The sequence below is a fragment of the Crotalus tigris genome, unplaced genomic scaffold (assembly GCF_016545835.1).
Source record: "Crotalus tigris isolate CLP2741 ecotype Arizona unplaced genomic scaffold, ASM1654583v1 scf7180000017764.6130737, whole genome shotgun sequence".
NCBI lineage: Eukaryota > Metazoa > Chordata > Lepidosauria > Squamata > Viperidae > Crotalus > Crotalus tigris.
The window spans coordinates 3,485,657-4,062,372 of NW_024096618.1; the positions used below are offsets into that span (position 1 = coordinate 3,485,657).

General features: G+C 38.9%; 11 protein-coding genes, 2 long non-coding RNA genes, 1 other non-coding gene and 1 pseudogene across 28 annotated transcripts; 6 read left to right on the top strand and 9 right to left on the bottom strand.

Annotated features, from left to right (window-relative positions):
* The first annotated feature begins 16,381 nt into the window (after positions 1–16,381).
* On the top strand, positions 16,382–23,493 carry LOC120307047 (lectin-like). The gene is made up of 6 exons (XM_039341266.1): positions 16,382–16,540; positions 17,610–17,725; positions 19,734–19,880; positions 20,251–20,365; positions 21,953–22,025; positions 23,265–23,493. Exons 1-6 carry the CDS (start codon positions 16,393–16,395, stop codon positions 23,293–23,295), a joined length of 630 nt encoding a protein of 209 aa, XP_039197200.1. The 5' UTR covers positions 16,382–16,392; the 3' UTR covers positions 23,296–23,493.
* Positions 23,494–25,607: 2,114 nt separating this feature from the next.
* Positions 25,608–25,690, bottom strand: TRNAL-UAA. Its single transcript has one exon. It is a non-coding gene; the product is annotated as a tRNA-Leu (tRNA).
* Positions 25,691–31,595: 5,905 nt separating this feature from the next.
* LOC120307048 (oxysterol binding protein) lies at positions 31,596–63,184 on the bottom strand. Its single transcript, XM_039341267.1, has 14 exons — positions 62,712–63,184; positions 50,367–50,575; positions 48,124–48,374; positions 43,695–43,893; positions 43,468–43,570; positions 38,492–38,546; positions 37,561–37,692; positions 37,088–37,333; positions 36,294–36,414; positions 35,711–35,814; positions 35,411–35,506; positions 34,934–35,112; positions 33,750–33,970; positions 31,596–33,455 (listed from the first exon to the last, which is right to left on the bottom strand). The coding sequence occupies exons 1-14, from the start codon at positions 63,062–63,064 to the stop codon at positions 33,313–33,315; spliced, it is 2,412 nt and encodes an 803-aa protein (XP_039197201.1). The 5' UTR covers positions 63,065–63,184; the 3' UTR covers positions 31,596–33,312.
* A 7,338-nt stretch (positions 63,185–70,522) lies between these two features.
* On the bottom strand, positions 70,523–90,633 carry PATL1 (PAT1 homolog 1, processing body mRNA decay factor). Of its 4 annotated transcripts, none has more exons than XM_039341270.1 (19): positions 90,478–90,633; positions 85,357–85,468; positions 84,861–85,075; positions 84,676–84,750; positions 82,381–82,575; positions 81,980–82,081; positions 80,972–81,061; positions 80,373–80,578; positions 80,183–80,272; positions 79,115–79,298; positions 78,681–78,804; positions 77,147–77,244; positions 76,916–76,975; positions 76,293–76,441; positions 75,359–75,518; positions 74,224–74,379; positions 73,000–73,091; positions 72,533–72,682; positions 70,523–71,649 (listed from the first exon to the last, which is right to left on the bottom strand). In XM_039341270.1, exons 1-19 carry the CDS (start codon positions 90,490–90,492, stop codon positions 71,628–71,630), a joined length of 2,295 nt encoding a protein of 764 aa, XP_039197204.1. In that variant the 5' UTR covers positions 90,493–90,633; the 3' UTR covers positions 70,523–71,627. The 4 variants fall into 4 exon arrangements, with proteins under 4 accessions (XP_039197204.1, XP_039197205.1, XP_039197203.1 ...); XM_039341271.1 differs by having other exon boundaries at positions 81,986–82,081; positions 84,676–84,753; XM_039341269.1 differs by having other exon boundaries at positions 84,676–84,753.
* Positions 90,634–107,068: 16,435 nt separating this feature from the next.
* LOC120306920 (olfactory receptor 10V1-like) lies at positions 107,069–109,856 on the top strand. Of its 2 annotated transcripts, XM_039340962.1 has the most exons (3): positions 107,069–107,135; positions 107,910–108,034; positions 108,499–109,856. In XM_039340962.1, the coding sequence occupies exon 3, from the start codon at positions 108,513–108,515 to the stop codon at positions 109,455–109,457; it is 945 nt and encodes a 314-aa protein (XP_039196896.1). In that variant the 5' UTR covers positions 107,069–107,135; positions 107,910–108,034; positions 108,499–108,512; the 3' UTR covers positions 109,458–109,856. The 2 variants fall into 2 exon arrangements, with proteins under 2 accessions (XP_039196896.1, XP_039196897.1); XM_039340963.1 differs by lacking the exon at positions 107,069–107,135 and having other exon boundaries at positions 107,429–108,034.
* A 3,179-nt stretch (positions 109,857–113,035) lies between these two features.
* Positions 113,036–117,561, top strand: LOC120307101 (annotated as a pseudogene).
* An 8,780-nt stretch (positions 117,562–126,341) lies between these two features.
* LOC120307050 lies at positions 126,342–130,040 on the bottom strand. 2 transcript variants are annotated; one of them, XR_005556437.1, is made up of 4 exons: positions 129,501–130,040; positions 129,141–129,305; positions 127,438–127,529; positions 126,342–126,753 (listed from the first exon to the last, which is right to left on the bottom strand). It is a non-coding gene; the product is annotated as an uncharacterized LOC120307050 (long non-coding RNA). The 2 variants fall into 2 exon arrangements; XR_005556436.1 differs by lacking the exon at positions 129,501–130,040 and having other exon boundaries at positions 129,141–129,492.
* A 50,518-nt stretch (positions 130,041–180,558) lies between these two features.
* On the bottom strand, positions 180,559–266,843 carry GRAMD4 (GRAM domain containing 4). Of its 4 annotated transcripts, none has more exons than XM_039341279.1 (20): positions 266,532–266,843; positions 229,875–230,079; positions 218,507–218,627; positions 210,055–210,175; positions 205,884–205,942; positions 201,501–201,633; positions 200,737–200,762; positions 199,848–199,939; positions 198,026–198,117; positions 195,611–195,659; positions 193,596–193,667; positions 193,081–193,124; positions 192,809–192,918; positions 190,632–190,786; positions 188,567–188,584; positions 186,505–186,652; positions 185,887–185,980; positions 184,821–184,905; positions 181,502–181,570; positions 180,559–180,740 (listed from the first exon to the last, which is right to left on the bottom strand). In XM_039341279.1, the coding sequence occupies exons 1-20, from the start codon at positions 266,558–266,560 to the stop codon at positions 180,639–180,641; spliced, it is 1,824 nt and encodes a 607-aa protein (XP_039197213.1). In that variant the 5' UTR covers positions 266,561–266,843; the 3' UTR covers positions 180,559–180,638. The 4 variants fall into 4 exon arrangements, with proteins under 4 accessions (XP_039197213.1, XP_039197214.1, XP_039197211.1 ...); XM_039341280.1 differs by lacking the exon at positions 266,532–266,843 and adding an exon at positions 259,809–259,841; XM_039341277.1 differs by lacking the exon at positions 266,532–266,843 and adding an exon at positions 242,081–242,263.
* On the top strand, positions 266,560–305,478 carry LOC120307053. The gene is made up of 2 exons (XM_039341281.1): positions 266,560–266,986; positions 305,135–305,478. Exons 1-2 carry the CDS (start codon positions 266,580–266,582, stop codon positions 305,448–305,450), a joined length of 723 nt encoding a protein of 240 aa, XP_039197215.1. The 5' UTR covers positions 266,560–266,579; the 3' UTR covers positions 305,451–305,478.
* Positions 305,479–306,221: 743 nt separating this feature from the next.
* CELSR1 (cadherin EGF LAG seven-pass G-type receptor 1) lies at positions 306,222–465,247 on the top strand. 3 transcript variants are annotated; one of them, XM_039341273.1, is made up of 35 exons: positions 306,222–309,895; positions 365,081–365,719; positions 381,719–381,941; positions 383,392–383,507; positions 389,426–389,514; positions 410,012–410,169; positions 412,619–412,782; positions 413,538–413,663; positions 417,052–417,218; positions 418,401–418,586; positions 420,948–421,061; positions 423,152–423,326; positions 424,327–424,468; positions 425,749–425,869; positions 426,484–426,667; positions 427,918–428,019; positions 429,085–429,179; positions 430,981–431,190; positions 433,767–433,950; positions 437,341–437,484; positions 438,459–438,660; positions 439,232–439,399; positions 441,342–441,468; positions 443,069–443,269; positions 446,732–446,906; positions 451,503–451,615; positions 453,206–453,285; positions 455,439–455,565; positions 456,287–456,412; positions 459,175–459,269; positions 459,949–460,052; positions 461,062–461,235; positions 461,943–462,185; positions 464,076–464,343; positions 464,933–465,247. In XM_039341273.1, exons 1-35 carry the CDS (start codon positions 306,247–306,249, stop codon positions 464,955–464,957), a joined length of 9,216 nt encoding a protein of 3,071 aa, XP_039197207.1. In that variant the 5' UTR covers positions 306,222–306,246; the 3' UTR covers positions 464,958–465,247. The 3 variants fall into 3 exon arrangements, with proteins under 3 accessions (XP_039197207.1, XP_039197209.1, XP_039197208.1); XM_039341275.1 differs by having other exon boundaries at positions 464,966–465,247; XM_039341274.1 differs by having other exon boundaries at positions 459,952–460,052.
* On the bottom strand, positions 361,652–387,941 carry LOC120307054. 3 transcript variants are annotated; one of them, XR_005556439.1, is made up of 3 exons: positions 387,492–387,941; positions 366,589–366,708; positions 361,652–363,876 (listed from the first exon to the last, which is right to left on the bottom strand). It is a non-coding gene; the product is annotated as an uncharacterized LOC120307054 (long non-coding RNA). The 3 variants fall into 3 exon arrangements; XR_005556438.1 differs by having other exon boundaries at positions 366,589–366,730; XR_005556440.1 differs by lacking the exon at positions 387,492–387,941 and having other exon boundaries at positions 361,652–362,094; positions 363,399–363,876; positions 366,589–367,240.
* A 10,811-nt stretch (positions 465,248–476,058) lies between the features above and the next one.
* TRMU (tRNA mitochondrial 2-thiouridylase) lies at positions 476,059–494,126 on the bottom strand. Its single transcript, XM_039341282.1, has 11 exons — positions 493,832–494,126; positions 491,298–491,463; positions 488,322–488,428; positions 487,888–488,010; positions 486,532–486,704; positions 485,467–485,520; positions 485,283–485,349; positions 482,195–482,295; positions 479,413–479,557; positions 478,981–479,063; positions 476,059–477,395 (listed from the first exon to the last, which is right to left on the bottom strand). Exons 1-11 carry the CDS (start codon positions 493,917–493,919, stop codon positions 477,243–477,245), a joined length of 1,260 nt encoding a protein of 419 aa, XP_039197216.1. The 5' UTR covers positions 493,920–494,126; the 3' UTR covers positions 476,059–477,242.
* A 2,481-nt stretch (positions 494,127–496,607) lies between these two features.
* On the bottom strand, positions 496,608–509,235 carry GTSE1 (G2 and S-phase expressed 1). 2 transcript variants are annotated; one of them, XM_039341285.1, is made up of 12 exons: positions 508,688–509,235; positions 506,934–507,004; positions 504,930–504,987; positions 504,231–504,846; positions 502,883–503,053; positions 502,100–502,241; positions 500,549–500,881; positions 500,311–500,371; positions 499,126–499,371; positions 498,003–498,186; positions 497,329–497,457; positions 496,608–496,972 (listed from the first exon to the last, which is right to left on the bottom strand). In XM_039341285.1, exons 2-12 carry the CDS (start codon positions 506,995–506,997, stop codon positions 496,895–496,897), a joined length of 2,082 nt encoding a protein of 693 aa, XP_039197219.1. In that variant the 5' UTR covers positions 506,998–507,004; positions 508,688–509,235; the 3' UTR covers positions 496,608–496,894. The 2 variants fall into 2 exon arrangements, with proteins under 2 accessions (XP_039197219.1, XP_039197217.1); XM_039341283.1 differs by having other exon boundaries at positions 508,807–508,840.
* A 9,240-nt stretch (positions 509,236–518,475) lies between these two features.
* TPRKB (TP53RK binding protein) lies at positions 518,476–526,536 on the bottom strand. Of its 2 annotated transcripts, XM_039341288.1 has the most exons (6): positions 526,350–526,536; positions 526,141–526,233; positions 522,867–523,040; positions 522,262–522,384; positions 520,660–520,836; positions 518,476–519,997 (listed from the first exon to the last, which is right to left on the bottom strand). In XM_039341288.1, exons 3-6 carry the CDS (start codon positions 523,008–523,010, stop codon positions 519,914–519,916), a joined length of 528 nt encoding a protein of 175 aa, XP_039197222.1. In that variant the 5' UTR covers positions 523,011–523,040; positions 526,141–526,233; positions 526,350–526,536; the 3' UTR covers positions 518,476–519,913. The 2 variants fall into 2 exon arrangements, with proteins under 2 accessions (XP_039197222.1, XP_039197221.1); XM_039341287.1 differs by lacking the exon at positions 526,141–526,233 and having other exon boundaries at positions 526,350–526,533.
* Positions 526,524–535,215, top strand: LOC120307057 (dol-P-Glc:Glc(2)Man(9)GlcNAc(2)-PP-Dol alpha-1,2-glucosyltransferase-like). The gene is made up of 3 exons (XM_039341286.1): positions 526,524–526,726; positions 530,741–530,935; positions 532,574–535,215. The coding sequence occupies exons 1-3, from the start codon at positions 526,562–526,564 to the stop codon at positions 533,627–533,629; spliced, it is 1,416 nt and encodes a 471-aa protein (XP_039197220.1). The 5' UTR covers positions 526,524–526,561; the 3' UTR covers positions 533,630–535,215.
* Positions 535,216–576,716: the final 41,501 nt, after the last annotated feature.

A 576,716-nucleotide genomic window follows, 5' to 3' on the forward strand; every position in this document is an offset into this window, starting at 1 on the left:
TTGTTCCAGTTTAAGTAGGATTGCCCAAGTCTAGCAAGTTTTTCAAACCTAGATTTAGATCATCATATATTTAAACAGCCATTAGTGGTCCTTGACAATAATCTGAGAAGCAGGTATGGCCACCAGCAGAACCACTTTGATAGCAGCATTTCTTGAAATGGCTCTTATGGAGCTAGAACTGAAGGGTTTTCTTTCTCTCTTTTGAATTCCAGGCTGGTATCTGAAACAAAATACTGTAAAGCTTTTTTTTTTTTTCCTTTTTTCTTTTGCAACGCTGCAGCTCTGAAGAGCTCCTGGCTAGTTCACTCTCACAGTACCGTAGCAGAATGAATAGTTCACTGTCATAATAGTAGAAACGTTTATTTTCACTTGCCTCCTGGCTCTTGAGTTTTGATCTCTTAAAGGAAAAAGGGAGGTTGCGGATTTGCAGTTCCCTATAAGCAAACATATTTGATTTAGTTATGGTAAATGGTAGGCAGACCCATGTAACAAGAAGTAAGAACGTGGAGGAAAGATTTGAAACAATTATTTTTTTCTCCCTTTTGTGTGGTGGGTAGGTGGAATGACTGATTTTCCCTCTCTTTTTTTAGAACCAGTGGCAGTTTGTGGTTCTAAAAAGATTATTTTATGTTTTTTTTTTAAATTCATTGTTCCTAGTGTTTTGAAACTAGCAGGAGTGAAAAAAGAAATTGTACATCATCTCCAAACTGCTTTTGAAGGATGGAAGGGATAGAGTTTATGTTGCGATGTTCTCACAGTCATAGAGTTGATCACTTGAGTATCTTAGTTAGGATAAATTACATATATGCATGTTATGCATATATATGTACATAAGTTCATTTGGCAGGAATTGAATGGGGTTCTGGCCATGTGATGAGCCAACAAGGTTCTAAACAAGACATCAGAGGGTACAAATTTGGGTATTGATTCCTATTCCGTAGACTTAAAGAGCTATTTCGCTTAATCGCATTTCATTTATTAATATTCCATTTTGGAGCCTCACCTTTTCCTCTTTGGTGGCGCAGTGGTTAGAGTGCAGTACTGTAGGCTAAGTCTGCCCACAGCCAGGGGTTTGATCCTGACTGGCTCAGGATTGACTCAGCCTTCCATCCTTCTGAGGTCAGTAAAATGAGGACCCAGATAGTTGGGGGCAATACGCTGACATTTGTAAACTGCTTAGAGAGTGCTGCAAAGCACTATGGGGGGATATATAAGTCTAAGTGCCATTGCTATTTACATCTGCATCTCTGTTATTGGTGCTTTCAAAGCCAGATCCTGGTTCTGACTCTTTTCTAGCATGGCTGTTTTCCATATAGGAAAGAATACTCCCGAGAGCAAACCGTCCTATGTGCCTTTTTGTCTCAACATGCTTCAAATGTTATGGGTGTGTGTGTGTGTGTGTGTGTGTATGATTGTTGTGCATTTTTTTTTTACGTTTTGTTTGCATCACTTTTAATCATTTTTTTTATTGCCAGACTGCAGTAAACTTGCTCATTTTTCCCTGTAAAGGGTTGGACAGCAGGGTTAGTTAATGAGTGGGAATTAAGCCCTGAGGATTTTCTCATAATTAATATGCACCATGATTTATGAGTCATAATGCACTCTAAATTTGGACTGAGTCTGATAATTCTAATATGTAGGTAGCACATTTTAATCCTAGCCTGAAGTTGCAACAATTTTCCATGTACATTTATCTTGCAACACAGACATGCAGATTAAGTATCTTATTGCCAAACATAAGACTATACCCCACAGCTCTTTGGAAAGGAGATGGGAGGCTCTGAGCAACCACTGCTCAAGGATGTACAACTTGCTCACTACATTCCTGAAGCCAGTTTGCCAGAAATGTTTTTCAGTTTCATTTCTTACTTGGCTTAAGAATCCAAATGTTTAATGTTCCAAGGTTTTGCCTTTGAATTGACTTCATCTACTACCTTCTGGGATGCTTAATAATAATAATAATAATCCCCCAGTGAGGCACTACCTTGATGTGGTTGTGGGGCTTGTGTACTCTGAGGAAGATGAGAGCTATGCCAAAGGTTCAACCATACTGGACAGGTCTCATCAAAGGAGTCAGACAAAGAGTGTCTCTCCCATAAAAATATGGTGAGACGTAAATTACAGGATGCCATACCGGCTCGGATGTCGCCCGGGTTAACAAGATCCGCGCTAGATATTGGAATTCCTGGATATCTGGTGAAAAATGGGTTACAGAATTCAGGACTGTTGGCTGAGCAACCAGGGCCAGCAGCTGCAGAACTACTGGAAGAAAAGGTGTTTACCCGTCGCAGATACACAGTGATGGAAAACAAAGAAATAATGATCTGTTACTACAGATCAAGTCCAACAAGAAGAGGATATCTAAAACGAATGCACCAGTTCTGGAAAGAACAACATCAGAATCAGAAATAACAGAACAGAGACTAGCAGATCAACGCCGATTTATAATACAAAATAAAGTATTCACAGAAACAGAAGTGGACGAACTGCAAAGGTTTACCCAGGGCAAAGAAATCAAAGCCTTACCAGAAGTAATTCAGAATGTAGAGGCAAACCAGGGGGAGTTGGCAGTGAAGGAATCCAGCAGAGATATACAACTGTTCTCATTTGGAAACCAGGCACCTCTTCCTCAGGAAGAACAAAACCCTCTAACTAAAGAAATAAAAGAATTGAAACAAAGAATAACTGAGCATCTAGAACAGCACAAAAACAACAGAATAAGGCTGCCTGCATTGAAGCTTGTTCCAAAGAAACAGCTAGCACAAGCATTAAAAGATGCAAATACTGCAATATCAAGTATAAGCACCAATTCACTGCAAGAAACAAACCAACTAATGTACAGCACAGCTGCAGTTATAACTGAATACCTGGGATGCAAAATCAACAAAGAAGAAAAACAAACAAACAGTGCACCAGAAAAATGGAAGGTTAGACTAGAAAATAAGATCAGCAAGTTAAGATCACATGCAAGCAAGCTAGAACAGATGAAAGAAAAGAAGCTGAAGAACAAGAAGACCAAAGAATACCTAATCAAGAAATACCACTTAGAAACAAGGAAGATCAAGGAAGCACTGGAAATAATAAAGCAACAAATAACAGCTATAGCCAGGAAAATCAGTAGATATGAAGCTCGAATTGCAAACTATAGGCAGAACCTCCAATTTCAATCCAATCAGAAACGTTTCTACCAATCCATCAATGGAGAAACTGCAAGGAATCAGTCAGTACTTGACAAGGAAGAAACAGTGCAGTTCTGGAAGCAGATATGGGATAACCCAAAGAAATACAACAAGGATGCGGCTTGGTTAAAAGAGGTGGATGCAAATAAAACAGAAGTTGAAATGAAAGAACTAGTAATAACAACAAAAATGGTAGAAAAAAGAGCAAGGAAAATCAAAAATTGGTCAGCACCAGGTGAAGATGAACTGCATGGGTTTTGGTTGAAACATCTAACTGTTATACACCCACTCATTGCCAAGCAGTTCAACAATATACTACAAGGAGGAGAAATTGAAAAGTGGCTAACAACTGGGAAAACCTACCTAATAATGAAAAATCCAGCAAAAGGGGCAACACCAGGTAACTACAGGCCAATTACCTGCTTACCAACAACTTTCAAATTACTAACTGGTGTGGTAGCTGATGCAGTACAACAGCATCTAGTTGAAAACAATCTCTTTCCACCTGAGCAGAAAGGAAACCGCCCCAATAGCAGAGGAACAAAAGATCAATTCCTAATAGACAAAATGATCTTGGAAAACTGCAAGAAAAGGAAGACCAACCTGAATGTGGCATGGATTGACTACAAAAAGGCATTTGACTCTCTGCCACATGACTGGATAATAAGTGCCTAGAAATAACAGGAGTCAGTAGAAACATCAGAAAATTTGTGCAAAGATCGATGGCACAATGGAAGACACAGTTGCAGATCAATGGTGAGAGACTGGGAGAGGTTAATATCAAGAGAGGAATATTTCAAGGAGATTCATTATCACCATTACTATTTGTTATTGCACTGTTTCCTCTGTCAACAATACTGAATAACTCAGGACATGGCTATCAAACATCAAAAACATCTGCCAGACTATCCCACCTCCTTTACATGGATGATCTGAAGCTGTATGGAAAAACATCATCTGAAATAGAATCGCTGCTCAACACTGTCCGTATATATAGCCAAGATATTGTAATGGAGTTTGGCTTGGACAAATGTGCCACACTTACTATCAAACAAGGAAAAATAGTGAAAACTGAAGGAATCAAGATGCCCCACGAAAATAACATTAAGAGTCTGGATGAGGAAGATTACTACAAATACTTGGGTATCCTTCAAGCTGACAACATCAAGCACACTGAAGTCAAGAAAAAGATTAGAGGTGAATACATCAAGAGAGTGAAGAAGATCTTAAAGTCCAAACTCAATGGAGGAAATACCATGAAGGCAATCAACACCTGGGCAATTCCAGTCATTAGGTACACAGCTGGAATAGCGGACTGGACTCAAGCAGAACTAAAAGCAATGGATAGGAAGACCAGAAAAATAATGACAATGAATCACGCCCTTCATCCACGCAGTGACATTGACAGACTTTATCTACCAAGGCAAATAGGTGGGCGTGGAATGCTACAAGTACATCAGATGGTTGAAGAAGAAAAAATGGCTTTGGAAGAATATCTGAAGAACAATGATGAAGATGCACTGAAATTAGTATATCAGGAAGGCTTACTAACTACTGGAGAGACCAAACTGGCCTACAAGAAAGACCAAATGAAGAACAGAATAGAGGCATGGGAAGACAAAGCACTACATGGCCAATACATGAAAAAAATAGCTGGGAAAGCAGATAATAATAAAACCTGGCAATGGCTAAGAGCAGGAAAATTGAAGAAAGAGACCGAGGGACTAATTCTGGCTGCACAAGACCAAGCCTTAAGGACAAATGCATACAAAGTCAAAATTGAGAAGACAGCAACAGACAGTAAGTGCCGCCTATGCAAAGAAGCTGAAGAAACAGTGGACCACTTGGTAAGCTGTTGCAAGAAGATTGCACAAACTGATTACAAGCAGCGGCATGACAAAGTAGCAACAATGGTGCATTGGAAGATCTGCAAAAAATATCATTTGCCTGTAAGCAAAAACTGGTGGGATCATAAAATAGAGAAAGTCATAGAAAATGATAAAATTAAACTGCTCTGGGACTTCAGAATTCAAACAGACAAGCACCTGCAACATAACACCCCAGACTTAACAATTGTCGATAAGAAAGACAAAAAAGTCTGGATAGTGGACGTGGCAGTGCCTGGAGACAGCAGAATAGACGAGACAGAACTGGAGAAGATAACAAAATAGAAAGACCTACAAATAGAAATAGAAAGACTGTGGCAAAAGCAAGCAAGGGTAGTACCAATAGTCATAGGCTCCTTGGATGCAATCCCAAAACAACTGGAGCACCACTTGAACACCATTGGCATTGACAAATTCGCTATTAGTCAATTGCAAAAGGCGGCCTTATTAGGAACTGCTTCCATCCTGCGACGATACCTGTAATACCATCAAACATCCACATCTGCCTATCCCAGGTCCTGGGTAAGGACTCGATAGGTAGACAAAATGCCAAATCCAGTCTGAACATCTGGCTAACTGTGCGATGATCCATAATAATAATAATAAAGTTGGAAGGGACCTTGGAGGTCATCTAGTCCAACCCCATGCTCAGGCAGGAAACCCTATACCATTTCAGAAAAATGGCTGTCCAGTCTCTTCTTAAAAACTTCCAGTGTTGGAGCACTCACCGCTTCTGGAGGCAAGTTGTTCCACTGATTAATTGTTCTATCAGGAAGTTTCTCCTTAGTTCTAGGTTGCTTCTCTCCTTGATTAGTTTCCATCCGTTGCTTCTTGTCCTGCCTTCAGGCGCTTTGGAGAATAGCTTGACTCCCTCTTTTTTGTGGCAGCCCCTGAGATATTGGAACACTGCTATCATGTCCCCCCTCGTCCTTCTCTTCATTAAACTAGACATACCCAATTCCAGCAACCTTTCCTTATATGTTTTAACCTCCAGTCCCCTAATCATCTTTGTTGCTCTTCTCTGTACTCTTTCTAGAGTCTCAACATCTTTTTTACATCGTGGTGACCAAATCTGAAAAGAGATGCAAGTCTTCCTTTACTCTTGAGAAGGTGTCCATGAGAACCTATAAACTGGCCAGATTACCAGCAAGATCAGCCTTTTTATTATTTTAAAGCCAAATACTTGATGATGCAGTCCATGGATGTCCAATCTTTTTGCTAGCATGGACCACATTAAGTAGAATTATCTTGGGTCGCTATAAAATATATAATATAGTTAATGTAGATAAATAACAAGCTTCCTTTTTATATTTTTATTATAATCTTGTAGGGCCACTGTCTAGACAGGGCTCTTCAAACTTGGTCCTTTTATGACTTGTGGACTTCAACTCCCAGAATTCCTCAGCTAGCATGCCTGGCTGAGGAATTCTGGGCGTTGAAGTCCACAAGTCATAAAAGGACCAAGTTTGAAGAGCTCTGGTCTAGAACCATACGTGAGCTGCAGGCTGCGGGTTGGGCGTGCCTGATGTAGAACATTGACTCAGCCCTGATTCCTGATGACTGTAGGGACAAGTCCCTTCGTGGCAACACATTTTCAGAACTGGCTTGCTAGTACCTTCTTCCTAGGACTGAGAGACAGTGACTGACTCCAAATTGCCAGCTCATTTCCTGCCTAAGACAGAACTAGAATTCAGTACCACCACCACCACTACCACCCTATTTCTAAACCAGTGCCACCCTATTTCTAAACCAGTGCCTTTACCACCACACCAAATAGTGTTTTACTTTAGAGGTAAAATTCAGTGGTCATGAGAACAAAACAAATAGCAAAGTATTTGAAACTGGCGGTGTATTTTGAAAGGGATATTTCAGCTCATTCACTGTTCTGTAGAATAGTTACTCATGTAATTTTACGGTGCTTCAAAATTAAGTGAAAGCGAATTGTTTAGTTTTAAGTTCTGGCTTCTTGACTAACATAATTAAGCAAAAATGATGCGTTTCATTCAAACAGGCAATAATGGCACTCTTTAACTGTTGACAAATTCAAAATGAACATGGACAGTATCCAGGGATTTTATGACAGAGGGCAAGCAGTTCAGCATGCCTCAGCTATATTCAGAGGAATCAGATTATGATTTTATGAAAATGAGTATAGCATTGACGCAAAGCAAACTTTCCTAAAAAAAGAACCCTGAATCCAATTTGACACTAATTCGGAAATCATATGGCCTCACACATAATACTAGTGGGTCAATCAGAAAATCCTCACAGAGGAGTTATCATTGGACCTTTGAGGCAGAAAGAGCTCAAATGAAAATTCATTGAACATGACAGATTTATTTTGAAAACCAGTTTATGATTTGCCCTGCAGTTGTCATTGTAGGGGATTCCAAAAGATTTGCACAATAAAGAAAATCTCCAGATGGTTAATCCAGAGAAAGTGATTAGATACATGGCAAGAGCTGGCAAAGTGTCTATTTTGCTGTAAGAGAGCAGGGGAAATTCCCACCAATAGAAAGATGTTGCTTGTTCAAGACAAGATGGCATAGCTTCACACCTATTACCTTTCCCCGCTTTCACTTTTTTCCCCAGACATTTATGACTTTAGCGCTAAGTTCTTCTTTTTCACTTATTGGAACTCCTTATATTTGGCTTGTCAAACCAATTTCACTCACAAAACATTCTGAAGTTAATTTGTAGTAATTTTCACTTCTTTTGGCTTCAAACATTAAGGACATGCAGAGTTTGTCATAAGCCTATTACTGTTCCCTGCCATTGACCAATAGGACTGTAAAAAACCCTACCCATGCTGCTTTGATTGGAAATATTGCCAAAAAAAGGGAGGGGGACTATTGAAGTTGATGTTGTGTGATCTCTCTGTCCAAAGCTGGTACTCCCACAGAATCCTCCTTAATTATTTTTAATATTATTTTCAGGTAAGAATTTCACAGACATATCTCTTTAGAAATTCTGTGTCAAGTCCCTTCCCTAAAAGCCTCTGGACTTAACAATTCTGCTCTATTCTCCTCACTTTGTTTTGATCCTAATGTTGCTCTTAAGAGTCAGGCAAGGTATATTGCACTTATCTTACAATCTGACCCTCTTGCTTTCTTTTGTGTAGCTTTCCCAACCTGGAGCTTTCTGGCTTTCTCGAGCTTACAGTTCCAGCACCTTTAGCTTAGCTTTAAGTTAGTTGTCATTTAATACATTTGTGGACTGCCAGATAGGAAAATGTTTCTGTGGTAACCAAATGATTTCCTACAGCTGTGCCTGATAGCAATAATAACTACCGTACTTTTGTCCCGAAAGTGATTAAAAATAAAGGATTTGTTTTCCTATACATCATCAAATCCTCTAGTGACTAGTCTACTCTTTCTTCAAATATATGCTAGACAGAGAACTGTCTTGTTTCTGATCATGGAAAGTGGAAGTAGGTCATCTATTTTTGTTTAAGAATGGGAGGATTGAAGCAAACAAGGAGAAAGAAACAAGAGATAAGAGAAAAATGAAGAAGAGTCTGGTAGCATCTTTTCCAACTAACCATTTTATTAAAAGGCATAACCTTTTGTGAGCAATGGCTCATTTCATCCATTGCATAAAGTGGACAGACTGATGTGGAATTTAAATTGGGATGAGGCAGTGTGGTTATCTTGATGCATGTGACAAATTGCAAGTACATTATCAATTAACAATTATAACCCACTGTGTTTGTTGCAACCCACATAGATAGCCTGAAACTTTGTGATGTTTGTGAATCCAGAGGACATTTCTGCAGATGTTCTGCACTAGAGGAAGAGAATGTGAAGACCCCTCTAATCTTGTGAGTGACGTTTAGGGGCCATGTGATGATGCAGTGGGTGTAAAAGTGGGGCACTGTAGATATCTTAGTTTGTTACAGGATCAGATTTCCACGTTTGGATCATTGTTCTATTGTTTCTTGTGAAAATATGCTTCAGGTTGGGTGGTTGGTGATCTATATTCAAGCAGGGATAGGCCTGCCACCAGTGCTTGAGTAAGCACAGTCTCATTACCAAGTATGCGCTGTAGTTTATTCTTGAATTTGAGTGGCTCGAGCTGTGAGGTGTGGGTAACAATCAATGGAATTCTGTTTTATGGTCTCTCTTTAATAGATCCTCTCTGGGAATTGATCTGGTTCTACAATATTGATTTGCCTATTGATCTCAGTAGGTGAGTAGATCTCCTGAATACCCCCTTTAATTCCATCAGTTGCACATCTCTGTCAAGCAAGCCAGAACTATTGCAGTTGTACAGACACCCTGGCTATAAATGATAGATTCGGTGGTATGTTCCAGATGAAACCTGGAAACATGTATGGTAGGTATGGTGATCTGCAGCTTTCCTGCATAACATGAGGCTCCTGTATCCATTGTGTAGTTTTATTGTGACATCTAGAAAGTCGAAATATTCTGTAGTAGGACAAGGGTGAGGTTGTTAAGTTTGCATTTGTAGGATGAAAACACAGTCCCCCCCCCTGAAAAAACCCTATTTATAAGAAAAGTCTTCTAAGATATAGAAAAGCCAAAGAAAATTGCACAAGCAGCAAAATGTAAAAAATAACACCATCTCGATTATTTGTTTTTTTCTCCACTCGAAGCTGTCAGACAAATAGCCTCCGCCAGACTGGCGCGGACTTTAGCTTTTTAAAAAAGCAACAATATTGCAATCAGAGATCTGAGTGGCTTTAGCTGTTGCGAAAGCAAAAACAATGAATGCAGCCTGTTAATTAACAGCAGACATGTCAAACACCAGTCCCGGGGACCGGATGTGGCCCGCAAAGTAGTTTCATGTGGCCCGCGAAGCCATCCTGGAAACAGTGAGGGAATGGCCCCCGCTGCCTTGGCCCTGGCCCTGGCCCAGGCCCGCAGGGCGCCAATGTACAATTTTGTGGTGGCCATCTATGCTGAAACCCATTCAGTCTTAGCTCCACAAGGCCATCTGGAAACAGCGAGAAACCAGCCCCTGCCACATTGGCCCCATCTCCGGGTGCATGTTGGGGAGGTGTCACCCTTTGTGAGGAATGAAGAAATGGACCATGCCTTGGTGCTTGCCCTGGTCCCACCCCCTTCTGCCAGAGACCCTCAGATCTGTCCCACTCCTGCCCAGGCCCCCACAGGCATCCTTGATGCAAACGATGTAGAGCTGGCTATGCCCACCCAGTAGGTCACACCCACTCCATCCACACCCACCCAGTAGGCCGCACCCACCCTGGCCACACCCACCTGGCCCCCCAAGGGCAACCGCAATGCCGATGCAGCCCTCAGTGAAATAGAGTTTGACACCCTTGATTTACAGAAATAGCTTTCCAGAGGCTATTGGTAAAGGGATAAAATTAATGACATCTGTTTAACCAGCTTAAGTCAGGGAAGCCGGCACATTACACCCGTTACTAGCCTTTACGAAACAAGCTAGCCAAAAGCAAATAATAAATACACAAAAGTAAGCCTCCAGATTACAGAATGCTGCAAAACTGTGTAAAAACTCATACCAATTGACCCGGAACCCATTACTGCTGTTACTAGTATCATTGGCTTCCGAAATAAACTAACTTCCTTTCAGATAACGTTTGTCTCCCAGCTCATTTCATCGGCGCTGATAGCACTTTCCTGGCTGGGAAAACAAACTGAAGGACTTTTTTCTTCCCTCACGTTGAAATTTAGGGAAATATTATTTTCCATGAATCCAGTTGATGAAAATGCTGTAAGTGAATGTCAAGGAAAGGAACATTTTCAGGGGGTCAGAGTTGAGAAAGTGTTCTTTTAGATCCCATGAAGATGTTGGCGTATGGTGGAGTTAGTTATATGTGTGCCCAGAAGTGCACCAATAACATGCAAGTATAAATTATTGCCATAGATGATTCAGTGATGGAAGAGCAAGCATTCAGTTGTAAAATATAATGCCCTCTAAGATATGTGAGATGGACATATTACGAAAACAGATAAACCAGCACTTGGGAGGCACAACCCATTGAGAAAGTTACTTGTGGATTGGAGTGACACCAGTGTCCCTATGCTATATTTCCTACCACGGTAACCACCAAGAGTAAGCCGAGACAGGTATTGAATGATACTGCACCAGTATTTGAGGGTGTATTTATTTATTTATAAAATTTATTTGCCTCCCATATAGTATCCAGCGATTCTGGACATTGGATGACATTTAGTGTAAAACAGTACTAGAGGAAAATGCCACAGTCCAGTTTCACAAAGCATGTCCAATTCCATACTTCTTAGTAAAAAAAAAAAAAAAGAAAGAAAGAAAGAAAGGAAAAAAAGATTCTGGATCTGGATTAGGTGGAAGCTGAAATATTTCAAAATAATGAATTGACTGGAAACCAGGGACTACAACTCTGGGCTGGTGGCCAAAAACACCTTAAGCTGTCAAGGTTTTACAGTCAAGGTTAATCCACTGTTAGAAGTGGAGCACTGTCCTTTCCTAGAATTGAAGACATTTCAACAGGAAGAGACCTACTGGAACCTTAATGACCTATGGAAATAAAGACAGATTCCAAGGTGTTCCTCATCATAAATCCATTTAAGGGGCTATATATCATTGTAACAGACTGTTCTCAGAGTATCGTCTGCATCAGTGTTTTGGCAGGGAACCCTAGACCAGGGGTAGGCAACCTTGGCTCTTTTATGACTCATGGACTTCAACTCCCAGAATTCCTGAGTCAGCTGACTCAGGAATTCTGGGAGTTGAAGTCCATGAATCATAAAAGAGCCAAGGTTGCCTACCCCTGCCCTAGACCAAGTGTTCCAAAGCTATTTATATGACATCACTGTCCCTGACGAAAAGGATGAGGTGCTTTTGCAAATCCTCAAGAGGGCAGAGATAGGCAGACTTCAGCTTTTGACTCTGATGCTACAAATAGTGAATTCTTTAAATCCGATATTACATATTCAAGTTACACCATTACCACACAAGGCCTATACAAGAGTGTGCGCCTGGTAGCTTTTTGCATTACACACTCTCACAACTGCACAGAAAAAAATACAGGAGGTGATGAGTTTCGTTTGGAGAATAAAATATTTGAAAGAGTATGTGGAAAGCTATCCACGTGACTGATCATCGGCTACTGCAACTGTCTTTGGCCCTCAAAAAGGGATTCTGCTTACGACAGATGCTTGTTACAACACATTGAACAACATCCTTGAAGGGCAAGATAAAAATCATAAGGCTACCTAATCACCCAAATATGGGCAGAGTGCCTTGTTTACTTTCCGGATTAAACACTTATAAAAATAATCCACATCACATGGGAACTCTTTTGCTATATCATCTCTCAGGAGATCAAGAATCTTTTCACCACTGCTGAGATTCGGAGAGAAAAAAAGGAGAAATCCAACACTATTTCGTGTCTGCTCACCAAACCAACAACACTGAAAAACAAGGAAGGAAGTAGTTGATCGATTTTTTTTTTACAAATTTTATTAAATGTACATTTCCCCGGCTTCAACAGTGCTATTAGTATTACCTTATGTTACAGAAAGAAAAAACAGAAACTTAAAATACATTCTATAACAGGACAGAGTATAACAGACTGTGCGTATAACATCTGTAAATTTTTTGATAAACCATCTTTCAATTGTCAACATTATATTTACATATCATTCAGTTGTGTCCTAATATAGGTACTAGTAAGAAGTCCTTATAATATCAACTAGTCAATCGATAATCATCTCAGCAATCCTCCTTATCTCTAACCAATCGTACCAATTTTTCCAAATTTCATAATATTCTGTTTCAGTTTTATTTTTAATCTCTAGAGTTAACCTGTCCATTTCAGCGCAGGATAAAATTTTATTTATTATTTCTTCCTCAGTGGGGGTTTCCTTTCCTTTCCATTTTTGGGCGTATGCCAATCTTGCTGCGGTTAAAATATACAGTAGTAAGTTTATCATTAATAATCTGAGTTTATCATTAATAATCCCTAATAAGAATTTGCTGAGTTTATCATTAATAATCCCTAATAAGAAGATTTCTGGTTTTAAATCGATTTTTTGTATTAATATTTCTTTCAGCCAATTTTTTATTCGATTCCCAAAATTTTGCGCCTTTGAACATTCCCACCATATGTGATAGTAAGTCCCTGGAAGCCTTCTACACTTCCAGCATGTCGGTCAGGTTTTTTTATCTATTTTTGCTAGCCTAGTAGGGGGAAGGTGCCATCTATAAAACATCTTGTATAAATTTTCTTTGTAGGAGGAGGCTAGTGTTAACCTCCTGTTTCTGTCCCATAATGATTGCCAATTATCTAGGTAAATACTATAACCAAAATTTCTACTCCAGATTAACATTGTTTCTTTTACCTGTTTGTCTAACACAGTGGTTCTCAACCTTTCTAATGCCGTGACCCCATAATACAGTTCCCCATGTTGTGGTGACCCCCAATCACTTATACATCACCGGGTGCCAGAGGCGTGGCCAAAGAAAAGGGGAAAAAAATGGCGGTCAGCCTTGTTTGGCGACCCCCGTGAAATGGTCGTTCGACCCCAAATGGGGTCCCGACCCACAGGTTGAGAACCACTGGTCTGACAAATCTTGTTCTAATAGATATTAGAATCTTAGTAAAAATCTTCTGTTCCTAGAATGATTTTGTCTAATTGTGTACACTCTAATTTTATCCCTGGTTCTTTTTTGTCTTTTCTGTATCGCGACTGTATTTGTAAGTATGCCCACCATTCCAACTCTATACCATCTTCTGATAGTTTTTTCCTTGTTTCCAGGTCCCCATTCTTGTCTAAGATATCTTTGTATGTAATTACTCTTCCTAAGTTTATGAATTTGGGGTGCATGAATATCTCTAATATGGATAGCCAATTGGGAATTTTTATATAATTAATTTTAAAAATTTTTATCCACACGTCTAACAGTGCCCATCTAATATGGTGATTCTGAAAGTACTGATGAGCCTTATACTTCCCGTCCCACATTATAGCATGCCACCCTATTTGCATGTCATGGCCTTCTAATGCCAGTAGTCTTCTGTTCCTTAAGTGTATCCAATCCTTTATCCATACCAATATTGCTGCTTGATAATATTTTTCTCAATTCGGGAGGCCGAGCCTTTGCATCCTGTATTAATTTTAATTTGATTCTCGGTTTTCTACCTTGCCAGATAAATTTAAATGTAATTCTGCTTAAATTTTCAAAGAAATCCTTGCCTAATTTAATTGGTACACATTGAAATAAAAACAGTAATTTGGGAAGTATATTCATCTTGAGTGTCGCTATTCTCCCCATAAAGGAGAGCTGCAGGTTTTTCCATCTATCTAAGTCTGCTATAATTTGGTTGATCGACTTTTATCAACAACTGTTATGAATGCATACTTGATAATGGTTGCATTTTGTAGGAACTGAGAAACATCACAGCACCCAAACTGAGACCTCAGGTGTTGCAGGTGCTTTTGTGCTGAACAACTCACAAGATAAAGTCACTAGGTTTTGAATGGTGATTAGAAATAGACCACCATATTGGACATCTTGTAATGAATTGCTATAAAAGTGGCAACATGAAGTTAAAGTGGTGTTGCCTCCCATACATCAATAATGTTTGATGGCAGCTATAAACCTCGTACAATCAGCAACCCTTATCCTCCCATTATACTGGAAGTGAATGCAGATGATCAGCAGTGGATGTGATCAGAGTAGCACTTATTCCTTATTCCAGGAATGCTCCTCCCCTCCAGTCTCTGGACAGCCTTATCTGCTGCATTTCAGCTGTTTTTACTCTAAAAACCTAAAGACAGCAACACTGTGCTTGCGATCCATCAGAATTACCCAATAGCTGATTGATGGGTTACATAACTGTTCTCTAAGTACTTGAACATAATATCCTTCCTGCTTTAGCTGAAATAATGGAACAAAATAGTGTGGTGAAGCAAGAGAATGTTGTGAAAGTGACCTAGACCTGTACCGAATCTATAATGATATTATCACTATTGAATTTGTGTTGATTTTTTAAAATTCAGACTTAGAATTAGATGGTCATGACCTGAAGTTTGAATGACATGAATATTTATGGTATGATAAAGCTAAAATTATAAAATGGATTTTAAAAGCCATTTTATTAGATGTGCCATAGTGAGAGTATGGAATACCTATAAACAAAGGTTGTACCCCAAAACACCTGTATGGATCTTAGCTCAAGAAGCTTATTATAGAAGAGAAACAGCAGGCAAGGACAAATGGTGGATGTAACAGGAATTATTGGAAAACCATCAAACAGAATTTTAAATCAGATCAAGAGAACAATATCAAAAGGATATAATTGTCCATGGTTTTCCCATTTACAATGATCAGAAATATTCGAAATGGTTATACTAAATACTTTGGTATAGAACAAAGTAAGACAGAATTTGAAGTATAATTCTGCACTGATGATGAACAAATAATTGCTAAAATGTATACATATTTGCTGATGTTTAAAATGGAGGAAAAACAGATTAAACAATGCATGATAGAGTGGGCCAAGAATTTTGGTTACAATATACAGATGAACCAATGGGAAAACATGTGGTTAAAAGAGTTGAGATGTATATTATATTTAGATCTTAGAGAATTTTGATAAAATGGTATGGTGTTGGTGTAGGATGCCAAAGAAACTCTCTAGAATGTATCAAGGCATTTCAAATGTAAGTTGGAAATATGAACAATATGAAGAGACATTTTATTGTGCTTGATAGACATGTCAAAAAAGTAAAAACAATGAAATACAAATCAATATTTAATTGAAGCCAATTTTTTTCCTTTTCAGACTAATGGATAAACAGAAAAAAGCCATAAAAGATTATTTCAGAATATGATTACTACTGCATTATATGCACAGAGGTGAAAAGATTCAACACTAGCCACTATAGAGAAATGGTGAAATGACAGATCTTCCTGAGATGAATAAATTAACTTCTTTGATTAAGAGAAGACCTTTACTGGCGAACGGAAACCTCTTATGGATTTTGTGGGTAAAAATAAAGGAACTTTTGATTTATGGCTCTGGTGATTAAATTGGATGGATTATCAAAAGAAGAGTATTATGATGTAACTTTAGAGAGAGAAATTAAACTGCAATTGTACTTATAACGGCTGCAAAGTATATCAGAAGTAAATTCTTAATATCTTTTTTTCTTTCTATTTATCTTCAACTTTAGAGAGGAATGTTTTGAACTGTTGACTTTGCTGGGGAATATTGTGTGCTCAGATATATTTTTCAAATAAGGAAACAGATCTTCAGCCAAGATATTGTGTACACTTGCCCAGCTTATGCAATTTAGGCAAATTACTTGCATATTGTTATACTTCCTTATTTAATGTTCTTCCATAAATACAAGGGGAAACTTCAGCTCTTCAGCAGGTCTACTGTTCATCTGCTGACTGACAGCTTGGGTTGCTTCTGCTCAAAGAGAATGTGTTCCTGGTTATTTATCTACGCCTTTCTGGGCATCACTTTCATGCAGGGTGAGTTTACACTGGTTCAAAGGTGAAAAGAGAAAAGTAAGAACCTGGGAACTTCTACTAAAGTAACTGACAGGTAGTAGTATTAGTAGTAGGGGTAGTAGCAGTAGTAGCATATGGCAGACTGCAAGGAAAAAATAGAAGAAGCAGCGGATAAAAATAGGAAAAAGAAAGGGAACCAATATCTATGTTACAGTTTATTTCTATGCATGCCTATCCAGAAGAATGGGCCACAAGATTCAGGCACTGGTCTGACTTTGGGGGAAGCATGGATGGGATTGCAGTCTTTAAGAGTTTATGGCATCTCCTGAACAGTATGAATGCCACCTTTTAATTATAACAAAACCCTTAAGTCCATAATGGTATGTGTGTACAGGTAGTCCTTGACTTACGACCACAATTGAGCCCAAAATCTCTGTTAAGTGAGACATTTGTTGATTTTTGCCCCATTTTATGACCTTTCTTGCCATAATTGTTAAGTGAATCACCGCAGTTGATAAATTGGTAAAACGGTTGTTAAGTGAATCTGGCTTCCCCATTCATTTGGCTTGTCAAAAGGTTGCAAAAGGTGACCACATGATCTTGGGACAGAGCAACGGTCATAAGTATGAACCAGTTGCCAAGCATTTGAATTCTGATCACATGATCAAGGGGAGGCTACAAAGGTTGTGTGAAAAATGGTCATAAGTCACTTTTTTAAAGTGCTGTTGTAACTTTGAACGGTCACTAAGTGAACTGTTGTAATTCAAGGACTACTTATATTGGATTGCTCTGACTATTTTGTGGATGGAGGCTGCAGGATTAAATAGCAATACTTAATTGGTAGGATATAATTTATTCCATGGGGGATTTCTAAGAAAGAGTAAACTGGATTCTTTTAATTATATCATAATGCCCCGGGACTGGTGCTGAGTAGGAAATAACAGAGCAAAAGACATAGAAATACGCAATTTCCATAAGGGATCCTTCGCATACCTTCTCTTCCACATGTTACTATATAAGTGGGGATAAATAAAATGAGCTGAAATATGTATAGTGACCAAATCCTTGTTTTTACTTCTCTTTGGAACAGATGTCTCTGCCCAGACCTGTCTTTGTGCCCAGGGCTTTTGTGCAAATGGCTGGGTGCAGTATAAGTCTGCCTGCTACAAAGCTGTGAGGCAGCAATACACCTGGACTGAAGCTGAGGCAAGTGATCGGGATGGGGTGGCAGAGCAGTCACTGGGGGCAAGAATATTTACTACCAAACCTATGGGAGGTTCCTCCCCCCCCCCACACACACACAGTACATATGGATTGTTTAATGTAATTAATTGTAAGAAAACATTCACAGCAAGCTGAAGACAGTCTGAGTGAAAACAGGGAGAAGACTCAGTCAGAAAACCAAATTTAATATTTTAATGTGTTTAGTTTTATAGTTTTAATATGATTTTATGCACTGTTTTAGCTTTTGACTGGGAGCTGCTCAGAGTTGGTTAGAAGATAAGTGGCTACATAAACATGTTGAATAAATAAATAGTTTCTAGTCATTGACCTTGTCTCAGAACTACGGTAGTATATTGACCTAGTCGTTAGAGATAAATACAGTGGTAAGAAAGTCACCCAAATGATTTTTTTTTAAAAAAAATCCAATGTCACATTGGAATTTCCACTATACTTGGCTTTTTCTTTGTCTTGCCTTTGATTTATGTATTTTTAAAAAAATATCTGGCTTCACTTCTTAAGCAACTCTGGGCTGTTCACAACAGCATTGCAATTTGGAGCACAACATGCCTTGCAATGTAGTCATGGATCAAAGATTTGTAAGCTCTGATTCTGTCTTTGGTCTCAGCTGCTTAGCCAAGTATCAAAGCTTTGCTGGGGCTCCAGTATATACTATATTATTTTTGGCATGTTAATAAAGTTCTGTTGTATCCTCAAAGTGATTTAGTTGCTTTAAGTGAGCTAGATTTTGACCATGACAATTGCCAAAAACCACAGGCATGCATCTAACTCTAACTGCCAACAATAGTAAATGCTTTTCCTGCAGCAATCCAATTTAGATAATCTACCATCTATGTGTCCCCGTCTACTCAAAGAGGCAAAGTGTCACAATGCCACAGGTTAGTTAGTTTTTCCTAGATATGCACAAGCCAATATATCCACATGTCACATTTTGTTTGAGGTCATTGTCCCCTTCCAAGTTTCTAGTCTTGTGCTAGCTATGTTGCTTCTGGGAATAAATAGTGGCACCCTAGAGAACACTTTAGATTTAGTGAGCTCAAAGCAACCTGCTCTTTTCTCCTTGACATGTTAGCAGATGATATGTGCTTCAAGATACAACAAGCCAACAAGTCTGCTTATTGCATTTCTAGTCAATGGACCTTCGCCTGAAAGCATGGCACTGACCCTTAGACCTGCCTGCAATCACTAGGGGGTAACAAAGAGCTAAAGATTTTTTTGTAGCTCTTTGTTGTCCTCCAGATTTTTCAGTCTGGATAGAGTAACTTTACTGAAAGATGATATTTTTTCAACCAGTTTCACTTTTTGAGTGCACAATGGGTTTTCATCAATGCAACAAAACGCAGGCTTCTGTTAGTATTTTCAAATGTTTGACTGAATCTCTGCATCTCGTTTCAAGCAGTTATCTTGATCTTGTAACACAGTTTTTGAATCTTCTAGTGCAGTGGTTCTCAACCTGTGGGTCGGGACCCCATTTGGGGTCGAACGACCATTTCACGGGGGTCTCCAAACAACGCAGTCCGCCATTTTTTCCTTAGCTGTGCTACTCCCTTTTATTCTATTGGCTTTTGAAAGCCAATAGAATAGACTCTCTTGAATAGAGTCTAATTCTATTGGCTTTCAAAAGCCAATAGGAATTGTCCAGGCTGTCTCTGCCCTGCTGAGCCCGCCAAAAGTCCCATTCTGCAAACGGTGCTGCACCAGTTGAGTAGTCCTCGACTTACGACCGGTTGAGTAGTCCTCGACTTACGACCAGTTGGGGGTCGCAGCATTAAAAAGGTTGAGAACCACTGTTCTAGTGGCACACAAACACCTGAAAAGCTGGGGTCAAATCTTTCAAAACATGTAATTACAATGATTTGAAAAGCTCAAGTGAAGTACTTGATGAGGATGTTTGCAGAAGCTTCTTGTAAAACTGATATTCTGGAATGGATGGATTAAAAAGTGGATATGCTTCACTGTGAATTCCTCTTAGATATCTTGTCAGCGTTATTCTCCAATATCCCACCTGGCCTCTATCCATAGCATGGAAGAAAACGATTTCATTTTTCATTTGATGGGCAAGCCAGTGGATTACAAGCAAGGACAGGCGTACTGGATTGGTGCACATGACACCTTCAAGGTAATATTTATATATATATACATGTATTTTAAAAAGGAAACACCGGTGCTTAAATGACTGATCTGGAAAGGCACCAAACTTTACTGCACATCTTTTTTATTCCTGCCTCAGGACAGACAACTCTTAACATGGCAAAGTGTGGTTGATTATGCTTTGCACATCCTTCTCCCAACTGACTTTTCCCATGCATTGTCTTCAACCCAGGGCCATTCTAGTTATGGGAATTGACATCCAGCAGTTTTGGAGGGTACAAAATTAAAGAAAGTTGGCTCTGTACAAAACATAAATCGTGTGTGTGTGCTGTTTGAGAAACATGACAATCCTTTATTCCAGTATACTTATTTTAACAAACTCTGTGAAACTTCCTCAGGAAGGAACTTTTGTGTGGACAGATGGTTCAAAATTTGATTTCCAGTCATTTCCTTCTGAGCAACCTGATGGATTGACAGGAGAACACTATCTTGGCTCCTGGTTTTTACGCAACGGTAACTTTCACATATTTATTACCCAATATATAATGAGAGTCATACTCAGGAAGGGGTTGGCTTATGTGTGGCTTTTAGGAGGATAGAATTTTGCAACATGACTAAGAATGAGAATCCATGTGTGATGTATTATTGGTAACTGCATAGATTGCAACTTCTGCTTATGTGAATTTTTAATACAGCAGAGAAGGGCATTGCATTCATCTGAAAGCAAGACAATTCTGAATTTCAGACACTCCCCCCCCCCATTATTTTACCTCTGATCATACTCTCAGCGAATGTAAGGCATCCATTCCATTTTAAAGGTGAATTATTTGGTGGAAAATCCCCACCTTTTCAAGTTAATGCAGTAGGAATGTCTCATCTGACATTATGGTTCATTCGTGGATCACCACAAGTTTCTATGGATCATACTGTGGGTTTCTGCTAGAGACCACGATGCAGTTACATGCAGGTAGTCCTTGTCTTATAAGCACAATTGGGACCAGAATTTCAATTGCTAAGCAAGGCAGTTAAGTGATCGCACATGACTTTATGACCTTTTTTGCCGTTTGTTAAGTGAATCACATGGCTGTTAAGCAAATCCAGCTTCCACCATTGATTCTGCTGGCTGAGGTCGCAAATGTTGATCACGTGACCTTGGGACACTGCAACCACGGTAAATACATGCCAGTGGCCAAGCATCCAAATTCTGATCAAAAGATTGCTGGGGATGCTGCAGTGGTTGTAAGTGTAAGGACCTGTCATAAATCACTTTTTCAATTTCTTATAGCTTTGCATGGTCACTAAACAAATGGTTGTCAGTTGAGGATCACTTATAATAAGGCTATGCATTTGGAAGATCAAGATGCACTGGTACAAAACACTTGAAGCTGTTGTGACTCAGTGTGGCTGCTGGCTTGCACAGCTGCTTCACTGCACTGGCAGTTCCACCAGAAGTGTTGCATATCTATTCCTAAATGAATTGGAAGTCTTCAGAGCAAGCATGCATTACAGAAGGCATGGGTGCTTCAAGAAGGCTTCACTCGTGCCAATATGCTGTACAAAACAACCCTTTAAACATTACACAGCCTCCCTAACTAGGTGTCCTTCTTTGGCCTCTGGTGGGAAGTAAAAAATGTTGGCTTAAACCAAGGGCAGAGAACATGGTGTCTCACCAGGCACTTGCTCCACTTACATGTTTAAAAATGTTTGTTGAGTAGAAAATTAACAGGCTGCCACATATTAAGCAAAATCTTCAGCAGGAACGTCTTTAGGCCTTGTTAAAATTGCATTCGGATAACCAAGTATCTTGTGGGGGTAGCTTTTATTCTAGATATTTAGAGAGTGGTGTTATTATGGCACCCCTTTTGTGAATAGACATCAACAATAGCCTTTTTGTGTATTGTGTTTCTCATATATGCTCTCAAAATTCCAAAGGTACCTATCTCTGGCTTAAATTATGCCCATATTACTACTCCCATCATTATGTAATATAGTACCAGAATCTCAAAGACAAAAATTGTAATGCTATTTGTTGAACATTAGAAAACAGTTCCTGTGTACTTGAACCAGTCTAAAACCATGACTTCATTCTTTCTCCTTTAGAAAAAATTACCTGGAATGATTATAACAATTCATGGAAATTTCGATCTGTTTGTAAATATTCTCTAGCAAATAGGTAAGAGCTGAAATTATTTTTCTAAAAGCTGCCTCTAACTCTTCCATTATGTTAGATGCCATATATTAACACGACAGCTTCCAGATGCAAATGCCATACAGAATTTATTTGTTAAAAGAAAAAAGAACCTCTGCATGTTGCGGAATACTATGAGTATTTCCCTCTCACTTCATTTCCAGAAATTATTATGCCAGTGAAAAATGGATGGTGATTTTTTTCCCTCCTATATTGCTTCAATTGCTTTAAACACGATACAAAATTCCACACCAAGTAAAAGATCCATCCCAAAGTTTTACACCCATTTCATCTCCTCAGATTCCCATTCCTAAATCCACTGGGTTAAATTTGCCAAAAGCCTTTCCTTTCAGCGGCTGATCCTCATTTTCCCATGAGAAGCTCTGTCAGTGAAATCAAATATATGCAAGCAAGTCTTTGCATGGAAAAAAAATCAGGTGTGCAAATGGGATGCAGATAGTTTCTCAAACTCTTAAGACTGGGTATATACATTGCCCTGAACCAGAGTTTAGAAACACAGTGTATGTGTTCACACAGCATGCTGTGTCATCATTATGATGCAGGAACTGGCTTGCAAGATACATATTAGAGTTTTGAAATCCAACCTATATTACTTCATAAGTAACTCAAAGTGGCAAACATACATAACACAACTTTCCTTTCCTATTTTCCCCCCAACAAGAGGTGGGTTGGGCTGAGAGTGACTGGGCTGAAGCCACCTAGCTGGCTCTCATGCCTAAGGTGGGACTAGAACTCAATCTCCTGATTTCTAGCCTGAAGCCTTCACTACTAGACCAGAGAGGCTCATTTTATGATCACATATCATGGTCACATCCCTTCTTTTCCTGCCCTTCTCTCAAATCTGTCAGCTAGTCTCAATGGGCTTTAAACTTAGAGTCATGTGATAAGCCAGCTCCATATTCGTTCTCAGAACCCCCTGCTCAGGAAAGAAACCCTATACCATTTCGGACAAATGGCTGTCCAGTCTCTTCTTAAAAACTTTCAGTGTTGGAGCATTCACCTGTTTGTGTGAAATGCTTTAAGTTTTGCACTTGGGAACAAGATTATTCATTCTGCACACTGGGGCATCTAGGAATCATTTGCTCAGATACAGGAAGGATTATTTCTAAGTACACAATTTTCATAGCAATATATTGCACAAGGCTGGTGTAACATATGCGTTTGTGGTTTGTTTGACTGTCAGCTTTTTTCTTTCCTAAACAGAGGATGCTCTTCTTCTTATGAGGCGAAATGAGAGACACAAATTCACAGGATGCAGAAGGCTTATTTCTAACCTTGATGTTTATGATGTTTTGCTTTTCTATAGCAACTTTCTAAAGAAACTTGTTTCCGTGCAAATCAAATTATTTGTAGGAACAACTGGATTTTACTACTATAGAGTCTTTTTAAAATCATTTTTATTGAGATGCAAATAAAAATTGTTTGTTGCTGATTCTATGGCTGCTTATTGCTATAACATGTCATTATTTGGTTCAGGTACTTACAACTTTATACTGTGGACTACTGCTAATCCTTCTAAAGATTAAGGTGTAAAATTACCCAAGGATTTAGAAATAGCAGTGAACCTGAAATAATAGCCATACATATTAATTTCATCCTTTTTAATAAATAGTATCAAGTCCCAGAATACTTGGATTTCAGTAACACACTGAAAGTACTTCTAAGGCAACTTATATAAACTAATTAAGTATCTAAATGAGCAAATTAACAATTGTTCTGTTTATTCTGTAATCCATTCCATTATTCCTGAACTCTTTGATGGGTGACAAATACCTTTCTTATGTACAAAAAGTTCAGATAGCTTTTTGTGTGTGAAGGCAACAATGGAATCAAGACAATTCTAGAGAGAATGATTAGTACAATATTACATTGCCAAGAGGATTAATACCTTTTACATGAAGCTTGACTCAAAACACTCCAAAATACTGTACCCAGAATTCAGCATTACTTTTGAAAATTTCTATGTGTTATTTTGTTCCTGATAAGTTGCCATTCACAGGGATGACAACCTGACATACCACTCACAGAATCCTTTTTAATTTAAGTCCTCTGAGTTGTTACTTCCTAAGCTAAGCCAAGCCATTGGAAATTGGCAGATAGCACGTGAAATAAGGTAGGAAGTTTAAAAAAAAAATCTAAGCATCTGCATGCTGACTTGGCTAACATTAAGGCCTGGTGAACAGTAGTACTTTTCTGGAGAAAGATGTACGGAATCTTCCTGCTGTCTTAAAAGTATCCATAGATGGCGATATGTAAACTATAGTTGAACTTAACATGCTATAAGAATCCAGCTAATGTTTATTCATGATCATGGATAAACTACCTATTTTATTGGGTGTCATCAAGTTGTAACTCAATGACAACATAGATTTTTTTCAGATGATCCCTCCCTAATTTGATCCTTTAGATTAGGGGTCCCCCCCCACCCTGGCCACGGACCAATACCAGACTAGGCATGCCAGCAATCGGTCTGTACAAACAAGCAAAACGCCATCCATGGGATGCAGGCAGTACACAAAACCATACACTCTCCGGTCTGTGGAAAAACCTTCTCCACAGAACTGGTCCCTGGTGCCCAAAAGGTGGGGACCTCTGCTTTAGATCTTCACATGGTGTGCCCATCACTGTTGTAATTGAGTCCACCCACCAAATGTATTAATCCTTGGAGTTTAGTATGTAGAAAGTCATACAGGCTCTCTGAATTGTCAAAAGCACCTTTCCCTAAGGCAGGGGTTCTCAACCTTGGCAACTTTAAGACTTGTGGACTTCAATTCCCAGAATTCCTCAGCCAGCAAAGCTGGCTGAGGAATTCTGGGAGTTGAAGTCCACAAGTCTTAAAGTTGCCAAGGTTAAGAACCCCTGCGCCTAAGGAATAATAGCTGCATTTCCCCCGTTTCATATTTCATCTCAAAAATCAAGAACTGTTCAATAACTGTTCTTGATGAGAAGTTGGGCGGTTGAACTATGGAGTTGACGGATGCAGAACTTAGAAGAATTAACTTCTAGTCTGCCACAGACGTTAAATCAGATCTTCCTACCTGTAGGAAGAGGCTCAAAAAAATGTCCATAAAAGGCATCCTACCGGAGCCTCTGCTCGGAAATAAGTTGGAGTTGCCAGCGATTTCTCCGCGGCGCCGTCAGAAGCGCCTGAGCATCAGACCCGGGAATCCCCTCGTGCAAAGAGACGCCGCTTGCTCAAATGACAAGGACTCCGAATCAACCGTTGAGGGCGACTTCTATCAAAGTAGAAAACCCACCATTTCAGGCAGTTTGGTTTTTGTTGGGATTCACCGTTTCTTTGTTTCCTGTGAATTTGGAAAAGGCAACACTTTCCTTCGAAAGAGAGACAGAGAGGGAGAGGGATATTTCCAAATGGAATATTGTGAGAAACCAGGCTACCTCAGACAACGCCCAAAACACTGTTCCAAGCCTCGCCATTAATCAAATCGATTGGAAGATATCTAACGCCTTCAAAAGACCAAGCGGCTCCTCGCCGTGCAGACGTTCGGGATTGAGAGGAAAAGAAAAGAAAAAAAGGTTCCTAACTACCAGAAGTGGGGTTCGAACCCACGCAGACTCACGTCTATTGGAACTTAAGTCCAACGCCTTAACCACTCGGCCATTCTGGTAATTCTCATAAAAGGGTTTGGAAGTCTTGGGAACAAACTGACATTCCAGTAACATTTCCCGCCAAGCCGATCGAGCAGCTACTGCAACTCCCTCCGCCCAAGCTCGGCTTTAAGTACTCCGACGCGCGAAGCTAACGCTCCTCTCCTAGGGTCAGCTTAGGTGCTAGACTTCGCCTGCCTGCCAACTTCGCCCCGCCTAAATGGTGAACGAGAGAAGGCAATCCCCTCCTACTTGGAAGCGTCAGCCAATACGCTCCGCGCTTTCCGAGCGGAGGCCTCCCCATCTTCGGGAAATAGGACACGCCCTCTTGGGGCGACGGTCTCAGTGGCCGCGAGTTTAGGATCGGTGAGGATCTCTCCCCCGAAAGGAAAGCGGCAACCGGGGTCCTCCAGATCCTTTCCCTCTTTCCCCTCCCTCCCTCCCTCCCTGATTAGGGGCATCCTTTCTTGCCCAGTAAGTCCAGACAACCATTTCATTCCGGCCCCTTCGCATTAACCAATAAGTTTCTTGGGCCCCTGGATCCGATCCTTCTTCCCTCGTATCCATTCAGACAGCAGAGCGTGTGCGTGGGTTAAGGAAAAGTTGCGAGAGGGATCTCGAGACGGTTGAGGTCAAACACACTTTCCCTGATGGTCGTCGCGGTAATTCTGGCAGGGGCGGAACGGGCTCGATCCCCCCTGCCCCCGATCGGCCCTGTCGAAAGCATTGGCCGCAGGGAACGCCGCCTCCCATGACCTTCACCTCCTTCTAATGCAGGGATCTGCAACCTTGACAACTTTGGGACTTGTGGACTTCAGTTCCCAGAATTCCTCAGCCAGCTATGCTGAAGTCCACAAGTCTTAAAAGTTGTCAAGGTTGCAGACCCCTGTTCTAATGACTTCAGATTTGAAGCGACCGGACTGGTTGCAGGATTTTAGTTTCCGATAAACGACAAACATTTATTTAGGGTAAAAAAGTTTTTTTTATATTCTCATTTTTAACTATTTGGGAAATTTCTGTTTATTGTTATTTATTTATTTTTTTGCTGACGACCGCTTTGCTCCAAATGAAACTGCAGTTCTAAACCCAAAGTAACTGCTTTGTTTCCTTTTTATACCCCAATAAACATGTAGGAACTTACACATTTAAGAGACAAAAGACAAAAAGACTTTTCAGAGCTTTGTGGCAGACTTCTGAAGACCTCTCAGATTTGCAAGTAATAGGTTTGAGCTTCACCAGAGGCTTTTTGTGTGTGTGTGTGTGCAAATGAAAAGCATGTAATGAATTTGTTATAGTAATCTAATGATTGATAATTCTAAGATAGCTTTTGAAGTAATCTTTCCAGTTTTGGTTTTTAGATTTAGGTATAAAAGTGTTTGCCTTTTTTTGTGCCAATGAAGTTTGAGATTGGCTTGAGGTTCCAGTCCACAGATAAGCCAATGTATGTGCTGCCTGTAAATTCCAGGAGGATCCCCATGGTCACTCCATATTTTAAGTCACTCCTGACTTAACAGGCTGTGTAGCTATCTTTAATCAGAAGATTCAAGAATGTACAGCCTTCTCATATAAGGGAGTCAAAAGTAGCTTTAAGTTCTGATAAGCAGACCTAGTGCTGCAGCATTAACTACCTTATTACTGAGTTCATTTTTGTTAAGTAAGGTCATGAAAATCAGTAAGATGGTCCAAAATTATGTCTGGATTACCAAACAGTTTGCCATCTTATGTAGGGTCTTTTATTATCACATTGTTTTAAATAGACAATTTTGGCTTTTCCAAAATTGCTCTCAGAAATCCCCAACCTTTGGGCACCAGGGACCGGTTCTGTGGAGACAGGTTTTTCCATGGACAGGAGGGTGCGTGGTTTTGTGTGCTGCCTGCATTCCACAGATGGGGCTTTGCTTGTTTGTGCAGACCGGTTGCTGGCATGCTGCAGCCTGGTACTGGTCCATGGACCGGGAGTTGGGGAGCCCGGTCTAGTATACTTCTATTCTTCAGCAGTATGTAATTTGCAATTATTAAAATTTGTGGAATTTGATTAAAATCACAATTTTCTTGATGAATCTTTGCAATGAAGTGAGTATAGGAAGGATCCGTTTTCTGGTTCTGATGTTATCATTTGCTCACACATCCTGTCAATATGCACAATTCTAATGGTATTGTGCTATTTCTAGCATTTCCCGCTCTGTCAGAATAGAATTCAAATTCAGTAATCTCAAATACCTTAACAAAAGCATTAGAGCTAGATGCTTTTGAAACTGAATGAGGCAACCTCCCAACCTGTACCCATTGTTGGATAAATGACTCCAACAGAGAAAAAGGCCTACCAACTTAAAAAGTATTTTCAAAGAAAGGTTAAAAGTTGTAATTATTGCCTCTGAAGCTGTTGACTTGGGGTTCTTGATTTTCTAATGTTCAGTGTAAGTGGTCAGAAATGTGCTTTATGTTCAGAACTGAAGAACAGGTTGCAGAAAAAACTTAGTAGTAGTATTTCCTAATACAGTATTGCTTAACATTACAAGTTTAACCAGTTTGTATGCAGAATTTAAAATTTTTCCACCCTCATAAATACAATTGTCCGCGAAGGAGTCCAGCTTTTATTTAGAATCCTGAGATTTTACGAAGTCATGCTTGTATTTCTCCTGAAATGTGAGGAAACTGTTTTTTCTTTTACATTGTAAATGCAGTGTAATGTTTTATATGTAAAAATTATGCTGTCTTTCTAAAATCTATTTTAAAAATGCCTTCAAATTCTGTATTTAAAATTTGTGCTTACCAGTTTCATGGATAAAGCAGGATATATTCCCAGATTACAATGGAGCATATTTAGAGAAGTATGCGCTACAGAGGCTTGAAAAGGTTTATTATTTTTCTCAAAACAAGTGTGAAACTTGTTCACATGGAATCTTTCATATCTCTTTGGGAAAATGTTACTAGGTTGCCCTGCAAATATGCAGCTGCTGGTGTAATCGGGTCACTGATTCAGCTTTTGTACTTCAGCCAAGAGGCAACTAGTGCTCAAAAAATAGAAGCACATGCCTGACACTTAAACCACATCCAAACAGAATTGATGTCTCATTCTCTTTCTGGGTATCAAATCCCCAGCTGCCTATATCACTTACTAATCACCCTTGATCTACGATGTTGGTTTGAAATGGACTTCTAGCAGATGCCACTACTCAAGGAAGGCCCTAGAAGCAGGTTCAACTTGTTTTATCACCTGAAGCAAAGAACATGGTGCCCAGTGCTTGCTGTTTGAGGCAAAGCCCAGAGGAATCAAGTTGCTGCAGAAGATTCAGAAATGGGTGTGAGGTATTATTGAGGGCAAGAAGAAAAATGTAGCAATCAGGCAACACTTCAACCACACCCATGCAATTTAAAGCATCCCACAACTAAATACAGCAGCAATGAAGAAAGGCACCTGGGGTACTGTTTTTTTTTTTTTTTTAAACAAGGAAGGCTTAACATCTTTCATGTTACAATTAGAATCAGTGAGAGCTTTAGAAAGGCTTCTTTCAGTAGCAGAATTTCAGTTTAGAAAACTCGCCAGAGTTAACTTGTTGTTTTAAGGAGAGAGAAACTACAAATCATTTGAAAAGAAAGTACACCCTCTTTGATTTCTATGGTTTTACGTATCAGGACTTAGAAAAAAACCCCATCTGTTCCTAAGCAGTTCTTAAAAGTAGGTAAATGCAACCTCAGATGAACAACAACACATGACATATTACACCATGTCATCATTCATTTTACAAAACGAAAGTCAAAATGGAGAAGCCATGTGTGAAAAACTAAGTATACCTTATGATTCAATAGCTTGTAGAACTACCATCAGCAGCAATAACTCGAAATAATCATTTTCTGTGTGACTTTTATCAGTCTCTCTCACATTGTTGTGGAAGAATTTTGGTCCACTCTCTTTACATTGTTTCAGTTCATTGAGGTGTGGGGGCATTTGTTTATACACAGCTCTCTGTGTATAATCAGGTTGAGGTCTGGAGTTTGACTGGGCCAGTGCAACACCTTGATCCCCCCCCCCCAGCCATTCTGTTGTAGATTTGCTGGTGTGCTTTCTTGTTTCATGACCCAATGTCAGCCAAGCTTTAGCTGTCAGACAGATGGCCTCACATTTGACTCTAGAATACTGTGTTATATACAGAGGAGTTCATGGTCAGCTCAATGACTGCAAGGTGCCCAGGTCCTGTGGTTGTAAAACAAGCCCAAATCACCCCTCCACTTGATGGTTGGTATGTTTGTGCTGATAGGCTGCTTGGTTTTTGCCAGATGTGGCACTGTGCATTATGGCCAAACATGTCCACTTCGGTCTCGTCTGTCCATAGGACAGTGTTCCAGAAGTCTTGGGATTTGTTCAGATGCAATTTGATGTTCCTTTTAGAAAGAGGCTTTCTCCTGATAGCCCTTCCAAACAAATACTTGTTGAGTCTTTTTCTAATTGTACTATCATGAACTTTACACTTAACATGCTGAGGCCTGTCAGGTCCAAGATTTAACTCTTGGATTTTTTTTTTTTTTGCAATTTCTGCATGGTCTGACCTTGGGGTGAATTTGCTGTGACATCTACTCCCTGGGAAGAGTCATCTTGAATGTTTTCCACTTGTGAATAATCTTCCTCACTGTAGAATGGCGGACTTTAAATTGTTTGGAAATGGCCTTATAACCCTTCCCAGATTGATGGGCAGCAACAGTTGCTTCTCTTAAGATCACTGCTGATGTCTTTTTTCTTTGGTGCTCTCAATATGCACCTCAGTGCTGGAGACTAGCAAACTTCTAAAACTTAGGCTTTTGTAAAGGTAGTCACACTTGCTGATGATCGGTTGATGAAGGGCACTTGGTTAGTAGCATCTGGCTGCTACTTAGTTTCTTCACACCTATGGAAGCAGTAAGGGTGTACTTGGTTTGTCCACACACGGCTTCTCCATTTCGGCTTTCTTTTTGTAAAATAAATGATGACATAATGTTATACATCATGTGTTCATCTGAGGTTGTGTTTATCTACTTTTAAGACCTGCTAAGGACCAGATGATTTTTTTTTACTATGTCCTGATATCTAAAACTATAAACCTCAAAGAGAGTCTATTTTCTTTTTCATATGAAGGTAGGTACAGGTAACATTTCGTCTTACTCAGACAAAACAAGTGAATGAAAGCACTCCTCCTGCCTGTGTATAACTGATTGTAAACAGGCCTGATCACCTAGTTGTTTTCATGGTAAACTTGGATAATATGTTTGTCCACTGAACGCTGATGAAAAGCAAGACCTAGAAGTATCATTAGAGAGAGTTAGAGAAACTAGGTTCTTTCTTTTAGGCCCCTCCAAATATTTTTCTCCACCAGTTGTCGATTAATACAAGTTCACAGGATCTGCCTGTGTGTATATATCTGCCATGGGTAAAGATATTTTAAGAGGCGAGATATTATCCCTAGAGGCGGGCAAAAAAAGGAGCAAGAGTCAATACACTTGCACGATACTGCCAGTCATTTCTCATTAAAAATTAATACTTTGAAACAGGTAAAAACTATAGTGCTACAGTGATAAAAATGGTTTATTAGTAACTTTGGCAGAACATTAACCTATCTTTTCTTCTGCTCTTCCTGTCCATTGTTCATTGGTTGGGCCCAATCAATAGTAGAAAGTGTTCACTGTCCAAATTTCAAGGGGGGTTCCCTGCCAGCCATTTTAAGATGCACAAGGCCCAAATGCTGAAGGAAGCCCTAAGTACAGCGAATTCCATGTTGTTGTTTTTCCAGTCTCAAGGACTAATGTAAACTGGAAAAACTAGGAAGGGCAAGGGATAGTTCAGATGGCATATGTTATTTTCAACACAGAATCCACCTGAAGAAATTTACAAAGGCTAAGGCATGAGGCCAAACCACCTCAAGTTTTGATACTTAACAGAAAGGCACAGATGAATCTTCGTGAATATTTCAGGTTTTATTATTTAATTTAGGGGTTTTTTTTGAAAAAAAAAAAAGACAATAACCCCCCCTCCCCTCAAAACAAACCCAACCACAATAGAATTGCAAAGATAGTCTCTCTCCCGCTTTTTTTTTAAAAATTTTAAAAAAAGCCCACCATTCTCCCACTCAGGGAGGTCCTGGCCTCCGTCCGCTGCAGAAAAAAAAAAAAAGGTTTCCAATAGGGACCAAGCCACAGTGTACCCACTGCACCCCCAGGTACAACTTAGTTCTGCTGAGCAGCACAGTGTTTTGCTGCCTGGAAGGCAGGTCTCATAGCCTCATTTCTCCCAGCCAGCAAGCACCACTGTTGCCTCTTCTTCTTTACAGGCCAAAGTTGAAAGGTAGAGGGATAAAACAAAACAAACAAGGAGAGAAAACACAAAGGCACCTCAAAGTGTGATCCTTAGTCAAGGGCAGGGGCTGTCTTTGCCCCCGCCTCATCCCAACCCACATGTACACCTCGTCTGGGCAGGCTGTATGCGCTTTGCCACTTCTACACAGTGGCAGCAGTTTTTCACTCAGGATCTGGTTATGGCAGCTGTGACCAAACGGCCCAGACCAGTTTGGGCTGTTCCCAGTCTCCTCATTTTACAAAGGAATTAATGAACTCCTGGCTTGAGCTGGCATAAAGTGAGGAGCTTTATGAGCGACGCCACTCAGCTCCAACTCTGCCTATGTAGAATTATTCATTATTTTAAAGGCAAGACAATCTCTTTTTAGGTAATAGTTCCTGCACGGCATTTTCGTGGATTTGCGGCCCAGTGGAAGTAAGCAGCAGGGGACTAGTGTTATCAAATAGGGGTCTAAAGGAATGGAAATCAGAACAAAAATTAGATCTCTCTCTACATATATATAATATACATATAAACAGATGTGCATTAAGTCAGAAGTTGCTTTAGAACAGGGAGGCTCTATCTTGCATCGTTGCCCATCCAAGTGCACAATTTGGGAGAAGGTGCTAGGGCCCGGTGTGAAGAGTAGGCCTAAAAGGGAAAACTGCATCTTTGATTTTGCAACACCAAGTGATCAGCTGGTGATCCTCAAAGAAAAATTGAACTCTTTGAAGATATAGCTAATTGCTTTCCTATCTATGTGAACTGAGAGCCACAACAGACATGGTTTCCATCTTTTCCCTCTATTCAATATGGTTAGGAAATCTTCCTTGTCCTAAGATTGCTATACAGAGTTAGGGCAGAAGAAATAAGAAAACAACCTCTCTAATCAAAATGATAGGTCTTCTTATTCCTTCTCAACCACCTCTGGGCAAACATAGAGTCTCGGTTTTGCTGCTTGCCATTGCCTATGAACGTTGAAAAAGGGGTGTAATTGTTACAGCACCAAAAAGCTGGAAAAGAGGGCAGGTGTCAATCCATGCATTCTCTTCTTCCTCCCCAAACTACCCGTGTGAGCAGGGAAATGGAAGATGCAGTCCTCTATACCTATTTTTCCCTAGCCATCCAGGAATCCAGACACCAACTTCAGCTTCATTCAGCTAAGGCAATCCAGCCAATCACCACTGCTGGATTCTGGGTTGGGTGATTGAGTCAAAACAATTGATTAAGACAGACAAGTCAGTGAGAAAAGCACGAGCCAAGAAGTCACATGATCAGCTGCTTCCCTCCACTCTTCGTCCACCACCTCTTCCTGGGAAGAGTCCTGCTGCTTCCAGCTCAGAAGATATCAGGGCAGACGTGCCAGTCCTGTTTCTCTTTGCTTTCCCAGTAGCCTCCCCTGTATACGTGGGACACCTCCTTGGTGTCAGGATCCTTTTTGCGCTCAAACCACAATGCCTTGTAGGGATCGTACGGGGTTCCTGCGCAAGGGAGGCAGCAGAAGAGAAGGGTGAGAATTTTCAGATTGATGAAAAAAGGTGTTAGACAGGCTATTTCTCCTGGGAATGCAACACTAAAACTTCCATCTTAGGGAATGGCCACAGTTTAAAAGCTAATAGGACTAGAAAAGACTTTGGCCCAACATGTGGAGGATGCACCGCTAATGGGAAGCACAGAACAATGGATCAGGTGGACCATTGCCCAACTGTAAGTATAAGGTAGCTTCCTAAATTCTTAAACACTTCCTAAATGGAAGAGGCCAATGAGACACTTACCATCCTCTGTCGCCCTCATGGCTTCAGCTTCACGTTTTTTGCGGGAAAGGCGCTGCTTCTCCTCCAAGCGCTGCTTCTCTGCATTGGCCTCATCCCAGCGCCCATTCTCCATGAGTCTCTGGTCAGGCCGGAGTCTGCTGTCCGTGGGAGCAGTACCATGTTCTGGGGCATTGAGAGTCAAAGCCAACTCTGAGAAATAATACATATTCTCTGCATTCTTCCTGTACCAAAAGAGGAGAAAAATAACGGAAGTGCTACCAAAGCTCATGGGTAAGGCAATGACACATATTCATCTTCTCTCTCCCACCCTTTTGTCCCTCGCACAAGTGCTGTTTTTATTGTCACTCTCTGCAGAAGTAACAACTCTTGACCCTGGGAAGTTAGATGCATCACCCATTGCTGTTAACAAAAGGAAAACAGTGATCACCAGTCAAGTGAGTAATGAGAAAAGTTACAAAAAAAAAAAAGATAACCTTTAGATTAGATTAGATAACCATTTTTTCCCCGATGGGCACAATGGCACACATTAAAAATGAAATTTGATGGCTTGCTCTCAAAGTGTACAGATACATAACACGCATTTAAAACATACTACATACAACATATGTATAGACCTATACCCTTACATATAAGTAACATATAAATATTAATCACTGTCCATCTTGAATACATAAAAGCATATCAGATGTGTCTTAGTTGCTTAATGTTTAATGAATCAGACCATTTTAACCTGGATTTCAAGATCTGTGAGTAAACCTGTCCATAACTGACGTTTGCATTTGAAACGTTATTTCCATTTGAAATAACTGTTATGGTACATTCAATAGATGGTGAATAGGCCTTAAAATGTAACCGGGGTAGGGAGGGAGAGGAGAAAGAGGATGGATTGTTCTGGGCTCTCCATTCTCTGACCTATACCACTGCTAGCAGACACCCCTCTCCACAAACTTCATAATACTCTGTCATTTATTTTAATGATCTCTTTTGGATGTATTTGTTGAATATAGAAAACAATACTGACTATGTAGTGGTGTGATTTAAATGGTATCACTATCTATTTCTCCCCCCCCACCCTTCAACCAAAATCAACTGAATCCACAGAATTTCCTCTTTAGTCAGGAGAGAAAGTGTCTTTGCTGTGTCCCACAGCTCCCTGCAGGAAGCAAGCTCCTTCCATTACTTACGGGAGTGGGTTCCTCTTCCACAACACCACCCTGCTGTCCTCTGTTTCGTGTGTTCTTAGACGGCTGTCACCACCATTCTCCATGCTAGGATTCACCTTGAAGCAGTCAATCTTCTCATCCCAGGTGCCCAACAACATAAAATGCACTTTTCCTGAAGGATCCAAGACCTCGCCCGTGACCTGTTATTAGGAGTTCAGGAGAATCATTGGGCAGAGTTCTACTTTTGCTACTACCTTTTCAATAAAGGTATACAGGAATCGACATACAAGATAAAATGTGTCTGAACAGTTTCCAGACTCACACATGAACTGAAAAAACTCATCCTGACTACTCTCCAGAATATTGAGCAACTTTTACATACATGAAGGACGTGTCAGCCTGGCTGCAGGAGAAGCGCTGTCCGCGGAGCCCATTAATTTTGCAATCATACAGACCCATCCTTGTCACCCACTTGATAATAAATAAAGTATTTCCTACCTTTCTGGCCACATCTCTGGAGAAGTAACTATAAGGAACAAATTTGAGAATACATCTCTCATTCGTTTTATGGTTCAGAATCTCAATTTCACCAGACTGGGAAGCAAAAAAAGAAAGGGGCAAAGTCAAGCAGGCTCAATACTACTTTATGAAAAATTCTAAAAGAGTTATATAATTGTTGTTGTGGTCATCAAAAGATGAAGGAACCAGTCTCCAAGGCTTTGGCTTCTAGCACTATGCTCCAACCATTCATTTGACTGCAACCTCATCTCACCGAAATGTTGCCTTACTGTAACTCACCTGGTCTATCCATAATTTGCCCACAATTATGTTGTGCACTGTGGTGGTGACTTTTTTCCATGTATAATGATTGCCAGTTGCATGGAAGATACAATGGATGGTACCTAGAGATAGGAAGATGATACACTTAAGGTAGTTCCACAGTGCTGAAGACTTCTTGTTAACGTCTGATGGAAAATATATCATGTTCAGTGGATGTAACTATTAGGTATGGACATGGAAGACTTTAATTCTTATCCAAGGGCTCATAAAATGCATGCATGGAAAGAACTGCAATCTGCTATTCTTTCCATGCATGCATTTTATGAGCTCTTGAAGTCTGCATGTATTCTAAATATCTCCAGCACTGAGATACGTACCCCAGATTAATGCACCTTAAATACTGCATTTAATGACAAATATTCAGTGTAAAGACTTGCTATCTTTCTCACACAGCCTATGTCTAATTAGCAAAAAAGCTGGAAACACCAGACTTTGTACAAGTTGGGGAGCAAACATGCTTATTAGCTGTTAGTTTTATTAATTGGCTATGCCCTCCTAACATAGCAGGCCACAAAAGGGACAGTCAGTGACCAAGACTTACCAAGCGGCATGATTGAGAGGTATTTGCCACGGAACTTGCTGGTGATTTTAATCTCCTGCCGAAGGGTCCAACCATGTCTGGAATCAGCATGATGAGCAGCAGCTGGAGGATGGTGGCTCACCTAGCAAATATGACAAATAGACAAAAAGGGCATATTCAATCCTGGAATGAAGGGTTCAGGGCTATGCATCAGGAGAAGAGACGAAAACAGACTCCAGCAATGTATTTACTAAGTCTCGAGGCACTTTCGTATGAAAGTAAACTCCACTGGTGATAGATACAGGCAGGCAGGCAGGCAGGCAAGCAGACATAATTTACCATATTTATAAGCCAATTCAATCAACTATAACTCTGGGTAATGAATAACACAGCTGGCATACACAGTTAAATTAACACAAAGTGCAACCAAATAAAAACAAACTATATAAGAGGCATCAGGACAGAGTAGAGTCCGTGTGTCTGCTCGAATAACATGGCTTTAACTTGTCTCCCAAATACAAAGAGGGAGAAGGCCATCCTCATATCCATGGGTAAGGTCAACCAAAGAGTAGGAACCACCACTGAGAAGGTCTATCATTCCCTTATTGCAGTGTTTCCCAAACTTGACAATTTTAAGGCATGAGGACTTCAACTCCCAGAATTCCACAGCCAGCAACGCTGGCTGTGGAATTCTGGGAGTTGAAGTCCTCATGCCTTAAAATTGTCAAGTTTGGGAAACACTGCCTTATTGTACAACACTGAAAGTGCCAGAACTGTCCTGGAATCAAAGAAAAGGAACACACTCTGCTTTTTACCTGCTCGCAGATGGAACGGTAGCCATTTTCTTCTAGTCGGTCTAGCTCAAACGTTTCCCCTAAGAGAGGGTTGAATGGCTTGCTAGTGCGGAAGACAGTCGTGGAGTAGGATGATACAGTAAAAGCGGCCACGTAACAGAGCTGCTCCAAGGAGTTTTCACACCTGGCAGCCCGGTCCAACAAATCATGGTATTCCAAGTCCTCTGTGAGGCGCTGCAGCATGGATAGCGGCTCATTGAAATTAACCTGGAAGCAGAAGAAACAGGTGCTAAGCAAAAAATCCTTTCTAGGGATAAAGTATCTGATTCAAAGCTAGACATATCAATCGTGCCCCAGTTTGTGCCAAGATTGAAATTAAACTGTACGTTGCAGAATGAAGTTTGGCACAATTATGCTTCTTGCGACTCTCTGGCTTTCTACCTTTCTCCACACGCCATGGGGTTTTTACTCAAAACCAGATGAAAGCCACTCACCGGCATGGGGATCTTGGAGAGCTCCTTGCCAATGCAATTTTTCATGATGCTCCATAAATTCAGGCTGTAATTTGGTTTGTGTGGAATCCGAGTTCTCTTTTCCTTCTTAGTATCCTCTCCCTGATGTTTGTACTTCAGGAGAAAAAGAAGACTATTGTAGTTATAGTCTTATGGAGAAGGGATAACACGCATTATCAATTTCTGAGCAAACTCCCAACCATTTCCACTTTACTTTGCTGAAAGTTTAGAAGTAAAGTTACTCTAGTGTCAAATATTCACATCTAATATATCAAAACGAAGACAGCTATCCCAACAAATACTGCCTCTGGAGCACTAACATCTGCATGCCAAATAGCAAAAATATGGGATCAGTGAAGCTGTGGTCAAGATTACTCTTCCCCCCCCCCCAGTCTTCAATAAGCTGTATCTCAAGTTATGCCTTAAATTCTTTCACGCTTACACTAGAATGAGAAACCTAGATTGGAGACAGGCAATATGAAGCTTCAAGATACTTTGGATTACAATTCCTGTAATTTTTGCCACTAATCATGGTAATTTAAACCAGTGGTTCTCAACCTTTCTAATGCCGCAACCCCATAATACAGTTCCCCATGTTGTGGTGACCCCCAACCAGTTATACATCACCGGGTGCCAGGGGCGTGGCCAAAGAAAAGGGGGAAAAAATGGCGGACAGCCTTGTTTGGCGACCCCCGTGAAATGGTCGTTCGACCCCAAATGGGGTGCCGACCCACAGGTTGAGAACCACTGACTTAAACTGATGGGGTTTGAGAGTCAAAACACTTGGAAGCTGTTAATGTTCCTTAGCCCTGATCTAGACCTTCAACCACAGTTAAACCTTGATCACCCAATAGAATCTAATAAAAAGAGCCATGTCCCTTTCCCTCCTCTCAAATCCAAAAAGCAAAACTACCTGCTCATCAAGACTGATGTCACTGCTGGCACCACTGATGTTGCTGCCTGTTCGTCTAAAGGAGTTAGAAAGACACACCGTAAGAAAAAAGGAATTAGGATGCTCCAGCTGAGAAGTTCTGGCCAAAAAGCTGTTCAAAAAGCAATGCAACAAAACGCTGGCAGAGCTACACTATGATACATTATTTTGGCAGAATTGGAAATCATTAAAAACACTGTCAAATATGAAACATTTATGATTCTTGTGGGCAATTAAGGCTAAAAACGTTTTAAAAGTCAGAAGGGGATATATAAGCATTGTACAAGTCCAGATAACTATTTTGATATAGCATTTGTTATTTAGGAATTTGTTAAATCTTCCAGTTTTACTTCCCATCTAAAACACTTTATCAGCATATTATAACAAAAATGGAGAAACAGTAGAAAAAAAAAAATTGAACGTAATTCAGAAAAGTGCATCAGCTGATACAAAACGAATCAGCAAAAGTCACAAACATCTAAAACATTAACTTTAGCATCCAAATATTTAATTCTTGCTGCAAACAGAATTGAAACGTTACAAAAACAATAAGAGCCTGGGAAAATTGAAATGTCTTTAGCTAGAGCAAAAAACATAGCCAGCTTCTTGGGAAAAAGAACATTCTGCAACTGGGTGACCCCATCCGAGATGACTCTCTCTTGAAGAGCTATATTCTGAGCTTCTGACTGAAGGAAGACTCAAAGAGAGGCCTCTGCTGACATAATACACTGAACACTAGATGAGGGGTCTTTAAACTTGGCAACTTTAAGACTTGTGGACTTCAACTCCCAGAATTCCTGGCTGAGGAATTCTGGGCTGGCTGAGGAATTCTGGGAGCTGAAGTCCACAAGTCTTAAAGTTGCCAAGTTTGAAGACCCCTGCACTAAATATCTAATCCAAGGAAGTTTGTAGATCAGTAACAGGCCTGAACAAATGAGTGGTGATGGTGCAACTCTGTAAAGACTACTGATCACAACTAGTCTGGATGGAGAAACCATCTACTAATGCTTTAGTGATTGGTTCCTCATACCCAATATGCATCTTCCTATCTCTGGATTATCTGTTCTGTTATTTCACATAGATAGTGATCTACGTGACAAGTAAAGCAGAATTATATAGGGCATCACAGAGCTGAGACAAGTGCTCCAGCACCATCTTTTAATCATAGTCACCAGGGAAGTGTGAGGTCATCGCAATGGTATACAGATAGTCCTCACTTGATGACTATTTGTTAAGAGGCTTTTCTAAGTTATGAAAGCACTAAGTGAGGAAACAACCTTGTTGCAGCCATCACAGCACTCCTGTAGTCATTTGATTACAATGTGGGCTGGTCAACTAGCTCACACAACAACTGCAGCATCCTGCAGTCATGTGATTGCCATTTGTGGCCTTCACTGCTGGCTTCCATTAAGCAAAATCAGTGGGGAAGCCTGCAGGAGATAGTAAATGGTGATCACATGACGGTCCAGTTTAATAGCTGTATGGGACTCACTGAATAGAGATAACTGGAACTGCCTCAAATGCTATCATAAGTTGATGTAGTCACATCTCATCATGCTTTACAACGATATCCGCTTAGCGCCCCCCTCCCGCTGCCAATCAATCAGACTCCACAGTCAATGGTATCAAAGTCTCTGAGATTATACAATGAATCAGCTGAACCACACATCTTCTCTTTCTTCCCCAACCATGGTCTTCTTACAAGGAAACCATGGTGGGTTTTGTTACAAATCAGATAAAAAACTTGAATGAAAACCGGATTCATTCTAGAATGTCTGGAATTGAGTGTCTCAAGTATTTTATCACAATAACATATGTAAGGTCAGTGCTTATCAGTTGTTTTATACTGCTCTCCCACTTAAAATTTGCAATCACAAGAATTGGTGGGAGATAAATCACAGTTTCTCTGACCTTTAGGTATCTCCCCCTCCAGGTTTCTAGTCAAGAGAAACTAATGTGCTTTGGGCATAAAAGAGAGAGAGAGAGAGAGAGAGAGAGAGAGAAAAGATGATAAGGGAAAGGACTGCAGCTAAGTGTATTCAGTAAGTTTCAAGAATGACTATCAGAACAACTTTACATGCTTTCAGTTGAAATTCTGACTTTGCATTTAGTAGCAGAAACTGTTTGGTCACTGCAGATAATCACCAATATTGGGAGAAAGACTGGGAAAATATAATTCTGTTCATTTTCTTGAGAATTTTAAAGGTATTCTCTAAAAGTATTGGGGGCATTCCCTAAAAGATATTATAATTGATAAGGTTTACCTTTCTTAATTTTGGTTGTTTTTTTTTTTACACAATTCAATCATGTCCCCATATTATTTAACATTTATCTGAACTGATTGCATGGAATGATCTAGAGTTATTGAAATGATTAATATCTGTTTTCTAAGCGCATTAAGCTCAATTATTCCTTTTCATTTCACCCAGGATGGACAGAAACTTTCCTGTATCTGAAATTTTTATTTTATTTATTATGAAATTTATTTGCCACTCGTCTTGTATTCAACAATTCAGAATTGAAATCAGAGCTGAATATATCAACAAAACTGAGCTTAACCCTCAAGTCTATAGTGGAGATTCAATAAGCTAGCAAGGAAAATGCCTGCCCTAGAGAGAGAGAGAGAGAGAGAGAGATACAGCACACAGATATTCTTAGCATCTCAGGAACTCGCATAGTCATACCTAGATTCCAGTTAAATTACTGCAACACTTTCTACATTACAACATGTCTCAGAAATTTTAGATAGTATAGAACTGAAACGATGAAGTGCTAATGATATAGAGTGATACTATAATGCTACAACTATTTTAAAAAAACTGTAATGGCTCAGTTTGTTTCTAGACTCAAAAGTATTAACATGGACGCTTCAAACCACAAATAATCTGAACCCTTCACGTGTCAAAAAGCTGCTAAGAGCAATAGACCTGGGCCAATAATAGATATGATATAAGAGCAGGAAAACTGGCTCATATAAAGGTAGTCCTTGACTTATAACAATTCCGTTAGTGACAGTTTGAAGTTACAATGGCACCGGAAAAAATGAATTACCAGCCTTTTTTACACTTACAACCTTTGTAGCATACCCGTGGTCACGTGATCAAAATCCGGACGCTTGGCAACTGGCTCACATTTATGACTCTTGCAGTGTCCTGTGATCATGTAATCACCTTCTGAGATCTTCTGACAGGCAAAGTCAATGGGGAAGCCAGATTCACTTAACAACTGTGGCAACAAAGTGCAAAATGGGGCAAAATTCACTTAACAAATGTCTCACTTAGCAACAGAAGTTTTGGGCTCCATTGTGATCGTAAGTCAGTGAATATCTGTATTTAAAAGCAATTTCATTATGACTCTACTATATTCTTCTGCCATCAGCTGTCCTCAGTACATTTCTTGGATCAAATCTTATTATTCCCTTACAGAAAGATCACATTGAGAATTATGGGAGTGGATATCCAGTGTTTCTAAAGAGCATCAGATTGGTCTAAGCCAGGGGTAGGCAACCTTGGCTCTTTTATGACTTGTGGACTTCAACTCCCAGAATTCCTGAGCCATCTAAATTTGATAAAATGTGGGGGTGCTGTCACCTATAAAGATATTTTGAATGAGAAAGGAGAATTAAAAGTGAGAAATACCTTAAAGGAAGAAGGAATTGATTTGGAATGGTGGGCATATCTTCAAATCCAATCCAAATTTAATAAAGACAAAAAGGAACGTGGCATAAAGCAAGACTCTTCAGAATTAGATAAAATCTTATTTAGTAGGGAAAGCAAGACTATAAGTAAACTATATTGATATTTATTAGAGCAAGATATGATTAAGGAACAGGTGAAAGAAATGATGATATAATTTGGTATAAATATTTTGAGCACAATATTGATTTGGATAATTGGCAAAGTTTATGGGAAAAAAACCTAAAAATTACTCTAGCAACCTCCTATAAGGAAAACCTCTATAAGATGTTTTATAGGTGGCACCTCCCTCCCACAAGATTAGCACAAATGAACAAGGGGAAATCCTCAATATGCTGGAAGTGTGGAGAGAACGTTGGGAATTACTACCACATGTGGTGGCAAAGACCAAAGGCACAAAAATTTTGGAACTTATTAAAGAAATGGCTGGAAGAAATTTTGCTAATAGATATAGAGGCCAAACTGGATTTTTTTTTATTGGGAATTATAGAAAGAAAATATAAGAAAGATATAAATTATTTACTACTGCACATAGTAAGAGCGGCACGAATAGCCTTCACTCAAAAATGGAAAGAGAAAGATACTCCAACGGAAGAGGAAATATTACTGAAAATGTTCAATTGTGCTGAAATGGATAGACTTACATGGGAACTCAAGGATAAAAGTGAAACTAAGTACTACAAAATTTGGGAACAATTTTATGATTGGATAGACAATAAGAGGGTAGCCAGAACAAATATATAGTGTTAGAATAAAATATAGATTATAGACAAATGTATATTTAAAAGATAAATAGATATACAGAAATAAGGGAAAAAGTGTTAATATTATATTATAAATAGTGAGCAAAGCTCAAGAACTATATGTCTATATGAGTACTAATACTACTGTAAAATGTCAGAAGATGTATGGAACCAATGACGTCATATCTATGTCCAATGTGTTTTTAATTTTGTATTATTATTAATAATAACAAAGAGCCAAAGTTGCCTACCCCTGGTCTAAGCTGACACACATATTCTGTTCACCCTCTTTCCTCCCACATTTTAAGACCTCAATAGCGAAGCAGCAATATTGTCTTTCTCTCTCTCCTACAAACGTATTTAAGGAAGATGGGGACTGTTTTATGCACTGCATTTTATTCACCGTGTTCTGGTTGCTCACAAGGCTCAAGGGATAAGGGAAATATTTCCATGGATCTGGCATTTAAAGGGCCAAAGGCTGAAAGGCGAGAAGCTCTCAACTGAGCAGGAGATCACTCACTTGTGTCCCATGCTTTCCGGCATGGTCATGATTTCGGGAGCATCGAAGAACTCGTTATCATCATCTTCATCACTCATATCACCCTTGGATGAGCAACACTGATCTGTAGAAAATTACACATCAAGGTTACTTTTTATGAATTTAGATATGTGGGATTCTAGAACTCCAGCGGAAGATATATGACAAGAGACAGGCTGGAATGACAGCTTGCCAAGTCTGGCTTTTACCTTTCGAGGAATCCATGTTGCCAGGTGCATTGGCTGGTAGGACTGTAGCTCCACGGAAAGCTCTTTCCAGGTGATTGTGTTGCTTAGCCAGCTGTTCTAGTGTCTCCTCCAAGCGGATACGCTGGTCGCGCTCATACTGTAGAGATTTCTGCCATTTCTTGCTATGTGTCTGGGCCAGCATTAGGAAGTCTCGACAAGCCTAAATGGAAGAAGATGGGGTAAAATCATTATGCCGCTTTCAATGTCTTTCTTCTAAGGTGAAAGCTTTATGAAATCTTGCCATACTATTCGGGCATCAATTCCTTTTTGTATTAATCTGCTTCCTCTAAAGCAGTGGTTCTCAACCTTTTTAATGCCGCGACTCCCAATCGGTCGTAAGTCAAGGACTACCCAACTGGTCGTAGGTCGAGGACTTTCCCTGCCCAGGAGCACCACGCATGCGTGGTGCTGCCCCCTGCGCCAGCCGGGGCGTAGCTGGCAAGCGGCAGAGACGGCGCAGGCCAACCACTGGCTGGGCCACCGGCCTCCCACCTCCCACCTCTGGCCCTCTTTTACTTACACTTTTAGTAGTTACTCAGCAGGGAGGGGTGGAAACTTCCAGTCAGCTTGCCTTCACTGCAGACAACTTGCAGCACTGTTTGCAGACTGGGACTTTTGGTGGGCTCAGCAGGGCAGAGACAGCCTGGACAATTCCTATTGGCTTTTGAAAGCCAATAGAATTAGACTCTATTCAAGAGAGTCTATTCTATTGGCTTTCAAAAGCCAATAGAATAAAAGGGAGTAGCACAGCTAAGGAAAAGGGGAAAAAAATGGCGGACTGCGTTGTTTGGCGACCCCCGTGAAATGGTCGTTCGACCCCAAATGGGATCCCGACCCACAGGTTGAGAACCGCTGCTCTAAAGGATGTTACTGGGAAGAGGTCATTTTCTCTGCTTCATAACTGAGCCACACCAAGTTAAAATACACTAGAATGCAAGTTATTACTACATTCAAGTGGCCAACAACGACCTCGTGTTGGACAATAGAAACTATAGAAAAGTTTACTTCTGTCCACTAGAATTTATTGGACCTAATAGATATTTAATAATTTCCCAACAATTTCAAATATACTTGAACAGTTACACTCAAATATGCACAGCTAGAATCATTTGGTTACCAAAATTCCAATCAAAATATTTCATATGGCTCCAAGCTCATTATTCACAAGAACATGGAGACTGACATTGACAGAAAGGGACAAAGACGTATGAAGAATAAGAAGAACCCACCAAATAATATTCAACATTCAGAAATTTTAACAGACAATTTTTATCATGCACCTTAGAAAAGTATTTTAATGTTAGTATCCCTAAATGTGAAATACCTAGATTTTTAAAAGTGTCTTTAAAAAAAACAACAACCCACTGGAATATTTGTCGATTTGAAAAAATCATTCTGGATATCTGAAAATGGTGTTACCAAAGTACACAACTTTAAATATTCAGAATCTATAATAAAGTTGTTTACAATTATGCTTGGCATGGAGAAAGAAGATAGAAAGAGTATTTCTCGCACACCCATCATACTAAAATCATCTGATGAAGTTGAGTCATGAGTAATTCAAGACAGATAAAAAGTACTTCTTCATATAGTATAAATTTAAACAATGAAATTCATTATCATAAAAACTAGTGATGAAATCAAAGCGGATAGATTTGAAACAAAATTAGACAAACCCAAAGAACTTGGTTCTCAAAGGTTGATGTATGCTACTACTACATTCATGTAGTAGTGCTTGAGTTGAAAGGATTGAACAGTGACACCACTGTTGCCTGGGGACACCCAGCTGGGGACTCCTTTCATGTCCCCATTAAGTTGCCCACCAAGGTGATACCCATCTATCTATTTGTGGTTGTCCACTTTCAAACTGCTGGGTTGGGAAGAGCTGGAGCGTCTGACTGGAGCTCAACCAGTCCTGCAGCAGCAGCAGCTGGGTCTTGAATGAGACCCTGCTGAACATTAGCCCAGCATCCTGACCTCGTGAGCCGCCATGCTCTTTTTAGGTTGATGTCTGGTAGCTACACAATACCCAGACCAACTTAATCTAGTGGTTAAGGCACCAGACTAGAAACTGGGAGACTGTGGGTTCTTATCCCACCACAGGAATTAAATTCAGCTGGGTGATTTTGGGACAATCATTCTCTCTCAGCTCAACCCATTTCACAGGGTTGTTGTTGAAGAGAAAATGGAAAGGAGAAGTATTAGACATGTTTGCCCCCTTATTTATAAAAACAATAAAGGCGGGATATAGACAAACAAACAAACAATGAGGCAATAAACTTCGTAATTCCAGGTGGAATGAAGGGATAGGAGTGGGGAAAGGACTACTGAGCTCATGTCTTGCTTGCAGGCTTCTCACAGACATCTGACTACTAGAGCAATAGGACTCTGGATGAGTGACCCAGCAGCACTCTTAAGAAATCCCAAGAATACAAACATACATGGATGCCTTATTAAGCTTCCAAGACGTATTGCACATACCAAGACAGTTCTCACCTTTTTCTCTTCACATTTTGAATCCACTTTGAGATTTTTTTGCATATCTGAGGCCAACTACAACATTCCTAAAGGGCTAATTTTCATTCAAGCTATTTCTGATGCATAAAACCATTTTGAAGTGAACACGTCCATTGCTTGAATATTGTGATGTCACTCTTTCTGCAAAGATCAGAATTCCAGTCTTGTGCTTAAGCACACACCTGGTAGCCCCAGGCAACAAGGAATTCCATACAGGCCAATGAATGGCCTTGCAGAAGAGATATACATATCACTCAGTCCATCTGCCTAAAGGATGAGGGTAGGGGAAGCTTTTGATCTCCTCAATGAAATCACAGGCCGATTACAACTGATTATGTGCCATCAAGTTGTTATCGGGTCTTAGCAATTTTCTCCATGATGATTTGTCCCTAACCTAGTCATTCAGCTCTTCCAATGGTGCACTCATCACTATTGTAATTATTATCTTCTTAATGAGGGTAGTAAATAATTTTGCAAGCTGGTAAGGCTTTTTTGATTTCTGTACTATGCTTTCAATAACAGAAGGTTAGCCTAGAAGATTTAATTATGGCAACTTCTACTGACTAAAAATAATACCAAAGACTGTACCTATTTGATCAGGAAGAAGGGAACTTAGCTGTTTAAGTTTTTTTTTTTTTAAAAAAAATTATAAGTTCCTTTATTCAGACATATAAATCAGAATGTTGGTTGTACAGGCATATAGTCAACCTCCCACTTTTAAATACATCTCCTTTGTACAAATGCTTTTCTCAAGATAGTTTCTTTAAGAGTTACAACAGTGCTAAGGAGTGCTGAGGTTACCAACTCAGCTGGACCATAAAACTGCTTTTCAGACATTAATGGGGGTTTGTTTAGCTCAACTTGTTATTTATATTTCCTTTAAGATAAGGGAGATTGCTGCATGATGAACCCTGCACAGAAATGTATCCCACTGTGTTCAGTGAAGCCAAGCCTCTCCAAGATTCTGATGATTCTGCCATTCCTTAACCTCCCCATCCTCCTTCATTTTTTATGCCCTCCTCTGATGGCAACAACCAGCAAACAGGAAACAAAAAATGCAATTGTGCTGTGAACCCTAAGGATAAAGATCACCAAATCTCAACACTGCGATGTTAGTCTTATCTTAATTTTTCAGAAGATCCTTTCCCCCATATTAGTTTACTCATCTCTTCTGTTTCTTCCCAGTATCAAAAAACCTGAACTTTTTCTTCTGATTGGAATATAACAGTGATGGCGAACCTTTTAGAGACCGAGTGCCCAAACTGCAACCCAAAATGCACTTTTGCATCGTCAAGTGCCGGGTGGGTGTGGCCCATTGACTGAGTGTGGCCCATTGGGTGGGCGTGGCTGCGGTGGTAACGGCAGACTGGGTGGGACTAAAAAGTTCAATCAATCAATTCCAACTTTGCAAGATCTTTTTTTTTTCCGTGAGAAGTTGAAATTGACTGATTGATTGAACCCCCCTTTTTTTTTTGGCACACGGCGGCGGAGGCCTAAAGCGAAACGGTTTTATAAAATCCAGCTGAAGGTCTAGGACTGGGGCGATGGCATGTGTGCCCACAGAGAGGGCTCTGAGTGCCGCCTCTGGCACCCGTGCCATAGTTTCGCTACCACTGGAATATAGCATGGGGCTATTGCAGGGAATTCAAAACAGGCAGGAATTGTGTATGTACACCAACACTATGTTCCTCCCCCTTCCAGCTAAAGGCATTTACCAATCTACCCAAAGCCAAGGCAATTAAAAGCGCAAAAGAAAATTCATTGTGGTGCTCTAACCTGAATATAACTAAGTAGCCAGAGCATTTGAGAGCTAGAACATTCTTGATGGTTTTCTATTAGCTGCACAGGAAAAACCCAGAAAAAAACCACTTACATTAATCATGGCATTGGAAGTGATACGGAAGAGCGTGGCACGCTCGTTGATTTGTTTGATCTTCTCGTTGCTCTCAGCGGGTAGCTTCAGAGTCTCCAGTTCACTAAGTGAGCGCTGCAGAGCGGTTCCATGTTTGGCAATCAGATCATTACATGTGCTGAGATCCTCCACCTTGCTGGAGAGGGTGCGCAAAGTGTTCTGCAGTTCTGTCTTGTCCGTTTGGGATACAGATTCTTCATCACCTGACTCATCTGTGAGGAATAAACTGAGAATGTAGTACTGCAGGAGCCTATTTCTAAACCAGATACACCATTAAATTCTCTTGCTTTTCCAACATGGCCCCTGCCTTTATAGGAACATATGGAGGTGGTCACATAACAAAGGGGGACAAACTTTCCAGTCAACTCTGTACAGATACTTAATATGATTGGGAAAATACACCTTACCCATGTAAGCAAAATAATTTCTATAGCCTCAAAAAGCAAGCAAAGCAATTCAAGGCGAGAATGATAAAAATAAGAAAAAGCAATGACAGGCCAGCAAAACAATAACAACACAAAGTTAGCAACCATAAAAATAAAGGTGTTCAAAAAGGATCGGGAAGCTCTGTGCTGCAAAAGAGCCAGGATCCTTGATTAGAGAAACACCTTTGAATATCAGATGCTGGACACAGGTTTCAGATAAAGAATATTACTTCTGTGCTCTAGTTATGACTTCAAGAGTACATGGCCAGAGTCTGTTCAAAGACAGAAGGGTGGATTAGTTGGACCTTTGATTTTTTTTTCTTAAGCTCTTCTTTAAAAAACAAACACACCCCAGATCTCTAAAAAAAAAAGTTGCATCACTCTTCTTCATCCTCCTCTACAAACAGTGAGTCACAAACTGGAACGACAGTAAACTGTGAACAAACTGTGAGCACAAATATTTAAGAGTAAAGCAGAGAAGACATAGCATGAAAATAAATAAGACAGTACTGTGTTTGGAAAGATTTCAAATACAGTATATTACTCTCTAAACCAAGGTAATGGCCGTAAGAATTTGGAAGATCAAGGAGTTCCAGGATCAGCTTGCAATGTTCTACATTTTTAAATAAATACATTAACCTGTAGAATTAATGGCCCTATTATTGGCTTTACCTTAGACTACACGGAAAAATAAATAGTGGACTGAATGTTCAACAGAACTAAAGCAAAGCTAATATTGGCAACCTTCAAGGCAAACTCAAAAGATATTACTGGGCAGATGGCATTTTGCTTTGAAAGCTCTGAAAATGTTGTTCCAGGAAAATCTGCCAAATACCTTGTTTGTTTCCACAGCCAAGTTCTTAATACTACATGAAAATCCAAACACTGTACAGGAACTAGTGGCACATTTTTCATGTGTTTTCCCTTTCACAAATAGTAAATAAGTACAGAATTATAAAACTAGAGGCAAGTCAGCAAAGAATGCACTCAGGGCATACCAGGTAAGGAACAAATGTATTTTTAGAAATAACACTAAGAAACTGAGGGTCTAAACTGCAACTTCTTAATCACAAAATTTTCTTCTATACTGGAGTATCCATTTGACACTGATACTGACATTTGGGTATTTTACCTAATCAGATATAAAGGACCCAGGGCATTAGATGAACTATAGAGTCAATTCAATGGTACCGACATAAAATAAGTCTAACTTTCCCTGGGAAATCTGATGCGTAAAAACAGAACATCAATTTTGAGAAGTATGTTATATTCACAATAATTCAATGTGGCCAATGGCCTCAGTATACCCTACACACAATTCAGAGGACATTGAGGAATTTAACTGAATAATAAACGTTTGGTGTTTGGCAGAAATTCTTTCTTCGGGGAGCTGGATGCCTGAACAGGACAAACTGGAAGAACATTCATAATTCCCAGCTGAAAATAAAATGGGAGATACTATCTACAAATATTTTAACTCTTAGTCACATATACAAGATAACCATATACATGATATATCTATCTATGCATCCATTTACCCATCCTTGGAACCACAGGAGATATCGGGTATTAAAAATAATGGAGTAGGATGAAAAGGAGTTGATGAGCTTCAGTTACTTTCCGTTGGCAAGAGTCATAAATCATGCAAATTCAGAGCTACTCATTGCCCAGTTTTTCACATTACTTCTCTTAGATGTTTCCTCCACAATAAGACTTTTAATATTTCTGCTACTCCTCCACACCCTGCTCTATTTCTGTTGCTCTTAACTTGTGTTTTACCTGATTCTGCCAGCATTTTAACTGCTTTTGCTTTGGCCAGCTCCAAGGCTGTGACCCAGCGCTGCCGCTCAACCTCTGAGCTGGCCTTCAGGTGGTAGGTTTGTGCCCCTCCATTGGAAATAATGAAATTACAGGAGTCCTCCACAGTGATATTTGCTGTGGCCAAGTTGATGGTTCCACGGCAGGTGTGTCGCATCTCTGCTTTGGATCTGTGGGCAAGGTACATAGAGAGCACAGGAGAATAAAGTAATAAAAGTATCAGCAGTTTAGTCTGAGACAAAGAAGAAGAGGAAAAACTATCTTCTCTTTCCTTCTGGGAAAATGTGACCCACACTTCACTAGAGAAATATAGCCTATTAACAGCAAGCTAGGAACATCATTAGGTTGTATCTAACTGGTCACTCAATTAATAAAAGGCTCTGTGATTTGGCAGATGTTTTTGTTGGCGAGAAAAGTGAGGGAGACAATTTTATGCCCATCCACCCTGTAGTCAAACAATACATTATTTCCCATCCTTTTCTGAAAGTCACCAAATCAACAAGACTAGCTGGGTAGGATGATGGTGAAAGGCTGCAAGACAAGAGGGAATCACGAAAATTCATCTCCCTCCATCCTCAATGGATGCTCTCACTGAAAAAGTCACTCTATGACACCAACAGAACCCCAGCCATTTCCCTTATGTATAAAAATCTTTTGTGGAACCCAGGTCATATTTATTTCTGGGATATTTCAGACCATAGTAAGTGGGCATGGTTTCAAAGCAGATGGAACTAGGGTCCCTGGCCATTGTGAGTTATTTGTTTTTAAAACTGCGTTAAGCTTATTTTAGGCTTACATGATAGTTTTTGTATCCATTTCTATTTCAATTTGGTGGTAAATGGGAGGAGGTTCCATGGAATACAGGGGAGGGGGGAGAGGGGAGGGCAGGAGATGAGAGGGGAGAAGCTTATAGGCTGCCTGAAGATGAGAGGGCAGGGGAGGGCAGGGGAGAGGCTTATAGGCTGCCTGATGTCCTGGGTCAGTAAGTAATCTGCTACTGTTCTCACAAGCAGAAAGAAGTCTAGGGATTTCAGTGATTATAAATTGCTTAATATTAGTTTCCAGATGTTGTAAACTTTCACAGAACTGAAAGAATGAGCTGCCAATAAAAAAATGGGCTTCTGGTACATAAAGCAATGAGACCCGGGGTAGGAGCAGAATGTTAAAGCAGTTTTGTATATGACTATACACAGTTTAAATTACATGATTAGAAGGAAAGTGGAATTAATCTGAGCTTCCAATTACTGAGCATGATAATATTAATACTAGCCATATTTCTTCCCCTCAGTATGTACATCTGCCTTTCTGATTTTCTAAGCACTCCTCCAATTAATTAATTGTACAGCAACAGTTTTGTGAGGTCGATTAGTACTATTTACATTTTTCAAATGTGCAGCTGGCAATAAAATCTGGTTTAAGACTTCATGAATATATGGCAGCAACAATTCAAATTTAAAGCAGTGTAGACTCTTCAACTATCAAGTAAAATGAAGAACAACTCTTTTTTATTTCATAGTTCTAACAAATGTTTTGACTAGTTATACATTTTAGAATTTTCCCTCTCACGGACAAACATGATTATATTTGTTTAATACGTTCCTGGACAGTAACCTTACAGGCAGTAATTATATGATACTAATATGACTGTACACACCTACTTCAAGTATTACTTACTCAAAAGGGGGGGGGGAAACCATATTCTTCCACAGATATATTTGTCCACAGAAAAACAATGAGTCATATCACACCCTTCCAGACAGTGTGAAATGGTACTGCCTAGAAATAATGTGTTAGTAGACATTTCACATATTTGATCATCCTAGCTATAGCCCCAAATTTCAGCAGTGTGTTACTCAGTACCTCCAAAATTATTCAACCAGAATGAAGCATCTCAATCTATCTAATGCAGCCTTTCTCAAAATGGTGTCTTCCAGAAATGTTGGTATTCTTAATTTCCAAAATTTCTGGCCATTGTTTCTGTGCTATAATCCCTGGCCATTCTGGGAGTTGCAATCCCAACCCACTGGAACAAAACATATTGGGAAAGGTTGAGCTAATTGCACAATAATTACACCTGGTGTAAGAACTCTAGCCAAATCAGGTCCCCAATTGGATCTCAACATTAGAAATGTACATACACCCAAGTTTTATTCAGTTGGGAAAAGTAATAACCTATAAAAACATACTAGACAAGAGAGGAGAATTAAAATCGAGGAAGAATCTCCAAGATGCAGGGATAGTATTAGAATGGTGGGCATACCTCCAACTACAAGCAAGATATAGGCAAGATAAAAAAGAGTGGGGTATAAAGATAGAACCGAAAGAACTACATAAAATTTTATTAGGTCCCGAGGATAAAATGATTAAAAAAATATATCATTTTCTTTTAGATCAGACAATGTATGAAGAACAGGTTAAGGAGACCATGTTAATTTGGAGTAGGGGTTTTGGTTTTAGTTATCGACCTACATATTTGGCAAGAACTGTGGGAAAGGAATAAGAAACTCACTTTAGCTACCTCATATAAGGAAAATCTTTACAAGATGTTCTATAGATGGCATTTCCCACCCGTAAGGTTAGCCAAATTGGGTTCAAACATTTCACCCCTATGCTGGAAATGTAAAACAGCATTAGGCTCATACTACCATATGTGGTGGGAATGCCCAAAGATCCGTGAGTATTGGAACAGGACACGAAACTGGTTGAGGGATATATTAACACTGGACTTAGAGTTAAAACCTGAACTCTTCTTGTTAGGAATAACGACAGAAAAGTACGACAAGGGAACAATCTACCTGCTGCTACACATCCTGACTGCAGCTAGGCTTGCTTTAGCGCAAAAATGGAAGAACAAAGAAATTCCCACAGAGGAAGAGTTAATACATAAAATATTAGCATGTGTGGAAATGGACAGGCTCACAATGATATTAAAAGATAAATGTGGATCAGTTTATTTTGAAACCTGGGATAAATTTTACCGCTGGAGGAATTAGTCGGGATAGTCGGGATTAAAGATGAATGTTAAGATAGAAATATATGTTATTTTAGAACAAGTATTGTATATAAAACTTAGATGTATATGTAGAGATGAAGAATTGATTGTAAAAAGTGGAATAATCTGATAAGAATGTATATACTGGAATGTCACATCAAATCCAATGTTTGTTTGTTTTTAATTTTATTATAAATAAAATTTGTAAAAAAAAAACTCTAGCCAAATAACAGTGAGAATTATGATTTATGTAGGTTCAAATCCAGAACTATTTACAAGCTAGCGTTAATAGTTTTCCTAGACAAAAGTGTTAAACTTCCAAGAGGACCTAAGAGGAAGTACACACATGCAGGGGCATCCTTTTTTTTCCCTACTGAACTGCAGCAAGTTTGATCTATATATTCAGTATTGAATGTTGTGTGCATACCCACTTTTATGTATAGATTTATTTGTTATTCCATTTGAGCAGTTACCTAATAAACATCATTTGTCAAAATATACAAAATGACAATATTTATTTAAAACATCTAGGTATGAATTGACTTCAGGGGAAACAAAGGTGGATTTAAGATGCCTTTGCTTTTTGCAGAGCCAATGACCATGGCAGAACAAAGAGCTTGCAAATAGATTAAGGCCTCAAATCCCTCCCTGGATAAAAAGGAGAATTTGAAATTGCTGGTAAGTGCTTCGTACAGATGTTCCTTGTGAAGAGACCATAAAACAGCCGTCTCCCGAGGGTTTAGAGCTCTGATTGCTGGGAGAGTCTGCTCTGCACAAGCCTTGGTGCAAAGGGATATTGGATTTGCTCACAGTCAATCACGTCTGAAAATGGCTTGTAAACCCCCCTTTGGAAAGAAGTTATCTCACATATTAATTTTGTTCTAGAACAGTGCTGGCTGTAGAATTCTGGGAGTTGAAGTCCACATGCCTTAAAATTGTCAAGGTTGAGAAACACTGTTCTAGAAGATGTAATGCTTACAGCAGTGGCCAAAATTGTGGAAACTTTTTGGGAAAAGTGTATTTTTGAGGTTTGATGGCTAATAACACCACTTTTGGGGGGAGTAGTACCATAAAATTATATGTCAATGGAAAGATAATTTAATCAAGAATGTAATGCAACATAGTTTGTTCAATTATCTCTACTGTATTCTATGAAAGGTTATAGCCAAATAACCAGAAAAAGGAAGCACAACTTGCTTAGGTTGATATCAGGTAGCTTTCCTTCATCTGATTGTAGCCAATGAGCAATCAGGTGTCCTCTTGTTTTGGCAATGAGCCAATCAGATCACACTAGGATTTGGTTATTGATGTCATGTATTGAAGCTGAGAGGAGGACATTTGTCAGTGCGTTATGTGATCGCTATCAAGTTGGTTGGTTTTTTTGTGTTCTTTCATTTAGTGAGCTTGTAAAATGTAATAAAATTAAAGTAATGGTGCAAAGAGTTGACTGGTCACTCAGAAAGCAATGTAAAAGAATATTATTAAGTGAACAAGGCTACAGTTATAAAGAAATTAGAAGAAAAATTGCTGGAAACTTAGCCAGAGGTGGCATTTCTACTGTACACTTTTCCCAAAAGGTTTCCACAATTTTGGCCACTACTGTATATACCAGTGGTGGCGAAACTATGGCACGCGTGCCGGAGGCGGCACTCAGAGCCCTCTCTGTGGGCACACGCACTGTTGCCCCAGCCCCGCCTCCCCACACAGCCCCCTTCTCACCAGCAGCCCCCATGGAGAAGAATCGCCCCCAGGCACAGACCACGTGAAGCAGCACAGCGAAGCGCATGGCAGCCAGGCAGCAAGGACAAGATTCCGCCCTCATGCCCCATCGCACACAGATGATGCCGCAGGGCACGGGTGGAGGGCATGGCTGCCACGGCGCTGCTGGGCTGCCTGGGTGATCTACTGTGGTGGGCCGTGGAGGCAGTGGGTGGCCTTGGGGGGGCAGAGCGGGCGGGGCGCAGAGTGGGGCAGGCGAGGAGGCAGGAGCGATTTTTGGGCACTTAGTCTCTAAAAGGTTCGCCATCACTGGTATATACTAATAGAAAGTAACAGAGAGAAAACAAAAATGAAGTACTGCATACTTTATCACAGCAAAACAAATCAAGTTTAGGGGAAAAAATTTCATCAAAGTTACAATGGTCTAAATAACATAGTTCTCACTGTGCATTTGAAAAAGCATTTTATAGCTGGGAACTTCAATGAGAGAACTATTTAGATGCAAAGGCTCACTTATATGCTTAATTTCTGATTTTTATTCTCGTTTTATTTTTTGTTAAATACATGGACTTCAGTGATAATAACAAGAGATGAATACATATTATAACAATATTTTTACTAGTGGATAAGAATATTTTTCTTTTCTTTTATTTTTTTTTCTTTTTTGCATACAATATAAAAAACACTCATTATCAGGAGTCACAAAAATGCTCAGCTTCTTTCCTAACACAGAAAATTGTCCCAAGATTCCCTTAAAAAAGAAAACAACAACCGCCATTACATCTCTTCGTATGTTTACTGTGATGCATATCAGTCACAAAACCCAGGAATGAGGACATTTTAAATATGGGGGTGGGGGTGGGTTTTGAATGGAGGAAAATTCGCAGCTCCAGACTGAAGGAAAGAGAATACCGTTGTGGCATTCAAGGATACTGAGAGTGGGACTGAGCGTAAGTTATCTACTGGTAAGTAGAATAATCTCTTTAATGGAAATCAGTAACATGGATGTTACAAATACATTTATTTGTGCTTGTGTGCATGTTTGTGTGTGTGCATAGGTATGTGTATAGCAGTGGTTCTCAACCTTTCTAATGCCGCGACCCCATAATACAGTTCCCCATGTTGTGGTGACCCCCAACCACTTATACGTCACCGAGTGCCAGGGGCGTGGCCAAAGACAAGGGGAAAAAATGGCGGTCAGCGACCCCCGTGAAATGGTTGTTCGACCCCAAATGGGGTCCCGACCCACAGGTTGAGAACCACTGGTGTATAGGAAGGGACTACCTGATAAATATGAGCGATCCAGCCGTAAGGAAGGACTAGTTTGGGGAAGTCTAGTCCAACATATATTATGCACCCACCTCTATGTTTTCCCCCTCCCATGCATGTCCTTTGACAAGAGTTCCAGGGCTAATCACTGTTTCATCAATGAGATCACAATATTTGTGACAGAGGCTTCATTTGTCAACCAAGCCACAATTCATTCCTTTCCTTCCGTTCTCGCAAAACTGGCTGTAGATATTGCTGTGCCTCCTTCCCTTCCAAGTTTGCAGAAATAACCAACCACACATACCTTTGACATTCACCCAACTCCTCCCCGCTCCAGCCTAAACAGAGAACAAAGTCCTCTTATATTGACCTGGTACCAGGCAGAGCCATCTCTTCCCCACTGAGAAGCTGAGGAACAGAGCCTGGAGTATGCATAACCTGCTTTCAGGAGGGGCACAGAAACTGCCAACAAGTGTCACTACAAATGCCACTGGCTTTCTACCTCCTCGTCTAGGGCAGGACTTTTCAACCTTTTCACTCATTGTACCACTTTTAGGATATGGCAACATCCGAGTACCACCAGTCGCCTAGCAAGGTGTCAAAAACTTGATGACACCCCCCAAAAGGAAAAAAGTGATGAAGTACAGGTAGTCCTCGACTTACGACAGTTCGCTTAGTGACTGTTCGAAGTTACAATGGCACTGAAAAAAGTGCCCAAGCCACAGCCAAGCAAGACACCTGCCTACCCAGCAGCGCTCTTCCTCCTGTCCAAGGTTGTCATTGTTGTGAGCATTTCTGTTGAGGATTGGCAGCGGGGATGGGGTGGGGGATGTTTGGTTTTTCTTCCCCCCGTCTGCTGGGTGGTTGCAGCAGGTTTTGGTCACTTCACATGACCCTGGGACAGTGACCGTCATAAATATGAATCAGTTGCCAAGCATCTGAATGTAAATCACAAGACCTTGGAGAGGCTGCAACATTCCAGCTGATCCTGGCGCTTCTTCTGGGCTTAGCAGAAGCGCCAGGATCAGCGCCAAGCTCCAGCTGGAGCCTGGTGCTGATCCTGGCGCTTCCCCTGAGCACTGAGAGCCCCGCAGCTCCAGTCATCTCTCGCTCAGGCTTGTGTGGTGCTGCCACTGGTTCAGCTCATTCTCCTCCCCCGCTACCACTTTTCTAGGATGGTCGCGTACCACCTGCAAGGTGCCAATGTACAACAGGTGGTACCCATACCACTGGTTGAAAAGCCCTGATCTAGGGAGCCTGGTCTGGAGAAAGCAACAAGGCATGCCTTCACCTTCCTCTCAGCCACTTCAGACCACTAGGGAAATATGACCTCCGCTTGCCAGCTATTCTCTTATCCACCTGAGTCTGGTTACTTCATGAATAATAAAGAGCTTGTGGTTAACAAGCAAGAGATGTGTGCTGATTAAGGGGTGACATTTCATGTTTTCATGTGTTCCTTTCTACAGGGAGTCCTTGACTTACGACTGGTGGCCTGGAGACCATTCAAAGTTACAGCAGACACCCCTAAAAATTAGCTACAAGTTGATTTTGAAGTTAAAATAGCTGCACACATACCACAATCACGTGGTTACATTTTGGGCTTTTGGCAACAGGCTTATTTTTACAGTTGTTTGTAGTGTCCTGCAGTCATGTGAGTGCAATTTTTTAAATGTTTTTTTTTTTTGCCAATTCATAGGTTTTACTTCTAATTTCTGGCAAAAAGAAAAAAGCCCATCAGGCATAATGGATTTACTTAAGAGCCACAGCACTCGCTTCATAACCACAAAAATACCAAAAAATTGGGTCTGATGTCTCAACTTATGACCATAATTCTGGGCTCAGTTATGGTTATAAGTTAAGAACTTCCTGTACTGAAGCTACACATAACAGAAATTTACATGAGGATACTAGGAGCTTACTGAAAAATAAATTCTGGAAGAAGGTATTAATCAATTTCACGCTGCTGCCAAGCAAATTACACGGCCATTTTCATGAAATCCTCAGATGACACAATCAGACACACTGGGAGTTTAATGAGGAAAAGCAGAACCACTGGCTAGCCTAAATTTGGTTTGGGAACAGAAATAATCTGCTGAATATCAAAAATAGAAACATAAAGATGTTTGAATAACCGAGATCCGTTAATTCCAAATACAGGTAGCCCTCAACTTACAACCGTTCATTTAGTGACCGTCCCAAGTTACAGCAGCACTGAAAAAAGTGACTTATAACCATTTTCTCACACAATCGTCGCAGCATCCCCGTGGTCAAGTGATCAAAATTCAGGCACTTGACAACTAGCGTGCATACATCATGGCTGCACTGTCCTGGTCTAATGGTTACAGCACCAGGCTAGGAAGCAAAAGAGACTGTGAATTCAAGTCCCACTTTAGCCATGAAAGCCAGCTGGGTGACCTTGGGCTAGTCACTCTCTCACCTCACAGGATTGTTGTTGTGGGGAAAAAAGGAGAAGAAAGATGTGTTGGGTGTATTTGCCGCCTTGAGTTATTTGTAAAAATAATAAAGATAGGTTACAAATTAAATAAAAAAAATAATTTGCAACCTTCCCAACTGGCTTCTGACAAGCAAAGTCACCGGGGGAAGCCAGATTTGCTTAACAACTGTGTGATCCATTTAATAACTGCAGTGATTCATTTAGCAATTGTGACAAAAAAGGCTGTAAAATGGGGCACAGCTCAGTTACCAACTGTCTTGCTTAGCAATGGAAGTTTTGGGCTCCATGGTGGTCGTAAATCGAAGACTACCTGCATCTGCCCTGAAGACATTTTTAAACTTAGAGATTAGGCTTTCCTTTGATGCCCCTCTTCCCATGCAAGATCGCTCCTGTGAAACCTAACTGCAGCTCTATAAATATCTACTCAGAGTTAAATCTCATTGATGTAAGTTTGCAGATTTATGTTGTTTCTCTGCAGGTTAACTTTGAAGCAATTCTCACTGAATCATTTGAATTTATTTACAAATAAGGCTGAATATAGCCCGGTTTTAGACATTTTCAGGAATGTCCATAACCGAGTTCTTACACTCATGGCAGCATTTCTACTTGAGGTGTATAAGGAATAATATCCCTGCTATGTTATTAGTAGTGTCATAAGCATTTATAACTGAAAACTGAACCTGTTGCACTGCTCAGATAGCTGGAAGCCCTTTAAACTGTACATTATGTATTAAGCTCAGGAGATACTTGTGTTTTAACCTATCTCCTGGAAAATGGTGCCTTAAATATATTTAGAAGGACATTTACAATATGCAACATGGGTAATATATCCTGTATATAACCCCAAAGAGTCATAATTCTGTTTTTTAAGGAAAAAAACAGGCTTCAGTTCAATATGCTTACCGTATAATTATGGTTAAGAATTAACTTATCTGCTTCTATCAAATACAGCTTTCCTTTAACCATGCCATTTTTAAAGAGAAAAAACGTTCCAAGACCAATAATGTCCAACAACCAGTTTCATCACCAAAAAACCCATTATTTTTTTGATCACATTTCTATTCTGAATTTTTCTCAGATATTTTTAGTTGCCTGACTTAAGACTATCACACATCAGTAGTCTAACAACAGAGTGACAACAAATGTGTAAGATGGAATAGATGAGGGGCAGATGATTCCATTCCTTCATTTCAGAGTACCTCTGAAGGTTTTCATCTACACTACAATGCCCGCTTTATAAAATGTTTTTAAAACAGCGTTTGGTGCTTGGCAATGGAAAAAGGACTGCTAGCTACTTGGCTAATAAAAATACACTATATTATTATTTACAGATCAGTAATTTTATGAGTCTAGATAGCACACTGGTTTATTATTTCTAATGTCTTCGTGCATTAAACCCCAAATGAAACTGATCATGCGTAAGACTGGGTTGAAAATGGAACATAATTCAGTGGAAGAAATACTTCAAAGTGTTAGTTGCTCTGCATTTTGAGAAAGATGCTGCTAGCAACTCTTCTCTTGTACAACAATAAAATTGCTAGGTAAACTCAGGACAAAAAAAGAAAGTAGTCTTCCTTTTCAAAAGAAAACACTAAGATTTTAGAATTCTTTAAACAAACTAGAATAGCATTTATCAACACACAAATAAAGAAATCCTCTATCTTCAGAAATGCTCTTTTGATTTATTACAATAATCTTTTTTATCATTTAATAAAGGAGCAAAGCCAAGGTCAAAATGCTCCACCATATCCAATGCTTTTTTCTTGTAGTTCTGTAAGGCACAGAATAAGATAAGCATGTGAGTTTCTCCATATATTTTCTGAATTGCTTCCCCTCTAATGGCTGGTCTAAATTTTCCTCTGGAATGAGAGGATCATGTTTCTTTAGATCCTTATCCTGTCTTGCCTCCAGATAGACACATTTCCTTTTGGCCTTTCTGAGATCAAAATGACCTTGGAGAGCAGATTCCTTGAAGCAGACAGGAGGGATTCGAAGTCAAATTTAGTATTCTGAAATTAGAGTCCGCCACCTCTGACCTGAGGGACTTGGGAGAATAAAACAAACTTTCAAATAGCAGATTACATACTTCATTAAACTAAACGGTTTAATTTACCGAGAAATATACACAATCTGATTATATAATGGCCCACAAGATTTGAAAGTGAAAACTTTGTTGCTTAATTCATCTGCAGTGATATACACTTATATTTATATGAAATATATGGATGGGTCAGGCAGAGACGCAACCCAACAATATAAGTTATAATGAGCTGTTTAGAAAGGCAATAAATACTGGTAGGCATTTGCTTAGAAAAAAATCACATTGAATGTCCAGAAGATAAATTAAACACAGGTATACCCCAATTTAAAGGAGAAGCATTTGAAATGGGATTGTTTCAAAAACCAAAATCTAAAAGCTTGGGATATCACATTTTTTATCCAGTCCTCTTCAAAGAAGTTGAAGGCAGTATTCAGAAGCTTATCCTATCCCTTCATCTCAATGGTATTTATTTATTTATTTATTTATTTAATGTTGTACTGCTCTTCTTGGAGGACCTTAGTTTATTTCCTCCAAAACCAAAAATGTAAGGGGAGAATATTAAATAAAATTAACAAAAATAACTCCAACAGGAAGTACAAAAATTAAAACAAAGCTAATTTATCAAAAAGACCACAACAACAGAAAAACAAAAGTAGCAGCAGACCAACTTATAAGACAATTTGGTCCTAAAGTTGTTAGCCCATAATGCATGCACGAACAAACATGCCTTAATGGGTTTCTAAAGAAGATATAGTACTGTGGAAGCCAGCCAAACTTTCTTTCAGGAAAGAATTTCATCATCTAGGCTGTAGGTAGATGGAAGTCTCAAATAAACTGAGTTGAAAATAATGTTTTGTCTGCACAGCCAGTCATCAGTTTAATAGTTAAGCAAAAAATGTGAACCTATGCTGTTGTCCAAAGTACATTATGCCTTATCTACAGCCTCAAAAGAGCTACGGTGTGTGATATGAAAAGTTTGTGAATAACATTTCTAGAATTTCTCTCCTAACTTTGACAACACCTAGCTCAGAAGAGTTTTTTTTTTCTTAGCAGCGTGCCTGTACACAGTTGCTTAGATTTCTGGCATGAGGAGACAACAACTGCCATATCTAGTCCATAGCTCTTTAAGGAGCTTGCAATTTGCAACTGGGTTACAGAGGCCACCAAATGCGAGTTAACTTTTCCTATTCTTCATTCAGTGCAGCTGAAGTTAGAGCCATCAATTTCCAATGTGCTTAACTAAAGAAAAACACACGCACGAAGACTGATCTCTCAAAACACAACTATCTCTCATGACTTGGTGTAAATCGGTGGAAGAAACGAAGAGGAAAGGGGATGATGGAAAGAGGAAGAAGGAATACAAAATCCCCACAACCTTCTCTAACGTAAGTGTGGTCCTCCAAACACTGGCTAGATGGAATGGGATTTGGGCACCCGGCGAGGGTGTCTGGCTAAGCAAAAGAGTGGAACCCGGGTGTTCCAAGAAATTTTTGGGCTGCAACTACCAGCAGCAGCCCCAACTAGCGCGTCCCCGACGAAGAGAGGTGCCAGATGTTGGCCTTCAACTACGGCTGGAAGAGCACAGCTGCCTCCCTTCTCCTGCTCCGCCCCCGACACTTCTCAGGCCGCGGCTGGCTCCGGATACCCTCGTGCTACGTGGCAGGAAAACGCAGGGCGCTCGCGAGCCTCCCTGTGGGGCGGAAGCGGAGGGAAAGGGCAGCAATATCAGCCCGGCGGAGGCAGAAGGGCAAGAGGGGAGCAAAGCTTGGGCAGCCCTTATGAGGAAGGGGCAGAACCAGCCTGTACTGGCGGAAGAGGACTCGGCCTCACCTGTAGTAGCTGAGAAGCCCATTGCTCAGCACGAACCATCGCCGCTGATACCCTTTGATGTAATTGGTCCATTTGAAAAGCCAGCCTTCCCGAGCCGCCCCGGAAGTTGAGCTCGTTGACCCGGAAGCGGAAGAAGAGCTCCCCCCTGGAGCGCTTGTCACCCCCCCTGGGGCCGGTCCCCCAGGGCCCAATGTCCCTCCTCCGGCGTCACCTTTTCCAGCACTTGGCCCCGGCGATGGCAGCGGGGTCACAGGGCCAGGTCCGCAGGTTCCTCCTGGGCCGGTAGCTACGGGGGCCCCTGGTCCGCCAGGCGCCATCCCTGGGCCGGGTCCCGCTGCTCGCAATTCCGACATCGCAGAGCGCAGAACCGCCGCCTTCGCAAGCCCGAGCCTAAGCGCCGTCTGCTAACGGGAGCCGAGGAAGCGCCGGAGGCTGAGCGCCTCCCTCCCTCCCTCCTTCCTTCGCCCTCCACCCCTACCGCTCCACCAATGGAACGGCTAGCGCCCTCACGAGCCCTCCCTATTCTCAGCGACCTCCACTCCAGGAGCTGAAAACCCGATTGGTACTGCCTCTGGCTACTGCTATTGGTTGCCCAAATCGGAGGGGCGGGACTCATCGGTAAAGTGGTTAGTTCATGCGCTCGCTCAGCTGTCTTGTTCGCTTTCTTTATTGCCGCTGTTATTGGCCGCCTCCTCTGTCTTCTTCTCTTGGGAACCAGTAGGAGGTTTGGAGGAGGGGCCTACCATGATGTAATTGTAGAACGGGATCTCCTCGTTGGAGAGGTATGAATGGTATTTTGGCTTTCCGCAATCATGGGAGTTTATGGAGAAAAGACGAATTGAAAGCTCCACATTCAGAGGCCAGCAATCTGCCTATATTGAAGAGAGGCAAGGCTTACTGCATTCCGGGAAAGTGCAATAACATCGCAGGCTTCCTTAAAATTCTGGCCACAGGCTTTAGCAAATCATCCCGATTTTAACCTTTACTTAACATTAAATTCCATTCTTTTCACTTTTATCTAATATGAGTCACGACTGTTTTGGCAAATCTTCGTACCTTTACTGAACTGGTGTCAAACGCGGTCGACTACAAGTAGAGACGAGAGTCCTCGGATTTCAAAAGGGAAATTAAAAATAGCATCCCCAATACTTCGCCCTATTTTAATCCGCGGGTCCCCAAATCTCTAAGTTTATGCTGCTTGTAGCCGATCAAAATTGATCTCGCTCGTTTCAGTTACAGCTGAGTTCTGCATTTGAAAAACATTGAAAGCCTAAGTATTAACACACAGGCTTGGATCTAAATATAGAGACTTGTGTTCGCTGATGAATAGAGAACGTGGACGTCATCTGTTATAATCTTCCAGTGTATTTTTCTGTTGTGTGAATCTCTTTTCTTTCCAGAGAGAAAGGGAACCACTACTGGGCATTTGGAAACTTTGGTTCTAAAATCCTGAGGCTGAAATGGCTGGGAGTAAGAGCCGGATTGGGCTCCAGAAATAATTCTAGCTAACAGGTCACAGGCAAGCTGGATGGAAATTGGGGATAGCAGGAGGTGACTCCCATATCCTATCAGGACTGCTTGGTCCTCCTTCACCCCACAGTCCTCACCTTTGCCTGGGATTTATCAGCTAGTTGGCAATTCTTCGTTTTCCAAACATTTTTACTGAAAGGCCAACAGCAGTGTTAGGCAGTCGGTGGGTATTTCTTGGCAAGGTTGCATAAACATCGTTACACTATTCTAAATATATCCAGCTGCCCAGGCTAAATGAGATCTTCAAGTAGCCAGACTCACTGGCTTTCTTCACTTACATGATGTACAGTGGAGGAAGACCATTCTGGGAATGGCCACATTTGTGACATGAAAATGGTAGTGTGGTAATGCCAATGAAATGACATGTATTCATTTCACAACCTAAAGACAATGTGAACTATTTTATTGGGCAGCCGTACCCCATTTATCATAGGGAGAAGCCTCTTCTGCTTTTCCAGGTAAGCACCTTCTGTATGTATCAGAGGTGGGCCCAGTGGTGGGATTCAGCCAGTTCGCACCAGTTCAGCAGAATCGGTAGCTAATATTTTGTTGCCCAGGCCCAGTACGGACTTCTGGAAGCGGCATCCACACAGAGAACCGGTTGCTCGTATATTTGAATCCCGCCACTGGGTGGGCCCCATCACCAGCATTTGCCATCCAGTTTGAAAAATAGCCCTGTTGGGGAAAGGAGAGCCCAGCTTGAGAGAAGAAATGTCTTTGCTCCAGAAGCAGAATAGCCCTAGAAAGCAAAACCTAATAACCATACAAGAGGAACTGTATCCACAAGAGCCTAACACGACAATTCACAATTGGGCAGATCCCAACTTTTCTTCGTATTATTATACCTAAAACCAAAAACTGTCTTAGGGGAAGAGGAAAACATTTCTTTAGATCAAGAAAACCTGAAGATGACTATTATTTATTTACAATATTAATCCAATTTATGTGACTGCCCATTTCATAAAAAGTGACTCTAGGCAGCTTACAACGCTCAGATAAAAATAAACACCATCATCGCCATTGTCTTCATCATCATCTTCCTAGTATTATTCCCTTGGATGCAGGGCCCGCTTTACAGATCGACAAACTCCATCTTGCACAATCAAATGCAGCATCCGGGTTATGTCTGCATTTTGGCAGAGATGGCTGTAGATCCATTGGTTGTGACAAGTGACTGAGCAGCTTGTCACCTGGGCCTTAAGCCAGTTTGGTCTGTGTTCAGCTCAGGACTGCCCTGGCAAGTGGGCAGTATCCAGCAGCACCACTAGGAACAGATAAAAATAAATAATATTTCAATACTGATTTTACAGAGCAGAACATTTAAATAAGTGAAGTGGACTTTATGGTGCAGTTTGAAGGGTGTGAGTATGAGGCCTAAGTTTACGCAAGAATATTTAATAAAGAAGTGTATCAAAGGGAGTTTTAAAAATTCATATAAAGTTGGCAGCAGCATCTTGATATTATCAGAATGTTTTGAATGGCTGTGAGGCAGGAATGAACTTTGCTCCTTGTTCCTCTGTGTGCCCAGATATTTTTTTTTCTTTTTCATTTCTATTAATTTGCTTGGGAAATATAGTAAGTGGACTGGCCTGGATCTCCCCAAAGTGTCTGCTAAACAATGGTGTCCAGTCCTCTGACACTGAGCCTGATTAAATGACAAATTGTAAATTTTTTGTGAGGAGGTCAGCACTTTCCTGTTGTAAGTTATTAAAGAACTCTTGGGTTGATGCCATCAGAACCCAGTGATTTTTTTAGTACAGACTCTCAAGATGCACTAAGATAACTTCTCTTGTTGCCTGTACAGTATTTGCTTTTGTTGCTCCAATTTGCTTCCTGAGAAAGTCAATCCAGTTCAGGTATTTACCCTACTTCAGTAGTAAAGATACACGAAAAAGATTCAGTTTCCTGCAATGCATTTATGTTCCCTGAGGATACCTTTCCTTTCACTACTTTTTTTGTTTATGAGCCCAGACAATTCACTTACTGGCTTTCTGCTTTATTATTTAAATAAGTTATTTTTTTATTCTCCACATATAAAACTATGGGAATAATATGCTTTATAATACATGCTACTCTACATATAATATTCTAATTATGTTTTATTAAAATGATAGAATGTAAAAGAAGGCAAGAATTAGATGGAACAAATAACTACTGTAATTTTTTAAAAAGTGTATGAAAATTTTCTAGTAACATATCCTCCCAGTCCCTTCCATCTGTGTCCCTAACCTCTAATCAAAATTTAAATATTATTTTCCTTCCTTCCTTCCTTCCTTCCTTCCTTCCTTCCTTCCTTCCTTCCTTCCTTCCTTCCTTCCTTCCTTCCTTCCTGAGAGGGGAAATAATCTTAGTTCAAGAGAGGATAAAGATTGTCCTCAGGATCTTTCACTGGAGATAGATCAACTCAAGAGCCCTCAACTCCCCATTCTTCAAAATCACTTTTCTGTTATTTGATCCACACTGCGGTGATTTACACAAGAAATAAATAAACTATAATGATTTCCACAATGTAAAAAACAGCCAACACTGCAATAAAACTTAAGGAGACTTCCTTCAGAAAATGGAAAGGCTGATTGAAAAAGGAAATAGGTAACAGACATAAAAAGAGGAAGGAAGGAAGATTAATCCATAATTAACTGAAACATAGTTTACTAAATTAAGCAAACTATGCTTCAGTTAATTTTGGATTAGTATATTTATTTTTATTCAAATTATATAGCTGCTGAGCTCACATTCATATGGTAATACCTTGGTCCTGGAGAGAGTACACTAATGAGGAGGAGATTGAGTACATAATCAGGATGGCTTTCCAGGTCTGTAGGATTGTTAGCAGCTTTCTTCTGTTTTTGAGATATATTGCAGTATATATGGTAGTTGCACTGAGGGGAAAGAATGAAAAGCAAACATTAGTAGGCTGTTGTCACCTTGCCATCTTTTCCTAGTTTCCTTTCATAGGATTTCTTAAACAATTATGTAATTCAGAATCTAAACATGGATTCTTAAATATTAACCATGATCTGATTATCTTAATCTAAAACTCCTTAAAAACTAAGGCTGCAACTATTCAAAGAATTAAAATTACACAAGGGATAAATTACTTACATAGCACAGCATTTATAAGAATGGTGGCCACTAACTTCAAGATAAACTTTGTAACTCAAAAAAGGATATAAAGTCCCATTGTAATTTTAGATAAAAATGGGGGAAAACTGGTATAAGCAATTCAGGAGAAAAATTCCTTTGCTTTCTGGTAATTAATTGAGTGACGTGGTTGCTAAGTGAAATATCACATGACTGAGATGGACTTACAATGTCACTTCCCATTTGGTCTGTAAGTTGTTAAGCAAGGTTTCATGATTGTGACTTGCAGTTTTACTGCTGGTTTCTCCATTGACTCTACTTGTTGGAAGCCAGTTGTGAAGCATCCAAATGGTGGACACATGACTGTGGAATGCTGCAAACCATAGACTGCGGAGACACTGCGATGGTCATGAAGTTACTTTTTCAGCACTGTCATAATTTCAGTTATTAAACAGGGCACTCATTAAATGAGATCTACTTACATTATTACTTATATGCTGTCCAACTCCCAGTGATTCCTGGTAAGCAATAGAACATCCTCTCAGAGCTTCATAGAAAAGTTTTTATTCTTACCCGATTCAATCATCTGCTATCAAGGTTTCTGGAAGGGAGGTGCAGCAACCTTCACTTTTAGCACCAAATCTGTCTCTGAATGGAGGGTATTGTTGAATCTTTTGTTTTGCCAAGTTGTCCCTTGTGCTATATATGATACTCTAAATCAGGGGTAGGCAACCTTGGCTCTTTTGTGACTCGTGGACTTCAACTCCCAGAATTCCTGAGCCAGCCTGCTCTAAATGAATATTATCCACCATTAACAGTTCCAGTGGAAAAGAACACATCTGTTGTTATTAGCCAATAATTTTTGAGAAATCTTCGAAATGTGACAAAATATTGCTCAGTATAGTTAAGCATCTTATGCCATACTTTCTCATTTCCCCGATACTATAGTAGCATGGCCCAGAAAGAAGCAATCTGTAGCATTATGAGTTCTTAGGTATTGCCTTTAAATCCCCTCAAAGTTGCCAGAAATTGTTATTTTAATGTGTTACATACATCCCCTCCCCCATTTTAATAGACCATTATTAAGGAGCATTAGTAGGCAAAATAGGCTACACTGGGACATTGATAGCAGGGAAGGAACAGTGCTGGGAAGCTCAAGGAACTTGTGAAAGTCTATTAAGAACTGCAGAAAGAAGGATCAATGTTTTGTTGGGACTAGGGCAAATTCTTGATTTAAAAGACATTCATCTTTAATGACTACTCCTTCCTTCTCATTTAATTTAGTTTCAATTACATTAAAAACCTTAAATTGAATTTAACTTCTGAGCTAGCTTTTCTTAGTTTTGGGGAAGGAGCCTCAAGTTCAAAATCAAAGGTCAGGCATCCTGCTTTAAGTCATTCTGACTTGGCTCTTCTTGCAGGCCTCTATATTTAGAACCATTAAAGAAGCATGCTTGGGATGGTATGCTGGTCGTACATGGGTCTACTACCCTTGCAGGAATTGAAAGATACCCATTTTTGGAGCCATATTCACCCCAACCTTTCTCCTCTATATGTACCCCCCATTCATCCAAAAAAGTTCGCTGTTGCAAACAGGCTTTCCAAAAGGGTTGTTTTTTTTCTTTAATGAGCATTAAGGCATTAAAAAAGCAGGACGGATGAAGTTTTTTACATGGGAGATTGCAGTTTGTGGTGAAGAATACAGTAGTTAGCATTGTCCTCCTTAGCAGCATTTCCTTCCCTAAATACAATGGCTTCTTTTAAAAATGTTTCCAATAGATTCTTACATACAGTAGATCCGGCCCTAAGGTATTACATACAGTAGATCCGGCCCTAAGGTAATAAAGTAACAAGTCGTCAGCTACCAGAAGGTACATTCTCATGGCATATTGGGAAGAAATTTAAAGACAGTGATTTCTGTCGAGAGACGTACTGAACTTTCCTTCTCTGGATAAATCCAAACAGGCACTTGACAACCTTCCTACTATTGAGGTTACGTGTACTGGGATTCCTGCACTGAGCAGAGGGTTGGAATGGATGACCTAATGGCATCTTTTCAATTCTATAATTCTGTGGCTTTCTTTTATATAAATCTGCATAGAAAGCTATGGGGTTATCAATGTGCCTGCCCCTCCTTTTGGCACAATAATCCAAGTGTTCATTTCTGCTGCTCTCCATACCAGCAGCATCCTATTCCAGACATAAAAGCACAATTGGCAGCTTGTCTGTTAAGACAATTTAGCATAGTGCATGGTCTCGATCCAGGCTGCCATGAATATTCTTTGTCTGTTAGGCCAGTGATGGCGAACCTTTTAAAGACTGGGTGCCCAAACTGCAACCCAAAACCCACATGCATCGAGTGCTGGGTGGGTGTGGCCCATTGGCTGGGCGTGGCTGCGGTGGTAACAGCAGACGGGGTGGGACTAAAAAGTTCAATCAATCAATTCCAACTTCGCAAGATTTTTTTTTCCGCAAGACGTTGAAATTGACTGACTGAACTTTTTTTTGTGCACACGGCGGCGGTGGCCTAAAGCGAAAAGGTTTTATAAAAGCCAGCTGAAGGCCTAGGACTGGGGCGACGGCACGCGTGCCCATAGAGAGGGCTCTGAGTGCCACCTCTGGCACCCGTGCCATAGGTTCGCCACCACTGTGTTAGGCTTTCCATGTGTCCCTTTCAAATAAGAAAATCTAGAAAAGGATAGGAGGAGCACCTGTGCTTAGCAGATTTTCAAAATTATTACTAACGGAGATATGGAAAGTTAGCAAGACAAGCAATGAGATATGGACCATCTGTATGTGTGAGAACTAATCCAAACATGTTGTTCGATAATGCAAACAGCAAGAACACCAAGACAAATAATTTTGTATTTGTTGTTCAGTCGCTAAGTTGTGCTCAACCCCTCGCAACCCCATGGACCGCGGCATGCCAGGCCCCCTTGTCCTCTACTGTCTGCCAGAGTCTGCCCAAACCCATGCCCACTGCGTTGATGACACTTCGTATTACCTAGTCTATTTTTCTCATTATATCAATGTAATATTTTCTGGTATATGTTAGGAATCTTTAATGCGCTTGTTAACTTTGTGCTATATTTTCCTAGCATCAGGGACATGTAGTTAATCGCCTCTTCCCAAACATACTGGAGTTTGGGGTAACAAGGGATGAACCAGATATACGGATAAAACACACCTATACGCTCCCCACAAGTATAGATTTTTTTTTATTTACAATACCCTATAAAAATGTAAATTTAGAAATTTTCATTAATCATAACCAAACCAAAAAGTAAAAGCACAATAATAATGGACCACTTGATCGTGTATACTGAAGGAGCAACAGTGGGGGAGAAGGCTCAAGGAAGGGGTGAAATGTCCAGTAGAATGTGGTTTCAAGAGGCAAATAGGGGAAGAGAATACTGTGGAGAAGCAGCCAGTTAGTAACAGGAGTTCACTGCTTAGAGGATACCTACATGTGCAAATTGTTTTTAAAAACAGAGTAAAAACAAAATTAAAAAAAAAAAACCTCACCACATTCAAAAAATAAAATAAAATAAAAGTAAAAGACAACCCAGCAGGACTTAGCAATGTATGATACCAAAATTCAGTAAAATTAATCTGCTCTAGAGGAATTCATTCCTGGTATCTTGTTGGTTAGTCTACGGGGAGATCTTGGCCAGCTTGAAGCAAGGTGCAGGTCAGAGACAAGCTTAGGTAGAAAGTGAGTCTTGGGAAGACTAGACACGTGTGCAAAGATGATGTTGCTTCATCACAAGGTTCAGAAAGATGACTACTTTGTCGGGAGTGGGCAGCACTACAATGCGGCATCTACCACAGGAAGAGCAGAACATAGACTCAGTGGGTCAATCAAGAGGAATTCCCATCATCTAAAAACATACTCCAACGTATCAGAGGCACAGAAACATCAGGCCTCCCCACTTCCACAATAAAAAGACACCACTACCCCTTGGCTCTGTGTTCTTAGCAGTGATACAGGAAGGGTCTCTTTTCTTTACTAGTCCATCAGTAGTGTAGTGGGCAGAGGGGTCTGTGTAGGGAGGAGAAGCCATTGCCAAAGTGCTAAGGAAAAGGATGGCGGAGCTTGGGTAGAATTCAATGCAACAAGGGCATGCAGAAGGGAAAGCACCACCCCAACTAAGCTCCGGGCAAGAGAGCAATCTTCTGTGCTGGGCCAGAGACACAATCCCATAAGGATTTATATGAAGAAGGCACTGCCTCCTCTTTGCCCACTAAAAGATGCTGGAGGGACAGCAATGATGGACACCAGCATGACAACACTCTTGAGGCCTTCTACCGTATTCCTTGGATCAACCTGGGAAGAAGGGAATAAGACTTGTGAGACGGGCTATAGCAATGCTAGCCAGAAAAGTTAACAATTCAGTCTTTCAGTATGCACCTTCCCAGCAAAAACTGACAATCTGATTAAACAAATTAAAACACTTGTTTATTTGACGTACAGTAGAACCCATCTTTGAAATAAAGAGAATTGTTTATAAATAATGTGAATAAGATTACGGTTTTTCCACTGCATGAGCTTCCAGTCTAAAAAAGACCACAATGAGGAGAAAGGCATGAATAATCATGATGAATGCCAGAAATTTCCACTGTATACCCGTCTACATCTTATTTCAAACAGGCTAAAAATAGTTTGCAAAAATACTTCACCTTGATTCAATGTTCTGCTCATATAATGACATTACAATCATTTGATTTTGGTATACCCACATTTTTCTTTCCCGCCGGTTTTCTTTTTTAAGCTTGTGCTACTGAAATGCTGTGGGAGTTTTAAGAAAAGTGGACTGTATAAACATCCATAACATCTGAAATGCCTCTTCTTCTCGCACACACTCCTTTATTTGCTACTTTAATAACCCACCTTTCCCTCAGGAACTCAAAAGTAGCAGATCTCCTCCCATTTTTCCCTACAACAACAATCCTGTGAAGTAGGTTGCACACTAAGACGGAGTGATCAATATCACTTTCTCCAGTCTCTTCTTCACTGCTTTTCCTTATTTCTTCCCTTAATACAGTGTTTCCCAAACTTGACAATTTTAAGGCATGTGGACTTCAACTCCCAGAATTCCACAGCCAGCAACGCTGGCTGTGGAATTCTGGGAGTTGAAGTCCTCATGCCTTAAAAAATTGTCAAGTTTGGGAAACACTGCCTTAATAAATGGATAATAGGACATACTTACTGCAATTTTGTCTCTAGCACATTCAGCTTTTGTGGATCAACATAGCGAGAGAAGAGCGATAAAAGATTAGAGGGAGTAGACACTGGCTTAGCCAAGACTGCCTGAGGGATCTGAAGAAACTCCCTAATTGCCATGATCATCACTTCCGTCCTGCCAAGGAGAAAGTAACAATGGTTATGAAAACAGTGAGTTTTATTCAGCGTTCGATACAGAAATTAAACTGCAGATTGTGGACTTGCCATGGGAAATATTGCATTAAGTAAGCTGGCTTTATATTCTGAACAACTTTTAAAGTCTAAATCACTGTTCCTCAACCTCAATAACTTTGAAATTTGTGCTCTAATGCCCAGAATTGGCTGGGAATGCTGGCTGGGGAATTCCTGGACTTGACATTTACACATCTTAAAGTTGCTAAGATTGAGAAACACAGATCTGAACGTATCCAATGTATACCATTTAAAACTCACCACTGATTATCTTGTTTGAGTTCTGTAGCAGAATCTGAACTCTGCAACTCCTCTCCTCGACTTAAGACCAAGTATAGCAGAGAGAGGCCAAACTAAAGAATGGGGAAAAACAAGACAACAATGAAAAATTACATCTGCACACTGCAAAGCAAGTCACATATCAACACCCTCCAAATCGAAAGAAAGAAAGCATCCTAGCTTGCTGTCTGGGAAAATGGGCGTTTGTGGCTGACCACGATCATTTTGTGGCCCTGAAAGATTGCTTACTCTTCCACCAAAGCAATTCTCAATTGCAGTTAAAAGAAAGCTAGAGTGATAAAAAGGATGCAAAACTGTCAGTTATCTCAAGGATTATTACCCCATAATATAGAGAAGAAGAAAAAAGCTACACCAGCTCAAGAGCTTCATTGAACAGATGGTACAAAAGCATTCCTATCTTAACAGCTATACCCAGGCTACATTGCAGACTCAGTATCATAGATTATCTTTCCTTCATTCTTCAGTCATTTCTGGGAGAGGGAAAACTCTGAAATTAGCATTACTCCACATTTCATGAGCAGTAAAAGGACCACATTGGCTTCTAATACAGGTAGCCTTGACTTATGGCCATCTGAAATTATGACTGCCCCCCCCATAAAAAGGGGACTTACAACCCAGATTCGATGTTCCAATGGTTGGGCCCCTTCCACAGTCACAAGACTGAACTGCAGGTGCTCAGCAACATGGCCACATTTATGGCTGTTTGCAGCATCCCACGGTCACATGACTTGATGGTATTGCCTTAACATTGTCATTTCTTTCCGGTTTTCGGCAAAACCATGTCTATAGTGAACAATTAGTTCACTTAATGACCCTGGTGTTTGCTTAATGACTGTGGATTCCCTTAACGACCACCACAAAAACAGTCATAAAGTTGGATTGGTCACGTGACTGTTTACAACGTATGACTGTAACAGGCAGGCTCCATCATAGTCATATGATGAGGATTATCTATACATCCTGAAAAGAAGTAGCACCCTAAATTGGAACCAACAGGCAGGTACGATAAGAAATAGAGCAGGGGTAGGCAACCTTGGCTGTTTTATGACTCGTGGACTTCAACTCCCAGAATTCCTGAGCCAGCCAAGCTGGCTCAGGAATTCTGGGAGTTGAAGTCCACGAGTCATAAAATAGCCAAGGTTGCCTACCCCTGGAATAGAGCAAAGCATAGTAAGAATTAGAAACCTTGTTCTGGAGAACTGCTGTGAGGTGGAGGTTGGCAGCTGCGGTCACTGTTGCACTGTGAGGTAGGTTCATTAATTGTTGTAAGATGCTGGTAACAGTTCCCAATGGAAGATGATAAAGAACAAGGGAAAAGGGCCTCAAGAGGCAGGGAAGCACCTAAAGAAGGTTATGTTAAAACACATGTTACTCAGACAATACACACACCACACAAAGAGATGGCCTGGAACAAATCTAGAGTTCCACAGCAATTTCTAATTTTTTTTTAATCTAGTAGAAATCATGGCACATTTTTATTTGCTAAACAATGGTAAATAAACAGTAAATTTCAGTGGAAGTGGTTACTGGAAAATTAAACTATATTACAAATGGAATGAAATTATAGCAAGGTTATTAAATTTTCATTCAAATCAATGTCATTAATGAATCCTGCCACTTTCATGGGTAGCTATCTTTTGGACTACAGTCCTTCTGGATTATATGAGTTCAAATACTCGAAAGTTTTAATAGTATATTTAATACAAATATTCTAGGTAGTTTCATTCAAATATAAGTCCAACCATTATTTCCATGTATGTATTATAATAGTGAAACATCTCAGTAAATTCTCAGTAATAACAAATCTAAAATACAGAAAGTTTCTTTTCATTTCTCAAAGTGAAATGAAAGTGCACAAAGAAATTTCTGAATGATAAAATTCAGGATTATGAATAACCACAATGGTGTCCTTTAGATGTCTGGGATAGAATTTTCTTGGATAGCAATGATTATGGAAGTTGTAATCTAAAATATCCAGAGGACACAAAGCTTATCCCAAATATCTGAACAATTTGTTATGGAAAAATACTTCAGTGACACCATTCCTCCAAAAATTAGATCAGTCTCAAGCCTGTGGGCCTTCCGCAAGATCTGGCTTTTCTCTCAGACATGGGGGTCAGGAAGTGGTTGAACCATGAGTTGTCTGAATTTGTTGTTACACTGGTTTATCTTCTGTGGACTTTCTTCTCATTAGTTTTTATTTCTGTATTTTGTTTTGAAGTTTTTATTGTTCTAGCCACTCACAGCTACTTTATGTGAGGCAGGTGACATCATCACCATCATCATTATCATCATATTTTTTTCTTCAGGTTGCATTTACCTCATCTTGAGCATCTTTCTTGATTAGAAAGGGCAAATTTCTGGCTGTTGCCATTAGTATCTCAGCTGCTTGTTCTCTGGACAAGAAAGGTAGGATCCGTGCAACGAGATGTTTTCCTTTACGTATACACATAATCTGCACAAAAGGGTCATCACTAAGTCTGATGGAAGAGGATATATAACTCTCAGTTAGACAGAAACCAAACATATTTTCCAAGTAAAGCAAGCAGATCTCAGGATCTTGGAATAATTTTTGAATTTACACCATGAAATGTATGCCTTTCTGGGTTTTTTTAATGGTAAATGTATGGATCTATGCAAACCCATCCTGAAACACAATAGAGAGGTATGGAAAAGATTTTAGTCTGGACTGTGTGTCTGATTTGACATTTTTATCTGTTTTTATGTTCTTTCTAGATTTGTACACTTTCCAGAGTCCATTGGAGTTGGGTAGCTAATAAAGTCAAATAAATTATCACTGGGAGTTGTGTTGGCCACATTAATGTCAAATATCACTTTTTGTGCTTTTATTTAACTGATCGTTGTAAGCTGAGCTAGCAATTCAGTGATTTGAAAGATACATTCAGCTCTTTTGAGAAGTGACAAACTGGGAGGAGTTGTTACAATTGTTAGGACAGCAGCACTAAGCATAAGTCCCAAAATAACAGTAGTAAAGCATGGTGGAAGATAGGAGGGAAAAGGGGGAAACAAACCCTCAAATTATTAGTAATAGTAGTAAAGTTGGAAGGGACCTTGGAGGTCATCTAGTCCAACCCCCTGCTCAGACAGGAAACCCTACACCATTTCGGACAAATGGCTGTCCAGTCTCTTCTTAAAAACTTCCAATGTTGGAGCATTTACTGCTTCATTAGAAAGGAATTCAAAACAGTGTTTTCTTTATTGAATTGTTGGTATTCTACCAGGTAGGATCTCACCTTTCTTGATTGGGCACCTTTCCCCTCAGATTGTCATACATGTCACAGATTTTCTGCTTTCTCTCCTCCATCAAGGCCAACCTGTCCCCTTCCAAACTCAAAAGGTAGCGTCTCTCATAGTCTTCTACATCCAGGAGGAGGCTATAGGTCTAAGTAGCAACACACAGATTTTAGGCCTGCCATCTAACATTCCAACACTTCCAAAATGTGAAAATGGTTTTCAACTGATAAATCAAGTCCATGCTTTATTGACAGTAAATAAGGAACAGATTTCTGATTTAAACGACAAGCACCTGGCTTGTTAAGCTAGTCTATTTGTTTAAGCTCGTTTCACTTATTTAGAAATAATACAGTAAGAACAAAGTTGATTCAATAAATGAAAAATTATGGTTAAGCTATTGGAAGGATGCTCTTCAAGGAGACTATTGTTGAAATCGTATCTTAATTCAAGTCAGTACTCATGTTGTTTTGCACTATGGAACTGATTTCATTTTTTTTTTGAAAATTTTATTGATTTTCTAATATTAACATTTATATCTTCGAAAAGCAACGTGGTGGCAGATTTCAGTTAATCTGCTACTGTTACCATCTGCTGCTGGATGAAGAATGAATGCCAAACTCACTTTTTCAATAGTGAAGAGAGTCTGGCGCCTTTTATCTCGAACCTGCTTCTCCTTAGTTTCCTAAGGAAGAGATAGAAATTATAGCTGAATGGACATACATTATTCAAAAATTTTCTTTCCCACAACCTGAGAAGAAAATTCAAAAATCCCCTTCTCATATTTGAAAGGAAAAACATGAAATAGTAAGACAAAACACCCAAAGACAAAGTAATTGTCACAAGAGAAACTTACATCTTCCTCTCCTCTTAAAGTCACAATAGCATCTATCATTTTGCGGGGGTTGTTCACACTGGATACGGTCAGCTTCCCTAGCGAGCCCTCAAACTGCACTGCAAGTATGGAAGAAAAACAATGCAGATGGGTCTGATGAGTCAAAACTGTCAGTCTGACAACTCTGTGATCTTCACATGCACTTTTGATGTTCTAGTCTTTCTGCAAGTCAGCTAAATAAAGCAAAGCATGGACAAGGCGGCTCCATTTTGACTTCACTAACAGCTTCTATCCCTACAAAATCCTTCTATTCTTGGTATGCATACGCTTGCTTTCCTTTACTGCAGTGTTTCCCAAACTTGACAATTTTAAGGCATGAGGACTTCAACTCCCAGAATTCCACAGCCAGCAATGCTGGCTGTGGAATTCTGGGAGTTGAAGTCCTCATGCCTTAAAATTGTCAAGTTTGGGAAACACTGCTTTACTGCCTCTACAATATTATGCTAAATCTACTGCAGTAGAATTGTAGAACTACTGTACACTGGAGTAAAATTAAACACCATGTGTGTCCATGAGGAGAGGAATATTTTTCCTGAACGCAGGAAGCAAGAAAAATAGTAAGCAGCACATCTTTCCTGTGTCCAATGCATAAATTTTCTACTTGCAGATCTGTCTGAAAATAAATTACCTTAGCTGTGATATCTCAATCCCCCTCCATTCCATTCATGAACTTCTGTATTTTATCTCCCACGCACTGCATATATTGTGTTTCCCAAAAATAAGACCTGGTCTTATATATATATTTTTTTTTGCTTCCAAAAGAGGCACCAGGTCTTATTTTGGGGGAATGTTTTACTTGCTTACCTTAGGACCGCTGCAGCCAGGCCTCCCATGCCGACACCTGCTTTGCTCGCCCACTTCTTCTGCAGCCGCTCGCCGTCACTTGCGCGCGTCACCCCCGGCCTCTGTTTTCCCATCAAAGACCTTCCGGAAAGGCCTCTGCAGCTGAGAAACGAGCTTCCGGACAGCAAAACTGAAGCCAGGGGGCATTGCACGAATCAATCTGGACCTAGTTTTTCAGCTGCAGAGGCCTTTCCAGAAGGCCTCTGATGGCGAAACAGAGGCCAGGAAGCGCCATGTGCATCAATCTGGAGATCATTTTTTAGCTGCTGAGGCCTTTCTGGAAGGCTTCTTACAGTGAAATGGAGGCTGAGGATGACACATGTGAGCGATAGCAAGCGGCCGCAGAAGTGGGCCAGTGAGGTGAGGCAGGTGGTGGGACATGGGAGGCCTGGCTGCAACTGTCCTAAGGTAAGTGGGTGCAGGGCACATGGGGCTGGTCCACCCCCATCCCTGCCATAGCTTGATTTTTATCTGTGCCCCTCACCCCACCTCGTGCAACCAGGTGCACTGGAGTAGGCGGGGTCTTAACTAGGGCTTATTTTTGGGATAGGGTGCATGTGTAAAAATCAAGCTAGGGCTTATTTTCAGGGTAGGTCTTATCTTTGGGGAAACATAGTATAGACTAGCCTTTCCCTACACAACAGAAACTTACCTGGCTTATAGGCATGCTCTAGTTTTGCCACTTGTGGGGTGATTAGTTTAGTGCGTTCCTTTTTAGGACCATCACCATGCATCTCCTCAGCTGCAGACAGTTTTTCTAGTTTCTGAAAATAGTTCTAAGGCATCGAAAAGTTAATTAGAAGCCAGCTTGAACATCATGAGTTTGCCCTATTTTTGAACAAAATGAGAATCCACTGTCCCACCCAAACAACAAAGGAGAAACTTTGTATAAATGGCCTGCAAGGCGAAGAGGAATAAAAGAAGAACAAAACAATTCCCCTCCACCACTCCCACACATTGCATCTGTTTTTGTCACTTTCTTATCTATCCAAGCGCCCTTCAGATGCTACTGGCTGCATCTTCCATTAGGCACAGCCAGAGGCTATAGAATGAACAGTCATTTGTTCAAATTCATAGAACACCAACCTGATAGTAGAAGTCGTCTAAATAGGGATCAGTGCTTTGCAGTTGCATCATTTGAATCTTGGATACCCAATCCTTCTCCCGTTGCAGCATAAGATTAGCATAAGGGTCCTTCCTGATCTGCTCTTGATGGTTATTTCGGTGGCTCCCTCGGTCCCCAGATGACCCATTTAGATTCCTGTGTTGACTAAAAGAAATGCAACATAATCTGGCAAATTATACAGAATACAATTAACAGCTATATTCTGTTTCCTTTGAAGAAAGTACTCTGGAACAGTAGTCTGCAACTTATAAAATACAAGTCAGTCCTAAGCAGAGCAGCCCCTTTTAAGCAAATTTCTTCACGTGTCATGAAAGACAGCTCCAGATTAGTATAATGTTATGATATAATTTCAATCAATAACTTATGTTTTGATAGGGCAAAACAATTCTCTCAGGCTGAGTACTTCTTTCAATGAATAGGGCAACGAAGAAACAAAAGCATAAATGGCAGATATTTTCTCAAGAATGCAGGAAAAGCCTTGTTGAAAAGAGCAACTCATTTTATCAAGTCCAAAAATTCACTGCTTGCTCTGTAAAAATGCACAGGAACACACTTTCTTGTCTGTTTTTCATGGCTAGTAAACATGAAATTCTGTCTGTTTTTCATGTCTAGTAAACATGAAATTCCATATTGCTTATGGAAATTCAATTTTAGCCATTACAGCTAATAACTAACAAAAGTCTACAGATTGTCTAATACAGTACGCTAAGCCTCTGGATTTTCTCTCTCCCTGCAATGTATTTTTGAAATTTTTCATATAGCTTTTAAAGAGATTATTCACTTTCCCATAGTTGCTTCTGCCATCCCTAGCTTTAATGATAGCATTTTGTCTAGCCCCTTCCCCTTCCCGGAATTCTTGATTTACATATTTATGAACACAATCACTGCACTGCAACTGTGCAAGTTGCTTGGGACCCAAAATGTGTTACCTTGATGCACATGGAGCTCTGACCTCACCCTTTGCACTGTGGAAGCAACAAGGCTCTCCTTTGTCTTCATGAAAGCATACAAGCGTACTGAATACTCACTTCCTGCTCTGCTGCTGTCTCTGGTGTAAGAGTCGTCGATGTTGTGGATGAAGATGGGTTGTATCTGGCCTGAACATCTGTGGCCGAGGTCTGGAGAATAAAAGATCCTTCTCAGAAAGGGCCATGGAGGGTTCATAAACACAGCTCAATCTAGCAGTATGTTAAAAGGATGGTGGAAGAAGTAGGTTACCGTAGATTCTGCAAGTGAGCTCCAGGACATGGGGAGTGGTGTTGTGATGGTGGTGTAGCCGGTGCCCCAAAAAAGGCACGAAAGCCACCGGCTGGAGGCATCATCTGTCCTACTCGGCCCTGGAGCAGTTTTGGATTCATGGGTGCAAGAGGGCTGCCAACAAGACCAGACACCCGAGCAAACTGGCTGGGAGACATCCTCCCTGCCTACAGAGTGGAGAGGGAAAGCAGAAGCATCAGATCTTCAACCACCCATACAGACTTGTTAATAGTTCCACTGTTCCTGAATGCACGAATCAGGAAGTGACAGAGACACAAGCAGCAAATACAAAGAGGAAGAACTTGTATAGCAGAAGTGAAGATTCCAGTGGAACGAAGGGCACATGGCTCTCTTCAGGAAAAAAGCTGCATGTAAGAAAGGAAGAGAAACAAAGGACAAAAGAGAGGGCAAGGCCAGGATACACAATGAATCTGATTTAATTTAAACATACAATTAGCAAAACATTCAGTGTTTCATGCATGTTTGGGATTTCAGGTTCCACTCCTCATAAAGAAAATGCTGCACCCAATAATGGAAATGAGTAGTAAGCTGTTGCTTACCTGTGCTCCTCCGAGTAGCTGTGCTCTCTGGAGGTGGGTGAGAACAGGAGTAACATTAGGAGGGAACGGATGGCCTAAGAGGGAGTTGTTCTGGTAAAAGAAATGGAATACTTGAATTCTTGAGGTAAAATTTAGTTTGCTTCTAGATACATTCAGAAGGGGGAGAAAGAACAATACAAAAACTAGAAATGCCTGAACAATCATAGAGAAGCAGAAATGCCACTTATTCGTTTTACATAAGCAGCGATTTAACAAAAGCACCCAGAATAATTATGTTAAAATACCAAAATAATTTGGACAGCACTACAATGAAAATGTAATTAAAACTTTGTAAATATCTAGTACAGCAACTATTTCTATCATACAGACAGGATAAAGAAAGAGGAAAGAGACAGAAAGGCTAAGCAATTCAATAAAAAGGCAATATTTTCTAACAACAGAGTGACATACTTTATTGAATGGTCAATATGAGCTGTAGATCACAAACCCCTGAAGGGCTAAGTATGGTTTACAGCCATTAGCATGGAGTTAATTCTGAAGCCACCAGCTTTATTGTAAGAGACCCGACAGTCTTTATCCATAAATTGTTATAAAAATAAAAGCAAGGGTATATGTATTTTTTTTCCCATATTCCCTATTTGCAAGAAAAGCTAGACTTATGTCCATCTTCCCAAAACTAATAGCTTTCCGAAGTGTTAGGATTACAATTCCCAAAAGTCCCATGCTTCTTGAAGACACCACGTTACGGATGTTAGACATGCAGGAAGACTGCTCTGGGAGTCTCCTTTCACTGACATGCTCTCTGCTGTCCACAGAGAATTAAACTGGCTCAGAAGATCAGAAATTATTATTTCAAAACAGGGCAGGGCGCTCATATAATTTAAGATTACATTTAGGAGAAATCACCGTCAGAAACACTGGAAGGATCAAGTGATCCTGGAGACAAGGGGAGGCAAGGCTCATTATCAAAGGCCAACTCAACATGCAGAACTAATGAGGCAAGACTACCGTTACATTGCAGAGCTGGTTCGGAGACATCCTCTCACTGAAGGGACTTGGATAACGCTGCTGAATCGGGACTCTGATGTGGACAGGCTTTGGACACAGGATCTGTTGGACAGAAAGGAGAAGAAAGTAGAACAAGGATCCAGGCAAGGTGTTTAAGATTCAACTACCAATTGCTTCTGCCAGTGCCCAGACACCAAGCTACTTTCACAAATGGAAACAGGACTGGAAGGTTCAGGTTGGCACTGACAGCTGGCCCAAAAGAAATACATTCTCCACTGAAGGCAGAGCTAGCATTCAGAGCATGCTATCAATTTTTACATTGCATTCTACTTTATTCTGTTCTTTTAAGCATCCTCTAACCTAGATCCATGCACCTTTATTGCAGAAGGGGCAAACAATACCTGTTGGTTGAAGTTGGGCATGGTGGGCTGCTTAGGGGGCGTCCCAATAGGAACAGCCCTAACAGGAGGACTGCCGATAACTGGGGAGCATGACCGCCTGGGCAGTGCTCGCTCTGAGAGATCTTGCTCCTCTTCTCGGGACTGCGAAGGCCTCTGCGGTAGGGCATATTCCAGCACAGATACGGAGGGCACTTCCTGAACAGGAGAGAAACACATCTGGCATTCCCTTTAAATACTGCTTAATTAATATCTTTCTCAGGTAGCAGGTAGACTAGTGACTGCCAAACAGTAAACAGAAGTATTTGTGTATCAAGGAAGAACTAACGGTGGAGGAGAGGCATTCTTGTTAAATAAACATAGCACATGCAGTTTTAGATATTAGATTGTAAGAAACATCAGATACTTTTCCATCTGTGCCAACAGTTCTTTAGAGAAAGAGAACGAGAGAGACAAGAGGATGATAAACACCCCACCGAATTTAGAAGAACAAATCTGTAAGCAGAAGTAGAAAGACTAGCGTGTACTGACAAGTGGTCTTTCTATCTTCCAGCTTCCTCCTTCCAGATACGTTAGATCTCACTCCCATAATTGTCTGTCAGCTAACTGAATGGGGGACCAAGTTCTGAAAGGATGGTACAAACTATCCAGCATGAAATTCCTTTAATCCTCACTTCAAGGGTCATTACATTTCTGATAACAAATTATGTCTAATCTAAGTGTTAAAAGCTCATTTTTAACATTTTTTTTTATAGGTTGTCCTTGATTTAAGCCTACTATTTTGGTTGTTAAGTGGTGACGATTGTTAAGTGGCCACATCACGTGACCACAACTGATTTTACAACCTCAACTGTGGTGGTTGCTCAATGAACCTAGTACAAATAGTCCTTGACTTACTACCACAATTGAGCCCAACATTTCTGTTGCTAAGCAAGACAGCTGATAAGTGAGTTTTGCTCCAATTTATGACCTTCCATGCCACAGTTGTTAAGTGAACCGCTGCAGTTGTTAAGTCAGTAACACAGCTGTTAAGTGAATCTGGCTTCCCCATTGACTTTGCTTGTCAGAGGGTCACAAAAGAAGATCACATGACCCTGGGACACTGCGACCGTCATAAATATATGCCAGTTACCAAGCAGCTGAATTTTGATCATGTGACCACAGGGATGCTGCAATGGTTGAGTGAAAAACAGTAATAAGTCACTTTTTTCAGTGCCAACGTAATTTCGAACAGTCACTAAACAAATGGTTGTAAATCAAGGACTACCTGTAAATGATGATTTCCGGGGGGGGGGGGACAAAATCATAAATTGTGGTCACGTGACTATGGGAAATAGTTGTAAATGGGCCTGGCTGCCAAATGCCCAAATGTGGTCATGTGAGCGCAGGAGACGGGGGTGCAGATGTTGGAATTTCAAATCCAGGTCTTAAGTCCTTTTCTCAAGGCCTGTTGTACCTGCTAATGGTCACTAAGTGACCAGTTGTAAATTGACAACTATCTGTAATTTATTTTTGCAGAAAGTTTTAGATAATCTATTAAAATGCTTTAATTCAAGCCATCAGTCTGATTAACCACGAACATCTAAGGTAGAGGTCACCAACCTTTCTCGGTTGGCAGACCGGAGAAAAAGGGAGGGGGAAGCATTTTACACACACACGTGTGCACGCATGGGGCTGCGAGCATGTGCGTGACGCAAACGGGGTGGGGCTAGCGCTTGCATGATACTCGCTAGCCCTGCTCTGTTCTTGCGTGGTTCAGCGCCCCATTTTTGCGCTCCGAGGTGCAGCACTGGCCTATTTTCACACACGTGGCATCCTATTTTTGCATCCCGGGGCTGCGGCGTTAGTGCAAGTGGGGGTGTGCACATGCGTGTGCACTGATCAGCCTGTCCCACGGCCCGGTGGCCAGTAGGCCATGGCGCACTACCGGGCCATGACCCACAGGTTGGGGACCCCTGATCTAAGGTGCCAAAATATTTAGCAAGGGCTGCCCTCCAAAGTGTCTAGCTGCTCCACCTGGACTATCGATAGATGAAACAAAGAGATAAGATATGACATGTTGTTATGATCTTTAGGGCACTTTGTTCCTTTTGCAAAACCTCAACAACAGAAATTTCTTTCTATCCTTGGCCGTCCCCAGTTATGATAGCATTTTGATTAAAATCATATCCTTCATCAGCCAAATGGCTCCTACATAGCTCTTGAACATTATGTAATGGAAATAAGGAAAGACAGACACCTGAATGGAAAAACTAATATGCTTGACAGTTCAGAAACACAATAAAAAGAGCACTGAACCTGAGTGAGGAGTGGTCCTCTAATGCGCCTCAAAACTGAGGGCCCATCCCAAATGCTTGAATTGAGGCCACCTGGCTGCTGGAAAGAAAGGCACAAAAAGTTACGAAAGGGACTTTACTGGCTCTATGTGAACCAGTAGAGATTAAATCCCATTTCCCCCATCATTTTCATCACTTGCTACACACCTGTATCTGAGGCCTAGTCTGCACAGCCTGCATAATGGCTGGATCTTCCAATTCATTATCAATCACCATTTTGCTAAGCCTCTCTGCCAGGTTTTCCTCATGATCACCCAACAGGTCCATCTCATCGGTAACTCTGTGATCCACTTGTTCTGTTGAGGATGCAGGCTTTTCTTCCAGCTCAGCCAGTCTTTCATGTGCTTCCCGCCAGTCATCGTCTACAAAGGAATGACATGAACAGCATTTCCCTCACATTTCTCCTATACAGTATTCCCTCACTCCTCATGTTATGCCTTTAATCTCTCAGGCAGAAGATCATCTCCTTGGAATAGAAAGGGGCTTCCCCAGAAATGAGCATGGAACCAATTTAAAAGTTACTCCGTGGAGAACACATGAGACTGTTTATCTTAATTATGATGTTGCATGTTTAGGCAGAAGGTATTAGAGAACCTCTGTCACAGAAATAAAAAGTCAGGATATATTAGCTATATGAACTCACCAATTGCCCCAGCTCCAAATGTGTCATCATTGAATTGATCGATATCCTCATCTTCCTCAGCCAAATTATGAAAGGCTTCTTCATCTCCATCTAAAGGGCAGTCCTCAAGGGACTTAAAATACAAGAAAATCTTAGTGAGTTTAGCCGACTTCTGCAGGAATCCAAAAATATTATTCTAGAAGAAAATCTAGAAACTGGTTTCCCCCCAAAACAAAACAAAACTGGAACCCCAAGACCTATAATTTCACAAGTTGAGATCTTATCTCTGTACTTCCAAAGAATATGCAGCTATCACCGGATAATTTATAATCAAGAATAACTAGGAATGAACCTAGTGAAAAAAATATCTAAATCCATACTGCCTATCGGGCAATTTACCTCCATAACTGACAGCTACTTTCTGGAAGCCTTTTCCAACCTAGTACTTTCCATGTGTTGAGCTGTAGCTCCATCATCCCCAACCAGCATAGTAAGGCTTGAGACTGTAGGATCTATTATTGGGGAAGGCTGCCTTATGTTGCAAATTAGGAAAAAAGTGGCATTTCATAAGAGGTGAATGATTTTGGGTTCCTTGGGTAAAACATTTTGCCAAGATACTGATTGATTGATATACCATATACTGGTAGGCCAAAACAAGACACGTTAAGGTATTGTATGATATATGGGCCCAGTCATTGTTTTATCCCTTTTAATTTCATTATATCTATATGACTGCAACTTTACTAAGTATATTTCACTCCTTTCTATGTTGTAATATTACATCAGTGGTTCTCAACCTGTGGGTCGGGACCCCATTTGGGGTCGAACGACCATTTCACGGGGGTCACCAAACCACGCTGTCCGCCATTTTTTCCCCTTTTCCCTAGCTGCCCTACTCCCTCTTATTGGTGGCTATACCCACTTGGGGGTCACCACAACATGGAGAACTGTATTATGGGGTCACGGCATTAGAAAGGTTGAGAACCACTGTATTACATCATCAATTCCTAATATGCACACAAAAATAAAATCTTCGTTGCGTACCATGAAGTTAGCATATGTATATATGTGTTTGTGCATGTATATATGTGCATGGAGCACATCTTCTAAACAATTATGGCAAACACTGTGCAGAGGAAACTTCATAGATTTCCTGCCTGGAAAATAATTTGGTCTTATATCAGAATTCAGAAGAGTATATGATGGGGGGGGGGGGCTGAACTACACCTCCCAGCAGCCCAGCCCAGTAAAGTCAATGGTCAGGTAAATTGGGAGCTATCAGTCAACAACACTTGGAGGGTCACAGGTCCTGAATAATGATAGTTCTGGAAAATTGACTGGGTTCACATATTATAAGGCACAAGTGGATGGATTCATAAAAAACATTACCAACTATAATTCAAAAATGACAGTTATGAGTTCATCCAACATGCAAAGTCAAAATCAAAGAAACCATATTATGGCTTAGCGTGATGCAGATGTTGCATTACAACATATAGGTTCAAAAGTCTTTTGATTTTTAGATTAATATCTTGCCCCTTTTTTCAGAAACTCATGACGACATACATAGCAAACCTTTCTCCAATTTCTTCCCCAGCAACAATTCTGTAGAATCAACTGGGCTGAACAACAATGATTGGCCCAAAATCGGCCCTGTGATTTGCCACGGCTGAGCAGGAACCTGAATATAGGTTTCTCTGGCCCAAGGCCTGAATTTTAACTACCATGCCATACTGAACATTAAATTCATATATCATGCTAAGTAACAAAGTGGATTCACATATTTTACTAACCCCAATGTTGTTTATTTGGGTTTGATTTAACACAGTGTATGAACCAAAACAATTGTGGTTTGCAATCCATAATATATAATTTAGCACAATGTGCAAACCCTGTCAACTATGGCTTCTACAAACCATTATTAAATAAACTATATTTGAGTACAATGCATCAATTAAACTAATTCCCTGTATAACTAACTTGATAGTTGGATACCACCTGTTCCAAAAGACTTTGTTCTCCCCAAGAGAATCATTCTATATAAATACATTTGTAAATTTAATATTTTTATGTTTTCACTTCTTTATTTTAGCAAGGCACATCTGTTTCATGCAGTGAAGGATTGCAATCATGACTCAATTCAAGATATATTTAGATTAAAATATATTTCACTTTCAAATCATAACAGTCTCTCCCCAAGAGAAAATGAGAATGAAGAATTTATCCTTAGCTTGTACAGAAATTTAAATTATTACAAGGAACAAATCAGGTAGAAGTTTGCCATGAATGAAGCAATTACTTCATATGTGCTTTACGTACTTAGTTCAATTAACTGTCCTATTAAATCTTAAATATTATATTGTGAAAGAGTTAAATATAGCTTATATGCATATTAATATACAGCAAGCAGTTCTTTTTTAGCTTTTATCCTGGATACCAGGATCAGCCTATGATTGCAGAATTGAGTACAACAATGAAATTAAGGGTTTGTGTGCATGTGTATGTATTACTATAATGTAAAACGTTGAAAGTCTGCTTTAAAGGCAGAATAAAGATAATCCACAATGTACAAAATTGCCTTTCTTCAAAGAAAAACAGTTATTTACCACATTGCCAATATTTAATTATTTATTCTGCAAGTTTTCCTTACATTATCTACCAAAACATTTCTAGATCTTTGTCCTAAAATGTCCAAAGACGGTTTTATTTCTCATATATATAAAGAGTAATGTTCTATTGCAGAGAAGCTGAGGAGAAGGGGGAAGAAATGATGGAATGTGGAGAACAATGCAACTTCCACTTTCTTATTTAATGGGAAATGGATCAATTTTATTAATACCACCAGTTTAGAATGCTTTCAGCTACTCCTTATAATAACTATTTCTTCAACTACACACAGAGAGAGATAAAAGAATGAAAGTGTAAAAACAAGGGTGTGATTACACACACTCATCTCCTTGTTTTTACAGTCATTGTTACAGTACAAAATGCTTAATGGAATTTTAAGCATAATTATAATAAGTTAAGTGATCATGAATTCATGTTCTTAGACTAATCTGGAAAATTATACCTGAACTATCTAAAGGCATTATGTGGCCTGGGTCACTTTAGTAATTCTAGAAATACAGATTAAGTATGTGATTTACTATGAATTAGTGAGTTATACGAATCCAGCCATACATTTACAGTGAACAGCCTGAAGCCAAAGTCACATGTGGGCACATCCACACTACATTGCCAAAAACTAGTCATTTCTCATAAGTTTAAAATAGTAAGCAAACAATAACTATAGCCATGATTCCAAAACTATGTGGCATGGCACTTGGGGTGCCACAGGACACTAAATGATTGCAACATACATTTCCAAAGTTGGATATTTGGGCAGTCTTTTGATCTAGAGGGTCAAAAATTACTGAGACACTAAAGGTGTGTAAATGAGAAAGTTTGGAAATCTCTAAAGCATAGGCTAAACCTTTCATAGGCACACAGAACCACGGGAAAGTTAGCCTCTCCAAATGTATAGGAAATCTATTGTGACTGCTGTCTTTCACAAATGTTACGTTTTCCACCTTATAGTTTAGTACATTGTGCTAAACGACATTCTGTTCATCAGGTCTTCAAACGTGAGTTAGTATATGATCCCAGGTGTAGACTTTGTTATGGGGAAAACTAAAGTTGAAGTTGAAGTAAAATGAAGATTAAGTGTTACATGGAGCTTAGCCCATTAAATTGCGCAGAGAAAAGAGCTTCATATAATACATTTGCATCCTCAACAGTCATGCTTGAACCACCAAATAAAATTTTACCATTCAAGTTGTCACTTCAAGCTAATCCATTATGCCTATGTCCTACAGCAGGGGTCGTCTTTTATGACTTATGGACTTCAATTCCCAGAATTCCTCAGACGGCATGCCTGGCATTCTGGGAGTTGAAGTCCACAAGTCATAAAAGGGCCAAGTTTGAAGACCCCTGTCCTACAGTGATTGGATTACAACTCCTGGTCTTTTCAGCTAGTATTGGCTATGCTGACTAGGAACACTGATGGCTATAGATTCATGTGGAGGTCATCAGGTTGCAAAGGTTACTGTACTGTAATATTTTCCTGCAGGTCTGACTCTCATAAACATCATCACATGCTCAGAATAAGAGGAACATATTCTGTTGTCTCAAAATGTATCAGTCCTGTCCTCCATTGGCAACATCCAAATATAAACAGAGATCAAAACAATAATGGAATTATCAACTAATGTCCATTTCTTCCAAAAAGTTCAATTTTCCTACTCATCTGTGCAGACAAAAGATTACTTCCACACCACTGTAAAAAACATCATCCTTAAGCAACATTTGTAATTTAGATTATTGAATTTTTCAAAGCACTGGCCAGTTGCATACCTTCACTTCTAAGAGATTACTCCTCATCTCCACATTTCCCAATCCATAGATTTTCCTCCCACAAACCAAAACCTCCCTTGCCCTCCAATCCTGAAGCACTATGTCACAACATATTAATTTAGGTGCATTACATCTAGCTGTCTTCCCTCCAACAATTTTCTCAGGAGAAAAGGAATAAGCCTATGCCGGAATTCACCCGGGGTTTCTAATTCAGCTCCACGTGTTTTAAAGTTATCAGTCCCTCGGGAAGAGGAAATACAAGAAAGCGGGCAATCCCTAAAAGGCCCCGGCCAACCAAAGCTCCAGCAAAGCTAAATTTTGTGACGCGGAAAACCGGCTGCCCAGAGTTGGAGAAGCGACCAGCCTTCTTCCGAAAGCATCGGCCCCACTCCAAGTTAGATTCTATTCTGCCTTTGCTACCTTGGTGCGCAGCGATGAGACCGCCGACCGGAACTCGAATGAAGCAAAGAAAGGACCAAGAGAAGCCCGGTGCCGCCACCCCCACCCTAGAGTTCTGCTCCCGGGGCTGCTCTGCCTGGCCAGGCCGGGCTAAATCGCCCCCAGGCGGACAGAGGGGATTTTCGGCTGGTAAGATCCAGCCTCTGCTCCGCAAATGCCGGGGAGCTCCCGCGACGGGTCAAAGGTCACTGCAAGGGTGGCCCCTGGCCGCCTCCCCTCCCAACGGAGGAAGAGGCCCCGCCTGCGCGGGAGACCGGCAGCCCCCACCGTGCACTGCCGTCCCCTTCTCACCTGGTAGCGGAACATGGTTGGCGGGGCGCGGGGGTCTCCCCCTCCCCGCTGCCCGGGAGGCTCCGCGCGGACCCTGCTCTACCCCGGGAACCCCGCCCCCCTGGTACGTGCTCCGCGTCTTGACGTATCACCTAAAGTCCACCATACAGATTTCCTCTTGCGTAGATCAATTCGGTGCGCATGCGTACTGCCTCCCGGTCCCGCTATTGAAAAAGAAAATGTTTTATTTTTTTCTTCGTCAGGGGGAGTGGCGCCTTAAAGAGCCAGGAAATCTTTTCTCTACAAGAAAAGGGCATGCTCGGCTATATAAAGTCTCGGTATCAATTGCTAGTGCTGAGGATCATACTGTATACTGTATGCATTGAAGTTTTGTTAGGGCTGTTTTCAAAATATAAAAATGTGATTTGACACTGGCAGTGTAACCTGTTGGGAAGAACATAAAACAGCTGTGGGAAGTCAGCCCCCCCCCCAAAGAAAGAAATATTTTTTGGAAATATTTAAAAGACAGAATATATTTCCCTAAAGGATTTAAAGGCAGAAAACCCCCACCCCGAGTCTCCCTGTCCCAAATAGAAACCAAGTCTGCAGAAATGCAGATGCAATAATCTTGCCAGAAAGATGAGTCAGGAAACGGATTAGGAAGAAAGATTGCTAGAATTAACAACCCATCACACCAAAAATCTAACAGTCATCAGCCACAGCCCCAGGGAAGCAGGATATGACCTTTGGGACATAATAGGATTAACCCACCACCATCAGAATACCAGAAAGGCACGCTCAGACGCAGGTCAAAGTTCATGCCACAGGAAGAAGTCCAAACAAAAGGCTCCAGAGGGTATAAAAACCCACTGCCTACATATGCCTTCTCTCTTTTCTTCCAGACCCATCTTTCTGTTGGCTCTCCTTTTCAATAAACTGCAACCTTCTTTCTAAAGCAGTCGCCATGTTGTTTATTCCTGGCTTGGACTGAACCACGATAAAGACTTTTCCTTCAACACAGCGATTCTTTTTCGGGGCTCCTGAGGCTTCCTTCCATAGTAATTGGCATACAGTCTCCAGAAGGGGGAAATGCTTTTGATTTCAGATATTCCCAATGAGTGTTAAGAGCATCTCAAAATCTACTCAAAATAGAATCCAGATCGCTGCCCAGAGCTAAGTAATGTCATAGAAACAGAAAAGAAGAAAACACGTTTTTACTATTCTTCCTCTTACTTGGGTGAGACTGGCATCAATCTTGCTAATTTCCCTTGATTTCTTTTTTGTAGAAATAGTCACAGTTTTGCCATTCTGTCAAAGAATTTGGAGGAGGAGGAGGAGGAGGAAAAAGCCTTTCATTGTGCCATGAGTGGACTTGTAGAAACAACCAGAAAGGCCCACTGGTCCAGACATGGGGAGGCATTCCAGTTAGCCCAGGACAAAACGGTCAGGGAGGGCAATGACCAGGGATGGGAGAGGGGAGTATAATAAGGTGGCTAGACAGCATGGTGGGAGCCAGTGCAAGACAAAAAAAACACAATTTTTGATGTGTAGCAGAAAAAAGATAGGCCAAGGTTGCCTTTTCAATAGGCTGGGGTGGGTAGAAGTCAATGGGTGCTTCTGCCCTCCAGAAATGATTCATAGTCCATGTTCTCACTGGAACAATCTGGCCAGATCAGCCCTAAGTATGGTGCTTAGCTGATTTATTATCTTACTAAATTATGTTGCATGAAAGTCTCATTGATGAAAATCATGGTGGGAGGTATAGAAGTCAATCTCTACTCTCACATTTAGTGATGACTGAAGCATATGGAAGACTGCAACTTGCTTTGTAAAAGGAACCAGTGATAAAATAAAACCACAAATGAATGGATGAAAGGAAAGAAAGAAATAAGTATATGAAGTTTGACTGAAATTAAATAAAGGGAAAAATGTGATAGATTTGATAGTGGTTCGATATTGTGGAATGGAATTGATTTCATGAATAGTTATAATGATAAATATACTTCATTTTTTAAAAAAATGTATGGTTATAAATATTGATTATGAATGGTATCAAAGTTATAGTGGAAGCATATAGAAGTAGAAATACACAAAGAATTGTATGTTATGTCTCAATGAATGTTGATAATGGAAGAATTAGATATGAATTTGAGGCAAAAATAATCGGGTACCCAGTCACCATTTAGCCATGCTGACTGTCAAATATTAAAACTGCAGCCAGAATTTTAGGGGTAGGACAGGGAAAGCTGATATAAAGTTAATAATGCAGTACATTTAACAAATATTTAAAGTTTTGCCAGTCCCTTGCTCTCCTGAATTTAACAGAGAACGTATTGATAAATATAAAGTTAATAACATAACAGTATTAAAACTTCTATGAATATAGAGATATTAGAAAGTGTATTAGAAAGTGGAAGAAAGGGAAAAATAGTATCAGCAGTCATTAGTAAATAATTGTTCATAAAAAAAGAGAAATAGTTACAATTTCATAATTTGCTCACTATGTTATAAATCCAATTTTATAAATTCAGAAGAAAACATTATTGTTCAAATATGTTACCCTTAAATTATTATTGATGTTTTATGTACAGAAAAACATCAATCATAATTTAAGAGTGATATAAATATTTGAGCAATAACATATGTGTGTGTGTGTGTATATATATATATATATTCTGAGGTTTTCGCTGGTGTTTGTATGTAGGTCTTTGGTTATTCGGGTTTTCTCCCACGTCAAATTGGACGTATCTTGGTGACGTTTCGACGAAGTCTCATTCGTCATCTTCAGGCTGGTGTTTTCGGCTTTGTGCTTCTAGGAGCACGAAGCCGAAAACACCAGCCTGAAGATGACGAATGAGACTTCGTCGAAACATCGCCAAGACACGTCCAATTTGACGCGGGAGAAAACCCGAATAACCAAAGACCTACACACACACACAAACACACACACATACACATATATAAATTATTGAAGTATATTAAATTTTGAACTACAGTGTTTTCTGTCCTGCTGATTATGATCAAATGTTCCATTAAGACAGGTGCCTCATAAACAATAGTGCACTGGTAATTGATAACTATGAAGCCAGATATGCATTGCTAGAAACAGGATTTTTAGCAATCTAAGTATGCACAAAGAAGTGTTGTTTGGATATTTGGGCATGCAGAATGAACATGTGAAAATAATGTAAATTAAATAATCAGAGATTGAAGGACTTCTGGTTTGCCAACTCAACCATCACAAACATTTGGAAGGCAAGCTCCGTCTTCCACATCCGATTTCGCACGTTGGGGGACCCTGGAAAGGGTCAAAAGTCACTCTGTAGGGGCGACCAGCAAGGAGGGGATTCCCGTTTGATCACAGGAGGGTGGTAGCCCTTCCGCTCAATCCGGGGCAGCCCTCCAAACCGGCGTACGAAAGACCGGCCATAGAAATATGGCTCGTCACTAGGCTGCAGATAGCCGAAATCAAATTTACCATCAGGCAACTATAAAGCAGCACGGATGAGACTGGGTGAGATCTACCTCTCTTAAATCCTATTTTTCCTACCTGCATAAGCTGCTCAAAGTACTTTCCCCCCTGTGGCAAGGGAAGGGAGATTCTATCCCTCCCTCTAAAAACAGTGTTGACTAACTATCCAGGGGAGTTTAAAATGTTGCAATAATAATAATGATGATGATGATGATAATAATAATAATAATAATAAAAAAAAAAGTTGGAAGGGACCTTGGAGGTCATCTAGTCCAACTCCCTGCTCAGGCAGGAAACCCTATAATATTTCAGACAAATGGCTGTCCAGTCTCTTCTTAAAAACTTCTAATTGGATTTTTATTTTTTAAAAATTTGTGGACTAAAAGATTTTTTATTCTTATTGAAGATCTGGGTTTTTTTTCTTACAAAAAAGAAGTAAAGTTGAAAAGATTATAAAAATTTTGGACTTAAAAGAAAACTCTAAATCTGGGCTTTTCAACCAGTGATACAGCTACCACCTGTGGTACATTGGCACCTGGCAGGTGGTACACGACCATCCTAGAAAAGTGATAGTGGGGGAGGGGAATGAGCTGAACCGGTGGTAGCACCGCAAAAGCTTGAGCGAGAGATGGCTGGAGCTGCAGGGCTGTCAGGGCTCAGTGGAAGCGCCAGGATCAGTGCCGCTTTCCAGCTGATCGATGCTTCTTTGGGGCTGTCAGGGCTCAGTGGAAGCGCCAGGATCAGCACCAGGCTCCAGCTGGAGCTCTGCGCTGATCCTGGTGCTTCTACTGAGCCCAGAAGAAGCGCCGATCAGCTGGAATGTTGCAGCCTCTCCAGGGTCTTGTGATTTATATTCAAATGCTTGGCAACTGATTCATATTTATGACAGTCACAGTGTCCCAGGGTCATGTGAAGTGACCAAAACCTGCTGCAACCACCCAGCAGACGGGGGGAATAAAAGCCAAACACCCACCCGCCCCACCCCCGCTGCCAATCCTCAACGGAAATGCTCACAATGAAAACCTCGGACAGGAGGAAGAGCGCCACTGGGTGGGTAGGCAGGTGTCTTGCTCGGCTGTGGCTTGGGGGGCACTTTTTTCAGTGCCATTGTAACTTCAAACAGTCACTAAGCGAACTGTTGTAAGTCAAGGACTACCTGTGCTTTATCACTTTTTTCCTTTTTTTTTTGGTTATCAAGTTTTTGACACCTTGCTAGGCGACTGGTAGTACTTGGATATTGCCATAGCCTAAAAGAGGTACAATGAGTGAAAAGGTTGAAAAGCCCTGCTCTAAATAGTATGGGCGACATCTTGTGGCTAAACCTGATATTACAACTTGTTATTGCTTAAAAGAGATTTGGCTGGTAGCCCAGACTATTGATAAGACTTTTGTAACCTTGACAGATATCAGCTGCGAGAAGCCCAGCTGTGTTCTATATTCAATGACAATTTTTTTTTGCATTCTCTGATTGTAAAGCTTTTAACTTAACACACTACTAAGAGAACATGTAAGAAGACCAGGAACAGATTGTCTTTATGTTGAAAGCAATTTATGAAACTATTCTTACAGCTACTAATGAAATAAGAAGTTACAGAAAAGAACAAGATGTCTGCCTAGATATATGAACCTAAACTTTGATTACAACTGAAAAATAAATTACACAGAATATAATAGAAGAAGTGGAACAATTAAATACTACGAGAGAAGATTCAACTGATCAACAAACACAGTTAATGGAAAACCCAGAAAAGGGACTGATAACATGGAAAAGGGAAAAGACTTTCTATATAAACCAGAAGAAACCTGAGGATCAAGAAGAAGAACAGACTGAGGAGAAGATAAATAGTTCAGGACAACTACATCAAGATTGAAAAATAGAGACACGATTTGTCAGTCCTTTAAAAAAAATGGCGACCAGATAGCTTTTTCTACTTCAAACAACATACATAACAACACAGGGAGACTTATTTGATGACTTAAAAGCATGGACATGGAAGACAACTTGGCAAAGAAAGAAAGCTAGAATAAGACTGAAGAAAATTGGGGTTTTGATTTATCAGTGAGAATTAAAATAGAACATACTCAAATAGATAAGATGTGTATTTTGAATACTAGATTTTGTTAGGAGCTGAGATAAAGAAAATTTTGGTCATTTAAAACTTGGAAGTATAAATATTAATAGTTAAATTTGAATATTGATTTGCTTATAAAGGTTAAATGTAAAGGTAATTAAGATATATATATATATAAGCTAAAAATCTATTGATGAAAGTAATAAATATGTTTTTATTTAGCTGTAATAATAAAAATTATTAGCTTAAATATGAGATAATAGATATGAAGAGAAAAAGAGAGGAAATATTAAATGTTGAAATAAGAGAAATTTTGGTTATTAAATTTAAGATATTTGGTAATTAACAGAAAATAAGAATGCTATACTGTATTATTAATTAGTTGATGTAAGATGGTGAGAAATAGAATATATTCAAATAGATAAGACATGTATTCTGAACATTAGATTTTGTGATGAATTGTGATAAAGGGAACCGGGGTTATTTAAAACTTGGAAATTATAAATATTAAATGTTAAATTTAAATATTAATGGGAAACTAAAAATTGGGAAAAACTAATTAGGACATTGATTGTCTATAAAGATTGAATGTTAAAATAACTAGGGTATGTATAAACTAAAAATTATTGATAAATGTAAGAAAGTTATTTTTATTTAATCGATATAATAAGAATTGTATTAGTTTAAACATGAGACAGTAAATACTAAGGGGAAAAGAGAGGAAATATTTAATGTAATAGTTTGAGATCTGTACTAAAGATATCTTTATGTTATTGAATTATCGATTAACTCAGCTGCCAGGTTGCTTTTTAAATATTTAAATGTAAAACTAGAAAATCAATAACATTTTCTTTAAAAAAAAATCAGAGATTGAATTATAAATTGGAACAAGTCAGGACTCACTATGCATTTGAATATTCAAAACCTACTAAACTGATTTACAAGCCAACTCCTTTTACGTTTCAGTAGCTTAACTACTAGAAGCATAAATCAGGGCTATGGACAGTAACTCCTATGAATTACATCAACAACTAGGATTTCAAGAAAAACAAAAACTTTTTTGTATATCCATCCTGTATCATTTCTTTTAACACTAATGATCCTTTTAAAAACTGATGGTTGCAGTTTTAAAGCTTCCCAGTTAGCAAGAAGGAAAGGAAACATAAATTTTATTTAATAAGCATCAGATTAATTCTTATACTTAACCTGGCCTAAAGTATGAGGATTAGTGAATCAAAACTAAAAATTCCACTAGAGGGCAGTGAAGTTAAATAAAAAACAAAAAACTATCACTAAATTATAGTAGCAAAAAAAGCAAATGTGAGTAACTTCAGCACATTCTCCATTCCTGACTGTGGACATGAATGTGCCCCTGTAACCGTTCTATATGCCAAGTTCTCATGAGGCTGTCTTTGTTTCTGTCATGAGGAACTTGTAGCTGAGGTAGCTTGAAATTTCCTTAAGCTGTTCCAGTGGTGAACCCATGTGTTCAATCTTCCCCTAACACAATTTCTGCTGTGGAAACTATCGACCATGCTTCCTCAATAAGATCATTGATGGCACAGTAAGGGCTGCCCAACTCCAAAGGGCGACATTTAGGCTGCTAGGAATATGCCTTTCTGCCTCTGGTCACTCAACATTTTTGTTTTGGCTGCAGGTCGAATTAGACCCCTGCCCTCCACAGAGATAATTACCTGTGTAATACATGATCAGCACTTTCCAACATGCTTTTTAGGGCTTACGCAGGCTTCTTATACACAACTCTTTTCAAACCCCTCCTGCATTTGCAACCTATCCACTGAGCTATGGGGAGGGGAGGGGACACAAGTTTAGCACTCTTTCAAAAGAGTGTTAGACTCTCATACAGAAATAGCCTGATATAAACACATTAGGGAGAGATACAAAAGTGAGAGAGATATAAAGCCAGAGGAATCCATCAAATCACTTTCCCTTAATTTATTGTTAAATTTATAAGGATACTACCACTTGCCAGCCAGGTTACTGCCTCCATTTTTTCCCCACAACAATCCTGTGGGATGGGTTGGGCTGAGAAAGAGTGACTGGCTAAAAGTCACCCAGCTGGCTATCATGCCTAAGGCAGAACTAGAACTCACAATCTCCTGGTTTATAGCCTGGAACCCTAATCAGTATATATGTTATGTTACCAGTTATGGAAAATGCCACTACTGTATACAGAGGATTGCAAAAGGCCCTCTGGAAGAGCCATGTTTCCACTTGCTTCCAAGCGGCTAGGAGGGTAGGGGCCATGCGTGCACATGGGGCAAGCTATTCCAGGGGAGGAGACTGTTGCAGAGAGTGCTCACCATCAGTCTGTCTCCTACCATAAGGTGGGACTCCATCTGGGTGAGATGGAAAGAAACCAATGGAGAACATCCAAGCCTTGAGCTATGTAGGACTCTATAGTAATAGTAATAGTAGTAAAGTTGGAAGGGACCTTGGAGGTCATCTAGTCCAACTCCCTGCTCGGGCAGGAAACCCTACACCATTTCGGACAAATGGCTGTCCAGTCTCTTCTTAAAAACTTCCAGTGTTGGTTGCATTCAGAAATTAATAGTCAATGCTGCTTCTGTAGCAGATGGTCAGTGGTCAGTGCTGCTGACCACTGAGAACATGTGCTGTTGTGTTCTGCAGCAGCTGAAGCTTCCAGGAGGTGTTTAAGGGCAACCCTGTGTAAAGTGAATTGCAGTAATTTAAGTCCCTGTGACAAGGGCACGGGCAATCATCTCCAGTGCATCTTATTCCAGGGTAAGATTGCAAATGTCCTCCTGGCCATTGTCCTCACCTGCTTTTCAATCAGGAGCTGTGAGTTCAAGCAGCCCCACATTACCAATTGTTCGTTCCAAGGCAGTAAAATAATATTTAGAGTCAGGGATGATACAGCTAATATGCAAATGTCAGTTAGTACAATAAAAATGAATTAATCTGAAGTCTGTGGAAGAAAGCCCATTCTTGAGTTTCTTCCCCAACCCTTCCTATCTTTCAAGGCTAAGATGATGTTTTTGAAATGAGGGCAGCATGCATTCTTCAAGGCCATCATTCCAGTTAGCCTGGACATAATGAACAAGTAAACCAGACATATCAAACACAAGGCCCAGGGGCCAGATGCGGCCCATGAAGTGGTTTCATGTGGCCCGCGAAGCCATCCTGGAAACAGTGAGGGAACGGCCCTCACTGCCTTGGCCCTGGCCCAGGCCAGCCAGGAGCCAATGTACAATTTTGTGGTGGCCATCTTGGCACTTGCCCTGGTGGACCATGCCTTGGCATTTGCCCCGGTTCCACCCCCTTCTGCCAGAGACCCTCAGATCTGTCCCACTCCTGCCAGGCCCTCATAGACCCCCTTGACACAAATGATGTAGAACTGGCCACGTCCACCCATTAGGCCACACCCACTCCATCCACACCCACCCAGTAGGCTGCACACACTCTGGTCACACCCACCCGGCCCCCAAGGGCAACCGCAATGCTGATGCGGCCCTCAGTGAAATTGAGTTTGACACCCCTGAAGTAAACTGTCCCTGACAAATGAAATAAATCTCTCCTAGACCAATGTAATCTCTCAACTGCTTTTTTAAATTTTTTTTTCTTTTCCTCTTAGGTTTAGCTTATTTTAGCCACTATAATGCATTTATTTTAATTATACATTTCTTTCATCTGTTTTAACTTTACTAGTCATTCAACATCTGCAATTGAAGGAGTTGATTGTCACCCAGAAAGCACTTCTGGGCACAGGTTCTTTCGGGCCAGCTTTTTCTTCCATTGTTTCAACCAGTCCTGTAAGATCCAATCAAGTAGGCATGTTCCAGCTCCCATCTATTAAGCAATGCCACCTGACAGGATGCAGGAGGCATACTTTCTCTGAATGTTCCTGCCCTCTGGAATAGGATCCTCCCCTGAGATGTTTATTTATTTAAACATTTATATCATTTATATAGCTGCCCATCTCGCACAAGTGACTTTGGGCAGCTTACAAGATTAAGAACAATCCTTACTCTGCTGTCCTTTAAATAAACTTTGAAGACCAGGCTTTTCTTCCAGGCTCTGGATTACGTGGGGTATGTGCCTGCTTGAATGGGATTGTGTTAATATGGCTGAGGTTTTCAATTTTCCTCTGGCATAATGTTTTCTTTTTAATCAACTGGCTGTGGGGTTGTTGTGAGTTGGGTGGCTGTATAAATTATAAATGGGAATGACTTTCTAATTTCCTCTCTGTGCCTTTGCCTGTGTGCTGTTGCTGGATGACCTGAAACTTTGAAGTGGAAACAGGCTATTCCTGACCTTGGGATTTATCTCTTCAAATTCTCTTGCAAAAGTTAGTTCTTGTGGAAGAATGTAGATCTGGCTGTGAGGAAGGAAAATAGAGGAACAAAATATTAAGAGAGGAAAAATTCAGTTCGAGAAAGTGGAAAGAAAGAAAAAAAATGGAAGAAAGAAACTGCCTTGATTATTTTTGATATCAATAAATTCTGATAGAAATTCTAACAGGCTTGCAAGATTCTGTTATCCTGCTCTACAACAATAAAGAACATTCCTGGAATCTGTGCTGTTTTTATTTCTTGATATCGTCTACTTCAAAGGGCTGGCAAATCTCACATCTGCTTTTTTACACAGATAGCTTGCAGTATGCTTTGTGTCACCTTGTTGAAAGAATTAACATTGCAATAATTATTTTGAGTTGTTATCAAAAGATATTTTCCTTGGTTTATATTAGTCTTTTATCTTTGTGTTTGTAAGCTTCAATAAAATGATATGGGGGAGAGAGAGAGAGAGAGAGAGAGAGAGAGAGAGAGAGAGAGAGAGAGAGAGAGAGAGATATTTACCTACTTAAAGCCCTTGCTTTGCATGGAAAATGAAAAGGAATAGACAGAAAATAATAACTGTGAAATCGTTTGATACGCCGCACAAAAAAACCCATATGCTTCTTTCACTGAAATGGAGCAATTACAAACTGAAAATGAAGAATTAAAGCACAGCTGTGACATTTGTCCAGGCAAGCTACTCAGAATTTAACAGTACTTGTGGCATCATGTTATCAGTGTCCTATTTAATTGGACTCTTGGCCAAGATTCAACTTTTCTGGCCCAGTTCAACCTGCACATGAGCCTTGTCCCTGACCACTAACCAAAGTTAGAGAATGGGAATGTCACCAGTTTTCTAAACAAATATATAGACTTCAATGATCAGTGACTAGGAAGAAAATCAGCTACCACCATATCTTTGCTATGACTGACCTAAATCTCAGAACCAAAATCCTCATAGAATGGGTCTATTCTCTTTCAGAACTGAACATGGAACTTTGCAAGACATCATAGGGAAAACAAATCAAGATGGAGTCCATTGTCACTAATAGCCAACCCTATACTAACCATAATCATCACCACCCAGAAGAGAACTGAGGCTCTTGATCTCAGAGCAGCCTCCGAACAGCCTGCATTTAGCTATGAGAGTAGCAAATAGAAAATTACTTTTCACAACCAGTATAGCTATTTTGAATGTATGATAATGCCACTTGGCTATGCAATGCATTTACAGTATTCCAGCAGCTGATGAAAGACACTAATAGGGATTTTATTGGCCAATATGTCATTATCTACTTGGATGATATGTCAATTTATACAGTCTCCTTTCAGGAAAATGAATACCATGTAGGAGTAGTCCTTCAATGTACATTGTCTTTAAATAAATCTAGAAAAATGCATTTGGAGTTAGAGGTTGATTTGGGGAAAGATTATATCTTTACAAAAGGATTCCTGATGAACTCCACCAAAGTGAAAACTTTTATTTTTCCAATAAACCAGGCTTGTCAGATGCTATATTTTTTGTATCCTGCTCTATGGAGTAGAGAGTTGGTCTCTGACAGAAGGCCACCTGAAGAGACTAGAAGCATTTGAAATGTGGATTTATAGGTGGCTGTTACATATAAGCTAGGTTGACAAGATCAGAAATGAGGAGGTGATAAGCCACCTGGGAAAGCCAAGGGAAATCATCAAAACAATTAAAAAGTGAAAATTAGAATATTTCGGACATGTGATGTGACACCCAGAAAAATATGGCATACTCCATTTAATCCTCCAGGGAAATATTGAAGGCAAACGAAGTCCAGGCAGAAGAAGAACACTGTGGCTTCAAAATCTAAGGGATTGGTTTGGACAAAACTCAGCAGCACTTTTTCGTGTGACTGCTGATAAAAACAGGATCAACAACATGATCTCCAACGTCCGATAATGGATATGGCACAACAAGAAGAAAGAATCTCCAAAGAAGTCCAATATATGGAGAGGTTAATGGATTTTGTACATTATTACCATATTTTTTCTCCAAGCTTTGCAGAACTCCCAACAGACCTATTCCAGAAATGGAAACTATTTGAGTGGGATATACTAGCCCAGAAAGCTTTCAGAAAAATCAAAGGTGAACTTATACTTCCAATTCTTCTTCTGACATCCTGATTTGACTATTTTTAACAAATAACAAATATTGATGTTGCACTAGGAGCTATTTTGTTAAAAGCTGCAGTAAAGCCAGATCTTGCTTTTCTGTGCCTATCATTTGAGCAAGTTAAATACATTGGAACAGCACTAACATACAGTATTAGGAATCCTTGCCTGTTAAAATATAGTCTTTGAAACCTGAAAGAAAAACTCAACATAGAATGGAAATATTCCATTGTAATACTGAATATCTATGAACACCTAAAAAGCTGAGTGAATGTCAGATTTGGTGGCATAATGTTTTTGAGAATGACCTTGAGTGATCACAAATGCTATTGTTCATTGAAAAAGCATTAGACTACAGTCAGTCAACAATAGGAACAATTTTAAAGGACTCCCGTGAACTGGAGATGATGGGCATGATGCTAGAGAGTCAGGGTTTGATTCTACTGCTGGAGAAAGAAGGTTATTATTGGAGCCAATTTCTTGAAGCTGGCATCATGGGAAGTTTGTAAACAGCTCTTCTTTTTCTCATCACTCTCTAGCAGCTGAAGCCCTCAGTAACTGTACAGTAAACCTTGGTGAACCTCTTTGTATTAAGATATTACTCTGCCATCCCTGATTTGATCATCTGAAAGGATTCACCTAACTCTTTTATAACAACAACAACAACAACAACAACAACAATAATAAAGTTGAAAGGGACCTTGGAGGTCATCGAGTCCAACCTCCTGCTCAGGCAGGAAACCCTACACCATTTTGGACAAATGGCTGTCTAGTCTCTTCTTTAAAACTTCCAGTGTGGGAGCATTCACCACTTCTGGAGGCATGTTGTTCCACTGATTAATTGTTCTAACTGTCAGGAAGTTTCTCCTTAGTTCTAGGTTGCTTCTCTCCTTGATTAGTTTCCACCCGTTGCTTCTTGTCCTGCCTTCAGGTGCTTTGGAGAATAGCTTGACTCCCTCTTCTTTGGGGCAGCCCCTGAGAGATTAGAACACTGCTATCATGTCCCCCCTCGTCTTTCTCTTTGTTAAACTAGACATACCCAATTCCAGCAACCGTTCCTTATATGTTTTAGCCTCCAGTCCCCTAATCATCTTTGTTGCTCTTCTCTGTACTCTTTCTAGAGTCTCAGCATCTTTTTTACATCGTGGTGACCAAAACTGGATGCAGTATTCCAAGTGTGGTATTCCAAGGCATTGTAAAGTGGTATTAATACTTCACGTGATCTTGATTCTATCCCTCTGTTAATGCAGCCCAGCACCGTGCTGGCTTTTTTGGCAGCTGCAGCACATTGCTGGCTCATATTTAAGTTATTGTCCATTAGGACTCCAAGATCCCTCTCACAGTTACTACTATTGAGCAAGGTACCCCCTATACTATACCTGTACATTTGGTTTTTCTTGCCTAAATGTAGAACCTTGCTTTTTTCACCATTGAATTTCATTTTGTTAGATAGCACCCAGTGTTCAAGTCTGTCAAGTTCCTCCTGAATCTTAAGCCTGTCTTCTGGAGTGTTGGCTATTCCTGCCAGCTTGGTGTCATCTGCAAATTTGATGAGTTCCCCATCTATCCCCTCGGCCAAATGTTGATGTTGAAGAGCACTGGGCCCAGAACAGAGCCCTGGGGCACCCCAGTAAACACTTCCCGCCAAACCTTTTTTGGTTTTAAGGTCCTGGTCTTCTTCATCTTCTGCAGGGGTGTCAAAAACGTGCAACGTCATGTGTTGTGTTGCAACATATCGTGACTTTTTTTCCATTGTCAGCAATGGAGTGGGCATGGTTTCGCTATGATGCATCCGGCCTGCGGGCTGGCAGTTTGATACCCCTGATCTACTGCTACAGTTCCCTACAGTCTTTATTACACAAATTATAAAGAGCAGAGCAAAGGAGGTCAAGCATCTTCTTAAAAGAAAGAAGCATGACTCAGCCAATAAGTCAAGCTGGTAAGCTTATAAAAGAGATGGCTTTTGTGATTGTCTCTTTATCGCAAACAGTTTTCTAATTTCCCATTTATGATTATATTTGCATATGGTTACAATAGTGCCTTGAAACTTAATTGCATTGAAATTCACCAAATTTGGTACTCAATGCATTTTGATGTGAAAATTTTGTCCTGGTATTCATCGTTTGCTTGGTATTAGAATTTGTCAGTGTTGGTTGCTTTGTGACTCACCTCATTATTTTTTATGGGAAAAAATGGTTTGGTACTCAATGTCTTTGGTTCTCATCACACCTCCCAGAACCAATTAACAATGATTACTGAGGTACCACTGTATTTGGCTACCTGGAAATGGACTATTCAATCATTTTTCTGAACCCGCAATTTGTCTTGCTGGGCTTTATCTTTACAAAGTGTTTGTGCCTGTTTTCCATGCAGAGCAAGATGCAGTACAGGTAGTTCTCGACTTACAACCACAACTGAGCCCAAAAATTCTGTTGCTAAGCAAGACTGTTGTGGTGAGCTTTGCCCCATTTTATGACTTTTCTTGCCACTATCACTGCAGTTGTTAGTAGCCTCTACAACAACACCATCCAGAAAAGATTGTGGAGAAAGTGAAGGAGCTATAGTTACAGAGACCCCTGAAGATCATCTGTACCTACAACCCTAGGTTCAGGCCTGCCTCGGACAAAAACTGATTGGCCATCCAAATGGATGACCTGTGGAAGGATTTGTGTCGAAGCAACATGCCCTTCTTTTTCTCATAGATCTCGTGGAGGCTTTTGATCTGGTCATCCTCAGTGTCCTTCTGCACTGCTTGCAAGACAGAATACAGTTGTTTATAAAACTTGATTTAAACTTCACCATTGCTGCACGGCAGGGAATGCATGTGTCTGCCAGTCAGAGACGGTGTCATAGCTGTTGCATTTATAATTCTGTGAATGTCAACATTCTGGCTAGAGGATGAATGTGCCTTGCCTGCTGCCTCTCTCCCAATAGGAAGTCAGATCAACCAATCAGCATGCCAGACATGCATCTCCATAAACGTGTAGTTGAGATTTGGGAGCTGTGCACATTGGTCTGTCTGCAACCATCTGCAACCCATGCTTATCCACCAACCCCTTTGCAGCATAGATATGCATCAATGCATATGCCCGATCAAGCTTAGTGGAAAAGATGAAGCGGTCAGATCCTCTATTATGTAGTAGGGCTTATTCCACTCAATCAATCAATCAATCAATCAATCACTCAATCAATCAGAATAGAGCTGGAAGTGATCTTGGAGATTTTCTAATCCAGCCTCCTGCTCAAGCAGGAGACTATGCAATTTGAGACAAGTGGCTATCCAGTCTCTTCTTAAAAGTGATGGTGCACCCACAACTTCTGAAGGCAAGCTGTCCCACTAGTTAATTATTCTCACTGTTAGAAAGTTTTCTCCTTAATTCCAGGTTGCTTCTCTCCTTCATTAGTTTCCATCCATTGTTTCTTGTCCTGCCTTCTGGTACTGTATCTTCAATGTTTGTTCAAGTTGACACTTCGTAGCTGTTTGTTGGCACTTGGGTTTGTCTGAGGCTGTGGGTTCTGAAAATAAGCTAGATAGGGTGTTTGTTTTAATTTAAAAAGGACTTATGATTTAATTGGGGGGAGGGCTTATTTCTACTTTGGAAAGATTTAAACTGTTGTGATTAAATTTTCTTCCTGCCTCCAGATTTCTCCTTCTATCTGAGGAGGGGGGTTCTTCCTTCACTAGCTTACCAAGGAGTAGGTTGTGGTCCACTTTGTCAAATGCCTCACTGAAATCTAGGTATACTATGTCCACTGCGTTTTGGTGGTCTACTATTTGGTCATTTTATCAAATAATGAGATAAGATTGATTTGGCATGATCTGTTTTTAACAAACCCGTGCTGGCTGGTAGTTATGACTTTGTTTGCTTCTAGTTGTTCGCAGATATGTTTTTTGATTATCTTTTCTAGGATCTTCCCAGGTATTGATGTTAAACTGACTGGTCTGGTTTTTTTTTCCTTTCTTGAAGATGGGGACCACATCAGCCCTTTTCCAATCTCGGCTACTTCCCCAGTGCTTCAGGATTTGTGAAAGATGTGGTGCAATATATGTGCAGCCCATATGAAGAACTAAACTAATTGATGGTGCTTTTTCATTGGTATGCTGGATTTAAACAGAGTTCTTCCAAATGCAAGAATATTATCCCAGCCAATAAACAAGAAGTGATTGGACAAACATTCACATCAAAATTCTCTAATATAAAATTGGTTTAATTCTGAAATGGCAACTTACTCATGAGTTTTGGGCCTAAACATTTGTCATGAGAGTTGCAATCTAAATTTACAGAAGAGAGATAATTGCCTTTCTATGTGAGTAACAGGAATCGGTCTCTGATGCCTGACTTCTTTCAATCCACAGCCATCACTGATGTTCATCAGAGAATTGTGATGTTTTTTGCCTGTCACATAAGAGACTTCCTTATTTTAATAAGTCTCTGAGGCATGCTATAATGAAAGAAACTGCCTACAAAGGAAAAAAAAATATAACCTACTACTTAAAAACATTCCTAATTGTGTCATCCTTCAAACCCAAGAGGTTCTTAGTTAATTACTTCTGCAAATTTATATAAAAGGTTGTTCAAATTATCATCAGAGATATTATTTGGAAAGCTTGGTTTTAAAGATATTGCCAGATTTGGAACCAATTCCAAGGTTATATTTAATCTTTAAATGCAACATTAGGTAAAACAACATTCACTACCTTAATTCCAGTTGGAATTAGAATTTGCAAGAACTTATTGCTTTGTTGTTATTTAGAACAAAGGAGAGTAAGGTAATCAATTTGAAATGTTTTCATTGAAAACTTTCCACATAATAAGATTCTCCATATAGCATTTTGTGTTGCTATCCAAACCAGTACAGCTCTGGTTGACCAGAAATTGAATTTAAAAAGTTACGCACACATGTTTTATAACTTGGCTGTGAAAAGGACTAAAAAATGAGTTGTCAGTTTCCTTGCTGAGAAATTATGTAGAACTAATTAATATCTATACTCCCGTTATTCATAAATGAAACCCAACCTATTTGAATTGTCCTGCTTTTATATATTTTGTATTGTTGCAACATTTTTATTGTGGAATTGCCTGAACGTATCCACAAAATTTAGTACGGGCAGATGGCAACTTGTTCTTTTGATTAATGCTATGAGCGTTAGAGTTACAGCTCATGAAAACATTTTGGAAAATCAATAAACACATGCTGCATTGTTGCAAATGATTGTTACCAGTATGAATGCTGAAATGGAATAAAGATCAATCTTGGAAGTTCTTTAATAGGCAACGGACACTGTCTTATCAGAGATACATTATATTTAATCAAACATGGCCAATCCTATAATGTATGACATTGAAAAATCTTGACATAAACTGTGATAAGAATTCTACTTGTAAAAAAAAACTATTTTCATTCTGTGATCAGCAATAACCAGATAATAATATGCCAAACTGCTGTTGGTAGCTTTAAGGGGGAAATGCCTCAATAGTAAAGACGCCTCCCCACCCCCAGGACTTTACGAAGACTTCAGAACCAGAAGCTGCAAAGAAAAGAAAGCAGACGCTGAGGTTATGTTTCTAAAAATACAGGTAAGAAATGAAAATATCTTTTATCCAGTAACCCACACTTCATTATCCAAGACTATAGATAATAAAGTAATTGTATGTGCTTTTGTTGTTCATGAAGCAAGTACTTTATAAATGGAATAAACCAGCCAGCCAATCTAATGCTACTAATTTAGCAAAAAAAAAAAGTATTCTTGCTCTCCTGATCAAAATGTTCTGCTTACCTAATAAGAGGTATGTAAAATACATACCTGTGTGACCAAATTTACCTTTAAAAATGTTTGTCACGTTATCTTGGCCTATAAAGAGTAGGTGGTTAAGTATTTAATAAAAGAATGACTACCTCTCAGCCAACATAAAGTACAGCACATTTAGTCTAATATCGAAAATCTTGGTGGTTTAATTATCTCATGATGAATTTCTTAAGTTCAACTTTAATTTCCAAAGATGTCGTTTTCAAACATTTTTGTTCTTTCTCCTTTTAACAGACCACAGGACTCAAATGAAGAGTGAAAATCAAACTGTGAGTCCAGAATTTTACTTCCAACCATTCACAACCATCCCAGAGATGAAATGGTTGATCTTCTGGACTTTGCTGATTCTCTACTTGCTCAGCCTATTCGGGAATGCGTCCGTTGTTTTCGTCATTTACACTGCAAGTTCTCTCCATACCCCAATGTATTTTTTCTTGGCTAACCTGGCATTTCTGGAGATCGCCTACTCTTGTACCATTGCCCCCTTAACTTTGGCTCATCTTGCTTCAGTGAGAAAGGTTGCCATTTCTTTGGGTGGGTGTGGCACCCAGCTCTTTTTCTTTACCTTGCTGGGGGGCTCAGATTGTGTCCTGCTGGCTATCATGGCTTATGATCGATGCATGGCAATTTGCCGCCCATTAAACTACCCTCTCATTATGACCTGGAGAATGTGTGTGAATCTTGTAGTTGGGGCATGGGCCACGAGTGGGTTTCTTGGTTTCCAGCTGAGTCTCCTCATACTAACCCTGCCTTTCTGTGGCAATATAATCACTAATTTTTTCTGCGATTTTCCTGCTCTAATGAAACTGACATGTGGAAACATCCATGCCCAGCAAAATATCCTTTTTATTACAAGTATGATTCTCTTGACTTTTCCCTTCATAGTAATCAGCATGTCCTATGCCTTTATCACAATGGCCATCATACGCATCCCTTCTGCCTTGGGGCGTCAACGAGCTTTCTCTACTTGTTCCTCCCATTTAATGGTTGTCCTTATGCAGTATAGCTGTAGCAGTTTAATATACCTGTGCCCTACTTCCAGCTTCTCAGGGGTGCAAATTCGGATGGTGTCTGTCTTCTACACTTTCATCACACCTGTATTAAACCCCCTGATCTACAGCATGAGGAGCAAAGAGTTAAAAGAGGCAATGAATAAGTCCTTGAGAAGAATAATACTGCCTCAGAAGAAATGAGACAATTCTGTCAATAAGGGAGAAAACACTCACCAACTATAATAAAAATATGGTGGGATCAAGAAGACAAGAAACTGATGGATGGGTAGACTATCTGCATGCTTACAACTTCTGTATATTATCATAATCTTTGCAGAGCCCAATGTCTGAAATTCTTTCCAACTCCTTTATTGGCAGTAGACATAGAAGGTCCCTGTGCTCTATGGAATATACAGTAATAATGTACATATATGTGTGTGCTACACGCACACAAACTTTCTCCCAAAAGCCAACTGAGCTGCATATGAGGCTTCTGAGTACATGTGCATATGTGTATGAGAAAGAAAACCTGGGTCCATATATGTGTTTTTTTAAAAATATGTTTTATTAATTTTTTAACATAGTCACCTTAATATTCGGTAAACAGTGCGTTGTCTGGGTTTACATTTAAGAAACATTCACTAACAGTTGATTTTTATAATCTATAATCCATATAATAACTTTACTTGATTTCCTCTTTTTCCCATAATGTTCTCTTTTACCAACCTTTTGTTAATACAATTCTTGTTTCAATGAGTGGTGATTGAGTATAAAAGTTTTCTAATATTTCTACAGATAATAATCACATTAATATAATATTCCTTTTCTATCTAATCATTCTGGTTGTCTCATCATAGATCCTGTTTATAGTTCTTGTTTACATTTGTTTTTCTCACAATGTTCAAAACATTCTTACTGGTTTAAGATTTTCTCAAAGTTAATTACATTTAAATATTTAAATCTAATTTTTCTCATGTAAGCCAACCCAATACTTTTATCTTTCTTAAGGAATAAATAAGACTAAAAAAAGAAAAAAGAAAAAGAATAAAAAATAGAAATAAAAAGATAGTATGCTACTTAAAATCTCTATTTCCTATAAGCTAATACATATTTATTTCCAAGATTTTTTGTTCTTTTTTACCATAATTAAAAATATATTTAATCTTTAAATATTCCATTTAATAAATCTAGTCCTCTAGTCTTTTAACTCTTATTCAAACATTTGTTTTAATCCATTGTAATTTTCTTAAAGTCAATCACCTTTAGATATCTAAAACATTTCCTTTATATAAGCCATTCCAACTCTTTTATATTACTCATATCAGGAAATAAAATAAAAAAGAAGAACAAAAAGAAAGTACTATGTTATTTGAGGGGCTCTTCCCTCTTAAAGTCAAATTCACATCCAAAATTTTTCTATTTCTTTAACCATATTCGAAGAGGTGTTTCTTTTTTAAATATTTTCTCTGGTAGGCCTCATCGTCTATTTTCTTAATTTTTACTTTAGCCTTTTTCTTTTGCCCAATATCTTTGTTAATCAATATTTTCTGCTGAGTCAAAGAATCTTTCCATATTCTTGCAGGTGTTATTGTAGATATAAAAGGTAAGTCAAGTACAATATCTTTGTGAGAGGCATTTTTCTTTCTTTTTCTCTCTGCTTCTCTTATCATTTTTTGTCTCTCCAGTTCTAGTGTTTTTCCTGGCATCTCTGCAGTCCATTTTGTTCAATCTTTTTTCTTATCCTCAAATTTGTTTTGTGGTGTTATTGTATAAGTTGTCTTTTCCAAATCCAGTATTTCTTGTAAAAAAAAATTCCACTAAGATTAAATCATACTTCTTTGTTTTGTTAGGTTCCATCTTTAAGTCTCTATCCTCAAATTTGTATTCAACTGTCTGTTTTATCTGCTCCTTCTCTGTTGTTATTTCCTGGGATTTTTTGTTGTTGTAAAGTTAAATTGGAGATGAATTGGTTCATGTTTTCAAAGTTATTTTGGATTTCTTTGTGGTTTAAAGTCATTGTTGTTTGAATTAGTTGCAGCATCTCATATTTCTCCTCTTGAAAGGTATTTATTTTTTCTTGATAAATTCTTTCTGCAAGTCTCTGACTTTCCATAGTGGTCAAGAATCGAGGTTTTCTTTTCTCTGCAAATAGTTTTAGAGTCATAGTTTAGTAGATATTTATAATCCAAAAAGGTTCAAAAATGTTTCCTGAAGTTTATAATCCTCTCTTTGTCTGCAACCCAAATTGTTTTCTTTTTTGTCACAGCTGTTCTCTATTGTTATAGCTTTGAAGGCCACAAACACAGATTAGTTTTTTTCCAGATTTTATAAAGTCTTGTATAAAAGCCATAGCTGTCATAGTCTCTATCCACCACTAGATGTCAGCGCCAGTTTATTTTTCAAATTATCAAAATAGAAAATTGCCTTTAAAATGAGATTCTTAACCATTCAGTAATTTTAAACTTATCCAAATTTAGGTGTTATAATCATTTCATTTCATTTCAATACATTTTGGTCCTCCATAAAAGGTTTAATTCACTGCTTCTGTTAGTAAAAGGGTGGGGCAAAAAATCCCCCTCCTTCACTTTTGGAGGTTTTTTGCTTCTTGGGATTTTTTTTGGCCGACGAAAGCTCAGCATTTTTGTAGATTAAACAGTTTTTGTTTATATTTTATCCTGGTGTTCGGATTTGTTTACCATTTTCACGACATAACAGTTTATATATATTGAATATATATTCAATAATACAGCCTTCGATCTCCGGGAGAGGTATAAACCAGTTGTTTATTGCTAAAAAGATATTTAAAAACAATAAAAACAACTATTTACAATGTTAAAAGAAACAACTTAGCTTTCGCTGGTCCCCTGCCAGGGACCTCAGAGTAAAGCTTAGGGGGTGGGGAGCTTTATTCTGAGGACCCTGGCAGGGCCAGCAAAAGCTAAGTTGTTTCTTTTAACATTGTAAATAGTTGTTTTTATTGTTTTTAAATATCTTTTTAGCAATAAACAACTGGTTTATACCTCTCCCAGAGATCAAAGGCTGTGTTATTGAACAAATATACCTGGGATTCGCATTTTTGCAGCTATCAAGGACGGACACACACACACACACACACACACACACACATTAGTTGAGTTCTAAAGTTCAGAAAACTGACAATAGCATATAGGTGTCAAATGTAGGTACCAACTTGGAGTTAATATGTGCCAACACTTCAAGATAAACCAGTCTAGGAAATCAAAGTTATAAATGCTAATACTATAGTAGCTAAACTTTCCAAGTCTGAATATGCTTGCCTACTCCCTCCCTTTATCTTTATTAGGACTAGGGAATGTCAATTATAAGATGCTTTTTCAAATTCCATTTCTGCTTGGACTCAAATTGGCAGCAGAGAATTTCTGCATTGCTTTGCTGCCATCTTGCATCTGCCATGTTCATCCACAGCCCATGTCTAGCTGCTGTTATGTTCCCATCCATCGTGCCACCTTAGACAAATGCCAGGGTTCCTGCTGGCCCAGAGCAGACCACAACCAGGTTTGTTTTGTTTGTTTTTTTCAAGACTGGAGACCCAGGTAGAGGCCTTGACTGTAATTCCATTCCTGAAGGCAGCCTTCCTTTAGAGTGAAGTTATGTCCATGGCTGGCTGGGGAATTCTGAGAGTTGAAGTCCACAAGTTTTAAAGTTGCTAAGGTTGGAGACCTCTGGTCTAAGATTCTAAGATGTAGGGAGATCTGTTGAGAATTAGGCAAGGGCACATCTTCAGCAAGATATCCGTAGATATGGAATTAATGAATCCTTGTGAGAATGAACTGAGCCCAACCCTGAAGCGAATATTTTTGTAATATCCTGAAAAGTGTGAGAGTTGAGAGTCATAAGTGCTTTGAGAGAGCAGGAAAATAGGATAATATAACTGATTAAAATTTTGGCACATGTGGCAACCATATCCATAACACAGCCTTTTGCTTCAGCACAAAGAAGAGCAAATGGTATGTTTCTGAGAAACATTAATTCAGTTTTCTTCCAGATCTTGCACAGTTTCTAAAGAAACCATTGCTGAAGATCTTAAAAACATTGGTGAAAAACAGTATTATTCAATTTTTTTAAAAAACAATCAGGTACAAAAATATCACTCTGGCTTCATTTAATTTTACTTAGATGTTTCAAAACATTTTATCTTTCAGAGAAATAAAAACTAGCTGATACATGATAGAACGGGGTACCAGGGACCGGTTACATGGAGAGAGGTTTTTCCGTGGACCGGAGAGTGTGTGGTTTTATGTGCTGCCTGCATCCCATGGATGGGGCTTTGCTTGTTTGTGTGGACTGGTTGCTGGCATGCTGTGGCCCGGTACCGGTCCACGGACTGGGGGTTGGGGACCCCTGTGGTAGAGGTTGCAAATGGAACTGTTAATTTAAGGACACATCTGCATAGGAAAAGCATCTGACATTAATGGATCTATCAAAGTCACAAATTAGGTCCTCAGCCTTGGAACACAACTTAGCAATTAGAAATTCTATCCAAATTCTTTATGAGCAAGAGCCTTAAATGTGCATTTCAGTTATACTAGCTGATCAGTTTTATATTTATGGATCTCTTTCTGACGCATTTATACTCTCCAAATGAAGCTGAGAGGCAGCACAAAAATGGTAAGGATCTACATCTTTATACCTGTTTTTCCATTATATGAAAAAAATATGAAATGACTTTCCACCACCACCACCACCTTAACATACTGAATGTCTGAGGATGTATAGCAATATGCTGGCAACTCCCAGTAGTATGGATGTGAGAAGAGTAGATGGATGGAGCAAAAGTCAAATATTGCTAAATCTCATGATTAACTATATAGCTGGGCTTCATACTTGATGTGATCAATTTTTGTAATAAATGAAAGCTTACATTGTGGAGTAAAAAAAACTAGTTTAAAAGGTAAGTCAAATATCTTTTGGGAGAGGAAATTAGACTTCATGTAATAGAGTCAACTTTGATTTACCTCAGAATGTAGTCGGTGCATAACATTATGTACTTTATTACATCTCATGATTTAATTTCATAAAAATTATAAAGAAGTTAAATGTGTTTTAGCTCCATGAGTTTTTGAATGAAAAATCCTTATTCTAATAAATTAGAATGTCTTAACTTTTTTTGAATCCATGTTGGATTGATTTAATAAAAACAGTGAAGTAAGCTTTTGTTGTATTAAATCAAGTAATACAATATGAATTTTAAGAAAAAAAATGTTTGGGATATCTGAAGTAATGTTTATTCAAAGCTAGTTATGGATCTTTTGTAGCTGGAATTGTAATTTGGAATAAAACCATTCATATCATTTTATTTTATTCAGCTTTTCTTCCTTTTGATTTCAAATTCACTTATTGTCATTATGATGCTAAATAATAGTGATTGCTCCTAATTAAACATGCAGGTACTGTCTAACTCTAAGAGCAATTCTGTGCTGCAGCTTAAGCTGCTTGTTTACTTGGCTGCTCCTGGCTGTTTCTTAAACCAACTTCAGCAATTCCAGTCTGGATTATAATGGATTGGCAATTGGTCCAGTTTGGGGCTCAGCCTTGACTACAGCCACCAGTAATATTTTCCATCCATGCAAAATATGTGGACCAGTTTGTTAGTGTCTGTCTTCTCTTTTAGAGATCTCACTGATCCCTGCATCTCTCCTTTCCTTTCCCTGATATTAGCAAACATGGATGCCTTCATCCCCTCCCTTTTCATATTATTTTCTTTGCAATATAAGCTCTTCCTTTCTTCTTTCAACTTGTATCATTGCTGTGGTGTTACAACAATCAAAGTTAACAAACTGTCCTTTCTGAACTCCTCTGTAGAACCATAGAAACTTTGTACCAAGGGAAAAACTGAGAGTGGAGTTGAAGAATACATGAGGAAAATGAAGGTGTAGGTTTAATTTTGGATGAAAGCGATAAAAAGTATGGCAATAAATATGTATTAGTGTCTCCTGGGTGCTGTGGGAAAATAAAGCAGTACAAACAAATAAATATAAATTAAAGTAGAAATACGTAGGTTGGCAATAGTTGCATGTTACATTTCTGCGATTGGTGATAATGGAACAACCATGGACGTGTTTTGGGATAATCTGAGTATTATTCCAAATGAATGAGATCCAGGGTGAAGAATTATTTTATTAGGTAACAGTAACTGATGGCAGGACTAAGACATTGTGCATTTTGAAGGCAAGAATGAATGAAAATAGTGATCATAAAATAAGCATTTGCTTAAGAAAAAATGTTTCAAATGCATGCTTATTAGCTTATCCGGGCTTAACTTATAAAAAGGAATGAATCAAGAAGCATGATTAACATAATTGCTTACGGTAAAAGATTACGATTATTAATGAATTCAGAATGATCAGAGTTCCAAACATGAGCCTTGGGAAAAAATAAACATGGAAGAGAAAGAAATAAAAGAAATAGAATGAAAGTAGATTGAGTACAGGAAGAGAAACAATGGCTTCTGTATGAAAAATTATTAGAATACAAGTTATTTCCCAAGAAGAATCAATAGAAAACAAAAGAAAGAAGCTGCCTTTATCTCATGTACTTAATTTCTTTTGCTTACTATTTCTTATTGTTTTTCTGTGCTTTACACCATTGCTTTCTTTGAAAGTAATGTGATGCATACACATTTTTTTTAAAAAATCATACATAATGTATTACAATATTAGATATTGAATACTGTTTATAGTGTTTGGTTTTGTTAACTTAGGGCCACTATTATTTAGTGCTTGTAATTTACTGAAACTCTGACCTGCTGAATTTTCTATTTTATTTTATGTAGATTTTAAAAAGCAAGTAATGGAATAAAATAAAAGTAACTCAATCTTACATCATCAGAAAGGAAACAAATTTTCAGCCACCAGCTCAAGTAACATTGACAGTGGTAATAAGCTACAACATGGTATTATTTAGTACTTTATGTGGAAAATGCTTACATAATAGAGCAGCAGCTTGTTCCAGACCTTGTTTATTACAGTAAAGGTTCCACTGATTTCAAAGAAACATACTTCCAAGGGAGTCTGCATTTTAATTAAAGTGAGAAGAGTGCAGAAATAGAACAGATTTGGAAAAGAACCTATGTGGTTACCTTTAAAACACAAAATCATTGCCATAAACAGAAAAAAAATAAGGCAACATAGTCAAATTAATAATATTCAGTTCTTGCATTCACATTAATTTGCCAAAGCTTCATCTCAAATATTCCTGCTATGGCTATGCTATTCAATTAAAGTATGTGATATTGACTTTATTTGCAAAAGAAGAAGTCGGGGGGGGGGGAAGGATTCTGCTCTCCATTGGCAGCTAGGAGTTGATCCAACCTGTTGAAAAATACAAAAAAACTGCATCTTTGTGATTTGTTTTCTTCCTTTCTATCTTGCACGAAACCATACTATGTGATGTACATGGAGAGTGAAAATGACACCAGACTGACCTGTTTCTACTTTCATCCCTTTTCAATCTTTCCAGAAGTGCATCTGTTGATTTTTTAATTTTTTTCCCTAGTTTTGTCCTGCTCAGTCTTTTGGTGAATTCTGCTGTTTTACTCAGCGTGCACAATGAACACTCCCTCCACACACCCATGTATTTTTTCTTGTCTAGCTTGGCCGTGTTGGAAATGGTCTATTCTTTTGTCCTTGCTCCCCTTACCTTGGCCAACTTCCTCTCTGCAAAGAAACCCTCCATCTCCTTGGCCAGGAGTGATGAGAAGCAGTGACTGTGTCTTATGGCTTATGACCGCTATGTGGCCATCTGCCACCCTCTGCCCTATTCAGCCATTATGAGCTGGAAGGTGTGCACTGCCCTTGTAGCTGGGACCTTCACCATGTGTCGCCTGTTTGGCATGCAAATCACTATCTTGATATTACGCCTCCCATTCTGTGGCAACCATGAGATCAATCACTTTCTGTGGGGATACTCATGCACATCAGGCTACATTCTTCATCATCTGTCCATTATCCTGGCTAGTCCATTTGTCCTAGTCTCGACCTCTTATACCTTCATTGTGAGGGCCATCTTGAAAATTAGCACCACTTCAGGACGGCAACGGGCTTTCTCTACTTGTTCCTCTCACTTGATGGTTGTCATTATGCAGTACAGCTGTGATGGTTTAATATACCTGCAGCCTGGCTCCAGTTACTCAGCAGAGGAAGGTCAGGTGGTGTCTATATTCTATACCTTTGACACACCTGTGTTAAACCCCCTGATCTATACCATATGAAACAGGGAATGAAAAAATGTACTGACCAAAATCCTGAGAAAGAATCTCTTGTGCTAATGAATGGTGTAGTAATCCCAACTAGCACCACCATGTGGTAAAAAGATGTGGCAAAAGTACACAGTGTACGGAACTGAAAGGTTTATTCAAGGTTTATACAGATTGGTCACAAGCATTTTGACTTAGTGATGAAACTGGAATTTTAGTTTCTTCAAGGAACAGTAAGAATGTTACTTATTGAGACTGATTGGTCTTCTGGGGAGCTTGTTTTATGTGTGGAAGTCAACATTTTATTTACAGGTGGCAGTTTGATAAGCAGGACTTTTCTCTTCTTGTTATCAAATTCAGAAGAAAATGCTAAAATGGGTAGGAGACCGAAAATATATGTTTGAAATGCAGCTGTCTAAAAACTGAACAAATAATAGGGCCGACTGAGATTCATTGTGTAGATTTGTTAACTGTAAAAGAAAGAAAGAAAATAAAAAGTTCAATCACTGCTAAAATTAGTGTTTTAACTGTATATATTATGTTCTTTTTCATGAGATTTAGTGCCAATGTATAATTTTCTGCACTATATGCTTGTTTTTTTTTTACTCCCCCCCCCCAAAGTTAAACATTGTTTGAAAACTTTATTTACATCTGCTTTTTGCAGAATCATAAACCTTCCTGAGTGGAGCTGGAGAAAATTTAAACCAGGAAGCTTTGAAAGCGCTCTGTTGGTTAATTCATTTCAAAAATAAATGTTAAAGATAGTGACAGTAGGTTTTTATTTTATTAGTACATTTGAATCTCAGCTTTTAACTCTTTCTCAGTTGTTTGCACTGCTAAGTAGGCACTGGTCTTTTTTCTGTTCCTAAGTAAAGATAGCATCCTTTAATCTTAACTGCCTCTGGCTCTACCAGAGACTGCTTCCCGAAGAAGCTGAATCTGACTATCAAGCAAGGTCAACAAGCTAGTTATTATTTAATTCAGTGTTTCTCAGTCTTGGCTAGTTTAAGAAGTTGGGGCATCAACTCCCAGAATTCTCCAACCAGCCTGGGGAATTCTGGGGGCTGAAATCCCCACATCTTAGAACATAGAATCATAAGGCTAGAAGGGACCTCAGAGGTCTTCTAGTCCAGCCCCATGCTCAAGGCAAGCGATCCCCAACTTTCTGGCTTTGCGGACTCCAAGGGGCAGGAGGGAGAGGCAATGGATACATGTGAGCTGTGGGCAAATGCGCACACAGCTTCATTTCCATGAGCGGCAAGCACATATGCATACCACTCGCACAAATGGAGCTTTGTGTGTGCACTTGCCCACTGCTTGTAGTATAGTGTAGTGTAGTGTAGTGTAGTGTAGTGTAGAGCAGTATAGTGGGCTGTGGCCCGGGGGTTGGGGACCCCTGCCTTACACCATCCCTGTCAAATGGTTGTTCAATCTTTTTTTAAAAACCTCCAGTAATGAAACACCCACAACTCCAGAATGCAAGCTATTCCACTGATGGTTCTCAGTGTCAGAAAATTTCTCCTCAGTTCTATGCTGGATCTCTCTTTAATAAACTTCCAGCATTACTTCTTCTCCTGCCCTCTCATGCTTTGCAGAAAAAGTCAGTCCCCTCTTCTCTGTGATAATCCCTCAAATATTGGAAGACAGTTATAATGTCCCCCCCCATCCTTCTCTTCAATAGGCTAGACCAGCGGTTCTCAACCTGTGGGTCGTGACCCAATTTGGGGTCGAACGATCATTTCACGGGGGTCGCCAAACAACACAGTCCACCATTTTTTCCCCTTTTCCTTAGCTGTGCTACTCCCTTTTATTCTATTGGCTTTTGAAAGCCAATAGAATAGACTCTCTTGAATAGAGTCTAATTCTATTGGCTTTCAAAAGCCAATAGGAATTGTCCAGGCTGTCTCTGCCCTGCTGAGCCTGCCAAAAGTCCCATTCTGCAAACGGTGCTACAAGTTGTCTGCAGCGAAGGCGAGCTGTCTGGAAGTTTCCACCCCTCCCTGCTGAGCAGCTACTAAAAATGTAAGTAAAAGAGGGCCAGGGGTGGGAGGTGGGAGGCTGGCGGGCGCAGGGAGGGTTGCTGGTGCGCATGGGGCCCAGTGGGTGCCTTACCTCCCTTGGGCTGGGCCAGCTGGTGGCCCAGCTGGTAGTCGGCCTGCTCCATCTCTGCCGCTTGCCAGCTACGCCTCGGCCGGTGCAGGGGGCGGCACCACACATGCGCGGCGCTCCCGGGCAGGGAAAGTCCTTGACTTACGACCGGTTGGGTAGTCCTTGACTTATGACCGGTTGGGTAGTCCTCGACTTACGACTGGTTGGGGGTCGCAGCATTAAAAAGGTTGAGAACCACTGGGCTAGACGTACCTAGCTTCCTCAACCATTCATCATACAATTTAACCTCCAGACCTTTTATCATCTTTGTTGCTTTTCTTCACACACATAGGCCTCAATGCCTTTTTTATATGATGGTGATAAGGACTGTATTAAGTATTCCAAGTGTGGCCTCTCTAATGCAGTATAAAGTGGCATTATCCTTTCTTGTGATCTTGATGTTATCCCTCTGCTAATGCAAGACTGCATTGGCTTTTTTTAGCAGCTTTTTTTTTTTTTTTTTTTTGGCTTTTGCTGGCTTAAATTTAAGTGGTCATCTTAAAGTCATCTCAGAGTCACCAAGGTTGAGAAACACTGATTTAATCTCTAGCATAATTTTGCACTAGAAACTGGGCATATATTTTCAGGCCTTTCTTGCCCAGCTACCAAATAACTGCAGTAGTATTTGATTTTAGGCATACTAATTTGGAGGAGAGTCAGGCAAGGCCCAATCTTTAAGCAAAGCAGAAAGACTGTCTTCTTACCGAGGAAACTAAAAGTCTGGCAGGCAGAGATTTAAGGACACAGCTTTCTAATAAACATGTTTATTGGGATAGAATCAAGATCACATGAAGTGTTAATACCACTTTACAATGCCTTGGTAAGGCCACACTTGGAATATTGCATCCAGTTTTGGTCACTGCAATGTAAAAAAGATGTTCAGACTCTAGAAAGAGTACAGAGAAGAGCAACAAAGGTGATCAGGGGACTGGAGGCTAAAACATATAAGGAACGGTTCTGGAATTGGGTACATCTAGTTTAATGAAGAGAAGGACAAGGGGAGACATGATAGCAGTATTCCAATATCCCAAGGGCTGCCATAAAAAATAGGGAGTCAAGCTATTCTCCAAAGCACCTGAAGACAAGACAAGCAGCAATGGATGGAAACTAACAAAATAATAAAATAAGCTTCTTTCAACATGTAAAAAACAAGAAAAAAGTGAAGGAAATGATTGGTCCATTAGTGGGGGAAAGTGGCAAGAAGGTGACAAGCAACAGGGAGAAAGCAGAATTATTTAACTCATTTTTTGCATCTGTCTTTACACAAAAGGAAAAAACAAACCAACCTACCAAAAATAGTGCCATAAAAAACTGAATAGAAACGCAAGTTAACATAGGTAAGAAAATGGTAAGTGAGCACCTGTCTAGCCTAGACCAGATGGATTACACCCCAGGGTTCTCAAGGAACTGGCAGATGTGATCTCAGAACCATTGAACTATATTTTTCAAAGATCCTGGAGCACTGGGGAACTACTGGAGGACTGGAAAAGAGCTGATGTAGTTCCCATCTTCAAAAAAGGAAAAAAAAATGTACCCAAGAAATTATAGACTTATCAGCCAGACCTCAATACTTGGAAAGATTCTGGAAAAGATAATCAAACAATGAATCAGCGAACACCTAGAGGCAAACAAACTTATTACTAAAAGCCAACATGGGTTTGTCAAAAACAGATCATGCCAGACAAATCTTATTGCATTCTTTGACCAAGTGACAAAATTAGTGGATCAGAGGAATGCTGTGGATATAATTTACTTGGACTTCAGTAAGGCATTTGATAAAGTAGATCACAACCTTCTACTTGATAAGATAGAAAAATGTGGGTTAGACAGCATCACCACCAGATGGATCCGTAGCTGGCTGACCGGCCGTACTCAGAGTGTGGTCCTCAATGGAACCGCATCTACATGGAGGGAAGTGTGTAGTGGGGTGCCCCAGGGCTCTGTTCTGGGCGCAGTGCTCTTCAACATCTTCATCAACGATTTGGACTAGGGGATAGATGGGGAAATCATCAGATTTGCAGACGACACCAAGTTGACAGGAATAGCCAACACTCCAGAAGACAGGCTTAGGACATAGGAGGATCTGGACAGACTTGAACAATGAGTGCTATCTAACAAAATGAATTCAATAGTGAAAAAAGTAAGGTTCTACATTTAGGCAAGAAAAACCAAACCTACAGGTATAGTATAGGGGGTACCTTGCTCAATAGTAGTAACTGTGAGAGGGACCTCGGAGTCTTAGTGGACAATCACTTAAATATGGGTCAGCAGTGTGCGGCAGCTGCCAAAAAGGCCAACACAGTGCTGGGCTGCATTTACAGAGGGATAGAATCAAAATCACGCAAAGTGTTAATACCACTTTACAATGCCTTGGTAAGGCCACACTTGGAATATTGCATCCAGTTTTGGTCACCACGATGTAAAAAAGATATTGAGACTCTAGAAAGAGTACAGAGAAGAGCAACAAAGGTGATCAGGGGACTGGAGGCTAAAACATATAAGGAATGGTTCTGGAATTGGGTACATCTAGTTTAATGAAGAGAAGGACAAGGGGAGACATGATAGCAGTATTCTAATATCTCAGGGGCTGCCCCAAAGAAGAGGGAGTCAAGCTATTTTCCAAGGCGCCTGAAGGCAGGACAAGAAGCAACGGATGGAAACTAATCCAGGAGAGAAGCAACCTAGAACTAAGGAGGAATTTTCTGACAGAACAATTAATCAGTGGAACAACCTGCCTCCAGAAGCTGTGAATGCTCCAACACTAGAAATTTTTAAGAAGAGACTGGACAGCCATTTGTCTGAAATGATATAGGGTTTCATGCCTGAGTAGGGGGTTGGACTAGATGACCTGTAAGGTCCCTTCCATCATCATCATCATCATCATTATTTACTAAGGAAGCCATTAAAAGGAAATCCAGCCAGGATCATGTAACTCTAGGCCATGTACCCTCAAGTTTCCCCAAGAAAGATATGGCACAAGTATAATAATAAGTGGATAGATAGGTCTAGAATTACCACATTTTTTCTTAGTATTTTTTCTAAAAAAATCCAACTGGATAAGTTGTTTGTGTCATGCAGGCATTTGGAAGGCTGAATTATTCTTGAAAGAGTCTGTGTGGTACATAAGCGGGAAGGAATATTTAAGCACAAATGTGCCACTGTTGCTTATCTCCCAGCCCTAGGGAGACAACATGAGCCTGTCTTGTGAGGCTACCGCATGATGTACTGGAATGTTAAGTCTCTGATCCTGTCCAAATGCTAAAAACATATTTATGTTTAATAAGTCCTATAAAAGGGAAAGGGAAAAGCACAGCTGTACCATTTCAGAGGGCTATCGGTGGTGATTGGCAGGGAAATGGTTAGGATCTCAGACAGCTAAAATGGCTTTTCTACCCACAACTGTACAAAGTCTATTTGTCAGCTAGCTATGGAATGCTGATCTTCAGGATTCCAAGGATCAGTCTTGATTCCCAAGTAGGTAGTGCCTTCTAATACAACGGATTTTTTTTCTTTATGCAGTGTTTGCGGTGGGGGAAAGATTTTAGATATCCTCTTAGGTTTTCATTTTTCAAAGCTAGGGAGGTCTTTTCTAATTCCTGAAAAGAAAAGATGGTACTATGGAACACAAATTGGAAAATATTTGCTGGGAGAACACAGAAGACAACACACTTTTCTTTAAGGAAAATGCTTTTCAAGTAGGGTATACAGATAGTCCTCGATTTACAACAGTTCATTTAGTGACCATTCATAGTTACAATGGCACTGAAAAAAAAGTGACTTATGACCATTTTTTACACGACCATTGCAGCATCCCCATGGTCATCTGATCAAAATTCAGACGCTTGGCAACTGACTCATATTTATGACGGTTGCAGCATCTCCTGGAGTCACATGATCCCCTTTTGCAACCTTCTGACAAGCAAAGTCAATGGGGAAGCCAGATTTACTTAACAACCATGTCACTGTTCTATCCCAGCCTATTGCCGTCCTTGTTAAAGGCACAAAGACCAAACCCCTGTTGATACAATAGGCTGGAGACTTTAAAACAAAACAAACCCCTTTTAATATGGGTGACAAACCTGTCAAATAGTCCAAAACACAAACAGCAAACTCAAGTCCAAAGGAAGGAAATAATCCACAGGAAACACGATGCAAACAGAAGAGTAGTCACAAGCAAGACGAACAGACCAGGATTCCAAGAAGCACTTTGCAAACGGTTGCCTTCAGCAACCAGCACCGCCCACACCTCCTCTTTTTATATAGCAGTCTCAAGGTGTTGCCTCTCATTGCCTTCTCCTTTTACTCTGGAGTTGCCGTATTGACTGCTGCTGATTTACTCTTGCTAATTGACGATGTGTGCGAGCATCAATTAGCAAGTCCATCAGGTGTGAGTCCTCCGAGTCTGACTCATTCTCCTCACACAGCAGAGCTTCATCAGGAACACGACTGGAGGGCCCAGGCTCTGCATCAAACCGTGAGTCTTGTAATTCATCAGAGTCTCCCTCTGCCCCTGATGACCCTTCAAATGCCTCCTCCACCTCCTTCTCAGATTCCTCAGACTCAGCTGTTGGGAGCACCGGCTGGCACGGAATCACAACAGTCACTAATTTAATTGCAGTGAATCACTTAACAATGGTAACAAGAAAGGTTGTAAAATGGGGCAAAGTCCACTTAACAAATGTTTCACTTAGCAACAGAAATGTTGGGCTTAGTTGTGGTCATAGCTTGAGGATTACCTGTAATTTTAAAGGAGCCGAGCAAGATGGTGATGTGCAGTATACCATTTCTAGCTGTGGCAATTTTCAGAGATGCTACCACTTACCCAGAATTATTTTTTCTTGGAAGAAGGTAATTGGAGGTCTTTGACACATCTGTGGAATTATAAACTTTCCAAGAGAATTCTATTCTCAATCCATTACATTTTTAAAAGAATTCATGTGATTCTGCAGAGACCCGTTTCTTATATTTTTTTTCCTACTTTTAGCACACATTTCTAGTTCCAGCTATAAACAGACCTTATTCATATCTTTTGTTGAATCCTAGAAAGGGAAGAATTAATACCCATTTTCTCACTGGCTGCTCCAGCTCCTATTGCCAGTTGAGTACTCGTGTATTTTTTGCCATCTGTTGTCATTTCTCTATCTCCAAAACAACAGTCCTGGGTGATTAGTTGGGTTGGGAGAGTGAGTGAATGGTGCAAAGTTAACCAGTGAACTTTCATGAGTGGGGAACAATTCGAATATGATGCCAGTTCTACATCAACCCTATGCCACACTGCTTTTCTTCTAACCACCGAAACATAATCATGAATATCAGTGACTTAACACAAACATGAGAATCGGCTTTTAAGAGGTAAAATTTTAAATTAGATGTCATTTAGATAACTTTATTCAGAGAAAACTTTAGCTTTGAAGAATTAAGAGAATCCTTGATAGATCACATAGTCCCACTTCATATTCATACAATAGTTTAACTAACCAATGAATACCAGTAGTCCTCAACATACGGCCACAATTGAGCTCAAAATTTATGTTGTTAACTGAGAAATTAGTTAAGTGAGTTTGCTCCATTTCACGACTTTTCTTACCACATTTGTTAAGTGAATCACTGCAGTTCCTAATTCATAACAAAGTTGTTAAGTGAATCTGGTTTCCCCATTGACTTTGCTTGTCAGAAGGTCGCAGAAGGAGATCACATGACTCCAGGACATTGCAACCGTCATAAATCTGAGTCAATTGTCAAGCATCCAATTATAAATCATGTAACTATAGGGATTGCTACAATGGTCATAAATGTGACAAATGGTCGTAAGTCACTTTTTTCAGTGCCATTGTAACTTTGAACAGTCACTAAATGAATGGTTGTATGTCAAGGATTACTTGTATTTTATACAGATAGCTATCAGTACCTTTAGTGTTGCTGGTGGATTTTACTCAAGGAAAGATTGTGTCATGAGACAACTTCTTTTAGGAAAAAAATAGGAGGAAGAAAGAGTATTATGTATGTTTGCTGCCTTATTTATAAAAATAATAAAGGCAGATTAAAAATATAACAAATAAATATATTAGGCAATGTGCATGACTAAAACATACACAGCCATTGGGAACCACATCTCTTATCACCTAGGTAATGAACATATCTCTGTGCCATCTATCCAACAAAGCCCCGAACGAGCATTTGTTATAAAGCAAAACATTTTCAGCTTTTAAGAAATGTAGGTACCCTACATTTTATGTCCAACCAGCCTGCCTTTGGAGATTGCAGTCCTGAATTGTGAGGTTCTTACTATACCATGGGATTAAGTCTAACCAGTTGTGAGAGAAAGCAGATTTTAACCTTGGGACTCCAATGACTCTAAATATCAAGCAGAAATTTCATAGATCAAGAGGTATGGGTAGGTCACTAGGGTTTGCAATCCCACATTGTAAATGATGGCGAGCAGCAAGACAATTTTGCCCTGAGTATTGCAATTTGTTAACCAACAATATGTTCTAGCAAGTGTATATTTGACACATGATGAGGGAGAACATTAATTTCTCCATTAGTTTGCACCAGAGAATCGCCTCTATCCTCCGAGTGTCTGACTGACATTTAGAATTTTAATTTTTCATGGTTCTCAAAAATTCAGAAAAAGTAATGCAACCATTTTTTTTCTGCAGTTCAAAATTCTCCATACTTGAATCACAAACAGTAGAGACCAAAGATGGGTGGAACAATTAGTCTTATTCTAATTCTCCTCTTCAAGTTAAATAATGGCAGATTTGAGACAGACAAAAAGAAATAATCTTTCATATACTGTACATATAGAGCATAGTTAAGCTTTGGAATGTATGGCCTTCACATTTTGATAACTGGAAATGGAAGCCAATTTGATTGAAATAGAAACCAACAAATGGCGGACTTTAATCAAAGAGCTGTGACAATTAAAGAGTTGATGGCAAGATGGTGGCAACTGTGCTCTTACAAATTAAGTGAGATGCTTAGTGTAGCATGTCATCAAGAATTTTTGTTGCATACTGTTTGATACCCTGAACACTGAATCCCAGCTTATGGGTTTTCCATAACCTTTCCACTGGTGAGAATGGACACTGGGGTCCTCATTCATTGCTGCAGCCGCTAACAAAAAAAAAAAAAAAAAAAAAAGAATGTCATGAAGTTGAAGGCAACTTTATTTGATTGTCTTTACTAAAAACTAAATGGCAAAAAATGGCTTGGATATTATTACTTTCAAATTTATTTATTACTCAAATTTATATGGCCATCCACCTCACAGAAAGAGACTTTGGACAGCATACAACAATCCAATAAAAACAGTAAATAAATATGACAACCATTAGTTAAAACCATTATATACTAATTACTGCAAAGAATTAGAAATTATAAAAGCAGAGCTAGAACAGAAGAAAACAATAAATGGAAAGAATTTAATAATTTAATGATAACAATATTAATAAGGGAGTCACCTCAGGAGTGCCCACCTGTCCCCTGAGGCATAATCAGGTTGGGAGGCCAACTTTATTTCTGGGGACAGAAAATTCCATAATATGGGCACCACAGCAGAAACGGCCCGCTGCCTAGAATAAATGTCTTATATTTTATAAGTAACACTGTGTTTCTTTTCATGAGGGAACCCACAGTGCTTTAAGTGGGACACAATTTTTCTTATATCTTATAAATGATACAATATCTTATGATGAAATAAATAAACAAAGGGATAAATACCAAATGTATAATACTGAAAAAGGAAGCAAAAACTATCAAGAAGCTTTATGTAATTCAAACAGTTTAAAACTACTCAACTGTCACAGAGAAGAGGGGATTGACTTATTCTCCAAAGCACCAGAGGCAGGACAAGAAGTAATATGTGAAAGTTTGTCAATGAGAGATCCTACCTAGAAGTAAGGAGAAATTTTCGGACAGTGAGAACAATTAAACAACGGAATAGCTTGCTTCCTGGAGTTGTGGATGTTCCATCACTGGAGGTTTTCAAATAAAGATCATTCTGTAGGCAACCTTGGCTCTTTTACGACTCATGGACTTCAACTCCCAGAATTCCTGAGCCAGCCATGCTGAGGGGAAAGGGAGAGTTTCCAAGCTTAGCCATGCTGGCTCAGGAATTCTGGGAGTTGAAGTCCACGAGTCATAAAAGAGCCAAGGTTGCCTACCCCTGATATAGGAGAAATTTCTCCACCAATGACTGCAGAATTCTGAGTGAGATTCAAAGATTTCATAAGACTGAATTTAATATATTTTTTTGATGTGGTGGTGGGGGAGATAAATTATCTTGCAAATTCAGTATTCCATCTCACGATAACCCTCTCCATCTGGCTGCAGATGCCCACTTTAAGCAAGGAGAAATTCCAGGACAGGATTCAGTTTTAAACTCGGGGGGGGGGAGGGGAAAGGTTAATGGGCTGGTGTCCCATTCTCCCTCTTTTTAAAAATATTTTCCTATACAAAATTACCCATAGTTCAATTTGATATATTGTATATGATGTATGTAGTTTTAGTATACTTAAATACAGTTTTGCTACTCACCCAGATTTTCATGAAAAGTTTGTAAGCTGGATAATTTTACTATGTATTTATATACAGGATTATTCACTCTTCCTCTTCTAGATGGCTGCTTCTTTGCTCTCCCATAACATCTCTCAGCCAAAGAGCAGATTTACTACAGGTAGTCCTCAATTTACGTTATTAAACGAGACATTTGCTAAGTGAATTTTTCCCCATTTTATGACCTTTCTTGCCACGCTTGTTAAGTGAATCACCACTGTTAAGTTAGTAATATGGTTGTTAAGTGAATCTGGTTTCCCCCATTGACTTTGCTTGTCAGAAGGTCACAAAAAGTGATCACATGACCCCAGGACACTGCAAGAGTCATAACTATCAGTCTATGGCAGTGGTTCTCAACCTTTCTAATGCCGCGACCCCATAATACAGTTCCCCATGTTGTGGTGACCCCCAACCACTTATACATCACCGGGTGCCAGGGGCGTGGCCAAAGAAAAGGGGGAAAAAATGGTGGACAGCCTTGTTTGGCGACCCCCGTGAAATGGCGTTCGACCCCAAATGGGGTCCTGACCCACAGGTTGAGAACCACTGGTCTATGGTCTAGCATCTGAATTTTGATCACGTACGCATGAGGATGCTGCAATGGTTGTAAGTGTGAAAAATGGCCATAAGTCACTTTTTTTTTCAGTGCTGTTGTAACTTTGAACGTCACTAAAATGAACTGTTGTAAATCAAGGGCTACCTGTATCTCCATTCTAGCAAATTTCTTAATTATTGCAGAGAGAATTATTGGCCTGGACAGACCTCAGCATGAAAGGCAGCTGGTGCAATTCTTCTTATCTTGGGCTCCGGAAATTATTACATCCCTGGTTGTTCAAAAGCCTGCGGGAAACAGTGGCGTTCTCTCTTCTCTTGACCCATTTCTGTCTTCCGATCTTTAGGCCTATTTCCCAAGACGGGTTCTCTTTTAAAAACTTCCAGATACTCACCTTTTGGCTTGTTCCTGCAAGGTTTTTTTTGTTTGTTTGTTTTCCTTCCGCTAAAAGTCAACGAAGCCAAACCGCACTCGCGGATGTTCAGCCGTCCTCACCTGGTCACGGTGTGACTTCAGGGACTTGCCGTTCGGCTTGTTACTGCTTATAAAACAATCCAACCTAGAACAAGAGGAAGTCGCGGGAGTCATAAAAGCGTGTAGTCAACATTCTCCCGGGCGAAGCCACGACTCCTCGTTAACAGAGCCGCTTGTCCGGGCCGATGTCTCTTTAAGAGAGCTTTCTGCCCAGGTAAAGGGGGCGGAGCCTCCGCTCTCCCGTCCCCCTCCCCCTTTTCTTTCCCTCCGCGGCTGTCACCGAGGATTAGCAGCTGCAGCCAGCTCAGCGCCGGAGGATCAGGCTCGCTGGGGGAGCGAGAGCCAGATTGAGATTGTGCGGGGTGGGCTGGGGATGCCGGCATGTATGCTCTCTCTCCCGCCCTGGTGCAACTTGGACGCCCCTCCTAGAGAGTGAGCAAAGGAGGCGAAAGAGGAGGAAGCTTCGCTTTGGGCTTCGCGCTGGGATTCCACTTCCTGGAGGAGCCCTCCCCGTGCACAGGTCTCCTGGGTTCGCTGCTTGGCCGAGGGAGAGGAGCCGCACCCGACCACAATGAAGGACCGGCTGGAGCAGCTGAAGGCGGTGAGTATCGCCCCCCCTCACTGGATCTCCCACCCGGAGGATCTGGAGGGTGATCCGGGAGAAAGACGAACCTGGCTGCTCTCATTGGAAATTCCCATTGACTCTTGCGGACTTTATTTCTGGGTAAACTTACACAACGTCCGACATCGGGAATTCATTGACCCAGAGAGAGAAAGGCGTTCAGTCCCCTCCAAATCTAGCTGGATATACCTCTATAGAGTCATTTTGTACCTTTTCCTAGATAGAAGCAAGATGAAGGGTCGTATCTATCTGTTCGTTGATTTCTCCGTGTAAAAATGGCAAAGGGGTTGTAGCCTGGTAGATTTTAAAAACTTGCTGGAAAAGTGAATATAGAAGGTGCGGGAAGAGGAAACGCAGTGGGCTAAAGGTAGGCATTCAGGCCAATTCTGAATGAACACCAACGCTTCTTAGCACCAGAAGGTGTGCGGTACAACCTGCAAGACACGCAAGTCCTAGGGGGCGACCAACCACCTGCTGTGTTTCTGAGTTGATGAGAAGAGGAATCTGGTTGTAGTAGTCTAGTCCCCTTAGGAACAAACTTAATCAAGTAGTTGGAGAAGGAGTGGCAAGGTAATGCCTTGGTAGCCTTCAGAAGCTTGAGGAGTGCCACCCATTTATTTCCATGCCTGAAGAACATAAATAGAATCAGCAGCTTCCTCCTATTTGATTTCCCTCCTTGTGACGCTTAGATTTTATCTGGTAAATGTAGTCTTGTCACTAAACTATGAGCCTGGCTAACATAGCTGCACTGAGATGTCATGAAAGGGTTAGGCACATCATGAGCTTAGGTTCCTACTTTATTTTATCTCTAATACTGACATTGAATGTCTTGCAACTGCTGAAGGTCACACACAAGTTAGAGCATCTTTTCTTTTAAAGGTCCTTTAGAGCATAAGGAGCAAGCGTTTTGTTAAAATGTGGTGCAACTAACCATTTTATAGTTTCCATTTTTAAACTGCTGAGCCATTTGCAAAAAAAAAATGCATCTAGCTTGTAAGACAAGTTTGCCTGTGCTTCTCATCAAGTGCATAATTCTTGTGTAAGTTACCTGTTCTTAAGCTGGGGATGGTATTATACGGCTGGTTGTCCAGCTCTGGTCACTGGCACAAGGACAGCTTCTCATTGACTGCATTGCCAAAATATATTGTTAGTTCAGTATGTGTGCCAGGCTTTGCAGAGGCCCAGATATTTTAACCTTCTGTGAAGGCCTTTTGCACTGTCAAATTCCTAGGCTTGTTGTCTTGTTTTCTAAGGATAAAGTTATATGTGACAGTTATACTTGCTAGGATGCAGAATTAGCCATTTTCTGGTGCACTGAGTACTGCTTGTCTCATGGAATGAACCAGTTGCTTAGTGTTGAAATGGATGTTGTGGCTCTGTTCACTGGAAGCAGGAAGTAAGTTAGGATTATTACAAGCATGGCTTAATTTATAGAAGAAGAGGTGTTCAGGTCATTTTGTGAATTTGCATTTTTTTTACACATGCAAAGCTATGGTTTATATAATCATGATTTATTAAAGAAACTACAATTTGTTGAATCCACCCAGTATATTTAACCAGAAAGGATTGTTTATATGCTACAGTAGTTGAATTCACATGTGCGATAAAACACAAGGAAGCAAATCATATTTTGGCCTGCTATTGTGTACACACTCCAGTCCTACATAAAAGCAAAGGCCGCGCCATAGGAAGGATGGTGCTGGGGAAGTTACTTAGTAGGTGCTACCAACATGCATTTCTTTTACATTTCACATGATCTGAGATTAAGTTCTGACCATGTGACTGCAGATAATCTGCAGGAGATGAAAATAGGAAGGCAAAAAACCCACAGGAGAAATAATGCTGGCCAGCAGAAAAAGATTCTGTGGATTTTCTTATGTTGCTGAACTGCAACTCTCAGGCATCCTGGCCAATTATGAAGGATGCTGAAAATTTTAGTTCAGCAATATCTAACCAAAGTCTTCCAACTTTAGACTTTGTGCAGGGTCAATTTAACCTGTGAGTTCATTTGGATTGAGAATTTTCCTTGGGTGGGCTTAATTTATTACAGTAAATTTGTCTTTTTTGATCAGACTTGTTTTCCAGGTCAACTGATAACAGATTAAATAAAACTGTCAAACAGATGAAGTCAGTACTGAGATCTTAGAGGAAGCCGTACAAATGAAAACTAGTAACAGTTACCCACCATACAAATTAGCAATAATAAAAATCCAGCTTTGATCCATCAACTAACTCTGTGGCAGAGGCATATAATGTGTTGTCCCAAAATAACATTTGTATCCTTAAAAGTCTGGGTTCATTTTTCAAAGGTCCTCCAAAAATAGCAACAATCTGTAATTCTTCATGTGATAAAAGAGGAAATTATTAATTATGCTGGGAGTAATCCTATTCCCATAACTAAAAAGTATTGATTTGGTCTACTTTTGGTAGTATGACCCTTAGTATAGCATTAAACAGCCCATAATAGTGCTTCTTAAAAAGACTAGGTACCCTTGCTATAGTGAATGACAAACCCTACTTTAAGATTTAAATAAATTAAATCAAGTTGTTAATTATTTTTACTTGAACTCTTTCATACTGCTTTTTGCCTTGAAGATTTGCTATTCTTCTGAATTATATTGATTGGGGGTTAGTAATCAAATCCCTTGGGTGAGTGATATTTGCTTGCTATTAAAATAGACATTTAATATTAAATCTGTGACCACTTATTGTTTAGTTAACTTGTTTCTCTTCTTTAGAGCAAACAAAAGTATTGTAAGATTTACTCAGTTTTCAATATAGTATACTACCATGGATCTTCTGCTTTTACTGAAAATGTGTGAAACAAAAGTATCTGTTAGTAGTTAAGGTCAAACTAAATTCCTCTTTTTAAAACAAACTGTGTTCTTTGCTTATAAGATAAATATATTTATAATAAAGTGGAATAATTATATTAATATTTTACAAATTTTAAATTAGTCAACCTGAATTCTGCGGAAATTCTGGACATTTGCATTTTGTTTTCAATGTGTGTAATTCATTTTTCCTGCTCTTGTCATTGAGCAATATAACTGACTGCTGACGGTAGGAAAAGCAACTGAAGTTCTGTTTGGTAAAACTTCTCAGGCATTTCAATAAATGCTTTTTTTTTAAAGTGCTGATTTTAAAAAGTAAAACAATGAATTGTCACCTATTTTTTCCTGGAGCAGAATTTTGGAGCAAATATGGTGGTAATCTTTTAATTGGGAGGAGGTAAACCCATTAACTTTAATCTGAAAAGGTATATAAGTGTTTTGAATTGTACTAGAATGTAATGGTAATCCTATGAGCCAGAGAACCTGGAATTTTGATCCCTTACACTTTCCATAAGTTCTTCTTTCTGAATAGCTGCGAGGAGGAGTGAAGGACTTACGAATCTTTTATTTCAGGAATCCCTAACCCAGTGTTTCTCAACCTTGACAATTTTAAGGCATGTGGACTTCAACTCCCAGAAGTCCACAGCCAGCAATGCTGGCTGTGGAATTCTGGGAGTTGAAGTCCACATGCCTTAAAATTGTCAAGGTTGAGAAACACTGCCCTAACCCCTTGTCCACGGACTGCTATTGGTCTGTGGCCTGTTGGAAATTGGTCCACGCAAGTGGTGGGCAAGTGGGCAAAGCTAGGATTAGGTTGCGCGCATGAAACCATCGCCTCTCCCCTGCTGTTGCTGCTGCTGCTGCTACTGCTGCCGGTCTGTGGAGCCAGAAAGTTTGGGGACGGCTGTTTTATTTCATTAAATGGGAAACAAAGGGGTAGGCAACCTTGGCTTTTATGACTTGTGGACTTCAACTCCCAGAATTCCTGAGCCAGTATGGCATGGCTGGCTCAGGAATTCTGGGAGTTGAAGTCCACAAGTCATAAAAGAGCCAAGGTTGCCTACCCCTGAGCTAGACCAGGCACAGAAAACAATTAGATTCATAAAAATGAATGAGATCATTAACCACTTTGTCTAGGATAATGCAGAGGAGTGATTATAATGAAACCAAGAGTTAAAAGAAAAAGATGTTGAATATGAAAGTCTAATTTTTTCATTGCATTGGTTTCTTGAAGGGAAGTTGGAAGAATTGCAAAACTACTTATTCTTTTTGTATCATAAGGAACTCTACATTATAGTCTTTTTTTTAAAATCAAACTGACTTATGGGGCTATGTTATACGTTATACTCTGTGCCTCAGTTGTCTCTCTGTAAAATATCTTTTTGTTATATAATATCTGAAATGTGGTTGGCAGGTAGGGAAGTGATTATTAGACAAAAATTGGTCTACTGGTTAAAGTGTTAGCCTAGAAACCAGGACTCTGTGACTTAGTCCCACCTTAAGCAGGAAAGCCAGCTGGGTGACTATGGGCTAGTCACTCTCTCTCTCAGCCCAACCCACCTCACCGTGTTGCTGCTGTGTGAAAAATAGGCAGAAGGAATATTATGTGTATCCTTGCACTGAGTTAATAAAGTCAGGATAAAAAATATCTATAAAAAAAGTAAATCAAGCTAACATTCTTTAATCTATTGTACCTCAGGCTCTTTAATTCCTATGGTAGGCAGTGTCTTTCTTAAATATGTAGAGCTGGCCCTACAGTGAGGTAGAGTAAAACTGTTTTGTTAGTGGCAGAAGCAGAGGAGAAGAAATTATAGTTCTTCTTTCTGGTGTTCCTTTTCAACCTTCTAGATCTCTGCCTCATTAGAATTAAGGGATAAACTTGACTGAGCTTGTGCATTATTTCATGGCTTGCTTAAATCTGACTTACTGAATAAATCACAGTGGATGGTTTCATGCAACATGCTATAACAAACTAGCAGTGAATGTTTCTGCTCCTTCAAGTACAGTGGTAGTTGTTATGTCCCGAGCCTTTGCAAACGGCTCGGGCGTTTGCAGGCAGTCCCGGGCAGGTGCAAAGCTGCCCGGGACCAGACAGGCTGTCGCCAGCGCCGTGCGCATGCGCGGGTGCTGGCGCGGGAAAAGTAACCCATTTACCCGGGAGTTGCCTATATAAGAGGCTGCGAGGCGTTTGGGCGAGGCTGAAGCCATCTTCCTGTAAGCTGAACGCTGAATAAAAGAAACTGAGAACTCCAGCTGCTTCTCGTGTCTGTTTTCCCGCCAAGGACGCAACACTGGCGACGAGGGTGGGATGCCTTGCACTACCTGGAAAGGAAAAAGTGTAAGCTTACCCAAGGAGTCCTGAGCGGCGGAAGAGGAACGGCGTCGACTCGGCAGCTGCCCGCCAATCCGGTGCGCATTCGGGGGTAGGCTGGCTGATAGACCCGTCTCCTGAAGATCCGAAGATGGCGAAAATCGGAAGGCTTTCGGAATTCGACGTCTCACATCCAGAGCGGTGGGAGTCCTACGTATCCAGAATGGAGAACTACTTCAAGGCAAATCAAGTGAGGGAAGATAGCTTGAAGGCGGCCACCCTGCTTTGCGTTTGCGGCCAAGACGCCTTCGAAATCGCAGAAAATCTTGTAGCACCTGTTCCAGTAGAGTCTGTAAGCTACGCAGACCTGAAGAAGCTGCTGAAAGAGCACTTCCACCCCAAGGTGTCCGTTATCTCATGGCGCCACACCTTCGAGCAGAGGGATCAACGGTCCGGTGAGTCAGCCAAGGAATACATCGCCGCGTTACGGAAGGCCGCCAAGCCCTGCGAGTTCAAGGACCTCGAGGAACGACTGAGGGACCGATTCGTGTGCGGGTTAAGGCATCGCGAGCTACAACAGAGACTTTTCGCAAGGAAGAATTATCCTTCCAAGACGCCTTAAGGGAAGTCACCGCAGAAGAAGCAGCAGGCGGCGCCATCAAAAACATGCGGCCGATCAGAAACAGTGCAGAGGGTGCGTCCGTGCACCAGGAAGACGTCCGACGAAACTCCGAGGAGGATCCGGACGAGGAAGTCGACCGTCTACACCCCGCGAAGGAAGAGAACCAGAAGGGAAGCTCTTCGGCTCCGCTCAAGTGCATCGGCTGTGGAGGTCGCCACAGGAGAACCGACTGCAAGTTCCGCTCCGCTACCTGCCGGGCATGCGGCAAACAAGGGCATATTGCAGCTGTGTGTCTGAGCCGACGAAAGGCACAACCCCAAGAAGAACGCCTGAAAGGTACCAGATTCCCCAGCCAGAATAGGGTAGGGTTTTGCGCTTCGCGAAGAAGCATCTGTAGAACAGGCACACACAAGCCCATGAAGAAAAAGCTGTCACTCAACGTGAAGCTACAAGGGGTTCCATTATCTATGGAACTAGACACAGGGTCTGCCCTGTCCATCATTTCATTGCATACATTTAGGAAGATTTGTTCCAGTAGTGGGTCTAAGGCCAAGTTAAGGCCTTCTGATATTGTATTAACAGATTTTCAGAACTCAAGAGTGTGTGTTAAGGGGGAGGCCACCCTTAACGTGCAATACAAGAGTTTTGAAGGTCCACTAGACTTATTAGTAGTAGGGGGTGAACGAACGAGTCTCATAGGACTCGATTGGTTTGAGGCCCTGGGGATACACGTCACAGGACTCAACAGCTTACAAACACTCGACCTACAGGAAGTCTGCAAAGAATTTGCAGATGTTTTCAGCCCCCAGCTGGGCACATTCAAAGGACCACCTGTGTCCTTAAAGCTAGACCCCACTGTCACTCCCATTAGGATTAAAGCAAGAAGGGTCCCTTTTGCTTTAAAGAGTAAGATTGACACTGAATTAGACAAACTAATCCAACAGGAAATCCTAGAACCTGTTGATTCCAGCCCATGGGAGACCCCCATTGTCACGCCTCTAAAGGCAAATGGGGACATTCGCATTTGTGCTGATTACAAATGCACACTCAATAAGGCATTGCAGCAACATGCCTATCCTGTTCCTGTGGTCAGTCACATCCTGGCCTCTCTCAAGGGGGGGCGTGTTTTTGCAAAGCTTGACCTAGCTCAAGCATATCAACAGCTGCCTGTTGATGATGATGCTGCCATAGCTCAGACCATTGTGACCCACAGGGAGCCTTTAAGGTAAAAAGGCTACAGTTTGGAGTGAATGTCGCTCCTGGGATTTTCCAAAGCGTAATGGAAAACACACTACGAGGTATACCAGGGGTCTGCCCCTACTTTGACGATGTCTTGATTGCAGGAGACTCCACACACATTCTAGCTGAAAGACTTAGGGCTGTCCTGTTAAGATTCAGGGAATCAGGCCTCAAGCTCAGAAAAGACAAATGCAAGATCGGGGTGCCTTCTACTGAATTTCTGGGATTCAAAATTGATGCTGCTGGGATTCATCCTGCTGAATCCAAACTAACTGCTATTTTACAAGCACCCAGGCCAAAGTCTAAGGCCGAACTTCAGGCCTTCCTAGGCCTCCTGAATTTCTACAATTCTTTTCTTCCACATAAAGCTAGTGTAGCTGAGCCTCTTCACAGGCTACTAGACAAACAAGCTGTGTGGCTGTGGTCACAAGCACATGAGGCTTGCTTTAAAGAAGTCAAGGCCTTGCTCACTTCTAACAGTGTTCTTGCACATTTCAACGAGTCTCTCCCTGTGTGCATCGCTTGTGATGCATCCCCCTACGGGGTTGGAGCTGTCCTGAGTCACCTCAGGTCTGATGGAACTCAGGTTCCTATTGCATACTACTCCAGAACACTGTCTTCTGCCGAGCGCAACTACGCTCAGATAGACAGGGAGGCTCTGGCTGTTGTTGCTGGAATTAAAAAATTCCACGATTTTCTATATGGCAGGCATTTCACGGTCTTCACTGACCATAAGCCTCTGCTGGGACTGTTTACCACATGTAAGCAGACTCCCCACATCATTTCCCCTAGAATGCTTAGGTGGTCTATTTTTTTGTCTGCATATGATTTTTCATTACTCCACAAGCCTGGGAAAGAAATGGGCCATGCTGATGGCCTCAGTAGGTTGCCTCTGCCAGTAGTAGAAGCTGACCCCCGCGCCAGCTGTCAACATTCTATCAATCCAAGCCTTGCCCGAGCTCCCTCTGAGTGCCAGGGATGTTACCGCTGAAACAGGTACTGATCACACACTTTCACGTGTCCGCTCCTGGGTCCTGTCCGGGTGGCCTGAGCACTGCCCTAGTCCTGAGTTGCAGAGTTTCTGGTCCAAAAGGAACGAATTGTCCCTTTCTCAGGGTTGTTTGCTTTGGGGAAACAGAGTTGTCATTCCCACCTCAATGAGGACTAGGGTCTTAGAATCCCTCCACGAGGGTCATCCTGGCATTGTTCGTATGAAGGCTCTTGCACGAAGCCAATTGTGGTGGCCTGGTTTAGATAAAGATATTGAAGCTAAGGTACACGCATGCCACCTGTGCCAACGATCTCGCCCAGAGATGCCCCAAGCTCCTGTGCATAGAGGGACGGAAAACACAGTCCCATGGTCAGGGTGCACATTGACTACGCTGGGCCTTTCAGGGCCAGTTTCTCTTTGTCCTTGTTGACAAGCCATTCAAATGCTGAGGTGTTGCCGGGTCTCATCCCACCACTAGCAAGACTATTTCAGGTACTGAGGGGGATTTGCTGCCACGGGCTAGCCAGATGTCATTCGTGTCCGACAACGGCCCTCAATTCACCTCTCCGAATTCAAGTTTCTTACAGGCAAACCTGATGTCGTCATGCCACGTCTGACGCCTTTTCACCCGTCCACCAACGGTCTATGGCCCCTTTTTTTCCCCTTCCTTTCCTGAAAGCAGGTGCGCAATCGCAAAGGACGCTGAAGAGGACTCACCGACGGGGGACTGCGCATCACAGGGCTTGCTGACTTTCTCCTTTCTTATCGCACAAACCGTCCATTTCTTTACAGGGAGGGAGAAGCCCAGCTGAACTTCGTTGGGGGCGTCAACTTACTACTAAACTTGACCGGTTGCATCCGGACAGACTGCCTTCATCTACCTCACATCCTAGGGCACCTAGACAAATACTTGTGGGTGCCCCGGTTTGGGCTCGCAATTACGGGCCTGGTCATACATGGGTCCCCGCTTCTGTGTCCAGGATCACAGGTCCTCTCTCCTACGAGGTTGCCCTGGACAACGGGCGTGTCCTGCGTCGGCACATCGACCAACTTCGCTCTAGGCGAGACTGTTCTGCTGAGACTCCTGGGTCTTTTCCAGGGGGGGAGGGGAACATTTGGAGCAAAGGGCAAGGGCACGAGCTGCTGCCCATCTCCACTGAGGGAGCCACAAACGGCCCATCCCAGGGTTCCGCGAGAGCTCCGAACAGGAATTCCATGAGCTTACCTAACTACCAGGCATCCACGCATACTCCAGCCAGGGAGTCACCCCGGGGGCATACTCACTTTCCACACACATCACACAGCACTCCAGCAACGGAGGATACCCGGGGGCATACCAACAAATCATTCCCTGCAAGAGAGCTGGCACACAATTCCCAAGGTTGGCCTGACCTTACCCCAAATCCTACAGGGGGTCAAACATACACAGAGTTAGTCGAGGAACCAAGTCCCGACTACAACAACCCTAGCACAAATCAGCGAACACCTGAGTTTTGGGAAAGTACAGAAACCCACACGAGCCCGAACACAGAATGGGGTTCAGGGAATGGACAGCCTCCTGACAGGTCTTGGACTGACCTAGGAGGTTCTACAGAGACGCACAGCAGCGGCTATCACTTCAAGGGGCCTGAGGGTCTACAGCTAGGTAGGTCAACCAGGTCACAAAGTAACAGAAGCCCTGGCCTGACGAGCCCGGTGGGCAAGCAAGCAGGCCAGGCATCGGGGCACAGTCATTGGAAGACACCAGGACACAATAGAGAGAACAGGCTCACGCCTCCCTCCAGTCAGGGGACTTATGCCAGTAATCCACAGCTAAGAAGGTCACAGAGAGCAAAGAAATCTCCCAAATACCTAGAAGACTACATAACATTGCTGGCAAGGCAAAGGCCAGTAAACAGTGGGAGCACTGGGGAGCAAAATGTCATATAAAATAAATGTTGTATGTTGGTAGTAGTTTTAGCCAGGGGGAAAGGGGTGTTATGTCCCGAGCCTTGCAAACGGCTCGGGCGTTTGCAGGCAGTCCCGGGCAGGTGCAAAGCTGCCCGGGACCAGACAGGCGGTCGCCAGCGCCGTGCGCATGCGCGGGTGCTGGCGCGGGAAAAGTAACCCATTTACCCGGGAGTTGCCTATATAAGAGGCTGCGAGGCGTTTGGGCGAGGCTGAAGCCATCTTCCTGTAAGCTGAACGCTGAATAAAAGAAACTGAGAACTCCCGCTGCTTCTCGTGTCTGTTTTCCCGCCAAGGACGCAACAGTAGTGTTGAAATATAAGTTCACAAAAATTAAGTTTACTTTGTATAAAATAAAATGTGCCATGTTTTCTCTTGGTCCAGACGTTAAACTGTCTTAGGCTAGGCTGGCAAATCTGATATATGTCAGAAATAGCATGGGAGAAAAAAACAAGACAGGATAATATCACCTGCAGGAATGTCTGACCACATTGTGTAATTCAGAAGCTGAGATACATATTCCAAACTTTAGATTCTCATCAGCTTCATTTCCTTCTTTAAGAATTAAGAGGTATTTTTTTTTCTCATCCAGACCTGTTTTGCTGAAATTTGGAACTTAAAATATTTTTGCCCCTGTTTTTGGAGAGAGTTTTCCATCCTCCGTGGCTTTCATTGGGGTATGTCCATTTCTGAAAGATGAGACCCTGTTTCAGATTTTCCATTTGGACCAGATGGAGGCCTAACTAGTGTCTCTCCTTGCTGCCTCGACTTCCCATTTCCAGCATGGTCTAGTTAGCTTTCGTATTGAGCGGTGTTTTATATGGATATGGCAGCTGTGGGTCCTCATCCAGAGATCCATTTTCTTTATACAGACTTGGGTGCTTCCTGAACAGGTTTAGAATGGGCAATAGGCAGTAGGCCTACTTCATTCAAAGTGATGCGGGGAGGAATATTATTAATTCTTTTCATCTTTGGGATATTTTCCGTCAAATCTGACTTTTTTCTCTTAGCTAGCAGGTGGGTGGGGGTTATGTAGAATTGTCCTTTTTGTTGCTGCATAGGCCTACCTGCTGTATGATCCCATATAGAGATATACAGAGATATACATATAGAGATATACAGATGGAATAATTATTCTCTCTCTCTCTCTCTCTCTCTCTCTCTCTCTCTCTCTCTCTCTCTCTCTCCCTCCCTCCCTCCCTCCCTCTCTGAATGCTTTCCTTGGGGCATCTGTTAAAGATCAGATGTGACCTCTTCTTACACCTCTAGCTTGCTTTCCCTGGCACAGAAATTAATCCAGTGAGGGAAACCACCTTTTGTTTTCTCCTCCTGAACTTGAAGGGGTGAACTCTGTGGTTTCCTTTATTTGAAGGATCCAAAGTCCATGAAACATTTTGAGGGAATGGACCATGGTTATGATGATCTTGCACAAATGAACTACTTGTTTCTCTACCCAGGCTTCAGAAAGAGCCTGGCGAAGGGAGGAAAGGAGTGACAGATTTAGTAAGGATTATAAAACCATCAATCAGGAGAAGAGAAGATAAAATGCTGGGGGGGGGGGGGAGAGAGAAGGGATTAATTTTATTTTTATTCCTCTGTGAATTCAAGTTCCAAACAGGCAGTGATTTTAGGGAGGACTATAACTAGGGAGGGAGTTTTTGGACAATAGTTTATGACATTTCCCCCCCCCCCCTTCTTGATGGAAAAGGTTCCAGGTGGAGGGAACATTCAGAAAGAGAAACATTTCAGCATGGAGTTTTTTCTTGCTTTCTTGGCACAACTGCATATAAAATTCCTTGAGTGTTATATCCATGACAGAAACAGAAGCCTGTGTCCTGCAGTGCTTTTGATTGTGGTCTCATCTGAGTGAGAACATTGGCTCTGGATGGTATTTGTCCAAATATCAGAGGGGGGGGAAAGTCACATTACTGGATGCTGTTTCTGTGTCTGGGGACCTGGGTGGTTTGGATAAACATTTAGTCTCACTATCTGGGCCACTTAATTTTCTCTCTGTGTAATGATTTGGGCCACTTAATTTTCTCTCTATATAATGCCATCTTCACAAGCATGTAAATCTTTGATTATGTCAACTGAAATATAAAATAATGTGCCCATAAACATGTTTTTACTTCTCTTTAAAGAGAAAGTAACACTGTTTTGGGGCATATATTACTGTTCTAGATATATTACTGTACCCCTCTTCCTTGTCCTATTTTCTTCCTGAAGTGAATGTATACAGCTTGAACACTACAATTGGAATGTCCATTATAAGAGGAAATCTTAAATTGGCCCATCTCTTTACAATTTAGTAATACAACAAGGTGAGATGTGAAAAGCCCCTTTCTTTCTTACACAAGAGTTGTAGACTTAATTGGAGGCTAATTAATTAATCTGACCCAATGCCCAATTCAGAATATACAATTGAAACTAGCTAACCAGGTTGTTTTGTTTAAATTATTTCAAGTTACCTGCTATTTACCATCATCTTTTTATTGAAGAAAGTTCTAGATTGACCACAGCCCAAGGTTCATCCACCTAATACATCATTATCAACAATAATATCTTCATATGTTTAAAGTATTATGACTTGTGGGCATTGAAAAGACACTATTACTATGTTTTAGTTTTTTTCCCTTAGGTTTTGCTTGTAATCCAAAGTGCTATACTTCTGCTAGGGTTCAAAATTTATATTTTAAGAATAAAATACTGTGCAACTATAACAATTATGTTTACCACATAAGGAATGTTATCTTCCTGATATGGCTCTTAATATCAGATCTGGAACTTATGTGAATTCCTTTTTCCCTTCAGTCCTCCTGTTCCCGCCCCCTCCCCCTTTGCATGAGTGAAACCTTTTCTTTTAGGAACTATATAAATCCTAAAATCATGAGAATATCTGATTTTCTGTGTAAAAAAGCAAAGCTCTTAAAGCTTAAAACCTCATTCCTCGGAAAAGATAATCAGACAGAATGTATTTTTTTAGATATACCTGTATTTTTTTCTTTAACAGATGAAGTTTGTTCTGTCAAGAGTAGCTTGGTTTTACTGCTTTGGCTCATCAATGATATCACATGGATTAAAAAAATTTCTATGAATCAAGCAAAAAATACAGAACTTGTTAAATCTCCAGGTAGAGTTTGGAATAATTTGGTTGATTATTCAAAGAAAACAATTCGGAATAAGATTTAGAAATAAAGAGAGAAGGCATTTTGTCTGACTTTGATTCTTCACCTTCTGGTAAATTCCGTCTCTGAATCTAAATGGCAAGACCCTTATCCTTTTTGCTACATTGGAATGTGTATGTCTTGCAAAATTCCCACAAAATGAGCAAGTTACATTTTTATTAGACTAAAGTACAAGTTACATAAAAACGGAGCTGAAACTACAAAGGAAAGAGTGAGTCAGATGGACAGGGGTGTCACTTCTCAAGACAGAATTTTTTTTCAACATATTTAGAAATCTTTTGCTCCTCTCTTTAAAATACCTAACCATTAAAAGCAAAATAAACAAAGTTTCTTGATGGATCTACCTATAATTAAAAGGCAAATGTTTCAAACATGCATTAGGGGGAAAATAATATCAGACTCCTGATGTTTTAAAGAGATCTAAAAAATGAAAAAGGTCATTAATTGGCACTGATGAAATTCCTAATAGCTACCAATCAAGTCTCCTGTGGAAGCCATTTCAAAGCTGACAGTATTTGAAGTACCCTTTCATTTCCAAGGTCACCTTTTCTTTGGCTAAAAATTAAAATGAAACAAAATAAATTCTCATAGGTTTTACTGCAGTTGTGTTGTCCTTTTCTAAAAAGTGCATGCATCATTTGTGAATATTGTCCTATGAATTTAAACCATAGGTTTAGAAAAATATAGCATCTGTAGAAACCATTCACAATAGATGAAGGTGCTTAATTGATCCTGACTGACCTCAACTAAGTTGGACCAAGTTAATATTATATTTGGATAGGGGACTATCAGGAAATCCCAGGATTGCAGTCTTGACTTGGAAATAAAAAAAAAAATAATCCCAAAAGTGGCAGTGGCAAGTGGTTTCCATCAACTACCATGAAAACTCCAGGAAATGAGCTTGATTTGAGGGCATCTGTTTTTATTTTTTTCTCACCAGCTGTCTTCAGAGGCATAGCTCACTCCAGCCAGCTGAGCTTCGGGCATATACACTATGGAAGCTTTGATCTTGGAAGGCAAGATCCTACTCATATAGGGAAGAGTGCTTTCTACATACCAAGAAGTACTTATATGCATTTATTTATATCCTGCCTTTATTATTTTTGTACATACCTCAAGGCATGAACACACCTACTACCTTCTCTTCCTATTTCCTTCACAACAATGACCCTGTGAAGTGAGTTGGGCTGAAAGAAGGTGATGTCCAAAGTCACCCAGCTGGCTTTCGTGCTTAAGGCAGAATTAGAATTCACATTCTCCTGGTTTCTACTCTGGTGCCTTTACCACTAGATAGTATTTTAAATTATTTTTTGAAGGGATAATGACAGCAAATGGTTAAAGCAGATTTTGCAAGAATTAGTCTTTTTATTTACTGGTACCACTGCAATTCAGTACATGTAAAGGCTCCTATATGACAAATCTAATCACAAGCTCTTGCTGAAACAGTTCTGTAGCATTAAGAATCTTTGTGCTAAACTGTAGAAGTCAGCTTGCAAACAGATTAAAGGAACAGTTTGGGTGCATGGTGTGGAAGTGAGAGAAACAGACTTTTTAATTTGCTTGCATAACAACCCTATGAGACAGCAAGTTGCTCTAAAACACATGGTTTGTTCATTCATCTAAGCAGGAACTTGACATTTGGGCCTCCACCCTAACGTCTTCTATTATGAACGTTTGTTAGAATTGGTATTGCCAGTAACAGAGCCCACCCTTCTGGGTAAGATAGATAAATAGACAGATACACACATATCCTTTTACCTCTCAGCATATTCATTTATGGAGAAAACAGGCACAGTTAAATAGCATATAGGTCCCTATCAGATAACAGAATGCATACTCTTCATTGTGGTTTCCTGAGTTAAAAATATAGATGTACTTCCTTAAAAAGATAAAGTTGGGTTATATATTACAGGGTGTATGGACCGCAATTGCTGTGTGAACTGAAAAATGTGGAAGTGGCAACCACCAGGGATAATCGGCATGATCTGGGAAATGAGCTGTGCTGCTTCTTTCCATCTCCCTCTGAAGGGGGAATTGGCTAGATAGCTGCTTCAGTAGGTAATGTTTGGCAGAGTGTAGTGAGAGCAAAGGACTTCTGGATGTATGTCACAGTTGAAGGCTGCAAGGAACATATGCCTAAAGTCTTTGGACCCTGACAGTTTGAAGGGTACAAGAGGTTCCATAGGATTGTAGGATTTACAATCTTATAAGGACAGATGACAAATTATTTTATTTTATTTAAAAAACTTAATCATCTAATAGCCCAAGGTCCCTGGACACTTTACAATAAGTGTATAATTAGTACAGTTTGAATAAAACCATCTACAATAATATCAAATAAAATGGAAAATGAAATATCATATAAACCAGATAGAAGCAAGACAGGATCATCTAAAACCATACAAATTAAAAACAAGAACCAAGGCAGTATCATCTAACAATAGGAATTTAAAACAATTAAAGCACAGTTAAAAGGCAATTACAAAGGGGGGGGGGGGCAGAACAAGTCTTCAACTGCTTTTTGTCAGCCCCATTAAATAAACCAGACAAAGAAATCAACTCCCTAGTATGTCTACAACTCTTTTTATTGAGACTGATTCGAATAGCAGATTTTGTTGCACCTCCTTCTAGTTTAGTGAATTAGAGAGGTGTTCATCTCGGCTATTTCTGAATGTTACCTGGATGTTCTGGATTTTAAAAATGCCGCTTAGCCCCTCTTACCTTGGCCTGCTGATTTCCCTCAAGATCATTTTCCTTATTCTCTAAAGGACCAGAATGAGACTAATGTGGACACTAGGCAAAGTACTCCTGCTTCCTTATTATTGTCATGCCAGTTGAATCTCTGTTTCTTTTTGGAGCAATTTTGTTTCCTGTTATTATCTTCTTTACTGAAAGTAAGCTTTCTTCGAACAGTGTAAATTTAAATGTTGCTAAAGAAAATGCTTTATGATGATTGGCATCAAATAATTACCTTATAAGTCTTATCTTTCTTTCCAGAGTCATATGGATGTTTTGTACAAGTCGATAGACGATAGCTAGACTGACATATTATGTAAGGAATAGTATGGAATCATGATTTATTATAGTGGTGGGCAACGTGTAGCCTGTGGGGCACATCTGCCTGCCTAGCATTGCCAGAATTTAGTGGTAAAATGATCCAATATTGGCATTGCAATATTTTGTGCTTTTGTTTTTAAATTAAAGGGAGGACCAGGAGCAGGGGAATTTGAGGGGAGCAAAGTACTCCCATTTACTTAATACCCAACACCCCTCAAAAAACAGCTATTATTTTAATAAAATGCATAATTAAATTTGGTTTTGAGGAAACCACAGATAGTAAACTATAACTATCATACCAGGAATTCATATTAATGACAAGTTCATTCCACCCAGTGTGGTATGAATGGCTTTGAGAGGTGGCAAATGCCAAAATTAATGTTAACACTCAGAAAAGTTCATGAGTAAAAGTGCAGATTAAAATTAATTGTCCTTTTCAGGAAGTTCTTGTTTTAACCAGCTGTGGCACATGTGTCATAATACTTGAAACTAATGGAAATTTCCATATAAATGTGGTTAGCACTGTAACTGTAAGCAAGGAGATGCAGCCAGTGTTTGTTGGTGCACATCAACAGCAAATTTGTGCATAAGCAAAAGAACAAAGGAACCTCTTGGTGAAGGATGCTTTTTGATCCAAAACTTTTCAGAAGCCTTCTTCGAGTAAAACTTTTGAATGGTAGTTGTCAGCTTGATGTGTAAACGTTTAGGTTTGTTTTTCCTCTCTTAACTTGTGTGCAGTGACTAGAAATTTTAGAACTTTATTCTGTCAACCCAATAGAACGTTGGAAATAAATTGTGGATCCTGATTCTGCCTGCCTGTCTCCTAGCTAAATAGAACAGGATCAAATTGTTGCATGGGAAGAAGCCAGCTTTAGAAAAAATGAGTTTGAAAATGGATCTGTGCAGAGAGAAAAAAAATCCCCAATTTTCCTTAATGCAGCCTTATGGAAGAGGCAGTTGGGCAATAACTTAGCATGTTGCTGAGGATTCCAGTCTAAGACATCCCCTTTCTCATCAAATGATGTAGAGCTGCACATTTGCAGTATGCCTGGGCTTCCCAGTATACATCAGTAAATGAAATCACAACATTTTACTTCATTATTCAGAGGAAAATAGAACACTCCCACTGCTGGTAAAGTGGCTGGAAGAATTCCAGCAAATATTCCAGCATATTTCCCTTCTGTGTTTAAAATGCAATTTTACAAAATAGCTAAAAATTGGGAACTGGGAAGTGTGGGTTGAGATATAGGAGCAAATAACTTTTCTTTTTATTTTGATCATTATATTCCTGAAAGTAAAGGTGCTTTTTCCCCTCTAGCATGTTTACATGTGAGATATCTGAGGAATATGAGTGGGTCAGATTGCATTTTCACTTAACATGTTTTGAAACTCAAGTACTTTGGCCACCTAATGAGAAGGAAGACTCACTGGAGAAGAGCCTAATGCTGGGAAAGATTGAGGGCAATAGAAGAATGGGATGACAGAGAATGAGGTGTCTAAATGGAATCACTGAAGCAGTAGGCGTGAGCTTAAATGGACTCCAGAAGATGGTAGAGGACAGGAAGACCTGGAGGAACATTGTCCATGGGGTCGCGATGGGTCGGACATGACTTCGCAACTAACAACAACAACAACAACAAATCATGGAAAGCAGGAAGGCTAGGATTAGGGCTACACATGTTTTTAAATAACTTCATTGTTCCTGAATGAAATGATTTTCCCAAAGGTAGAAATGTTACTCTGCCTACAGAACAGAATTTAAATAAAATGTCTACATTTTGAATCTCTGTGACATTAAAAGTTATAGCTTAATAAAGATGGAAAATGTTACGTCCTTGGCGGGAAAACAGACACGAGAAGCAGCTGGAGTTCTCAAGTTCTTTTATTCAGCGTTCAGCTTACAGGAAGATGGCTTCAGCCTCGCCCAAACGCCTCGCAGCCTCTTATATAGGCAACTCCCGGGTAAATGGGTTACTTTTCCCGCGCCAGCACCCGCGCATGCGCACGGCGCTGGCGACAGCCTGTCTGGTCCCGGGCAGCTTTGCACCTGCCCGGGACTGCCTGCAAACGCCCGAGCCGTTTGCAAAGGCTCGGGACATAACACCCCTTTCCCCCGGGCTAAAACTACTACCAACATACAACATTTATTTTATATGACATTTTGCTCCCCAGTGCTCCCACTGTTTACTGGCCTTTGCCTTGCCAGCAATGTTATGTAGTCTTCTAGGTACTTAGGAGATTTCTTTGCTCTCTGTGACCTTCTTAGCTCTGGGTTACTGGCATAAGTCCCCTGACTGGAGGGAGGCGTGAGCCTGTTCTCTCTATGTGCCCTGGTGTCTTCCAAGGACTGTGCCCCGATGCCTGGCCTGCTTGCTTGCCCACCGGGCTCGTCAGGCCAGGGCTTCTGTTGCTTTGTGACCTGGTTGTCCTACCTAGCTGTAGACCCTCAGGCCCCTTGAAGTGATAGCCGCTGCTGGGCGTCTCTGTAGAACCTCCTAGGTCAGTCCAAGACCTGTCAGGAGGCTGTCCATTCCCTGAACCCCATTCTGTGTTCGGGCTCGTGTGGGTTTCTGTACTTTCCCAAAACTCAGGTGTTCCCTGATTTGTGCTAGGGTTGTTGTAGTCGGGACTTGGTTCCTCGACTAACTCTGTGTATGTTTGACCCCCTGTAGGATTTGGGGTAAGGTCAGGCCAACCTTGGGAATTGTGTGCCAGTTCTCTTGCGGGGAATGATTTGTTGGGATGCCCCCGGGTCTCCTCCGTTGCTGGAGTGCTGTGTGATGTGTGTGGAAAGTGAGTATGCCCCCGGGGTGACTCCCTGGCTGGAGTAGGCGTGAGTGCCTGTTGTGTGGGTAAGCTCCATGACTTTCTTTTCGGAGCAATTGCAGAACCTTGGGACGAGCCGTTTGTGGCTCCCTCAGTGGAGATGGGCAGTAGCTCTTGCCCTTCCCTTTGCTCCAAAGGGTCCCCTCCCCCCCTGGAAAAGACCCAGGAGTCTCAGCAGAAAAGTCTCGCCTAGAGCGAAGTTGGTCGATGTGCCGACGCAGGACATGACCGTTGTCCAGGGCAACCTCGTAGGAGAGAGGACCTGTGATCCTGGAACAGAGCGGGGACCACCATGTATGACCAGGCCCGTAATATGCGAGCCCAAAACCGGGGCACCCACAAGTAGTTGTCTAGGTGCCTAGGATGTGAGGTAGATGAAGGCAGGTCTGTCCGGATGCAAAAGCAGGTCAAGTCGAGTAGTAAGGGGCGCCCCCAACGAAGTTCAGCTGGACTTCTCCCTGTAGAAGGGGACGGTGTGGTGCGATAAGAAAGGAGAAAGTCAGCCAACCTGTGATGCCAGTCCCCGTAGGTGAGTCTCTTCAAGGCGTCCTTTGCGATGCGCACCATGCGTTCCGCCATACCGTTGGTGGACGGGTGAAAAGGCGCAGACGTGGCATGACGAATCAGGTTTGCCTGTAAGAAAGATTGGAATTCGGAGGAGGTGAATTGAGGGCCGTTGTCGGACACGATGACATCTGGCAGCCCGTGTGCAGCAAAAATCCCCCTCAGTACCTGAATAGTCCTTTGCAGTGGTGGTCGGATGAGACAGACCAACCTCCAAGCCATTTTGAATGGAGTCAACAAGGACCAAGAAGAACTAGGCCACTGAAAGGGCCCAGCGTATGTCAATGTGCACCCTAGACCATGGGGACTGTGTTTCCTCCCATCTATGCACAGGAGCTTGGGGCATCTCGGGGCGAGATCGTTGGCACAGGTGGCATGCGTGTACCTTAGCTTCAATATCTTTATCTAAACCAGGCCACCACAAGTGGCTTCGTGCAAGAGCCTTCATAAGAACAATGCCAGGATGACCCTCGTGGAGGGATTCTAAGACCCTAGTCCTCATTGAGGTGGGAATGACAACTCTGTGTCCCCACAGCAAACAACCCTGAGAAAGGGACAATTCGTTCCTTTTGGACCAGAAACTCTGAAACTCAGGACTAGGGCAGTGCTCAGGCCACCCGGACAGGACCCAGGCGCGGGACACGTGAAAGTGTGTGGATCTGTACCCGTGTTCAGCGGAACATCCCTGGCAACTAAGAGGGAGTCGGGCAAGGCTTGGATTTGATTAGAATGTTGACAGCTGGCCTCGGGGTCAGCTTCTACTACGGCAGAGGGCAACTACTGAGGCCATCAGAATGGCCCCTTTCGTCCCAGGCTTGTGGAGTAATGAAAACAAAAAAAAAAATTTTTTTCCATAAAATGGGCCAGACAAGAAAATAGACCACCTAAGCATTCTAGGGGAAATGATGTGGGGAGTCTGCTTACGTGTGGTAAACAGTCCCAGCAGAGGATTATGGTCAGTGAAGACCGTGAAATGCCTGACATATAGAAAATCGTGGAATTTTTTAATTCCAGCAACAACAGCCAGAGCCTCCCTGTCTATCTGAGCGTAGTTGCGCTCGGCAGAAGACAGTGTTCTGGAGTAGTATGCATTAGGAACCTGAGTTCCATCAGACCTGAGGTGACTCAGGACAGCTCCAACCCCGTAGGGGGACGCATCACAAGCGATGCACACAGGGAGAGACTCGTTGAACTGTGCAAGAACACTGTTAGAAGTGAGCAAGGCCTTGACTTCTTTAAAGCAAGCCTCATGTGCTTGGGACCACAGCCACACAGCTTGTTTGTCTAGTAGCCTGTGAAGAGGCTCAGCTACACTAGCTTTATGTGGAAGAAAAGAATTGTAGAAATTCAGGAGGCCTAGGAAGGCCTGAAGTTCGGCCTTAGACTTTGGCCTGGGTGCTTGTAAAATAGCAGTTAGTTGGGATTCAGCAGGATGAATCCCAGCAGCATCAATTTTGAATCCCAGAAATTCAGTAGAAGGCACCCCGATCTTGCATTTGTCTTTTCTGAGCTTGAGGCCTGATTCCCTGAATCTTAACAGGACAGCCCTAAGTCTTTCAGATAGAATGTGTGTGGAGTCTCCTGCAATCAAGACATCGTCAAAGTAGGGGCAGACCCCTGGTATACCTCGTAGTGTGTTTTCCATTACGCTTTGGAAAATCCCAGGAGCGACATTTACTCCAAACTGTAGCCTTTTTACTTTAAAGGCTCCCCTGTGGGTCACAATGGTCTGAGCTATGGCAGCATCATCATCAACAGGAAGCTGTTGATATGCTTGAGCTAGGTCAAGCTTTGCAAAAACACGCCCCCCCTTGAGAGAGGCCAGGATGTGACTGACCACAGGAACAGGATAGGCATGTTGCTGCAATGCCTTATTGAGTGTGCATTTGTAATCAGCACAAATGAGAATGTCCCCATTTGCCTTTAGAGGCGTGACAATGGGGGTCTCCCACGGGCTGGAATCAACAGGTTCTAGGATTCCCTGTTGGATTAGTTTGTCTAGTTCAGTGTCAATCTACTTTTTAAAGCAAAAGGGACCCTTCTTGCTTTAATCCTAATGGGAGTGACAGTGGGGTCTAGCTTTAAGGACACAGGTGGTCCTTTGAATGTGCCCAGCTGGGGGCTGAAAACATCTGCAAATTCCTTGCAGACTTCCTGTAGGTCGAGTGTTTGTAAGCTGTTGAGTCCTGTGACGTGTATCCCCAGGGCCTCAAACCAATCGAGTCCTATGAGACTCGTTCGTTCACCCCCTACTACTAATAAGTCTAGTGGACCTTCAAAACTCTTGTATTGCACGTTAAGGGTGGCCTCCCCCTTAACACACACTCTTGAGTTCTGAAAATCTGTTAATACAATATCAGAAGGCCTTAACTTGGCCTTAGACCCACTACTGGAACAAATCTTCCTAAATGTATGCAATGAAATGATGGACAGGGCAGACCCTGTGTCTAGTTCCATAGATAATGGAACCCCTTGTAGCTTCACGTTGGTGACAGCTTTTTCTTCATGGGCTTGTGTGTGCCTGTTCTACAGATGCTTCTTCGCGAAGCGCAAAACCCTACCCTATTCTGGCTGGGGAATCTGGTACCTTCAGGCGTTCTTCTTGGGGTTGTGCCTTTCGTCGGCTCAGACACACAGCTGCAATATGCCCTTGTTTGCCGCATGCCCGGCAGGTAGCGGAGCGGAACTTGCAGTCGGTTCTCCTGTGGCGACCTCCACAGCCGATGCACTTGAGCAGAGCCGAAGAGCTTCCCTTCTGGTTCTCTTCCTTCGCGGGGTGTAGACGGTCGACTTCCTCGTCCGGATCCTCCTCGGAGTTTCGTCGGACGTCTTCCTGGTGCACGGACGCACCCTCTGCACTGTTTCTGATCGGCCGCATGTTTTTGATGGCGCCGCCTGCTGCTTCTTCTGCGGTGACTTCCCTTAAGGCGTCTTGGAAGGATAATTCTTCCTTGGCAAAAAGTCTCTGTTGTAGCTCTCGATGCCTTAGCCCGCACACGAATCGGTCCCTCAGTCGTTCCTCGAGGTCCTTGAACTCGCAGGGCTTGGCGGCCTTCCGTAGCGCGGCGATGTATTCCTTGGCTGTTTCACCGGACCGTTGATCCCTCTGCTCGAAGGTGTGGCGCCATGAGATAACGGACACCTTGGGGTGGAAGTGCTCTTTCAGCAGCTTCTTCAGGTCTGCGTAGCTTACAGACTCTACTGGAACAGGTGCTACAAGATTTTCTGCGATTTCGAAGGCGTCTTGGCCGCAAACGCAAAGCAGGGTGGCGGCCTTCAAGCTATCTTCCCTCACTTGGTTTGCCTTGAAGTAGTTCTCCATTCTGGATACGTAGGACTCCCACCGCTCTGGATGTGAGACGTCGAATTCCGAAAGCCTTCCGATTTTCGCCATCTTCGGATCTTCAGGAGACGGGTCTATCAGCCAGCCTACCCCCGAATGCGCACCGGATTGGCGGGCAGCTGCCGAGTCGACGCCGTTCCTCTTCCGCCGCTCAGGACTCCTTGGGTAAGCTTACACTTTTTCCTTTCCAGGTAGTGCAAGGCATCCCATACCTCGTCGCCAGTGTTGAGTCCTTTGGCGGGAAAACAGACACGAGAAGCAGCTGGAGTTCTAAGTTTTTTTTTTGTTTTGTTTTCTTTTATTCAGCGTTCAGCTTACAGGAAGTATGGCTTCAGCTCGCCCAAACGCCTCGCAGCCTCTTATATAGGCAACTCCCGGGTAAATGGGTTACTTTTCCCGCGCCAGCACCCGCGCATGCGCACGGCGCTGGCGACAGCCTGTCTGGTCCCGGGCAGCTTTGCACCTGCCCGGGACTGCCTGCAAACGCCCGAGCCGTTTGCAAAGGCTCGGGACATAACAGTTCCCTTGGGATGTTTTTGATCACACACACACACCCATAGCCCAGATTTGGTAGCTACCAAGGAATTTCCAGCTTTGGAAGACGTTATGACCAGTGCCTCAATCTGAATGGTGGTTTTGTCCAAAAGTCATGTCATGTTGTAGTTTTCTAATGTGTATAATAAGAGTTCTGTATCTGCGAGTGTCTGTCATGGATACCCAAGCAGGGCTTGATTTCCAAATTGCCCTCGTAGAGAGAGCAGGATTTGCCTAAGGCAGTGGTTCTCAACCTTTCTAATGCCGCAACCCCATAATACAGTTCCCCATGTTGTGGTGACCCCCCAACCACTTATACATCACTGGGTGCCAGGGGCATGGCCAAAGAAAAGGGGGAAAAAATGGCAGACAGCCTTGTCTGGCGACCCCCGTGAAATGGTTGTTCGACCCCAAATGAGGTCCCGACCCACAGGTTGAGAACCACTAGCCTAAGGCCTCAGTGAGAAGAATCCTCCAGCTTGTGAAACAGAAAAAGCTTTTGAATAGATGGGATTGGGTCTCAAGGGGGAAGAGGGCTGCAAAGCAGGCTCTGATTTTGGAGGGTTTTCTTCATCTGGGGGAGACCTAAAGGTTTGCTGAGCACCTGCCTCTCCTTTTTCCAGAGGTCACCAGAAAGAAGAGGACTGTAAGGAAGAAGGAGCATCTGTTTGTAAGAAGTAATAAGGTAGGTAGCAAACTGAAAAGACCAAACTGTAAACCCCATCCTCATATAACCTTTCTCTTGGGAGAAAAGGGCAGGTAAGCAGGGGTTCTTTTTTCCTTTTGATCCACTTGACGATGGATTAGAGAATCCCTGGACAGGATGATTTGGCGCTAATACTTGTCTCGATGGGCCAAAGGAAAGAAGGGGGGATAACTCTACAAGACCCTTTGGCAACAGTAAGAAAGATGCCTTTCTTTCTGTCTCTCTCTTCCAGCTCCCTGAAGTCCAGCTGCTAGACCTTGAACTGGATGAAAATGACTATGATTTTATTAACGAAAGTAACCTTATTACTGATAAAGTAATAAATGAAGGTACTTATGGCTGGTCACCAAAGTTAAGTTAAAACTGCCGCATCCCCCCTGAATAATCACAAACACTTCCTGTGGATGATCTGGATTTGGACTCAATGAGCACATAATTTGCTTTAGGACCAGGTGACTCACTTAGCAACCATTATAAAAATTTTAGTCTTACAGTTGACTAAAATTCTGGACTCAATTATTGTCGTAATTTGAGGATGACCCTATTGTGGTTTCCAGCAATGTAGCCAAGAGATTAAATTGCAGCATCTCTGCATCCTTCAGGTGTTCTCATTGTGTTGATATGCATAGACTTCCCTTCCTTCTTCCCTTCATTGGTCTCACTTTTTTTGCCCAATGCAGGTGATTTAATAGTAGAAGACCTATAACTTGCTCCCACCACCATTCTCCACCATTCTCTAAAGCGCCTGAAGGCAGGACAAGAAGCAACGGATGGAAACTGATCAAGGAGAGAAGCAACCTGGAACTAAGGAGGAGAGAACAATTAATTGAGGGAACAACTTGCCTCCAGAACTTGTGGCTGCTCCAACAATGGCAGTTTTTAAGAGGAGACCAGACAGCCATTTGTCTGAAATGGTATAGGGTTTCCTGCCTGAGCAGGAGGTTGGACTAGATGACCTCCAAGGTCCCAACTTTATTTATTATTATTATCATCATCATCATCATCTGAAGGTTTCAAAAATTTGTAAGATAATTTTTCAGAAACTATTTCTCAAAATATATCCAGGTTCATTAGGGGGATTTTAAGGAAAGTGGTGACGGTCATAAAGTGGGTTACTCACATGACCCAATTTTCTGACCTTTGACCTTTTTTCAGTGCTGTTGTAACTTTGAACAGTCACTAAACGGATGGGGTTGTAAATGGAAAACTACATGTATCAGGTTGCTACTTAGGATCTCTGAAAATGCAGCAATACAGCAATTTAAATGGTAAACAAATAAATAAAAGTAAATGAATGGCAGATTTACTTATCATATGCCTTCCTAGATCTTCCTTCTATGATTCAAATTTACCTCTTTTAAGATTTGCAAACAATCCCACCTTGTCCAACAATAAAGCGATAACTCATATTCGGTTTTTCTCTAGATTAGTAATTCTCAACCTGCCAAAAGCAGAAACAAAAGGAAATCGGTCGTTGTTATCAAAACTCAGAGATACGACATTCAGAACAAGAATAAATTGTTGATGTTTTCCCAAAATTACAATTTGGTGCAATTCTACAAAATGGGTTGACAAAGTCAAGGAAATTTAAACACACAGAAAAAGGGTATAGGTATTGCAAAACTCAATGGAAGCAAGCACTGCATTTGTTTCTTACCTGATTTGGGGGGGGGGGGTAATGTTTCTTGTTCTCCAATGAGGAAAAGGATCATAAATCATTTTGTTGGGGGGAAAATCCAAATTCCACTGTCGCTTTTGAAACACCCAAGAACGATTTGCCAATGTATGCGTATTATTTCACAGTCCATTTGGACGCTTGAGTTAGCTTTGATTAAGGATTGATAAAAGTGCTTACTTTAGAGTCAGTCAACAGATTGCTGCCTGTTAGCGGGATGAATGGAGAAGCAAAATTTCTTTCTTTGCATGGAGAGAAAATGGCAGGTTTGACATTGGACACCTGGTAATTAACCCCTTTTCTGCCAAGGACCTGAGCTGAAACGGCAGAAAAATTCTTTGCAAAACAAGTAAAACTACAGGTGTAATTTATTGTTTATCGTTTATTACAGAATTAATAAAAGTAGAAAATGAAGAGAGAACCAGATTACATCTCTTTCAGACTATAGCATACTACATACTAAATTTTATGGAGAGGGTTTTTTTGTTGTTTTTTTAAAATCCTTAACTTTTTAATGGTTCCCAGCAAAATATTATTTCTGCTATTTTTATAATACAACTTTTTTATAATCCTTGACTTACAGCCACTGGTTTAGTGCCCATTCTAAGTTACAATGGCACTGAAAAAGTAACTTAAGACTGATTTTCATACTGGCAGCCTCCCCTTGCCGCGTGATCAGATTTTGGATGCTTGGCAACTGGCATGTATTTATGACAGTTGCGGTGTTCTGGGCTTATGGGATCCCCTTTTGCTACCTTCCTTCAGGTAAAGTCAATGGAGATTCACTTAACAACCGTGTTACTAGGTTAACACCTGCAGGGGCAATGAAGGTCATAAAATTGGGCAAAACTCACTTAACATCTCGCTTAGCAACAGAAATTTGGGCTCAATTGAGGTTGTAAGCTGAGGACTATCTGTATACCTTTTCCCACCTCGTTTTCAAGCGGTTGTCCACCAGGACTCCTAGATCTGCTTCACAGTTAGATCCTTGAACATGGTAGATGCTGGGTTCAATGGAAGAGATGTAAGGTCACAGCAATCTTCATTCCCTATAAATGAGGTTCTCGAAGACTCTAGGTAGACTCTATAGCAGAAGTCTCCAAAGTTAGCACCTTTAAGACCTGTGGACTCCAACTCCCAGAATTCCCCAGCCAGCCAACTAGATCGGAGGGGGGGTGGTCTCCAAACTTGGCAACTTTAAGACCTGTGGACTCCAACTGAGGGAAACAGCTCAAGGGAAAAGGATGTTTTAAAAATAAACAGGATGAGTGCACTAAAACCAAAGAATAAACTGTGAATTTCTGCCGGAATTACAACATGCCCCTATATGGTAGTATATCGGATGTTGAGGAAACCTGAGCAGACAAGGACAGAGATAGATTGTGACCTCTGCGGGCCTTTCCAATGGGACCAAAGGGGAAGGGAAATGGGACATCGCGATAGGATGTATAAAAATGACTGCTCAACGTGGCTCGCGTGTGGTCCATTGCTTGAGAACTTCTTGCGTGAAGTCTTGACTCGGATCCATCACGCTTTGCAACCCACTCTTTTTTTCTTTGCTAGCAATAAATTTCATTTTTTTTTTTGCAACTCAATTAGTGGATTTAATTTGTTTTTAAATTCATGCACAACACAACTCCCAGAATTCCCCAGCTAGCCATCTAGATCAGGGGTCTCCAAACTTGGCATCTTTAAGGCTTGTGGACTCTATATGCTATTCACGTATCATCCTGGAGGAAACCTATCTGAGAGATTGCTAAGAAGTTGACACGAACTCAGTCACTCAATCAAGCCCTACTTTATAAAGAATCCCTGTCTCTAATGTACTTTGATCCAGTGTGTTCTGTAGAACTGGGAGTTTTGCGAGAAACTGATGATATCCCATGAAGCCTCTCCACCCTCCCCCCAAATAAGCATCCTAACTGGGGGGGGGGGCTGGGATTTTTATTTTAGTTAATAAGTTCCACAATCTGATAAAGCTCATCCAGCAGCAGGAGCCTTTGCTACAGCCCAACTAAAAACTTTCCTGTCTCTACTTTTTAGTTTTCTGTAACTTGGCTGTTTTCTACTACAAAATCAATATCCACAATATAAACTGCATTCACATGTATTGCCCAGTGCTGGAAAGTGCATAGTGAAACCTACAAGAAATGTGATCCTCTAATATTACACCAGGTAAGGCATTTTAATGTATGTATGAAGTGATACAAAGACACGTTGAAAGCTTCTCTTAAGTCCCTGGATATTAACATCTCTTGGGAACTTGACTGCTCAACGTGGCTCGCGTGTGGTCCATTGCTTGAGAACTTCTTGCATGAAGTCTTGCAAGATGATCGACCGACATGGCACACCTTGGTGTACCAGGGTTGCCAGACATATGAACACAGAAGGACAATCTTGGCACAAGAAAAGCGAGCACTCCGCAAAGCCAGAGCTGCAAATGCTGAAGTAACAGTGTCTACATTTCTTTGTTCAGTATGTGGCAGAACATTCCGTGCTAACATCGGTCTTATTAGCCACCTACGGATACATCGTGGATGGCCCATAACCCACAAGATGTCAAGGTCTTCATCAAAAATCGATGGACGAACAACAAACATGTATGTATGTATGTATGAATTCATTCATTCATTCATTTATACATGTATGCATGTATTTATTTATGCATTTATTTATTACATTTCTAAACTGCCCATTTCTCTCAGAGTAGGTATGCATTAATGCACGCTGAGGGGGAAACGTGATTTGCATATGGGCATAACTAAAATCCAGATATTTTTTTAAAGAGCAATTTATGGTAAAACTTTATAGCAAAGAAGCTAGAAGGAAGTACCAAATATCTAGTAATCTTCTAGTGGTATGGCTTATAATAACAATTATAATACCATTTTAGGATGCTTTGATTGCTGAGTTATAATGTGATGTCTTAAGAAGTTTTTTTTTTACTGTAGAACATCACTTGCTTTTTTAGAAAGTGTCCAGATATGAAGTTTATTTGCTTGTTTTTGTTTGTTTGAACTTTAGAACATCCACAGAGTTGTCCCTAAGCCACTCCTGTGTTGTCTTGACTGTGTGCTTAAGATCATTGTCATGTTGGACAGTGAACCATTGGGCCAGTCTGAGGTCCTGAGTGCTGTTGAACAGGTTTTCATTGAGGATACCTCTGTACTTTGCTCCATGCAGCTTTTCCTCAACCCAGACCAGTCTCCCAGTCCCTGCTGCTGAAAAACATCCCTACAGCATGATGCTGCCACCACCATGCTTCACTGTTGGGATGATATTGGGCAGGTGAAGAGCGGTGCCTGGTTTCCTCCAGTCATAATGTTTAGAATTGAGGCCAAACAGTTTCATCAGACCAGAGAATCTTGTTCCTCACAGTCTGAGAGCCCTTCAGGTACTTTTTTACAAACTCCAAATGGGCTTTCATGTGTTTTGCACTGAGGAGAGGCTTCTGTCTAGCCACTCTGCCATAAAGACCAGATCGGTGGAGGGCTGCAGTGATGGTTGTCCTTCTGGAACTCTGTCCCATCTCCACATAGATCTCTGAGCTCATTCAGAGTGACAATCCTGTTCCTAAGGCCCTTCTCCCGATTGCTCAGTTTCACTTGGAAGAGTCCTGGCTGTGCCAAACTTCTTCTATTTGAGAATTATGGAGTCCACTCTGCTTTTACGAACTTTGAGTGCAGCAGAAATTTTATTGTAGCTTTCCTCAGATCTGTGCCTTGCAATAATCCTGTCTCTGAGCTCTGCAGGCAGTTCCTTTGACCTCATGGCTTTTGCTCTGCTCCAGTATGCATTGTCAGCTGTGAGGCCTTCTATAGAGAGGTGTGTGTCTTTCCAAATCATGTTCAATCAAATCAATTTACCACAGGTGGACTCCAATCAAGGTGTAGAAAATGTCAACAACGATCAAGCGAAATGGGAGGCACCTGAGCTAAATTTCAGTATTGTTGCAAAGGGGTCTGAATACTTATACCAATGTGATATTTCAGTTTTTTCTTTTTAATAAATTTACAGACATTTCTAAAATTCTGTTTTCACTTATGGGGTGTTGACTGCAGATTAATGAGGAAAAAAATGAATTTCAACAACTGTAGAATCAAGCTGTAGCATAACAAAATTAACAAAAGTGAAGGGGGTCTGAATATTTTCTGAATGCACTATACATATTTTGTTCCTATTTTTATAAATAATTCAAGATAGCGAACATACCTGATGCTCCCTCTTCCTCCTCTTTCCTCACAACAACAGCCCTGTGAGGTGAGGGGAGCTAAGACACAGTGACTGAACCAAAGTCACCCAGCCAGCTTTCATGCTATGATAGGACTAGAATTCTTAATCTCTACAATGTGCTTAGGTTTTTTTCCTCACGATGTGAGAAATTCAAACAATTCAAGTTCATCATTGTTTTTTTTTAAAAAAATGCAGTGCTGTTATTGGATATTTAATTTATCATTTTGCAATATTTGGGCTTATTCATAAATATACAGACTGAGCACAGTAAAGATATTGATTCAAACCTCCAAAAACCAGACAATTTCACTACTTCAGCATCAATATGTTCATCAAGCCCATTCTGCATATGAGGCCAGAAAGAAAGATAGACCAACATCTGCCTCACAGCAATTGGAAGAGTAAAGAGTAAAGAGCACTGTATGTTTTTTTAAAACAATGATGAAGTGTTACCTTGCTTGAATATCTCACATTGTGAGGAAAAACTTAGACATATTATAGAGATTAAGAGTTCTGGTCCCATCTTAACCATGAAAGCCAGCTAGGTGACTTTGGGCCAATCACTGTGTCTCAGCTCAACCCAGCTTACAAGGTTCCTGTTGTGGGGAAAGAGGAAGAGGAGGGAGTATCAGGCATGTTCGCCATCCTGAGTTATTTATAAAAATAGGAATAAAATAATTGATACACTGGTGAAATGTTTCTTTTGCCATAGAAAATATGACTTTCTCTAGTTATTTTAGGTTGCTTTTTCAACTGACTTCTCAAAAGTGTTTTCCTTTAAAAGCAACTGGACTGTTTTTTACTTGAGGAAAATATTTCATTCTCATACATCAGATGAGAAACAAAACATTTTCCTCAAAAAAAAACCAGTCCAGTTGCCTTTTGAAAAAAGCACTTTTGAAACAACTATGACCTGGATGACTGAGAATCTCCATAGACATTTCAATTGACTTGTTCCATATATTCTCTGTCACTAATTGCAGTAGGACTTTAGTTTCAGTTTTCTCCAAATTTATTCATGCTCTCTGATTGCTTAATTCTTGGGAATATTCCGTTTCCCATCTCTCAATTATCTAGAGGTTTTTAAGAAAATAAAACTAGCAAAACCTAGAGGTTTTTAAGATGAGGTTGGACAGCCATTTGTCTGAAATGGTATAGGGCAGGGGTAGGCAACCTCGGCTCTTTTATGACTCATGGACTTCAACTCCCAGAATTCCTGAGCCAGCCAAGCTGGCTCAGGAATTCTGGGAGTTGAAGTCCATGAGTCATAAAAGAGCCAAGGTTGCCTACCCCTGGTATAGGGTCTCCTTCTTGAGCAGGGAGTTGGACTAGAAGACCTGGAAAAGAGCTGATGTAGTTCCCATCTTCAAAAAAGGAAAAAAAATGGACCCAGGAAATTACAGACTTATCAGCCTGACCTCAATACCTGGGAAGATTCTGGAAAAGATAATCAAACAACGAATCAGTGAACACTTAGAGGCAAACAAAGTCATTACTAAAAAACAACATGGGTTTGTCAAAAACAGATCATGCCAGACAAATCTTATTGCATTCTTTGACCAAGTGACAAAATTAGTGGATCAGAGGAATGCTGTGGATATAATTTACTTGGACTTCAGTAAGGCATTTGATAAAGTAGATCACAACCTACTATTGATAAGATAGAAAAATGCAGGTTAGACAGATCACCACCAGATGGATCCATAGCTGGCTGACTGGCCATACTCAGCGTGTGGTCCTCAATGGAACTGCATCTACACGGAGGGAAGTGTGTAGTGGGGTGCCCCAGAGCTCTGTTTTGGTCTCAGTGCTCTTCAACATCTTCATCAATGATTTGGACGAGGGGATAGATGGGGAACTCATCAAATTTGCGGATGACACCAAGCTGGCAGGAATAGCCAATACTCCAGAAGACAGGCTTAAGATACAGGAAGATCTGGACAGACTTGAACACTGGCCGCTATCTAACAAAATGAAATTCAATGGTGAAAAAAGTAAGGTTCTATATTTAGGCAAGAAAAACCAAATGTATAGGTATAGTATAGGGAGTACCTTGCTCAATAGTAGTAACTGTGAGAGGGACCTCAGAGTCCTAGTGGACAATCACTTAAATATGAGCCAGCAGTGTGCTGCAGCTGCCAAAAAAGCCAACACAGTGCTGGGCTGCATTAACAGAGGGATAGAATCAAGATCACGTGAAGTATTAATACCACTTTACAATGCCTTAGTAAGGCCACACTTGGAATACTGCATCCAGTTTTGGCCACCACAATGTAAAAAAGATGCTGAGACTCTAGAAAGAATACAGAATTGGGTATGCTGGAATTGGGTATCTCTAGTTTAACAAAGAAAAGGACAAGGGGGGACATGATAGCAATGTTCCAATATCTCAGGGGCTGCCACAAAGAAGAGGGAGTGAAGCTATTTTCCAAGGCGCCTGAAGGCAGGACAAGAAGCAACGGATGGAAACTAATCAAGGAGAGAAGCAACCTAGAACTAAGGAGAAACTTCCTGACAGTTAGAACAATTAACCAGTGGAACAACCTGCCTCCAGAAGCAGTGAATGCTTCAACACTGGAAGTTTTTAAGAAGAGACTGGACAGCCATTTGTCCGAAATGGTATAGAGCAGCAGTTCTCAACCTATGGGTCGGGACCCCATTTGGGGTCGAACGATCATTTCATGAGGGTCGCCAAACAACGCAGTCTGCCATTTTTCCCCCCTTTTCCTTAGCTGTGCTACTCCCTTTTATTCTATTGGCTTTTGAAAACCAATAGAATAGACTCTCTTGAATAGGCTCTCTTGTCCAGGCTGTCTCTGCTCTGCTGAGCCCGCCAAAAGTCCCATTCTGCAAACGGTGCTGCACTAGTTGAATAGTCCTCGACTTACGACTGGTTGAGTAGTCCTCGACTTACGACCGGTTGGGGGTTGCGGCATTAAAAAGGTTGACAAGCACTGGTATAGAGTTTCCTGCCTGAGCAGGGGGTTGGACTAGATGACCTCCAAGGTCCCTTCCAACTTTATTATTATTGTTGTTGTTGCTATTGTTGTTGTTGTTATTATTGTCAATCATCGCACAGTCAGCCAGATGTTCAGACTGGATTTGGCATTTTGTCTACCTATCGAGTCCTTACCCAGGACCTGGGATAGGCAGATGTGGATGTTTGATGGTATTACAGATATCGTCGCAGGATGGAAGCAGTTCCTAATAAGGCCGCCTTTTGCAATTGACTAATAGCGAATTTGTCAATGCCAATGGTGTTCAAGTGGTGCTCCAGTTGTTTTGGGATTGCACCCAAGGAGCCTATGACTATTGGTACTACCCTTGCTTGCTTTTGCCACAGTCTTTCTATTTCTATTTGTAGGTCTTTGTATTTTGTTATCTTCTCCAGTTCTTTCTCTTCTATTCTGCTGTCTCCAGGCACTGCCACGTCCACTATCCAGACTTTTTTGTCTTTCTTATCGACAATTGTTAAGTCTGGGGTGTTATGTTGCAGGTGCTTGTCTGTTTGAATTCTGAAGTCCCAGAGCAGTTTAATTTTATCATTTTCTATGACTTTCTCTATTTTATGATCCCACCAGTTTTTGCTTACAGGCAAATGATATTTTTTGCAGATCTTCCAATGCACCATTGTTGCTACTTTGTCATGTCGCTGCTTGTAATCAGTCTGTGCAATCTTCTGCAACAGCTTACCAAGTGGTCCACTGTTTCTTCAGCTTCTTTGCATAGGCGGCACTTACTGTCTGTTGCTGTCTTCTCAATTTTGACTTTGTATGCATTTGTCCTTAAGGCTTGGTCTTGTGCAGCCAGAATTAGTCCCTCGGTCTCTTTCTTCAATTTTCCTGCTCTTAGCCATTGCCAGGTTTTATTATTATCTGCTTTCCCAGCTATTTTTTTCATGTATTGGCCATGTAGTGCTTTGTCTTCCCATGCCTCTATTCTGTTCTTCATTTGGTCTTTCTTGTAGGCCAGTTTGGTCTCTCCAGTAGTTAGTAAGCCTTCCTGATATACTAATTTCAGTGCATCTTCATCATTGTTCTTCAGATATTCTTCCAAAGCCATTTTTTCTTCTTCAACCATCTGATGTACTTGTAGCATTCCACGCCCACTATTTGCCTTGGTAGATAAAGTCTATCAATGTCACTGCGTGGATGAAGGGCATGATTCATTGTCATTATTTTTCTGGTCTGCCTATCCATTGCTTTTAGTTCTGCTTGAGTCCAGTCCACTATTCCAGCTGTGTACCTAATGACTGGGATTGCCCAGGTGTTGATTGCCTTTATGGTATTTCCTCCATTGAGTTTGGATTTTAAGATCTTCTTCACTCTCTTGATGTATTCACCTCTAATCTTTTTCTTGACTTCAGTGTGCTTGATGTTGTCAGCTTGAAGGATACCCAAGTATTTGTAGTATTCTTCCTCATCCAGACTCTTAATGTTATTTTCGTGGGGCATCTTGATTCCTTCAGTTTTCATTATTTTTCCTTGTTTGATAGTAAGTGTGGCACATTGTCCAAGCCAAACTCCATTACAATATCTTGGCTATATATACGGACAGTGTTGAGCAGCGATTCTATTTCAGATGATGTTTTTCCATACAGCTTCAGATCATCCATATAAAGGAGGTGGGATAGTCTGGCAGATGTTTTTGATGTTTGATAGCCATGTCCTGAGTTATTCAGTATTGTTGACAGAGGAAACAGTGCAATAACAAATAGTAATGGTGATAATGAATCTCCTTGAAATATTCCTCTCTTGATATTAACCTCTCCCAGCCTCTCACCATTGATCTGCAACTGTGTCTTCCATTGTGCCATCGATCTTTGCACAAATTTTCTGATGTTTCTACTGACTCCTGTTATTTCTAGGCACTTGATTATCCAATCATGTGGCAGAGAGTCAAATGCCTTTTTGTAGTCAAGCCATGCCACATTCAGGTTGGTCTTCCTTCTCTTGCAGTTTTCCAAGATCATTTTGTCTATTAGGAGTTGATCTTTTGTTCCTCTGCTATTGGGGCGGTTTCCTTTCTGCTCAGGTGGAAAGAGATTGTTTTCAACTAGATGCTGTTGTACTGCATCAGCTACCACACCAGTTAGTAATTTGAAAGTTGTTGGTAAGCAGGTAATTGGCCTGTAGTTACCTGGTGTTGCCCCTTTTGCTGGATTTTTCATTATTAGGTAGGTTTTCCCAGTTGTTAGCCACTTTTCAATTTCTCCTCCTTGTAGTATATTGTTGAACTGTTTGGCAATGAGTGGGTGTATAACAGTTAGATGTTTCAACCAAAACCCATGCAGTTTATCTTCACCTGGTGCTGACCAATTTTTGATTTTCTTTGCTCTTTTTTCTACCATTTTTGTTGTTATTACTAGTTCTTTCATTTCAACTTCTGTTTTATTTGCATCCACCTCTTTTAACCAAGCCGCATCCTTGTTGTATTTCTTTGGGTTATCCCATATCTGCTTCCAGAACTGCACTGTTTCTTCCTTGTCAGGTACTGACTGATTCCTTGCAGTTTCTCCATTGATGGATTGGTAGAAACGTTTCTGATTGGATTGAAATTGGAGGTTCTGCCTATAGTTTGCAATTCGAGCTTCATATCTACTGATTTTCCTGGCTATAGCTGTTATTTGTTGCTTTATTATTTCCAGTGCTTCCTTGATCTTCCTTGTTTCTAAGTGGTATTTCTTGATTAGGTATTCTTTGGTCTTCTTGTTCTTCAGCTTCTTTTCTTTCATCTGTTCTAGCTTGCTTGCATGTGATCTTAACTTGCTGATCTTATTTTCTAGTCTAACCTTCCATTTTTCTGGTGCACTGTTTGTTTGTTTTTCTTTTTGTGATTTTTTACATCCCAGGTATTCTGTTATAACTGCAGCTGTGCTATATTATTATTATTATCAATCATCGCACAGTCAGCCAGATGTTCAGACTGGATTTGGCATTTTGTCTACCTATCGAGTCCTTACCCAGGACCTGGGATAGGCAGAAGTAGATGTTTGATGGTATTATAGGTATCGTCGCAGGATGGAAGCAGTTCCTAATAAGGCCGCCTTTTGCAATTGACTAATAGCAAATTTGTCAATGCCAATGGTGTTCAAGTGGTGCTCCAGTTGTTTTGGGATTGCGCCCAAGGAGCCTATGACTATTGGTACTACCCTTGCTTGCTTTTGCCACAGTCTTTCTATTTCTATTTGTAGGTCTTTGTATTTTGTTATCTTCTCCAGTTCTTTCTCTTCTATTCTGCTATCTCCAGGCACTGCCACGTCCACTATCCAGACTTTTTTGTCTTTCTTATCGACAATTGTTAAGTCTGGGGTGTTATGTTGCAGGTGCTTGTCTGTTTGAATTCTGAAGTCCCAGAGCAGTTTAATTTTATCATTTTCTATGACTTTCTCTATTTTATGATCCCACCAGTTTTTGCTTACAGGCAAATGATATTTTTTGCAGATCTTCCAATGCACCATTGTTGCTACTTTGTCATGTCGCTGCTTGTAATCAGTCTGTGCAATTATTATTATTATTATTATTATTATTATTATTATTATTATTATTATTATTATTATTACCTCCAAGGTCCCTTGAAACTCTGTTATTCTGTTATTATCTGTCCTGTATAGGCTTGAAGTCAATGGCTTTGAATAGCCAAATTCAAAGCTTGCAGTGTGGAGTAGCAGCCTTAAAATAGCTTGGTATTCCTGGATTCAAAGGAATATGCAATAATTACACGCTTTATAGTTTATATTAAAAGCTATTAGGTTTTTTTTTCTAGCCACATATCCTTCTTGGACTACCAAGGCACCATTTAATCGAAAAATAGGGTTACTTATTTCAACAATCCAAGTCTCTATTATACAAAAACTTAAAATCTAAGAGTTGGCATACTGTTATTGCAATATATTGCTGAAATCATCTACTCCTATCAGTTTTCATGTAGTATACGCTAACACATTCTGTTACATTATTTTATTATTTTTATGGCTGCTGGTACAAGCTAAGAAACTCAGAAAGACCAACTGTGAAAAAGGGGCAATGGCATTTTTCAGCTAACAAGACTGTCATCAGCATAGGTCAAGAAGACAATTCAATCCCTGTCAAAGTCAAACCCCCTGTCTGGCACTGATGTCCGAATATTATCACCTATAACTAGGATGAGCTAACCCCTAGTATTAAGAAATTCACATTCTGAATGAGAACACTCTGAAAGGTTGAACTATACGATCTGTTATCAGGGATGCTATAGTGTTGTCCCTTGTTTTTCTATATCTATCCCATTCATTCAAAAAGCTCACTTTTCTAAAATTGTTTTTGTAATGTATTGAGTTAAAATCTGTGAGTTGAGTTGCTTAAAACTGTGTAATAACAGTTAGCAGGCCACGTGGCCAACAAGCCAGACTTTTTGTCTGCAGACTACTTAGTATGCATTTAAGCGGGAGAATACTGTGCTCCTATTGGCTGCCTCCTTTAGCCTGAGTGTATAAGTATGGGTGGAGCATGTGCTTGTTAGTTTCTGTTTTGACCTTCAATAAAGAAAGTAGTTTTTCACCTGCTGTTTCTTCAATGCCGCATCGAACAGAAAACATAACAGTTTTGAAATTTAATTTTTGACATCAAGCATCAAAGTGCCTTTCACACATTAGAGAAATCTATTAATAAGTCTGCTAAGTTCAATTATCTCATTGTTTCCATCAAGGCAGAAGTGAAAACAGAACAGAAAAATCTATTGGCACAATCAATCAATGGGCGGGAGTTGAGTGTCTCTTTTGTTGTTCAACCAGCCATGAGCAGCTAGTGAACCCACTCTGGATTTTTCTGCCCCTATGCTTGAAAGGAATTCAATTGATAGGTGGTCTATTATCAAGAAGTACATGAGGTTTGTATATGAGTACAAACAAATTATGCAGAGGCATCTGCTGGACTTCTGAAACTTTAAATCACATCCTGCAAGCCTATGAGATAACACATGATGCTCAACATAATCAAACTGCCCCAGCAATTATAGTAACGATTATGCAAGGACAGTAAACAGACTTGGGTTGACCCTATTGCACCATCTGGGACTCCATTTATAAAAGCCAACTTTATACTCGAGAAAGCTAACCAGTTTTGGAGCCTCAACATCTCTGCAGTGTCTGGGTACGGGTTGGAAGAAACCTTGAACTTAAAAATTGCTAAGTATGCACTGCCAGAGCATAAATAGTAATGACAATTTTAAGCAGTCTCCAACATTTATTTATTTATTTATTTATGAGACTTATATACCGCTTTAAGTGCAAGCACTCTCTAAGCGGTGTACACCAGTAAGCAATGTATATATATATATATATATTTACATTGCCCCCAATAATCTGGGTCCTCATTTGACCTACCCCGGAAGGATGGAAGGCTGAGTCAACCTTGAGCCGGTGAGATTTGAACCGCTGACCTGATGAACACAGTCAGCTAAAGTGGCCTGTAGTACTGCACTCTAACTGCTGCGCCACCTCGGCTCAACACCTCGGCTCAACATCAATCTCTATTAAACATCTACCTTTCACTGTCTTTAACTGAGGCCTATTTTTTTTTTTAATTCATCAGGTTGGTGGTTTCATGGGAAGGACCTTAGCCACCAGAACTTTATGGACACTTGTCTACTTGCCATCAACAGGTAGCTATGACTTAAAACACTAAAATTGACTGCCAATCCACAAACTAGAAAGATGTTATCTATGAACAAGGACCTGCCCTTAGGTGAGGATTACTCCTGAAGGACATCAAGTAGTGAATACTCGCCGTAGAACTGAGGTCTCCAACCTTTTGGGCTCCAGGGACCGGTTCTGTGGAGAGAGGATTTTCTGTGGACTGGAGGGTGCATGGTTATGTATGCTGCCTGCATCTCGTGGATAGGGCTTTGCTTGTTTGTGTGGACTGGTTGCTGGCATGCCGCGGACCAGTACTGATCCATGTACTGGGGGTTGGGGACCCCTGCCTTAGAAGATTGAACCACAAGCAGTTAAATGTATACCATCTCTTATTTCTTTTTTCAGTTTTTCTTGTGTTTGTTTATGCTGTAAGTTTTCTAATAATGAATGTTTACTAATAGTAAAACTGAGCTTGAAAAGCCAAACAGATGCAAGCAATCTCATGTAATGAAGGCCTTCGCATTTTAAAAGAAAAGTTTTCTCCAATTAAATAGAAAGAGAAAAATCTTTCCCTGACTTTAACTTTTCAAATAACAAACAACAAACTACAATGGAGATCCTTGTTTTAATCAGACTTCGGCCTTTAATTCTACTCTCAGAACAGCTAAAAAATATTTCAACAGCTTGCCAAATTGAATTTAATGTCTCAACATGACCTTAGAGAAACCTCTTTTAGCATTACAGAATGGCTTTACTTTTTAAGCTATTCATTTGTAAAACTTTAAATTTCCTATTTCTGCATCAAAAAGTTCTGGAGGAAACAAAGTCCCCACCCGTAAAACCATTATTGGCCTGCATATAAATTAGAAGCAATCAATTGCACAAAACAACATCAAGTTCATTTCAAAGGAAATGGATTAAATGGTTGAAATTTCTCAAAGAAACAGATTTATAGTTCATCCCTTTTCAATTTTCTTTCAAACAAAGGGGCATTTACTTCTGTTTGATAGTGTTGTTCTTCCTGGAACACAAGCACCCGTTAAGTTCTTTGTTACATCTCTTGAGGAGATGCAATGTGTCTTCTAAAGGTCTAATAATAACAATAATGAATACAGAAAATGACTTTCTTGTCATTTCTCCTGTTATAAATTGTGCTTGGTGAAAATTCTTTTTTTTTTCCAGCTACATTGTCCATCCAGTTAAGTTTATTTGGAGAGCTACTGCCATCAACTGATTCTGTGTGATATTGCAGTCACATTGCATAAGTTCTATATTTAAGTGTTCTTGGAATACAGGAATCTGTGTCTAACTGCCAATAAATAGTACATTATTATTGAGATATACAAAAGATGGAGGGTTGCCAGTCTGGAAAATTCCCCAAAAGTTCTTGCTTCTCAAAAGGAAAACTTGTTTGCAAAAAGACTCTTGAGACCCTAGAAGGCAAAGAGTAATAATGATGATTAGGGGACTAGTGGCTAAACTGTATACTGGTATTGAACAGGTAAGAGAACTAGTTATGTCTAGTCTAAGGAAGAGAGGACTTATGGGAGATCTGATAATAGTCTTCCAATACTTGAAGGGCTGTCACAGGGAAGAGGGGGTCTATTTATTCTCCAAAGCACCTGAGGTTAGGATAGGAAGCAATGGATTGAAGCTTATTGAAGAGAAATTCAACCTAGAACTAAGGAGAAATTTCCTGACAGTGAGGATAACTAAGCAATGGAAAGTTTGCCTTCCAGAGTTGTGGATGCTCCATGGCTGGAGGTTTTCAAGAATAGATTGGACAACCATTTGTCTGGGATGATATAAGGTCTCCTGCCTTCAGAAGGTGACTGGACTAGAACACCTTTGAGGTCGTTCCAGCCCTATGATTCGATTTGATTCGATTCTGTTCTGTTCTTGCTGAAGCTAGTAATTACTATTATATTCTTTTTCAAATACAAAAAGAGAGAGCCAACTTTGATTCAGGATGGAAAACTATGCTTGGAAATGGTTCTGGATTCTTTTTTTGAAAATGGCCGGTTTTGGGTTTCTGAGATGAAAATTCCTGATGCTGGCGGTAACGTGGGGAGAAAAAAATGAAAATATTTCAACTCAAATGAAAAAAAGGAGAGTAGGATTAAAGTTTGGGTGGAAAAGTATACTTAGGAGTTGTTCTACATTCTCTTTTTTGAAAACTGCCAATTTTGGTATCTGAGATTAAAATTCCTGAAGTTGGTTGTAGGTACAGGGGGAGAGAATGGCGCCAAAAGCAAAAATAGAGGGCTGGATAAGACTCAGGCTGGAATTTTATGCTTGATTAGGCCCTTGGGAAGAATATAGATAGTCCTCAACTTATGACCACAATTGAGCCCAAAATTTCTGTTGCAAAGCGAAACATTTGTTAAGTGAATTTTCCCCCTTTACAACCTTTCTTGCCACAGTTGTTAAGTGAATCACTGCAATTGCTAAGTTAGTAACAGGGTTGTTAAGTGAATCTGGCTTCCCCATTGACCTTGCTTGTCAGCAGGACATAAAAGGTGATCACATGACTCTGGGACACTGCAACCATCATAAATGTGAGTCAGTTGCCAAGCATCTGAATTTTATTCACGTGACCATGGGGATGCTGCAAAGATCATAAGTGTGAAAAATGGTCATAAGTCATCTTTTTCAATGCCGTTGTAACTTTGAATGGCCACTAAATTGAACTGTTGTAAGTCAAGGACTACCTGTATTCCTGATGCTGACAATAGGTATGCAGGACGGAGAGGTGGGGGGGAAAAAATCAGTGCAGAAATTAGGAGCGGTATTAGGTTCCTTCCGAAAAATTATGCTTAGAAACAGTTCTGCATCTTCTTTTTTTTTTTTTTTAAATAGCTGATTTGGGGTCTCCAAGATGAACCTTTCTGTGCTGATAGTAGGAGTCCAGAGCTGGGAGGGTGGATAAAAATGAAACTGAAAACAAAAACAAAGTTGGGTTGAGTCTCAGAGTGGAAGTTTATGCTTAGAATCAGTTCTGGAGCCTCTTTTCTAAAACTAGCACTTTGAAAGGAAAATTCCTGATGCCAGTGGTAGGTGCACAGGGCAGGTAAACCATTTCGACTCAAATTCAGAAACTGAGAATGGGAAGAGATTTGGGTTGGGAAATTATTTTTAGAAATGGTTCTGGATTCTCTTTTCCAAAATCACTGATTTTGGTGTTCTCGAACGAAAATTTCTGATAACCACCAGTAGGTGAACGGGCCAGGGCTGAAAAATCGGTCAAATTGAATGGAAAAATGGAATATGCTTTGAACCCATTCTGGATTCTCTTTTTTGAGAACTGCTGATTTTGTGTCCGTAGGACAAAATTCCTGATAATGGCATCATGAGCAATGGCCTTCAAAAAAGGTTCAGGCTTGAATGTAAAAATGAGGATGGGATTAGACTTAGGGTGGAGGAATTTAATGCTTAGAATAGGATCCTGATTCTTTTCAACAACAGCTAGTTTAGGTCCCAAATTGCAAATTTCCTGATGCCATCAATAACTGATCGGTTGGGGGAGGGGGGGTTGAAAATAGTTCCACCCAAATAAAAAAATGAAGCCATAGGATGAGATTTGTGGTAGAATGGTATGCTTAGATGCTGTTCTGGATTGTTTTCGAGAAAAAGCAAATTTTGAGCCCCTGTAAAAAAATTCCAGTAGGTGCTTGGAGTATTTGGAATGGGGATGGGGTTAAAAAATATTTCAACCTGAATGGGAAAATGGTGAGAGGGATGAGATTTGGAGTGGAATTTTAGAAACAGTTCTGCACTTTCTTTTGGGGGAATATCCTGTTTGTGTTGACCAGGAGGAAAATTCCTGGTGCCAGTAGCAAGCATGCAGGGCCATGTATATGTAAAATATTTCAATCCAAGTGCAAAAATGGAGGGTGGGATAAAATTTGGGGTGTTATTTTATGCTTCAAACCAGTTGTGTTTTCTTTTTCCAGAAATGGCTAATCTTGAGTCCCCTGGAGGAAAATTTCTGATGTTGCTGGTGGTCCCTGGCAAAATAAATGATGCACTTGGCCACTTCTCCTGGTGCATGGAGGCTATAGAGTTTCAGGTAAGGAACAAAGAGGCTTCAGCTGAACCTGCAAGACTGAGTGGATCTGGGTTTGGGGGTTTTCTGGTTCTCGTATTTTACCATCTTTGGTATTGGATAGTGTGGCATTGCCCCAGACTTGTTGTGCAATTTGGGAGCTCCTTCTAGTCTGCTTGAGAAACAAGTGGCAGCTATAGCCAGGAGAGCCTTTTCAAGCTTTATGTTGTGTGCTTTCCTGGATCATGAGGCTGTACTCGCAGTCACTCATGCTCTACTCACATCCAAAATGAATTACTTTAGCATGCTCTACATGGGACTGCCCTTGAAGAGTATCTTCAGCTGACGCAGAATGCATCTGGGCTGATAGTTATTACACCTTTTTCTGCGAGTTGCATTGGTTCCCAGTTTGCTTCTGTGTGTAATTCAAGATGCTCATTTTGACCTTTAAAATATGGGACCGTTTTATTTGGAGGACCACCTGTTCCCAATTAACACCTGCCCATCCATTCACCTGGTCAGGTATGAAGCAGTGTGCTGTAGATGCCATCCCCAAAGGAGCTTCATCTAGTGGAAATCTGTGGCCTATCATTTCCCAAGGTGAGGTTAGCCCCATCCCATTAGCCTACCAGTTGGCCCTTAAAACTTGTTTTTTTTCACCACGAATTGGGACCCCAGGAACAGCATACAAGGTGGTTATATGAGATTAAGTGATATTTGTTCTCCCACTTTCTTAAGATTTATTGTATATGTTTACATTATATCTTCTTTTATTTGTTTTACATTGTTAGGGAGTTTTTAACTGTTGCTGTGTTATACGCTACTCGGAGTCACCTGTTTATGAGATGGGCAGCTATATAAATATATTAAACAAATAAATTCCCATGAAAAAGAAACAACCAGAGAGCAGAAAGCATTTTTAGGGTTTATTTAAATAAAAATTATAATTTATACCAAGATACCCTATCCCCCCTTTTTTAAACAAAGAAAGTTCTCTTAAAAAATGTACAGGGCAAATTGTTTCAGTTCAGTTTTTCATACAGTACAACTCTCCTGTTTGAACAAAAGTTACACTGCTAATGTATTATTTACAACTTCAAAATATAGACTGACTTTTCAGACATAAAAAGTATTTCACATCCATTCTTTTAATGATTAGTAGCAGAAAAAAATATCTGCCAAAATGTACATAATTAGTTATAAACTACCAGATTTGCTTTTGCAGGTCAAACACTCCCATATCTCTACAATATCCCCCCTCAATTTACACTGCACATCCATTGGCTTTGAAAGACTTTTGCATTATTGTGCTACATGATTTGCCTAGAGTCAAATCCTGCAAAATTAACATGTTAATGTAATAAAATTTCTGATTCCGGCAGTTTAGGAAGGGGACATAAGTTGTGATCAGTTTTCATTTCCTTTTACGATGAGAAAAGGTCTCCAACATGACCACTATGGTTATAATAAAAGAACTCATTCAACTAAATATTTAAAAAAAGTCATCATGAGTCACAGGAGATACTACTATATGTATCAGCACAACAAATTTATAAAATGTTTTTTTTAAAATGCTACTTTAAGGTAACACTTTGTATTAGTAGCACTAGTGGAGCTACATTCAGTAAATAGATAATGAAAATCTCATGGAAAGAGATGGATTTAAAATCAAACCTAAGAGTGGTTGCCTGAGTACAGAATAGACCAGGGGTAGGCAACCTTGGCTCTTTTATGACTCGTGGACTTCAACTCCCAGAATTCCTGAGCCAGCAGCTGGCTCAGGAATTCTGGGAGTTGAAGTCCACGAGTCATAAAAGAGCCAAGGTTGCCTACCCCTGGAATAGACTAACAAATATTCAGCATTTTAGGATCTAGGAAAAAGAAAAGCACTGAGATGGTCCAGCACACCAAAATTATTTTTAGGGTATGATATCAAATATCGAATATCACAAAGAATAGAAGTCAATTAGGCACTAGTCCTTTGAACAGGAAAATGTACATGGCTGCAGCAAGGAAGGAAAAAAATAGATAGTTCACATTTTAATGTATATTCACCTAATTCCCCAAATGCTTGACTAAATTAGATTGCACTTCAATGGTGAAATGTACATTTCACATCTCCTACACATTTTAATGTATGGGTGGATACGTGTATGTTTTTTCACAAATGAATGTAATCAAAAGAGTCTACAAAATTATACATTTCACCATTGAAGTGTTGAAGTGTATATAGGAGAGGTCAGGAAAAATGTGCACACAAATTGAGACATTTTTTCTAATTTTGGTGGGAGAATTTATATCCTCATGCAGAAATAGGCTGGGATAAATTAAAGGTTGCATGATAGATTCACCTAATTACTAAATACCTGCTTGTTTTTTTCACGTACATGATTCAGACATTAATGATCTTTGCATTCTAATTTGAATACATTTACTATTCTAGTCTTTGTTCTTTAAGGGGTGCACTTTTAAGATCACAGAAGAACAGGGAAAAATTGAAAGCCATTTACACACATTGCTTCATTCTGAAAATATAAAAATCAAAGGTTACTATTGTGGCATAACCATACCTCACAAATAGATTTGAAGCAACCACCTTCTAGAACAGTAGTTTTCAACTTTATCAGCTTTTAAGATGTGTAGACCTCAACTTCCAGAATTGGGGAATTCTGGGAGCTAAAATCCAGACATCTTGAGGTTGCCAGGTTGAAGTGCATTGCTCTAGAAGTCTTTGGGTGACTAGAACAGAGATAAAATAAAAAACAACTCTGTTATCTAATTTTCACCAGAACTAGTAATTTTGGAAACAGAATGAAGTTAAAAAATACACTTGAAAATGATACAAAAGGGGGAAAAAGAAAACTAGCTTGCTTATCTATCCTTCTCCACCCCAAAGAAAATCTCACAGAACATAGAATAACAGGGCTGGAAGGGATCTCAAAGGTCCTCTAGTCTAACCTCCTGCTTGGGCAAGAGACCCTGTATGATTCCAGACAAATGGCTGTCCAGTCTCTTATTGAAAACCTTCAGTGGCACTCATCCTTCTAGAGCAGGGGTTCTCAGCCTTGGCAACTTTAAGATTTTGTGGACTTCAACTCCCAGAATTCCTCAGCCAGCCAAGCTGGCTGAGGAATTCTGAGAGTTGAAGTCCACAAGTCTTAAAATTGCCAAGGTTAAGGACCTCTGAGCTAGATCTCATATCTAACTCTAGCTTAATTGGAAGAGAGATTCCACCGCATACAGTACCTATACAAGACTATTTATTCCTATCTCCTTTGAAAGAAATTGAATCAATGCATATGTTTTTCTTCATTGCCCCTTTTACTTATATTGACCCAGATTTAATTACATCTCTTTTAACAACCAATGGAGAAAAATAGATGCCAATCTTATTCTTCTTCTTTTAGCAGACCCCTATGAGATGACCTCCAGCAACATAATCAAATTCTAATAATCAAGCCAAAGTTTAGTTCCCCTGTTCAGAATCTTGTGTCCCCCTCAGGGCAGAATTGCAAAACAGTCATTTTATGATTCTATAACATTGAGTAACAGTAACAAACTTTTCATTATTCATGTTTATCTTCCTGGAGCTATCACTTAAGTAGCATAAAATTGCAGTCATGACTGAATTAAAATTTAAAATTTTACTGCTCTTACTTTTAATACTTTGTTGAAGTCCACAAGTCTTAAAGTTGCCAAGGTTGAGAACCCCTGTTCTAGAGGCCAGCCGTTCCACTGGTTAATTGTTCCCACTGTCAGGAAACTTCTCCTTAATTTTAAGTTGGATCTCTAATGATTTTTCACCCATTACTTCTTGTCCTGACCTCAGTAACAGACAGATAGTCCTCGAATTTCAACAGTTCATTTAGTGACTATTTGAAGTTACAACAGCAGAAAAAGAGTGACATGACAGTTTTTTTCACACATACAACCGTTGCAGCATCTTCGTGGTTATGGAATTAAAATGCGGATGCTTGGCAACTGGTTCTTATTTCTGACCGCTGTTGTGTCCCAGGGTTATGTGGTCCCCCCTTTGGCGACCTGACAAGCAAAATAAATGGGGAAGCCAGATTCTCTTAACAACCATGTAACTAACTGAACAACTGCAGCGAATCACTTAACTGTAGCAAGAAAGGTTGTAAAATGAGGCAAAATTCACTTAACAACTGTCTCACTTAGCAACAGAAATTTTGGGCTCATTTGTGGTGGTAAGTCAAGGACTACCTGCAGTACTAACTCTTCACATAACCTTGATATTATCCCTCTGTTGATGCAACCTAGGACTGCATTGGCTTTTTTGCCAGCTACAGCACACTGCTGGCTCATACTTAAGTGGTTGTCCACTATGACAGGGGTCCCCAACCCCTAGTCCATGGACCAGAACCGGGCCGCAGCATGCCAGCAACTGATCTGCACAAACAAGCCAAGCCCCATCCGCAAGATGCAGGCAGCACAGAAAACCATGCACCCTCCGGTCCACAAAAAAAACCTCTTTCCACAGAACCGGTCCCTGGTGCCCAAAAGGTTGGGGACCTCTGCACTAGGATACCTAGAGCTCCCTCACAGTCACTGCTGTAGAGTTAGATGTCACCTATTCTATACCTTTGTTTTGGGTTTTTCTTCCCTATGTGTAAGACCTTACTTTTCTCACTACTGAACTGCATTTTATTTAACAGGACCCATTTTATTCTGGATCGTGAGCCTATCTTCCAAAGTGTTGACTATTCCCTCCAACTTAGTATCATCTGCAAATTCAATGAGTATCCCTTCTTTCCTCTCATCTAGTTCATTTATGAAGGTGTTTAAGAGCACTGGGCCCAATACAGAACCTTGAAGTATCCCACTGCATGCTTCTCTCCATGTAGATGTAGTTCCATTGAAGACTACATGTGGTTGGTCAGCCAGTTACAAAACCATCTGGTGGTGATGCTGTCTATCCCACATTTTTCTGTCTTACCAAGAAACAGGCTAAGTCTACTTTATGAAATGCCTGACTGAAATCCAAGTAAACTATATTCATGGCATTTCTCAGCTCCACTAATTTAGTCACTTTGTCAAAGAAGCCAATAAGGTTAGTCTAGTACAGTGTTTCTCAACCTTGACAATTTTAAGGCATGTGGACTTCAACTCCCAGAATTCCACAGCCAGCAATGCTGGCTGTGGAATTCTGGGAGTTGAAGTCCACATGCCTTAAAATTGTCAAGGTTGAGAAACACTGGTCTAGTATGATCTATTTTAACAAACCCATGTTGGGTTTAATAAATATTAATGTGATTAAATATATTAATGACTATCCAAGAGACTTTTAAAAAGAAGGCAGGGGGGAAACACCAATTCTGTGTATTACAATTCTGATTTAGGTTATTAAAATGTTAATCTGACATAATACTTATTTTCCCATCCTTACACTTACTTGCTGGGATTATGCCTGGCAAAGTCCTTATTTGTTTAAAGTTTTATGTAGCCTACAGCGTAACATTTTATATAAATCGCAAAATGTTAATATAGAAATGCATTACTAAGAAAGCTGATATTTTACCATCACTAACTTTTTCCCTCTATTACAGTGATAGATCTCAAATTATGGGTCACAAGCCCCAAGCGGTCATCAGCAACTTTGAGGATTCTGCAAATGTTCTGAGTATGCAAATCAAGATCACATTAAGATGTTGTCTGATCAAGCTAACAGCAAAGTTAGGAATTATTTATTTTGAACAGTTGCTGCTATAAAAGGCAAATGTTAATCCAAAATAAATATGGAACAAAATATGAGAGCAACTATCTCAAAGATGAAATCCAGATTTCAAGGGTCATAAAGAAGAAAACAAATTTATTCTTCCCATTAAAATTATGGTTTGATAGCTTTATGATTTATTTCCAGTGAAAAGGTTTTATGTTATAAAGTTGCAATATTTCCTCATGGTTTAATTCTATATGGATTCCATTGGTATATGAATTGCATTTTAATCATTAAAGATTAGTGATATAGTTTTGCCCTACCCTCAATCCAGTGAAATCATGGGTTTAATTCAATATGGAGAATCATATATAGTAAATTCATTTAATATTTTAGGGGGTCACATTACCAATGAGTTGAAAATCTCTGTATTACCTTATAGAAAATATATGCGCATTCTATTAAGCCTTTCAGATACTGATTCTAGATCAATAATTAATGTGTTTTAATCCTTTTAAGAAGAAACAAGGTTTTCTCCACACATAAATCAGTTTGCTAAACTTTTCTAGCATTTATTGCCCACATTTTTAGTCATGCTTCTGACTTAAAAAAAATTTTTTTTTGCAAAAGTCCATCTTCTTATGACATCTGAACATATACGGTAATAATTAAGATTAATTCAGCCGCAGTAACATGTTACATGCAAATGCATGCAACAGAGCCAACAACAGAATTTAAAGCAAGGGATTGGTTTGGGAGAGCCTAGTTCAGGGGTAGGCAACCTTGGCTCTTTTATGACTCATGGACTTCAACTCCCAGAATTCCTGAGCCAGCATGGCTCAGCTTGGAAATTTCTCCCTTTTCCTTCAGCATGGCTGGCTCAGGAATTCTGGGAGTTGAAGTCCAGGAGTCATAAAAGAGCCAAGGTTGCCTATCCCTGGCCTAGTTCATAGCACAGAAGCAGCTTCTCTGTTTTCCTACCTGACAGTTCCAATCATATTTGTAAACAATTGACTCTACGTACATAATAAAAAGCAACTGAGGGGATCTTTTGGAGTACAAAATAGATTCCAGCATCTACTGCTGCTCTGTTAAGGGCCATCTAATCCTCAAACACTGACTTTGAAATAAAAGAAACCAAAATTAATGTATTGTGGCCATCATTATAAAATATTAAATTGGTATGTGGCGTTTTAGCCATCTACTCAATTTCTTTTCATGATTAAAGGCTAACACACGCAAAGTTAATTATCACAAAAAGTGTAGCTAAAGCTCTCGAGAAACTAAAATATCAATAACTGCTAATTAATGTTTGTGCAATACCAAATTTACCAAATAGAAATACCAAAGAAAAGGTATTATGGACATGAACAGAAGTAACAGCAAGATCCAGCGGTTTCATCAAAATTATGTTGATCCAATGTTGCAGCACTGCTTTTTTACATATGTATGACATTTCAAAGTACTAGAAAGGGTGCGAGCTTGTAGTACATTGATGCAACACTACTTCCATTATTCCTCCCTCCCTCCAATGAATGCATTTTTGATAACTTTAAACTTTATGTTTATCCAATATTTTAAGGAAAATACAGGATAATGCAGCATGCCAAATAATTCTAAAAAGTTGCTTTTTTATTGAAAACACTGGGAACATTTGTTATGTCAAGACAGTGACGTAAAATAAATGACAAAGCAAAATGCGTAAGGTAAGTCAAGAAGAAGTGAGCACACCAACTCTCAAAGGACTGAAGATTAATTGCATCTCCCAACTGTCTCTAAACTATAAATGTCTTTTGAAAAGATACAGAAGTCAGTATGAAAGTTTCCTGGAAGCACAGCTTCAAATACTCATACTTTCAAATATTATTTACACCTCATTTAGGAAAACCAGGACCCCTCAAAATCATGTTCTTGACAGGTTTTGCCGAGTTCAATCACAAACTTGCACCCATTCGTGTATATATAGTAATGCCACTGAAATCAATGGAACTTGTGCAGTGGGAGTGTGCAGAACTGTAGCTAAAGGAATATCGTATGAACCATAGAGTTCAGAGATGTCTAATTAAGACAAGACAGTGTCCTTCAAGCTAATTTTGCTAAGAATCTTCCTAAGCTTTTTAATGTCAGTGAGCAAACATTAAAAGTGCTTAATGTGCAAGGCTAACAGTGCCGATAGCATTTTCACTGTTCTTTTCTTTTATTACAAAAAACCAGTAAATAAAAACCAACAGAAACCAAGGAAGGCATGTATAAAATACACTTCTGTAACATTAGACATATGCAACAAAGAAAATTATTGCAGGACCGATGATGAAGGATGTTCCACCTTTTTATTCACTACTGGGTGAGTAAAATTCACGATGTTTCCTATAAAAGCCAGCAAGGATGATATACTAGCTTTCACTGGCAGATGCTGCAGAAGTTATCTTCACATACTGGCTGAAAATAGTCTCAAAAGCTTCATCTCTGTGTACCATGGCACCAAACACGAGCGGCTTTCAGGTGGAAAGAAAAAAACCAAAGAAGTTCAATAAAAGAATAACTAAAATGTGAACATTCCAATACATTAGTAAGATTTAATAGCAGAACCCTATACAGTACCCAAAAGGATGTTCATCTCAATTTTAGACTTAGTTAAAACAGGCCTACTGGGTATTTAGATAGAGGATGTTCTGAAGAACTTTAAATCCTTCCCTTGTCCCCAAATGGTACGCTGTTTGGGGCTGATTTCTGAAAGCAAATGTTCTTGAAATTGAAGCGTTGTGATCTAGGATCAAAGCAGTCTTCCATTTTGGAGCATTTTCTTCAAGAAACTCCTGAACTGGCTTTGGAAGAGCATTGTCTGGAAAGTTTTGGCATGGTCTGGAAAAGGAATGGGGCACTCCAGAGTTCTCCTCAATATTATGTTCCTGAATTGGAAAATTTTCCATGTACATGTCTTGTCTACTCTACTCTTCAGCTAAGAAATCTCCTCGAAGGGCTGATGGATCAGTAATAAGCCAGCCTTCCCATCATTCAAACTTAAAACTGCAAGAGTTACAGAAAAGGATAAAAATGGAAGAAGAGAGAAGAGGAAAGGCATTGGTTTTATTTTTTCATTAAATAAAAAAATAGTTCATTAATAAAATGATTCATATTTGTCAAACCAAGAAAGTGCTCCAAAAGGGATAGAATCAACATTCCATACAGACAAAAGTGTCAGTGATGGTAACCAGTATGCAAATGAAATATGCATGCTTCAGATTTTTCTACTTACTTTTTGCGTAGAGGGTGTGGATACTGCAATACCCATCCCAGATCCTGGGAGAACGGAAAGTACTTTGTACTAAAATAAACATTAAAAAAAAACGTGATTTATATATTGAATACGTTCACATGCAACAGAAAAAGTAGATTTTAAACCACAATATCTTATCTATATATCCAAAACTCTTAATAGATGCACTAAAAATAGTGTATTACTATATAATGTAGAATAGCCCACATTTGAGATAAGCGTTTCTGAATATTGCTTTCTCAGTGGAGGAAAAGGAGCAAGGAGAAGGTGCTAGCCTTGCTCCTTGAGAATCACTATTTTCTTGTGCTCTACAGCAGGAGTCCACAACCCCTGCTCCATGGACCAGCCCGTCTGCAGAATGCCAGAAACCGGGCCACGCAAACAAGCAAAGCCCCATCAGTGGGATATAGGCCACACATAAAACCATGCCCCTTCTGGTCCACAGAAAAATCTCTCTCCACGGAACCAGTCCGTGGTGCTCAAAAGGTGGGGGGGGGGCTGCTCTACTATCGTGTTCCACACACAGGTAAAATCCAACCACTGGACTGTATAAAAGATTTAAACAAAACAATAACTGAGTACTGATCAAAACAGCCTAATCCTACTATTTTTTAAAACCTCTCTGCTTGGTTATACTTTCATGGCTAATATTAATCTGAATCTATTATTTAAACAGAATAGTCGCCTCAGATGTACTTATGCATAGAACAAATCCATCAAAATAATTGGACATAGGCTAATCGTGACTAACTCGTCCCACTGATTCAGTGAGTCAGGATTTATCATAGATCAAACTCCGCATATGATGGAAAACAGTAACCATAGATATCCAACATGCTTTGATACAGGAACAGAAATAAAATCATTTTTCTGTGGTATTTAAAAAATTAGAAACCAATTTATAAAAAATGTATTAATGCCAGTCATTCCTGGTACATACAACATGGTACATGCAACAAAGTAACTACAATGAAACCAGGGAATTTAGCATTTTTAGAAACCAAATCATTCATTCATAAAATGAAAGATGTTTGGAGGCATGACCAACATTCTATATCCATAGAGATCCTTCAATGAAAAGGTGTTTAAAGAAATGATTTGTAGTTAGAGAGTAGGACTATCTCATCCTTGTGCTCCCTTCCAATTCCATAATTCTGTGATTTTGTCATTTCCTTAGGTAGAAAATGTACATGGTTGCCTATCTTAAATAAGTAACTCTGGGCAGCTACCAAATAGTACATTAAAAATGACAATAAAAAACAACACAATACAGAATATAATTTAGAGTAATAATAATTCATAGCAATAGTTGTTGTTAGTTGCGAAGTCGTGTCTGACCCATCACAGCCCCATGGACAACGTTCCTCCAGGCCTTCCTGTCCTCTACCATCTTTTGGAGTCCATTTAAGCTCACGATAGCATTAGTACTTAGACTTATATACCACTTCACAGTGCTTTACAGCTTTCTCCAGGTTGTTTAAAGAGTCAGCCTATTGACCCCAACAATCCTCATTTTACCGACCTCGGAAGGATGAAAGGCTGAATCAACCTTGAGCCTGAAAGCCTGCAATACTGCGTTCTAACCACTGCACCACCGCGGCTCATTCATAATATTATCCTCAGAACAATTCAAAACATAGCAAACATATTGGGCTCCATTAATGTCCCACCCTAATATCTGAAGAAGCAGTCAGCTTTCTCAATCTTCCAGATCTCAGGGGAAATGCTGTTTCAAAGGTCAGTAGCTGCGTCAGAAAAAAAGCATCTCCTGGGTCTTGCTATGTGATCTTGTTTCAGAGAACTGACTCAGAATATGCCTGCCCTACCAGATCTGGTAGAAAGAGCTGAAGCCACTGGAAATACACAGTCCTTTACTTAACCTGGCCCTGTGCCATACAAGATATTTGAAATGGTAATCAACACTTTGAATTGCACCTAAGAGACTACTGGGAAATAGTACAGCTTGTGCAGCAGTGATATCACAAGTATGATGAATCTGAGGACTCTCAGATAATGCAACCAATTAGTCTGGGGAATTGCTCTCCCATCAAGAGTTAGACCAGTGTTTCTCAACCTTGACAATTTTAAGGCATGTGGACTTCAACTCCCAGAATTCCACAGCCAGCATTGCTGGCTGTGGAATTCTGGGAGTTGAAGTCCATATGCCTTAAAATTGTCAAGGTTGAGAAACACTGAGCTAGACAATGGAGGATTCCAGAACCAGGGAGCCAAAACCCGGAGTCATTCAGTCTTTGCTTTGGTTGGGCCACAACTTGTTCTTTTCCTTCCAGACCCTGACCTCTCTAAGAATAAGAATTACACTACACTACACTAAATTGTGATAAAATTTAAATGCAGAAATAAAATAACATTTTAATAATAATATGTATGTATGTAAAAGGAGACATGGTGGCACAGTGGTTAGAATGCAGTATTGCAGGCTAATTCTGCCGACTGCCAGCAGTTCGATTCACGTTGGCTCAAGGCTGACTCAGCCTTAAAATGAGGACCCAGATTGTTGGGGGCAATATGCTGACTCTGTAAACCGCTTAGAGAGGGCTGTAAAGCACTGTGAAGTGGTGTGTAAGTCTAAGTGGTATTGCTATTATTATACATTCCAATATATTCCAATATAGACAGTCTTGAATTATATATTCCAATATAGACAGTCTTGAATTCAATTTAATCCCAGAAAGAAAAAGAGACTTTTGATCAGCAGAAAAATTAATTAATGAGTAGAAGTACAATTTACTATGGCTGTACATACTTTAGCAATCAACTGGAAGATCTACTTCAGGCCTCATATGAGCATATACTGTAAGCATAGCAAATCACCAACAGTCATTAAAACAGTTCCTCTTTGTTTTCAGGGTTCTTTGGAATCTTGAAAAATCTTTGGCAAAAAAGATGTAACTTAGCTCTTTAGGGCAACTAACATCTTTTTTTCAGGCTTGCATAGAAATATGGGGAAAAATAACAGTTTGTTTAAAGAATAGCACAGAGGAGAAAATCTGAAATATTTCCCCCAACTTATTTTTGAGGCATGAACAGCTAATGCTAAATGGGGGTCATAGATTTTTGAATTTTAGTGTCCAGTGGCAGCTGTGAGTGAATGTGCCTTTTAGTCCTAATCAGTGTTAGTAAATCTGAGATTATATTTTACAGAATTTCACTGCATCCATTTGCTATTTAATACAGTGTTTTAAAAAATAGATTTTTTTACCCTGACATGATAAATAAGCTTCTTCAACATAAAAGAAATTAAAAGCAAAACACTGAAGAAATATCAAGTACTTACCTTTTGAATATCTGTTATATCTGCAAGTTTTATAACTTTATTTCTTTTAGATGAACCAGATTTGGAACTTTCAAAGCATAAGTAGCTAAAGGCAAGGAAAGAAAGAACGTAAACAAAAAAATGATTTAAAATACTGCTATTGAAATAGATAGATAGATAGATAGATAGATAGATAGATAGATAGATAGATAGATAGATAGATAGATAGATAGATTTAGTTATATTTTGCATTTCTAGAACACCCATCTCCTTCAAAGAGAGACTCTGGGTGGTGCACAGTATAATATCAACATATAAAACAAGAATAAGTTAAAACTTTAAAAACCTAATGATTTACATATATCAAATTAATCCAAACTACATATTTTCTGGCGTTCTTACCATTTCACATGGCATGCCCTTATCGCTTTTTTTTTTTTCTTTTTGCCTTTGAGGCAGTGTTTTTACTCCTGGCACCTACAAAAAAATTTTTGGCAAGGTTTTCCAGAAGTGTTTTGCCCTTGCTTTCTCCTTTCAAGGGCTGAGAGAGAAGGACTGGCCCACGATCATGTGGAGGGCTTTGTATCTAAAGCAGGACTAGAACTCACAATTTCCCAGTTTCTAGCCTGATGCCTTAATCACTATACCAAAGTGGCTTTATCCCTTAATTACATATTAACTGTGAATTTGTCCTGGTGCAAAACAATGAAGATTTCATCTAAGGAAAACCCACTGAAAGCAACCCATATTTTTTTTTACTGAGCCTTGTATAAGGTTCTTTTCCATTAACCTTTATATTATATCTCAGTCTTGCTTGCAGAGGCTGGTGGCAAGCATCTTCAACCTCTTCAGTAACATTTTTATAGATTCACCAAAAACCTCTGAAAGTTATTTTCTTCAAAATTCTTTTTTGTAGTTCATAAAAAACACTTATTCCCCCCTCCCCCACTTAAATAGAGTTATCAGATCAGGGGGGTAAAAATATGGACAAGAATAGAAGGTGCGGGGAAAATAACTCCCTATCACCAGCTAGTAATCCTCCAATTTTTTGCAACCCAGATCTGCTGTAAATCATGCAAACACTTACTTTTCAGTAACATAGAGAACTCCATTCCTAATGTAATCAGTGGTTATCTTCCTATCTCTGTTTATCAAGCAGCAGCGCCAGCCATTTTCACACACTATAAAATAGTACAATTATTCCATTTTACTTTTACACAGTAAGCAGCTGTAATATTAGTATCTTTTAGATACAGCTAAAAATTCTATATCCAGAGACGGCAAACAAGCTCCTACAAAGAAAACATTTTCATAAAGGAGTGAAATCTTCAATAAACTTTGGTTTATGTGGTAAGTTTTCTTTTTAATAGTCACCAAAAGCAACAGAACCTAAATCTTGAAAATGCATACAAACTCTTCTAACTCTGAAGTAAATGTTTCAAGCTAGGGTAAAGTTAATTCTCTGACAAGCGTACGCTCCATTTCCTCAAATTTATACTTCAACAAAGGTCAAAATCAGCCATCCCACTTGCACAGTAAATCTGTTGACTGCAAGATAAAAGATTAATATTGACCTGTTGTCCATGGAATCTAACAGAAGATTATATTACGATGTCAATCATTTCTTAATAATGTTACTTTATGCGCCTTAAAAAAAATCTCATTACTTAATGTCCACCTCCAAAGTTTAGAGTTGTATGAATACCTGCCAAGGGACGCTCATGTTCTGACAAGTTAAATACTTCATGGAAGTTTCCTCTCTTCGTGCCGTGAAAGCGACTGGTTTCCTCATCTCGATTCATTCCTGTTGAGGCGTTCGAACCTACATAGCTTCGGGATGCTGCTGTTTGAGGCTGAAACAACAACACAAACTTGGTTTACTAAACACTTGTAGAAATCATGCAAGCTTCAGTTATGTTATCTTCCCTTTTCTTCAGGAAATGTCCTGCTTCAGTGCTAGAAACCCATGTCTGATGCAGCTGCAATCCCTCTCCACAATATCCAGGGTTGATCAAGCTGTGGATGATACCATCACATCAGGCTGTGAGTTATAATTAATATAGTTTGCTCAGACTCATCATGTGATACAACTTCTCAGGAAGGTGAATTCCGACAAACCTCTTTCATACATAAGCAGTTTTACTCAATGCAGGATCTTTTCTAAAGGCTGCCATGCAGAGCTGTGCTCCTTCAGCTACATCCTCCACAGGACATGTATTATGTGACTAGTCTGTGTTGTGACCCAAAACACTGTGCGTCCCTGAGGTTTTGACATCCTTTTGAGGGGTAAGAAAATACATTTTTCATTAACCCCCCCCCCAATCTCAATTATCAGAACTTCAGAGAGGAGCTGAAGCTGAGGTTGCAGGACCTGCCACCAATAAAGAAGCAATCTGCTATGGTGCAATTTAAAACAGTGTAGCTATATATGCTTCCAAAGCTCCCAAAAGCCATAAGTAGGATCTCATCAAACTCATAAAAAACAAAGAGTCGCTTGGCATGATTTTTTTTTTTTGCAGCAAAAATTGGTTAGAGGGGAAAGTAGGCGACAAAATATTACCACAAGCCATCCTCATAAGCTTTATTTAAAAAAAAAAGAATGATAATACAGCAGATGTTTTTTAGATGGGAAGTACCATTCACATTCCCCCTTACACAGGAAGTCTATTTCTATTCTATCCAGCTTTTAATAAGCATAAGCTCAACACTGATGTTGAATATACACAAGTAGTCCTTGACTTATAACCATCCATTTAGCAACTTTTCAAAGTTACAATGGCATTGAAAAAAGTGATTTACAATTAGTCCATTAGTCACGTAACCAAAATTTGTGATTGGCAACCAACATGTATTTATGTCAGTTGCCGTGTCCTGGGGCCCTGTGGTTTCATTTGCAACATTCCCAATTGGGATGCAGGTTTCGCTTAACAAGCATGTGATTCACTTAACAACTGTAGCAGAAAAGGTCATGCAATTGGGCATGAGTCACATAACAGTTCTGGCCCCAACTGCGATTGTAAGTCGAGGACTACATATACCAATTCTTTCCTATTCCTTGGCATTGTAAGGAGGAAAATGGTAGGGCAGAAAAGCATAAATTGTTTTTTTTTTCAAGTTGCATTCTTCAAAGCTTAATTTGCTGTTTTGCATCAAGTGGCCATTTACTTTTGGACACAGCAAATATATTCAGAGGGATTCCAATATACACAGTTTTAAATTTGGGGTAAGAAACATGTAGGCTTATGAGTGCCAACACTCCCAGCTGCCCAGACAACTAGATTGGTCTATCACAACATTTCTGCATCAAACATTTTTCAAAATACTGTAATATGCAAATCATTACAAGCAAGAGAACTTTCATGATTATTCATTTTGAAGTTCTATCATATTGTTAATACTGTTGTATGCTTCTAGAGGTTTTTTTCTATTAATTAAGCAAAGTAAAAATAAATAAAACAATAGTTATATAAAAGCTCTGCCACATCAAGTTTATCAAACCATGTCTTCAACTAAATAGGGAAATACTGAACACTTTGCAAAATTGATCTACTAATAGTAAAAACAGTTTCTACATGTCTGGATCTTTGGATTCAAATCAAGACCAATTACTATAATTACTACAAATGTAAACATTACAGTCAAACACATTTGCATATACACCAGAGGTGGGGAGAGATAGTGGGAGAGAGAAAGAAACAAATTGCTGTTCATTCTGAATACAAATGATCAGCTGAAAAACAGAACATATTCCACTCTAAGATCCATACCTTTTCATGACCTGACAGCTAGCAGGAGGAGAAAACAAACAAACAAACACAATGTGATGATGACAAAATAAAAAAAGCAAAACCTATTTAATTGTATCATATGCAGAATAAAATCACGACCTGAGCGAGTTGGCAAGACTTTTTTGCATACCAAAGGACTATAACTAATAATTGTTTTTTTTCTCCCTAAAAGATATCAATGGATAGAGCACAGTTTTTGAATTTTATTAAAAGTATGCATGCCCGGCTAGATGTTCCCATCTCTGGTTCCTAATTTGCTCTGCACAGGTTAGTGATGTTTAATAATTTCTCTAATTATTATTTAGCTAAAACTGATTCACAAAAATATTTGAGAGTGTTCTGTAGTATTTTTTTAAAAAAAGAGAGAAATGATTTTAAAAGGAGTGACAATTGGAATGAATTTAACTTTGCTTTTCGCTTCTTTAATAATTTGGCACTAGCTGAATCAGGTAAATTCCGGAAGTTGCTGACAGAGGCTTTAGTGGATCTCTTATACTAATAACAAGGATTGAAACATATCCATCAGGAGGTCATTGTTAAGTACGTAGGAGCCACTTTAAACATTCAGGAAAAAGAGTCTGATAAAACATCTTCCTGCTAGTACCAAATATGGATGGAAAAGAACAGGGTTTCTTTGGATCTCCAAATCCCCCAATTATATCTGTTGTGCATCAAGGAATTCATCCAGCCATATACTTCCTTCTGAAGCTGCAGGACATGATTTCTATCTAATAATCACATCGAACTGCTCGGCTTTCTATATCTTTCGTGAGCACAGTCCACGGAGTCCATTAGAAAAGTCCACAGTCCACAGTCCATTAGAAAAACCATGAATGGAAGACAGGGTGGGAAAGCTTCTTATTGTCTATTACAAGAGTCTTCAAACTTGGCAACTTTAAGACTTGTGGACTTCAATTCCCAGAATTCCTCAGCCAGCCCTGGCTGGCTGAGGAATTCTGGGAGTTGAAGTCCACAAGTCTTAAAGTTGCCAAGTTTGAAGACCCCTGCTCTATTATCATCACATGAAATACTGACAGGGGGTTGAGATCTATCATATATCTTTCTTTCCATTCCTTTCTATTCCCTCCAGTTTTAAAGGCTGAGAAGTTTTCTTTAACTTTTTCTTTCTGCTATACCTAATTTAGGATTTAGTTGCATATTTTATATACATGTTCTCGCTTCAAGATAGCAAAAATATATATTTTATTGTAATGTGTATTTTAGCTACCACATTTGGAAGGTGAAAGAAACTATAACAGAGACCCCAATTATTTACCCCTGATTTAAGGCTAGAAGTATTTCATTATTTTTTTAAAAAGAGAGAGAGAAATTTCCATGTTTACTATGTGTTATCTGACTGCAGACAAACCTAATATTTGTTCAGGACATACAGGAAGAACTCTTATCTTTCAGCTCTTAACAATGTATTCAATGTCTTAACAGCTAGATTATAGCTTTAAGAGTGAAGCACAAAGAAGCAGTTATTGATTTCTTAACAAGTCACATGGGTTAAATATGCAGCCCCAGAGTGCTAATCTGGCTAGCTGCTGCATTTTTATTCCTTAAACATAGCCAAGATGATCATTACTTCACATATGTGCAATGATTACAAAGCAAAGTTAATTATTAGTTTATGCTGAACAATGGCATTAGCAGAGTCAAGTTCTTAGCTAGACTTTACTTGTATACACCAAATCTACTTTCCCTTTTTTCTATGAATTCAAGTATTGTTAACAACATATTACAATATTTCAGATGCTGTCAACATTTCATTTTTAATTAAAAAAAACCTGGGCACTGTCTAAATTTTTTTTAAGTCCTTTTTCCACTGAACAATCTCCTACTTTAAAAACATAGCATTCCTATGCCTCAAGATTTAAGAAAGAAGTTGGCAGACAGGAGCAGTAAGCTATTAGTACATGGGAATGTAAATATTGGATCTGAATCATGAATAACTAGCTCTCTATGTGCTCTGCTCATAAAGCTAAACAGATGGTGTACAGTTGTGTTACGGAGAAAGAAACAGGAAAGAAAAAGAAGTTACCCGTCTTGATACTGTAGCATTAGCCCTCTCTTTGAGTTGAGGATCCGTAGGCAAGTTCAACCATATGATATACGGAGTATCATACTTTGCTCGTAGTCTTGGACAACGTTTGAAGACAAAATCAATCAGAAAAAACTTAATTCCTGCATAAAGTCCTGCATAATTAGAAAGTCAAAGATTGGAATGAGTCAAAGTTTCAGGACTGAAATATGGAAACAAAATTATACTATAAATACTAATTTGCAAATACAGGTAGTCCTCCACTTACGACCACAATTGGCCCTAGAATTTATGTTGCTAAAATGAGAAATTTATTAAGCAAGTTTTGCCTCTTTGACGACTCTTCTTGCCACGTCTGTTAAGTGAAATCACTGCAGTTGTTAAATTAGTAACACGGCTATTAAGTGAATTTGGCTTCCCCATCGACTTTGCTTGTCAGAAGATTGCAAAAGAGGATCACATGACCCCCGGGACATTGCAAATGTCATAAATATGAGTCAATTGCCAAGTGTCTGAATTTTGATCATGTGACCATGAGGATGCTGCAATGAATGTAAGTATGAAAAATGGTCATAAATCAGTTTTTTCAGTGCTGTTTTAACTCTGAACGGTCACCAAATGAACTGTTGTAAGTCGAGAGCTACCTTTTCTATGAAAGACCTTTAACAATAGGCAGGGGCATATCTCAAGATGCTTTATTTGGATCATTAAAGCAGTTGCCTCTTTTTCCAGGCTTATATAGCTTGTTATAGAAGTATCTCCACATAGTTGCTGTGTCCCCTTCACCCAAATTCATCTTGAAAGCAAGCTTGCAAGGTGTCTATGGAGATTTTCAGTCATTCAGGTTGTGGTTGTCCCAAAGGTGCTTTTTCAAGAGGCAACTGGACTTTCCTGTTTTTCCTTGAAGACGTTTCCCTTCTCATCCAAGAAGCTTCTTCAGCTCTGACTGGAGGGTAGGAAATTTCCCCATCATCCAGTCCGAGCTGAAGAAGCTGCATGGATGAGAAGTGAAACGTCTTCAAAAAAAAACAAAAAGTCCAGTTGCCTCTTGAAAAAGCACCTTTGGGACAAGCATCCATGAAGCTTCTTCAGCTCAGACTGGATGATGAGAAAATTCCCCACCTCTTGAAAAAGCACCTTTGGGACAAGCTTGCAAAGTGAAAGAGGTTCAGAGATAGTGACTCACCCGAAGTTGATAGTAGCCTTTTTTTTTTTAAGGAGTTTCAAACTTTATTGGAATAAATGGTCAAGTAAGTGTTAAGTGTTAAGTGTCTAAACCTGCTGTACAGGAGGATTCTATCAAAAGAGCAGCCCCACAAGAATCATGATTTGGAAAACCACCTAAGAACATTACAAGTAGAATTATTTAGCTTATAGTGTTGTGCACAATTTCAGGCTTCGAAAATAATGCCTAATTTATCATTGTCCTTGACACTTTTATTGAACACAAACCTTGTAAGATCCCTTTCCTGGAACATTTATTTCCTGGTAACTCCCAGGCAATTTAGGATGCAGACACCTCTTATTATACTGCAAATTTTCCAGGGACTTAAATGTTTGTTTTCCTACAAGATGTACCAGCTGAAGAAGAGCTATTCATCTCACTTCCTTTGTTAGACATCTAGACCAACATTGCCCAGTCAATAGCTAAATTGGTTACATTATACATTATATCTATACAATTTCCTTATGCTAGGAATGGGGGTGGGAATTATGCTCCTTATGTTTTATTTTATTTTATGAATGCGAACAATAATTTGTTCGATTTTAGGCCTTGGGCAGATGATATACTGTACTTTAAATAGCTCATATAAGCCTCACATCCTTTAGTTTGATAAGGAACTATATATTTCATTGATAGTATTGCTTCTTGAATGTCTTTGTATTTCTGCTGATCTGATTGATCATTGACTCAAGCTAATAATAATTATTGTTGTTATATTAATTAGTGTTGCACTTAATTCAGCAACCTGTATTTGAGTAAGTCAAAAATAAAGAGAAAAAGGACATTGCTGACACCTGAGAACAGATAAATTTAATAACTATCTCCAGACAGTGTGATGTTAAAACATAAATTGTATACATGGATGGAAGCCAAACCAACTGCTCATTTTTTAGTGGGATGTGGAATTCTAACATTTAAGAAAGCATACAATGTGAAAATATAATAGTTTTACCTATTGCAAGCCCAACGATCCTGTAAGGAATACAGCAGGATGCAATAAAAACTGCCCATAAAGCAATATATAGTTTCTGCGTTACTTCAGGCTGGACCCACATGAACAAACTGGAGAGAGAGGGGGGGAGGGGGGGGAGGGAGGGAGGGAGGGAGAGAGAGAGAGAGTGAGAGAGAGCAAAAAATAAAGGTAAATAGGCAGCATTTAAAGATATTACCATTCAGACCTAATGAAAAATATGTTGTTAGAAAGAGAAATATATAGAAACTTACTTTTTAATTTTTTCCAGTATATCTGACATTTTCCCAAATAAATTCTGTAATCAAGAAAGAAAGGGAGTATTAGATTAGAATACATGTCTGTGTATATGAAAAACAAGAAGCTGTTTTAAAAGTTTACTTTTTAAACCAAACCATATACATTTACCGTATTTTCCGGCGTATAAGACGACTTTCGCAAACGGTAAAATCAGCGCCGAAGTCGGGGGTCGTCTTATACGGCGAGTCATCTTATACACCGGAAATTACGGTAGTTTCCGGCATATAAGAGGACTTTCTAGGCATGCGACTCGGCGCTGAAGACGGGGGTCGTCTTATACGCCGGGTCGCCTTATACGCCGGAATATACGGTACTATGTTCTGCTATTTCTCAAATGATGTGATTAATACAAGTTGCTTTCCATAAACATTCTAGTCCAGTACACTATACTTTCCAGGGATCATTTCTCACATGGAGATCTCTGGCTCCTACCTGCAACTTCTAAATGGAGATGCCAAAGATTTCGTACCTGTGCTTTTTGTGCCACATCCAGAACAAGCTGAAATTTTTCTGATACAGTTAAGTCTTCTTTGGGAGGTTCCTAAAACAGTAAATATAATTTGTCATCGAAACATGAATATGTGGCTTTAAACTTAAAGAAAGAAAAAAATACTCTGCAATAATGTTATGATTTAACTATAATTTACTGAAACAAAGCAGCTGCATAAACTGCACTTTAAAATTAGCCAGTCTGTCTCTGTTAAACTATGATTATTTTAAAAAGAAACAAAATCATCCAATGTATTCCTCAAAGCTATCCCCTAAGGCAGGAAGATGGGAGAATAAGAGCCCTAGGTTTACCAAGTATTATTCATTCACATAATAATACATGTTTTATGATGACAACCAGATCCGGCTTTTGTAAATATATGTTGGTTTGTAGCCAATGTTATTTTTTTCATCACTAGACTGAACACTGCTGGTGGACAACATTCACTTGTCTGCTCCATATACCAAGTCTGCACTAGAAAGTTTGGAGAATTTGGGCCACAATCTATAGCCCAGATTCATAGAGATAAAACAGTATCAAAAGAATTGGATATGGATTGTTTCACATATTTTGCAGACTTTAATCCAATCCAAATTGCTTCTGCTAGATCAGACATGTCAAATTTGTGACGTCACGTACGTTGCGCGACATATCGGAACTTTTTCCCCATTGCCGGCAATGGGGTGGGCATGGTTTCCTCATGACGCATCCGGCTTGCAGGCCAGCAGTTTGACACCCCTATGCTAGATGTTCTGACCAGAATGATCACATGGATCACTCTTTTCCATAATGTTAAAATAGATTCATTGTCTGGAACTGCAACTACAGTATTTGAAGGACATCTTGGTGCCTGATGGAACTAAACTCATCCTACTATAAACACATAATAAACTATTAAAATAAATAGTGTAGATTTTACATTTCTTTTAAGCTTCTAGGGCAGACTATGCATTTATTTTGTATTTAACCTCTTAAATTTTATGCAGACAAGTAGGTTTGGTTCTGGCCAACATAATGTGCTTCTTTATAAATGACCTCAACGATGTAGCTGCCCTCAAAATAACTAGACATACCCTGACATGCAAATTATTTTAAGTCATACTTCAGAATTTCATATTTATTAGACTCTATACTTCAAAATATAAGTTATATATTCTATGTTTCTTCTTTAACTAAACATTATAACGTGGTCTTTTATACAATATTTTAAAAAATAACAAAAATATTGGACAGCATATGAAGTCACAATATAATTAAAGTTGAGTTGATTAAAATTATCAAGAGTATAAAATGCCTAATAGATAGAACAGGTAGTCTTCAACTTACAGTCAAATATTTAGTGATCACTTGAAGTTATAACAGCATTGGAAAAAATGACTTAGAACCAGTCCTCACACTTATGAACTGTGGTGGCACCATGATTAAAAGGCAGTATTGCAGGCTAACTCTGCCCACTGCCAGGAGTTTGATCCTGACCATGGTTGACTCAGTCTTCCATCCTTCCAAGGTCAGTAAAATGAGGACTCAGATTGTTGGGGGCAATATGCTAATTCTGTAAACTGCTTAAAGAAGGCTGTAAAGCACTGTAGAGCGGTATATAACTCTAAGTGCTATTGCCATTACAACCATAGCAGCATTCCCCGTGGTCATGTGATCAAAATCTGGTTGCTTGGCAACTGGCATATGTTTACAACATGTCCTGGGGTCATGTGATCATCCTTTGTGACCTTTTCAGCTGGCTTCCAACAAGGAAAGTCTAGGGGGGAAGTTGGATGTGTTTAATGACATGATTCATTTAACAACTGCAATGACTTAACAACCGTGGAAAAAAGTCATAAAACTGGGCACAACTCACTGAACAGCTGCTTTGCTTAGCAATGGAAATTCTGGTCCCAAATGTGATTGTAATTTGAGGACTACCTGTGTAAATTTGAAACGTATCAAAACATTCATATAAATATTTCAATAGTGATCTCAATATCATTTGGACTTACAATAGGCTCAGAAACTTCGGGCACAATGCTCCACTGTATCCTCCACCCTCTAAAAAAAAAAAGGCATTTGCATTAAACAGGAACACTGGTTTTCTACGTGGCTTCATAACAATGAAACAGAAGGGATCCTTTGAAAAAGCAAGCCGTGAAGGCAACAGAATATATCTTTTCAAAATTTACAAACTTTCTTTAATATAGTGCTGACATCCATCTTGAAGAGATCTTGTAGCTCTGAATGTTCAATAGATTACAGTAGATCAAGTAATTAATAACATTCTTTTTAAAAAAGAAATAAAGAAATAATTAAGCTATTACAACAATGTTCTTGCAGATAAAGTAATGATTCTATATAGCGGTGTTTCCCAAACTTGACAATTTTAAGGCATGTGGACTTCAACTCCCAGAATTCCACAGCCAGCATTGCTGGCTGTGGAATTCTGGGAGTTGAAGTCCTCATGCCTTAAAATTGTCAAGTTTGGGAAACACTGCTATATAGATTACTTTATTAGACAATGCAATGAGGATTTATCATCCTGCTAATTATGATCAATAAACAATTCCATCACACTATAAAAATATAGTAATAAGTATTTGTATTTCAACTTTCCTAAAAACATGAAATTGGAACTCCCCCCTATACATTTATTGTGTAAAAGGATCTCTATAAATACAAGTGAAAATGGGGCCATATTTCAAAGTTTATCTTTTTCTGGAAAGCCACATAAATCTGGCAATCAGTTCCTGATTGCAGTGATCAGTTCTCACCTTAGCTATTGTCAATGTGTGGCAAGCAATGTTGCAGACAATGAATCTGAATAGACTCTGTACAACTCAATGGAACACACTTGCTGACTGAGTTTAAGCCATTCCATTACAAGAAATGCAGGAACAGTGAGTAGGAGTAATAATAATATTAGAAATATATTTGGCACATGAAAATGAGATGAGGAAGGGTTGGGGAAGGATTTGCTAACACACCCACAATTCAAATTCTGTGGTTTGTTGTTTACTTTCTCCTCTTATTGTAATTTGTAAAGAAGCTACAACTGTGCTGAATTTCATATTCCCCAAACATCTGCAAGGCAATTGAACCAATTTGTCTCTTTTCCATTTAAACATAACACAGAGGGTGAAGCAGAATTCAAGTTTTGTTTGCAAGGATAACTGAAATGTGATGATAAATATGCACAGTGCATTACAGTTGTTGTACTAGAGTAGAAGTAAAGTAAAATCCTGGATGAAAGCCAAGATCAAAACCAATTTATTTAATCTCAGAGAACCTTTTGAGATTCTTACTCTTTAGGAAGGGTTGAGAGTTCCTGAGTTTCTGAACGGCCCCTGAAAGAAGATCTTTTCCTTTATGCACTAGCACTAGCAGCTACTAGTTCTTAAATAACATCTGTGCAGTTTGGCTGGCAACAGATTGGAAGACTAGCTCTCACCAATGTGGAACAACTGGAAACCAGGTTGGCTAAATATAATTCAGCATTCAGGACACCCAGTTATAAATACAGAAGCCCAGCCAGTCCTGCTCAATTGCCTGCGGTTTGTATAGCAGAACACCTTGCTTCCGATTATGCCAACCACAGTTTCTGGAGAAACATCAGGAATTTTGTTCCCTAGATCACAGTCACTAAATCCTGAAGCTCAACAGGATGGTAACAGCTAACCTCCACCTTCTTCCAAGGAGTTTCTCATCTCCCCAATTTGGCCAACAAACCTGGAATTTCCTTGGTGGTCTCTCAGCCACATAAGAATTAAGGCCAACTCTGTTTAGCTTCCCTGCACAGACGTGGTTGGCCAGGCAGAACAGGACAGCTGGCCGTGGGCAACTTGCTTCAGACAACTCGCCGATGGACAATTCCACACGGGATAATTCAACTCAATAAATGTTATCTGCCACTGTTCTTTTGACATTATTTTCATTGACAAAAATGGAAATAACTGTGAAGAAATAGTAGCAGATAACATTTATCGCATTGAGTTATCCCATGTGGAATTGTCCTGTGCTGAATTGGCTGCAGTAAAATGGCCACACCGGCAGCAGAAGATGGTCCAGGCGCATTGGACATGGTGAGATGGCTGGGATGAGATGGCCGAAGAAAAATTATCCTAGACTGTTCGCCAGGTGCTGCCATCTGCTGAGACAACTAAAAAGCTAGAAATCAAATATTTCCATGGGCAGTACAAAATTTTTACACAACCCTAATTTTTAAAGCACAAGAGCATTAAAGATTGGAATTTCCTATTTTGTAACTAATTTTAAAATTAAGTGCATTAAATAGGAAGACAAAATAAATATATATTATTTATTTATTTAGATAAGCTCATATACTATTTTAAATTGCATAAGTTCTAACGGTATATACTGTTGGAGGCATACATATTATTGACAACATATTGAAAAGTGATTACCTGGCTATGAGGTAATTTAGGGACAACCTCAAAATTGCTAAAAATAAGAACATAGGAATGGCCCAGCCATGCCATACAGCATTCATGTAGATCTGCAAATAAAAGAACAAATAAGCTACATATGTTAACATGCAATTATTATATTAAAACATTTTAACAGCAATGGATAGGATGTAGCAATCCTACATACCTTGAATTAGATATTAATCACATTATTTTCACTATGTAAATTTAAAAGCAAAACATCCCTAATGTCATGTATTTCTTAAATTTCTATCCAGTCTTTGTTCAGAAGCTCATGGGAGCATGGATGCAGTTTTCTTTAAATTAAAAAGAAATATACAATATTTATTTGTTTGATTGTTAGTTAAACAAATTTATACAGTGATCCATCTCACTGAACATGACTCAGATGGTATAAAACCTCTCATAACAGAGGCAATACTTAGTCAATTTAAAGATTTTCTTTAAGTGTCACTTCTTAAAGATATATTAAGTCCTCTTTGGAATGATGGAGGCAACTGAAAAATAATATCCTAACCCTAACCCTATCTTACAACAGTTTGTTTTGTTCGAAGTTTCAATGGCACTGAAAAAATTAACTTATGACCATTTTTCACACTTTCGACCATTGTAGCATCCCCATGGTCACATGATCAAAATTTGGATGCTTGGCAACTGGTTCATATTTATGACAGTTGCTGTGTCCCAGGGTTATGTGATCACCTTTTGCAATCTTCTGACAGGCAATGTCAATGGGGAAGCCAGATTTATTTAACAACTGGGTTACTAGCTTAACAACTGCAATGATTCACTTAACAACTGTGGGGGGAAAGTCATAAAATGGGGCAAAACTCACTTAACAAATGTCTCACTTAGCAACATAAATTTTGAGGTCAATTGTAGTCATAAATCAAGGACTACTTATATTCTATAAAGAAATATTACCTACTGGTGAAAATACCAAACATCCCTCAGCTTGATTTTTTTTTAACTGCCTTGCAGATGTCTCAGCTTTCCAATTAAAATTCTCGACTTAGCAACCATTCAAGTTTATGATGAACCCTCCCCCAAAGCTACTTATGACTGATTTTGAAGATATGATGGATTAACCCCCTCCCTGTAGTCACATGATTGCATTTTGGGCACCTGGCAATTGGCACACTCTTATGGCTGTTTGCAGTGTCCCTTGGTCTTGTGACAATTCTCAACATTTTTGCAAGTTTCTGGCCATTTACTTCCAGTTTCTAGTAAAAAAAAATGCCCATTGGGTAAAATGGATTTGCTTAACAATGCCATGTTTGCTTAATGGCCATGGCATTTGCTTAACAACCACAAAAAATAACAAAAAATCCGATCCAGTCACGTAATACCTCGATTTACAATCACAATGACTTGTACCTGTAATTTTGGGCTCAATTATAGTCATAAGTTAAGGACTACCTCAATGCACTGAATGTAGCAGATCAGATTGATACTAAGCCACATTTTCAAAGAAATCATGAACAATAGCAAATATTGATAGAATTGTTAATGATTTTCATCATTCTCTTTTCTACAACAAAATGTAAATAGCAGAATATTACTGTATATGCCGGCGTACAAGGCGACCCGGCGTATAAGACGACCCCCGTCTTTGTCGCCGAGCCGCATTCCTAGAACGTCGTCTTATATGCCGGAAACTACCAGTATTTCCGGCGTATAAGACGACCCCCGTTTTTGGCACCGATTTTATCGCTTGCGGAAGTCGCCTTATATGCCGGCATATACGGTATTCTGTTAGTCAAATTGTGTGTTGCTCAACTAAGAAAGAACAACTTACAATAAAGGCAATAGCAGAAGTGTAGACAGAAAACCAGTCCGATAAGGCAGAAAGATTCTTCACAAAATTTGTAACAGGTTTGGCACCTCTCTCTAGGCAGAACAGAAAATATAGATATAACTTTAACTACTTAGGTATGTAGTTTGCAAGTACAATTCAAAATGGCACATGAAAACATACAAAGACTAAAAGTAGAGACAGTTATTTTAAAAAAAAAACAAATCAAATGTTTTCAGAATATTTTTTTACAGATAATTCATAGGCACCCATTTGTATGATCTTCTTATTCACAATCTTCTCTTACTTCATATTTAAGCAAAGCTATCTGTTATTTTTGGAAAGTCCAGATGCTAGGAGCTGAATAATCAACTGATTTATATCACTTGATTTACTAAACTACAAAGTAGTACAAAACAGTCTCCAATGAAACAGAGAAATAATAAAGGGGATTTGCTCTTGTTGTGATCCATTTCACACATGTAAATTGCCTCTTGAAGTTCATAACAATAAGCATGTTCATCTGAACCTATCCCCAAATCATTCATATTAGAAGCATCCTAAATCTAATTTGTTTGCTTGTTCTGTGGCATACATAACTCTTCTTATTCAGAGACAGAATACTAGCCCAAACTCTAAAACTTGGTAGCCTAAAACCTGGCTTTCCCTGCTAGTAATCCTAAACCACTATACTACATTGCCTCTCTTAGTATAGGAGACAGCAACAGAATGTACAAATCTATCACTTGCTTGTATTGCATATTCTAGGTCTAGCCAATTTCCGTTCTCTCACTCAAAATGAAAAAAATCTTACTGAAATGTTACTCATCTGCATTTGATATGTCAGCCCATTACAGATATATAAACAATATAAACATGGCTAAATACTTACTTAATCTTCTCATATTTTCTGTTAGCCTGAAAGTAAAGAAAAAATATTTAGAGAAGTCCTTTTGAAAATTAATGCATTTCTGTTTCCTATTAGTACATCTAATGCAGACTTGATTCTTAAATGATATGCATTAATACATTCATTTTAGAGCTGTCTTTAGCATTAGCAATAGCACTTAGAGTTATATAACGCTTCATGGTGCTTTACAGCCCTCTCTAAGCAGTTTACAGAGTCAGCCAATGCCCCAAACAATTTGGTCCTCATTTTACCAACCTCGGAAGGATGGAAGGATGAGTCAACCTTGAGCTGGTTAGAATCAAACTGCCCAATTGGTGGCAGTTGGCAGTCAGCAGAATTAGCCTGCGGTACTGCATTCTAACCACTGCGCCCCCCACTAAGATAGACGATCTTTGGAAGCTCGGAGTTAGAATAAAAGTATGGAACAGTAATACATACTGTTGCTGATTACAGAAATACAAAGACGCATACTCGCACATACACAAATGAGTGAGAAAGAAACAAAGAGAAATACATTTGACAAAAATTAGTAGTTTTAAAGTTCCATTTCAGTATAAATCAAATACAAAAGTAACAATTAAGAACTATAAGATATAAAATATAGAATATTATCCAATATCAAATGATGATAGTATTAAGAATACTTTAATTAACGCTTACAGGGCTTGTTACCTATATACACTGAGCCCAGTGACTTTTGTATTTATTGTTTTTACATAATGAAATAGCCTTCCAATATAATTTACCGTCTAGCACTAAGCGGCTCTTCAGTTTCCACTGTGTTTTCTTCTGGCTGAAATCTAAAATCTTCAATATATTCTCCAAATTTATCATAAATCCACTTCTGAACTCTTGAACACACCATGTGGCTGCGTTTATCTAATAATCAAAAACACATCGCATTTCTAAGTGACTTCCAAAACAATCAGTTCAAAACTACTGACAAAAGCAATTACTCTGAAGTATAACCAGAAATACTAAGATGGCAGGATAATTAATACTAACAGAATCTATTGCCCTACCACAACCAGGGAACTAAACGTGTCCACTGATAAATGGGCTCGCTAGAAATTCTCATATTGGAATTGATTTTCGCCCAAGTCTGAATGCCTTACTACTGCTAACCATCTGGAATTTTTGAGTTTTCTGTGGAGATGAACTATGCTCAGTTTGGCATATTCTAAAATGAGAAAGAGCTGCAGTTTATCCTGCATCCTGCAATTGCCATCCCATAGCTTCCTCATGGTCATCTCTGTATTCTGTCTATAACATCTGGTATGTTGTATATAGATCTACTCACTGTGTCTGACAAAAATGTAACCAAGCTGGAAAAAATGCAAAAAGACGGAAAAAAATGATTAGGGAAAGTCAGATAACTTCCTAGGAGATAATTGTAGAATATCTGAGATCCCAAAGGTGATTTGAGGGGGGGAGGGGCATGATTGAGGAGTAAGAAATTATGCATGAGGTGGAAAAAATGATCGGGGATGATCTCAAAACATTGGGACTGGATTTTTCTGCTGCTGTTGTTCTTATCATGATGCTGATTAAAATAAGATTTAAACAAATCAAAGCATAATGTCAGAACCCCAAAGAAATGTTTTGCTTTTCTTCCTATAGTATGTATGTTTTTGTAACCATTCTTTGGGGCCTGCCATTCTGTTGGGAGGGGGGATACTTTGGGGGTACTTTGCACTATGCCCTTCCCCCAGGAGAAGGAATGCATCACCCTTATCAAGGAGGCAGTTTGCGTTTGGAGCCAGAGAGAAACTAAAGCGAGAGAGACCTTGAAGAGCTCGCCAAAGGAGCCAGTTACCAAAACAATATGCCACCTGTGGATTGGCTGGGATTCAAATGGACACTGCGACCCTGGGGGGGGGGAGTAACGAATATCGCTCTTAATATACTGCTTGCACAGGTTTTTCCTCAGACCTCACCTTGTTTTTCCTGCTGTCACTAATCCCTAATAAAAGTTCCTTTTGAGACAATGCCTATTTCAAGAGTTCTGCTTTCTTGAGAGGCCTAGATGAGGCAGTTCTTTACACATAAAACATAATTAATCTGTGGAATTTTTTATCACCACTAGCTTCAAGGGCTTTAAAGGGCAACTGGAGAAATTCATAGATGCAGGTCCATCAAGAGCTATTAGTCTTGAGGCCCAAGATTACCTCCAAGCTCAGGACAGCGTGCCTCCAAATACCAGCTGCAAGGGAGCAGTGGCAGGAGAGGGTTATGTCTCTACCTCCTGCTTGAGACACCTTCAGAGACATCTGGTTGGCCACTGTGAGAAACAAAATGCTGAACTAAGACAGGTCTTGGCCTGATCCAGCAGGACTATTCTCCCATTCTTATGTCTTTATCCTGCTTTGTAGATGGCATTATGCCACCAAGCTATATTCTGCACTAGCCTCTCATACTTTCATACTCAAATGGACATTGATTTAGGATTTTAGCATTTAGGTTTAGAAGAACGCTTTTTTTTTCTTTCTTGATGCAGCCAGCCTATGAAAGCAAAGATAAAGCTAGAACTACCAGTTGTTGATTCAACATCATGTAAAAACATAATATGAAGCCAGGAGGAAGCTGGCATTTGCAAAGCAAAGCACTGGGCTTATGTCACATGTTTATTTCCAAGAAGACTGCCAGAGTCCATATGGATTCCACAAGAATTCTTTAATATACACACACAAAAAAAAAACAAAATTAAAAAGGAAACTGGTAGGATACAAAACAAAACATCTGATTCAACATCATGTAAAAACATAGTATGAAGCCAGGAGGAAGCTGGCATTTGCAAAGCAAAGCACTGGGCTTATGTCACATGTTTATTTCCAAGAAGACTGCCAGAGTCCATATGGATTCCACAAGCATTCTCTAATCTATACAAAAAACAAAAACAAAATTAAAAAGGAAATTGGTAGGATACAAAACAAAACATCTGCCTCAAAATTTTACAAGCATGTCCCTGGAGTACACAGCCTCCACAAACACCCTTAGAAAATAAGAATGCTAGGTAGTTACCAGTGCTCTATTTGCAAATATTCCATCAAGCCACAAAAAGGGCAAGATAAGAGCGGGTAGAACAATTCTGAGATACCCCTGGAAACTATGAACTATTTCAAACTTAAATTTTGTGTGGTTTCGGATTTGATTTTAGTTTAGTAACAGAGGGGACAGAAATCTGCCTAAGAAGCAATGAGAATTCTTTCACTGTCAATGTTTTCTGAGAAAGTAAGTTCTGGAGAGAACAAAGTTTTGAAAATGCGAATAAAACAAAAAACGTAAGCTCTAAAGAGAAAGAAGTTTACATAAAAGATCATAAGACAGAAGCAACAGTTTCAGTTGTGGCTTATATAAGTAACCAGGTGTTACAAGTGAGAATTTAATAAAATGCTAAATAAAACTTTAAACAGCTTTGCAGAATAGCTCATATGCATGAATGAAAACTCCCATAAATATTATTTCAAATCCTGTTTCAAGAAATATTGCATTCATTCATCCACAAAGCAGCCAATTATGAATTTAACTACTTCTGAAAATGTATATTTATTCATGTATTTTACAAAGAGAATCTGTTATGTTAAAACCACTGTAAACTATTTATTTTGGTTCTATCTTTGTAATATATTTATTTTGAGGCAACAAAGAACACCATCTTCTCCATGATGTAATCCCCATATTCAGATAATGTAACAACCTCTTCCCATGACAGACAAGATACATTTCAGCAAAGAAAGATCTGCCTCATTTGTAGGTACAGGCCCTATCCACAAAGTAGATTTTGGTAAAGCTTGACTTAGATCAATCAGTGTACACATTTTCTCTGCTTCTCTTTTGCAGAAGAAAGGCCTTTACGATTGTCAATCTGATCACTTCCAGATGTGACAGAACTCACATCCTCCTCAAACATTTGATCAGGATCTGTTGTGAATCCATAATTTTCTGTAGTACAGTTTTCATCAGTATTGCCAAGGAGATTAAATATGGTATACCTGGGAACGCAGAGACTTTTACCCTAGAAAAAATTATGTTTTTCCTCTTTCCCATGTTCTCCATGGAATAATTCTTCCTTACTCCAATAAAAAGTATCCTTTCATCCCACTCCAAATGCTCATGATGAACGGTCAAAAATAAAGCTTGACAATTACTCAGATGTCCACAGAACAGAGAGCACAATCCCTGATTTAAGTAGCTTTCAGCCACCTTATTTTTTTTTTCTATGCTGAGCTGAGTGTGTGGATTAGCTGAGTTTCTTTTTATCCTTCTCAAAAAAATTTTTTAAAAAAATAGCAATAGCAATAGCACTTAGACTTATATACCACTTCATAATGCTTTACAGCCCTCTCTAAGTGGTTTACAGAGTCAGCATATTGCCCCCAACAATCAGGGTCCTCGTTTTACCGACCTCGAAAGGATGGAAGGCTGAGTCAACCTTGAGCTGGTCAGAATCAAACTCCTAGAGCAGTGGTTCTCAATCTTTTTAATGCCGCGACCCCCAACCGGTCGTAAGTCGAGAAATACTCAACTGGTGCAGCACCGTTTACAGAATGGGACTTTTGGCGGGCTCAACAGGGCAGAGACAGCCTGGACAATTCCTATTGGCTTTTGAAAGCCAATAGAATTAGACTCTATTCAAGAGAGTCTATTCTATTGGCTTTCAAAAGCCAATAAAATAAAAGGGAGTAGCACAGCTAAGGAAAAGGGGAAAAAATGGCGGACTGTGTTGTTTGGCAACCCCCGCGAAATGGTCGTTCGACCCCAAATGGGGTCCCGACCCACAGGTTGAGAACCACTGTTCTAGAGTGAACAGTGAGTTAGCCTGCAGTACTGCATTCTAACCACTGCGCCACCAATCCTCTTAAATCAAATTTAAATTTAAAAAGTCAAATTTAGATTTTTTTTAAAAAGCCAGCTTTTATTTTTATTCACTTTCAATGTAGAAAGAGACTGCAATTTATACATAACAGAATGGGTTAAGGCAGAGAGATGCACATTCTGCTAAATATTTCATTTATAAAACTCTACTAGTAAACAGGGGCATTCTTGATTTTGTTGCTCTTCCACACTCCTACAATTAAAGTTAAGCCCTTCTGTAATCACGAACAGTTTTAGTAAGGAGCCAGATATACCTGTTCCATTCTGTGCTTTGGGCGGCTGCTGAGTAGATGGAGGCGATTCGTCTGCTGCTCTAAAAGAAATTACGAAACAAGTGCAATTTAGAATACATTCATTGAACAACACAAAACGTCGATATTTCAAAAGAACAGAGAGAGGATTTCTTATCTTAGAATTTCTGCAAGAAAGATAAATCGAAGGAGCTGCTTTGAACAGCCAAGTTGGGACAACCTTTAAAGCAGTTCTGTAAAGTTTTTAAGGCAATGGCTGCTTTTTAATTTGAGAGGGCTGCTTCATTTATGCCAGGGGTCTTCAAACTTGGCAACTTTAAGACTTGTGGACTTCAATTCCCAGAATTCCTCAGCCAGCCAGGCTGGCTGAGGAATTCTGGGAGTTGAAGTCCACAAGTCTTAAAGTTGCCAAGTTTGAAGACCCCCTGGTTTATGCTCTTCTATTGTGAACTCCTCTTTTCAACAATCTCTAGATTTACCACCTATCACAAGTACCATAATGAAATTTATTTTATTTTGAAAATGTATTTATATATCTAATTTATGTACCTAAGTGACAGCGTACAACAAAACTAAAACAATACCGATCTAAAATCGTTATCATTAATAATTATTTTTAAAAATGTAAAAACTGTAAGAACAGATTTAAAACAAAGCATAGTAGATGAAAGGATGTCAATACTAATGGAACCACCTCACTAGTTTGCTTCTCTAAATTTAATTTTTTATTCTGAAATTGTGAAAGACTAAAATGCTCAGGTGCATCTCAGGCACCAGGCTCCTCATGATCATTCATGCCTTGTTCACCTTCTGAATGGATTATTGCAATGTCCTCTATATGGGGCTGCTCTTGAAGAACATCTGGAAGCTTCAACTGATCCAGAATACAACATTGCATGCAGGAAGTTATGGGCAGTGCATCTCAATGTATATATGTTATACCACTGTTCTGCAAGCAGTGCCATCTCCAAATATACTTCTGGGTGCAATTCAAAGTGCTGGTTGTCACACATAAAACCCTTCTTAGCATGATGCTGGCATATTTTCAGCACCACCTCTCCCCGGCTGATTCCTCCCTTCACATTAGTTCTGGCAAGGAGATGCATGCTGCATGTCCCATTAATTCAGGGGTCTTCAGTCTTGGCCCTTTTATGACTTGTTGACTTCAACTCCCAGAATTCCTCAACCAGCATGCCTGTCTGAGGAATTCTGGGAGTTGAAGTCCACAAGTCATAAAAGGGCCAAGTTTGAAGACCTCTGTATTAATTAAAGGATGTCATCTTACTGAACCTTCAAAGGGGAGGGGGGACTTTTCTTTTCTTTTACCTGCTGAGATTAGACTGGCCCTGAACTGGCTGGATTTATAAAATCAACCCAACTCCTTAAAGAGTCAGGCAGGTGGGTAAAGAGGTAGTTGGAAGTTTTCTAGATTGGGTTTTTACTTTGGAGGTCAGTATATATTTTGTACATTGGTTGGTTTTTGTTGCTACTTTGTATATTTTATATACTTTATTGTCACCCAGAGTCATTATATCAAGATGGGCATCTCTATACATTGAATGAATGAATGAATGAATGAATGAATGAATGAATGAATGAAGAGAGAGAGAGAGAGAGAGAGAGGGAGGGAAGGAAGGAAGGAAGGAAGGAAGGAAGGAAGGAAGGAAGGAAGGAAGGAAGGAAGGAAGAAAGAAAGAAAGAAAGAAAGAAAGAAAGAAAGAAAGAAAGAAAGAAAGAAAGAAAGAAAGAAAGAGACACCTCCAGTGTTTCTCTCTTCCAATTGATGATACAGTTGTGTACTACTCTTTGCAGGTTTGTCCTGGAAAGATTCAATATGCAAAAAGTAATTATTCTACCCTCTTCAAATAAACATTTGAGTGATTGCAGCATGCCTGTAATGAGATACCATCTTCTTTGAAATCATGCATAGAAGTGGAGGTTTTAATCAGGGAGGCACTTAAGAAAGATACTTGATTGCATTAATGATTAATGATATTAAAATATATGAACAGAAATACCTTAGGAGTAGCCCTGCCTAGCCAAGAACATATACAGTATGATATCAAGGTAATTCTAGACAAGATAACTCTTGTAGAATGATATTGTATCTGCTTTAACATCTTATTTTCTTGTAACCAATTTCTATAAAGTTATTGGTGGCAATATCAAATTAATTGGTGTTTTGGCACAACTGCAATTAGAATAGCACGCAGCTGGCCATGAATGGCTCATGCCATACAATTTTACACAGCAGCAAAGTATAGGTTTACATTCCCAAATCTATCTTCACCTCAGAAATATCCAGGACTGAGTGCCAAAGAATTAACAAACTTTTTTTATTTCTACAGCTAGCAAAAATTAGTAGTGCAAAAATTAAACGTGACATTTAGCCAATGTTCCTGAGCACCTTGGAAGTGCCCCATGGGGTTTGAAATAACATATATTCAGACTTTAGACTTCTTAAGAGACTTACTCTCTAATATTGCTCTCCTTCACAATAGGCAATGCTAAGTTTATACTATGAGGATGCCCAGTCTATCCCAAAGGTTTTGGAATGTACTCACAACAGAAGCAGATATCTAAAACATTTCAGGATACCAGATTGTCTCTTCAGAGTTTAATAGAATAACAGAGTTGGAAGGAACCTTGAAGGTATTCTAGTCCAAAGCCTTGCTCAGGCAGGAAATATAGGTATGGGTTTATACGTATGGGTTTATCCATATTTATTACAGTTCCAAAAGTACTTCGGCATTTAAACCCTTCTAAAGGCAAATTTTGAGTTACAAGAGTTGAAATATATATTGAAAACAAGTAAAATTATCTCCTCTTCTCCAATAGCTGGCTAGGAAAGTGCTAGGAATTGATCCTCATTCTCTTTCCTCCTGTACTGAGCCAATAACATTGCCTAGGAAGAGAGAGGGAATCCATGCATACTCCATATCCATACAACAATGGTGAAAGAAAAACTTGCTCAAATCACGTGTCTCATTATTCTTTTGGAATAAATCATTAAAACACTATTACAGCATTAGCAAGTGTGTGTCTTTGTAATCAAGAGTACAAATTAGGGTTGCACATAATCTTGCAGTATTCACTTCCATTAACCAAGTCAGTTGAAATACATCTAAGCTTTCTTTCTTATAGTCATCAGTCTAATTTAAAAATGCTGTATTAAGTTTCTGTGGTTCACATTTATGATAAGAGTCAGAGATTAGTAATCAAGAAACAGTGGGCTACAACTTCCATCAAATCCAGCCAGAACACATCTGATTAGGGAAGACCAATGGAGGCTGATATTCTTTGATACCAATAAAGGAGAATATTTGTAGCTCATGGTTGAAATGAGGGTTTCTTGGTGCATTCTGAGCTTGCTTGTTTTCTTGCAGATGTTTCATTACCCAAACTAGATAACATCATCACTGTCACAATCTGCTAGTCACTGTCATTATCTTCTAAAGTGTTGGAAATTTCCCCCCAGCTTGGTATTGTCTGCAAATCTGAGGAGTTCCCTCTCTAGTCCCCCATCTAAATCATTTATGAAGATGTTGAAGAGCACTGGGCCCGAGAAAGAACTTTCAGATACCCCACTGCATGCTTCCCTCTATGTAGATTTAGCTCCATTGAGGACTACATAATAAGTGTGGTCATATAGGAAATAACGAACACAATTACAGCCCCCAATTTGCCAGAAAAAAGGCACTGCTAGCATTAATTATAGTTGTGTTATGTGATAAAACTTGCTCACAGCTTGTAAACTACAAGTAGTGACAGAATGTAATTTACACCAGACAAATGGATGATCAGACCCTTTCAAATCATTTGTTCAAATCATTTTTCCCTTGGCAAAATGCCTTCCAGAAGCAGATGCTATTTTACTGCTATCCTTATATGCATACTCATAGAAAAGCCGCTAAAATTTATGCTATTGTACTATTTTGTATTTCTTTTCCATATTTCTATGGTAGAAAAAAGACAGGGTGAGAAGGGAAAAAAGGGGGGTTAGAGAAGACAATTTTCTTGCATTCATATCCCACTTTTTGGAATGAAACATCTTACAAAGCAACATACAAAAATAAGGGGGTAGATATAAACATGTATTCATTGCCTTTGGGAATAGATTTTTCTCTTTTAAAACTCAAATTACGTTCTACCTTGCAGACAGATCTCTTTTTACCTTGCTTTCAGAATTTCATTGACTTTTTGTTCCAGTTCTGTCCTCCTCAAGCGTTCTTTTTCTAACTCTTGTTTAAGTGTTTCAGCATTGGTTTCTTCTCTGAGCTTTCTTAGCTCCTCCTCTGTTAAAAAGGGGAGAAAAATAATTCAGGTATTATGTTTTTATTATAGACTTACTTATGAAGGTTTTGTGCCACTCCAAACTATCAGATACTAGGCAGCTTACAATTCTCCCATGAATAGTTAAAAGTTTTTTTTTTTAAAATCACAATATATCTTAACAAAATAAATCACACATCAAGAATCCTTACCTGTGGATCTTCAACATTCTGCCATAAGTTCCTTTGGGACTATTGAAGATACTCTATCATAGAAAGTCCTATGTAAGAGCCAAGCCCCTGCTCTTTCAACTAATAGAGATAGACTCATCCTTTACATGAATCATTGAATTAAAAATGAATACTCTCACACAATTCATTCAGGAAAAGGGTGAAACTCTTGACTTCACAACTCTATTATTAGGCATCTATAGCAGAGGTCCCCAACCTTTTGGACACCAGGGACCGGTTACATGGAGAGAGATTTTTCTACAGACCAGAGGGGGCGTGATTTTGTGTGCTGCCTGCATCTCGCGGATGGGGCTTTGCTTGTTTGTGCGGACCGGTTGCTGGTATGCCGCAGCCTGGTACTGGTCCACGGACCAGGGGTTGGGGACCCCTGATCTATAGCACTTCAGGAGAACAAAATTATTGTTTGTCACATAGACAACATTGCTTTGCATGCATTGCTACATAATCTATATCATCTACCCATATTCTGCATCAATTCCAGTACACCAGGCTGCCTCCTTGGGTTACAACATGAGTAAAACTGCAGCCAGGTTGTCATTTTAATAACAGAACCATATATTATGGTTTGGAGAAGATGGATTGATTATATTCAGAAGAAATACGAGATTGAAAAGTATCATCTTGCTTTTGAGTAGATTTTAGATAATTATTAATAGTTATAATTATCTTGTTATCTTTGATTTAATTTATTAATATTTGTTTGGAGAAGGAGTTAAAGTGTGTTATGGTTTTGTTTGATAGTATAGTCGGTTTATGTTAGTTAGATTATGTTTGTTTATTTTATTTTTTATCCTGTAATCGGCTCTGGGAAGTGGGGGAGGGGGTAGGGGGTGGGGGGGTTTATATTGTAATAAATTTATAAAACTTTTAAATACAAAAAAATAACAGAACCAATTCTTGGGTAATTCTTGTCATCTTAAGGAAACCCACAGCTCAGGGTTAAATTACTTGCTTTGCTTCCAGAAGGATTAGTCTCTGCCCTCTTAAAGAAATGAATGAATCAATGAATGAAGAAGTAACAGGAAGTGGATCTACGTAATATTCTGGATTATTGTTGCCAATCACAATAGTCAATATTGCATGAGAGGTGTTAACAACTTGTCATTCATATGGAGACTGAAGCAAATGCTGAAACTATGTATCAGGTCAGAAACACTAGTATTGTTAAACTATAGAGCCAATTATTAATGGTGGCTCCCTATTTCACAAGAGGGTAAAAAATACCTTGATCTGAATGAAACAGATAACTTGAAGTTCCATGAAGTTAGCTCTTATACTCCTAAAGTTTGGTTAACACTGAAGGCACTACACATAACATCAATAAGCTGATTCACTGTATTCAGGTTTTAACTGCCGGCTGGCTGTATGAAGAAGTCAAAGTAGCAATTATTTTTGTGCCAAATGGCATCGACTATTGTTGTTTTAACCTGGGAACCTTAAAACCTGGGAAAATGTCATTAGCATCATGCAATATTTAGGCATTTACCAAATTTGAAAGGCCACCTCACCTACGGCAATATGAATATTGTTCCACAGGACTGGTGCTATAACAGAGGAGGAATGGGATCAGAAGTGTTCTGTTGGATCATTCTGTTGGATCATACAGGATGAGTGGATACTATGGGAGACAGATAATCCCCCAGATAGTCAGGCCCTTGTAATATTAATATTAAAGAAAAGACTCCAGGCAGAATTGTTTATCCCAGTATCAAAGATTAGGAATATGATACATTTTATGTGCAATTGATAATTTCTGATTTCATAAGAAAGGTTCAATAGATTTTAAGCAATAGCTAATATTAGATCAAGAAAGCCTGACCAAGAGCTAACAATAAAGGGGACATCTATAGGATGTATTCCAGAATTATTGGGTATACACTAGCACAGACATGTCAAACACAAGGCCCAGGGGCCAGATGCGGCCCGCAACATGGTTTCATGTGGCCTGCGTAGCCATCCTGAAAACAGTGAGAGAATGGCCCCTGCTGCCTTGGTCCCGGCCCTGGCCACCCGGGAGCCAATGTACAATTTTGTGGTGGTCATCTATGCTAAAACACATTCAGTTTTAGCTCCACAAGGCCATCTGGAAACAAGGGACCAGCCCCTGGGTGCATGCTGGGGAGGTGTCACCCTTTGTGAGGAATGAAGAAATGCACCATCGCCTGGAAGTGGCCAGCAAATGGCCCTCGCCTACTTCACATATCCGACTTGACAGGCTCCGGGGGAGGGGTTTTGGCAGGCTCTTCCAGTGGACCATGCCTTGGTCCCACCCCTTCTGCCAGAGACCCTCAGATCTATCCCACTCCTGCCCAGGCCCCCACAGGGACCTTTGACGCGAACGATGTAGAGCTGGCCATGCCAACCCAGTAGGCCACACCCACTCCAACCACGCCCACCCAGTAGGCTGTGCCTACCCTGGCTACACCTACCCGGACCTCCCTGAGGACAACCGCAATGCTGATGCGGCCCTCAATGAAATTGAGTTTGACACCCCTGCACTAGCAAATGGAACAGATAAATAAAAGCTATTTTAAAAAAAACAATTGCAGTACATAAGCAACTCTGACGTCATTTATTTCCTTCTATATTAAAAAAAATGTTGCTTGCCCAGAGTTTCAAATAACAGTAGGGCATCAGAATAAAGATCTTAGAACTAGTACACGCCTGGCGTGATTCATAAATAGCCTGAACTGGTTTCTGCCATTTACCACCTGCGTTTATAAGCTTAGTAGTTGAGTAAACAATTCTTAAAAGGTCATTAAAAGAACATGAAGGCAAAGGGCAAAGATACAAAATGTTCTAACATTGGACATAGTAAAGCATATTTTTGAAAAATGGACCCAGAAATTAATAGTGTCAACAGACACATCTGTATCTATGGAAGAATTGGGTCTAAAAGATGTTATGGAAAGGGAACAAATTTTACCTGCCAGAGTTGAAAGTGGATTTACAAATGGCTACAAGAATGACATGGAAAATGATGTTACACTGGCCATACAAAAGAAACCGACTGATGTCTTAGTAATTAAAACAGATATGGAAACCATAAACTAAGAGCATCACATGGATAATTTTCCTATATTTGATTTAAAAAAGAGATTTAGTAAAGTTTTGAATAATCTCATGAGAACAGTCAGAGAAAAAATGAAAAGAAATCAAGTACTATGACATTTGAATGGATTAAGATTATTAGAAGTAAACGTAAGGAATATAAAGTTGGTTTGTTGCTCTTCTCTGCACTCTTTCCAGAGTCTCAACATCTTTTTCATATTGTGGTGCCCAGAACTGGATGCAGTATTCCAAATGCGGTCTTACTAAGGCTAAAGGTTAAATAGATATGTTGTTACCACTGGTAATACTTAATGGACTTTTCCTGATCAGGACTGAAATGATGAGGATTTGAGGTTTGTTTGTTTTTTTTGTAGATATAGATGGAGTATGGGAGAAAAAGATCATTTGTTATATTTTAAATTGCTAAAAAAATTAGACTTTTGAAAGTCTAAAGGATGAAAGTTGGAAGTCATTTCTTTATATATTACTTTTGTTTTTCTTCATTATATTCTTATTTTTATTTCCTTTTTATTTCTCCCAAAGAAACACTTGGTATAGTGTGATGAGTGGCACTTAAATTTAATAAATTAATACATAAAATTTCTCTTTTTATTATTTCCCTTTCTATTTTTGGCACCTTTCACTCTTTCTTTCTATTGTTTTACCTTTCTTCCAATTTACATTTTTACTACTGGTATGGCAATTATATTATTCGAGGGAGGGAGGGAGGGAGGGAGGGAGGAAGGAAGGAAGGAAGGAAGGAAGGAAGGAAGGAAGGAAGGAAGGAAGGAAGGAAGGAAGGAAGGAAGGAAGGAAGGAATCTAACAGGCCTTCCAAAGAAGAGACGAGTTTTATTTAGCACTTGCTATACATATTTTGGTTAGGCCATGCTGGATAAAAGCATGATACTTCATGTTTAGTTTCTAGAAAATGATCAAACAAATTTAATTATTTTGTTAACAAACTGTTTATTAGCCTTAAGCAGAAGGGCACAGTAGAGTACTATAATTATAAGAGCATCCTAGCTCTGTAGCAGAATTCTACCGTAGTTGGTGAGGTGCCAGGCATTAAGAGAGCCAAAGAGGTAATGTAGGTCAGCAAAGCCAAATCACTTTATTTGATATGATTAGCTGTCAACTGATCCATTGAAAGTGGCCTCAGCAGAAATTTAAAAAAAACCATCCAGGGTTCAATTTGAACATAGCTTATAGGACAGGGAACATTAAGAACTGCATGAGCCGGCTTAGAGAGGAAATATAGATGAGATGTATCAATGACTAGGAGACAGACAATTCCCAAAGAACACGTGATTTGTTCATTCTTATTGCACATAATTGGGGAACTGAAAGAGGAATTGGCAGATTATTTTATTTGAGTCTATGTTCCCATGCTGAATTTTCTTTACTACAGAGTTCAACATTCCACACAGGAGTCCTACCTTTGCTTAATTATTTTTCATTCCACAAACTTTCTTGTAACAGCTCATTAATTACAAAGAACACCCATAAGCACTTATCCAAGGCAGGAGACGTATTCCATTCTGGATAAATGGTTGTCCAATCTTTTCTTGAAAACCTCAAGCAAGGGAGCACCCATAATTCCAGGAAGCAAGCTGTTCTATTGTAACTGTTCTCAGCGTCAGGAAATCTCTCTTTAGTTCCAGGTTGGATATCTCTTTAATAATCTTCCACCCATTACTTTTTGTCCCACTCTTCATTTAATTTAATCACAATCTTCATTTAATTTAATTTTTCAGTCTTGAGGCTGCCCAGTTCCACAACTCTAGTAGCTTACAATTAAAGAAAATTAAAAAGAAACATATAACAAAAAAATTGTAAAAGAAGCAAATAAAAGCTACAGACATATTAAGTTCAGTGTGGAAAGAACTTCAATAACTTTGGGGGATAAATAACTCTGCCTACAACATGGAGTTCAATCCTGACGGGGCTCAAGGTTGACTCAGCCTTCCATCCTTCCAAGATCAGTAAACTGAGGACCCAGATTGTTGGGAGAAATATGCTGACATTGTAAACCACCCAGAGAGGGCTATAAAGCTCTATGGGGTGATATATGAGTCTGTGGTGGCGAACCTATGACACGGGTGCCAGAGGCGGCACTCAGAGCCCTCTCTGTGGGCACACGCGCCGTCGCCCCAGTCCTAGGCCTTCAGCTGGGTTTTATAAAACCTTTTTGCTTTAGGCCTCCGCCATCATGTGCAAAAAAAAAAAAAAAGGTTCAATCAATCAGTCAATTTCAACTTCTCCCAGGAAAAAAAAAGATCTTGCAAAGTTGGAATTGATTGATTGAACTTTTTAGTCCCACCCAGTCTGCCGTTACTACCGCAGCCATGCCCACCCAATTGGCCATGCCCACCCAATTGGCCACACCCACCCAGCACTCAACGACGCATAAGTGGGTTTTGGGTTGCAGTTTGGGCACTCGGTCTCTAAAAGGTTCGCCATCACTGGTCTAACTGCTATTGTTATTAGTATTGTTATTGCTATTGGGTTTTTGTTTTTATACTTCTGCTTCCCTAGGAATACAGAGCAATGTATCAACAAAACAACAAAAGTCTTTTCAATAAACTGTTTCTGCAGCCAAGAAAAACAAGAAAACAGCAATTAAAATTAAATTTATTTTTAAAAGGCAGTTGAAAAGACTAATCCTAGAGAAGCTGTCATCCTGCAAACGGCTGGTTGAACAAATATGTCTTCACTTGTCATTTAAAATAAGGTAGCGTGGGAGCTAGTCACATATCCTTCTCAATCTAACCATCTAAAAACCAACTAAGGTTTCTGAAGAGTGTTCGGAGAAACTTTTCAGTATGAGGCTATTCATTCAATCTATATCAAGGTAGATATTACCAAGCATCTTGAATGCATCTGGTTTTTCCCAGATGGCACAATATTTTCCTCTTATACACAGGATGCTAATGTATATGTGTAATGGAATGTACAAGTGACCTTGAGCATCCTAGACAAGAGAGAGAGGAGACTCCAGAGTTGCCAAGGTTGAGAACCCCTGCTCCAGAGGCTTAATTGTTAGAAAAAGAAACTTTGGTAGAACTCGCCATAAGAGATCAAGTGGTTAAAAGTAATAGAGGGAAATCTGTACCTTCAGACTTACAAGTTTAATAGACATAGAATGTAGGGTTAGGAGGAGTCCTCTAGGTCTTGTACTCCAACAATCGGAATAACAGAATAACAAAATTGGACGGGACATTGGAGGTCTTCTAGTCCAACCCCCTGCTCAGGCAGGAAGCTATATACCATTTCAGACAAATGGTTGTCCAATCTCTTCTTAAAAATCTCCAGTGTTGGAGCATTCACAACCTCTGGAGGCAAGTTGTTCCACTGATTAATTGTTTTAACTGTCAGGAAATTTCTCCTTGGTTCTAGGTTGGCTCTTTCCTTGATCAGTTTCCATCCATTGCCTCTTGTCCTGCCTTCAGATGCTTTGGAGAATAGGCTGACTCCCTATTAGATATTGAAACCCAGTTATCATATCACCCATAGTCCTTCTTTTCATCAAACTAGACATACCCAATTCCAGCAGCCATTCTTTATATGTTTTAGTCTCCGGGCCCCTAATCATCTTTGTTGCTCTTCCCTGCACTCTTTCTAGAGTGCCAACATCCTTTTTACATCATGGTGACCAAAACTGGATGTAGTATTCCAAGTGTGGTCTTACCAAGGCATTAAAAAGTGGTATTAATACTTCATGTGACCTTGATTCTATCCCTCTGTTAATAAAGCCTAGGACTGCATTGGCTTTTCTGACAGCTACAGCACACTGCTGTCTCCCTCTCTCAGTTACTACTGTTAAGCCAAATAACACCTATTCTATAGTTAGTGTTTGGTCTTCCTGCCTAAGCACAAGATCTTATCTTTCTCATTACTGAACTGTACCTTGTTGGATAGGGACCAATCCTCAAGTCTATCAAGATCCTACTGAACCTTGAGTCTATCTTCCAAAGTGTTAGCAATGTAATATTAGTATTCATGGTTTTGGTTTCCTGTCTGAACTACCTTGAAGGGCTGATGTATTATCCCTTCTTCACAACAAACAGGCAGATAGAGGATTGCTGCTGGATTTTTATAAGATCAGTTTTGGAGATCTAAGTATACTGTAGATATTACCTTCAGCGATACAATGAAATCAGATATATCAATCCTGCTATTCCTTTTATTTAGCAGACTTGCACACTTTTCATTTTTTTCACAGGGTTTTTCCTTACCAGATCAACAAAATATTTAAACAAACTAATGCTGTATCCCATAAATTTCCAGTTTCCACAATAATTACTTAAGATGCCATTCCTTGTGTACATTCGAACCAGAGATTTATGATGTTTGGGAGAATGTTTTGGCTTCAAAAAGTTTTTACTTAATTCAGCTACAATTTGCCTAATTATCCAAAATACTATAACAATATAGCATCTCCTTGTACTATTTTGTCTTGCAACCATATTTGTAATGACTATGGTTCTTTTCTGCTTTTTAATGCTTGTATCTTAATTTTATACTGTACATAATTAAAAGAGTATACTTGAAAATATATCAAATAGATGAATTCATTGTTTGCATCAAGTCCAATAAATCTGATAAACAGAAATGAAATGCACGTACAATTTAAACAAAGCCAAACTAGTCTTAAGCCCCAACACTTAAACCATTAAACAAAAACTGTTACTAATCCTAAAAGAACTATGTTAATAACAGAATCTAAAAATGGACTTTTTTTATTATCATAATCCAATTCATGCTTCTATTCATAAAATATTCATAAAATATTCTGAATTTATACCTAATGGAAAGCAAACTAGTTTGGAGGTTATTGTGTACCATATACTTCTAACTAAACAAAAAAATCTTTCCTGAGTCATTGCTGAAAACTTCTTTCTAATTAGGACTTCAAATTATAAATAAGGAAACTTAAAATATACCTTTCCCAGAATGACAGGATCGTGTCAATTAAAAACATAGTATCAGCTAATAATGAGGAAATATATATACAATACCGAGTCCCCAAACTAAATGTCTTTGTACTTACGGAGAAAGTGCTTTTCCAGCAAGGCAATTTCCAAGTGGCCTTTGATCTCATTTAATCTGTCAGATTCTGTTCTGTTATAATCGGGAACTCCTGTAGCCATGATGACAGTCCCAGGACCAGCCTATGGAGGGAAGGAGGGGGTGTATAAGAAAAAAGAAAAGATCCTGGCAGCTCAGAATCCAATCTCTGCAGGACAAGAAGCAAGAACAGCCACACAACCCCCTCACACACACTCCAAAATGAAAATATAAAACAGTAGATAAGCTATGGTTATTTTTATTTACTAGTTTATTTGGGATAAACCAAGAGCTGGGCAGAGCCAGAAACCTTTTGTATAGCATTAGGCTGCTGAAATGAATCAATGGAAGCTTATGAAAAAAACCATATCTCTCACGGCGTGTCTCGCATCACTGCGCTTGCTCAGACCTCCAGAGCAGATGCTTTGATTTCTGCAGCACAAACCGTCATTATCTAAACTCCCTCTGATTGGCTAGAAACCTGCTCCAAATACGGATCCTTCCAAGTCAATTATGGGCCACGGTTTCAAAAGGACCATTTAAACAATTATGAAGTCTGTAAACTGAATATGCTGCACTCAGGATAAATCCTTTCTCATGCATATTCAAGTACAGTCTGCAGCACAGAGTAAGAAAGAAGAAAGGGGAGCAGAAAGGGTGAGGAGAGAAAAGAGACCTGTAACGTTTAAAATTTCCACAACTGTAATATCCTTGAGATATTATTTTCTTTATTTATTGATTAGCCCTTGCCTTGGGCCATATCAAAGTGCAAAGTTCCAGAGAGAAATTATTACTAAAATTTGATAAAAGCAATTTAAAATGGAATTAGATAAAATACAATTTAAAATGATGTTGGAATAAAATAAAATGAAATTGGGATAAAATACAGTCTAAAATGAAATTGGAATAGAATACAAAAATTTAAGATACAGATAAAATATGATAAAATTATATTTCGGTGTCACCCTTGCAATCAGTCCCACATATGCAGATCTCAACTGGACCATTTTGCTTAAGTACTGTGCTGTGTTAAATGTTATTTTCAGATTCTGACTGCACATAAGGTTAGTTGTTTTGATATGGGGATCACAATGGATCATTCGTTTGGTATATAAACCAAGGTACCTGTCTCTCTCCCTCTTATACAGGCAACTATCAAATAGGATATGAGCCAGATCTTCTACCTCTGGCGCTCCGCAAATGCAGAGACATTCATTGTAGGGTATAGAATGGAATCTCCCACATCTAACCATTGTGTCGAGCTGTTCGAATCTCGCTTGCGTAAATATGTCCCTTAGATGTTTTGGCAGTTGTAACTTCAAATAGCGGTCTATTTGAAAAGTACATTTGTATTTGCTCAGCCATTTCAAGTTATCCACCTTGCTAAGGATAGCTATCCTTGAGATATTAACTTTTTAAAAAATGGAGAGAGAGAATAGGACAGATAATGCAGCATTGCAAAGATCAGGAACAGATTTATATTCTCATATAAACTTGGGCGTACATAAAAATAAATTATCAGTGGGTGGATGTGTGCATTAATTGCCAAGCAAGACAGAAGCTACACCGGATATCCTTGAATTGCTACTGTAATTGAGCCTGGCAATTATCGTTGTAAGTTGTGATTATCATAAAGAAGATCATCACATGACTGGGCCTGATTTTGTTACCTTTTTGTGGCTGTCATTAAGCAAATGTGGTGGTCATTAAGTGACCACTGTTTGCTAATGGGCGGGGTTTTTTTTTTTCAGGAAACCAGAAATAAAGACTGCTTTCTGGAAAAACTGTCATAAATCATGGCCACATGACCTTGGGGTGCTGCAAACATCTATAAACATGACCCCATTGCCAAGCACCCAAAATGTGGTCAGATGACTGCAAGAGGGGTGATGTTGTGACTTTGAAGCCAGGTTTCAAGTAGCTTTTGGGGGGGGTGTCCATCAAAACTTTGAACGGCCATTAAGAGATTGGTCATAAATTGGGGACTACAGTATAAATTTAAAGAAAGGAAGAGATGTATATGAATAAGGTGAGTGAGTGCTAAAACATCTTGTAAGAATAGATGCCTATGCATGAAAAAGATCAAGAACAAGCTAATAGTCAAGAGCATAATTGTCATTCTATTAATATTCTAGATTATTGCTTCTAAAGCTGCATCTGGGATTAGAACATGTTGCGTAGTGATTATGGGAGCTGACAGTAGTTATGCCTGGTGGGAAAAACAAATATAGACAATAAAGTTTGCTTTAAAACATATCCGTGTGTTATAACGATGTTAAAAATTGTATCACTTGAAGGTAAATATAATGCCATTGATAATTATAGTTTTCCTCTTCTGAGAAAATGGTAGCAAGAGATGTACAAAAATAAAGTATAAGTCAGTATTTGCTCAACACTGGAAAAATAAAGAAATGCCATCTGAAGAAGAAATAATCAAGAAAATACTGGACTATGCAGAAATGGATAGACTTATGGTGAAGATTAAAGAAAAAAAAGTTACAGAATATTTTCAAATATGGGACATATTTTATCAATGGCTGGAGGAACGAGGTAGAGATTAGGAATTTAATTTTATTATTAAGTAAAACAAATGAACCTAGACAACACGTTGTTTACCAAGCACTATGAATTGTATGTATGTATGTATGTATGTGTGTATATATATATATATACACACACACACACACATACATACATATATACACCCACGAAAACCTCAGAATATATATATATATATATATATACACATTTTTCCCACTTTTTAAAACTATAATATATACACAAACACTGAAAGTAAAACTGAAAAATGCGTTAAATAGTAAAATCCTTATTTGCAACGTGTTTCATTTTCATAGGGAATAGCACATTTAAATATAGTGAAGCTCATTATCTCAGATGCAATGCAGACATACAATGCAGTCATACAGAGCTTTCTATTTTATAGTAGATAGTTTCTGTCAATGAACTCAATATACATATATCTAGAAATTAATTTTCTACATGCACCCATTCCTCCAACATTTTAGGAATGTGAATTCCTATGCAGTAGTTTTATTTGTCTCTGCATGTTAAAAAGGAAATCAGAATCACTCCTGTTTTTGTCTTTTTCTTGCTTTCTGGAAGATTAGCTATGCAGTCATCTGTGGAAAATAACATCAATGACCGACCTAACAGTAAATAGGCAGGTTGGCTAGTGTCACTTTGAAAGGCTAAAATTGCACTCCATTATCTGCTTCAATGCTTTACTGCGCTCTGAGAAATGGTGATACTTCAAAAACAGCCACTGGAATCAGAAGTATTTCTGCTACTGAAATCAGGGTTAAAAGTATGCAGATTGAGGCACTATCAAGTATTCCAGAAATAATGTAACAGAATTTAGTTCTGGATATAATACCACAATCAGTTCTAATCCCGATCCCCTATTAATTATAAATGGCAATGCTTCAACAATAAAAATGATGTAACAAGTTATATTTTGGGCTTTTATTTTTACCCCAAATTTCTATGTTCCCCCATCAATCTCATTTTCTTATTAGCACACCCGGCCACGCAAATGGAAAGTTACACTTGCTTAGAACTCATTTTTGTCCCCATAAAATATTAATCTAACTGCACAGTATATTAGACACATCAACGCAGAGTTCTTAGATTCAGTGTTCCAATATCTCAGGGGCTGCCCCAAAGAAGAGGGAGTCAAGCTATTCTCCAAAGCACCTGAAGGCAGGACAAGAAACAACAGATGGAAACTAATCAAGGAGAAAGGCAACCTAGAACTAAGAAGAAATTTCCTGACAGTTAGAGCAATTAACCAGTGGAACAATTTGCCTCCAGAAGTTGTGAATGCTCCAACGCTGGAAGTTTTTAAGAAGAGACTGGACGGCCATTTGTCCGAAATGGTACAAAATTTCCTGCCTGAGCAGGGGGTTGGACAAGAAGATCTCCAAAGTGACAGTTACTTAAATGGGATGGACAAAATTGGCAGTTAAAATTACGGGAAGAGTTAGCACAAGAAAATATTATTTATTCTTGGTTCCAATATAGGCAATTATTAGATAGATGGAAGATAGACTGTAAGGTGGGTTTTCACAGAGAAGATGAAAATCTTATTAAGCAAGTGAAGGATCAAAGACAAACCCACATTAAGAGGATCTATGGGGTTTTAGTTGAATTGGATTCAGAAACGGAACTAATTAAAGATTGTATGATTAGATGGGCGCAGAATTTTGGTGAGCCAGTTCCATTGGACACCTGGGAAATTATTTGGGTGAGAAATGTCAAATTTACACAAGCACAGAACTTAAGGGAGAATTTTTATAAAATGTTTTATAGATGGCACCTTGATCCACAAAAAATGTCTTTTATGTACCCTGACTTACAACCTAAATGTTGGAGATGTGGTTGTATGGATGCTACTTATTATCATATTTGGTGGTCGTGCAGAGAGATAAAAGCATTCTGGATTAAGATATGGTGGAATATCCAGAGAATTTTTAAAAGGAGGGTAAAATTTACTCCACAATTATTTTTGTTAGGTATAGTTACTGATTGTGATACAAAGGAGGTTATATTGATGTTAAATTGATAACAGCTGCGAGGCTGTTAGTAGGACAATATTGGAAGAAGGAATCTTTGCCTACATTGCAGGAATGGTTTCTTAAAGTGTCTCATTTGGCGGAAATGGCAAAGATTTCGGCTTTCTTAAAGGGACAAACGCAAGAGAAATTTCTTGCTGTTTGGGATAAATGGATAAAATTCATACAATTTAAATTTGATATAAAAAAATATATAGTTTTTTCATAATTTTTAACTTTATATATATATATATATATATATATATATATATATATATATATATATTCTATTTTATATTCTTTTTTTTATAAATTTTTTTAACTTTTTCTTTAATTAAGCCTATATTCTGCTCTGGGAGGTCCTGGGGGGGGGGAAGGGGGGGTTTGGGTAGGGGTGGGGGAAGGGGGGTTTTGTTGGGTAATGTTTGTTTTTTATTTGTATATGTTGTTTTTTGTTTTTGTATTGTTTCTTATTTTTTGTAAAATTTATAAAACTCTTTAATAAAAAAAAAAAGATCTCCAAAGTCCCTTCCAATTCTGTTGTTCTATTCTATTCTATTCTATTCTATTCTATTCTATTCTATTCTATTCTATTCTATTCTATTAGATGAAGCAGAAATGACTTTAAATTATAAACGAAGGCAAGAATTTCACATAATTATTGAGGAAAGGGACATTTAGCATTGCAATCTTATACATGCGTGTTCAGAAGTACCCTGAGTTCAGTGCCTTCCCAAGCTATAATTTTATATTGATTTATCTAGGAGTAGGATTCAAGGAACTCAGTCAAACTTAATTTTGAGCCAGACTATTCAGTAGGAACAACCCAGTCTTCTAGAGTCACCTTCTCTCTTCTAATTTTGAAAACTGCACAACTTATTAATAATTTGACAAAGGAATCACATAAAAACTACAATACAAGCCCTACATAAAGCTTTATGTAATTAAGCCTATGGTTTCTCCCAAGCCTGTAAGTGCTGGCAGAGTTGATGTATTGTGAGTTCCTTTTAGGTAAACAATGTTATTTCTCAGGACCCAAATGAGATCTTGGAAGTGCACTTTCCATTTAGCTCTCCCAGCCTTTTGAAATTGCCTTCCATCTGAAATTTAAGGAGATCCTACCCTTCTAGCCTTTCAAAAGCCATGACGACCTGACTCATCACATAAGCATTAGGCTAAAATGGGGGTGGAGTCAGAAGGTTAATAGTTTGGTTGGTCTGAAGCCTGGTGAAAAGTATTGTTCCGTTTTTATTCTATTGCTTTTATTGATTGTTGTGAGATGATGTAATGGGCATTGGGAATGGCTTTGAGAGATAGAAGGAAAGGGCCACTACCAAGGCAACACTCGGATTTTTTATTTTTTGAGGTTGGCCCAAAAAATAATGGTTTACATTCCAGGATTCTAAAGGACCTAGAAGATATAATATCAGAGCCACTGAATATAATCTTTCAAAGCTCCTGTAGCATAGAGGAACTACCAGAAGATTAAAAAAAGAGCTGATATTGTTCCAATCTACTAAAAGAAGGAAAATGGATCCTGGAACTTATAGACCACTCAGCTTGATATCAAAACCTGGGAAAATCCTGGAAAAGATAATCAAGTGAGTACCTAGAAACAAACAAGGCATTTGCTAGAAGAAAACATGGCTTACTTAAAAACAGATCATGCCAGAAAAACATTATTTCCTTCTTTGACAAAGTGACTAAATTACTGGATCAGTGAAATGCTGTGCACATAGTATACTTGCACTTCAGTTAGCCATTTGACAAAGTAGACCACAGCCTACTTCTTGATTAGATAACAATGTGGAATAGATGGTACCACCAAGAAATGGATTTGCAATTGGCTGACCAATCATGCCCAGCATGTAAGCCTCAATGGAACTATATCTATAAGGGGAAAGCATGCAGTGGGGTAACCTCAAGATTCTCTCTTGGGCCTGGTGCTCTTCAACATCATCATAAATGATCTAGATGAGGAGATAGAGGGGTGAATTCATCAAATTTGCAGAAAACACCAAGCTGGGGGAATTGCTAACACTTTGGAAGATAAAGTCAAGACTCAAAAAGAACCTGACAAACTTAAAACATGGGGCAGTTCAGTGGTGAGAAAAGTAAGGACCTGCACTTAGGCATGAAAAATCAAATGCACAGGTATACAATAGGCAGCAAATAGCTCAACAGTTACTGGCTCAACTCCCTTGGAGAGAGGGATTTATGGGATTTATGAGCAATCAATGTGCTGCAGCTGCCAAAAAAGCCAATGCAGTCCTAGGCAGTATCAACAAAAGGATAATGTCCTTTTAAGTATTATCATAAGAAGTGATAATACTGTTTTATACTGCACTAGTGAGGTCACAGAGAAGAGCAACAAAGATGAAAAGGTGTCTGGAAGCTAAACTATACAAAGAATGGTTAAGGGAACTAAGTAGGTCTACCCTAACAAACAGAAGAGAGGGTCAACTTATTCTTCAAAGCACCTGAGGGTAGAACAAGAAGTAATGGGCGAAAGCTTGTTAAAAAGAGATTGGACCTAGATCTAAGGAGAAATTTCCTGATAGTGAGGAAAATCAATGGAACAACTTGCCTCCAGGAGTTGTGGGTGCTCCATTGCTGGAGGTCTTCAAGAACAGTCTGCATAACTATTTGTCCAAGACCATATAAGGTCCACTGCCCTGAGCAGGGATTCAACTAGAAGACTTCCAAGGTCTCTTCCAGCCCTATGAGTCTATGAAAATCTATTCCATCCACTCCATCCTTGCTTTACCCATTATATCTCTTGGACACCCAAAAAATCATAAATATGACTTCACTTTGACCTTTAAATGTCTTTCAAGGTAATTTCTAAATGAAACATTAAAGGTTCTGGAACTGTTTTAGTGGTAGCATCTCTTGTCCTTGCACACCAGGAACTCTTCCTCTGTTGCATTTCCTATGTCCATAAAAACACAAATATTTCACATAGTTGGGGGGGGGGTTGGTTTGGGCCTGCCCTGACAAAGAGGGCACTATTACTATATTATTTATGTTGTGTTTTGTTTGTTTTTAATGCATTGCATGTGGTTTCTTGAACGCTGCTCAAAGCCAGTGTGAACTGGAATGGAACAGAAATTTTAATAGTGTAATGAATAAATAATTGGAAAAAAAGTCAGCCTCAAGATGTAGATCAGTTCGATAAATCCACATTAAGACTAAAATGGCTTTTTGTTTATTAAGATTGGACATAATAACAGAATCATCCACATCTGACTGTGTTTTACTTCTTCCCTTTGTTGTACTCATGTGAATTAGGTGGCCGTATGCCTAAGATGCTTACAAATACCTTCATTGTTTCATTTTCATTGTTTAAGCTTAAGCAATATGTTTGCTTGTTGCCTTGGTGATGGATTTCCCCTCTCTTTAAGGGTCTACACTTTATTCTCTACTTTTCTCTTTATTCTCTACACTTACATAGCTGTAAGGCCCAAGCAATCACACTCATGTGTAGAGTTCAAGCTTACTACTTTATCATATTCTGCTTACAATACAGGACTCTCCTCAGACTGGCAGCCTTAGCCTGAGAACAGATAGATAAGGCTCTATGAAGCTTAAGGGGGGGGAGGGAGTGTCCATTCTGAATCTCTTGTGGCTCTGCAAGGACTCAAAACTATTTCTCCTTCCTGGCTGAGTGTTTCACCAACAACAGCTCAAATCAGAAGTTGATAGGGCTGAATAGCACGTGGATTAAAGACAGAAAATATTCTTCCGAGCACGCCAGGTGCATATGGAGCCCCTGTCCAAAACACCATGAACATGTCTGCAGAGGATGACTGCAGAGGATGACTGCACAATCCCAGGAAAAGCTGCTTTAAGGAACTGCCTGCAAATGCTAAGTTAATACTCTGTTCCCAAATGCCCTTTTATCCCTGAAGTCCAAGTGACTGTACTGCTGCAGAAATTAACATTGCAACTGTCACTGTTTTATGAATTTCAATATTTTTCTGATTGGGATGCTTTTTTTAGCACTTCATGTGCTATAAGGCAGAAAAGAATTATTTCAGCAATTAATATTCTACCCTTCAGTTAAAAATTGTCGGAGAGGGAATTGTGCAACACATAGTTTTAAGAGACAGCGAAACAATTAAACCCAGCAGCACCAACATTAATTAAAATTAAACTTCAGCAAAATGTTGGAAAGCTTCTATTCCCAACAAGCCTCTAGTCTATATTTGGTGCAACAAACCCTTTTCTCCAGTCACATCCCACCTACATATTATGCAATGATTCTCAACAGTCAGGTTGAAAAATGGGGGAATTTGAAAAACTACAAGAGAAGCTGTAGCCAGCTTACTAGCATGCAGATATGGCAACAAAAGCAATGTTCCTTGAAATATACAAACATACAAACTTCGTATACCACTTACCTCAGAGCCATTAAAATAACAATACCAACACAAACAAAACTCCCCAAAACAACAAATCACCAAAATATAATAGTTAACCTGAATCCCCCATCAACGCTAGATTTTTAATGGAATATGCAGTTTTAACAATCTTAAGAAAGGCTAGCTTGATTGAGGTCAGTACAGGACACTGCTCCAGTGCAGGTCATTATTAAGAAGGAGTGCTTCTTAATTCACATAGGGTGGGACCTCAACTCACATAGGGTTCTTGAGATAAGTGCAGAGAATAAGAGAGCTGGTTCTGGAGATACACAGAGGCTGAATCACAGAGAGTTAAAAGTTAAGAACAGATCTGATTATACCAGGAATGTAAAAAAAAAGCTTCTGAGACACAATGGTTAAGATGCTGGAGTGATACAAAGAAGACTCACATTCAATTAGATGTCTGGAAGCTCACTTGGTGACCTTCAGCCAGTCACTAATTCAGCTGAACCTTTTTCAAGGAATTGTTATTGTACAAGAAAATCAGAAAAAAGTAATACAGCACCTAAACCTCTCCTAGATGAATGGTGGGATACAAATATAATAAATAAATAAACTATTGACTGAGTGTATTCAGTGCTTTATTATGTGAGTTGTCTGATTTTGGCTTAATCATTAAATAAACTCAGCCACTGTGTTTGGTAAACCAACCCTGGTTTATGAGATATGGTGAAATGAGAACCTCGTCAGCTGTGGCTTATTCAATGAAATTTAGGGAGCTCTGTGAACATAGCCATTTAAAGAAAAAAAAATCACTCAGGATTTTCAACTAATCTCAGAGCTAACAAATAAAACAAAATATGAACTTAAGAACTAAAACACATACAAAATGATCAGAAAGAAGTAAAATGTTTTTAGGTTTGTGAGAGAACCAGCAACAGGGAAAACAAACTTAACAATACTAGCCTTGGGAATGCTTTGCTTTGATGAACCTTCCAATTCACATTTCAAGGTCACATCGTGGAGTTAATGTAAGAGCTCATCTATCCACTTTCTTTTCATGACATGGCACAGAGCAAGTTATTTTTAACTGAGGAGTTTGGAGCAAGCAAGTCCACAACACTTTAGAACAGCCACTAGAGAGATCTCATTACTTTCACTGTGCTTTGAATGTAAACCTTTATCGTATTAGTACAATTTAGCTGCCTTCGGCTGTTCCAGGTTTAAAGTCCATGTTAGTTCAAATAAAATAAAAGATATTAAGTTTTTACTAAATTGTTATTTATATATATTCTTTTTCAAACTTGAATTTAGGAAAAAAATCATGTTTGGTTCTAATCTCTCTGACAAAGAAGCTCTTCTCTCAAGGTCCAATACAGACTCTCAATATAGATTCATATCTCAGAAAGATGAGAAGAACCATAGTCACTTCTCTTTATATTTGCATTTTTGCCTTTCAGGGGATCTCCACATCCAATCAGTGTACAGACAGCAAGAAAGTTAAAATACGCCATCCTCCTTCTAACAACTTTTTGCATCAAATTCCAAGTTCTTTATAATTATATTTAGATATAAATGAATATATTATTGCATGCATACTGTAGGCATGCCTGATTTTTTTAGTTTGGTTTGTTTATTCATTTATTTGTGAAATTTATAAAACTACCTCACTTACAATTTGTGAGTACATCAATAATAATTCTTTAAAAAACCTAAATTAAATCAAAAAATAAATATATACCCAGTCTGAGTGTATTATACTCCTCTGTTAAGAAAATCTCCAGATATACTGAAATATAATTCCCAATAATATCAACTAATATTGGATGGGCAATGGATTAATGAATTCTTAAGGAAAACAAAATATAGCTAAGTTTAATGTATAGATGGGGACCAACAAGAAAAACTAAACTAGGAAATATAATTTTACTTTAATTGATGTAAGGATTTAATTTTATGGCCTCAGGGTGGGTGCACAAGGAGCCACAGGATTTTGTGGTTTCCATTTTTATAGGCCAAAAGGGAAAATATTCTTCCCTTGAAATATATCATAGTTCCAATGAAAATATCAATCACTTTTGTTCTTCATAGCACTAAAAGGAAGCCATCTGAAATAGACCAGGAAAACTTGTATCCATCAATTCCAAAGCACTCGAATTACACCCAGCTATCCTGAGAACTAAAGGAATAATGGAAAGAATACTTAATAAGCCCCTTCTTCCCCAAAAAAGAATGCTGATGAAAGGTGACAAGGCAAAAATCCTCCCTCCATTTTTGCTTTCCACGCTCTAGGCCTAGTAAGGTTTTTAATGTGTGTATTTCTTCTGCCACAGGTTCTCTTCCATTCAGATTGTTCAGGCTTGTTTCTTCAAAATAAACAACAGCAATAAAATGTGCAAGCATCTTAAAGACTTACAGTGTCTCTCAGATCATCATAGCCTGATGTACGAGGTATTTTCATAGGGATTTCATCTCCACATTCAGTATCTGAAGCATTGGGAGACTCTGCTAAGTCCGGGAATTCATCTCTCTTATGTCCTCTGAACCTTATTTTGTCCAGCCTCTTTAGCATGTTCAGCACTGCACCTTTCTGCTTTATCTTAACATGACGGTTGGAGTCCCTGAAGAACACAAAGGGAAGGAGAAGAAAGCATAAGATTATTTTCAGGACATGTATTTAACATAGGTTCTGTACTACATCAATAACACAACTCTTGACAGTGCTCAAGAATACCCAAAGCAATCTTACGGCTAGACTAGAGTGACCTCAGTAAAAATGAGAAAAATAACAATAAAAAATTACAACTTTCTCTTCCCACTTGGACTCAAAGAAGAAAGGTTTTCAAAATTATTCTAAAAGCAAGAAAGGAAGGGGGTCAAAAATATTTCAAGGAAAGTTATGTCACAATTGGGGTCACAACTAATGAGGCTTGTTTTCTGCTTCATACAGTCTTCGCTTCATATGAGGAGAGCACCCTGTGAAGAGATTCTACTGAACACTTAAAATGATAGGAAGATTTATTTTGGATTTGTGTGAGTAACCCAGAGTCATATATCTCAGATTAGAAACCATATAAATTGAAATAACAAATAAAGTGGCCCTCACCTGTGATATAAGAAATACTGTAATTATACAGTATGTCTTATTACTAAATCCTTGATAATAAAAAAGCCATCATACTTCAGAAACCATGTTTTTAAAAAAATAATTTGAATTCACATTTTATTTTACCAAATAACTTTCTATAAAAAGATAATACTTTTTGCCCATGAAAGTATCAGATTTTCAGATTCAGTCCTCCATTGACAATCCTTGCAAATGATCCAGAATGAACTCATAGGCTATAACACCAAAGACAGTAACAGACCATCAATACCACCATACTAGAACATGAGGAGGAGGAGGAGGAGGAGGAGGAGGAGGAGGAGGAGGAGGAGGAGGAGGAGGAGGAGGAGAAGAAGAAGAAGAAGAAGAAGAAGAAGAAGAAGCAGAAGAAGAAGAAGAAGAAGAAGAAGAAGAAGAAGAAGAAGAAGAAGAAGAAGAAGAAGAAGAAGAAGAAGAAGAAGAAGAAGAAGAAGAAGAAGAAGAAGAAGAAGAAGAAGAAGAAGAAGAAGAAGAAGAAGAAGAAGTAGTAGTAGTAGTAGTAGTAGTAGTTGGAAGGGACCTTGAAGATCATCGAGTCCAACCCCCTGCTCAAGCAGGAAACTCTACAACATTTCGGACAAATGGCTGTCCAGTCTCTTCTTAAAAACTTCCAGTGTTGGAGCATTCACCGCTTCTGGAGACAGGTTGTTCTATTGGTTAATTGTTCTAACTGTCAGGAAGTTTCTCCTTAGTTCTAAGTTGCTAGTTTCCATCTGTTGCTTCTTGTCCTGCCTTCAGGCGCTTTGGAGAAGAGCTTGACTCCCTCTTCTTTGTGGCAGCCCCTGACATATTGGAACACTGCTATCATGTCCCCCCTCGTCCTTCTCTTTGTTAAACTAGACATACTCAATTCCAGCAACCATTCCTTATATGTTTTAGCCTCCAGTCCCCTAATCCTCTTTGTTGCTCTTCTCTGTACTCTTTCTAGAGTCTCAGCATTTTTTTTACATCGTGGTGACCAAAACTGGATGCAGATGTCCCATGCTTATGACCTCAAACCAAAGTATGATTTGAACTGAAAAAATCCACAGCTGGGTACATGCTGTACCAATCAGAAGAGGAAAATCCTTAAATCTGCAATCTTAGAAATTGCTTAGAGCAAAGCAGCTCAAGCATTTAAAACACGCCATGAAATATGCAGATCTGCATTCCTGTGAATAACACATTCTGTTTCCCTGGCTCTTCTTTTATGGCCCTCTCTTATTCACATAGGCACAACCAGAGATACCTAATATATCATTCATATACATGAATACGTTTTCCCATAATCTTTTTCTTTCACAATTGACTAACATTTAGTAACGCTAGCTATCCCTTTTCTTAACTGGTGTCCTGCCAAACCAGCGACACACAGTCCCATCTGTCTCAAGTTCTATCCTTGTAAGCAGTCTGAAAATTTACCATAAACTATTCTCTAACACTTCAATAGGTGTTCCAGCACCATGAGAAGACATAGGGTACATCTTTGATTTTTATTTTATATCTAGGGCTTCTTACATGAAGGTCAAATTCTGCCCAATCCTCAGGTGTATTTTCCCCTAAAGTACATCATGTGACTCACTACAGTCCATTTGCTTAGCCCACAAAGAAGCAAAGCAACACCTATCTTTTAACCCAACCCATGTCATAGCAGATGATCTAGTGGGGAGGGATCAAAGAAGAGTTCATCAAATTTGCAGATGACACCGACCTGGAGAGATTTGCTAATACGGTACTTTGGAAGGTACATTCAAAATTCAGATTCTTGACAGACTTCAGCATTGCGTCCTGTCTAACAAGCTGCAGTTTAGTGGTAAGAAAAGTAATATCTTACACTTAGGCAAGAAAAACGAAATGCAAAGGTACAGGATAGGCAGTAACTGGCTCAACCTAGTAATAATTGTGAAAGGAATCTAAATATCATTTTAAGTATGAGTCAGCTGCAGCTGCCAAAAAAGCCAATGCAGTCCTAGGCTGCATCAACAGAGGGATAGCGTTTAGAACAAGGGAACATCAAAGGAAGTGAGAGCCAATTTGATCTCGTGGTTAAGACACCAGGCTAGAAAGCAAGAGAACGGAGTTCAAGTCCTACCTTACTCATGAAAACCAGCTGGGTGACGTTTGGCCAGTCACTCTTTCTCAATCCACCTCACCTCAAGGATTGTTGTTATGATTAAAATAGGAGGAGGAAGGCGTGTTGCATATGTTCGCCGCTATGAGTTATTTGTAAAAATAAAGGCAGGTTATAAACAAGTAAATAAAAATAAAATGGTAGTAGCACTCTATACTTCACAAGTGAGGCTACACTTGGAATACTGTGCCCACTTCTTGTCACCATGACACAAAAAAGATGCTGAAACCCTAGAAAGTGTGCAAACAGCAACAAAGAGGATAAGGGGTTGGGGCATTAAATTATATGATGAACAGCTGAGGGAAACACCGGTAAGTATGTTTAGCCTAATGAAGATAAGGCTCAGGGGAGACCTGAGGGCTATCACAAGGAAAAGGGGGGGGTCAAGAGGGGATCAACCTGAGCGGGACAAGAAGCAAAGGATGGAAGGATGGAAGCTCATTAGAGGGATATCCAACCTAGAAATAAGGCGCAATTCCCTAACAGTGAAAACAATTAATCAATGGAACAGGAAGGTGTTGAAAAAGAGATTGAACAATCATTTGTCAAGGATGGTATAAGGTTTTCTGCCTTGGGCCGGGGGTTGAACCAAGGTTCCTTCCAGCCCTATGATTCTAAGATTTATTTATTTGTTTTTCCTTCCTTTTGTTTTGAATAAATGTAGGTTTTTTATCCATTGTAATTTATTGCTATTATTATTTTTGTATTAAGTGTGAGATATCTTCTCGTACTTTATTGAGTCTTCTGGTATTTTATTACTTTATTATTTTAAGGTAGCAGAGGGCTCTAAGTTTGCTATCTCTCCAGCAAACACCCTATGGAAGAGCTCCTTCATCGTATTTTTGTATATGTTTATAATTCATATTATCTTTTATTATGATTTAAATAGAAACAATTGTTGCCAATTTCCCTTGAAACTGAACTGAAAACAACCGAGAAGTCAGATTGGCTGCTGAAAGCCAAGACAGATTTACCTAATGAAAAATGGACATTCCTCCCTACATCTCTCTCGCCCATGAGAATCTCATCAAATTTTTATTTTCTTTTGGGAAAAATAATCAGAAGCCGTTTTGTTTCCAGCAACCTTAATGATTATGAATGATAAAAATGCGAAGAATTTTTTCAGCACAGCACCAATTCAAAGGATCAGCAATAAATTCCAAAGACTTTACATAATATTTTACAAAATCACAGACTATAATAAGATCCTGCTTAACAACTGCAAGTAACAGGTTTGGGTAGACCGGCTTGTAAAACTTACATGAAAGCCAAAAAAAAAAAAAAAAATGGGCATTTCATATTGAAAAATATAAAAGCCAACAGATGGAAAAATTCTCCTATATGTTCATAGTTAAGTATTGTTCTCTTCCATGCAAGTTTCATTAGCCTCTGGGTTTTATTTCTGTTTTCAAAATTGGAAACCATATCCAGATTGCAAGACCGCTAGTGCGCAAGAATTCTAGGCTTCTGATTACATACTTCAGTTAGTTCATGCCAAAGGTCTAAAGATCATACTGCCGATTTATAAACACATTTCAGTAGGAGCTATAAGGAAAACACTGCCACTAACAAGGAACAGAACAGCTCCAGCTGGCACTATTAAACAAGGAGAGAGTTGAAGAAGAAAATATGTGTTACAAGCAATAAGCCTGTCTATTCGACTGGCTCAGTCTGAACTACTCACATAATTTCCAGATAGACGAATCAATATTGCTGGGAATACCAGCGGTCTCAATTAGGAAAGAGTGTGAGAAGCACCAGTTGCTTCAGTCACTTATAAAGCATCTTCAGGTTTCAGAACAAACAAGGTTTATTGATGACCAAAACTAATCTTTTCTGTGCCTGTTTATTTTTTACAGGCAAATATTATTTATTTTCAAACATTTTTCTCCCAGCTAAGTGTTAAAAGTGGGCTAACGTTTATCTTAATAATTCCTTTTAATAGCTGTGGACCACACCTATTTTTTTTTTACTATCGTAATTTTATTGAAAACTACCATAAAAACTAATACAAACTAAAAAAAAGAATAAAAATAACAAGGAAAAAATGGAAAAAGAATAAAATATGTGAAAAAGTGACTTTTCCCTTCATCAAAGGGAACTTAGTAACTTATCACCTTTTCTTAAAATACAATAAATGTTCTCTTCTTGCTATATCCCATTTCTTACCTATAAACAAATCCTTCAAACTTCATTATTTCAGTTCTGATCAGCAAAAGTCCATTAATGACTGCTTCCCATGTTTTTTTTCCAAGTCCTTAAACTTGTATTTAAGATTTCTTTCACTAAGGATTGAAGAAAACTCACTTGGTGCTTTAACTTGTCAATCCAAAGGTTCCTAATACAGGTAGACCTTGACTTACGACCAAAACTGAGCCCAAAATTTCTGTTGCTAAGCGAGATAGTTGTTAAGCGAACTTTGCCCCATTCGATCTTTGCCCCCCACAATCTTTCTTGCCACCGTTGTTAAATGAATCCCTGCAGTTGTTAAGTTAGTAACACGGTTATAAAGTGAATCTGGCATCGTCACTGACTTTGCTTGTCAAAAGGTCACAAAAGGGCATCACATGACACCCCGAGACACCGCAGCGGTCATAAATATGAGTCAATTGTCAAGCATCTGAATTTTGATCATGTGACCATGAAGATGCCGTAAATGTGAAAAACTGTCATAGGTCACTTCTTTCAGAACTGTTCTAACATTGAATGGTCGTTAAATGAACTGTTGTAAGTCGAGGACTACCTGTAGATAAAAAGCAGTTAACAAGCCATTTCCAAGGCCTGTGGAAGGTGGAGCCAAGATTGCTTTTCTCCCCATTACAGAGGATCATTAAGCATGGTCTCTATCATTAAGAGTGATATAATAATTAAGAATAATATAGTGGACTTTTGGGAACATGGATAGCAATTTAAAAAATATCACTGGAAAATATGCACCTGACTCTAGGATCAAGGAAGCAACCAAGATAGTTCTTGGTTAACAACAGTAAACAGAACCTGGAACTCCGTCATTAAGCAACACAGTCTTAAAGCACAATGTCATATGACCATTTGCAACCTCCTGCTAGCTCGCCCATCGACTGTACTTGTCACAAGCCGGCAGTGAATGTTGCAAATGGTGATCATGTAACATGGGATATTGCAACTGTCATGATTGCAAGCCGGATGACAAAAGTCCCGATTGCAATCAAGTGCCTGGAGGGATGGTGCAACGACCACAACTGGCTGTAAATCTTGCTTATCGGTGTCATTGTCACTTGGAACACTTGCTGAATGAATGGTTGTTAATCAAGGACTACCTGTAGTAATAGCCCCACTGCTTCAGAAAAAAGTCAGCCAGAGGATCAAAAAAAAAATCACCATGCTAACCACACTTACTAATGGGGCGTTATCCATTTTCCAATATTGTGTGACCTAAATCTTTTTCCTTTCAATAACTCTGGATGCTGAGGGCTTGAAGTAAAGTGTTAATGTATCTCCCACTTAAAATGGCAGAAAATCTTTTCAAAAATCATGCCGTCAAATTCAGTGGTACCATCAGAACAGATTTAGAGGTGCCACTAAAAAAGGAAACGGGGGCCCCCAAATGTTCCTCCTGCTTTAAAAGGGCAGCTTGAAATTAAAAACAGGCCAGCCATCATTTTCCATACTTTAAACTGCAGGAGGTTCCCATGACTTGACAACCAAGATGACAGGCATTATAAATAAAGCAGAGAACAATTTCCATCTCACACCACCTCAAGCTATGTTTTTCATATGCACAAAGAAGCTAAGTGATACAGCAACCAAGGGACAGCAAAAAAACAAACAAACCATTTCTTAGCAAACAGAGAAGGTGGGACACTACTGCAGACATGTCAAACTCGTAATGTCACGTGACATCGTGTGACGTATTGGAGCTTTTTCTCCATTGCCGGCAATGGGGTGGGCACAGTTTCCTTGTGACACCCCTGCTCTACTCTTTTTAAAAGAGAGATTTGTGACATTTACATACACTCGATGAAACAACTTACTAAAATTAATACAGGTCGTAGCATGCCTTTATCCTTCAGCACAAGAGACATTGACTAACATCTCTGTAATTTAATTTTCAATCACCAGCAATGTTAATATACTCAAGACTCCGCTAAAAGTTAGTTTATTAAAATAAGAGAGCTCTTAATGCTTCTTTTTCCCCCAACGAGTATGCTATGAATTTTAAAATATGTGTTGCTGCATTAATAACAAAGGCCCAGTTTCTTTAATTACAACACTGGTTTTCATTAAACTTATTTATATTTCAATCCCTCTTTGAGCTGAAAGAAGGGCAAAAGCTGCACTGAATCTGTGGGAAAGCAAGGAGGGTAATGACCCTTTGTAAAATTGTTTGACTATCATATATTATACTGCTTCTTTCCGGATGTGTATGATCTTTGCTTTTATTTTATTGTATGATTTTATTCATCTTGTGCTTTTAAAGTTTCAAAGTCTTAAGGGCCCAGTGTCATGTGGAGACAAATAGCCCTTAATTGTAACTAACCTAACTAACTAATCAAGTAATTTAATGGGTGAGGAGAAGAATATCCATGCTGCTAACCCCAATAAGGGTCAAATATGTTGAAAAAGAAGAGTTGGTTAGAAAAATAAGATCGTGGAAAGGCTTTACAAAAAAACTGTTCCACCAAGTGAAGATGCAAAAGATGATTCAATGGTCATAGAAAGTTTCTTTAAAATGAATGGATTACTGACATGACATGATCAGCTCACAGATCAGAGAATCCACCAATCCAAAGGGCTGGAGTCTGCATATATTTCCTAAGCATCACATGCAACAAGAAGGAAAGTTCCTTCTGTAAAACCCCCTAAGATAAAGGATTACAGAAACTGAAATCTCCTACTGGATAAAAAAGTTACCATCTTCTTCCTGAGTAATACTGAGTAAAAACATAACCAAAAATGGGGAAGAGCAGCTACTTTGCAAAGGGCGCCATAAGTAGCTATGGGAAGTCAGCCCCCCCAGATAAAGAAATTTTGGGGGAATATTAAAAGGCAGATTATATTTTCCCAAAGGATCTTAAAGGCAGAAACCTCCCCCCCCCCAAGTCTCTCTGCCCCAAATAGAAACCAGGTCTGCAGAAATGCAGATGTGATATTTTGTCAGAAAGATTGGAGCCAGGAAGCTTGGATTAGAAAGACAAAGATCTCTAGAATCAACAATCCCTCACACCAAAAAAATCCAACACAGGACACAGCCATCAGCCATACCGCCAGGGAAGCAGGATATGTTTTTGGGACATAATAGGATTAACCCACCACCATCAGAATATCAGAAAGGCATACTCAGACTCTAGTCAAAGTTCATGCCACAGGAACAACTCCAAACAAAAGCTCAAGAAGGTATAAAAACCCACCACCCCCCACTACATGTGGTCAGTTTTTCCCAGAGCCATCTTTATGTCTGGCTCTCCTCTTCAATAAACTGCAACCTTCTTTCTAATGCAGTCTCCATTTTGTTTATTTCCAGCTTGGACTGGACCCTGATGAAGATTTTTCTTTCAACATAGCACTGGAGGATAGGAAAACTATGCAAGAAATACGACACTTCTCTTGTGCTACATGTGCATCCTAGAAGAAGGCATGAGATGGGGCATTGTCTTACCTGAACGCCTTTTCTCAGCATGATGATAGAGAATCCATGAGTGGGTTGACTTAATCTTCCTGCTAAAATAAGACTAAGTTTGGAAAGTTGCCACGCCTCTGCTGTGTTAGAGCACCCCAGTTTGCGACGAAGGCGAGGCACAGAGGTTAGTCCGACGTGTATGTTCAACCTACACTTGACACAGGACCAAACAGATACGAAAAGGGAGGGTGTGGATTCTCCATCATCATGATGAGAAAAGGTGTTCAGGTAAGAAAACGCCCCTTCTCTAGCATGATTGGATGGAGAATCCACGAGTGGGACATACTGTACCAAAGCCCTGTTGTCTCTAAGGGGGGAGAAGCAGTTTGGGCCAGAGTCCCACTTGCAGATACCACTTGCTGTAAAACCCTCCGTCCAAACAAGGCATCCAAGGAGGCAAATTTGTCAATCCTGTAATGTTTGACAAACGAGGAAGGCAAGGACTGCATATCTCCCCGATAGAAGCTTGGGTTACCCAAGCCGCCGATGTAGCAGCACTGCAGGTAGAGTGGGCAGTGATGCAGCCAGGAACGGTCAATGACTGTGACCGGTATGTTTGGGCAATGCAAGCCCTAATCCATCTGCCTATGGTCAAGGAGGAAACCTTCTGACCCACGGAAGAGGGCTGAAAGGAAACGAACAGTGCCTCGGATTTACGGAAGGCAGAAGTTTGTTTGATATAACGTCACAGGGCCCTGCGAATGTCCAGAGTATGCCATTGTTTTTCTAATTCGTGAGATGGATTAGGGCAGAAGTTGGGAAGCACTACCTCCTGGGATCTATGATACAAGGAATTAACCTTGGGAATAAAGGAAGGATCCAGACGAAGGGTCACCTGGTCTACATGGAAAATGCACAGGTCCTCTTTGACGGAGAGGGCAGCCAGCTCTGAAATTTGCCTGGCCAACCTGACCGCTACAAGGAAAGCCACCTTCATAGACAGCAGTCGTAGAGTACATGTGTTAATGGGCTCGAAGGGCGGCAAGGTGAGGGCCCATAAGACCCAGGGTAGGTCCCAAGAGGGATAACATCGGACCACAGGGGGCCTGGAATTAGCCGCCCCTTTTAGGAAGGAACGCACCATAGGGTGGTGTGCCAAGGGGGCGGAATTGTCACACAGGAGCACAGTGGATAGGGCCGAAACCTGTCTGCGGATGGTGCTTGGGGATAACCCCCTGTCCAACCCATCCATCAGATATTCTAGAACTATCGTGACAGTGATGTCCGAGAGTTCCATCTTGTGTCCTGAACACCAGAGACAAAAGCTCCTCCATATAGCATCATAAATTCTACTCGTGGAGGGGCTCCTGGATTGCTGGATCATGGTGATCACCCTCGACGAATATGAAACTCGGGTCAAGGCCCGCCGCTCAAGTGCCAAGCGGTTAGTTGGAGCCACTGAGGATCTGGATGCCGAAAGACTCCCTGGCTGAGGGCAATACGACCCAAAGGAATCCTCCAAGGGGGAGAGATAGAAAGCTCCACCAGATCGGTGAACCACGGACGTCTCGGCCAATGTGGAGCAATTAGAATGACCTCCGCCTGATTGTGCAGGTTCTTGCAGATTGTCACTGAAAGCAAAGGAAGGGGAGGAAAGGCGTACAACAGTTCTCTGGGCCAGGGGCCACGGAGGGCATCCATCCCTTCTGCTCTCGGAGATGGGAACCTGGAAAAAAATCTTGGAAGTTGGGAATTGGCTGGAGAGGCAAAAAGGTCTAATGCTGGGTGGCCAAACCTGTTGGTGATCTCCCTGAACAAGCTGGGATCCAGGCGCCACTCGGAGTGGTCCACATTCACCCTGCTCAAGGAGTCCACCTGCTGATTCGTCTCTCCGGAGATATGTTCCGCTTTGATGGACAAAGGTTGGTCTCCGCCCAAGTTCCCAACAACTGGGCCTCCTCCATGAGAGACCTGGACTGGGTCCCCCCTTGTCTGTTGATATGGGCTTTTGCTGCAATATTGTCTGTGAGCATTAGGACATGTTGCCCCGCCACTCTGCTCCTGAAGTGGCGTAAGGCTAGATGTATGGCCCTGAGCTCTAACCAGTTTATATTGTTTCTCAAGTCTGTCTGGGACCACCGACCCTGAGCCAACTCCGACTGAAGGTGTGCTCCCCAGCTGAACAGGCTGGCATCCGTGGTCAGGGTAAGCCTGACTGGTTCCTTGAACTGGGTGCCCCTTATCATTGCTGGGGAGACCCACCACTGAAGGGAGTTGAACGCCTGACGCGGAACTCATACCTTCTGGGTGGAAGCGCTGATGCCCATCCTTTGAAATGGGAGCAAGAACCACTGTGGATCACTGGCATGAAGTTGTGCCCATGGTACAATTGCTATACAGGACACCATTTTCCCCAAGAGTTGTGACAACGTTGCCAGGGTGACAACCTTCTCCCTGCGGAACCGATGAACTAGGGCCCGTATGCTGTCTCGTTGGTCCTGTGACAGATAGACCATACAAGTGTCTGTGTCTATGACCGCCCCCAAATGAAGCAGACAGGTTGATGGGACCGTCTGGCTTTTCTGGAAATTGACAGAAAACCCGTAAGCCTGAAGGGTTCTGATGGTAAGGGCCAGGTCTGATTGAGCCAACTGGAAGGATGGAGACTGGATCAGAATATCGTCCAGGTAACACTGGACCCGTATCAGAATCTGTCTCAGATGGGCGGCCAGCACTGCCAATACCTCCATGAATATTTGGGGGGCTGAGGAGAGACCAAATGGAAGTGCCCTGTATTGGTAGTGTTGGTGGGCATGGCAAAACCTGAGGAACTTGCGATGTCCAGGGAGGATGGAGATATGCAAGTACGCCTCTGTTAAGTCTATCAATGTCAGGAAATCCCCCTTCCTAATGCTGGCTAGGATCGATTGGAGCGATTGCATTTTGAACTTCCTATAAGTTAGGTAGTAATTCAACCACAGTCCAAAATTGCTCTCCAGCCTCCTGAAGACTTTGGGACAACAAAAAGATTGGAATAAAAACCCCACCCCCTCTGATCCTCCGGAATTGGCTCTATGGCCCTTATTTGAGATAAATGGGAAATAGCCTCTGACATGAGGCTCGCTTTGATAGTGTTCTTGGGGGAAGGACAAGACCACAAGTGATCTGGAGGACTGGACCAAAATTCCAGGGCTAGACCGTGAGTGATGGTGTTATCACCCAGGAGTCTGTGGTGGTGGCTTCCCATACGTCGGCGTAGAGGGATAGTCGACCCCCCCATGGGAGAAGTGTCCCTGGAGTCACTTTGTCCTTCTAAAGGGATGTCTCCCAAGCATCGAAAGGGCTGCTTGGTCTGGAACTGCATTTTGACCCTGAGTGCAGGATGATCCTGGGGGCGATCTGCTCTCGGGGGAAAGGGGCGAGGGTTTTGAGGCCAGTCCCAAGTGGAAGCCGAACGAAAGGACTGCCTGTGAAATTAATGCTGCGTTGCCCCTCCACCAGATCTCTTATCCCCTCTCCTGCTCATGTGTATCGTGACCTTGCGTTTGTCCTTACCCTCAACCAGATAAGGGTTGAGGGCCTCACCGAAAAGATGTCCCCCATTGTAAGGTGTAGTAACCAGATGCCACTTAGCTTTCAAGTCCGCACGCTACTGCTTAAGCCACAGTAGCCTACGGGCTGAGACGTCTGCCGCTATGGCACGTGAGGAATACCTCGCTGTGTGGAGGGAAGCGTCTGCCATATATTGCAACATGGCCACTAACTTACCCAGGTTCTGATGGGCGCGAACCTGGTCTGTAGGAATCAAATCTTGGAGCTCGCGCAGCCATATGATGGCGGCTCGGGTGAAAAAGGCCAAGGATGTAGACACCTTCAACGACCACGCCGAAGCCTGATGGGATTTGCGTAAGGCCGATTCAAATCTCTTGTCTTCAGCCTTGAGAACCTCGGCCATGTCCCCTGGAATAGTGGGGTTAGAAAAAAGAGAGTTTAACAGTTCATCCACTAGAGGGACCTCTAGTGGGGATGAGAAGGAAGGAGCCACATTAAAGAGTTTTTTCTCTGAGACCCCCGGAGTAGGGAGGGATCCCAGGTTCGCCCACTGCTTCTGAACTGTGTTGCGGAAGAAAGGAGGGCAAGGAATGTGTTTCTGTGGCACCACCGACTCAGAGTACAATGGATTCGGATCCTGAGATGTAGAAGGAGCCGGTTTAGCCTCCTGTTCCAGGGCAATGTTAGCTGAAGTGCACAATTTTAGAAGCAGTGAGCCAAACAAGGATTGATCAAACAAGCCGGTAAAAGGTGACAGATCTGATGGAGAGGCCTCCTCATCGTCCAACAGGAGCAATCCCGACAGTTCGAAGTCCTCGGATTCCAATTCCTCATCCTGGAAGTAGGATCCACGAGGAAACTGAATGAGGAAGTGTAGGAGCCTCTGTCTGAGGGAGTGACCTTGATGGAGCTGCAGGTTCCTGTTGGGCCCGCTGATAAACGGAAGAGGCCATAACCTGAGCGAAGGCCTGAGCCATCATTGTCTGGAAATGATCTGACCACGCTGCCTGCGGTTCAAAGGGGCGAAGCCCTGCTGCTGTGAATGTAAAAGTAGCTTGCGCCCTGGATTGAGACGTTCCTGGAGTGGCAACCCTCTGGGAAGCTGTACTCCGGCTGGGAATAATGGGTTCTACCTATACGGTCTCCCTTTGAGGGGACCATGCCCGTGAGGCTATAGTAGGAGAAACCAACTGGGGCTCAAATAGCGACATCACAGGTGGAGCAGGCATGTTAAATTCCGTCTCACATGGAGCCAGCCTTCGTGCCTTGGAGAATTCCCTTTCTAAGGCCTGATGGCATCTGGTGGCCTCCTTCTCAGCTGCTTTGGAAGACTTTTTAGAGGACTGGGCCTTGGCCTTTGCCTTAATCCTCTCCGCCGCCTTCATTGTAGAGGACTTATGTTTCTTTTTGGCAGGAGAGTCAGTAATGTTCTGTGCAAGCTGAGGAATGGAGATATCTGCCATCCTAATAGGGCAATTCGTTTGGGAATGACCTGTTCCAACTGTAATGATGAAGCCAATCTTTGTGGCATTTTTGGGTAAGGAACTTCTCCAACTAATGCTCTCCTTAATGGCAGTGACTGATAGCGATAGGTGCTTCAGTGGTGCTAATTCCTGTGTCTTAGCGCCCCCCCAGTGCTGTACGTGACCACTGATCGGGGCACCTCCCTCCAAGTAATACCTAATCCTAGGTATCTGGCTACTGAGGGGTGGGGGTGGGGAAAATTGTATAGGCAATGCGTCCCTGTTGGGACAAGATTGCCCTCTCCAGAGGTTCTTATTGAAATCCAAAAAGCAACAAAATGTGAGGGGATTGAGATCATGCAAAATGGCGTCCACATTGATTTTGCACCAAAATCAACTGTCTCTAAAAGCTCTGAGGCTGGAATGCAAACCCAGCCGTTGAGCCTCGCAAAAATGGCAGCCACACGATTTTCATTCTCAGGGAAAGCCGCAGAAAGTACAGCCAGGTCCTGTCCGAACGCTGACTTCGGCAACACACCGATCAGTTAAGGGGTGAAATTAGCGGTGTTTGGCACTGTTTCTGGGACCTCGCAAGCGATCCTGTCCAAATATTCCCCAACGGAGTCAGTGCTGCTTTGAAAAGCCGAACAAACAGTCAGCTGAAGAAACTAATAAAGACGGCCGCCGGAGGGCTCCTGCAGGCCGAGGAGAGCCATTTAAGTAAGTTCGAGGCCGATCAAACTGCCTCCACCTCAGCGCCGGTCTGCTGGAGTGATTTAAATATGAGAGCTAAGCGCCAGTCAGCTGAAGTGTTTTGAGCCATCGGCGTCAGCGCCAGCCAGCTGGTCAGTGCCTGTCAGTTGAATCAATTTCAGGCGGTGGAACGACTCACGTGTAAGACGAGCCAACCCCAACCCTCAGCAGGTAACAGCCTGCAGAGAAGCCCTGCAATCAAGGAAAACTTCCCTAGCCAGATGTAATGTCCAATTAGAGTTCTATAGTTTTGATCAAATTGAGACTAATGTTCAGAACAGCAAAGAAGGAAGGAAAATCCATGAGGGAATTGTACAACCTGCTGCTAAATCTGGAAAGGAGCAATTTACGCGTCTGCTGAGCTAGAGACTAAGTTGAAACCTGGGGTGCTCTAGCACAGCAGAGGCATGGCAACTTTCCAGACTTAGTCTTATTTGAACAGGAAGATTAAGACAACCGACTCGTGGATTCTCCATCCAATCATGCTGGAGAATTTTTGGTACTTACACATATGGTGATACTAACATCACCCATTATATTAGCACAAAGTTCTAGGGAAAGATTAGGAAAGAAAAAGCAAGAAAGTCAAACCTAGACAACTAAACAGTCTGATGTGCATGCAATATCTTATCTAAAACCTACTAGAGAATGAAAACCTTGACGTACAACCACAATTGTGTCCAAATTTCTGTTGCTTAGCGAGACACTCGCTAAGTAAATTTTTCCCTCTTTATGACCTTTCTTGCCACAGTTGTTAAGTGAATCACTGCACTTGTTAATAACACAGTTGTTAACTTTCCTTCTCAGAAGGTTGCAAAAAGTGATCACATGACCCCGGGACACCGCAACTGTCATAAAAATGAGTCCGTTGTCAAGCAACTGCATTTTTATCATGTGACCATGGGGATGTTGAAATAGGCGTAAGTGTGAAAAACAGTCATAAATCAATTTTTCAGTAACTTCAAATGGTCATTAAATGAACTGCTGTAAATTGAAGTCTACCTGTAGTTATAGGGCAAACTTGGCCCTTTTATGACTTGTGGACTTGTGGCTGAGGAATTCTGGGAGTTGAAGTCCACAAATTATAAAAGGGCCAAGTTTGAAGACCCCTGTTCTAGGGCAAAGAACTATGAAGAGAATGGATGGTATCTAGCTGCCAGCAGCCAGAAGACATAAAAACAAACACAGCATCTTAACAAAAATGGCAGGCCTGAAGGGAGGCAGCTAGCATAAAGATATTGGGAGGATGGAAAAAGAGCCAACTTTTAATTTAATTTCTTATGTCACTGAAGAGGATATCTACTTAACCATATCATAGACTACTGGTGCTCATTAAACTCTAGAACAGAAGCAGCATTTTATCTAGTGGTATTCATCACATGAAACAAAGTCTCCATGAAGGTTAGGAAAAGATTGTTGCCATAAACTACCCATTTATTTGTTTTCTAAGGATTTTACTCCAGTCTAGATTTTCTCCTTCAGTCCTAACAATAGCTTTGTGAACATGTGCCAATTATATATACTATGCATATTTATTTATTGTATCAACTAATTGGAAGCAAAATTACATACATAAGCTAAATTAACCAGACAGTATAACAATAAAATTTATTGTTAAGAAAAGAAAAAAGGGGGAAAGCAAAAAGATGAAGGAGATTGAAAATTTATCTCTGGTACAAAATAATTCCAAAAATGACCTCATCACTAACTGTACTGCCTCTTGTTCTGTTCTATTTTAATGTTTTAATTTTTTAATTCTAGTCTGTGACCATAATAAATTATTGATTGAAACAGTGACTAAAAAATCCTTCTTCTTGTCCATATTTTAACTTAAATTGCTTTGCTATTTCTTTAATAATGATAAAGAAATTGCTACATATTGTTTCTTTGATTGAAAAGTTTCTTGAAGAACTTGGGAAAATTTTCTACTAACCTTTTATAATAAATCCAGTATCAGTTCATAGTCCATATCCCCTAATCATGCATATGAACTGATGCAACAATTTAGAAACTGATTCTTTGTTAGTGTGGGCTGTTAGATTCATTGAAAAACTGGATCATGTATCGTATTACTATGACGGTATTATACATGTGACAAATTGCATCAAAAAAATTTAATACATCCAAAATAGAAACAAACTTACAATGAAGAATAAATTTAATCAAATTTGGTCACCTCTTATTAGCTGTATTGATGTTTTCCATAACAGATTACTCTTGTTTGTAAAACTATCATCTTGGATCAATATAGTAAATATGGAGGACTGCAACAATTCTATTCCTCAAGCTCATATAAACATTTACAATTGTTAAATATTTTTCTAACATAGGCCCATGTAAAGAAATGAACATTCCTCTTTCAAATATTAAGAAAACCTGGTGAAATGCCTTATAAAAACAACAGAATAAAGATTAACAGTGGCATTCTAGCAGACTTGCAAAAAAGCCTATTTGAGCGTCTATGAACATGCTTCTATTTCTGCTTTTTTAATGCAAAGGAATAACAATAATTAAAAGAAAACTCGTTCTGGAGCAGCTTCTACAGTATTTGTCAGCACAAGAAAAAAAAAAGAAAGCATGGCATTTCAATTTTCAAAAAAAATTTCTTATGTCTTCCCACCAGCTACCTACACAGAGTCTATTTTGGTTTTCATATGCACATTATTAGTAAACATCCCAATTATATAAACGATTCATAGGAAGCTACACAAGTATTTAGGCTCAGCATCATTAATCTACATTGTAGAGTTGTTCATGCAACAAATTCAAGGTCTTTGCTGGGACAAGATTATTTGCTCTTTCTTAAGATGATAGTTCCCTTTCTTGCTATTGCAAACATACTGTTATGCAATAACAGTATGATCCCTTTCTGAAGTCTTCCTAAAAAAGAATTGACAACATGGATCTCTTGATATCAATATTTTATTGAATTAAACTGACTCAATTACTATCAATGTCAAAAATAGAGATTTTCACGAGCTTACACAAAACTCCTCATTTCAGAAAGTCACGAGTATCTTCCCAATGAAAATTCAGAATCTTCATACTTCAGGCATCAATTTCTTTTTTCCCTAGCATTTGCCCCCCAAGTGCATAGTCCACTTTTTTTAATCAGTTGAATGTTGATTCATTGGTTGTGAAAGGAATTGATCAACCAAGCTGGATGTGATGGGTTGGGAGAGAGTGACCAGCCCAGCCAGTTTTCATGCCTAAAGCAGGACTAGAACTCACAAATCTCTTGGTTTCTAGACCAGTGTTTCCCAAACTTGACAATTTTAAGGCATGTGGACTTCAACTCCCAGAATTCCACAGCCAGCATTGCTGGCTGTGGAATTCTGGGAGTTGAAGTCCTCATGCCTTAAAATTGTCAAGTTTGGGAAACACTGTACTAACACCTTAACCATTAGACCAAACTGGTCCTCTGCTTTAGGCACTGAGTAGTCAGTATCTGCTGTTATTATCCTTAAATTGCTCCCTTCCCAAATTTCAAAACATGAGACAAATCCTTACATAAGCAACAATTTAATTCAGCTATGTTGAAGTCTCGGCACTAAAATAAATGTTTCAGCTTTTAAAGATTTTTTTTCTGAGCTCTCACACATGTGCTGAACTCTTTAAGAATTCATAGAATTCATAATCCATGAATTAGGATGAATGCTGAAGACTAACAAATTCTATTTGTCCTTCCCCCCCCCCCCCAAGATAACAGCTGGGCCTCTAGAAGCCAATGCTTTATCAGAATTAGAAGCGCACTATCACTAGTTGGCTCTTGGATTTCAGCAGTCATTCCCACAGCTGTTATGTTCGCTGAGTCAAGCCAAGGAAAATCACTTACCTTTTACAGATAACAGCATGCTCAGCTATATTAAGGCATAGGAAGCACAGACTTATATTGGAGTTACTGAATCACATGCCAGTATCTCACTTTGCCACTGCTGTGCAACCCAAAAGAATGCCAACACTTAGAAATACCCAGATAAGTTGTTTGGGCATATGATTTAGACAAGGCACAAGGCATACCAGACTCATTTAAAAAACAAACAGCAGTGACATGTTAAAATACCCTAAGTCCACAAAGAAATGCATCTGAAAACTTGGCACAGGCCTGGTGGCCTTAGAATATCCTGTCCTATCATTCTCAGCATCCCCAGTGGAGCCATATGTCTAATACATCTAGAGCACGGGTAGTCAACCTTGGCTCTTTTATGACTTGTGGACTTCAACTCCCAGAATTCCTGAGCCATTCCAGCTGGCTCAGGAATTCTGGGAGTTGAAGTCCACGAGTCATAAGAGCCAAGGTTGACTACCCCTGATCTAGAGGGTATCATACGGACAGTGATTCTTTCAAAAAAAAAAAAAAAAGAATAGCGAGTTTGTGTAAATCACACATACCACTTTTCCTGCCACATTAAAACCATCTGCCTGCCTTTCTGTGGAAAATCTATGAGGAGAAAGCTACCTACCAGAAGGTTTAGGAGACAAGAGAGCTACAGATTAACCCAAAACAGCACCCTGGGAAACCTTTATTGTAGACTAAAGAAACTCCTAAATCTAATATCAAGAGTCAAGACAAAGATTTGCCTGATCCAGCATCCTGTTCTCCGCCAATAGCAAACTCTTATTTAGAACAAATGCTGTGTCCTATTAACATTCAGGCTCTACCATCACATCAGAAACAATAACTTTTACTATTTACTTTCCACTTTTACTTTTAAAGATAAAGGTCATGCAAGATAACGCAAAGGTTCTAAATATAAAAACATCAAAACAGCAATAATGGGTCAGATTAAAGGGCTTCTTTCCATCCTGGCTTTGCAATACCATAAGCAGGATGCCAGCAACTCATGCAAATGTCATTTAATTGGCATAGCTATTACCAAAAAATGTTTCTGCTTCATCTAGGTCAGGCATGTCAAACTCGCGACATTACGTAACGTCGCATGACATAGCATGACTTTTTCCCCACTGCCGGCAAAGGGGTAGGTGCGGTTTCGGCGTGATGCATCCGGCCCACGGGCCAGCAGTTTGACATGCCTGATCTAGGTCAAAGCAATGTTCAAATGTGCTTTTCACAAAATCATGAATAACAAGATCTTTCATTCCCAAGCAAACCAGGATAGGCAGATGGGGAGGGGGGATTCCCCTCTTTCCACAAATATGTATATCTAGGCATATACTGTAATTGTGTATGCATGCCTGTCAAAACAATGCTCTCAAAATGCTGAGTAAAATAAATACATAAATAATATTGGTATGAATTGGATTTATAGCTACTAACTAAAATTAATTGATTAACTGCCTTAAAACAGAGGCACAGCATATATCAACCATCCTCGCTCTCAAACAGAAATTCATAAATACCACCATCCAATTATAAAAGGATAACTTTAGTAAAATCACTTAAAAGCAGGTTCATGATAACTTTTCAGCAATCAAAAACCAAACATGATACACGTGGTACTTCTAAGTATATCTACTCAGATGTAAATAACACTGAACATCTGTTTCCTGGTTAATAGCTATCTAGGGAAGCGGATAGATTGTGCCTACTATGCTATAGATCAGCGTCCATAAATTTGCTTACTTACTTCAAGAGGAGGAGCTCTATTATGTGTCCATATACTTCTTTTATGAGCTTAATAAGGTAACAGTGAGGGAAGAGTTCAGATGAAAAAAGAGTGAAAATTAAAAACCCAATGCCAGCACAACTCCAAGACAAGGTTAACTGAAGCAGGCAGGCAGAGGGAGGGAGGGAGGGAGGGAGGGAGGGAGGGAGGGAAGAAGGAAGGAAGGAAGGAAGGAAGGAAGGAAGGAAGGAAGGAAGGAAGGAAGGAAGGAAGGAAGGAAGGAAGGAAGGAAGGAAGGAAGGATCTTTGTACTTGGAAAATAGGTCCCAAGGAAATGATGCAAAGAGCAAAACTGAGTTGGGTTGATCATTGTGACTGACACAGTCCTGCCTATAGAAAGCAATACGAAATTGGTTTGTTATTGCCTTCTTCCAAGAAATTTTGTTTTATTTTCCAATCTACTCAATCAGGTCTACTCTTCAAGTACTAACCCATCCTGATGCTGTTTAGCCTTTCAGGTTCACCCAAGTTAAGCAAGGGGCTGATAAGAGTAATTCTTAACTCAGTCTGAACCTCTGCAACGTGTTATTTTTTAATTTATTTTATTTCTTTAGCCACTCATCTCAACTACTGACTCTAGGTAGCATTAATCATAAAATATAAAAACAGTTTAAGCCATTTAAACAGCACAAAATAAATATATTGGCACAAAGTAAAAACGATACTATGGAAATTAATACAGCCAGGAAGTGGGGCTCTTAATATAATCGGGTCCCAGGCATTGGCATACAACCAAGTCTTCAGGCCTTGTGAAAGGCCAACAGGGTTGGGGTTATCCTGATATCTGAAGGGAGAATATTTCAAAAGGGCAAGGACTACGACTCAGAAGGCACATTTCCGTCAGCCAGCATTCCTTGGCTGATGGGCCTGTAACATGCCCAACCTACCTGAACAAATTGGATTAGTAGAAACAACTGGGAGAAGACAATCCCTTAGCTAACCCAGCCTCAAACATAAAAGGCTTCAAAGGTAATAAACACTTTGAATTTCATCTGGCTCAGGAAGGAATGGTGTTACATGTGTTAAATACCCAATACCCTTTACTACCTGTATAGCCACATTCTGCACCAACTGAAGCTTCTGAATTCTCTTCAAGGGTAGGCCCATGCTGAGTGAATTGCAATAGTCCAGAGGTATTGGGGCATAAGCAACTGAGCAAATCTCCCAATCCAGGAATGTTGCAATATTACCTTCTTAATTTAAATTAAACATATATTGGAGTTAACTTTTAGCAGGGTCTTAGAAGTCTACACAAAATGGTGCATTTGAGGTTATTAAAAAGTGAATTACCAAAGACTTTCGAGATAGTAAAAGTGCTATTGCTATAAAAAAAAAATTGCTTTGGTGCATAATATTGTTTTCCATAATTGAAAACATTAGGCCTTTCTTGCTGATTTCTTTTTTCTTTTTTTGTAACTGAAAGTATTAAGCAAATTCTGATAGAGCACCCTATGTGTGTATGTACACGTGGGCACACCCCTGTGTATTGCACTTGTATAACTTATTACAATTTATTTGTTATAATTTATTACTCCCCTTCAGCAAGATACTGGGGAAAACTGTGAGCCAAACCCCTACTAATTTATCAAAATGGCATCGCACTACAGACAGGTGTGATGTTGTAATGGAATGACCTTGGGAGTTAGGAGAACAGATGCTCACTAGGCAAGAATCAGGTAAGAGAGGGCATAGCCCACACAGCTGCATAACGGGCAGAGAAAGAGATTCAGAAAAGAATTTCCTAATCTCTCAGACTATAAAAGAGGTACTGGGAGATTCTGTAAATGCAGCCTTACAATAAAGGAGAATTAGCTCATCAGGCAGTGTTTCCTGTCTGGTTGACCTGGGAAGGCTGACATCCATCTTGCAAGCCATGTCTTCACCCCCATCTCCCAATTACATTAGAGATGAACTTCTAAACAGGCAACCTGACAGAGCTAAGCTTAGGAAAGGTTGACACGGAACATAGTGTGGGTGAAAGAAGGGTGACTCAGAACACGGAGATGAAACATCTGCTATAGAACAAGCCTAGGAAAGAAAACGGCAAAAGGAAGAAATCGGAAAGTTCAGTATGTAGATGAAAAAAGGGTAAACAGCAGTCTTCAGTCCAGAGTTGAAACATGAAACTCAGCAACAGACTGAAAGAGTATCAAGGCAGCAATTCTATTGACAGAAATGACATTATTTTTTCATAAATGATAATTTATGACAGTTGGTCAATGTGGCGACATGCATTTGGTTCACACTGCTACAATGAATGTTTACACAAGGTTGTCACTGAAAGGATAGAAATGGACATATCATATATACGTGAAAGAGACTATATCCATGAATATGATTTTATAACAGTTACAGGAATTGGGTCTGTCTACCTAATGAAAAGAGATAGATGAGGCAAAGAAGAGGGGGTAAATTTATTCTCCAAAGCACCTGAGGGACAAGAAGCAATGGAGGGACAACTAATCAAGGAGAACCAACTTATAACTGAGGAGAAATTTCCTGACAATGAGAATAATTAATTAATTGGCTTTGGGGGAATGGAGCTCTAGGATCTGGGACTTTAACATCTTAGTTCTGGATGGGGTGGCACTACCCAGTCAAACCCAATCAGCAATTTGGAGGTTCTCCTGGCCTCGTGACCCCTGCTCAAAGAGTAGGTGGCAGTTGCAGCTAGGAGGGCTTTTGCACAACTTCGTCTTGTGCTCCAGTTGCAGCCTTTTCTGGATCAGGAGTCCATGCGCTCAGTCACTCAAGCCCTGGTCATCACATATTTGGGCTACTGCAATGCGTTTCATATGGGGCTACCCTTGAAGACCATTTGGAAGCTACAGCTGGCACAGACAGGCAGTTCTATGGCACAGGAAATTCTTAGGGCTCTTAAAATAGCCCATGTTACACCACTGCTCTGTCAGTTGTACTGGTGGCCAGCTTGTTTTCAGAGGTATTGGCTAACTCCTTTACAGCCCTGTATGGTGTGAGTCCAGGTTTCTTGAGGAATTGTCTCACCCTGATGGGACTGACCTACCCCTCCCACACTGGCAGAAGGTGGTGAAAGGGGTAAAACGTTCATCTCTAATCTGGTATCAGTCAGTCATTCTGTTTTGTTCACTAACCAGCAGAACCAGCAAATCCTTCAAGTCACATTTAACTTGCCAAGTTTCAATGCTAACTAGTCAACCTATACAGCAAAGAAAGTGACCAGAATAAAACAAGCTATAAAATCACATAGCACTATTTGTTATCGGTCTCAAGAGTGTAAACAAAAAGTTTTCCCATAACAAAGGAGCCTTTCAATCACCTTCAAAACTATTACAACAAATTTGATGCAAAAAATTATTAAAAAGTTGTTGTTTTTGTATTTACAATATAATGTCACATAAAAAGTACATAAGGAGCAACGTTTGTGTCATGCTGATCATGATAACTTGGCACAAGTATTATCATTTTGATAAAATCAGGGCTTGTTGCATGCAACCATGATTTTCGATGATTTTTCATCAAAGAATCTGGATCCCACCAAAAATCAACAAAATGACCACTTATCCCAAAGAACAAAATCAGGATAACAAATTTGGAAAAGCCCTTGAAGTTCTTTTAGTCCAACCCCCTGCTCAGGCTGTAACCCTATAACATTTCAGACAAATAGTTGTCCAATCTTTTCTTAAAAACCTCCAGTGTTGGAGCACCCACAACTTCTGGAGGCAAATCGCTCTACTAATTAATTGTTCTAACTGTCAGAAATTTCTCCTTAGTTCTAGGTTGATTCTCTCTTTGATTAGTTTCCAGCCATTGCTTCTTGTCCTGCCTTCTGGTGCTTTGGAAAATAGGCTGACCCCCTCTCTCTTTTGTGACAGCCCTTTAGATATTGGAACACTGCTATCATGTCAACACCTACATGTTTCCATAAACTATATAATTATGTTTATTGGCTATGATATATTTAAAATAAAAAGCAATAATACTATCAAGAATCACTTTTATTGTTATAAAGCAGAAAATGTAGCAATAATTTCATACCAGAAAACTGCAATATACTAATACAAATTAGTTTGTGAGAAGCCTGGGATTGCATTTATCTCTCTTAGCATCTCAATCAAAAGGAACTGAATGCTATCCTGTAGTAAATTGCAATGAAGTAATACAATGAGGTAGTTGTCTTATTTAAAAGAAATCCCAATTCTCCGTAGAGTAATTTGGTGCAATAAAGTTTTTGCTTTACTCAGTCCACATTGCTCCTTGCACAAGAGCAATATAATACAATGCAAGGGTTGTCTAATAAAGATAATTTGGTAATGCACTATCCCAACAACTGCTCAACCCCTGGATTGTATGTCCTAAGCCGCTCTCTTGCCTCTCTCCCCAAAAAACAGTGGCATAGCCTGGTTCCTGCCCACTGCAATTACAGGGCCATAATCAACAAGCTAATTTCTCAGTGCAGAAGATAGTTGCTTTGGCCTTATTCTCTGCAGCTATGGACTACAGCAGGTGGGCTGTGTCCCACACAAGTTTCTTCCATGCGCCACCAGAACACTGAGAACACATGATAATCAGGCTAGAAAGAGAGCCACTGCAACACTTTTGCCACATCAATTGCAGACAAGCCATTTTCTACTTAATTTGCCTTTATGCAAATCCATCAGAAGGTTGATTTTAATACACAAAAAAGTCTGCATTTGGTTTGCAAAAAAACCCAGAAAAACTCCAAAGGATATAGAAGTCTATTTGTTTTAACTTTAGAACATAAGCATTTTTTCAAAATATTCAAAACAGTATTAGTGAAATTAAGAACATTTTGGTATCTATGCATGCTTGTGAATTAGTGGCTTCATCTGATTCTTGGACTCCAATTCCTGGAATCAGAATTTTCTATTGTACATATAAGTCTTTTACCCGGGGCTTCTAGACATTGGATTTTAATAAAAAACAAAATAGATTCTACATGCCTGAAATCTGCCCAAGCACAATGGAAGAGGATTTAATCATTGATGCAATGCAAACTATTTCAGAAGAATTTATCCAATTGTTCTTATTTGCAGGCTGTGTATCAAAGCAAGCTTCTACCTAATTATCAAATGGAAAAATTAAAACCAGCCTAATCAAAAAGTGAGAAGGAAGGGCTTATAAGACTAGACTCTATGTGTCACTTTATCTTTTCTTTTGCCCAATATATGTAGGCCTTGTGGCTATTAAGACAAAATGCTAAACAGGAAGGCGATATTGCAGCAGAAACTAAACAATTACACACCTCTGCTCTTTTGGTCACAATGGGACCATTTAAGCTTAAAAGTACTTTTTTGGAAAGATTTTAGCACTTCTGGTGTCTTGCCACTGGCTTCCTATACCTCAAAAGATGGGAAAATATAACTGGATGTTAAGACCAACAATTGGGATATTAAAACCACCATTTGGTAAAAGAAAAAAAACCATGCCATATGGAACAGCTGTAGCAGATAAAACAACAGTTCCCAGCTCCTACATTAAAGCACCGAGCAAAAGAACAACAACACAGCAGGGTATCTTAACACCATTTTGTTTTAGAAAGATAAATTATAAAATAAGAACAACTGACTCCCTTTTGGAAAAGAAGCCTGCAATTTTTTGACGGCCAAAGGTCAAATTTAATATTGGGAGAAGCAAGATCCTGCAAGTGTGGGCAGGATCTGAGACAACTCTGTCAAATGCACAGTGGGAATTGGGGGGGGGGGTCTTTGCTTTTAAGACTCAAAATGATGAAAAACCGGACTGTCCATTTTCAGCAAAAATAGTCAGAGGCGGCACTGGAAGCCTTTTATGGAAACCATTGGAATTATAAACTAAACACCCTAATCTAGAATATATTTTTCTCTATTGGTTCAGACACTTATCTTTACTGTCACAAAAAAAAAAAACCTTAACTCTAAATCGACTTGCCATAATCACCCACAGGTATTTGTGTCTCAGTAGAAAAGACCAGTCCTTTCTCCTGTTTCATATTATGTTTAATTATTTATTTACAGATTTATTAGTTATATTAATATGCATAAAAACTCACGGCAATAAACAAAATAAAGCCATTTTAATGACATTCCTCCAGCCCAGAGTTTCCTAAAATGGTCAATATCCACCTCCAAGAGTCGATGGAAGTATCCAAAGGGTTGGAAAATATCTGAGGGTTTGAAGGAGGTCAGTAAATGGCTGGGGGGGGGGTGTCAATAGATGGTTGATAAATGATAAAAAGTTGATTGGGGTCAATTAATGTTTGGGGTCTCGGCAGAGCTCTAGGCTAGTCCTTAGATTTAAAAACTGAGGTAACTAATAGTATCCAAATTTGGATGGTCATCTAGCAGCAAGAGGAGCCTTGAATTGTCTCTCTATCCTCCTTTCTCTTCCACCTCGTTAAAGTATTTATTAGATTATTTTCATATAATAAACTGAGGGTCGATGAAGAATCTGAAACTTTATAAAGGGGTCAATGAGCTGAAGAGTTTGGGGACCCCTGCTCTAGCCAGAATCCTTCCAGAGCAACCCATAGGAGATGTAGGAGGAGGGGGAAAGTATTTTGGTTGAAGGCCTCAATAATTTTCCCCCCAATGGATTAAAGTTGTATCCCATAGTCTTCATCCCCAAATGAAACATGGCCAAAAGATTATCCTCTTTCCTTCAATTGTGTTCCTCACTACTTAGCTTTATACTGAAAGCTGTTTCTACAAATTAAGATTCATGGTTCAAATTTTATTTGTTAATAAAACTAAAAATAAGTACTAACATACAGACAAAAAAGATAAGTAAATTACTAACAAATCTAGCAACTTTTCTCCCTTTTAACAAGATATAACAATAGTTGACATCTGACCTATCAAATTAAAATTAAAATAGCACTCTTGTTTGTTGACCAGCTTGTTATATCTTAGTATAGGATTTCCTGCCTAAGCAGGGGGTTGGACTAGAAGATCTCCAAGATCTCTTTCAACTCTGTTATTCTATTCTATTCTGTTATGCTCTGTTCTGTGGGAAGTCATCCCCCCCCCCAGAGAAGGAAATATTAAAAGGGCAGAAAAATATATTTCCTCAAAGGATCTTAAAGAGGCAGAAAAGCGTGCCCAGTTTTTCTTAATAGCCCCACCCAATCTCCCTTCCCCAAGCAGAAACCAACTCTGTAGAAATGCAGATGTAAACCATTCAGGATTAAGAAAACAAAGACACCTAAAACCTACATCCCCCACCCAAACTCTAAGACAGGACATAATAGGATTAACCCACAGATGCCAAAGGGGCACACTCAGACTCAGGTCAAAATACATGACACAGGAAATACAAAGCTTCAAACAGGAACAGGAAACAACCTCAAGAGCCCCAGAGGGTATAAAAAACCCACTCCCTACGTGTGCTCTCTCTCTTTTCTTCCAGAGCCATCTTTCTGTCTGGCTCTCTTCTTCAATAAACTGCAACCTTCTTTCTAAAGCAGCCGCCATGTTGTTTATTCCAGGCTTGGACTGAACCATGATGAAGACTTTTCCTTCAACTATTCTATTCTATTCCATTCTATTTTATTCTATTCTATTCTATCCTATCCTATCCTATCCTATTCTTGTAGTCAATCTCCTATCTACCTACTTAAAATATTAGCTGCCTTGCAAACATCATGTGAATTGTTCTGGCTAGGCCTTTAAGCTATTTTACACAAGAAAGATCACAACAAACCAATTTCTGAGCCTTCTTTGTTAAAGGAAAAGGATCATGGAGCAATGTATTTACAAAACTGTAGCCACTGACATCACATACTATTCTTTAGGAGACATCTACCACTGTGAAGATTAAATCTGATCCAGATAAGTCCATTGTTAAGCAACAATCAATAACAGAGGGTAAACAACCAGTTCCAAATGGGAGGAAAGCTAAACTTAAGAATTCCTTTGGGGAGCAAAATATCATCATTTCTTCAGTTCACTGAAGATAACCTTCAAGTATAATTTTAGAGTACAACCATTTATGGATGTTGTCATCATTCAGTCGCTAAGTTGTGTCTGCCTCTTTATGACCCCATGGACCATAGCATGCCAGCCCCCCCCAACATCCTCCACTGTCTCTGGGGTTTGCTCAGATTCATATCCATTGCATCATTTATAGACGAGCATATCACAAAAACAAATAGCAATAATTCCCCCCTTTTTAAAAAAGTGTGCACTTGAATGTTTCTCCAAACTAAGGGACTTAACTTTTTTTAAAAATGTCCCTTTTAATAGTATCTCCAACTCTTCTGTCACATTATTTCCTAGAGCAGTGTTTCACAAGCTTGAAAAACTTTAAGACATGTGGCTAGGAAATGCTGGGAGTTGAAATCTACACATCTTAAACTCACCAAAGTTGAGAAACATTATTCTAGACTAGAGTAATGATGACTGTTTCTCAGTCTCAGCCTCTTTAAAATTTATGCACTTCAACTCCCAGAATTCCCCAACCAACACACACCTACATATATATCCATCCTAGAATCAGACAAGAAATATTCAGTTTCTAGCTCTCATGAGGCTGGAAGCCCATAATGGCATTTTGAACTAAACTGGAAAAAAGAGTTGCCATATCTTAAACCAGTGTTAAGCTTTTTTTCTCTCAGGAAACCTTCCCACTTTTAAAGATTATGGAGGAGGACCCCAAAAGAGCTTTTGTTTATATGGGTTATTTTTATTGTATATTTATTCAAAATTAAAATTGATGCATTCACTGCTGCTGTGGGTTCTCACAATTGTTCGGTGGGATTTTAATATTCCATTTATTACTACATTATTGTAGTATTGTACTATATTTTTCAACGTAGATTGGCAAATAATTTTGATTTGTGGACCCGAGAGTGTCTAGGAGGCTTCCTTAAGCCCTCTGTCCCACTCTAAGAAACACTGTCTTAAACAATCCATATCTTCTTTTTTTTTTCAAATTTTATTAAATGTACATTTTAAAAACAAAAATGGGCATGATTCAACTTCCCTGGCTTCAACAGTGCTATTAGTATTACCTTATGTTATAGAAAGAAAAACAAAAACTTAAAATATATTCTTTAACAGGACAGAGTATAACAAACTGTGCGTATAACATCTGTAAATTTTTTGATAAACCATCTTTCAATCGTCAACACTGTATTTACATATCTTTCAGTTGTGCCCTAATATAGGTACTAATAAGAAGCCCTTACGATATCAACTAGTCAATCGATAATCATCTCAGCAATGCTTCTTATCTCTAACCAATCGTACAAATTTTTCCAAATTTCATAATACTCTGTTTCAGTTTTATTTTTCATCTCTAGAGTTAACCTGTCCATTTCGGCACAGGATAAAATTTTATTTATTATTTCTTCCTCAGTGGGGGTGTCCTTTCCTTTCCATTTTTGGGCGTATGCCAATCTTGCTGTGGTTAAAATATGCAATAGTAAGTAAAAAGATGCTTTGCTGAGTTTATCATTAATAATCCCTAATAAGAAGATTTCTGGTTTTAAATCAATTTTTTGTAATAGTATTTCTTCCAGACAATTTTTTATCCGATTCCAAAAATTTTGCGCCTTTGAACATTCCCACCACATGTGATAGTAAGTCCTTGGAAGCCTTCTACATTTCCAGCAGGTTGGTGAGGTTTTTTTTTTATCTATTTTTGCTAGCCTTGTAGGGGGGAAAGGTGCCATCTATAAAACATCTTGTATAAATTTTCTTTGTAGGAGAAGGCTAGTGTTAACCTCCTGTTTCTGTCCCATAATGATTGCCAATTATCTAGGTCAATACTGTAACCAAAATTTTTACTCCAGATCAGTGGTTCTCAACCTTTTTAATGCTGCGACCCCCAACCGTTCGTAAGTAGAGGACTACCCAACTGGTCGTAAGTCAAGGACTATCCAACCGGTTGTAAGTCGAGGACTTTCCCTGCCTGGGAGCGCCGCGCATGCGTGGTACCACCCCCTGTGCCGGCCAAGGCATAGCTGGCAAGGGGCAGCGACGGCGCAGGGCAACCACCAACTGGGCCACCAGCTGGCCCAGCCCAAGGGAGGTAAGGCACCCGCCGGGCCCCACGCACGCCAGCAACCTTCCCTGTGCCCGCCGGCCTCCCACCTCCCACCCCTGGCCCTCTTTTACTTACATTTTTAGTAGTTGCTCAGCAGGGAGGGGTGGAAACTTCCAGACAGCTCACCTTCGCTGCAGACAACTTGCAGCACCGTTTGCAGAATGGGACTTTTGGCGGGCTCAGCAGGGCAGAGACAGCCTGGACAATTCCTATTGGCTTTTGAAAGCCAATAGAATTAGACTCTATTCAAGAGAGTCTATTCTATTGGCTTTCAAAAGCCAATAGAATAAAAGGGAGTAGCACAGCTAAGGAAAAGGGGGGAAAATGGCGGACTGCGTTGTTTGGCGACCCCCGTGAAATGGTCGTTTGACCCCAAATGGGGTTGAGAACCACTGCTCCAGATTAATATAAACAATCCATATGTTCATGGGTGTCAGGAAGGGAACTTCAGCAGTACCATCTGAATAACAACTTCTGCCACTGCTTTTTCCTCTTCTTTCTCATCTTCTTATCTAAGAGCTGCACACTATCTGCATGGCCTAATACATTTGTGCGCCCTTGCTGGCAGAAATGAAACTATTCCTCTGAACAAGTCTGCCACTTGCTGAGAATGATAAAATGAGCTAACGATGCCAAGAGTCTTAAAACTCATCACACTTGTGTCCCAATTTTCAACAGCAGCAGTACGTAACACTGTCTGAAGCTTGGAATATATATATGTACATTTATTTCCATTACTTAATCCCTACAATTTTAGATGATTATCTTTAAACAATCAATCTAAACACATGGATGGAGCTTTTGTTTCATCCAATTTGACCTCAAACGCTATGCTTCTCAATGAAATGGATTCATGCCTTTCAATGGACAGATGTCAAGCATTTGGTTGTAGAAATGTAATTTATTTACATACTTAGAAGTCCACCCATAATTACAAATAGCTCATAGGAGAACAAACTGCTTATTATTACTTAATACAAGGAGGCAAAATGTCATGAAGGAATTGGTACGAGATTTAATCCAATAGTTCAGTCGAAAGCCCCCCCCCCCGAAAGAACAAGAAAATCTGCACCACCTCTAATACATGTCACACAAAAAGAAAGTCTATCAAACTGAATGCAACTCATCAAAATTAAAATTGTGTTTTTACTGCAGGCCTGGAAGGGCTACTGAAGATACAAAGAAATCAAGAGCCTGGGTACTGGGCTTTATTTTTATTTTATTTATTTATTCTATCTTTATTATTTTATAAATAAAAGGTGAACTAACATATCTTCCTCCTCCTATTTACCCCACAAAAACAACCCTGTGAGATAGGCTGACCTGAGAGATGACCAGCCCAAATTCACCTGGATTGACCATTCACAGTCACAGCAAAAAAAAAGACTGCATGCTGGCCTCAATTTTCTGTGAGGCTGCCATTCATAATCAAATGGAAAGAATTTTGGTGATGTACGAAAACAATGCTTCTACTACTTATGTGATTGCCCAGGATGTAAAGTGGTTCTAGGATTTGCTTCTTTATCAGCTGCCAATGCATTCATTTCACTGTAATAGCATGTACAGATGCAAAAGCCATTTAAATTTACCATGGGGAAAAAAGATAAGTGTTTTATGTAACAGATAGAAAACAGTCTGACTTCCATTACCTTTTTGTAAAAAATGGACACATATTTTTTTTCACTTTGAAAAGCAAGTGTGGGCCATCTTTTAATTACCTCTTCTCTAGAATGGAAGAAGTTACCATATCTTAGGTCACCTAAGCCAGTTTTAGGTAGGGTTTGATCCCATTATTTGATCCTTTTCAACTGGTGATGCCAGGACTCAGACATGGAATTTACTGCGTGCAGTATCTCAAAAGGCATGAATAAAGACATAATTCAAAATCCTTCTCCCCCCTCCCCACCCATCCCTTAATTCCTGCAACAGTCAATATCTCTTCGATTGGATCAGGTTGCAGTTTCTCTCTTTTGTCTGCAGGTATCTCTTATATAAGTGTCCATTTCCCCTTGACTTCTAAACAAGAACAAAAGCTCAAAAGAAAGTACATCAAGGAATGCTAACAATCAGCACGAAACCTCACATGATGAGGCCTGTGAAAGTCAAGATCAGGATAAACAAACAAGTGGGAGGCAGCACAGACTTCCAGGCCAGCTTCACCAAGGTTTCGCTATACTTTTTATACACAGCCAGAGTTTTAGACCATCATTTGATCAATCTCCCAGATTCTCTCCCAGCTTATAGCACAAGTAGCTATGCAGGATGGGAATCGTAGATGCTTCGCATTGGGTAGGGTACATGCACAATATTATTATGGTATATTACTACACAATAATGAAGGTTGAGGTTACACAATCTGCAGAACATATGTCTAAGGGTAATACAGAATCACCTGACAATTCAATAAAATATTTGCCAGGATGGTCCTTAACAATTTGAGAGCAAATCCACCAGGATTTCTGTACTTGAGAGCTACGGAATGTTTTCAATAATCCTTTTTGATCTTTGAATGGCATGCAAGAAGGGACATTCCAAATACCAGTGGGTAGAAGGAGAATAAAAGTTCATTTATAGTTACACTATTTATAGTTACACTGAATTACAGTGAAATACATAAATCTACAAAGCTGTTCCTCTCACCTGGGCTTCCCAGAATCAACTGGTGGCCATTATGGGAACAGAACATTGGACATGATGGAGCTTTGGCCCAATTTCTTTGTTACATTTATATCCCACCTCTCCTCCCATTCTATCTCCACCAAAGGGTTTTTTCCTCTGTTCTTCTTCATCTTTCCCTGCTAAAGAAATGCATAAGACACGTGATGTGAAACAAGCAAACAGGTTCTTCTCAATGGACCTGCAAACCCAACTTGAGTTCAAAAGAATTTATTTGCTTCTTTTAACAAGCTGGAAGTTCACTTCTTCTTACTATCTGAGCAAAGGATATGACAATATTTCATTTTATCTGTACAGATGAATGATGAAAGAATCTAATTTCGGTTTCATAGGCCTGCCACAAACATTGTAAACAACCTGCTCAGCTCTCTAAATGCTTTTTAAAAAGCAAAGTGTAGATGGGGGGGGGGAGGTGATGATGCTGTGTCGACAAGAACTTGCAACAGACAGTGGTTATTATGGAAATTATTACCACCAAAGCTTAATGAAATTCTGTTAAGAATATTATGCTAATCTCTAAAGTGCATTAAGCACACCATTACACTAGTCTAAGAAAGACATTACAAATGATGTCATTCTTTGCTACTACAAAGTTAAAATAAAATTCTCTCCAGCAACATAAAAGAAATGAATTGTTTTGTCTATAATCATACAAATACATTCAACAAGAGTAATGTCAGATAGAGATTAATAAGCATTTATTGCATTATTATTCCACCTATTATTCCAAAGAGACTAAAACATTATAGCAACAATAAAATAAGTTTGACGGACCAATACCACATCTATCTAAGGTCACTCATTGCTCTTCAGATCTGAGCTGAGTTTTCAGCAGAGGTTTTCCAAATAAACCAGAAAAACTGGGACAGTGGGAGAAGAAACAGATCTAAATACTACACCAACTCCCATAGTCTGGTGCCTTCCAGAAAAATAACATTGTGATTTATTTATCTACAGTTTATGGACTACCCTACACCTGACCAGGTTAATCCAACATATTAAGAAACCACATGATGATTTGGGATGCTGTTTGAATCAAGCCACTGAATCAGACCACAGGTCCGTCAACCCAGTATTGGAGACCTCAGCTAACCTGGGCAATAGATTTTTCAGGGTTTCCCACTATAATCTGTCCTTATCTTGAGATGTTGAGGGTTGAACTTCAACTTTTGTCCATGCAACATTTGTTCTTTTGCCCTGCCCTGCTGAAAATAAAGTCCATCACAACTGCAAATCATAGTTTGGAGACTGCTATTCTATTTACATTGCAGAAGTTTCCAACTTTGTTGTTAACAGCCAGTTCTCAGGAACTGTCTCTCATGAGTAAAAGAAAACAATTGTAATCTTCCATTTCATGTCACTGGTTTTCAAAGCAAAAGTAAGACGTCTTCTAGTTCAAAGGTAGAGCCTAGCAATCTGCAGTGTTCAAATCTGAAGCAAGCAAGAATGCTTCATTTGCAGCATGGCTACTTTTGCTGTATCTTTAAACAGGTCCTTCTAGGGCTAGGCTTGGGAAAATACATGTTGGAGTTCAGGAGACAACAGCGAATGACATGTGATTGCATTCCATAAGATCTGTAAACACACACACACACACATACCTGGGCCAGCCCAGAAAAAGGTGTGTGGCTTCTTTGAGGAGTTGCCAACATTTTGTCTGTTTTAGATCCAAACACTGCATACCACTGTTTATAGCTTAGGCCAATCCTTTAGACCAGTGGTTCTCAAACCTGTGGGTCGGGACCCCATTTGGGGTCGAACGACCATTTCATGGGGTCGAACGACCATTTCACGCAGTCCGCCATTTTTTTTCCCTTTTTCTTAGCTGTGCTACTCCCTTTTATTCTATTGGCTTTTGAAAGCCAATAGAATAGACTCTCTTGAATAGAGTCTAATTCTATTGGCTTTTAAAAGCCAATAGGAATTGTCCAGGCTGTCTCTGCCCTGCTGAGCCCGCCAAAAGTCCCATTCTGCAAACGGTGCTGCACCACTTGAGTAGTCCTCGACTTACGACCGGTTGGGGGTCGCGGCATTAAAAAGGTTGAGAACCACTGCTTTAGACTGAATCTCCAAAAGGTTCTTCATAGCATTTGGACATTATCCTAGGACAGGGGTCTACAAACTTGGCTCTTTTATGACTTGTGAACTCAGCCTGGCTGAGGAATTCTGGGAGTTGAAGTCCACAAGTCATAAAAGGGCCAAGTTTGAAGACCCCTATCCTAGGACTTGTACGCAAAGTGCAGCTACTTTGTTAGAGAAAGGCACTTCATCATATACGAAGCACAGCACAACTCAACAGAAGTTTGCTACCACATCTGCCAGCCATGGCAATTCTGTCTTCCCCAACCAGGCTTGAAAAGCTTGAAAGCAACATATACAGGTAATCCCTGACTTATGACCACAATTGAGCCCAAAATTTCCACCACTAAGCAAGACAGTTGTTAAATGAGTTCTTGGCCCATTTGATGACCTTCCTTGCCAGAGTTGTTAAATGAATCACTGCAGTTTAGTAACATAGTTGGTAAGTCACTCTGGCTTCCCCATTGACTTTGATTGTTAGAAAGTCACAAAAGGTGATTCCATGACTCCGGACACTGCAACATCAAAAAATACATGCCAGTTGCCAGGTGTCTGAATTTTGATCACATGACTATGGGGATGCTGCAACAGTTGTAAATATGAAAAACAGTCACAAGTCACTTTTTTCAATACTGTTGTAACTTCAAATGGCTGCTAAATACATGGTTGTAGGTTGAGGATTGCCTGTACTACAAATTATAACTAAACACATGTTTCAAGGGAGAAAACCAATAAGATATAGTTTGCTTCTCCCAGCAGCCAAGTTTAGATAACAAACTGTCGGAGCCCCACCAATCCTACAACATATGAAACATATGTTTACTTTCCAAGAAGTAAACAACCCCCTCAAGAGCTCTATTTATTCACCAGTCCCAAGGACAATATTTAAAAGAAACTCACTTTTTCACACATCTAGCCCCATCTTCCAAAAAGAACCTTATATTGAAACCTTATGGGAAAACAAGTCACAGCAATCAGTAGCATCTGGCTGACTTTGGCCGATTTGATATGTTTAGTCCTTGGATAGGACACCACCAGGAAATCCTTCAGCTGTTAAGGAGACTGGAAAATCGAGCACACACCGAAGGTAAACGACAAACTATTTCCATACTGTTGCCAAGAAAACTACACAAAGGCCTACCTATAATTATCACAGGTTCGGGTCAAATCAGGGCACGAAAGCAAGGAAACAATTTCTTTTACTTATGAAAGGATGCTAGAGAAAGCAGAAGAAATGCAAGGAGGAGCAATAGTATCAGGAACAGAAAGTAGTTTGCCAAAAGCACAGAGGGGCAAGATTTTGTCCCTCGTTTATGGGGGGGGGGGGAGGAACAACAGCAAAGTGAAGGAAGGTTACGGGAGGGGAGTAGAATGAGGTGAGAAGAAGTATAAAACACCATTTTCTCCCAAGGAATCCTTGGAACTTGCTGCTGCTCAGCCTCAATTCCTTCCAGTTGGCAAAAGCATTCAGGATTTTGGGGGGCAAGGGTGTCTTCCTGTCCATGGTGGGGGCAGAGGGGAAAACCACCACAGCCTGTGCTAAACAGGAACGGTGCTCCCGCCGGTGCTCCCGCCAGGGAACCTGAGAAACTTCAAAGGATCCAAAGTGGCAGCTGAACAAGCCCAGGGTGGAAAGTGTCAAAAACGTCCAGGGAACTGGGGTGGGGGGGGGAAGGTTAATAGCAATTCCTTGGGGGGGGGCTTTTCAAAGTCTCGGAGGAGGAAGACTCGCTCTCTCCAACCAGGGAACAAAAAGAAAAAAGGAAAAGGAAAGACTGGGACCAGTTTGAGGCTTGAGCAAAAAAGGGGGGGGCAGGCCGAGGGGATCGGCGACGGGACGGGACGGCCAGGGCTAGAGGGAAGCAGAGGCTCCTTTCTCTATCGGGGATGGCAGAGGCCCAAGCGACAGCGAAGGGAGCAAAGCTGGAAGCGAGGCAGGACGTTCTGCGGGGAAGGGGCTCCCGCGCTTCTCCGTGGCCACCAAGAGGAGGAGGAGACGGGCGACAAGCAAGGGCGGGGATGGCGGGACGCTTTGTTCCTTACCCTGCACGGAATTCGGACCAAACTTTCATTCACGCTGCCCAGCCGGCGATGCCCTCGCTCAGCTCCCTTCCACCGACGCGCGCCCAGCGGAGCCTTGCCGGGCTTTCCCTTGCCGCAGCTTCGGGACGTAGCTTGGCCGGCTTGCGCGGGAAGCCAGACACCAGTTTCCGCCCGGCTTCGGAGCGCTTTCAGCTCAGGCCAGCCCACAAGCCCTTGGCGGGGCTGGCAGCAGCAGGTGCTCCGGCCGCCAGGCCCCCTTGGCTCCCTAGCCAAGGCCGTGACGAGAGCCCTGCGCAGCCGCCGCCGTCACCGCTCTCCCCTTCCTTCAATCGCCGGCGTCGGCTGCATCCTCGGCGTGCAAAGGAGGGCGGGCTCGGCGCGCGCAGCTCCGCCTCTTTCCGTCTGATTGGCAAAGGCTTCGGGCCGGGAACCGTGCGGGAGTCCCGGCCCCGAAGGTACTTGGGGGGGGCGGGGGGAGTGGGGTGTCTTTGGCCCGGTGGCTGTCAGGGTTCGCTGCGGGCGGCTTCATTTTGCTGCGCTCCTCTAAGCAGGTGGGCGCAGTGGAAGGCAGGATTAATAATCGTCGTTCGGCCGAATTCAGCCTAGCTTTAGCCTAGCATAGCAACTTTATTGTCACTTTAAGTGTACGCTAATCAGCATACATTAAAATGAGATTTCGTTACCTACAGCTCTCAAAGGGTAACCACGTCCAATATACATTGCATAAACATGACCAAAAAAAAAATTAAAAAATAAAATAAATTATGCATATATGTGGCCCAGAGAAACGATACAAGTCTAGTTTGGATGTATACATATACGTGGCGAGAAAAACAAATCTTGCCAGTTTACCAGACAGATGGCATAGGGAGCAAAGCTGAATCTGATAGTCTTCACAATTTAATCAAACCAGCACTGGCGTAGCAATAAAACTATATTTAAAGCATTGCATGCAGGCTGATTAAATAGGAGCTAGCACAACAGAATTGCCCTTGTTGGTCTTGGGAAAACTCTATGGAAGAGGCAAAACTCACTTCACAAATTTCTCATTTAACAACCTAAATTTTGGGCTCAATTGTGGTCGTAAGTTGAAGACTACCTGGATTTGTTAGGTCCTGTCTTATTTAGGGTTGTTGTTTTTCCACCGGAGATAAAACAAATTTCGGAAGGCACCAATGGCACAGTGTGTCATTTTAAGATTTAATATGAAGTGTGAAAATGGCATGCAGTGTGTAGGTTGGAGAAAAACAGCTATTTTATTTCTTAGGCTCATCCTGGAGGAGTATCTAGAATGAACATTGAATATGATTTGTATGTGCAAAAATATTTCTTTTGTTTAAAGAAGGAGTAGCTACAAGTATAGTTGTCTAATACAAGCCATTAAAATGTCATTACACAAATGATGTACAGGTAGTCCTTATTCTCAAGCCAGTCTTCATTGTTTTGATAGGTGAGTAATAAGCCTCTTATTGGTATTCCAGGTAAGTGAGGTCTTACCTGTACATAAAAGCCTTCTGATATTTTCTGTCAACCAAGATTTTCAAAGATGTCATACAGAAAGTTAATGTTTATTCTCAAATGCAGAGTATTCTATTGTGCAGAGTTCACTCTAGAAAACATCTAACTCCTTAGTAAATTTCTTATACAGTAGTTACATTGAGTAATTGCATCACTTTTGTTACAAATTGTTCACCTTAGCCATCAGCTCTTTTAGATGAAGTCCCCAAAATAACTTATTTATCAACAATTTCAGAACCCCAAAGCCTTTATATTCATGTATACTTGTATGAGAAACCATTATTGCTCATATCACTTCCTGCTTTTCTGTTGCTGTTCTGTTTTTCTTTGTTCTTTTTATTAAACATATAATGCATTTTTAAAAACCACCTGCACTGTATTGTGTGAATGAAGAAAACTAGTTTAACTAGTTTAATAATAGACTCTGCTGTCGTTTAGTGAATGAATTAGAATTTCTGCAGTGCAGATAAGATGGCCCTAATATTTTTATTTTGCCTTCAAGTCAGATATGACTCCATGCAGTTTTCCAGATGGATTTTCAGAAATGGTTTTTATTGCTGCCTTCTTCCTAAGGCTGACAGAGAGGGGCCTGGCCCAACTCACTCAGCTGTCTCTCATCTCTCAGGCAGAATTAGAACTCAAGTCTCCCTACTTCCACTTCAATATCTTAACAACTAGTCCAAATTGGTTCTCTAGATAAGCTAGCTTAATTTATAAGATATTCTACCCTAGTAATCTATTATGATTCAGAGAGCAAAAGAAAGCCTTTTACAGAATTTTTAAAAGAAAAAGAATAAACTAAAGAGAATGAAAAAGGATTTTTGGCATTCGCTTTTGACAGCCAAGACACAGCAGAAAACATGTAGCTTAGGGCTGAATTCTGGAATCCTTGGTGTTGCACCTGCTGTTTTTTTTTTTCAGATGCTTTGTTACCAAACTAGGTAACATCTTCAGTGTACTGCCAAGCACAGAGAACACCAAGGACTATACAAGATTATTCTGGAAATTAATGTTAATTTAGGTAATAAATTATGATGATCGGTTGCATAGTCAGCCAGATGTTTAGACTGCATTTGGCATTTTTCTCACCTATAAAATCTTTCCGAAAGACCTGGAATAAAGACATACTGTTATATAGTAAAGGTATCATCACAGGAGTATAAGCTGTTACAAGGAAAGTTGCCTTTTCCAATTGATTGATATTATAAATGCTGCTGGTGTTCAAATGTTGCTCTAGATGTTTTGGAATTATTATTAATGGTATATCATACAGTTCAATTAAATGTATCTGTTCTGCTCTTGATGGATTCTCTGTCTCTGTCTCTCTCTCTCTCTCTCTCTCTCTATATATATATATATATATATAGAGAGAGAGAGAGAGAGAGAGACAGACAGACAGACAGACAGACAGACAGACAGACAGAGACAGAGAGAGAGATGTATGTATACATATACATATACATATACACCATACACACATATATATTGAGAGCCAGTTTTGTGTAGCAGTTAAAGCATGAGACTAGAAACAGAAACCGTGAGTTCTAGTCCTACTTTAGGCACAAAGACAGCTGGGTGTCAGCCCTAGGAAGAAGGCAGTGACAATCACTTCTGAAAACCTTGCCAGAAAAAATTGTCCAGGCATTGTGCAAGAATCGGACAAGATTGAATAAAATAAAATGTATTTTCACAGTTAAGAGTGTGCAGAAACCTCAAATTCCCAAGCCTCTGGTAGAGGACTGAGAATGAGGAAGACAATATCACACATCGGGGTAAGAAGAGATACACACACATACACACCAGTATGTATACATGTATATGTGCATGTATACATGTATGAGAAACCATTGCTCATACCACATGTGTATGTATATATGCACACAAATGTACATACAGTAATATATATATATATATATATATTTGCACATACATGTATATATATACTTCAGAATATATACAAGTATACATATATGCAAATGTACATAATCAGTATGTACACATGTATATGTCAATACATACACTGTGCATATACATACTATATGATCCTATACTAAGCTCCATAGAGTTCAATAGGCATAGTTCCCATTAATTTAGGATTTTACTAGATAGCTTAGATTTATCACTTACACAGTACAAATAGTCTAGATAAATCATACCTCATCGTTTCAAACTAGCTTTAGCAATCATTCCCTGGTTCTGCTTCTCAGCTGAAGTGATGTATGTTTCAGTGTCTTCCTGAATGATCATGGGTAGTTATTTTATATTTTTGGAACTTGGTAAAGAGGTTTGCATGTGCATTCACATGATGGTGAGTCAGATGTTCCTGGCTCTGGGAAACTTTGGTACTCTTGCTAACAGAACCTTGTATCCTTTCCTCACGTAAAGTGTGTCTGTTACGAATCAAAGACTGGGGAAGGATTCTTGTTAAGGTGTCAACTAATCTTCTGGGGAAGAAAAGACATAATATTGTCTGCTGGAGGAGCTTTTATCTCATTTAGAAGTATTTTACCAGTAGTTAAGGGAGGGGGGGGCTCTAAACAGCTGTAGAAAGTGCAAAAAGAAAATACTTCAAAATCATTTGTGATAGATATTTTTGTGTTTCGTTTAATTACCCATCAAAGAGATCTCTGCAATGTAAAAAGCCAGCCAACAATATTTTTTATTGTGAAGCTGCTGTTTATTCTATGTAGGCTGATAAAACTCTCTTTTATTAAAGCGGTCCAACTTTAAGACACTTGATTAAGCTTTCTGAGTCTTTAATCCAGGCTCCTGGCTGTTTGACTGCCAGGTTCTTCGCCCTTCTTCACCTGACTTCCTTCTCATATTTCACTAAAGTGGCCCTTAGTGTAAGAATCTGGCACAGAGGAAAAACTACCCACATCCTTTTCTTTTATTCTAGTGACATACAGGAAAATGGCAGCTTTGCATTCTGATGCATGTACACACACAGACACACACACACACACACACACACACACACACACAGACACACCATTACAAATATACAGAGGGGAAGAGAACTATTTCCTGTGCTAACTGATTAGAATCATACAAGCATAAGAATGGAAGGGAGGTCTTCTAATCCAACTCTCTGCTCTAGGCAGGAGACCTTATACCATCCCTGAAAAATGGAAGGAGCACACACAATTCCAGGAGGCAAGGTGTTCCATTGATTAATTGTTCTGTCAGGAAATTTCTCCTTACATCTCTCTTTAACAAGCTTCTACTTGTTGCTTCTTTTGAATGTGTGGTTGACATTTGGGCTTTGTTACACAATTTCAGTGCCAGCTTTACTTTTTGACACCCTCCTGGTCAACAGGTGTCAAACTCGTCACATCACGTGACATGTTGCGACGTATCACGACTTTTTTTGCATTGCCGGAGCTGGGGTGGGCGTGGCCTCTGTATAATGCAACCAGCCCACGAGCTGGCAGTTTGAGACCCCTGCTCCTGGTGAACTGGGTGCTTATTACATTATAGGAAGCAATGTCCACAAAACAGGTCAAAAACAGAAAAGTAGTAGACATAGTATTGTGATAACAAGCCTTGTCTGTTTTGTATGAGTATACACCATGCATATGGAGGAGAGACAGCGTCTGTTGCAATGCTATGCCCTCCATTTTGACTCCATCTGTCATAGATGTCACTGCTCTAAAGGCTAGGGATGAACAATCAACAGGTCTAATTGATATGAAAGCAATTCCATAGCACAAGATGATGTGACCTTCAAACATCAGCTACTGGCTCTTACCAGTTCATAAATTACCACAAACCATGCTTTCTTTAATCATGCATTATTGAATAAACACCACAATGACTGGATTGCTGGACTGCTAACAAGATTATTATGTAGCACTATGCATGAACATACTGAATTTGCTACCGTACGGTCATCAACTAGCCTGTCTCCAGCTTAGTTATGAGACTGGAGTCCATTTTAATGAGGGACAGAGCTAGAGCCGAGTTGGAAGCAAAAAGCCAACAGTGCAATCTTCTCTCTTTGACTTTGTCAGGTTGTTACCGTAAATTGTGTGACCACAGTACACCAGTGTAGCAGAAGTTACTACATGTTTTTTTTTTCTTTTTTAGCTTAGCAGACTATGGGATCAGGCATAGCAGATAAAAGAATGGGAAAGGGGGAGGTGGGCTGGGAATCTTAGAATTATAAACATGGATAGGGGCAGTTTCTTCTTAAACTGCCTGGAGTTTACTGAATATGTTGCCTGAAGGGTTGGAAGAATCAGTCAACCTTGTTTTAGAACGTGCTGGTGGCTATAAAAGAACAGGATATATTGCTATTGCTGGATTGAAGTTTGGCAGTCTTAGTATACTCATAAAAAAATAAAACCAACTAAGGTTGTATTTCATAGTTGTAACTAATCAAAACAGGAAAAAAAACAAGTGAGAAAAATACAATAATGATATGAGACATATATTACACATAAACACACATACAGAGAGGAGGGAGAGAGGTTTTTCAAGCATATATAGATTATATATGACATAATGGTTTGAGTGAAAGATTACCATATTCAGTGTAAACTTCCATACATCACCTATATCAGTGATGGCGAACCTTTTAGAGACCAAGTGCCCAAACTGCAATCCAAAATCCACTTATGCGTCGTCAGGTGTCGGATGGGTGTGGCCCATTGGGTGGGCGTGGCTGTGGTGGTAATGGCAGACTGGGTGGGACTAAAAATTGAATCAATCAATTCCAACTTTGCAAGATCTTTTTTTTCCCCGCGATAAGTTGAAACTGACTGATTGATTGAACCTTTTTTTTTTTGTACATGGCAGCAGAGCCCTAAAGCGAAAAGGTTTTATAAAACTCAGTGATGGCACGCATGCCCACAGAGAGGGCTCTGAGTGCCGCCTCTGGCACCCGTGCCATAGGTTCGCCACCACTGCCCTATATTGTAACAGGCAATATGTTCATAAATTGAAAATAGCTTCAACTAATCCAGTGGGAATTAGGCCATAAATTTGTCCAATATTGAAGAACTATAATCACTTGGCTGTAATAAGGGCAGAGAGAGACTTCATTTCCATCGTTTGGCTATCACTTTTCATACAATAGGTATGTAATACAAAATAATGTTTACATCCAAAAATGTTAAAACTTTGTCTTAAAGACAAACTAATATATGCAGCTACCTCTTCATAGAACATTGTAGGAGAGCTTTGTTAGTCTGTGTCAGGGTGTCAAACTTGCAACGTCACATGACATGTCACAACATATCGCGATTTTTTTTCCATTGCCCGCAATGGGGTGGGCGCAGTTTCAGCATGATGCATCAGGCCCATGGGCCAGCAGTTTGACACTCCTGGTCTATGTCACTGTTTTCAACCTTGGCAACTTTAAGATGTGTGAACTTTAATTCCCAGAATTTCCCAGCTAGCCAAGGATCCAGACCCCTGGGATATCATCCTTGATAGTTTGCATTAACATGCCTTTTATGAAGTTTTTCCACAGCAGTCTTTCTATGAAGTTTAATTATGAAACCAACCAAAAATTATTAAAATAAGATAAATCAACTTGTTAAACTCAAGGACAGATATGATCTTCTTTTGGTCTTTTCAAACGTCTGAAAATAACCTCTGAAAATATTATTTCCTTCTTAAACCAATTTGTTATCTATTCTTCATACTAAAATCTGTTTTTCATGTGTAAAATAAGTGTTGCTCTAATTACAAGCAGAAACCATGTGGGTTAAGGTTCAAACTTCTGATTATGGTAATCAACTCCAATTAAATATTACCTGCAGCTGGGCGTCCAATAAACACGAAGCAACAGTTCTGTAACAATCCCATTTTCAGATCAAATGAAAACTAAATTTAAGTCAATGAATTTAAAGTAAAGTATTTAAAGTAAATTTATTTTAAAAAGCCAATTATGTCCTTAAAGCAGTGGTTCTCAACCTGTGGGTCGGGACCCCATTTGGGGTCGAACGACCATTTCACGGGGGTCGCCAAACAACGCAGTCCGCCATTTTTTCCCCCTTTTCCTTAGCTGTGCTACTCCCTTTTATTCTATTGGCTTTTGAAAGCCAATAGAATAGACTCTCTTGAATAGAGTCTAATTCTATTGGCTTTTAAAAGCCAATAGGAATTGTCCAGGCTGTCTCTGCCCTGCTGAGCCTGCCAAAAGTCCCATTCTGCAAACGGTGCTGCACCAGTTGAGTAGTCCTCGACTTATGACCTGTTGAATAGTCCTTGACTTACGACCGGTTGAGGGTCGCGGCATTAAAAAGGTTGAGAAACACTGCCTTAAAGTAAAAAAGGAATAATTATAAACATCAGCCTTCTTAGATCTTAGGTAATTTACATGATGGGATGGCCGATAGATAAATATATGCTGCATAATTGCATAACATGAAGACAAAGTTTAAGCTTTTGCTCCATATGTAACACATGCATGTACACAGCAATCTACACAACAAAGAAAAAAAATAGAGCACCTTTAATGCCGAATTCCACATGCCCATCTTAGCTGTTTTGAAAAAGCTAAGCAGTATTGGAAAGCTTAGTACTTGGTTGGGAGATCACCTGAGATGAAGATTAGAATAGGAAGTTGGGGGAGGCAATCCTAGACAAAAGTAGGGGCAAAATCCTTCCTATCATTACCAAAAATTCATTATCACAGCTATGAAGTCATCAGACGTTGAGCTCCATTTAAATTAAAACTCTAAACTCTAAACAAATAGAGCAATGTAATTGCAGTGGGAATAAATTTCTTTAGATGATTCAAGACATTCAAGATGCAAGTACGTGCAAGTTCATCTACTTTTCTTTGCTTTTCTAAGTATCTAAAATACAAAAATGAACCTATTTCTTTTTTTGCCAACAAACATAACCATTTTCTTTTACTGGGCAATTATTATTTTTTAAAGTGTGGAAACAGTGCTGCAAATACGAAACATGGGGATGAGCAGGATCAACAGGGAATCCATTTCCAACTGGTATAGTTAACATAAGAGAATTGAAAGCTCTTCCAATGAATGCATCATGAGATAATGCTATATAGAAGCTGGATGGCCAATCTTTGTTAAAATGATACTTTCTCTACTTGGGTTGGATGGATGAAATTTAAACTCTATGAATTATATGGAACTTTTTTTATTTTGTCCATCTGCTTTTGAAGAATGATATCCTCACCTACCAAGAAAAACCTAAAAGTTGTTTGAATTTGATTGTGGAAAAAAGATGACGATTGAAACATTTTACAGAGTTCAGTAAATTAGAACTCAAAGTTGGAGAATGACAAGTAATCACAAGCTGGGCTCATACATCCCACTAAGTCATGATTTGTTTAATTATGTTGAATAAACTGGAATTTGCTGTGTTCACATTTCAAACTAAGCCATGAGTCATAGATTATGGATCATATATTACATCAATCTCAGACAACAACATTACGGCTTAATGCAGTGGGTGATGTGAGTCATTGTGGATCAGCCCAAAGAACTATCCAGTTCAGCATTTAGTTCCAGATGTGAATTAGATATTAGAAGGTCATAAGCAGGACTTCAACACATAATCTCTAATACTTGTAATATGATCTGCAACGTTTGATTACAGATTTTGTAAATTTTCAAATTAAAGCCATGTAAGAACACAGAAAGGTGTTGGACACATTTAATCATGATTGCATTTGAAATATAATTACAAAATGGATCTGAGGTGAATTTAGAATGCACAGCAGAACTAACTTCTAAGGAAAGTACAATAGGATTGTGCTATATTGTTAAACAATTGTTTTCAGAGGTTTACCGGTAGATGTCAATTGACTGCTTAGTGGCATTAAGTATTCATATAAATTGGTTTGCTTCTTATTGTGTACGATAGTTTAAAATACAGGCTGGTGAACATAAGTAATATCTTTTTCATATGGATTATTGCATACAGTATATGAAATAGCCTTTATTTAGCTGTTACAGAAATAAATATAGCATTAATGATAGATAGATCAACCAGGGAAACTACCAGGAAAGATACGTGAAAAATTACTGTAAATGAAGGCAACGACTCACATGTTTTTGACTTCTTAACTAACATTAAATACGGACTAGTATGAATCATCAGTTCCTATGACCTATGCAGGGACCTCTAGTACATACACCTCTATAAATAGAATATCAGATGTCTTGTGCTAGGCAGATTAGCTGCGTTCCAGGTAATCTTCCCAGATCTATCTTATACTACAAGAATATCTGGAGGTGTCTGGCCTCCTTTAGAATTACTGTTTCAGGAATGCAAAAGCAGGACAAGCCCTAGATGGGAGCAGATACAGAAAACTTGCTGCCATTTAACCACCATTTGGAGTTTTGCAGCCCAGATTCAGCAGCCCTCATCTCTTTTTAAAAAGCAATAAGTACTTCAATATTTTCCTTCTGCTTCATAAATTGCAATACACTTAGCCAGATATAAGCTTCATCAATAAATAAATAAATTCATGATGCTGTTTGAGGTTAACATTTAAGAAAATGAATCACTGTATCATTGGATATTTTTCTTCTTCCTTTGATTTTTTTTTTTTTTACCTCCTGGGACCTCACCAGAGGGGACTAAACATGATATGAGGCCCCCAAGGGACCAAACATATCTGGATTACCCCCATGAGGATTTCTATAGGTTAGCCCCATTCCCAAACAAGCAGAGAAGGGTGCCCATAGAAAACAAGTAGAACTGGTTAGTTTGTGATTCATTGTGTTGTACAATCGCATATTTTCGCATGTGGTTCAATATTCCAGGAAATCCACAATTTTTTATAAAATGTGGTCCTCTGTTTATGAAACTCAGTTTGGTGTAAGTCAGGGGTCTTCAAACTTGGCCCTTTCATGATTCGTGGACTTCAACTCCCAGAGTTCCTCAGCCAGCGTGTCATAAAAGGGCCAAGTTTGAAGACCCCTGGTGTAAGTGGTTAAGGTACCAAGCTAGAAACTGGGAGACTATGAGGCCAGTCCCACTTTAGACACAAAGCCATCTGGGTGACCCTTGAGCCAATCACTTTCTCTCAGCTGTAGGAAGGAGGCAGTGGCAAACCAGTGCTGAAAAACCTTGCCAGCAAAACTGCAGAGATGTATCCACCCAGTCTCCAAGAATGGGATACAATTAAACAGAAGGGAAAAAAATGATCACCTCCACTAGAAGGTGATCTTGAAGGAGATATGCATGCAGGTGTCCAACCAGTTTTCAGAAGTGGCTCAAACAGACATCTCCCCAATTGGCTGAACCAGAAGATGGTGGAAGGAGTAGGACATGAGACTTGCAAGATCGACATCAGCTTCCCTAAGTAGACCTGACCAGGAAAGCAATTCCACAGGAAGGCTAAAGCTACTTTTATTGAGACTGGCTTTAATAATAACAAAATCTTGCAAATTTGATTCCATGCCCCTATGTCATGGGGTCTGGAAGCTAGATGAGACCATCTGTGTGTGTTTCCTTTTTTATGATTGGAGTTGGGTTTGTTTGCTCATATATTTTATTATGCATACTTGCTGAATTTTAAACACAAGTAGTTCTCAACCTACAACCACAATTGGAACCGGAATCTCAATCAAGTGAAGCAGTTGTTAAGTGTGATGTCATGTGATCACCCACATGACTGCTTTGCTAATGGCCACAATTCTGATATACTCAGTTCAGGTTGTTAAGCAATCTTGTGGGTTGTTAATAAGCATGAGGGTGGGCGAGTGGAGGAGAACCTAGGGAAAAAGGCTGTATAGAAGGGAACTCCTAGTAGGGGGTTGCAGGAATAGAGCTCAATTTTTCAGAATTTGAGCTCCCTTTCTGCACCCTGCCAAAGGAGTTCAACTTTCTTTGGCAGGCAGCTCTTTCAGCCAGTCTCCAGAGACAAGAGGGAGTCCTTTTGGCAGGGAGCAACAGCTTGCAAACTTCCCTGTAGCTTCTTTCCCTGTTTCCTAGGGAAACCAAAAGAAAAGATTACAAATGGCGAATATAGCTTTGTGGGGCATTTGGCAACCAGTCATAAGTGTAAACAGGTTGCCAAGCACCTCAATCTTGATCATATGACCATAGGTGCAGTGGTGGGATTCAAATACGTGAACAACCAGTTCTCTGCGTGGACGCCTTCCAGAAGTCTCTTCTGGGCCTGGGCCTCTGAAGAACAGACTTCCGGAAGTTACGTCCATGCACTTCCGATGGTCAGTTCTTGGCTGGGAGGCCTCCTCTCTGAGGCCCAGAATGGACTTCCGGAAGTGGTGTCTACGCACTTCTGGCAGTCCGTTCTGGGCCTTGGAGGCCTCCTCCTGGCCTCCAAGGCCCAGAATGAATTTCCAGAAGTGGTATCCATGCACTTCCGGCGGTCTTTTCTGGGCCTGGGCCTTGTGAAAAAGGGCTAGGGCTTCAGCTGGTTTGCCGAAGTCAACAAAAAATTAGCTACCGGTTCTACTGAACCGGTGAGAACAGGCTGAATCCCACCACAGCATAGGTGTAGTAGTGCAATGTTCGGCAATTTCCTGGCTGTAAAGAACCCTTTCCAAGCCTATTGTAATGCCACACCATCATTAAATGAACAATCATAACTCAACTAGTTGTCTTGTTATGTTGCCCAAAGTCACATTTGTAAGATTGATATAATCATTATATAGGCTACAGAACACACCGCTGCAAAACACAGAATTAAACACCATTTAGAGGCCTCTGCCATCAACTCTTCTCAAGGAGTGTCACTCAGTGGTGGAATTCAGCCAGTTTGCACCACTTCGGCAGAACGCTTGCTAATTTTTTGTTGCCCAGGCCCAGAATGGACTTCCAGAAGCGGCATCAACCCAGAGAACCGGTTGTTCACATATTTGAATCCCACCACTGGTGTCACTGCTGAAGCCTATTCTGCCTGTAGCATTTTTGGCTAGCGTTAAATAATGAGCTGGAAATAATAAGTGCAGTTTTGGTCAAAGTGGGAAACTTGTGGATATCTACAACATCTGTAGATAATAATTCTTGTTATTTCTGGCTAGGCAAATAATAATTTGAATTCAATAGTACCTAAATGGCCACAGATTCACATATCATTTTAATACTGGATAAAAGTTTGTTTGGTTTGAGGGAAGGAGAACATGCTCTATTTTCCTTGCAAGTTTAAACGTGTTATTTAAAGGCTCCACCTTTTCTGAAAAAGATGTGAGAGGAAAGACCAGCATTGTGGCAGGAAGAATAGGATGGATGTCTCTTTGTGGAAAAAAAGGTGAATAAAAACATTTAAAAATATAGCTGAAGATACTGAGAAAATCCAATCATTCAAGAATCTGTACATCTTTTGTATGTAAAACATACATGCATGATGTCTCTTTCCTATTGCCTAGTAATGTCTGTCTTGATTTTTGCAGCTTTAATCTGCCAGCATGTAATAGATACCCTTACTATCATCTTACTTGTACATATATTTTGCAATATGCTTAGATATACTTGTCTCTTTTAAGTTTTACTGAACTGTTTAAGTATTGTAATACCCAACAGTACATCTTCAATCAGAATAGAGCTGGAAGGGACATTGGAGGTCTTCTAGTCCAAACCTTGCTCAAATCCTAGTGCAGCGACGTAAACGACAGCTCGTGGGTCAGATGCATCACACACAGGCCATGCCCACCCTGGTTCCACAAAGGCAAAAAAACATTGCAATATGTCACACTACATCACGTGACACAATCAAGTTTGACACCTGTGCCGTAGTGTGATCTGGTCTAGTGTAATATTAGGAATAGAGAGCTAGATTTAGATTAAGCCAAGAAAACTCTCTGGGTGACTTTAGGCCACTTAACTCACAGAGCTGTTTTTGTGGGGAATAAATGGTGCATGCTGCCTGGAGCTCTTGAACAAAACATACAATGGAATTCTACAGCTCAATACTGTAGTATTTGTACATTATAGGCCTTTACTAAGGGAACCACATACTGTATATCATTCTTAACTGACCTATCCTCTTCTATGTGAGATGAGATTACAATCCAGTGTTCCCTAGTGGCATGAGTCTTAATCCATTAAACTATAAACCATGGTTTACAGATCACAATGTTTAAGACACAATATTTGTCATGAGTGCTTAGCATTTGTGAATTATGAAGTGAGTTCATTCAGTCTGATTGCCAGATCAATTTGCATAGGACTGCAGTCTCCAATTAAAAGTGCATCTTCTACAGCTGGTGATCCTACTGCAAATGCTTAGAAATTCAGTTTCAAATAGAATTATTTGCAGCTCCTATTTGGATGTTAAATAAAGGTTAATGTCCAGCATCTGTTGATAGAAAACATTCACAGTGTAAGAAAAGGCTTAAGGGAATTCTAAGGTGTTGATTCATATCACCTATAATCCAGCTTGCAATCTGCTCCAATTCCTCACTGACCTAGAGTTAGTAGTGACAACTGCTGACTCATTAGTAGCTGTCATTCACATTTTCTGGAGATGCTCCCTCCCTAACACGGCTTCCCTCTAATTTATAGCAGCCAAACACTTCTGCAAAGAAAGTGGAACATCTGATCTGCATTGCAGCTTGAGATCAAATAAGTTTCTTCAGGAAGAACCAGTTCTCAGAAGAATTTGGTTGTAGTACAGCTGAACCAATAAAAACCATTTCTACATATTAGAGAAAGAGAACTTTGCAATTATATGTATAATATCCTCCCCTACTGTCAGAGTAAGGCAACGCTTATACAAGTATTTATCTTACTTTTTTTAATGTATGCATGAGATTCTGGCTGAGGTCCTGCTTGCTAAGCTATAAGCAGGTTTGTTCTGTAGCCTCAACAGCAGATAATCCTGTGGATTTTAAATCTGGATTTTTTTTCTTCCTTTGTGGTACAAAATAATGCAGTCTGGCTAACAAATCAGAGATCATTTAGGGGCAGAGCCTATTTCCTCAGAAACCTTGATGGAATTAGAAAGATAGAGTTTATGATGGAATATTGTGCAAATCCACATTTAGCTAGTGTTATGTAAATATATATTACAATCAGGCTATTGATTGCATAAAATAAGGAGGCTGATGACAGAAGTGCTAAAATATTTAAAAGGCAGGGAGGCAAAAAAAAAAAAAAGAATGAATTATCCACTTCATTAGCTGAATAGTTTAAAAAGTAAAATCTGCAAATTTAGTTTGACTCCTGATGGCTTCATGGACATGTCCATATGGTAGTATCATTGCAGAAGTGGTCTGGCTATTAGCTTTGATTGACAGTGGAATGGCTCTGAAGCATTGTGCTAGGAAACAGTGGACTTTTTTGTGCAACTGGTTGGCCATTGTGAAAACAAACAGCTGGATTAGATGAGCCAGGGGTCCAATCCATCAAGGCACTGCTCATTTTCCTACTATTGACTTCGTCCAGAAGAAGACAGTTTAAAAGGAAGCCTACAGACTTAATATTTCCTGGCTGGCCTGCCACCCCAGTTCTAACCACATCTGGCTGTTTAGCTTTTTAAATTTTTTTCATGTTGTGCTTGGCCAAATATGTATTTCCAATATGTACAGTGGGTTTTTTAAAAAAATCATTACTTATCTTTAGCGCATGTGACTCTGGAAAACAGCATCAACAATGGCCTTCTTCATCAACATTCTTAAGAGTTTTCCCTAAGTTTGATCCTTCAGAATGTATTAACTTGCAAATCCAAAAAATTGCCAGACAGTATGGTAAACAGCATTGATGTCTGAGGAATTGTGAAACAATACAAATTGTAGTTTTTCTAATACTAATCTTTCTATAAGCAATGATTTCAGAGCAAACTGTTGTGTAAGTGAAAAGCAGGCTAGAATTTCAAAAAGAAATGTCTTTGGAATTTCCCAAAACTCTGCTTGAAGACAGCTAATACATACAATAAATTCCCCGGTTAGTACAATCTCCTGATTTTACAAATAGATTTCATCAACTCTCTGGATTAATCTGATCTGCTTTCCCAATGATTTTCTATTTAATCTTTGGTATCAGCATTGAATATGCTAATCTATTTTGTTTGCTTGTAAAATACTTTATGCTATAGTCCTACTGCAAACGTAAGGTCCGATTCCTCTATACTCTTGACTTATGTAAATTAAACAATCTGTTCTTCCCAAGGAATTATATGTTTGTTATTGTTAGGGCTGAAATCTAATTTCAACACCATCACCAGTCAAGCTCCGATATTCAGAATTGCTTCAGAAGGTAAGAAACCCTATTTAGAATAAAGACAATACAGTATATGTGTGTGGTAGGTCTACTCTATACACTAAACCATAATGTACTGTATTTGTTTGGGTTGGGTTTAGAGGATTGAGTAAACCCAAACATTTCTTCAGACCAACCTGATTTAGTTAAAAAAAAAACTAAGAGTTGAAACTGGTCAGTAATTGGTTGGAACATCACTGGGAAATTCCAGAATTATATAGTAATGTGGAAAGTAAAACAATCCCCCAAACTATAACACAACATTGAGACATTGCCTCATTATTGCTACCAAAATATCAATGTGTCATGAAGTCAAGCAATTCAGTGACATCTCTAGAGTTTAACATGTTTGTCTAATGCAGGGGTGTCAAACTCACAATGTCACATGACATGTCACGACATATCGTGTCTTTTTTGCCATTGCTGGCAATGGGGTGTGCGCGGTTTCGCTATGATGCATCCGGCCCACGGGCCGGCAGTTTGACACCCCTGGTCTAATGCAACCAATTGTGCTTTGTTTTCAGTAAACCATAGTTAAACAAACTCTGTCTTAACAGAGTGTGCCACCATCTGTTATTGTCCCCAATAAGTGTTGAGGTTAAGCTTTTCAGAATTGCCAGCCGGAGTTGCATTTCCCACACATTTTGCATGGCCAAAGGCTGAAAAAACCTGCCATTGGGAATTTCTCATACTATAGTTGATTCTTCCAAATATAAATGTTTAGCTAGTGCTAGAGCAGTGATGGCGAACCTTTTAGAGACCGAGTACCCAAATTGCAACCCAAAACCCATTTATTTATCGCTGAGTGGCAGGTGGGCATGGTCCGGTGGACGTGGCTGTGGTGATCATGGCAGACTGGGTGGGCGTGGCCAAGGTGGGCATGGTCACCTAGATGAGCCGAGGTGGTGCAGCAGTTAGAGTGCAGTACTGCAGGCCACTTTAGCTGACTGTGTTCAGCAGGTCAGCGGTTCAAATCTCACCGGCTCAAGGTTGACTCAGCCTTCCATCCTTCCGGGGTAGGTAAAATGAGGACCCAGATTGTTGGGGGCAATGTAAATATATATATACATTGCTTACTGGTGTACACCGCTTAGAGAGTGCTTGCACTTAAAGCGGTATATAAGTCTCATAAATAAATAAATAAATGTTGCTCGTGGGGAGGAACGCCTGTGGGGGCCGGGCAGGGTTGGGGAAGATCCAGGTGGTCTCTGGCAGGTGGGGCAGTGGGCAGGAGGCTCATCCTGCAGGGTGAGGTGAGGCAAGGTGAAGTGAGGCAGAGCAGGGGTGCCAGTGTCACAAGGCAAGGTGAGGCAGGGGCTGGGGCGGCTGCTGCCTGACACTATCGGGCCTCGCACACAGAGGCCAGTGAGCACATGGGGGCCGATAGTGTCCATCAGCAGCCACAGCCTGCTGGCCCCTCGACCGGAGCACTCTGGGGCTCCGCAGCCCACTGCCAGCAGTTCAGAGAAGCCGCCTCTAAGCTGGATGGCCGGTTGACAGCTGAGAAGGCGATGCAGTGGGTCGTGCCCATGAAAAGGAGAGCATGTGAGGCCAGGATGGGACGGGGGTAAGGAAACCAGCCGTGCTGGGATGCATCTTGCTACATGGGACCTCGGGGAGTTAGCAAGCGGCTGGTTGAAGAGGTTGCCATCTCCAGGGCATGGCGCGCATGCCCACAGAGAGGGCTCTGAGTGCCGCCTCTGGCATGCGTGCCATAGGTTCGCCACCACTGCGCTAGAGTCTGCTTTCCTAGGAAGGAGAAATTGAAAATGAAATGTAGTTGCAATAAAACTAACTCTGTGCCTACAACAATATGAGTCTTAAATTTAATACGAATCTAATACCAAATATCAAATTCATAATGAAAGAAAGCTATTGCAGCCTTGATTCAAATCCGTATCAGAAATAAAAAAATCCTTTGGCAAGTTACCAACATCAATTCAGCAACCTGTTTCATATGGTTGCCATGACGGCCAATGCATTACAGATTCTAAAAGGTAGGAATTACCATGCTGGTTCATACGGTGGTTGCTCAGCACATACTTCACCAAGATAATAACAGCCTTATGGTAGTCGTCCCCTGCCAATTCATCATGATTATTAATTACTGATTACATAAAAGAACCCACATAGGAAACATTTTAAGCACTAGGAGCATCAAAATAGCTTCAGTTGAAAAAAATAATCCTTTCTTATCAACGGAAGCATGGAAGTTTCCTCCTGATTTAAGACATTTGCAAAGAATTTATTGCAGACAAAAGCTTGTTTCATTCTGGCTCCAAGTCTGCAGAGATTTCCTGACTGTAATTATAGTGGTTCACAAGAACCTGTTTTCTTCCGTGGGTCACACTGCTACTTTTCTTTTGCTCACAATGCATGAAATGATGGATTCTTGCCTTGGGTAGGAATCAGGATTTGATGATCTCCAACGACCCCTTCCAATACTTGCATTCTATGATCCAGTGAGTAACCATACTTCTACGAGCTGGTGTTTGTTGTCCCCTACCCATTACTTCACCTCTCATGGCCAATAATCCCATTTCTGTAACCCATGCATGACCCATACAGAAATAAATATCCAGGACAGCTGCAGAACTAGTATCATGCTAAAGTCAGACACTCAACAGAAGGACTTGGAAGAAAAGAAATTCGTAACAAATAATTGGTTCTTTAATCCTTCTCTCTCTCTTTTTTTTTTTTTTTTTTACTTTGTTGCCAGAGGTGAAGTAACTGGGAATGGAAACCCATTGGAGCTACAATCTATTGTTACATTTCTGCTTCTATCAGGGCCTTTCACAACAGGAACTCTGAGTCAATATTAATGTTGGCACCAAACCTACAGTGTTGTGTGGTTCCTTCCCCTCCCCCATTGTTCTGGTGCTTTTCAGTTTGTACCCCTGGGAAACGGAGAAAGTTTAATGAGAAAGAAACTTTTCTTTTTCATAGCCAGTAAACTGGAGTGGGAAGGGAAGTGCAAGGACCTTAACAGGGAGGAAATCCTTAAAGATCTAGCGTTGAACATTATCCTGGGCAGAAGGCCAGGCAAGGAGATTGTAACTGGATCACTTCACATCTGGGCAGAGAAGTTTTCCACCGAAAAGACAAAGATCAGCAATAGCGCTCAAGGGATGAAATTTGCATTAAAATGCCATCTATTGTGCAGCGGATTTAACCACATTAGCAATTCATTAGGGAGATTTTGCACTTCTTTTTTTCTCCATTCTGGGCATTTTGTACTCTCACATAATAGCCATCTGAGAGACAGGGTTGTTCTTGAATCATAATTCACAACCTTCTGCCTTAAGGCGCCCTATCTTCGCAGATGATCTATGGCAGGCATGTCAAACCATGCCCACCCCATTGCTGGCAATGGGGGGAAAGTTGTGTGATGTCACGAGTTTGATATGCCTGATCTACAGCCTCTGTTTTTAGTCAATAGGAGACCACATCTGAAGGGAAGAATTCCAGCTCTTGACACTTTTTGCAAAATTAGGAATTGCAAGATATCTCAAATGTTCCATTTTCAGTATATCCTATAAGTAGTTAGTTATCTTGCAATAACGTATCCTAGTCATACCACAAAGTGACCTACCAATCACAAATAATCCAACACCTTCTGAGCCAAGCATGTTAAGTGAATTAACAGCTTTTACAACAGGAAAATCAAAATCTTCTGTCCTCTTATCCATGTTAGTTCAGGTCTTATCCCCTGGAGCAATAAAAAATTAATGTGTTGTACACATTCCTAAAACAGGCAGTCTAAGTGATCTTTAAGGCCAGACTAGGCTAAAATGCCATTCAATATTGTTTTACCTTTAGAGATGGAGAGACAATAGGAGAAAGAGACAGAAAGGTGAGACCTTCAGCAGATTTCCATGCAGTTTCTCTAATTTTATAGACCAAAAGAAATATTTAAAATTTTCTCCAAATCTATTTCTGCCATAAGATTCCTCTGCATTTCTCCATTATCCCTATGGGTATGAAGCTGAAGATAAGATATTAATATTAACCCTAATAGATATAGCAATGTTGAATTATGATAGATAGCAAGGCTGTGCATTTCTTGACCATACTAGTAGATACACTATTTTTTCATTGATTTCTTTATTTTTTTTAAATGGAATCTATTGGAACACAATTTGTCTAAAAGTAACAAGTCTGGTTTTGGCTTCCACTTTTTGCTCTATGTGGCTCTGATATTTCCACTGCCAAAATTCTTCTGGACGTTATGCAACCATTGGAACAATATTCAGGGTGAAGTCTGATGGAAAGAGAACTGATCTTTAGGTTTTCTGGAAAAGACTCATAAGGATTTGCATAATGATGTATTTATTATTGCCTTTGTTTGGGTAACACTATAGGAACAACCAGGTTAGTTTATGACAGTGTTTCTTGGCAACTTTAAGATGCGTGGATTTCAATTCCCAGAATGCCCTAGCAGGCATGCAGTCAGACTAAGAATACTGTTGAAAGGAACAAGCTTTTCTCAGCTGCACTTACTTCATCAGCTGCAAAAGTGTGGCTAAAATAAGGTAGGATTTAATCTGTAATGAGACGTGCAGAGGACATATGGGAAAGCAAGTTACATGTGAGACCCACTACAAATATCTTATTAACACTTTGTTGAAAGAAAAATCTTCATCAGGGTCCTGTCCAAGCTGGGAATAAACAAAATGGAGACTGCTTTACAAGGAAGGTTGTAGTTTATTGAAGAGCAGAGCCAGACAGAAACATGGTCTAGTTTTAATGCCCTACATGTTGCTGGGAGTGGTGGGTTTTTATACCTTCTGGGGCTTTTGAGGTTATTTCCTGTTCCTGTTTGAGGCTTTGTATTTTCTGTGTCATGTACTTTGACCTGAGTCTGAATGTGCCCTTTTGATATTGCTGGGTTAATCCTATTATGTTTCCTGTCCTTAGATTTTGAGTGGGGTATGTAGATTTTAAGAGTCTTTGTCTTCCTAATCTCATCAGCTTCTAGCTTCCTGGCTCCAACCTTCTTGAATGGATTATTACATCTGCATTTCTAAAAGCTGGTTTCTGCTGAGTTTTCTAGCTGGGGGGAGAGAGAGAACTTTCTGCCTTTTTAAAAGATCTTCTCCATTATTCCTTTGGAGAAATATATTCTGCTTTTTTAATATTCCCCAAAATATTTCTTTCTGTGGATTCTTCCCTCAACTTGTTAATGTATTAACTTGTTTCACAAATCCATTGTATTTGTGGAACGTGGCAGATAGCTCAAAATGGCTTGATGTATTTGTGTCAACAATCTCTTACTCAGTTATGCTGGCAAAGTTGTTTTTTTTTTCAAGATGGCTACTTTTAATAAAATGTGTTATTCTGGGAAGGTGCTGCCAGACTCTTGACTGTTGCCTGGGAAGGCATATCTTAGATCATGTCAATTCCTGTTGCTAACTCACACAATGCCAACTAATTCTTGAATATTTTTGCACCTGAAATAAAAAGCTAATATTGTTCCGCCATGCATGCAGATGAGGTGCATTGCTTGGATACAGAAATATTTCTATTTAGCTAATAGAAAAATGTTACGCCTACATCTTGGCTGAGTCAGTTAATCACTGAAAAGCAGAAAAATAAAAAAAACTCACAAAGCAATCTTATAAATTTCATCTATGAGTTGCAGTGGATCTATCTATACAACTGAAGAAAAGCAACTAAATAATATCTCTAGTTTTAGTGCCCTACTGTTTAGGAATAAAAAGTTATCTTAACTTTTCCTGGAGGCTTGGAGACAAAAACATGAAGAACAGTTGCAGGAATTGGGTATGGCTAGTCTAGAGAAAAGAAGGACAGGGTGACATGATAGCAGTATTTGAGGGGCTGCCATAAAGAGGAGGGGTTCAACCTATTTTCCAAAGCATCAGAGGGCAGGATGAAAAACAATGGATGGAAACTAATCAAGGAGAGAAGCAACCTGGAATTAAGGAGAAACTTCCTAACAGTGAGGACAATTAATCTGTGGAACAGCCTGCCTCCAGAAGCAGTAAATGCTCCAACACTGGAAGTTTTTAAGAAGAGACTGGACAGCCATTTGTCCGAAATGGTGTAGGGTTTCCTGCCTGAGCAGGGGTTGGGCTAGAAGACCTCTAAGGTCTCTTCCAGCTCTATTTTGATTGATTTCCCTATCTGATAATCTCTAGAACAGGGGCCCCCAACCCCTGGTCCGTGGATTGGCCCCAGTCTGCAGCATGCCAGAAACTGGGCAGCGTAAAACAGTGAAGCCCCATCCTCGGGATGCAGGCAGCATGCAAAACCACACCCTCTCCGGTCCATGGAAAAACCTCTCTCCAGGGAACTGGTCCCTGGGTGCCCAAAAGGTTGGGGGTCTCTGCTCTAGAAAATACTGGGCAGTAGTTCAAGTTATCCCCAGCCAGTATGGCTATTCATTTTTATTCAATTTATTTGGTTTGAACCTTTTTGTTCAATGAAATATTCCCGGCAGCTGTGTGGACGGTCTGGATTGCAGTAGTGAGAGTTGTAATTCAACCCACCTGGGACACCAGCCAGAGAATGAGGCACATTGCACATCACACCAGACAAATTCTGACTTCTAGTTAATTGCTTTTCCCGTAGTATATGTCTGTCTGAAAACTAAATCAATGCACCCTTTTCTTTAACTGTTCTAGATGCAGAAGAGACAACTAGCATGATATATAGCCTTTGTTAATGTTCTCTTGTTAACAAATTGATTAACTAATGAGATAAGCAGTGAGACAGTAGATAAGTAAGTTTCACTGATTTATGGAGGACATACTCCCACATAAGTGGACTTGCAGACATCTAGTATTTCTATCCTTGCAGCTATCAATGTGCACAAACATTCTATCTATACTAATTTCATCAGGCTTTTCAGCCACTGAAGCCGTTTTCTAAGAAGTTCTGCTTCTATCTAGTGGCAGAACGATGAACTGCGGGACACAAACTGACTGCACATTTGCTCTTCTTTAAAAGTTGTTGGTGCCAATGTGCTGTAAACTCTGCCAATTTGGAGTCACAAGAAGGCATAGTTACCAAGTCCTCTGAGAATATTTACCCTAGCAAGTAAAAAGCTATTTATCATAGCAAGTAAAAAGCCACTCTTCTGATTACCAATGGAATAAAAGAAAAAGAAAAGTGTATTAAATTAGCCCTAAAACAGTGGTTCTCAACCTTTTTAATGACGCGACCCCAACCAGTCGTAAGTTGAGGACTACCCAACCATTCGTAAGTCGAGGACTTTCCCTGCCCGGGAGCGCTGCGCATGTGTGGTGCCGCCCCCTGCACTGGCCGAGGCGTAGCTGGCAAGCGGCAGAGATGGCGCAGGCCGACCACCAGCTGGCCCAGCCCAATGGATGTAAGGCACCCCCCGGGCCCCATGCACGCCAGCAACCCTCCCTGCGCCTGCCGGCCTCCCACCTCCCACCCCTGGCCCTCTTTTACTTACATTTTTAGTAGTTGCTCAGCAGGGAGGGGTGGAAACTTCCAGACAGCTCGCCTTCGCTGCAGACAACTTGCAGCCCGTTTGCAGAATGGTACTTTTGGCGGGCTCAGCAGGACAGAGACAGCCTGGACAATTCCTATTGGCTTTTGAAAGCCAATAGAATTAGACTCTATTCAAGAGAGTCTATTCTATTGGCTTTCAAAAGCCAATAGAATAAAAGGGAGTAGCACAGCTAAGGAAAAGGGGGAAAAATGGCGGACTGCGTTGTTTGGTGACCCCCCGTGAAATGGTCGTTCGGCCCCAAATGGGGTCCTGACCCACAGGTTGAGAACCACTGCCCTAAAAGGTAGAAAAAGATCAAGAAACAAAGGCTGCATTGGCCTAAAGCTACTTTTATTAGAATAGCTATAGCAACAGAAACTTGCACATTTGAATATGCTTCCCATCTCTCCTTATTAGGGAGGGAAACCCCTTGAGGATTTTCATAAATTTCTATCTTCACATGGGCTTAAACCACATTCATCTGTTTGCTGCTTTGGGGACAGAGCTTTCTTCTTTCTGTCAAGCTATCCTCTCTATCCTAGTCTTTCTCAACTATAGCAGCTTTAAAATGGATGGACTTCAACTCCCAGAATTCCCCAGCCAGGCTTTAGAAGTTGAAATCCACCCATCTTTAAGCCGCCACAGTTGAGAAAAACTGCTCTACTCTTAAAGCTTTCAACCTGTTTTGTGAAAACAGCAGTTCCTTCTGTCTAAAAACCGCCTAGCACAGGGGTGTCAAACTCAATTTCATTGAGGGCCGCATCAGCATTGCGGTTGCCTTTGGGGGGAGCGGGTGGGTGTGGCTAGGGTGGGCGCAGCCTATTGGGTGGGCATGGCCAGTGGGTGTGGCCTATTGGGTGGGCATGGCCAGCTCTACATCGTGTCAAGGGGGCCTGTGGGGGCCTGGGCAGGAGTGGGACAAATCTGAGGGTCTCTGACAGAAGGGGGTGGGACCAGGGCAAGTGCCAAGGCATGGTCCACTGGAGGAGCCTTACGGTTCCTCTCAGGCCATGGGGGTGGTGGTGGTGCAGGCTGCCCGAAGCCCTGGTCAGCAGAGGTCAAATGCGCAGCCTGGCCCTTGAGCACCCGCGGCACCAAGTCCAGTCCCACTTCCCCCAAGGGGGTGCCCAGCTGCACTTACCTCCTCCTCAAGGTTGCTGCTGCTGTGCTTTCTCTCCTTAGCCAGGTTGCTCATGATGGGTACAAGGGCAAAGTCAGAGGGAGGCCCATTCCTTCTCCATGGGAGGAGACCTGGCTTTGTATCCAAAGCTTCCATAGCAATAGGATGGGAGACCCCCAGGATAGGCCAGGAGGAGGGGGCAAGGGGATGGCAAAAGGGCAGCAGGACTGGATTAAGGCAGGACTTCCCTCAGACCTTCTCTCTCCTTTCCTTCTTTCCTTTCTTCCTTCCTAAGTACAGAGTGGTGGGAAAATATTTGAGATGAGGGAAGAGAAAAACAGGCAAGAAACGCAGCCAGGGCCAGGGCTAAGGCAGCGGGGGCCATTCCCTCACTGTTTCCAGGATGGCTTTGCGGGCCACATGAAACCACTTCGCAGGCCGCATCTGGCACCCGGGCCTTGTGTTTGACATGTCTGGCCTAGCAAATACACATTAAATATTGGGGTGGGGGCAACTGTTTGCTGAGCCTCTCTAAACTGTACATAGATCATTGAGGCCTTTTCACAAAACTGATTTGGGGCTTCCTTTTTTTACTTAAAAAGCAAAACAAAACAAAAATGGGAACATGTCCCAGAATATAATTGCCTATAATGACACAATTACAGATATACCGCCGAGTGCATATTTGAGAAACATCTCAGCAATACCTGTTCAAATAATTTATAATGGGGGGGGGATTATTTCCCCTCTCTTTGTAAAACTATACCGAGTGATCCCTTTTAATGAAATTATACAGGTGTCTAAATGATCTGGCATTCAGCAAGTACAGACATTTAACCACAGAGTGATAATGCATATAATCCACTTATTGAATCTGTTACAGATGCTTGAAGTGGAAATAATGCCCAGAGGCAATTTTTGATGCACATGTGAATACAGGCTGCAGGAACATTGCCCTTTCTGAGAAAGCTGCACTTTCCCAATACTTTATTTTCCAAGATAAGGAATGAAAATAATATTAGCAGTAATTTTTTGCAGGGTAATAAGTTGTTTAATGTACTACCTGCTGATGAAGTTGTCTGTTCTAGTGATGGAGGGAATTCTTATTGCTGGATGGGACATGGAATGCTCACTGAATTCTTACAAGGAAGATCTGCAACCAAATGTTGCAGTAACTCTTTGCTCTCTAATACTCATTTTTAATACCTATCATGGATCTGCCCCTGGACCATTCTTCAGATGCAAGGTCAGAGGAGAAGGGTAAGGAAAGCGCGGAGCCAGGATTGGGGCTCTGAGAATGGTAGCCTGATGGAGCAGCCTTAGCTGGGTCGATCAGACAAGGGAAAGGCTGAGGCTGAGGGAGGCGAGCCACAGATGTAGCAAGTTGGCCAGGAGACTCCAGGCAAGGACTGGGAGCAGCTGCCACCCATTAGCAATGAGGAGGAGGTGGAGTCCACACCGCCTCCTGATCCAAGGGCCCTTAAAGCAGAGAGGAAATAGGCACAACACTGGTCAGCTAGACTATTCATGAAGAGGCAACATTGGGTCTCATGATGGGCTGCACTGGCATTGCCTACTTTGCCCTGAGGACTTGAGTGTTGCTAGACCAACATGCCCAGTTACGTGCCTTGTGTGCTCGTGCCTTGTATCCTGGCCTGTTTGACTCCTAGCCTGATATCCTGGACTTCCTGTGTGTCCATTGGACTTGGTTACCCAGTGACTCTTGCTTGGAATCCAGACCTGTGCAACAAGGGTGCTTTCCAAGGACCTGTTGGGGGTTGAATAAACACCTGTAGAACTCTTGCCGAGTGTGTGTGTAGTGGAGCAGCACAATACCATCCCTTAGTCATGCCTTCCTCCAAGACAAAATAGTCTGTCTGGGATTTAAAGAACAAGTTCATCTTTTTCCTTTTCCACGTATCCTCAACAAAACATGATGATATCAAAATAGCAATAGCACTTAGACTTTTTTTGGGGGGTAAAAGTTTTATTGTTTTTTTTACAATAACAACCTTAGTGCCTGGTGTACAGCATGTTGTCTTGGTTCATAATTTTTTTAGAAAAGAATATATAATTAATAATAGTTAATAAACAATCAATATTAATTAATTTTTATATTTCCATAATTAGTATATCAATTAATAATATATTTCCTTGATCTTCTCTTCACCCAGTAGTATTCTCCTTCTACAACATTAAACAAATATAATTTCTAATATTTGATATTTTCCATATTTAAATGATTAAATAAAAACATTTTCTTCTATATTTATACTAACAATAGTAGCGTCCATATATAGCTTTTTTTCTTATTAGCTTATGTTATTTTCGTAAGAGTCATCTTATTGATTCACTGTATACCTTATTTTCATAAGTCTTGTTTAAGCTCAATTTCTCCATCATATTCAAACAATTCTTGTCAATCATATTTTTCCCAGTATTTAACATCTAAATATCCAAATTTTCCATTTAAATATATCATCCCAGTATTTTCATATTTCATATATTATAGAGATGCTATACTGTTTATCTATCATGACATCTATCCATCACATCTTACTAGCCAATTTATATTTCACTTCTATTGTAAAAATTATATCCTTTTTTTCAGAGTTCTTATTAAGCCTAATTTCTCCTGAATATTTCAATCATTCCTTAATCCTAAATCTTTTCAAACTTAATTTGTCTTTAAAGTTCAAACTTTTCTTTCATTTACAGCATCCTAATATTTTTACATTTTGTATCTTATCAAAAAATACTATATTACTTATATCTCTTATCCCACTTATTCTAAAGTCCCTTTATGGCCAAAGTTTTGGATCATGCTGGTCTCTCTCCACTTCAGGGTGAGTCCTGCTGCTGCTCATTCTTCCAATTAGCTTTTAATAGGAATGATTCTCATCTTGTGACAATTTTTCACAGTTTATGGCTGCTAATATTATTTGCCATCTAAACTGCTAAATTTCTGGCTTCTCAATAACATCCATGGCAATTTGTATATACATTCTTGCAATAAAGAAAATTAGGAGACAGAGGTGAAAGAAGCTGTACATACAGTAGCTACTTCTGCAATAGAAGGGATCTTACTCTGTTGGCCCCATTAGGAACATCTACTCCTAAAATCCAAAACAGTAGAGAAGGCAGGCAAATTCAGCCAAATAACCTCATCTGCTCCTTAATGCATGGATTTTGTTGGCTACCATAATAAAAAAGTATTTTAAAGTATTTTAAGCAACCTTTGAGCTTTTTTACAGTACATATATTTTTCTAGCTATTTTAAGGATATATATAACATAATTCTACTACACATACCTGTGTATTAAGAAAGCCAAGTCACAATGACTAACGTTCTAGCTACAATTCAAGACAGAGACAGGCTAAAAGTGCTTGTTGGAATCAAATAGCTATATATAGGAGACAGAAATGAACATCAAGTCTGGAACTTCCTGATTTGTTGCCTGGATGCACTGCAATTGTATTGTTGTTAACCTAGAGCTGGGGTGTCAGTCTGCTGGCCCATGGGCCGGTTGCATCATACGGAGGCCACGCCTACCCCAGCTCTGGCAATGCAAAAAAGTCACGATACATCACGACACGTCACGTGACGCAGTGACCTAGAAAAACACAAGTATGTAAAAAATAGGAATCCGATTTCAAATTTAACTATAATACACCACCACACATCCTGTACTATTTTTCCGACATGGTATCTCTATAGCTTCTGAGCATACAATGTGTTCTTTATGCAGAACAGAAGATTAGAGTCAATCAATTGATCAGTCATCATAGCCTAATAAACATGTACCTAAGTTAATTGTATCTGATCAGGCTATGCCCAAAGCTACACATATACTTTGGTTCAGGAAATGTTACTTTCCTTCTTTGCTTTCTGGTGACATATTCTTAAAGCAAAAAAACCCCCTGACATTCTAGGTTCAATTTCCTGAGAGTAAGCTTCATTGAACTTGACGGTGATTTTTCTAAATATACATGATTGCATTGTAGTTTGTATGCTTGGATAAAGCAATTTGTGAATAATGTGCTCAAGTCTAATTAAAATTGTTTTCTTTCATCAGATATTCCATTTTGAGTTATAATATGAAAATACATTATTCTGATAATTATTTTCATAAAAACAGTACATGTACATATACATATACATACACACACAGAGAGAGACTGCCTCTATGGTTAAAATAATCCCATTATTCCTAAAATCTAGAGTTAAAAATTATTATAGGAATGCTACTGCAATTGTACTATAAGTAAATTAAAGAAGCAGAACTGATAAAAGACAAACTATGTGTGATAAATTGATAAATAATGTTAAATGAATCTTTAATGCTTGCTAATCCCACTGGAATCACAAAACCTGCTTCTGCATAAAGTTGCATATAATTAGGCTGTAAATTATACATATGCCATCTTCACAAGCCTTTGAGTATTATATGCATACATTTTCCATTTACTTATGTTTCTGTAAATAAAATATATTGCAGTAAAATTTTAAACAAATAGGAAATTCCAGAAAAAACTTTGAACTACAGATAGAATTATTTTTAATAAATTTGCTACATGCTGCTCATTCAGTGGCAGAGCCGTTGAGATGAGTCCATATGTTTTTATTCCATTGCCTATAATGGAGATTTTAGTACAGCAATACACTCAGTATCCTGGAGCACTGGGGAATTACCAGAGGACCAGAGAACAGTACACACCCACACACCCACCCACACACACACACACACACACACATTTGCTTTGCCTACATCCCACATACATTTTATGTGCAATGTTATAATCACCTGCTCAGTTCCATCTTCAGATCTTTCTTTCCTTTTATGTTTTTAAATGTTTATAAGATTTATTGACAAATGGGCTGAATATGCATTAGTGAAATGACTAAGTTCTTAACCAATTAACCAACTGAATAATTGATCCCTTAATCTCCATGCAAGAAAAATGCCCGATGACTCATTCAAATTATAAATGTATTTTGATCAACTCATAGGGAACAGAAGTTGCAATGGTTCCGGTTTTATATTCATTTATATTGCTACGCTTTCTACTTCATATTAAAAAATAATGAAAAATGTGTTCTGAATATTTTAATCAGAATTGTTAAGAATGGCACTGGTGGACAGCCTGACTTTGTATGAAGCAACTTTGCAGAATTCTAGATATTGGAATCAATTAAATCTCAATCTTTCTTGGGAATTAACCAGTCTGTTTGCTGAGGAACAAGAAAAATGTTAACAATATCCTAGGTCACAGGGAGAAACAAATACTGTCTCTTCATAGATCATCAGTAGATTCTATAACTGAAATAAAATATCCAACAGGTAACACAAGGAAAATCTAATTGGTACCAGTCAGTTCCCAAGAATCCATTGGTGGAAGTAGAATGTTCTAGAGTAGACTCATCTAGACAAATCTTTGGAGCTCCAATAGTTAAGTGCTGGGCCTCCCAGGTTTTGGCAATTGAGGCAGATGAGAAAGAGGGAAAAGCAGAGTCATATGACTTCAGGTAGTCCTCGTCTTACAACAGTTCATTTAGTGACTGTTTGAAATTACAACGGCACTGAAAAAAGTGATTTATGACCGTTTTTCACAGTTGTGATCACTGCAGCATCCCTTGGTCATGTGATTTACATTTGGAGGCTTGTCAACTGGTTCATATTTATGACAGTTGCAGTATCTAAGGGGGTCATGTGATTCCCTTTGCGACCTTCTGACAACCATGTTACTAATTTAACAACTGCAGTGATTCACTTAACAAAGGTGGCAAGAAAAATAGTAAAATGGGGCAAAACGCACTTAGCAAATTTCTCACTTAGCAATCTAAATTCTGGACTCTGTTATGGTCGTAAGTTGAGGACTACCTTTTTTTTTTCCTCCACATCAGCTGCAAAAGCAAGCCTGAATCTCCCCAAGGGCCAGAAATGAGCACCAGGATGGCTGCAAGGACCTCTGGAGCTCTGCCTCCTTTGCAAGGCCCAGTTCTTCCTCAACTTACCACACCTCACCTCCAAGCACTCTGTTGCCTGGGTGACAACTCTTGTCTTATTTGCCAGTAGTTTGCTCAGTGCCCATTTCTGAGTGAAGCTGTGGTGACACAGTATCTGCCTGTGGTTCCTTATCCACCTATCCTGCTAGATAACTTAGGATCCTCCTTAGAGATGTCTGGTCAAACTCTCCAGCTGATCACACTGAGGTCTGACTTGTTGCTTTGTAAAATGGGGGACCTATTTCCTGTTGGATTCATCATCCCCACCCACCAAACTGCTTCTTTAATAGTGCAGACCAGCAGAAGGGTTACCTTTTTCCTACTTCTATCTCTTTTCTGCTGCCATTAAGTCCTCAAAAAGGTTAAGGCTGGAATGACCAAAGACAATGCCCTTTGGGCTCTCTCCATGCCAAATAACTCTGCTAAATATCTCTAGTATTTTTTCCAGCAGCTCTAGAAAGTTCTTTCCCTTTTGATATACCAATACAGATAACACAAATTTTTGTCTGTTGTTTCTGCTTCTCCCTGTTTCACCAATTAATGTTTGTTGATGTTTAATAAATAAATGTCAGATTACATTTTTGCTAGCTGTACTGAGTGATGAACGCGCTTCCTCTGATTTGGATAGAGACATTGGCTGCTAGTGTGCCGGGGGGGGGAGGGGCAAATACACTTGAAACTATTTGGAATAATTTTCTTCTGCTATCACGGATAAATATGCTAGACCAGAGGTAGGCAACCTTGGCTCTTTTATGACTCGTGGACTTCAACTCCCAGAATTCCTGAGCCAGCATGGCTCAGCTTGGAAACCTTTCCCTTTCCCCTCAGCATGGCTAGCTCAGGAATTCTGGGAGTTGAAATCCACGAGTCATAAAAGAGCCAAGGTTGCCTAACCCTGGTCTAGATGGTGCTTGGAGAAACTCCCTCTCTCTGGCTGATTCCAGGTCAAATATTGTCCCAGACAGCACCAAAGGCCCCTCAGTTCAACCCCGAGCTACAAAAATTCTCCTTTATTGATACTGTCCTTAGCACACCCTATGATACTGATTTGGATAATTAAATGGAAAAATCTATATAAGCTGTCAAGTTGGGCGCATGAAAGCCCTTGATGGTCCAGATCAAAAGGTGAAAACAGAGCCAACCACAGGCCAAAAATAACAATAAACATACTTTTCCTGTCAGTGGGATTCTTATATAGAAATCACATAACTGTATACAGGTAGTCCTTGACTTACCATTATTTGTTTAGTGACCGTTCAAAGTTATAACAGCATTGAAAAAAGTAACTTATAACCGTTTTTCACACTTATGACCGTTGCAGCATGGTCAAAATTCAGATGCTTGGCAACTGGCTCATATTTATGACGGTTGCGGTGTCCCAGGCTCATATAATTCCCTTTTGTGAACTTCTGATAAGCAAAGTCAATGGGGAAGCCCGATTCATTAACAACTGCAGTGATTCACTTAGCAACTGTGGCAAGGAAGGTCGTAAAATCAGACAAAACTCACTTAACAAATGTCTCACTTAGCAACATAAATTTTGAGCTCAGTTGTCAAGGACCACCTGTACAGGAAGCTAAATTAAATTGTTAAATGTTGCATTATTTGGGGTTTGGTGGGGGGGGGCTCAAACCTATCCTAGAGACACAATTTAGTGTCTTGCTGACAAGTATAAGTCGATAAGAAAGAGAATAGATGCTTATTCACTTGAGTCAGCTTTTCAGAAGATCCAGACTGTTAAACAAGTAGGAATTATGAGTCTCCACCGAGTAAGGAAATGATCAGATAGTCAAAGAACTAATACCAGTGTTGTCCTTGCAGACAAAGCCTTCCTCATTTTTAAACATTATTCCCCTGATGTTTATTTCCAAAACAATAAAAGATCATATCAATATCTCATGTAGTAGCAAAGAATTAAGCCTATACAATACTTCAAAACTGCACATTCTCTGTATTTAAAGCTGTTTTTCTTTCAGTAGATGTGTGTGTGTGTGTGTGTGTGTGTGTGTTCTGACATGGAAGGAAATGACATTCAGTTTACTGTTTGAAAAACTCATAGGGAATGCGGATTCAAGAGGAGACAAGTTCCAGAAGATAAATTCTCAATGTATGTCAGCAGATGTAAAGGCATAAACAAGTTAATTACAACCAATGGTTGCATTTACCTGTTATTTTTAAAAACAGCAGCAAAGCTATTGGATAAATCGAATCGACAGCTCAGGAGTCATAACTTGTTTCTTTTTAGGTACAATGAAAGTGATTGATGTTCTGCCAAATCTTCTCATTCAAAAAGCACAGGCTCAGGGCTGTTGAGAACATCCCTCTGACTTTCAAACAACAAGGATTTCTTATGAGCCGTTTCCCAGTGGCAGACAAGATTAGAATGATTTCTCAAACTTGGGTAATGATTACTTTATTCTTTCTCAGACACAAACAGCAAAGTGAATATTCCTATATCTATCCCACGGTCTTTCAAGAAATAACATGGATCATGTCTTATAGTATAGTGTTACTGTGAGAATAAAATGGCACCGGTCCTCAAGAACAATGAAATAGGCCCAGGGCACAAATATTTTTTGTGCAGGAGCCCCAGATTTCATCCTTGCTACCTTATATATTTATGTATTTATTATTTGAAATTTAAAATATAATAAATTGTGTGAAAAATAAATATGCAGAATTAAGACTTCCACACTTCTTTCCATCAACTAGTTATCATTGTAATCTTTCCGTTCATCCCTTTCTTCCTTCTGCTTAACTTTATAATTCCTTTCCCTTTCTCATCGCTTTTAACCTGTTTAATCTCCAAATCCTAAATAATCGATTCAGTCTTTTCTTCTTTCAACAAAAAGTCTGTATAAAATTTCCAGACTTTCAAAAAAAGTCTTTGTCATTTGGTCATCTATGTCATTTCCACAAGTTCAGTCGATTTTATAATCCAATCTTGCCCTATCTGTATTTTATTATTCTTACATCTTTATGCATACAGCAACCATGCCACAGTTACCATATATAGAATTATTTTTTCATCTCTCTTTTCTAATTCCATGTCCATAAGACCCAATAGAACAGTGGTTCTCAACCTGTGGGTCGGGACCCCATTTGGGGTCGAACGACCATTTCACGGGGGTCGCCAGACAAGGCTGTCCACCATTTTTTCCCCCTTTTCTTTGGCCACGCCCCTAGCACCCAGTGATGTATAAGTGGTTGGGGGTCACCACAACATGGGGAACTGTATTATGGGGTCGCGGCATTAGAAAGGTTGAGAACCACTGCAATAGAAACAATTTTGGTTTCATTGCAATATCATTTGCATCAGTGTATGGGCTTGCACCCAGAATTTCTTTACTTTTTCACATGTATAATAAAAAGTCCCCTCTTCCTTTCCATTCTTTCAATACTATTTGGATAATACTTTATAAATTTTTACAGCTTAACTGTCATATACCAACATCACATCATTTTATTAAAAAAAATTCTCTTAGATTAAAACACAATATTATATTTGCTTCTCACATTTCCCCCCAGAAATCCATATTTATATAACTGAAATCTGCAGTCCCAAATTTCATCCTTGCTGTCTCTAGCTACAGTACTGAGCTGGATGGCTTGAGGCTCTAATTTGACAGTGTACCTTTCTATATTCATTTGGATTGGGGGAGAGATTTATAGTACATAGTTCATAGAGATAGAAAGGACCTCAGAGGTCTTCTACTCCAGTCCAATGCAGGAGACCTTATACCAGGGGTTCTCAAACATGGCAACTTTAAGACTTGTAGACTTCAACTCCCAGAATTCCTCAGCCAGCTTTGCTGGCTAAGGAATTCTGGGAGTTGAAGTCCATAAGTCTTAAAGTTGCCAAGGTTGAGAACCCCTGCCTTATACCATCCCAGTCAAATGGTTGTCCAATCTATTTAAGAAAATCTTCAGCAATGGAACATCCACAACTCTGGGAAGCAAGTTGTTCCACTAACTAATTATTCTCAGCGTTAGGAAATTTCTCCTTACTTCTAAGTTGGATCTTTCTTTAACAAGCTTCCACCCATTATTTCTTGTCCTGTGCTCTGGTGCTTTGGAGAATAAGTTGATCCACTCTGTGAAAACTCCTGAAGTACTCATGTCACCCTAAGCCTTCTCTTCAATAGGACAGACATATCTATCCTCCTTAACCATTAATCATATGATTTAGCCTCCAAACCCCCATCTTTGTTGCTCTTTTTTGCACATTTTCTAGGGCAGGGGTAGGCAACCTTGTATCTTTTATGACTCGTGGACTTCAACTCCCAGAATTCCTGAGCTAGCCATGCTGAGGAGAAAGGGAGAGGTTTCCAGGCTGAACCATGCTGGCTCAGGAATTCTGGGAGTTGAAGTCCACGAGTCATAAAAGAGCCAAGATTGCCTACCCCTGTTCTAGGGCATCAGTATCATTTTTGTGTCATGACAACCAGAGCTGGATACAGTATTCCAACTGTGGCCTCACTAGTGAGATATAAAGTGATATGATCACTTTTATTGATCTAGATGCCATCCTTCTGTTCATGCAGCCTAGGATTGTATTAGCTTTTTTTGATAGCTGCAATATGCTGCTGGGTCATAGGAAACCTAGATTCCTTTCACAGTTACTACTGTTGAGCCAGGTACTGCGTATTCTGTACCTGTGCATTTGGTTTTTTCTGCTTAAGTACTCAAATCTGTCAAGCGCCGCCTGAATCTTGAGTCTATCCTCCAAGCATTGGCCCCAAAACAGAACCTTCAGGTACTCCACTGTATGCTTCCTTCCACTGAGGATTACATGCTGAGTGCGTTTGGTCAACCAACTGCAAATCCATCTGGTGGTGCTATTGTCTATTCCACATTGTTCTGTCTTATCAAGTAGGCCGTGGTCTATTTTGTCAAAGACAAAGTTCAAGTATATTACGCCCACAGCATTTCCCTGATCCAGTAATTTAATCACTTTATCAAAGAAGGCAATAAGATTTGTATGGCATGATCTGTTTTGGACAAACCCATGCTGGCTTCTAGTCATCACCTTGTTTGTTTCTAGGTCTCACAAATGTGCCACTTGATTACCTTTTCCAAGATTTTCCCAGGTATTGATGTCAAGCTGATTGGCCTATCATTTCTTTGATCTATATTTCCCCCTTTTGAAGATTACAACCACATCAGTTCTTTTCCAGATTTCTGGTAGTTCCCCTGTGCTACAGGACCCTACATTTAGTGACTCCAAGACTACGTCTGCCAGCTCCTTCAGAGCCTTGGGATGTAAACCATCTGGTCCAGGTGATTTGTACTTGTCCGAGATGGATAGGTATTCTGTTACTAATTCCTTACCTATTTTGAATTACATTCTTATTCTATCTCTCTTGGTGCAACAGTTATAACAATTTGTTTCCACTCCAAATCTTGAGAGGGATTCTTGCACCTAATTCCAATCTTCCAAACCTTCTTTCCAAACAAATACTCTCTATAATATCGGCTGTAGAGTTGATCTTAGATAAAATTTAATGAATTGAAATATATTCATTTCATCAAACCCAAGATAGTTTTCATACAATATGTAGCATTGGCAGAGTCCAAATAACTGTACATAATTATTTGTAGTGATTTATTTTATTTATAAATTATATTTTGCATCTTTTAGGCAACTTGTATGCCAGGGGTGTCAAACTGCTGGCCCATGGGCTGGACGCATCACGAGGAAACGGCGCCCACCCCATTGCCAGCAATGGGGAAAAAGCTCTGATATGTCGCGAGACATCACGTGACGTTGCAAGTTTGACATGTCTGCTGTATCCAGTAAAAATATTAGCACATAAATAAAATTCAATGGATATAAAGTCAAAATAATGACAATAGTTACAACAAAAGACCATGCAATTTAATCACACACTGTCGAAATCAGTAGCCTTCCTTCACTCCTTGCTAAATTTACATAGAAGGGAATCCTATGCAATCAATGTGACTGACTTCCAAATAAACATTCATTTAATTCATACTTTACGTTCAAGTGTGAGATTATATTTGACTGGTTTTAACAAGAACTAAAGTTTTATTGATGTAAATGAATCTAAACTCCACCTAAATATGTTTATCTTGCAACTTAAGTGGTCCAAGACACGCTCAGTTTTCATAAGGATTATGTCTGCCAAACATCTGTGACTGAAGCATTATCTATTACTGCAGCTATAAAACAATCCAAAATGCAACGCTAAAATTAAATCTGGATACCTTGTGCAAAAGCAATTCTTTTATTTGCCCCTGGAGGTCACTATGGCAGTTTAAAACTCCTGCAGCATAAAATGCAATTCTAGAAGTCTTCTCTCTTCTCCCGACTCTCCAGAATTTGTACAAGAGGGTTCTCCTCTCACAGGGTCTCTGGAGCCTCAGAAATTTGCACGAAAATGCTTGCACAATTTTCTCAGAGGCTGCGTGAGACCAAGGTTTTCATGTGAGGATCCAGAGGCCTGGCTAATCACCAAAAATGGCAGGTCATGTCATCTGTGACACACTTGTCATAGGTTTGCTATCACTGGAACAGAAAGGTAGCCTTGAAGAAAATATGAACAGATGATACCAGAATATCAGCTTAGCCCTGAAAAGGAGAAGAGACAAATTTGGATCCTCTTGAGAAGTATCTCTTAAACTTTTTTTCCCCCTCGGGAACCTCTTTCCACTTTTTAAAATTATGGAGGCCCCCAAAAGAACTTTTGTTTGTATGGGTTATATTTATCAATATTTATTGCATTTAAAATTTGAAAAATGACACATTTGCTGCAACTACTGCTTTTCACAATGGCTTGATGGTAAGGTGACCAACTTTTTTACAATGAGAAGGAGGACACAAATAAATTGAAGAAAAAAAAGTGAGTCTAATGCATGCGTATGTGCTGTGTCGTGTTTCGGTAAGAAGTAAACAAAGCCACTTGCATGCGGCACACTCTTGCACGTGGCGCACTCTCTGAAAACAATTCTCCTGTGCGGAGTGCATGCGTCTCATAATTGCATCTCGCTGCACTGTACCGATCCTTGACGAATCGTCATGTCAAATACAAATACATCACATCAAACGCAATGGATCGCATCAGCATCGATCGAATACGAAGATTTACGGATTAGTCTTCAAATATCGAAAAGGAGGACATGTAGGAGGACACTTTTTGAGAGAGGACAGAACTTACAAAAGGAGGACTGTCCTCCCTAAAGGAGGACAGTTGGTCACCTTACTTGATGGGATTTTAATACTGTATTATTTGTCAGCTGACAAATATTTCTGATTCTTGGAGACTTCTGAGAGGGTCATGGGGGTTACAGTTTGAGAAATACTGTTCTTGGGTATTAGAGGGAGAAAAAGAAAGCTCCTATCAGATTCAAGATTGAGTGTTACACCCAGACCAAGAGAGTTCCAGTATTTCCAATGTAATATGTTTTCTAATCCAGTCCAAGTTGAAGGGCTAATAGACAGGATTCCTCAAAGCAAACACCACTAAGTGGCATAGAATTCTGGTTCTGAGACATTTCAAGTCTCATTTAGCATCGGTGGCAATAACCAAAAGAATCATATCTGATTAAACCAGGTTTTTGCAGAGCACCTGTGAAGCATTCTCAGTTTTGACTGTTGACACGCCGGTTTCTGGTCCCTTGACTTTCCTAGTTCTCCTTCTCTAAACATCTTCCATTGCCGTGAACAGTTCTTCAAGGGCGGTGCCCCCAAACAGTCCTAAAAGGAAGGCTTTAGTTCTTATTTGCATAAATGCACGTGGGTGAGTATATGCATAATTTATTTTATTTTTTGTCATGTTTATGCCGTGTGTATTGGTGGTTACCCTTTGAGAGCTGTATGCAATGAAATCTCATTTTAATGTATGTTGATTAGTCTACATTTAAAGTGACACTAAAGTTATCATACCATTCCATTCTATTCCAGGGGTCCTCCAATTTGGCCACTTTAAGACTTGTGGACTTCAACTCCCAGAATTCCCCAGCCAGCCATGGTGGCTGGGGAATTCTGGGAGTTGAAGTCCACAAGTCTTAAAGTGGCCAAATTGGAGGACCTCTATTCTATTCTATTCTATTCTATTCTATTCTATTCTATTCTATCTAAATCTACTTTAATCTATGCAGGGGTTCTCAACCTTGGCAACTTTAAGACTTGTGGACTTCAACTCCCAGAATTCCTCAGCCAGCAAGCTGGCTGAGGAATTCTGGGAGTTGAAGTCCACAAGTCTTAAAGTTGCCAAGGTTGAGAACCCCTGGTCTATAATCTACCGTTTGATTGATCACCACCATCCTGCCAACAAGCTCGACTTCTGCCCGTCCTGCAGATCCTGGGCCAAAAGAGGGCGCTCTGTGACCAGCATCCCCAGAAAAGTTAAAGCGCCAACTGGGAACCCGCCTCTTTTCGCCGACAGGGAGCTCTTCGGCGGTTTGGGCGCTCCTGAACGCTCCCCTGCGGACACTCCCCGTCCTGTTCCACCTCTTCAGACACACCTCTCTGCCTCCGCGCTCCCCCTCCTCACCAGCGCCGCCGCCGCCGCCCTCGTTTCCCATGCAGGTTGGGCTGCCCAGGCAGGCAACTGGCTGCGCCGAGTCTTGGTCTTTTCGGGCACGGCTGTCGCGACCCATCTGCGGTCTCCATAGAGACTTTGAGCAACCAGAGCCTTTCAGGTTTGGTGACAATACATGAAAGGGCAGAAGGAGAGGAGGAGCCGGAGGGAGAGCGAGAGGCGAAGAAAAGCAGCCGCAGGAAAAGCCAGCTTCGCGCCGGGCAAACTTTCCTTTCCTAGGCGAGGCGCTCCGTGCGCTCTCGGATCACCCCGACTCGCTAAAAGGCCAACTTTCTCAGCACTCCGAAACGCCGATTGAGAACCGAGGTTCTGAGAAGCGCCGGCCTGGAAACAAACCCTCGCGGGAAAGCGGCGCTTCTTGCTGAAGGCGAGCCGTAACTCTGAGCCGGAGAAAGAAGAGACGCGCGCGCCGGTCCTTTGGTTGGGGAAAGCAGAGAGAGAGAGAGAGAGAAGCGCGTCTCAGCGGAGGTTACTGGAGCTGCGCCACCCCGGATCTCTCTTCCCTGCCGTCGGGCTTCGGGGCATCTAACTTCGGAGCCTTGGGCAGATCCGCCACGCGTTCGCAGCTCTAAGTGGCGACGTTGCCGTCCAGGGTGAGCCTCGGCAACGACGCGGCGGCGGGATTTCTGGGGGGCCCCCGATTGGGTGGCGAGGAGCCATTTTGAGCGCCGTTGCGACGAACCTCGACGCAGCATCTGCCGCCAACTTTTGAAGGTGGGCGAAAAGTTCGGTCTCCCCGCGCCGGAGGGGAGCCTCCCCCCTTTCCAGGCTTCCCCGGCTGCTGATGGACGAGGCCGGATGAGCAGCTCAGGGGGGTGGATGGATTTTGGAGCCCTTTGGCCGTCCTCCCTGCTTCCCAAGCCTCGGAGATGCGCCGTTTGCCGGGGGCCGCCTGGCTGCCGTGGATCTCGCTGCTGGCGCTCGCGACGGCGGGCTGGGAGCTGCATCTCCTTTGCGGGGACGGCGGCGGCGGCAACCCGGGCCGCTTGCTCTTGGACCTGTCGCTGGGGCCGGAGTGGCTCTGCGCTCTCGACGAGACTCGGACGCCCCGTCAGTTGAGGGACGCCGTGGAAGCGACGAGCGAGGGGCTGCTGCGGACGACGGCGGCGCCGGTGGAGTGCGCGGGCTTGAGAAGAAATCCGCTGCCCCTCCATTTGCGCCTGGCTTCTCCGGCCGGCGGCGTCCTGCTCTCGCTCCGCCTGCCTGTTTACCTGCACGGCCGGGGCTCCCCTGGCCGATCCCCCCACGTTGCCACCCTGCCTCGCCTGGCCATTTTCCCAGCTCTTCCCCTCAGGCAGCGTTTGGCTTCTCTGCTGTGCTTCTTCCCTCCCTCTAGGCAGCAGGTGCTTCCCAAAGTGGGGGAGACAAAGGCAGGACCCCTGCTCTGGGCTCTGGTGACCCTGACAAGTTTCCCACGGTGTATCTGCCCCAACGGTCAGCCTTTGGGGCAAGTTGGGCAGAAACCACTAGACTGCCATCTTCCCCAAGGGAGCTGCCCCCTGCAGCTCCTTTGTCACTTGAAGAGGACCCAACAGAGTGTTCTGATAGAGCTGGGGAAGCCTAGGCATTGGGGAGTGAAACAGCCATTCGGGGATAAACTAGAGGTGAGTAGAAGCAGGCAAGAGGTCTCCCCACAATTGGAGACCCGGAGTGGTAGCAGTTGGGATTCTGGACCTCGAGGACCTCGGAGGATGAGGAGTGTGAATAGCCCACCTCAGTTCAAATTGCCCAATTACCAAGTTTCAATTGCTGAGAACCAGCCTGCAGATACAGCGGTCATCACCCTAGAAGCCCATGACCCAGATGAAGGGGAGGCAGGCCGCTTAACCTATTCGATGGAGGCCTTTTTTGACAAAAGATCCAACGATTACTTCTCTGTTGATTCTAAGACCGGAGCAATAGTTACCACCCGTAAGCTGGATCGAGAGACAAAAGATACCCACGTGCTTCAGGTAACTGCAACGGATCATGGGTCTCCACGGCATCGCTCAGCAGTCACCTTCCTGACTGTGACTGTAAGTGACACCAATGACCATGATCCTGTGTTTGAACAGCCAGAATATCGAGAGACCATTAGAGAGAACCTGGAGGTAGGTTATGAGGTGCTAACAATTCGTGCCACAGACGAGGATGCTCCAGACAATGCTAATTTACTGTATCGTATCCTAGAACCAGGCTCTGCAGAAGGAATTTTTGAGATTGACCCATATTCTGGTGTTGTAAGAACTTCTGCCACTGTAGATAGAGAGGAAGTCTCAGAGTACCATCTTGTGGTCGAAGCCAATGACCAAGGGAAAGACCCCGGTCCACGAAGTGCCACAGTTACAGTACATATCACCGTGGAAGACGAGAATGACAATTCCCCACAATTCAGTGAAAAACGCTACTTGGTACAAATACCAGAGAATAGTCCAATCAACAGCCAGGTATTACAAGTAAAAGCCACCGACCGAGACCGTGGCAACAATGCCCAGGTCCATTATAGCATTGTCAGTGGCAACTTGAAAGGCCAATTTTATATCCATTCTTTCTCTGGCTCTATTGACTTGATCAATCCCCTGGACTATGAGACCATTCGAGAGTACACCCTCAGGATCAAGGCACAGGATGGAGGAAGGCCTCCACAGATCAATTCAAGCGGGATGGTGTCCATCCAAGTGTTAGATGTAAATGACAATGCCCCTATTTTTGTGAGCACCCCCTTTCAAGCCACAGTGCTAGAAAATGTCCCCATAGGATATTCAGTGTTACACATCCAGGCAGTAGATGCTGACGCCGGGGACAACGCTCGTTTGGAATACAAACTCTTTGAACTCTCCCATCTTCCTGCCTTGACATCCACAGATGGGAATACAGTGTTTCCATTCCAGATCAACAATAGCACAGGTTGGATTACAGTGTCAGCTGAGCTTGACCGAGAGACTACCGAGAATTACCACTTTGGGGTGGAGGCCAGAGATCAGGGAGTGCCTGTCATGTCTTCGTCTGCCAGTGTATCTATCACTGTCCTCGATGTCAATGATAACAGTCCTACTTTCACTGAAAAAGTATATCAGCTCAGGCTGAATGAGGATGCAACAGTAGGCAGCAGCGTCTTGACCTTGACTGCAATGGACAAAGATGTCAACAGTGTAGTAACCTACCAGATCACGAGTGGGAACACAAGGAATCGCTTTGCCATTACTAGTCAGAGTGGTGGTGGTCTGATTACTCTGGCCTTGCCTCTTGATTATAAGCAGGAAAGGCAGTATGTTTTGACTGTCACTGCTTCAGATGGAACTCTGTTTGATACAGTGCAAGTCTTCATCAATGTCACAGATGCCAATACACACCGACCAGTTTTCCAAAGTTCACACTATACCGTGAGTGTCAGTGAGGACAAGCCCATTGGAACATCCATTGTAACAATCAGCGCCACTGATGAAGATACTGGAGAGAACGCAAGAATTACTTACATCTTGGAAGACAACATCCCTCAGTTCCGCATTGATCCTGACACAGGAACCATCACTACCTTGATGGAATTAGACTATGAAGACCAAGCTTCTTACACGTTAGCCATCACAGCCCAGGACAATGGGATCCCCCAGAAATCTGATACCACCTATGTGGAGATCCTCATTCTAGATGCCAATGACAATGCTCCTCGTTTTCTTCGAGATCGGTATCTGGGCTCTGTTTTTGAAGATGTACCCCTGTCCCACAGCGTTTTGCAGGTGTCTGCTGTAGACCGTGACTCAGGTCCCAATGGCCGCCTTGTTTATACTTTCCAGGGCGGGGATGATGGTGATGGAGATTTTTACATTGAAGCCACATCAGGAGTGATACGGACATTGCGCAAGCTGGATCGTGAAAATGTGGCTGTCTACAGCTTGCGTGCTTTTGCTGTGGATAGGGGTAGCCCACCTCTCAAGGCATCTGTTGACATCCAGGTTACTGTATTGGATATCAATGATAACCCCCCTGTTTTTGAACAAGATGAATTTGACATCTTTATTGAAGAGAACAGTCCTGTTGGTTCAATTGTGGCCAGGATTAGTGCAGTTGATCCTGATGAAGGAACCAATGCACAGATCATGTATCAGATAGTAGAGGGGAATATTCCTGAGGTCTTCCAGCTTGACCTTCTTAATGGTGACCTTACAGCCCTGATGGATCTGGATTATGAGAGCCAGACAGAGTATGTAATTGTGGTACAAGCTACCTCAGCCCCACTTGTAAGCCGAGCTACTGTGCACATACGCCTCCTAGATCAAAATGACAACCCTCCTGTGTTGCATGACTTTCAGATTCTGTTTAACAATTATGTCACCAACAAATCTAATAGCTTTCCTTCTGGAGTGATTGGCAAGATCCCTGCCCATGATCCTGATATATCTGACCAACTTGACTATACCTTTGTCCAGGGCAATGAATTAAACCTGTTGGTTTTGGATTCTGTTACTGGAGAACTCAAGCTCAGCCGAGATTTGGACAACAACAGACCCCTTGAGGCCATAATGAAAGTATCAGTTTCTGGTAAGTGTATATCTTTTGGAGGGTATATCTTTTGTGATGTCAGATAATGGTAATTGCACTCCATTTATTTATTGGACTGACAACATAGGTAAGTGGGAACTTGATGCATTTTGATTTTTAATTTTCTGTGATGGCTGGGCAATTCTGGGAGTTAGTTCATGGTTCTTAAAGTTGCTGAGGTTGAGAAACACTGTTCTTTACTGATGTAATTTGGTAAGAAAGCTGAAAGCAGACAAGAAAAACTTCACATTTGTTGAACAAAGTCATGCTTTGTTTTGATACTCTTTAGGAAGATTTAGCCAGTCATATTTTGATCCACAGAAACTTGGATAATATAAGCTAAACCAAGGTATGTATTTCTGCTGGTGAGCTGTTGCCTATGTTTAAATTATTCTAATGTTGAACATATATTTTAAAAAAGCTAATTAGAAGTCAATAATAAGCTGGATCCTTTGAAGTCAGCTGTAGTTTTGGTTCCCATACCTTTAGAGCTTAATCCCAAGTATATTGGTACTAGCAGTATTAGGAAATTTGTCTTCGTTCAGATGAGTCCTAACTGCCTATATTCGATGATTCCTTATCATTATAATAAATATGTCTGTAGGAGCAAATGCTCAATAAATACCTTTCTTGTGAGACCACAAGGATGTATAATATATCCATCTAGAATATTTATATAATTTAATTATTTTACATGCTTAGCATTTTAAAACAAACCAGCAGCAGAAGACTTGGCAGAATTCCTGTCTTTTGTATATCCATTGTCATTTTTTTCCAGACACATTTTAGTAGGAGTAGAATACTTTTAAGGGCAAATTCCATAGCATCCTGTTTGATGATTAACATAATAGATTTTGCCTAGCCAAGATAAATCTAAATGCATTTACAGTATTAACAAGGATTAGTTTGATATTGTTGTTCCACGTACCCATTAATATGGTGCTCCAAAAATATGTAGAGCAATATTTTGGCTCTTAAGAGGTAATATTCTGGGGGATGTAGTTTTAATGGACAAAAGTTATGTATGTAAAAGCAGTTTTATAATCCCTCCTCTGAAATTAAAAGAGTTTAGGCTGAATTTTATCTTCTAATAAATTTATTTTGGCATGAATTTTCATAGGCAAGACTGACTCCATCCATTGTATTCGACTCTATGAAGAATTTAAAGAGTTAGAAAAGCAGTGTTTCTCAACCTTGACAATTTTAAGGCATGTGGACTTCAACTCCCAGAATTCCACAGCCAGCATTGCTGGCTGTGGAATTCTGGGAGTTGAAGTCCACATGCCTTAAAATTGTCAAGGTTGAGAAACACTGAGTTAGAGAGCTTAAAAACATTTTTGTTGAGTCTGACTAAACGGCTTTCTCTTGAATGCTATTTCATTACTGTATTACTTCGTAAGCAACTTTGAAAAATATTAAGAAATTAAGAATTGTAGAAACAATCTCATTAATTATGGTACATGTCTGGTTGCTGCCTGCAAGAATTAGTTGCACATCAGGTAGCTTGTTTTAAACAAAATTTATATTGGATCTTCTTGAGCCAGACAATTCATATGTGTTTAAATGTATCCAGGTTTTGTTTTCTAACATAAACTAATAAATTCTACTGGTGATTGGTACTCATCCTATGTTAAAATGACTTTAAAATATTCAAATCGTTTATGTGCTTCCTGGATAATCAATTTTACTATAGAGTTATATCTGAAAAACACATAAAGCATTTTGCAGGGGAATAATCTGCTCTTGCATTTGGACTGTCATTCAAACTGTGCCATTGATCTTTATAATTATAGCATCAGTGTGGCCAAGTCTAGCCTTTTGCAGTTTCATTCTTCTGTTTTTTTGCAAGCCTCCCAACCAGCTGCAGCTCTTGTTGACCTTTTGAGCCTCACTGTGAACTGTATCTTGTTAGGGATGCTTTTCACTCCCAATAGTCTTTTTGCTTTTGTGTGAAATGGCTTCAGCGTGTGTATTATATTTGGAAGGTGTTTTTCCTTGCCCCCCTTTGTGCTGAAATGTTACTCAAATTAGTCTGATTCTGTCAGCACTTAATTAGAATGTAGTGCCAAGAAGAGAAGTCAAGTCAGTGCAACAGTAGTGTGTTCTATCATGTTGACACAACTAGTGCTAACGCTCACTGTTAGGCATACCATAAATAATAATGCTCACTGTTAAAATCTCTTACTTTATTCAACTTATTCTTTATTTCATTAGATTTAGATGCCACTTAAAATTACTCTGGGTGGTTTACAATTTAAACAAAAGAAAAAATATTCCATATGCAATATGGAAAGAAAATCAACATCTGTGAAGACAATACACTAAGTATATTTGAGAAATGATTAAGATTTCATTCCGACCTTTACCAGTAATTAATTGTAATTAATGTACTCATTACTTCTGTGTTAGGTAGAGATTTCCAGAGATAATATTTGAGTTGACTTGATTATCTTAGCTGGTAGTGACTTGTTTTTGGATTATGCCTATGGTCATAATCAAGCTGAATCAACTGATAACAGTATAATAATATCTACTGTTGAAAGATAAAGGATATGTCATAAAACAAAGCTCAAAATGTACTACATGGGTTGATAAAGTTCAAGACAGAAGTTTGGATTTTCACTATAATAATTCTAGATTATTTCTAGAGTTCTCTGGGGAACTAAGCTGTGAATCTAAACAACCCCTTCATTCAGACTCAAATTAAAGCTCTTTCAAATATGATAATAACTGCCTTGTTTGAAGGAACAAAATGCAACACATAATTACTTGCTTTAGATACAAATGTGCCTACATCAAAATGTACATAAACTCATAAATGTACTAGCAACATATAGAACATGGAATGTCAGTCCTCGTCTGATGTCAGAAAAACCTTATTACCCTGTCATTTTGATCCAGTATCTTCAGAAATGATACTTTTTTAGCTGCTGGGCAAATTCAAAAGTTTGGTAGCTTGTTATGAGCATTACTTTAAAAAAAAAAAAGGCTACAATAGTGACTAATTAAGGAACAACAGTTTTCTGGAAGGTACCAGTAACATTCTACTGTTTGTACAGCTATGCGAAGCAGAGACATTTTTGAAAAAAGATGATTCTGAAAGGTGATATTAGTTGCATAGAATTCCCCTTCCTTCCTTCCTTCCTTCCTTCCTTCCTTCCTTCCTTCCTTCCTTCCTTCCTTCCTTCCTTCCTTCCTTCTTTCCTTCCTATTTTAAAAAAATAAGATTAACTATAGAAAACAAGGTAGGAACTCTGTACCTTTATCAAGTAATGGGTCACTGAGTGCGATTGTTTTCTTTTAAATCTTATCAGCAAAGTTATACACGGGGATATTTTGTATATGTTTGGAAATTTATAGTGATGTAAGTATTATTTTTACTGTAAATATATTACAGTGTATATTGATTTTATTGCTTCTATGCAATTTTAACTCTAGTTGGTTTTTACTTCTTAATTTTAAGAGCCGTGGTGGTACAGTGGTTAGAATGCAGTATTGCAGGCTAACTCACTGCTCACTCCAGAAGTTTGAATCTGACCGGCTCAAGGTTGAATCAGCCTTCCATCTTTTCGAGGTCGGTAAAATGAGGATCCAGATTGTTGGGGACAATATGCTGTCTCTGTAAACTGCTTACAGAGGGCTGTAAAGCATTGTGAAGCAGTATATAAATTTAAACGCTATTGCTATTAACAGCGGCTGGATCAAGCCCTGATCGTGGGGTGGCATGATCTGTAGTAGAATTTTGAAAGTGGTATTATAAGTGATAAAGAAAATGTTATGTTATCTACTTTATTTGACAGGTAATCTCTTTTTAATTAGAGTAATGCATGGAAAAAAGTATTATGTCTACTATTTGCAGCAGAAAAGTTTATATTACTGTAATAAACTCAAACTGAACTTTATGAATATGAATGAAAATTGATTAAATAGATATTTCAACATCATCCATAAAATAATATGACACAAATATAAATATAAGAGCTGTATTGTGTTTGCATACATGGGAGCTTATGTCAGATACAAATGTAGACATCAGTCAATCCAAAGAAGATTTTCAAAGCCCTATTTTACAATGGCTTCAGAACTGGGTGTCTTTTCTACTGGAACAGGTTTTCTGGAAGCACTTTTGCATTCAATCTATACTTTAAAAAGCCTGGTTTCTACGCAAATTAGTGATATTTGAATACTTAGTGAATTGCTCTCTGAATACCATTGTAATGTGAAACAACTTAGTTAAGTATATAAACTTTTCAGAAATGGATTAATATGTACTGAGATAAGACTTGATGCTTTCCTATTAGCCCTGATCATACACATGTGGATATCCCCCATGTGTATATATAATTGTACTGAATTTTTTCGTTATTGCTTTATTTAAGATCTTACAATTGCAGGTACTGTCTCATAGAGGTGCTGACTTTCGTTAGAATTATGCAGAGTAAGCTATTCTTTTTTTTACCGATGTTTCTACCTACTTTTGCAAAGGCTTATTTCAATATTTGGCTGTTACCTTTTTGCACAGGAAAGAAAGAGCTGCTTAGACATGAACTGTCTTAGTAGCCTCCTCTCTGTCGCTAGGGAATTAAATTCCATTAACGTAAAATGTTGCTATCGTGATATCCCTTTAGGTCAGACAATTATCTGATTGTCCTTTTCTATTGAAAAAGGATATAATTTATTCTGATTATGAATCATTTGTTTTAATATGATTGTTAGATAACATTGTCCTCCATACAGAAAGAAGCACTCATTTATCATCTGCCATATACAGTACTAAATATAGTAAGAAATAAATATTTAATGAATTCTGAAATGTAATGGGGTTCAGTGTCTGTAATGTGTTAGTTTAAGGATAATTTGAATTACAGAGTGACTTGGCATACGGCATCAATTCTGTGATCTTGGATTTATGAGAACTCTAGGAAACCACTGTTGCCTATATAAGAAAAGATTTTCTTAAATGAATTCTACTGGATTGAATTCCACTATGGAGAATTCTTAAGCATCAAGTGTATGTTCCTAATAGTGAGAAAAGAAAATTGTGCTTTATGAATAAAAGAAAGTTGAATTCCATTCAAAATCCTTAGACTTCATAATGTTCTTATTATGGTTAAAAATGTGCTGTTGTGTCTCCTTCTTCTTGTCTAGAAATGTTTCCTTTTTAAACATGATGTTTCATTAGGTTCCTTGGTTATGAAAACTATTTAGATGTATTCTAGGGGAGTAATCTGATTTGAAAAACCAATATTATTAACTGTTATTTATTGAGGACATTGTTGAGGATTTAATTCAGTAGAGGTGAGGCAAGGCAAAGCGATTTTAGATTAGTGGAATGTTCAGGTATTCCTGTGTCATGTAGGATGTTATGGTATACCTTTTCATATTGACTAGAAAAAATATTGATAAATGAATGCCTTTTCTGGAGTTACTTGTATGATACTGATAAATTGGCTGTGTGTATGAGAGAGAAAGTTTGTATGTGTTTCAATGTTGCTGATTTGATTGCATTGTATAATATCTATTCAAGTATCCATGTGTTGAAGTCCCACTGAAAATAATCCAATTCAATAGAATTGTAAATTTTTTCCTGTGATTCATTTCCAACTCTTCCATTCCACCATTAAAACTATTGGAGCTTAGTTCTATACATATACAGGTATTAATTTGTGACGTAGTTATATATTTTTACATTTTGAGAATTCCATGATCTATCTGTATATATGTTCGGGACTGCTGGATAAAAGTGCCAATAGCAGCAGTAAAGGTTTTAATAGGCAGTTACTATTTACCCACATAGAAGAGAAGCCAATGATTCCTGTAAGACTATGCATATTCTGACATTTATAATGCACAATCTAAAGGAGGGGAGGAACATGCAAAGTAAATTTATGCAATACTCAAAATATCATGGCTTTCACTCCTTTTTCTGCCAATTTATTTGAGAAAGAAAAACTTTTCATGTTGAACTATATTCAGATTAAACCAGCATTTTCAATTAAACTAAAAATTAATCGAGCAGATTTCAACATTTATTTTCAAAGCATTTGCTTATGCAAGTTTTATTAATTTGGTTGCTCTGAGAGTAGCCTATTCAAGGACAGTGAATGTGTGTAAATAATCTTGTTAACATGGTAAAATTATAATGATATACTTGGTCACTTAAAAAGGCAAGCACTAAATGGCAATGACACGGAAAGTGAGGTCTCTCTTACTGCTGATATATGTAATTATAAACATACAAGTCTTATCATCTACAAAGCATGTGATGGGGAGCCAAACTGTTTTCAGCACTGTTTGGGAAAGCCTGATATAGCTTTGAAACGGCAGATAGCAATTGAGAAACTGTCCAAAATATTTAAGCAGTGGACATAGGTGGATCTGTCAGTGAGTAACAGCTGACCAACTGGATAGTTTTGGTGTTCTATGAAATCTGCTATGTAAATAGAGTCCCATAACTGTTACCTAGATAAAGGAAGGAAATGAATGAAATAATTCTCCAGCACTGGAGATGGATAATCCACGCAGTGGGTTGAGACTGTATTCCTGGCCAATCAGATCAGTCAGCCAAAGTTGCCATGCCCCGTCTTGGACCATGATCCTTTAGTCTTGACTGATCTGGCCATGCGAGACATCTACAACTTTTGGCTCCTGGGCAGGTATAGTTCCTTTCCATTAGGGGGGATTTTTTCTAGTAGCTGAAATTGCTTAGTTTAAAAGTTAATTAGAGATAATTTAATTCAATTTAATTGACCACTCAAAAATTTCCTTGCTAAATTGTAAAACTCAGGAAGTCAGATTCCTACAGGGGAAACCACCCCCACTTAAAAGGGGGAAATCCCTAACTCCCCTCCCTAACCAACCCCAGCCACCTTCCAGCAGCCGGCAGCCGCCTTAAACAAACGGGGAGGCTCGGGCAACCCCTCGCGTTTAAAACAAACAAACAAACAAAAAAAAAAAAGACAGAAAGGCAAGCAGTTAGCAAGGGAAGCGGAGGACAAAGGGGACGCATGCTGGGAGGGAGATTGATTAAGGGAAACAGCTGGCGTGCGAAGGAGCAGTCTTTTCACTCCAGGCTGCTCAGGATTTTTTAAACGAGGCGCCATTGTCTGCACAGCTGGAAGCACGCGCAGCTCTTTGTTACAACCGCACGTGGCATAGGCAGCCTTGTTAACACATGCGCAGTAGTTTCCTGGCAGCGGCGGCCATATTTTTTGTCCAAACAGGGGAGTTAAAGTTCCTTAAGAAAGCTAGGTTCAGCCGCTGGAGTGAATTAATAGGCAAGCAGTACTGGGGTACTAAAGCATCTATTATTCATTCAGAGACATTCAAATCAGACACATAGCTACTGGTTCCAGGACTTGGTGTCTTCTACCTAAAGTAAATAAGAACCTTTCATAACTAACTGTGTTTAGTTGCCTTTGGCTCCTCCCAGACTTCGGGTCCCCCATTAGTGGCCCGTACGCCTCTGGATTTAGTGGTGGGTTCCAGGCATCCCCAGTCGCATGCCTGTCCTTACCCACCATAGTCAAGCCGGGTTCCAGGCATTCCCATTAGCGTGCCTGTTCTTATCCGTGCACAGTGACTAACTCTGACAATTTTGCAGAGTCTGCTCCTGAGTTCCAGACGCCCCCAGTAGTGCGCCTGTCCTTACTCAAAGTTGGAGCTCTCCTACTACCTGGGTCCCCCCTATCGCGGCCCAGCGTTAGTGGAGAATGGAGGAAGCAATCATTCCCTCCACTGGAGCCCCGCCTTCATCCTCTGGAGCACCTGCTTCAGAGGATTCGGAATCCTCTGCAGCCCCTAGAAAGGCTGCAAGGAAGTCATCAAAGAAGGCTGACAAACAGGCAATCAGAAGACACCAAGCCCTAGAAAAAGAGTTCGACAGAGCCCAGAAAAGGGCCAGAATTGAAAATAGGCAGAATGGGGGAATAGGTCCTGACCTACCGCTGGGTCTCCCTTCATCCCCACGGGCCATTTGGTCATTAGGGAACTCATCACAGTCCCAAACAGAGGGTGGGATAGGCGAATTCTCATCGCTCTCCCGATCCCCCTCCCCACGGAGGTTACAGGAAACCCCGAGGACCATGCTAACCACAGCACCTGCAGGGTCGCAGGCAATGGTCACTCCTCCTGCATTGACAGGGGATCTGCTAGCTACCCTAATAGCACAGGCAGTGGACCGTGCATTTGAGGCCAGGGCTCAAACTTCAAAAGCCAAGCCTCTAGGACTTAGAACGAGGCATCGGGAGGAAACGGAGGACCATCAGGACCTCTCCTCCATCTCAGACTCGTCGGTCTCTGAGGAAGCTTACCTGGACCAGCCAGGTACGTCACAAGGGATTCAAATGTCTGAGGAGGAGGAGGACACCTCACCTCAAGGGCCGTCCTTCAGCGGCCTGTTTAACCCTTCTCTTTTTGTTACTATTCTGCGCAAGGCTGAGGCCACAGCCCATCTGGGGCATGGGACACCAGCGGAGCCTGTCACAGTTGACACGGAGGCTGAGCCGACGTTCGCCGAAAAGGTAACCACTCAACACCGCATACCATGCCCGACCATGTTCCTAAACACAATAAGGAAACAGTGGGCAGCGCCAACCTCCCTACCGCTTCCTAGCAATGCGGAGAGGAAGCTATTTAACGTAGCAAGGGAGCTAGAGGGAACATTGGAGGTACCGGTGGTGGACGAACCCATAGGTCCCCTGATATCGGACACGGCCATATCAGGAGATTTTGCTGAGGCTCTTAAAGCCGAGGACCGAAAGAGTGAGTCCAACTACAGGAGAACGCACCAGGCAATAGCTTGGGCTACCAGGGCGTCTACCTCTGCGTCCTTTTTCTCCAGAGCCACACTTTGTTGGCTCCGTGAGTTACAGGGCCGGGTTCACATGGAGGATATACGCACTCACCAGGAACTCAGCAAAATGGTAGCGGCCACGGAATATGCGTCGGACGCAACACTTTTAGCGACCAAGTTTTCAGCCAAGGCAATGGCGGCAAACAACACGAGCAGGCGCATCCTCTGGCTAAAGAACTGGCAGGCGGATACCAAATCCAAGTGGAAATTGGCTTCGGCTCCGTACCAAGGGGCAAAGCTGTTTGGTGAGGCACTAACGCCATACCTGACAGAGAACAAGGACAAGCGCAAGGTCCTTAAACACATGCTTAAAAGGCAGGACAAGAGACCCGGCTCCTGGGGAAGGAAACAATCCTTTCGTACAGAAGCCAGGGTCAACTACTTTCAAAATTCCCAACCCTTCCAAGCTAGACAGGATAGGGAAAGACAGGGGGACAGACAGAACACAAGACATAGGCAAACACAGGGAAGACGGCCCTTTCGGGGGAACAACCGCCCCTTCCGCCGTACCAGATGACTCCCGCCCAGACCTTCCCATAGGGGGCAGACTAGCAGGGTTTGCTCCCCAGTGGGAAGAGACCACCACGGACGTATGGGTCAGGAACACCATACGTCATGGTCTATCTCTAGAATTTCTCTCAAAGCCCCCGAACCGCTTCCGCCCGTGCCCCTGTCCCACAAACCCAACAAAGAGAAGGCTCATGAACGAGGCCGTTCAGCACCTTCTAAACATACGGGCCGTAGAGCCGGTGCCTATGAACCAGAGAGACCAGGGGTTTTATTCTATCCTCTTCGCGGTCCCAAAACCCTCAGGGGGTTGGAGAGCCGTTTTGGATTTGAAAAGGCTAAATTTCTACATAAAATACCGCAAATTCAAAATGCAGACACTACGCTCCATCCTTGGAAGCGTAAGGAAAGGGGATTTTCTGGCATCGATCGACCTCACGGAGGCATACTTGCACATCCCTATCTCTCTGGCTCACCGCCGCTTTCTACGGTTTGCCTACAGGGGGCACCATTTTCAATACAGGGCACTTCCATTCGGCCTGTCATCAGCGCCCAGGGTGTTCACCAAGATTCTGGCGGTTCTGGCAGCACAACTAAGAAACGTACCAGTCAGAGTCCAGTGCTACCTGGACGATATTCTAATCCAGTCATCGTCCGCCCAGCAGTCTCGGGCGGACCTAAAGTTAGTGATAAAAATGCTGCAGGACCACGGCTTCTCGGTGAACTTTCCAAAGAGCCATCTAACCCCAACTACGAGAATACTCCACCTGGGAGCGGTCATAGACACAAAGGAATGCAAGGTGTACCTATCACAGGAACGCCTCAGCAGCATAAAGAAAGCCGTAAAACAGGTAAGCCGCGGTCAGTCAGTGACGCTGGTCTGCCTCTCCCAGCTGCTAGGGAAGATGATATCGACCATAGCAATAGTTCCTTGGGCAAGGCTGCACTCAAGAGAACTGCAATGGTTCATGCTCCCGTTTCAGAGACAACAAATCAGTGCATCCCGGAAGAGGGTAGGCATACCTCTGAGAGCACGACACTCCCTCAGGTGGTGGCTATCTCCAGCTCTCCTCAGGGGGTCCCCCTTCAGGGAACCAGACAGAGTAGTAGTCACAACAGATGCGAGCTTATTCGGCTGGGGAGGCCACTTGGGGACCAAGTGGACACAGGGCCGCTGGTCAGCGGTGGATCTCCGACACAACATAAACTGGCTCGAGCTGCGGGCTATTCACCTAGCGTTAAGGCATTTTCACAGCAGCATAAAAGGCAGGCACGTACTGGTCCTGACGGACAACGTGACAGCCAAGGCCCACATAAACCGTCAGGGGGGCACACACTCTCGCTCGCTCTCGGCCGAGGCCCTCCTACTGGGGGCCTGGGCGGAACAAAATCTGGCCTCCATAAAGGCCGACCACATATCGGGGGAGGCAAACATCCAAGCAGATCTCTTGAGCAGATCAACAATAGATCACTCGGAGTGGCAACTACACCCGAGGATCTTCAGGGAGGTCTGTCACCGCTTCGGGCTTCCCCAGGTGGACCTTTTTGCCTCTCCTTCCAATGCCCACCTAACTCGCTTCTTCTCCCGATTCCCATCCAAGGGAGCAGAGCAGACGGACGCGTTACGGAGCCCATGGCCAAGGGGGCTCCTGTACGCGTTTCCACCCTTACCTCTCCTTCCGGCGGTAGTACGCAAGATTCTGCGGGAAAGGGCCGAGGTAATCCTTGTGGCCCCTTATTGGCCAAGGAGACCTTGGTTCGCAGACTTGAGGAGTCTCTCCCGCACGAATCCATGGCGGATTCCTCCGGAGAGGATCTCCCTCAAGCAGGGGGAGATCTCCCACCCAGAGCCACAATGGCTACAACTAGCCGTCTGGCTCTTGAACGGTCAATTTTAGCCAAGGGGGCTTGCTCACAGGGTGTAATTAGGGTCATACAGGCATCAAGGCGCCCCTCCACGAACCGTATCTACGAGGCCACGTGGAGAAGCTTCCAATCATGGTGCTCTAAACAGGAATTGTTACTCGAAGGGATCACAATTCCCAAGATCCTAGAATTTTTACTAGATGGCCTAGAGAGGGACCTCTCGCCAAACACACTGCGCAGGCAAATCGCCGCCCTCTCAACTATACTTTCTGCCAGCCCCGGTGAATCCTTGGGCAAGCATCCCTTAATACGATCCTTCCTCAAGGGGGCTGCAAACATCAGACCGCCAACCGTGCACAGGTATCCATCGTGGGAACTACCACGAGTACTACAAGCTCTTACCAGAGCGCCCTTCGAACCACTCAAAACATGTGACATTCGCTATCTGACCCATAAGGTAGCATTCTTGGTAGCCATCACGTCAGCTCGGCGGATATCCGAGTTAGCTTCTCTCTCAATGAGGAAGGACCTGTGCCATTTTCACAGGGACAAGGTAGTCCTAAGAATAGACCCTTCATTCATTCCAAAGGTCAACTCCCTTTTTCACAGATCACAGGAAATAGTCCTACCAGACTTCTGTCCAAACCCAGCTCATCCCCTGGAACAACAATGGCACACCTTGGACGTACGCAGGGCACTAAGACATTACATTTCACGCACAGCGGAATTCCGACGCTCGGAAGCGCTTTTCATATCCTTCCACCCTGCTACTAGGGGCCGGAAGGTCTCGTCCTCTACCATCGGTAGGTGGATTAGGGCATGCATCACGGGGGCATACCAGGCGGAGTCCTTGCAAGTCCCCAAGCATATCACAGCCCATTCCACAAGGAGTGCTGCCACCTCAGCAGCATGGGCCATGCAGGCTTCTATTGAAGAGGTATGCAGGGCAGCCACTTGGGCCTCGCCCTCTCCATTCATTCGTCATTACAAAATCGACAGGTACTCCTCTGCAGAGGCCTCCTTCGGTAGGAGGGTTCTCCAGCAGGTGCTAGACCAAAGTTGCACACGGGACCAGTCTATTCCCCAACCCAAGGGACAATAGGCTTTGGTATGTCCCACTGCGTGGATTATCCATCTCCAGTGCTGGAGAAGGGGCGTTGACTTACCTGAACGCCTTTTCTCAGCACGGAGATGGATAATCCACACCCACCCTTATAGACTAGAATAATAGGGTATATTTAGTGGAGCCAAAACGTCTTACTGTCAGTCAATGGCTGCGCTCGAGTCAAGACTAAAGGATCATGGTCCAAGACGGGGCGTGGCAACTTTGGCTGACTGATCTGATTGGCCAGGAATACAGTCTCAACCCACTGCGTGGATTATCCATCTCCGTGCTGAGAAAAGGCGTTCAGGTAAGTCAACGCCCCATCTGACACTAGAAGAAATGTGTGAATAGGTGTGGTGTCAACTGTTCACTTCATTTAAAATCTGTACTGCATAAATAAAATCACTTTCAGTTCCAGTGAAAAGGAAGGCTTATATCAGCATTAAGATATATGGCTACAACATGAAAGGTTCCCGCCAATCTGAGAAGATAAAAGAAAACTGAATGATAGATTTATAAACATTATCTGATAAAGATGTGTTTGCAGGTATGTATGTATGTATACTTATATTTAATCTAAATTAAAAATTTGTACCAGTTAAAAGGTTAAATGGCATCAATGTAGGTATACATACATACATTGATGCCATTTAATCTTTTAACTGGTACAAATTTTTAATTCAGAAAAAAAAGGAAAGAAAAAAAAATCAGTGGAAGGAGTAAACCATTAGTATTAAAATGTTTAATGCATACGGAATATACATTAATAGCCAAGTATTTTGTGTGTGTCTGTCTGTGTGTGTATGTGTGGAATAAAATACATATTGATAGTAAGGTGATCCAGATCTTTTTTCCTATTAACTTATCTTTTCTCAGTAAAATAAACAATTATTTGAAAGACAAAAATCTCATAGCTTTATTCAAGGTTTGTTAGAGTGAAAAAGGGTCTTTTTCTACTGCTGATCCCTGTGTCTTGTGTCTGACTAGAAAGCTTTACTGTTTGTTCAATTATTAAATTTAATGATGAGGCAGCTTATTTTGATTTTATATTTAGTGAAGCAGCTTGCCTCATTAGATATTATGACTGTAGACTGAAATTTATTTTTCAATGGGCCTTTATTATTTCTTTAGGAATTATAGAAACGTTGAAGTCAGTGACAAAATGTCCTGTATAATCCCCCCATTCACACACTTTTTAAATATCGGTATATGTGATGTCTGATATAACCCCATGCATTCTTTCTTGTGATTGTTTGGTTTTGTACAATATGAAGTTTATTGGGCATATGAAGACGAGAGCATGAAAATTTGATATTGTGAGTGATGCTTTTGGGTACTACTATAATATTTGGGTACTACTATAATATTTCCTCAAAGATTCAGGAATCTTTGAGGAAAGATTTTTTAAAAAGTTTAGGAAACTAACCCTTAGGGTTTAAGCAGGGCTGCTAGATCAACTGTGGAGTCCTTGAGGCAAGATAAAGCATTTGAATAATTTTTATCTTACTATAAGTAAATGGTTTAGCCTCAGTGCCTTTGTTTGTTGTGGTAATTCTTTCATTACAGATAGCATCACTTCTTCTGATGTGGTGTAAATGACTGGCTTATTGTTCCTGCTCTGTGTTGTCAGAAGAGACCATAACTTTTGAAAGTCCCAGCTTAGGGCCTCCAGGGCTAGTTCAGTGGCCGCATTTCCTGTTGTGCCTGATTTTAAAATCTGACCTCAGGCCTAATTATTACATGTGATGATACAATAAACATTTCTGGAAATATTTGTAGTAGCTTTTCTATAAAATGATATGCCTGTAGTGTTGGAAGATGCTTTTTGGTGAATAATATTATTCTATTATAATAATATCCTGTTATATTATTCTGATGAATAATAGGCGTGCAGTGTTTCTTTCCCTGGAATTTTAGAAGATTGTTGCAAACTTTAACAGTAAATCAATAAAGTATATACTGATATTCAGAGAAATTAGACAATAAATATTGTAGAGTTATGCTTAAATGTGAGATTTTTAATAGAAACATAAAATAAGTTAATTCTGAATTGTATGATTGGATCAGATTGCATTCTATTTATAATCACGTGAAGATATCAATCTGTAATTGAGTGGGAAAATATTAATATCAGAAAATAATTAATTCCTGAGTGACAATCCTCTCACGCAGAGATGGATAAATGTCATTAGCAAGCAATGAAAGAGTATGCTTCAGCTTAATAAGATCTCCCAGTAATATGCTTTACATTGTGATCATAGCATTTATCCCATGATATGTTGTTACAGTTTGAATGGTTTTTCAGTAATATTTTTGCTGTCCTTTGTAAATTGCTCAAAGCTGTTAAGGTGATGGGCAATATATAAAATGTGTAAATAATTGTCTGCCAAGTGCATCACTAATACATCTGTGAGTGTAGCATACTGGTTCATTTGTCTATTAAACTTAGCCTGGTGATATCTGAGCTGCAAAAATCTAGGCAGATGCAGAAAACTTTTTGCTGATGTCTAGCACAGTATTTGTCAACAACTTTAAGATGTGTGGACTTCATCTCCCAGAATTCCCTAACTAGCATGTATCTTTTTTTTTATTAAAAAGTTTTACAAAAATTACAAAATATACCCCAAAACCCACCCACCCTACCCCCCTCCCCTCCCCCTCCCCCACTTTCCAGAGCTGAATACAGGGTAACAAATATGGTAATCATAATCTAACTAACATTAACCAAGTATATAGATAAACAAATATAATGCACTTTAACTTCCCTTTAACACAGAGTAAACAATTTGCAAATAAACTTAATCATATAAACAAATTAAAATCCTAATTCATAAACAATACAATATAATAAAAATTTCATTATAATAAACTATTAATAATAATAATAACAATAATATTCTAAAATTTATTCATAAAGTAAATGGAACTTTTTAGTCCCATATTTATTCTGAATATAATCTATCCATCTTCTCCAAACGGAAATATCTCTCTCTTGTGAATGATCCTTCAAATAAGTCGAAAACTAGCATGTATCTTAAAGCTGTTGAGGTTGAGAAACACTGATCTAGGAGTTCCTTGGATTTTTGCAATCCAAATTGCCGTACAATTACCCAGCTTCCAGTATTATTGTTTTTGTTTCAGCGCACAGCAAGAAGGAATTGAAAGCTGATACACTCTCAAATTGAGAACATAAAATACGTGTGCTACTCAAGCAAGGTCAAAGATCAAAGCTTTTTAAAATTTGCAGTACTGTAGAACAATGAATATTTTTTACGGTAAGCTACCTGCCAAGGAGAAGGGCCTCCATAGTTTGAGGATATATGGAACATGTATTCTTGGCTTTGATGCCTTGTTTCAGCAACCAATCTTTGTCAGCCTTGCCTACTGCAGATCACGATAGTCTGAGCTCTAAGCTTCATTAAAACTGTAGAGTAATTCAATCGTTTTGGGAAAGCAAGATACTTAATAATTGAAGGACACGAACAAAGCAATCTTTTTTCATCCTTTGGAGCTTACATTGCATTTTTAAAAACTTAACTGAAATTTTATCCTATTTCATTTGATTCTTTTAACAGCTTACAGATTAGATTTTTTTTTTCACTATGTGGTTACCATCTCCAAACTTCCCATTGTCAAATTGCACCAAGAGGAAAACAAGCTTTCTGTATTTGTGTCAGACTTTAAAATATTATTAAAAATAAAGACAAATGGAGAAGTTTTAATATTATTTATTTTAATAAAGATAAGGTTTTATATAGAATCTCTAGGATCTTGAGGACATCAAGCTTTGAAAGGATGTTTGTTGATAAATAATGAAATTAAAATAGAACATATAGATCACAGTTGGGAAGAGGCAACAAGTGGTAACAAGATATGGATGAAACAATACAAATGTGATAAGGATGCTGTAGATTTTGAAGGCTGGACTTCTCCTTCCTTCCCGCTTTACTCTTGGATTTTTGTACTTCAGTTCTCACATAGGAGTGGCAGTCATGCTCTGATAGTCACATTGAAGAAGAAAGATGGGGGAGAGGGTGAGAATAATAAATCTATCTGAGATTAGAGGAGACTTTTAAAGAAGGGCTTTTATTTTTCAAACATTTTCAAGTGCAGTGTGAATTCCTGGTTTAAGTTAATACCTCATTCCTCCTTGTGGTATTTATATTAGCTGATGAGTAAACTTCCTTCTTTTATTTTCCAAAGAAATGGGTGTGTTATGCTGATAGGTAAATAACAAAATAATCTATCTGTTCTGTGATTGGGGTTCACTTATTTCTGTTGCAACAGGCTGTGGAGATTTATGCTGCCTTTCTGATGACACAAAGTGCGTCTGACTGGAAAGCCTACAAAAGTATGACTTTAAAGGCAAAAGTAATCAAAGCTGTGATGGCACAAACTGTGACTCATGCATTAATAATACTTTCAGGAAATTGTTCTTAAAGTGTGTGTGCTTATACTGTACATGTGTATACATGTGAATGAGTGTATAAAGGCTAGTTGATTAATAATTTTGTTGTATTAAATTAGCCTCCAAGCATTAGCACATTAGAATTTTATGATAGGAAAAAAAATCTTGGTTTCAGTCCTAAATACCTACTTATAAAATCAAATGAAAAAACTTTCTCATTCATTGGTTTGGTTCAGCATTAATTAGTATAAATGACCTCTTTTAACTTGACATTGTCTATATATATCCACTTCAGCTCATATAATCCATCCATTAATTATGCTGCTGGGGATAATCCGGACATCAGCTTCAGAAGCACTAGCAGGAAGTCATTAGTATATGGAAACTTTTCCTTTTCTTACTTTTCTTTTCCCCAAAGATACATTAGGATTGTGCAGTTTCACAGGAAGTGGGTGGCCATAAAATTGAAGTAATAAAATAATAAACTTCAGTTTTGAATGCAAAAGGAGCTAGTTTCTAAGTACATGAAGGCATTCCTATTGCATCTGTTGGCAATTCTTTAAAGTCATCGTATCTTTTTACAGAATACTCAATTTCTATATGCAGGTACAGTGCAAGGAAAGACATGTTTGGCTTAAGGAGTTGCTGACAGTGTTAATCTTCATAAGGGTAGCTAAACTAATGATCCACTCCCTAAAATAGAAACTGTGTTAAAAGAAATGAAGGAAATCCAAACATTTGTATCTTTACTGCTCAGTATGAGGAGCATTGTGATGGTTTGCAATAGAGGAAGGTTTTCCAGTATACGTAATGGGAAAATGGAGTTCCCAAAATGCCTAATGATTGGAAAAGTTAGTTTGAAGGAGTAATATCCTGCAGGCATTGTTTCCATCTGGAAAGACATGTTCAGACAACTGGTGTGAAGGAAACTGAAACATGTTTTGGGATCTTCAAAACAATATGAGATGATGAAGTCAAGTCTGAGAGGGAATTATAACTAGGAGTGAGAAATCCTGTCCTTCCCTCCACCAAGTCTTGAAGCCCTACAGACCAAATTTCTGCCATTATTGGAATGGTGTGAAGTGAAACTTTAAACTATGTTTCCTTGGTATTATCCTGCCTGCCTATCAGATGTATTTTGCAATAAAGCTGATGTCCCAAAGTTGGTGCCCTTGGACAGCTTCCCTGGGCAGGCCCATCTGATATTTTGTTTTGTGATGACAGTCATTTGTAAATAAGGAAGCATCCATCTCATGATAATCAAAGCATCTGCACCATGCTCTCACAGATTATAGAAATCTGTGTTAAATGTTGTATTCAAGCCACTGTTAAAATACTCATATAGCATATTCTGAAATAATTATTGATTGGAGTGAAATGTGCTCCTGGAAAAAAAAAATAACAATTCAGGTTGATTGAGACTTTGCTGAAGGAATGCCAGTTTTGTTACTTGACAAATCATGACTAATCTTATACGGAATTCCCAAACAAAGTTTGTCTTAAACTAATCTGTATTAATTCCTTGTAAGAAGGCTTGTATCTCAACAAATTCTTTCTAGAACAGTAGTATGAATAATTAAAGATGTGCACAGGGAAAAGATTTAGCTTTTCCTGCCAAAATGAGAAAAATATTATTTAACAAGGCCCAGAGAGGGAATCCTATCACTATAAAATAGGATTGTCCAACCTTGGCAACTTTTAAGACTTTGTGGGCTTCCAGAATTCCTCAAACACCCCTGTTGTAAAAGTTTCTTCATCTCCAAAGCAGTTCACTGGAAAAAGTTTACTGAAAGAATCAATTCAAAATCTCAGTCTGTCATCTTACATGTCCTATCCCTTGCAAGAGCTCTCTAAAACCTCAGTCAAAAAACAAATTCTTGCTTTTTTTTACTAATAAATAATACCATGGTTGTATGTCTCCTTCACAGTTCAGTAATGCCCTTTCAAATTTGATTTTTCTCTCCAGTTCCTGAAGAGTATCTTGTAGCTAAAAATTTGATCAGTGCTAAGAATGCTAAAACATTCAAAGCTATCCATAACTCATTTCTGTTTCCAATTTCATAAGTCATAAGTAGAATTATTAGAGAACATAAACTCACTTTAAAATAATAGGACTTGGTTTTAAATATTCAGCAGAATATTGTTCCAACAGAAATGGATCATAATTTTTCTCTTAACTCTTCATCAGTTGGAGAGTCTTGGTTCCGTTGCAAGATGGTTAGTTTTTTAAAAAATGGTAGTGTTGTTTATTCTAATGTAATTGTTTTAATTTGCAATTCTAAATGTACAAGAATAAGATCCCATTAAAACACTCAAGCTTCCTTATAAATGCATATGCTTACTCTATTACAGAACTGAGATCTGCTGTTGGGAACATTACTTAGTTTTGTTTTATTACGCTATAAAGTTACAAAGATAGTTAAAGAGAATACCAGTTTTAAAGAGAATATCAGTTTTAAAGTAGATTAGTAATTATATGCTTATTCTTTTTGAATCATTTGTTTGGATGATTCCTTCATAATTCAGGATCATTTTCAGCTTGTAAATCTGGACTTTTGACATGATCAGCTATGGTATCCTTCTGGATCACTTGATGAGTTAAGGTCTTGGACCCTCTGTTTTATAGTAATTTCATCCTTTCTGTTGTGACATGTCCAAAAGGGGCTGCTTGGGTGACTGCTTCTGGATACCTAATGCACTAATCTGTACTGTCCCCAATACTATTTAATTTCCACATTAAACTGCTGGACGTCATTACTATATTGGAATGGGATATTACTTCACCCTATTTTGTTTTTCCTGTGAACCAAGGAAGCAATTGTTTGAATATTGTATAAATTCAGTAGAATCCTGAATGGGGGAAAACAAACTGAAATTGAACCCAGACAAGATGGAGGTATTACTGGGTTTCAGGACTTCAAATTCAACTTATTTTAGACAGGTTATTTTTTCCTGAAAAGAACATGTTTGCAATATGTAAGTATTCCCTAAAACTCTTTGTATTCTCAAATATTCTTTGTTATAGCCATAGGAATTCAGTTGGTCATTGAATTCATAGATGGTGGCTATAACAAAAGAATATTTTTATATAATTATGCCTGCACTGGATTAATTCACCTTCATGATCCAGCTGGATTTGGCAGTGATCCTTGGCTATATCCCAATTTGATTACTATATTCTATCTGTATCTATCCATGAAAAGTATCCTGAAGTTAAGCTAATGCAAAATGTGGCAGCTGGGTTGCTAATCATGGCTAATCATACAGGGATTATGTGGTGTGTGTACCAAAGATCTTTATTAGCTGCCTATTCTATACTAGACACAACTTAAAAATGTTTCCATTACCTGTTAAAGCCATAAATAACTTAGGACTTGTCTAAGGTGGTCACCTCTTCTCTTAGAATCTGTTAAGATCAATAGGAGAAGCTTTTACTTTACTTTCTAAAGTGTTGGAGAGGACTTTCTTCTACAATTTTAATATGACTAGTGTTTATTGTAATTTATTGTTTATAGTTTTGATTTTATTTATAGAATATTGTTAGCTTTTTTGATTAGTTAGCAGATGGGGTATACATATTTAAAAAATATCACCACATAAAAAGTAAACTTTATGTAGCTATTACATAATCTCAGGAAAGTATGTTGCTTTCGTTCCTTACTGGATAAGAATAATTTTCAGAGGAACATTTTTATTTCTGCTTGTTTACTTAGCAATTCTTTCTCTAACTGATATATAGTAACTAATATAACAATAGCAATAGCACTGAGACTTATATACCACTTCACAGTGCTTTACAGCCCTCTGCAAGCAATTTATAAAGTCAGCAATATTACCCCCAACAATCTCGGTCCTCATTTTATCTTCTGTAACTTGTCTGATGCAAGTACATAAGTCACAGCATTTGTGTGATATCATCAAGGGTATATTGTCATTTGCTTCCTGGTTGCCAATCCCATGGATACTAAGGATTTTGGACTTATAGAAATTATTTTAGTTCAAAAATATTTTTATAACTAAAAATTAAATACTGGCATATTGTACGGATCAGTATTTAATGCAATCTCAGCTTCCTCAAAAACAAATTTCATTTTAATCAGTAGAACCCATTTCCAGGTACATATATGTTAAGGATTAAGACTTTTTTTTTTTTTAGTGTGGCAGTGACAATGGAACTTTTCCTATAGATAAAAATAATCCTTTGTGGAAACTTTTGCTCATATTTTCTGAGATTGCACTTTTTTAAAAAAAAAAATCCACTCTGTCATTACTTTTTATAAGGTAACCATGACTGTCCCAGCATTAACATTACATTCAGGTTTTGCGTTTTGCCAAATAACAAACCTCATAGATTTGCTTCTCTTAATAAATGCCTGGAGACCATTTTGGCAGAGTCTTGTAACATGCTCTTTTTCAAGAAAGAATTGTTTGGGCTAGAAAAAGCGTTGGCACGAGAAAGAAGTGTTGTCATGGTGACTGAAACCTACACTTAGTTATCCCTCAAGAAAAGTAAGCTGCAAGGCACATGTTTGTTGTGGGCTTTTGAAAGTAAGGGACCCTTAAATTGAAGAGCCCATTTCATTGTCCCAATGCAGATTTCTGTCACTTGCAGGAGAATAGATCTCTAGAGTATGGTTTGTGTATCAATGCTTATTTTAATCACTTTTCAAACAGAAATGTTTAATGACAATGAAAGTCCCCCCCCTTTTTTTATGGATTCTGGGGGATTGAGCTTCAGATCACAGCTTCGTTTCCTAGAGTTACAGAGAGAGCTCTTAAAAGCTAGCATAGAGCCTTGAATAGCAATGATAAGCTTGAAAAGCACAGCTTGGGAAATCTCCTGGGAAGAGATTTTTTCATCATTTATGTAACAGTGCTGCCTAACTGGGGATGTGTCTGCTTCTACCCCACTATGTGAAACAATTGTACTGGGTTTTTTTTTTTTGGTACATGTAAATTGAAGAAATGCCATTATGGAGAACTGGATTCTTAATTGTGTTCCTTTATTGTGTTTCATAAGACTTTGTAACTGCTTTTTGTACTATGAGAATGTGTACTATTTTTATTAGCTTCAGGTCTTAACTTTGGGACCGTAGCTAATGATGGCATATATAGTGCTCCCTCTTCCTGTTTCTTCACTTCAAGAAAATGAGATAAGTGTGGCTGAGAGAAAGTAACTGATCTCAAAGTCATCTGATAGGGTAGACAAGAACCAAAATTTCTCTGTTCTTAGTCTAGCATCTTAACCACTAAAGCAAACATTAGCAGACTACAACCCACAAGTCAAATCTGGCCCTCAAGCTAAGAATCAGCCGATGAGAGGGTAGCATATTTCATCAGCTGAGCTGCCAAGGCCAGGGCTGAGGGCCTTGGCATTCTGGCCAGAATGCCAAGGCCTCTTTGCTAGCAGGCTGGTCCAATGGCTGCCAATCTCCTTGGCTTGCAGACCTACTAACTGTGCTTGCAGAAAAAGTGTCAGCCCTCTGAGGTCGTCCAGACAAGAAGCCAAACCATGAGCAATAAAACTACCTTTATTATAAAGTTTCAGTAACAGAATCTTGCAAGTCTGAACATGCTTCTCTCCTCTTTTGCCTTTATTTTCCAGAGAAATAGGGAGTGTCTCTTTTGAGATTCTCCCCGTGCTCCCATTGCTTCTATGGCAGTGGTTCTCAACCTTTTTAATGACGCGACCCCCAACCGGTCATAAGTCGAGGACTACTCAGCCGGTCGTAAGTCAAGGAATATTCAACTGGTGCAGCACCGTTTGCAGAATGGGCTCAGCAGGGCAGAGACAGCCTGGACAATTACTATTGGCTTTTGAAAGCCAATAGAATTAGACTCTATTCAAGAGAGTCTCTATTCTATTGGCTTTCAAAAGCCAATAGAATAAAAGGGAGTAGCACAGCTAAGGAAAAGGGGGAAAAAATGGCGGACTGCGTTGTTTGGCGACCCCCGTGAAATGGTCGTTCGACCCCAAATGGGGTCCCGACCCACAGGTTGAGAACCACTGTTCTATGGGTTGAGATACTTCTTGTCTGATAGCTGTCTGGCTGTGGCTCCTCCCCTTATCTCCTAGGTTATTCTCACATCCCATAAAGGAGGGATGGGATGAGGCCCTTTAATTAAAAATTTCTGATTCTTGTATTAAAGCTTATTGGCTCTCTGGTGTGTTTTTTATGGGATCTGTCCCCAGTATAATGTAAAAGGCTTCTTTCAATTAAAAAATGTCTGTGATGAACATTATCAGCACTGAGTATCTTTAGGCAACAATCTGGGATGTTGAGAATTGTCCTCTAATCAGTTTCATGAAACAGTTCTTAGATAGATCCCACAACACTACAAATCAACATCCTGCGTGCCACAAGGTTTAGTGATGCAGGCAACTAGAATTCTAATGTAGGGTGTCTTTCCAGGGCAGGCAAAGATTCCTGTTCACATTTCATCCTGACCAACATTATTAGCAACTTAGCAATACATGCAAATAATTACATCATAAATGAATACTGAATCAGTGCCTGTACATATGCTAGTTTGAGCCAGTGTTTTTCAGACATGGCAACTTTAAGATCTGTGGACTTCAGCTCCCAGATCTTCAATGCTGGTAGTTGAAGCCTTAAAATTACCAAATTTGAAAAACTGCCATAAAGCAACATAGTACTTGCTTTTCACAGAGCAGTTAAAACAATCTTATTCCAATGGACTTTTGACATGGAAGGTAGACCTTAATAGTGGATTTTTGTGGTTTTAATGCTGCTGATTGTTTTATATTGTTAGAAGCATAACAACATTAGACAAACACAGGGACAATATTCCTTCAGAGATCCAGCTGGCCCTGGCATTAAATACCTGATTCTTTTGCCAGGCCTTACATCTGGGAGTGGTATGAGCCCTAGAGGCAGTTTTTTTCTCAGCACTTTATTTGCTGGGGTTTTGGTTTATGCTTTTTATGCTTGTATTTTATGTGGTTTTTAAGAAAATCATTGTTATTTGATGATATGCACACCCTAAGTAGCACGCTAAACAATCAGTTATATAAATTGATTAATTAAATAAATATTAAATGATTGCTGGACTAGATATATCCATGGTAAATATTTTGACCAAATCTGCCACTTAATACTTTGTATTCAGAGGATGAATGCTGAACACGTCTGTTGCCCTGCATAGCATGATCTCTCTCTCTCTCTCTCTCTCTCTCTCTCTCTCTCTCTCTCTCTCTCTCTCTCTTTTTTTTTTTTTTTTACAGTTCAGATCAACTTTGCACACTTAAAGTTGTGATCTAAGTTTCACTTTCTCTAGTATTTTGGTATTAGGAGCAGATACTATTTGTTTGTGGAAATGCATTGTTCATCCTGTACTTTCCATGCTACCTTCCCTTTTTTTTTAAGCGAGAGTTTAAAACACAGCTTAGAATCTTTGTTTGTCAAATGTTAACTTAAAATGAATGTATACCCACATTAGTACTTCAAGTGTTATTTATTAAGAGAAAAAAATCAATTACTTGATAAGCGTGGCTGACTTTCTGCAGATAGTACTGAAAACTTTCTCATCAAACACTATTTTCAACATTTGGACAGTAGAATAAAGATCTTAATGACTTTACATGGAAAGTCGCAATCAGTTTGCTCTTTCTCTAATGCTTTGAAAAACCTTTCCATGCTGCAGTGTTTATGCCACTATTTGTAAGATTCTTTATAAATTCAAACAAACAAACACATAAACAAATAAATAAATAAATTGCATGCAGTATGCAGTGACCAGAGACCCTTGCATCTCGCTGTTTCCATTTGTGTCTTGCTCAGATAAGTAATGTTCAGAAATAATGCATATCCTATTAAAAGGATCATCCTGTGAAATATCAGATAAATTTATCTTAACGTAACATTTAAGCTACTACAAGCAGCAGGTGTTCTGCCTGTATATAATGTAAACCGCCTGCATTCCTATATACTTTTGTCAGCCATCATTCTTTGCTTCCTTTTCTGTTCCTCTTAGCTTGTCTGGCATGTGGTAATTTGAACAAGCATTCAGAGAACATCATTGTTCCCCTTAGTTACTCATAAACAGGCTGGCTGGCAAAAGTGTGAAACTCAAAAAGACCAAGTCTTTCAGAGGACTCCCCTTGTTGCTGGGGCAACCAGGGACTGGGCTGCATTTGTAAATGTGATCTTTGACCGTTTTGGATGGATTTTCGCAGCTCTAAGGGACAAAAAATTCCAACAGGAGCAATGTATAAGGTTATCTGATACAAATCAGTGGAAAAAGTCTCTTTCTGAGAACAGCATCTACATTTTTTCTGTAGCGAGAGAAAGTTTTCTTCTCTTACCTCACCATCTTTTTGAGTGAGATTTTTGTATTTATAACTTGAACAATCATTTTAAAGGATAAAGAGTGCTCTTTGAACTGGTGAGCCAAATATCAAAAGTGTAGAGATGAAAAATTCTTTCTCTTATTTTTGCCGAGTACCCAGAAACTTAATACATGTGTCCCTATTGATATAAACCCGTGTACTCTTGCTCTGATAGGAACTATCAAGGCTTCTGTATAATTAACATATCAAATACCATGAATCTGAGAATTATCTCTCCTTCATTACATCCTGACTTGGCCCTCAGATAAATTTGATATGTAATGTGTAGTTACTGGAGGGAGTATAACCAAGCTTGATTCCTATCTTGTTTCCTTGGTTTGGATAAAATTAAATGTTTGTAACATGAAATCGATAATCTGTACCATGTAACCGGTGTTTAAATAATATCTAGAAAAGCTAACCATAGCCCCCACCACACAAATTCTGGAACAAACTTTATAAACAGACCTGCCAGCAACTTCTGTTTTTTGATGGCTCTTCCCCTTTTTCATGTTCCAGTCTGGAAACAGCAGCCAAAACAATGTATTTCCCTCCCCAAAGATTACATCTGGAAAATGCAACCCTGTTTGCCCTGATTATATGAATAATAATAATAATAATAATAATAATAATAATAATAATAGTAATAATAATAATAATAAAAGTTGGAAGGGATGTTGGAGGTCATCCAGTCCAACCTCCTGCTCAGGCAGGAAACCCTATACTATTTCAGATAAATGGCTGTCCAGTCTCTTCTTAAAAACTTCCAGTGTTGAAGCATTCACTGCTTCTGGAGGCAGGTTGTTCCACTGGTTAATTGTTCTAACTGTCAGGAAGTTTCTCTTTAGTTCTAGGTTGCTTCTCTCTTTGATTAGTTTCTATCCTTTGCTTCTTGTCTTGCCTTCAGGCGCTTTGGAGAATAGCTTGACTCCCTCGTCTTTGTGGCAGCTCCTGAGATATTGGAACACTGCCATTGTACCATTTCAATTTTTTTTTCTTGAGCTCAATGGGGTAAGACTGTACTTGAAATATGTATTCAGAAATTATTTTGGAGGAGTATTTAAACAAAACAATTCACTTTATAGATTAACTATGTTCCAAAAATGTCACAAAATAGGAGCAAGAAGGACAAATTACTCAAGCAGTTGGAAGAAAGATGAGTAACTGAGAGATGTAAGCAAATGCAGAAAGTTCTCAAGCCTCTGAGACTATTGCACAAGTATTTGACAATGCAAAGGACTTAACTGTGATTTTGGAATATAAATCTGACACCATCAGTGCCTATTATGAAGAAGGTTTAATTACAAGCTCCTCAATGCAATTAAAAGAAGTGTTTCAAGTAAATCTACAATCCTCAGGAGAACATGTTCGGGGTTACCACTTCAAAACTTGAATGGAATTTAACAATATTGACATATGTGTTTTAAAAATCATATTGGAGAATCTCTGGAAAAAAGAGACATTCCAAAGAAGAAAAAGATTTTATTTTATGAGGACAAGGTGGAGGGAATGACTTAAATTTAATATCTTAATTGGAGTTTCTATTGGTTTGACATATATCAAAAGAAAGTTCCACTGTATTGTTTTGTGCTTATAAAGTCAGTTTGAAAATTGATCATTTTTTTCAGTTTCATTTTTTATACATAATGATTGGGTATTTCATATAGTTAGAAAATGGTTAAGAATACAAATAAAGAAGAAAAATAAAAAGATTAAAAAACTTGAGAGTATAGTGATTTTTGTTAATATAAATGATGATAGTTTCTTAATGTCTGTAAGCCACTAGTGTCACCTTTGGAGAGATGGGCAGCAAACAAGTTTGATAAATAAATAGTTTAGAAAAATTAAGTGTAAACAGAAATATATCTCACAACCCACAACAGGGAAAAATGGATTTGATTAAGATGGCTATGTAAACTGTTTTAAACAAAGAGATTTTATTTGGTCTTATTTCTATCGGGATATTATTCTGATTTTCTTGCAATAATAAAAAATGAAATTCAGAATTTAGTTTGAAGATTTAATAATTGTGTAGTTATAGAATTGGCTTGCAACAATCATAGATAATGTAAAAAAGTTGAGATCTTAACAGTATTAGTCAACACTTTTTTCTTTTCTTGTTTTTAATTATGCGTCCCTTTTTCTTAATCTTCATTTTTATTGTATTTTATGCTGTAATAAACCTTAAAGAAAAATGCAAATAGTTATATGGTGATGATACCCTATTGCAAGGATGTTTGTTTGTTAATTTGTTTATTATTTCAAGGCTATCCAACTGCATAGCAACTCTGAGTGGCTTAGAGATAAAAGTTAAAGGAAATCAAAATATATCTAGAAAAAGAAGAAGAGAACTGACTGGAAGGCCAAACTTCAAAGGCCAAGCAGCCAATAACAAACTAAACCAGGTATTAAAAAGTTTGCAGGAAGTCAGAAGGATGGAACCAGTACCAACCTCGGGGGGGGGGATATCTTCCTATATTCCCGATAAGCTGGAAATATAGCACAATATCATTTTTTAAAACTATAGCTTTTTATAATAGTTCTAACCATGGTTGCAATTTGTAGTATAAAACCTCTATGTAGGGTATGGGTTGTGGACACTGTGAAAGTCTAATGGCTTACTTGAATCCAGAAGCTGGGAGAGACAAGTGTTTGGCTTTTTTGCATCAGCTGACAATATCTTCATTTGAGATTTGACCTCCATAAGATAAAAGCATAACAAATACAAAAGTAGCTGCAAGATTGACAGCTTTACCTCTAAAGCGGTCAGAGCCTGTGGTTCTGGAGGTAATAGTTATAAGGAGCATGGTGCTTTATCAAGCTGAGCGGTTTTTACAGGGATATGAAACTGACCAGAAACTATAGTATTAAGTTTAGGTTCCCTGTTGATGTTACTTGACCTCTTTTCCTAGTAATTAGGTTGGAATGAGCACTGTATATTCCATATGCCAAGGTGCTGAGAGTGGAGTGAAAAATAGGACAGCCAACAGAAAAACAGATTACTCTCAAGCTCTTAGGTTGTCAACATTTTTTAAGTTCAGTTTTCCTCTGCTTCCAAAAAACTGATACAGAACCAGAAAAAAATGGTGTGGACAGGTCTGCAGTCAGTCTAGGAGGGGTTTTTAGGAAAAAAAAATGTTGTTGGCTATTTATTTGGAACTACATTTATCTATCCAGAACCACCCCTAAATTTCAGTTTACCCATTGGGCTCCTCCAAATTGCCAATAATAACAACAGTTTAATAAAGTAAAAGACTTAATTGTAACTACTGTTTGCACTGTTTGTTTGTTCATTTATACAGTAGTATTGTTATGCAAGGTGCTGGCTGTTGTACAATAAAATAGAAAAATAATCTCCTTGCCTATAATTGCTATAGTCATAATCTGTACTCTCTATAGTGATTTTTTTTAAAAAAAAAAAACACAACCCAAATAAGAAGTTACCAAGATGTTTTTATCATGAAGTACTGAATCACTTACGAGGATATTTTTTTATTATAGAAATGAATCTTTCTTTATACAGTACTTCCCATTCAAAGAATAAACAGTGTTTTAAAGTGAGTAGAAATGCTCAGGTAGTACCAGTTATTAATTTATTCTGGCCACAGTATTTTGAGTGCAGTGGACTTTTTCATTATTTCATTTCCCCACCCAGAATCCCTCTATGTCTATTGCATCTGAAGTCCACCACATGGGAGTTGAGTTTTCAAATGCTGACAGCTTTCCTGCCTAGGCATTCAGTGGGGAAAAGTCCACAGCTTAGTTTGTGAAATATAAATAGTACAGTATCTAAAACATATATGTACTATATCCTTGGTGCCAAAGAAGAAGACCATCTATAGTATTTGCCGCTTCTAAATAGAATATTTCCTAGCAACCTTCATTAAAAAAATATTCTTATCAAAGAATGCCCCATCACACCAACTGGTTGGCAGCAGTTCTGAATGTTAATGGTTTTATTTAATTTCTGTGTTTGCTTATCTTTATAAATCACAGCAAATAGCACTTATGCTCTACTGCTGTTCTTGGCACATTACAGGATTTCAAATAATAATAATAATAATAATAATAATAATAATAATAATAATAATAATAATAATAATAATAATCTGTAATACCATCAAACATCCACATCTGCCTATCCCAGATCTTGGGAAGGACTTGATAGGTAGACAAAAATGCCAAATCCAGTCTGAACATCTGGCTGACTGTGCGATGATTAATAATAATAATAATAGTTGGAAGGGATCTTGGAGGTCATCTAGTCCAACCCACTGCTCAGGCAGGAGACCCTATAGTATTTCAGACAAATGGCTGTCCAGTCTCTTCTTAAAAACTTCCAGTGTTGGAGCATTCACTGCTTCTGGAGGCAGATTGTTCCACTGATTAATTGTTCTGTCAGGAAATTTCTCCTTAGTTCTAGATTGCTTCTCTCCTTGATTAGTTTCCATCTGTTGCTTCTTGTCTTGCCTTAAGGTACTTTTCTGTGCCCAAATCAGTGTTCAGTTTTTTTTCTTTGTTCACTGAATGATAAAAGCAGGGACAGGTCAGTATGGACACTCTCAGAAAATGACTGACATGGGGAGAGGTTACCTATTCGCAAGTGCAGACATGAAAAGCAGGGTTATTAAAAAAAAAAACCCATTTACCAGAAAACAGACAAGTGAGATTGCTCATCTTTTATCACCCTGCAAGATACAATTAGAATCCAATCAGTGTAACATAGGTTAAACTGTTATTAATAAAAAGGATGCTGGAAACACTAGGATGTTGCAAAAATATTAATGAAGTTGCACAGGGTAAGCAGAGCCAAGTAGATTTACATTAGCTGGCAGAAAACTCCACCCAAGTTCAAAATTACTTAATTTATGCATTGCTTTCTGCCTTGGCCCAGGAGTGTTATTTCTTTTGAATGGAAAGTCTCTGAAGTCTCCACAAAGGACTGTGCCTAATCTGTGGTCAAATATGCCAGCTTGTCATCAAAATAAATAAGAGATGAGAGAAATCCTATGAGTGCTAACTAGTTCAGTATGATTTATTCCTGAGATATATGATAGTGTAGCCTAAATTTTTACAGGATCCTTTTTAAATATAGCAGGCAGAGTTCAATGTGGTGATTTCCTACTTTCTCTCTCCCCCCCCCCAAAAAAAGAAAGCAAGAGTAAAACCTGTCTCTTTTTCTTGAGACACAGTTATGATATTGTATATTTGTCCTTCCATCTATCCCTAAAGTGGTTTGTGCCTCTGCCTCCTTCAAAGCTTACGTGTCTTTTGCTCTAAAAAAACACATATATCTTTAATTTAACTAAATACTATCATTCTGATCTTCTAATCTAAGATGAAAATAATTATGTATACATATGATGTTAGATAACTATAATCATGAGGAGACACCAAAGGCCAAATGTAGGGTGCACATAAACACTTGCAGTAGGCGCATACTTCTGCAGCTTGGTACCCTCCAGTTATGCTGCTTCTGCCTGAGAGATGTTAGGAATTTTAAATTAACACATGCAGTATCCAGTGTGGTGAAGAATGGAATCTAGCATTTCTGTCTCATTCTTCTATTGGTATTTTATGTTGAAGCATTTTATTTTTTGCTTTCTGTCACTTTAATACTCCTTATTCTGTCTAAAATTTATAAACAAAAATAAAATAAAAAGGGGCTTTATTCCCTGTGAGCTTGCCATACCACTGGAAAATGCTTGACTAAATCAATTATTTTTTCAGAATTACGCTATATCCTTTTGTAAGTGCTGTTATATATAGGGCATCTGAATCTGAGGTTTTGGAAAACTCATCCTGAAGCTGCCTTTTAGCAAAGACCAGCTTCCCAAAACCAGGCAATATGCAGGAGAGCTTTGCAGCCTCCCAATGCAAAGCTGACAGCGGCGGGGGGGGGGGGGGCCGCTGATCAGCTAAGAAAGCTCTGGAATGGCTGCCATTTTAGCAAGGAATTGTCAGGGCCCTGAAAATGGCAGTTGCTTCCAGAAAACATGGGGGCGGGCCCGAGTGCTGCACATCCTGTCAGAGCGGATTGGGGGGGAAGAGAGGCAGGAGGTCTGCTGCTGGTCTGTCATAAACGTGAATGACCATGCTGGCACTGCAGTTGTTGTAACTTTGAAACAGGGTCGTATATTATTTTGGAGTGCCAGTCATAACTTTGAATTGTTGTTAAGTGGCCTGACATTTCTTAAGGACTATCTGTAAGGCATGCCCTACAGCAGGGGTCTTCAAACCTGGTCCTTTTATGACTTGTGGACTTCAACTCCCAGAATTCCTCAGCCAGGCATGCTGGCTGAGGAATTCTGGGAGTTGAAGTCCACAGTATATTTGCATTGGTTATTCTCTCTCAGCTGTAACTGATAGCTAAGTATGCTCATTTATTTCAAGACAAGACTACTCATTTAATTCAAATTAAATGGAGCTATATTGAATAGAAACATATAAAACTGATGACAAAAAAGACCCAGCAGTCTATTGAGTCTGCCCTTTGAGTTTGTTTTCTTTTTAATTTATATTATTTTTAATTATTCTTTTTTAATTTTTAATTATTTTTATATTTTATTAATTTTTTATTTTTGTCAGTTGATGGATATTGCAAGCATTATGGTTCAATTCAGAATATTTAAAATCTTCTTCAAGTTAAACTTGACTTCTGGCAATTTTATGAACACATCCAAGAGGTTTTCTTGTAATAATATGGAAGTGATTTTTTTATTGCCTTCTTCCATTATATTGTTGTTGTTTATTTCTCTGTCAAGCCTATGGTCTTGGTACTTCTTAACTGATTGATTGTGTGCTCTCAAGCTGATGTCATCTCTTACCAACCATATACCGTAGCTAGATTTTCTTCAGGACATTCTGTACACGTGAGCCACTACTATGTCAAACCTGTTTAGTTCTGGAAAAGTAAATTCTGTTTAGGAGTTTTTTGAATTGTACCTTATTTTGTGTGTTCTATTTGCTATTTTAAGCAATGTAGATATGTTTGGGCAAGTTTACAATGAAGATGTTCAGGAACCATTAAAATATATCAATTTTCATCCTTCTCTGTATCCAAGAATTGGATACACTCCCAGCTTAATTAAAATTTCAAATAATGTCTTAGTATTCTTGGCCTCAGTAAGTATTTTAACCTTGTTCTACTCTCCTTTCTTTTAAAAAAAATAGCAAAAAGGTGAATTTTTTTGTATAGCTATCACATTAAGTTGCTTTATGTATCTCCATCACAGAAAACTGATGAATTGTATGTAAATATGCAAGTATAAAAGAAAAAGAGAACATTTCTTGGTTATGTGCCCAATGTCTAGTCAGGCTTACTTACTGTACCTCCATTGATACAGAAATTGTTCTATTGTTATTTTCTGCACAAAGCAGAAATCCCAAGAGTTATAGGCAATTAAGCAGAGTTCTGGTCATGTTAAATTTCCAACTGATATTTGAAAGCATGTCATTAAATAAAAGTGCTATTGAATTACAAACAACAGGGAACATTTAAACACCATAAATTTCAATTCTTTGAAGTCCCTATTGACCAGTTTAAATGACAGAAGCATCAGACCAAATGTATTTTAATTCAGTGTCTTCCTCTTTATAACATGATGTAATCCACAAGCAGCATAAATCATTTTAATTTCTGTAATGTCAGTTGAAAAAAAATGCAAGTAGAAACATGTCAGATTCAAGAACGTGCAGACTTTTATAATGTGAACAAGTATAGCAAGCAAATGTACTGAATTTGTCCAGTTTTTGGCATGCTATACAATTTGTTAATAAATGCAGTTCTAAAAACAGCCTTTCTTAATTTCAAAAATCTTTCAGTTTGGGTTTAAATAACATGACATTCTTTAAAGTCGATTGGCAACAAATCTTGCGGACTCTTATTAAAGTACTTTTGTGACATGTGCACCTGTTTAACTTGAGGGAAAGATTCCTTCTTCATTGACTTACTGGGAGGGGAAACTGTTGGCAGTAAACTTTAGAAATTCAGTATTGTGCAGAGGGGCCCTGATATCCTGCGTTGAATTGAGTGTTACTTTTCTAACATGTACTATGTCTGGAATGAAAATGCTGTCTGTGAAAATCATTGGATTTTGATAGACCAATTTGCTTGCTAGCATGACGAAAGGTATTTTGCTTTTTCCTAATATGTACTGAGGAAATTACAAATGAAGACGAAAAGGATTAACTTTGTTTTTGTGGGGAAATGATGAAAAGCTAATTGATGCCTTTAAAATTGTCATTGTGTAAGAATAACATTACTACATTAGGCTTGCAGTATTAGCAATAAATTGAGTACTTTTGCTTCCAATAGACTGAGAAGGGAAACCTTACTTTCTCACTTTAAAACATAATTGATTTGCCTAGGACAGTGTTGGCAAACCTGTGGCACGGGTGCCAGAGGCGGCACTCAGAGCCCTCTCTGTGGGCATGCGCGCTGTCGCCCCAGTCCTAGGCCTTCAGCTGGGTTTTATAAAACCTTTTCGCTTTAGGCCTCCGCCGTCGTGTACAAAAAAAAAAAGGTTCAATCAATCAGTCAATTTCAACTTCTCACGGAAAAAAAAAAGATCTTGCAAAGTTGGAATTCATTGATTGAACTTTTTAGTCCCACCCAGTCTACCGTTACCACCGCAGCCATGCTCACCCAATGGGCCACACCTAGCCAATGGGCCACACCCACCCAGCACCCAACAATGCATAAGTGGGTTTGGGGTTGCAGTTTGGGCACTCGGTCTCTAAAAGGTTCGCCATCACTGGCCTAGGACATAAAAGACAATCAATTTGAAAGTACAATACCACTTTTTGCAGATGTCTTTGCTTCTAATTCTATATGTAAAATGCATCTATTTTATTTCCATAAAAAAAGGTAAGATAGATTAGTTAGATTTGTTCATGGCTGAATTTATGATCAAAATTCTCATTTCAATTCAGCCTTGCAACTTGCTTAGTAGATACCAAGCTGTTGATAACTCAGTTCAACAGAAAGTAAGGTTCTTCCAAAGTTTCATATTGAAAGAAAACAATATAAGGTTATGAAAATTTCAGCAACTGGATAGCTTTTAGTTTTTGACTCAGTTTATCTCTTGGCTTGTTAGTCTTCTAATATCAACTTCTTTGTAAATTGGGGAGGAGACTATTCTCTTAACTGACAACAGAGGGATAGTCAGGTGGCCAGTATGTAAATCTCTATTTCAGTAGAAAGCTAGACAATTTGTGCTACATAGAAGTAAACACAGGTATTCATTGCTATCCCTTTTGGGGTCTGAAGTGGTCCTTGCTGCATGAAGACCCGGAAAAATATAGAAAGAAGTCGGCAATGGTCCAGAGAGGGAAGTTGTTGTAGGTGTCCATCAACAGATTGGCAACCATATTTGGTGGTAATGAAGAAGCAGCAGAAGGGATGGCAATGCAGAGGTTAGGATCTGGCAAGCCTTTGAAACAGACTGGGTACTGTATCTATTTATCTATCTCTCCTCACATCCCTCATCGCAACAATTCCAACTGATAAGTGTTGCTGTTGCAAAGAAAGTCAAATGGGTGTATCTCACAAAAGGCTTTGAATTTGCTATCAAGCCTCTGTCCAGCAAGAAAGCAAACAGCACTAAAAAATCTTCCCAAGTCAGTTAAGTAAAAACCTCTTAAGGGACTAATTAGGAAAGGGAAGTGGGAAAAAGGAATAGAGAAAGGCTTAGAATTAGAATTAGGAGATAACAAGAAAAATACCAATAAGGAGTAAGGCCGTTGGATGAAAAAAATAATGACATAACAACAGTATGGCAAAGCAACATAATATTAGTCTTACAACAAAAGAGTAACTTAGGAAATAGTGACAGTTAGAATAAAACCAGCTAAGGCAGTGGTTCTCAACCTGTGGGTCGGGACCCCATTTGGGGTCGAACGACCATTTCACGGGGGTCGCCAAACAACACAGTCCGCCATTTTCCCCCCTTTTTCTTACCTGTGCTACTCCCTTTTATTCTATTGGCTTTTGAAAGCCAATAGAATAGACTCTCTTGAATAGAGTCTAATTCTATTGGCTTTCAAAAGCCAATAGGAATTGTCCAGGCTGTCTCTGCCCTGCTGAGCTCGCCAAAAGTCCCATTCTGCAAACGGTGCTGCACCAGTTGAGTAGTCCTCAACTTACGACTGGTTGGGGGTCGCGGTATTAAAAAGGTTGAGAACCACTGAGCTAAGGGAAATAGGTTATGATAAAGAACTGAAGAAAATTTAAGAGGCGTAATAAAGTCCCTATAAATAACAATTCACACTTTAGTGAAAAGTTTAAGCAAAAATATTTTTGTAAACCACCTTTTTGCTAATAAAAGAGTGAACTGACTGAGATTATCATTGTCCCTGATCCTGTGACCGGAAATAGGGAACGCGACATTAAGCGGCTGAAGTTATTGAATCACAATATTTGCACTAGCCTTATTTGGATTACAACTGTAGTGATTAGCATCAAATCACTTGGGTTCATAGATTGTGTTAAGGCAGTTTATAATATAGGTTGGTTAATTTTAAGTTGCCATTCATGCAACTAGCCATTGTGGTTTGTAAATCATAATTTATGGCTTATTGTTTTATATGAATAGGATATGTATGAGTAAGTAACCTGTGACATAAAAGCATTTCTTAGAACCATGTACAATATCCAGCCTTTGTGTACAATACAGTAGTTTAGTCTTAATTGTCTGAACTGTAATTATGGAAACTGACGTATTGTTAATTATTCTGTAAATTAATGCCCACAAATTGTAACTGCCAGACTTACTAAGTTCATTTTCTTTTGTTCTCCAACACAGTTGAATAAACAGGAAATGTAATTTTGGTAGTAAATGATATATAATTTTCAAAACAAACATTTTAAAACAGTACAAGCAATAATAAATGATCATTACAAAAAAAGAAAGACTGTTAAGAGATAGCTTTGTGCATTTTGCTACTTTACAGATTGTCATATTTAATTTGGCATGAACTTTCATTAATAAAAATCTACTTAATCTGATGTATATAAACACTCGGTTTCTTGTAGTTTTTATTTTTTGTAAATTAAACAGTACAAAATTCTGCTTAAAGTTATAATTTTGAACTGTTTACAATTTTGAAATGGAAATATATTCATTTAAATCATGTCTTGATTCCACAATTTGGCCCACATGCATTAGATCTAAAACTACTGAACTATATCAGTATTGGAATGTATTTTTGATTTTTGTGTGTGTGTGTGTGTGTGTGTGTGTGTGTGTGTGTGTGTGTGTAACACTTGCTAAGATAATTATTTGCAAGAACTCTGAAATAAAGAGTTGAACTATCCCATATTAACAAATCAAGAGCTGAGAATCTATATATTTCTTATTATCTTAGATGAGACCACAGTAATATAACTAAAAATGGGTGCAGGATTATATAGGACAGAGCTTTTCAACCTTTTCACCCATTGTACCACTTTTAAGATATGGTAACATCCGAGTACCACCAGTTGCCTAGCAAGGTGTCAAAAAAAAAAAGAAAAAAGTGATAAAGTACAGGTAGTCCTCGACTTACAACAGTTCGCTTAGTGACTGTTTGAAGTTACAGTGGCACTGAAAAAAGTGTTCCCCAAGGCACAGCCAAGCAAGACACCTGCCTGCCCACCCAGCGGCGCTCTTCCTCCTGTATGAGGTTTCCATTGTTGTGAGCATTTCTGTTGAGGATTGGCAGTTGGGATGGGGTGGGGGGGGTGCTTGTTTTTTTATTCCCCCTGTTTGCTAAGTGGTTGCAGCAGGCGGGAGGAATAGATTTTCTTGTGATGTAATATCTGTGGAGCACTTCACGTAACCCTGGGACACTGTGACCGTCATAAACCTAAATCAGTTGCCAAGCATCTGAATGTAAATCACAAGACCCTGGAGATGCTGCAACATTCCAGCTGATTGGCGCTTCTTCTGGGCTCAGCAGAAGCGCCAGGAACAGCACTGAGCTCCAGCTGTAGCCTGGCACTGATCCTGGCACTTCCACTAAGCCCTGACAGCGCTGATCCTGGTGCTTCCGCTGAGCCCTGACAGCCCTGCAGCTCCAGTCATCTCTCGCTCAGGCTTGTGCAGTGCTGCCACTGGTTCAGCTCATTCCCCTCCCCCGCTACCACTTTTCTAGGATGGTCGCGTACCACCTGCCAGGTGCCAATGTACCACAGGTGGTACCCGTACCACTGGTTGAAAAGCCCTGATATAGAACACACAAAAGTTTTATAAGATTGACTTATGAGAGTGCAGCATATCTACAGCATCTTAAACTAGTTGTGTCTTTTCTTGTGATGTAATATCTGTGGAGGGAAGTCGTGATCCCATGAAAAGATGCTATTGCATTGTGAACTGAAACTATGTTCTGCTTGATCCAAAATACCTTTGGAGGACTAAACTGAAGTGCCACACAGCTTTGTTGTGAATATTTATCAAATCATTTCATGAACTGGATATGTGATAAAAAGAGCTTATTTGGCAGTATAAATATATACATACAATCCTCTGCCTGTCCGTTTAAAAAAAAAGGTGGATTTTACACAATTTTAAATTATTGTGAGTTTGAAAAATATACTTTCAAACCAGTTTAATTCTGTTAGCATTTTTTACAGAATTATTTATCAATGATCTTTGGTGAATAAAAATGTTTTCCAGTGACTAGGTGAAAAGCCAGGCATGTTTCTTTTTCAACTTTGGGATTAAAAATGACTATTTTATAATGTATGGAAATACAGGGATAGTAACCTTTTCAGAAAAGTATTGAATGTTACCTTTTTACTTTATTAGGCTAGACTTCCTCTTTAAACACACTGAAGAAAAGATTATTTGGATTTGTTTAAAAGTTTGTGCTAGCAGTAAATGGTCAGTCAAGTGTAAAAAAAACCCATTATATTTACTTTTGTCTTTCTATTGTAAGTCAGCAACTGAATTTTCAAAGGTAGCTCTACCTGATACTGGTATTTTATTTACCTTCTCCCAAGTTCACATGCATGAATGAAATCAAGAATATAACATTACAATGTCGTTTTAATTTCATGCCTTTGTTCAGTAGTCTTTCACTCTGATCTATAGAAACAAGGAAAACTTCTCTCTGAAGTTCATTTCCCTTTTAAAATTTAAGACTGTTCATTTTGACTAAAGTAGTCTAATCTGTGTTGCTAATATTGAATACAAATCTCAAAAGCGGAAAAATTCTTGTTAACAAATGTTTTTGAGGTGGCTTGAGAGATTGACCAAAGATTCTTGTATGGTAAGTTAATGTATTTTGTTGTTATTGTTGTTCTACATAGAAATGATAGTACTTTCAGCTCCCCAAATACACACAATTTTAGTTCTTACCTGGGAAAGCTCTGAGGTAAGCTTTCTAATGAAATAGGATGGTACAATTAAAATTTTCTAATAATAGAGGAGAGATACTAAAGAAATGTGCAGCCACATACTAGGCCACTGAATGTCAGCTTCAGGCAACTTTCCTCATACCAGTGCCTTTACACAAGTAGCAGTATAATTCCAAATCTTGTAGTTATTGACTATGTAGATCAGTGGTTCTCAACCTTTTTAATGCCGCGACCCCCAACCGGTCGTAAGTCGAGGACTACCCAACCGATCGTAAGTCGAGGACTACCCAACCGGTCATAAGTCGAAGACTACCCAAGTGGTCGTAAGTCGAGGACTTTCCCTGCCCGGGAGCACCGCACATGCGTGGTGCCGCCCCCTGTGCTGGCCGAGGCATAGCTGGCAAGCGGCAGAGATGGAGCAGGCCGACCACCAGCTGGGCCACCAACTGGCCCAGCCCAAGGGAGGTAAGGCACCCGCCGGGCCCCACACACGCCAACAACCCTCCCTGCATCCTCCGGCCTCCCACCTCCCACCCCCGGCCCTCTTTTACTTACATTTTTAGTAGTTGCTCAGCAGGGAGGAATGGAAACTTCCAGACAGCTCGCCTTCGCTGCAGACAACTTGCAGCATCGTTTGCAGAATGGGACTTTGGGCGGGCTCAGTAGGGCAGAGACAGCCTGGACAATTCCTATTGGCTTTTGAAAGCCAATAGAATTAGACTCTATTCAAGAGAGTCTATTCTATTGGCTTTCAAAAGCCAATAGAATAAAAGGGAGTAGCACAGCTAAGGAAAAGGGGAAAAAATGGTGGACTGCGTTGTTTGGCGACCCCCGTGAAATGGTCGTTCGACCCCAAATGGGGTCGCGACCCACAGGTTGAGAACCGCTGATGTAGATGGAAATGGTGGGAGGTAGAGTTCAGCTTATGTGGAATTTGAAGAAGATAGGCCTAAAGCCTATCCATCTTTAGTATGAACATAAGGCATCTTCAAGTTGTCAAGAGTACAGTGATGCTTAAAAGTTTCTGAACTCTTTAGAATTTTCAATATTTCTGCATACATATGACCTAAAACTAGATAAAAGAGAACTTAGCTAAACAAAAGATCAAACATAGCATATGCTGCATTTTCTTATGCAGATGTTGCCTTGCTCTTGGTTAAAAGTCTGAAGGCGGGATGAAAACTCACAAGTGGAATGTACTGCTGGAAGGACATAAACTGTTCAAAAGAAACAGACCTAACAAAAAAGGAGGTGGAGTTGCATTATATGAAAAAAATCACTACACCTCTACAGAAATGCATAAAACCAAGGATGATAGCCTCCTTGAATGCAAATGGGTTAAAATAAAAAGAAAAAAGTATGCCATAGGGGTATACTACAGGCCATCCAACCAAGCAGAAGAAATAGATGAATTTTTTGCTAATCTTGTTAACCAATGTATCTAAGTAACACAGCACAGTAGTAATGGGTTACTTTGACTACCCTGACATCAACTGGGAAACAAATTCTGCATCAGGTGGGAGATTGAACAGGTTACTTACAAGCCTAGCTGACAACTTTGTTATCCAAAAAGTAGTAGAGGGAACTAGAGGGAATAGCCAACACCCCAGAAGATCGGCTCAAGATCCAGAAGGATCTCAACAGATTGAATACTGGGCCCTATCTAAAAAATGAAATTCAGTTGTGAAAAAAGTAAGGTTTTACACTTAGGCAAGAAAACCCAAATGTACATGTATAGCAGTGGTTCTCAACCTTTCTAATGCCGCGACCCCATAATACAGTTCCCCATGTTGTGGTGACCCCCAACTACTTATACATCACCGGGTGTCAGGGGCGTGGCCAAAGAAAAGGGGAAAAAATGGCGGGCAGCCTTGTTTGGCGACCCCCGTGAAATGGTCGTTCGACCCCAAATGGGGTCCCAACGCACAGGTTGAGAACCACTGATGTATAGGATAGGTGGAACTTAGCTCAATAGCAGTAATTGTGAGAGGGAACTTGGAGTCCTGGTGAACAATCACTTAAATATGACCCAGCAGTGTGCTCAACTGCCAAAAAAGCTAGGCTGCATTAACAGAGGAATAGAATGAAGATCACGTGAAGTGTTAGTACCGCTTGATAATGTTTTGGTAAAACCACACTAGGAATATTGGATCCAGTTTTGGTCACCACAATATGAAAAGAAGTTCAGACTCTGGAAAAAGAAGAGCAACAACAATGATTAGGGGGCTGGAGGCTAAAACATATAATGAATGTTTGCAGGAATTGGGTATGTCTAGTCTAGGGAAAAGACAACTGATAGCAATGTTCCAATATTTGAGCGGCTGCCACAAAAAAAGAAGGGGCCTGAATATTTGATATGGGGGGCAATCCAACAAAGAAAGACTGAATTTAAAAATGAGCTGGATCCATCCAAGAACTACAGACACACAACCCCAATTTCCCCAATTCTTTGGATTTACTTTACAAACTATTTCATTCTAAATCATTTTTTCCTTTGTCTTTCCAGTCAAGTAATTGAAAATAGGAAGTATGCAATCTACCCCATGTTACCCAGTGCACACATACACACGAAGACATAGTTCTGCATGTTTCCTATCTTGTTCACCCTACTTAGCCCACTTTTACTCCTCTCTTCATAGGGCAGGGAGGGTGAAGAATACAAAAGACAAAGTGATGGAATGCTTAGAGCAGCCACATTCTATGCCGATGGTCAAAAGAGAGAATAAACTCCATGTTAACCTTCTCTTTGATATTCATATTTCATGTACTTGGATGCATAGAAATTAGTAGTAACTCTGTGACTAACACTGAGTATTTTCAAGCTAGTGGTGTCATGATCTAATCTAGATTTAATCAGTTTCCTGATTTGGCACATTCGGTATTTGAATAACGTATTAGGTAAATGTGTCAAAATATATAACAACTAGTATTCTGTATGTCACGAAAACACTTTTTTTGTAAATCGTCAAAATTATTTCATACTCTTTAAATGTCTGTTCCTAGTCTACTAATGCTTCGGGGAGACATTTTTAAAGGGCAAATCTCATGTTTTCTTAGAGCAATAGGAAAGCTAGAATAGGCCTCTTAGTTCATAAGTTACATGAAAGGTTGTAGAATGGTTACCAGTCAAAAGTGAAAAATATACAGGTAAGGTCCACCACCTGGGAGGTTACAGCTTTTCTTTTCTTTATTTAATTCAACCTTTCAGAACTTTTCTCAAGACGTTGACAAGGGTAAATTTCATGGATGGAATAATTATTAGGAACCTTTGGGGAGGGGGTCTTAGTTGGTTTAGATATCTGCTTTTTTAAACTTTTCCTAGAGTAGACTGTGGCAGGTTGCTGTACGTCACCAGCCATTTAAATATATTACAATGTTTCAAAACAGTATTGTTCCAGAATGCCATGAGATAACCTAGAACAGTGGTTCTCAACCTTTTTAATGCCGTGACCCCAACTGGTCGTAAGTCGAGGACTACTCAACCAGTCGTAAGTCGAGGACTACTCAATTGGTGCAACACCGTTTGCAGAATGGGACTTTTAGCAGGCTCAGCAGGGCAGAGACAGCCTGGACAATTCCTATTGGCTTTTGAAAGAGAGTCTATTCTATTGGCTTTCAAAAGCCAATAGAATAAAAGGGAGTAGCACAGCTAAGGAAAAGGGGGAAAAATGGCGGACTGCGTTGTTTGGCAACCCCAGCGAAATGGTTGTTCGACCCCAAATGGGGTCCCGTCCCACAGGTTGAGAACCACTGACCTAGAACTAAAGGAGAAATTTCCTGACTGTTAGAACAATTAATCAGTGAGACAACTTGTCTCCAGAAGCTGTGAACATTCCAACAATAGAAGTTCTTAAGAAGAGATTGGACAACCATTTGTCTGAAATGGTATAGGGTTTCCTGCTTGAGCAGGGGGTTGGACTAGAAGACCTCCAAGGTTCCTTCCAACTCTGTTTCTCTGTTATACTGTATAACCTTTTAAAAAGAGAGATGTATTTATTTATTTAGCATATGGCATATCATACATGGACTAGTAATATATATTAACCTTTCACCTAGATTAATAATACACAATAAAATTTAAATGTTAAAAAGACCTATGTTCAAATACTAATATCTAGGCCATCAAACCATTGAAGCGCAGCATCGTTTATATGGAAAAAAAAATTGAACTGATATATGCTCTCAGCTTACAGTCATGGTGTAATCTACAGTTTGACATAGGACCCCCGCACTCACACTGAGAGGAGGATACTATGCCCCATTTATACTGAGAATCTTGGCAGACTCCGTGTAAGGTGTAAATCCTATTCCAGATTGTCATTGCTGACCTGGTAGTTCCAAACCTGGCACCTTTTTTTGTCAAGTCTTCCTATGTCTGGGCATTAAAAAAAAAAGGAAAATCTTTTTTGTTTCTTACTACCCTGCATAGATTCCAGTCTCAAACTGCACATATCATGTTGGCATAACCAAACACTGATAATCACAAGATTCAAGAAAGAATTTATATACTATAGCAGTTGTCTTTTAATGTAACTAAAATAATAATCTATATCATAGTAGACACACACACACACACACACACACACACACACGAGTCTGTTTAAAAAGTAAGAGACCTATTCAGTTTGTAATAAAGTTTCTTTCTATAGTAAAGGGTTGATCTGAGAGATAGAAGGAACAATTTATGATTTATGCTCCAGGCAGTATGTCAGGGGCGCATGTGTGTGGGCGGGAATCCTCCAGCAAATACATATTTACATTTGACAATATTTCTTCTAGTAAGGCGTTTGCAAATAAAATAATAAAAAATAAAAGAATAAAAAGCTTGCAAATAAAAGTTGATGCTGTTCACCCACTCTGAATATTTATATATGGTCCAGGCAAACATCTGGATTCTTTGACTTAAGACTATCTGTCTGCCCATATGACATTTGCTATTCTTCAAATTAGCAACTAAAGAACTTTACAAAAGGTCTTATGTCCTAATCTCATTTCAAATTCTTTTCTTAAACATATGTGGAACTCAAAGTTTCCCTGCATGGAAACCAATGGTCTCTGTTGGCAAGAATTTGTGGACCATTTCATTACTAGATAATAAATCATGCCTATTGTATTATTCTTTAGTCCATCACACCCAAAGAAAGCAGTGCATAGTTCAAGTCTCCACTTTGTATATTGTATATATCTAAAGAAAAGCTTTTGCAGTCAGAGCGCTTGATAGATAAGTATTCAATCGTCTCCATAATATATGTACCAATAGTTTTATATTTGTGTAGGCTTGGTGTCCATTTATATGTTCATGAATATTATCATATGAAGAACAATATAAAGATTTTAGATAATTTCTTGTTGGCTGGCATCTTTGAAATTAGAAGAATATAATATTTCTGTGAGAAAATTAACAGAATTTGTCACTGTGTATTGGTCTTATTCATTGTTATTATATATGACAGATTTTCCTCTCAGATTTCAAAGCAAAATAGTCAATATGGGAAAATGATTTCACTGATGTTCTGTTTTCATTAAATTCAGAGGTAAAATTTTGTTATAATTTTAATAAATGGTTTTTAAGCCTTTGGGCTAACTCCTAACACTATTGGTGAGATTAATTACAATTCTTGGAATTGTAGACCAAAGAGAAACACTTTTTTTGATAGTGTATGTCAGAACACAGCAGCAAATGCGCAGAATGTTCCCAGCAAAATACTTACAAAAATAGAGGGATTAATATGTAGAAGCAGAATTAAATTGAAGATCCTTTAATTTTGATTACTGGACTACCTTCTGATGCAGAGGGGAAGAGACATTGGAGTAAGGAAGTATAAATTAGTTATTGTTTCATTAGCTCAGGCTGATTTCAGTCATATAAGTGCAAATGTGGATGCCCAATGAAGACCAAATACTTATTTTGGATTTTCATAGATGAAATTGGCAATTGCTCTATTTTCTATTATCTGAAATATTAATTGATTAATAAATGGGTTGATTGGCATGATTTGATTTTAATCCACTGCAATCAATTACAGTTCAGCACTTACAGTTGGTAATTTGTTATAAACATTAATAGTATAACCAATCAAAGTAAAATTTCCTAAGTTAATATTACAAAATACAAGTTCTGACAAGAGCAGACAAAAAGGATAAGAAACAAATAAGAGAATGTATGGCAATGTAAATATAGAATGAACTTTCTGAAATTACTATTATTACCACTACTATGTGTTTTCTTCTTGAATTAAGTTGGAACTTGTGAGTTCATTCATTTGTACAATTGCTAAAGAGAAAACCTGTTTATTTGGTATTTGCTACTTTTCTGTGGTGCATTCATAATGAACCAAGCACTCTCCAAGCTGGTGTAGCTCTCAAGTAGGCAATAATTAATTCTGTCAATCACTTGTATTTGTACAAGGGACTGAACCATGTATCTTATCTTTCTCTACTTTGTCTTGTTTTTCCAGCCAATAGTGTTAATGTTCTGCCATTTACATTAACTAGGTAGAATTATTATTACATTATTGTTATTTTCTTTGATAATAGTCTGCAAGGATGAAAAATGTATTGCACAAATATAAGATTCAACCTTGGATTTGGTACTATTTATGAATCTATTTAAATGTGTGTATTTCAATTTTCAAAGTTAAATTGTAGCTATAAACTATTTGTTATGAGGAAATATACTGATGAAGTTTGAATATTGGCTTTTTAACAATATATTTGGATAGAAGTAATACCTTTTAACTTGCGGTATATAATGAAGCTCTCCTAGATGGGAGCATCTTCTTTAGGTATTTTAAGATGATAAAGCTGCATTTGTATAGTATTTGTCCATCTGCTTCTTATTGAAAAACGGGCATTGAAATGGAAATTAACATTTCCACTTGAAATATGCCCATATGTGGATTGATTTCTAGAGTTCTGGAAAACTGTTGTTCCATATATTACAGTTTTTTCTTTCCCTTTGGACACTTCCATCTTGTATTTTAAAGAAAGCAGAACAAATTGGGCTGGTTTTCTTTGAAATGCAATCATGTTTTCCAACAATTTATTAAATTTAATTCTAATGTCTCATTATTTACATTGTATGTTGCATATTTTCCTATTTAGGTTTATGTCTGGAATGTTGGGCAGATACTAAAACTGAAAAAGAAAATTATGCCCCATATTTAAATAGATATATGTGTTCCATGTTACCCACATCTTATGGAATTAATACACTTGGAAGCTGTGCTTAACCTCCCTATTCCTCCCTATTTTTAAAAAATAATTCTGCAGGCCTTCAAGTAGGCATTTTGAATTGAAGTTGATGGGGTATGTGTGTGTCTGATATAATTTTGAATGATGACTAGGTGACCGGTCGTAAATCAAAGACTACCTGTAGTGCCTTGAATTCCCTGAGGAAAGGTAGGATATTAATCTTACCTTTAATGACATACAAAAAAATATACAATCACATCACACCAAAGAACCTTATAAATGTTAGAAAACTGACATACACAGTAGTTTGTATTACATGTATAAATGGCCGTAGCTAGAGCTTTTATATTACTCGTCATCATGCACTTCTTCTAACAGATATGATTCCTCTGTTATATACTCAATGTAATAGCTGATCTACAGTTTCAGAGTCTAACTTAGTGGTAAATGGATGCTATTGCTAAAAGTGAAAAAAGGCAGATCAGAAAGAAAATGATGTGCTGTTGAGTGCTCCTGCATAAAGTCCTCTTTGAATGATAGTCTTGTACGTCCATGTTCTTCACTCCACGTGATCATTAACTAGTCCTAGTCAGAAGACTTCAAGCATCTCTGAAGTAATTGCAGATCAAAGGTCAGCAGATGGAACACAGGACAGGGTTCTGACAATGGGAAGAGGTTTAAAGCCTGCACCTTGTTTAACACTCCAGTGAGAAAACTCTTTTGACTGAGTGAGGCGGCTGATTTGTGACAGGTCAGCAGGAGGCAAAAGCTGTAAACCAAGAATGACAGTGGCTAAAAGAGTTAATGGGAAGGAGCTGTTGTTATGTTGGCAGCTGCAGTTAGAAAAGCAACAGAGAGCTCTGGAATGCTGCCCCTTACAAGCCACTTATATATACTGTAGCCATAAGAAAGAAATTGGGAGGTCAGGAAAATGAAAACAGTTGAGATATGTTCCTGCTGATAGGATGGGTCTACCCTTATCAGCACATACTTTAGGAGTAGCTAAGGTTGCAAAGAATGCCGCATTGCATTGATCAAGAAAGTATTGTGATATGGCCTATTGTTACTAGAATAATAGCCGTTGCATGAAGGCTATGGATGTTGTTATTGTTTGTGCAGTTACTAGGACAAAGTGAACAAGAAAAGTGATGTGTAGATAAACCTTTTGCTTTAGCTAGATGTATCTAATCCAATAATACATGTTGGGAAAACCATTAGGTTATTTCTGAATAGCAATCTGATTATCCTTGGTAAGGCCACACTTGGAGTACTGCATCCAGTTTTGGTCACCACGATGTAAAAAATATGTTGAGACTCTAGAAAGAGTACAGAGAAGAGCAACAAAGGTGATTAGGGGACTGGAGGCTAAAACATATAAGGAACGGTTGCTTGAATTGGGTAAGTCTAGTTTAATGAAGGATGAGGGGGGACATGATAGCAATGTTCCAATATCTCAGTGGCTGCCACAAAGAAGAGGGAGTCAAGCTATTCTCCAAGGTGCCTGAAGGCAGGACAAGAAGCAAAGGATGGAAACTAATCAAAGAGAGAAGCAACCTAGAACTAAGGAGAAACTTCCTGACAGTTAGAACAATTAACCAGTGGAACAACCTGCCTCCAGAAGCGGTGAATGCTCCAACACTGGAAGTTTTTAAGAAGAGACTGGACAGCCATTTGTCTGAAATGGTATAGGGTTTCCTGCCTGAGCAGGGGGTTGGACTAGATGACCTCCAAGGTCCCTTCCAACTTTATTATTATTGTTGTTGTTATTATTATTATCCACAGGAAAGGTGGTTTTTGTGAAGGGATGTCTTATTAAGGATAATATTCATCAACTTGTTCTTGTAATAAAGACTTTTAATGTGATAATGTTTACTCTCCTATTTAGAGAAGAACATTCTTGTTTGGAGATCACCATTGTTAACATTTATACTAGCAAACTACTTCCAGTAGTTTGATGGACTGCCTAACGCGTTTGTATCAAAATGCTTTCGCCAATCCTGGGATTCATCAGAAGTGTATTTTTAAGATGATACGCAGGAGATTTTTTTTAATGAAATGTAGTTTGTCACTACACTATTATTAATTTTCTTGTGTAGTGTAAGAACTACAGGATAACTTTGAATCCATTCTAAGTAAAATGTGATGTAACAATCCTGTAAATAAACTTTCTGTGGGAACTAGTTTTTTTTAGCATGTATGTTTCCAGCAATAAATAGATATTTAGGCACTCATGCATTTATTCACAGAAATATAAGGGTTGAAAATTATTTTATAGGGCATGAACATTACATAATATGCCCCAGTTATGTTCTCAGATATAAAGAGATCTTGGATTAATTATTAATTATGTGCCATCAAGTTGGTGTCGACTTTTAATGACTACACATAGATTTTCTGCAGGATGATCTACCATTTGATTGGTCTTCGGGTCCTCCAAAGATACGCTTATTGCCAATATAAACAAGTCTATCCACCTTGCTATTGTTTTTCAGGATTCCAATATTTTCACAGTTAATTGTAAGTTAATTGCTGTATCTGACGTCATTTCATTTTCTTTAATCTTATTCTATTTTTTTCACTGTGCTTTTGGACTTTCATTACTAGAGCTTCCAGTTCCTTTAAATTTTAAGTTGTCAGCATAGTACAAGTTGTATTGATGTTTCTTCCTCTGGTTTTACAGCCATACGAATCTTCATCCAGTCCAGCCTCCTTGTAGTGAATAAAGAGGATAGCCTTGAAAGACAGATGGGAGTATCTGGTATCAAGGCAACAATCAGATAAACAAAACTTGAGCTCAGGGCAAGAAAGTGGCATGCAAAATTGCACCAATACCACACACACTCACTTTCCCAATTCAGGAGGATGAAAAAAGGAAGAAAGGAAGCATATTCAGACTTGAAAGATTATGATACTATAGCTGTTCTAATAAAAATAGGTTTAGGTCTGCATGGTTTCTGTTTTTTAGTCTGATCTGCTTTATAGGGCTAATATTTTCTCAGTGTATACAAAACATATACAGGTGTGTGTGTGTTTATGTATATGTATGTTTATGTCTGTGTAGTTTACTCACTCACCATTAATGAATGAAAATAATATAAAATCTTTGCAGTGGCATACTGTTCAGTTTAATTGTTTTTCAATTACAATGGACATTACCTCCCTTCACAATTAGACAATTAAATCAAATTTCACATTTAATAGCAAACTGAGGTTTGCAAAAATCATGAGGAGAGAAGGGAAGAAGTAGAAGGAAGCAAAGGAGCATGAGCCTAAGCTATATTAATTAGATTCACACACCAGTTTGCTTAAGCATGGTTTGTGAAGCAAGCTACAATTCACTTGGTTCTCACAGATAATGCTAATCAGGGTGTCTAAATTCATAAGGAATAAAGCATGTGTTTAATACCTGGAAGAAAATGAAAAATATTTAAATATCAAAATCAGAATTTAAGATGCATATTCCATATTCAAGTAATATTTTTTCAGATAACAGCGAGAGTGAAGTAGGGAGTGATTGCTCCTTTAAATCAAGTTCCAAATTTGTAGACATGTGGATTTTTACTCCTATATCCAGTGGGTTTTTTTTGTAAAAGAAAAAGGTGCCGAAACTCACACACTTCATACAACCCGCCTTGCCTACCCTACAAGATTCTATCCAAAAAAGGTGCTGGAACTCCATTCCGGGCGTTCTATGAGAAAAAAAGCCCTGCATATATCTATCTACTCTCCTATATAGATTATATTGTCCAAACAGCATAGTATTCCATTGGTGAAAAGGTTTGTTTATTTTAGTAAAAAAAAAAAAGCTGAGAGTGCAGGAGACATGTAAAAAGCAGTGATGATTTTCATGTAGCTTGTATTTCCTGTCTATGGCAAGGAAATTGATTTCTGCTCTTTTTTTTTTTTTTTTTTTACAGTTTAGGAAATACAATTCTTGTTCCAAATATTTTTTTTCCTTAAATGAAGTCATGTTTTTAATTTAGTAGCACTATTCATGATTCCACAGAAGGGTATCTTTAACAGCTCCAAACTGTTGAAAACTTGCCTATTGTAATGAAGGCTTTGTAGATCTCTGCTTATTGTCCCTAAAGAGAAGATAATTTGCTTTTTAAAAACATTATTTAACAGAGAGTGCTCGTTAAGAATGGTGCTGAAATAGCTTCCTTGTGATTTACATAAATGGAAGCAAGTATACCGTAGGAATGAGAGAAACAGATCCACAGGGATGTGTCTGCATTCATAGATAAGATTAAGCTAGGATTTGCACACTACTGTTGAATGTACCCCAATAGCAGGGTGAGGGTGGGGGTGGGGGGTGAGGGAATGACATGCAACGTCTACTCATTGTTGATTCTTGCTGACTGCCTGGACTTGTCCCTGCAGTTTTCTTGGCATGTTTTCCAGAAATGGTTTTCCTTCTTCCTGAGGCTGAGAGAGAACTGGTTCCAAGTCACCCAGCTGACCTCATGCCTGAGGCAGGACTAGAACTCATGGTCTCCCTGTTTCTAGCTTGGTGTCTTAGCCACTGCACTCAACTGGTTCATTATAATCTGGACTGCATATTTTATATGTCTGTTCCATTTACTTTGTGTTCAGGCATATGTTTTCTCTCCCTGAAAACTCAGAATTACCTAATTTCGCAAGATCCAACTGCCAGGGGTCTCTGTATTTCACATGAATCAGAACTGTATGACTTTCTTAAATGAAGCTTCAATATTTCCTTTACTTAATGTAACATTAAAATAGGTTACTAAAAATAGCACTTGAAAGTCAGCAATTTCTGTAATTTTTCTGCACTCTCTTTTAAAGAAATTCTGCTTTGAAATTTTGCTTACCAAAAATGCTACTCTGCATTCTCTCTCCATTAAAACAAGCCCACATCACAGAATCAGCTTTTGATTCAGCCTTATGTGGGAAACAATTTATTTTGATTGAACGTCCTGTACTTCAAACTTTTAATTAAACTAAATATGGTGTGCACTATTATTTCAGTATTGCAAACTGAGAATATTTGGAGGAATGAATAGGTATCTGCTTGCATTAGTCAGCTCTTCAAGAGAATGGGCTTTATTTGTCTAAATTCGAAACTTTTTTTTAGCATCTAGATAGTGCTAATTGTAATGAGAATAAGGACTCTATCTAGCAGCTATGGAACACTTTGAAGAATTCCAACTATGCATCTGGTTGGTATTCACATTTCAGAATGTTCAGTGCTAAAACATGTGAAAGACACTATTGATTACTTAACAAGCTAATAGAATAGAAATAAAAATAGAAATAAATAGAAATAGAGAGCTGGAAGGGACCTTGAAGGTCTTCTAGTCTAGCCCCCTGCTCAAGCAGGAGGACATATACCATCTCAGACAGGTGATTGTCCAGTCTCTTTTTAAAAACTTCCAGCGATGGAGCGCCCACGATTTCTGGGGGTAAGCTGTTTCACTGGTTGATTGTCCTCGCTGTCAGGAAGTTTCTCCTTAATTCCAGGTTGCTTCTCTCTTTGATCAGTTTCCAACCATTGTTTCTCGTCCTTCCCTCTGGTGCTCTGGTGAACAACCTGACCCCCTCTTCTTTGCGGCAGCCCCTCAGATACTGGAATACCGCTATCATGTCTCCCCTATTTCTTCTTTTCTTTAGACTGGCCAAACCCTTGATAAGGACCTTTCAAGATAGGCCTATCTCTCATGAGTAATAAATATTTAATATTCCAGGTTCCTATCTTAATCTGAAATGCTTCTTTTTTGAAGCTACTCAGCTTTCAATTTTAAAAACAATTACTTGCAAAATATAAACAATTTTTAAATTCTAATTGCATTTAAAGAGAATTAACAGAAAAACAGAATAACAGAGTTGGAAGGAATCTTGGAAGTCTTCTAGTCCAACCTCCGAAACAAGCAGGAGACTCTATACGATACCGGACAAATAACTGTCCAATCTCTTCTTTAAAAACTTCAGTGATAGAGCACCCACAGCTTCTGAAGGCAAGCTGTTCCATTGGTTAATTGTTTTCACTGTCAGGAAATTTCTTCTTAGTTCTAAGTTGGTTCTCTCCTTGATTAATTTCCATCTATTGCTTCTTGTCCTACTTTCAGGTGCTTTGGAGAATAGCTTGATTCCCTCTTCTATGCGGCAACCTCTCAAATATTGGAAAGTCTGTCAAGATTTTTCTGGATCTTGAGCCTATCTTCTGGAGTATTGACTATTCCTGCCAGCTTGGTGTCATCTGCAAAATTGGCAATGTCATTCTTTTTTCCTCTTATATTAATCCCTATGCATTCAAGCAGGCTTTCATCCTTGGTTTTATGCATTTGTGTAGAGGTGTACTGATTTTTTTTTTTACATATAATGCACCTCCACTTTCTCTGTTGTTAGGTCTGTTTCAATTTATATCCCTCCAGCAGTACATTCCAGTTGTGAGTTTCATTCCACCATTTAGCAATTACATGCATTCTATGACTCAGGTTTGTAGATAATTTGCATACTATATGGTTTCTAAGGTGTTATGCATTTCCCCATAGCAGTGGATCAATTATTTTGCAGATTTGCCAAATTTCTATTATTCTCTTCTGCTTTTGCTTGCTGGAAATGTAATAAGAAAAGCGATAGTTATGATTAAAAACAAGATGGCTTATTTATTCAATGTATTTGATTTATTTATATTTCACGTTCCATTATGGAATCTAAAACAATTAAGAATACCCAGAGATGATGCAAAAACAAAATCACTGAACAATTTAAAAATAAAGTATGTCCATTGAAACATTGGATAAAACCTGTAGGTATGAAATTCCCAGAAACCTCTTGGATTAGTAATGTAGAGATAAAGCAACGAAGAATTAAAGTAATCCTTGTTTTTAAACATGAACTTCTGATTTACTTTCTATTTTTCACTTCCCTGTTTATATATTTGTATGTTTGACAAGAAATGACTACATTCATTACTTCTTGATTTTTGAGGGGAAAGTTTCCAGTTCTAGAATTTAATTCTTTCAACTCTCCTGTCAAAAGAAGTACTCTGTCTGGAATGGTAAAAATAGTAAAGATTCCTTAGTTTCTTAAATATGACACAGGATGTTGCCTTGAAGAATCAATAGGAAAGAAACTCTTAGAAAAACATTTGCAAAAAGAGATGAAGAAGGTGATCACAGTTTGTGCAGCCCTGCTTAGTGTCAATTTGGAGGGATTTTGAAGCAATGAGTACCTTCAGTACCTCTTGATCCTGTTTAGAATCCCCATTAATTAGCAGTAATTATGTTATTGCTTAACACTTCTCTGAAACATCTGGAGTCTTTCTTGTAGTTTCTTGAAATTAAGCCTCCTACTAATTGTGGTTGGGAGGGATACCATCATAACTTACATTGTAACCTTCTTGTTCTGTGCTGTATGTGGCTACTCTTATCTAAAGCTCTAGTCTAGATGATGATACCAGAATAGAAATGTTGCCTGCTCTACTTATTAATTCCGTGTTGTTGTTGTTATTTTTAAAAAAGAACAAATCTTTCATAGTACAGGGAAAAACAGAACTGAACTCAGAACTAAACTCCAAATTTTAGGAACAGAACATTCAAAATGTCTGTTTCAGGTTCAAAAAGTTTGACACCCCCCCCCCTAGGAAGGAGAGCTTCCTCATTTTTCATACGCCTCTTTGAGAAAGAAGATTTGTGCCACTAAAAAAGAGAACATAGATCAGTGCATTCTAATTTATATTGTAGCATCCACATCATTCAGTTAATTTGTAACTCACCTGAGATCACCTGAAATATCCACCCATCGATTCCAACTTCCAAATCCTGTTCCAGCACCAAATTTCATAAATATCCCTTTCAGCCTCATATCATTGCGCCCATACATTAAAAACAAGTACCGTAGGATGAATGGGTTACCTTTAAGTGTTCAGAAATTCAGAAACTCAGAAGACTTCTTTGTTAACAGCTAGCAGCAACTCTCTCCAGGAGACCTGTTATAGGAAGGCACTTAGAAAGAATTGTGTCATATGCATATAACATACGTGGGGATATATTAATTCTAAAATTAATAATAATTCAATCCTGGAATTTGTATCCCCATTCCATTCATCTCAATAAATCTTACTGAACAAAGCTTTGAGACTTGTGCTTGGAAAAGAATCAGCTTTCAATTTTAGGTAGCAGCCAAAAAAGCACACAGAAGGCAGTTGCAGTTGAGATAGCTTCCCATTGTACCTCTTTAGTTGAACTGTTGTTGCTTCTGCTTGGATCCCATTTGACTATGTTCCCGAAAGCCCCTTCATCCATTTTTATAAATCCTGAGGTCCAAATTGCTGGTTGAATGTTGCCACCCCTTAACCACTGCATACAGATGTTCTTGGAGAAAAAATTGACACTGAAGCAAGGAACAGTTGTTAAATATAGTGAGCTGGCGGTACAGGTAGGAAATTGGTGATCAAGTAGGGAAAGCATAATTGTGGACCACCAAGCCAAATAAAGCCCCTGTTTTGAACTCAAGACAATGCTAAGCCTCTTTCTATTTGTTTTCAAAAAGAATTACCAGGACATTTAGGTTTACATACTGTAGTCCTGTGCTAGAGTGGGTTTTTTTTGGTTAAGTGTGATTTCATACCACTTTAGAAAATTCTTTGGGTTTTATAAATGACTTACATTCTTGTCCAAAGAATGTTTTGGAAATAAGCAGGTTAATGGGAAAGAACATTTCAGGCATTCATGAAAGCAAAAAATAGATGCCTCAAGGTTACAGGGATCTTCTTTTCTGTCAAGTTATACAATGGCCTGAATAGTGTTCTGTCTTTCTATATATTTCAACTACTTTTTATTGTTGAGGCTTTACTTGTAAATTTGGACTATCTGTTTCTCATTTTTGCATACTGTAAACAAACCCACAAATTTAATATGAATACAGGTACTTGCAACAGTTCATTTAGTGACCGTTCAGAGTTACAAGGGCACTGAAAAAAGTGATAACTGTTTTATGCCCTTTTTCCCCACTTACGATCTTTGCAGCATCCCCATGGTCACATGATCAAAATTCAGATGGTTGGCAACTGACTCACATTTATGACGGTTGCAGTGTCCCAGAGTCATGTGATCAGCTTTTGCAACCTTCTGACAAGCAAAGTCAATGGGGAGTCCAGATTCACTTAATAACCATGTTACTATCTTAAGAAATGCAATGATTCACTTAACAACTGTGGAAAGAAAAGCCGTAAAATGGGACAAATTCACTTAACAAATGTTCCATTTAGCAACATAAATTTTGGGCTCAATCGAGGACTACCTGCATATGAAAGTTATGAGATTGGTGTTTATAGTTTTTTTCCTCTTTTACATTTGAAATATTTTTATATGCAATAAAAAATAGATAAATTGCAGTATATGGTTTAAATTTACGTGCTCGTTTCAGTGTGGAGTAGCCTAATGATTTTTTAAGTTAGTTAGCACGCTGTTTACATTACCTGATCGTACATTGTACATTGCCTGATTTAACAATCGTGTATTATACAGTGTTTAGGGGAAAATGCATGAAATTGGTTTTGGGATCTTCTCTGATTCTTCTCTCTTTTACCCTATAGATGGTATTCACAGTGTTACAGCATTTTGCACCTTAAGGGTTACAATCATCACTGATGACATGCTTACGAATAGCATCACAGTACGACTGGAAAACATGTCCCAAGAGAAGTTTCTCTCCCCTCTGCTGGCTCTCTTTGTGGAAGGTGTGGCTACTGTACTGTCAACAACCAAGGAGGGCATTTTTGTCTTCAACATTCAAAATGACACAGATGTTAGCTCCAATATTCTGAATGTGACGTTTTCTGCCCTACTTCCCGGTGGCATTCGAAACAAATTCTTCCCCTCTGAAGACCTTCAGGAGCAGATCTACCTCAACCGGACTCTGCTCACGCTGATATCTACTCAACGAGTATTGCCTTTTGATGATAACATTTGTCTGCGGGAACCTTGTGAAAACTACATGAAATGTGTATCTGTACTGAAATTTGACAGCTCGGCACCATTTATTAGCTCAAATACTGTACTTTTCCGACCCATACACCCTATCAATGGTCTGAGGTGTCGCTGTCCCCCTGGGTTTACTGGTGACTATTGTGAAACAGAGATTGACCTCTGCTATTCTAATCCATGTGGAAACAATGGCCTTTGTCGAAGTCGAGAAGGAGGCTATACTTGTGAATGTTATGAAGACTACACTGGTAAGTTGTTTCTTGGTGCCTTAAATATTGAGGAATTTAGGAAAGGGCACTCTTTTGCTTTCTCAATTAATCATAAGGTTATAAGTAACCATTAGACAAATTTGAACTTTTTTTTATATAAATACAATTATAGGAAAGGCCATAGTCAGAAAATATAACTTTCATAGAACGCATGTTGCTTCCATCTGATCACTCCCAGCCCCAAGTATCTATAAGGTAAAGAACTACTCCTCTTGAACTCCTCCCACCCACTTATCTCTCTTCCCTACCTTTGAGCTTTTGGATGACTGCATAGCAGCACCCCTCACAGTTGCAAACTGAGATCTACCTGTACTTTTCTACTGAATGGTCTCTCTGAACAAAAAAATAGATTGACATTTTCTGCTATTGAGTGTAGTCTTAAGTCATTGTTGGTATTAATGTTGAAGGGGCAGGAACATCATCTGCTGGATCCAACTTACATTATTTCCTTGGACAAAGCTGATTAAGGCATGTTACCTACAACAGTCAAGGAAACAGCACAGATTGTGCACCTCCCCTTAACTGCTATCGTGGAGGGAACTGTAAATATGTGGCTTTGCCAGTCCATAATTGCCATTTCAGTCTTTCATTTGTCTTGTTGTCTCTCTTTGGGATTTCTATACTTGCTAACATCTGCCTTTGTAGGTGCTTTATCTTTACTGAGAGATCGAGAGCTTGTTTTTAAATATGAGTTATTTGAAGCTGGAAAAGATAACATGATATTTGAAGGATAGTGCCAAAACAGTAAATAGGGCACATTGTGTAATAAAAAGGCTGTGGCCTTGGAAATTGCTTTTCAGATGATCCCTGCAGATAGAAAAATCTGGCCATGGACCATGCGAACTTACATGTGGATGTGGGATGAGTGATTCACCAAGGAAGCACAATCTTTGGAAACAGACCAATCTGATGGGCATCACTCCAGAAATAGTTCACTGTGATTCAATACTTAAATCAGGATTAAGAATCTGAAAAACAGAATTCCATAGTCTAGGAAGAGAAAAACACAAAGTGCTGTCATTTGTTTCAGGAACATTATGCCTTAATAAGCATCTAACATATATCACATTTTTGTATGAACTAGTACATTGATTTTGAGCTGCATTCCTATAAAATCTAGAGTTTTAAATAGTGACTACTACTTAGCTGGTTTGGGGAAGAATGTGATGAAATTTGCAGTGATAAAGGGCAATTTTGCAGAAATAGCATATAGACTGGGAAAAAAAAGTGCAAAAGAAAGGGTTGACCATAAGGAATAATAACATGCTTCCCAAAAATGTGGTGGCGTTGATTATGGGTTTTGGGACAGAAATAAAGAGAGATTTACCTGCTGATCTTTTCCATTTGCTCCTGTTGCCATGACATTGTGAGAATTAATTCTTAAAAATTCTATATTAGAGTTGCGCCTAAAGAATATAATATATTACCCATGTGGATAAATAAAATAGCAATACAGGTAGTCCTTGACTTACAACAGTTTATTTAGTGACCGTTTGAAGTTACAACAGCCCTGAAAAAAAGTGATTTATGACCATTTTTCACACTTACGAATGTTGCAACATCCTCATGGTCACGTGATCAACATTCGGAAGCTTGGCAACAGACTCATATTAATAACAGTTGCAGTGTCCCGGGGTCATGTGATCCCCTTTTGCAACTTTCTGACAAATAAAGTCAATGGGGAAGGCAGACTTATAACAACCATGTTACTAACTAACAACTACTGTGATTCATGTAAAAACTATGGCAAGAAAGGTCGTAAAGTGGGGCAAAACTCACTTAACAAATGTTTCACTTAGCAGCAGAAAGTTTGGGCCCAATTGTGGTGGTAAATCAAAGACTACCTATCCGCAATCATCAGCTTAATCTGAGATTTGGCCAAATCTAGTATATTCCTGTAACATTTATATATGTTCTGCAAAGGCCAAACACTGGGAATGTAAGAAATATGTAATGATATTACATACCAGGTCCTTCCTATTCTTTTTTTGTTTATGTCGCTATAGACTTAAAAGATTGAGTTATCCGTGCTGAAATGGTAATACACAAAAGAATGCAGCATTTTTGGAAGGTCTAAAATTTCACTTTATCCTTTTAAGAAACGTACTTCACAGATAAACAAAAAGTAAAAATATTTTTAAAATAGCATAAAAATGTCCGGCTCTTTGCTATGATATATGCCGATTATAAAGAAAATATACTTTAATCCCTGAACATCTTGATTTCCTCTAGAACACAAGTACGTCCCAATAAAAAGGCTTCTTTTCTCCCTTGTTTCCATTTTCGCTAATGCTCTGAAGCTTTCCATTGTTGGATGTAATTTAGACATGATGAAAGTTTTTCAGTCTTCAGGATTCTTCTGTTTCAAGGAGTAAGGTACACAGAGCTTTTACAAGCTATTTCTGAAATGGAAATACCCACTAATTATAATTATCTGGAGCAACTGCACTTCCTGTGATGCAAGGAGGTGAGTGATAAGGACACATAATATTTGTAGGTTTAAAACAGATCTGGAATAATATTTTTTTTCAGGTCACCAGGCACCATCTATCTACATACTAAGAGAAAACAAAGGAAAATTTCCAGAAGGATTTTTTTTCTGTCTCTTTTAAGTAGAAAGCAAGGCCTAAATTTTTTTAGTTTTGGCTCAATGTGTTCCATGAAAATACTGCATATGCTTTGCTCTAGTATACCCATGAAACATTTGAAATCATGATCACTGGCTGAAATTTTTCTGATTTCAATTTGGAATTGGAAACCTGACACATTAAAACATTTTTCTCGGTCAAAGATAGCACACATTCTTTGAAACATGTGCTGGGGGCAATATGTTAAAAAAAAAAGTACACTTAGAGCTGAGACAAAAAACCTACTTTATTTAATTCTCCTAACAATTTCTTTGTTTAAAAGATTTGTATGACACCCATCTTAAAACACAACTCTATTGGCTCGCAGCAACAATAAAATCCAAACTATAAAACACATAAAAACGTAAATCTGTAAAACACAATCGAAATGCCTCAGTCGTCCCCTTACAATGTCCCAACAATAAGGTGACCAACTTTTTTACAATGAAAAGGAGGACACAAATAGATTGAAGAAAAAATATCGTAAATAAAAGAAACATTTTATTCATTGCAACAATAATACAGAAAACTTGCATGAGCAAAGTTTGCCAGCCAGGTGTTTTGGTGCGCTCAGCAGCAATTCCTATTGGCTTTTGAAAGCCAATAGGGGGAGTAGCACAGCTCATGCAAAAGTTCAAAAAAAAACCCATCAAAAAAAAGGTGCTAGAAGGCTGTTCTGAGCGTTCTATGAGAAAAAAAAGCCCTGCAGATTAGTCTTCAAATATCGAAAAGGAGGACATGTAGGAGGACACTTTTCAAGGGAGGACAGAACTTACAAAAGGAGGACTGTCCTCCCTAAAGGAGGACGGTTGGTCACCTTACAACAAGCAACCCAAAACATCCTCCCTCTACTACCTCAGTGCCTTGGTAAAAAGCCAGATCTTGATGGCCTTTTGCGAGGCAAAAGGACAGGGCCTGCTGGATCACTGGGGGAAAGATATTTCATAAATTGTGGCAGTCACAGATAAGACATGCTTCCAAGGTCTTCCTAAAGGGCAAAGTTTCGGGGAAGGGACTGGAAATGTGCCTACCCTATCCAAACTGTAGGATGGGAAGATACTCTCAAGGAAGAGGTGGTCCCACAAATAATGATCCCATGCCATGTAGGTCTTTAAAGGCGATAATCAGCACATTGAATTGCACTTGGAAGGAAACTGGAAGTTTGCGTAAGAGAGGTGTAACATGGGTAAACCTACAAGTTCCCAGATTGTGCAGGCTGCTAGATTCTGGACCAGTTGTAGTTGCTACAAAGGAAGCCCTATGTTAAGTGCCTAGCAGTAATCTGGTAGGAAGAAACTATGGCATGAATAACCATAAGTAAGGCGTCCTGGTATAAGAAATGGTGTGATTGGCATCCAAAATGAATCTGTGCAAAGACATCACTCCCTGCCCCCAAGCCATGACTGTCACCTACTCATTGAGGATTTAAATTTGATTTAAATTAATTAAATGGACTTAATATGCATATGTGTTTAATATTTCTTTCGTCAGATTAAAAATTACTTGATAATAGTATTTGAAGGCTTCTGGACCATACTTGCAATTTTTAGAAGCTGAACTTTTGAGCTAAAGTGTGTGCCTGATCCTTGAAAAATGTGAAAAGTTCATCCACTATTTCTCTTCTCTCCCCACCCCCCCTTTTACAGGTAGTTCTCAACTTATGAGCCCAACATTTCCATTGCTAAGTTGTTAAGTGAGTTTTGCCCCATTTTACAATCTTTCTTTCCACAGTTGTTAAGTGAATCATTGCAGTTGTTAAGGTAGTAATGGTTACTTGTTGACGTTGCTTGATAGAAGGTTGCAAAAGGTCATCACATGGTGCTGGGATACTGCAGCCATCATAAATCTGAGTCAGTTATCAAGTTTCTGAATTTTGATCAGATGACTTTGGGAATGCTGCAACAGTCTTAAGTCTGAAAAATGGTCATAAGTCACTTTTCCCAGTGCTGTTGTAGTCACTAAATGAACTGTTGTAAGTCAAGGACTACCTGTATTTTTTACCATATTCTTTGTTAAGTAAAGCAAATGGGTTGAGGAAAGAGAGGTCAAAAAATTGTGGAACATGTGTATTTCAATTACTCATTGCAAGCATAGCATTTTTAGTATTGTTGCAATTGTTTTCATGGTGGAAAGACCTGTCAACATTTGGAAGGAAGAAAAAAAGTTATTGATTAATTTGATTGCATAATAATAACATGTGACATACAATATAATGCATGCCTTGCCTGAAGAAGTGCTTTCATAATAATAATAATAATAATAATAATAATAATTGCCTTCATTTTGGCTGCTATAGCCTTTCGTTTGGCTTCCATTTGGGCTGCTTCGGCTTGTAGCTTGGCCTCTATTTCAGCTTCCTCAAGTTCTATGGCTGCCAACTCCTTCCTTCTCTGCCTCTCCTCTTGTGCCATGCGAAAGACAGCTTCAGCATCTTTAGCATCTATGATCATTTGTTCGATTTGTGAGATTCGGGAGGTTTGGCTATGACGGGAAGATGCCTTCGAAAGGTGGGAGGCGCCTGTGATATGCGGTTCTTGGGACATGCTGGAATGTGTCTTGGATATGTGGCGGAAAGATGAGGCTGTTCCAGACACGTGGGATGGAGCCGCATGCGGCCGTTGGGATGGTGTATGTGACTAGCGGGAGAATTTGGACTCGGCTCTGTCAACCAGTCTGCTTTTCTGGCGAGGCTTGGGCTGTGGGGAACCCTGTGAGCTCTCTAGAAACTTCTTGCGTTCCTTGTTTAGTGCCTTGAGGTTGTGCGTCTTGCTATCGATTCTTGAGTCTCTTAATTGTTCTTGAATGTCCTTGAGTTGCCGTTCAGAGTCCATCCATTGCACGTAGGCGTCTTCCTTATCTCCTTCCACTGCGTGTGCCCGTTCCGGGGAGAGTTCCTCCTTCTGTTCATGGTAGAGTTTGTATAATCTCTCCCAGCTTCGTTCATGGCGTCTGTGGATGATGTGCCATTTCTCCATCAGATGTGAATGCATGGCGTCTGTAGGCTGGTTGATGTATCTCAACTAGGCTGATAGGTTGAACCCCTTCTGCTAGACCAGTAGGATGCTCAGCTATGGCTAGGATAGGTTCAGTGTCCTTCTCAGCTATTTTGGCAGCCTTATTAGGAACTGCTTCCATCCTGCGACGATATCTGTAATACCATCAAATATCCACATCTGCCTATCCCAGGTCCTGGGTAAGGACTCGATAGGTAGACAAAATGCCAAATCCAGTCTGAACATCTGGCTGACTGTGCGATGATCGATAATAATAATAATAATGACCTTGGAGGTCATCTAGTCCAACCCCCTGCTCAGGCAGGAAACCCTATATCATTTCGGACAAATGGCTGTCCAGTCTCTTCTTAAAAACCTCCAGTGTTGGAGCATTCACCGCTTCTGGAGGCAGGTTGTTCCACTGGTTAATTGTTCTAACTGTCAGGAAGTTTCTCCTTAGTTCTAGTTTGCTTTTCTTCTTGCTTAGTTTCCACCCATTGCTTCTTGTCCTGCCTTCAGACGCTTTGGAAAATAGCTTGACACCCTCTTCTTTGTGGCAGCCCCTGAGATATTGGAACACTGCTATCATGTCCCCCCTCGTCCTTCTCTTCAGTCAACTCCCATGATCTCACAGCCATTTTGTCTGGCAGACAATAGGAGCTGAATTCATCGTGTTGAAGAAAGGAGGTTGGGGAAGATGGTTGTTGAACACTGCTGTAGAAGACAACTAGATTTTTATTTCTTTTTACTCAGTGGGTGAACTCTCTATAATCTTAGAATTGTTGTGAGAATATACTAGAAAAGAACATGCACTGCCTTCATCTCTGCAGAAGCGACAGGTTTTAAATAAAAGAGTAAACCTATTTCTATTTAGTAAAATAAAACATTGTTATCTGGAAGCCAGAGTGTTACACTAACTGGTAAATTAATATTTAGTGTTTAATATGTAATAATTTTATAGGACACCTTGTTTTCCCTCCAACAGCTTAATAAGTATTTAACTACTGTTGTTTCTGTTAAAGTACTGTAAATGGTTTCCCCATTACTCATTCTGCTAAGATATTAAGTGAGTGCATCTATGTGTCTGTGTGCACACACATATGTACACACACACACACACACACATATTATGGAATGCTGCTATTAAAAAAAACATATTTTTCCTTTCGTCTTAGCTGCTGAATTCTGAGCTGTCTCACTGGTTATATTTGTCTACTACAGTCTTTGGAGGGCACCATCCGTTGACCTATTCAAAGAGCCTCAGGTGCCATGCCATCATCCCAATATCTTCTGCACTCTCCCACTCCCAGCCTTGCATCTGGGGTTTTTTTTTTTGCCTGCAGAAATATTTTCAGAGATCAAAGACTTGGATTGTTTCTTGAAATCTAGTCCAGAGATTCAGTATTCTTGTTTGCTCTTTTTTAAATTAGTTTTCAAGTGGTTTGACAGGATTTCTATGTTACAAAAGCCGTTTAAAGTGCTAGAATTAAGGAAGCTTTGCGTGTGAAAGTGATATACCTAATGTCACCATATTTTCCGATCTTCATCCACAGATGGATTTTAGTGTTTCAGCTCGGCAATGTGCTACCATCGTGGGCAGGAAAAAGTCATTGCTATTGAGAACATAATCAAGCTTTTATGATTATGTTCCTGGAGAGAAAAAAATGGCTTTCTATAACACATTATGAATACAGATAGGAAAATCAAGACTATGGGGGTAAACACGAACCAAGGATTATATTTTCAGAACGCAAAGGATTCCAGGTATAAGAAGAAAAGTGGTGATTCCTCTCATTCAAAACAAGAACATTGCTAAAGTAATCTTATTAATTAAAGCAGGGGTGTCAAATTCGCAACGTCACATGACTTGTCGCGACATAGTGCGACTTTTTTTCCATTGCTGGCAATGGGGTGGACGTGGTTTTGCCCTGACGCATCCGGCCCATGGGCCAGCAGTTTGACACACCCCTGAACTAAAGGATCACTGTGAAGCCCAATTTGTTTGTTTATTTCAGTCTTTTCAAGTTGCCTTTTAAATGAGCTACTGTACATGACTCCAAAGTACATTTTATTATAAAATACTGCATTCCATAAATGCACAACAAGAAGAATATAACAGCACTATGGTACCAATCCTATAGGGATGATCATCTACTTTGGTTATCATCAGTGATTCAACACCAGTTTGAATGGGGAAAGCATTATAACATAATGGTTGCTTGTACCATTATACTCATCTGTTTCTCATTGGCAAAAAAACCTACATGTAATATTTACACAAAAAAGAAAAAAAGGCAGGCTCTAAAGAAAATGAATAATGCTCTTATTAAATAGTTAAACTAGGAGTTAATAAGTTAGCAGTAATCTGTGCTGCATAACTGCTTTTATCAAATTACACTTTCCCATTTGTGTGAGTAGCAAATAGTAATTCAGCAAGTTAGATTTCTTTACAATTAAAAATTTTTCAGTCTTCTAAAAGTAACTTGTCTTATTAGAGGTCAGCTGTTGGTACAAGCCTGTTTGCCTTACGTTGAGATAGCTCTAAAAAAATGAACAAATAAAGAGAAGTTTTCAATCACCGTAGAGCCATTCCTCCTCCAGTCTCGTTTTTCTTGATGCATTCCTTAAAGCATGCCTTTATGAAGTGCAGGTCGTGAGTGTTCTTTTTATACGATGAAGAGAATTGTTATGTAAGACAAGAGTTGTTTAAAGTAGCATGTGTACAGTATGTTGAAACTTTCAGCATTTGAGCAGAAAAATACACTACTTGGAGGTGACTATCAAGATAATTAGAATTCTGGAGAACAGTTAAATAGGTAACTTACAATAGTTCATTTAGTGACTGTTCAAGGTTACAATGGCACTGAAAAATGTGATTTGTGACTGTTTTTCACAGTTACAACATTTGCTGCATCCCCATGATCATGTGATCAAAATTCAGATGAAGTCAGATTCACTTACCAACCATGTTACTAACTTACCAACTGCAGCGATTCACTTAACAACAGTGGCAAGAAAGATAAAATGGGGCAAACCTCACTTAACAACACTTTTGCTCATCATAAATTGAAGACTACCTGTATTATAGGAGATACAGTGTCATTTATTGAAAAATTCTGTTTTAACTGGCATCGTTCAGTGCTACTTTTGCTTTCTTGTTTAAAATAATTTTAATTGAAAGTTTTAACAATAATAAGAACTAATACAAACTAAATTAGTATCAAAAAGGAGAGGGAAAGGGAGAAAAAATGCAGAAAGAAAAGAAGTAGAAAAAAGAAAGGAAAAATGATATAAAGAAAGATACAAATGGCTTCCTATCTCCACAGCAGCTATAAATACAATTATATTTTAAGCTCTCTGATTAAAAGTATATCATGACTCTTCTTTCTATCATCTATCCCAGTGCTTTTCAACCTTTTCACCCATTGTACCTCTTTTAGGATATGGCAACATCCGAGTACCACCAGTCGCCTAACAAGGTGTCAAAAACTTGATGACCAAAAAAAAAAAAAAGGAAAAAAGTGACAAAATACAGGTAGTCCTCGACTTACAACAGTTCACTTAGTGACTGTTTGAAGTTACAATGGCACTGAAAAAAGTGCCCCCCAAGCCACAGCCGAGCAAGACAGCGCCCGGTGGCGTTCTTCCTCCTGTCCAAGATTTTCATTGTTGTGAGCATTTCTGTTGAGGATTGACAGCGGGAGTGGGGTGGGGGGTTGGTTTTTATTCCCTCCGACTGCTGGGTGGTTGCAGCAGGTTTTGGTCACTTCACATGACCGTGGGACACTGTGACCGTCATAAATATGAATCAGTTGCCAAGCATCTGAATGTAAATCACAAGACCCTGGAGATGCTACAACATTCCAGCTGATCGGCGCTTCTTCTGGGCTCGGCAGAAGCATCAGGATCAGTGCCGAGCTCCAGCTGGAGCATGGCACTGATCCTGGCGCTTCCACTGAGCCCTGACAGCCCCGAAGAAGTGCCGATCAGCTGGAAAGCAGCATTGATCCTGGTGCTTCCGCTGAGCCCTGACAGTCCTGCAGCTCCAGCCATCTCTCGCTCAGGCGCTGCCACCGGTTCAACTTATTCCCCTCCCCCGCTACCACTTTTCTAGGATGTTCGCGTACCACCTGCCAGGTGCCAATGTACCACAGGTGATACCCATACCACTGGTTGAAAAGCCCTGATCTATCCTGTCTAATTTTTGTTTTTGTTACTTCTGAAAATTAAGAAGCTCTCTCTCTCAGCCCAATCTATCTCACAGAGTTGTTGTGGGGAAAATAGGAAGGAATATTACATATGTTTGCCCACTTGAGTTACTTATAAAGTAATAAAGGTGGTATAAAAAAATCTAGTAAATAAGTAAATTTGCTATCAGAAGCAGAGATTACAGAGTGGCAATCACTGACCTAATGAAGGGACATGCCTGTCTCTGTATAGCAGACACATCAGACTTGTGATGTCACGCGACAGTTTTGCCATTGCCGCCAATGGGGTGGGCGCAGGCCGACAGTTTGACACCCCTGCTGTATAGCAACCAATCAAAGCACAGGAATTCATTGAGATAAATCAGACAGAAGTTCCTGTACAAATTGGAATTCATTGCTTTCAACTTGAAGCAGGAACACATGGGAATAGATCGCATTTGCAATGGGCTGAAGATGGGGTAAAAAGCAATGTCATCCACATTCACCTTCCAGAAAGGAGTGGTGACCTACATCCAGATGGGGCTACCTGACAGTGAGATATGCTCTTAGACTTCCCAAGGAAGTTTTGTTGAGTTGCATGAGTCTCCTGGTAACAGTATTGTGTAGTCTTGGGAGCTGAATTTAAAATCTAGGACTCTAGGAAGTATCAGACTTCTTTGCTGAGTAGTAATTGTTAATATTATTTACAGTAAACTTCCAGGCTATTCTAGAAAAAGTCTGAGAAGGCACTATTCTCATGCTGCCTTCAAGTCAAGAAGTTTCTTGTGACTAATTGCTCGCAAATAAAACTATTTATTGACACTCTGGTGCATCAAACAATTCTGCATATTTGGGGCATTTGTTGCTCCGTAAATAATAGTCTTACATCTGTAGCAATATATTAAAAACTGCATGTAGAAGGCTTATGAAGTGGTTTAACTATACTAAAAATGGCTATTTTATACACAGCCATATCTGTAGTTTGACTTGTTTCCTGTTTTATATCAAATGCATTTTGGGAAATTCAGAAGGTTGTAAACTATATTAGCATAATTTAAATAAGGATGATTTTATTTATTTATTTATTTATTTATTTATTTATGAGACTTATATACCGCTTTAAGTGCAAGCACTCTCTAAGCGGTGTACACCAGTAAGCAATGTATATATATATTTACATTGCCCCCAACAATCTGGGTCCTCATTTGACCTACCCCGGAAGGATGGAAGGCTGAGTCAACCTTGAGCCGGTGAGATTTGAACCGCTGACCTGCTGAACACAGTCAGCTAAAGTGGCCTGTAGTACTGCACTCTAACTGCTGCGCCACCTCGGCTCATCTTCACCTCTAGATGAAGTATAAACTCTGGGTTCTTTTTATTGTTTAAAGCTACCCAGAAGCTAGATTCTCATAGCTGCTTATTCTTGCCTGCATATTCTTCTTTTAACCGTGACCTTGAAAGGATTGGGAGTTTCCACTTCCCACTTTTCAGAATAAACTTTGCAAGAAGGAATAAAAATTAACCGTCTCCCACTAGGTTCCCTTTGTAGATCAAGGTAATTTTCCAATAATTTTAGAGGAAAAAACCCTGCATTTTGAAGTACACTTTTAGGGAAATGTTTCGATTGGAGTACAGAATAATTTCTCTGCTTTCAGACGAGGAAACCAAGGGAGGTTTGAATGAGGCACTGCTCAAGAGGAAGGGTAACCGCTGGTGTTTTTTTACTGTCTTGAACAGTGCCAGATCTTTCTCCTGTCACTAATTTTATTTATCTTTGCTTCTCTTTTTATTTTGTTTCTTTTGATAGGGTGATAAATTACTAGGAGTAGAACTACTGTACCAGCTCACTTCAGGATAAATATTTAGTTATCCTTGGAAATTATTTTTTATAATTGTTCAGTGACCGAGCATATTTACCCAGAGGCATTCTATAGAGATCAGAGGAAATTATCCCTTAGTAAATAACATATTATTTATTTCTTGATTTCTTGCATTTATGTCCTACTTTTTATTTAGGAGCTCAAGATAACTTACATGGAGGGGTTGCCTGAATTTTTTATTTATAACAGTGGCTCTGGGATATTGACTGGATTTAGAGAAAGTGACAGGCGATGTGTTTGCGCAATCCGTGTCCAGTAGTTTTGACTACTAAATCATGCGAAGTGTTGAGTTACTCTAACTTAGAAAACTATATGAAGACTATACTATATTAACAGAGAACCACTTCAGATATACTATATAGTCTCTAAAATTATATTTGTTTTCTTTTCTTGAAAGCACACCAAGTTTATTTGTATTCTGAGTTGAGAATAAGCTACAGTCTTTCATTTGTACATTGTTCACAACTGGAAACAATAGGTATTTATTTGCATCGGTTATTAGGAGATGAACATGACTGTAAGCTGCCAAAGGCTAAACAACATGTATCAACATACTGCATTCCTGGTTTAGAAGCACACTCATTTTCTACTTCTGAGAGGTACGGAAGGGTGTGTGCAAATAATTGAGTTATAGTAAGTTTAGTGAGGCTTGGATTTTCTATTATAGCTTCTGGGTAAACTGTTAGCCCCTCTTCCTCACAATTCAGATTCATTTTATGCTCTATTCATGTCTTTAGACTTTAATCAGAAGAATTAATAACCCTGAACTTATATACTTACACATATGAAACAAGAATCCACAAATAAGGAAATAACACATCTTATAATGATTTTGTTGTTCATAGATTAAGAATCCTGAACAATCTGTTTATAATTAGACAGTAATTTTGAGAATGTATTTGCCATTTTTGCAGAATGGAAAAGATTCTTTCATGAGTATATGTATCCTAAAATCTCCTAATCCTAAGAATGCTCTTTCCCTTCTTTAAATTTTTTTCTAGCATAAATGACAAAAAAGAAAATCATGGCTTTTATAGGGAAATGTGGAGGAAAAGAAAACAGGGAAAATTTGGTTATTAAGAGAAGCTTGACTACAAGAGTTTAGAAAGGTTTGTTTTCATTTTAATTAACTAGTATTTACCAGGAACTTTCTGTATTAATCATAAATATGGTTGAACTTAACTGTGATCTGTTTCAAAAGAAAATAACTCCAGAGTCCATGGCTTGAAGTGAGCTTTTTTCAAATAAACTATAAAGATTAATTACAGGTTGGAGATTAACTGTCATGTCAGGATCAGTCAAAAGTAAACAAAAGAATCCATTCCTCACAACCGCACTGGGAAAGAAAGAAACTAAGAAATTATTAACAGTAGTTTATTGTGATATCTGAACCAGCCATTAAGGCTACCAATCCCCTTTAAACCTTGGGCTATTATAAAAATGGTGAGCTAAGCGGAGGTTACTGAATTGAAATGTAAATTTAACTGATTTCTAAAAATTCTGAGTCAAGCATTTGCTTTAATTAAAGGAGTTTATGTGAACTATCAAATTTCTGTCATCTTTGACTGACTGTTCTATTGCTGATATTCACATATTCATTATTCTACTGTTTTGCTGAGAGAGACAGAGACAGAGAGAGAGACACACACACACACACAGAGCACATTTTCCAATTCTGCCTCTTGTTTGAGGCAAGATAAATGTCCCTTCTACAAACTTGGCTCATATTTCAGTATTTGGAAAGGGTAATCTTTAATATCCTAAACGCTTTCACTAGCTTATCTATGTACAATTCCCGAGTCTCCCCTGCACCAGTGGCATACCATCAAGGTGACACATTCTTTCCAAAGGAGTCATTTGCAAGCCATACCATCTTATTTGATTATTGAGAAAATAAGGCCTTCTAGTATACGTGGTTTAGGGTTAGTTCATTGAAGACACCTTTGATAAATTTATTTTAGCTTTACTTATAGTTTATTTGTGTATTTTAGTTTTCTTCCTAGTAAGATCCAAATTTGCCTGCCCAGTTTCAGTACTGGAACAACAATCAAATTCTTATAGTATTACTGTAGAACCAAGAATTTGGTGGGATCTTAAGGAACTGTGAAGCTGAAACCACAAGACTTAATTGTATTGCTGAAATCAGTTAATATTCCCCTGTGGTATTCTTTAGTACATACAATACCATATGAGATGATTCATTCATGGATTCATCATAGTATAAGCATTTAATTCAAGATCTTAGATCTTTATATGGACTTTGGAGAATTGTAGCCAACTTACATGCTTGTGGATTCAGAGATCACCATGAAATTGTTATCATGAGCTAACAAGTCTAACCCACACCATCAAGGAATCCACATGTTATTGAGTCTCTTAGGCTTTTCACAGTTCAGTGTATGTCTCCAGTCAATTTAGTGTTCAACCAACCACTTCATCCTATTTATATTGTTTGCAAAGAATAAGCAAAAGCTCTCAAGATAGCTCAGTAAATTGGAGCTTCAGCTGAGTCCAGGAGGTAAAGCTTAAGGATAATTATTGTGTAAACACATTCTCAGCAAAATAAAGTCTGCTTCTTGTTTAATTTATTAACCCCCTTTTCATTCATTAAAAAAATAAATAGTACCTTCCTTGGATTCATATACCAATGTGCAGATTGATCACTGTTCAAGTTAAGAAAGAATAGTTGGGTAAATTTGTACTATGTTGCTAAATTACAAGATGTATTTTTGACTGGTGAAATTTTGCAAACTCACACAAATGTTTATTAACAATTTTTATTTGAGAAAGTATGGCCTTTCACTGAGTGGCTAAGGCTTTTAGGTAACTAAAATCTGCATCAAATGTGACGGCATTTATTGTCGTTTTTATCGTTTACTTACACCTTATAGATTTTCATTTCATTTATTTATTTATTTTTGTGGCTTTGAGTCAGTAGTGGCTCCTGGCACTGCCTGGACAAATCCCTGCAGTTTTCTTGGCAAAATTTCAGAAGTGATTTGCCATTGCCTTCTTCCTAGGTCAGGGGTAGGCAACCTTGGCTCTTTTATGATTCGTGGACTTCAACTCCCAGAATTGTAAGATTGTAAACTTGGGCATTAGTCACAAAGTTATTTTTTCATCGCTGTTATCACTGCAAGCAATTGCTGTCCAAGCCGTTGCTGAATGAGGACTATTGGACTAATCTTATGATTTTATAATTATTTATAGTAGTTAACATGTCATTGTTTCAGTGATACATGGTATTAGTAATTTTGATTTTGATTGTAATTTTGCAATTTTATTTTGATTTCAATTTTTATTGTAATTTAACAGTTATGCTTTAAGTTTGGTATTCATTTTGACTTTAAATTATCGTGATTGGATAGTACACCACTGGAATGGTGAGATATAAAGCAAATAGTGGTGATGATAGCTGTAATAATAATTACAAAACAGTATAATGCTGTGTTTGTTAAATTCAGATGAATTACATATTCACTTCTCAAATCATATGTATTTTTATATGCTTTTCACTTTTTGCCGGTCATTATTTGCACCCTTATTTGTGTGTGCATGTGTGTGATGTGTGTGGTCCTGTCCATTTTCTGTTGTTTGTTGTCAGTTGCCTTTTATAAGGCCTGGAAGACATTTCTTCAAACAGAAGCCTGCCTTTTCTCAGTAGACAAGCACTTTCACTTTAAATATAACCACTCTTTACTTAGCTCTTGAATTTTGTTTTAGCTGTTTTCATTGATTCAGAAGATTGTGCAAAAACAAGCTTGAGAGACTTACTACAATGACTAGATACCAGTAACTTTAGCTCTGATTAGATAGCATATATGAGGCTGTTCTTGAAACGTGTGTAGAAACTCTTTTGTGAATTAAAGGGTTTTAATGATAGTTTTATAAACTGTTGACTGTTTGGGGTGGAGGAGGTTAATTAAATATAATTTACCTGTTGCTTTTTTGCTTTTTATTGCCATAGGAAGTATTTTTTCTACAACCATGTCAATTGCTTTCTTAAAAAATGAATTATTTTGAAGAACATGACATAGTGACATCTAGCACAGAGAAAAGGCTGACTGAAGAATAGTGACATAGCTTTTAACAGCTGATCTATAAGGCCAGGATTGCCAACTTTCTTTTATGGAATTAGACATAAACATTTAGCCCAGTTCCACTGATAAAGTCATTTTTAGTTCATCCATTATATTATATTATGTGTTAATTTGATTTTGAATCATTAGCTGTTTTGGAGGTTCAGAATTGTTTTCTCATAACTGGTGGGCACTGCTATTTCTACTTTCAGGAGAATATTGTGAAGTGAATGCTCGCTCAGGACGCTGTGCACCCGGAGTCTGCAAGAACGGGGGGACATGTGTTAATCTGCTCATCGGAGGCTTCAAATGTGAATGCCCCCCTGGTGAATATGAGAGACCTTATTGTGAGATGACGACAAGAAGTTTCCCTCCAGAGTCATTTGTCACCTTCAAGGGATTAAGGCAGCGCTTCCATTTCACTGTATCTCTCATGTAAGTATCGGTCCTTCCAGTATTGCATGAAAACTTTGCAGTCGTTGTACTGATTTCAAAACACAATATAAGCACCTTACAATTCATTGTTTTTGCAACATCTACCTAATAAAGGCTTTCTCCGTGTGACCAAATTTTAGGTCTACATCATTACTAAAAAGAGGTTCCCATGCAATTTCAGACTATGTAATTTCAGTTGGAAATCCAAGCTTATTTTCTTGAAGTAAGAACCAGAGATAACACTGAGCACTATTTTATTTATCTTTAAATTTGTTTTTAGCTCATCTTCAGGAGTGCAACATTCTTGAGGCTGCTCATGTTGTGATAAAAAAGGAAGCTTTTATTCTTTCAGTATCTGCTGGACATCAAGCTCTTTAGAATATGTTGAAAGTAATGCACTCTTAAATGATAGTGCTAGGAAAGCATATGCATAGGGAACCTGCCTATTTCTCAAAAGTGGGATCCCAAGATTCCATTGCTCAGATAATTCTCTATGACATTGTAGTGCGACGAATAATTAAAGATTCAAGATGGGTGTCCACTCATGGAAACATTTTTTTTAAAGGTGGACGCATCATCATGGACCAGAGAAGCGTTTAGTTTACAAAATGGTGAACCCTAGTTCAAGGATACAGAACATGCTTTCACTGTAGAAAGTCTTTGTTTAAATCTTGATACCTTCATGAAAACATGCCTGCTGTCAAAGCAAGAATATACAGGTCTAGATACCTAGACCTGGTGTAAGGCTACTTTCTATAGTCTTATTTTAATTCATATAAATACAAGTTGGGCGTCCCCTGGGCAGATGTGAATTCACTGGTTAATCATTTCAATCTAGAAATCCCTCGGTGCTTCTGACACAAGTGCAAATTGACATTCTTTTTGCTAGATTCTTGGAAACTGAAATGTTGATGCCACTGGTAAGAAGATCCCCAAGTGAGGTAATATGAGGAGGAAAGGTCCTCCTCTTCTGTTCTTCAAACACATTATCTACAATAACATCATACCTTTTGGTAGAAGTATATTAAAAAAAAAGAAGAGGAAATGATCTGCTTTATATCTCCCCCTCTCTCTCTCTCTCTCGCTCTCTCTGCGTCTCTCTCTGTCTCTTTCTCTCCTATCCCCATATTAGAGATACAGTGACAGTTTGGTGTAGTGGTTAAGGCACCAGGCTAGAAACTGTGAGTTCTAGCTCTGCCTTAGGCACAAAGTCAGCTGGTGACTTTGCACCGGTCATTCTCTCGGCCCTCAGAAGGAGGTTAGGGCAAACCACCACTGAAGATGTTGCCAAGAAGGGAGCAGAGATTAGTCCAGGCAGTCACCAGGTATCAACACTGAATCAAAAACATACAAACACAAATATCCACATTGGTAACATGTCTAGCAAAATTTAATTTGTTTGACTGGACAAGGTCTCTGTGTGACATTTTGTTGTTCTTTTCTTACATAGGTTTGCAACAAGGGAAACGAATGCTTTGCTTCTCTATAATGGACGTTTTAATGAGAAACATGATTTTATTGCTCTTGAGATCATTGAAGAACAGATCCAGCTAACATTTTCTGCAGGTAAGATGCCTGCAATGACTGGAGCTCTTTACTGAATAAAACTTTTCTCTATATTTTGAAAGCATATTCATGACATTATATCATGATATTCAGCATGCAATTTCTATCCTAAGGCCACCGCCCTATACATATCCTTGGAGAAAATAAAATTTCATTTCAAATGCTTTTGTTTTCAAGATCCATGTTGTTAGCAATCACGTCTTAATGGACCCTAATATTAAGTGTAATCACTGATGATTCTTTGTTATTTTTTTAAAAAATTAAAGTTTAACTGATCCTATAATACTAAATTATGGCTATTTAATTCATGCATATGTGTGCTAGAACAGTGCCATATTTGGGATTCCAAGGTTAAAAAATGTTTTGGAATGTGTATGAAAACTCACCAGGCACCTATCTGCAACTTCTTAAACTAAAGATATAAATACTTGGGGTTGTGATGGGCAATTATAATATCACAGGAAAAGATGCTTATGCTTATGCTTATGGGCAATTATAATATCACAGGAAAAGATGCTTATGCCAAGTGCTATGTGAGTGCCTCATATATTTCAACACTGAATCTGAAATGTACCCAGTCTCAATATTCCTGTTGTCCAAGATGTATTAAAGTTACAGATTTGCTATTCATTGTTATAGTATTGTTACTCTCTGCTTTTACACTATTGAGTTACAAGTGCTCAATTTTGTAAAGTATGGAAACTCCCAGTTTTCTTTAGGAGTCAATTGAAAACTCATGTGCTTGGAAAACAGACAGGGCTTGCATTTTGACATGCATGCACATACATGAACCAGGAGTGTGAACCTTAAATTATTCACTCTACCTTGAAAATAGAATGTGTGACAAAATGTAATCTATTTTAGTCTATGTGAAATCATAGATAGCAGCCTAATTTTGTGCATGTGGATTCAGGACAAACTCTGTTCTGTTTAAGGGCTCAGATTGCAATTCTGTGGACACTGACCTAGGAATAAACCTTAGATTCACTTCCAAGTAAAAATGCATTCAGCTGCATGATAAATATATTATCCCAAAAGATAATTTAAAGCCTGTTAATACTGAAATTTTTGCTTGACAAAATTATTTAAAAATTCTTGTTTTGTAAATAAAATCTTAAATCAATTGTTCTCCCTTTGTTAGAGTCTCCCCATTACAGGTAGGTTTAGCTTGGAAGAGAAGAAAGGGAGAAGGGGAGAGAGAAAGAGAGGGGGGGGATGATAGATAGATAGATAGATAGATAGATAGAAAGAAAGAAAGAAAGAAAGAAAGAAAGAAAGAAAGAAAGAAAGAAAGAAAGAAAGAAAGAAAAGAAAATACCTGATTTAGGAAAGTAGTTTTCAGTTTATTTTTACTGTAGGAAGCTGAAAGTATGTCAGTAAAAAGAATTCTGCCATTTTATATAAACTTTTATAACAACAACAACAATAATAAAGTTGGAAGGGACCTTTAGGCAAGAAAAACCAAATGCACAGGTATAATATAGGAGTGGTACCTTGCTCAATAGTAGTTACTATGAGAAGGATCTTGGAGTCCTAGTGGACAAGCACTTAAATATGAGCCAGCAGTGTGCTGCAGCTGCCAAAAAAGCCAACACAGTGCTAGGCTGCATTAATAGAGAGATAGAATCAAGATCACGTGAAGTGTTAATACCACTTTACAATGCCTTGGTAAGGCCACACTTGGAATACTGCATCCAGTTTTGGTCACCCGATGTAAAAAAGATGCTGAGACTCTAGAAAGAGTACAGAGAAGAGCAACAAAAATGATTAGGGGACTGGAGGCTAAAACATATAAGGAATGGTTGCTGGAATTGGATATGTCTAGTTTAATGAAGAGAAGGAGGGGGGGATGATAGCAGTGTTCCAATATCTCAGGGGTTGCCACAAAGAAGATGGAATCAAGCTATTCTCCAAAGCACATGAAGGCAAGACAAGAAGCAATGGATGGAAACTAGCCAAAGAGAGAAGCAACCTAGAACTAAGGAGAAATTTCCTGACAGTTAGAACAATTAATCAGTGGAACAATCTGCCTCCAGAAGCTGTGAAGCTGTGAATTTATGATAAAGCCCAATAGTAAATATGACTATATTCTGAATATATTTTAAAAGGTTCTTTTTGTAGCATTATTTTCTGGATCATAGCACATTGAAAAGTTCAAAGTTCAAGTCCTTAAATGCAACATTTAAATTTAGATTTAAAGCTTTTTGCCCAAAGCAATACTTTTCCATTTACTAAGTTTAATTGCAAATCAAGATAAAATATATAGTAGCTGGAGAAGATTTCTGTCTAGATAGTATCAACTGTTTGTTATGTCTGCAACCTACAAAAGCCTTCTTATCTAGAGAAGGAGAAATACTAAAGTAGAGCACTAATCCTGCAAGAACGTCTTGTTTAAAACCTTAGTAGCCAGATGCTATTTGCAAAAATTTATGGCAAAAAACAATAGAGCAATTGAATATTCCTACACTCATTTTTCTAAATTGTGTTGGATCTTTAACAAGTTAAATTATATATGAGCATTTAGAGTCCACTGAATATATAAGTCCATTGAATATATGTTTGTTTTATGGAAAATCCCATTTATGAAATAATATGTTAGAAAGAAACATACCTACATCTGGAATGAAATAAATGTTCTGATCAGAAGATAAATTTAGTAATAATAACTATACTCCAGAGTTTATATAACAGTGATGGCGAACCTTTTAGAGACCGAGTGCCCAAACTGCAACCCAAAACCCACTTATGCATCATCAAGTGCCGGGTGGGTGTGGCCCATTGGCTGGGTGTGGCCAATTGGGTAGGCATGGTTGTGGTGGTAACGGCAGACTGGGTGGGACTAAAAAGTTCAATCAATCAATTCCAACTTTGCAAGATCCTTTTTTTCTGCAAGAAGTTGAAATTGACTGATTGAACCTTTTTTCTTTTTTCTTTTTTTTGCACACAGCGGCAGGGGCCTAAAGCAAAAAGTTTTTATAAAACCCAACTGAAGGCCTAAGACTGGGGCGACGGCGCGCGTGCCCACAGAGAGGGCTCTGAGTGCCGCCTCTGGCACTTGTGCCATAGGTTCACCACCACTGTTATATAACATCAAAGTGGAAGCATGTAACTGACCATGGCTTATTTCAAGAAGCAAAGCCAAGTCAGATCAGAGAAATTTTTGGAGATATTGGTATGGTATGAAGCACTGGCAAAATACTGTTCTGCTGTTATCAAGAAAACAACATGGATCTGTCCATGAAGTTGCCAACAACTGAGCTGAAATTGAGTGTGTCTTTATTTGACTCTACTAGTAACTTTTTCAGCCATCATGGAGGCAGAGGATATTCCCATGCACATTGCAATGTTTGCTTCAGCTCCATTTAATTGCTCTTTTAAACATAGATACTATTGTTCATATTCATATATCAGCAATTACTGCAATCTATTACTTAAGGTGACTTAGGAGTGTTTTTTCCCCTTAATTGCTCATTGAGAAAATGTGGAGCATACTGTACATATTTACTTTTAATTTACATGCAAATATAGATTAAAAATCCAACTCCATTTTTTGTCTTGTTTAGTTTTTGCTTTGTTTTTTCCCTTTTCTTCTGTTGAAGTTTGTATTATAAGTTTGGAAATAAAATAAGAAAAAAATCTAACTCAGTGGTAATCAAGAGATTATTTATATGAAAATAGAACATATTTTAGACTGCACAAATCTAACAATTGCTAAAGCTCTCAATAATGAAAGCTTCTATGGGCTCATGTTGTATTTGAATAATTACAGCTGCAAACAGGCATTCAGGCATTATAACAGATTTGGGGGAAAGAAACATGTTTTTGTGAGGTAGCATTAAGGAAAAAACTATATTAAGGAATATTAGGGTTTCCTCTTTTGAAGGTACTTTCACTTCTATTCAGATGCAAAATGCTTCTGAGGGAAAAAGAATAGTGGGTGTTCCTCTTGAAATGCTCACAAAGACAACACAGAAGTATACTCACCATCTTTAAGGAAAGGGAATGTTTGTGTTCCTTTCTCCGTTGAACACCTTTCTGTATGAACCATGCAGGTGTGTGTGTCAAACTGAAGTAAATGTTTGCATTTGAATCCTGTGGAAATACAGAGAGGTTTATTATACACATCGTTGATCTTAACCATTTTTTTCTTTTCTTATTCTTCTTTAGTGGAAACTTTTGTCCAGCTAGTCACTCATGATAAACCCAATCTGCTCATTTTGACAGGTCCTTGTGTACTTTTCCTGTAGATATTTGTTTTGCTATTACCTCAGAGAAGCAGCAAATAGTCACTGGGCTGGTTGTACTAGTCTGCATAACTAATCTGGCACCTTGTTCTTTATCAGATCCAATCTTTAAAAGACATTTCAATGTAAAAGTAAAGGAAGCCATGACATTCAGTGCAGGGGTAGGACTTCTGCTATTTTCTGTGAAGAAAAAATGTTTTCATTGTTCCCCCAACACTTTATCTGACATTCTTGTTAGATTCCAGCCTGAAGAAACCCCACAGAAATTCATATACCTTTTGTCCGTTTACAGCTGTTTTCACTTTCTCTATTTATCCTAAATATTTACATTTTGCATATGATTTGTTTTCATTCCTTTGCTAATGTTTGAGGAAGAACAATTGCTACAGCACAAAGACACCTTAGAAATGTACAACATGCATTTGTATGGATAGGTACTTATAGTTGCCATGATTTGTTTGTTGTTGCTGTTAACCTTGTTTATGCCAGTCTATAGCTAATGTTATTGTTGTCATTAATTGTAAGTGGAATTCAAGTGGCAACAAATGCTTTTCTAAGTGTGATTTTATATGCCCACTAATGTCCTGTATTTACATTCCTTCAATTGTAGTCAATATGTAACAGTCTCCTTGAAAAAGTGGTTTCCAGGCGGGAAGTAAATTCTAAATTTATATTTGACTGTGGAAGCTCTTTTAAGAGATATAGCCTACAATTATTTTTGCCCAGTTTAGGCTAATGTACCTGATTTCATCCATTTAGTCGCAATATTATTGTGACATGGGACTGTGTGATATGGGATGTATATCTGCAAAGATGTTAGTGCACATTCATTTCTGGGAAGTTGCTAAATTTCTATTCTAGTACAGATGAATTGGCAGAATTTTGCCTATTTAGCTTTATATGGCTTGGTTCCTGGTTATCCAAAGCAGGGTTTTTCAAATGTTCCATGGAGTCATTAGAATAGGAGGGAGAAAAATTTCACTCAAACAAAGTCCATTTTCTATCACTAGAACTTTGCTCCTGATCAAGAATCCTGAGATTTTCCCCAACCCCCATTTAACAGCTTTCATAACTCAAAAAAATTTGAAAACCCGTGAACTAAATAATATCCTGCCATGTACAATGCTCTCTGTATTGTCTCTATATCTTTGTTTCTGGAGACAAATCCCTTTATTCTTTATTATTCTGAAAGTGATGGAGATGGAGATGGCTAGCATTCAGGAAAAGGTCACACCAAAACTTGAGCTTTGTCTGCCAAATGCCTCTTTTTGTTCCAACAGGTCTTTAATCCTCCAGACTCAGCATGGTTTTCAAGCTGTTTTTATCTATGTAATTGTTCTTTTTGTTATTATTTTTCTACATTCCCTTTCTAATCCAAGTATTTAACTTCATGCAAACTATCTTGAATAACATGGTTCTGTTGAAGGGCTTTATTATACGCTGTCTTAATTCATACATATATTGAGGGAACAATGTACAGTATATGCATACATGCAGTATGTACAATGGACTTACCTTTGAAATATTTGGTATTAATCCATTTAATATTTTGTTTTTGCAAAAACCAAATGTTTTAAAAATGGAACTTTTAAGATGAACTCCTTTCTCTCTCTCTCTCTCTCTCTCTCTCTCTCTCTCTCTCTCTCTCTCTCTCTCTTCCATGCTATTTTTCAGGAGAAACCACCACAACAGTTGCACCATTTGTTCCAGGAGGGGTTAGTGATGGGCAATGGCATTCTGTCCAAGTGCAGTACTATAACAAGGTAAGGAATGCTCTTTTAGTGATATTGTTGGATTGGATCAGTTTCTCTGTTAACATCAACAAAGGAAGTCCTTAGATCTAAAAGCCATGCTGGAATGGAAATTTTGCTTTGGGGCTGATGCATGTTTTAAATTGCAATAGGTTAATTGAATATTTTCCATAATAATATCTTTGAACCATTTGTGACTATTCTCACAAAATAATGTAAAGCAGGGATCCCCATCCCCCAGTCCATGGACCGGCAGCAGTCTGCAGCATTCCAGAAACTGGGCCACACAAACAAGCAAAGGCCCATCCGCAGGATGCAGGCAGCACGGGAAACCATGCCCCCCCTCCATTCTACAGAAAAACCTCTCTCCATGGAACCAGTCCCTGATGCCCAAAAAGTTGGGGGCCACTGATGTAAGCAGAAGGAAAGAAAGAAAACCAGTTAGTCTGCTGTTTTAGTTTCAAAGCAACATATATCTAAATTAATGACCAAGAGTGCTCCTGTAGCTAAAAAAGCTGTAGTCAAAGCTTTACAGCCATTAAGAAACTACTTAATGAGGAAGTCTAATGATGAGAGTATAATATACTTTTAATTAATGTGACATTGGTTCTTTGCTCCTTGTTGTCAAAAGTGAACTTCTTTCTTCAGTTCAAATAGCTTTTCTTTCAGGTTTTAGTTTTAAGGTCATTGGTTCAGCACAGAAAGGGCCTAGTGTCTTAGCAAGTATTCCTTATCATAAGTAGGAATATTGTTCTTGATGTACTGTCAAAATACTATTTTTAATTTAGACATTTAAGGGTAAAAGTAAAGAATGTTTTGAGTTAAAGCTGTCTCCTGCCGATTGCATAGATATATCCCTGTATCTTTTTTTGCTAGCAATACTGAAATATTTTTTTTAAAAAAACTTCTCAGTTGACCTTGGATTTCTGCTGATCTTGCATTGAAGTACTAACATAAATCCAATCCTGCTTGGCTTTTTGAGAGTAGTCAAGGTTGAATACCTGTTGCTACTTAAAATTGTAATATAGTGAAATTATAAAAAATAATTATCATTGTAAAGTAATTGGTTCTACCAAACCATTAAGATTTATAAACATAACCTCTATTAAAGTTTCTTGTTAGTAATTTGTAAGGATAGGTTTGGCATGTTGCCACCACTTCGGGGTCATGTTAATCACAGAGCAAACCACTGGTCTTTGGAGCTTAAATAATAACCCTTAAATAATAAATAATAAAGTTCAAAAAGCCTGTCTTCCTGACTTGTTTGACACCCTCACCATGGATGTCCATTTGCTCTAGCTATTTATCAATGAATTATCCATGATATGAAGAAAAGGGAAAAAATGGATTTAAAGGCTTGACAGGATTATTTTGTAGTTTCAATGTAAACTTAAGAGTTTTCCAATCAGTAAGGATAACATTTGTCCGCAACAGAGGGACATCCCCTGAAAATACCGTATTTTCCGGCGTATAAGACGACTCGGCGTATAAGACGACCCCTGACTTCGGAGAAGATTTGCATGGTTTAGAAAGTCATCTTATATGCTGGAAAATACGGTAACAATAAGTATAGTTCAGGATAACAAGAACAAACCAACCACGCACACCCCACCTCTCAAAAAGGCAGAGGGTAATATATCGTAACAAAACAGTAACTAACTTAATATTCATACCAGAATATTGGGGAACATCTTTTTCTGATTGTAAATTAATTTGTGATATGAACCTGGAATATCGGAATGAAAATGTTATTGAAATTTATGATTAAGTTAAAATGGAGCTAAGTTTCTAAAGCTTCTTTACTGCACCATTGTCATCGGAATATGTGAGCCTGAGGCTGACTGCAGCTCCTCCTCATAAAAGTTTGTCTCTGTTTACCTCTTCATGTCATGAGGTCATTGCCTTGAGTTCTTTATGAAAGACATCATTCTTTCTTATTCCTTTATCTTTTATTTTAACATTACCGGAGAGATTAGATATTTGCAGCTTATTTAAATACCTACTTAGTCTTTGCCATAAATTTTCTTGCAATCTGCAATTTACACCCTTGGATTTGGTTGTTACAGTTAAATTGCTTTAGTTGAAAAAACACTGATAAAATGACAGATGATAGAATAATCCATAGTTCTTCTACTGCAGTCATTGGTTCATGTTGGCCAAGAAGCCTGGGAAAAAGCTTATATATCAGCAAAAGTCTGGATTTCATGGTGTAGCTGTTGGTTTAGAATTTTAAGCAGCTGCCAAAAAGATAACGACTTGACATTGCTCCAGGGTATTCTTTAAAAAGAAAAGTGATCCCACACATTAGTTAAAAATAAAGTTTTGCCTCACTTCAGCATCCCAAGTTTGTTGAAGTAATAAAACAGTTTTCTTACAATATGATTATTTATGCTTGAAAACAGACAAGAGAAATCATTTTGTGTATGGACAACACTGCTTATAAAAACACAAATTCCACCTCTTGAACTCAGTGAAGCAGTTTACTGGTTAAATCAGGGGTAGTCAACCTTGGCTCTTTTATGACTCGTGGACTTCAACTCCCAGAATTCCTGAGCCAGTCCACGAGTCATAAAAGAGCCAAGGTTGACTACCCCTGGGTTAAATAATGGAATCAGTATAAGCTTTTGCAGGTCCGTTTGCCATCTCAAATCAATTTTGCTTATTTATTTGCTTGTTTAATTTATATTCCATACTTCAATAGATTCCCAGAACAGTTTCCAAGAAGTTAAGACTACAGTAAATAAAAATTTAGAAAATGTAAATAAGAACATTAAAATACCATAGCATGAAAGCAATGAAAAAAACTGTGCGATAAAGGTTCCCTTGAGTCAGGCACAATTCTTAGTTATAAGGACACACCCATGTAATTTTCTTGGCAGTAATGTGCAAGCAATTTGCCATGGCTGCCTTCTGGGACAATTTTTCTGTTTCCCCATTTATCCTACAGTCCTGACATTTTCTGGTAGTGTTCTATCCAAGTTCAGATTATTGAGATACTATGATTATACAAAAAAAAAAAAAAAATGTAACCAACACTAAGGAGCAAAAAAGCCTAAAGGGCTAAACTGGTTGATAAAAGGCATTGTGGTAAGTGACCTAAGTGCTACTTTGAAAGGAAATTTTTAAGCCATACAACTATATTCTAGTATATTACTTGCCTACTGCATTCACATGTTGGAGGGCTATAGGATGTATAGAAAATCTGTAGTGGCGAACCTTTTAGAGACCGAGTGCCCAAACTGCAACCCAAAACCCATTTATGCATTTTCAGGTGCCAGATGAGTGTGACCCATTGGGTGGGTGTGGCCCATTGGGTGGGCGTGGCTACGGTGGTAACAGCAAACTGGGTGGGACTAAAAAGTTCAATCAATCAATTCCAAATTTGCAAGATCTTTTTTTTTCCCCGTGAGAAGTTGAAATTGACTGATTGATTGAACCTTTTTTTTTTTTTTGTACCTGGTGGTGGAGGCCTAAAGCAAAAAGTTTTATAAAACCCAGATGAAGGCCTAGGACTGGGGCGACAGCGTGCATGCCCACAGAGAGCACTCTGAGTGCCGCCTCTGGCACCCGTGCCATAGGTTCGCCACCACTGCCCTAAGTGATAGCAGGATGGAGAAGAATTATATTGAAATAATTGCTTGTGGTATCTAGATAAAAACAATAGGAGAAGCCTCGTCAACTCTTAGCAACCAATAAGAAGGGAGACATTGCACAAGTTCAGTTTAATTTGCCTGTGTTGGATTGTTGGCTACTACAAGCAAAGCTGAACCACAAAGCTAAGCCTTGTTGGGCTCCGTTTTCCCTTAAGGCTTCCTTTCCAAATTCTACTGAACTAGAAATTAACACTTGCTGTAGCAATACATGTTTGGAGGCAGTTTATTGGTAAACTCTTGTTTTAACAAGGTCTTAACGTACTGCAGAGATTTTTTAAGACAAAACTAATTTAGAGATTTTGGACTGTGCCAATACATATATTAGGATGTTCTGTCTAAACTTGATGCAACAGTGATATGTCAGAACCATTCAGATGCATTGCATCACTTAAATTACATGCAGATAGCAGATTTGAAATCAAGGTACTGGCTGTTATGTCAATAACATATTTTACCACATTGCTCTATAGCTGCTGCAAATCTGTCAAATTTGATACTTTACAGTATGATTGTTCGATAATTTTATGACACTTCAAACACCAGTCATTCATTGTATAAACTTCTGTAATCTCTTATATATTCCTTTATGAATTCCCACTTGTAACCTGGACTTTGCCATATATAATTATGAATGAGGAAATACAGGAATAGCTTACCATAGAATTGTCCCATGCAGTATGAAACAATATCTTTGCTGTGGTCACTAAAGTGACCCTCTGCCTCCGGCATTGTCCAATATCATTGTTACCTAATATAGGTGCCTGCTTGGTTTGGCATCACCAGGACAATCTTCGCTAGAGTTGCCTGGATTTGAAGTGCTTTTCCAACTTTTTTCACTCATTCTTCCCAGGACCTCCCCCCCCTCCCACCAGCACAATAAGGCACCATTACAAGTCTTGAGGAGAATGGGCTATTTGTAAGTGATCCTTAATATCCATAGTTAGGCTGATGCTTATATTGAATTCTCTATGTGAGATGATATGCATTCTTACTTTCCTAATTATTGCTAAAATCCAGATTTCTCAAATCAATTGATTTCTTCAAATCTATTTACCAATTGTATCCATGTATCAACATAGTCTTCCTTTACTTTTTGTTTCTTAAACTTTTGTTTTTATAAACTCCAAATGGAAGGTATTTTTATGTTTGCTTTCAATTTATTGGACTTCGTATATATGAGTAAAACTGTACCATTCATTGTGCATAATGGCTTTATAAATTATCTTTGTGTACAAATGCATAATGTATAAACTCCTGTTTATACCTTGGGGAAGATAGCAGTTGCCTTAATCTGCTTGATCAAAATCGTAATAGTAATAGTATGATACACATAACTTTCATATTTTTGAAGCTCTTCACAAAGCCTCCAAGACCCTCTTAGCTATTTTCCATAGAATTGTTGTTAGGGAACTAAATCTGAGTGGTTTATAAGGTCAAGTTATGAATTCAAAGCAGAAAGAAAGAACTAGAGATTTAATTTATAGTCCATTTTCCAGTTTTTGCTAGGAAATATTTTTAAGAATGTAGAGTTGAAAAAAAGCTATTTATGATATTGAGGCAAACACTCCTAGAACGGCAGTCCCCACCCTTTCTGGCTCTTTGGAGGGTGGGAGGGGAGAGAGAGGATGGTTTCATGCTGGTATATTCCAGTTGCACAAATGCAGCTTTGCGCACTCATGAAGCCATTTGCATGCTCGGTTCCCAACAGGCTGCAGCCTGCTACCGGCTACAAACCAGGGTTGGGGACCCCTGGCTTAGAACATGATTGATATTAAAGCACTGCTTTAACAGATTAGAGAATAAGAAGCTCACTTCTTCCTTGTTCTACTGAATTGTTCTTGCTGCTAGGAAGCTTTTTTTAACATTCACAAATTCCCCACTATGACTCTGCATAAAGAAAAAATAAACTAGAATTGATCTACTGGATGCAATCTACTGGGAATCAGTCCTGAACTATTGCCATTGTAATGAATTAGTGATTCATAGGAGTACATAATTGTTTCAGTAAGAGGGGATGGACGGTGATCAGATCATTAATATGCCCATATATTTTGCTCATGTGGTTTTAAGAAATAAAATCTTCAGGAACCTCATCATGGATGATACCTCATATATTTCTCTCTGGGAATTCTACAGGTAGTCCTTGATTTACAATCATTTAGCTGAAGTTCAAAATTACAACAGCACTGAAAAAAGGGGACTTACAACTGGTCTTCACACTTATGACCATTGCAGCATCCCCAAGTCACGTGATCAAATTCAGTTGTTTGGAAACCAGCATGTATTTATGACAGTGCAATGTCCCGTGGTCATGTGATCACCATTTGCAACCTTTCCAGCCAACTTCCAATAAACAATAGGGTAAGCTAATTTGCTAAACAATTGAATGATTCACTTAACAACCGCAGAGATTTGTTTAACAACCATGGCAACAAAGACAGTAAATCAGATATGATTCACTTAATAACTGCCTTGCTTGGCAATGGAAATTCTGGTCCCAGTCCTTGTAAGTCAAGGACTACCGGTACTTTCTTCTTCCAGGATGATCATTTGGTTCAGTGGTTCTCAACCTTTCTAATGCCGCGACCCCATAATACAGTTCCCCATGTTGTGGTGACCCCCCAACCACTTATACATCACCGGGTGCCAGGGGCGTGGCCAAAGAAAAGGGGGGAAAAATGGCGGACAGACTTGTTTGGCGACCCCTGTGAAATGGTCGTTCAACCCCAAATGGGGTCCCGACCCACAGGTTGAGAACCACTGGTTTGGTTGATTCCCAAGCTTATAGAACTTCCAATGCTTTTAACTCACTATGTCTCTTAAGACTTTTTATTTTTGTAATATTCCAAACAGAAAATTGTGACATCTTGTTATCTTTCATGGCACTTGATGTAGGTAAAATATCATAATTATTCAAGTCCATTATTCATAAATGCAACTTTACAAGCCCTTATTTTTTTTAACAAAGCAATTTAAAAATAGCAATTTATTTCCTTATTAAAGTATAGGAAGCATTTCTAAACTCCAGTGTTATTTATATAGTACTTTAGATGAGTTATGGGGTACAGTTTCAAGGCTACATAGGTCTTTAACTTATTACACCACCTGTAAAGAGTCTTAAAGAAAAAATAGGATTTTGACTGATTTTGTAAAGTTGGGAGTTTTGACATTAAAATCTTTGAAGTGTTTCCAAATTCCCTTGCTGTAAAATATGCTATCTTTAATCTACTAATTACATTATTATTTTTTCTTTAATTACATAGTGAAACTTTATACAAAATTAAATGAAGCATATTTTTCATGGGAAATGCCAGATCAAGTTACTTAATAAAATACTAACAACTGCATATTCATAAGAAATATCAAAATGTTATATTTCTAATTCTATATTAAGTGTGAGGATCAACAGGATTATTTATCTTGTTTTTCTCTTGTAAGTATGTTGAGGAGTAGTTGAAATAGTTTTGCATTGTTTGAAAACAGCATTAAAAATATAACTCTATCTCTGCAATCTTTGATGAACAAATGGAAGCACTATTTGTGGCTGGTTGTCTGTGCAGCTGAAAGACTGATTATCTAATTTCCTGAGGGGAAAACAGATTTTGTATGATGATAACACTCACCTGACATAATCAACTTTATGATAATGTAAAGCTATACCACAGTCTTCCTCTGGAAAACAAAGCAAATTTCCAATTTAATTGTTTCATTTTGATTCTAGTATTATTTATACAGATATTCCCATTTTGAAATTAAAATATATTCAAACAAAAATGGTTTTATTCCAGATAAATAAAATTGTCAGTTTGCAAGGTGAGAGATTTCTTTTAAAATTTGGCTAAAAATGTAATAGTAATATGTGATCTGTAGTTAGATCTGTGTTCAGCCTCTCATAAGACATCGTCTTATTTCTTAATATGCACTAGTAGTAGCAATAAAGACAAAACAGGACTGCTTAGTTTAATAAAATAATGGCTATATCATTTGTACTTAAAGGAATTTCTGGAAAGCCAGTCCCTTTCCTTCATTTCAAAATATGTCTATAAAGATGTTAAGATATACATGTTCAGAATTATGAGACCATGTTATGGATCTGTCACAAATCGTTTGCTAGTCAGTCACCAAAAGCAAACAAACACTGGGTATGGCCACACACTATTTTATTTTCTAAAAATGTTTGTAGGATCTCTGGGCCCTAGAAGCATGTTTGGAAATAAGTTTGAGACTTGTGGTGTTAATTTGTTGTATACCCACTTCACATTCATTTTTTTAAAATTAAAATGGTCTAAAAGAGGAAGAGCTATGATCTTGGCATTGTCATCTGGACATCTTGTTGGGGATGAGTTTATGAAAAAAAAAGAATGCTGCACCCATATACAAGTCCTTCAGTGTTAATTTGAAGCAGTAGTGGGATTCAAATATGTGAACAACCAGTTCTCTGTGTGGATGCTGCCTCTGGACATCCATTCCGGGCCTGGGCAACAAAAAATTAGCTACCGGTTTTGCCAAAGTGGTGCGAACCGGCTGAATCCCACCACTGATTTGAAGGGAATTATAGGTTAACAGAATTCCATCCTTCCAAGGTTGGTAAAATGAGGATCCAGATTGTTGGGGGCAATATACTGACTCTGTAAACTGCTTAGAGAGGGCTGCAAAGCATTGTGAAATGGTATATAAATCTAAGTGCTATTGCTATTGTTACTTGGTTAGCATTTTTTCTCAGAAGCTACTGGTGACAATAATGTAGCTGAAAGAAGGTCCCCCTCCCCTTTATTTTCCTTATGGAAATTCCTTCCTAGGAGGAATAGAGGGAGGTTTACAGTAATTTTGGCTTGGAAAAGAGAAGATTCTAGGCCAGTGATGGCGAACCTTTTAGAGACCGAGTCCCCAAACTGCAATCCAGAATCCACTTATGCATTGTTGGGTGCCGGGTGGGTGTGGCCCATTGGGTGAGTGTGGCCCATTGGGTGGGTGTGGCTGAACTAAAAAGTTCAATCAATTCCCACTTTGCAAGATCTTTTTTTTCCCTGCGAGAAGTTGAAATTGACTGATTGATTGAACCTTTTTTTTTTTTTTTTTGCACACGGAGGAGGCCTAAAGCGAAAAGGTTTTATAAAACCCAGCTGAAGGCCTAGGACTGGGGCGACGGTGCGCGTGCCCACAGAGAGGGCTCTGAGTGCCGCCTCTGGCGCCCGTGCCATAGGTTCGCCACCACTGTTCTAGGCAGACATGATCGCTCCCTTCAAGCATCTGAAGAGCATTATAAGACAGGGCAGAACTGTCCAGAGTTATTGCAGAAAATAGGACACAAAAAGAATGGGTTTAAATGACAAGGAAGTAGATTTCAGTTTGACGTCAGCAAAATGTCATAATGGGGAATGCTATTTAACAATGGAACAAGCCACCTCAGCAGATGGAAGACTTCCTCCATTTTCATACAACATATAACTCTCACCAACTCTTCTCTTTAGATCAGTATTGCTCAGCTTCTGCAAGTTTAAGCCACGCAGGCTTCAACATCTAGAATTCCCCCAGTCAGCACTTACAACTGGTCATTTTGCAATTGTTTGAAGTTATGATGGCATGGCACAAGTGCTTTATGGCCTGTAAAGCATCCTCCTGTGTCCATATGTCTGGCAGATCTGCTTTATGACCAGTTGTGGCATTCTGCAGTCATATGATCATAACTTGTAATGTTTTTTGCTGGTTTCTAACAACCACCATATCCACTTATCTATCGCCATGTTTGCTTAACTAAAACCATGTTCACTTAATGACTGCCATAAAAAAGCCTGGGAAATTACTTCAGATCACATAGGTGCCTTGACTTACAACCATAACACAACTGGAATTTTGATCCCAGTTACCGTTGTAGGTCGAGGACTATCTGTCTGTAGATTCTTCTGTATGGATGTATGCATGGGTGATTGGTTAAGGGTGGTCTTTACAGAGAACCTTAACTGATACCTAGAAAAGAGAACTTTAGTTGCCAGTTTTTAAAATATTCATGAAATCTTGGTATTTTAATGGTGCCAGTGAATATATATATTTGCAGTTTCCCTGTCATTATGTAGTACCATCCAGACATGATGTCAGCCTCCCACAAACCACAGTTGAATCTAGCCAACTACCAATACATCATAGTCAGAAAACAAATCTCTTAATAAATTGAGCCAAAAGAGACAATGGGTGAAATCATATATAGCCATCACATAGCCCAATATTATTTATTTTGCAGATTTAAAATGCTGACTAAGCAGAAGGATACTTTCTAAATCCATTGTAGAATAATAGTTCAGACATGGAACAAGTTGCTCCAGAAAATGAGCTAAGCCATAGAATTAAGGTCAGGTTATATATGTGGTTGAAAACTAAATAAAATGTAGGAAACTACAGATATAGTATCTTCTATTGCACATGTATCTACCCAAACAACCATATCCATAGGCCACTCTTCCATTTCCTGCTGGTTGGAAAACAGCAGATAACTTGTGACAAGCATGGCTCACATTATAAATACCCTCTAGAGAGTTCTTTATTGAAACTGTTTGTAAAAGGAATGTATCTTTGCTTTAGTTTGGAAGGTTTAAAGAACTGTTCAGTTGTGTGGTATCAGAATTTCAAACCACAGACGGCTTTGATGATTGCAAAGAATAGCCCATGTAGAGAGAAACTCACCTTTCTCTCAATGTAAATAAGTAAGAAGACTGAAGGCCAACTCTGTCCTAACTTGTGAGTGAACTTCACTTCCTAGAAAACTGTGCTTGTATCCTTATAGTAATCAGAAGTCAAGCTTAATGAGGTCATCTTTACTTTAAATATACTATGGTTTAAATTCAGAGATGCTTGACAGATAAAAAAAAAAGTGATCAGGATATGTGTCAGAAGAAAGTTTGGTTTATATGAGCTGTCAACCAGTGGGATGGGCCACTACATAAAGTGGTGAGTTCTCCTTCAGTGAAGGACTTCAAACCTAGATAATTGTCTATCAAAGATAAAGTGAATCCCACACTGATGTTTGACTGGATCTTCAGACTAAGCATCTATGATTCTTCAGTACACCAGGGAAACAGGATAGGTTAATTAGAAAAGTACAGAGCTTAGTGTACCTTAATGTATTTAAATAAGTTAACAAAACTACACTAGTTGTACTATCATGAACCATGCCCTTTTCCAAAACAGCCTTTCAAATATCTGGTCTTGGGTTTTGTATTATGTGACTATATGACAAGGAATTTAAGGGATAAAACATTTACTAGATATACCATTCTAAGTCATCTCCTGCAACAACTGCTATCCCATGTCACTTTTAGAAATAAATTGAAAGGATTTTTTTATTTCTAATTTTTCAGTTGAAACATTTATCACTTTGGTCTTAGAATCCCACAGCCTAAGAGATAAATGCAAGCTGTTAATAAATACTTTATCTTTATGCACATCTCATTCACATTTGCATAAGCCAGCCAATTCTTATATCTGTCTCTTCATTTAAAGTGGGAATCTTTAAAAAAAGAAGAAAGAAAGAATGTATTTACATTGTTGAATACCGAGATAAAGAATTTATTATGGTGAATAGTTCCTCATAATTTTATATGTCCAGCATTTTAAGAATTCACTGTAAGGACTTTCAATTGTACACTTATCTGCAGTGAATCATGCAATAAACTTCAAGAACTCAATAGTTCTGTAAATAACATCACATCTGCTTGCAGAGGAGAAAGAAAAGAAAACTGGGAAATAATGTTTTATTGAATATTCATGTGTATTAACACAAGAGACCATGGAGGAGTCGAAAGGGGAATCCATATAAACATTAAATAACTATAGCTGGAAATGGGGGAGGCATAGAAAAAAGTCTGATGTTTTCTCTCTTAGATGCAACAAATTGGGACAATATTTACTCGTGTGGACCAGTAATAGTGTTGGAGATGGCCCAGGTGCTTTTTTTGCCCTTTAGTGGCTTTTTGAGGGTGTTGAGTTAAGCCACAAGTGGTCAGGCCTGGTGCACCTTATTGAGCTTATTCCAGAAGAGGCTGCCATCTTGGTTCCTCCCCTCCATATTTCCATAGCCATATATTAATTTTTATGTTTTTTAAATCTCTTTTATAGTTTTTTTAGATGTTTAAACTACTTTTAAAAATGTTTTTTTTTTTTAACTTTTTGCATTTTATATTTTTTAGCTTTAACAATTATTGTTTGTATTAATTGTTTATCCATGCTGGTCTATGACTAATGAAGAGTTGATTGATCATGTGAACCAGGTTTACATCATGTTAATGTATGTAGTGTAATTTTATGCATTTTTATTCGAATCCTCGTGAATACAAAGAAACATAACTCAGAGGAAAACATGCACAGAATTGACTTGAAGGTTTCTGAAATTTACCAGAAATTTTCCCCCTTAAAATACTTGGTATATGTATTTGTAATTTATAAAAAGTGGCTGGGATTGGTTTTCCCATGGAACAATATGAGACAGTTCCTTAATATCAGCTGTAATTTTGAAGGTTGATTGATGACTATGTTCATTTATATGAATTACATCTATGCACATGCAAAACTGGATAGTTTATAATTCAGTACCTACTTTTTTCTCTTGAACTTATCTCTCTGTTAATACTGAAAAACCTAGAAAAATCTAAATATACGTTGCGTCAGGAAAAGAAAATAGGGAGATAGTTTTCTAGGTTTTTAAAGATCTTGGCTCATGGGGTGGAAAATGTCATTATGGGTGTGAATTCTTTTCCATCCCAAAACAAGCACATACAACATCCAGGGTTGTTAATGAGTTGGGAGGGGGATGGGAGTGACTGAGACATCAAAGGAAGAAAGCCTTTATGTTCAGTATTTGTTTTTCTTGTTGGCCATTAGCAGAAAGTGTTTTCCTATGTCAAAATACAGTTCTTTTTGTTATGGCTTGCTCTTAAATGTATTTATCTTTTTTGTTTATTATTTTGGTTTGTTGTTGTTGTTTTGTTTTGAGTGAAGGAATCTTAACATAACTGTGCCCAATTGGACAGCCCTTAAGTGTGTGGGCATTGAAATTCTTCAGATTCTGAGCTACAAATAGGCAAAAGTTACATTAGTTGGGAATCCTGAAGTCTCCTCGCATCTGTTTGATGGCAGTTTGGGAAAAGATTACTGGCTTTTGTGGTGTTATTCCAGTTTGTGTAGCCTACAAACTCACATTTCAGGGCAGAAAAGCTCTGTCATATTCACTGAACTCTTCCCCTTAGTCTGCAAAGGTTACACCTTTTCTAAACTCTATGACTTTATTTTTTGAATTTTTACAGACTCTCATATTGGTGCTTAGTAAGAATCTGTGTCTATAGCAAAACCTATTCATGAGTTTTTTGACCATAGAATCAGTCAAACATCTCAGAATTTTTTATGTTAGAATATTGAGCTTAGAGCGTTAGACCAATAGAATAAAAAGGGAGGATTTTTGTTTCACTGTGACAGCATGCCTAATGAAACTGAACATAACTGAACTGAAAGTATACCCTTGGTATTTAAGCATCTCCTATAGACTACTGCTACTTGTTCCATTTTTTTTTTTATTAAAGGCTGCAAAGAGGAAAAAACTAGACTCCTGTGAGCATGATCCTTTAAAATCATAGCTTTTTTTTTGCTCACTACATAACTCTGAAAAGAAAATATTCGTTTACCTTTTAAAAGTCAGTAGGAAACAGGTTTTCCTTAACCTTTAGCCACTTGAAACAGTAAATGAATACATACTACTGATTAACATGTGTATAAATTGGCATGGCTTTCAAAATATGTAAAAGTTTTCCCCCTCTTAGTTATATTTGCACTTATTGTTATTTTCTAGACCTGAAGAATATGTGCACGACAAATAGTAACCCTGTTTACGTACCATAACAAATCTGGGTATATTCTTAAAAATACATGTAAGATTCAGATCTCTATGTTACTTCAACCCCTTGGTACCAATTGAGAGGAGATAAGTAAGGTGACCTAACTTTTGGAAAGAAACGTTTAGAATTTTGAAAACATGTTATGGGCACTCAGGCCACTGGAAACAAAGGCTTATCAAATAACAAAATAGTAGTGATGGAAACCTAGACAGTTGTAAAACCATAGTTTTTCAAAGTGCTACAGTTGGTCTCACTGTCAGGAAATTTCTTCTTAGTTCCAGGGTGGATCTCTTTAAAAGAGATCAGTAAAAGATCAATTATCAGTAAAAGATGGAGATGACAGTAATGAGAAATGCAATTTTTATTGGTTTGCTAGATTTACAACTTACATTTCTTCAAAAAGCTTAAACAAGTTACATAGGGATTTCCCTACAATTTTATTCCCACAATCAAATAAGTTGGACTGAGAAGGAGCGACTCACCCAAACTCACTGAATGATTTTCCATGGCTAAATATTCTCCCAAGTCCTAATTGAACAATTTAAACACTAAAATAGATTATGGACATGAAAGCTGAGAATAAAGTATACTACTGGCTTTAGTCCCCAGACTTTAAAGATGTAAGTGTACAGTGGTCACAACAGAAAAATTGTTATATAAACCGGGGGTGTCAAACTCACAACATCACGTGACATGTTGTGACGTATCACAACTTTTTTTCCATTGCCGGCAATGGGACACCCCTGATATAAACCATCCTTGTTTCATCATGATGCATTTACATTTTGTATTTGTCGACCTCCTGGCCAGATCCCCCCTAGATTTTTCAAAATTTGTTCAGCATATAAATGGCTTATCTCTTTCTCATGATTCTCCCAAATTATAATAATCTTTAGCTCATTAACAACTGTGTATCTTGAAGGAGCAAGTAACATACTGATCATATATGCTCAATTCTGCATTAAGTTGATAAGAGGAAAAGTTTAACTTGACAAGCAAGTAGACAACTAGCTAAACTCAGAAGAATTTCTCATTTGCCATTGGTGTGTGTGTGTGTGTGTGTGTATGTATACATATGTATATGTGTATGTGTGTGTGTAAATATGTATATATGTATACATATACACACACACACACACAAATGTGTATGTGTTTGTGTGTGTGTGATATCATTAACCCATGATTAACCCAAAAAGAAATGCTCTCTTTTCTATGAATTGACAGTTTCCAAATAAGCTTTCCTCAGCTTAATGCCCTCCAGGTAGTATTCCCTAATCCGAACTCAACAGCCTGAAAGACCATTTGATAGTAGCAACTTCTGGCAACTCTTTGCTACCACGTTATGGCTATCTAGGTTTTGCAGTCTAAATCTAACCACCTTTAGTGTACTGGGTCTTCATCACTCAGAATCCCTAGTTGGCTGTGCTGCTTGGAACTCCAATATGGAAGTCTTGCTATTCCTACCTCCCTTTTCTTTTCTTAAATCAACAGTGTGTAGTCTTAAAACACAGAATGGCAGTCTATTAGTTAGAGGAAGACGCTAGATTATATTTTGTAATATAATTCGAAAGGCCGCTAACTGGCAATAAGTGTGCAAATATACAACTGAAACAGCTTTCTGACTGCCTGAGTTGTATAACCATGCGATTAAAGGACATTGTGCTGTAAGGATAGCATTTTGTCTACAATATCATGTCAAAATTACATATATTTATTGATAGTTGCTCTCTATGTCTGGCGAAGAAGGAGACAGCCATTTCAAATTACTTTTAAGAAGTTATTTAAAGGAAATATTCACTGACATACCGTGGGTGTACTGTATAATTAATGTATACATGGAGAAAGAGAAAGACCACACACACCTAGATGTCTGTAACCATGTATAATTGTGAGCATGAGAGCAGAGGACAGTGAAACAATTTGGAATTTAAAGTGCAAGAGAAAGAAAACTGTCTTATGTTCATAGGACACATGACTGGAGTCATTTTATTTCATTTTGCAGCATCTTAGTTTCAATAAGGATTGATTTTATATAGAATAATATTTCATGGGTATTTATTTATTGTTTAGTGTTTGGCTGCCATGCATTTTGAAAGCCAGGAAAGTCTAATCTGGCTGCCAGCAGTTGCTAGTTTGTTTAGTTCACACTGTGGCACTACCCAGGGTGTACCACAAGGAGGCGAACTAGCTTGACACCCCATTTCATGGGTTTAGTGCAATAACACTGAGGAGGAAAGGATGGAGGGCCAGGGGGGAAAGATGACAGACTAATATTCTAAAACAGGAAAGAATCATGAAATGAAGGCCTCTGCAGCAAACCAAGATTGAAATATAAAAGATGATTTTGAAATATAAAAGATTATTTCGTGTGTCTGTGGATATATGCACATTGCATCTGTCGGCACCCTCCTTATATTAAATTCATTTTTTGCCAAATCACACAACCACTGTTGTGTAATTCCAAGAAAATATTTCATTTCTTTAAAAATTGCTGACAAGTGTAGTGTGCATGTTAATACATTTTTCAGTCGAGTACTGACTCATACTTCAGACTCCTATTCTACTGGAAACAATAAGCTTGAGTATGAATATAGGCTGGCTACCCCATAATCTTTTGAAGGTGGGAATCATAAAAGGATGATTGTGCAAACTGCTGCATAATCTAATGAAAACAGGGAAGAGAAACATTTAAGCATTTCCTCTAAGAGTCCACACCATTGTAGCCTGGCAGGTCTTCAACCTGTGACAAAATAATAAAAATCATAAGTGTCAGCTCTGCCATCTTTGCTACGCTTCACTAAGTTTGCTGGCATCTTGCCATAAATGGGGAGGGGGCAGAGGCATTTGGGGAAGATGTGCAGGAGGAAGATGAAGGAGCTAAACGGGAGAGGGAAGGGCATTGACAGAAACCAGATGTGTGAGAAACAGACTAATCCAGTTGCCCGAGAATGATTGGCCTGGGAAGGAATGCGAAGCTGTTTCAAGACTCAGCCTGACATGAAAGCAGTTCCCAAAACATTGCACTGGAATGCTATTGGACACTGACAGTCTGGTTGAAGGACCACGGAGGGGAAAAACTTTGTGTGGGAATACTCAGTTCTAGCTCCTTTTGCTACAACCACTAATTCTTAGTAAAAGAACCAAATGGAGTCAAGGGTCTTTCTTTCCTAGGGACCTAGCTGGGGCAAACCTGACATTATGGGATAGATATCATAACATATTCCATTACTGGGATGCTCTTGTGCTTTTTTCTACCCACTTGTTTACCATGCACTCTGAGAGGAACTTCAGTAGAATAACTAATATATTTGGGCTGATTTACATGAAAAATGGAATCTTTCAGAACTCCTGGGTATTAAAGGACTTCAAGATGAAAACTTTGAATTGCACTCAGAAAGTTGACCAATAATTAATGAGGTTGTGAATCATTAAGATCTGACTTAAAACATTTGATTCATTGAGTTGAGTAAGAGCATGGTGGCTCACATGCTTGGCACGCTGGGTTGGAGGTTAGCAAGCCCATGTTTGAGATTGGAGTGCTGCCATGGAGCGGGTGAGCGCCTGTCCTTCACTCCTGCTGGGGACATGAAAGGAACTCCCAACTGGGGGTCCCCCGGGCAACAGTGATGTCAGTGACTAATGCTTTCTACCTGGAATGAAACGTAGTTGAGTTGACTCAGTTTGAATTCTTGACTGAATAAGTTGAGTTATCAAATCTGTGCACTAAAACGTTTGTGTGGTCATACAGTATAGGCAAGGCTATTGGATTCTCAAATTCGTATTAATTCAGTGGGTGGTTTAATCAAATCCATGTAATCTTTAAAAAAAACTTTTGCGAAGTAAATCTGCAGTTTCTTGACTCATTACATACATATTAGAATAATAGAATAGAGTAGAATAACTTTATTATCACTTTGAATGTACACTAATCGGAATACATTAAAATGAAATTTCGTTGTATTCAGCTCTCAAAGGTCACTACCTCCAATATACACTAAATATGACAAAAATAAATTAATACAGAATTATGCATATACCCACATATATTATATGACACAGAGAAACACCAGTCTACTTCGGGTTATGTATACATGTGCATGGCAAGAAAAACGAATTTTGCGAGTTTACCAGACGGATGGCATAGGGAACAAAGCTATTACAGAATCAGGTAGCCCTGCTAGAAATACTTCGAAACCTCCTCCCAGAGGGGAGCAACAGAAACAGACCACAAAGTGGTTGTGTGGGGTCCCTAACAATGCTTTGAGCTCTAAGCACATAGCGCTTATAAGCAGCATCCTGAATACCAGGGAGCGAGCTTCCTATGATCTTCTTGGCTGTTATCTGTATGGACTTTCTATCTGAGGCACTGCTGCCAGCAAACCAGACAGTGATGCAGTTTATTAAAATGCTTTCAATTGTGTCTCTGTAAAAAGTGGCCAGGACAGAAGGAGAAAGATGTGCTCTCCTCATCTGATGCAGGAAATGCAGACCCTGGATTGCGCGCTTCACTAAGGATGACGTGTGGAGAGACCAATTCAGATTGTTAGTTATCTGCATTGTTAGTTATCTGCATTGTGAAATTGCATATATTTGGAAAACTTATGTACAGAAAGTAAATATTTGAGAAAGATTTATAGCAATGGTGGCGAACCTATGGCACCCGTGCCAGAGGCGGCACATGGAGCCCTCTCTGTGAGCACATGTGCTGTTGCCCCGGCCTTGCCTCCCCACACGAGCCCCTCCTCACCAGCGGCCCCCCTGGAGGAGAGTCATCCCCAAGCGTGGCCCACACAGAGCAGCGCAGCCAAGGACATGGCAGCCAGGCAGTGTAGACAAGACTCTGCCCTCACGCCTCATCGGGGTGGGGCCAGTTTTTGGGCACTCAATCTCTAAAAGGTTCGCCATCACTGATTTATAGGAAACCAGAGTATATTTTAAAAAGTTTTGTACAATCAACTGTGCATTAGGACAGTGTTCCTCAATCTGTAGATGTCTCACACTTGAGTATGGGAATTGAAATCTATTGTGTTTGCAGGAATCCAGTCTGAGGAAGGCTGTATTAGGACAAGTTATATCCATACATGTACTCATTAACTCAATACACATACATGTGCATATATTAATCAAAAAACTGTGCATAAGTGCAGATGTTGAAGATAACTGAAAATGATTATTGCTTTTTAAAATAATGTTTCCCAGAACAATTGATGAAATGCACTAATACTTGAAGGTCTACCATTCTGATATAAATCAGATTTTTCTCCTTATCTGCTGTTTGTGAGTCTAGGCCTTGTATTACCTGGCAAATGTCAAGCACTTTATATGAAGCACTGCCAAGTTATGTGATCATAGTAAATATAGCTGGGAGGAAATGAAAAACACTTTCATTGGCATAGCCTAATACCAGGAAATAGCCTTTGAAAAACTTTTAGTAAGATTAATGTCTGTTAAGTATAATGGCAATGGCTGTGGAAAGCTTATTTCAATGTAATAGCTTGGTTTAGATTAAACAGGTTAAATAGCAAGAAACTTTCATTTAGTGATTATTCAAAGTTACAACAGAACTGAGAAAAGTGATTTATGACCATTTTTCACACTTACGACCACTTCAGCATCCCCATGGTCACATAATTTACATTCGGATATTTGACAATTGATTCATATTTATGATGGTCGCAGCGTCCCAGGATCATGTGATCGTCTTTTGCAACCTTCTGACAAACAAAGTCAATGGGGAAGCCAGATTCACTTAACAGCTGTGTGACTAATTCAGGGGTCTTCAAACATGGCCCTTTATGACTTGTGGACTTCAACTCCCAGAATTCCTCAGCCAGGCATGCTAAAAGTGGACCACTTGTACTCTTTGTTACTAAATAAAGATTTGTTTGCCATTGCAAACAAACCTGTCTCATTGTCATTCTCTTGTTTTGATTAGCTTCCCCCAAGACTCTTATTGATCTCAAAAGGGTGACTATTTCAGTTTTGGCGCAACCTCAGAAAGTATAAGATTGGTAAAATCAGTATAGTAAAATTTCTCAGATTTTTACTGCTTAAGATAAATCACTTGCTGGCCAAGGATCACACTCCATATTGGATGGGGTGAGGGTCAAAGCAAATGGAGGTCAAATCACATATTTGAGTGGGACTGCATTACAAGGTTCATTTTTTTAAAAAATACCATGAAGGTAGAATACAGGTAGTCCTCAAACTACAACCACAATTGAGCCCAAAATTTATCTTGCTAAGTGAAACGTTTGTTAAGTGAATTTGCCCCATTTTATGAGCTTTCTTGCCATAGTTGTTACCATACTTTCTGGCGTATAAGACGACTTTCGCAAGCTTTAAATTGGCGCCAAAGTCGGGGGTCGTCTTATACGCCGAGTCGTCTTATACGCCAGAAATAACGGTAGTTTCCGGCATATAAGACAACTTTCTAGGCATGCGACTCGGCGCCGAAGACGGGAGTGTCTTATACGCCGGGTCGCCTTCTACGCCGGAATATACAGTAGGTGAATCTCTGCAGTCATTAAACTAGTAACCCAGTTGTTAAGTGAATCTGGCTTCCCCATTGACTTTGCTTGTCAGAAGGTCACAAAAGGGGATCACATGACCCCAGGACACTGCCACCGTCATAGATATGAACCAGTTGCCAAGCATCTGAATTTTGATCACGTGATCTTGGGGACACTGCAAAGGTTGTGTGAAAAATGGTCATGAGTCACATTTTTCAGGGCCGTTGTAACTTTGAACGGTCTCTAACCAAACTGTTGTAAGTCGAGGACTACCTGTACTATGGTCACTTTCTAGCAGTCATGGTTATTGTGGCTTCTGAGAGGTTCAGTCCTGGGCTTAAAGGGCATCAGTAACCTTGGCTGACAGGTTACATCCCTAGCTTACAGTGAGGTAGAGTGTGTACAGAGCCGGTGCTTAAAATATTTATGAGTTCAAGTTTTTAAAATGTTCACATTTATTTTGAAGCCCAACATAGGGCAACTTGGCATTCCTCATGGGCCTTCAGGGGAGAAGGTGGCTGTAGTAACTGTGGACGATTGTGATACTGCAGTGGCTGTGCGCTTTGGAAGTCTCATTGGAAACTACTCCTGTGCTGCTCAGGGAACACAGTCCGGCTCCAAAAAGTAAGATGTTTTTTTTATGACATGTACATGTTTTAATAGTAGAATTAATCTAGCTAACAGAGACTTCACTACTTTTTTAGGTATGCCTAGAAGTGATTATTGTCAGACGTAAAGTCATTTTCATATCTGTTTGCCTGAAACTTTACGTTTGTGCATTAAGGACAAAATTGTCGAGTTCAGAGAATAATCATGTAGAAATCTTTGCTAAATTGCCCCTCCTTGTGGCAAGTTACCTATTGCTGCAAATATTTCTATTACTTAAGCATCTTTTAAAATGGGCTTATAGGGTAGAAAAAGTCAACGTGAAGAAGAAGATGAAAAGTAAGTAAAGTCTAGTGTTCACGCTTCACTTCAAAAATGTTCATTCAGGTGAGGAAGGACAATGTCAAAGTGAAGGAAATGGAGGAAGAAACACATTTGATCAGTTTTCCTCTGTGGTCTTTAATCACATTGAACTAAAGGGCTGAAATCTCAAATCCCGAGGTTTGCATTAGAATAAATTGATATATTTCAGTAAATGGGAAAAGATACTTGAAAATGTTTGTGTCGCTGAATGCTTTTAATGAATTAACCCTGTTTGGAATATTTTCAACTTAGGTTTTGAATAGCTTTCTCAGGTTAAATCTACATTTACAAGTCAATGTAAGTTTGAATAAATGCAGCATCTTGATTATGTAAATCTTTTTGGTTTTGCTATGTCTGTTGATTTGAAAAAGCAAAAGAGTGCATGATGAAACTACTAGGATGAAATTTAGGTGTTGGATTTACATATTCCTTTGTAATCATAAACCACATTGGTCAATATCATCTAAGTATTTATGTTACAAATAATTGTTGTAAATGTTATCTATATATCAATAGTAATAATAATAGTAGTAGTAGTACTAGTAGTAGTAAGAACAACAACAACAACTTTATTGTCACTTTGAATATACACCAATTGGCATATATACACTCCTTGTTTGTGGCCAGGTCAAGTTTCAGAACGTCCATTTAGGGAGCGAACCACGCCAAACAGGACAGATGGAAATGGAACTCCATGTGGATTAGCCCTCAAATTAGCTTGTATTCCTGCAGGACAGCCTCCTTTTCTTTTTCTAATCCTGTCACTTCTACCTTTTCCTTAAAGGGGCCTTGCTCTTTTTTGCCCCTGGAGCACTCTGCTTCTGCCGCAGCGTCAAACTCCTCCAAAAGCCTCTCTCCCTTCCTCTGGGCCTGCTGACAGCCTCATCCAGTTCCTTCACAAGCCATAAGCCCTGGGACCTCTCCTTCTGTGCCTCCTTTGGAAACAGCCCTGATTTGCAATAGACTCTGTTGCTGTGCCAGCACTCAAATCTTGCTGCCAGCAGAACAATTTCAAACAGCACAAAGGTCTTTTAATGGACACAGTTCCGAAACCACTAAAAACTCGTCATACCAACAAAGATTGTCAGTCGTATGTTTAGCCCCACTACGTTGCTTGAACACATTAAAACCTTCCCAATCATGTGGCCAATATCCCTTGTTGTTTTGTTAGTTGCGAAGTCATGTCTGACCCATCGCGACCCCATGGACAACGTTCCTCCAGGTCTTCCTGTTCTCTACCATCTTCTGGAGTCCATTTAAGCTCACTCCTATTGCTTCAGTGACTCCATCCAGCCAACTCATTCTCTGTCATCCCCTTCTTCTATTGCCCTCAATCTTTCCCAGCATTAGGCCCTTCTCCGGTGAGTATATATCCCTTATATCCCTCCAAAAACTTTTCACCTTCGAGAGCCAATGCAGCCGCAGCCAATCCAGGCGCCGCCATCTTGGTACCTACATCAACTTTCTTCTTCAATAACAACCTGATATATAAGAATTACAGTGCTTTGTAACTGTAATACTAAAAGCATGAAAAAATTTTCTTATCATTTGTGGCAAAACCTTTCATTGGTTTAAAAAAGAAAAAAACCTTAAAATAGTTGACTATTGACTGTAATGATTTATATCATTTTAATATGATCCATTAGAAATAGTCCTCATTTACCGACCACAATTGGGACTGGCACCTCTGTCACTAAGTGAAAAATCATGTGACTGCTGGATTTACAGTGTCATTTCTACTTTTGTTGTTAAATGAATCACCCATAGTCATTAAATACCATATGACTGCAATTTACAATTTTATTGCTGGCATCTCCATTGATTGTCAGAAGCCATTAGTGAAGCATGCAAATGTGATTACGTGATAGTGGGGATTCATCACAAAGCTGTTTTTTTCCTAGATGGCATAACTTTAAACAGTAACTAAACAAAGCTTTTGGTAAGCAAGGACTACTAGTACTATTTTATTTCAGTGTCATGAAAGAATCTGTAATAACAGTAAGGAATTATCTCTAATATCTAATTCCCAATAATATGGTTATTGTGCAAGAGATAATATATTACATATCTGAGTCAAAAACCTCTTTATTTCTGATTTCTTTAGGTCATTGGATTTAACTGGACCTCTGCTGCTTGGAGGTGTTCCCAATTTACCTGAAGATTTTCCTGTACATAACAGGCAGTTTGTTGGTTGTATGAGGAATCTCTCCATAGACAGCAAGCCTATCGATATGGCCAGCTACATAGCCAATAATGGCACACTTGCAGGTATAACCTCCACAAGAATAAAAGTGGAATAAAAATATTTTAGGTTCACTGAAAATTATACACATAAAGAACTGTGTTTTCATGGGAAAAAGAAGGAAATAGAGATGTACTCATGGGCTAATTTCTCAAGTTTATTAATTACATTATGCATACAGATAGTCCTCATTTAGCAACCACAACTGAGACTTTGTCATTAAGCAAAGTGATGTCTGAATAAAAATTTGACTGTGTTATGATCTTACTTCAGCTTTCCTTTGCTTTACAGACCTGATGGATTGTAAATGCAAATATTGATGTTTTTATTACCAGTGTAACAGTGAAGAAAGTCTGGTAAATGAGCAGTTGCTAAACAAGCTTTATCTACATAAGGAAATATATTTCTGCAGATAAATTTAAAATAACATCCTGTGAAAACTGTTTTTGCACAGATGTTATTCTGAAACATTACTTGGTAGCCTAGGTCTCTGATATATGTACTAACCACATAGTGAAAATAAAAACAGTTGAGTATCAAACTCTTTAGCATTTGTTTTACTATAATATTAGCCTAGTTTTCAATGCCTCCCCTTCACAAAAGAGAACTGTTGAGTGTTGGATATCACAATATAAAATATGATAAAGCATTGTGAATTGCTTTCTAGAAAACGCAGTTGCATCTATTCAGAAGCAGAACAGTGATCCAGAGCACAGCTTGTTGCAACTTGAATGCATGATTACGGAATGACTTGAGGACAAAACTTTTTTTTGAATTGCAGGTTGCTTAGCTCAGAAGAATTATTGCACCACAAACTGGTGTCAGAATGGTGGTACCTGTGTGAGCAAATGGAATACTTACAGCTGTGATTGCCCCCTGCGATATGGGGGCAAAAACTGTGAGCAAGGTAAACAATGGATCCTGCTTTTGATAGAGTGTTCCACTGTGTATGAGCAAATTTTAATTATTATACAACAGTTTTACTTATTAAATATATTATAAATCCTGTCTTCACCCTGTCTTCACCCTCTTAAAGCAGGCATTAGCAGGAATCTAATAATCTACTGCACCTTCATTAGTTTGGTGCCTTCCAAGTATTTTGGAACTATAATTCCCAGTATATACAAACCAATTATTTCCATGTTAGTTGAGAATTCTAGGAATCACATATCTGGAGGTTGGGGAAGTTTGTGTCATAGAATCCTGGATGCGAAACCATGCCCATTATGTAGCATATTCTTTATCTCCATTGTATGACAACTCATTTTGGACACAGAAAATCAATCTTCAATCTTCTTTAAGCAAAAAATTCTTCAGTTTAAATGGTCCCATTTAGTTCAATCGAATAATACAGCACCATTAGTTAATAATACTGGCTTAATTAAGTTTAACCTTTTTCTGAGTAATCACTGGGGCAGGAAATCACTCAGACATAAAAGAATTCATTTAAATAATGACTTTCTTTAGTCACTTGTACATCCTAACAGAGAACATCCTCATTCATACTCTTCATTGCAATTCTTTGGTTCCCATTTGGCAGCCTCAGTCTTCAGGGAATTCTTTTTTCATTTGTTCCCAGATGGTGAATTTGTACTCTGTACCACATCTATGAAACTTTAGCAGATGGCAATGAATATGAGAGTGAATTTTAAAGTTCATACTCTTGGAAGATACTGGCTAAGTTTCTTGAATTTCACTCTCCCCCACCCCCACCCCCTTTGAGAATACTGTATGGCCAAGCCTCTTGTGCTGCAGGGGAAAATCAGCAATAAGTACAACCTGTAAATATATATTTTTACAATGAGAATATCGGCTTTCCATCAATCTTTCTGAGTTGTCTTTGCCTCCATATTGGCTTTAAAAGCAGTAGTTTCTAAATATTATATTGTACTTCTGCAAACTGTATCTATTTGGTGACCTTTGGGTACTATAAGGAATGGTGCTCTGAGAACTTGAGCTACCTATTCATAATTTACTAAGTGCAAATAAGAATGTAAGTGTGAATGATTTATGTTTCCAGAAAAATGTGAAAATCAGATTGATGAACTGTCTTTCAGAAAACAATTAAAGAATGATTCTCCGAATATTGCTGATTTGCTTTAATAACTTTCCAAATAATTATTATTGTGAACAGTACATATGTTCTGCCATTATTTATGTTACAGCAATCAAAATGGTGTACTATGTTTAGAGAATTGGCTCTTTCAGCTAATGCAAAGTCATTTTGAATCATTAAGCCATTGTTACTTCTCTTTAAAGCTTCTGGTAATAAACTTTGACAGCATGTTAATCGCTAATCATGATTCAAGTCAGAACCTATGTGATGCGTATTGCAAGCTTTTGTTCCCATTTTTGATAGAAATTCAGCTAAAGCAGTGGTTCTCAACCTGTGGGTCGGGACCCCATTTGGGGTCGAATGACCATTTCACGGGGGTCGCCAAACAATGTAGTCCGCCATTTTTTCCCCCTTTTCCTTAGCTGTGCTACTCCCTTTTATTCTATTGGCTTTTGAAAGCCAATAGAATAGACTCTCTTGAATAGAGTCTAATTCTATTGGCTTTCAAAAGCCAATAGGAATTGTCCAGGCTGTCTCTGCCCTGCTGAGCCCGCCAAAAGTCCCATTCTGCAAACAGTGCTGCATCAGTTGAGTAGTCCTCGACTTACGACCGGTTGAGTAGTCCTCGACTTATGACCGGTTGGGGGTCGCGGCATTAAAAAGGTTGAGAACCACTGAGCTAAAGCAAATTTTTAATGCAATCCTTCTGTATAGCATAATTGGTTTTCTACAGAAACTACTTTCAAAAACCATTTGATTCATGCTGTTGTAGGGATATAAATAGGTAAGATCAATTACTTATTACTTGTAAGATAGATATGTGGAGCAGAATGTGCACAAAGGGAAATAAATAATGTCAGTAAAGGAGAATTTTTAGCAAATGACCAAATTAAACCAGAAGTAAAAACACTGACAACAATTGCACATTAGGGAACAAAATATATTCATAGGATCAAAGTGCTTTCTGCCTGGGGCATAGGTGACACAGCAGCCACAAATTTGAGCTTGTCAAATCCTTTATAAATGTGTTATTTTGCTGCCCCTTGGGGCCATAAAAATAACACTGTCAGATTCTTAATAGAAGTAATAAATAGCACACACGCTTGGTATTACCAGAGCCCAGAAACTGTCAGAACCACATTCCTACATACATTTTTAAACATTATACAGGATTTTGTTACCATTTATAAATTCATAATTAAGCTCAACACCTTTTTATAGCTACAGCTAGGAAGAACATGCTTGTTATTCAATGGGCAGAAACTTTACAGATGAGTGGCACACAGTAAATATTATCTTCTGTTTAGTGAAATATATAAATTTGCATTAATATTATTAATATTTGTGCAGCAAAATAACAGTCTCAATGTTGCCACACAGAAAAGTACAGCCTTCAACTTCTCTAGGCTGTATGTGGCAATTGGATGTTCCTAGATATTTTGGTCTACACAGCCTATCGTCCCTTGCTATATTCCTGATTTTTCAGTATTTAGAGAACATCTTTTAATTTTGCTGCTTCTTAATTAAATTGTGTAGCTTTTTCACTTGGGGTTTTTTTTTGGTATTATTGTCTACAAAATCAATAGACAACGGATTTTGCTGAAGAATCATATTTCTACATCTAAAGAAACATATTTCTACATGTTACCTAGTAACACCTTAAAATACAGCCACTGCTTATCTATCCTTCTTGGTTATGTGGAGATTAAAAAATGTTATTATTAAAGCACAACTGTGAGAACATTGGAATCTATGCAGTAATAAGCCCATTTTCATCTACTGTTGCATAGGAGATATTTCTTGTGCCAGCAGCGGACACAAAATGCAATTGGGATCCACAGACAAATTTTTGATGAATTTGGAGATTTGAGGTCCTCCGTTGTTTAAATATAGCAATTAGATAAAATAAACCCAACCTAAAATTACATAGAAGAAATAAAGAAAGTTTGAGATAAACAGAAGTAGGTATTTCTCTGAAAAGGCTGTATTCTGGATAGATAATTCTTTTTTTTTCTTAGCTATTTATTTTTTGTAGTAGACTTTACAGTTAATAACATTTGGATTTTTTATGAAAAAGAAGGGAGATCCCAGAAGCTGAAAGTTTGCCTGACATTATGCTTACTGGTACCATGCAGTATATATTTTTGGTATAGTTAAGAATGTTCTGACAATTTTTTCCTCATTCTAAAATATTTGATTAAGTAATCCTGCTTTGTCTCCTCTTTGCCTTGTGTTATAGCAATGCCTTTTCCTCAGCGGTTCACTGGAGAAAGCATCATCACCTGGAATAACCTTGATATCACTATTTCTATACCATGGTACATTGGCCTCATGTTTAGAACTCGCAAGGTTAATGGTGTGTTAATGCAAGCCAGTGCGGGAGTATCATCTAAGATTAATATACAGGTATGTTAGCTTATCAACTCAATCACAACAAGGGAATGCCACTAGATAACAAATGGCCAACAGTACAGGAAATCCTTGACTTAAGACACAATGGAGCCCCAGATTTCTGTTGTTAAGTGAGACATTTGTTACATGAGTTTTGCCCCAGTTTACAACCTTTCTTGCCTCGGTTGTTAAGTGAATCACTGAAGTTGGTAAGTTAGGATGTGAATTTGGCTTCCCCATGGAGTTTGCTAGTCAGAAAGTCGCAAAAGGGGATCACATGACCTTGAGACACAGCAACCGTCATAAATATGAACCAGCTGCCAGTTTTGATCATGTCACCATGGGGATGCTGCAAAGGTTGTAACTGTGAAAAACGGCCATAAGTCATTTTTCAGTGCCGTTGTAACTTTCAACGGCCACTAAACAAACTGTCGTAAGTTGAGGACTACCTGTAATGTTAAATGTCTTTGCTTAGCTATGAAGGCAATTCAACAGTACAGTCTTATGCATATTTCATTTACCATCAGCCAACAAACAAGCCTGAAGTTGGCCATCCTGAAGTTGCAGAATATCACAAAACTGTAGAGTTCACTCAGCCTATAATCAGAGCAGTCGTAAGTAGGGACTGAGAAGAGCAAACTACTAGCTTTTTGGTTCCCCCTGTTGGTTTTAGCAGAAGGAAAAATACCTTTGCTAAATCAAGACTGCTTTAAATATTAATCAATGCATACAGATCTAGAAGAATGGACAATCTTTAATTGCCGCTCATAGTGGACCTAATAACTGAATATAGATAGAATATTGGTCTTAATATTAATTAGACCAATTAATTGGATCAATAAATATGAAAAATTATAATAATAATGTTTCTTTAAATATACCGTACTTTCCGGCGTATAAGATGACTTCCGCAAGTGGTAAAATCGGCACCGAAGTCGGGGGTTGTCTTATACGCCAAGTCGTCTTATACGCCAGAAATTACGGTAGTTTCCGGCATATAAGATGACTTTCTAGGCATGCGACTTGGCACCGAAGACATGGGTCATCTTATACGCCGGGTCGACGTATACGCCGGAATATACGGTAACCTGTATTTTGTAACCATTTTCCCAAAACTGCATATATATTTTGATGTATATATGGCATTTTCTCAGCAATTCAAGTTTTTTTTCATCAACTAAAGTTATGTTTCAACAGATACTGAATAAATATGTGGTATTTGAGGTCTATGATGGACCGAATCAGGTGGCCAGTTTGAGGATGACCCAGGTACGGATCAATGATGGTGAATGGCATCATTTGTTAATAGAGTTGAAGAGTGCGAAAGATGGCAAAGACATCAAATATCTTGCAGTTGTGTCCTTGGATTATGGCATGTATCAGGTAAGATGACATCCATATTCTTTCATTATGAAAATGAGACAGGAATGGCCAGAATAGGTGGCACCATGAACTATGCCAGAATAAAGTCATTTCTCATTGTTTCTATCACAGATTCAGAAATATATTTTTCTGTAACAGTTGTGTTATAATCTGCCAGCTATTCTTAACCCAGTGTCATCCAGTTCTGTATATTCTGTACATCTGCGGCTGATGATCCTGGAGGAAACAGATTATTTAGACCTGTTTCAGTCAGATTTCAGACCAGGATTTAATACTAAGAAAGTTTTGATTGAACTTGTACATTATTTGTGGTAGAACTAGGATCCTTGTGATCCTCAATAGCAGTTTTAATATCAACAACCACAATATCTTTCTGACATGGCCTGAGGATATAAGTCACCATTTTTTATCGTTCTCTTCCTTTCTCTGGAGCAATTTCTGCTTGGTTGGTGGACAGAGGGAGCTTCATTCCTTGTGGGGTGTTTCAAGGTTCTACTTCCTCTTTCCTCCTTTTCAGCATCTATATATAATCACACAGTGAGGTCATCTGCCAGTTTGGGGTTCAGTGTCATCAGTATGCCAATGATACCAAATTATATCCAAATGAGGCTGTCAAGGTTCTATCCCAGTGCTAGAGGTTGGGATGGTTTGGATAGGAAAGAACTGTCTCTTGACTCAATCCTGCCAAGATTAAGTAGCTGTAGGTATTCAGGCCACTGAGATCCATCATTAACATTGAATGAGATTGCACTTACACATTTAAGAGTGGTGTGCAGTCTGTATATTTTCCTGGAAAAACAGGATACAGTACCATGAGCAGTGATGGGAATGCCTCAGTATGCCTACTTAACACCTCAGCTTTGCAAGCTGCACTGGTGGTTGCCAGTTTGCTTCTGAGTATGATTCAAGGGGCTGGTTGCTACCCATAACACCCTACATGGTATAAGACATGATGGTGAATCTTTTAGAGACTGAGTGCCCAAAACCCATCTCCACCTGCCCGGAGGGCCACTCACCGCCTCCACAGTCTGCCACATGTTGCCCAGGCAGCCCAGAAGTGCCAAGGCAGCCATGCCCTCCACCCGTGCCCCGCATCATCTGCACATGACGGGGTGAGAGGGCAGAGTCTTGTCCCCGCTGCCCGACTGCCATGTCCTTGGCTGCGCTGGTCCACGCAGGCCACACTTGGGGGCGACTCTCCCCTGGGGGGCTGCTGGTGAGGAGAAGGCCGCTGGGGGAGGCAGGGCTGGGACGATGGCACGCATGCCCACAGAGAGGGCTCTGAGTGCTGCCTCTGGCACGCGTGCCATAGGTTTGCCACCACTGGTATAGGATCTGGTCAGTGGTGGGATTCAGCCAGTTCGCACCAGTTTGGCAGAACCGCTAGCTACTTTTTGTTGCCCAGGCCCAGAATGGACTTTGGGAAGCAGCATCCACACAGAGAACCCGTTCACATATTTGAATCCCACCACTGGATCTGGTTATATGAAAGACTACTTGTCTTCCATAGTATCTGACCAGCCAATTTAATCTAAGGTTTGTGTGCTCTGGAGTCCTTCAATTAATGCCATCTGTTGGGAAGCAGGCCTTCTCTGTTGGGGTGCCTCCTTTGTGCAATGAGGTTCTCCCCAAGAATTTGGCACTCTTTCATTTGAGGAAGTTTAGTGAAGTCCCCTTTGGATTGTGTGGACTCATGTCTTTTTTTGTAATTCCCCTTTTTTGTCATCTTTGCCATTTTTAAAAATATTCTGTACTTGTTATTATTTTTTATTTGTGAACTCTTGTTGGGAGATGGGTGGCAAACATTTAATTAATTTTCAAATCCTTCAAACTTTGAATAGCAAAACAGGGAAAACTGAACTACTTGGGCATCATCATTCTATCAAGATGGATTTCATGATATCCAAAGCCTACATAGAGTACACTGGATCCTGCTGGGAGATTTAATACTGTTTGTCTTCTGCCTCATAGTCAGTGGTGGGATTCAAATATGTGAACAACCAGTTCTCTGTATGGATGCCACTTCTGGAAGTCCATTCTGGGCCTGGGCAACCAAAAATTAGCTACCGGTTTTGCTGAGGTGGTACGAACCGCCTGAATCCCACCACTGCTCATAATGACAAGATTTATTCACTCATGGAGAATTAATTACCATTTTCACATTACTTGAAACTGTGTTGAACAGGGGAAGGCATTATACCTTTTGGAGTGGCTTCCTTATCGGAAGCACAACAGGAATAGCTTCTATTACCACTTTTAGACTTATTCTTGCTTATTTTTTAAAAAAAATTATCAGTGAAATACTGTAACTAAGAATTTACAGAAAAGCTTTAATCATCTTTCCTATTTTCCTCTTTTTAGAGCACTGTACAGATTGGAAATCAGTTACCTGGACTAAAAATGAAAAGCATTATTGTAGGAGGTGTCTCTGGAGATCTAGTCTCTGTGCAGCAGGGCTTCTATGGCTGTCTACAGGTGACAATTGAAAATAAATAACTTTAACTATGAGAACAATTCTAGTTTTATCAAAGACAAGAGAAGGGAAAGAGCGGAAATAAAATGAGCATTGTTCTGTTTAAAAATGCTTAATTATGAGCTTAAGTGCCTAATTATGAGCTTAAGTTTCTTTGTTTTAATTGAATTTATTCCGTTGGAATCGCATTCAGATGTTTAATTACTTGGGAATGTTATTCTGTAAAATATTTAGAAGAGGCTTCAGTGCAAAACACATTGGTGGAAACTCAGCACTATTTTTGACATATTAAAGCAGCTTTGTCCTCCGGAAGACTCACACAGCCGCTTCAAAAAGTGACTCCAGTTGTCTGCACATGCATGTGTAATCCACAGGCAACACATTCTGAGGCTGCCAACAGAGTCAGTATGCATAGAGGCAGACATGCAGAGCGATTGGGAAAGCCTTCAAAGCAACTTTGTGAACTTTTTAAAAGATGCAGCTTTAGCACGTTGAGGAGGGATGCTCTCTTCATGGTTTATGAAACAACTTTTTTTCAAAGTTCTTTGCTCAGACCTACAATTAATAACGTAGTTTTAAGAAAACAGGCTTTTGATCTAATACTTCCCATTGATTGATTGGATTTTTGGAAAGTCCAGAGATCGCATCGCATTAATTATACGTCAGCATGAGATCAGCCATGAATAAGCCACAGTAGACAGTGGGCGTGGGGTCTCAATACTTCCAGCATAGAAAGAGCAAGGGGCATACATTAATCTCAATGTAAGCTTTTGTTCAAATCCCAAACTGTAGTGTAGTGGAGCTCATAAACTAGTATTTGAAATAGGCTCTCTTTAAAACATCCACCAAAATCTTTAAATATATATACCTGGGAATTAGAGTGTTTGTATCTTTGGTTCTCGTTGGGGTGGCTTTACATAGGGCAGCCCTTGAAGACCAGCTGGAAGCTTATGGGGCAGAATGCAGGGACACAGGTAGTTCTAGGTCAGGGGTAGGCAACCTTGGCTCTTTTATGACTTATGGACTTCAACTCCCAGAATTCCTGAGCCAGTCATAAAAGAACCAAGGTTGCCTACCACTGTTCTAGGTACATCTCATTATGCCCACAAAACACCACTAGCCTCTGCACTGACTGACTCTTGATAGACATCTGGATGTGATTCAAGGTGCTGGTGGTTTTCTTTACAGATTTACATGGCATAAGAACATGTTTCCTGAGGGATTAACTTCTCCCAAAAATATCTGCCTGCCCCACACAGTTGTACATGGAGTGCATGCTCTGGTTCCAGCTTTTAAATCTTTTCACTTTGTGGCAGGGTTCCCCAACTTTCCTGGTTTTGCACATCAGTGGGGGGGGGGAAGAGGGGATGGTTCCAAACAGTGGTGGACAGCTCCATTTGTGCGAGTGGTGGGTACGCTCACCCACCGCTTGCGCAAATGGAGCACGCACACATGTTTGCCCGCTGCTCACGCCAGTGGGGATGTGGCCTGGTTCCAAACGGCCCATGGACTGGTAGCAGGCCGCCTCCCGGAGGTTGGGGACCCCTGCTTTAGGGGACTTAGAAAGTTTACCTTTTCAGTGGCTGTCCCAGTGTTGTGGGACAATTTCCCTTCCCACCCCAAATGCTACAAGCCCCAACTTTGTTTGAGGGAAAGCCCTGAAGACCTAGCTTTGTTCACAGACATTGGATATTAGTTGAACGGGAGTCCCTATTGGTTGTTTTATTATGATTCCTGTTTGCTACTTTAAAGACTTCATATTTTTATGTTGTGTATGTTTTAATGTTATGGGAGTTGGTTTATTGTTTGTTTTTTAGCTGTGATACACCACTAGAGTTACACTTTTTGAGTTGGGCAGCCTTATAAATCTAGTAAATAAATAGTTAAATAAATGTGTTGGGCTTAACCAAGATGCGCTTAACCAAGTAAAAATAGAAGTGAAAGTTTGCGACATCTTTTTATGATTACATCAAAGGAATGAGTGAAATTGTTTCTCTTTCTCCTATAGCAGTATAACCCTAAGCTTTTTATTGTGATATATATATATATTAATTAGTTGGGTTATTCCTTTGATCTCTTTTCTTCTTTTCAGGGAGTGAGGATGGGGGAAACATCTACAAATGTTGCTACATTGAACATGAAACAGGCAGTCAAGATTAACGTCAAGGATGGCTGTGAAATAGACAACCCTTGTGATTCTAACTCTTGTCCCCTTCACAGCTATTGTAGTGATGACTGGGACAGCTATTCATGTATCTGTGACCCAGGTAATTATGACTTGTAGCAAGTTGGTGATAATACCTGGAGTTCTGGAGTTTATAGAACTGCATGTTTAAGAATGTTTTCCTATAATTTGGCAGCTGCCTATAATCTCATGCCAGGGATCCTGCACAGACCGTTTTGAATGACACTCTGTGGCTCTCTTGTTACTTTCTCAAGTATCACCATTTTCACTCTTTCATTCTTTTGGGGAAGTGAAGAAAATGCTGCAATATCTATCAAAACTGAACAAAAACTCTAGAATCTCTTATTTATATTTGTATTTGTTTTAATCTGAAGAATTTTCAATGTCCACTTCTTGCCACATAACAGAGTGTTGGAAAAGAAAATAGATAATTTGTAGGCAATTGAATATGATCACAAGATTAAACATATGATTGAAATATAAAATGGTATTGTTATTCCCTTAAACTTCAAAAAAAGTTTAATTTAAAAAAATATTTTAGCCTCTTTTATATAATTCAGTTTTTTTTCCAGACTGAGTTTTGTTTTGAGCTTTAAACTGCATAACTGACATGTTAAGCCATATTTACTTAAAAAGTAAATCCCAATAATTATATTTAATGTAAGATTTAATAGGGTTAATACATGCTTAGTATTATGCTACTACAGAGATTATTTCCAAACCTTTTTGTCTGAGATTAAGCTTCGGAACAACTTCCATTTGTGAGATACTTTTTAGGCATATCCTTAAGCCCCTTTTTTTGAACATTCAGAAAACAAGAAACATATTTTAAATTAGTTCCTTTAATATCTTAAGCAACCTAGTACTTAAGTTGCTTCCATACATGACTGCACAATATTGGATCATCATGTACTATATGTGATTTCATTCTTTCTCAACAGAAATGACTTTCTGATGGCTACACAAAAGTGTCCTGATAATTCAAGAAGTGTTATTAGTGTCCAGTTTTGTTTATTTCTGAGAATTTTAGAACCATTACTAAGTTCTCAGTTTTCTTTGTGTCTGTGACTTTGTCTTCTCAGGGTACTTTGGGACAGACTGTATTGATGTTTGTAGTCTGAACCCCTGTGAACATGTCTCTACTTGTATTCATAAACCAAGCTCTTCCCATGGGTATACCTGTGAATGTGGACAAAGCTATTATGGACAGTACTGTGAAAGCAAGTAAGCAAAGGATTTGGGCTAGTTCTTTTCCTTTCTGACTACAGGTAGTCCTCACCTTATGACCACAATTGAGCCCAAAGTTTATGTTGCTAACTGAGAAATTTGTTAAGTGAGTTTTGTCCCATTTTATGACCTTTCTTGCCACATTTGTTAAGTGAATTACTGTAGTTGTTAAATTAGTAACACGGTTGTTAAGCGAACCTGGTTTCCCCATTGACTTTGCTTGTCACAAGGTCGCAAAAGAGGATCACATGACCTCTGGGACGCTGCAACTATCATAAATATGAGTCAGTTGTCAAGTATCCAAATGTAAATCACGTGACTACGGGGTTGCTGCAATGGTCATAAGTGTGAAAGGTGATCATAAGTCACTAATTTCACTAATTGTTACTTTGAACGGTCACTAATTGAATTGTTATAAGTTGAGGACTACCTGTACTCTCTACAATCTCTCTCACACACAAATATACACAAAAGTAAAGCATTCTGTTCCAAACAAAATATGCGAGATAATTTATCTAGTTGCTCATATTTAATTTGTATCTTTCTGTTGTATTTTTCGTTGTGAAATTTCCATGTTGAGTTTAATTCCTAGTGACTTCTTGGCAACAATACAAAAATAGCTTGCTCTTGCCTTCTTCTGGGATGTATGTTTGTCTTCCAAATCTAGCTACAATCCTGGGATTACCTTGTGTTTTTCCATTCAGGTACCAGCCAGGTCTGGCCCTATTCAGCTTGCTGAGATCTGTCGTGGTTGGCTAGGTGCCATCACACAATTGATGTTGGAGAGCAGTGTCCCAATCAGGGGAGGAGTTAAATGGGGAATTAATCTGAAATTGTTATATAGGCATAAAAGGCAAGGTCTGATCCACCCCCCTGAATGCCATTGCCTTTATCTAGTCTTTCCCAGGGGCAAGGTACCAGTTTGGGAGGATTCCTGTAAAATAGGTATTGAACAATAAAGTAGCTAGTTTCAATTCTACATGTGTGAGTCTGGTTGTTCACACCTGACAACCTCTCTAAGAAGTTATTTGTTACAGAAGTCAGAGAACTTAGCCTGAAGTGGGTGTCTATGTGTGTATTATTTTATTTCATGCATAATATTTTATAAATTCACACACACACATACAGTATATGAATTTATGAAATGTTAGCTTAAGAGGGCAAGACATGCATTGCTATTTTCAGTGAAACAGAATATCTTTTCCTTTATTATCTTTAAATAATTTTGAAAGAGATTGGTGATCCTTACATCTGTCAACATTCCAATTCCTCTGTAGAATTGATTTACCTTGTCCCAGAGGCTGGTGGGGAAATCCTATTTGTGGGCCCTGTAATTGTGAGATCAGTAAAGGATTTGATCCTGACTGCAATAAGACAAATGGAGCCTGTCGATGTAAGGTAAGGAATGTATCATTCTTTCCATCACACTTCAGATTGTTTAGGTGATTCAGAAATGAATAGTATTGATGAGACTTAATTTAAACCTCCGTACATCTTCAGAACCTCTACATCAGTGGTTCTCAACCTGTGGGTCAGGACCCCATTTGGGGTCGAACAACCATTTCACGGGGGTCGCCAAACAAGACTGTCCGCCATTTTTCCCCCTTTTCTTTGGCCACGCCCCTGGTACCCAGTGATGTATAAGTAGTTGGGGGTCACCACAACATGGGGAACTGTATTATGGGGTCACGGCATTAGAAAGGTTGAGAACCACTGCTCTACATTCTTTTTTTATATATATACTCAGTTTTAACAGTTATGTTTAAATAAAAATAAGGGTAGATTTGGGAGTTGTCTGAATAAGAATTATCAATTTTTATTTCCATGTTACATTTTGAAACTTGAGAAAGTCCAGCTGTTGTGTTCAATGTCTGCACATGAAAAATATATTTTAAGTATCATTTTCCTGGAAAAAAAGTCAGGATCCCTGAGGTTTTTTTTTTTATAATCCTAGGTTCAAAATATTGTATTTCTGGTAGCCTTGACTGACTGATGGGTTTTCATCTTTCCAGAAAAACTATTACCGACCACAAAACAGTGACTCCTGTTATCCATGTGATTGTTTCCCTTCTGGTTCCCATACTCGCTCTTGTGACATGGAAACTGGGCAATGTCCCTGCAAATCAGGAGTGATTGGACGACAGTGCAATCGCTGTGACAATCCCTTTGCTGAAGTTACACTTCATGGATGTGAAGGTATTTTCTTGGTTTGCCATTTGCTGCATTGGAAAACTTGACCCCCATTTTGAGCAATATTGACTGCCATAGATGTGAGCAAAAACTAGATATAGCCCTTTACTTATACCGGTAATCCTCAACTTACAACCACAACTGAGCCCCAAGTTTCTGTTGTTAAATGAGACATTTGTTAAGTTAACTTTGTCCCATTTTATGACCTTTCTTGCCTCAGTTGTTAAGTGAATCATTGCAATTGATAAGTTAGTAACCCAGTTGTTAAGTGAAACTGGCCTCCCCCATTGACTTTGCTCATCAGAAGGTCGCAAAAGGGGATCACAAGGCCCATGGGACACAGCAACGGCCATAAATAGGAACCAGTTGCCAAGCAGTTGAATTTTGATCACATGATCATGGGGCTGCTGGAAAGATTGTAACTGTGAAAAATGGTCATAAGTCACTTTTTTCAGTGACTAAATGAACTGTTGTAAATCGGGGACTACCTGTATCTATTTTTTATTCCCAATGCCAAGGAGACATCATTTTATCTAGCCCTGTGGGTTGTTTTACTTGTCTCTTAAAATGTGTTGCAGGTTTTTTTTTCAGTTTTATATTCTCCTTAGAAATTTTACTGAAGGATAATTGATTCAGGAGTTGATTCTGCAGCACATTTTTTTTCCCCATTTGAGAAAAGCAGTTCAAGATACATAGTTTTGCCTAGCTTTCAATTTCACATTTTTGTTTTAATGTGAGGTTTAAATTTCTCTGTATTTTAATCATTGTTAGCTATCTTCAGTTCTCAATGAAGCAGCAAGGGAGAAGATAAATCAATTTTATAGAAAAGAATTAAATTTCAGAATAAATATAGGCTGATTGTCCTTGAGAGATTTGCTTTCATTGTATAAAATCATGGCAAACTCAGTTTAAGCAGTATATTACAATAAATTAAAGACAATGGTAATTTTCTGTTGGAACCCTTGCAGAAAAAAAGTTCTTTGTTTTGTTCTTTATTTCTTTTTCAAATGAATCTTTCAATCAAATGGTATTATTAATTTAAGATTATACACATTTTTATTTCTTTGTCTGATTTTCTCAGTTAAAATGGAAAGCTAAGATTAGATCAAATATGAATAACATCCAGCATAAAAGCAGAACTCTATTCTGACATTCTAGTCTAATGAGTCTTCTTATTTTTCTAAACAAGACAAGAATAGTGATTATTCTTATTTCTTCTTACTACTATATAAAACTTTCCCTTCAATCTCATGTAGTGGTTTACAATGGATGTCCCAAAGCTTTTGAGGCTGGCATTTGGTGGCCACAAACCAAGTTTGGACAACCTGCTGCTGTTCCATGTCCTAAAGGATCAGTGGGTGAGTAATTGTTATTATACAGTATATCTCAAGTATTATTCTAGGTTAAATGTTGGGAAAAATAAAGATTCAAAAAAGTTGGTTGACATATGGAAGAGAGTTGTCTATGAAATCCTGCAGATGGAAGTCTGTTTCGCACAGACAGAACCTGTTAAGAACATGCTAAAAAAAACTCATTTAGACAAAGTAATCAAAATATAAATTAGATAGTTGGAATACAAGAGTAAGGAGAAAAACAAAACTTTTAAAAACATAATCCGAATCGCCTCTTACTTTTATTCTGCAGCATAATGACATGTTTTATAATGACATATATAGAAAACCTTTTGATAATTTATTTATTTCTTCATTTATTTATATCCCACCTATATTATTTTCACAAATAGCGCAAGGCAGCAAACATATCCAACACACCTTCTTCCTCCTATTTTCCTCACAACAACCCTGTGAGGTGAGTTGGACTGAGAGAAGGTGACTTGTCCAAAGTCACCCAGCTGGCTTTCAGAGCTAAATGGGACTTGAAGTCATGGTCTCTTGCTTTCTAACCTTTTGCCTTAGCCCAGGGGTCTTCAAACCTGGTCCTTTTATGACTTGTGGACTTCAACTCCCAGAATTCCTCAGCCAGCATGCCTGGCTGAGGAATTCTGGGAGTTGAAGTCCACAAATCATAAAAGGGCCAAGTTTGAAGACCCCTGCCTTAGCCACTAGACCAGGGGTAGGCAACCTCGGCTCTTTTATGACCCGTGGACTTCAACTCCCAGAATTCTGGGAGTTGAAGTCTACGAGTCATAAAAGAGCCGAGGTTGCCTACCCCTGCACTAGACCAAATTGACTCTCATTTAACTGGTTTAAACTATCACCAATACCACCACCAAACTCCATCGACATATGACTCTACTGTAAAATGCCTTTTTTAAAAATTATAATTAGAAGTGTTTCTTACATATAATTGTACACCTGTTAAGAAACTGTGTCAGGTAAAAAGTTGTAGAAGGTTAATATTCATATAAATTAAACACGATGGTGAAACTTTTGAATTTCTCACTAATTGATTTTCTGTTTAAGGAAACGCTGTTCGGCATTGTAGCAGTGAGAAAGGCTGGCTTTCCCCTGAACTTTTTAACTGTACCACTGTTGACTTTGTGACTCTTAAAATCATGGTAAGAGTGGAGTAACCTACTGAGCGTGGTATTAATTGTTCCATAGAAATTTGTAATATTTTTGGAGGCATTGTAATGTGTCATTTACAAGTAGTCCTTGACTTACAACCATTTGCTTAGTGACCATCCAAACGTACAATAGCACTGAAAAATGTTACTTATGACCAGTCCTCACATTTATGACCATTGCAGCATCCCCACAATCATGTGATCAAAATCGGGACACTTGGGCAACCTGCATGTATTTATGATGATTACAGAATTCCAGAGTCAAATTATCTCCATTTCTGACTTTCCCAGCCAGCTTCCGACAATCACAGTCAATGGGGAAAGCCAGATTCACTTAATAACTATATGATTCACATAACAAGTGCAGTGATTTTCTTAATAACCATGTCAAAAAAGATCATAAAATCAGGTGTGACTCATTTAATAACTGCCTTGCTTAGTCATGGAAATTCTAGTCCCAGTTGTGGATGTAACTTGAGGACTGCTTGTCTGTGGAGATTCTCAATCATCCAGGTCATGGTTGTTCCAAAGCTGTTTTTTCAGGAGGTAACTGGACTTTCTTGTTTTTCTCTGAAGACGTTTCGCTTCTCATCAAAGAAGCTTCTTCAGCTCTGACTGGAGGGTGGGGAATGGAAGGATTTATATTCCTTACAGGCAGCTGGTCATTTGCATTCTTTTAGAGCAAGGGTCTTCAAACCTGACCCTTTTATGACTTGTGAACTACAACTCCCAGAATTCCTCAGCCAACATGCCTGGCTGAGGAATTCTGGGAGTTGAAGTCCACAAGTCATAAAAGGGCCATGTTTGAAGACCCCCTGTTTTAGAAAGTCGATGAGGCCACTTGGAGGTTTATCTGTGTCCTTAAGGTCACCTGAGTAGTGCAAATGAGTGTGGAGGCTTCTTGGCTGCAGGATGTCCTCTGCTCTGTGTCCGTTCGCTGTTGAAGACAGGCACAGGCTGTTGGGGATGAGTCTGTGTTGTCTGCATCTCAAACTGAAGCGCAAATGATTCCTGCAGTCTGCAATGTTTTTTTAGGAATCCGTTTATACTCCCTCATCATTCAAAGGGTGTTCATCCCAAAGTGCATAGCTAAATGTCTAGCTGCTTGTACATTGCTCACTCAAATCTCTTATGTGAGATTACACTGTTATAATTTTGCTGAACCCACAAAATACCAGTATTTATGATCTTTCAGCACAAGCAGAGGGTGAGAGCGCAAGTGCGCAAAGTGTCGTTTGTGTAAGCAGCCGGCGTGTGTGCAAAATTATCCCCTCTCTGCCATCAACGCCACCACTGCCAGTCCAGAGAGCTGGAAAGGTGGGAGATCGCTGTTTCAGGGCATGTGCAGAGAAACATAGACAGACAAACTTGAGTAGAGTGTTCATCTCATCAAAATCCTGCCCAAATATTTAAAAGATGTTCACATGCACCAGGTAGTCTTTATATACTGAAAGAGTATATTTACCTGTAAATCAAACCTACAATTGGGCCTATCATTCTGCCACATAGAGCAGAGGCCCCCTACCTTGGCAACTTTAAGACCTGTGGACTTCAACTCCCAGAATTCCCCAGCCAGCTATGCTGGCTGGAGAACTCTGGGAGTTAAAGTCCACAGGTCTTAAACTTACCAAGCTTGGGGACCCCTGACATAGAGATTTATTCACCACTTGAGCCAACTGATAAATTGAATCTAAAATGATGAATTGGGCACTCCTTCAAATGATTTAACAAAGAGTAAATGAAATCTGTTTCCTAATTTTTATTTTTTGGCCTTATTTTCTGTTTCTGTCAGAATGAGAAATTTCTCCACAATGAGACAAAAATGGACAGTGCTAAGTCAGTGCAGATAGTGAAAGTGCTTCAAAATGCCACAAACCACACAAGTTCCTTCTATGGAAATGATGTGCGGACAGCCTATCAGATGATGATCAGGGTGTTGCAGTATGAGAGCCAGCAACAGGGATTTGATTTGGCTGCAACAAGGGATGTGGAATTTAATGAGGTAAGAAATGTTGAACTGATAATGAAAAACACAAGGATGTGACACTTAGGGAAGTAGGAAATGTGGGAATGCAATTCTTAGGAGGACACTCTGAAATGAGGCATAAAATTGCACATTATTTATCTAGTAGTCCTTTTCAGTTCTCTGGCCATATGACAAGCCCTTCTAGGGGCTTGATGGAAGAATAGAAGGCCTAAATAGGTCTTTTGTTTCGCCATGCAGAAATGTCACATAACTGATAAAGCTTTCTAAAGCAGTTCAACTAAAAATAACTGCTGATTAAAAAAACCTCTATCTCTTAAAGAATCTAGGTATTTGGTTTTAATTTTTTTGTGTGTGTTGCTTTTAGTGATGAATCCTTGTTGTAATCTCTGTAGTGCAATGGAGCAATATACTCATATTTTTAGTTAAGTTTTCTGGGCTGAAGTAGCATTTCTTATAAATTGGTCCTGAAAAAAAGGGGTAGAAAAAAAGGATAGACCTGTGATTGGGAAGTGGATGTTGGAATCATTTCCTTCTTTCACCTGGTAGACCCTGTGTACCAAAACAGACATTTTTTTGGGATGAGCCCTAGATTATATGGCTTTGTGCTAAAGTGCATTGCAAGGTGTTACTCTGTAAGAGCCCCAGCATAATGAAAGTGAGATATAACCCTGAATGATGTTTGCATGTTTGAAGGAAGACTGTAGAATGGAAATAGACTAATTTTTCTCACACTGTTGCTAATACTCAGCATTAAAATGTTCTAGTGAATTCCACAGAGCATAGAGATTCTGCTTTTGAAATCTAAGAAGGTGCTTTAGATTCACCAAAAAGTAATCTAATTCATCTTCCAAAGAACCAAGTCACTGTGTAACGAGAGGTTTGTTTAACTCATTGTGAAATAATAATCATATGACTATACCTCCAGTGCCGACCTCTCTACGCATTTATAAACTGTGCAAATTAAAGCCCTTTCTAGCATTATCAGATTGCAATAAAACGAAACAATTTTTTCCCGAAGAAACTGTATTTATTTTAGTTGTATTTTTCCAAATTCCCTTAATATTAAATAACCTCTTTTAAATAGTAAAAAAAAAAAATAGCCCAAATCATGGCTGGGTAACAAAACAAAAAATTTAAAATTTGCCTTTTCACAGAAATCAAATACCAAACAGTGAAAAATAGCTTGTGTTCCAATTACAGTTTATACTTTTGCATGAATGCCAACAAACTCCGTATTATAGTTTCAGGAAAAAGCAACTCTTACTTCATGCAGTGTTTCAGTGTTATGCAGGGCTAACTGCACTGATAGGGAGATTTGTAGTTTTATGAAGAGATGCTGTATTATTCACGCCAGTATATAAATAAGAAGAGTTTTATTATTATGTTCACTATATTGCATGCTGTTCTTGGAAAATACAAATCCATCTGACTCTAATACAAAAGAATACTGGTTTTTTTCATGGTTACTCAGCTAGGCTAGCTAAGAATGATTTCTACCTCAATTCACTGATAAAAGTTAGTGCTATTTTAGGTTTCTCCCTGCTGGTGTTTCATGGATTTCTAAAAATAACCTTTTCATTTTAAAGATAATCCTCACTTAATGATTGGACACTTAACATCCATTTGAAGTGAGGACAGCCTTGGGAAGGGTGCTTTATAGCCTGTAAAATACATTTGACCATCTTAAAATGTCCACACCCAGCAGTTACATGACTACATTTTGGGCACTTGGCAACCAGTTCATATTTAGGACCAGTTGTAGCATCTTATGGTCATATGACTGTGACTTGCAACTATCATAAAGATGGTTGTAAAATCAAGTCAGGTCACATGGTGATCTGCTGACCGACTGCCCCAGCTTACGACCCAAATTCTGACCTACTGGTGATTGTAAAATTGAGAATTACCTGTAATGATTGATTGATTATATGCCATCAGGTTGGTGTCAACTTTTAGAGACCGTAGATAGATTTTTCTGCATGAAGGTTGCCCTCAACCTGGTCTCTCAGCTCTTCCAACAGTGTACCCATCACTGGCTCTAATTGAGTCCATCCATCTTGCTGGTCATCCTCTTCTCTTTCCTTCCCAGCATTAGAGACTTCTCCAAAGACATAATGTGACTGAAGTGGGATAATTTGAGGCTAGTCATTTGCGCCTCAAGTGGGTTCATTTGTTTGATAATCCCGTTGTTTGCTTTCTTGGCTATTTATTGTATTCTCAGGAGCATTTTCCAACAGCCATTCTAACGACAGATGGTTTATTTATTTATTTATTAGTTTGAGAGTTATCAAATCCTCAGACGACAGCAATAATCCAGTGTAAAATTCTAAAATTGTTATATTTTTTAATAAAATTATAAATGTTGCAAAACCAAATTACCATACATATATTAAAAATGTACAAGTCACTGAAGAGCAAAATGGTAAAAATAAAATAATCATAGTTTGCGTTTGTTTAAGAAAAGCTTCATTAGACTGCATACAGAATTTCGGTTACAATTAGGTTCAATTTCTTTCTTTTTTCTTTCTTTCCACCATAAGTGTGATATTGTTACATTTTTTTTCCTTAGCATATTTTTCTTCTTCTCCTAGAATATCATAAAAACAGGAAGTGCCTTACTGGATCCTTGCACAAAAGACCTTTGGGAACACATCCAAAGGACAGAAGGGGGTACAGCTCACTTGCTGAAATACTATGAAGATTATTTTCACAATTTGGCAAAGAACATGAAAAGTACCTACATGAAACCTTTTGTTATCATTGCTGCAAACATGAGTAAGTTCCTGCTTCTAGTGGTCATTTTCCTATCAGATATGACTTCTTAAAGCAGTTTTTCTAAAAATTGGCAATAGTGCTGGCTGGGGAATTGTGGGAGTTGAAATCCACATGTCTTGAATTTGTCAAGTTTCAGAATCGCTGTTTTAAAGCATCACCTCAGTGCCCAGAGCCTTCCAAGGATTTGGGTTATAGTTTTCAAAATTAACACTTAAGTATTATTAGGGCAGTAATTGATTGATCAATATTAAAAATTAAATAGTAATTTTAAAAAATGTCTGCACAGATAATCCTCGAATTATTATGGCAATTGGACCTGAATTTTCATTGCTAAGCAATGCAATTGTAAAGCATACTGTCACATGGCTGCATCTCTTTGCTGTTTCCATTGCCGTTGTTAAGTGGCAATTGTAGTTTGTTAAAAAAGTAACGTCTTGTAACTTCCTCATACACCACCACTCATTCAGTGCTGTGGTAACTTCAAAACAGATGCTGAATGAATGGTCATTAACCTAAGACTGCTTGTAGTTAGCAAGCAGCGTAATTTAATACAGGTAGGCTTTGACTTACAACCAATTGCTTATCAACCATTCAGAGTTCTGACAGAAATCCCCCCCTCGGTACTTTGACTTGGATTTGAAGTTCCAACAATTTCCTCCCCTCCCCCACAGTCATGTGACCATACTTGGCAACTGGACCCTTTGTAGCATCCCTGCAGTCACGTGACCACATTTTGCTGAAAAATAGCAGTTACTTCTGGTTTTCAGCAAAACTGCTCTCATAGGGAACCATTGCGTCACTTAACAACTGCTGCAAAAAAGTTTAAAAAATTGAGTCAGTCACATAGGTAACCTGATTTACAACTGTCAAGAGTTACTATCATTGTGGACAGCCTCTGTTACAATTGTAACTTGAGGACTAGAGTTCATATCCTGCTTTGAAATTACTGAGACCAGGAAGCACTTTAAAAAAGCATTTCCATTTTCCTTCTCTCATGAGGCAAATTGACTGTTTCAAAAATAAGTGTGTTGTGTAATATATGTATATGTTTGTGTGTGTGTATGTTTGTGTGTGATAACAGAACATATAGTGTATACATACATAATATATACCGTATTTTCCGGCGTATAAGGCAACCCGGCGTATAAGACGACCCCCCAACTTCAGCGCCGAGTCGCATGCCTAGAAAGTCATCTTATACGCCGAAAACTACCATTATTTCTGGCGTATAAGACAACTCGGCGTATAAGACGACCCCTGACTTCGGCGCCGATTTCAATGCTTTAGAAAGTCGTCTTATATGCCGGAAAGTACGGTATTTATAATTTTGTGTGTGTGTATATGTAACATACTTGAAAAAGAACAGGAGGGCTGCTAAAAGACAGATATAGCTGTACATTCAATTTCTCCATTGAATCCAGAGGTTTTGTCTTGACAAAATGTAAAACGTTAAGTAAAGTAAATAAAAAAGCAATAAAATGAAAATAAAATTGAGCAGTCCTCCTGTTTATAGTCTTCACAGATCTGTAAAGCAAAGGAAAACATTTTCACAGTTTTGTTTAGCGATTGCTTGGCTTGGCTTTCTGAAACCAAGTGGGGTAGCTTAATGGAGACTATCTGTACCTAGTCGTCTGATGTTTCAGAATCACTCAGCCCTTTGTCAAATTCAACAGCTCTCTGGGATTCCTAACCTGTCAGTCTCTTCTACACCGTTACCATTTCCACCCTAGCAGCTGTGGACCCTGGTGTGAAAATGAAAAAAAAGGAAGATAATAGGGAATAGACATGTCACTCTCTAAATTCAATAAGCAAAGAATTGCCTTACTGACAGGGAATTCAGCAACTGCTGAAGAATTTGACAGGGAGATTAAATGAGAACGAGAAAAAAGAAGCCGAAGAAAATATTCAGGGCTAGTTTTGACATTAAATTTCTGTATTTATACATGAAGACAAATAAGAGGGCTGGGTGAATGCCACAGTCGACAGATAATTGGCCCCATTTAGTGTCAGAAAATTGCCAGTTATTTTGAGAATGAAGTTAGGAATGTTTATTCAGGAACTTAGTTTTAATGAATTAAGGGGGCTTCCTTCTGTCTAAGTACAGTTTTAGTTCCTCTCATCTAGCCATTTCAATTAGAATGCAATCTTGTATTAATTTTATCTGTGGAATATACTGCGTTATAAATCTAATTTGTATACTCTAGACAGGGGTTTTACTATTTTCCATGTGGAGGTAGAAGAATGACTGGCGTAAGGTCATTCAATGAAAATGAAATGGCTCAAATAGGATTTAAACCTTAGTTTTCCTATACCTCATTTAACTCTAACCAGTACAATTTCAGATATGTTATGAGCTATTTTAATACAAACTGACATTTTCAAGAGGACAGTTGTAATTTATAATCAACAAATGCACTGCTGCATTATCTTAGTTGACAGAAAGAAAAGTTGGTTTGAATTGTGAAATTAAAATGGCCCCAATTCCTGTGGTGCGCAACCTATGATTTGGAAACTGCGTGCAATCCTCCCATTTGTAGCTTCCACGATTCAGTAAAAAACGCTTCTGGGTTTTATCAGAATGATTTGTGGTATTTTTCATGGAAGAAAGGCAAAAATAAATGTGTCGAGCCTCTATGAGTTTGGATTCTTAAAATTACCACCTAACTCCCTCCAAAACTGTGACATTCATCTTGGAACTTTTAGAGGCAGTCATCCATCATAATCACTTCAAAGCGCAGCCTCCAGGCCAAAAGAAGACACCTGCTCTTGAAGTATATTTATTTTTCTACATCCCTATTGCAAAAGACATTTCTCACTGACATCACTGCTCTACAAAAACACTTAACAGTATTTCAAGATGTACTGAAGCCCAACAGTAGAACCTTTGCATTGCCTGCAGAAACTTTGGGGGTCAATTCCTGACCTATGGTATTCAGGTAGGAGTGGGAAAGTCTCCAGTCCTGAGAACCTTGCTGAAACCATATAAATTCAATGAATAAGTAGTCTGAATTGATACAGCAACTTCTTCATACTTCTATGCTAGAACATGGGGCTGATTTTCTGAGAAATCAATTAAAGTTGTCAAATATTCAGTGCCTTCTTAAAAATACTTAACTATGTTTCTGTTGCAGAATATGGCACCACCAAAATGGACAGGTGTGTTATATCTTCACACACTTCTTTACAGCTTTGATCCTTTCCTTTCTGAAAAAAATAATCCAATAAATATCATGAAACTTCCCCAATATCTCTATGGTTTAAAAAACTAATAAAACATTAAATTTACTAAACTATTACTTGGTTATTTAAACCAAATATAAAAGAAATGGATTATGCTATGACTTTTCTTGTTTATATTGTTTATTGCATTGTTTGTATTGTTTCTTTTAGTTATTGCTGTTGACATATTTGAAAAGTCTAATTTTACGGGAGCTAGAGTACCACATTTTAGTGCAATCAAAGAAGAGTATCCAAAAGATTTGGAATCGTCTGTTTTGTTTCCTGAAACTTTGCTCAAAACCTCTATCACAAAAGGTATGATGCTGTTTTAGAGTAGTTCTTCTCAATCTTCTACCCACCAAATCTATTGGGATTGCAGCTTTAATTCCAAGACAGTATAATTTTTGCCCAGTTGAGAATTCTAAGCATTTCAGTACAAGCATATTTAGAAATCCTGAGATTTAGAAGGTTTATGTATGTGTTTTTGGAATGGAATAATAAGAATGTTCGGATCGACTATTAAATTGTTGCTTGAGAAAGATTAACTATGACTTAGAGGAGACAAAGTTCACAACACTAATACTTGATAACAAAATATATTTTCCTAACATTTTCCTCTGCAAAATTTGATTTCATACTTAAGGATGATAAAAAAGAAAAAGAACTAAAATTGAAACTATACTGAATAGAGTAGATCCTATAGTGCACAAGTGTCAAACTCGATCGCTTCACGTGAAGTATTGTGACATATCGTGGCTTTTTTGCCTTTGTGGAGCCAGGTTGGGCATGGCCTGCACGTGATGCATCCGCCCCTTGGGCTGCCAGTTTGACACCCCTGCTGTAGTGTCTTCTTTCTCATTTTGCTCAACAGGTGCACCAAAAATCAGAGAATTTGTAATTGAAAATCAAAGTGAAACATTTATTTCATCTGTATTCTCCTTCTAGTTTCTCCCACTATCCCATAATGGTTTATAACTTCCAGGTTTTTGTTTTTATTTTTTTGAAAAAAATATTACTCTAAACTAACTAACAGAAAAAATATAGATTCAATAGCATTAACAAAATAATATAATCAAAATTAATCATTATGAGAACAATAATGTAGGAAAAGGCAACATTTTTGCAGCCACATGATGCACTTCCTTTATTATATTTTAAGCATATATAATAATACAGTTTGAAGGGACTTCAAGGACTATCATACTCAGTCGGATGGCCGCTTCACACCATGAAATTGCTCATTGCTGCTTTGTATAAATTCACACCTATAATTTGGCATCATGTTTTAGTGGGTCCTACAATAAAGCCTTCAAACTATGGAATGTTATTGAAGATGGAGGATGAGATTGTAAATAATAAAAATATACACGCCAAAAGACAACGTCGGCATCCAGAGAATTCCAGCCTACATGCTGTTGGCATGGTGATTATATATCGAACCTTGGGACATCTTCTGCCTGAGAACTATGATCCTGACCGAAGGAGTTTAAGGTAAAATTTATACTTTTAACATGCTTGAATAATAATTCTGGGTTGGGCAATTGTGATTATGTATGACAAAATCATGTATTATACATTTAATCTTATTTACTGAAAAATTAATTGCTGACATTTCTCTTGGTTGTCCTGGATGATCCTAGAAACTAACCCACAATAAAATAGATACCAGTTTGGAAAAAAAATAGAATTTATTTGTTTAAAAATTATATCTTAGAATTGGAACCTCAAGGATTCATAGGAGCAATTCAGAACTCAATTGCATTCTCATGATCTTTTGGCTCGTAGTTAAATTTGTGAACTGACACATTATGTTGAGGATATTGGGCATGTTCTGTCAGTGCTTTTAAAATTTCTGATGACTCACTAATACATAAAATCCATCACTCATTTGCTAAAACTATCAGGCAATGAATGTGCTTGCTTAAACTGTCCCTTTAGATGTCTTCACATAGAAGAGAATTCAGTATTGAGTCCTGCCTAAACCTAAAGCAATATGCTCTTCTGAAAACAATAAAATATTTTCTTGTACATCTGTAATGATACTTTTGTTCTATTTTGCCAGGTTACCCAACCGGCCCATCATTAATACTCCAGTAACCAGCGTAATCATTTATAGAGATGGAAATTCTTTGCCTAATCTACTGGACATCCCCATTAGGATTGAGCATGTTATGCTGAATACAGAGGAGAGAACAAAGCCTGTTTGTGTGTTCTGGAACCATTCAATTGCGTATGTTTTCCAATCTGCACTCTTTCGGTGGGCAGTTATTGTGGATGAGCATTTTAAGGATAATAATAATTGATCAATCAATTATGTGCCATCAGCACAATGTAGGCTCTCAGCAATCATATAGATAGATTTTCTCCATAATAATAATAATAATTTGGTCTTTTTTATGTAGACCGCATAGTATAAAAAACAGTGACAATTTCATTGGCTGTTATTGCTGATTAGGAATAAAAGCTTAGGGAACAATACTTTTAATAAAGTATTCCAGTATTCAAGCAGACAGATGGCTGTTTTAGACAAATTCACACAACATATTTATTTGAGAACGGTTTCTAGACAGAAGTTAGCTGTTTAAAAGGAAAGCAGTTCAATTTTTTGTAAAGAAAAGATTTTTTCAACATTAAGAAAACATGAACTATCAATCTTTGAAGCGTTATCAAATTGACTCAAAAACAATTCTGTTAATAATCAGTAGCCTTCTGTCACTCTATTTTTACTGTTTGCAATGAAAAACAGAAAGGATGTGATTGTGGGTATAAAAGTAATTTCACCGAACCTCTGATTTCTTTCCATTCTGTCACCCATTCCCATGTGAAGAAAGAATAGTTTATCCATCCAGGAATATATTCAGTAAAAAAGAGTGTTTATGTCAGGGGTCCCCAACCCCCGGTCCATGGACCGGTTCCAGGCCGTGGCATGCCAGCAACCAGTCTGCACAAACAAGCAAAGCCCCATCCACAGGATGCAGGCAGCACACAAATCACGCCCCCTCCAGTCCGCGGAAAAGCTTCTCTCCATGTAACCAGTCCCTGGTGCCCAAAAGGTTGGGGACCTCTGATTTATGTAACTACTATGACTGAGGACATGTTCTCATGGCCCATTAAGCATGGCAGAAAGATACTCCTGTAAGACCCTCTGTGGGAGACTAGTGGGCTTCCTTGTTCAGTTGGCTGGCCACTATAAGAACAGACTGCTGGACTAGGTGGGCCAGGGGTCTAATCCAGCAGAACACAGTTTATGTTCTTAATACCTCTTTGAATTGCAAATATAACAGTTGGATAGAGATTATCTCCACCTCCTGTTTCTATGCTTGTAGGTGGGCTCTCTTTGTTCTTTCATCAATTCTGTTGCTTTCCTCTTTAGTTCTGTGCATGCTCCCCCCTCCCAATTTTCCAGGGAATAAATGTAATCTACTGCCTTTCAGGAGACTTGACTGTTGCTGTATTCAGTATTCCATGTAGGGCTTGACAGCAGATCCAAAATTTTCTAAGAGCTGAACTTTATGTATTTTGAATTTCACTCAGGAACAGGATCAGCTAATCAAATGCTAATCAAATCAAAAAGCTTCTGTGCTTCTTTTTCAATGGATCGTGATATTATTTATTTTTGCAAAACTTGCAGCTCTTATAGATATGAGCCATCAAAATAACATCTTGGAAAATGTGGGAAACACTGCACCCATATCTTGCAACCAATGCTTGGATATCAAAATAGATACATACCAAATAATCTGAGAGATTTAAAGTAATTGATTTTATTATAGCTTTCTAACCAGGAAAAGATTCACTATTACTTAAAGATCAAAGAGATAGCTAAGTGATAATCATGGGTTACTTGCATGCTTATCCTGCCTGTGTGTAATTTTGTCATTGGTCATGATGAAGTAAAGTCGAAAGAAACAACAACGTTTGCAAACATCAACTTCAATTGCCAGACATTGCATTAATGAGCCTGCTGCTCCTGGCCATCGGTGCTGTTCTTGAGAAAGGGGGATTAATGTTGAAAGCACTGGTTTTCATAAAAGCTGCATTTAAAAAAAAAATCTGTTATGTTTTGTGAGGAGAGAGGGCAATGAGAAGTTAAGTTCCAATCCATCACTGAAACAGTTTGGACTGTCAGATAACAAATATAATTGGATTTTTCCTTCCCTTTTATTGACCAGAACTAGAGAAGCAGGAGGCTGGTCTTCCAAAGGGTGTGAACTGTTTTCTCGGCGCCAAAACCGTGTTATTTGTCAATGTAACCACATGACCAGTTTTGCAGTCCTGATGGATATTTCAAAACGTGAAGTAAGCAGTTCCCTTGTGATTATTTTGTTTGTTACAGTAATGAAACGGTGTTTGATGAGAGTAAAAAACAAGTGAGATCATTTTAAATTAGTGTTTTATTTTTACTTAAAAGCTACCTTCCAGTTTATCAAAATAGTGTGCTTTAACATGCAATACTTTGCTTCAACTACAAAGTGCTTACAGAGGAGAGGATTTATTGTTTGGTTCATTTTCTTTTGTTTTCTCACCACCATGCAATGAACATTTTTTTAGAAAAAGAATTTCTGTCATTTTTAAAAAAAAAATCAGGAAACTGGTAGTACCTTTTTTTGATTAATAAATATTATGCCCTGAGCTGCAGCCTTAGCTAGTCTGAAAAGATGCTATCAGATTCCTGATTATTGGCCACCATGAATAATACAGGAGTCCTACTACAATGTCATTTTTAATGAATTCCTGATTACCTGTATTTCTTGCCGGTTTTAAATCTGAGCCTTATTTGATATAAGGTGTCAAAAGAGCTATTTTTTTAAAAAAAAGAAAGGTTTGCTGATTATTTACTTATTTAGCAGTTTATATTTCTTCTGTTAATGACTCAAGGAAAGCAGGATACTGATTGGCCCAGGGCTTCCATGGGGAGGGGAGGGGAGGGGCAAAAAATCCAAAATGGCACCCACCTGATTAAACTCCCACCCTTTTTATGCGCATGACATACACATGAAAAGGGTGCTTCTGCCATCTTGAATCTTTTGCCTGGTCCTCACACAGATGCCCTTAGCCTTACCCCAAGACGTCAGCACCTTGCATCTCAGCCTATGGATTGCAAAGCAAAGAATGGACTCAGAACTATGCGAGTTTATTTTTTTGTATCGTGCTTTTGGTTTGCAAATTGCTCTATTGCTTAATATATTTATCCTTGCTATAAGATGACAAAATGAGTTGTTGCCATTCCCATTTCAAAGATGGAAACTTGCCAAAGTCAGACATCCTTTTCTGAGGAAATTGAGGGTGGATTTGCAGGGAAAGAAATGCTGATGTCATGATGTCTCTCGAGTGGGCACAGTTTAAAACGTCTGGTGGGGGTTCCTGCAGGAATTGAATAGTTTAACCTATGAGTTATCTGTGTGCTTTAAAAAGAAAAAAAAGTTATTCTTCTTTATACATACACTTTCAAAGACATAGATCTCTGGAAGTCTCTTCACTGTGCTTCATCTTGAGGCTTTTCTTTCTGGCATAGAATAGTCTCTTATTGATGTGGATATATTTCAGGCAGCAATAAATCAGAAATGAAAATGTAAACACCAAATAAAAGGACTGAAATCCATTTAACAGTGGTCTTCTTTCACTACAAAAACTTGTCAGTGAATTAATTCACTGCTTGACATATTCCCTGAAGTTTTTTTTTAACTAAAACATTCTTAGTAATTGACAGCCCTTCATACTGCTTAAAAGAATCTAGATTTGAGATACAACAGCATTTAGTCAAATGAATATACTAAGAAATCAATGCTGATTTAAAAAGTATACTAATAACTGAGCTCTTAGAAGGGGAATAAAGACAAATGAATATTTTTTATCTGTCTATGCCTGTAATAAACAAACTGATGGTTTTATTTTACAGAATGGTGAAGCACTTCCTCTCAGGATCATCACTTACACAACAGTTTCCATCTCTCTGGTAGCTTTGTTGCTGACCTTCATACTTCTGGTCTTGATCCGTACATTGCGGTCCAATCTGCATAGCATTCACAAAAACTTGGTAGCTGCTCTGTTCTGCTCAGAGTTAGTCTTCCTGATAGGAATCAATCAGACAGAAAATCAAGTAAGACTTAATTTCAGTGACTTTTGTCTAACATGCCTTTTCTCACATTAATATACCTCAAACAAAGAAGTATACTGTGACTCAAAGCTGTGCATACATTTCCAACTCTTCACAACTTTTAATTTTTCAATTTGTTATAGCCTTGGTGCATCTGGACAGCATCAGGTAGAGAAAGACTGGTGTGGTCAACCTACTTTTGTCAGAGAATCGATGGAATTTAGCCAGATGCAAGATACTTATTGATTGTTGCTGTGGTCTCATGCACACTTTCTTGGAGAAGGATGTCTAATAAACAAAGTGCCAGATTTGAAGAATTTATAGGCAAAGTGCTCTTCTAACCCCCCTGCTGTCACTCACAAAGCTTTGGAGAAATGGGGTGCAGCCACAGTTGGAACAAATGACAAGGAGAGGTCTCTAAATCTGCCTGATCAAGCCATTCTCTCACTCTTGTAGATCTTATAGAGTAGTGGTGGATAAAGTTAGAGGGCATGAAGGGTATAATTTTGCCTCCCAGACTGTTAGCATCACTGAAAAAGGCAAGATTTTACAAGCCGGCATGGGAGTGGAAGATCTCTGAGAGTCACACTGCTCTATTTCCACCCTTAAAATCCCCTGCTCTCCTCAAACAGCCAGAAATAAAATAAGCCATGTCAGCCCCAATAAGTAGACCAGCCCAGGAAATCAACTTAACAGGAAGGCGAAAACTACTTTTATTGAGTTAGCTATAATGGCAATCTTGAAGTCTGATTATGTTGGATCTCATCCTCCCCTTCTTCATAGTTTAGTGAGTTAGAGATGTCACATCCTGATCCACTTCCAAATTTTATCTTGTTCTGGAATTAAAAATACTTCAGGCCCGTTATTCCTGCAAATCTCTGTCAAGGTTTTATTCCTTATTCTCTACAACCCATGACACTCCTCAAGTCCCTCTAGTCTCTGATATGTGACTTGTTGCCCCAGGAGCAGGATCCAAAGAAATTAGAAGAAAAATACTGTATCAACCTAACCACATTTTCTGTTTCAGGCTTTTAATATTATTTTTTTGGGGGGGGGAATCTAATAACAAAAATGAAGGAAATATTCAGAGGACAAAGGGCACTGATATTTCCCTCACCATATTGATGCTGCTGATAGTTGGCTTGGGAATTGCTTCTGAAAACATAAATTTAAGATAAGGATGGGCATCACCCCATACCCAAATGGCAGATAGAAAACTCAGCACAGGCATTTTCTTCCATTGGCTTAAAGGCCACACAAAGCTTTACAAGGCATATAATGGCTGCACTTAAAAAATGAGTAGACCAGGACCTTGGGGGAGGGCAGAGTAGAGGTGAAGAACTGAGTTGGCTTGCTGATAAAACCTTTAACCCAACCATTCTGAGAAGACTTTGGGGACTTTATCTCAATGAAATGTATTAAACTCTTTAGCTCTACTTCTTTATATTGTACTAGCAGGCTTTGCACTTCTAAGGACTTTATGATAAGAATTTTTTTTTCAAATTAATGTCCTTTTAAATTCATCCCATACCAAATCCTTTAAATTATTCATTTAATAATTCAGAGCGTTGTTCAGAAATGTATGTCTTTTATAAGCTTGAAAACAAGAGCTAATCATGAATTAATTAACAAAAATATACTGCCACATCTTAAGCCATTTCTTAAACATTTTACTTGAGCAAGCCGGAAATCATTCAGAAAGGGTCACGCCTTGAATTGTAGTGAGATATGCTGAGTATGTCTTTCAGACAGTTTTTGAATAAGAATAATCTTAGCAGTCACACACTAATGAGCATGAAAAATCCAAGAATGTAGGAAAACACTTGACATTTCATTTCATTTTTATTAATTTTTGTAAGGCAGGGATCACATGATTGGGTGAGGTTTCAGTCATGCGTGGATGACTGAGTGACAAAATTCTTTATTTTCATTGTTGCATATCTGAAATAAGCAGTTTGCATTATTATGACCTATGCAGAGACACATGCAAAATAAATACTCAGAATTATGAGACTAAAGCCTTTACAGGGAGGGCTTAAAGTTGCCAAGTTTAGCTTTTAAATTGTGAATGTAAAACTGCCAGGTCTTTCCTGAAGTCTTGATTAAATGAACAAGTAATTTAACTTTTTTCGTAATTTAACATAGGAGAGTGAGGTTGTGTTCTGAAACAAAAAGAGGTCTTGTGGGGCCATAAGTAGACCAAAAATTACCATTTCCATTTCCTGTTAACCAGTGTACGGCCAGATAAAATCTTCAAACTGCACAATCTTAATCATGATTTCTCAATACAAGTTAGTTTTATTGACTTGTTTGACATCAGGTTGCTTTAATGCATTATAGTTAAAATTGGTCACATGTTGCCCCAGGAGTTCATAAAATGGGTTTCTTTCTTTCTTTCTTTCTTTCTTTCTTTCTTTCTTTCTTTCTTTCTTTCTTTCTTTCTTTTTTCTTTCTTTCTTTTGCAGATCTAAGGGATCTTAGAGATCGTGTTTTCCAAAATTATGAATGTACAGATGATTATAAGTTGCTATAAATCAGGGGTCCCCAGCCTCTGGGCCATGGACTGGTATTGGTCCAGGGTGTGTTGGGAACTGGGCCTCACAAGCAGTGGGCAAGCAAGCGAAGCTTTATCTGTACATTTGTGAGATCTATTTCAGGATACTGCTTATAAGCACTACATGCTTAGAGCTCGAAGCATTGTTAGAGACCCCACACACCCACGTCATAGTCTGTTTCTGTTGCTCCCCTCTAGGAGGAGGTTTCAAAGTATTTATAGCAGAACTACAAGATTCTGTAACAGCTTTGTTCCTTATGTCATCCATCTTGTAAATTCGCAGGATTCTCTTTTTTTACCATGTATATGTATAGATTTGAACTAGACATGTTTCTTTGTGTCACATATGTGTATGTATGTGGGTATATGCATAATGGAATTTTTTTGAGAGCTGAAGGCAACGAAATTTCATTTTAATGTTTGCTGATTAGTGTACATTTAAAGTGACAATAAAGTTTTTATTCTATTCTATCTAGGTTATGTGTGAAATCATTCCCCCCCCCCCCGTCCATTGAAAAATTGTCTTCCACAAAACCGATCCCTGGTGCCAGAAATGTTGGGGATCACTGCTATAAATTAAGAGAAAATATGTTTCTAGAGAACAACAACATAGGATGATGATTCTCCTAACTTTTCTTTGGAGACTCAGAAACATCTGACTAGACTTGTTTAAAATGAGATGCTGGACCATGTGAACATTTGATCTAGTGTAGGATGACTTAGTATCACAGAAGATAGTATAGCTGTCAGAAAAAAGGGGTCAGTTGTCATGCACAAAACAGTAAATATTTGGATTGCAACTTTTATGAATGTTCACTTCTTACATATAACCAAACATTAATAATTATGTTAAAAAGTATGGTGGCTTGGTAGAGGCAGTTCTAATTGATCTGGATTCTTTCTTTTTCTAGTTTGTGTGCACGGTAATAGCCATTCTTTTGCATTACTTCTACATGAGCACATTTGCTTGGATGTTTGTTGAGCAGCTTCATATTTACCGCATGCTGACTGAAGTGAGAAACATCAATTTTGGGCACATGAGGTTCTATTACGTTATGGGCTGGGGGATTCCTGCCATTATAACAGGTAAGAAAGGGACATACTTGGCCTATGAACTTTGGTTTATTCTTATGACTGCCATAACGTCCTCCCAGAATTTCTTGGTAACTGGAAATTGGGGAAAGTTTTATATTGTTGTTGTTAGTTGTGAAGTTGGCAGACATTTAAAAGGTTTCTACTTGAAGTTGTGAAAATACTACCTTAAGTTAGAGAAAATTGAAAAATATACAAAATTAATATTCTGGTTTTAAATGCTGCTTACTTTTTGGCAGCAAAAAAAAATCGCCATTCCCATCAGATGTACATTAAACTAGAAGTTAAACATAGTGACTTAAAAAAATATTTGAATGACTTCTAAGAGAAAATATTTAAACATGATGATCCAAAGATATTCTGAATAAATGCAGTGTCTCAAATGAATGAAAATATATTCAGTATCAGATCTAAAGTATTTTCCATCACAGTTGTATGTTCTAATTGCTGGTAAGCGATGATGTCACTTTTGGAAGTGACATGGTATGACTGTAAGAGATTCAAGTAACGTCTGAAGGATCATACCCTGCTATTTGCATCAGAGAGTAATTCCCCAGCAACTCAATTTTTGCAGTCTTAAATATTGCAGCCTAATAATCAAGACTGTCTTACAAACATTATTAAACAATACAGCGGATTGTAAACAGGACCATTCCATCAGTCCTGGACTAAATAAATGCTGGCTGAAATGATGAACAGCAAATAGAAGCTCACAAACTTTGGGAACGGCTGTGAGAAGATGATGGACTAGAAAAAATAGTTACGTTTGCAAGGTTGAAGAAAGTACAGTAGAAGGAGGGAAAACTGCAGATAACAGTAGATGGAGAGCATCAAGGAGATTACTCAAATAACTGAGGAAGAACTATGTGATGGTGAACATTTGTCCAGATAGTCACTAAGTTGATCCCAGCTTGATGAGACTTGCTAAATTAAAAAAGTGAAAGCAAAAAATGCAAACCATAATTCCTTGATCATTGTACCCAATCTTCTGTTGTATTTTCATCCATTTACGTTGCATAGAAGTATTCTTTCTATTACACTCTATGCAGAGAAAGAATGAAGGATTCTTCATCGTATTTTACATAGTGAGAAATAGTAATAATTGTACAGTATGTCATGAAAGTTTTTTTTCCTTGAAATTATAGTTGAAAGATAGCAGAACAGGAACTTATCAGCTTTTCACATCTAATACATCTGCATATTAAAAAAGGATTATAATTGTTTGCTTAGGAATTAGAACTTGGTTTGCTTCACTCTATATGTTTGGTTGTATAATATTTAATAGTTTGAAACAGAATATCAATTATAAATAACATGCAGGATTATAGCATGGCATGGCATGGAATGAGATACAAGGTAAGATCATGTGCTCCCGGCATGATATTGAGAGAAGGACTATTAATATTCTTGAAAATTGTTCTCTTTTTGTAGCTGACATGCTAGAAAAACATTTGAGAGGATATAGATTTCTCTCCACCAATTTTCATACTTTATAATATTTGGTTGCTTTATAATATTTTCAACAACAAAAGCAACTAAAATCTTCAGCAATCTGCAACAACTAAGAATGAGAAAATGCAGTTTTTTCAAAGATGAAAAAGTTCCATGATAAAACAAGTAGCATTTTACGCAGAATAAACTGGATGAATGAAGCATTCAAGCATTTTTTAATAGTTTATTATAAGACAGATAAAGGAGAAAAAGAAGAAAATGTTGGAAGACTTTTATGTCTTTTTTTCTAAGTATCCTCCAGCATGTTTTAAGTGGCTCAGGCAATGGGAACACATGCTAGTGAGTCTATAGTAATTTCTAAGCAGTTTTGTTTCTCTGTAGATGGATTCCTTTAGAAAAGTAACTTTTTTTAAAAAAAAAAAAAAAAGCACATATTAAGTTTTCCCATTACAGGTAGTCCTTGACTTACAACAGTTTGTTTAGTGACCGTTCAAAGTTACAACGGCACTGGAAAAAGTAATTTATGACCAGTTTTCACATTTAACTTATGTCACAAAATTCAGACACTTGGTAATTGACTCATATTTATGACGGTTGCAGTATCGTAGGGTGACATGATCCCCTTGTTTGACTTTCTGACAAGCAAAGCCAGTGGGGAAGCCAGATTCACAACAGTTTGTCTAATTTAACAACAAGTGTAATTCACTTAAAAAGTGTGGCAAGGAAGGTCATAAAATGGGACAAACTCACTTAACAAATGTTTCATTTAGCAACAGAAATTTTGGGTCGATTGTGTCATAAGCCAAAGACTACCTGTACCTTCATTATGGTTTTAACAGTGGTTATTTGTTCACATAAATTTCTGGAACGATTTACTTCTTTTCGTTATATAAACATCTTTATATAGTTTCACAAGCTTTTGAGATTTTTCAGAGTTAAAGCTTATATCCATCTGTTTTGCAACATTGACCCAGATTTAACATAGAATATAAACATATGAAAGTACAAGAACTACAAGTGCCTTATTCTGTGAGCAGGTTCATTCCATTTGTATTGGCCATCTAAAAGTTTCAAATAAAAAATATTCTGTGATGCTCTAAGGTATTGTGTAAAGAAGCAGATTGCCTGTGTGATGTGTATGAAAAGGTTCTTTAGCTACTAAATGCTTCTTAAAGCAGAGCAATATTAAGAACAGATGCGTGTGGCATTGCAAATACATGTATGGGTAGCTATGGATATAAATTTAGAATAGCATAGCATAGCATAGAATAGCATAGCATAGCATAGAATAGAATAGAATAGAATAGAATAGAATAGAATAGAATAGAATAGAATAGAATAGAATAGAGCTGGAAGGGACCTTGGAGGTCTTCTAGTCCAGCCCCCTGCTCTCCTTGGCAATATTTGGCATACTAATTAGTTATACTATACAGGTAGTCCTCGACTTACGACCAAAGTTTATGTTGTTAGGTGAGACATTTTTAAAGTGAATTTTGCCTCATTTTATGACATTTCTTGCCACCATTAAGTGAATCACTGAAATTGTTAAGTTAGTAACCTGGCTCTTAAATGAATCTGACTTCCCCATTGACTTGGCTTGTCAGATGGTCACAAAAGGTGATCCTGGGACACCGCAACTGTCATAAGTATGAATTTAGATCATGTGATCATGGCGATGCTGCAAAAGGCGTAACGGTGAAAAATGGTCATAAGTCACTTTATTCAGGGCCATTGTAACTTTGAATGGTCTCTAAATGAACTGTTGTAAGTCGAGGACTACCTGTATACACTCTTCTATCAACAGGGTAGGCTGCTCTGATGCCCAAAATAGTCAAAAATCTTGTAATAGATTGCAGAGTAACTCAGTATTTGAATGCTAGTGACTAAGGGAGATGCGAACTATCAAATCTGGAGGGTAATTGGCTAGAGAAAGTTGGCATGGAGTTTTTTGTGATGGCTGGCAAGCTTAGAACATCATCAAGGGTGAGAATATGAAAGCTCAAAGGATAGAGATATGTGCTTGGTGGGAGTGGGGTTTAAAATTCTTGCAGTAAGTATATAGAACATAGTAAGTACCGAGAAAGCTATTTTCCAAGGCTCCTGAAGGCAGGACAAGAAGCAACAGATGGAAACTAATCAAGGAGAGAAGCAACCTAGAATTAAGGAGAAACCTCCTGACAGTTAGAACAATTAACCAGTGGAACAACTTGCCTCCAGAGGTGGTGAATGCTCCAACACTGGAAGTTTTTAAGAAGAGACTGGACAGCCATTTGTCTGAAATAGTATAGGGTTTCCTGCCTGAGCAGGGGGTTGGACCAGATGACCTCCAAGGTCCCTTCCAACATCATCATCATCATCATCATTATTATTATTATTATTATTAACTAAGGAAAAATTCCTGACAGTGAGAACAATTAACTTGGGCTCTCCATCCACTAGAAGCAGTGGTGGCGAACCTATGGCACAGTTGCCAGAGGCGGCACTCAGAGCCCTCTCTGTGGGCACGCATGCTGTCGCCCCAGTCCTAGGCCTTCAGCTGAGTTTTATAAAACCTTTTTGCTTTAGGCCTCCGCTGCCGTATACAAAAAAAAAAAAAAAAGGTTCAATCAGTCAATTTCAACTTCTTGAGGAAAAAAAAGATCTTGCAAAGTTGGAATTGATTGATTGAAATTTTTAGTCCCACCCAGTCTGTCGTTACCACTGCAGCCACACCCATCCAATGGGCCAAGCCCACCCGGCACTCAACGATGCATAAGTGGGTTTTGGGTTGCAGTTTGGGCACTCAGTCTCTAAAAGGTTCATGTAGAGGTTTATTAATGGACAGCCATTAATCCAGAATTAATCCTGCTCGAGCAGGGGGTTGGACTAGAAGACCTCCAAGATCTCGTCCAACTCTATTATTCCATCATACCTTTCCTAAAGTGTTGATTTCATACTTGAGGGTTGAAACACATCTCATTTTAATTCAATAAAAATTAAATGGCATAGACAGAGGTTTGCTTCTGCCAAAAAAACAGCAAAAATAAGGAATCCTCTTGCTCTTCTTAGATATTTTTTTAAAAATACTTCTTAAGGTGAATTAATGCTTCAAAGGACTCCATACACTGAGTTTCTCTCTGTTTTTGTATTGCAATACAGGTCTTGCTGTTGGTTTAGATCCTCAGGGATATGGAAACCAAGATTTTTGTTGGCTTTCTATTTATGACACCCTGATTTGGAGCTTTGCTGGTCCCATTGTAATAGTTGTGGCCGTAAGTATTGTTGATTCTGCAGTGGTGTAGCCCTCTAATAGAACAAGGTAACTGATAGCATAGAGAGAATGAACAACTGAGTGTGAGCGAACCCTCTCTTTAGATTCTTATACAAAATATAAATAAGAATTTATATCTAACAGCGGTATAAAATGTCTCAACAGCAATTTGTTTAAGTGATTGATTGATTAGGTGCCATCAAGTAGTTTTCAACTCTTAGTAGCCGCATAGATAGATTTTCTTCATGAAGATCTGTCCCTAATCTTGTCTTTCAGGTTTTCTAATAGTGTGCTTATTGGTACTGTAACTGAGTCCACCCACCTTGCCAGCAGCAATGTGATTAATGACAAATTTCCTTTATTTCCCCAAACATTACTATTGTTTGTTAAAAGACAGGTCTTCTTTGAGTTGAATTATGTGCATGTCTTTTACTGACAAGAATATAAATGTGATTTTAAATATAGTGAAACCTGAAGGTTATACAATCCTTAAATTTGAAATATGGCCACCTTTCTCTACATAAAATTTTAATATTTTGACATATTTAAGAGCTATGCACCCTCCTTTTGAAGTTTCTTTTCCCTGGTCTCACTGAAGGGAAATTAAAACTTTTAAAAACTCTAAGCTTTTGAAGTTTAAAAAGTATTGGGTTAAAAAAAAGGTTTTCCCTAGAGTTATAACTAATGAATCTCTCCAAAAATTCATTAGGCTGCAGAGCAGACAGCCCAAATAAGTTAAAACCACGCTGGATGAGCTGTATATAAATGTCTTAAAACAAGAGGGTTGTACATGTTTCCTTTTTATTTGATTTATACCCATCTTTGTACGCTGGTAAATACTCAAAATTTAAAAAGAGAACTATAAAAAGTTAAATCCTCATACTACAATTAACAATAAAAGTGATAACATCATTCATTACCAAAAACCTGATGGAAGAAACACATGGGTGTTCCATCACTGGAGATGTTTAAGTTTGGACAGCCATTTGTCTGAAATTGTATAGGGTCTCCTGCCAGAACAGTCCCTTCGGTCTCCGTTATTCTGCATTCTGATAGTGGGGGGTGTCTTCAAAAGGGTCTCTCACCTCTAAATTTTATCAGTCAGACAGGATTGAAACAAGAGAGGTGGCCCTACAGATGGTTAGACCCTCAGGCATTTAAGGCTTTAATGATCAATACACTGTATGCCCATAAGCTTACTTTAGTACTACACAGTTCTTTAGCTCATTATCGATATAGTTTTTCTCATTTGTCTTTCTAACAATTTCCATCCCATTCCTTATGTTTTCAGAGGGTTTTCCATGTATATTTTTTCTTGCTGCTTAAATACTTTATACATTCTGTTTGTTGCTGTTATATTATTCTGTTACTGTTTGGGGGTTTATATTTTGTGCTCTGTGGTAATACTTTTTATTGTTAGTTTAGTTGAGCTACTTAGAACTCTGTGGAGGGATAATATAAATACAAATATAAGTACAAAAAGATTCCCAGTAGTGTAATTCTTTTTTTTTTGTTCACGCCTCCACACATACACAGTGTACCCATAAAATAGAAAATGCTGTTCTGACTTTTGTGTGTTTTTCTCTTCAAGATCAACATTGTAATCTTCGTCTTAGCAGTGAAAGCATCATGTAAACGAAGGCAGCGTTCACTGGAGAAAACTGGTATCATGTAAGTTTATAATTTGGGTAGAAAGGAAATTATCTTGAACAGAGATAATGTGACATATTTGTTAAGAGAATAATTCTTAGCGGTTTATTGAGACTTAAGAAGATGGTATCAAGACTGGAGGATCTCTATTTGTGTGCCATTTAATCTCATTTGCATTACTTCCTTCACATCTCATTTCTACATTCCAGTTTTTGTTATTTTATTTGTTATTTATTTTGTTATTTTATTCATAAAATAGTTTTTTGCATAATAGAATTATAGTGATCTGCTTGCTAAAACATCTGTGAAAGATATAAAGAATAAGGATTACTTTAGACCCGAACTTCCCTTTCCCTTAGATAGTATGTATTCTCAATTTTGAAATTCATTTTAAATAATTCTGAGATCAAATCAGCACTTTTTAAAAAAAAAATCATATCCAAATTTTTCTGCAGAAAGTATTCACAGAAAACTACACTCCAATACCTCCCTGCAGTAGATTATTTTGTAGAGTCTTAATAGGATTTTGGGACTGAAGGAACAGCCAGATTCTGTTGGATAAAGATACCAATATACACAAGTAGCTCTTTGTTTGATATTTTAGATCTTCTTTCTGATGGCATCAGTATACTTCTTTCTCATTTATTCTGAAGATTTTACCAATTTTAACCAACTTAGGATACGTCCTCAGACACTGTACAAAGAAGTTGCCTTCTGCTAAGTTCCATTTTACTTTCCACTGAACTGAGTTCATATAGACCACTCCAGCTTTCCAGCAGGAGTTTTCCTAGTTCAATCTGGACTTTCCAGAGATTAAATCTGGAACTTTCTAAGCCCGAGGCTGAAGTTTTATCATATTACTACAGCCCCTTTCTCAATATATATCAATAGCTGGAGAAATAATTAGTGGTACCATACAACTAAGGTTATTCTGTCGTTCTTTACTTTTAGCTAACATATTGCTGTTATCTTACGATGCAGTAAGAAGTCGAAGGAGGCAACTTACTTTGTTCTTGAAAGATTATTGCAAGTCTCTGAATTCAATTAGAAAGGCAGTGCTGATGTGCCCAATATGTCTGTAAAAAGCATTAAGGCAGAGTTACCCAACATTTCCGGTTTTGCAAACCAGCGGGGGGGGGGGGGAGAGTGGATGGTTGTGCACGAGTAGCTGGCAAGCATGTATGTGCAGCTGTAGATCTATTTGTGTGACCGGTGTGCACACATACTCACTGCTCAAGCAAATGGAGCATGCGTGCAAGCCAGTGGTGGGATTCAAATATGTGAACAACCAATTCTCTGTGTGGATGCTGCTTCCGGAAGTCCATTCTCGGCCTGGGCAACAAAAAATTACTACTGGGTCTGCTGAAGTGGTGCAAACTGGCTGAATCCCACCACTGGTGCATGTGCTTGCTCACTGCTCACGCAAGTGGGGATGTCGTGCTCTCGCTCACTGTTTCCACAGCCCAGTTGCAAACACGTCGCAGGTCACTAGTAGGCCAAGGCCCAGAGGTTGGGACCCTTCATTTAAGGCATTGCTTTGCAATGAACCCCTAAAACTATTGAGAGCAAAATGTGTCCTCCAAAAGAGTCATGGTTACTTCAAAGTTTTTTGCAGGTTGTCTCTTCGCATTTGTGCAAACACACTGGAAGTATCTTTGCCTGCACATGTTTACACAGTCAATTTCAAAACAGAAAATCCAAATCTTAATAGGTCTGCCTCATCGTTTCAAGAAGGGATGCTGTGAAGTATTGTTTTTAATGCTTTGCTCAAGCCTAGTGCCTTATATAGTACATATTGCTGTCCATCAGGAGGAAGACACCATGTGAATGGATGTGGGTTAGTAGATTCATGCAACCTGGTAAGGAAAGACCTGGTTACCATGTGATATAATCGGCACTGGTACTTACAACTGCTTAAGAGGTTATTATTTAGAAGTCACAGTTCAGTTACTGACACCTGTTTGGACAAGACTGAACAAGGTTTATGTGCTGCAAAAAAAACCCCAAAACTAGGCCAATTTTGAGTAGAGTAAAAAAATTTTTGTTTCTACATTTTAGTCAGGGATATTCCAGAATGCTTTGTTTCCCAGGATGGATCGGAAACAGAAATCTATATAGGAGGCAGCTATATTTCATGCCTTAAAACAATTACCTTAATTGTGCTTTTTATCTAGCTCTGTACTGAGGACTGCCTTCTTCCTTCTCCTGTTGGTCAGTGCAACTTGGTTACTGGGTCTGATGGCAGTAAATAGTGACATAATGACCTTTCACTACTTGTTTGCTATCTTTAGCTGCTTACAGGTAGGTTATATCATTTGGTTTTAGCAGCAAGCTTTTTGATCTCTTTCAAGGGCCTTGATAATTTATTTGTTGGAGCAGACTTTGTTTTTTTTAAGATGAGCTCACCATGAAAATGTCAAATCAAAATGACTTTCATTTTACTTTATTCAGTGGAAAGCAGGAAATTTTATCGAGACAGCCTCCATAAATGAGTTGCCTTCTTTAAAATGCACAGCTGTTTCAGAATAATGAAGGAATAGTTTTGATGCCTGATTTTGCTCTAATGTTTCTCCAATTTTTAATGAACAAAACAAGTCGGTGTTATTTTCTTAGCAAAAGTACAGAACTGGTTTGCCATTATCTTCTTTTAGGTTATTTTTTCAGCTTTCCACTATAGAAGTCACCCATTAACTTGCTTTTACTATACTAACTCCAGAGTCATAAAACACATGGCTCTAAAAGCTAGTCACTATGAGAAAGATGCTACTGCATTCACACCTTTAAGTCTTTTTCATGTTTTCCTTTTTTTTTCCTTTTTAAGTTTTGCCTAGGTTTGTCCTTTTATGCAGCTACATTTCCTATAATAAAATCATACTTTGCATGTTGGTTTCTTAGTATATGTTATATACTATCATAATGTCTTCATGAAACATCTTTACAAAATTATCATCTAATCACTTTGTTTATCTTTATAAAACAATTACATATTATTTTATTCTTCTCCTCCCTCATAACAATCTAGGGCCTGGTCATCTTTTTTTTCCACTGTATATTCAACAAGGAAGTGAGGAAGCATTTGAAGAATACATTCAATGGAAAAAAGTCGTTTCCAGATGACTCCACAACAACTAGAGCCACCCTGTTAACTGTGAGAAATTACTTTGCATAGACATTTCCCTTAAAATTGATTGGTTTGGAATTCTCTTTTATATATTTCTTTTTCTCCCTCTAAAATCATTCAGCTTTGATAATTCAGTTTGAGACTCAGATATTTTTAATTGAAATAATTGAAAATATTTGTAGCTCAGGTTTTAATGTTGGCAGTGGTTTGATCTCCAAGCTTGTTTCAATATAGTTTCTGAACATTTCATTACCAAACTAGGTAACATCATCATCAGGATTTTCTTGTCCTGTTCACCTTAGCTTATAAGGAGCCAGTGTGGTCAGTTGGTCATGCAATTAGTTGTTTGTTTGAAGCTATATTTAAATTCTGAGCAGCTGATTGGTTCTCTTGTTGATTGGCAGTTCAAATGGTCTGGTTTATTACATATATTTAATTGAAATTGTAACTAAGAACAATGGCCTTAGAATGGGTGTGCCAGGCAGCCAGAAGGACTTGATTTATGTGGGATTTGGGAAGAATTTAAAGTGTAAAGAACTTAAAAATCAAGCTGACTATATATTTTGACTTGGATCCTATTTTTGTTCATGCTCTGAACCAAATTCAGTCTTGGTCACAAATGGTGGCAAAACATCAAGAGAAGGCCACAGTGAACACATGGGGGACTTAATCACAAGGTAGCTTCAGGCAGTTTCCATGGTTTGGTTCAGCAAATGTTTTGGGATTGAGGAGAATATGCTATCTCCCATTAATGCAAGAGGAGAGTGGCAAGGAATTTATTGTCACTGTCTTTGGCACTACTAGATTAAACATGATAGAAAGTGTCATGCAGGAACAAGCTGTGCGCAAGCATTGATAGGACAGAGTGAGGCCTTAATTCGAATAAGTGGAAAGAGTAACTTCACATTGAATGATTTAGAGATACTGGAATTTGGGACTTAAGAGGTAGTTTGTGTATTTTCATGGTAGAGACCCAAATAATGCAGGCATTCTCTCTGCTGTTAGTAATAATCTATTGATTAGCTATAAAGTACAAACCACAGAACAATAATTGTATAACAAAATAAAATAAAAGACAGAACTAAAAAGAAATGCAAATCGTATTTCTGTATTTACTCCAGTCAGATCCACATATATTTATTCCAATATAATCTGAGATTGTTGGAGTAAAAAATAATGTTTATTTGCATTGATTAATTCACATAATATATATGCAAATTATATAAATGTTTTTGTAGTTGATATGCATGTATACCTTCTTTTTTTAAGCTTCGGATCGGATAGCCCTGCTTACAGTACAGATAGAAGAAATTAATTGGACCAAATGTCTTACCATTATAAATAGAAATGAAAAGTTTGATTATTCTTAATCCTTTTTTTAGAAAGCAAAATGTTTCCTTTTATTATTAGAAGTGTTTTACTGAAGTACCGGTAGCTCTTTGCTTCCTAAAAGCAAAATTGTGTGAGGTAAGCAAAAGATTAGTAAGGCTCATCCTTCTTTTAACTAAAATCTGATTATCTTTAAAGAGTTTAAGACTCACTTAATTACTAGGGCCATGACTGTGGTTCATTACATAATGTGAGACTTTATGGGGTGTACCATTTCAAATTGCCAAGAATCTAGATCACAGGCCTTCAAAGTTGGCCCTTTTATGACTTGTGGACTTCAACTCCCAGAATTCCTCAGCCAGGCATGCTGGCTGAGGAATTCTGGGAGTTGAAGTCCACAAGTTATAAAAGGGCCAACTTTGAAGACCCCTAATCTAGAGTGTCCCATCCTCCCCAAAGAAAACAAAGAAGCAAGTAGGAAGAAAGATAGTAAGAATGGCTTCACGTGGGATTTGTTTCTTATGCTAAAAGACTTTGGAGAAAGCCATGTTTAGCGTATAACCCAGTAAAACTTTAGATATATGTATGATTGTACAGGTAGGACTTGATCTGTATGGTTAATGAATCCCAGGAAATGGTCACATTATTGGAATTTTCACTATTCAAAGTTACGTAGAAAAATAGGATAATTGGTTCTAGTATGATGGAAATAGGCAATTAAATTTTTTAAATTAAAAATCGTATATGCTTTTTAGTAAAATACAGGGAGTCCTCGGCTTACAACCTCAATTCACTCAAAATTTCTGTTGTTAAGCGAGATTCATTTGTTAAATGAATTTTGCTCCATTTTACGAACTTTTTTGCCCCGGTTGTTAAGCGAACCACTGCAGTTGTTAAGTTAGTAATACAGGAGCTAAGTGAATCTGGCTTCCCCCATTGACTTTGCTTGGCAGAAGGTTGCAAAAGGAGATCACATGACCCCAGGACACCATCACCGTCATAAATATGAGTCAGTTGCCAAGTGTCTGAATTGTGATCATGTGACCCTGGGGATGCTGCAACGGTCATAAGTGTGAAAAATGGCCATAAGTCACTTTTTTCAGTGCCGTTGTAATTTCGAACGGCACTAAAGGAACTGTTGTAAGCTAATAAAACAGGATCAGCCCATATCCAAGGCATATCTGTTCTCTCCTGTGTTTTGCTGTAACTCTTTAAAATGAGCCTCTTAGTTTTTGTGCTTTCCTCGACTAACTGAATTTTTGCTTGCATTAAATGCAACCTACTATTAATTTATAATTTGCCCTAAATCGAACATCACACTATTCAAAGTTGCACTGATCACAACCTACCTGTAAACATAACTCTTACTTTTAAATATTATCTATTTAATCTGTTTTTAGTAACCTTGCTTTCCAGCTAATTTCCTACATTTTCTTTCTCCCTGTTTCTCTCTCTCTCAGCGGTCTCTGAATTGCAATGATACGTATACTGAAGAACCAAACATGTATCGAACCACACTTGGGGAATCCACCGTCTCCCTAGAAAGCACCGTCAGGTCAGCCAACAATCACAATAACTAACTTGCTTCTATCCTCAGTAATCAGGTGATGCTGCATGGTTTTCCAGATTTCCTTTTCTTTTCTTTTTTTTCTTTTTTTTAATGAATAAAATGACTCCTTGCCCATTCGGCAAACAAAATAATGTGTTCTCCCTTTTGCACAAATTGTCCTTGCCTCGTGTCTCTGCAAACTGCAAAGAAAGATTTGTTCTTATGGAGTATCTTTTCTTTGTCCTCTTGCAAGTGCCATGCAGTTTGATCAGACAAAGAACGGCGATGAACAATAGTTCTCTTATTCCACTTTCCACCTTACAACCATATTTATTTATTTATTTATTTATTTTATTTATGAGACTTATATACCGCTTTAAGTGCAAGCACTCTCTAAGCGGTGTACACCGGTAAGCAATGTATATATATATATTTACATTGCCCCCAACAATCTGGGTCCTCATTTTACCTACCCCGGAAGGATGGAAGGCTGAGTCAACCTTGAGCCGGTGAGATTTGAACCGCTGACCTGCTGAACACAGTCAGCTAAAGTGGCCTGCAATACTCCACTCTAACTGCTGCGCCACCTCGGCTCATATGACAAAATATGCTATAATTTCTAGTTTTGCTTAATATTTTTAAGCATTGATTTAGAAAGATTTATTTATATACTTATTTGATTTAGTAGAGATGAAGCTGCCCAGAAACATAGCATATCAAGTCAAGCAAGAGCTGGTAATCCTGAAGGAGATTCCTCCATCTTTCAAAGGAAGCCATCAAAATCCAATGGTAAGAGAAATACAAAATCCACGGGATTTCAATAATACTTTTTTTTCTATTTTTCAGGGCCATATTTCCTACTTCAGTTTTATTAACCTGGTTCAAACTAAAAAGCACAGGATGGTGGCTTAATTATCAAGTACCATCAGCTAGAGTAGACCCATGGAGTACAGATAGCTTACATTTGTTTTGCAACTGTTTTGACCATCTTAGCAAATCAGAGATTTTAACAGTAGGAAAGGTAAGGCCATACCAATGAGGAAAACAGAAGTAGATCATTGGTTTCAAAGGAGAAAAAAAATAATTAAAATGCTCAGTGAAAATCCAAAGAGTTTGGACCATGTATTTTAAGTTAGTGATCCTGATTTAGCAAGCATTTGAATGTGGCTCCCCTTGATCCTTTAGCTATTATTAGCTATTATTTGCAGAGCACGTGCTGGAAGACATCCTTCCAGCCAGCTTACTATATATTACAACAATTTACATCTTCTGTCATTATCGTTAGGACCCATTAGAAGGAGAGAGAAAATGCAAAGCATTTGGATTTGGCTTATGGACATCTGGGTTTTTATTTGGTATAGTTGTTAAGATGATGGAGTAGGACTAGGACAACCCAGATCTAAGTCTTCCCTCACCAGTGGAACCTCACAATAGGTGACTCTCCTGTGTCTTCATGATGATTTGGGGATTGAAGGCTTACATGTTCAGCTGACCCCATCTACCACAAATGCTTATTACTGCCACACTAAAAAAAAAACAGTTATGGCTAAAGGAGTCCAAGAACTACCTTTTTCTTGAAAAAAAAACAAACCCAGGCAATTATGCATAAAGAGAAATTAGCTACCAATGTTAAGTTTTACTCACACTGCAGCTTTCTAGTATCTTATCTTATCTCTTATCACCCCACTTGGCTGTATTGCTGCCTATAGTAAAATGTAGTTGTGGAAAATCTATGGCAAAATTCAATTACATTTGTCGCAGCTCATTTCACTGGCTGAGCGGTTATTTTTGTCCACAGAGCGTGATTCTGATTCTGACAGTGAACTGTCCCTTGATGAACACAGCAGTTCGTACGCTTCCTCTCACTCGTCAGATAGTGAGGAAGATGTGATAGACGTGGAGAAGAAATGGAACACTGGCACTTTGAAAAACAATGAGCGGGTCCCAGTCCCAGTCCACAGCACTCCTAAAGGTGAAAAGTATAAGCCCTTGAGCTTCCCCTTTAAAAAAAAAAAGGAGACTTAAGGCCAAGAAATCCAGACAGTATGTGATTCTTTGAGGACAATATGTTGCTTACTTGAAAACCCCATCTGTACAATTCAGATATTCATAACCTCAATCTCCTTGTAAAGACAGTGCAGTATTTAAAATATTTTTAAAAAACCTATAGAAATTCCATCACTGAATTTTGAGGGTAATATAAGAGTTATTCCATCCAAATCTAGATTAAGCATATGGAGGAAAGGAGATTTTGAAGTTGTTAGGGGTTTCTTGTCTGTTTTATGCTGACACCTGCCACAAGCTGTTAACTCCACATTTAATTGCATTTCCTGATCATTCTGATCTGTTTTATTTACAAATTTGACTTTTAGTTTCAAAGGATTATACAGTATTTCTTCAGCTGTGGCAAATTCTGTCCTGTAATATGAGAGATGCTCAGCAGCTTGATTGGCATGCTAATTACTTTTATCTATGCAATGTGTTTGATGGACTGGTTACTGAGCATCATAAAGAATCTGTCTGTGAACAGTGAGCAATAGAAAAGTCTTTCCTTGCTGATGGTTTTTTTTCATCTTAAGTTGAAGATAATTGTCAAAATTTGAAGAGTTGCTCATTGAAATTTTAGTTCAAAAATCTGTATGTTTGTGTATTGTGTTTTAAATATTTTGCATTCTGCAGTTGATACGGTGCCCAACCATGTGAAACCCTACTGGCCATCTGAAGGCATCGATGCAAGTGATGAGGAAGAGCCAAATGCAAAACAAAAACTGAAGGTGGAAACAAAGGTTAATGTAGAACTACATCAGGAAAATCAAGTGAATCACAGCAGTGAAATACCTCCGGAAAAAGAGGAAGAGGGACAGCAAAAGGAGAATAAACCACTCACTCATCAAAACCATCAACCACCAGAACAGAGGAAAGGTATCAAAGAAGGTTTAAATTATGAAATCCACTACTGCAAAATTATGTGGCTTTAATAGGAGAGAATATACATACATGGAGTATAGTATCATTATTAATTATGTGATGCCTTCAGGCTCAGACCTATCATGTATGTTGATTGCTAGAGAACAATCCTAAAAGAAAACCTTTTGCTTCACTTGTCTAGAGAGATCTCTGTGGCCATTGTGAGAAACAAGTTGCTGAAACATGAACTTTCAGCCTCATCTAATATAGTCCTTGTTATGAAAGTTGCATTACAATGAAAAATAAGGGCTCTCAGATTGTTCAATGTTCATCGCATTGCAATGAAAAATAAGGGCTCTCAGAATTCAATGCTATAGTTCAGTGATGGCGAACCTTTTAGAGACTGAGTGCCCCAAATGCAACCCAAAACCCACTTACTTATTGCAAAGTGCCAGGGCCGCATCAGCATTGTGCTCTCAGGGAGAGGGGGAGCGTGGCCCACTGGGCGGGCATGGCCGCTGGGTGGGCATAACTGTGGTGGTCACAGCTGTGGTCATGTCAGACTGGGTGGGCATGGCTGGGGTGGGTGGTCTAGGACCAGGGTGGCGGGGACCAATCCCTCACCATCTCCGGGGCATCCCCAGAGGGCCAATGCCGTTTGCTCGCTCACTTCATGCCCCGTCGCTTCCAAACACCACATGCTCACTATTCTGGTGAACTCTGCTGGGGCAACGGCATGCGTGCCCACAGAGAGGGCTCTGAGTGCCGCCTCTGGCACACGTGCCATAGGTTCGCCACCACTGCTGTAGTTTAAAGCCACTTCATATATTGGCAAGTATACTTCTAAAATACTTTATTTGTAATCTGACTGACTGTTAAGAACTGTTATGTTGGTTTGTGACAGGGAAAGACATTCTGACCTGCCTCTATTTCTCTTAGCTTCATATGTGAAGTGGCAGAAATTCCAATACCTTTTTTTTTTTTGTAAATGTTTTATTGAGTTTTATAAGGGTAAGGGAAGGATAAGATCAGTATGGGTATTGGGTAGGATTAGGGGATGGGGTTGGGATAAGGGTAGGGGTAGGTACAATCCTGGGGATACCCCCAATAAAAAATTCAACACTTTAGCAAGCAGACTATCGTCCGGGTACAAATATTAAATGACAGTAATTAATATAATACTAAACAGTTATAATCACTAATAATAACAATCATAAAAGTAAAGCTTAGTTAATAATTATCATTCATCCCGTTAAACTTCACCATCCTTTCTCGTTCTATCGTATTGCTAACCATTGATAATTTTTTTCCCATGTTTTAAAATAAACTGAATCTTCTTTATCTTTAATCTCTAAAGTTAGTCTATCCATTTCTGCACATTCTAAGATTTTCATAATTATAGTCTGGTCAGGTGGTAGATTTTCATTTTTCTAAGATTGGGCAAATACTATTCTTGCAGCTGTCAATACATGTAATATTAAATATTGATTCTCTTTTCCATAATTAAGTCCTAATATTCCTAACAGAAAAAGTTCTGGCTTAAATTCTATCTGTATTTTAGTCATTTTTCCAGCCATAAGTGAATCTTAAACCAAAATTTCTTTGCATTAGGGGGGACTTCCTTCAGTGCTTTAATCCTACTTCCTTATTAAAATAGTTTGCACCATAAACTACGATTAAATGGTAACATTTTCCTTTTGACCCTACATTTGCTTGGTGGGGCAGGTCATATCCAGATGGGCATCAGATAATTCAAGTGAAGAGTATTATAGAAGTTGAAATGGAAATATTCTTCATGTCAAGCATAAATATGCACAAAGCATTGCCTTTTACTAAATGAACATTTTGGTTTTTTTGTCTTATTGTATTAATACGATGCCCATATGCTCTTCTTCCCTGTGTTAGGCATATTGAAAAATAAAATCACCTACCCTCCTCCATTAGTGGACAAAAATATGAAGAATCGACTAAGAGAAAAATTGTCAGACTATCATCAAACTACGATCTCACCTAGAACTACTTCTGTTGGGACTAACAATGGTGTTCGCTCCACTTCAGACTCTGGAGTAACAATAAAAAACCCAAGAAGAGAAAATCCTCCAGAACAGATGAATGGCTTAGCCATGAATGTCCACATGGGAACAATAACAGCTGAGAATAACTCGGATTCTGAGTGAGTGCTAAGTCTGCATGTTTACCATGCTTTTCCCACTGTTGCTATTTCTCTTGAGTTTCTGGTGCTTATTTCTTTCCAAAGACTTACCATTTAATTCTTTCAGTAGCTTGTTTTGGACATTCATTCAGGAATTAGCATCAGAACCATCTGTTCTTCGCTTTGCTTCTTCTCCTCCTCTATTTCCCTTTCATGTCCTTCAACACCTTCCACATTGCTAACTTGAAACACTTTTGTGACACATCTGAGTCACAAAATCTGATTTAGTATAATCTCGGTGATCGAATTGGATAAACTCGATTTGTGTTCTCAAACTTCATTTCTGTCTTCTCCCAAAACATTTCCTTTATCAGTTATCTTCATCTAAGACTCTGACCCCCCCCCCTACCAATATTACTTATCAAGGATTCTCTGTTCACTTTGGTCTTTTGCACTCAAAAATGGCCCACACTTGTGGAAGCTTAGCTGTTGAAGCATGGCTCTTATTCTGCATAGTAACATAACTATGATAATCTAGTAGTTTCACTTGCAGTTGTCAGCTTGGCACTATTTAACCCTAAGTTGCATGGTTACTTCTTCTCACGAACAGAGGCAGTAATGAAACTTCAATTTGAATCATCAGGAAATAGTGAAGACTCTGTTACCTTGGATAATGACTCTGCTGTAACATTGTGGTTGGCACAACTCAAGTCTGCATTTGAGTCTGCAGTTCATTTGCCATTTGCCATGGAGTGAGGATGCCAAGACTGTCACTTTGGGAATCCACACCTACTTGTGACAATTCCACAATTTCCTGTGAGTTGCTCAGTGAAGTTACAGTTATAGGCGCTCCAAAGTACTTGCCTGACTGCATCAATTGTGCCATATGGAGACCAGAAAAATGGAATTCACTACTGCAAAAAAATAAAAAAATGGGGCCTTTGAAATGTGGTCTGAGCCATGGCAATACTGCATGGGGTATAGATCAGAGGAATTGCAACTGAACAAGAGACTCACCTTTGAGGAATAAATCATCAATAATAACACAAGATGTATTATTAATCCCCATCTGATTTTATGCTGGGGTTCTGCTCAGTTTCAGCAGGATTGCCAAAGGAGGAAAACGTATTCCATCATGTCACCTTTCTTTTCTTCTCCAATTTCTATCCAATATGTGAGGGACACCTTGCCTTAAAGTACATTGTTTTTATAAATATATATATATAAATAAATCCCTCTATGTATAGCTGTAGATAATTTTATATATTTTATATGGCAATTCTTTTGTACATTTCATATATTTACTGGGTTTTTTTAAAAAAAATTGATAGCAGGAGAGCAAAGAACTTTGATATTTTTTATATTAAAAAAGAATTGCATGAGTTTACTTGTATTTGGTATTTCAGCAGAGAGGGAAAAGGAGAAGAATCTAAGCTTGATTTGTGAGTCTTTTTAAAAAAGACTGACATTTTAGGATATCTAAATTCATTCATTTATAATATGAATCTGAAATGTTTTTAAGGCTGCAATGTGTACTGTTTTATATTTTATATCAGGTCTATATTTTTTGCATGTGCTCAGAGTCTCACTGGATTTCTTCATTGTATTAAGTTGCAATTGTTCATTTGTGCCTTAACATGTTGTGTGGATCCAGTTATGGTTTATAAGCCATTGCTTATAGCTTGGCACAGAGTAGGAATCCATCTCTGGTAGATTTCTTAGGCAGTCTAGTCCTCTTTGCATCCTTCAGCATATTTAGATTCTTTCTCCCCCTTGGGTGGAGTCCATAGCCAATCTTCAGCATTGTTTTGAAATTAGTATAAATTTTTAATAGTATAATCTAATTCTGCCGAAATTTATTTAACTTTTGAAGCTTGTCCCCCCTTTCATGTTACTCTTTTAAAAAACAAAATTACACTTTGTTCCCATACTTCACTCTTTGGAACAGTGGTTCTCAACCTTTTTAATGCCGCGACCCCCAACTGGTCATAAGCCGAGGACTACTCAACCGGCCGTAAGTCGAGGACTACTCAACCAGTCGTAAGTCGAGGTCTGCTCAACTGGTGCAGCGCCGTTTGCAGAATGGGACTTTTGGCGGGCTCAGCAGGGCAGAGACAGCCTGGACAATTCCTATTGGCTTTTGAAAGCCAATAGAATTAGACTCTATTCAAGAGAGTCTATTCTATTGGCTTTCAAAAGCCAATAGAATAAAAGGGAGTAGCACAGCTAAGGAAAAGGGGGAAAAAATGGCGACCCCCGTGAAATGGTCGTTCGACCCCAAATGGGGTCCCGACCAACAGGTTGAGAACCACTGCTTTAGAACAAGTCTCAGAATATTTAAATTACTCCATCTTTTAGCAAAAGTTGAGAGGGTTTTAAAATAAATGAAACCTCTTGGTCAGAGGTACATATCTTTACAGCATTTTGTTAAAACAGTTGGAAGAAAAGAGCAGCTCTGTTAGTGTTTCATTTTTTGTTGCCTTTATTTTGAATGTTTCAGGCATGATTAGACCCACAAATAATTCTTCTCAGGCAGACGGGTAAAATACATGGGGAATTTCATTAACTCAAGCCAATATAGAATTAATCAAACTACTATTAGAAAGCCTATATATAAGCAAAACAAAAAAAAAAAGATATAAGATAGGAAATGTCTAGGCCAGTGTTTCTCAACCTTGACAATTTTAAGGCATGTGGACTTCAACTCCCAGAATTCCACAGCCAGCGTTGCTGGCTGTGGAATTCTGGGAGTTGAAGTCCACATGCCTTAAAATTGTCAAGGTTGAGAAACACTGGCCTAGGCCATGAATCCTGAGACTACAACCTAAACTGATATGAATCCTCTCCCATGGATAAAAGTGATAATTTCACTGGGCTTACTTAGCATTGGACAAAACATATACCACCGTAATCATTTATTTCTAACATGCATCTCACTGAAGTTTTCAAACTTTTAATACTTCAACTGCCTCTTGGGCTTGCATGGATAAAGCAAGAAGCTTTGAGAGCTCTCAGGGGCAATTTGCTTGCTTCTTTGTCTTTGTTAAAACCCCTTTTCTGAATTCCTGACTTACAGTTTGAGAACTGCTCTAATTCAAATAATTTTGCCTTAGCTGTGTATTTCCTAGTGGCCTCAGTCAGCTGTGATCTTTTAGCCAAAGTGCCTTTTTCCTCAGATCTGAAATATCAGGATAAGAGTGGCCCATCATATATAGTAGTATGATGATGACCAAATTGATAATTTACATAAAGGATTTAAAATATTACTAGAAGTAGCTGTATGAAAGCTCAGTATTTACTTCTGAACTCATTTTCATTTCTGTCTTTGCATCTCCAATTAAAAAGCGTGGGGGGGGGAATGTTTGGATGTTTATGAAGATCCAATAATCCTTTTTCTTTTCAAGAAATCTGTAATTTACTCTAAATTTAGATTTATAGGTTCCGAATTTGGTCTGATGAAAATGTCGTCTGCAGGAAAAAAAATGAAGTCAAAATATCTTTTAAGACCACTATGGATTTTGTTTGCTGGGAGTTTTATTAATCAGAAGAATGGGGTAGGAGGCACAATTTTACACATTCAGATTGAATTAATGTTTCATAATTCAGCATCTTATATTCGCTCATTGACTTCCCTGTCCTCCAGAGGGAAATTCCCCCTTAATTGTGCTTAATATGAAAGCATTTACATCAATCATTTCCAGTTTTATTTGTGCCCTAGTTTATACTTAGTATTACTTCTAACTGCAGAAACACGTTCTCTTCAATTGTGACATTGTAGGAGGAAAATGCTGTATTAATGATGGTAGCAAAACATTAGGAGTCTGAATAACAAAACCATTCACAAAAGCGTTTTTTACCTGTTAATAAAATGTATTAGTTGATGCTACCAGACTACTTCACTTTGTGTGAATATATAAGAAAATGAGCAGATGCATACCAGATATGATTTAATTAATGAACCTGCACAGAATCTAAAATTTTTCTTATGTAGACTTGAATCACCAGACCATTTATTTTGCTAAGAAAACTGGCTTATATTGATTCAAATCAAGACTGAACTTTTGAATTCCTGTAAATCCTGAGAAAGCATACATATTCCTTGATGGATGCTCTGAAAGTTAAAATATTTCAGTTTGCCGTTAAACATCTCTTAAATTATCAAGCAATGTAATTTATAGACTTTGACAATGCACACATACGTTCCCACATACGCAATCATTATCCAAAACAACCCAAGTGCCCAGAATTGCCTTGTGAGAAAGACTCTTTCTTATACTGTATAGCAGTGGTCCCCAACCTTTCCCACTCTGCAGAGGAGTGGAGATAGTTTTGTGCATGTGTGCACTGCTTATGCAAATGCAGCTTCATGCACTCACGCATTTGCCCACCACTGGTGCGGTCCATTTCCTGACCACAGACTGAGGGTTGGTGACCTATGCTGTAGAGAAGTATTTCTAAACCTTGGCAGTATGAAGATGTGTCGACTTCAACTCCCAGAATTCCTCAGCCAACATGGGAGTTGAACTCCACACATCTTCAAGTTGCCAAAGTTGAAAAATGCTGATATAGAGAATAATATTCATTAATGGAGAGAAGAACAGATGTTCTTGTTTTGAACATCAGCTGTGTTTCATATTTAATGATACTTTCTCAGAACTCTTGCTGCTTCCCCCCCCCCTTTCATATAGAAAAGCAGATGTTAATGGATAAACATGGTCCAATTAAGTTATAGACTTTTACACCCATTTTTCAGTGGGAGAATTAAGAATCTACCTAAATTATTTACCCTGTGAATTGTAAAAGTGTTTAATGTGGATTGGAGGTTTGGTTATTCTGTTTTTAAAGATTATGTGTACAAATCTTACTTTTTTTCAAACCTAGGTAAAAATCCCATATATAATGAATGTTTGCTAAATTATTTTTTTTATCAATCTTGATTCCATGAGGCCTTTTTAGAAGAGGGACAGAGTCATGCTCTTTAAAAATATGTATATATTGCTTTCATGCTGCATAAAACTTTGATGTAAAAAAATTGAATGTGTATTTTCCTATCATTCGTCAAATATGTGCTAAATGATGTTCCATCTGTGTGTATATTTTGCCCAATGAGATGTTGTTAGTTATTTTTGATCAGAACACCAGCTGTGTGCTAACCACAGAGGAAATAAGAACCTATTTTTTACAATTTATGACAGATTTTAGACACTGGAGAATTTTAAAAATGTATATTTATTAAAGTTCAAAACACTGGAATTTGAGCACAATTGAGAAAATGTAACAGTAAATTAAAGTTTTGAATTTATTTGTATTTTTATGACAACCATTTATTTCCATAAAATGACACTTTGTGAATTTATTATTTACATGCTGTGATTTTATATAAAATCAAAATTATCTACAGAATGCTATGAAAGACAAGAACAAAATGACACTAAAACAAGCACCCTAGAAATAAAGAGCATTCTAGAAAATTAATTTTAATTTAATGATTGAAAGATGTGATTCTGAATCAGCCTTTTTCAGCTGCTGGCACAGCTGCCTGCAGCCTTCAGCAAAGTTCAACAGCCAGTGCAAACAAAAAACACATTTTCTCCCATGATAGACATCTGTTTCTGAATCAAATACTTTTTTCTTTTATTAGTTCTAAGTCATACTTGGGACTCTCCAAGAAGTAATCAGCACATTCACATTTGTACAGTATCGTTTTTCTCTCTGTTATATTCTATGTGCATCTTCCCAATTTAAATTTCAACAATATTATTAGTGCAGTTGCAGCTGAAGGCTTGGGTTCCAATTTCTTATCAGTAAGGAATTCATGGGCAGTGAATACGAGTAGTCCTCAACATATGACCACAATTGAGCCCCAAATTTTAAGTGAAACATTTAATAGGTTTTGCCCCATTTTCAACCTTTCTTGCCATGGTTGTTAAATGAATCATTGCAGCGGATAGTTAGTAATTTGACTTCCCCGTTGACTTTGCTTATCAAAAGATAGACACAACAGTGGTCATAAGTATGAACCAGTTTCTAAGCATCAGAATTTTGATCACATGGTCGTGGGGATGCTACTAAGGTTGTTACTGTGAATCGACTTTTTTCAGTGCTGTTGTAACTTTGAATGGTCACTAAATGAACTGCTGTAAGTCGAAGACCACCTGTATTTGACTGTTTCTGCCCACCCCAACAGCAAAAAGCTTTGCAGATGCCATTAAATCTGAAATTTTCAGAATTCATTCTGAAATTAATTTAAAATTTAAAGTTAAATGTAAGAATTAAAATAAAACTGTTCAGATTATTCTGCTGTATTCTTTTTTATATAAAGGTTTTATTAATTTTTAAGAATTATAATCTTTGGTCTTTAGTAAACAACATGTTGTCTGGGTTCAGATATTTAACATTAACTTCTTCAATATAAATCTGTTCAATACTACACAATCCAGTATTTTTTCTCTGATCCTCCTTTCTTCTCCATATTTTTCCCATTTCCCCCTCATTACACAGTTACAAGTTTTGGTACTATTAATGTATACAAAATTAGATATAAGCATCTTCATCATATTTTACTAATATCATACAAATAACAAAAATATCAGTTCATAAATCAATAATGTCAGCTCATCAATTAATATCTTGTTTTTTGTGCTCTTGTTAAGGTTTGATTTCCCATCAGTATTTAAAACATCTTTGTCAGTTATAATTTTCTCAATATTAATTACATTTATATAGCTAAAGTTTTTTACTCATATCAATCCTCTTATTTTCATATGTCCCTTATCAAAAAAAGAAAGAAAAAGTGCTATTTTAAATCTAAATCATATCTTTCATTATAAAAGTTTAATTTTATCTAAGGATCATCCGTTCTTTTAATCTTATTCAGACAAGTATTTAAACATATAATGCCCCCTCTAAAAGGTCAAATCTTTTTTTTAAATCTAACTCTCACTTTCTTTCTTTTCCAAGTAGCTTTCCAATTAGATTGCTCAGGAATTTTCTTTCTATTTTTGTGAAAATTGCTTGGCATGAGGAAGACAATTTAGGTAGGGTATTTTGGGGGGGGGGGATTCTGTCCATTTGTATTCCTTAAACAACTCCCAGTTTTTTTCTCCCTCCATTTGTCTTTTCATTCCCTGTTTCCCAGGTTGTGACATTTCCACTAACAGCTCTATATTCCATTTTTTAAAAACTTCTTCCTTGCCATCAGATCTATTTTGCAGAACTAAAGGGTAAAGGGTCCTTTTGTATTTTCATTGTTATAGCTAAGTCTTGCAGTATTTTGTTTGTATATGGTCATTTATATTTCCCTTCTTTTATCTCTTCCATCTCTAAATCCATTTCTTCTGTTTCGTCTTCTGATTTCTGGTTTATTTGTTCATATTTTGTAGTTGTTATCTGAGAAATTTCTAGTTGGTTTTAATTTGGAGATTTGCTCATTTATGTTGTTTAAATTGTTTTTAGTCTTATTATGATTTCTTTTTATGTTCTCTTTGTATGCAACAATTGTTTGGTGAATTATTTGTAGCACAGAGTATATTTCCTTCTGGAAAGTGTTTGTTTTTTTCTTGAGGCCTCGTTCCTGGAGATTCTCTAGTATCACCAGTATCAGTAAGAGTAGATCAAAGTTTCCTCTAGTTTTCTGGTCTTTATATGTAGCCTTTATAATCCAGTAGCTTCCAGAGTATAGGTCCAGTCCTGAAAGCAATATTTTATAGTGATCCTTTGTCTCAAGTATTCAAAAATTGTCAGCCAAGTAAGGTTGTAATCCACAATGTTCAAAGTGTTCAAAATGTTCAACCTCCCTGAAAACAGCTCAAAAGTCTCTCCCAACCAGACGTAATCCAAGGTCAATTTTTTCTTTCTCTCCCACTAGCTCTTGAAGTTAAAAGTCCAAGCTCAGTAGGTATTTATAATCCAGGAAGGTCAGGGTGATAGGTATGCCAAAATATTTTCCTTTATTGCCAGCTGTTCTCCCAAGCTAGGAGTCACCAACAGCCAGGAAACAAATTATACTGCTGTGCACAAATCCACCACTAGATGTCATTCAAAGTCCATTTTCCACTCATAAGAAAAAGGATTGATTTCTTATATTTAGCCTCAATGTTTTTTTTTTCAAAGAAAATCTTAACAGTTATCTCAGTTCTCAAATTTATCAAAGCTGTAGTTTTATCTTACTTCTCCTTCAGTATTGTGTGTTTCTGTCCCCCATAAAATTAAAATGCCATTTCCATTACATTCGGAGGTTTTTAGCTTCTTGGGAGCCTTTCCCAGAAAATTCAGTTGTAAAATAGTAAAGAAAGGATCAATATTCTCACCCAGTTCCAAACATGCTATTTACAATGTGTTAACTGGTGCTGCTTCTTCAGTTGTCAGCAGCTAATGGCCAGCCACAGGGATGTAGCCAGTCTTTCCCCTGCCGGTCTGGAGGGCTTTCCTTGGATCGAACGGAAAGACTGCCATGTCTCTGTGATCAACAAGGCACCCCTCCTCTTCATCGCCTCTTTGGGGTGACTTTAGGCCCTTTTTAGGGCCCCCAGCAGGGCAAAATTGGGCGCAGAAGGCAGATCCCTGCCTTCCTGCATCCCGTCTCGCTAAGGCACAAAACTGGAAGTCTACTCTGCTGTATTCTTAATCACTTTATAGAGAGAATGAGTGGGAGTGAGACTTTATAGATAAAATTTTCTCTCCCTGATCCTACTCAAGTTTCTGAACCCAAACAAGTAGGGTTCTGTAATTTTAGAAAATAAATTTACGCCATAATGGTTAAGAAGACAAAAGGTCCATTAAAAGTATTTTATCTCAGGAAAATGTCCAGAACATGTATATATTCTCATGCATGATATTACAAAATTTTCTATACTCAAATATGGGATGTTTCTAATAAGGATTCATCTATAATAGTATAGTACTTTCTTTAGTACTACAGTACTAAAATTCCTGTTGACATGACCTGGGCAAAACGATGCTTCATATGGCAACCATTTTTGAATCAAAATATCCCAGATGGATTAACATACACAATGCATCCAAGATCTGGGCCCCATGACTCCTGTGGAATTGAAATTTGGCAAATTTTATAATTTTTTATTACATACAAATTATCAAATATAAATTTTATGACATAATACAAAGTCTCAAAAAAACAGTTCCTGTGGTCCACTCCTGATGTTTGTATTATATAGTTCAACACTGATTATTTTCAAGGCAGATACATTTCTGGATGTATCCCAAATTTTCCAAGGCAGTATATGAGAAGCTCTGCCATTCCTGAAGGCATTGAGAAATCTGGTAAGGACATATCTCTGAAACAACCCAACAGATCATGGCTTGTCTATCATATTTATGATACTATTTTATGAATCACATTCACTCGAATATATTTATTAACAGGTGGTTCACTAGGTCACCCTACACATAGTAGAAAAGGAGTCTGAAAGTGTGAGATCTATCAAGAAGGATTTGCAAAGGAAATCAGATTATAATCAGAGGTATTCGGGAGTCTATGACGGAAAGATAATTACTGTAGTGTTAAAAGATGAAATCTGTTAATTTATCACAAATACAAATATTGCTAAACTAGCAACGCAACTTTCATAATTCAGTAAGTCTTGATAGAATCATTTTACATAAAATAATAATAGTTAAACCTTTATTTTCATGAAATTTTTACAAAGTGTTCTTTTTTGCCCTGGGCTATCTTGAGTTCCAAGTTCATATATATGTGAAAAAGATAATTTTTGCAGCAAAAAGTATACTTTAATTCTTCTAGGCATGTCTCATAAAACACACAAGGCAAGGTTTGTCATCATTTTGTAAAGGCGTTTGCTGAGGAGAAAGTGGAGATTAGAATCATATAATTGTATTTTTGTGAGTTGTTTTGTTCTGTAACTGCTCTTAATTACTAACACTAAACCCATGATTATTCTTGATTTTAATATGCTTCTTGATAACAAAAGGTAATATCTGGCTTGTACCAGATTTAGCTGCCTAAATGTTTGCAATCTTATGTTAAACAAAATGCAAGCAGGAGGTCTTGTTATCCTATCTTCAGAATCAAGATCATGGCACAGGGCTGATTCTTGGCACATAAACACACACCACAGCATCATAAAAATGTCTGCTGAGAGGACACTCTTCTCCATTTCCACACTGGAGGTAGTCTATCTTGCATGATAAAGGGGACTTCCTTCATGTAGTACACTTAATGGCCTCCCAATGGCATGACCTTCCAGAAGATGTCACTTTGGCTTAAGGAACCAGGTGGAAATCAAGACAACTGTTGGGGCTTGGTAAGTGCAGTGGAGTGTATTTCAGCTGGTTCAGTGTTCCAGAATCGTTTAGTTCATTGCAGGACTTTTCTGAAATTCATGCTGGATAAGCTAATTAGGCTTACTTCATTTTATAGGCTAAAATAAGTAGCAGCTACTGTAGCTCTAAGCTGCTCCAAGCAGTGCCACATCAAAGCCAGAACCAGATGTGTCCACAAGGTGTAGTTTAAAAAGTTAAGATGGCACACAATTGTGCTTTTGCAGCAGCCATCTTGATTTCAACCTTGAGCCTGCACCTATAGAAATAACTGGATCAGTCCGTCTGAGGAAGGGAGATTGCCTTTCCAAGCCCCATTGCTGTCATTTTCAATAATTTCCCTTGACTTAGTAAAGATACTAAATTGTCATGCAAAAGGGAACAATTACATACTTGTAATTGTAAGGATCCTCCCTACCAAGTTATTTTTTCATCTCCAAAGATCAAACAAAAATTTGTACTAATAGTATGTAATTTCCCGATAGTGAAGGAAAGAGACAAAATGTACATCATCTTGATAAGGTTATTATTACAGACATAATTTTTTCTTTGTGAATATAGTCATTTATAGTACAGGTATTCCAGCATCTTCTGGTCTGGGCAGAAAAAAAGTGGGGGAGGTAGTTGCAAATGCTACAACCTGTAATGTGGGCTGAATCATTTTGTTACTGTAGAAACTGGTTGCTATGATGCAGCTCTAAAGCCAACCTTGGTCTTCATGGGAGAACTGCTTGTTCCAACTTGATGCTTCACCATTGCTCATAGCCTCTTCTCTCAAAATATTTCTCTCACACGTTGAAATAGAAAACATGATTAAAAGCTAATTGACTGAAATGTTGTTCTATGCGTCTTTCAGGTTATTTGTAAAATAATCACTAAAATCTAAAGCATTTTTACTTTACAAAATATAAGCTTTTGTTTGCTTGCAATACATAAGAAAAGCTTTCAAACCTAAAGGAATGATTTAATAATTTAATTACATAGGTAGAGTTCATGATGTTACATCAACTTGACAGTAATTTGTGTCAAAAATGAAAATTCTAAAATAATATGCAATTATGAATCTGACTCATAATACCCTTTTCCCCAAAGAGACATTATTTCATTTTTAAAGTACAGGAAAAAAAAATATTATACAAATTTTGGATTTGATATGAATCTGTGAGATTTTCCTCTTTAAAATAAGCAGGCTGTATAGAAGACTAGCATTTCCCACATATCTGCATAGTGCAGATATGCCATTAAAATGATTTCTGTTAAAATTGCAGAACAGGAAAATGCCATTTTCTTCAATGATTTTCAGTGCCACACTATAGTGCTATGCTTTAGCTCAGTGTTTCTCAACCTTGACAATTTTAAGGCATGTGGACTTCAACTCCCAGAATTCCACAGCCAGCAATGCTGGCTGTGGAATTCTGGGAGTTGAAGTCCACATGCCTTAAAATTGTCAAGGTTGAGAAACACTGCTTTAGCTTATTAAGGGGCTTATTCTCCACCCTCATTAGAGACATAGAAGGAGGAGAAGTCTTACTTCAGTCCCCTCTTGTCCATGATTTGAAGACATGCAGTAAACTATGGCTCTGCTTAGGCATGTCCCAGGCTTGATGGGGCATCTGCTTGTAAAAAGCAAGATCCTCACTGGAGATCTGTGCCCTCTAACCCAGACATGTCAAACTTGCGACGTCACGTGACGTCACGCTACGTATCGGAACTTTTTTGCCATTGCCGGCAATGGGGTGGGCGCAGTTTTACGATGACGCATCCGGCCCGCGGGCCAGCAGTTTGACACCCCTGCTCTAACCTGTGGAGAATGACAAAGATGAGAGGGACAGAAAATTTGAACCTGATCCAATCATCTTCCCAATACAATTGTGTTGGGTGCTAGAATACCTAAACACAGCTGAAGAGATTACACAAGGCAGCTTTTTCATGGTTAAAGGCAAATACCAGCAGGTTCTTCAAAATATTATCTGAAGGTGCTGGCACATTCAAGAGCCAAGAAATTTTTCTAGTTATTGCACTTCAATTAACATATACTAGGACATTTCATTGTGAGTTCCTTCAGAAGCTTCATTCATTTTTCAACAAGTAGGGGGGGAAAAAGAGATCTCTAGATATCCCCAGCATTCACCCTCCATTCTCTTACCTATCTTTGAGCTGTAACTTTATCTTCCAATTTGCAAAAATGGCTTTCCGGTTTGAAAGTTTACAAGATGGGCAACCAAAAGGCAAATATTGAGAAAGAGGATAAATAAGTCTATTGTGATCACCCAGCAGTAGATTTAGCCACAATCCACATTCCAAAAAACTTATTTGCATGATCTTAACAGGATTCTTCAAACAGTATATATTACATTGCAATCCTATACACACTTATTTGGATGTTGTCGCCTTCTGTTTAACTTCTCCACAGGGCTGGGCTTCAAGAGATGAGAAAAGGTAACCATTTTCTCACCAAGAAGAGTCCGTTCATAAGTCACAACTGTTTTATTTTTTTCAGATAAATTCCAAACACATCCAGATGTGCATTCATGTATCTGATGATCATTCCAAAGCTTTTGATTAACTAGTTGTTTTGGGTTTTTTTTAAATCCTCTGGTTCATTTTTAAAAAGCAAGAAGTCATTTGGTCGGCTGTACTGTGACCTCGTCAGCTGTTATATTCACACCGGTAGTTTCTCTGTTCTTGCCCTGTTGCAAAGTAAAAACCGAAGGCCCCAGTCTCAGAATCATACCACTGCCTAGGCATTCATCTCCCTTGTAGAAAACAGCAAACTGGAAAACAGAAGAGTGACAATTTGTAGTGTATGAAGTGTGAGGCTTTGTATTGAGAAGACTTCTCCTGGGGGGGGGGGGTCACCTGACTACTTAGCTTTTAAACATGCCAAATAAAGTAGGGGATGGGGGAGTGAATTCATCACTAGTATAATTATTATCGTAATTATTAGTGATCTTAGCGGTGTAAATCGAACTGATAAAAAATAGCATCTAAGTAAATCATCATAATTTACCATTCACATGGTAAAGAGAGCTTCCCAAAGTCTGAAATATTGAGTTAACTATAATAATCTAGTAATATAACACAACTGATTACATTCACACATCTTAGAATGAATGTGCTGAATTAAGGAATTCAGTGGAGTCTCCCTTTTTTCAGCTGCTTTATTTCCTTTGTTAAAAATATGCACAATTTGAAATTTGAAATTTCTCAGTTTTAAGCAATTGTGATTCAGATACTTCTTAATGCTGAGAATTTTTTGACAAGCTGGGTAGACCTCTTACATCCTACTCTTTTTCACAGACTCTTGGTTATTTACAGAATCTATTCTACAACATCAACTTGCATGACAGGACTTGATAAAACCTGCAACTGAACAAGCCCTCAAAACACTTTTTTGTTAATCATGAAAGCTGTCATTCTCCTCCTTCCATTGCAGTTGCTATTTTTGCTGTGTTAACTGTGGTGAGAAGGCAACAAAAGGCAGAGAAAGAGTTGAGTTTCACTGTATTTAACCAAGTAAGGATGTACATTTTCCCCCAAAATTCTCAAATAGCTTTCTCTGTGTTTCTCAATCTCAGCAACCTGAGAAGATGGGTGAACTTTAAGTCCCAGAATTCTCTAGCCAGCTTCAGCTGATTGGGAAATTTTGAGAGTTGAAGTCCACCTATCTTAAAATTGCTGAGATTGAGAAACAGTTCTAACTGAACATTAGACTACTGAACCATCTTAACCAGGAAAAAAAGTGGACCATCTTATCTAGGATAAATGCAGACAGAGCAGGCTTGTCTCTCCCCCCCCCACCTTTGCTGAGATCCCCAAATCATATCTGATATCTTCTGCATGTAAGAATGTTCTCTATTACATTTCATTCAACATTATTAGCAAATATTTTTCTTGGAGAGTAAATTAGGCCTCCTTGCAAGTAAATAACTATAGGGCTTCAAATATTGCTTAATTCCCTTCATTATTACCATTGCTAGCAGACAAACACAATATAGATGTTTATAAAACTTTCCCCTCAGTGCTGAGAATCAAACAAAACCCAAGGGAAAATTATTATGAATCACATCAGCCATGTTGGATCATGTTAAAACATTCAGCTGTTAATAGCAATGTATAGCACCAAGATTCCAGTTAAGATTTTTGACTCACTTATATGTAATAGTTTAATAAATCAACCAATAACATTGTATGAACAAACTGCTTCTTTTGTCCAGTTATCATTGCATGAATAAAATCTGCTCCATACTTTGCTATTCAATCTGTTCAAAAGCGCAACTGAGTGTATTTATTGGGAAATATGTCCTGGAATGATTAGTAAATGAAAGATAATCACAGAGAAGAAGGCTCAGCACATACCTGCCCTGCTGTAAGATCCCTGATTGGCTTAGCCAGAGTCAACCATACTGATCCATCTTGATTTAGGGTTAACGTACAAGGTACTACAAATTAAAAAAAAAAAAACTATTAAGAGATTGACCTTTATGGATTTGATTTGATTGCCCATCTACGTGACTTTGGCAGGCTCACACAATTAAAAGATTAAACCCCCAAAATAAAATAAAGAATTCGATTTTTAAAAACACCCTTTACGAACCCAATTAAAGTCAGAAATTAAAACCTCAAAATCTGTATTCTCATCAATATCCGATGCTATTTGTAATCTGAACAAATAATATGTTTCCTTTTATAAACATAAATAATAAACATTCTATAAATATTTCCTTCCATAAATGGCCTATCTGTGCCCTTTATGCCACCGAGGTCTTTCAGTTAACAAAGACTAGTCACCTAGCGCCATCAAGTGTAGGAAGCGGAAATTACACTCCATCATTTTGTTGTGAACGAGTTCTGCAGGTGGATCCTCAGCAATCCAGTGCACTCTGCTTGTCCGTAAAAGGTCTCTGTAGAGCGCAGGGTGATCCCTGCCAGGCGCCTTCAGAAGGACACAAAAATTTTAATTTACAACTCAGCATCTCAGCACAATTAGGGGACTGGAGGCTGATTAGGGGACTGGAGGCTAAAACATATAAGGAACGGTTGCTAGAATTGGGTATGTCTAGTTTAACGAAGAGAAGGACAAGGGGGGACATGATAGCAATGTTCCAATATCTCAGGGGCTGCCACAAAGAAGAGGGTGTCAAGCTATTCTCCAAAGTGCCTGAAGGCAGGACAAGAAGCAAAGGATGGAAACTAATCAAGGAGAGAAGCAACTTAGAACTAAGGAGAAACTTCCTGACAGTCAGAACAATTAATCAGTGGAACAACCTGCCTCCAGAAGCAGTAAATGCTCCAACACTGGAAGTTTTTAAGAAGAGACTGGACAGCCATTTGTTCAAAATGGCATAGAGTTTCCTGCCTGAGCAGGGGGTTGGACTAGATGACCTCCAAGGTCCCTCCCAACTTTACTATTATTATTATTATTATTATTATGGATCATTACACAGTCAGCCAGATGTTCAGACTGGATTTGGCATTTTGTCTACCTATCGAGTCCTTACCCAGGACCTGGGATAGGCAGATGTGGATGTTTGATGGTATTACAGATATCGTCGCAGGATGGAAGCAGTTCCTAATAAGGCCGCCTTTTGCAATTGACTAATAGCGAATTTGTCAATGCCAATGGTGTTCAAGTGGTGCTCCAGTTGTTTTGGGATTGCACCCAAGGAGCCTATGACTATTGGTACTACCCTTGCTTGCTTTTGCCACAGTCTTTCTATTTCTATTTGTAGGTCTTTGTATTTTGTTATCTTCTCCAGTTCTTTCTCTTCTATTCTGCTGTCTCCAGGCATTATTGTTGTTGTTGTTGTTATTATTATTATTATTATTATTATTATATAGATAAAATTAGCAACAAGTAAAAGAAAAAAAATGTCAGGGTTAAATTGGAAGGCAGAATAAAACTTCTGCTTTGCGTGGGGGTTAAAAACTCAAATCGTTGGGTCCGCTTTCTATCAGAGTGATGATTAAGGCAATCTTTATTGCATTCCTTTTCACCCATCTGGGAGGAATCTTTGTTTTATTTGTTTTATAAAGCGGAGACCATAAAAAGAAAATCACAGGCAAGTTTGATGGAACACTGGGGGTGGGCAAATTCAATATTATTTAACATTTTCCAAAAGGCAATGCTAAACAGTACAGTAGGCTATATACCATATAGAATCAGCTGGCTAGGATTTCTATTTTTTCCCTTATATTTTTTTCTGTCTTTATTTGAACTATCTTAAAGCTATCTGAAGCCTTTTATACTAGACCTTACGGCTCCATCTTCCAAAATGAGGAAAATAATCTGCTAATTTTCAATAGCCATGTTGTTGGCTGCTGGTAATATGATCACAAGGGTCTCCAATTGCTACAAAGGACCACAGGCCCCAGGGTGCTGACCCCTCATGGGTCATACAATAATTTATTAAAACCAACAGGCTTATACTGTTAAATTATATCAGTTGTTCCTCAATCTTATGATGTACGGATTCAACTCACACAATTCTGGGAATTGAAGTCCACACATCTTAAAGTTGCCAAGATCATGAAACATTGCACTATATAATTGTTATGAAATGTTTTGTTTCTTGCAAAAATCAGGAAAGTGTTGGTCCTAAAACCTAACCATGGTTTGTTTTGGCCATAATTAGCTTATACATAGCTAAAGCTACAGAGATAATATGAATGAGAAATGATGTTTTTGTGTAGGTAGATATTAAACTTGATTGAGCACTATATCTCCAAAAAGTCATATTTTAAAGGATCAGGAGTGAACAAAAACACTGCTTCAAGAGTGGAGCCACTGCTTCCCTTATAAATTTAGGGATTTTATCCAGGCTTAAAGGAGCATATCAAGTATAGGTAGTCCTATTTAGCGACCTCAGTAATGGCAACTCCATTGTTAAGCAAAGCAGTTAGTAAGCGCTACACAACTATGGTTATGATCTCACTTCAATTCTTGTTTGCCTTACAATCCTCATAAATGCAAGAATTGGACATAAAGTTACTGTTTCATCACTGGTGTAGTTGCAAAGTCAATACATGATTGCAGTTGTACATAAGGACTACTTGTGTATCCATACATTATCCATGGAAATAGAGAAATATTAATGTAAAAGGCAACAAGTGGACTGTTTCAGCATGTCCATCAAGGTGCTGCTGTTTGCTCAGCCCCTCCCAGTGCTGATGTCACACTGTGTGACCTGTGACTGTAAGGATGTGCTATACAAGTCATCCCTTCCAACCTGCGACAATGGCTATCACTACCAATAGAGCATCAGGATGATGGTTTGACCTAAAGACGGAATGGAACACTTAAGACGAAGGCACGCTTGTTCCAAGGTGAAGCTCAATGGTCTGATCACTTCTTTCATTGCTTGCCATTTATTGCATACTTTGTGCCAACATCCTTTTCAATTTTCTGTTGATCAAAAGCTAGTTTGAACAGGATGTAATAAAGCTTCTTGACAACGGTTTACTTAACAGCTTTGGTTTTTCTTTTGTATGCAAAAGCCAAGAATCTTGGGCCAGTAATAACGACATTCTTTTAGGCAGCAATCACAAACGGTACAAATGCAAGCAAACTTACCACAAAAACTTCCCCAGAGGCCACATTTTTATCTACGACAAACCATGCACGACTGCAGTTCTTTAGCTTAGCTTTCTGGCCAAACGTATATAAGAAGCAACCTAAGAAAAGCAAAACACATATTTTAAAATATAACCCACAGATATGTTGAAAACAAAAGGGAAAGAAAAGACTAAGTATACTAGCTGTTCAGTAAATAAGCAAAATGCAGAAAGAAAACACATATCTACTGAATGTATGGTTGACACTTAAACTCATTATGCTTAAGAATCAGCTTAACAGTCTCATCCTAACCAATATCCCAACAAAGGGGCAGGGCTTTGATTGCTCTGTTGCGACCAACATATAGTCCTTTTTTACCCTCTTCCCTCTGGGGAGACCACTAACCTAGCTGGTCCTTCAAACTCTATGATTCTAAATCCTATTCTTGTGGAAAACGAAAGGACTCTTACGAATTCCAGAGGGTTTTAGCAGAGAGATTTATTGCACAGTTTCAGAAGCAATAGCAACTAGCAATTCTGAAGCCCGAGGGCGGGTTCAGACTTCAGTTTTATACTTTCCTTTGCTCAGGAACAAAGGAATACACATTGAAATACACATTGTAATACATTAAGTTCGTTTCTCACGGGTATACAATGGAGGGAGTTTGCTACATACATTGTTTCCAAGTGCAATGCACATTAGGTTAGTCACATACTACTAACACAGCATTATTCCAGTAATTATGCAGACACATCATTATTCTGATGATTGTTTATCATTCCACATTACTATCATATAAACTGGCTAGGAATAAGATTTGTATCTTGAACATGCATGGGGCAACAGGCTGAAAAAGATCAATTAGAAGTTATTTCCTGCAACTTTGGTGCAGTATTTATTAACAAAAGCAGCAAAAAAAAGGAATCAGCAAATTAGCAGGTATTAAGTATAAGCCTATTCTGTGAAAATGCTATAACTACATCAGGATTTTCTATATTTCATTAGAAAAAATAGGTCCATTCATAATACCAGCAAGCAGAGATTACAGATTAAAATAATCCAATTGCCAAGAGTTTATATAAATTAATTTCCCTAAAAAAATGTATGGTTGAAATTAAAACTCACTGTGCTTAAGAATCAGTGTAACAGCCTCATCCTAACCAATATTCCAATTCTCAACCGATTTCAAGTTCCAATAATGTTAGCAAGCAGTAATATAGTAGCTTTTAACTCGCTCAATAAGCATCCAAATGAAGGGGACATAACTTTCCTTGAGTGGGTAGTCCCCCAATGGTGCTGGAAGTCAACAACCCACAAAATCTCAAGGGGGGCGGCTGGTGAGGAGGGGGTCGTGGAGGGAGGCGAGGTGGGGCAACGGCACATGTGCCCACAGAGAGGGCTCCAAGTGCCGCCTCTGGCACGCGTGCCATAGGTTCGCCACCACTGCTCTAAGTTATAATGACAAGATACTTAAGGTCATTTAGTAAAAAGATGTAACAGAAATTTCTGAACATGAGAATGAGTTCTGAATATAACCAGCACTCTTAGCCAACAGATTACCCCAATGTAGAATTGCAGCCAGATGTGTTTAAAATAATACATATTAGCAACATGTTAGGCTTTGGCAATTCATCTCATTGGCATCCTTCAGTCTCAAGAGACTATGGCATCGTGATTTGGAAAGAGGTCCTAAGGCAGCATCTGGTGTGGCTAAAAAAGGCCAATTCGAGAATGACAGTCCCTTCCACACTGAGGGCAGATACAATCTGTCCCCTGTCCAGCCCCCAGATTTCGCTGGTTCCGGGACTGCCTTTTTGCCTCAGCCTGCCGCACAAGTGTCTCTTTGAATTGGAGAAGGCCATGCTGCGTCTTTAGCCTCCAGGCTGAACGATCAGAGGCCAAGGATTCCCAGCTGTTAATGTCCATTCCCAAGGCCTTTAGGTCCCTCTTGCAGATATCCTTATATCGCAGCTCAGGTCTCCCTCTGGGGCGCTTTCCCTGCACTAGTTCTCCATACAGGAGATCTTTCGGGAATTACCAGCCCTTTGGTAATTACCAGCACAAGAATATGAATACTGATTGATTGGATTTATAGGCTGCTCCGTTTGTAATACAGTTGGCAGCAATACGTCTCTGGCAGGTTTTCCGAGATGCTCCTAAACAGCAGTCACAGCCATTCAATTTTTTTCTCAACCGCAACTTAATAACCATCGATAACAATGGCGATCATCACAACAGTAATGCAAATAATAAAACAACTGTTCTGCAAAGTTTGTCTATGAAAAGGAGCCTGGAAAGCTCCGCTGAAATGCATTGCCTCTGAAACCGATTGCTTTTTTATTTCTTTCCAAACTTGACTCTGTATGCTCAACCACCCTTTCTATCCAGAACAGAAAGAGATTGAAGCAGTGGGACCACCCTCTGTCTTTCTCTCTCTCTCTTCAGGGAGAAAATGATCAGCAGTCAAGATAAAATGCCAGCGGTCAAAGGAACCACACAACATCATCTTCCCGATGCCAAGGCTTTAAGCTGTCTCCTCTCCCACCTGGACTGGTCAAAATTCCTGGCAATGTCATCCCATGAAATCCCCTTCCATATGCAAGCCCCCCCCCCTCTCCAACCACAGGCCAAGCCCAGTAATTATTATATCTCCTCTCTCCCTGAAAAACATTATTCTCTCCTTACAAGTCTGGTCTAATTCCCAGCGTTAATAGATTCCTTTCTTAAGTATGTTTATGTTTAGCCTGCTTTACCGTTTATTTTTAAGGAGATTAAAGGATCCACATTTTGTTCACTTTATAAAACCCCACTTCCTTACACTGTATCACCTCATAAAAACAATAACCAAGTGCAGCTGTTTAATAACTCGCCACCTAATTTGAAGCTTTTGGAGCCAGATGTTTTTAACAAGAGGATATTATACGGGCTTGGGGCCCCAAGTTCGTTCGAATCCATTGCCAAATGAGACAATTTGGAGGAAACTAAAGATTTACTGAGTTTTATGTTGCCATATTCGGTGGGGGGGGGGAAGAAGGAGGGGGTGACTATAGAGAACTTTATATTTCACAACATTTAACAGGGCCTGAATGAAAAAACACCTGCTCACCTTGGTGTGTTCCAATAACTTTGCCATCTTCAACGGAGACAAAATTTCCTGGACGTGGTTGCAGATACTACGAGGGGAAAAGAAACATTGTCTCCATTTAAATCCCATTTAAAATTAATACACAATGAAAGTAATAATAAAATGTATATGTGTTCATAAAAAATATGAATCGGTAATCTCTCACCTCAAGAAGAAACTCTGAAAAATCTCTTTTACCAACAAAACAGAGGCCCATGCTCTAAAATAAAACACAATTAACGGTCACCCTTTAGGAATTTTGAAAGTTCAAATAACAGCACTTTATATCTATCTATTCCCACCTACAAATCCACCTATCTAGAAACAAGCACGAAAAATCTCGTAGAAAAATATAGTGAACTTTAGAGGAAAAATAAACAATATGAAATATGTTGACAACTCCTACAAAAATACAGTATGTGTTCAGCAGAAGACTATCCTACTTGGCTGCAATGACAGATAGGAGAACTAATACCTAACTAAGAAACTATTAAAACACTAAAATGGCACAATTGGTAATTCTATCCAGAAACATAATCAATCAAAAGAACAGTTTTGGGTCATTTCCAGATTGCAAAGGCATCTAAACTAATGTTTTTCAAACTTGGCAATTGTTGGCTGGGGAATTTTTGTTGTAGATCTTCCACATATGGGCCATGCTTTAGGGGGACACTATGAAGCATGAAGAGAGAAATGCATGTGCAAGATTGAGAAATGTTGCTCTAAGTCAGTGATGGCGAACCTTTTAGAGATCGAGTGCCCCAAAACTGGCCCCACCCCTGTTCTACCTCCTGCCCCTGCCCCACCCCCACCTGGTCCCCCACCCCGCCTGCCAGCAGGGCCACTCACTGCCTCCAGGGCCTGCCGTAGATCGCCCAGGCAGCCCAGCAGCGCCATGGTGGCCACACCCTCTGCCCGCGCCCCGCAGCATCAACTGTGCGGGATGGGATGTGAGGGCAGAGTCTTGTCTACACTGCCTGGCTGCCATGTCCTTGGCTGCACTGCTCCGGGTGGGCCATGCTCGGGGGCGACTCTCCTCAAGGGGGGTGGGTGGTGAGGAGGGGGTCATGGAGGGAGGTGAGGCTGGGGCAACGGCACATGTGCCCACAGAGAGGACTCCAAGTGCCGCCTCTGGCACGCGTGCCATAGGTTTGCCACCAATGCTCTAAGTTATAATGATTTTTTTTTTCTTATAACGATTGAGTCCTTTGACTAGGAAATGTTACCATGCCTCTTTTTTTTTCAACACATGGTAAAGCTGATGTTCTGCAGCTATCTTCTTCACAAAGTCTTTTGTTAAGTCTCCGAGGGGAAAAATGGTTTTCTCCAAAGCTTCTTGAGAAATCTGGCTGAGAAAGAAGGTCTGGTCTTTATTGTGATCAGCTCCCTGAAGTAGTTTGACAGCTGCAACAGGAACAGAAAAAAGACAAAAATAAAAAGAAAGAAAGAAAGAAAGAAAGAAAGAAAGAAAGAAAGAAAGAAAGGAAGGAAGGAAGGAAGGAAGGAAGGAAGGAAGGAAGGAAGGAAGGAAGGAAGGAGGGAAGGAAGTTGAACGGCTATATTCCTATCTCTTTCACATACTTTGTTTATTGCGTTATAGTCTAAAAATCAGGCCTTCAGTGAAAATGAGAAAGATGAGGAATCATAGTATTAGGAAAAGCTATTTCCTCATTTAAAAATGGACTTAAGGGCTATCACGTAGGTGTCAACTCTTAACAGCCACATGGAAAAAATTTCCCCATAATTATCTGTTCCTAACCTGGTCTTCCAATGGTGTACTCACTGCCACTGTAACTGTCTAATAAACTATTCTTCCTTCAGCTCCACTATTTAGTGTCTAGAAAAAACTGAGGCCCACATGGAGTTCTGTCAATTATAATGTCCTGTTGCTCATCCAGATGGAAGGATGGGCTCTTCCACATATAGACCATGCTTCGGGGAAGAGAAAAAAATGTATATGCAAAATGAGGTGGGGGAATGAGATGCCATTGAGATCAAGGAAAAGGAGGTTCAAAGCCTTATTACTGCAAAGAATGAGAAAAGACTGAGCTGTAAATAACAAAAGGGGGGGGGGGAGAAAGCAAATGAATTGATCTCTCTGTGTGTGTCTCTCTCTGGGTAGTGACTATGCATCCATGTCAAATTTGGTTGAATTCTTTACATCACAGAAAATGATAACATGGCAGAAAACAATAAAACAACCCAACATACTATGCAACTAATACTATATGCCAAGAAAGCCAAAGTAAGGAATAAAAAATGTTTTGTTTCAAGTAACATTCAGTAAAAAAAGGCTCTTGATGAAGATATGTTATGGTTTCTTTGATATGATGATGATATTATATATAATGGGATAGGATACTTTGATATACGATAATATGATACTACTTTAAGTCCAATGCAGCAGCTTCTCTAACATTTTCTTTCTGCAAAAATGTAACATCAATTAGCTATTCTTCATCTGGTTTTCCAATTTTAATTTGTATTCTAAGACTTTTGCACACAAGGTGCCTACTACTAACTATTCATTTCATTGTATTAAATGATGCTACACATCTAATCTCGATTTAAACAGTGGAGCGCTTACTGTTTCTTATTTCAAATCTATTTCTGAAAAGTCCTGGTGGTCTTTGCTTGTATTTTTGCTGAAAAACTTCATGATCTTCCAAGGAGGTCCTTGCATAGTGTCCAGTTGCTATTGCATCAGCTCCTGGTATAGTTTTGAAAAAAATAAAAGGCAAATTAGATGCTTTTATTTTAGTAAGACTTTTAACATATTTTACGACTTTTGTTTTTATGATATTTCTCATTTTACACCACTTTGGTCAGTAGGAATCTTCACTGAATTAAGTAATACCTCTCTGAATACAAAAGTGTAATTTCTGAAAGACACAGATTGATCTGAAAAGCCAGATCTTCATAGGTTGTTAGAAGACTGTATGCAAAATTGGGACTGATTTTCAGGTTTATTCCAGTTCTTCATTTTTCAGAAAGGAAAACACCACTAAAAATAGAACTTACCAATGTTATCCATAGCATAATGTAGGAAATAATTGAATTTTATGTATTTATTACATATAATATCAGGGTTAGGTGTCCGTCCAACTTCATATTCATTTAAAAGGTAGCTGTAGGTAAAAAAAAAACATTAAAATGATGATGAGTTTTGGAAATGCAGAGGCATGTTTACCACCCCTTCAAAAATCTCAGTTACTTTATATAAAGCTAAGCACCTAAATCATATCAAATTCATCAGAATAAGCTGATCAGAATAGAGAAATCTCTTGGCTCCAACCAGATTTTACTGAAGTTGTTTCAGTTTATACTTAAGCTACTTATTTTAATCACTTAAAAATGGTATGGTGATGCTTCTGATGTTTAGCACTTAAATGACTGGGTTTGCTGTAGATACTTTGACTGATAGTATCCATTGTCTTTTCATGCCATTAAGAAAAATGTGAATGTGATGGTATGTGGCAGGGGTAGGCAACCTTGGCTCTTTTATGACTCGTGGACTTCAACTTCCAGAATTCCTGAGCCAGCCATGCTGAGGGGAAAGGGAGAGATTTCCAATCTGAGCCATGCTGACTCAGGAATTCTGGGAGTTGAAGTCCATGAGTTATAAAAGAGCCAAGGTTGCCTATCCCTGGTATGTGGGAATCACTTTGGGAGACAGGAGGAAGAGAATGGTGGCGTGGTAAGCATCTCAGAAGGGATTCCCCCTAATTTCTTGGACGGTAAAGGTGAGGGGGGAGATATACTTTCAGACCTGCAAGTTTCTGTTAAGGCAGTGTTTCTCAATCTTGACAGCAATGCTGGCTGTGGAATTCTGGGAGTTGAAGTCCACATGCCTTAAGATTGTCAAGGTTGAGAAACACTGTGTTAAGGTAATCTTATAATAAAGTTGAATTAGTTCATCTGGCCATGCTTCTTGTTGACAACCTTGCAAGGCTGACAATGAAGCAATGGACTTACTCAGGCTGCAGCTGGGTGGGGATCAGTGGTGACCCTAAGTACACCTCCTTAGTCCTTGATGAACATAAGGAATGAATTAAATGTAGCAGAAAAGTAGCTTAGTAGTCTACACAAAGTCTGGTCAAATAGTGCAACCGAAGTTCTGCCAACATTTTATATCCACCACATATAAAAAACAGGCCCAGCTTCAGTTGCACTTCATGATCACCATCTTCAACTTGGCTGACCATTTGCTTCAGCCATCCCTGATTGTTATTATGCATAACAACATTGTTGCCAACACATTTATTTCCAAGTCTACAGCAGGTGGCAGACCCTGGACTGGTCTTGAAAAACACTTAAGTATGTCAAAACTGAGTAGAACAGGTAGTCCTCGTTCGTTTAGTGACCGTTCAAAGTTACAACGGCACTGAAAAAAGTGACTTATGACTGTTTTTCACACTTACGACCAACGCAGCCTCCCCACGGTCACGTGAGCAAAATTTAAATGCTTGGCAACTGTCTCATATTTATGACCATTGCAGTGTCCCAAGGTCATATGACCACCTTTTGTGATCTTCTGACAAGCAAAGTCAACGTTGGAAGCCATATTCAATTAACAACTGGGTTATTAACAACTGCAATGAGAGAGGTCATAAAATGGGGCAAAACTCACTTAACAAATGTTTCGCTTAACAACAGAAATGTTGGGCTAAACCAGTGTTTCTCAACCTTGACAATTTTAAGGCATGTGGACTTCCACTCCCAGAATTCCACAGCCAGCATTGCTGGCTGTGGAATTCTGGGAGTTGAAGTCCACATGCCTTAAAATTGTCAAGGTTGAGAAACACTGGGCTAAACTGTGCTCCTAAGGCGAGGACTGGAATGGCAGGCCATGTAGAAATCCCAAGGCTGCATGCTAGACCTTAAAGCCAAAAAAAAAATATACAGGTAGTTCTCGACTTAGGACCACAATTTGAACCAGAATTTACTTTTCTAAGCAAGGTGGTTATTAAGAGAGTCATACGGCATTTTACAACTTTTTTGGCCATGATTATTAATTGAATTATTGTAGTTGTTAAGAGAAATCATGGGGTTATTAAATAAATCCGGCTTCCCCCATTGACTTCGCTCATCAGAAGCCCACTGAGAAGGTGGCAAATGATGATTACATGACCCTGGGATGCTGCAACCGTCATAAATATACGGAGTTGCCATGTGCCCAAATTTCAATCATGTGACCAAGTGAATGCTACGATAGTCAAAAGTGCGAGGACTAACTGAAAAATCTTTTTTTTTCAGCGTTGTGATAACTTCAAACAATTTCTAAATGAATGGTATAAGCCAGATATGTCAAACACAAGACCTGTGGGCCGGATCCAGCCCATGATGGGCCCACAGGGCTGCCCCGGAAACAGTGAGGGACCGCCCCCCCCCAACCGAGCATGGCCCATCCCAGTCCGGCTGGGCGCCCCCCAGCACACCCACAAGAGGCGGCAAGCACACGGTGGCCGACAGTGTCCGGCAGCAGCCACAGCCCCGACACACTCTGGAGTCCCGCAATGCAGGTGGGTCCAAGTGCTGCAACCACCAGACTAGCCCTCCAAGTAGCAGGTGGAGGCAGAGGTGCCCGTATACCAAATAGGAAATGGTGAATTACTTCCATATTTTCCCAAGAAAACCATGTTGGCTGTATTATAGTTATCAGAAGTTAAATTCAACTCAAGGAAGTCTGCATCTTTAGTTTATCATTCGCAGCTATTCAAATAAGCTTTCTTCAGGTCTGTGGCAAATTGTTTTTGCTTACAGAGGCAAAGGAATTTTATTAGAATTCAGGATGTTCTAAAATTGGGCCGTTTTTCATGTGCATTTTCATAACTAAAGCATAAAGCAGTGATGCTTTGCTAGATTTATCAAGTGCAGTAGAGGAGAGAAGAACTAGTTAAGGAAGCTTGCAAAGCCTCCACAAAAAGCCCATCCTCTTATTAATTTTCCCAATCACACGGTTTTCTTTCATCAAATGGTTTATGAAAATTCTCTTACCTAAACACTTCATTCCAATATTCTTTAACGTAGGAAACTTGGCGAAATGGAATATTGAGTATCTGACACACTTTATAAGCATCTTCACAATCTTGATTGCCTTGACAAATTCCCTTTTCATCCACCACGTCCCAGTTGTTCATGAACACCCCCGTCACTTCATATCCTGCTCAGATGGGGAAAGCAAGAAATGAGAAGGTATAAATGGCAATACTGTGCATGAAAAATAAACATACGGTGGGATATACTCATAGCAATGTTCAATCTTTCCCTTTTAAAAAATGTTTGAATCATCTATGGCAAAAACTCCTCATATCTCCGACACTTTTTCCAGTTTTAGATAACTCTTACTGCGTTAACACAAAATATACTATTCCCAGAATTGTAAATTGTGGACAGTTAGAAAATCTTCATTCTAGCTAGATGTGTCCAAACATGTAGGCACTAATGGACTGAATATTCATCTCTGGTCATAGACTCCCCATGAAAGCACTGAATTAGCTCATGTTAGGTTCATCATTAAACTATAAAATAATTAAATAATATTTTAGCAAAAAGATCCTTCAAAGTCTGTAATTGGGTCTCAGTATCTGTTTGCAACTCTTTAAACCAAGTGCATCTTTTCCCAGGATTATGCTACATAGTATAGCTGACCTCTAGAAACAAAATTTTAACTAGTAGTCAGAACGGGTTTGTTAAAAACAGATCATGCCAAACCAATCTTATTTCATTCTTTAACAAAGTGATTAAATTAGTAGACCAGCGAAATGCTGAGGACATAGTAATATTTAGACTTTAGCAAGGCATTTGACAAAGTAGACCACAACCTACTACTTGGTAAGCTAGAAAAATGTGGGATAGACAGCATCACCACCAGGTGGATGGATGACAAACCATACTCAATAAGTAGTCCTTAACGGTACTACTGAATGCCCCAAGGAGTTAGTAAATCCATAAGAATTTTGCATAATTTAACGGCTGACAAGCTACAGTAGTGGCCAAAATTGTGGAAACCTTTTGGGAAAAGTGTACTTTTGAGATTTGACGGCTAATAACACCACTTTTTTTTGGGAGTAGTACCATAAAATTATATATCAATGGAAAGATAATTTAATCAAGAATGTAATGCAACAAAGCTTATTCAATTATCTGTACTGTATTCTATGAAAAGTTATAGCCAAATAACCAGAACAAGGAAGCACAACTTGCTTAGGTTGATATCAGGTAGTTTTCCTTCATCTCACTGTAGCCAATGAGCATGAGTGTTTAGAGAGCCAATCTGGTGTCATCTTGTTTTTGCAATGAGCCAATCAGATCACAGTAGGAGTCAGTGATTGATGTCATGTATTGAAGCTAAGAGGAGGACATTTGTCAGTGTGTTATGTGATCGCTATCAAGTTGGTTGGGGTTTTTTGTGTTCTTTCATTTAGTGAGCTTGTAAAACGTAATAAAATTAAAGTAATGGTGCAAAGAGTTGACTGGTTGCCCAGAAAGCGATGTAAAATAGTATTATTAAGTGAACAAGGCTACAGTTATAAAGAAATTAGAAGAAAAATTGGTGGAAACTTAACCAAAAGTAGCATTTCTACTGTACACTTTTCCCAAAAGGTTTCCACAATTTTGGCCACTACTGTATATGGAGGTCCTAGATGACCTTGGTTGATCTGCAAAAGCTAAGCAGGCTCAGGCAGACTAAATGTTTGGATGGAATACCACTATGAGAGTCAAGAGTTTCAGGAAGGACTGAGAAGCTTAAAAAATGTGCTTCGAAAGAAGGCCAGGGTAAAGAATTGTATTTTGCTGTTTCGAATACAGCTAGTCCTTGACTTACAACAGTTCAAAGTTACTACAGCAATGAAAACAGTGACTTATAACTGTGTTTCACACATATGACCGTTGCAGCATACCCATAATCAAAATTCAGATGCTTGGCAACTGACTCATCTTTATGACAGCTGTAGTGTCCTGGGGTCAGAAGCCAGATTCACTTAACAACCATGTTACTAAGTTAACAATTGCAGTGATTCACTTAACAACTGTGGCAAGAAAGTCGTAAAAGGGGGTAAAACTCACTCAGCTGTCTCACTACCAACATAAATTTTGGGTTCAGGTGTGGTTGTTAAGTCGAGGACTACCTATACCAGGGGTCTTCAAACTTGGCCACTTTAAGACTTGTGGACTTCAACTCCCAGAACTGCTCAGCCAGCCAGGGATAGCTGAGGAATTCTGGGAGTTAAAGTCCACAAGTCTTAAAGTGGCCAAGTTTGAAGACCCCTGACCTATACTATATAAATCTTTCCTTACAGTCCCCAGGAATCCAACCAGAAGGAGCATTTTATCCGCGCAGGGCAACTCCTTCCATCAGACTTCGCCCACCAGATGTTAACTACTACTGTACATCTCTGAAACCTTTCGCAACGGAATGCCGGGAGTTGTAGTCTCCACACACCGGAACGGAAGTTCTGCTGACGGAAAGAACGCTGGGGGGGGGGTAGTAAAGGGGCCTTTTGCTCTCGCCCCAGTTCTCCGCTCACCTCGTCGCCGCAGTAGCAGCGCCGCCACGGCGCTGTCCACCCCGCCCGATATGGCGCACACCACGTGCCGACGAGCGGCCCCCATCATGGCCTCGCTTCGCTGCCTCAGAGCCGGCCGCACTGCCTTTCCCGACCGCGGCCCACCGTGACCTGAAGAGCAGAGGCGGGACAGGGCCGCCTGTGGGCGGAGCTGATCTCACAAAAGGCCGGGAAACCGGGTTTCTCCTCGGCTCTCCCTCAGGAGGAGAGAACCCCGATAGTGGGAGGAGCTTACCGGCCCTTTCATATTTTGGTCCTATAGGCCAGGGGTCCGCAATCTTGACAACTTTAAGACATGCGGACTTCAGCTCCCAGAATTCCTCAGCCAGCTGTGCTGGCTGAGGGATTCTGGGAGCTGAAGTCCGCAAGCCTTAAAAGTTGTCAAGGTTACAGACCCCTAGTATAGGCTGAGGGGGATGGAAGCAGAAGTCATTGCCTTTTCGATTCACCCCAGGCGGAGGAAGCTTTTTCGAATGGGAGCAACCGCTGAAGGACACACGTGTGTGTGTGGGGGGGGGTCCGCACCTGCGAGGGAGTGTTGGTTCCTGGCGGACTGCTCTGAACAAGCCCCTGCAGTTTTCTCAGGAAGATTTTGGAACTGTTTTTGCCATCTGGGTCTGAGAGAAAGGAACCGGCTCTCATGGTCTCCTGGTTTTTTAACTAGAAGCCTTAACCCCCGTACCAAACTGGGCCAATGCAGATTCACTCAACTTCTGTTTTGGTATCACTCGTTTTGAATAGGTTGCTGCTATTTTGCAAATATGAAGCTTAACAACTTCAGAAATTGTGGGTGCCTCATCACTGGAGATTTTTAAGAAAAAACTGGACAGCCACTTGTCTGAAGTGGTATAGCAGGGGTCTTCGAACTTGGCCCTTTCATGACTTGTGGACTTCAACTCCCAGAATTCCTCAGCCAGGCATGCTTGCTGAGGAATTCTGGGAGTTGAAGTCCACAAGTCATAAAAGGGCCAAGTTTGAAGACCCCTGTGGTATCGGATCTCCTGCTTGAGTTGGACTAGAAGACCACCCAGATCCCTTCCAGCTTCTATTCTATTTCTATTTTCATTCCCATTATTTTTATTTCCACTGTATTTTACACCAAGGCAAGTTCCAGACTTTTATGAACTATTTATGAACCATTCTTTAAACCATTGTTTTTCATACCTGGCAACTTGAAGATGTGTGGACTTCAACTCCCCAAATATCCTAGTCAGCATGTTGGCTGGAGTATTCTACGAATTGAAATCCACACATTTTCAAGTTGCTGAATTTGAAAAAACACTACCTTAAACAAAGATTTTTTTTTTTTGTTCTTAAGACTATGCTATATTCTGTTAGTTGATGATTCCCATATTATTCTTAGATAACCATCTTAAGGAACTTATGTAAAGACAGGTCACCTGACCTTTCTTAAACTAAGTGTTAAAATCAGTGTTTCTCAACCTTGACAAATTGCTGACAATTGCTGGCTGTGGAATTCCGGGAGTTGAAGTCCATATGCCTTAAAATTGTCAAGGTTGAGAAACACTGTGTTAAATGATAAGAATTAAGACCTTTCCCCACCTGCAATTAGCCTTAATGTAAACATGTTGTGTATCCTTTTGTCTGTTACCTAATTTTCATTCCTCTCATCAGGAGTGGGTTTAGCCTGGTACTTTATAACATACTTGAAGTTGGTGCAGGTGTGATCTAGGGTTCCTGTTCTCTACAGTCAGTCTCACCTGGGCATTAAGAGTCCCTTTCTTGTTAGTCTTTTCTATTGTGACCAACACATTTCTAGGTCAGTTCCTGGCTCAACATGTTTTAACATGTTGGGAGGCCATGCAGTGAAATGAGAAATCTTATTTTGCTGGGCAGCTACCTTGATAACACTGACAGGTGTGGGAGAGCAGCATAACAGTCTTCTGGCTCGGAGATTCAGTTGATAAAGCAGGGAGAATAGGCTTTTTAGCTGCTAGGGTAAAGATCACAGATGGTCCATGGGACTCAAGACCTGGTTAGACAGAGCAGCTTCTGCAATCTGAAGCAATGATTTTGGATAGCTACTTTTCTCTTTCAGCCCAGTTAAGGAAAACAGTGAATGTTTGGTAGGAAGGAAAAGAAGCAAAACTGAAGGAGTCCCTATTTTAAACTTGTCCTGTACTATGTAAACAAGAACATTCCCATTTGGCAACAGGTTTCCTATAGCAAGGTAACAATTGAAAGTAGGAGCAATACATTTTTATTATTTATTAAATTTTTATGCCACCCATCTCTGTGTGACTCTGGGTGGATTGCATACTGGCAGTTTTCAAGTGAGTGGTGTGGAGACAAAATTGCTTTTCTACTTTTCACTGAGGGTATTCCAGTTTCTTCCATCATGCAGGACAAAGTAATGCTGCTGTTCATTTTTCTTTATTTTAATAGTTTCTAATTATAATTATGATATGTCATCTGGTAGCACTTAGGAGAGCCTCTTGCTGTAGCATTTGCCCTTTGGTACATAATTCTCTATGAGATTAGGCTGGTGAGTCTTGAATTTTTGGTGGCTTTTAGGACATTTTTTTTCCATCAGGCCTGGGTATCAGTTGGTTATATTGTTAACAATTGCATGGAATGTACTGTCCTGCAAATTAAATTATTAAACAGTTTCAATTGTTTTTTTTCTAATTAGGTAGTCCTGACTTACTGATCAGAATTGGGACTGTCATCTCCAAAACTTCTAACAATATTTTGCAATAATTATGAAAGTGTGTAATCAATATTTAAAATGCTTAACTTTATTTCAAATATTTGACATTTACCATTTACTTTGCACAATTTTAAAACAAATATTTTTATCAGATTTGCTACAACCAAAATTGCTTAAAATATAGAAAAACCATATATTCTTTATTTTTCCTAGCAACAATATATCAGCATTTCAAGTTCACAATTTTAATTTCTTATCTTTTTTCCAGTATTAAAACTACTGACCAGTGAAACATTAGTTGCTAAACTCTAGATTTTTTTCCAGTTTGAAAACCATTTTTTAAAAAGTAAAAATCAGAATTTCAGAAGAGGTGAATTTTCTTTATTTCCTTCAGGACTTAGTTTCATCAAAGGAGAGTTCAGGTCTATTAGCTACAAGTAGAAAATATATTATTAAAACATTGACTAAACACAACTGTTACATTCTTGGAAATATAAAGAACATCATCTGTTAGCAAATCTACATTGACAGTGCAGTTTTGATTACAACCAATTGCACCCAATTCAAATACTAATTTTGTAATAGCCTGTGAATGCCAAGTTTTGGCAGAATTTTGAGGTTAAATTTTGTAATACTACATGCAGTATATATAACATCAGTTATTGCACAGAGCTTCAAAGATACAGGTTGAATGTTTTTAAATGTAAAATATGTGCAATTAAACTTTTTATCACCAATCCACACTTACATACAAACAGTATTAACAGTGAGATAAAAATAACCTTACCTGCCCTGTAGGTTTCAATGGAGGGGCTTTAGTTATTTCAGGAGTGTTAAAAAGATCAATTAGAGGTTTGTTTTCATACTCCTGCATGGCAACTGGTGTTTTAACTGTTTCAAATTCTATCAACAAGTCCTAGAAAAAAGTGTTTTAAGGGTTCCAATATCATACTCTCAAAAATACAGAATGTCAGGTTACATAACTTTTGTCCCCACCTCCCAAAATACAATATCTAAATCTTTGACATTCTGCTGCTCCAACCTTTAATTTCAGTGCTTGCGTGATCTAATTCAAATGTTCCCCTTAATGAGTCATTAGTGTAAATAGGTTTCCCACCCACCTTTTCTAAAAACTGGTTCTTAACAAGAATATTTGTGTCAAAGTATTGAAAGGAGGCGCCGATGGACTATTAATATAACCAACGTTTGGAATAATTGCATTTAAAATCTTTTCAAGAGATATGGATCTCTCTGCACAGCACATTTAAAAGCAAGGCCAACAAAATCCTGCATTATTGAACTACCATAAGAGCCTTCCTAATGTAAAATATTACCATAACAGGTACAATATGAGATGATAGTATCTTTCGAATTCTTTTGAACACAAGCAGCAGTTGCAACACTATTTTTTACTGCAATACATGGTTTGTATTTTGACATGGCAGATAAAACCCAACCTACCTTCTTAGCTAGCATTACTTCTGTTGTTTTCCCTTTTTTAGTAATGTCTTCTTCTATTTCGATAAAAGGTTTATCTGGTGAAAAAGCAAGTGCAATAGGTATAACTTGTGGTGGAGATAAGTCTCCTTCTGTTGAAGATGGACTTGAAGACATCCATGTCTTGTTCTTAGTCACACCCCTAGAACTGGGAAGGAACAGCAAAAAAGCATCGTTATGCAGAATTCACTTATTTTTACTCAGTATATACAATTCTTTCTTCACCCCAATCCCACAGGAAAACAAAATTACATGAAAGATGGACTGTCCTTAAAAATTACACTAAAATAGTTAAGATACTGTAAGATTTTTGTTTCAATAGGTAATATATCTTTCATGAAATCCTTAAAACTCATGGATTCAGGTTTCCATTACAATAATACAGTAAAAAGACAGCTTGACAGTTTCCCTCAGAAATACATTGTTGTGGCAAATAGTTACATCATATGTACATCATCAGGGAGTGGCCACCAATAGAAATCATAAGTCTGTATTGTAATAAATCACAGTATATTAATTGATTAGCTGAATAACTCCAATGCATCCAGCTGATGGATAGCAGTATGGGGTCATAGAAAACCCTGCACTTTTCTGAGGTGTGTTTCATGCTTTTCCAGAGCCAGAGAATTCCATATTGAAACCTTGTAGTTTTATCATGAATAGCTAAACTTGCACTCAACATTCAACTCAAAATTTGAGCCATAATCCCCTTTGAGGATAGATAACCAATTTTATAACTTACTTCCTGCCTTTATTTTTTTACAAATAACTCAAGATGGCAAACATATGCAACACATTTTTCTTGTCCTATTTTCCCCACAACAACCTTGTGAGGTGAGCTGGGCTGAGAGAGAGATTGGCTTTTATAGCTAAGGCAGAACTAGAACTCATGATCTCCCACTTTCTAGCCCGGTGCCTTAATCAATAGACCAAACTGGCTGCGTATAAATATGATTAATAAATAATAAATAAAATTTGCATTTTCTGAATCGGTGATAAGCCAAGGGCATATTAAAAAAAAGTAATTGCAGGAATGGAGAAAAAGGGCAGAAATCTCCACAGTGTTGAGGTTATTTCTTAGACTTACCTAATTCCTATAGTCTTTTTAGAAGACACACTGGAGATGTGGCGAAGAGCTAAACAATTAGGGGATGTCATTTTTCTGGGCAATGTTTTGGGAGTCGGTGTTGGAATTCCTGAGGTATATCGACCAACAGACATGGGCAATGTAGAATGCCTTCTGTCTGGAGTCCGTAAAGAAGGCTTCACAGCAGAGCAGGATTTTAATACAGTTCTTTCTAATTGTTTGACAGGTGTGGAAACTGCAATATTGCTACAAAGATTAAGAAAACATGAGAAGTTTAGAAACCTAAAATCACAACTAAAAGAGTCCTTATTTTAGTAGCCGTTTCATGTTATGTTCAAGATATTTTAAATATTAGGAGGGTAACATATCACAGTGGTTCCAAAAGACATACAGATAGTCCTTGTTTATCAATAGTAATTGGGATCAGGAATTACAACAATAAGCAGTACAGTTACTAGGCATTATGTCAAAGGATCCTGCCAACTTATGACGGGAGTTCTGGCAGTTCCAGTTGGGCAAATCCCATGCAGTCACAGTATCCCAGGGTCACACGATTGCCATCTGCAACCTCCTGCCAGCTTGTTTGCTTGTTAGTAACTGGCAGGAAAGTCGCAAGTAGTGATCACGTAATCATGGGATGTTGTGACATTGTAATCATGAGCCATTTGCTGAGTATCCAAATCACAATCATGGAGAGGCTGTGATGGCCACAACTATGAGGACTGCCCTAAGTACCTCTTGTTCAACATCATTGTAAGTTTGAATAGTTGCTGCACAAGTGGTCGGTCAGCAAGGACTACCTGTATTTTACAGGGTTCCAAGTCAGGTACTACCCCCAAACCATGGATAATTAAGCTTAACAATTATTTAGTGTAATATTTGTACTGGCAAACCTAAAGTTATACTGTGCCTTGCTAATTGCCTAGCCCTCTTATTATTTGAAATTTCTAACAAGCTTGTAGTTCTCTGCAAATTGCAAGAACAGAACTTACCTAAGTATACAGTTTGGATATTATAACACCGCAGGATAGCTTGACAGCATCTTTGTTAGTTTTCACAGGAAATTAAACAATTTGGATTCTATCAACACCCAAAACACAGTTTCTAATCAACTATGTTACGGAACAGTTCAGCGAACATTAACAGTTGCAGTGGAAATCATTAGCTATCATCATATAGAAATACCTTTCAATATTGCTACCAGATAATACTGGATTTGATTGCAATACTCTGGTGGCTTCATTTTCTGAAAATACATATAAGCAGAAAATACAGTTGAAGCATATTAATTTTCTTAGACACATAAATATTCAACTGCTTAATTTAATCCTTTTTGGCCAGCATATACAACAGCATGTAGAGCACAGAATCAACACTCTCCAGAAGTTAGCATAATTTAATGCATTAAAAACAATTTCCTTACCTCGCTTTAAGTTTGGAGTTGCTATTTTAGAGTTTAGTTTAAGACTTGAACTTGTACTTGCATTTCCTAATGTGTTTTTCGATAGTAATTTCTGAAGATTAGAATCTGCACCTTTCTGCAGATTACTGCTTGCACTTTCAGATGTCAGGGAAGCTTTATACTTGGGTATATTCACAGGATTTCCTTTAGCACAGGGTGTGAGTTGTTTTCCAGATGCATCAGAGTGGGCAGCATTCACTGAAAATACTTTCATAGGTTTAACTATGGAAATCTTGCTTGTTACAGAAGAGCGCCTAGAGATGTCTGCAGGAGCTTTTGTAACACTTGTTTTGACTAGGAAATAAGAAGACAGCAGATTGCATTATCATTGTTGTAGTCAAACCTTTTTTTAAAAAAACAGGCACCAGTCCCGGCTACAATGACCTTATATTCTGGATGGCAATAAACATATGTTTGTATATGAAATCACAAAAATAATATTGTGCACTTCTGGTGCAAGCTGTACTCTCCTCAGTACAGATGTTTGTCACGATGCTGCAAGCATGAACGAAAGGAAAAATAGATTGAAGCATTCCATAAATTCTTGGAGAGATAGTATTTTATAAGTGATCAGTCTGGTTGGACTAGTCCAGGGGTAGGCAACCTGGGCTCTTTTATGACTCGTGGACTTCAACTCCCAGAATTCCTGAGTCAGCCAAGCTGGCTCAGGAATTCTGGGAGTTGAAGTCCACGAGTCATAAAAGACCCCAGGTTGCCTACCCCTGGATTAGAGCTACTGTATCCCAATATCCTTCACAAAGGTATCTGAAGTCATGTAAGAAAATAGGAATACTTCCTTGCTGTGTCATCCATCTGGGTCACCAGGGTTATTTGTGTCTTAAAATAGCACCTGAACCTAGGTTTTTTTACTATGAACACAGAAATCATTTTTAAGACATTACCTATGCCATCAAACCATGAGTAATTCAGCCTCAGATCTATATCATTCTTATAGATACTAATTTGATCCTAACAAATGAGGTTTACTCAGTCACAATGCAGATGAAGATACAGCAGTGATTTATTATATTTGTCTTTTATGTTCTGATAAATTTACACAGTTTTAACATATTTAAATTTCAGATGTTAAATTTCTCATTTTTAAAACGCTGTTGAAGAATTTACTCAAGAGAAGCATCACTGTCATACTTCAACACATATTTTGACTTCTGTGAATAGCTGTGGCTCCTGCATTCCCCACTCAGTGTCCAAGCCTGATTACTTGAACATGTTTTCATTAAGTTACAGTTCCCAGTTCCATACTATGCACTAAAACAGTGGTTCTCAACCTTTCTAATGCCGTGACCCCATAATACAGTTCCCCATGTTGTGGTGACCCCCAACCACTTATACATCACCGGGTACCAGGGGCGTGGCCAAGGAAAAGGGGGGGGAAATGGCGGACAGCCTTGTTTGGCGACTCCCGTGAAATGGTCGTTCGACCCCAAATGGGGTCCCGACCCACAGGTTGAGAACCACTGCACTAGAATCAAACGACAATTGAGTAATTACCATTTCCTCTTTTAGGAGAAATTGACAGACTTGAATTCAAACTTGAATTCATGCTGGAAATAGAGGACGAGGAGGAAGATGAAGTATTTCTTCGCATATGAACATTATTAGGAGGTTTCAGTTGTCTTGTCTTCATTTCCAACTGTAAAGACAATAATAAATGATTTGGCTGTATGCCATAGAAATATAATCAGGTATATTGGTCTTACCATTGTGCTTTGAATTTTATCCTCATCAAATTGCAGCTCTCTGCCTGGGTAATTTCAATTATTAGCACATGCTCATCTCTTCCACTCTATTATAACAGGGGTCCCGAACCCCGGTCCACAGTCTGTTGCTGGGCTACAGCCTCTTGGGAACCGGGCCAAGCAAGCGGCACAGACACGAAACCATGTCCTCTTCCCCCTCCCCCCCGCCGGTCCACAGAAAGGTTAGTGAACGCTGCATTATATATAGCATATGGATTTTCTTCTGTTTAGTGCAAAAAATGAGGTCAAATTACACAGAACTTACTACTTTACTACTTTGCAAATTACATTTCTGCATCAATGGATTTTTTTTTTTTTTTGGCCACGTTGATTCATTGCATGGGAGAAAATCTAAAGAGCTTTCAAAGACACACCAGTTAAAACGTATTTTTTAATTAAATTTTTATGCCCCCATCTTACTGATACAGAGATTCTGAGCAGCTTACATTATGATAAAAAATATTTTCAGATAAAATATTGAAATGGCAGATATTTCAACATCCAAATCCAATTAATGATTATAAAGAGTATTCACCTTGGTGGGAGTAGGAAACGTTCTCTTGCTTTGCATGGATGAGCTGGTAGAAAATGACAATTCTCCTGCATCCGAAGCCATGCTTGATTTGTCAGAGAGCAAATCTTCAGATGATCCCATACTATTTGAATAAATGCTGTTGGAAGAACTAGGCAATTGCCCTTGTTTAGTCTGCAAGATTTGGATTTGAAATATTTTTAAAACAAATATTAGAAATATACCAAAATCTCACATTCTTTCCGTTAAATGAAAACTGTCTTGAATAGTTCTGCCATCAAACTAGAACCAGACCAATAGTTAAGGGGAATCAGACGATGTGTTATTAGAATGCAAATATTAAACATTCCAATATTATGAAATCCAATTCATTTATGCTTTCTCTACTCCCTTATGTATACAACTGTCTGAAATACAGTTGAAAATGTAGACTATATTGAAAAACATTTTTCTCAAGTAATACTGAATAGTGCACACTGAATCAGCATGAATTCAAAGATACATTTAAGTCATAACTTGATGAACATAGTGGTGTGACCTGGTCAACCTTTGGGATGACTTTGAATTGAAAAAGGCAGGTCTTCTGCTTTGCATTATCTCTTCTTATGAAGGCATAGCTCCTTTCTGCTGCTGCCCCACTCATAGTGGCATATCAGTTCATATTCACGTGCCATAATCAGGCACAAAAAAAGGGTTGGGAAAATCTGAACTAGAACCTTTCAAGGTCTGTTTAGATTAAAGCAAAACTACATTTCAAGAAATTTGTGGAAGCAGCTGATAAACCATCTTAAAAAACCTCTGTCTCTTTTCCTTGGCATCTATAATGTTTTGTTTCCTCCCCCCCCCCCATCTCCAAGTTAAGATTCCATTTCAAATGTCAGGCTAAATACATTTTTGCAGTAACCCCATTAAGCATTTCAAGAACCAATAAATTACACACCAGCCTCAAACTATGTCTACAATACCCATCACTTTAACCCAGTGTTTCTCAACCGTGACTATTTTAAGGCATGTGGACTTCAACTCCCAGAATTCCACAGCCAGCAATGCTGGCTGTGGAATTCTGGGAGTTGAAGTCCACATGCCTTAAAATGGTCAAGGTTGAGAAACACTGCTTTAACCTCACATTCTGACCAACCACAGAAATATGCAGATATTTTAGGTTCAAACAATAACCTTAAAAATCAGGAGCAAAGAGCCCTGTGCTTTCTCAAAAACAGAAACAGACATATTAACGAACCCACAGATTTAAATACAAATTGGACAGAAAATTCTATTCTAATTAGAATTAGATTCTAATAGCGTGACACAACTTAAAGCTTAGATGTAATGTAAAAGAAAAATCTTTTACCTCGCCTGCTGCTAAGTAGCTGTTATTCCTAAGTGCGGGTGATGTTGTTACAGTCTGAAATTTGCTTCTTTTTTTAAGGTTTGTGTCATTCTTTGCATGGGCTGAGGATACAGTGTGCATTTTAGATAGCTTATTTGTTTTAGCAGGACTTGGTGTGTTCAGAGACACTCGGGGAGAATATGGGTGGTCCCTTGTTGCAACAGGTTGCCCTAAACGCTTCTGAAGTGAAGGCAGCAGTTGACTGCTTGGGCTTTCCCATATACAGTATGTCTCTCTTCTAGTGGTTGTTGGTGTTTTATCTGTCACTATTTCTTTTTCAAGGATTTTCAGTTTTGACTTTGATTCTTTCACAAACTTTTCAACGCCCTCTGTCTTTTCCCCCCTCAGATGAATAGTATTATTTTTTTCTGCTTTGTTTCCACTTTTAAGCTGGAAAGCTAGCAAGTGCGCTTCTTTAAATATTTCCACAAATTTATCTCCTGCAGGAGGGCTCCAGGTTGGATCATATGTCAGAGATTGAATTTTCTTTTGACTCTCTTCATGGGATTCAAGGCACACAGCAATACATTTTTCTTTATGTCCCACTGGTCCAACAAAAACCTCATCTTCATTTTCACTATGACAGAGAGAAATTAAGTCAGATAACTGCACGCTTTACACTCTACTCTTAATGCACCTTGATTTTGAAACTAATGTTACCTTGTGGGAGACAGTGAAAGGTCAAAATCAAATTTTTCTTCAGTCAGGAGGTAAAAATCTGAAATTACAATAGAACATCATAGATTGCTATTATAACACTTATAACGTTTATTGGAGTTGCCTTATTGGTGATATGGGTGGCATATAAATTTAATAAACATACATCTGGGATTCACTTTTTTCTATAGGAACCAAATTATTATTCTGTAAACCAGAGGTCCCCAACCTTTTGGGCACCAGGGACCAGTTCCGTGGAGAGAGGTTTTTCTGCCGACTGGAGGGTACGTGGTTTTGTGTACTGCCTGCATCCCACGGATGGGGCTTTGCTTGTTTGTGTGGACCGGTTGCTGGCATGCCGTGGCCCGGTACCGGTCCACGGACCAGGGGTTGGGGAACCCTGCCGTAAACCTTCAAATTATTGTACCATGTAGCCTCAAATAGGCATTGTTTTAATGAACTTTCAATTTAATGGATTGACTCTGCTTAACAGATATTCAGAGGGTTGAAATATTTATTTATTCATATTAATCGGATGAATGCCCAACTCACTTGGAGTTACTCTGAGAGTCATATAGCAATACATCAAGAGTAGCGACTGAGGAGAGATTGGGGCAGAAAAGATTTGGAATTGGTGGCATATGCTTCACAAGGAGCTGCTAAGAGGTTGGAGAAAATGACATATTTAATGCTTATTGTATTCATCAGCTTTTCCTTACCAATTGTTAGAGTAAACCCTCAATTTAACAAACATTTCCCTATTACCCACTGAATCAAGGATTTACCATATAGATGAGGGGTTTTCCTTTGCTGACGTTCTCTGTAACAATAATTTTGCTCTTTATGTATTTTTAAACAAAACACTGTACAAATTTAATCCTATGATTCAAAATTGATATCTGAAAAGGTAATTCCTTCTATAATCTGTTCAATGTATAAATTAGCTCCAAAATCATTTTGTAAAATGCTTAGGAATCCTTTTTGATGCAGTAACATATCGTGCTATAACAGTATATGCCAAAAAGAGGCAATTCAATGACAATATTAAATGTAGTATGAACATTTTAAAAAAAGGAAAAGCAAAAAAAGACATCTGTGCTAGCTGAGCCATTCTCTCCAATCAATCTGCAAGAAGTATTCCAATGTTTATTTTAAAAATAGTGTTTTTTTATTTATAATTAGTAATTGGTGTGAAAGCTACGTTAATAGAATTTATAATAAAAAAGGTATTTGCTAGCAAGTCAGCTTCTTTTGAATTTATATCCTAAAGTTTCAAGGCAAGAAGGAAGTGTCTGTACATATAGCAAATGGCTCAGTTAAAACATTAGCATTAACAGTAAGCAAATGTAATCATAAGATAAATAAAATTACCTTTGGTTATTTTCATTAGGGATTTTAAACACTATACAGGTAGTCCTCAATTTACAACCACAATTGAGCCCAAAACTTATATTGCTAAGTGAGAAATTTGTTAAGTGAGTTTACCCCCATTTTATGATTTTTCTTGCCACATTTCTTAAGTGAATCACTGCAGTTGTTAAATTAATGACACGGTTGTAAAGTGAATCTGGCTTCCCCATTGACTTTGCTTGTCATAAGGTTGCAAAAGTTGATCACATGACCCCCAGGACACTGCAACCGTTATAAATGTGAGTCACTTGCCAAGCACCTGAATTTTGATCACATGACCAGGAGGATGCTGCAATGTTCATAAGTGGGAAAAATGGTCATACGTCACTTTTTTCAGTGCCGTTGTAGCTTCGAACGGTCACAAATGAACTGTTGTAAGTGAACGACTACCAAGAATTTGCAGGCTGATCAAGAATAGATGTAGTGGGATGTCCTGGATACAGAAAAGGACAAGCTGGAGGAAACTACCCTGTCATGGATCTCTCAAACTATTTCTCTTACCTTCAAGTGGACTTAGATTGATTTTGGGACCTTTATGTAAAAGTCACAACAGAATAATTAGGAAGACACTTTATGACATATTGTTTTAACACCTACCAGTAGAAGTAGAAGTCACTTCTGTTGTTTTACTTTCTGAATCTGATGTTTTTCTGTCTTCCATAGTATCACTGCAAAACAGTTTCACATCTCATGTTAGATATTAAATAATTCAAACTATCACATTGTTTTGCCAAAAACTGAGCAGCAATAACAATGGTCAATGAGCTGTTATAATACCAACATATTTCTGTCTTGCACTGTAAGAAAGTTTAAATATTCCAAACATATTATTAATGGCCTAATTGATTGAAGCTTGGTTCTTCTTCTGTTTAGCATTTACATCCATCATATGTATGCCCATCATCCTATTTATTTCTACTGTTTAATCTAATATAACAGCAGAGGTACACTATAGCAAATATCCTGGTTTTGATAGGAAGCCCAAATGAAAAAGTATTCCTCTTTCTGCATTTTACAGATAAATTAGAATAAATTTTAAGAACTTGAAGCTTTGTATAAGACAGACTAGAGTTTGTTCTTAAGATCTGAATTTTTACACCAAAGAATTTTTCTGTGCTTACTCCCACTAAGAATTTTTGCAGCAAATATTATAATGGGAATTCTAGCTTCATATAAAGCAATTTATTTTTTAAAAATCTGGGCAGCTGCTGCCATGGAAACTGGAGATTTCAAATATGTTACAACAGTGTAATATTAGGATATCTTTATATATCAGTAAACCTGATTAGGCAATTCAATTTGTGCTACAAATTTAAAAGCATTTTCAGAGAGCAAAGTATAGTGAAAGGTTACAGGTTACTCCTTTAATAACAGTACAATCCTTTAATACCATATTAAGCAAAGATAGTAAAGCTGATCACAATTTGGCTTCATAACATTTAAGATGTATCCTTGCTTAGCTTTTAGATATGGAATAATATTTTCAAGTTAGCCTTTTTCATTGCTTCCCATCTATGTTCTATTTGAACAACAGTGGAGGAAGAGTCTTCCTGTAATAAATTGTCTATTCCTAACTAAATTCCTTTCTCTAGTTTCATTGGAAAATGTGAGATTATAGCATTTGAGCACTAATGCATATGCACAGTTCAAGAAGGTCCTGTCATTTGCTTTGGCTATAAAACCATCAGGAAAGCAAGATCTACTTTCATCTGAAGCCCTTCAGCTTTTTGGATACTCTACTTGCATTTTTATAATTAAGATCTAAAGGATCATCTTAAGAACTTACTTTCAAGCCAATAAAACTTCGTGTTCTGTTAGATAGTAGACCGTTTCAGAACACTATTTTTCAACCTAGGCAACTTTAAGATGTACGAACTTCAACTCCCAGAATTCCTCAACCAGGATGGGAATCTAGGAATTGAAGTTCACACATCCTAAAGTTACCAAGGTTGGGAAACCCTGATTCAGAACCTTTTTAGGTTGAAGCAATACAACAGGTTGAGCAATATACAGCAGAATAAATTTTGCAGGGGTCAAAACAGCAAAAAGTCTTTCCCTCGAAAGAATCGGTTTGTTCTTTATATCTATAGTGTCTCTTGCGATCAGGTGCCTTATAAATTGAATAAATAAATAAAACTAGACAAATCCCATCGCCTTTTGCGGGGAGGTGACCAAAGATCCCATTACGTTTCCTGCTCTAATAAATTGCCCTCTGCCACTTTTATATTTCATATCCCGCCCAACCACCCCCCCAGGCTTTACGTGCTCCCTCACCACCAGACCAGCTACCCCTACAAGGCCCTTCGTCGACCGTTCACGAATAAAATGGACACTCCTCGGAAGATGCGCACCTAGTCCGGTTTTCTTGTCTGAGCTGGGCAAGGTTTCGCTACGGCACCGTTTGTCGCTTCCATACAGCCCGAAAGCCGCTAAATGTAACCCCCAACCTCGCGACTAAATTCGAAATCACCTCCGAAGGGAATCAAAGGAAAACTCCATTCTTCTCTTTGGAGTTATCCGCAATTCCATTTGAAATGGCCGCTCAACCCACCTCTCCAATCACTTTCTTCCATTTCATTGGTTGATTTAAATAACGTCACAGACTATTACCCAATTAGAGAAAAAAAATGAGTTTCCGCCCCGCCTTATTCTGCTTTAGTGCAACGTGGAACATGTAGTTTTTGCCATTGACCTTCTCTCCTAGCAGAGCGACGCTTAAAATGCTTAACACTCGGAGATCGCTGTAGAAAAGATCATAGAGTTTGGGGCGTGGGTGGGGGGAGTTGCCTTGCCTAACCCTATGATAGAGTTAGCCTTCGATTATAAGGTCGGGACAAACACAACGAATTACTGCGTCCCCTGATAAGGTTCCTCTTGATTTCAAGCGCTGGCTTCACAAAATTTAGGTTGCTGCACTGCTTCCGCCAATACATAGGAACTGGGGAAGGAGGGGGGTTTTGAATAAAAAAAAAAACAGTCCATTTTTAGCTTAATGTCTGTTTCAGCCCGTATTTTAGCTTTATGCCTGTTTTCAACATAGATTACCTTGGCAACTTTAAGACTTGTGGACTTCAACTTTGCTGGCTGAGGAATTCTGGGAGTTGAAGTCCACAAGTCTTAAAGTTGCCAAGGTTGAGAACCCCTGGATTAGAATGAGAGCACTATGTCATTCTGAATCACTGAAGTTGGGACACATGTTCTAGAATATATATGGCCACTAAGTACGATCAGTGCCTAGATGCTGCCATGAATTATGTATCAGCTTCATCTTGCAGTCACCTCCCAACGTTTCTTAAGTGCCTTCAAAATGACTTGTCAACAAAGAGGTGCAGAATCATGATTACTCGGATTAAATTTTCAGTAGCTAACTACAACTTAAGTTGAAACAATTTTGTGTTTTCTCCAGAAAGTGTCAAATATCCTCTGCACCACAGTTAATTTGTTTTTAACATCGCCCAAGCCTACACCTCTATTTTTGTTCTGATTGCAGTGTTAATGTTAGCTAGAGCAGAACACTTTTATTTTTTTGCTTGGCATGTGAAACTTAAAAAAAAAAAAAAAGCCAGAGCTTTTCAAAATGTGATTGGCCACCACCATGAAACCAGATGACTTATGAAGAACTTGGCAGGCATATATGACTGTTAGATAGGCCATTGTCAATCTTCATATCAAAAATCCTCTGCAGCTGATCAGTTTATGCCTCTAGTCTGGTGCCTCAGTCATCTGGGCCCTAACAGAATACCAGCTAAGAAATACAGAGCTTTATTATAAAAATAAATGTGGCCTCCTCCAATATATGGTAAAGGGAATAACATGCAAGTTATTGGGAAAGGAAGCATAGTATTTCTATCAGAAAAGAAAAATCCAAAATAGAGATCTATTTTTCTTAATGGAAATATTTGAATGGATGAATTAAATTAGTAATATTTATAGAGAATAGTCAGGCAGTTTTGTACAATATCTTGGACACCTAAAGCATGTTAAAATAGGGACACCCAGCTCAATATGTACATAGTTATAGACAAGGCTTTTTTTCTCATAGAACGCCCAGAACGGAGTTCCGGCACCTTTTTTGGATGGAACCTTGTAGGGTAGGTAAGGCGGGTTGTATGACGTGTGTGAGTTCCGGCACCTTTTTTTTTTTTTTTTAGAAAAAAAGCACTGGTTATAGGAACACATTTATGTTATTTTTATATTTGTCTCTTCCATTCAACTTTGTATGATTCTTGGAAACTGCCTGAACAAGTCCCTGCAGTTTTATTGGCAAGGTTTTGTAGAAATGATTTGCCACTACCTCCTTCCTAGGACTGAGAGAAAGGGACTGACCCAGGATCACCCAGCTAGCTTTTTGCCTAAAGTGGGACTAGAACTCACCTCACTGCCTATTTCCAGTTTAGGAGGAGAGCAACATTAATTTATGGTGGTAAAATGTCAGGAATCTGGTAGTATCTTTTCCAGTTAAAAATCATTAAAAACCATAAGGATGTATTTAATAAAATCTGTGAGTTGGAAAAGATGCTATCAGACTCCTAATTTTTTTGCCTATTTCCATGTAATACAAGTAATTTCACATAATACCTGTTGTCCCCAATTTGGGTCTGAGCCTGGTGCTGAGGCTGATGAAGAACACCAGATACGAGGTATAGGTTTTGTTTCCTTTTATTGAAGTGCTTCAGCAAAAGGGGATCCCAACCAGCAAAATACCACAACCCAGAACAAAGGATTCAACAAGCTTTTATACAGTTTTTCAAGGTGGGATATAGAAACATTGTCTAATAGACATTCTGAAAATTATCTAAAGGGTCCTCTATTCACTCTATGTATGTCATCCCTATTTCTAAGTCTTAACTAATAAACATTTCAAAAGTTATTTAACAAGTATTCTATTGACTCCATAAGGTCACTGGCCCTTGGCAAAACTTGAGAAAACATTAAAAAATCCAATCATGAAAACTCAAGCAGAGGCTTCTTAAAAATACAGCACTTTATTTTCAATCGAAATACGTTCTGGGTGGGAACACAATCTGAACACTGGCAGCATTGTGTTCAGAAGTGCCATACTTAGAAAGTTAGTAGCATTGCTTTATAAATTTTGTTAGCCAATGGAAATCAGACAACAGAGTCATTACATTATAAAGAAGACATCAATCATTCCTGTGCACTCCCTTATTTCCTCCTTCAGTACATCTCATCCGTGTACATGTTTCCCATGCTTGCATGAAATTTGTAGGACACAAACACTGATTGCAGAAGCAAGATAGCAATAGTTAGGCTAAACAATTTCCTTTTGTCCAGTTACAGGATCCTTCAGCTCTATTTCAGCCCTATTTCTAAAAGTTAACTAATAGGCATCCAAGAAGAATTTTAGCAAGTCTTCTATTGACTCTGTCTTAGCCCTATTCTTTATTTTAGCAATATATCTTGTATGACAGTCAGCTGTTTTCTCAATTGAAAGGAGCCCCACCTGTCCCCAATCTCCTTTCCTTTATCTTTGTTATGTGGGCCTTGCAAATACACATCTCCTTCCTTCTGAGTTCATGCCATAACCTTGCATTTTTATAGCAAATGACCCTACAGCAAATAGCCCATCAACCTCAGGGAGAAATAATATTGGAGACTTGAGCTATAACACAATCTTTATATTCTAGGGTGCATATATTTTCTTTCATCCAGATGCAACTGTTGAAAGAAAAATCTTCATCAGTCCAAGCTGGGAATAAACAACATGGAGACTGCTTTAGAAATAAGGTTATAGTTTATTGAAGAGGAGAGCTAGACAGAAAGATGGCTCTGGAAAAAAGTGACCACATGGACCAGAATGGGGGGCTTTTATATCTTCTTTGGCTCTTGAGGTTGTTTCCCGTTTCTGTTTGAGGCTTTGTATTTCCTGTGTCATGTACTTTGACCTGAGTGAGTGTGCTCTTTTGATATTGGTGGGTTATTCTGATCCAGAACTAAGATGCTTTGCAATTCCAGATCATACAGGTAACTCAATAAAGATGATTGTAAAACAGACATTTATTCGGAAATACTTGCAGTTATGTTTGTTTCTTCTGGATATTGTACATCTGTTCATCCTTATAGATTTTCTTATAGATAAGAAATCAATAATTCCTCCATACCAACTTCTAGCATGGAATGGGACCATCTGAGTCCTGCAGTGGTCCCATGCTTATCTCAGACAAAGAACATTCCAAACTGGCATGTAGCCAGGATATCCTGTGATGAGATTAGTAGCTCCTCCTACTGACCTGCTAACATGATAGCTGACTGAATAGCTAAACTACATTACTCATAAGCCATCCCTTAAGGAGACAGCGCTTAACCCAATAAATGCCAAACATTCTAACATACAGATCTATCTAACTGATGGTCCAGAACATGGGTTAATCCTATTATGTCCTGTCTTAGAGTTTGGGTAGGGTATGTAGATTTTAAGGGTCTTTATCTTCCTAATCTCTCTAGGTGGAAATTCTGAAAGGATTATTATATTTGCATTTCTAAAAGCTGATTTCTGCTGAGTTATTCTGGTTGGGGGTGGGGAGTTTCTGCCTTTTTAAAGATCTTCTCCATTATTCCTTTGGGGAAATATATTCTGCTTTTTAATATTTCCCAAAATATTTCTTTCTCTGGATTCTTCCCACACAAGAAATCCTAAAAGTGATAGTGAAGTGTATGCTTGGTGTCCTTACTGGGCATTAATTTAAAACTAACTTGAAGTAATTTATGGGACGGAAACTTTCCACCCAGGACTTCATCTGGGAGTCCTTGAGATAAGCAGGAACGATTTGTTTCTTCAAATCTACAAATGCGAACGCTTGAACAGAATGGTGTCTGCTTCAGTCAAGCTTGTGTCCCTTATTCTGCCCCCATCCCCACCCTCCTGCTCTATTCCTTTTGAAGACACACATGATATACTGTAAGTAGGGAGGACGACTTCTACTATTCCACTTTTGGAAATGAATAGATTTAGCAGCTTCTGTTTATAAAGACTGAATAGCCAGTAAGGAAAGAGAACGTGAGTGTAATCATGACCTGCAACAGATTCATTGCATTTCCTGGCATTTAATACTATTTAGTTGCGCAAAACAGCTTTTTTGCTAGTAGTTTCATCAATTAATAGGTCCTTGGCTTTGGAGAAAAAAGGCACAAAAGCCATCAAGAAAGAAATGAACGTTTCTAGGAGGTAAGTGACCTGGGTTCATAATCTGAAAGCAGGAAGCAATTCCATTCTTTACAGATGAGTTTTAGAGACTCTCATAAGGAGCTGTCTTTAGAAATACAGAATTGTTGAAAGCTTTGCCATGACATTTACTGGAAGATTAGACTGTGGAAGAATAGGCTGTGAACCATGGAGATTTGAGAACACAGAAGCAGAAGGAATTGAGGGTGTTGGATGGATTACCAGATTCTTCTGTAGCTAATAACAACTGGAAGGCCAGAATTTGATGGAAACAGGAAAATAGAGTTAAAGATTTTTTATACTTTCATTTTTTCTGAGCCTGCTATTTTAAGTGGAAATTCTATTACATTTATTTGCATGCAATGTTTTATTTTAAAACCAAATGTCTATTGTAGCTGATGTAAAATTTTCACATTGTTAATGTGGTGTGCCCATATCTATTTAAACAGTTGAGGAAAGGAGTTGATTTCTAGCGGATCTGGTTTTCAGATGCTCTTATTCATAAAGAGGTTGTACTGTACAAAGAAATTAAAAGATGTGGTATAGAGCAGTGATTCTCAACCTTTCTAATGCCGTGACCCCATAATACAGTTCCCCATGTTGTGGTGACCCCCAAGTGGGTGTGGCCACCAATAAGAGGGAGTAGGACAGCTAGGGAAAAGGGAAAAAAATGGCGGACAGCATGGTTTGGGGACCCCCGTGAAATGGTCATTCGACCCCAAATGGGGTCCCGACCCACAGGTTGAGAACCACTGGTATAGAGATAAGGATATTTAGGACTGCAGCACATGACATTCTCCTCCAGTCCAGAATTGGTCCTGCTGCATGCCATTATTAACTATCATTTTTTAAAAAAATTATAAAATCAATTGAATATTATTGCAGTACAAGAGTTATATCATGATTCTATCATTTAGCTCAGTGTTTTCTTGGCAGTAAGACAGAACTAGTTTACCTTCTTTCAAGTTACATATTTAGTTTCTCAGTACTGTATAATGTATCTGGTGAGTTCCTATCTATGCACTAACCAGGACTTCATTATTAGGATGGCCAAGTTGGATAGATGGTGCTATTACTATGATAAAACCAATACAAGTCCATTATAAACAGCTATTCCAATTCTGTTTCCAAGATAATTAGAACTACTCTTAGATCACTGCTCAAAATACATTAATCACCTAAACTCAAAGTGAAATTAATGAAACATATTCATAAGATTTTTTTTCTTTTTTTGATTTCAATGGGACTTATGCTTCCAAGTTTTTTTTTTTGTTGCTTTCTCTCCCTTTTTTCTCTCTGTTTGTAAAATTAAAAAAAAAACACGAATAGAGCAGGATTCAGACCACAATGTTATATATACTTATTTTCCTTCAAGTTTTACTGAATTCAGTGGGATTTATTTCCAGTTAAATTTCCATGTTTAGAATTGAGCTGCATGTATCCAGTCTGCTCATCAATTTTGTCAACAATTTGAAATTCAAATTAAATGCTGATCGGAGAATGAACAGTTGGTTTTCTTGTAAAGCAACAATACCTGTATTTCAAAAAAAAACCATAGTGCATATAGGCACCAAATATTTGACACTTTGTGTTTTAAGATTGTAGATTTCCTGGTTGTTTTTGTGGGTGTGTTTTCCAGACAATCCTGACTCTTGCTAACTCTAGGGACTAATCCTAATCCTGTTCATTTTGATGTTCATCAAGCGTCCTTTAGGAGAGATGGCAGGGAAGGAAATTGCTAATGCTCAGTGTTTTTATTTTGGCAGAATTCACTGTCTTCGTGCTCATCGGCCTAAACCATCAGCATACCCTGGAAAGAACTGGCACAATTCTTTTAACTGCAAACACTGGTGTGAAAATGAGCAAATAACAGTCTGCATGCTCTACATACTGATTGTCATGGTTATTCTTATTGCAGTCTGGGGAGTATGGACAAGGAAAGATAACTGAGCTTAATCTTTTTTCTTTCTTTTTTTCTCTTGAGACTCAAAAACTCAAGACCCTGTTGAAGACAATAACAAAGGTAGTATTTTTAAGCGGCAATTTTTTTTTTCAAATCAGGAATAAAATTACTGGGTTTATACTATTTTCTCAACTTTCTTAAATGTAAGAAAAAAATAATGTAAAAGATTGTTTTGATATAAGTAATATTAATGTATACAGTACTCTAAAATTAACTATTAAATAGCCATATTCAAAACAGTTTTGTCAGTAATGTTGATGATCTGGAGATGTCTTTCAACATCATCAATGGTCTTAAATCGCATTTCAGGCACCAAAGTATGGACACGATCATTAGGAAAGAATTGAGGTGGTAGGTTGACTATGCAGGTGGTAGATCCAATTCAATATTCAATAAAATGCATCCTGTACAGGCTTTACTGATTATAACTCTCGTTATACTCTGGGATTTAACTCTGAATTAATTAGACTATGCCCTCTAAGGTTAAATTCAGTTATTCAAAAAAAATGGGTAATTAAAAATAATGCTGGGATCTTTCTCCATACTATTTAATGTCAATAGAAAACTGCATAACTGGAATTTGAACCCCTGTATAGCGGTTTATGTTATTTCATTTAAAGCTAAATGTGTAGCATGATTTTTACCTCAGAAAACTGAGGTTCAGTAATGCTAATCTTTAACTCATGCAATTATTGGCCATCATGGCAAATGGCCATCCTGATTAAAGAAAACAAAGATAGTACTGTAGTCCACATTATCTGGAGGGCATTAGGAAGCAGAAAGAAGCTGCAGTGACATTTTTGGGTTTCTTCAACTAATATGGGAAAGAACTCCAGGAGTCCTGCCATTTACCTAACCATTGGCATTTAGAAAATTCTTGTCCTCTCCCTTTTATCTTAAAGTGAATGTAACACTTGCCTATAAAACTGAGGGATTGGAAAGGTCAATTAATTAGCATTAGAAAAATTGTCTGAGTTCCTATGGTAAATGTTATCTTTAAGTATGTGATTATTGTAGTATTGTTTCTTTTCTAGAGGATTACCATTTATTGCCCAAGATTTATTCACAGAGGCCAATAACACATGACACCAGACTTCCTAAATTGCAGGACCTACTGAAGATAAAATTATGAACCTCATTATCCAGTTAATATGGTCAATATGCAGGCTGACAGAACATGCCAAGTTAGGGGTGGTTGTTACCAGTAAGTTTAACATTCAGTTTTCCTAAAATCATAGAACTGTAGAGTTGAAAGGTCTACAATGTTCATGTAGCCCAGGGTTTCTGAGCTTTATTATTTTTAAGATGTGTAGTGTTCAATTCCTAGAATTTTACACTTCTTAAGAGTTGCCAAGTTTAAGAAACACTGATATGATCTGACCCTCTGCAATAAAGTATGCAGAAAAATGTCCCATCTCTTATAAACTTCCAAAAATAGAGAACCTACAACCTCCGTAGGCACACTGTTCCATATTGTAAATTTTTACTGTCAGAAAGCTGTTCCTTATTTTTAAATAACGTCTAGTTATCAGCAACTTCCACCTGATTTTTCTTACATTTTTTATTGCCCTGGAAAAAGAGTTTCTGACCATCAGCCCTATAACCCTAGGAATAGTTCTTACTTTCTGCTAAGAAATAACAGAAAGCTGTGTCTAACACATCTGGGAACACTGGATTGGGGAAGTTCGATTTAAACAGTTTGTAGCTTTACCAACCACAAGCTTTCCTTTACACTAGAAACCATGGCCTGAAATTTTAGCTTTTGCAGCCTCCCCTCCCCAGCCTAGAATGAGATCTCCAAAAGTTGTCATGAATTTATAGCTGAAGAAAATGGTTCAGTGGGTTTTAATTAAATTAATTAGAAGTACTTAACTCAAATCTAAATTAAATTAAGCTTAGTTTGTAATTTGGCCTTTCAAGTCAACTGTAGTTTGTGGCCAACAAAATAGTTTATAGTTATGACCTCCAAGACTGTATGAATTGGAAAATATTAGCTGATTTCCTGTTAGTTATAAATTTTTCACCACCCATCTCCCTCAGAGATGCTCTATTATTAATTTGGCCTCCAAGGTATGCAGAGCCAAGAGGTACCAAATGGGTGCTATCCACTTTGTAGATGCTTCAAAAACTCGTTTCACCTCCTAAAACATCTAAAATGATGGGAATTTTTACTTAGTGTAACTCAGCTGCTAGACTGTTGCTTTGCTGCTGCTATAAATATTATAAAGTATGGAGGTTCAGAAGCAAATTGAATTGTGAAGGGATTTCTTTTGTGTGTGGTTTTTATGCAGGGATTCCCTGAGACCTGAACATTTATATTTCAATATTAAAAGGCAGAGAAAGGCTGCCTTAACTACTATTTCATACTAGAAGCTGCAGATTTCTGCCCGACTCTCAAGATTTTTTACCAACACACAAGCTGGACTATCATTCTAAAGTTTTTTAAAAAATCATTCAGGTTCAGTTCATCTCTTAATGTATTCCACCTCTGAGGGTAAAATAGATGAAGCATTCCAAAAGTTACAACACATTAGTTTGTTAACTGGACTCAAGCCATTTTTCATTTATGTTCAAAAAAGGATATGATTTAAATGTACCTGCTCACCACCAGTTAGTTACCAAAAATAGCATCTTAATTTCAGCCAGCAGACGAATGATATATTCCATGTGCCATTTCTTTTGTCAGGCAATGAAAACAAATCTTTAATTTTCCATGATAAATACGTGCTACCAAGGCTGAGCTCTGTTCAAAGCTCTATATCCTTTTCTCATCCATTTCTAGTTATCATTCTTTCTTGCTCAACAAGCTTTTTAAAAGGTAACTTGTCTAAAAAAAACCTGTAAAACCAAACTTTTGCTATTTCATGTTGCCTAATCCTTCATAAGAAAATTTTGCAAATATCATAATATTAAAGCAGTTGTAAGGTTAGGCTAGAACTATGGAGACACAAGTTCAAATTCACTATTGGAAAGCTGGGTAATACACAAATGTATTTTGTGCTAATCCTTTTTTATTTGTTTTTCAACAAGTGGCTTATGTTTCAGATTTCATGGCAATCACATACATATTGTTCTCAGCTTTTCAAACATCCCTAAGCAATAAAGAAAATTCAACACACTTTAGGTTTTGCAGGATGAATTATAGAACTTTATCATGCCCAAAATAAAAAAGTAAGATTTGGAATAAAGTGCTCCATGTTCAAAGATTAAAGCTGACAGGCTTTCCCAACCTAGCATTAGCATAATCAATGTATTGACCCTACAACCTGCAGAATTTCCAGCCAATATGACCATTGCAGTTGTATTTCAAAGACAAACAGAGGGTATCAAATTGAGAAAAACTAGATTAGGACAATTCAGATCCAAGATTAAGGGAGAAATCTTCCTAATTATGATCTTGGCCCTATTCCATTGGTGCACTATAGGTATCAGTCTGGTGCAACCTGTATTTTCTAGCTTACTAACAAGAAGAAACCAGCTGTGGGTGATGTTCAGAAAGATTAGGAAGAAGTACACTTCCATGACCACCCAACAAAAATAACAAGCATTTTTTTAATTCAAAGGTGCAACAAAAACAACCACAAAAGGCTTCCCCAAAGGGAAAAAGAAAGCGGAATGAGTTATGATTTGGTAACATGGCCGTGCTATAGCAGTTATGCTTGGTTGAAACCGGAAGGTGGAACAGCTGCGATAAGACTATAGAAAAAAGAAAACTAGGGTTACAGCAAAGCAGAATTTATCTGTATTGGGTCCGTCTAATCAAAGAAAAGATGATAACCTCAAGATACAAAGTTTGGCCAAGGGGCAGGAGAATAGAGTGAGATGGAAGAAACTTAACAGTACCTATGAAAACAAATGACTAGTACATCCCATTGTTATAAACATGGCTGTAGAGATGCTACAAAGAAGCAGAATCAATGTCCTGGAGAACTCAGATTAACTCTCAATTTTATCATATGGAAAGAGCCCCCTTTTGGAACAGGAGTATGATTTCTATAAGACTTTCCTTAGACTGAAATGAAATGAAAGCAGGGAATCAGTACAGAATTATCTAAAGTTTCCATTTTTTTCATTGTCAAAGAATTCTACTGACAATTTGTTGCAATTTTATTCATTGCTCTGTATTTCCAAACAATAAAAATAAAAAATAAAAAAAAATTGAGACTTTGAGTCAAAGAATCAAGGTGACATGTAAAGCAGGGAAATGGCTTCAGAATTCTGCACTTTTAAATTTCAGTATTTAAAACTGACAACCATTTAATTACTGGCAGCAGAGCACTTTAAAAAGCTGCATCATTCTGCTTCATGTAATAAAATTGTGCTTCAAACCAAACCAGAGATTCTAAAACACATCTAATACTGGTATAACAAGGGAGGAAAAAATTTAAAATAACATTTCTTTCAAAATAAACTGCCATCAGTCTAATGCAGTCATATTTCTTTTGTTGCCATTCTGCAAATGATGCCATCTAGTAGGGTGCCAATTTTTTCTTCTTGTGGAGTCAACTTGTATACCTGCAAAGATAATAGAATGGTGACTTTCTCAAGAGACAGCAGGATTCTACAAAATTTTTGTTTGTTTGTTTGTTTAAAATGGTTTGAAGCGAGGGGATCATTTACTCAACGCCTAGAGACCAGGTTTACACTTCAGAGTTGCACTGAAAGGGATACTGACGCAGTAGCCATGGAGAGAAAAAAGAAAGTATCTCAAGAAACCTCTCCTTAAAATGTAGAAGTGCAGAAAGAAGCCAGAAACACAGTTCAGTGGACTAATATGTTCCACTGAATTTCAGCAGCACAGGAGACATGACAATTCCAAACACACTTACAGCCTACAAGTTGCTTACCCCTAGTTTATAGGCTGTGTTATGACATTTATATTTTTATTATTACGTCAGTCTTCCTCCTTCTGCTACTCTCCAAATACATAGCTGGAAGTTAGGAAAAGGTTTAACTACATTCACATTTAGATTTCCAGGCAACCCAAAAAAATCCTGATTGGCGGGGGGGGGGGGTATGCATGTGAATGATTAAACACTTTTGAATATGGTTGCAATCTTATACATCGATATTTGAGAGAAAATTACCCTACCTGTTATACTACACTGAAACTTCAATGTTTTAATTTATTAAAATGCTCTTATTTACTATATCTTCTTAGAGAAGCTGAAACAAACCTTCTTAATTTTCTGTATGTCACTTATTTCAGAGAGATCAGCTATGGAAACTTGCTGGCCGTCTACTTGACTTATTAGATTGTTCAGATTCACAGTTTTCTCTCCGTGTTCGATCAAAACTATGAGTACTGCAGAGTCGGTATCAGAAATGCCAAATTTTTTGAAGGCATCTGTAATCTAATATTAAAGGAGAATATAGGTTTGTATTAGTCATACCTAACAATCTCTAGACATTATTTCAAAAAAAACCCTTTCCCATTTAGAAGATCCAATGATCTACTTATTCGTTTATTATTCTCATTTACATGAAAATAAGGTATTTAATATTTCCTTCTTTCAGCTCAACACTTTTAGTCAGCATTGGAATATTGTTTGTAAACAGTTTAATATCCCTTCACCCATTTTTAAATAAAAAAAATGTGTCGAAAGAATTTTATCATGGGGTGAATTCCCTTTGGAGCACTTTGACATTGGAAACCCCAAATGACCCAGAATGCTATTGGGTTTCTATCTGCTTGCTGTGAAAATATAACTTTGGTCACCCACTTTTCTCCTGATATCAGAATACTAATAAAAAATCCTGTCAGCTCAACAAGGTGGACCAGACTAAGAAACCAAAGTTACATAGGTCAGGTCTATTTCTGTTGTAACAGCTATAGCAGTGTTTCTTAACCATGGCAGTTTGAAAACATCTGGACATCAACACCCAGAATTCTCCCGCCAGCATGCTGGGTTGCACATGAAACATCAGGCAGAAGATTCAAAACACTGTCCTCCAATTTTTCTGGCACAGGAATAGAGAGATGAAACAAGGGGAAATTCCCAAGGGCACCAAAGATATATAAACTTAATTAAGTTTCATTTGTAATACTGAATAGTGTTTATCTCTAATCACACACACTATATTTTCAACAGAAAAGTAGAAAATAGTTAAGTGATGGATAATAATCCCAAATCTTTTGATTAATTTTCTTCATGGATAAGCCAATTTATATATAATATTTCTATTTATATATATTTCACTGAGAAAAGGTGATTTAAAGCATTGTACAAATTAATGGCTAACATTTTTGGGGGGTATGTTATAGCAATAGCACTTAAGACTTATATACTGCTTCATAGTGCTTTACAGTACTCTCTAAATGGTTTATAGAATCAGCATTATTGCCCCCAATAATCTGGCTCCCCATTTTACTGATCTCAGAAAAGATGGAAGACTTGAGCCAATCAAGATTGAACTCCTAGCAGTGGGCAGAGTCTGCCTGCAATACTGCATTCTAACCACTGGGCCACCACAGCTCTTCTGCTTTGCTTATGGTTGGTTTCCAGTAAAATGGGGAGCTCAGATTGAGGGCTAGCAAAAACAAAACAAAACCCAATAGTAGGTGAAGCTTCTTGTATTGGGATTACAGTACTTTTTTTCTCTTCCTTTCTCACTATAATCCAACATTTCTTTCACTTTTTTTCCTGACAGTACACCAACCCAAAGCAGAAGCGAAATGATAGCTCAAAGAATAGAGTTAATATGTCTACAGAGTTTGAAACTGCATGAAATAAAGCAGAGGGTCTGCAATATCTCAGCCCTAGTTATAAATGACTCACATTATTATTCGGTGAAAGGTTGAATATGATTTCAGCATTAAGTGTTCTTGTCTTCATTTTGCCACTTTTGTAGAGATGAACAGCTTTATTTGCTGCTACTAGTATCTGAAAAGGATCAACAACCTGCCAGAGAAAACATAATGAAGTTTTCAACTGCTGTATCAGTTCCAGAAAAAAAACTTTAGGAAAGCAATCACCTTACTTACAGATATGGAATGGAATAGTACTGTAATGGAAGAGTACATTTAGACTAACTCTGTATTTATATTAAAATTTAAACCATGCATCACATTTTTACCCATGGAAAGATAAGGCACCCATCAGTTGTCTTAATATTTATAATTTAGCTTTCAGGGGAATAAATAATGCTATTATGTTTAAAAGAACTTTAACAAAATACTTCTCAGAGAAATAGGGTCAGGAAGGGGGAAAAAAATCACTAGAAATCATGTTCCAGAAGTTTGGGCAGGCATTTTAAAAATTCAGGTGAAAATTATTTATCTTGTTAAAAGTTTCTATTCACTGAATTTTTTTTACAGACAGAATGTGACCTAATTAATTTTGAACATGCTACTGAATATGTACAATGGAGACAAGTTGCTTACCATTGAAGGATTAATTAATGCTCCATCAATAGCACCTTCCATTGCTTTCTTCCGCAGAGTAGCAGCATTTTTCACACCATTAAATAGGATAAGAGTCACAAGACAGTCAGGAAATAATTCTAACCGATGTCTTAAGCACTGCATCTTGTACCAGAACAGTAAGCTCTTTCAAACCTAGAACATTTATAAACATTTAAAAGTTATGGTTGGAAATGAAGTTTAAAGATTAATTCTGTGAGATGACTAGAAGGGATCAGATCTATCCTAGATTCCTATGAAGTGTGGCCTAGTGGTCTATCCAATATTAACATTAAACCAAATTGAGTGGGTTTATGTTCCATATTGATTAGGTTTTAAGAAATATGATCTTATATTAATTATTTGTTCTCCAACAAGCCTTGGCTTTTACACTGGAACAGCTTCAAGAATATTTTTTCTATAGAGAAAAGATCATTCTTGTTATTCTCCTGATTTTTTGCCACCAAGTAAGAAAATGTGAGTAGGATTATCAACATTTTTAAAAAACGTGAACTTGCGGTGAGTTAATCTTTACAACTGCCTGAGTACCCAGAGTTCATCTGTAGTGACCATGTAAAAATTCTTTGCTTCCATGCACATACGGGAATACCTCAAAGTTCCTATAAGGACTTTTTCTTCTTCAAGGTCTTTAACACAAAATGACAATAGAACACACTCAATACTGTAATTAATTACAAGATGCATCTTTATAAAAATAGCTTTTCAAGCCCTTCATTCTGACTTACACGAAGTATGTTCTCATATCACACAGACGAATTAAGTTAAAACTGTTATTTAATGTGCTGTTTACATTTTCATTTCACAAAAAGTTGATTAGTCATAACATTTGCTACAGATCCTGCTAATTTTTGGTTAACTAACTTTTTTTCAGGAGAATATTTACTGTATATCTTTCTATATCTATCCCATGGTTTCTTAATTACCCATTGTTCTATCTAAATTTAAGAAATCTTCCCTCAAGATTATTTCTAAAATATTAAGTTTAAAGATTGTTTTGTTGATGAGGAAGGAAGGAAGGAAGTTCTAAAATTAGGTGAGAGTTAGGGTTATGGTTAATAAGAACAGTGATATTTTTTTCAAAAATAAGTCAGAAAAAAAGAAAACTAAATTTAACAGGAATAGAGAAAAAATTAACCTTCTCTAAAATAAATTTTATTAATAATTTTAATAACAAGAGATAAAGTTTGGAATTCAAACTGATAGACACTTGCCACAGAACACCCCAGACTCAGCAAAAAAGCAGAAGAGAAAGAACTGGAGAAGATAACAAAATACAAAGACCTGTAAATCGTAGAACAACTGAAGCAAAAAGGAAGCAAAGATAGTATCAATAGTAATAGGTGTCTTGGGATGCAATCCCAAAACAACTCAAGCACCACTTGAACACCATCGATTTTGACAATTAATCATCAGTGAAGTAAAGGCAGCTTTACATGGAATAGTAAATATTTTTCAACCATACTTTTATCATGACTCTATTGAGTTTGACACCCGTGTAATAATTAAAATACTGCATTTATATTGTTGTGTCCTGAGCCTGCAAAAGCAGGCTCGGGACGTTGCATTGGTCCCGGGCATTCCAAAAGCTGGCCGGGACCAGACAGAGTGGCACTGGCCTTGCGCGCATGCGCAAGGCACAAAAACGCTCTGTTCCTATTGGTTGTCACTGTCCGGGCTTTTGGCCATATAAAAAGGCCTGCAAGCCTTTTGCTTTCGCTTGGTTGTTGTAGAAGGAGAATAAAATGTTTGTTCAGCATCGCCATGTGTCTTCATCATTCGCACGCGAACCAAGTATACAACATATATACCGTATATGCCGGTGTATAAGACGACTTCCAGAAGTGCTAAACTCGGCGCCAAAGACGGGGGTCGTCTTATACGCCGAGTCATCTTATACGCCGGAAATACTGGTAGTTTCCAGCGTATAAGACGGCGTTCCAGGAATGCGGCTCGGCGATAAATACGGGGGTCGTCTTATACGCCGGGTCGCCTAATACGCCGGCATATACGGTAATTTATCATTTTTATTTATTTGATTTTTATCCCACCAGCTCAAGTTGGAGAACCTAAATTATACTCCATTCTCCTATTTTCCCCACAACAACAACCCTCTGAGATAGGCCTTCTGAGGTCCCTTCCAGCTCTGTAAGTCTATTAAGGGGCTGGCCTAGTAATCAGAAGACCTTTGAATTCTATTCCCATTTTAGGCATAAAAAGCCAGTTGGGTGATTTTTGGGCCAGTCATTCTCTCTCAGCCCAGCCTACCTCAGAGGGTTGTTGTTGTTGTTGTGGGGAAAATAGGAGGGCAGAGAATAATTTAGGTTCTCCACTTTTGAGTTGGTGAGATAAAAATCGAATCAATAAATAAAAATGATAAATTATATAAAGGCAGTTATTTTAATTATTTACTGAATTATTCTTATTTGAACTTTACTCCTTCTTAGCCAGTGGTTCTCAACCTGTGGGTCGGGACCCCATTTGGGGTCGAATGACCATTTCACGGGGGTCGCCAAACAACGCAGTCCACCACTTTTTTCCCCCTTTTCCTTAGCTGTGCTACTCCCTTTTATTCTATTGGCTTTTGAAAGCTAATAGAATTGACTCTCTTGAATAGAGTCTAATTCTATTGGCTTTCAAAAGCCAATAGGAATTGTCCAGGCTGTCTCTGCCCTGCTGAGCCCGCCAAAAGTCCCATTCTGCAAACGGTGCTGCACCAGTTGAGTAGTCCTTGACTTATGACCGGTTGAGTAGTCCTTGACTTACGACCGATTGGGGGTCGCGGCATTAAAAACGTTGAGAACCACTGTTCTAAGCTAATCGACATGAGCTAATCGACTGGATTTTGTGCTTGAGGTGGAAATAAATGAAACTTTGATTTTGGGTTTTACTGATTAGATTGATTTGTTGTTATAGAAATGGCTAGTTTATACTATTATGGAAAAAGTCAAAAGTTCAGGTCCGATGTTAATGCTTTATTCTACCGCAACAGAGGAAATCTGTTTTCTCTTCTTTTACCCTTCTCCCCCTCACTTCTTTCCCTTTTCTCTCCCCACTGGGTCTTACTATTTGCTTTTATATTTTTGTACTTTATTCTATAATCTAATAAAATGTTACAAACCGGGACTTGGGCGGGAATAACGCTTGCACTCAGCCCACTCTTCTCTTAACCCGTTTGGTCTTTGTTTAAAGAAGGCCAAGGTATGCATTGGATCCTTTCTTAAGAGCATTTTTATACCTTTTTTCCTACGGTGCTCTCCAGGCAACATTACAAACCCCCAATCATAGTTGATTAACAAGAAACACGCAGAAAGAGAGCAGAAGTTCACTCCTAAGAAGGGGAAGAAGAGGAGAATTTTGCACGAGGGGTGCAAAGTAAGCCCCCCTCCAGCCCTGTTTTCCTAGCCCGGACTGAGGGGGGGGGCAAGCCGGGCAAGGCCCACAAACCTGCATGCGGGTCAAGAACAGCGGCCCGCCGAGGCTCCTCCTTCCCTCCAGCCGACTAGTTTCCCGCCGGGAAGGCCTTTCCGCCGCAGAGGCCCGCCTCGGCCTCCCCTCGTTCTCCGAAGCCCGTCCCCGGCAGCGCCGCCCGTCCGCTCTCCCATCCACCTCTCCGAGGCCCCCGCAGTGCTTGGGCCAAACCGGACGGGAGCCGCGCCATGGAGCGCTCCGAGGTCTCCTGCTTCTCGGCGGCCTTTAGCTGCACCTTCCTCGCCTCCTGCCTGCTCTTCTCGGCGTTCAACCGGCAACAGCGGGCGGCCTACATGGACGAGGCCTTCCACGTTCCGCAGGCGCAAGCTTATTGCGCGGGTCGGTTCCAGCAGGTAGGCAGGCGAGCGAGCGGATCCCCGAGTCCGGCGCCGCTCCGAACTGCGGAGGCAAAAAGGGGTTTGCAGGCTCCGATGGCAGCCTAAGGTGGCTTCTTGGGATTGCTTTCTTTTATTAATATCCTGCAAAATAGACACCCCCCCCTTTCCCCCTATCATTTCTCTGTTCTGCTTACACGAAGGACTGCACAGGACTAGCCTCTTGCCTTCAGATTCTTTTGGACGACAACTCTCATCCTTCCTCACCCTTGCCTTTGCTGGAAGGGGCTAATGGAAGTTGAGGTTCTTCAAATCTGAAAGGCATGTTTTGGAGCGAGGAGAGCACAATCTCCTCCCGTTTCTAATAGACCAGGGTTCCCCAAAGTGGTCAATATCGACCCGTCTATCCACTATTATTATTATTCTTAGTACTATTAATTAAAGTGATATTTTTTTAAATTGTGTTAATATAATAAGTGTTTGGAGAATTTGGGGAAATAACAAGGAACTGAAATATTTTCTTGTTTTATTTTCTCTACATAGAAATTGTGCTTTGCTTTTAAACAAACAATTCTAAGAGTCTAGGACAGTGGTTCTCAACCTGTGGATCGGGACCCCATTTGGGGTCGAATGACCATTTCACAGGGGTCGCCAAACAACGCAGTCCACCATTTTTTTCCCCTTTTCCTTAGCTGTGCTATTCCCTTTTATTCTATTGGCTTTTGAAAGCCAATAGAATAGACTCTCTTGAATAGAGTCTAATTCTATTGGCTTTTAAAAGCCAATAGGAATTGTCCAGGCTGTCTCTGCCCTGCTGAGCCTGCCAAAAGTCCCATTCTGCAAAACGGTGCTGCACCAGTTGAGTAGTCCTCGACTTAAGACCAGTTGAGTAGTCCTCGACTTATGACCGGTTGGGGGTCGCGGCATTAAAAAGGTTGAGAACCACTGGTCTAGGAGATGCTCTATTTTTTTTTGCTTTGGAGTTAGTCTTAACTCCTGACAACTGCCTGGACAAATTCCTACACTGCAGTTTTCCTGGCAATATTTCAGAAATGGTTTGTCATTGCCTGCTTCCTAGGGCTGAGAGAGAGCAATTGGCCCAAGTTCACTCAGTTGGCTTTGAACCAAAGGCAGGAGAAGAACTACCGGTAGTTTTCCCCTGGTTTTAATTCAGTGCTTTTGACCATTATACTAAGCTTGTTTTCTATTTCGTTCTAGTACTTCTGTTTTATATATGTATGTTTTTATATGTAAATAAAAGGAACTAGACGGACAAAAATATCTGAATTACTCAGCACAATTTTTAAACACCTTATTAAAAATATTGATCATACAGATTACTGTTGGTAATTTTTTTTCATTACGGGAATCATGTTTTGAACAGAAGTCCAGTTGAAAAGCTAAGAATGAAAATATGTCATCAGTCTAAAAATTTACAATAGCATTGTCTTTCCCCTATAAAAGAATAACATGGGTTCGCTCTGTCCCATTTTGATAGATCTTTGGTTCTTCATATAGTGATAATGACTACATTATTGCTACATAATTCAAAGGAAGGAAGGAAGGAAGGAAGGATTCTGATTTTTCCTTCCAACTTCTCACACATAAAATCAATGGACAAACTGGCAGGAAGTCAGAAGCGTTCCTGCTCCCACTGCATTTTTGCCCATCTGTGGTCATTCTGTATCTCTGTTTAGGTAAGGAAATTAAATGAAGACCCAACAGGGTATGGGTGGTCTAGTACAGGGGTCCCCAACCCCCGGGCCGTGGCCCGTTCAGAACTGACAGGCAAACTCATGCAGTTTCATTTGTGCAAGCAGCGGGCACTCACACAGGAAGGTCCATTTGCATGGCCTGTCTGCAAAGCTGGAAAGATTGGAAACCCATGGTTTAGTACAAATTCCCCTTGCAGTGATTCAAATGATTTAAAAATTTGTTAGTCAGGCGATCTTAGTAAATATTCCTATTAGCTCTTGAATCCCCCCCCCCACTACGAATTAACTGCAGTATTCAGCCTGGGCTTATCCCATTGTGGAAATTTATTATGTGAATAAGTCAAACATACTGTGTGCGCTTCCATCCTAAAATCTTTCAAATATGCTTTGCAGCCTTTAATCGTGGAAATATAATGTCTTGAGAAAGGAACCCAAGAAGGTTCTTTGCATTTATTGTTTATTTCACTAATCCTATGAACAATCGCAGTAGGTATAATGTGACGTCTTATTTGAATGTTCCTAATCTTCTAGATTCCATTCTGATAGGATTGATTAAATAAACCTATGCAATTTTAACTTTAGGTGCCCTGCTTTTCTATTTGTACACCTAGTCCACCGAAGAGTTTTGATGAACCTGAGAAGTTGCACACTGTTTCTGAATTAGAATAAATCCAATAATGTAATTTTATTTATTTAATAGTTTGATTTTAGCCTATCATTAGATTGAGCAAACTGAAGTAAAACATTGAGAGTACGTTCAATGAAAAGTCACAGGTCAAAAAGTAAAAACTGAAAACACCAAGTAGCATCAAAAGATATAAATTCTAACCCAAAAAACCAACAAAAAATAAATAACTTGTACTTCAATATAAAAATCCTCTTGAATAGTCCTTTTTAAAATACTTCCCTAAAGCTAATATATCAGGGGCTTTTCAAACTTCAGAGGAAAGAGAGTTCCAAAGAACTGTCAGAGAAACAGTGTTTACAGGCCTCCATCTCACTTATTTCAGAAAAGCAGGGAATGACAGTTACAGGTAGTCCTCGACTTACAAGTTCATTTAGTGACCATTACAACTGCATTGAAAAAAAGTGACTTATGGCCATTTTTCACACGACCGTTGCAGCTTCCCCATGGTCATGCTATGGTCAACATTCAGATGCTTGAAAACTGACTCCTATTTATGGTGGTTGCAGTTCCCTGGGATCATATGATCACCTTTTACGATCGAAGTCAATGGGGAAGCTAGATTCACTTAACAACCGTGCTAGTAACTTCACAATTGCAATGATTCACGCTAACAATTGTGGCAAGAAAGGTTGTAAAATGGGGTAAAAAACTCAGTTAACAAATATCTCCCTTAGCAACAGAAATCTTGAGCTCAATTGTGGTCGTAAGTCGAGGATTACGTGTATTTGTCCTAATAAGGTTTACTAAATGTTGTCACCCGTATAGTTAAAGGTATTGGATCAGAGTACCATATTAATTTTCTGCTCAGAAGAAGCCTACTCGCTGCCTAAATGTGCTATTATGTTTTACTGTACCCTTATTGTTAATGGTTCTCCTAAATAGTTTTTCAAAATGATTATTTCCAGTTGAGCAAAGTAGAGAAAGAGATATGCCAATGGTGGCGAACCTATGGCACGCGTGCCAGAGGCGGCACTCGGAGCCCTCTCTTTGGGCACACGCACTGTCACCCCAGCCCCGCCTCCTCCCACGGCCCCCTCCTCACCAGCAGCCCCCCAGAGAGTCGCCCCCAGGCACGGCCCACACGAAGCAGCGCAGCCAAGGACATGGTAGCCGGGCAGCGGGGACAAGACTCTGCCCTTGCGCCCCATCGTGCGCAGATGATGCTGCAGGGCATAGGCGCAGGGTGTGGCTGCCATGGCGCTGCTGGGCTGCCCAGGTGATCTGTGGCAGGCTATGGAGGTGGTGGGTGGCCCAGCAGGCACGGCGGAGCGGGGACGGGTGGGGGTGCGGTTTTTGGGCACTCGGTCTCTAAAAGGTTTGCCATCACGGAGATATGCTCTTCCCCTTACAGTTTCACTTTTTTAAAAAAAATTCTAAATTGCTTGGTTGTTGTTATTCAACATTCATGATCCTCCTGAGTAGGAGCAACACTCAGCCTCAATACTTCTAACATTAGATTTGGCTACTTTGGAACACATACAAAGGAGATACACCATTTATTCTTATATAGGAATGCCTAGTTAAATTTTAATTTAATTTAATTTAATTTGCATTCTCCTTTTCCAGTTATAGGTGGGGGTTTCTTTGGTTATGCATTTGTAATATTTTTTTATTTTCTTTTTCCAATAGTGGGATCCAATGATCACCACTTTGCCTGGTTTGTACTTGCTGTCAGTTGGAATTCTGAAGCCCACAGCCTGGCTGTTCGGGTGGTCTGAAAGTCTCTTCTGCTCTACAGGGATCCTTCGATTCATTAATCTGCTTTTCAGCACTGGAAACTTCTATTTATTATATTTGCTCTTCTGCAGGATACACCATAAAAAGGTAGGCGCTGAATATTGTACGAGGGCAATTCGGAAATAAACCTCCATTTGGTTATCAATGTTGTAGTTTTCTGATATGTATAATAAAAGTTCTGTATCTGTGAGTGTCTGTCATTGACAGCCAAACGGAGGCTTATTTTCGAATTGCCCTCGTATTCAAAATAGTTTCACTCTACACAATAGCTTTTAAAATATTTAAAACAGTTGCACGCTACGTGAAGCAAGACTAATATTTGACAAAATTCTGAAGTCTTCTGTTTCTTTCTGCACACCTGCCAAATACTTGTTCTTAATGTTATGCCTGCAACTATCTGTTGTTCACAGCTCTATTTTACAGGTAGTCCTCAACTCACGGCCACAGTCAAGCCGAAAATTATGTTGCTAAGTGAGAAATTTGTTCAGTGAGTTTTGCCCCGTTTTACGATTTTTCTTGCCACATTTGTTAAGTGAATCACTGAAGTTGTTAAATTATCAACATGGTTGTTAAGTGAATCTGGCTTCTCCATTGTCTTTGCTTGTCAGAAGTTTGCAAACGATGATCGCATGATCCCGGGACACTGCAACCATCATAAATATGATCCAGCTGCCTAGCATCCAAATGTGAATCGCGTGACCAGGGGGATGCTGCAACAGTCATAAGAAAAAGTGAAAAAGAAATGTGAACAAGTCACTTTTTTCAGTGCTGTTGTAACTTCAAACGGTCACTAAACGAACTGTTGTAAGTCGAGGACTACCTGTATTGTTATGTAATAAGCCACACTTATTTCCCACTCCCAGGGTATCTCAACTTTGTGGTTTTAGTTGTCTTACCTCATTTAGAATCTAAAATCAGTTTAAACTTATTAGTAATAATTTATTAAAATTTAAAAAAACAGATTTTTTTTCTGTTAAGTCTTTTGATATTATATTATCTTATGATGGGGAAGTGAGCTTTTAAAAGACATTGTTTACATTTCTTTTTGGGATGGTGGTGGTAGTGATGAGTATTTGGACAGAATTTGAAAGCCAGATTGGACAAAAAATAGACATACCTTTTCTCCCCCTCTACTTTGCTTTACATCTACATACAGTATACATTTTCTTCTGCTCCTGCTGCTTTTGCATCTTTTGTTATTAATAATAATTATCTTACCTCAACTTTATTTCCATTCCTTAATCATTCCTGATTATTAAACAAAATCTACAAATAATCAAATACCAGGTGTTTCAGTGAAAGGTTTTATTTTAAATATGTGTTTGGTGCATGTGTGTGGTAATTATAAAATTTGCAAAGGGTAGCCTTATCTTGTAAAGGGAACTCTTTTTGTATATAAAAGGAATAAAACCACTTCTTCTGAAGTGATGCCTTCTATGTCAATGTGTGAATGATAGAACAAATTTGACTATAAATGTTTTTGCTCATGGGCAAACATAATTAATGAAATGCAGTAATATGATTATTGAAAATTTCATTAATTGGACAACACATTTTTAGGAGATGAATTTCTAACAACTTTAACGTGGTGAGCTATGGTTTAATGCCAATGTTTTTATCTTGTTATTTCTATTTTAAGTTCCTCGTGAATTTGCCCATGTTGTTTTTAATTTTTATTAGAAACAATAGCTCTGATTCTTTTTCTTGTTTTTCCTCCACTTTTAGGCTGCCTCTGGATTCCAGAGAATCCTGTCAACCTTGACACTAGCAATATTTCCAACTCTTTATTTTTTTACATTCCTTTACTATACTGATACAGGCTCCACGTTTTTTATCCTCTTTGCCTATTTAATGTGTCTTTATGGCAATCATAAAACCTCAGCATTCCTTGGATTTTGTGGGGTTATGTTTCGCCAGACGAATATTGTATGGACTGTCTTCTGTGGTGGAAGTGTTGTTGCAGAAAAGCTAAGTGAAGGCTGGAAAGTGAAATTACTGAAAAGCAAAGAGAAGAAAAACTTACCAACACAAAACCTCTTTTCAGAATCAATCAGGATTGTTAGATTTGTCCTTGGGTACTTTACGTCATTTAAAAACTTGAGCAATCTGATTCTCTTGATATGGCCATACGTTACTGTAATGGTGGCATTTGCTACTTTCGTTGTCCTCAACGCTGGCATCGTTCTTGGGGACAGGAGCAGTCATGAAGCCTGCCTGCACTTCCCTCAGCTATTTTACTTTTTTTCTTTTAGTCTTTTTTTTTCCTTCCCTCTTATAGTGACACCCAGTAAACTTATCAGTTTTCTCCATTCTGTGAGGATCTATTTTCTGCGATATAGTATCCTGACAATTGTTTCTTTATTCCTTGTCTGGAAATTTACTTATGCGCATAAGTATTTGCTTGCAGATAACAGACATTACACATTTTATGTGTGGAGAAAAATCTTTCAGAGACATGAGCTTGTCAAGTACATGTTAGTTCCAGTTTATATATTTGCTGGCTGGTGTTTCACAGATGCACTGAAGTCAAAATCTGTTTTCTGGAACTTAGTATATTTTGTATGTTTGTTTGCAGTCACGGTTCCACAAAAGCTTCTAGAATTCCGTTATTTCATTTTGCCATATATTATATATAGGCTTAATATTCCTATGCCATCACTTTTGAATCTTTTCTTAGAGTTGATTGTATACATTTTGGTGAATGCAATAACATTGTATTTCTTTTTGAACAAACCATTTCACTGGCCATTTAATGAGGAAATCCAGAGGTTTATGTGGTAACACTTTGGTTTCTAAAACCTGTTCCAGAGCTTTTTGCTACAAATAAGAAGTTACAATTTCAAAACTTCATCAAGGAAAACAAAGTATTCTTTATTTATTTTTGTAATGGAATAAATATGAAATGTATAGGGTATTTGCAGACACTGGACTGTTTTTATAAGGGTACCATCCGTAATTATTTCTTAAAGATCAGGAAAATTTTACCCACATTCCCAAAATAATGTGAATGTACAGATATTTTGATCATACCAGAAATCATAAAACGTGGACTGTTTTCATTGTATTGCTGTACATGTGTAACAAGTGATTGAAAATAAGTTTGATTTGATGTCAGTCAATTATTTTCCCCATGCTTGGGTAATATTGTTTCATGTTTGTATACAGTGACATTTAATTTTTTTATAATGTTTGGGGTCCAGGGGTCCAGCTAAAAGTCACATAATTATCAGTTTATTGCAACTAATATGAATGAGAGAAATGTGCCTCGTATTAAGGCTGAAATCTTGGACAATTTTCTGGCAGGAAACTTTAAAGCAGCGGGGCTATGTAGAAATGGATAGGATTATGCTGTGAGCAAGAAGGAAATTGATTATGAACTAGAGAACCATAATTAAATCACATATCATGGGTAGATATTATATAATAGCCTTGATTTGTTAACCACTGAAAGAAAATCTAGATACCCTAGTTTGCTATACCAAGGACACTAAATTTGTAGTCTCAGCATAAACCATAAATCTTAAAATACTTCACTAAATATTTAAAGCTGTACTGTGTGTACATTTTCCTAGAGCTGTAGTGGCGCAGTGGTTAGAATGCAGTATTGCAGGCTAGATCTCCCCACAGCCAGGAGTTCGATCCTGACCTGCTCAAGGTTGACTCAGTCTTCCATCCTTCCGAGGTTCGTAAAAGGAGGACCCAGATTGATGGGGGCAATTATGCTGACATTGTATAGTGCTATAGCTATTGCTATTCCTGAAAGCAGTCTCCATTGAACTTAATATATCTTCTCAATTAACATGCATAGTACACCTACAGTCCTAAGTATCCTTTTTAGAAATTGTTCTGTTGAACTAAGAATGATTTTATATAAAAAGTTACCTAGACTCAATTTTATCCATTGTAAATATTCTACAACATTTGAGAATTGATATTCCATTTATAATAAACAATGGTAGGCAATGCTTAAAAGTAAACCAAGAAGGCTTCAGGCCTCTTACCATTATTAACAAAATGCCAGTTCTCAGTGATATAGGACAACAGTACTGCTAATTGATTTTGTCTGAACATAATGTCAAACTATGGCAGTTAAAATGTTTTTTTAAATAAAATCTGAGATTGTGGAATTCTAATAATAAATTTGCATGCTACATGCCAAAAAATCAAAATCAAATCAATGTTCCTTATATTTAAGGGCTATAATACTTGATAGAAGCATATTTAAGATGTGAAAACAAATATTTAGAACTATACTCAATAAGAACACTTAGCAATGAATAAGATGAAAATTTTAATATATTTTTTCATCACAACCCAAATATTAATACTCTTGTGTTAATAAGCAATAAATGATAGAATTTGTTTTAGCTTTTTTGTCTCGGAAATGTGTTCAAGAGTGCTCTTCCACCTGTAACAGATTCCTCCCTCTTCATAGATATAGGCTTAATTTTCCGCAGACCATGTAATAGATAAATAATGTAGGTTTTGTGGTGGAAAAAGATAGACCATCTATAACAGTGGTTCTCAACCTGTGGTTCGGGACCCCATTTGGGGTCGAATGACGGGGGTCGCCAAACAACGCAGTCTGCCATTTTTTCCCCCTTTTCCTTAGCTGTGCTACTCCCTTTTATTCTATTGGCTTTTGAAAGCCAATAGAATAGACTCTCTTGAATAGAGTCTAATTCTATTGGCTTTCAAAAGCCAATAGGAATTGTCCAGGCTGTCTCTGCCCTGCTGAGCCCGCCAAAAGTCCCATTCTGCAAACGGTGCTGCACCAGTTGAGTAGTCCTCGACTTACGACCGGTTGAGTAGTCCTCGACTTACGACCGGTTGGGGGTCGCAGCATTAAAAAGGTTGAGAACCATTGATCTATAACAAAACAAACTAGAAAATTTTGCAAATTAGAAAATGTATCTTTAGGGAACCTTCATATGATTCTTAGAAGTATAGAAATTTTGAAGTCTTCCACTGAAAATTGTATCTTTACAAATTGTTCTTTTGATTTCAAAGTCATCAATTTTAAAATGCACGTCATTAGATTTGTCATCCTGTGCATCTTTAAAAATTGAACAAATAGCACTTGGCTTTGGTAGACTTTGTATGCAGAAAATAATCACAAATATCGCACATGCGCACATTTCTACTTTTACCAAAAACATGTCTTATTCTTTTATCCATAGCTATATATGGATAAGGAGATATTAACACATCATTATCTTACTCCCTGCTGAATAATTGAACCAATTATAACTATTCTATTTATTCTCATATTTTTTTATATAGAATCATAGGGCTGGAAAGGACTTCAAAGGTCTTCCAGTCCAATCTCAATGCAGGAGATCTTATTCCATCCTGGAAAAATATTCATCCATTTGATTCTTTAAAAACCTCCAGTGGTGGAGCACCCAAATCTCCAAGAGGAAACTTTTCCGTTGATTAATTCTTCTCCCTATCAGGAATTTTCTCCTTAGTTCTAGACTCGACCTCTTTTTAACAAGTTTCCACATATTATATATTATCTTCCCCTCCGGTGCTTTGGAAAATAAATTGACCCCCTCTTCTCTGTGACAGCCCCTCAGTTACTGCAACACAGCTATCATGTCACCCCTAGTCCTTCTCTTCATTCGGCTAGACATACCTAGTTCCCTTAATTAACTTGCTCATTGTACAGTTTAGCCTCTGGACCCCTTATAATCTTTGTTGCTCTTTGCACACTTTCTAGGGTTTCCAGCATCTTTTTTATATCATGGTGACTAGAACTGGATGCAGTGTATTCCAAGTGTGGTCTCAGTGTGGTTTAAAGTGGTATTATCACCTCATGATCTTGATGGTATCATTCTGTTGATGTAGCCTGGGACTGCATTGATTTTTACGGCAACTGCAGCATACTTCTGGTTCATAGTTAAGTGGCAGGACGCTTAGAGCCCTCTCACAGTTACCATGTTTTCATGAAAGACCCAGCCTGATAGTAAGCCCTAGCTTGATTTTGGGGGGGTGGGCCTAATATAAGCCCTATTCCAAAACTAAGCCCTAGTTTTGGGGTGAGGCGCACCCCTAAAAATCAAGCTACGACGGGGGTGAAGCTGCCCCACATGCCCTGTACCCGTTCACCGGTAGGACCACCACAGCCAGACCTCCCACACCCCGACACCTGTCACACCGCTACTTCTGCAGCTGCATGCCGTCACTTGTGGCCGGATGCCATGTGGTGCATTGCGCCGTTGCTGCTGCTCCCGGCAGGACGTGGGTGTGGGAGGTCTGGCGGTGGTGGTCCTAAGGTAAGACATTCTACGAACTTAAGATCTAGTGCCTCTTTTGGAGGCAAAAATATATATAAGACCGGGTCTTAATTTTGGGAAACCCGGTACTACCATTGAGCATAGATTCCTCTATTCCTTATGCGCACCTAACAACCTAAGTATCATACCCTCTGACATACATTGTAGCTTTTTCATTCATTAATCCTGTGCCTGCTCCATTACTAATAATCTTTATTTACCTCAATTGTATCCTTCCCTGTTCTTTTAGATTCACTGGCATATTATTTCTTTTAGATTCACTGGCACACATATTTCTTTCTTTTCTCTCCTTGCCACTTAACACTCCAAGTTGTGATTTTTCCATACCACCAGATGGATCTTCAGGCTAATTCCCCAGAATTAATTGCATTCTTACTGCTATTGCTATTTTTATTTCTAATGGAAATAATATTTAATTCAAAATCAGTTATGAGAAAAGGGACCAGTATCAGAGCTGAACTTCTGACTTGTATAGGAATATCTGAATTTTTTATTTTGCTATTTCATTTCTTCTAAAAAAGAAATCCCAATAAAGGAGAATATTTGTAGGTCACAGTTGAAATGGGTGCTCACTGCTGATGTTACCTAGTTTGGGAGTAAAACATCTGCAAGAAAACAACCAAACTCAGAGACCACCAAGGACTCCTCAAAAAGAAGTCCATCACTGGCTAACAGGGATGACTTTCCCTTTTGGAGAACATGTTTAAAATCAGGCAGACTACAATGTAAAGAAAAATATTTTATTCACATGGTGGCGCTGTTGGGCTGTGCTTAGTGTACAGCTTGCAGCATTTTTAACAGCTTTTGACCATTTTTTTTAGAATAGTAGCCTATAAAATGTAAAGCAAAATATTTTAATAGAAAATTGGGGGGGGTGTCCTTGAAAATTTTATATTTAGGGGAATATTACTCTTGTAAAATGCATCTAGTTTTAATTGGGAAGCAGACCAATGCTGAAATAGATGGGTCTTTCTAAAATATTTATTATTCTCTGAAACTGGAATTAGTTGTGCTTTTAAAATGTATCATCCAAGGGTTTTTCACCATCAGTTCCTTTGACATACTAAATGTTACCTATATTCAGATGGGGCACTTGAAGTCAAGAAAGTCTGGTCTCTAAAATAGATATTTCTCTTTGACATCCAGGCGGTGTTTTCTGGGTATGACTCAAAAGGTCAGGATGGCAGTTGCAAAAGCTTTGATCACACTGTTGGGGCTGATCTTGACTTTTTTTATATATCCTGTGGAACCCCATAGTAGTATCACTGTGAATTTTGAATCTGCACAAGCTTTCTTTCTTTCTTTCTTTCTTTCTTTCTTTCTTTCTTTCTTTCTTTCTTTCTTTCCTTCCTTCCTTCCTTCCTTCCTTCCTTCCTTTCTTTCTTTCTTTCTTTCTTTCTTTCTTTCTTCTTTTATTTGAATAGCTTTGCCCTTCCACTATATTACACTATGATGGTGCAGGAGAGAAGACTTTGCTATGTTGTTTACAAAACAATCCATAGATGTGAAAACCTAAACGAAATCCATTGATTGGCATCATAATTACCATACATAGCTTAGGCACATTAGTATTTAATTTAGCTCAACAAATGCTAAATTTCTTTCCTTTGGTCGATTTAGCTTTCAGTTCAGAACATCTTGAGTGTCCAAACCTGAACTGGTATCAGTACAATCAAAGATATATCATTATAGCAATAAAAAATAATGGGCAAAAAGATGGACAGATTCAAACACTCACCTTGTGATATATTTTTTTAATATGTTGGAAAAAATGTTTTTCTCTTTCTTTGCCACGATAGCAATAGCAATAGCACTTAGACCAGTGATGGTGAATCTTTTAGAGACTGAGTGTCCAAAAACCGCCCCTGCACCCACCCACACGGCCACCCACCGCCTCCACGGCCCGCAGCAGATTGCCCAGGCAGCCCAGCAGTGCCATGGCAGCCACGCCCTCCGCCCACGCCCCGCAGCATCATCTGCGTGTGATGGGGCACGAGTACAGTGTCTTGTCCCCGCTGCCCAGCTGCTATGTCCTTGGCTGCTCGGGGGCGATTCTCCAGGGGGGGGCTGCTGGTGAGGCCGTGGGGGGAGGCAGGGCTGGGGCAATGGCGCACATGCCCACAGAGAGGGCTCTGAGTGCTGCCTCTGGCATGCGTGCCATAGGTTCACCACCACTGCCTTAGACTTATATACTGCTTCACAGTGTTTTACAGCCCTCTCTTAAGTGGTTTCAGAGTCAGCCTGTTGCCCCCAACAATTTGGCTCCTTATTTTACCGACCTCAAAAGGATGGAAGGCTGAGTCAATCTTGAGCCGGTGAGAATCAAACTGCTGAATTGCTGGCAGCTGGCAGTTCTGCATTCTAACCACTGTGCCACCTCAGCTCATGATCATTAGGAAGTTGTGATATAATTTCTCTAATTTCCCCAGTTCCCCCCCCCCCCGATTAAAGAGCAAATTAGTAACAATTGTACTTAGCCATTATACTATCTCTCTCGAATTGTCACATGCACACTATTGTATGCCACTCAGGATTGCATATATGAGATGGCAGTTATACAAATGTGATAAATGTATGAGTGAGTGAATGAATGAATGAATTTGTATTGTCTTATGTATATACTTCCTCCTTCCAAGTGTATAGAACATCAACAGCTTGATAAGTCACTGCTTTGTAGAGCTGACATCTGCAGATATGATCTGAACACAGCTATGGAATTCGATAGGTAGCCATAAAAATATTTGGATTTTCTACATTTTTTTAAAAAAAAAGTCTTTTAAAAGGAAAGCATTTAACCAAAGAGGTACATTATACATAAACAATGAAATTGATTTATTCTAGTACTTTGGCTTTTTGCCTTTTATCCCTCATGGCAGAGATTTTATATTTATTGGGATTTTTCCGCGCAGGAGACAGAAATGTGTAATAAAAACTGTGGTTTCTTTTACAAAATAAGGGCTAAAATGCCCAATACAATTACTGAGTAGGTTACTCTATTTGCTGATGGTATAGAACTGTAAATAACTACAAGATTGGTGATGCCTGTCAGAAAAAGAAGTAAGCAGGTTAATTCATTTTCCTTGTTATAGAAATAACACTAAAAGGAAGTATAAATTTATCACTATTTATTCTGTGTTCACTTGCCAAATTATTCCACCTCTTATTTAAAAGAATATAAAATGTCTACTTTTTTATTTTCAAGAAGTGCATTTTAATTCTAATTTTCTTGTACCATGTGTTAATATTTTGATATATGTGTGCATTTTCCTTTAAAATAATGGGGCAATCCAGAATTTTGTCTTGTTTAAGCAAAATATCTCTTCTGCCTTGACATGAGCATTTTTGTTTGCATGCTGCAGAATTGCCAAATTAATGTTATTTTTTCACAGTATGTATCACATATAGGATCAGAAGAATTAATCATAGAGTATTATTAACAGGATTTCACACTCCATTAGCACCACAGCGAATTTCTTTTTACTGATTAGGTGCCTTAATATTTCTATAAAATCACAATTCTCATGACTTTGGATTGTTTCTATATTAAATATAGTTGGTAAAAATCTATGAAACAATAACTGTATTGTTCTCACATTCAGATGTAATTTTAACTAGCTGTATCTCTATGAATTCAGCTTATTAGTATGATTACACCCATGATGGGCTGAAAAGCTGCCCATGAAAATAATTGACTTATTTAACCATATAATTTGAAATCTGGGAATCCCAGGAAACAATCTCTGTAACTAACATTTCCTTCTCCTTGAATAGAAGGCATGACATATTAAGAAAAAGGATGTCCTTTAAAAAATACCAATCTTTCTTTGAAGAGGTATTTTGTTTGCTGAATAGTTTTACTAATTTCTTTTTTATTTTCAATTAATTTGCTCTAGAATATATTTTAAAAAAAAGAGACAATCCATGACTCCTTGGGTCATTGTTTCAGAGATATTTTCTTACCAGATATCTGTATTACCTTTATTGGAAAAGTTCTTAAAAAATTTAGGGTGATATTCAAAGATGTATTTGTCTTAAAAGTAGCCCATGTTGAACTACATAATTGTACAAACATCAGCAGCTGACCACAGAAAATGTTTTATGACATAAGGACAGAGTTGGCTGATCTATCTACAAGCAAGTATTCTTTACTGTAAAAAAAATTATTTCTGTATGTTTTTGTAATAATACAGGCTGAGACAGGGAAAGAGGTATGTAAAATAATCTCCAGCTTTCTAACAAGATAACGTTCCAAGCACTATGTTCTGAGGATAGGACTTTGACATTACTTTGCTCCATCTAGGTTTCTTTCCTTTTTACAAAATATAAGAATGCTTCTATTATGATAGGAAAACTTGGGAAAGGATGCAGAATATTTAGAACAGAAAGCCCCAAAAAAGTGCCACGGTTGTCAAGAAGGTCTGGCAATAGGACTCTCCTTTAGTTCCCAGGATTTCAAATTAATTTTTAATGGACTGAAGCACTAACACTATTGGAAATAGGAGATTCATTAGATGAAATATGGGCCATTTAGCATTGAATTTTCAGAAAGCACATAGTATTACACTCTCAACTAATTCTTCAGTTGCATGAATTGTAATCATGCAATTACAGAGACATGCCTAGCTAAATGCTGGCATTAGACCAAAATGCAATTCAAAACAATCTAATCCTGAGGGGTGCAGCTTTGAGAATGGGAAGGGGCTGTGTGGTCTATATCCAAACTGGCTGAGAAGGATTCCTCTTTCACGGGTATGAGATGCCAAACATTAGTAGAAAACACCAATCAGATCTTTTAAAATGTTGCCTTCCCAGCTCTAATATATATGCAGTATTGATAATGATATTTCATTGGCTGAATGTTGCCTTTTCCATTTATGCATGTATCTTTTTAGATACGGAGGTGAAAACAAAAAAGGAGGGCTAGCCAACAGTTGTCGCTCAACTTGACCTAGAGAGAGAGTTCTGAAAACTGTTTTACATACAGTAGTGGCCAAAACTGTGGGAACCTTTTGGGAAAAGTGTACAGTAGAAATGCTACCTTTGGTTGAGTTCCCACCAATTTTTCTTCTAATTTCTTTATAACTGTAGTCTTGTTCACTTAATAATATTATTTTACATCACTTTCTGGGCAACCAGTCAACTTTTTGCACCATTACTTTAATTTTATTACGTTTTACAAGCTCACTAAATGAAAGAACACAAAAAACCCCCACCAACTTGGTAGCGATCACATAACACACTGACAAATGTCCTCCTCTCAACTTCAGTACATGACATCAATAACTGAATCCTACTGTGATCTGATTGGCTCATTGCCAAAACAAGATGACACCTGATTGTCTCTCTAAACATGCTCATTGGCTACAATCATGAAAAGCTACCTGATATCAACCTAAGCAAGTTGTGCTTCCTTTTTCTGGTTATTTGGCTATAGCCTTTCATAGAATACAGTACAGATAATTAACAAATTTTGTTGCGTTACATTATTGATTAAATTATCTTTCCATTGTATATAATTTTATGGTACTGCTAAAAAAAAAAAAGTGTTATTAGCCATCAGACCTCAAAAGTACACTTTTCCCAAAAGGTTTCCACAATTTTGGCCAGTACTGCAACTATGTAAAAGAAAAATGGGCAATATGTAGTCTTCTAAAAACTTTTGTGTTACACACCCCAGCATCCTTCATCAGAGACAATGTTGGAGTTTTGCAACGATCTCTGGAGGGATATTCATTGCCCGTCTCAGATAACCAACTAGTTAACATTTAATTGGACTGTAAATTTTGGTTTATGAATAAAGTATAATTTGATTGAACTGGATAATTGGGTTTTATGATTTTAGACCTAGATGATAAACGGGGTCTGAAGGGTTCGCATAAGGATGTAGAAAACAAATACGATGTATGCATTGTATGAACGTAAGCAGAAGCTTAGAGCTTAGACTTTTCTCTAACATGGTGTGTTTTTATTTTCAGCTGAATATTTCTTCTCTTAAAAGAGGCAGGCAACACTAGCAGAAAATAAATAAAGCACAACAAACAATACGAAGGACCTCTCCTATGCCACCTATAATTCTAAAACACTCCCCAGTATTCTAAGCATGCTTGTTAAGGATGGGAACAAGAAAAGAAGATCAAGGTGGCACCATGCTCAATAGTAGTAACTGTGAGAGGGACCTCGGAGTCCTAGTAGACAATCACCTAAATATGAGCCAGCAGTGTGCTGCAGCTGCCAAAAAAGCCAACACAGTGCTGGGCTGCATTAACAGAGGAATAGAATCAAGATCACGTGAAGTATTAATGCCACTCTACAATGCCTTGGTAAGGCCACACTTGGAATACTGCATCCAGTTTTGGTCACCACGATGTAAAAAAGATGTTGAGACTCTAGAAAGAGTACAGAGAAGAGCAACAAAGATGATTAGGGGACTTGAGGCTAAAACATATAAGGAAGGGTTGCTGGAATTGGGTATGTTTAGTTTAACGAAGAGAAGGACGAGGGGGGACATGATAGCAGTGTTTCAATATCTCAGGGGCTGCCACAAAGAAGAGGGAGTCAAGCTATTCTCCAGAGCGCCTGAAGGCAGGACAAGAAGCAACAGATGGAAACTAATCAAGGAGAGAAGCAACCTAGAACTAAGGAGAAACTTCCTGACAGTGAGAACAATTAATCAGTGGAACAGCCTGCCTCCAGAAGCAGTAAATGCTCCAACACTGGAAGTTTTTAAGAAGAGACTGGACAGCCATTTGTCCGAAATGGTGTAGGGTTTCCTGCCTGAGCAGGGGGTTGGACTAGATGACCTCCAAGGTCCCTTCCAACTTTACTACTACTAAATTTAATATTGAAAGATGAATGATCTTGAAGCAGCTTTAGAAAAGCTCAGAATGTTCCTACGCCCAGTCTGCTACCTTCTGTTCCAATTAAACTACTTTTTGGAAAAAGACCAGCATAAAGGCTGTGTCATTTGCATGGCATCAGTTTCCATGAGGAATGAGCTCACTCTACATTGGTCCACATGTCTTAAAGTTGCCAAGGTTGAGAAACCCTGATCTATATCTATCTTATCTATGTATCTGCTGTCATTATGCAATTTGGGATGGTCAGAGCTGGGGCACGAATATCCCACCAATCCCCTCCTCCCTCTCTGTTCCAGAGGCAAACTCACATTCACATTAATTATTGTACGGTGATGCACAGATTTTTCTCACCCCTAACACTGATATAATTCTAAATTCCCCCAGGGATAGATAAGAGTTTTGGATGCTTGGAGCATCTGGGGCGCTAGAAAACAGTTCTGTTAAGATTTTGACTCAGTCAAGGGTATTTTGCCTTATTAACAAGAAGAAATATGAAAAAAAATATTTTCTCAAGATTAATTTGATTCAAGTATTTCACTAAGTGAATCCATTCCATGGAAAGCCTTTATCAACCTATCCAAAACAATTTGCATTCTGATTAGGATAAGACAAGAATGTCAGTCTGGACAGTAACATATAAAGAAAGTGACAGTAAATTTCAAGCCTCTGGGTGAGATTATAAAATGTGCCAAAACTGTCTTGCATTCAAAGTGAAAACTGTATTGGAAATCGTATCGTTTCCTTCTCATGTATTCCTTTCCCTCCAGAAGCAAAAAATGATGGTATTCTCCCTTTTTAAGACAAGAAATTGCAGCATAGCAACCAATCAATAATTTCAAGATTTCAGATAACCACGAAACAAGGCTATTATGTATTTGTCAATCTTGAAAACCTATCAAACCATAAGGGTGGTAACACAATTTGTAGCTTATTAGCAAAAGCCTGCAACAAAAGGTTAGTTATAAAATGGCATATAAAATGGCAAATAAAGCTACTACATTTGGGCTGCAAAGATCCAAATGGCAACTAAATGCATTCCTGGTTACTACAGAACAGAGGACCCCAACCTTTTGGGCACCAGGGACCGGTTCCATGGAGAGAGGTTTTTCTGCAGACCAGAGGGTGTGTGGTTTTGTGTGCTGCCTGCATCTCGTGGATGGGGCTTTGCTTGTTTGTGCGGCCCAGTTGTTGACATGCTGTGGCCCGGTATTGGTCCACAGACCAGAGGTTGGGGACCCCTGCTATAGAAGGAACTCTCAGAAAGTGATGTTTAGACTTCAACTTCCAGTATTCTCAGCAAAGCCATGCTGGTAAGGGAAATAATCCATATTTGTGGAGAACTGCCTCATGTTTAAAGTGGTATTTCTCAACTTTGGCAACTTTGAGATGTGTAGCTGGCTAGAGAATTCTGGGAACTTAAAGTTGCTAAGGTTGAGAAACACTGCACTAAGGAAATGTTTGATTATTATTTGTCCTGCCAACTTGGGATGGAATGGGTGACAACAACCATCTTCAGCACTTATCCTGCATTAAAACTATAAGGGTAGCAGCTCTCATGGACCTTATTCCTGAGGCAAAATAGAAGTCAGGGGTCAAAGCAGTGCATTTTAGGCATCGTTGCTTTTCTGTTCGTTCAAGGATTAGAGGTGCTTAACTGTGGTCTAGGTCACAAAGGGCAGTAACATGAATCAAGCGTGTATTTATTTCAGAGCTGAACTAAGAAATATGGTGACCCCCCCCCATACAATACTTATTAAAGTTTGTGTAGCCATTTGAATTGATTCTAAATTGTGTCAGCATGGATGTTGATTGATCATTATTACTAAAACATTTATATTCCATTGATTACCAGTTACATATAATAAAATGCATTTTTGAGCATGGAGGAAAAATGAAGGAAAAAATATCTAGAAGGCAAAAAAAAAAAAAGCACCACCTGGCAAGAAAGAGGCCAACTATTAATTCCTTAATAGTTAATTAATAGGGACACTAAGGTTTATTAAGTATGGCTTGCTGCCTTTTGTTGCTCTTTGACTAAATTACCCGTGACATAAAGAGCAAGTGGATGAGTTTCACAAGAGAGCTTAGCTGTCAGCACCCAAACTCTGACCTCTGAAAAAACTTAGCACACCCTTAGGAGATCTGCTATATACAGTATATTTGTCTGAGAGTGCAGTATCAATAGGAAATGTATTTCAAACATTTTGAATCCTACCAAATGCAGACACTGATGTCCTGCTTGTGAGGCTCACTTTCTGTCTACCAATTGTTAGTTCCGAAGTGCAGAATTGTCCTACACTGTGAGCCTAAGGTTAGTTAAACAATATTTTGCCTTTACATTATGTTGAATAACTCTGTGTGTAACAAAACAAAACTCGAACACACACAGCAACAGATTTGGGGTGTTATGAAAGGGCAGTAAAGTGTTACTTAATTTGTTGTTTTTGTGTTATTTCACCCCCCCCCCAGGAATAGTACTCATGAATGTTGTTTTTTTACCAAAATAAATTATTAGTTATGAATATTATGTAGTTTTGATTTAGATTGATAAATACAAAGTCTTGGACAGTACAATGTGTTGTGCTGAATATTTGATTGTTGATGAATATTTCCCCTTTTGTGGTTCCCTGATATTACAGCATTTGAACCTGGTGGATGCTGTCTGAACATCATTAAAGAAAATTAAATTCGTTCTCTCTTCTTGTCTGCAACAATATGCTCATTTTCAAGGGAGATTTTATTTTAATTTTGGTATATCTCTTTTCAGTTACTGCATCTCAGCGCATGTCTTTTTTCTTTGATATAACATAGAAACCCTACCCCCATTACATTTTTTTATTTTATTTATTTTTAAAAGATTTATGGTTGCCCATCTCACAACAGTGACTTTGGGTAGCACACAAAACCAAACAATAATGAGAACAATCCAAATTAAATGTCTGAGGTCAGGAAAAAAAAACCCCAACAACACTAGTCACAGCATAGAGTTTACTTGTGTTTCTGATTAAATGCCTGAAAAAGTACAGAAAAGAGCAACAAAAATGATTAGGGGGCTGGAGGCTAAAACTTACAAAGAAAGGTTACAGGAATTGGGTATGTCTAGTCCAATGAAAAGAAGGTTTAAGGGAGGCACGATAGCACTGTTCCAATATTTGAGAGGAGGGGGTCAAACTATTTTCCAAAGCACCAATAGGGAAGACAAGAAACAATGGTTGGAAATTAACCAGGGAGAAGCAACCTAGAACGAAGGAGAAATTTCCTAATGGTGAGAACAATTAACCCAGGGGAGTCAACCTTGGCTCTTTTATGACTCGTAGACTTCAACTCCCAGAATTCCTGAGCCAGCTGGCTCAGGAATTCTGGGAGTTGAAGTCCACGAGTCATAAAAGAGCCAAGGTTGACTACCCCTGAATTAACCAATGGAATAACTTGCCTTCAGAAGTTGTGGCTGCTTCATCACTGAAAGCTTTCAAAAAGAGACTGAACAACCATTTGTCTGAAATGATATAGGGTATCCTGCCTGAGCAGGGAGTTGGACTAAAAGGCCTCTGGTGTCCCTTCCAGCTCTATTATTCTATGTTGTGTGTGCTACCTTCAAGCAATCAGCATCTCTATCATATGTTTCTTCAGAGTGGTTGGGCTGGCAGAACATCTCTAGCCAGTTAACTAGTGGGATGAAAATCAGACCATACCTGTGAAATTTAGATTTGGATTTAGAAAGCATTGCAGAGGCATGGATCTAAGTCAACAGATGGAGAGATGGTTTCCCAGCAGGCCAGTTACAGGCTATTAAATTGTTTACTTTAGTAAAACTCTTCCTCCAAATGAAATTGAATTATCAGCCTGGAAGATTTTCTTCCATTTTCCCACAGAAATACCATTTTTCTGTCAGATCACCTTGATCTAACCTTCCTCAGCAGTAGAGTGGCAATGTGATAGAGGCTCCATGTCCTCAACAACTGATAAATGGTCTATCTCGTGGATGGGCCAAGGAGGCTGTATGACACAATCTCTGTGTAGGTCAGGATATTCTGCCTCATGCAGAGAAGGCTGCTAGGTTCCATTTGAGAGAGATAGATAACTCGGTGAATAAGTCAAACAAAGATTACTTTTATTCCAGGTATCCTCAAAACATTAACTCACGGTTATTGTAGAAGTTCTTCCAGAATGTAGGTAGTAATTTGGACTCATCTCACAGGTTAAAGAACAATGGATTTCCCCCTTCTGCGTAAACCTTACATGTTGCTGGAGCTCTCAGCTCAGCCACCACATGGCTAGGACTCATGCAGGGAAGTAATAAAAACCTGGTACATAACAGGATGTCTGGTCATAAACACAAGACCCTCTCAGTGACCAACCAGAATACAGATATAATCATGTAATAACTAAAACTACATTTCCCAGAAGCCATCTCTTAAGGAAACGGCATTCAACCCTTTAAATGCTACATGCTCTTACATACAGTTCTCTCAATGATATAACATTAACTCTGTAAATGCTAAATACTCTAACACAGTTCTATTTAGCTACAATCTGGTCCAGCACAGTCAGGCTTCCCCAACTTGTGTTGCCTCCAGAGCTGTTTGGATGATAATTCCAAGAAGTCCCAGCCAGATGGAAATCCCCAAATTTGTAGTTTTACACATTTCAAGAATAGCAGATTGGGGAAGAATAAGCAATACTAAATTTAATGGATTGGATACATTCCGGTGTTTTCCATAACATCTCCTTTGGTCCTTCTATCATTCCCAACCTAGAGATGCGAAAGACTATTTTTCCCATCATCCCCACTTCAGGGAACGGTCGTGCTGGCTGTCATTGACTGCACACTTAGACTTGGAGTAGACATTTACATAATCCATTAGATTATGGAAAACTGCATTGCCCAGTCTTCAAACAGAAATTCAGATTATCTAAACAGATACAAAACTGGTTTATGAATGAGAGAGTTAAATTCTTAAACTATTTTCTAGGGCATGGATCTTATTGGAGCATTAACTAGAGATACAAATCTACTCAATACACTTATCTTGAAATTACCACCAGAAAAAGTGTTTAAACCATCATTTGGTTACAATAGGAAGTTAATTATTTGAGTCTTAATAGCCCATCTTCCTCTTTCATATATTGTATTCTTGATTGCACCTTTTTTTATTCTGCCATTAACTCTACACTGGATCTGCAGTGGAAGTTTTTCATCATATTCCCCCCTGAGTTTATTATTTGAAAAGAAAAAAAGCTCCCTCCTCATATGTAGAGGGAAAACGTGTGGGACAAGCAGCCTTTGCAGGCAAAAAGGAACATACTTAAGCAGAGTAATTGAGCAGATCTGAACAATGATAATATTGAAAGATATTAAACCTGGAAATTGCCTTTGTAAACAAAATTAGTGAGCTATTTAAAATGGCATCATTAACCTAGCTGTCAGGGAAAGAAAATCCTCAAGAAGGCAGAGTATTTAAAAACCCAGTTGTAAAGTACACGCTGCTCTCATTTAAAATAGAATTTAAGAAAGAGAGATCAATTTGGAGGGTTATTTTTTCCTCAGTATAATCACGAAGAGAAAAGGATAAAATTGTAGTAAGTGTTTTATGTCAAAATACTAGAAAATAGATAAGATTGAGTTCTTTCTTTTTTTAAGTCTCAGTAGGAGACAGAATAAAATTTCTGCTGAAGATTTTTATTATCTGCTTGCCAAAGGAAAGCACTGAATATGGCTGCATTTAGGCAATTAGGAAAATGAAGCCAGTGGAGGATTTTCTGGGTGGATTTTTTAAAATGAAAGTTTCCCCACTTTTATTGATGAGCTATTGTGGAGTAATAGTGACACTGTAGACTGAGAACTGCCGGAGTTTGGAGTTCAATGGAAGAAGCACATCTAAAACCAGCTTTTCATAAGCAGCAGGTTAAATGGACCATACTATGTCTATCTGTACATAGACAGCTAAAGCAACTAACTTTCTTTCACATTTCAAAACTATTTATTTCTAAAGTGTGATTGCCTATCTCGTCAAAATGGAAGCCCAAATTTGGTTTATATTGATAATCAGATAGGAAGTAATCCACAAGCTATTCAAAATACTGCTTTGATCAATTTAAGAACAGAAGGAATATCTGGAGGATGATCAAAAAAGGCATGGTGATGGCCAGGATAATTTGATCAAAGATATGCCATGTTCAATCACACCATTGGGCTACCATATTAACTTTTTTGACTACACTGCAGGTACTCTTGAAGATCAGGTATACTTTATATATGCAACTGCAGATGCCACTGTGAAATTTAGTTCACAACAATCCCAAGGACAATATACTTTATTTTCCATCTCAAATTCTTTGGGTGTAGTTCATTCATAGCAGGCTGTTGGGGATGGATCCTGTGAGCCCACAAAGAGTATATATGTTTTGCCATTAAGCTATTGCCTGAAAAATGAAAAACAAATATTGCATTTTCGGCCTCACTGAGTTTATTCTTTTTATGTGTAATAATTTTATTAAAAATTATTACAAACTGATGGAAACTAAAAAGAAAAACAGAAAAAACAGAAAAAGAAAATAAAAGAGAAAATAAGAATATAGAAAAAAAATTGGCTTCCCCCTTCATCATAAACCATTAGGAACCCATAACATTCTCTTAAAATAAAGCAAATGTTCTCCCCATGCCCATCTGTTACCTCTAAAATAAATCCATAAAGCCTTGTTATTCAGTCCTGATCAACAAAAGTCCATAAGGGTTATCAGAGATAACAAATATTATTTTAATTATATCTTATTTGTTAATTATATTTGTCTTTTAACAATTTTCAATCTTCTTCTGAACTGAAGAAGCTTCTTGCATGAGAAGTGAAACATCTTCAAAGAAAAACAAAGAAAGTGCAATTACCTCTTGACAACCTTTAGACAACCATGATCTGGATGACTGAGAATCTCCATAATCCTAACACTTGATTTCTTTTCATTTGTTCTTTGTTCCTTCTCACAAAATTCTTCAAAGCTTTAACAAGCCTCTCTTGTAAATCAATTGTAGATAAGTTATTCAGGTTGCTGTTCTGATTTGTTATTTGTATACTTTTAATTATTAAGACATCAGGTGATTTCATTTGTATATTGAGGACCCAGATTGTTGGGGGCAATATGCTGACTCTGTAAACCACTTAGAGAGGGCTGTACAGTACTGTAAAGCAGTATATAAATCTAAGTGCTATTGCTATATTCAGCATAGCATCTTTTCTATATCTACTTTTTAAATCTTGTTCCTTTTGCATAACTTTTTTTAAAATACAAACTGTCTATAGAGGCAAAAACTCTTAAAAACAATTTCCTGGTCCATTGTTCAAAACTATCCTTCAATATTTTAAATGGTAAGTTATTTTGCTTCATTCTGTGTTAGTAGGTCAAATTTAACAATTCTTCTCCTTTTATTGTAATCTTTTTGTCCCTTCTGGTTCCCTTTAGTGACCAACTTTTAAAGTCCCCTTCTATAATTTTTAAAAAAAATCAAAACAAAAACGTTTTGCCATAGGAATAATTCTTATCATCAATTCCAAAATCTTGTTTCAAATCCATCTGGACTCTTATTCTATTTGTAACTTTCAAAACTCAAAAGTTCTAATCATTTTTTTGTTGTTCATTCCAAAAGAAATACCACTTTAAACATTCCAAAAGATGTTTTTTTTAAAAAAAAATCCTTAAACTTGTTTTGCTAAGGATCTTTTTTATTTATTAATTACATTTAGGCTGCTAAATGTAGACAATCACCCAGTGCTTTAAAGATTCCTAATAACTGAAAAGCATCTAGCAAGGAATTTATGAAAATGGTTACAAAAGAAAGTATGCAAATCCAGTGTCCTTAAAAAAGGATAGTTTGAGTGAAGAGGACTATCCCATCTCCCAGAGTTCTAATCCCACTGGAGACAGTTGTCTTGCTGTCTCTAAATCCTTGAGAGAAGCAACTGTACAGAGCACTTGTGGGAAATCTCAAGTCCTCTACTTGTCCATAGAGGAATTATGAAGGGCCAATCTACTTGCTGGCTCTTCATTTCACTGTGTTCATGGGTTCTGCTTTTAACAGAACTGTCTTTAGTTCTCCATTTCTTCTTCTAATACACTGAGTTTACTCTTCTTGACACAATAACTTTTTCTTTCTGGAACAAAAATATGTGTTGCATGGCAACACTTACATGCTCCTGCTGTCACTCCACCTACATACATCTGCAATCCTATTAAAAACTCAGCTTAAAATATGAGTTTTCATCAGAATTTACTGTCCCCAATTTCCGAAGAAAGTGTTTACATGCATAAATACAAACATTTTGTCACACAGGAAAAAAAATCAATTTCTAATTGATTTATTGTAGAGTAGCTCATTTTAAGTTAATGACTACACATTGTACTATATTGGACTGCATCGCTGAAGCAAATTTATGCTCAGCTATTTCTCTTTCTCTCCAGACAAAAGAGCTTTCCAAATACAGTGATACCTTTGTACTCAACTGCTTTGAAACTCATCAAATTTGCATTCTGACTTGAAAATTTTGTCCTGGTATTCATTGTTTGTTTGGTACTCAGTGCACAAACTAGAACCTGTCAGTGTTGGTTGCTTTGTTACTCATTACATTATTCCTCATGGGGAAAATTTGTTTGGTACTCATTGTTTTTGGTACTTATCATGCCTCCTGGAACCAATTAATGATGAATACTGAGGTACCACTGAATCTGCATTTGGGAACCCTGCTTTTTTTCCCTTCTAAATATTGACTTGAAATTCCATTTCAAGCATTGAGTCTGACAGGACTGCTGTTAGTTAAAATGCTTTCTTGTCACTGAAATATCTCTGTGCTAGTTTTCCCCCCTGAGATTTATTCTTTTTAGCTCAAAGAGATCACATAGTATGTCTGGAAAAGTAACTGGTCACTTGATGCCTCCTCCCCCCTTTTTTTCCCTAGCAGCCTGTACTACTTGGGTTTTAGGTGCAACATTTAAAGCACATTTTTCATGGCTAATTGGAAGTGTTCTGCATGTGGCTGGATGGTAGCTGCATAAAAATGAGCTCATTTCAATTCCAGACAAATGCAATGCATCCATTACTTACTCTGCTAGCCAGGGAGCAAGTGGTTATCATCCAATCATATTTTATAGCTTTCTGAGATGCCAGGAGGAAAATAGGAGCGATTCTTTTGTGTCATAGCAGTTGTCTTCCAGTTAAAAATACACGGGCTGAAAGTAATAAAACTCCAACAAAATGTATCTTTCAACCTTTCTGGTTAAGTAATGTAGAACAGTCCTGAATTTCATTTCTCTTGTGTTGAGTGTGCCCATTAAAAAGGGATCTACTACATCAGTTTAGTCTGCTGTTGCATTTACAGTAATTCCCAAGGAGCTTGATACAAGATCTGCCAATATGATCTTTTATAATAGTCTTTAAAGATTGACAAAACTAAGAATTAGTGAGAAACTTCGGTTAAATTAGCACTTAAATGCAGGCTTCCCCAGACTTCTCTAATTTACATTCTGCTGGTTTTAAATCCCAAATTGGTTGGAATTTAGAGTTCACATTTAAAACTTGAAACTTTTAATGAAGTACATTTAAAAGAAATTGTACATGTTCAGCTGACAGCCACAATGGAGTGCAAGGGAAGAAGCTTCATTTTGTTTGAAAATTGGCCTTGCATGTTCTTTTTTTTTTGCTAATTTTTTTTTATAAAATCCAGTTAGCAAATTAAGTCTTCCTTCACTTGATTTGAATTAAATAATCTGCTGGGAATAATCAGCAATTGAACAGTAGATTTATTGAATTAATTAATAAGGGCATGCAGAATTTATAATTCAAAGAAGAGGAAGGGCAGGGTGCATATGCAGAATCTATCTGCACTGTGAAGCATTATGTCTTTCCATAATGACTTCCATCCTCCATCATGAGGCTGATCTCCATTGCTCAAGTAGACCTCCGGGGAAAGATACTTAGTTTAAGAAGTTGTAAACAGTTTTGCATGCACACCCATACAAATTCTGAACATCTTTTACCCTTCGATCCAAAGGGGTACATGATTCTATTAAGCATTGCCTATGATAAATATTAGTAAAGGCTAAGAATAACTGTTTGGCTTTTCAACCAATGTTTCAGAGCTAAGGAAATCTTTCCATAAACACTGTAGAAGGAAAATCTGTATGCTGAAAAGTTTTAATGAAGAAGACTGAGCACAGAGAAAATGGGGTAAATCACAAGTTTCATTCCAAAATGACTGACTGTGCAGGAATATCAGAGGAAGAAGAGTCATCTATTTTTGTACTGATTGAATTAATAAAACAACAAAGAAAAAAAATGAAACTGTCTTTTTGTAAAAAAAAGTTATTCATGTTACTGAATTATATATTTAAAAAATATATGGATCCAAGCCTAATTACTGTTAACTGCATCTCTACAGAAATACAGCAGAACAAGGGATGAAAACCATCTTGAATGCATTTGGGTCAATATAAAAAGAAAAAAAGAATGACATTGCTATAGGTTGTATACTACAGGCCAACCAACCAAGCAAACAAATAGATGAACTTTTTGCTAATCAGTTAACTAAAGTATGTAGGAAAGACGTCACAATAGTAATGGGGGATTTTAACTACCCTGGTGGACTTCAACTGGAAGACAAACACTGCACCAAGTGGAAGATAAAAGATTTCTGATGAACCTAGTTGACAACTTTGTCATCCAAAAGATAAAGGAGGGAACCAGAGGATAGCTATAGGGATGAAATGTTACAGGGGCTTGAAGTTGCAGGAATTTTTGGGAAGAGTGACTGTGTCATGTTGGAATTCAATATAATTCTGGCACAAGTAATAGAACAAAGTCCAATGAGAGTCTTAGACTTTAAGGAGGCTGATTTCAACAAACTTAGATGGAGCTTAGGAAGGATTCCATGGATGGGGGGAAACAAAAAGTCTATTTTTCAAAGCACCCGAGAGCAGGACAAAAAGTAACAGAAGTTTATCAAACAGAGAGATCCTACCTGCAATTAAGGAGAAATTTCCTGACAGCAAGAACAATTAATCAATGGAACGGCTAGCCTCCAAAAGTTGTGGGTGCTCCATCGCTGGAGGTTTTTAAGAAGAGATTTGACAGCCATTTGTCTGGAATGGTATAGGGTCTCCTACTCAAGCAGCAAGTTGAACTAGAAGACCACCAATGTCCCTTCCAACTTTGTTATTCTGTATTCAATAAGAGGATGGCTGCTGTAGGCGGAAACATATAGGGAGCAGCATATGGGGAACAGCCTCCTAGTTGGGAAATTCTGGCAGTTGAAGTCCACATACCTTTTAGCTGCTAAGGTTGAGAAACATTGCTTTAACGCAGTGTTTCCCAAACTTGACAATTTTAAGGCATGTGGACTTCAACTCCCAGAATTCCACAGCCAGCAACGCTGGCTGTGGAATTCTGGGAGTTGAAGTCCTCATGCCTTAAAATTGTCAAGTTTGGGAAACACTGCTTTAACGTAGTTGTCCAAGAAAACCTGTAACCTTAGGACTTGTTTGAGTCTTCAGTTAGCATTACTGTAATGTTAGTGAAACTTCCCTCACAAACACTTTTTTCACTTAAGCCAGTCCTGTCAACTTGGATGAATGGGCACTCTAATTAACAGAGGGAGCAAATGACATCATGCGTATAGTGATACCATCACACAAAGGATGCAAATTATTCAGAACTTCCACAATTCCCAGCCATCTTTTGGCAAAGATCTTTGAAGATCAAATGTTTTTTATAAGGCCTCGGTTTAGAAAAGTTGAGCTATATTGCAGAAGCAAGAAGTGAAGCATTTAAAACACCCATCTGTTTTTCAGAGGGAGACCACTGAGGCTGTTTATTATGCTCAGAATAAAGCACCAGTACCCAACTTAACTTCCACTATGAGGTTACTAAGAAAATAAAAATGGTGAATGCAACAGCTCAGTTTAGGGCGTTAGGGCGTGGTCGCAAGGATCAACCTCCTCAATTTATCTTCTGGAAAAAAAAAAGGTTTCCGACAGTCATTTTGTGAACGTGCAAACTCCTCCTTCTCTCGGCAGCCAATTTTCAAGAGCACCTGCAACTTGCTTTCAGCACATTTGCTAAGCCACAAAAGGTTGGAGGTCCCTGATGTAAATGCAAGAATGAATTCAAAAAGAAATGCAAACTGTATTGCTTAGCATAATAAGACAGGAGGACGCTTTGCCCCCCTGTCCACAAACGTGCTGAGACTGCCTCCTCTTATCATGCTCGCTGTTGCTCAGTTTTTTTTTTACTTTCCCAACTGACAGCATCAAGCCCTCCCTCTGGGCAATGTATCAAACTGCACAATAGACCTGATATGTAAATGCTGATTGAGGGATTAGTGCGTTCAACCTGCAGATCATTGCCTGAATAATGAAACGCCTGGAGACAGTCAGCGCTGTTCCTTTTGTGACTGGACCCATATTTCTTCACCTTGGATCTTTCAGCATTTCCCATTCTTCAATCTAGGGCTTGATTCCAGAAGGGCAGTGTAGGAAGCCCTCAGTGTTTGTACACACTTAGAGATAGAATGAGCAATATATCTAAAAGTAAACAAGTTCCTTTTTCCAGGGTGGGTGGACTTTTCAGTCATCAATTCCAATTTCAGAACTGTCAGATATTTGGCTAACCTCAGTCCTCTCTCCAAACAACAACCTACACAATACTCTTTGGATTAAATTGGCTAATGTTTATGATGTGGTTCGGAGATGAAGTTCAATATAAATGCTAATTATTAACAACACATCCTGTCAATTAGTTGAAAGATGAATAAAAAAAAGACTGGAAAGGGAGGAGGAAAAGGCAAGAAGCATAACAAGAAAATACTAAATGGTTTTCAATTAGCTGAGCTTGCTGAAGACAAACATACAGTATTTTTTTTTCTCTCCAGCAAATAAATGTCTGCAATTATTTGTTATGAAAAGATTATGCAGAAGATGCTTTTGGTGATTGCAGACTATATATTCTAAAAGAACAAAAGAATCATCTCATAATCTCATTTCATCAACATTAGGCATTTTCACTTAAGAACTTTGTGTGGGTTTAAAAGCAGCTCTGGACCTCAATGGTCCCTCAGTACTAGTTATGTTCAATTGCAAAACTGATTTATTTCTGGCTCAGCTACAGAATATTTAAAACCACAGAAAAATCATTACTGAAACACCCCCACCCCTCCAATTTGTAGGAACATTACTGAAAATCTCCCAATCTGTAGAACTCTATTTTCATCCCATTGCTAACTCTTGACTAGCAGGCCAGTGATACCAGCTAGTTTAATCCCATTCTAAGGATAAATACACATACAACCCCATCATACTATTCTCTTTCTCTTTTTTTTCTATAGTACAAAAAAAGTAACAAATAATTTGCCAAAGAATTAAAGAAATAATATAAGAAGATAAGAAAATTTAGTCGAACGTACTTCTCACCAATATCATTCACAATAAGTCTCTGCATCTTTCTATCCTTGTACACTATCCTTTCTTCCACTAGGTCTATTCATTGCCTTTTGTTCTTTAAACTTCTTGTTTTCTTTGTTTCCAGGGATCTCATCAACCATCCAACCACAACTCTCTCAGTCTTCCCTTCTAAACTTTCTTTCAGATAATCTGAAACCCCCTTTAACAATCATCACGGTTCCATTTAGTCTACATTTATTCAGCACTTGTTCATTCTTGCTCCTATTTCTTCTTGTTTTAACACATACATTGTATGAGTAAGTCATTTCCACTGTATTACCGTAAATGCCGGTGTATAAGGCGACTTTCACAAGCGTTAAAATCGGCGCCAAATACGGGGGTCGTCTTATACGCTGAGTCATCTTATACGCCGGAAATACTGGTAGTTTCTGGCGTATAAGATGACGTTCTAGGAATGCGACTCGGCACAAAGACGGGGTTGTCTTATACGCCGGGTCGCCTTGTACGCCAGCATATACGGTATGTCTTCTAATATACCCAGTTCACACTTCCATACAACAAAATAGGCAGAAACCATTTTTATGTCTTTTGATATTCATCCCTTCAGAATACCATGTACTATCCATACAGCATTTTCACTTCTTAAAATTTTTTCTATCTATATTGCCATTTTTAGTACAAATTCAATTTAGTAAAATTCATCTATTTGCTCTGGCTATTCACTATTCTCAATTATTCATTCTGTTCCTTTGTTAAATACAACTACCTTGGTCTTTGGTTTATTAATTTTCAGATAGATATTCCTTGTTGCATATAAATACCATTTGTAGCAAATCCTTTGATTTCTTAGACAAGAATATGGCATAATCTATATGCAAAAGTATATGTACATTCATGTTCTCAAACAATATATTTCTAATGTACAGTAGTATGTTTACTTATACATTTCTCTGTAAACACAACGAAGAACTAAATGGACAACATGCTTCCTTAATTTACTCCCCAGTTTAAGTGGAAACATTCATTAAGCATTCAATTTATTCTTACACATAAATTTACTTCCATCACATGCATTTATCACATTTGGCCAGCAACCTTCAGCTCCGTATTTGCACAAAACATTTCCAGCATTCAAGCTGATTCACTTGATTTGCTTGTGTGTAACAATCTGTCTTTCTCACATTCATACATTTCTAGAGACTTTTTTTCAATCTCATAATTTGAAACAGGTGATATTGAGACAGTAAGCACAAGATACACATCAACTGAAATCTCTTCTGCTGGGAAGCATTGCAAATTATCTATTTTGAACTGCACATTTATTTACCCGAAGGAACAAATCTTTTTAAGATTAAGTGAGGCTGAGAGAAAAAATGCACTTTACACCTATTGACCTCTATTGCTACTTATTAAATGGAGGTTTAGTTGTTATATCCTATTTAATGGTTGCATCTCTTACTTTTTAAGGCCATTGGGTTCCATTAATTTAGCTGAATGTCAAATTGCCATGCCTTCTTTTGTTTCTTCTGCTCGTTTGACCTTGACATTTTGTCAGAGGCCTATAGTTTACTTGGAGATGTTTCTTAGGAAACTTTGGGCATTTGCACATAGATGTTCTGTGTCCTTAATAATCATTTATATGCCTAGGCAGAGTATATGGCTCATGAAATGATTAGCCACTGTTCAAGAACCAGAAGAATAACTTCTGGAGATTGTGCTATTTTTTTCCCTCCTCCCTTTCTTCTTTTTCCTAAGTAAGATTTGCCCAAGATGACAGAAATGACTGACATGGGTACAAAATGAGTACAACCTCAAAGTGAAAAGACATCTAGAAATCTAGAACAGGGGTCCCCAACCCCTGGCAGCAACCGGGCCACACAAACAAAACCCCATCTGCGAGATGCAGGTAGCACACAAAACCATGCACCCTCTGGTCCACAGAAAAACTCTCTCCACAGAACCGGTCCCTAGTGGCCAAAAGGTTGCGGACCTCTGATCTAGAACATCAAGCAAAAAAATGATGCTATATAATATGTGTCTTTACAAAGTTCGGCAGAAACTGTGATTATGAAGAATAAGCTAAACCCTTTGTTTAAGCCAGTGGTTCTCAACCTTTTTAATGCCGCGACCCCCAACCGGTCGTAAGTCGAGGACTACTCAACCGGTCGTAAGTCAAGGACTAATCAACTGGTGCAGCATCGTTTGCAGAATGGGACTTTTGGCGGGCTCAGCAGGGCAGAGACAGCCTGGACAATTCCTATTGGCTTTTGAAAGCCAACAGAATTAGACTCTATTCAAGGGAGTCTATTCTATTGGCTTTCAAAAGCCAACAGAATAAAAGGGAGTAGCACAGCTAAGGAAAAGGGGGGAAAAAATGGCGGACTGCGTTGTTTGGCGACTCCCGTGAAATGGTCGTTCGACCCCCAAATGGGGTCCCGACCCACAGGTTGAGAACCAATGGTTTAAGCAGTCAATATCCTTCTATGAGCAGAGAGAAATATTGACCCATCCCACAGGGATGCATAAAACATTTAAATTAGACATGTGAAACATTTTTATATTAACATTTGCTAAATTATTATTTTTCATAAATTCATAAATTTTAAGATAGGGAAACTTTTTTATATATAAAATGGAGAAAATAGCCTTCTGTATTCTGGCAGCTTTTTGACTGCATTGCAATTGACATGATTCTCAGACGTCTGGAGGGTACCAGACAGGGGAAGGCTGAGAAAGATGCTTATTGATGAAAATAATGATTTTGCTATTCTGCAAGTTGTTGGAATATAGTGTCAACATATTCTTTAAAAATCTGGGCTGCAAAAACTGTGATGACAATACATGGCAGCGAAGAGACATGGCAAACTAACTCTGTGATGCGGTTTAGTGGACTTCAGAATTTTGGAGTCTCTTACATTCCAATAAACTTCTCCAGTTCAGACCATTTGATCAGGTTTCATCCATCAGACCATTCTAATGCTCCTTTTACAGAAGGATTTCTTTCTTAGTTGTATCAGATAACAGAATAACAAAGTTGGAAAGGACTATGGAGGTTTTCTAGTCAAATCCCTGCTCAAGCTGGAGACCCTATACCAGGGGTGTCAAACTGCTGGTCCACAGGCTGGTTGCATCATGCAGAGGCCGTGCCCACCCAGCTCCGGCAATGTAAAAAAAGTCATGATACGTCGCAACACGTCACATGACGCGGCGAGTTTGATACCCGTGCCCTATACCATTTCAGACAAATGGTTGTCCAATGTCTTCTTACAAACCTCCAGCAACCACAACTTCTGAAGACAAGCCGTTCCACTGATTAATTGTTCCAACTGTCAGGAAATTTCTCCTTGTTTCTAAGTTAGTTCTCTCCTTGATTAATTTCTATCCATTCTTGTCCTGCCTCAGAGAATAGGTTGCTACCCTCTTCTCTGTGACAGCCTCGCAAATATTGGAACATTGCTATCATGTCACCCCGGTCCTTCTTTTCATTAAACTAGGCATACCCAATTCCTGCAACCATTTTTAATATATTTTAGTCTCCAATCCCTCCTAGTCATCATGGTCATTCTACAATGCAACTCTTTCTAGAACAGTGGTTCTCAACTTTTCTAATGCCGTGACCCCATAATACAGTTCCCCATGTTGTGGTGACCCCCAACCACTTATACATCACCGGGTGCCAGGGGTGTGGCCAAAGAAAAGGGGGAAAAATGGTGGACAGCCTTGTTTGGCGACCCCCATGAAATGGTCATTCGACCCCAAATGGGGTCCCGACCCACAGGTTGAGAACCACTGTTCTAGAATCTCAATGTCTTTTTAATATTGTAGCGACCAAAACTGGATGCAGCATTCCAAATATGGTCTTATCAAGGCATTATAAAGTGGTATTAATATTGTGATTCTGTCCCTCTGTTACTGCAGTCTATTACTGCCTTGGTTCTTTTGGCAGCTGCAGCACACTGCTGGCTTATTTTTAAGTGGTTGTCCACTAAGACTCCTAAATGTCTGAAGATGTCTTAAAGGTGGTAGTGAAAAGAGAATGTTAAAAAACAAAGGAAAGGAACACAGAATTCCAAATGAAACCAATACATTTAGCTGAACTGATTACACACACACACACACACACACACAAACACACACACAACCTGAATGTTTTGCATTTCAGTAGTGTTTTAAAGGAATAACTTCTTGAGTTTCAAATGATTGGAGAGATATCACAGGGATCTCCTGATTGGATATGATTAGGCAGATTCTCCTTGCTTCTGTTTTTCCTTTCTTCTCTTTTTTCTAATATTATTCTTCTAGTTTTTTATAGAACATGGAGGATAACTGACAGGGCTGAAATCAGTATCTAGAATATAATAAAATTATTTATAGCTGCCTGAGTCACATATGCTTTGGATGGCCATATAAATTAATTAATAAACGAATAATAATTCAGTCATGATCTCTTGATTAAACAATAAAGTCAATAATTGTCACATACTTTTGAGGAAATTAGAATTCAATCTCTCCAGACTTGGGATATGGAGGGGGGGGGGAATTGCCTAGTAATTTTTTTAAGGAATTCAGATGTGTCACATCCAAAAGAAAAGGATTGTCACAGAAGAATATGGTCTATCAAGTACATATGGATTGTCATGTTGTATAAATTGGACTGTAAAAAATATGACCACCTGCCTCACCTACCTAAGCATACCTTATATAATTTTTTGCTTTATAAACCAAGTTAGTTCTTATCCAATTTATTTATTGTATTTTATTAGCTTTTTACTGCAAAGCTAATCATTTTAGACAATTCTTTCTGCTAAAGACTTCTGAATATTCTTCAAATTGCGCATTTAACTATATTGACTTTGCTGTAACAAGTGAAGGATTAACAAAATTAAAAAAAATTGTTTCCAAAAGATAGTTCAAAGAAAAAAGTGTGCAAGCAAAAGAGACAAACATAAAAAGATTTAAAAAACGGAGTCCATCTGTCACTATATCTCTAAGAGCTTGCTAAAATAAATGACTTTAAGCAAAAGACATTTCTAAAACAGAAACCTATATAGAGGCAAACTGCTACTAATTGATCAGAGATAATTTTATATGTGATATTTGCATAGGTCCAGATAATGTTGGTAAATCCTAAACAGCTCCACAAACAAAAACACTTTCATAATTCAATCAGAATCAGAGACCCAGTTTGCTTGAGCAATTAAGGCTCCAGACTAGAAAGCAGGGAACTGTCAGTTCAAGTCCTGATATAGCCAGGAAAGCCAGCTGGGTGATTTTGGGCCACTCACTCTTTCTTATAGAGTTGTTTTTGTGGGGAAAATAGGAGGAGGAAAGTATGTTGGATATGTTCACGGACTTGAGTTCTTAGTCAAAATAATAAAGGCGGGATGCAAATAAACTAAATAAATACATAAATTTACATGAAGTCAAAACCTTTTTGTCTCCAATTTCCAAGGAGAATAGTCCTAGTTAGAGTCAGGTACATAGTAATTAGAATGGTTTTGGGCTTAACATACATGTACAGAAAGGTAAATTTCTCTTTAGATTTTTCAGATGCGTAGGAGTCATTCAGGGTAGATAGAATTAGCTGATCTGTATACATATTGTTTAACAGTTGCATGAAGACTAGGAAATAAGAATAGGTTTCAGGGGAAATTAAAGCGTATCTGTGTGTACCTCTTGCTATCTCCCAAACAGCATCTTTAGACTTGCCCTGTTTGCTAGTTCTGCAATTGTATCAACTGTAAGAATAAAAGAGAAAATGGATGGCACACACGTGAAATACGTATCCTGAGGGAAGTGGATGGGATTTATTTATTTGATTTATATCTCACCTTTATTTTATACAACTGAAGGCAGCATATAAAATGGTCTCCCTACTATTTCCCTCTTAACAATAATTCTATGAAATAGGTTGGACTGAAAGACTAACTTTAGCCTTGAATGTTGTGATTTCTACGATTTCTCTAAGAAATTGTAATTTTTTAAAAGTTGCATACCCCACCAAGAATAACTGCTGTGAAATCAGCAATCATGTAAAATTTTTAAATTCAAACATATATACATTTTTGTAGGAAAAAACATCTTTTTGCTCTTACATGCTGCCACCCTGGATTTTTTTACATTATAACATGTATATTATAGCAGAGCTCATCCAATAGGGGACTAAAAGTTATCTAGTCAGTCATGAAATTATTCCAGAATTAATTTGAATAAATGTGAATAGATTAATTTGAAATATAGCTAAAAGAAGTTGTGCCAGTATATATTTAGGGACAAATATGCTGAAACATCGTGTATAAACTCTGTAGCTAGAGAATTTAATTCTTTTTTTAATTCCCTTGTTCAAATAATAAATGTGAAAGGTATCCACTATAGATTTGTTTTAGTGAAATTGCTTAATTCATCAGTACAGGCCTGTCAGTGCAGAGGTGGTAGTAATGTACAGGACTTATTGTTTAAAATTGTTCTCAGATCTAGTGTTCAGCACAAAGCAGCATATATTTGGGGTAAATGTACATTTATGTATTATTCTGTTGCTAAAAAGATATAATTAAGAAAATTGCATACACTCACACATTGATAGCTGCATTTGTTCAGAAAGTTCTATACAAAAGTATTTATTAGAAAAAGTTGTATTTTGTGGCAACACAAAAATAATGTACAGAGAATTTGACAGAACAGAATAACCTATAAATGCACATATTCTGAAACAGATTTTAAATGATTGACATATCTCCAATGCAAATGTTGACTGAATGGGGATTGGGAGGAAGTTGGACTAATTCTCACATGTCTGCTACATACATTATCTGCAGATGTATAGACTCTGTACTAAAATAAACATTTAGATTCTTGAACACACAAATAAAGTTTGTAGACAGACAGCTTGCCACCATTTGTGAAACAATGATAAGATGGGCAAATTTTTTTGGTTATGATATAGAATTAGAAAAATGGCAAATGTTATGGGAGAGAAACTATAAATTAACAATGTCAACTTCATACAAAGAAAATCTGTATAAAATGTTTTATAGATGGCACCTTCCACCAGCAAGATTAGCAAAAATGTTTAAAAATATGTCAGATATAGGTTGGAAATGTAAACATAACATAGGCACGTATTATCATATTTGGTGGACATGTGGGAAGGCAAAAGCCTATTGGAAAAGCATACATATGTAGTTAGAAAAAATATTGGGCGAAGAAGTGGATTTTAAACCTGAACTTTTTTTACTAGGCATTATGTCTGAAAAGACTAATAAGCAGAAATTATATTTAATTCTACATATTACTACAGCAGCGAGAATAATTTTTGCACAATACTGGAAGAATGAAGGATTGCCATCAGAGGAAGAAATAATCACCAAAATATTGGAATGTGCAGAGATGGACAGACTAACTATGAGGCTGAAAGACAAAGAAGATACGGACTACTATCAAATTTGGAATTTATTTTATTCTTGGTTAGAGAAAAGAATGAAGGATTAGGAATTGAACATGTATTAGCTTAGCAAACTCCAGACAACTTGTTGATTGGAAAAATTAACATATGTTGATGGAAAAAATTAATAAAAAAGATTGATACAGAGCTTGCCACCATTTGTGAGTGAATTTCTCTTCCCAAAGGGTTTAGAGATTAGTTTTTTCACCGCCCACCTTTTCATGAGAAGGAAAGACATTTTCATTTAGTTTAAATTTGTACAATGATTAGAATTCGCTTCGGATTGCTTTGATATTATTACCGATGCTGCCTAGTTAAGTTTTACGTGTGTGTTTTTTAAAGAAAATGTAAAATCTTAGCAAAAGATACAAGTGTGTTAAAATATTTTGCTTTGTGCAGAGTACAGAAGTAAATTCTGTAATAATTGCTTAAGCAGGGAAGAAAGTTAAATCTGTCTGGACATTATGATGAACAAGAAATGGAACCACATAGGGCAGGAAGAAAAATCTTGTTATGGACAGTCTTCAACTTACCATTGTTTGTTCAGCAACCATTTAAAGTTGCACTGATGCTGAATGAAGGGACTTACACCCATGCCCCAAATTATGGTCATTGCAGTGCTCCTGTAGTTATGTAACCAGCCCTAGAGCCGTGGCAGCAAAAAGCTATTTTGCACTGTGATTAAAAAAAAAGAGAGGCTTTTTAGTGCCTTGTTTCTAAGGCTTTTTGGGGGGGCTTTTTTTTCATGATCAAAGTGCAGCCCTGCCCACCCAGCAGCCAGTCCAGGAACACCTTGTCCACAATGGGACCAAGAAGATGGTGGAGTCAGCGGGGTGGGGGGGGGGCAGAGCATAAGGTGGCAGGGATCTCAGATTGGAGGGTAGTGAGGACCACTGCAGGTGGGGCAGGTTTGAGGCAGTGGTGGGATTCAACCAGTTCGCACCAGTTCAGCAGAACCGGTAGCTAAATTTATGTTGCCCAGGCCCAGAATGGACTTCCAGAAGTGGCATCCACACAGAGAACCGGTTGTTCACATATTTGAATCCCATCACTGGTTTGAGGCAGCTGCAGCTTCCTGTGGCCTGGCAAGCAACCCCAGAGCTATGTGATCTCAGCTCTTGCGCTACTTTCTGGCCCACAAGGTAAGGGGCAGGGTGATCAAAAGAGCACAGATGGGGGGGGGAGATAAATGGGAGGGGGGACCCAAAGGTGATTTTTCAGGAGGCAACTGGACTTTCTTGTTTTTCTTTGAAAACATTTTGCTTCTTGTCCAAGAATCTTCTTCAGCTTTGACTGGATGGTGGAGAATGGAAGGATTTATACTCCTCGCAGACAGCTGGTCATTTGCATTCTTTTATAGAGTTGTTGAGGCCACTGAAGGTTTATCTGTGTCATCAGGATCACCTGAGTGGTGCAAATGGGTGTGCAGCCTTCTTGGAACTGTTGAAAGTTCCAACTGTTGAAAGAATTGTTGCAAGGTTGCAGCCACTAAGCAATGCATCATGTGATGCCTCCCTTTATAGCTGCATTGCTTAGTGTTGGAAATTTCAGTCCCAATTGCGGGCATAAGTTGAGGACTACTTGTAGTATCCATCCATTCTTCCACATTCTGAACAAAACTTAAAAGTGCTACTCTTCCATTTTAGATATTGTGATTCCTTGAAGGAATAAGTTAGAAGGTAGATTTCTTTGGTGGTTATTGGAAAATTGAATTACATACAGCTTCTTCTGTTTAGTTTCTATATTCTCACAGTGAAAGATGATGAATGAAAAAATGACATGCAAGTGACTTCCATTAGTACCCATTTCTTTCACCTGCAGTGTTCAAGAATTAGTTGAAAACACCCCATTCTTACTTGGAATGTTGGGAAGTTTAGTTTAGCAACTCTGATGATCTTTTAGTGAAAAATTTATTAAGTCAGCATCCAAAGAAAGAACAAACTGACATTCTCCAGAGATTGCAGAACCTAAAACAAGCCGTGTTGAAGTAATAGCTCTGATCCAGCTGCTCTCGAAGTTCCTCAGTCTTTGTAGAGAACTCGGCCTTTTTGCTAAACCAGGAGTTGATAATTCAGGACTTCTCCTCTCCACTTAACTCATCCACCTTGTCTTCAGGCTTATCTAGAAAGAAACTACTGCGGAGGAAAATCAATACAAACTCTGACAAGCCTTCAGTTTCCTCTCTGAATCTAAATTAACTCTGGATAGGAGAAGGTGCTCCCTTATGAAGGAGCATGCTCAAAAATAATTAGAGCCCTGGGAATCCAAAGCAAACTTATTCACTTAACACTGAAGAACTGCTGGACTCAATTTATCATCAAATTTGTCTGATTACTCATTGAGCCCAGCTCTCATTTAACAAGTGCAAAAGTTTGGGGCCTAAGGTTCCAACTAACTCTTTGGAAAAGGTTGAGCTCAAAGGTGAGCTATGTGCATCAGTACTGAGCAGTGAAAGCTTTCTACCCTGCTTTACAGGATCTGAGAGGACTAAAAGAATACCTTCCTGAAGATCAACTTGGATTTTGTGCTGCCAGAGATGAATGAATTGACCAGGACAGGAAATGTTGGATCATCTGTGTTAAGTCCTTCCAACAATGACAAATGATGAAGACACATCTTGCATTAACAGCTCTTTATGTTGTTTTCAGCCAGAACACCAACAACGAGTAACGGCACGCAGGCCTCTTTTTATATGAGCAGATCCCCGGACAAAATGGCAACAACTATCTGAGTGCTTTCGCGCCTTGCACATGCGCGCAAGGCTGGCGCCGCTCAGTCTGGTCCTGGGCAGCTTCTGAAAAACCCGGGACCATTGCAACATCCCGAGCCTGCTTGTGCAGGCTCAGGACACAACAATCTGTATTTTGGAAACAGGACTAGTGTATTAAGCCTGCCTGAACTTTAAAACAACAAATTCCCTTTTGTTCCTGCTAAATGTCAGTAGAGAAATCATTTCTTGGAGGGCTCCAGGCTACAGAAAAGGTGCATACATTCAGTGGGTTGTGAAGATAACACAACATGGACTTTGTAGTATTGTTGTACTTGCTAGCTAACATAGTTATTTTGCATTTTAATTTGCTTTTTTTCTTTTAAATGATAATGGTTTACCAAACCATTGCAAACTGTAGTATAGAAAGCTTTTTATTCTATTGCTGTATGGATTGATTGATACTGGTAACTTCTAACGTTCCTAAACTGCAAGATAAAAACTATCTTTGCTTTACAGGTCAGGTCAGGATAGGATAGGATAAGATTGTGTTAGTTTTAACAAGATGTCTGTAGTTTGTCTTCTGATGAGAGCGAACTCATTCATATTAATTGGGATCTGGTTTGTGTCTTTGTGAACTCCAAACAACCTATCCTCATTAACATGCTAAACCTTAGTCTTGCTTGCTTGCTTGGATGATTTGGATCCTTGTTTACTTTATTTAAAACATTTATATCGCTACCTATGTCTAATCAACTCTGGGCAGCTCCTAATAAAAAGTTAAAGCCACACATTAAGTCATGTGTTAAAACTATAAAACTAAACAGATTAAACATCTAAACATTAGGTCAACTTTCTAGTGTGCAATTAGCCAGTCTTATTCTAGCACTTATTCTATTCTAAGAAAGGCTGAACGCCAAAGAATGGAGGCCTTGGAACTATGGTGCTGGAGAAGACTCCTGCGAGTCCCTTGGACTGCAAGGCGTTCAAACCGGTCAGTCCTAGAGGAGATGAACCCTGACTGCTCCTTAGAAGGCCAGATCCTGAAGTTGAAGCTCAAGTACTTTGGCCACCTAATGAGAAGGAAGGACTCACTGGAGAAGGGCCTAATGCTGGGAAAGATGGAGGGCAATAGAAGAAGGGGACGACAGAGAATGAGGTGGCTGGAGGGAGTCACTGAAGCAGTAGGCATGAGCTTAAATGGACTCCAGAAGATGATAGAGGACAGGAAGGCCTGGAGGAACATTGTTCATGGGGTCGCGATGGGTCGGACATGACTTCGCAACTAACAACAACAACAACAACATTCTAGCACTTGGGAGAAAAGCCAGCTCTTCAAAGCCTTCGGGAACACTAAGAGGATAGAGGCCTGACAAACTTCAGGAGGAAGACATTTCCATAGGTCAGGGGCTGCCATGGAAAATGGATGCTTCTTATTGTAGCTCCCATCAGAAGGCAATACTTAGGGAAAAAGACTAGAAGAGGAAGGGGTTCAGAAAAGGTTTGGCCAGGAAAGGTTTGCCTCTGGGCCAAAGAGAGCATTTGGACAAAAAGAGAAGTTCCCTCTGTATAAATCTCTGTGAAGAACCCCAATCCTGAAAATATTCCTTCTCTATATTTCCCCTCTCATTTCCCCTATCCCAGGACATGTCTGGGTTTCACATCTGGAAACGTGCAGTGCAAAACACCTGAAAGGCATGTTTGATCTCCTACCCACTGCAGAGTTTGTTTCCCAGTTGATGTCAGGGTAGATAAAGTCCCCCTCCCACTTGAATGACATGTTTCTTGCACACTTCAGCTAACTAATTAGCAAAGAGTTCATCTATTTCCTCTGATTGGTTGTGTGATCACAGTACCCATTTATAGCAATGTCATTTCTTTCCTCTGATATACTTTCAAGAAGGCTTTCATCCCTAATATTATGTATTTCTGTTGAGATTTAGTTATTCTTTACATATAATGCAATTTCCCCCCTTCCCCTTTTTGCATTGGTTCTGTTTCTTTTGAATAATTTATGTTCTTTTAACAGTAGCTTCCAGGCATGAGTTTCATCCCACCAAATTTCACTAATAGTAACAATAATGTACCTGTCTTCATTTACTAGGACTTCAATTTCCCCGTTTGTTGCCCAAACTCTGAGCATTAGCGTAGAGGCATCTAAGCTCATTATGGCTGACCTTGCATTTATCTCCTGTTTTATACCTGAGTTCCCATTCCCTCTCATCACTCCCTTTCTTATTGTCTGATTGGTTGTCTTGTGGATTATGCTCAGCGGTTTGGTCTTGAGGACTGGTTTCTCTCCCTTTCCAGTTTTCTAATTGTTTTCCAGTCACATTCTTTCCAGTCCTTGTGATGTGTAGCCCATCTCTTGCCCTTCCTATAGGTAATGTAAACCAGGATTCAAAAATCCAAAGTTGTTTCAGTAATTCTTTGAGCCATCAGTTTACTTTTAGAGTCCTCTGTTGATTAATTATGTTAATCTGTGTTGGGGATTAACGTAATTAGGACGATTAAGCTTCAAACCTGCAATAATCTTTCCCAGCAGTGATCAAGCAGATGTCTTCTGACATCATTGCCTGATGGTACCCAAAAAGATAACAGTAGAATCACTACAAAACAGCACACCATCTCCCAATTCATTCAGTACGCTAGGAGAGGACCACTGATAGCATTAAAAACTGCTAAGTGATCCAGGTACATCAATAGGTTAAACCCTCATCCATTAGGGAAACCAAGGTTGTTTCTGTGCCTAATCCAGGTCTAAAACCAGACTAAAGACGCTCCTGATCATTCCAATCCCCACCCTCCAGGACTGCCTGGAGAATACAGCTTTCTCCACCAGCTTAGCTAAATCAAGAATATTGGACATTGCCTTGAATTAGAGCTATTTAAATTGATCAGTTCCAAAATGGTTTCTTTTAGCATAGGTCTTACCATCTCTTTGTTTAATGTTATGAGAAACTTCATTTGTTGAGGGAAGTGTTACTAAAACCAGAAAATATTGGCAAGACAACCTTTAGAGCAGTGGTTCGCAACCTTTTTAATGCCGCGACCCCCAACTGGTCGTAAGTCGAGGACTACTCAACCGGTCGTAAGTCGAGGACTACTCAACTGGTGCAGCACCGTTTGCAGAATGGGACTTTTGGCGGGCTCAGCAGGGCAGAGACAGCCTGGAGAATTCCTATTGGCTTTTGAAAGCCAATGGAATTAGACTGTATTCAAGAGAGTCTATTCTATTGGCTTTCAAAAGCCAATAGAATAAAAGGGAGTAGCATAGCTAAGGAAAAGGGGAAAAAAATGGCGGACTGTGTTGTTTGGCGACCCCCGTGAAATAGTCGTTCGACCCCAAATGGGGTCCCAACTCACAGGTTGAGAACCACTGCTTTAGAGGCCTTTTAGAAGTTGGAGTAACAGGCAAATAGTGGCACAAACTGATTCAAGGATTCTGGTAACTGTAAATTCCTTGTTTCTTACACTTCTGCATTATTCTTGCTGATAGGGTTATAAAAGACATTTAAAAACTGCCTTATAAAGCAGAAGTGTCATTAACCCTGCTTGTTCCATAACAAAATAACAGAAATGGAAGGGACTTTGGAGGTCTCCTAGTCCAACCCTCTACTCAAATATTTCATGCCATTTCAGACAAATGGCTGTCCAGTCTCTTCTTTAAAACCTCCAGCACTGGAGCACCTACAACTTCTGGAGGCAAGTTGTTCCACTGATGAATTGTTCTAATTGTTAGGAAATTTCCCCTTATTTCTAGGTTGTTTTTTTCCTTGATTAGTTTCCATCCTTTGCTTCTTCTATCATGTCACCTGTAGTCCTTCTCTTCATTAAACTAGACATGCCCAATTCCATGATCTTTGGAAGAAAACATCTAGTGATTGAATATGCAGAACCAACTGATGCAAAGCCCAGTGAATTTTAATCAGGAATCTTTCCTTTTTAGACACCTTAATCAAGATTTGCTCCTTGACTTATTGACATATCTTGCAGGGATAATAATAAGAAGACTCTTGTTGCTCACCTGGCTTTCTAAGGAGTATTCTGTGACCTTCATTTCCAGCACTTTCTCCCAAGATATAAACCCCAGGCATCTAATAATGATCAGTCAAGGTCACTCTAGTCACAGGAATACATGTCCTTGAAAGGAAAAGTGTGGAATACATTTCTTCAATATTGGTTATTTCCTGAAAACAGGGACCTTTGGAAAATCTTCATATTGCTGTATCTATGCAGTGGAGGAGCCATTTCATAGAACGTTTCTGTTATGTTTGTGGGTTGGAGGCATTAAGAGGAGACGCATAGTGTAACAACAAGCTTTCTTTATTGTTCTCTTCCACAACCAACAACAGCCAAAACAGCACGCAGGCCTTTTATAGTGTCCAAGACCCGGATAACGTCAATCAATGATTGCGGAGGCTGTTTCCCACCTTGCGCATACGCGCAAGGCTGGAGACAGCCAGTCTGGTCCCGGGCAGCTTTTGGTCTGCCCGGGATTCTTTGCAACATTTCTGAACCTGCTGAATGCTTCAGCAAGCTCAGGACATAACACTTTCTAAATTAAGTTAGTCCATCATACCTCTCGGTTTTTAACCTAGGTTTACTTTTGTTTTTGTCTATTATTATTGTTTGCAGTAATGTCACCATCTTTTGGCACAGCTGTCAGTCCTCCTGGATAAATCAAACAGGAAGCTGACTAGGTGAGATAATTCTACTTTATTGTACGGATATGTTAACAGAAACTTACAAGTATAAATTTCAGACTTTCCACCACCATTTTTAACTGATCAATAAGAGTGAGTCCTTCCTAAGTTTCTTCCTCTGGCCAGTAGGTCCTTGGGGGCACCACCATCTCTTATCTCAGAGTTTCCTAAGCAGCATCTCTTTCCTTTGTCCCTCAGGATCATCCACACATTTCATTACAAACTTGGTACTCAGTGTAGGTCAAATAAAACAGGGGTCTGCAACCTTGTGGACTTCAGCTCCCAGAATTCCTCAACCAGCATGCTTAAAGTTGTCAAGGTTGCAGACCCCTGGCATATATGACCAAAATATGAAAGGATGGGCAAACTCCTCCCACTATCGGGATTATCTCCTCCTGAGGGAGAGCAGAGGAGAAGCCCAGTTTCCTGACTTTTTGTGAGATCAGCTCCACCCACAGGCAGCATAGCTGGCTGAGGAATTCTGGGAGCTGAAGTCCACAAGTCTTAAAGTTGTCAAGGTTGCAGACCCCTGAAATAAAAGAAATATTCAGCAGGAAAGTTGCACATTTTCTCCACATTTTACACCTTTTGCTGAAGTGTGCTTGTTTTATTTATTTATTTGACTTGATGGCCAAGGATCAAAGCATATGAAAGGAAAGAGAAATGCTCACATAAAAACAGTCAGCGAATAACAAATAAAAGATACAAAAACAGGACAATCAACTTAAAAGGAGTAGCAACATATCGAAGTGCCTACACAGTTTCACATCTAATAGCAACAGCAATAAAAATCATTTAGTGACCCTTCTGGAGTGGTCTGGTGGTCTGGCGGTAAATCTTCTCTTGAGCTAGCATGGCTTTTAAGTTAAGAGAGGCATTCTTTCAGTTTGCCATGCATCAAAAGAGCTGGCGGAGAACTGTTGTTCTTCCCTCCTTAGGGCAAGGACTGTTGCACAGGAACGTTAGGAATTCTCCTTCTAACAGGGACATTGGCAGGATATTAGAGATATATATTTATTTTGAGAGCGGGCATCAGAATTTCATTTTTTAATATGTGCCAATGTGTTCACAGAAAAAAGTGACAATAAAGGTTCTCTCCTCTCATCTTGTCTCACCTCACCTCACCTCATCTTATATCTTATCTTTTAGTGTTAACAGTTCCCCCCAGCTTGGTGTCATCGGCAAATTTGATGAGTTCCTCTTCTACTCCCTCATCTAGAACATTTATGAAGATGTTGAAGAGTACTGGGCCTAAGCAGAACCTTGAGATACCCCACTGCATGCTTCCCTCCATGTAGATGCAGTTCTATTGAGTGCAGTTGCCAGCTGCGAATCCATCTGGTGGTGGTACTCTCTATCCCTCATTATTCTATTTTACCAGGATATAGTCTATGGTCCATCTTACCTAATGCTTTGCTGAAGTCCAAATATACTATGTCCACAGCATTATTTTGATCCTCTCATAGTCACTTTGTCAAAGGCAATAAGGTTTTTCTGGCATCATCTGTTTTTGACAATGGCTTCTAGCCATTGTCTTTCAGTGCTTTTTTTGTAAAAAAAAAAAAAGTGCCAGAACTCACACACGTCATACAACCCGCCTTGCCTACCCTACAAGGTTTACCTTTATAGTTGAAAAAAAAAACCATTCAATTTTTACTGTATTTAAAAGACTAGGATTTTGTTCAAGGTAAGTTAATACTATTAATGTTACCATGCACTGTGTGTCTTTAAATTACAAGAAGGCATTTTATTAAACTTTTGGGACATTTACCACTGGCATACCCATTTAGTTTAATGAGCGGAAATGTCAGCTTTCTATGTGGAATGAAATTGGCCCAATAAAACAAAATTTGGTTGCTTGTAAAAGATTGAATTATTTTTAAGAAGTTGTCAAACAAGGTGGAAAAATTTACATTTGGAGTTTAATATGGATATTGACTTGAAACAAATTGAAGTTGAAACTTTGTCAGTGAACAGATTACTTTTAATTTATCTTTAAGTTAAACCCAATTTAATAAATAGACCTGATTAAATCTCATACTGTAGGTCTACCTTTACAGGTAGGTCTGACCAATACATAATTAATATATATTATTATTAATAATAATACCTCCAAATCACATTGGCTTTATTCTTATTCTTCCCCTCTGCAGTTTGAATATAAAGTATAAAAGACTAAAAAGAGATTTTCGTAGACATCTCAGTCTTTGAACTACCCAAGGAACCGAAACAGCAAAGTCGCCTTTCTTGCCTCTCGCTTTGCCTCTTTTTAACCTCACACCCCACCTTCTGTAAGGGAAGGCAAAAGGCTCACTCACCCTCTTGTGAAAGATGGCCTCCATGTTTATGTATCTTCCATCACCACCATCGGCTTCCACACCACATGGTCCGACCCAGCCAATCAAGCCACTCTCTGGCTGTGGTACTTCGGCACCTCAAGGCTCCTACTAGAGGAGGCAGACAGCGCTGGAGGGGACCCCGCTTGTACCGTACCGCGGGGCATTTTCAAAAACAAACGAGCATAGAAAGGGAAACAATAGGAAAAGAACACAACTCTGGAAAAACCATCGAAAAAAGGTGCCGGAACTCCATTCCGATGCATTCTATGACAAAAAAAAAAGCCCTGGTCTTGTTCATTTCTAGGTGTTCACAATCAGCGGCTTGATTATCTTTTCCAGGATCTTCCCTGGTATTAATGTCAGGCTGATTTTTCTCCAAATTTGTGGATCCACTTTTTTCCCCTTCTTGGAGATCGGAACCACATCAGCCCTTTTCCAGTACTCTGGTAATTCTCCACGATCCAGGAGCTTTGAAAGATTAGATTCAGTGGTTCCAAGATGACATCTACTAGCTCCTTTAGAACCCTGGGATGTAATCCATCTGGTCCTGATAGTTTGAACTTGTCTAGAGTGGATAGGCTTTGTCTTACTATTTTCTTGCTTATTTTGGCTTTCATTCCTATTCCATCTCCTATGGCGCTGCTTTTGGTAAGCTGGACTATTTTTTCTTTTGGTGTGAAGACAGATGCAAAGAATGAAAGTCAGAGGAAAGTGAGAGACACTGGCAGGAAGCTGTCAGAAACTCTTCATAAAACTTGGATATTGCACAATGCTTGTTATTAGAACCAATGATCTAATGGGAAGAGTCTTTTTGAATAATAATGATTATCACATTTAATTGCATTGTGTATAAAATTGCAAAATATTTCCTCGAAGCGAATATTATTCCAGGTAAATGTTCCATTGCTTACTGCGAAAAGGAATAACAAAAGCAGAAACCATGAACAGATGAATTCTATTCCACCTTCAGAAAAAAGGGCAGGGTTATCTTTTCTATGTGAAAAAAACAACTTGAGATAAAAAGCACATAGAAAGGACCCCCTAGGAGATATTTCTTCCAACTATTTTACATTTGTCCATCTCGTGATCTCTTTAGTACATGAGGACAAGAAAGTGGTTGAAGTGGTCAAAATAACAGTGACGCTTGTGCTGAGTCATGGGGATTAGTATTGCTTGCTGAGCCACCAAAGGAAATTCTAAGCCTGAAATATGTGAATGCAAATTCTGCAGATAGTATGTGCAGTGGAAAAAAAATCTCTTTTATAAGAAAAGTACGCACAATTTGAATTTTCAATCCCATAGCCCACCATTTCAGATTTTCTAAACATGTCAGATGCAGAAAGCATAGATATGATGGAAAAGAAGTTTTCAAAATGAACATTACATTTCATGTTTTCAGAGTAAGCTGCTAAGCATGGAATATACATACAGCTATTATTCAAAAAGGCACTTTCTCATTTAAAGTTTATCTATGACTTGTTCCATTTGTATGTCTTCCTTTTCTTTTTTGGTACCCCAGTTTTATAAAAGCAAGCAAATAAATCAGTGCAACAGTTCATTCTCTTTCAAACAGAATCAATTATCCTGAGCAATAAATTATTCTTTTCTTTAACATAATTTATTCTGATTTAGTTTCTCTGGCAGACTGTATGGACTGTCTTGTTTTGGAAAAAGAGCATACAAACTTTGACAATGAAAATAATTGCCTTGTTCAATAGAAGATCGTCTGCAAAAGTCCTTTCTTTAATAAGATCATAGAATACAGCGGGAAAAAGAGACTTAGAGAAGAGAAAAAGTACAGAAACAATAGCAAAAAAAAAAAAAAAATCTGGTAAAGAACTTCTCAAAGTAATACCTTTAAGCTTTTTAGGTACAGAGAGGAAAATATACTATCTTGCCAAATAAGAGAGAATACTTTTACTGTATTTATGAGATGTGTGAAAAATAAGCATAATGGAAACTCATGCTCTTAACATTTTCTTTTGGTAAAATGGAGATACCAGGTGCTATCCCAAAGGGAGAAGAATCCCATCTATTCTCTAATTCTATTTTAATTTAATGCAAATTTTCATGCAGCAC

What these genes read in the sequence shown, in the direction of transcription:
- LOC120307047 (XM_039341266.1), top strand. Translation starts at nt 16,393, where the DNA reads ATGTTCTTCCATAAATACAAGGGGAAACTTCAGCTCTTCAGCAGGTCT. An exon ending in ACACCTGGACTGAAGCTGAG is followed by an intron (nt 17,726 to 19,733) that starts GCAAGTGATCGG and finishes AATTCCTCTTAG; the next exon opens with ATATCTTGTCAGCGTTATTC. An exon ending in GTGCACATGACACCTTCAAG is followed by an intron (nt 19,881 to 20,250) that starts GTAATATTTATA and finishes AAACTTCCTCAG; the next exon opens with GAAGGAACTTTTGTGTGGAC.
- LOC120307048 (XM_039341267.1), bottom strand. Translation starts at nt 63,064, where the DNA reads ATGTCGGAATTGCGAGCAGCGGGACCCGGCCCAGGGATGGCGCCTGGC. An exon ending in ACATCAGTCTTGATGAGCAG is followed by an intron (nt 37,693 to 38,491) that starts GTAGTTTTGCTT and finishes TTTCTCCTGAAG; the next exon opens with TACAAACATCAGGGAGAGGA. An exon ending in ACCGTTCCATCTGCGAGCAG is followed by an intron (nt 36,415 to 37,087) that starts GTAAAAAGCAGA and finishes CATATTTGCTAG; the next exon opens with GTGAGCCACCATCCTCCAGC.
- PATL1 (XM_039341269.1), bottom strand. An exon ending in AGACTAGGCCTCAGATACAG is followed by an intron (nt 84,754 to 84,860) that starts GTGTGTAGCAAG and finishes CTTTCTTTCCAG; the next exon opens with CAGCCAGGTGGCCTCAATTC. An exon ending in GAGGACCACTCCTCACTCAG is followed by an intron (nt 82,576 to 84,675) that starts GTTCAGTGCTCT and finishes TCTCCTGTTCAG; the next exon opens with GAAGTGCCCTCCGTATCTGT.
- LOC120306920 (XM_039340962.1), top strand. Translation starts at nt 108,513, where the DNA reads ATGAAGAGTGAAAATCAAACTGTGAGTCCAGAATTTTACTTCCAACCA.
- GRAMD4 (XM_039341277.1), bottom strand. Translation starts at nt 242,142, where the DNA reads ATGGCTGCGCGAGCTCCAAGATTTGATTCCTACAGACCAGGTTCGCGC. An exon ending in AGAAAATATGAGAAGATTAA is followed by an intron (nt 199,940 to 200,736) that starts GTAAGTATTTAG and finishes TGTTCTGCCTAG; the next exon opens with AGAGAGGTGCCAAACCTGTT. An exon ending in ACATGAGCGTCCCTTGGCAG is followed by an intron (nt 185,981 to 186,504) that starts GTATTCATACAA and finishes ACTATTTTATAG; the next exon opens with TGTGTGAAAATGGCTGGCGC.
- LOC120307053 (XM_039341281.1), top strand. Translation starts at nt 266,580, where the DNA reads ATGCCCTCGCTCAGCTCCCTTCCACCGACGCGCGCCCAGCGGAGCCTT. An exon ending in CGGGAGTCCCGGCCCCGAAG is followed by an intron (nt 266,987 to 305,134) that starts GTACTTGGGGGG and finishes CCCGTCCTGCAG; the next exon opens with ATCCTGGGCCAAAAGAGGGC.
- CELSR1 (XM_039341273.1), top strand. Translation starts at nt 306,247, where the DNA reads ATGCGCCGTTTGCCGGGGGCCGCCTGGCTGCCGTGGATCTCGCTGCTG. An exon ending in GCTTCTATGGCTGTCTACAG is followed by an intron (nt 421,062 to 423,151) that starts GTGACAATTGAA and finishes TCTTCTTTTCAG; the next exon opens with GGAGTGAGGATGGGGGAAAC. An exon ending in GAAGCCATCAAAATCCAATG is followed by an intron (nt 460,053 to 461,061) that starts GTAAGAGAAATA and finishes TTTTGTCCACAG; the next exon opens with AGCGTGATTCTGATTCTGAC.
- TRMU (XM_039341282.1), bottom strand. Translation starts at nt 493,919, where the DNA reads ATGATGGGGGCCGCTCGTCGGCACGTGGTGTGCGCCATATCGGGCGGG. An exon ending in TAGATTTGAAATAAGAAACA is followed by an intron (nt 486,705 to 487,887) that starts GTAAGCGCTCCA and finishes TTCCTGTTGCAG; the next exon opens with CTGTCAAACTACTTCAGGGA. An exon ending in CCTACACTTGATGGCGCTAG is followed by an intron (nt 479,064 to 479,412) that starts GTGACTAGTCTT and finishes TTTAATTTGTAG; the next exon opens with TACCTTGTACGTTAACCCTA.
- GTSE1 (XM_039341283.1), bottom strand. Translation starts at nt 508,835, where the DNA reads ATGGAGTTTTCCTTTGATTCCCTTCGGAG. An exon ending in AAAAAGACTATAGGAATTAG is followed by an intron (nt 498,187 to 499,125) that starts GTAAGTCTAAGA and finishes GTTCCTTCCCAG; the next exon opens with TTCTAGGGGTGTGACTAAGA. An exon ending in AAGTAATGCTAGCTAAGAAG is followed by an intron (nt 497,458 to 498,002) that starts GTAGGTTGGGTT and finishes ACTTTTTTCTAG; the next exon opens with GACTTGTTGATAGAATTTGA.
- TPRKB (XM_039341288.1), bottom strand. Translation starts at nt 523,010, where the DNA reads ATGCAGTGCTTAAGACATCGGTTAGAATTATTTCCTGACTGTCTTGTG. An exon ending in ACCTTTCACCGAATAATAAT is followed by an intron (nt 520,837 to 522,261) that starts GTGAGTCATTTA and finishes CTTTAATATTAG; the next exon opens with ATTACAGATGCCTTCAAAAA. An exon ending in ACATACAGAAAATTAAGAAG is followed by an intron (nt 519,998 to 520,659) that starts GTTTGTTTCAGC and finishes TTATCTTTGCAG; the next exon opens with GTATACAAGTTGACTCCACA.
- LOC120307057 (XM_039341286.1), top strand. Translation starts at nt 526,562, where the DNA reads ATGGAGCGCTCCGAGGTCTCCTGCTTCTCGGCGGCCTTTAGCTGCACC. An exon ending in GCGCGGGTCGGTTCCAGCAG is followed by an intron (nt 526,727 to 530,740) that starts GTAGGCAGGCGA and finishes TTTTTCCAATAG; the next exon opens with TGGGATCCAATGATCACCAC. An exon ending in GCAGGATACACCATAAAAAG is followed by an intron (nt 530,936 to 532,573) that starts GTAGGCGCTGAA and finishes CTCCACTTTTAG; the next exon opens with GCTGCCTCTGGATTCCAGAG.